This window comes from Camelus bactrianus, chromosome 24 (assembly GCF_048773025.1).
Source record: "Camelus bactrianus isolate YW-2024 breed Bactrian camel chromosome 24, ASM4877302v1, whole genome shotgun sequence".
NCBI lineage: Eukaryota > Metazoa > Chordata > Mammalia > Artiodactyla > Camelidae > Camelus > Camelus bactrianus.
The window spans coordinates 16,612,035-17,188,750 of NC_133562.1; the positions used below are offsets into that span (position 1 = coordinate 16,612,035).

General features: G+C 43.0%; 8 protein-coding genes, 6 long non-coding RNA genes and 3 other non-coding genes across 31 annotated transcripts; 10 read left to right on the forward strand and 7 right to left on the reverse strand.

Moving 5' to 3' along the window:
• The first annotated feature begins 246 nt into the window (after positions 1-246).
• MAPRE2 (microtubule associated protein RP/EB family member 2) lies at positions 247-137,696 on the forward strand. 3 transcript variants are annotated; one of them, XM_010947189.3, is made up of 8 exons: positions 247-323; positions 20,419-20,480; positions 77,160-77,287; positions 101,445-101,590; positions 104,109-104,322; positions 126,391-126,530; positions 130,565-130,723; positions 137,479-137,696. In XM_010947189.3, exons 3-8 carry the CDS (start codon positions 77,167-77,169, stop codon positions 137,551-137,553), a joined length of 855 nt encoding a protein of 284 aa, XP_010945491.1. In that variant the 5' UTR covers positions 247-323; positions 20,419-20,480; positions 77,160-77,166; the 3' UTR covers positions 137,554-137,696. The 3 variants fall into 3 exon arrangements, with proteins under 3 accessions (XP_010945491.1, XP_010945490.1, XP_010945489.1); XM_010947188.3 differs by lacking the exon at positions 247-323 and adding an exon at positions 590-1,795; XM_010947187.3 differs by lacking the exons at positions 247-323; positions 20,419-20,480 and adding an exon at positions 48,858-49,132.
• Positions 14,097-14,169, forward strand: TRNAG-ACC (transfer RNA glycine (anticodon ACC)). The gene has a single exon. It is a non-coding gene; the product is annotated as a tRNA-Gly (tRNA).
• On the reverse strand, positions 124,308-188,682 carry LOC105062800 (uncharacterized). Its single transcript, XR_012502048.1, has 4 exons — positions 188,378-188,682; positions 186,188-186,267; positions 133,327-133,473; positions 124,308-126,486 (listed from the first exon to the last, which is right to left on the reverse strand). It is a non-coding gene; the product is annotated as an uncharacterized LOC105062800 (long non-coding RNA).
• On the forward strand, positions 161,046-163,674 carry LOC141574930 (uncharacterized). Its single transcript, XR_012502063.1, has 2 exons — positions 161,046-161,943; positions 162,993-163,674. It is a non-coding gene; the product is annotated as an uncharacterized LOC141574930 (long non-coding RNA).
• An 11-nt stretch (positions 188,683-188,693) lies between the features above and the next one.
• On the forward strand, positions 188,694-198,080 carry ZNF397 (zinc finger protein 397). 2 transcript variants are annotated; one of them, XM_010947190.3, is made up of 4 exons: positions 188,694-188,834; positions 190,287-190,781; positions 191,050-191,191; positions 194,624-198,080. In XM_010947190.3, exons 1-4 carry the CDS (start codon positions 188,709-188,711, stop codon positions 195,670-195,672), a joined length of 1,812 nt encoding a protein of 603 aa, XP_010945492.3. In that variant the 5' UTR covers positions 188,694-188,708; the 3' UTR covers positions 195,673-198,080. The 2 variants fall into 2 exon arrangements, with proteins under 2 accessions (XP_010945492.3, XP_010945493.3); XM_010947191.3 differs by having other exon boundaries at positions 190,287-190,688.
• Positions 198,081-199,511: 1,431 nt separating this feature from the next.
• On the reverse strand, positions 199,512-216,765 carry ZSCAN30 (zinc finger and SCAN domain containing 30). Of its 3 annotated transcripts, XM_074352231.1 has the most exons (6): positions 216,722-216,765; positions 216,548-216,641; positions 214,129-214,363; positions 208,623-209,134; positions 208,055-208,193; positions 199,512-202,236 (listed from the first exon to the last, which is right to left on the reverse strand). In XM_074352231.1, the coding sequence occupies exons 4-6, from the start codon at positions 209,028-209,030 to the stop codon at positions 201,302-201,304; spliced, it is 1,482 nt and encodes a 493-aa protein (XP_074208332.1). In that variant the 5' UTR covers positions 209,031-209,134; positions 214,129-214,363; positions 216,548-216,641; positions 216,722-216,765; the 3' UTR covers positions 199,512-201,301. The 3 variants fall into 3 exon arrangements, with proteins under 3 accessions (XP_074208332.1, XP_074208333.1, XP_074208331.1); XM_074352232.1 differs by lacking the exons at positions 216,548-216,641; positions 216,722-216,765 and adding an exon at positions 215,815-216,177 and having other exon boundaries at positions 213,747-214,363; XM_074352230.1 differs by lacking the exons at positions 216,548-216,641; positions 216,722-216,765 and adding an exon at positions 215,815-216,176.
• LOC105062804 (uncharacterized) lies at positions 215,978-230,428 on the forward strand. The gene is given in 4 exon segments (XM_074352229.1): positions 215,978-216,107; positions 216,738-216,972; positions 224,225-225,911; positions 225,913-230,428. Coding segments are annotated over 3 exon segments (2,040 nt in total). The 5' UTR covers positions 215,978-216,107; positions 216,738-216,800; the 3' UTR covers positions 226,094-230,428.
• LOC105062805 (zinc finger protein 24) lies at positions 216,722-247,847 on the reverse strand. 3 transcript variants are annotated; one of them, XM_074352235.1, is made up of 4 exons: positions 247,708-247,847; positions 245,388-245,889; positions 245,012-245,159; positions 216,722-216,842 (listed from the first exon to the last, which is right to left on the reverse strand). In XM_074352235.1, the coding sequence occupies exons 2-4, from the start codon at positions 245,805-245,807 to the stop codon at positions 216,832-216,834; spliced, it is 579 nt and encodes a 192-aa protein (XP_074208336.1). In that variant the 5' UTR covers positions 245,808-245,889; positions 247,708-247,847; the 3' UTR covers positions 216,722-216,831. The 3 variants fall into 3 exon arrangements, with proteins under 3 accessions (XP_074208336.1, XP_074208334.1, XP_074208335.1); XM_074352233.1 differs by lacking the exon at positions 216,722-216,842 and adding an exon at positions 238,204-242,903; XM_074352234.1 differs by lacking the exons at positions 216,722-216,842; positions 247,708-247,847 and adding exons at positions 238,204-242,903; positions 247,064-247,425.
• Positions 247,848-254,665: 6,818 nt separating this feature from the next.
• On the reverse strand, positions 254,666-261,236 carry LOC105062807 (zinc finger protein 396). Of its 2 annotated transcripts, none has more exons than XM_010947197.3 (5): positions 261,131-261,236; positions 258,421-258,911; positions 258,008-258,152; positions 256,670-257,171; positions 254,666-256,284 (listed from the first exon to the last, which is right to left on the reverse strand). In XM_010947197.3, exons 2-5 carry the CDS (start codon positions 258,838-258,840, stop codon positions 256,272-256,274), a joined length of 1,080 nt encoding a protein of 359 aa, XP_010945499.2. In that variant the 5' UTR covers positions 258,841-258,911; positions 261,131-261,236; the 3' UTR covers positions 254,666-256,271. The 2 variants fall into 2 exon arrangements, with proteins under 2 accessions (XP_010945499.2, XP_045366785.2); XM_045510829.2 differs by lacking the exon at positions 261,131-261,236 and adding an exon at positions 260,650-260,784.
• On the forward strand, positions 260,815-310,200 carry LOC105062806 (uncharacterized). The gene is made up of 4 exons (XR_834716.3): positions 260,815-260,904; positions 261,459-261,669; positions 266,345-266,491; positions 307,834-310,200. It is a non-coding gene; the product is annotated as an uncharacterized LOC105062806 (long non-coding RNA).
• On the reverse strand, positions 309,798-326,445 carry INO80C (INO80 complex subunit C). Of its 3 annotated transcripts, none has more exons than XM_074352237.1 (5): positions 326,145-326,445; positions 316,992-317,102; positions 315,827-315,938; positions 314,827-314,894; positions 309,798-310,200 (listed from the first exon to the last, which is right to left on the reverse strand). In XM_074352237.1, exons 1-5 carry the CDS (start codon positions 326,298-326,300, stop codon positions 310,069-310,071), a joined length of 579 nt encoding a protein of 192 aa, XP_074208338.1. In that variant the 5' UTR covers positions 326,301-326,445; the 3' UTR covers positions 309,798-310,068. The 3 variants fall into 3 exon arrangements, 2 of the variants coding, with proteins under 2 accessions (XP_074208338.1, XP_045366787.1); XM_045510831.2 differs by lacking the exon at positions 326,145-326,445 and adding an exon at positions 325,740-326,034; XR_012502047.1 differs by having other exon boundaries at positions 310,063-310,200; positions 314,705-314,894.
• A 42-nt stretch (positions 326,446-326,487) lies between these two features.
• Positions 326,488-355,183, forward strand: LOC123614600 (uncharacterized). The gene is made up of 3 exons (XR_006722031.2): positions 326,488-326,655; positions 333,727-333,877; positions 345,642-355,183. It is a non-coding gene; the product is annotated as an uncharacterized LOC123614600 (long non-coding RNA).
• Positions 355,184-377,359: 22,176 nt separating this feature from the next.
• On the forward strand, positions 377,360-456,169 carry GALNT1 (polypeptide N-acetylgalactosaminyltransferase 1). Of its 4 annotated transcripts, XM_074352239.1 has the most exons (13): positions 378,192-378,315; positions 409,294-409,348; positions 414,965-415,208; positions 420,914-421,088; positions 430,651-430,817; positions 436,303-436,510; positions 440,307-440,477; positions 442,571-442,688; positions 444,141-444,321; positions 445,163-445,302; positions 448,742-448,840; positions 449,325-449,459; positions 453,952-456,169. In XM_074352239.1, exons 3-13 carry the CDS (start codon positions 415,070-415,072, stop codon positions 454,096-454,098), a joined length of 1,680 nt encoding a protein of 559 aa, XP_074208340.1. In that variant the 5' UTR covers positions 378,192-378,315; positions 409,294-409,348; positions 414,965-415,069; the 3' UTR covers positions 454,099-456,169. The 4 variants fall into 4 exon arrangements, with proteins under 4 accessions (XP_045366790.1, XP_074208341.1, XP_074208340.1 ...); XM_045510834.2 differs by lacking the exons at positions 378,192-378,315; positions 409,294-409,348 and adding an exon at positions 377,360-377,547; XM_074352240.1 differs by lacking the exon at positions 409,294-409,348 and having other exon boundaries at positions 378,180-378,315.
• LOC141574910 (uncharacterized) lies at positions 430,826-433,900 on the reverse strand. 2 transcript variants are annotated; one of them, XR_012502049.1, is made up of 3 exons: positions 433,242-433,900; positions 432,117-432,380; positions 430,826-431,315 (listed from the first exon to the last, which is right to left on the reverse strand). It is a non-coding gene; the product is annotated as an uncharacterized LOC141574910 (long non-coding RNA). The 2 variants fall into 2 exon arrangements; XR_012502050.1 differs by lacking the exon at positions 430,826-431,315 and adding an exon at positions 431,529-431,653.
• On the reverse strand, positions 450,761-497,230 carry LOC105062809 (uncharacterized). The gene is made up of 6 exons (XR_006722032.2): positions 491,545-497,230; positions 484,901-485,080; positions 484,467-484,575; positions 453,256-453,403; positions 452,189-452,309; positions 450,761-450,921 (listed from the first exon to the last, which is right to left on the reverse strand). It is a non-coding gene; the product is annotated as an uncharacterized LOC105062809 (long non-coding RNA).
• Positions 495,664-495,736, forward strand: TRNAS-AGA (transfer RNA serine (anticodon AGA)). The gene has a single exon. It is a non-coding gene; the product is annotated as a tRNA-Ser (tRNA).
• Positions 497,231-564,849: 67,619 nt separating the features above from the next.
• Positions 564,850-564,922, forward strand: TRNAA-AGC (transfer RNA alanine (anticodon AGC)). The gene has a single exon. It is a non-coding gene; the product is annotated as a tRNA-Ala (tRNA).
• The last annotated feature ends 11,794 nt before the right edge of the window (positions 564,923-576,716 follow it).

Consider the following 576,716-nt stretch of genomic DNA (forward strand, 5'->3'; position numbering starts at 1 on the left):
GTTCAGCTCCTTTCACCGGATGGCACTTTATTCCTTGTCACCAACTCACCCTAGCTTCCTAGGGCCCTAACCAGCGTGCCACCTTCCAACTTATCCGCGGAGACCTACCCTGGCCTCTCGTCGGCTGCGATCCCCACCTGCACCCCGCACCCCCAGGAAGGGGTGGCGCGGGCAGGGCTCCCTCGGGTGCACCAGCCGAGCTGCGGCGGTGGCAGACGGCGAGTCACGTGTGGCGGTGGGGGCGGAGCGCGGCCGGCCGGGTGGGTGGAGAAAACAAAGCCCCCAGCTGTCAGTCGAGGAAGGAGGCGACAGCGCCGGAGCAGGTGAGTCAAGTGCATTTAAAGCGATACCGCCCTGGCGCACCCCGACCCCCCCAGCTCTGGCGCAGTCCCTCCCAGGTCGGGCGCTGGCCGCGCCTCCTCCCGCCGCCGGGGGCTGCAGTCTGCCCGTCGCGGAGCCCGCGGGGCCTGGGGTCTCCGAGCCCAGCAAGAAGTTGCGCAGGGTCGGAGCCGCGGCCCCCGGGTGTGCACCCGCTGGCCTCCTGCGGGCCGCATCCCTGCTTCGGGGCCCCAGCGCTGAGCACCCCAGGAAAGGGGAGGGAATCAAGGCTGCCACGCTGGCAGAGGCAAAGTGGACTGGCAAGGGAGGTGAGAGCCGGGCTGTCCAGGACAGGGACACTTGGCCCTGGTGGAGGAGGGGGTCTTGCGAGTGCGCGCCCGCAGCGCGCGGACCTCCAGGCGCCAGAGTCGGGGCGCCGGCACTGAGAACCGGGGGCGCCGGCAGGGCTGCGCGCTTTGGGCAGACCAGGAAGCGCAGCAAGCGGGCGCCCGCCGGCTGGGGCCCCAAACCTTGGACCCCCGGCCCTGCTGCCGCCCCCAGGGCTTCTCCTCCAGCAGGGACCAGCCCCACCTCTGCCCACGGGGACTCTGGCTCCGGCTCGTGCTCCCGGGCACCCGCAACGCGGGAGCCGGATGGGTGGGAAAGAGCGCGGGTTATCATTCTGAGCCCAAGTGGTTCTTCCGCAGCGAGCACCCTGCTCAGCAACTCCTCACGGTTTCCGTAAGAAATTCTTTAGTTCACCCTTAGAAGGGCTGGGCCGTGTCCAGAAATCCCACAAAGGGCGCGCAGGAGGAATGGGCACAGAAAGACCCTCCCCTCTGGACTCGGAGCGCTCGGTAACGCAGACTTTCAGACGCCAAAAGGGCCTGTGGGCTTGGTCGCCCCTTGAGTCCCTCTGCCAGTCCCCTGCCAAGGGCCGCCCAGTGCAGAGGGCAGAGCTGTAACCACGGGGGCAGGGTGGCTGCAGCCATTTGATCGGGAGGCGCCTTTGTCTTCTGCCAGTCCGCGCTGGGTCAGTAGCGCGCGGAGTAATTAATATTCCGACCATTAGCCGCCCCTTCACCCGGCCACCAGCCAACACTGCTGTCCCCTCCCTGCCGGCTTTCTCCATCACTTGCGCACGTCCTTGCCTTTTCCAAAAACATGGAACGTGGTCCAGACCCGCTAGGTAAGACGAGGTCACTAAACGCACTATAGTGCAGTCACGTAAAATCAAGGGTTAAGTGTTCAAACCTGCACCCGCCCGCCCGCAAGGAGACGGAAGAACTCTCTTGATTAGCATAGTATCTGGCCTGGGGCCGCACTGCGAGGCGGCGGTTCGGTCCCGGCGAGGTGAAGCGTGCAGTCCCGTCTCCACTGAGGTTTGACGCAGCACCTGCTTCTAATCTGAAGGACCCGAGCCTTACAACTTTGCCGGACAAGACACTGTGGAATGAAACAGAACAGAGATCAAAAGGTAACCGAGAGAACAGCAACATTTGAGATGCTTCGCTTAGCCACTAAATTTAGCTAAGTTTTTAGCAAGCCAAGGAGGCGGGTGGGGGTGGGGTCCTTGTCTAGCCAGTGCCCCTTCTGGAAATGCCCCCTTGCTTTGCTAGCGTTCTTCGCTGTCAAATTAATCAAGATATCGGTTAGGAGCTATCAGTAGTAGATCTCCAAGGTAGGAAGTTTGGGAGCCCACAGAGTGGTCCTTAGGTAAGCTCAACTGGCAGGTTTCACTTGGGTGGAAAGGGCAATACTTATTCAGTGCAAAGGTTCCCAAATTTTGCTGCCTGGAGAGCCTTGAAAAATCCTGACTTCCCATCTCATCCCAACCCATTTAAATTAGACTGTTTTGAGATGACAGCCAGGCATTCATATGGGGGGGTTGTTGCTGCCTTGTGTGTGTGTGTGCGTGTGTGTTAATCAGGCGATTTCATTGTGCAGCCAAATTTGGGAACCAGTGAGGCAAGGGCAGAGTTCAGTGGCCCGCAGCTGCAGACGTTGCAAGACAGGATGCCAGTTTAACTACCTGGGTGGGTGGGGAAACCATGCTGAAACTGGGGTGCCGCTGACAAACGCCTTTGGGCGGAAGACTGTCATCTGGCAGCTTGGCTGGCAGTGATACCTGCCACATCATTCTTCACCCTCTCTGCCTAAGGTCTGGCTCTTATTGGAAAGATCCAACTTCACTGTCAGTGCCTGGTTTCTGCATGGTTGTTAAGGAGACGGGTAGAAACTTCATTCCAGTGGTGACTCACGTGGAGCAGACAGTGGGGAAACCCAGCAGAAACTAACTCGGAGCAGTCTGGTGAGTCAGCAAGCTGTACTCCAAGGCGGATCCCGGGAATAGGAAGTAATTACATCCAGGAGCTTATTGACATGCACTGTTCCACTCCTTTGAAAGCCCACTTGAATATCTGATCAGGATCTGTCTGCTAGTATGAGCCACTCCTTTTTCCAGCACCCTAGTCTACCCGCCTCATATAATACTGTCTCCCAGAAGGGGAAACGCAAAGCCAACTATCTAGACATCTTATAATTTCCTTGATGGGAGGCATATGAAAAACTTGGAAAAAAGTGTGACCGGGTTTGGATTATTTCAATTACGTGAAGTAGAGGGGATGCCTTTGTAGTAGGTAAATTTTGAATACCAAACAATCAGATAACTGTGTGATTACACATTCCAGGGTGGATTAAAGGATCTATTTAAGTAGAAATGGTTACATCCAATATTTTACAAGAAATGTTGTGTTTGCTATTAACCAAAAGTTTCTTTTAAAAAAAAATCATCCTCAAGGCATGATCAGAATAAGACAGCCTATTTAAAGATGTACACAGTTTCTTAAATACTTATTTTTATGTTTATTAGTACTGACTTCAATTTTTATACCTCTGATGTCCTCATTATTCCCTATATCACCATGACTCTCTTGCTTAAATGCTTTCTTCCCATTTCTGGGTTTCTTTAAGGGGAACAACCATGCCTGGCACATAGCAAGCATTCACCGTCATCAACTATTGAACTTTGAGCCTCTCATAGAATCTCTGTACCTTGCTTGGTATTCTATGATCTCGAAGGGGCCTTTAAGTCTGCACACCCCCCCCCCAATAGCAGAGAGCACAGGCCTTTTGTGTTTATACTGAACATTATCAGAAGGTGGGGGAGCATTTGTAAGCAAAGCATCCTGGGTACACTCATTTTTACTTTTTTCCAAAATAAATTATTCTGGATATGTAGGAACCAAAGTTCTGTTACAGTTCTTAAGAGCTATAACGTGGTAGCTCATTTGTTCAATTCCAAGCGTAACTACTAATTTCTAATACTTAACTACACTCTCATGGATCAAAGCTTCACGTCACAAAAATTTCACTTTCTACCCATTTCTATGGGGGAAAATTACCCACATTTAACCATGTGGATGTATAGGTTGTATAATGCCTATGCTGACGGGATAAGGAATGAGTTCAAGTGAAATTAACTCTCCTCCCTTATCATAATTTAGATTTCACTAATTTTTTTACTAAATAGATTTTGTTTGACAAATAGTGTCTGTCATACATGTATCACTTGTAGTTTTCTCCAAAGTAATTGGATTTACTATATATTTTACCAGAATAGGGACTTCATAATTGTCAAATGCTTAAACAAGGACATAACACTCAAAAGCATTTTGCTAACAGGCAAGACTTGGTTCTAACTTAGGATTAATTATAAACATCATGGCAGGAATGACTATTGGTATTTGAAGTCAGCAGAAACGAAAAATAAGCAAGAAAAGGCAGCTGGAAAATGAGGCAATTCCTCTTTTTTTGCTAAAGTATCTGAACCTTTTTATTGGCTGTCATACATAAAAGTGAAATCAGAGGACTAGATGACCCTCTTTAAAAGCTGGTAAAGACTGCTTTCAACAACTGATAAGCAAGAGGAGAGAAAGTGCCTACAGCCACCTTACAGATTTCTTCCTTCCTTCCAAGATAATCTGAAGTCCAGTCAACCAGCCAAAATGTGATGTATTAAGAAGAACCTCTCAGGATTCTGAGAAGTCACTGTCTCCATTTTCCCACTGAGCATCCTCAGCTCTTCAGAAGAGGGAAAGACAGTGGACTAGAAGAAAAACCTTCCTGTTTTGTGCTACCTAGTCCTTCCCCGGAAGGAAAGCTACTGATACAAGACTCTTGTTAGTTTCACTTCCCGTTTGCCCTCTATCATGATTTTTTTAAGTGTGATCTTTCTGGGCACAAAACTCCTAAAAGGAGTTTCCGTGAATTAACAGCAGGAATAGCCAAGTGCTCCATGTGGTACTGGCAAACCCAGAAAGCAATTCCCTGCTGGAATGTTTAAACAACACTGTCAGTGGGTCTGTTAATTCTCCATCCTGGCATCTGCTCTCTTAGCACTTAAATGTAAGTTAGAACCTAGGGTATGCTTTTAGCAATGGTTGCCGGATAAAATACAGGACACCCAGTTAAACCTGAATTTCAGATGAACAATGATTTTTTTTTTTTTTTAGTATAAGTATAGTCCATATATTGCATGGGATATACTGAAAAAAAAAACCTTTTATCTAAAATTCAGATTTAACTGGGCATCTCATCTTTTTGGAGGTTGTTGTTTGTTTAAGGTTTTGTTTTATTTTTATTTCCTCTTTTGGCTTCTGCTAAATTTTGCAGCCCTACTCTTATCCCTTGATAAATCTCAAAATGAGTAACTTCCCTGGTCTGTAAAATATCTGATCTGAGAATATACTTCTGGGATAATAAAATGTCCGTGCTGCCTCCACCAATTAAAGAGAAAAATCAAACCATTATCTGAAGTTTTCTGCAGTTTGCTTAATTAAGAAGAGAAAGAAAAAGTAAAGCCAGATCTAGAGAGTTAGTTTTTTTTTTTTATTTTTTAAGATATTCCAAGGTACCTCCTATTCTTTCACAGACCTCTTAATAAAACTGTTACATCAACAGGTAAATTGTTAGCTGAGGTTGGGTAACATGAGAAACCCATCAACCACGTCCACAGGACATCTCGGATCGAAGTTCAACCTCAGGTGGGAGGGGAGATATAACTCAGTGGTAGAGCACCTGCTTAGCATGCACAAGGTCCTGGGTTCAATTCCCTGTACCTCCATCAAATAAATAAACCTAATTACCTCCCCCTCCAAAAAGAAAAAAAGCAGCGAAGTTCAACCTCAGGTGATTCCAATGATGCCTCCCCAGTCAGGTGAGATCGCAGGACCTGTAGCACCAGCATCACCTGGGCTGCTTTAAAATGCAGGCTCCTCCCAGACCTTCTAAGTCAGAATCTTCACTTTAACAAGATCCGCAGGTGATTCATGTACACATTAAAGTTTGAGAAGCCCTGAACTGGAGGAGTCACTTTTTCACCATAAGTTGATCTTTATGTTTAATACCATGTTGAAATAATCCTTAACAAACCATGTCTTTTAACACATCAGAAGGGATAGTTTCTTTTGATCAAATGTCTTCAAGATGTACAACTATGGTATTTGTTTTATTCATAAGAAAATTCCAAATGACCATTTCTAACATGGTTTTATGAAGAGCATGTGTCACAAAATAAGACAAATGTTTAGAAAAGACTTCCATTAGAGCTAATAAAACAGCCTGTTCAAACACTCTGGGTTGTCCTTGACTAACCTTTAAATTAGGTGGCAGATACTTCCCGGCCCTCAAATCATCAGTAATTTTTTTTTTTTTTTGGTTTTTTTAAAACTTCATATATTGTAACTTACATAAGAATATTTGTATCCAACAGCACACATTCATATGTCTGTAATCCTAGGTGCTTCTAAAACTGAGCAAAGGACATGCAGTTTGGACCTATGGCAAATTCCAAACCACTTTTATAATTCAGTTTAAAAAAAAAAAGACACAAGGTTTTTTTTCTGCCAGAATACTACACAATTCCTTCTGCATTTTCCTCCCCCAGGAAAAATTTACTGATAGGTTATAAAAACATGCTTCAATATTTTAAATTAACTTTTAAATAAAATATTATTCCTTCGAAAATACATGTTTTTATGTAGCCATCATCACCACGTCATGAGATAATTGTTGTAATCGGTTATTAAGCAGCTTTGTAGCGTAACCAATCACATCATCCCAGATTGGAAGAAGCTGCGTGGTCCTTGTGTGAACGGCACCCCAGTGCAGAATCCTAATGCCAGCACATGGAGGAGACACTCATTTGGTTCTTGTTGTTGTTGTTTTAGTAAATACAACATGAATTCATTAGTGAAAAGCTGAGGCAGAGGTGCAAGAGGAAGCACTCCTGATCTTACCACCTTCGTGTAGCTATTACAGATCTGTTTTAATGTTTGTGTGAAGCTCTTATTGTCTGTATTCACATTCAGCAATATTTCACATAAATTTTCCTTAGCATGTTGAAGGTTGTTTCCCAAATTAACAGTGTTTCCAGCTTCGGTGCCTCTGCATGTTCTCTTGCCTGCGATGTCTTTCCTGGGTTAATTCACGCTCAGCCTTTGTCTTGTCACAGGTGTTAATTCTTCTTAGGTCCTCGTTACTCCCAAGTGTGTGCCCCAGACCAGTGGAGCATCTTACAAATGCCCAAGCTCCGGCTCCACCCCAGACATTCTCAATCAGAATCTGTACGTTAGTAAGATCCACAGGTGTCCATTGTTAGAGGCTGACATTTGAGAAACATTGTTCTGGAAAGTCTTTCCCAGCCTCCTAACCATGGCTTCCCACCACCCCCCACTGGCCCAGCCACCCAGGATTGGTTAGGTAGCTCCTGGTGGTTGCCCTTTAACGCCCCAACGTGGGCCGCCTCAGCACATAAATTGGTTGGAGGTGGTGATGGAGTCGTAGTCATCGCCGCATCCCCAGGTCCTGGTGCAGCCCTTGACATGCAGGCGTTTTATATGTGGAAATGTTTCATCATTTGCCAACACCAGCGCTTTATAGATGAAGAAATGCAGAAGAAAGCTTTTTTTCCTGCTGGGAAGTGGGGTACTCAGGTAGGGCTCCCTTGGTCACTGGCCTGCAGTTGGAGAGTTCCCTTTTGTCCTTCTGATGGAAAACTGATGGGATCGGGGTGGGGGTGGGGGTTCTCTGGCTGCAAATAATTTCTGAGAGTCCACTGCTGGAGCTTTCTCTCTTTTGCTTAAAATATTACTGTCTGTTAAACACCAGCTTCTCTGAGAGGAACCGCACTCTACACTTGGGGTGAAGGGGGAGCAGCTGGCAGGTTTGGGGAAGTGTTTAGGGAGAAACAGAGATGATGGCTATCTGACAGGAAAAGATGCAGAGTATCTAGTATCGAACACTGGTAGGTGGTAGAAAAGATAATACTGGAAGACTGCAAAACAATCTCTAATCCTGACAAATGTTACAATATTTCTGTCTTAAATCACACCACTGGTCACTTTTCCATTTTAAAAAAATCACACTTTTTATCTATAAAATCTCAGGATGGGACTCGTTTCCCCTGTCCTGCATTTCTTCTGTGACAAATTTCATCTACCCCCTACATTCAGAGCAAAACCGATACCCTGGGTTGTTTTTTTTCTTCAGATGTTTGTTTTTAAACGGCAGACAAAATGCAGGTACATCTAAACTGATGTTTCTCAACATTAAAACTAGGCAACCCCTGAACCGCGGGGAGCTTTCACTGTATTCATGAACCACTAAGTCTCTGCTTGTGGAAGGAATGTTTTGTGAGCTTGGGGATGGACCATCTGATGGAGGGAGGCTCAGCCCCGGGGGCTGCTGTTTTGAAGTAGCAGGAAACTGATGAGGGCTTTGGAATCAAATTGGATCCAGAAACAAGAAACTTCTGTCCTGCAGGGCTATTGTCTTATTTGAAAGGAACAAGAGGCTCCTGGTACTGCTTACCAACAGCTCCTACAATTAGCCACACAGACCGCAAGGAACAGAATTATATTCAAGCATGGGTCGCTTCCCCTCCACCCCCATCCCAACCCCTTGGGAACTTACCCCCGTACTTAACATGGACACCATGGACACCAACTCCTGTCCAATTATGAATCTGACAGGTTTCTCTGTTGTGGAAGAATGTACCAGGTTGTCTTTCGGTCCTAACCTGCTTATCTGAATGTCTGATGATACTATTCTTGGTAATTTGCCCACACTTGGGAACTTGGGTGGGGTTTGTAAGTCATCTGACACCTTCAGAGTGTACCTCGTTGAGCAATCAGACACAGGTGAGCCCTGCAGGCTGGGTAGGACAATTTGTGTGTTCTATACACTGTAACATCAAGCCTAAGTCCATTTGAGTCATATTTTCCTGTGGGGTTTGTGGCCCATCCCAATGGAAAGAGATTTTTAACAATATACTCTTGTTGAGGCTTAGTGGTATTTCAAGGGTTGCTCCTGGGATCTGAAAGCCGTGTGCATTTTTTGTTTTTCACATTTTGGGGTTTGTTTTAAAAAATGTTAAGTAACCTTGTTGCTAACCTTGGACTTTGTTCCTATGTTAATAATTTTGTATGAAATACGTTGAGGGGTTTTTCCACCTCGATTTGTCTATCTGAAAAACTATGCCAATGTTGGTTACTTAATGATCATGAGTATAGGTTCTAGAGATTAAAAAATTAAAAGAGCAAGTTGAAATTATTCCAGATAGGAAGAACTAGGAAGACGATACTCAAAGAAGCAGCAGCAATGTCTACCAAAATGTTCAAAAGAAAAGTAAACATGAGTTAAGACAAAAAATGGTTGTCTGTAATTAACCTCCTTATTCAAACAATGATCTTCTCTTAAAAGCTTTGCAAGTTACATACAGAATCATCCTTGTTTTTATTAACAATAAGTCAGTTTAAACTGATTGTCAAGGGACCTGGTTCTTCTCCCAGAAAGAGCAAATCCAAAAGAGCTCAATTCACCTGTGGCCCCTGAGCTCATCAGTAAAGAGGGTGTCTTATCTTTAACCTGCGCTTTTCCCACAAGATATCCCAGTGCTCTGAAAGGTGGTTGTTAATCCATCTTTCTTAGAATAAAATAAAGTAGAAAATGCCCTGAGAACTGCATTTTTCCCCCTCTGGAGAAGCCACACATCTTTCAGAACATGAGGAAAATATGGTTTTGATAGCCCACCAGTACCTTGAATTATTTAAATTGTAATAGGCAGAAGTAGTGATAAGATTCAAACTTCCACTGAACATACGGAGAATGCCATCGCAGCTTGTCAAACTACGAAAGCAGTGGGATTTCTAGCAGAGCAGACACATTTTAAAAAGCATCCTCTCGGAGAACTTCACACGCTCACATTTCCCCGAGCACACGGTGGTTGGCACTGGGTCTCTCTGTCCAGCGGTCAGCCTGTCCTGAGATAAAGAGACACTGTGTATCACATCCTGTTAAGGGAAGATGTGGGGGAAAAGCAGAACTACTGACCCAGTCTAGCAATGAGTTGTATTGTGCTGCCCCCAAAATACAGGCAGAGACAGGAAGGCCTGCGTCCCATGGTACAGAGCTGCTCCCTTCTATAAAACTGCAGTTGACTGCTAGTAAGTGACTGCCGCTTGGATCTTATGGCCCCGGTACCATCTTTAATGCCAGATGGTGCTTGAGGAGGGGTTTATGAGGAACAGAGCCCTCCCTTGCACTCTGGGCCCCGGAGACACGGCCCTGGGGTACCTTCCTACTCATGATAGGAACAGACATAGCAGGTGTGTTCCGCCGTCTTGAAGGTCTGTCATCATCCGTGTGCTCTGATGGAGGGGGTCTCAGAGTGTACACAACTCTGTGTGTGCTTTTCATCGTGCCAAATAGGATCATGGTGCAGCTGACCCTTGAACAACATGGGTTTGAGCCACACGGGTCCACTTATATTCAGATATTTTTCTTTTTTCTAAATTTTATTTTATTTATCAATTTGGGGGGGGTGTTAATCAGGTTTAATTATTTATTTTTAGAGGAGGTACTGGGGATTGAACCCAGGACCTTGTGCATGCTAAGCATATGCTCTACCTCTTGAGCTATACCCTCCCCCCCACCAGATACTTTTCAGTAGTAAACACTGCAGTGCTACATGGTCCCTGGTTGGTGGAATCCTCAGATGCAGAGAAACCTTGGACACCAAGGGCCGACTATAGATCATACTTGGATTAACCCCCACCTTGTTCAAGGGTCAACTGGATTTTTAGAGCCACAGGCAGCCTTGGACACATCTCATTTAATCCCATTAAGTTTTTAAATGAAAAACAGAGGCCAGGAGACTTTCCCTACTAAATATTTAGTAATTTCAGAGTCTTGAAGGTTTTTGTTTTCAGCTTATTGTTTGTTTTTGACGATTTTTGGTGGGTCATCTGAGCATCTCCCTGGTTCTCAAGTGCATGGTGCCCGTGGGTCCTCAGCTAACAGCTCAGCATTCGCTGTCCCCGTGGGGAGCAGAAGGGGAGGATTTTGGGGGGTGGGGTGGAACAAGAAGGCAGAAAAACCAGCCTCTCTAGGATCCAGAAGACTTGAAATCAGACCATTAAACACTGCATTAAATGAAGTGATACCTACAAAGCATGAAATCCCTGCCATAGTCTTACAGGCTAGGGTTCTCCATAAAGCTAACAGGAAAAGTTCCACTTGTGGTCAAAAGATAAAGTCTTAGTTTTTGCTTTTTTTTTCCTTTGGCTGGCAACCTTAGAGAGATGGTGGTCAAAATGTGGGGTTTGCTGAGGTCACAGACCACAGCAAAAAAAAAAAAAAAAAAAAAAGGCAGCAAAATAGGCTTCAGAAGGACCAGTGAGGGTCCTGCTCAAAAGATTCTTTGGGGTCCCTTTCATCAAGGCCACATCTACAAGGTCCCCTTTGTTTTCTGAAGTACAGTCGATTTACAATGTTAATTTCTGATGTTCGGCATAGTGATTCAGTTGTATATTTATATGTATCCCTTTTCATAGTCTGTTTCATTTTAAGCAATTACAAGGTACTGAATACAGTTCCCTGTGCTACACGGTAGGACAAGGACCCTTGGGACAGGCATTCTGTCCTGTTCTGTTTAAGCTATTGGCTTTCCCTAGAGTTGACTTTATTTTCGTATTTCCTGACCCTCTAGTTAATATCACACCCAGTTGACAAGGGAGATGTGTTCAAATTCAGTTACTTAACAGTGATGATGATAAAGTGTTTTCCATCTACCTAGAAATTTAGTTGCTAAAGAGTTTTTATACATGGCAACACTCTAAGTGGATATTTACAGAAAATCATAGACCTTTACAGAAAACCATAAAAACAAGGGCCCAGAGTCTAAATGGCCTGCCCAAAGTCACGTAATTGGAAAAACCTCAAGCCTCAGGGACTTACTCCAGGTCCAATACACTCTTTACCAGGCAGGTTTACAAGTGGTGGTTGGATTCGCCGAGTAACCCTCACAGGTCCCTTTAACCCATAAAGATACTGAATTATAACAAGACCTTAACCTCTAACCACTTCGTGTTTCCCATGGAAAGATGCATGGAGTTTCAAAACATCGGTCGACGATGCATCTTTGGTACACAGCTGCCCATAAGTGAGGGCTCCCGATACTCGGGCCTTTCTCTCCGTTTGACAGTGCAAGTGCGGCTGGTAAGGCCATGATGATTTGTCCGGCAGCGTTGTTAGAAAGTGCTGGTGATCTCAAAAGTCTCTTTGAACCTGATGCTTTGAGGCAGAATGATGGTCCAAGGACACTGTAGAGTCGTGGAGATATTTCGTATTTGCAAAGTTAAGCTTTTAGCTCGTTTGCTTTGGAACAGAGTTTGGCAGGTCATCCAAGCATCACCCTGACTCAGGCACACTGGATGTGTGCATATGGCAGCATCAGCTGAATCGATTGTCTACACAAGGGAGAAACAACAGGGGCCTCACTGAGGGTGCTCGTGGACCAAGATTCAGAACCAGCCATTCAGGTCTGCAGAGAAGAAGTAACAAATGTTTAATATCACACTCCAATGCATGTGCACAGATTAGTTATTCAGTTAAGTACATACCATCCTGGAAAGGAGAGAACTGTCTCTAAGGACCTAAAACTCTGAATGAATACATGACCACTGGGAGATTAGGGATGTGAAGGGAGAGAAGCAATTTTTTAAAATGATGTGCACCTAGGGTGGACTTCAATTCTTTAATTTTGCTTTGGTCTGTCCTTGACGGCAAGATCTGAGCTATAAATTAGTTTGTTGCAATTGAGACCATCGAGCAAGTGGCCCATCTGACCAAGCACAGGTTAGATTACCACCCAGCCGATCGCGGGAAGAGCTCTGGAATGGAGAGACCGTATGCCTTGCAGCTCAAGGTGTGGTCCCCAGACCAGCAGCAGCAGCAGCATCCCCCAGAAGTTTTTAGAAAAGTAGACTCTTGGACCCCACCCACAATCTAGTGATACATTAATCTGAATTTTAACAAGATTCTCAGGTGACACTTGAAAAATGTAAAATGGCCTTCAAACTCTACACGATCTCCGAGAGGGCAGCAGTCATGTATTTTCCCTTCTGTTCCCCTCTCCCTGTCAGTATCACTGCATTTGCCACCCCAGGGTATCATCATTATGTGTCTGTGAGCTGCTTGGTGGCTGCACTGTGTATGAGAGCCCCAGCACCTAGTGTGATGGCTGGGGAAAAAAACAGGTGTATAAGGTGGCACTCAGGAGCTCCAGCTCTGAATCCAAAAAGCTGAGTTTGAATCCCAGCCCTGCCACAAGCCTCAGTTCATGTACCTATAATAAGAGAGGAATAAAAATAGCACCCCTCGTGGGGTTATTGGGAGTAAATGAGCTGACGCACATAACAAAGTTAGCCCAGCACCTGATTCAGACCAGCTCCATGTCCGTAGGAACTGTTACGCACTCAGTAAGTGTTAAGCAAATGAATAGGCATTTCATATTTTTAAAAAAATCTTTACAATGTTAAAATTTGGTGCCCTGTTGCTTCAAATAGATGCAATTGAATTTTACAGTAATATGCAAAGGAAGGCTGACATTAGAGAAGGAAAAAGTAGAATGGGTCAGAATGGAGCCATTGGAAAAAGCACAGGATTCAGAAACACAAGAGCAGAGTTTGGATCCCAGCTCTGTCCTTCACTAGCTGTGTGATCTCCTACAACACACAAGCTCCCTGAGCCTCAGTTTCTCCACCTGCAAAATGGGATTCATGATCTTTATTTCTTCAGGTTACACACACACACAAAAAAAAAAGGTTTGTAAGTGACAAAGTAGGAGGGCAAGGTCTGCCTTCCTCATTTTTGTATCCCTGTGTCTCGGCACAGCCCTGGCACCCAGGAGATGCTCCTTCATGCACGTTTGCACAATTGGATTAGAGCGAAAATCTCAATGGAGATGAAATTTGGATATTACAATGGTCTGTAGCCCTCTAAAGCTCAACCCTAACAAAATCCTATTCCTTAACATTTAACTTCTTGAAAGTAGGCAGTGGTATGGCACAGGTAAAGTCTATAAAGGCCCCTTGTGGCCAGGGAGTGAAGGAGACCATAATGAAAAAACTCTGAATTAGAGGTTTGGCTCTGCAACTCAGTACCAGATGAGAGTTCCTAAGGAAAGACATAATCAAAGAAAAGCAGCTAGCCAAAAGGCCAGCCCGGTGAAAGTCTGGAAGTAGAAGAATTATGATTTCAAGATCTAGGTGAGAAGAAACATGTGAAAGAATGGTGCAAAATTAAGAGTGTAATTATGGAAAGAATAGCCTTCAAGAAATAAGTGGCCCTCTGTATCCACGGATGTGGAATTCGAATGTGTGGATACAGAGGGCCACTGTACTGGGTCATTGTATGTGAGACTTGATGGGGCGTGGGGAGGGTGTAGCTCAGTGGTAGAGTGAGTGCTTACCCTGCACGAGGTCCTGGGTTCAATCCCCAGTACCTCCATTAAATAAATAAATAAACCTATTACTTCCCCTGGTCAAAAACTTAAAAATTAAAAAAAAAACTTTTTTAATTAAAAGAGACTTGAGCATGCATAGATTTTGGTATCTGCAGGGGTCCTGGATCCATTCCCCCATGGATGCAGAAGGACAGCTGTATTTTCAAGTTGGCTATTTTACCTGGATTTATTTTCCATAATAGATTGATTTTTTTTCCCACAAAGTTGTTTTAACCCTGATGAGCTTCTGCTCCGGAACTTCACTAGGTTATCTCCCAGGCGGGTGGAATTCAGCATGATTTTCCCCATTAAGGGGTCTAGTTACTGGTACAGCCCCCTTAGCTCTGTAAGGCGGACCCCATGGGTTGGTGGTGTGGGTTGGTGTTACATCAGTATTCGAGGGTCCACATGGCTCAAAGAGAAAACTTACCCACAGAGGCTATGCAAACATTCCTGTGCATTTCAAGAAGCTCTGTCCACTGGCCAAGACTTCTAACAGACCTCATTAAAAACATTTTTTAAATAAGTAAATTTAAAAATGAAAAAGACTTGGGCAAAGCATTTTTAGGATGCCGGGTACGGAGGACTGCTGTGACATCCTTCAAAAGATGGATAGTCATTATCCAACGTGTGCTGTGTGGAAATCTTTTCAAACTCTGTAACATTTCAACAGAGTCCATTAGAAGTCATGGTGAAAGGAATAGCAAACTAAAGACGGAACACATAGAAAGCAAGGTTTTAGTTCCCGCTGTGACCTGAGCAATAAATTTGAACCCTGGACTCTAAGTGAACCTGACACCATTCTCTGTGCTGCTTCCCCGCTTCATGAACGTTCTGCAACATTTCATTATCAATCACACTTGTGGGGAAGGGAGCCATTCTTCTAGTCCAACTGCTCTGTTCTCAAGAATATCTGATTGAAAATGGGTAAAAGAATAAGTGAAAATAATTATCAAAAATCTTTCACAGAATGATGCCTGTGGCATTTCCCAGAACTTTCCTCGTGTCATTTTCTTCAGTTTTCTTTTGTGTACTCAGCACTATGAATATTCTAGACTAGAAAGGTCAGTCTGTCTACTGCTATGGCCAGTAGCAGATGGACAGAGGATTCTAGAAAAGGAGGTTATACTCAGTTTGTATGAAAAGTACTGGATTTTTATTTAATTATAGTTATCACTTTAATCTCTTGGAATTATCTTGTATTTTTATAGAAGCCCAAATCACATGCCCATAAGAAGTTTATAACATCATTACCATTTTTAATATAGACCACCAAAATCCCTTTGTCAGCTATAATTTTTCAAAAGCCCTTTAAGTATACAATCTGGGTCATGTGTAGCCTGCTTCCCTTAAGGAGAAGAATGCGTTGTACCATTTTCAATACCCAAGATTCATTGTAATTTGACTTTGGCTTGCCAGATAACCTCATTTGGGTTTGGTTTCCCTGGTGTGTGCTCAGCTCTCTGCTTCCCGGCAGGGCTGCCTCTGGTTCCCTGGGGAGTTGAACTGGGCAGACTCTGGGCCTCCCTCTGGTGCCCCTGGGAGGGCCCTGAGCCCAACCGGAGCCCACTGATGGAGGCAGGGCTCTCTGGAAGGCTGACGACTGAGTAGGACTGGTCTAAGAAGTCATTGTCTGCGATCGTCTGCTGATGCTTATAAGCTGCTTTATTCCTGGAAAGCTGTGGCCCTCCCACACTAAAGGATGGGGTGCTTCAGGATCTCCAAGCAGCTACAGGGAGTTTGGAATTCACGATGCAGCTCATTGTGAAGACCCAAAGATAGCTTAGTCAAGTCCTGAGGGGCAAGCCGGGTTCAGGTCCCAGCGGTGTTCTGTTCTCAGAAAAGCGAGGTGCAGGTGGGGAACCAGGCATTGTCTCTTCCCCAAGAGACGTCTTCAACCTGGAGTTGATCAGAAGTCTCACTGGCTGGATACGTAGCATTGAAAAAAGAACTCTTACTTTCGGTGGCGTGGTGGCATGATTGGAAATATCTTTACAACCCTTTTCTCATTCTGATGTATTTCTTAGGTGCCTGTGGTTTTACGGCCAGACAAGGAAGCAGTCTTTTGAGGGGGATTCTTGAGCTAGGACAGAAGGTCTGCCGTGCCCCACACGTGGGATGCCAGAATTGTTTGTCCAAAGAAGGAGGATTTGAAATTTCCAGAGGATGAGGGGAAACAAAATGTGCTTTGTTAAAGAGTTTGGCCATGTCAGGACTCTTATCCTAGCAAAGATATTTTGGTCTTTTCAAGTAAAACAAACCAAACAGGCAAGCGGGGAGAAGGCAGCTGGCTTACGGCTGCTGGTTTGTGAGGGGCTGTCTAGGGCTCAGAATGAGAAAAGTAGGCGTCGATGGGGTCTCTCCTAAGGTTCAGGGAGAGTTGGCCAGCTCCTCTTTGTGGGGTGATGGCAGTTTAGACCCTTATGTATTGTGTGGCCCAGGTTAGAATACAGAATCCCTGCCTTGTCATCAATGAACCACTGAGGATGAAATTCTATTCCTGTGCAAATAAGACGTGGGAATTTTGGAAATTTGTGGAAAGCATGAACTCGAAAGTCTGAGAGATCATTTTCAAGTTGCAGAGTGGATCAAACTGCCACTTAGACGTCATTTCTGGTTTTGAGTGTGTCTATTTGTATCGATATTTTGAATTTTAAGTTTGGGAACGGTAAGTGTAGGAGAGAGGGGATGACAGCAGAGAAAATTCCAGGACAGGCAAGATCGGACAGAGAGGGCTGGCAGTGGGTCCTGAATGCTGAAATGGTGGGTGAGAGATGATTTTTCTTGGATCTGCACACGATGGGGCAAATTCTTAACCCCATCTGGCCCACTGCCTTGGGGCTTTTGTTCTTCTCTGAAAAGGTAAAAAAGAAAGAAGAAAAAAAGAAGGGGGGAGGTATCTTGCTCAATTCAAGTTGCAATCTAATCTCCCAACTTTTTTTAAATTAAACTTTTTTTATTTTGAGATGGTTGTGTATTAGCATGTGGTTTTAAGAAGCTATACAGAGAGATCTCTGTATCCTCTACTCAGTTTCCCCCTCGGTGGTTGTATCTTGCAAATCTACGTACAAGGTCACAGCCAGGTTATTGACCTTGATACATGTTCAAGATACACAACACTTGGGTCACCACAAGGGTATCTCATGTTGCCTTTTTGCACATCATACCTTCTTTCCTCCAGCCCTCACGCCCTCCTCAACCCCTAGCAACCATGAGTCCGTGCTTCCTTCCTGTGGTTTTCTAAGTTCAAGAATGTTAGATAAATGGAATCATATAGCACATAACCTACAGACTGGCTTTTTTTCACTCAGTGTAATTCTCTGAAGGTATCAATAGTTGGTTCGTCTTGGGGGGATGAGTCGCATTCCCTGTGATGGATGCTCCAGTTTGGTTAGCCTTTAACCTGTCGAAGGACATCTGGGCTGTCTCCAGTTTGGGGCTACTGTGAATAAATCTGCTATAAACATAAGTTTCAACTTTCCTGGAAAAATGTGAAGAGGACAGTTGGCAGGTTGTATGGTAGTTGCATGTTTCGTTTTTGGTTTGGTGTGGTTTTCGACAGTCAAATATTTTCTAGAGTGGCTGAACCATTTTACATTCTCTTAAGTGATATGTGAATGATCTAGTTTCTTCCCATCATCAGAATTTCAGGTCATCACTACTTTTTAGTTTGGCCATTCTGGTGTCTAGTGATATACCTCGTGATGGTTTTGTTTTTCTCTTACCTACTGGCGACTTATGTTGCATAACATTTCATGTGCTCATTCACTGTCCGTCTGTACTCAGTTAAATAAATGTCTGTCAGTGTCTTTTGCCCATTTTCCAATTGTTTTGTTTTTTTAGCTTGAGTTTTGAGAGTTCTTAATATATTTAAATACCAGTCCTTTGTCAGATACGTGGTTTGCAAGTGTTTTTCCTAGTATATACCTTATATTTACATCTGCTTCACAAGGACGACAGTTCTTAATTTTGATGAAGTCTGGTTTATCAGTTTTCCCTTGTATGGATTGCGTTTTTGATGTCAAGGCTAAAAGCTCTTTGCCAGACCATTGACCCCAAAGATTTTCTCCCATGTTTTAATTTTTTCTAAAAGATGCATAGTTCTACATTACACATTTACATAGTGATCCCTTTTGAGTTAATTTTTATTATAAAACATGAAACTCATAAACAATAACTGCTCTACTCACAACAAACACCACAAGGAAAGAAAACACGTTTGCCTCACCTGGGGGGACCCCAGACCTCCACCCTCACAAGATGGTGCCTTACTGAGCATCTACTAAACCCCGGGAGTGGACCAAGAGCTCCCCGAGTGCTTCAAATCAATGGCAAAGACCTGGGTTCTAAGCTGCTGTCTTAGGTAAAACAGCAGCAGATCCTGGAGCCCGTCCGTCTCAATTACAACTTGTCACTCTAGCTGCCAGATGTCGGGCAAACTGCTCCACTGCTCTGAGCCTCAGTCTTTTCATTTGTAATAAGATGGTTTTGAGGATTATATTAGATCAAATATGTGAAACGACTTGTGCAGGGGTAGCCAATAAATGTCTCATTCTTCTCCAAACTGATCCATCACAGCTGTTAAATATTAACCACGGGCTGTTGTCAGAACAGAGAAAGGCCAACTGTATCCAACTGATCCTGAATTTTCTAAGGGCTAATTAGCTCATTTATAGATAAACTAGGAACCTTCTGCTCTTGATTCTAGCTTGGTAGCCAACACTTTGCCTAGTTACATAGCTACTGGTACTAGTTAAATAGAGCAAATGAAATTTTCATTCTGATTCAGTTAAAATTCCTAGAAGATTGGAGGACGTAGGAAAAGAAACCTACATGGATGGGAACAGATTTTTTTTAAACCTGATTTTTTTAGTTTTATCAACTATCTTTAAATTATGGGAAAATGTGAAATACTCATTAAAATTAAATTCTGTAAAATAGGTGAAGAAATCCTATCTGGTCTATCGGAAAGAAAAAAAAATTGTCAGCTTACCTGAGTTCAGTTCTTAAACTCAGTCTACCACTCACATTGAATTCCCTGATTTTTATACAAGCCAAATTTTATGAATTACTTTTGAACTCCCCTATTGAATGATTGTGGAAAATTCAGCTACTGCCTTTCTGTTTGTTCTCTGAGCACCTGCTGTTTTATTTGCATTTCCCCCCATCCTTTCACTATCTCCTCTTTCCCTTATTAAAAACAAACAAACAAAAAGTGTAAAATGCCTCCCCCTTCTCTTTCTTAAAATCCTTCTCCCAGTAACATCTCCAGAACTGTCTGGGATGAATCACATTGCGTTGGACCTGCCACAAATATTTTCTTCTTATACAGTTGATAGTAAATTAAGCAGGCCCCAAAGGCAGTTCTGAAGTGGTCCCTGCCAGCAAACACTGAAGAGAAGCATGCGGGGCGAGGGCAGATAGAAGGTGGAGGGGGTCCCTTCTGATCTGCTTCTTGGGGTGGTGGGAAGACCACTAAGGCTCACGCACATCTGCGTCTCAGGTCCTTTTGAGCTGCGTCTGCTGGAGCCACAAGCAGCCTCTCCAGTTACCGTCCACCCCGCCCCCAGTCTGGGACCCCCAAAACCCGGAGCTCTTGTGCACTTCTCGGCCCCTGGAACTGGATCTGTCCTTATCGTTTCGTCAGCATGTTTTTGAAGATCAGTAGCTCATTCGTAGAAAGTGAATAATTACTAGATGGTGTGTGTATTTTGAAGTTTGATCCTGGTGTTGTTTATAACACTTATCCTGTTTGAATGAAACACATCTTTCGCTACAAGAAAAAGCCTGTGATGGTACTAGACATAAAATCTGCAAATTAACCCAAGTTTGGGGAAGTGGATACTTTAATTGATGTTGGCTTTTGATGCCCCACCCCGGAGGCACTGCCTCCTTGGGTAATTGCGTAACTCAGGACTCTCGTCATGGCGGGGTCAGAGGGAAAGGTAAAAAAAATTATCTTCATAGGACTGCCATTATATAAACACTCACAAATTTTAATTAGCCCAAGAACTGATCTAATAATACAGACTGAGAACCCCATCGTTTGGCTGACTTAATCTCTCTCAAATGGTAAAATGGACTGAATTTGGATATTTTGTGTACGTGTTTTAATTTTCTCTACCACTGCCAGCCACACCCAATGAGCTGAATGATAACTCTTTGAGCCTATGTTTTCATCACATTAAAAGATCTCTCTTTCTCTCTCTTTTTTTTTTTTTTTTTTTTTTTTTGTTTCATGTTTACTCTCCCAGTATCCCATTTCTCAGAGGAACATTTCATCCCGACAGCCAGGGAGAGAGCCTGGATGCTCAAGGTAAGATTTCAGCATAAATGATGTTTGCAGAGTAAACTGGAGCACATAGTACGAATGCCTCTGTAACAGATTTATTTTCAGAGTTCCATTATACAGTTAAAGCAAATATTCGAGTAAACATGCTTCATTAAGACGTTATTTTTCAGACTATAATCCATCTCCCATGTGTACTAAGGCCTAATTAACTGACATCGGCAATTCCTCTAAAGCTGTTCAAGCCAGTTAAAGTTTAATTTTTGGAGATCTTTTTAGTGATAAGTGGAGTGAGGAAATAAATGTCAAGATATAGTCAAAAAACCTCATGACATTCCTAAATGTGAATCAGTGATGATTTGATCTTGTTAAAAATCAAGGCAACTGCTCTGTTGACTTTACAAGAGAGAGAGGGTGGGTATCTTGAAAAGGTGATAAACGCCCAGAAAGGCTCTTTTTTTTTTTTTTTTTTTTTTCAGTTTGGGGTTTGTGTTTGAGACGCAATCATTTGGCCTGTTATTGCCCACTGGCGCTCTGAGACCCCCTACCCCAGGAGCTCCCTGGAACAAAGGGACAATTAACTGAAATTCCACCAGATGGCAATATTCGGAAAGCCATCCAGAGAGGTTTCAAAGCTGTGAGCTATTATTGTTCAGAGATTAGTCTCACAGAGTATAGCGTCCTAGATTTCATGAAAGGTGCTCTAAACATCTTTTGTTTTACTTTTTGCGCACAGCATCAGAATTTTTACTAGGGGGAAAATAGGTGTATAGGGCGGTATGTGTTGTTTTCTTTTGTTTTTCATTCTGGAAGGGTAGAATCAGAAACTTCATTCTTCAGTAATTCTTCCAAGCAGTATTGTTGAGTATTAAAAGCTCAGATCAATGAATAATATACCATATTTGTCTTAGGGTCTCTTTGTGATAAATGCTATAGTTGAGGGTCACTTTTAAATAAATTGTTTGGGAAGACAAACCTAAAATTCTTCTCTTACAGAGGAGGAGAATTTTGAGGAGTTGCTTAGATATTGAACCAAGTGAAACTTACGGGTACAAAAATTATTTGTGATGATCGCAAATAATTAAGTTTATTTAAATAGGATGAGTGAACTTTGCCCATTTTGCTCCAATGATAGTAGAGATGCTCTATGTACCTCGAGTGGTATCCAAATAGCTGGGCTACCCTAGGGCAGAGGTAAGATGGATGGACAGACAGACGGAAGTAGAGAGGCATCTGAAGGCAACTGAAATGGGAAGAACCAGTAAGAGGAGCCACGTGAGCTTTCTGTGTGCACCTAACCACAGTCCCTGAACAGGCACCAAGTGCCCTTTGAAACCTGCTCTTGTGCTAGTAGCCCTTCCAGTAGGGGGCCCAGAGGTCTGGTGTCCAGGACAGTCGTTGTTTACTTCTGTTGTCCCAGAGTGTCATCTAGCTAGCACCCCTGGCACCCTCGAAATTCTCAGCTTAAAGTATATGATCGCCTTGTTATCTGTCTTCTAGGCTAGCATGTCCGAAGAAAAAAGGAATAGAAAAAGATGGCCCGGTACCTAAATACCTAAATTGAGTATCTGTTTGTAAGCCTCCATATATATTTGGGGCTACGGGACAAATTCTTTTTTGGTAAAAAGCCACATAGTAAACATGTTTTTGCTTTGTGGGCTGTTCAGTGTCTGTCACAACTTTTCAACTCATTGCGTGGTGAAAGCACGATGGACATAAATGAACAGGTTTGGCTGTGTTGCAATAAAACTTTATTTACAAAAACAGGCAGCCATGGCGGGGCTGGGTATAACTTGGTGGTAGAGCACATGCTTAGCATACATGAGGTCCTGACTTCAATCCCCAGTACCTCCATTAAAAGGAAAACAGGCAGCCAGTGGCATTTGGCTGGCAGGCCATAGTGTGCAGACTTGTGTGAGGGAATAGATGGTAAGGAGGGGACAGGAGACGGTGGAGAACCAAGAAGATGGTCCTCCATTATTCCTCCCCCTCCTCTTCACATGGGTTGCAGCCTCCTCATTTAACCTTCTCAGAGATTAGCATCAATAGCTTCCTTGGTGAGTCATCTCATCAGTTGTGTGGTTCCCGAGACTCCTTTGCTGGGTCTAACTGCTTGTTTCTCATCCAAACCTGTTTCTGCCCCTGCAGCAACACAGAATAGCACCCCTATTCGGGTACCACCTGAATCCTAGAGTTAAATACTGGAGCAATGGTATCAGCAGACACTTAAATTTATGCTTTGGTCCTCACTAGATAACTGTCTATAGGAAATAGAGCCACGTTAAGGAAAGGTTAATGCTGACGATAGCAAATTTTTTATTATGAAAACAATAAACTTACAGGAAAATTTGGTGGGGGGATCACCCATAGCAACACTATCCCAAAATAACTTTTTCTCTTTTGTTGCTTCTTTGCTTTTCCCATAAGTATTCATATTTTTCCCGAGGGGAAAACAGGGCGCATGTGAACTTGGTGTTTTGTTTAGTGTTAGTCACAAGCATCTTTCATGAGTCGCCAGAACTACCATTAGAATAATATCATGTTACGTCAGTGTGCCATAATATCTTCTAATTTTCACTAAAAAAGTGCTGTACTAAATTTTTTTTCTAGACTTTATTATTATTTTGGTTGGTTTGGCTGAGTTCAGTTTGTTCCGGGGGTTTTGTTTATTTCCTTAGGACAAAATCCCAGAAGTGGGATTATTACCCAAGGATATGACCATTTTTATGACTCTTAATCTAGTTTATTGTATCTTCTCTTAAGAGATTTGGAGTGCTTTACAAGCATTTGTCGTTGGAGGGTACTAGCCTCATCACAACTTAGAAGAAACAGCATTTAATTTATTCCATAGTATTGACTGAATGTCTTCTGCGTGTAAAAAGCTGTACCAATTACTTTGGTATGTGTGTATATGTAAATTTATATGTAAATATATGAATGAGCGATGTGCTTCCTCCACAAACATCTGAGTGCCTGCTATGAACGATGTGTTGCAGGGTTTGAGTGGTGAGCAGAAAATGGCTTCTGTCTGAGTTTGACCTTACTGGAGAGCTAAAATACATACATAAATAACCGTAATAAAATATACAAAATGAGACACAACGTAGGAGAAATACAGTCAAAATAGATGGGAGTTTGGGAGGGGTCGGGGGAGAGAGATGGCATCTGAGCCGAACTCTGAATGTAAGTCCGATTGGGATGCTCCGAGGTGGTGAACTTTGCACATCATTCTGTAAACATGTCTAGATTGCCGACTGTGTGCCAAGTCCTCGGCTAAAAGCTAGGGATCTAAAGGTGACAGATAGAGCTCTTAAAGCTTACTCTCTAGTGGAGTGGACAGCCTTAAAAAAACAAAAAACCGTGTAAGCATGAGAAGTGGGATGGCTCTTCCAGCAGAGGGTTCGCCCTGGTAGGGATGAGACCAGGGTCTTTGATGAGGAGCTTTCTCCTGGCTCCTCTTTCGGCGCAGTCATCATCATCAGTGACTGTGTCAGAATCTGGGGGAGATCTGTTTCTGGAAGTTTGAAGGCTTTTCAGGTTGTACTGACCAGCATTCCAATTAAAACTGGCCTCTGTTTTCGGTTGGTCCCCGCAGTGAGCACACTCACTGAGCATATGCAGAGCCTGGGGCTGGGAGCAGGGCGACCTCCGTCCCGGCCCTCCCCAGCGGATGCCTGAGCAAGTCACTAAGAACGCCAGGGCTTCATTTGTGTGTTGTTTTATACCAGCTGGAAGGAACGTCAGTAATCATCTAATCCAACTCACTCATGTTACAGAGGAACGTTCTTGGGTGGGAAGAGTTGCATTATTAGCCTAGTTCAGGCATCTGGTGACAAAGCCATGGCACCAGAAGCCTGGCTTCTGAATCTCACATGCTGCTAGCTCCACACTCACTGCTGTCATTTTTTCCTGCCTCGTCTATACCACAGGGATAATAAGAACTAAAAAGAGAATTAGCCTAAGCATTTTTTTGTACCTGTAGAAACAATAATAGGTATTTTACCCATCTTGGACCACAGTAAAAATATTTTTTTTTAATTGAAGTATAGTCAGTTTACAATGTGTTAATTTCTGGTTTACAGCATAGTGATTCAGTTATGCATATATATATATATATATATATATATTCCTTTTTCATATTCTTTTCCATTATAGGCTATTATAAGATATTGAATGTAGCTCCCTGTGCTATACAGTAGGATCTTGTTGTTTATTTTATATGTAGTAATTAGTATCTGCTAATCCCAAACTCCCCATATATCCCTCTACCCATCCCACTTTCCCCCCGGTAACCAAAAGTTTGCTTTCCATGAAAGTGAGTCTGTTTCTGTTTTGTAAATCAGTTCCTTTGTGTCATTTTTTTAGACTCCACCTATATATGGTATTTTTCTTTCTCTTTCTGGTTTACTTCATTTAGTGTGACAATCTCCAGGTCCACCCATGTTGCTGCAAATGGCATTATTTTATTCTTTTTTATAGTTGAGTAGTATTCCATTGTGTATATACCACATCTTCTTTATCCAGTTGTCTGTTGATGGACATTTAATTTGGATAAATGGATAGGATAATTCCAATCTCACGGTCAAAGTGGAACCCAGCATGGAAATTGAGAAGTGAGGGAGAAGTGAAGGAGCAGAGAGGGCAGCTTTAGATAAACCTTGGGGTATTTGGCTATAAGGATGAGGAGAGCAAGAGGGACCTGTAAGGAAGAAGAGTTGATTTAAGGTGGAAGAGACTTGATCTGTTCAAAGACTGCTGGGAAGGAGCCAGTAAAAGAGGCATGTAAAGGTCTGGTAGAAGGTTACCCAGTAGGAGACAACTGGCCAGGATACACCCCTTCATTGCAACAAGCAAGATAAGACAGAATAAGATGGCAACCTTGCAGGTAAACATCAGTCAGGGGGCAGGAAACTTCAGTTCTTGTCTAATGGCTTCAATTACCCTCTGAAGTCAGGGGCAAGGCCATCTGCTGAGGGAGGGAAGGCAGAAGCGTCAGAGATGTAAAGAAACTGAACAAGCATTGAAATGTCTGGTTTAGAATAACGAGAGGTCTATGCAGGCAAGCAGAAGGTCTGGAAGCATCGACACCCACTCGGGTATGGAGGCATGAATATACAGTCGGGCTGGTCCTCCAGGCAGCGTGCCTTTCTTCCCGCAGCAGGGGTCAGCACTCCAAATGAGGCCTATGTACCTGTGTAGATGAAATCCTCCTGAGAGCTCCTCTTTAGGGAAACATGACGTTGATCTCAAAAACAATGTTTCCATTACAGTGGGCAAATTCTTCCTTTCTTTCCTTTTAAATTGCTGCAGAAGCCGAATGAGTGGGTTAAGAGCTGTTGATGGTTTGGTTCATAATGAGTTTGATATTTGCACAGGGATTGTAACCAACTCACAAGCGCCCCCTGTACACAGAATAGATTGTTGGGGACCAGACTTAATTAATAATAGACTTACCCTATGATCCCGCAATCCCACTCTTGGGCATATGTCTGGAGGAAACTCTTAATTTAAAAAGATACATGCACCCCCATGTTCACAGCAGCACTACTTACAATAGCCAAGACATGGAAGCAACCTAAATGTCCATTGGCAGATGATTGGATAAAGAAGTTGTATATACATACACACACACACATACATACAATGGGATACTACTCAGCCATAAGAAAGAATAAAATAATGCCATTTGCAGCAATATAGATGGACCTGGAGATCATCATACTAAGTAAGCCAGAAAGAGAAAGAAAAATACCATATGATAGAACTTATATGTGGAATCTTAAAAAAAGAAAAAAGAAAAGGGACACAAATGAATTTATTTACAAAACAGACTTACAGGCATAGAAAACAAACTTATGGTTACTGGGCAGGGAGAAGTGGGTAGAGAGGGATAAATTGGGAGTTCAGAATTTGCAGATACTATTACATATAAAATAGATAAACAAAGTCCTACTGTAGAGCACAGGGAATTATATTCAATACCTTGTAATGGCCTATTATGAAAATGAATATATATGAGTATGATGCTATACACCAGAAATTAACACAACATTATAAATCAACTATACCTCAATAAAAAAAATCAATTCGATTGATTCGGGGTGAACCTTTGCACAGTTTGAATAGTTGGATGTTACGGATCTCATTCACACACTTGTATTGCCTGTCGCAGGTACTTGTGGCACCAGAAGCATTAACTGCACTGTGTACAGAAATAAAGCTGCCAACTACTTGGCAAACTTTTGTAAGTTTTGGACGCTATAGGAGATTTCTGCCTTTTCTGTAAAGTACCACACTCTGGTTAAGAAATATTCACTTTTGCAAGCAAAAATGCCACTTACATCACTCTGACGTTCACATATCTTATCAAAATTTGCTTTACAAATGGGCTGTGGTATGTGGAAGGAATGCTATTGATGTCTTACAGGCTGGTGCCTGGAATGCTTGTATGTATTGAGGCCCCCTAATCAGGAAATGCGTTTCTTCTACCCGGCTCCCCTACCTGAATTCATTTTTCTGGTCTGAAAATCATTTAAAAATTGTGAACAAAGATGGTGGGTACTCACCCTGAGACATTTCTTACTCCCACCAATACGCCTAGAACTTCAGAGCGGGTTTCTAAATGTTCTGTAACGATAAAAACGTTCTCTGGATGCCAGCTAATTTGGTAGCCCGCTAGTCATAGGTGCCCACTGAGTATTTGAGATGGGGCTGTGTGACCGAGGAACATGTTATTATGCATTTTAAATTTTATTACGTTTTAATGCAGTGGAAGTAGCCACATGCGGCCAGCGGCTACTGTCTTAGACAGCCAGGCCCTAGAAGCCACATTAGACAGAACTGAAATTTTAAGTGTAGGTTACAAATGGAGCCAGCTGAGGGAACTCACTCGGGTCTTTGATGCCCAAATAAGACTGACCTGGCCTCATCCTGTCCTCAAGTTATAGCCTGGGGATGCTGGCCCTTGTGCGGGTGAACACGGGGGTGGGAGCAAAATCTAGAAACAGCCCACTGCTAAAGGGGCGTCACCTTCTTTTGTACCTAAACTGTCTCCAACACCTGAACACCAGAGTCCTGAGCACAAAGAAAAACGTGGGAGAGAGAACAATCTGTATTTAATGCCTACCGTGGACCAATACTCCTCTAGTGACTTCACATACATGAACGTCTCGTTAATCTATATATGTCCTGAGTGAAACTTATGCTTTTTAGAAATGTGGACATTTGAGTTTCAGAGAGATTACTAGCTTGTTCAAGGCACACAGCTAGTCAGGAGTAGAGGCAAGATTAGAATCCAAGCAGGTATGACTCCAAAGTTATTCCCACAAGCAGTACTCAGAGGAAAACGCGCGTGTTTGAAACTATCCAAGAAGCAGAAAACCTTCAGGGTGGGGTTGGAGGTAGAGGGGAGGTAACAGGAGGCAAGAGACTTTAATTCTGTGTGTGTGTTTGTGATCTGATTAACTCAGAAGTTACACCTGTATTTCTCCTCCTCCTCTCCCTGCCCTCCCTACACCGTGCCCCCAGCCCCTTCAGTTCCATTGATTGTAGGTTACCCCCCATGGAAATCTCACTAGTAGTGTCATAGATGTGCAGTCAATCATTTGGATTAAAACGACTCAAGAAACAAAGACATGTCCCAGTGCCTTAGTTACCACCTAGGCAAGAGTCTCAAGCTTCTTGCTTCCTATACTTCTCATAAGATATGTAAATACTTGGATTAGATTATCTACAATCATCTAGTCCAACATTTCCCAGAGTTCACACACTGGCTGCCTTCTGAAATGTCTCCTACGTGTATGATAATGTTGCTTCCACAGCATTTCCAACATTTCCATTGTTGAAAATAACAGTGGAAATCACAGAAAGCACACATCTAGAGCCCTATCTTAACAAATCATTCATTTAAAAAAATTTTTTCCCTTCTAGCCCTCATTCATCTAACTTGACATAGTGGTGACCATACCTTGTGCGTACTTGAACATTCGGCTTTCTGTTCCACTTTGTGATGGGCAGTTTCGGGGCTGTCACACATACTCATGGTTGTAGTGTTAATGTCTACAGAATAGTCTTTAGAACTGACTTACCATTATTATCCAAAATTTTCACTGTTTGATGTATGGAGACTGCTTCAAAACTAACTTGGGTAGGTTTTAAGCTTATAGGTCATAACTGGTTGGTTAATTCCCCTGACTGGAAGTCTCATACCTGTGTTTCCACATCCCCTGTGAAAAGTTATTACACTATAGGCTTGCTTTTTTTTTTAAATTGAAGTACAATCAGTTACAGTATGTCAATTTTGGGTGTACAGCACAATGTCCCAGTCATGCCACTATGGCCTTTCTGATTGGATATTAAACAAATGTTTCATATACATAATTTTTAACTTCCAAAATGTGATATTCTCAAGAGCAATAGACGATACATTCTATTTTAATAATCACACCCCTTCCCAGGCATTAGGCACTTAATATATGCTTCTTGAATTCTGTATAGTCTATAAAACTGGCTTGGTGTCATGTTGCCCAGTGACCTGTGGATGATAGATTTTCAGCATCCCTTACCTCAAATATCATTCTACTTAAAATGCATGCACTGAGGTGTTTGTCTCTGTTCTAAAGTTAGTCATGTTTGAGTCTTCGAGAAAGCAATTTGGATGAACCACAGATTGTCAGGTTGATATCAAACTCCATTAGGGAACAAGGACAGTCAAGGTTAAGATAAGCGCCAGAGTGCCTCTGTAGAGGACTCAGTTCTAGGCCATGAGGATTTTGTGTTTTCCAGTACTTCTTTGGAATATGGTGTTGAGCCTTTACTGGACCATGACGTTTCAAAATGTGGTTGCGTTATCCTGTTATTTCTCAAGGCAATGACTAGGCTATATAGTATCTGCCTGGTAGAGTTTCTCTCCTGGGATTCTTGTGTCTCCAACTTTATTTTTGCTCTTAGGGAGAGATATGTTTCAGATCTGAGTGAGGTAATGCCACTCACAGGACATTACTTTGGCTTATAAGCTGAACTGAACCATTAGCATCTTTTTCCGGTGCCTGGCTTAGAGAGAAACTTGGCTTGGTCTGTGAAAACATATGAATTGAGTGCTTGGAACATTGTATAACGACACTGTTGCCTCCAACCAGGAGTAACAATTCTATGAAGGTGTCTTGAAATAATAATAGCTAACCACTCTTGCCTCCTGGTCAAGAAAATAATGTATAATAAAAATCATCTAACTCGAGTACAGTGTTTTTTTTAAGCTGCATCTCATCAAAACACTTTTTGTCATATAGTAAGATATCAAAACATACAACATTTGCTTTTAAAAGTTGATTCCACTTAGGTAAAATTATTTTGGATTTCAGGGTGGAAATAGTAGATAAAATTTTTGGTTGGGAAAAAAAACTGACCTTGCTGGCTCAAAGAACAATCATTTACTTGGCCAGAACTTAAATGTTTTTAAATAATACAGAATTTTGCCTATCTTAGGAGGGTCATGAAGACTTCAGAAGAGGCAGGCTTTGAGCTGAGCCTACCTTTGTAACATATGGGTAGGTGAAAAAGAGGGAAAAGGTCATTGCAGGCACTAGTCAGAAGATTCAGGGAACAGAGCATCAGCCCTCTCAACGGGGAAGGGGGATGACCTATTCTTTAATGTGATAAATGGATGATTAAGAAGAAAGATAAGCTGGGGTCAAACTGCACCAAGTCCCAAATACCAGACTAAGTTATTTAAACTTTTAGATAGTAGGAAATATTGAACATGATGCAAATACTCTATAGAAAAATTAATAAGTTTTAAGATGGTAATCTACATAGTTTCCCTTCTCTCCAGATCTTCAACTGAAATAACAACAACAACAAAAAAAAATAGGTAGGTAGGTAGGTAGGTAGATAGATAGATAGATAGATAGATAGATAGATAGATAGATAGAAATTCTGGAAACATGAGGACCAGAAATTGACAAACTTCTCAAAGATGAAAAGGGGATAGGATTGTATTGCTAGCTAATTTTTTGAATCAAAAGAAAAATGAAAAAAAGAACATGGAATAATTCAGAGAATTACTATAATCCAGATAAAATAATTCTGAACATAAAAGAAAACAATAAAACCTAATTATTCTCCTTAGATAGTATGAAACGTATTGCATCCACTAAATTTCACTACCCCCTTTTCAAAAAAAGAGTAGGTATGGGCAAGAAACAATTAGAAAACATGAGTTCTTGCAAACTAAAAATCAAGAGAAAGACTTCATGAATATAGCTAAAGAGTATTCCAGAGTATAAAGCAAAAGATGAGAAGGTGGAAAATGTGAGAAAAGTATTCGAGATGTGGATGGATAATCGAGGTCCAACACTAAGAAGAGTCTTTTAAAGGAAAAAACAAAGACATTGGAGAGAAAGAAATAAAGGCATAAGGATTCAGATTAAAGGAGGCCACTGAATGTGGAGTAAAATGTAAAAAATCCTAAACCCACCTTGGTGAAATTTCAGGATAACAGAAGCTTAGAGCTTCTGAGGTGAACAATCAAACAACAAAAAGATGACCCACAGAAGAGTAATCACCTGAATGGCATAAACTTTGATACATGATACTGGCGGCTGGGGTAGACAGTGGTTCCATGCTTTCAAAGTATGGAGGGAATTGATTTTGGAACCGTAATTCTGTACTCAGCCCAACGATGAATAAAGTATGAGAGCAAACACATTTTTTGACATGAAAAGGCTTAAATTTCTCTTACCTCTCAAAAAAACAACTTGAAGATGTAGTCTAGGAAAATGCAAGAGAATAAAATGAAGGATAAATTTACATCCAAAAAACTATGTAACTAATGGAAGAGTCCAACTGTAAGAAATATCAGAATGCCAGCAGTAATATCAAAGCGATTTGTTCAAATTAGGTAGTGGGTTCCATGATGAATGTCTTACAGAAAAAAAAAAAAAAGTCAATTCTATTTATATTTAGACTTAGAATCTGAGGGGGTTTTTTTGTCATATGATGATAGTATATGCTTCTTCTGTCAAAAAAAGTTAAAATCTCCAGGAAAAGCAAACTATATAGATATAGAAATATAGAGATACAGATACAGATATGCCTAGTACATAGATATGTTAAGATTCAAGTTCAGTTTTAAAATGAGGCATATTTTGGATCAATGGCCTATGAAAAAGAGAAACCATTTGACCTTGATGCTTATTTTCATTGCAAGAGTCAATGAAATATTTCTTTCTCTGTGGAAGTTAGGACCACTTGATTTTGGAGAGAATAAGAAATTACATAATCATAAATGTCATTCACTAGTTCAAGTTTAGAAGCAATCTAGGAAGACTTAACTACAGTCATAGAACATAATGTAAATACAAGGGATAAGGGAGACACAGTGGTAAAACCATGCAAATTCAAAGCAGAAAGTTGAGAAGAAACACACAAGATAAAGAGTCAGTAGGTAATATTTCTTGGAATAAGTCAAGAAATTTTAAGAATATCATTTGAAGTTGTAAAGATAACCACTGGAATAACGTTAAATGTTAATAGTAATTGAGAGGAGAAAATTAATAGATGTTGAATGTCTTTTATAGAAGAAAGTAGATACTGCGTTGATCAAGAATACAACATATCTAAGTTTTTAGATACAATTGTAACTCACAAGAACTGAAAATAGTTTAAAAATTACACATCTGATATTATACATTCTGTAGTCCTGAAATTCTTAACATGTGCGTATTACTTTTATAAACTGCAAACGTAACTACTCATATATGTAGAATGGACTGAAAGGAAAGAGCCTAGATACAAAGAGTCCTGGAAACGATCACATTGCTCTGTATCTCAGGTGATGTGAATTTGGCAGAAACAAAAAAAAATTGAGGCAATTTGAGAAGAATTGATAGGATTTAGTAGTTGGGTACACAACTGAACAAGATAGGTTTTTGGTTTTTTTTTAAGAAATAAAGCAAAGATATATAGTATTTTCAAACTGAAGCTACTGACAAAATGACACTTAGGATAATATACTTATTTTAAAACGTACTGTTACCTTGCTGTTTCTTACTCAGTGGTATATCTCCAGGCTGGTTGAGAAGTGAAAATGTAGCACTTTATTAGGTGAAACTTACAATATGGTCAAATGTTTATCATAATTAGAATACAGTAAGCCAGTTATTTTGTATTTAATCATAAATGCCAAATATATTACACTTAAGAACCACTTTAGGCCACAGTAAAGAATAAGTTAGCATCATTTTTGGGGTCAGAACTTTCATATAAACAACAAAGAATCAATGCTTCAGGCTAACGTGTATACTGGCCCTATCAGATCTCTTTCAGTGATTTGATTTGTGGCAGAGAGAAAAGTGCTCACATTGTATTACATTAGAAGCTCTCAGAGTCCCAGGATTCTGAATCTTTGTCGAGTTTTCAGTGACTTTCTAACCTGCTACACTACCATGAGCAATTGGGATTTTAGCAACTTTCCAGGCTTGATCCTATTTACTGAAAGTTTTAAACACTTAACTTGAAGCTTTGAAGGATAGAGATCTTCTCAAACTGCTTCATAAATGTTGGACTCCCCTTTCATTCACATCCTGACCCATCCCTCGCTCGTGGAGTGCCCATTACAATTATTTGCTGAAAGCTTTTGACTATAAATACCACTTTTTTCAGCCTGCAGGCTGAAAAGCATTTTATACAAATCAACATATTTCAATTCTACCGGTAACTGTATACATAACTTGCTTTTCTTTAGCAAATGGAAACAAGATTCTCGAGATTAATGAAATTTACTAAGACCTAGAGAACAGGATCTAAAAGTTCTCTTAACCTTCATTTCCCATTTTGGAGAGAATTGTAATCACATTAAAATTATGCAGAAAGCCTGGCTCTTACTTTTGCCTGACTGATATTCAAAAGAAATCAGGAAAATGTCTTTCCAGTGAATTTAGTAACTTCCTTTATGCCACAGACAGTATTATGGACGGTAACCTCTCATCAGTCTAGGGCTTTGTTGTCTGCCACGTAAAATCAGTGTGAAGACATTCGAAGACTTTGGACGAATTCTTTTTGTTTTGTGGTTGGGGTTTTCCCCTCCATGTTGCGAATGGCTAAAGTGATGAATTTAAAGGATGGAAGTAAACGATTCTTTTGCTTGGAGGAGGGGAAGTGGAGAAAATAAAATATGTCATGCAGGTTAACTACACAGTTTAGAACCACATAATTAGGAAACATTGGGGGTTATTCTTAAGTGTTCTTAGTGAAATCGAGCTGCTCGCGTTAACACTAGCGAAGCCATATTTCTTGTCTTGATCTGAATGTGTCCTTTTATATAGTGTTCGTACAACGCATGACATAAGCATGGATTTGCAGCTGTTTCATAACCGCTGTGAAGTTTGTTGGCTCAGCTCCACAGCACTGTGTCCAAGCTTCAGGAACTCTCCTCCAACACTGCGAATGTGGGAGGAGGCCATTTGTGGAATGATTTACTTTTCCCAGAGTTGAGTGTTTTGCGTGCAGAATGTGGGGCTGCTGTTCAACAGGTTGTGTCCAAATGTAAGTGACTGGGCCAGAGAGACTGTCTTTGGACCTGTCATCCAGCCTCAGAACTTACCCTCCGAGGAACTTGAAATGTTCTAACCAGCAGAAGGAAACAGCAGTGCTTTATTTCTTCTAAGCCGCACTCGCTTTATGAATTTTTAAGCTGATATTTTCATTTGCTGAAAGCATAGTGCTTTGGACTTGAATGAGGTAATCTGATTAGTCAGAGCAATTGTGAAGATGAGATGGCGGTAGCTGAATGTTCCTGGCTCCCGCTCCTCATCCTGGACGGACAGGGACTCTGAGAGGACAGCTCAGATCCTGTTACATTTACATCATCATTCATTTGACCAAGTTGCTCTCCTCTTCCCGGCTTTGTGATGAAGCAAGCTGAATTATTTTAAAGTGGCAGCTGAGAGGTCTAGCAGTCCCACTGAACATAGACCAATGCAAAGGTCAGATGGAAGAATCTGTTTCTACAAGAGCATTTGTAATGGATTCAAAATGAGAAGTTTACATCCTTCTCTCCGCTAACTACAGACAGAGGAAGTCTTTTCTTCTGCTGATACCAGAAGGCACAGCTAGGACCTCTGGTTAAGAGTCAACCTGGTTAAATTCCACTCTTACTGTATGTGGTGGGGAATGCATTTCTAAGGGTAGTGAGACTGTGCTGAGCCTTAAGTGCCAAAAGTAAACTGTAGAATTTTTATTCAGTGAGTGATAGGGAGCCACTGAAGACTTTTGAAAAAGGAGAGTGGGAAGGTAGACTTCACGGTGATACATCAGAAGCACAGACCGGAGCATCAGGAAGCAAGGAAACCCCTCCAGGGTCTCCCGAGCCAGGCATGGGTGGTTGTGTTGGGAGCAGGACGTCAGAAGTGGGAGAGGAGGCAGAGGGGCCTCCATGTCACACGGTGAAATGAACAGGTAGGTGACCGAATCAGAGAGACGGGGAGGGAAGGCAAGCGAAGATTCTGAGGATTCAGAACTGAGTGCTGGATTTGGGTCCAGTTCAAGCAGGAGACGTGGGAAGAGAGAGAGCCAAGGAGGGGAGAGTCTTGCACGTGAAATGCACTGTGAATTGTCTAAATCTGCAGTGCCAACCTCATTTCTGCCTCTGCCTCTGGTCTGTGAGTGAGAGAATGTGGCGATGAGCAGAGACACCACACCATATTTTTACAAGGTACTTCTGGAAACGTGAGTGGAGATTTGATTTTTTTTTTTTTTTTTTTGAGTTGATTTGGCAGCTCTGCAGAAAAATCAGTGTCACCAGAAACCCTTCACCGGCATCTGTCCCCTCCTGTCACTGTGCTGTGGTGAGTCAGGAACCTCTGGGTGTCTTTGGCATCCTTCAGAGCTCCAGGTGTAAAAAAAAAAAAAAAAAGGGGGGTGGTGGTGAGGGGAGGTTCCCTCTATTTGCAAACTCCCAAGCCAGCTTGGGGTGTGGCTGGGATAGGAGAGAGGGCAGGATTCCTCTCAGGAATACTCACCAGCCCCTACCTTGAGTGTCTCCAACTAGTCACGTCATCTTATGGCTTGAACTTGAGGTTCTGAGCCATTCCTGGGTTTTAAGCTTTTGGTAATTGAAAATCAGACTTCTATGGCTCCCAGACTTCAGGTTATTCTCTCTGCCATGGGATTAAAACTCTCTTTTGAAACTTGGTCCTTGAACCCTGATTCTTTTCTCCTCTCGAATTCCTGCTGTAACAACCCCTTGCTGAGAAGATGGGGGTTGAGCCAGTGAGGCAGGGTGTGTGTGATAGGGTGCATGTCCCAAAGCTGGCCACCACGGCACCTCCCACACACTTCCCTGCCTGCGTGCTGCTGACACTCCTCCCGCTGAGCACGTCGGTGGAGTCAGTATCCCTTCCTCTTGAATCTTGATGGACTTCAGCGGCTGCCTTGACCAGCAAAGGATGGCACGAGTTATGGTCTGTGACTTTCAAGACTAGCTTTTCAAACCGCCACGCCCTTCTGCCTGCTCTTTAGGGGGTATCGTGCTGGGAACCCAGCTGCCGTGCTGTGAGGAAGCCCAGGCCACACGGAGAGGTCTGTGCAGGTGTTCTGCCAGCGCCCAGCTGAGGTCCCACCCAAAAGGCAATAGCAACCACCGTTCGTGAGACTGAGGAGGTATTAAGATGATGTCAGTTGTCAGCCACCTTCTAATTACCACTGTGAGAGATGAGTGACAGCCACCTAGCGGAGCCCAGTCAACCTCCAGAATAACAAGAGGTTATAAAATGATGGCTGTTGTCTTAACCCACTCAGTTTTAGGATGATTCATTATGCAGAAATCGAGACTCAGCTGGGTGGTGGTGTCTATTACTGTGTAACAGACTACCCGCGAACTCATTAGCTTAACCATTTTTGTTATAGCTCGTGGTTTTATGAATCAGAAATTCAAGGAGGTCTTGGCAGGGCAATTTATCCATCAGCTGTGGTGGCTGGATCTGAAGGATGTCCTTTAGTCATATGTTTGGGGGCTTAGAACTCTGCAGGTTCACTGCCTCTCTGTCCCTCCCCACTCTCTCCTCCCCATGGTCTCATCTTCTGAGGCCTCTCCACGTGGCTGTACTTCCCACAGCCTGGTGGTTCCAGGATAGCTGAACTTCTTACAGAGCAACTGACTTCCAAGAGACCAAGACAGAAGCTGCCAATCATTGTAAGATCTAGGCTAGGAACTGATTGGCATAATTTTTTTACCAAAATCTATTGCTCAAAGCTGCCACAGGGCCTGTCCAGGTTCAAGGAGGAAAAATAGATCCAACCTCTGGAAGGGAAAAAAATTTATGGCCCCAGTGGACAAAGTGGGAACCTAGCTTTTTATCTCAAAATATTACCTCGTAAATCTTGGTACCCCTGTTTTATGGATGAAGAAGCTGAGGCTAGGAGAAGTAATTGTCCAGGGTTACTTAACTTGTAAGCACCAGCATCTGGTTTCAAATCCAAGTCTGTTTTAATTCAAACCATGACCTCTTTCCACTTCCCTTCTGTGCAAAATACAGTAAATGTACAATTTATACTCTATTTTTTTATTGATATGTAGTTGACATCACATTAGTTTCAGGTGTACACCATGGTGATTAGGTATTTTGTATATATTGCAGCATGATCGCCACAGTAAGTCTAGTTAACATGCATCACCACACACAGCTCTAGATTCTTCTCGTGTGTTGAGAACTTTTAAGATCTACTCTCTTAGCAACTTTCAAATATATAATCACTATTATTAACTATAGGTACCATGCTGTCTGTTACATCCCCAGGACTTACTTATTTTATAAGTGGAAACTTGTACCTTTTGACCCCCTTCACCCATTTCACCCACCTCTTACCTCCACCCCCATCTCTGGCAACCACTGATCTATTCTCTGTGTCTATGAGGTTTTTGGGTTTGGTTTTGTTTGTTTGTTTGTTTGTTTTGGTATTCCACATATAATTGAGATTATATGACATTTGTCTTTCTCTGTCTGACTTATTTCACTTAGCACACTGCCAACAAGGTCCATCCATGGTGTTGCTTGGTCCATCCATGGTGTTGCAAATGGCAAGGTTTCCTCCTTCTTTATGGCTGAGTAATATTCCATTGTGTGTGTGTATCACATTTTCTTTATCTGTTCATCTATCAGTGAACACTTAGTTGCTTCCATGTTTTGGCTATTGTAAATAATGCTGCTATAAACATGGAAGTGCACATATCTTTTCAAGTTAGTGTTTTCATCTCCCAGAGTGTAATTGCTGGATCATATGGTAGTTCTATTTTTAATTTTTTTGAGGAAACTCCATATGTTTTCCCGAGCGGCTGCACCAATTTTACTTTTCCACCAACAGAGCACAAAGGAGATCTTTTCTCTTTTCTCCACATTCTCACCAACATTTGTTTATTTTTATAATAGCCATTCTAACAGGTGTGAGGTGATATTTCACTCTGCTTTTGATTTGTATTTCCTTGATCATTAGTGACTTTAAGCATCTTTTCATGTACCTGTTGGTCATCTGTATGTCTTCTTTGGAAAATTCAGATCCTCTGTCCATTTTTAAAATGTTGCTTGGGTTTTTTTTTTTTTTTTCTTTTTTTGTTTTACTTTTGAGGTGTATGAGTTCTTTATATATTTTGGATATTAACCCCCATCGGATGTATGGTTTGCAGATATTTTCTCCCATTCGGTAGGTTGTGTTTTCATTTTGTGGGTGGTTTCCTCTCCTGTACAGAAGCTTTTCAATTTGATGCTGCCTCATTTATTTGTGCTTTTGTTGCCTTTGCTTTTGGAGGTCAAATTTTTTTTTAAATGACTGTTGAGATCGATGTCAGGGAGCTTACTGCCTTTGTTTTCTTCTAGGAGTTTTATAGTTTCAGATCGTGTGTTCAAGTCTTTAATCCATATTAAGTTTTGTTTATAGCATAAAATAGTGGCATTCTCTTGCATGTGGCTGTTGGGTTTTCCTAATGCCGTTTATTAAAGAAACTGTCTTTCCCTACCATGTATTCGTCACTCCTTTGGGTAAATTATTTGACCATATATGTATGGGTTTATTTCTGGACTGTGTTCTGTTCCATTGATCTGTTAATCTGTTTTTATGCCAATACCATACTGTTTTGATTACTATAGCTTTGTAATGTTGTTTGAAATTGGGAAGAGTGATGCCTCCAGCTTTGTTCTTCTTTCACAAGATTGCCTTGGTTATTTGGGGTCTTCTGTGCTTCCATACAAATTTTAGGATTATTTGTTTATTTCTGTGAAAAATGCCATTGGAATTTTGATAGGGATTGCATTGCATTTGTAGATTGCTTTGAGTATTATGGGCATTTTAACAATATTAATTCTTCCAATCCACAGGCCTGGAATATTTTTACATTTATTTGCATATTCTCCAATTCGTTTGATTTCTTTCATCATAGTTTTCAATGTACATGTCTTTCACCTCCTTGGTTAAATTTATTCCTAGGTATTTTATTATTTTTTATGTAATTATAGTGGGATTGGTTTTTTAATAGTTCATTATTAGTGTATAGAATGCAATGGATTTTTGTATATTAATTTTGTATCCTGTAACTTTACTGAATTTATTGCTTCTAACAGTTTCTTGGTGGAGTCTTTGGGGTTTTCTATATACGATATCATGCTATCTGTAACTAGTGAGAGTTTCACTCCATCCATTTCTGATTTGGGTACCTTTTGTTGCTTTTTATTGTCTAAGACTTTATACTATATTAATTCTAAAGTGCTGTCTTCATTAAGGAAGATACTGTCTCCCCCATCCCACCCGCAAAACACACACACACTGCATGTCTAATTTTTTAAAATCTTGGGAAATATTCAGTGGCCTGGCTTGGGTCACAGACCTAACTCTGAACCAATCTCTAGGTCCAGGAGGATGGAATATTATCATTGTCATTCTAGTAGATTCTTGCCAAGGGTTGAAGGAATAGTTCCCAGAAGAAGGAGGGGAAGACAAAAATAATAAAAATTCACTAGACATGCTTTTTGCACTACTTGCCATTACCTCTCATTCATATTGATTCCAGTCCTGCCTCTTTGAAGGCTGATCGCATCCTCACTGAAGAGACTGGGGATGGGGCTGTGGGGGAGGGTATGAAAGGCAGGCTGGGTGAGGCGATAACCCCAGGAATTGATCTAGCTCTATCAGCGAACTGTTAACTCATTGTGGCTCCCTGTATGTTAAGACTAAGATCCCTTTGGATTTCCTAAGGGCCAATTCCTCCACGTAGAAATGAACTGGAAGCTACTTGAAGGTGACCTTTGATGTTCCCATGTGCTCTTCTCTGCAGTTGGACCCCTCATGTTCATGTTCTGTAGCGAGTGTACATTGAGCACATGCAGAGGCTCGGCTTTATAAGCTCTCAAGTTAACAAAACATAAGTGCTAATTAAAACATTTCTGATGGAAACTTAGTCTTCATGATTTCCAGTTGCATCCTTTTTTTTTTGATGAAGTTTCTTTAATTTTCTTCTTACAAATTGTATTTGGATGAGGTCAGCAAATGGGGAGTTTCTCTTCCATTACTCACACTGCTTCCCAGCTGCCGGCCTCATGTTCCCTTGACGCACTGTTGAGGGACCATCCGTTGAGCCCTAGTTCTGCTCCCATGCGCATCAGCCTGGACAGAGAAGCCCCAAGCTCAGGAAGCCCCTCCCTCCCAATGTCCCTCGTTGCCATTGGTGGCTTGCATTCTGAGTGGCTCTGAAGCTCTGGAGGCCACTGGTACCTGTTAGAACCACTGTCTCCCCATCCCTCTCTCCACCTTGACTTTGTGTGATATTAAGGAGTTTCTCATTCAGTTTGGATTTTTTAATATCCCTTGCCACTTAACTGAGTCCAAGATGCCTTTTATCCTTTTTCAATTGTCCTACCAGTCAGTTCAACAGGATGTGTTTCGTTTAAACATGGACATAAAATAGGGGAAGGAAACAAGGGTATTTCATGAACTGGGGCACGGACATATTTCAGTGAGAGCATTCATTTGAACAGGCACGTCTAGCATTGGATGGTTGAATTGTAACAGTCTTTGCATAGTGAAAATGAAAGCAGACTTGAGCTTTGCAAACAAATACCAAAAAATGCCTGTGGTTGCCTCTCCCCTCCAGAAGATACCAAAGAAATGGATATTGATAATTGAAGCTTACTCAGAAAAAGAAAATAGTTAATTGCTATAAATAAGGGTATGAAACTTAATTTTCTCTATTAATCGCATATACTGCTGACCCCCAGTGCCAGCATCTCTTCCTCCTTCTCCTCCCTTTTCTTTGACCATAATCTACAGCTCCTGCCCCCACCCACGTCTTCCATCCCTCTCTCCCATGAATACTGCTCCCCTCTCCCGTCTCTCATTGCACCACGTTCTCTCTGCCTCCAGTCTTTTCCTGGCTTTACCTTCTGGCTCCCCAGACTGAACTGCCTTTAGGGCAGCATCTGCCGTCTCTTGCTTCCGTATCCTTCTGCTGGCTCGTCCCTGCTCCTCCCCAACCCTAAATTCTGCACTCTTGCACCCAGGTGCTATCAGACCCTAGTGGAAGGCAGACTGAGTTAGTGAATAAGAATGATGGCTTTGACTCCTGGCAGGTGTGTTCATGCCCAGCTTTGCCACTTCCTGGCTGGTGATCTGGCTAAGTTATGTAACTAGTTACCTCCTCTGACAAATGGGGTTTCCAATCGCCCCTTCCTCATCAGTTTCCGTGAGGATGAAAATACCTACCCCATTAAAATACAGCACTTGGCCCATCACAAGTACTCAGTACGTATTAGGTGTTGTTATGATTGTTGTTGGAGAGAATTCCACTTCTGTGCCCACCAGCACTGCTAACACGACTACAAAGCAATGGCTTCTGTGGTTTTAAGCCGGTCTTCACTGTGGCCATTCAAAGCCCGGTACATCCTGGTCCCTCTGTGGTCTTTCTTCCTTTTTTTTTTTTTTTTAAATTTCTTTTTAGTGAAGTACAGTCAATTACAATGTGTCCATCTCTGGTGTACAGTACAATGTCCCAGTCATGCATATACATACATATATTCGTTTTCTTTTTTTTCCATTTAAGGTTTTTACAAGATATTAAACAGTTCCCTGTGCTATACAGAAGAAACTTTTTCCTAAAATCTGTTTTTATATATAGTGGCTAACATTTGTAAACCTCAAACTCCTAAATTTATCCCCTCCCACTCCCCTTCCCCGGTAACCATAAGATTGTTTACTATGTCTGCAAGTCTGTTTCTGTTTTCCTCTGTGATCTTTCTGACCTCATCTTCTGCAACTACCCTCCTGCCCCGCAAGACGAACCCTCAGACACTCGAGTTTACGTAAGATTCATGAGGACAGAGAATTTTGTCTATTTTGTTAATTTCTGTATCTCCAGAGTCAGTTTTTTCTAGCACGCAGTAGGTGCTCAGTAAATATTTGTTGCATGAATGATTGAGCCCAAACACAAATATCACTGCCTTGGTGAAGCTCTTCCTGTCTCCCCAGGCAAGGTTACTTTCTTTTCTGTATTCCTATGATACTTAATACATTCTTCAATTATAACATTTATCACATTGTATTTTTATGGAAAACATATTTAAAGCTCTTAAATTTAACCAGATGGTGTAATTCAAAAGCACATTTTTATTTAATAGACTGAAACCTCACATTGCACAGATTTGATTGATTGATTACAGAAATCATAATGTTCTGCAAGTTTGTAAATTACATTCCCATCATGTTCTGTGCGTTATTCCACAAAATTAAGTCCAATCTTGAGAAAATCAAAAAAAAAAAAAAAAAGCAAATTAGGAAACAAATTCCAATACACAGAGAAATCGCCTAAGGAATGGCATGTTCTGTGTTTTGACATTACGAAAGTCTTGTCATTTTTACGAGCACATAGGAAGGAGGCTTGCAAAATTCTGCCTTGTGAATATATCAGCATAGCCATAAATGAGGCTGATAAATAATCTGCAAAGACGAGTAATCTCGAAAGTCAATCCCAGAGGAGCATTGCCTGTTCAGGTTGGCTTTGAAGGAGAGCTTTCTTCATCTGGGGGAAAACATTCACCAATTTTTTCTTAAATAAAATGCTATTGCCAAAAGCCAGGAGGCACATACAGATTACAGAATTCTCATCAGGTCTAAAGGAAGAGCTAATAAAATCTTCTATGCCTCAGGGAGAAAGTAGTGAGCAAGGACCACTCTCAAGTACATCTCTCTGCCAGCAATGTGATTTCAGAACCAGCACCACTGGTTGGCCAGTCATGTGTTTATTCACTGCTGTCAATTTGGGTGCGGAGCATATTTTAAGCCACTGATGGATAACCTGTCCCTGCCATTCCCTACTGGAAAATACTAGAATATATGCATGGGAGAAATTGCTTGTCCCAGGGCAGCAGTGGTGACTGCTAAGTGGAATCTTCTGTCTACATTCAGAGGTGGTAACAATCTAAGAAGCCGCCATCTAAGGCGGTGTGACAGCTGTGAATGCCTTTGACAGCGATGATTATCAGCCTCAGTGAACACGCTTCAACCTGGAAAAGGCATTTGTGATGAGTAGGTACCGCTGGGGTGGAATCGGAATTAACGTCCATTCCTGGCTAATGACTTCACATCTTCTCTGCTGTTGTATTTTGAGATTTCTCAAATCCAAGGCAACGCAAAAATCCCTGTTTGAGACGCATGTCACATGTTGGAGGAGTAGAGAGGTGTTGATTTCTGCCAAGACACAATTACCAGTGCTCGCTGGCCTCATCTTGAGAGAAACGGGATTGTGCTATATAACCTAGGGACTGAAAATTTAAGTCTGGGCTGGTGCCCAGTTCCGTCTTCCTTGATTGGACTTGTGTCCTGGGACGGCTGCTGGCTTCCTTTTTTGCTCTTTGCTCTGGCCCTGTGCCTCCTGGGTTCCCCTTAGTGATCTTGCTCTCCAAACATGCATTTTATAAAAAAAATATTCATTTGACCTTTTTTTGGTGTACGTCTTAACGCCATTAGAATAGGAGCTCAGAGGCAGGATCAGTTCCTCTGGTGCATAACAAATGCTTATTAATTAACATACTGGCCCTTCCAATATTGCTGCGAGCTTTTTCGTGAAAATATTTGACTCTCGTTATTTGCTGATACTATATTCATGACTCTTAATGTCACCTCATTCCTTCAGTATCTTTGTTAGGTCAGAATATTAGTGATCTTGCAAAGAATTAACAGGTTCCCGACTAGTTGAAGCCCTGATTTTCTTCAGTAATCATTGATGGGTCTGATCTGAAATTCACCCTCTTAAAAACATCTCTGAGAACACCTTCTCGAATCCGGTCCACATTTCTCTGCCCTTACCTGACTCAAATTTTGTGACATTTGGCCCTAGAGACACCTCCCTTCTCTCTGATACTTACTTCTCCCTTGGGCCGAGCAAAACCGCTCCCTCCTGTGATTTGCCCCAGCAGGTAGAATCCTTCACAGTCTTTTTTATTTTTTCTTCTTTTTTTTTCTTTTTTTTTCTTTTTTTCAGACTTCTCTTTTATCACTCAGCTTTTAAAAAGTTCCTTCTCTTTCTCCCTGAGTGAGGGCAACTACACCCACAGCTTCAGTTCTCACCTATGAGATAATTTCCTCCAAATCTTATGTATCTCCAAGTCAAACATAAGTTCAAAGACCCACCTGTTCCCTTAATCAACAAATACTTAAGGAATCCCCACTGTGTGTGAAGCCTGGTGGCCACTCGGTGACCACTTACTGTCACCCTGAGGGTGTCCTCTAGGTACTTCTCCGTGTCCAAAACACTAGGAGAATCTTTCTTTCAGAAGAGCAATTCAATCTGTATTTCCCATCTTAATAAATGATGCCATTCATTAACCACTTGGTCACCCAAGCTGTAAACTTGGATTTCATTTGAAATCTTTCTCCTTCACGGCCCATCCTTCGTCCCCATCAGTGTCTATGCCCACATCCAGTTGGTCAGCAAATTACAGCGGCTATACCCTGTGAATATCTCCAATCTCTGCTGGCTTCTCCAACCCCTTGGCTTCTGTCTAAGTCTAGGCCTTCATCACTGACTCATTCTAATCTTCTCCAGGATAGCTTCCGTCCTACTGCTGTGGCAGAATTGCTTGATATGCAAATTTCATCATGAATTTCCCTCCCTAAAGTAACTTCATGGTTCCAAAGCACCTTCAGAATGAAGGTCAAGCTTCTTAGCTTGGGCACAGCACCTCCCTGACCCCGATCCTGGCCCTGTCCCCTGCCATTGTGTGCTCTGTTCTTGGTCCATAGTAAACAACTTGCTGTCTCGCAGGGACGTCACGCCCTTTCCTACCTCAGTACCTAAGTATACGTGCTTGGGAAGCCCTCTGTTCCCCTCTACACCACCATCCCTCTTTTAAATGACAATAGAGCCTAGTGGATAATTATGTGAACTTTGAGGCCAAGAAGACCTGCTATCCAATCCTGGACAAGCTGTTTTTCCTCCTTGAGCCTCAATTTTGTCATTAGGGTTGTTGTGAGAATCAAATGAGATATGTGTTGAATAAATGAAGCACGTATTCATTTAGTGCCTATGACCTGCTAGGTCTCATTCTGAGAACCGAAGCTACAGCAGTAAGTGAAACAGTTGAAGCCCCTCCCTAAAGGATCTTATATTCTGTCTTGCACCAAGGAAGTGATCAAAAAAGGCTATAATTATAATAGCTCCTTGGGGAAACTTTTCAGACCTATTTCCCAGTTTCCATCCTGAATTAGGTGCTCATCTTCTGTGGTCCCAAATTACCCTGTACGGCGCCATTATTACAGCATCATGTATCATAATTGCCAATATTTTTTATCTTACTCACCCATAGCTCTGAGTTCTTTGAGGACAGACCCTGGACTTGTCTTGTTTTTATCAGCTTCTAGGACACAAGAAACCGTGTTATAAGTGTCAAGTGAATGAATGAATGAATGAACATTTTAAAGGATGCCTAACATATCATTTGAAAATAACATATACCACTAAAGAGCATTTGCTATATGCCAGACACTGTGTTAACTGTTTTAAATATATTATGTAACTTAATCTTTACAGCATCACTGTGAAACCAGTATTACTACACGGACATCGTAGGTGAGGAAACTAAATCTCAGAGATGCAGAGTAACTTGCTAGGGTCACCCAGCCAGCAGGCGGGGAAAACAAGCCAGGGACCCAGGTCTGCCTGACTCCAGAACCCCAACTTTAATCCACGATGCTAGTTGGTGATGTGGGACAATGGTCTGCATATACTTTATTTGAGATATAATTGTGTACATAAGACAAAACCGTAACCCACAGTTCAGATGTACACACACTTTAGCTTAGTTATTTTTTTCCGTAACCTGTGCAACTTTCTTCACCCTGCTGAAGGGGGCTGGAAATGAAAGGTTTTTGACTTGCCCGTTCAGAATGTGACAGCTTCTTCCTTTTTAGACTGTCTTTGGAGAGCTCCACCTCTTGGGTGAATATTTGGTCTTTTAGATGTCCGTCTCTCTCCCTAGCCCCCCCTGCCTAACCCTACCAAGCCTCTGATTTTAGCCTTTAGTGTGATGATGCCGCGCCTTGATTGGAGAGGACGGTGCTGGCAAGACACTCTTTAAGGCCATCGTTTCCTGGAGTCTTAAATGGGACTTTTACCTCATTATGCAAAAAAAAGTCCCTTAGGCTGAGAACAAAGCCAAAACCTCTCTAACATCTCCCTTCAGGGACCTGAAGATGGGAGACGCTTTTTCCCACCTTCACCCTCTTCTTCCCATCTCCAGTTGGGGTTGGAAAGGGTCCTCTCCCCATCTTCTTCCTGCCCGTTCAGTGCTTTTCCTGTGTCCTAGCATCTTCCTTCCCAAAGTGGAATGTGCCTTCCCTTCTCCCGAGGGCTAAACTGGAGAATGGCTGCCAGGTAACCTGATTTATGGGGCGAGGAATGAAAACACATCTGTTTAATATTTTCAAATTATTACCCCTGTTACCCCTGCATCTCGGAGGGTAATCACAGGTCTCTGGGGCTCTCTGGGTCCCTGTATAGTGGCGTGGTTCAGAGCAGTCCTGGAGGAAGATTTACAAGGGGTCTTAGGTCCTCCACCTGCCCCACTACTGCTCCCCTTTCAGCCCATCGACCCAAATTCCTGGTCAGAGTCCTCGCCTCCACAAACGGCTGAGAAACAGTGGGAGTGTTCTCGCCACACAGTTAGTTGGTGTAGTCAGTGAGCTATACTACATTCAAACTCTGGCAAACTGAGGCCCTATGATAACACTAATTATGTAACCTGTTATTTAAGTACAGGATTATGGAAAAGTAAGCTGTACTCAGGAGCCCAAAATGAGAGGGCATCTGCTGAAAACATTCAATATCTGATTTGTGGACTGTGCCTTTTAACTTCAGACCGTCCCCAAAGAAAGGGGAAGCTTCTGTGAAAGGGAACAAATCAGTGAGGAAATGGACAGCGTGGGTCAAGTAACAGAAATAGTAAGAGGAAGCTCTGATCTTTTGTAGCAGTAACGACACTCAAGCCCCTTGAGCTCATTGTTCAACGTGAGGCTTGCTGTGTGTCTCTTGTCTTTAGATACTGATCTGGGTACCTCATTAAGTCTTAGGTTAGAATTAGATCCTTACTGTATAAAAAAAAGTTCTCATATAAGCTGAGATATGAAGGAATCAACTCGTGCTCTGTGAATTCACGGGAGAAAGTAGAAAATAAAATTAGAAAAATGGAGTTCAAAAGGAGAATATAGAATAGGGGGGGAAAATGCCTCCTTGTTTGAGATTATCATTACCATCTGGGTTGTAAACCATTTGATTCTAATTTGAGAAGCCTGATGCCAGAAATAATTTATTACCAGGGAGATATGCTGGAGAATTGTCAGGAATGACAGAGTTCTTACTTGTTCTAATATCTGTTTCACAAAATTATGCGAGTAAGCCATACAATGATGTGATGGGGTGAGCCTGGTATTTTCTGCTACATATATTGTCTTTTGCATCCCAATTCTTCTTCCTTTCCCACCCCACAAAAGGTCAGAGACCACTTTTGTTAAGCAGAGAATCCTTCAAACTCTCTTCTTCTCTCTGAAGGAAAGCTCTGGACACATCTGGAATCTGTTCGGAATTTATAATCTAATCCATAGACTTTGCACAGTACTAGCAAGTCTGTTCAAGGCTATCTTTTCATAGTGGTCATGTTGAGAGTGTACATAAAGTACTTGGGTCTTACCTTGATCTATAACATTTACAAATTCACATTAAACATAGATCACCACTGTCCAATCACATTGATAAAAGCATGTCATTTTGAAGTTCCAGTTCACCACTTCCTGGCTGTGTGACCTTGGACAAGTTAGTCAATTTCACTAGTTTACTCATCTCCAAAATAGGGATGGGGGAGGGTATAGCTCAGTGGTAGAGTGCATCTTTAGCATGCACAATGTCATGGGTTCCATCCCCAGTACCTCGAGTTAAATAAAAATAAATAACCTAATTAACCCCCCGAACAAAAACAAAAAACCAAATAGGGATGATAATAATAATAGTACCTGTCTCGCAGGCAATGTATTTGAAAACTGAATTTTAATGATATGGAACACCTTGAATGTTGAGCGCTTCCAAATACTAAATTGGGTGTTCACTTATTTAATTCAAAGACAATAAAATATAAGACAAGGATTTAATTATCTGTATCAGGAGACAGTATAAGAATTTTAATTGAGAGGTCTTGGGCAATCATCTTCTAAAATGCTGGTTATCTTTTTTAAAAAAAAAAAAAACCACCTCTCTGGGGATTCTTTTCTGCAGAAAATCTCTTGATTTGCAATCTTTCATCTTCCCATTGTTAACGTAAAGGTACATTGATTAGAAGGAAATGCAGCTTCCTCTTAGATTTTAAGGTTTGGGGCTACTTTTGGGGAGGAGGTTGCTCCTGTTTGGAGAATGGGGGAGAGAAGCAGCTGGAAATGTTAACCGCTTAGTCTGATCCATTTTCTAGAAGCAGGCCACCATGTTGTATTTTTCTGAAAGCAGACCAAGTTTAATTTTCACGGCATAAGAACTTGGTATCGAAGGAGTTAAAGGGTCTCCCACACCCCTCTGCCTGAATCGCTCTTTTGTGTACACAGCTGCAGTGGGAGCTCGGCTCGGAAAGGAAATGGTTAGAGGAAGAGCTGGTTTTCAGACCCAGGCGAGTCTGCGAGGGGGGCCGCGGGTGGCCTGGGGTTTTACGTGCCAGATGTAAGCCTGCCCGGGTGCCTGCCTGGAGCCGCTGGCGTGGTCACGCCGTGGCCCTGTGCGAATCCAGGCGAGGTGATGAGTTAGCGGGTTGCTATGGGGACGGGCCCGCCCACGTGACCAGGCTGCTGCTGCCGGCGCTCTGACGTCAGCAGCCGGGAGGGCGGGACGCGGGAGGGCGGGGCGGGAGCCGAGCCGGGAGAAGGCAGCCGCGAGCAGCGAGCAGGCGGCAGGCGCGGTCTGCGCGAGGAGCAGGCGAGCGGGAAGGCGAGACGCAGCCACCTCCGTCCCCAGCCAGCCCACAGCGGTTTGTTCCCATCCTCGGGAGTGCGCCAATGCCTGGGCCGACCCAAACCCTGTCCCCAAATGGCGAGAACAACAACGACATCATCCAGGATAACGGGACCATCATTCCTTTCCGGAAGCACACAGTGCGCGGGGAGCGTTCCTACAGGTAATGGGGCTGGCACGGAGCGGCGCGGGCGGGGGGCCGCGGCGGGCGCGCGGAAATCCGCCCGTTATATAATGGAGCGGCCGCTGCTCCGGACCGGGCTGCAGACATGCGTTTGTAAAGGCGGTTGTGATTATTTGCGATCTGTTTCCATGTGTCATGTTGGGTGTGCACGGAGGCTTCACGACTGCAGATGGAAAGCATTTTGTGAATAGGTTTGCTGCCTGCAAGGGGTCTCCCTCCATCTCTTTCCTTCCACACTGATAAAAATGCAAGCAATTTTGGCCCCCCTCTCCAAAGGGAGACAGGCTGGAGCACTTCCTTTCCTCTTACCCTTTTAGATTTTAAAGGAACCAGGAGGTAGGCTGTGCCTGAAGACAGGGAACCAGGAGGATGGTGAGGAAAATGCGCTTGCTCTGGTGTGTGTGCAGGAAAGATGGAATCCTCTAGATTAAGCTGCAGTCTGTGATGTTGAACCCCCAGATTGATGGAGCTTTGTAAGAATTCTGCTCGCTGATTGGTGCAAGGATTGACAGCAGAGGTCACGGTGTCAGACATTCACCGAAATTTTCTCCATAGAACCCAAGGTTTATTAGAAAGAGACTGGACTGCAGTGGACCTGAAAAGAACTGGGCGCCGTTATGCATTTTCTTAGGAGTTTATGGCTTCCGCATGGGTGGGGGGAGTCCGCCCTTCTTACTTACAGTAGGAAGGTAATTCCTGGTATTTTGCCGAGGTCTGATTTGAGGATGGGACTGATCTCGGTCATTGTATTGTGAGCCTTTTGATTAATGAGTCAGCCTGTACGGTTGGCATCATTTTTACATTAGCATATCTGGCAATATGTTCTAGTAGATAAGCTCATTAAAATTGTTTGCATTGTTTGATAAGGATAACAATGTAATGGAGAATGCAGCTAGTCTGATGCAGCTCGAAGCCAGACTTGAAGGGAGACTGATAGCTTCGCTCATATTTCCTCTGAAGTTCTTTTGTACTGGGGGTAGTTATTTTTAAATGTTACCTTGATAACTGCTAACAGTGCTTCTGCTTTGAGGCAGAGCACACATACCTCTGAAACGCATCCTCTCAGCTACTGAGCAACAGGAAATAACTCTTCTTTTTTTTTTTTATGCCTTCATCTAAACATTCAGATGGTATTATGGGCAGAATAGTCTGTGTGTATAAATGTTGCCTATTTATAAAATAGGATCGAAAGTACGGCACTTCCTCTTTCTTTGAGAGAAACCTTATTAGCTGACAAAAAAAAAAAAAAAAAAAAAAAAAAAGCAACCTTTGCCCTGTCATCCCTGGCAGTTATATAAATACTGGGAGTTAATTTTGGCTGTGCCCAATGAGGTCACCAAAATCTCATGCCTATGGTTCCAACTGATATGTTGACATGGCATCCTTACAGATTCCAAGTGCTTGTTATTCTCTTAATATAAACCGAAATAGGTCCACAAGCTCTGGGACTCTCCTTTTGGAGACCCATGTGATTGGAAGGTTGGGTCCCTTCTCGCCCTTACCCCTCCACCTTTCTCTGTGAGCATTCCAAAGCTTAAAATAGAATTAAACAAAAACAAAAACAAAAACCCTGAGTTGCTTCTAAACTTCGCTTATTTAAACTGTTCTTATAGGGAATAAATTTGAAGCCCTTATTTCTTAAATGATTTAATCTTTGCCCTGTAAGTAGCTTTGGAAGATGGAGTTCGAATTTTACCACATGGGCCGAAGGCAATTGCCTGCTTGGGTTTTTTTAGTCATATGAACTCACTTGCAATGGCAATGGAAAAATCACTTGGTGGAAAAGTTAAATGCTACCTTTTGTCGATCAGTGACTGCCTTAAAATAAAAAAATTATTCACCTTTTTAATTCAGTCCAAGTTGTTATTTCCATTTCCTGAATTATTTCCACTTCGCTTCCTGAGTCCCTGTAATGGTGCCTGAAATTATGTGAAAAACAAAACTGAATCTGAATAAAAATCTGACTGAGCAAAATCTTAAGTCACCAAGAGCGTCGCTGCATTTGTATTTTATATAATAGGATTAGTGGACATATAAGTGGGAGATGTCATAGGTTAAATGAAGAAAGAAGACTCCAAAATTGCCTTTATGTTATACAAAGGGTGCACATGGAGACCAACACACTTGCTGTTTTCCTTGGTCTACTTTTCCTTCAAAGTGGAAGATCAGTGTAGTATAACTTCCACTTTTTTTTTTTTTTCCGGAGGAGCAGAGGAGAAGGGAAAATGTAACACATTTTTCTATCCAGGAAGTGTTTCATAATTATTTCAGCATCCTGAGGCTGGGATAATATTGCTATTCAATTGCTGTGGAAACTTGAAAGGCAGTTTGAAAGCCGGAGTAGAGATTTAAGCACAGAGGTTTTACTTTGGCTGTAGGTTCACTGTGGACCCCAACAATGAGGTGTGCTTGAGAGTTCTGCTGGAGTGCCGGGGAGGGACCTGGTCAGCCCAGCGCCCTGGAATGACCAGAGGGGTTCTTTTCTGGTTCCTTTACTGACTTCTAGGAAGGGCCCCCCACCTCAGGTCCTTCATCTTTGGCTTTATTTTCTACACTTGCTTGTTACATACAAGGATGTAACATTGCATTCTTATAAAAGGTTTTGTGAGGTTAATTTCAAACGCTCGAAACAAAAACTATCTTAAAAGAGGTCTGTAAATAAAAGAAAGATGCTGTTGTAGAAAGGGGACTCTTTCAGGCACTCCAGGACAAGGACACCCTCCTGGGAGCACAGGTGTGAGGGGGAGCAGACACCCAGCGATCGACTGGGTTGTGGTGGGGAGCAGGGAGTCCCCCTTCCCAGCAGGACACATTATTGTCATAACATTTGCACCAGGTTGCTGATAAATAAGGATCAAAATATGGTTCACCACCCAGATATCTTAACCCAGGTATCTCTTGGTGTAAACAGAGGCCGTTTTTACAGCCTGGACTAGAGGAGGTGGTAAATCATTATTGAAACAGCGTGCACTTTGATTTGAAGGGCAAGTTTCCTTTACAAAACGAGCCTCCCATTGGTAATTTCAGCTGAAAAGAGCAAGTGCAGAAAGGGCTCAGCCCTGCCGCGTGGACGTGTTTCCACGGCTCACGGCGGCTACTCTGTGATCGATCGCCTCCTTGGCCCCACCCTCCTCATCTCCTTTATGAGCGCTAGGAATCCATGTATTTTCAGAGCTGCTTAAAAAACAAATGTGGTGCAGGCCATCTGAGGTGATGCTGTTTAATTCACAGAGTCGTGCTCTGGCTCTCCCTGGAGAGGCGACTCCCTATAGCTCTGTTTCATGCAGATGCTCGTAGGAAATGAGATTCATTAACTGGCCCTCTGCCCACCGCATCTTTGTTTGCATATTTCAGCCTTTTCCGAACGAATGTATAAATCCAGAGGACTGTTTCCACATGGGTGTTTGAACATGCAACTACAGTAGCATATGTTTCCGAATACTTAAAAAATATATATATTACTTGGCCCCAGGAAATGGATAGTAAAGAAAGGCAAAACAAAAATATAAGCCTAAAACATTAGCTTTGACATCCAACTTTGCCGGTGTGGAAAAATGAACTCTTGGTAAGGAAAACAAAATGAAATATTCTGTGTGTAACAGGGAGTAGTGAAGCATGTTCCACTTAGTAGAAGCTATTGTAACACGCCTCACTTTAACCAGAATGTAGATTTCAGATCATATCCCCCCCCCAAAAGCAGCTGCAGGCTGCAGCAGTCTCCATGCAGCTCTGTTATGTATGTGTGACGTATGTATCGGTATCATCTCCGTTTACTGCTATCATAGGTGGTTTTTAAAAACTGATTTTTGTCCTTACTATTTTTCTTAGTATTTTTAAAGGATTACTTAGTGTTTTATTAGGTGCCCAATTTTGAACTTCTTTGCAGAGTCCTTTGTCAGAGCTTCTGTTAAGGGGATGGTCTTCCGGGTGCCCTTGGTGAGAGGCTCACCCCTGCTCAGCAGCGGTTGTCCTTGGTCTGGTCTGTTTACAGTGCATTATCTTAGCTGAACGGTGCTTTGAGATGGTCCTCTGAATTTACGAGGTTGATTTCCACATGCAGCCTCTTTCCTTTGGATACAGGGACCTCTTGAAGCTGCAATGAATAATCCCTTAGATTAGTGGAGGGGGAAATATTGGGACTAACCTAAATATTTCATTTGGTTTGGAGAATTGATTAGACAAATACTTGAGAGTCTTACTTACCAGGCTGTCTGCTAGCTGCCCCTTCAAGGACCTTGTGTTCTAGCAAAAGTCAGATGCTTTATGCAGCTCATTTTCTAAGTTTTACTCTGTTGTCAATATTTGGCTTGGTCTGATAGCAAAAGTGGTTTGCATTTCCTGAGCCCACAGTGACTCAGAGTAGAAAAAGATACCCTCCAGGCCAGTAGCTATAGGAAGCGAAAAGAAAAGAGTGGAGGCTTTAGAATCAGAATGTTCATCGGCCTGGCAAGGTGCACTTTGAGCAGTAGTGGAAAGAGAGTCAGGAGCCTTGGAAGGCGGGCAGGGAAGCCAGAACTTGAAAATAGAGAGCCATTGAAAGCACATTAACTGAAAAACAGCGTAATAAAACCCGAAGTGCATCCTGGAATTGAGCTCCTGTTTTGCAGTGAGAATTGAAAGGAAGATGGAATCCTGCAGTGCCCCATCCTGCCGAGCCCAGAATTCGTAGAGAATATTTAATTCACTATAAGAGAGGGAAGGCTCTAATCCTGACATAGGGCTCAGGACAAGGTAGATGGATGCTCCTGGCTCAAGTCATCTTTCCCCTAGTGGAAGCAATCAGGGCAACTTCATCCCAGAACAGGACTGGTACTTAGGTCAGATGGTGGCTTCTGTATTTGTAACTGCCCACATCCTAGTTGGCGGTCTAAAGGGATGGCTGTTGGGTAGAGTTAACACTATTCTGGTCTTGCTGTATTCAGAAGCACGGCGTCTGGTATTTCATTGTGAAAGACCCTCCTGAGTCATTTAGTGCCGTAAAGCATGCAGATGTGACAGGTGAAAGCATGCAGATGTGACAGGTGAAGCTGCTCACAATGCTCCTTATGGCCCCGGTGCTAATTCCTCTTGCAGCTGGAAGGTGATCACCTTGATGGCAGGCTCTGGTGTGGACTGAGCGTTTGACCTGGGTTGTGGGGATTTGTTTCCTTTTGAATTTTATCAATTTCACTTTCAGGGAGTTGATTTGCTCCTCTCCTGTGAAAAATATCTCTCTGCACGATGAAATATGTTAGAATATATATGTTAGAGTAGTTTCATTCTTGACTTGAGGCTGCCTTTCAGCTGTCAGCCTCTGTAATACTAAATTGAATATGTCATACTCATCCAATATCTTTTTATTGAAGTCTAGTTGCTGTACAGTGTTATATGTTACAGGTGTACAGTACATTCACAGTTTTTAAAGGTTATACTCCATTTATAGTTATTATGAAATATTGACTATGTTCCCCATGTGGAACAATATATCCTTGTAGCTTATTTTATACCTACTAGTTTGTACCTCTTAATCCTCTACCCCTATGTTGCCCCTCCCTCTTCCCTCTCCCCACTGGTAACCACTAATTTGTTCTCTGCATCTGTGAGTCTGCTTTTTTGTTATATTCACTACTTTGTTGTATTCCACATATAAGTGATATTATACAGTATTTGTCTTTCTCTGACTTATTTCACTTAGCACAGTACCCTCCCAAGACCATCTATGTGGCTGCAGTTGGCAAAATTTCCTTCTTTTTTATGGCTGAGTAGTATTCCATTGTATATAAATACCACATCTTCTTTACTAGTCATCTGATTATGGACACTGAGGTTGCTTCCTTATCTTGGCAACTGTAAATAATGCTGCTTTGGACATTGGGGTGCTTGTACCTTTTCAAATTACTGTTTTTGGTTTTTTTCGGATATATGCCCAGCATTGGAATTACTGGGTCACGTGGTAGTTCTCATCTAGTATCTTGAGCACTATTCCAGCAGCCCTTTCTCTTGGAACACTGTACAAACATCCCACTGGTATCACATGAACCTTGTTTCTTGCTCACTTTAAAATTCCGATTGTTTACCTTGGTGTTTTTAGCCATTAGAATTTATATTATATTGAGAGAATTCTTTCCAAATGGAAACCTACAGTTCACACAGGCAAAACCTGAAGTTACAGGACTTTTACTTTTGTAGCATGAATCAAAGACATTTCTCCTAAATATGTTTTTGTTAGATGCTAGATGCATCCCCAAAGATGATCATTTATCTTAGTGAAAATAAATCATTAGTGTGGTAAAGATTAAACAAGAGTTTTATAGGCCACCAAGAAATAATTTCTTAGTAGGTTACTAAAGAGAAGAAAGAAAGAAAAAACAACTTGTACATTTTCAATGTCAAGTCTCCCCAGGCTAATTAGGATTTTACTCATTTGAACCAGGACAAACTTATTTAAAGCATTATTTTGGGTTTTTTTCTAAAGGAGCAGAAGGTGGTGATAAAGATATGGGATGGTCAAATTAATGAACACTTTTGTGTAATTTATCTAGTAAAGGAGGTATAACTAGAGCCCTTCTGTTATTTCTGTGATATTTCTGTTAGGAAATATAACTCAGTCTTTCTGTTATTTCTAGACCACATTTGGTTCGGGCAGGTAAAATGTGCCAAAAGAACCAATTTGGGGCCATGACTTGGAACAGAAGAGGAACAGGGCAAGAGACTTGAAAATGAAGAGAATGTGTTATCAGTCCAGGGAGGGCATTGGTTGAAGTCCATAAAACTTGCGATCCTGCATACAGAATTGGTCCTGAGGTTCATGGCCAGTGTTTGCTGTTGCATCATCTTTAAAGTGACCTTGCTCTTCTTGTGAGGCACACCTTAGGTTTCTGTGATCCTGTTCTTTTTCCCAGAAGTAATGTTTGTTTTTGTGTCAGAGCATATTAATTCTTTGTTCTTTAGAGTCCGCCTACCCTGGCAAAGCCCTGAGAGGTAGTTTGTCAAAAATGCCAGAGGCATTAACTTCCCAGGGAGGCAGTCTTTCATTCACAGCTTTACTTTGGTTATAATCAGTAGTATCCGCTCACCCAAGAGCCTTCTGGGTTCCCTGCAAGGTTTGCATTTGGTGCTCAGTAAATCAGGAGAAAGCAAAGACACTAAAATGGACTTCCGTCTCCCGCCCCGGCCTCCTTCCTTTTTGACGTTTTGGAAAGCCAAAAGATGTTTTCAGGTTGCTTAAAAATGAAATCTTTTAAATCCTCACACTTTAAATAATTACACAGTTGTTGTTTTATTTAAATTTAAGCCAGAGTTCCAGCAGCAGCCTAAAAATCTGTTCTTTCAGTGGACTTACTAGGTTCCTTCTATATGCCAGACTGTGTGCCGGGCACTTGAATTCAGAGATGAACCCCGCATAGCGCCTCCTTGAAAAGCCTCTGGTGATGGGGGCATCAGGCAGGGAGGCACTGCTTGATGGAAGGAATCTGAGGTGGAGAAGTACATCTGACCCCAAGAAAGTAATTTTGGGATTACTGTGCTGATACTTGGCCAGGGCAAAATTACCAGTCCTGTACTTTTCAAAAGCTTTCAGAAATGGTGCATGTAAGTAAAAACTGTGTTAGAATGTGTGTGTCCCCTACCATGACCTCTGTAGATAAGATTTTATACAGTCTTGGGGTACAGGTTTGAGCATTGTTGAGTGACCCCCATTATGGGAAGGTTACTTCTCCCTTACGAAAAGTCACAAGGCAAAGTAAAAGACTTATCTCTTTTGATCCCCAAATTAGTACGATATTTGTGTTGACTATCACTACGTTAAACTTTTTTTGGGGGGGTGGTAATTAGGTTTATTTATTCATTTTTGGAGGAGGTACTGGGGATTGAACCCAGGACCTCGTGCATGCTAAGCACTCTACCACTGAGCTGTACCCTCCCCCCAACGGTATACTAACTTTTATGTAAAATATATATATGTTCGTATTTCCTTGAAGTGCATGGAGACATTGACAGAACATAAACTAATCACAGTAGAACTGAACAGAGAAGTCCCTGTGTGCCTTTCTATGTTTGGAAAAAAAATTGGAACTATGTAAACAGACTACCTAATTGACCAGCGGTGTTTCATTTAACACTTTTAATAGTATTTTTAAAATTAAATGGGTTTTGTTTTCAGCAGTGAGTTTTAGGTACTGAAATATGTGGGAAGCATCTCAAAATATCCACAGACTTACTGAAGTCACATGGATGTTAAAGCTTTGCCTAACGCAAGTACCCCTCTTAAGCTAAAACAACGGCCCAGATCACATGAAACGCACTCCCGCAGCATCCGCCCGTTGAGGTCTCACACATGGCAATGCATAGTCTGTATTTTGCTTCATTTTCTCCAGAGTCTGTCGGAGCTGCCGTAGGTGGTGTTTTTTGTGACGTGCCCAGCCTGCTTAGTATGCTGCGTGAATCTTGCACTAACTGCAAAGTAATCCTCCGCGAGGATTTTTTGTCGATAACCTCTTCGGATGTCTGTGTTCTTCTCATCTATTGAGCACCTGGTGTAGGTCAGGTGCTGCGCAGGGGCCCTGAAAATGTGAGATGACAGTTAATGGCCATTTTTAAGCCACCCTGCTGCCGTTCTCTGCCCACCCACACCCCCAACCCGGAGTCTAACTCCCCACCTTACGGAAGTTATTGAGCAATATCTGGTCTTGATGTCACCCCCGCGATAGTGCAGGACCACAGCCAGGAAACAAGCCATCTGCATCCTCCGGCGCCTGCCCCCTCACCCGCCAGTCTGGGTGAAGGCTGAGTAGACCCCACAGAGACTGACCAATTAAGAATAAACAAAAGGAAAGCTTTGAATACGTTATCCCCTCTGTAGGGACCTGCTGCTCACCATCAATACCCGTGAAATAGAAAGCTGGTGGGGCTTGTGAGCCAGTCAGTGTCTCTGTTAGAAAAGGAGGAAGCTGAAGAGGGAGTGATGGGTGGGTGCGAGCCCCCCCGCAGGGCGAGGGCTTCTGGGGGTGGATGTGCCGCCCCTCCCCCTCCCTCCTGGCTCCCTGTCTCTCTCCGTTTCTGGGGGTCTAGCAAATCTGTCCCCCCCAACACATCTTCTCCAGGGGGAAGGAGAAAGAGAGGAGAGTCATCAGCCACCTAGGCAGGGGGCTGAGGACAGGAGGGCACGGGGACCTGTAGATCTTTCCAACATCCCTTCATGGGGCTGGCGACACACAGTACATGGAAAAGTAGGTTTGGTGTTTGGGAAGCCAGTTGTTCTCCACCCAGAATTTCTGACAGGCAGGTAGCACTGCCATGATGCTGACCTTAAGATGTCAGCGTGAATAACGGTGCATGTACTTCCAGCCTGTGTGATGCGTGTCACTGCTGCCTCAACTCCAGTTCAAAACTTGGTCAACCCCACACTGAGACCACCTGGGGTCCTCAAAGTCCCAGATGGCTGCTTGGAGAAGCAGGGAAGGCGTAGCAGGCAAAGCTTGGGCTCTGGCCTGAGACTTATTTTCTATCCCGGCTCCAGCCCGTTCTCACTGTTTCATCTAGGGCAAATTTTGTATCCTCTCTAAGCCTCATTTTTCTAGTATGCATCGACCTTAGGGAGTTCTTAATGAGGATTTAAACAAGATACGGAATATGAAGCATACCAAGCAGTGAATGGTGCAGAGTAATTGCCTTTAAAAATGTCAGCTGGCATTGTTGCCTGTAATTTCAGTGTACTCCTTTACCCTGTCTTTACAATATGCTGTGAGCTCTGTCCTCAGTACCTGTTATAATACCTGGCATGTAGCGGATGTTCATTGAAAGTCCAAATTGAGTCTGGGAAAAATTGAAACAAATTAGACTGTGGTCTCCCCCACCGTATCAACTTTATTAAGAATTAATTTTACGTACACTTTAAACGGATACAGTTTACTGTATGATTCTGTGGGTATTGGTGGCATGTATATGCCTTTGAAGCCATCACTCCTCTGCAGCTGCAGGCAACCACTGCTCTGCTTTCTGTCACTGTAGATTCAGTTACATAAATGGAAACATGCAGGTTGTGTTTTTGAGTGTCTGACTCCTTTCACTCGGTGCGGTGATTTTGAGATTCATCCCCATTGGGTGTATCTGCAGCTCGTCCCTCTTTGTGGCTGAGTAGTATTCCATTCTGTGGCTGCACCATATGTGATCAGTTACCAGCTGCTGGTAGTGGTTTCCAGGTCTTGGCAGTTATGAATAAAACTTCTGTGAGTTTTCATGTACAAGTCTCAGTGGAGCCAACGTTTTCATATTCTGAGGTAAATACCTAGGAGTGAAAGGCATGGGTAATATAATTGGTATTTAACTTTAAGGAACTTAAGAAACTACAAATAGTTGTCCACAGTGGTTGTACCATTTCACATTCCTACCAAAGAGTGAGGAGAGTTCCCCTTGCTTCACAGCCTTATCAGCACTTGTTATTGTCAGTCTTTTCAGTTTGACCATCCTTACGGATGTGTCCAGGTGTCCCATGGAGATTTTAATTTATGTTTTCCTGATGATTAATGATGTTCAGGTCTTCTCATGTGTTTATTGGCCATTTGTATATATTCTTTAGTGGAGTGTCTGTTAAGATCTTTTTCTCATTAAAATAGGTGGTAATAGATCAAAAACAAAAACAAATTTCTTCTGTGTAGCACAGGGAACTGTATTCAATATCTTGGACTAACCTTTAATGAAAACGAATATGTGTATTTATATGCATGACTGGGACACTGTGCTGTGCACCAGAAGTTGATGCATTGTAACTGACTATACTTCAATTAAAAAAAAAGATTGATAGAAAAGAGGATTGTAAAAAATATAATCTGGATACTATAATGTAGTCTTGACCTAGATTTTAATGTGTTCCTAACCTGAATATAAACCTCTCAAGAAAAAGAATAGTTGTTTCTACCTGTTCTTTATCCACAGTGTCTCTTCCAGCAATTAGGTCCAGGTCTCAGTAAGTACATATTAAATGATTCTATTAAAATAGACTGCATACTTTAACTCAGGGGGGAAAAAAACCACTAAATCCCCTTTAAGAGTTGGTATGAAAGAGTTAACTTTAGGAGCTATCTTTCCTTTGGGGTCTTAAGAAGAGATGCTCTTTTAATCTGTGGAGAAGAACCCTGTAATTCTGTAGATATTCTTTTCTTTGTATTGAGTGTCCCTTTAACACTGTGTCTTTCTACTGTTCATTTGGAAAGGAAAATGTGTAGAAATGTTTTCTTCTTTAAAGACAGCATGGAGCCACTTTCCTACGTTAGAACGTTTGCCCAGGATAATCAAAGCATTACATGCCGCCCCACCCCACCGCCCTGCCCATCGCTTCTTCTTTTTTTTTTTTTTTTTTTAAATTCTGAGGAAAACATTCCCCAACTCTTGCTCACTCCTTCTCCTGTCTAATTTGGCATTTTTGTTGTTGCCAGTTGGGCTCCTGACTTCTCTAAACCACCAAAGGAGAAATTGCCTCACATAGAATTTAGAAACTGGGAAGCAAAAGCTCAGTAAGGTCTTAGGTTTTACCTGAAAGGATCTGCCAGGGCCCTTGTGATTTTTTGAAAGGATGAGAATGCATGGCTTCCAGAGTCTTTCTGGCTGCAAACCAGATTTCTTAACCACATGTGTTTCAACATTCAGAGATATCGTACCAGATAAGGTCATTTATGATTTCACAAATGCCCTAGGTCTACAAGTAGATTGTGAGTGCAGTTTATTTCATCTATCGCTTGTTTATTTTATTGCAAAACCTTGAGGCCAGATTTCAGACATTATAGCTTCCATGATGGCAGTAATCTCTTCCTAACTAGGTCGTAGATCGTTATTTTCTGTGTTCTGGTTGGGACTGAGCAGGTCACAGCCAGTCGAGTATCAGTTGCGAGTTGAAAGTGTTCTTTTTGCTTTAATTGTGGTTGTTCCAGGAAAGGAAGCCAGATACCACTCGGCAGGACATCCTGTGATTCCCTTAGTTTACAAGGCCGAGGACATGACTTTTTTTTTTTTTTTTTTTTAATAAGATGATTGCTTGCTTCCTTTCCTGTTAACAAGAGAGGCCAGAACCAGTGATGTCCATTGGCCTCTAAGGACTATAACCAGCAAACAACTGAATCTCTCCGCAGGATCACCTGAAGAATCAGAGGACTTGGAAGAACGTCCGTGTCTCTCTGTATGGGCCAACGATGGTTTGGTCATTATTAGCATGTAAGCAATTGCCAGTTCTGTTGTCCTGAAATAAAACTGAAAAAGAGAGGAAGCGACCATCCTGGAAGTTCTAGGAATTCAGTACGTTAACATAAAATCTGGAATCGGGTATATTATGGTCTATCTAACAAAGAAATATAGTGCAAATACTGCCCAAGAAGATATGAAAAATGTCCACAGTATGTTGAGAAACAAGCTGATGGGTACAAATGTACATGTGCACAGCAGTGGTTTCCTAGGGCTGTCAGAACAAATCGCCACAAACTCAGTGGCTCGAAATGTGTTCTCTCACAGCTGGGGAGGCGGGAAGTCTGAAAAGAAGGTGTCGGCAGGGCTCTGCCCCGTCCCGAGGGAAATCATTTTCGCTTCTTGCTGCCTAGTGTCTTGGCCCTACGCATTCCTTGGCTGGTAGCCGCATCTCTTCAGTCTCCACCTCTGTTATCGCGTGACGACCTTCCCTGTGTGTCTGTGTCTCTCTGTGTTTCCACACCGCCTTCTCATAAGTCACACTAGTCATTGAATTTAGGACCTTAACCTCAGCTTAACTAATTACATCTGCAAAGACTTATTTCCTAGTAAGATTGCATTCTGAGGTTTTGAGTGGATGTGAATTCCAGGGGGACACTGTTCAGTCTAGTGTCTGTATATATGCATGTGTGTATACCATTTTTAAAACTGTACGTATAAAATATACCCCCCCACACTCATATAAAAGAGGTCTTTAATTTTATTTTTATCTTTATTTTCTACCTTTCTATAGTGAAAATGTAGTGTTTTTTAATATAAAAATATTTTAAAAAATAAACAGCACTTAGACATCTTTTAAAAATAGTTTTTAAAACTAGCATTCTACCTTGTTTTTGTTTTCTTTGCTTCATCAAAATATTACGAGATTTTTTTAACCTTAATTTGAAATAAGAATTAATCCTTTATAGCATATATACCCACAAAAATATAGTCAATTAATACGTTTATGGTATTGTTTGTTATGCTTATTATAAGAATAGCTAAGACTGAAATAATGTAAAGTAAACCAGGTCTGTGAGACATTGGGTCAACCAGGATAATATCAGGTTTTTGGTTTAACTCCAGGAAGGCAAAAAAAAAAAAAGTTACAATTATACTCAATTGCTGAATTGAAATTAATTTTTTAAATATGCTTTAAAGTCTCTAGATTGAATTAATCTTAGGAACCTAGAAACTAGACATGGGGAGGCATTTTGCCAAATTTCATCCATTCAAATTGGCTCAGATACTGGGTAACTTTTAACACACGTATTTGCTCCAGAACAGTTTCGTCTATTCACCGAATTCCTTTAGACTTTTCTGTTCATAGTAACATCTCTAGGTATTTAGTCAAGTAGTTTATAAGGTCTTCCCGTAAATAATTTCCTTTCTCTTAATTATTTCTGAATGCTCATTAATCAACTGTTATTTTTCTGTCTTTATCCCAAGTTTAACAAAACATTCTAAATTCAGCAGAGACCACAACCCCCCACGTTATTTAAACTCCAACAGCATATTAAATTTTGTCCTTTGTTCCCGAGAGTCCTCATACCATAGAGCTACAGAATCAAAAAGAGAGGCTTCAACTTAAGGAACTTCTGTGCATCCTCCCTTTCCCAGAACCGAGGGTCTTACCATGTATCTGCCCCTCTGGTGTTTCTGTAGCTGTTTCAGTTTGGACGTGGCAGAGTTCTTACCCACTGTCTACTCAAATGCTCATTATCTGCACTTTCTTCTGAGAATTACAGTGTTACTACACTGATGCTGGAAATGTTTCTACTTTTGACCCGTGTCAAGGCAGCAGATAGGAGAGCAGAGAGGTTCTGCAAGTTAAGACTGTGTGCTTGTGTGTGAACTGATTTTTGTCAAGTGCTGTTGGGTATGTTGATGCAAGTCTGTTAGCCCTTTCTTCATTCCAGTAAATAATTGGTAAATGAGCTTGCTGGTTAAAAATAAATAAATAATTTTTAAAAACCGTCTTCTGCTCCTGTAGACAAGGCAGATAGGTTTGGTGTCTGGTTGCCCAAACAAGAATAGCAGGAAACCAGGGAAGGGGAAAGAAGGATGAACTCTGACTCTGGGGTGGAATTGTAGGCAGATCGGGGAAAATCTATTCTCTGGCCTAAATGAATCATTTCACCTGGGACCAGAAGTTCGGGGAATGATGGCCTGGGGAACTGGTGATGAAATCGTGCTCCTGGTTCTGGTCGTATTTCCCCACTGCTACACCAGCTTGGCTGAACGTTACTAATCTTAGCTCAGACAACCGAAATTTCCATTTCCTGTTCTCATGGTGTGCAGCCGTCTTGTAATTCACGGGATGTCCTCTGGGGCGGGGGAGCGGGTTTGAGGCAGAAGCTGGTCAGCGCCTTGTCAACTAAAGGTAATATTTAAGAAGCTTAATGTTCCACTGTTTCCCAGTTTGAAGTTGGCCATATTGGTTCGGCATTGGAGTCTACTCTAGAAAGAATGAAGAAGAGTCGACGGTGCGAGCAGAGCTGGGGTTATGAGATTGTACATCCCATGCTTTAGAGCTCAATTCACTGGGATATATTTTAACACTGGCCTGGGGTTCCCTCCTTCTTTTAGACTTAAATTTATTGCTACTTCACTTTCCGTTTCCATTTCAAAATGTTCTCATGAGTTTAAAAATGAATTTTGCCATAATGTAAATACAGACCTTTGGCTAGGCACCAGTCTCTAAGAGTGAGATACCAAGAGATTTGGTTTTTCTTTCTTTCTTTTTTTTTTTTTTTAAGAAATTGATTTTTCTAAACACACAGTCAAGATAGCAATCTAAATTGGGAGTTTGGCATCAATTAAAAAATAAATAAATACGTTAGGAGTTTGGGATTGGCAGATACAAACTACTAGGTATGGAACAGATAAACAGCAAGGAAGGTCCTACTGTTTAGCACAGGGAAGTATATTCAATGGCTTTAGTAACCTGTAATGAAAAAGAACATGCATATGTGTATATGCATAGCTGAGTCACTCTGCTGTACACCAGAAACTAATACGACATTGTAAATCAACTTTCCTTCAATTAAAAAGACACCAATCTGAAGTCGTTTATTAGTTGGAAAAATATATAAGGAGTGATGTACATGGTCTCTGTCCATTTTGACTCAGCTACCACAGAGAGCAAATTGAGAGACTCCGAGATATGTGGAGAGTCCAAGATATGTAGTAACTAGAAATGTAAAACGTGGTGGTTCCCCAAATATTAGCTGGCTTACATGTTACAGCTGGCGGGTTTTTGAGCCAAAAATCATTCCCAGCAATACACTGAGTAACTCGTCACCCACATCTCTCCATTTCACGCCCTTCTTCAGGGAAACTGATGTTAAGAAATCATCTTGCTTACCGTGAAAATGTACAGTGAGGCCTTGGGGAGAACTGAAAAAGGGAAAATGGTTTTTATTCAAGACCATAGATGTGTCCTCATTTGGAGGTCTGTCTTCGTCCCACTTGCTCTCGTGACATAATAAAACCCGAGAACAGAAAGGGGGACCTGGTTGAGGACAAGAATCCTAGAATCAGCCCCAAGTCCAGATCCCAGCTCTTCCGTTGAATAATTGGCAGCGGGCAAGTCGCCCCCCCTCTCAGAGTCTGGGTATCTTTTCCTGCATGATGGCGGGAACCAGAGCGTTGTTGTGAAGACTAAGTGAGAAAGTAAGTGGTAACTACTTATTCCTGGGGAGGAAAGGAGCTCCAGAGAGATGAGGCACACGTGCCCAAGTTCACCCAACTGGTTGATGGTAGCTCTGGAGTTAGAAGCTCATGCCCCGACCCCTAGACCAGCGCTCTCATGAAGCTGAAACACGTACAGATAGTGAGTGAGCTTTTCATGCAGTTCTGGAGACATGAAGAATGGGACATTTCTCCGCTCCTTTCTTTTAGACATCAGACCACAAAGTCAGCCTTGATTGAGCCTCTCTTACCCATCTCACGTAGCGCTGGGGACGCATTCTGACAGTTGGCTTACATGGTGTGATTTCAGTGATCCTGTGACTTTTCCCTCCCCACGAAATTCTCCTGCACGAGCAGTCATTCAGCTTTTATTTACTGTGCACCCACTGTGTGCCAGGCACTGTTCTAGACACAGGACACACAGTAATGCAATATATTCTGTGAAGAACCTGCCTTCACAGAGCTAATGCGATGGGGGCGAGAGGTAGCGGACAGTAAACCAACAGCGTAATGACAGGTTGTGTTAGTGTCCCGGAGGCGAGAACAGTGCAATGTAGGAGGACCTGGAGGAGGCCGCTTCAGAGGGTGGTCAGGGAAGGCTGGCGGAGGAGGTGACACCTGAGCTGCGCCTGAAGCAGGAGATGGAACCAATGGGAACAACCTCTTCCTTGGCGTAAGGCGCAATGATCCCAGGATTAATCTTGAAGCTGTCATCTCTCATTTGTTTTATTTTTTTTTTCTTTTTGCGGAGGGGAAGGTGTCATGAGGTTTGTTTTTGTTTATTTATTTACTTAAATGGCGGTACCGGGGGTTGAACCCAGGACCTCGTGCATGCTAAGCACGCGCTCTACCACTGAGCTGTCCCCTCCCCGCTCATTTGTTTTTGGCTATGAGAAGGTTTGGGGAAGTTGGACAGCTGAAGGAGGTACCTGAGGAGGAACCAGCACCACCAGGAGCATAAAGTAGTTCAGAACCAGGAGGTGGGGGGCCCTCTAACAAAATTCGCCCCCCACACGACTTTGCCTAGTAGCGGTGGCGGGTTCATGCAGTCGCCACACGCTCTTCTGCTATGTCTGATGCACCTAGCTTTATGCGTGGCTGGGGAAGAGGTTAACAACTCACATGCACCCTGAAGGGTTGACCCGGGGCCGTGTTGGGAGGAGGAGGCTCGGGACCTGACTGGGAATGACTTAGGATCATGGGAGAGAGCTAAGGTCAGGGTGAGGAGGACCAGGGCCAAGTAGGGCTGGGAAAGTAAACAGAAGGCATATGGTAAAGACCGAGTGGGTGGACCAGGAGCCAAGTTGAGGGGGAGAGGACTGGGCAGAAGGTGGTGCCCTGAGGAGGCCAGCCAAGCCTGTGGCATGGGAATGAGCTCCGGGTCATTGGAATTATTTTCAGAGCACGGACCAAGCCACCCACTGTTTGAAACAGATGGACATTTAGGCAAATGTGATCAGTTATAATCAGTTGCATTTCTGACCATATGAAGAGATATATGCCCTGTCGTGTGTGTGTGAGTGTGTGTGTGTGTGTTTATGGCCGTAGCCTTTTTGCTTCTGTTATACGCAGTTGAGTTTCATTCATGTCAGTGAACGTTATGAATGCCACAAAGAACTTTTTTAGAATTCCCAAATTTCTTCATTCCTTGGAGAAGAGCCAAGTTTCCAAGTGGTTTCAGGGCCAAAGCTATTGACTGTTAATTCTGAATTACAAAACCCAAACCCTGTATCTGCTGTTTTGAAAGTTGCTTGTCTGTTTCATTTCCTTCCAATGTGGCCAAGCTAAGGAGCCGCCTGCCGAGTGGTACCTAATGGGGTTAACGCAGATGACAGCGAGGCTGTTAAAATGGAGGCTGAGTTTCAGGGTTAGTTCTGGAATCTCCTTTTGCAGGTGGTTGGTGAAATCTGTGTGTTTTAACCATACTCTGCTTTTTAAAAATAGTACTTGGAATACTTGGGGATATGGCAGGAAGCAGCTTCCTCTCAGTTTTTAAAAGGAGCAGTTAAAGGTGAATGGGACGGACACCCAGAACAATGTTATTTTCTGTTCATTCTCTCTGGGAGATGGCAGCTCTTAGCTGGAGTTAGGACTTCTGATTGTGAGACGATGTGGAGCTTTGTGCCTACATTAAAAGCATTATCACTAAGCAATGAATGATAACGAAGGGCACATTAATAATCACAGTGCTCGGCTGCCTGGAAATGCCTGGAATAAAGAGCAGGCAGCTCTGCCCGCGGATAAAACTCACGTTTTATCCAGCGTGTCTCCAAGCAGCTTAGTATTAAGGTTCTTTACATGGGTTTTCTTCACTAGCTCTAAATTGTGAATAGCCTAATTTTAGGAAAAAAGATAGTATATTTCGATATCTATGTTTTAATAAAAATACATGCGTTTTGTAATTGTTGGGCGCGTTTGTTTCTCCACCGTCCTTGTCTGAAGTCGGCACTGTGCTCAGACCTCAGCTCCCCTAGGAGGCTCTGCGGGGAGAATCGGGGCCTGGAGGAATCAGCCTTGCGTTGCCTGTCTAATCCCATAAGAGAGTCCTAGAGCCCTGTAAAAATAAAACAGATGCATGTGTGCCCACAGTGGCTTGTGTGATTGTTACCTGAAGACAATAAACAACCTCTTCTGTTCCAGCCCTTGAGTCCGCGCGTGTATCAGTTATTCCACGAGTTCAGTGGAAGCTTTAATGCCCAATTTTAAATGAAACTCAGTACAGTTTCCATATGTCTCTCCAGGGAGATTTCATCTTGTCAGGGTTTGTCTTTCAGAGACCGTCTTTGACTCCAGCTTCCCTCCATCCCAGTCCACCCCCTCCTCCTCCCAGCCAAATACTGTCCCCCTGCCCCTGCATTTCAGGTCACAAATAAAGAGCAAGTGATGAACTGAGAATTACGTGGACACGTTCTTTCCTTGGTGACATGGTGAGATGTTTAAATCCTCCCCCTCGCGGTATTGAATCTGGAGAATGAATTATGCACAGCTGAAAAGCAGGGGGAAGTTTCTGGTTCAGGGGACACATTTACGAGTCACTCCCGACGGATGCCCAGTTCATTATGAGGGCCAGCCACGGGAGTTTCACATCAGCCTTTTGTTAGGAGGGAGCCAGGAAGGAGGCACTCAGGCAGAATCTATTTCTGTTGTTAGAAGGTTTTTCAGAGGAAAACTCACACATTCTAGTGAATGTCTGCTGTGGGACCGAATCTCTTCATTCCCCGCTCAGGTTGATGGACAATTTTTGGAGTTTCTTCCTTTGTCTTGGTAGTTAATCGGTGGATATAAATCTATACTTCTTTTCTTCAGAATATTTACAGGTTATTTTTAGAAAGATGCCACTTGTAAAAGAAGGAAATACTCATTTTTATATCAGTAATTGCCTCAAACTCTTTTAAACTCTTACAATACTTGTGGATATAGAGAAGTGTTTGCAAAATGGCTATCTGTCAGGATGATCACCCCCAAAAAAATTCTGAGTAAAAAGCCATGTTTATGAGTGTGTTTGAAATAATACAATTCCCTTTACCTGGTGTATAGGAACAGGCCAACCTTGACAGTCCTAAAAATGTGAAACAAAGGCCACCCTGTGAGATGAGAATTAAAGGTGAGACCCTGATCCTGGACCAAGCGTAAGTCCAGTGACTGGAAAAGAAAGTGTTCTTAGTGGGGTGGGTAGAGCTCAGTGGTAGAGCGCATGCTTAGCACGCAACTGGTCCTGGGTTCAATCCCCAGTGCCTCCGTTAAAGAAAAACAAAAAAATAAATGAACTTTAAAAAAAAAAAAACCCAATGGAAAATGTTCTTGTGACTCACAGGTGCTTTTCCCACCTTGGCATATATGGAGACTTCAGAGCCATTTTAAAAGGAACTCTAACACCTGATCAGTGGGAGATGGTTTCCTGTGAAGCACTGATACCATTAGACATCACTTAAGAAACCACTTGGGTTATAGCCTATGATATGGACTTCAGAAATCCTTATGTGCCTAAACTCAAAGAAACCAGTTTCCCAGGTGAAAGAAAAATGCCATTATTCTTCATACCTCCTTTCCAGTCTGTTCTTTTCATTTACGTGAAACTGGGTGAAGGGTGGATTGCACGTGTTGGTCTAAGGCTGGTGGAGATGGATTGCTTCTCCCAGTGATGGAGGGACATATTGAAGATACAGATTATTATGAGAGTGAGAAGAGAGACAGTCACAGACATGAGTCTGGTTGTCAGTTGTCTGCGAAATTGTGTGAACAGAGTGTATTGACTTGGGATGGGTTGAGTTTACAGAACGTTTTATATTGAATGTGAAGTTTCCAGTTGTGTATAGACTCCTTTAGGGAGTGAAGTAAAGAAAGTAACTTAAGTCGGGGTGGTGGGGAGGAGTGGCTTTTAAAGACTCAGCTTCAAAATGCGTTTGGGGTGAATCTAAGCCAAATGAGGCCTCCTTACAGAGCAGCAGACAGTAGTCAACACGTACGGAAGGCTGTTCTTCTGCAGATGGTCACGTCTAAAATTGGGAAGCCTGGCAAACTCAGACGGTAGTTGTGAAAAAAAAAATCAAAATTGAAATAGATTCCACATGCCTCATTCCCAAAATTAATTTCTCAAACCCCTCTCCTTATAGCCACACAGCACCAGAGCCAGGATGCTGGGACACCTGTCCTGTCGTGAGCCCTGCTGAAAAAAAAAAACAACACTGCCTTTTCCTCCAAAGGTCACTTTGCCCCCTACACGGACACAAGTCAGGCTGCGGTCTGTTCGTAAGGATGGCAATAAAATACATGAGAAATAATTTCAGTTAAAGGCCACACATGATGCAAGTCACTATGACATTTTATATGTTTGTCACATTTTGAAGAGGCACTCCTCTGGAATAGTTCACAAACCTTGCCATATTGGTTCTTGGATGAAATGGTGGAATACTTGTAATTGATCTGGGGGCCCGTGCTGGCAAGGTGGTAGAACCCATGTTTTGGTTTCCAGGGTTCGGGGCTCGCCAAGTCTTTATCCAGGCTTTGATCAGAGGGTGACCTCAAGTCTCACTCAGTCACGTAAAATTCCTTTGGTTTCAGTAAGCAGAAATGCAATTTCTAATTTGTATGACTGAGTAAGTGCTTCAAAGCCTAGACTTGCTGTACCCCACACCCCATCAGCAGATACCTGAATACAGGATGGGACCAGGGCACAGTCAGCACCCTGGCCCTGAGCCTGAGGCTGGCCTTTTTCTGAAGTCACGTGCTTCTCTGGTCACTTTTCCACTGACAAGCCAGAAACGTGACTTCGCCTGCCGAAGGTATGAAGGGGTTTTCATTTTTCTGTGCGTTTTTCTTTCTTCCATCTGCAAAAGATACATCAAGTGCCAGCTTCCCGGACAGGCATTCAGACATTCACAACAACCGCGTATGAAATATCTGGTGATTTTCAGTTTATTTTCAGGAAGGAGCCATGGCTGCAAATCCATTTTAAAATAAAATTTAAATGCTGTATTAAAATATGTGATCCAGAGACTGACATGCTAGGGAAGTGTCCCTTTCTCACCTACTGCTTTTAGCACTATTGGATTTACCAGCTTTTAAACACAGTAATCTGGTTAAAGTTCTGAGTGGAAGCCACACAGTAGAGGACAGTGCTTTGACTTCCTTTTTCGGGGGTGAAGGGGGGAATTAGGTTTATTTATTTATTTGTTTATTAACGGAGGTACTGGGGATGGAATCCAGGACCTTGTGCATGCTGGGCACATACTCTAACCACTGAGCTATACCCTCCCCCGAGCCCTTTTTAAAAATATATGTAAGAATGGCATAGAGAGAAATGCTTGTCCCAGAGACCAGATGTCAGGTCGTCAAAGAATAAACTGCTATGTCTGTGGAAAAGACATGCCGAAGATCCAAACAGAACAAACCCACTTTATTTTCAATTTAATTGATTTTAAAAACGCATTATGCACAGTGCAGCTGTTTTCTATTCTGCAGCGTTCGGTGGTACTTTACCTTTCTTAGCCCTTTATTTGGCTTGCCTGAGTCTTTGGAAATTACTCAGTAAATTTTAAGAAATTAATATTTTGAATTGGTTTAATTTATACCTTCAAAAGGACCAGGAATCCACGTTTGTGAGGGAAGAATACAATTCCTGCCCTGCTTCCCTCGCAGGGTTTTTTTTTTTTTTTCAAGAATCAAGATGGGAGCACGAAATCACTTTTAACTCTAAAATGATAGAAAAGTCACTTTTGTTAGCCACACGACGTTTCTGAGGAATAAGCAGGGGCCAGTACTTGCACCTTAACACTGTCCTAAGGGTTGACACCCAAGAAATTGTAATGAAATCTTAGGATTTTAGAGGCTGTCCACAGAAGAGCTGAGACTAGTAAATGAGACACCACCAGCCCCGACTTTAACATTTGGGAAAATAGAAATTTTCTTCTGCGAACTGTTGAGTCACCTGAATAATTTAGGCTTGAATGTATTGAAGTTGCACCTGTAGAGAAGGTGGAAGCTGAAGGAACCGGGGGAGAAAAGAGTGGATGGCAGAGCAGAAATAGAATTCTTTTCCCACCTGGGCTGCCACCAGACTTACTGGAGGTTGGGAAGAGCCCTTCCCTCTCTGCGGAGGGGGAATCTGGACCCAGAGCTCTCCCTCATAAAATCTGAAGGTGTCGCACATCTGGATGGGGAACTGCTAAAGGGAGCGAAAGATCACCACAGTGTGGAATGAATTTAGAAGTTATCGTGGTGAAATTTAGAGGAAGATAAATTAGAAGAATACCCTAATGAGCATGGGTGGTAAATAGAAATTAACTGTGTTGATTCCATTTCTGTTAATCCGAGGTAGGCATGGAAATCTATTTGATGTGTTGCAGGAGTTTTATTTTAGAACGTGTCAGAAAATCTCCCTGACCTTGACTCATTCACCCTCACTCTTGGTCTGTCCTGTCGCCTGGTTTTCCCACAGGTCCCTTAACACATGGTGGTTCCTCCTGTGGGGTTTCTGGGAACGGCAGTTGTGCTGGCTGGAGAAGGGGGTGTGGTAGAGGTTAAGAGTGGTGAGTCTGGTAACTCATTAACTGGAGGTTTTCTAAAGGAAAGAATCAGATGCTGTTCCATTGTTTACCTGGTTATCTTTATGAGCTCCTGGAAGGCAGATAATGCCTTCCTTGCCATTGTGAGCCCAAGGTCTAGGTATGGAAGCTTTGTTGTCCTTTGGGGAACGTTATCAGTAAAGACCCAGAAGAGAGTGTGATTCATTGACAGAACCGGGAACAAATGACTTGCTTCCCTGTTCTTAGGGATTTTTTAAAAGCTACCATAAGTCTCCTACCTGTCCTTCTGTGGTACGTTTCTTTCTATTATGTAACCACAGACCATCTTTACTCGCTTTTATCTGGATTATCTTTCTATAAAACACACATCTGATCGTGTCTCTCTTGACTTGCATTTAGTTTTGTTTTTAAATCGTCTGGAGCAAAAATTTTATCCCAATTTGGCTTGATGCCGTTTGGCAGAATTCTGCGCCTTGGTGCCCCACCCTCCATCCATCCACTGCCTGGGAAAGCAAAAGCTTTTCACTGAAAATACTGTCTGAAGACAAAGCCATCAGAAAATTATGTGAACTGCCAAAATGTATGCTGCTGTATGAAAATTACATCAGGTGGTCCCAAACGTTGTAAATTTTGAACTGTCTTTACTGACGTTTTATGTAATTTACATAGTTAATTAAAACATTTAACTCATAATTAAAAGCAGATAGTTTTTGTTTGATAAACGATAGACTACAGAAAACAGTGGACATTATTAACCCCAAAATCAAAAGCCTTTTAATAATGTCGTGGAAAAGCAGTAATTTTGGTTACATTATCTGGGATGCCAATTCCGTGAATTTTTTCAGATCTTCAGGGGAAGAGAATTTAGAGATGAGAGTGCGACTGGGGATGGGTAGGTATTTATTTTCATACTTATTTATAAATAAACACAGTCTTCATTTATGTAGTTGTGCTTAAAAATATTATTTTATCTCTAAATACCATTTGTTACTAAAGGAGTAAGGAACCGTTGGAGAAGTGACTGGTTTTAGGTCTAAGTAGCAAGTGTACAAGTTAAGCCTGACGCATTTTGTCATACCAGGAAGCAAGGAAGTTGTCCTGGACCACCAGGATCTTGTCAAAATAACTCAAAGCCAAAAACAAAAACAAAAAACAAACAAACAAAAAAACTCAAAGCCAGTTTGAATAAAGATATAAATTGCACTGGATTGAAACATGTCAAGTATATTTGAATCCATGAGTTCGTAATTATACTTTAAAAATAAAAACCTCATTGGTCATGTTTGGAGACTGTTCGAGAGCTTACCTCATTTTGAAAACTGGTAAATTAAGGGAAAGAATCGGGCAGCGATCCTGCTTTTCTTATATGATCAGTATCTCAGAGGGGAAATATCTCCTTGTGGAATTATTCTAGCTAATAAATCAAGAATGAATATCACTTTGAAGTCTCTAAAGGATTGTTGGGTCTAGGCAAATACCGTCAGTGGCTAGTACTATCACAGAAGGAGTCAGTCAGATAGTACGTGTCTCCTGATGGAAGTTCAGACACTGCACAAAGTAGTCTTGTCCCCTCTCCCCTATTAGAACTTGAATCAGATCAAGCTTCCAGGTCCTGTTACCAGTTTATAGGAATAGAGGGGACAGAAGAGTATGTTGAAACATGCCAGTGGGATGCAGTGAGCAAATTCCAGATTGTGGAAATTCTACAAGACAAGCAACCCATTCCTTCAACAAATTTTTTAAAATGCAAGGGACCTATTAGAAATGGAGACGAAACCTATAGATAAAAGAAAGTACACATTGAAGAATCACAGTGTATGAACCTTATTTCAATCCAGATTCAAACTGAAACAAAATTACAGTGCATGTTCGATATTGAGAAATTTTTACTGTTAGGTGTGATGATGCTATTGCAGTTTTGTTTTCTTGTCTTTTTTAATGTCCTTGTCTTTTAGAGACACACGCTAAAATACTTACAGGTGAGATGATACGATGCTTAGCATTTACATTAAAATAATCTGGCTTGGTGGATGGACAGGAGTGTTGATGGGAGTATAAATGAAACAAGATTGGCCGAGTGTAGATAAATGTTGAAACCAAGAAGTAAACACAATTAGTCTGTTACTCTGTTCTCCTTTTGCATGTATCAAAAAACTTTCAGAATGAAAGTTTTTATGTATATAAAGTTTAGGCACACACATTTTATATAAAATTATGTATGGTACGTTGCAAAAAATTAGTAAAAACAAAGTTTCAACCAGGTTTAAGTATAAAATATTATTTAATATTAATAATATGAAAAATTTTTTATGGAGCAGTAGGAACTTCTATTCATTGCTGTGTATTGGGAATGCAAAATGGTGCAGCCACTTGGAGGACAGTTTGACAGTTTCTTATAAAATTAAACATACTCTTCCCATACGACCTTGTCAGTTGTGCTCTTTGGTATTTTACCCAAATAAGTGAAAACTTACAAAAACCTGCACCTGGATACTTATAGTGGCTTTCTTTATAATTGCCAAAACTTGGAAGCAACCAAGATATCCTTCAGTAGGTGAGTGGTACATTCAGACAGTGCAATATTATTCAGCGCTGAAAAGAAATGAGTTCTTAAGCCATAAAAAGACACGGAGGTTCGTTTGTCTTTCTATTTAGACTCCACAAATAAGTGATATCATATGGTATTTTGTAGTAACTTACGGAGAAAAAGAATATGAAAACGAATATATGTATGTTGATGTATGACTGAAGCATTGTGCTGTGCACCAGAAATTGACACAACATTGTAAACTGTATTCAATAAAAAATATATATATACAAAAGCAGAAAGAAAAAAAAAAAAGAGAGAGACACAGAGGAACCTTAAATGCACATTATGAATTGAAAGAAGCCAGTATGAAAGGGCTGTGTACTGTAGGGTTCCAACTATGTGACATTCTGGAAAAGGTAAAACTATGGAGCTGGTAAAAGGGAAAGATAAATCAGGAGAGCACAGAGGATTCTTCGGACAGTGAAACTCTCCTGTATGATACTACAGTGGTGGATACAGGTCATCGGAGGTTGGTCTCAGCCCACGAATGTACAACCCCAAGAGTGAGCCTGATGTAAACTGTGGCATTTGGGTGATGATAATGCCTCAATGCAGGTTCATGGGTTGTAACAAATGTACCAGCTGGTGGGGGATGTGGATGGTGGGGAGGTTGTCTGTTTCCAGGGCGGGGGCAGGAGTGTAAATGAGAAGCCTCTGTAGTTTCCACTCAATTTTGCTGTGAACCTAAAGCTGCCCTAAAAAGGTTTTATTCATTAAAAAAGGAAACCAATTAGCTATCAAAGTGCTTTAAACAAAACAAACCTTATCTGTTACTGGTGGCCGGTGTATGCCCCTCCAGCGAAAAGCTGGGGGAAAACAGTAGGTGTCATGAAATGGGCAGAAGTATCTTAACATTCACAGGTGAAGGGAAGACTCATGCAGTCAGGTGGCACTTCCAAATTATCCAGATACTTTGTTTTTCAAGGCTTTGTCCAAAGCTTTGAGGAATGGAGACTGTTAGGTGAAGGTTTTTTCCTTTTTTCTTTTTTGTTGTTGTTTTAATTTGTATTTATTAGAGAGTAATGCATGTGCATAAATTTATACGAAACTTTTTTTGTTTGTTTTTTGTTTGGTTTATTGAAGTATAGTCAGTTACAGTGTGTCAGTTTCTGGTGTACAGCGTAATGTCCCAGTCACGCATATATATACACACACGTATATCCATTTTCATATTCTTTTTCATTAAAGGTTATTACAAGGTATTGAATATAGTTCCCTGTGCTATACAGAAGAACTTTGTCTTTAATCTATTTTTATATATAGTGGTTAGCATTTGCGAGGATTGTTCTTCTAATGAAATGTGTATGTAACCTGTCTCTAGAGTGAATTTCCGTTTCTCTAAAGCTGGTAAACAATGTTCCTAACTCACCTCCTGCCATGCTTCCCTTCTGTGGGGAAAAAAGCACAGTCCTGCAGTCAACATTTTATATTTTTGTTATTTTATGTCTGGAACTGGACTGGGCACCAGGAATATACAGAGACTAAAACGAACGAAATCCCTGTCCCCATGGAGCGTGTGTCCTGTCTGTGGAGAGAAAAGGATTAAGGAGATAATGAGGAGGAGGCCTCCTTGGTGAGGTGGTCTTGGCTGAAGTCACAGCAGTGGCGAGAGTGGGCTTGAAGATTCCAAGAGAGGCAGGAGGCTGGTGGTGATGGAGTGCAGTGACGGGGAGGGCGGTGGGAGAAGGTCTGGAAGGATAGGATACATAAGGCCTTGTGAAGCGCGGTGAGAACTCCGGCTTGCACTCAGATGAGCTGCCATTGGAGGGTTTTGAACCAAGAAGTAGAGGATCTGATTTCTGCCAATAGGATCATTGTGGCTGCTGTGCTGAGAGTAGGTGGTGGGGGCCAGGGGGCCAAGCAGGAGACCCACAGACCGACTGTTGCAAAATGCCCAGGGGTGCTGACACAGGTTTGGATCAGGATAGCGGTCTCTGAAAATACTTTGACGGTCAAGCCAGTAGGATTAGCTGGTGGAATGGATGCGGCAAGAAAAAGAGAGGAGGCAAGAACGGTGATGGTGTCTTTAAGCTGAGCCACTGGAGTCAGTGGAGCTGCCGTTTACAGGTCCAGAGATGAGCAGACTAGGGGAGGTGCCGTCTGCAAGGACTTGTGGTAAAAAGTATTAAGAAATCGTGTGTAAAACGAAGAGTCTTCTCCAGTGTGTACTGTTTAGAGACCTGATCACTTTTTCATACCACACGTAGATTTAAGGACAAAAGTGAGACACTAAGTTACAGGAGAGGTGAGATCTCAGGACCTGAAAAATATTTGAGTCAAGTTGAGGGAGAGAGAAAATGATACAATGTGAACAGTATATGAGATTTAACCATATTACAGCAAATATGTAGAGGAAAAGGGAAGGGAAAGGGCTTAGCCAGAGCAGGACTTCGACATGCCTTTGAGTTCTTCTGCCAGAAATCCAGACCTGGAAGAGACGTCTTGCAGATTTCTGAGTGCATTTCTTCCTTGTAGTTTCATTAACTTGTTTGTTTGTTTGTTTTTCTAGTTGGGGAATGGCGGTCAACGTGTATTCTACCTCGATAACCCAAGAGACTATGAGCAGACATGACATCATCGCATGGGTTAATGACATAGTATCTTTAAACTACACAAAAGTGGAGCAGCTCTGTTCAGGTAAGAGATTCTTTTAAGCGTTTACCTACACGTTGACTCTCCAGCATGTGGAATGTGATTTTGTGAACCACAGATGGTGTGTTTTGGGTAGGAAAAAATAGATATCAGTATTGATATAGAATTAAAAGGGGGAAACTCAGAACTAAAGAACACATGGGAGAAGTGATGGCCATCTAAGAGCATGGAGCCTTTCCGACACGGGTCATGAATGGTCTTGTTTAAGCTCTGAAATGCCTTCTGACTGGTCTTCCAGCCTCTCTGTCGCCCCCTGTCAGCCTCCACACATCTCCCCCTAAAATGTAGTTTGGGTCTGGCAGCACCCTTCCTTAAAAACCCCTCAGGGCTCCACACTGTGCTTCCCACAGGATAAAACTCACGCTTCTGTGTGGCTGATAAAGTCCCTTCTGTTCTAGCTGCAACCCAGCCCCTCAATTTCATCGTCCACATCGCTCTCCCCTGTGCCTCAATCCCACAAAATGCTCTTTGTTCCCTAAAGACTCCCCTTTTGCACCCCATAGCTGTTTTTCATGCTCCCTTTGCTGAGGTCTTTCTCAGTCTTTCCATTTGCAGTAAAATGTCATTCAGACTTAAAAATGTAACTCAGTTGTCACCCCCTCCAAAGGGGTCCCCAGATCTCCCAGGCTCCGCAGTGTTCCTGGAATGCTGTGCCCATCCTTCCAGAAAAATGTTTGCTACGCTGAGTCAGAAGGTCCAGCTCTTACTGCCCTGAAGGTACCCAGAGTCCTTAAGGACAGGACTGTGTTTCATCCTTTGTCGAATGTCTCGGAAGGCCCCCTCCTTGGTATAAAGTAGGTCTGTAGGGAATCCACATTGAACTAAACTGGTTTAAAAATTTGTTTTGACTTCAGTGATAAAGTAGGGGCTTATTGTAAGAACACATCACTAGTAGGGTAGTTTGTTGTTAGGTTGGAGTATTTATCGGGGAACTGGAAGTCCTTTCTTCTTGTGAACTAGGTGGTAAGAGGTTTCCTCTCTGCTTCTGGCTCTGACCTGAAATTAGAATTAGGAACTAGGTATTAGAAACTAGAAAATGTTGCTGAGATGTACTCATGTGAAGTCCCATGAGACATGATAGGCTACAAAGGAGTCATCAGTTGTGGCTGGTGCGGTGGTGTTGGGGCAGCAGCAGGACGTTCTCCTGTCTTTCCCACTGGGTCACGTAGAGAAAGAGTTTATGCCGTGCCGTCAGAATTTGGGAAGCCCCCATGTGTCACTGTCAGATATGCCGGAGTCCAGCGCCCACCAGTTCTGAGTACACCCTCCCTTCTCCACGTGTGGACTGCATCAGAACAGACTAGTGGACAGACTGCCAGTGGCACCTTTGCCCCCGTGATCATTTTCTCATGAGGAAGATGGTGAGGTTGGCCAGAACCTAGGCACTGCCTCACCCACCCTCTCTGTGCTGGAACATAAGTCCTGTGATCTGTGAGGCCAGCAATGGATGCTAGTGACCAGTTCTTTGCCGTTCAGTACACGCAGAGAACAGCCAGCTTAGACTGCGATTTCTCCACGTCTGTGTTGCTGGCGTGTTGCTCCAACAGTGACTGTCAGGATCAACCCTTGCTGCATCTTTGTCAGCCGCAAATCTCCACTCAGATTTTATGGTGCTGTTCTTGCTATGCGTTCTGGAGCTCCCTAATATTTTATTTTTAGTTTGCTGGAGGAAGACAAAAAAATCAAAGAGTTTTCTGTTGTTAGCAATCCCTTTGCTGCTTGTAGCAGATGCCACCTTATATTGTAATCGTGGGTCCTTTTCTCTGCAGGGCCTGACCCTTACTCTTCCCTCAGAAACGCTCATATTGGGAGGGATGAAAATCAATTTGCAGCTCCTCTGGGGCAAAGACAACAATGTCTATCTTTCCCACAAGGTGGGCGAATGTACGTGTGGATAAGGGTCATGCTGTTGGTTATCAAAAAGAAGAGACAGAGAAAGGAAGGAGGTAAGGAAGAAAGCCATAGAGAAAATAAATGCCCAGTCATGGGTCTTAAGTGTTTAAGGGGCCCATGAAGAGCTTCCTGCGTAATGCACTTGGGGTGTTTTTGCTGACAAATGAAGTGAGAAGCAAATTAGAATTTTTAGATACAGTGGTGATAAGTGCTTGTGTGTTTATATATATATGTATATATGTATAATTTTTTTACAGATCTTTCAGATTTCCCATAAGGAAAATTCAACACAGTTTTAAGCAGCCCTTGTGAAGGGTTCTTGTGCAGGCCCCTTGAAGCATTTTACAGCCATCTGTAGCTACATTGCTGTCCAACGTGGCTTGATGAAACCGTTTTTATCACCACCGAACAGATAATTCCCATTAGAGTTACCCATTGGCTACCACCTAAGATTACAACGTTGATGATTCAGAAGAATAAAGTGTATTTAAAGGTTCCTTTCTGCTCTGAAATATGTTTTTTTGGCTCAAAAACAAAAAATGTTAATCTCCGTAGTAGAGAAACAGGTCTTTTATTTCAGGCAGTCGTTTTCCTTGGAGTGTGAACCACAGACCATATGCATTTATGGTCTTCTGAGGAGCTGCTTAAAAATTCAGAATCTTGGGATCCTTGACCTTCAAAATCAGTATCTCTGGATGTGTGAAGACTAAAATCTGCATTTCTAATAAGCACCCCGAGTGCTTATGTCCTGAAACCAAGAGCTTGCAGTGCATTTTTAGAGAAACCCCAGACCACTGAAAGTGAAGCGAAGATGTCCCAAATGTATCTGGCACAGTTTCCTCATTCATAATTCAGTCTGTGACTTTTGTCTTCAGCAGTGGCATTTAGCAGGAAGTGCTATCTTTTTATTTATTTATGAATTTATTTACTTAAACCCTTCCTTGTGCTTGAAGACATTGAAGGCAGCTAGGACAGTGCTATGAGGGTAAGAGCAAAACCAGATATTGGGGACCCAAGTGGCTTATCCTCATTGTACTTATGGGCAGTCCAGTTTCTTGCCTGGTATCTTTTTCTTCAACTTTCATTTAAAAAAAATTTTTTAGTGTTTTTTTTAATGGGGAGGAGGTAATTAGGTTTATTTATTGATTTATTTAATGGAGCTACTGGGAATTGAACCCAGGACCTCATGCATGCTAGGCAGGTGCTCTACCACTGACCTATATCCTCCCCCTTATTTTAATTCCTTTAGTTTTCTACGTGTGATTTTATTTTAGTAGTATGCCGTGGAAAATACATACACAAAATACCTTCACATAGTCACCTGATTTTTTTTTCCCTCATTGAATAAAATTGTTCCTTACTGTTTTGCCTAAAGGTTTATGTTCCATTCCTGGCAGTGCCCCTGTGGTATTTTTCCCCCATTTGCATTATGTTCTCTTTCTTTCTTGATTTCCAGCCACAAGATCTCCCTCCAGCTGATCATCGAACTCACATCAGCTTTTCTGTAGCTCATTAAGAGCTGACAGACTGCCTCACATTTGTGTTCCTTTTTCTGCAGAATTTTCTGCTTTTATATAACATCTTATGTGTTTCCATCTAAGCATTTTAAAAGCTTTTTAAAGGAGAGATGGAGTGAGAAGGTTTAACACTTGGAAACACATTGCAGTAAGTTGCAAAACTATGAAAATGACTCACTCTTTTCTCCTATTATTTTATCCCAAGGATGTAACCTTATGAAATTTTCTTTGAACATGGAATCTGGGTCATGTAATCATATGCATATTTCGTTTACATTCATTTCTTGTGAACAGCAGCCTGTAAGGTTCAAGTGAAAAACGGGGCTGTGTGAATGAGGAACAGGCTGTCGGTGGACGTGAATACTGCCGGTAGCAGTGTGGTGGTGTACGGCTCCTCGACATTTGATTTGAAAATGAAAAATGTTTGTGGATTTCCCACGTTCGGGTGGGGAATTGAACCACCTGAAATACCAGATTGGTTTGGCTTAAAAATATTTTATGTTTTGGTTCAACTGCTTTATAAAATTTGCAGGGCTTTTTGTGGGGTGACACAGTATGGTTTTACTTTAGTACCAGCTCAAACCAGTTTACTAGACATTTTATAAGGTATTCAAGAGAGAGAGAATGGGCAGCATGATGCTAAGAATCTCTTATAAATCAGCTTTAGCAACTCGAGGTACCATATTGGAGATGATGAAAAGCTAGTGGACGGTCTGGAGAGAGATGAGGAGAAATGAGGCGGGGAGTTTGATGGGAGGGGAAGGGACGCATCTTTCCTTTTCCTCTTCACCACTCACCCCCTCCTCTAATGTACAAATTTCCTTTGAAACTTTCTTCTGACACCTGTTTTTCTGTGTCTCAGGCCTCTCCCCTATTCTGGGATGTAAGCAACAGAGCTGTTGGGGCCACTGCTGGGTCACTGCCAGCACTGGGCCAGCGAGCACCTGGCGAGTGACCCTCCCACGCCTCCAAAGTCTAGTGCAGACCACCCTTTCCTCTCTCCGCCACGTTCCTTTCCTCCTCCTCACTCCCTCCTCGGGACAAGCAAACCCCCGACTCCTTACAGGTGCTGAGATGCCGTCCACGTGTCAGGCCGGCTCTGCCTGTACTGTCACGGCCCTGCTTAACTGCTCAGTCATTTTCCTGAGTGTGTTAGTATTTGAATAAAATCTAGTTTGAATTAAACCATTTTTTAGAGTGGAAAATTTAGGTATCCTCTTGATTAGCATTAAAAACAAAAAGACAAAAATGATCAGGATTTGATTCAGTTTCATTTTGTGCTTCTACAGATTGTCTCAGGCTGTTTCTTGGATCAGGTTTTTGGTGTTTTCTTCTTCCAGGAAAGCTTCTGCATCCAGCTGGTCGTACTGCAGTCGCATTTAGAATTCTGAGTCCTTGATGGGTCCTGGAAGGGGCGGGACTTTACAGTAACAGCGCAGGGTTCACAGACGTGTGGCTGTCAGCCGTGCCGGGGACCTGCAGCACAGGGGTTCTGAGCCCAGCAGTGCAGTCTTTGTGGCCGTTTTGGGCTGCAATCTGTGCGTCTTAAATAGGTTGATCCCCCCCACCCCCCAGTATGGTGTCCCCTGTGCCTTCTTCCTTCTGTCCGCAGGGACCTCTGTCAGGAGGACAGGTTAGTGATGAAATCAGCGCAGAGTCTAAATTTAGTCCGCCTTCTCCTGTTGGGCTCTCTTGAACTGAAACCAAGTAAGGATATTCTGTCAGTGTCTGTTAGTGCCAGAGCTTGCTTAGCTTTATAAAATCATAGGCTGTTATTTGCCTTAAGAAAGCTAAGTCATCTTGGATTGTGTTACTGTTGTTGCAGATGGAACTGTATTATAATGGAACATTTATATTTGTGATGTATTATGCAGAGAGGTGGGGCTTTGGGGGTTTTGGCTGACAGTTTTGCCCTCCCTTTATTTGGCTGAAGTTAATTTTAAAATCAGTTACTGAGTCTCAGCAAACCAAATAATGAAAGAGCAAGGGGGCAAAAAGTGAGCTGGCTAAGGGCAGGGGTCCGGGGGAGGTCCAGCCTCGGGTTCAGCCGCTGCAGTGGGTAATACACTCCTTGTCTCAACTAAGTGCGGGTTGAAAGCGAGATTATTTTTTGAGCACAGTATGGAATACAGTGTTTTTCCTTCTAAATGGTGTGTTTACATCTATTTGTTACTTTGTTACCAAAAATAGCGTAAGTTGGTGTTTTTGTTTTTGCTGGACTTTTTTGTTTGTTTGTTTCCTGCATTTTGTAATGCTAGTAGATGTCATGCATCGTGGGGAAAAGTGTATGCATTCACCTTCATTTATCAAACTGCCCCTATAAATTTTCCCTAGATGGATGACATACGTATTGATACACACACACGTATACATACTGATACTGAAAGCAATCAACCATATCTTCATCTGTCTCATTCGTGTATTCAGTGCTGATAATCAGTTTCGTTTTATTTGACGCACACGTTTTGAGCCCGTCTTTGGACCAGGCCCTGGGGACCTGGATAAATAAGATGGAGTCGTTGTCCTCTAAGAGTTCCGGACAGCAGGGCACTGTCCTGTAAAGCACCAGAGAGCACACCATGGTAAGTTCTGTTCTGGAAGAGCTTTGAGCTTGCAATGGAGAGATGGGGGCGACACAGGGCATCTGGAGAAACACCTTCAGATTCTGCGGGAGGGGGCGGGTGCTGCCTGGATGACTTAGAATGGTCACAGTTTGGGAAACAGCTCAGAAGTCCTCCCTCTTGAGTCACGTGGGGTGAGCAGCGAAGGATAATGTGTTTTATTAGGTACAGCCCTTAAATGCATGAAACATGTTGTTTTCTCTAAGAGAAATGGAGAGTTTTTTCCTCATGATCTCATCATATGAGTATGTGAAAATTGTTTTTACTCTACTTGTTTGAAGCAACTGTGCATACATCTGGGATAGTCTCAGGAAACCAGAGACTTGCTCATTTCTTTGGGAGAAACACAGCAAATATTTTCAGTTCCATAAAGTCAGTCTTCAGTGGTAAACTGCTCAGGTCTCTAACTGCACGGGTGTCGGGCAACTCCGTGTGGTATTTTCCAGAGGGACAGACCTACAGATGCGTTCTTTCTGGTCTTAACTGTTTCTACTGGAGTCCCTCCTAGGTAGTGATGAACACCGTAAACTAAGGGAAGTAAAACAGTTAGGGAAAACAAATCACCTGGATATATGTATATCCACCTATATACACTAACCAAAAAAATCAAGGAACATGTAATCACAATGAACTTAATGCAGTGCCTTAAGAGGAGTGAAGCATGACATATTACTAGAAATTTTGAATAACGATTGCCTTTGAGAATTCTCAGTAAAATCGCAAAATGTAATAATTGTAGGCATTTGTACAAAGAAGTACACTTAATTAAATCCTAGACTTTCATCTCTGTTTTCTCTTATCTGGGAAGATTCCCAGATGTCATAGATGAATGCAGTCTCCAGGGTTCTTGGTAAGTACATCACTAATTCATAAACTCCTTATCATGCAACTTCCCCTTGGGTTCAGGTTCTGTTCCTTCTGGTCTGCTGTGAGTAAGACTGCTGGGCTTTTCCTGCTCAGAAACCATCATTGGGTCCATGGTTGTGAATCTAGAAATGAGAACTGTTGTACCACGGGCAGGTCATCAGAAGAAGCACAGGGTGGATCCAGGAGATGAAGGAGATGCCGATGACAGTCTGGGGCTTAGACCAAGGAATGAACCTTCGAATCCACAGCACTGACTCCTTAGCTTTGTGCCTGTAGCCCTGACTCCATGGCCCCAGAAATCTCCGTGAAGGGGTGTGGGAAGCATAGGGCCGGAACGCAAGGACATGGTGGGTTTTGTAATTTGCAATTCTAATTTCAAAGACCTTTAGAGCCTCTTCTCCTTGATTTTGTCCTTGCTTTAGGATAAGATGCTTAGCAGATGATGATGTGTTTACTTTGAAATCATTCAGCAAGATCTGTAAACAAGTATCTTAACAGGGAAAAAAAAAAACTGTATGTTCCAATATACTGTAAGTTAATTTGATTTTCCTAAAGATGTCAGTTACTTTACGTGATGGGTATATTCCTTAGGAAACATTATTCTGTATTCACATTGCCATTTTTCCTTTCCTTTTCTCCTCTTGAGATTAAATCTAAAGACTTTAACAGAAAGAGTAGAAATGGAGGGAAATAGTCATTTCCTTTTATACATGAATTTGTGATTACTTAAGCATCTCATATGTTTATCTGGGGAGAGACTTAGGGACTGGAGAAACCCTCAAATGTTTTTTGACAGATAAACTGGAGGATCTTCGGAACGTGGTCATACCCTTTCTCTGTAAGTGAGAGGCCAAGGACCTCATTTTGCTCTCTAGTTCTTTGCCCTTTGAATCGAAAGCGTGCATTTTGGAGATTCCTATTTCACATCTGAAAAAGTCCCAGCCAATCCTATTCATTTTTGTAGCTCCGATTATTTCAACCAGCCACGTAATTCCTGGTTTTAAATTTCAGGGGCAAAATGATGTCCTAAGGCGTCAACTTGTATGTGCCATTCTTAACCATTTTCATCGTGCTTTTTAAAAGTCTATTGTTTATTTTAATTCTTACCACAACCGTAGGCAGAAGACAAATAGGACTTTTTTTATTCCTGTTTCATATAAGAGGATAAAAAGCCAGAAAAGCCAAGTGTTCACAGCTGATGCTAGAACTGGGGCCTCCTTGGATCATAGCCCTGTGCACTCCTGTGTATGTGTGTGTGTGCACTCTGAATGTGGTGGAGGGCACACTGTGTGTGCTGCTCATTTCTTCCGTATCCATTTGTCAGGAGCCCTCTAGGAACAGAGGACTTAGAAAAGAAGTCCGTATCCCCACGCTTTTAATGACTAACTGAGGAAATAAGGCATGTCTGGTAATTCTACTGATGACATGCTGTGACCTGGTGGCGCATCGTCGAGAACTGTCTTACACTAACAGAAACACAGGCAGTTGCTCCTGGTCTTAACATGATTCTTCTCCCCCCCACCTGCTGAGAGCGGGTGGGGAGAGGGGCTCCCCACCCTGCCGCCTGCTCTCCTTGCCCCCTCTCCTGCTCTGAACTCCCTTGTCTTCCAAGCCAGACGAAGTGGCTCTGAAATTTTGCCGCCTGCAGCTATTCGGTCCTCTCAGAAGAACCCCTGGCCAGCAGAACAGTAACCAGAGCCATGCCTCCTTAGAGACCCACACAGGCACACATGTGCGCCATCTTCCATTTGAATCCCCCAAATGTGGCCCTTTCCTCGCGTTGAACCCAGGCTTGTTTTAATAAGCTTGGCTGAGAAGACTCAGCATCCTCATCTGCTCTATTCCTATGCTCTTGAGACAAAAGAACATCTTCTAGAATAATGTTGTGACAAGCTTGGTCCCCCAGAGGATTTATGCATCAAAGAATCTGTTTTCCACGTATTTAATTCAGTTCAGTAAACCTGTATTGCTGTAGCTGTGCTAAGAGCCTCTGTCAGTACTTCTCCAACTCTTTTAATAGGAGAAATTGATGTTCTCTTAGTCTTGTATGAAGGGACAGGCTAGTGCAACATTTAAGAATAGTCGTCCATCTCCCGTCCAGTTCTGTCCCCTTAGTACCGTATCAGTTTGCCCGCTGCAGCCAGGCGGCAGCTCCTAAACCTTTTCTGTAGAGAAATTCTAGAGCTGCCAATGGCTTGCAGTCACAGTAGGAGGAGGGATTAGACGCCATCCCCAGTGTTAAAGAGCTTCCCACCAATCGGCTAAGAGAGACAGCTAATGAAAATGCAAGCCCAGCCGCGGCTGGGCTCACGTAGCCATTGTAATCAAATGGTTAATTTTGCAGTGGGAACAGAGTGGCTGCAGAGGGGAGGTGCAGGGTTTTATGCACGTCCATGCATGCAGAAGACTGACACATAAATTAGGATTCAAGGTGGCGGACGAGGGACAGTAAAGGTTCAGGTAATAAACGCTGTAGAATTCAAAGAAAAGGAAGATTATTTCGGTCCAGAGAAGCTTCTTGGGTCTCTGGCCAAGCAGCCATGCAAGTTTAGTGGCTGGCCAATAAATATTTATGAAATAGAGTTTCACTGAAATGCTCTCCAGCCTAGGTTTTTAATTAGGATAAGATTCCAGCTGAGGAGAGAAAGCCAGAGATTTTGAGTAAAGGTACTGTTGAGATATTTGCTGATGCTCTTACTTATCGCTTTATGTATTGCTGAAGTCAGCAGGTGGTCAGTTGAGTTCCTGCCATGTGTCGGAAGGCAGGCTGGGATCTGAGGATACAACTGTATACAGAAGGCAATGCAGGCTGCACCTAGGAAGGGCCCACTCCTTTACTTGCTGAAGTTCTCCTTGATACATTTGTATCCGGAACATTCAAGTTCCTTTTCCTCAGCTTCACCTTGAAGCAGAGGTGGAACAGGGGTCCTGGACAGAAGCTGTGTCACATGGCCTGTGTCACCATCGGATGGCATTCTAACACTAGTGGGTGGTCGCTGCTCTGAACAGTAGAAACATTAGGAGGCCATGCAGTTTCTACACAGCTAAGATGATCAAGCCAGGCATCTTCAAGTTCTACTGGTCTTCAAAGGAAAATCTTTCTTTCTAACTCATTTTTTCCTGAATTTACAGTTTATCAGACATGTAGACACTGTTTAAAAAAAAAAAAAAGGAGTGTCAGAAGTCACTGTGAAATGTTTGGTCATGTTAGAATTACACACCTGGACACACTAATTGAATTGCTTGGCAGCTCTTAATAAACTAACACTCCTCAGATTGGTTTTCCTCCACCCTGTAACCATTATGTAATGCAGGCAGATTACAAGTTACCCCTCTTTCTTTGTCCCCTCCCTTGCAAGAGTTTGTTCTTACCCAAGTATTAACACTCATAAGCTTTTATGACCAAACTATTGGACAATAAGAAGCATAGAAATGTGGAACTCATGACAGCACACTTTCCTGCAGTGTCTGTTAACATGCTGCATAAGGAGGGTCATTTCTCCACTTTTCTCTTCTTTTAGATGACATTCGTGTGACAATTTGTATGACAGCTTTAAAATTACACATAATTGTATTTAAAGTCAGTGTTTAAAAACAATCCTTTCCTGCTTTTTTTTTAATTAAAGTTAAATTCAATTTTTTTCTACTTCTGTGGTCATATGATTGAATCTCAGAAGTAAATACTTACATATTCCTCATACAAATTTGGGTTCCTCCTCATACTAGAATTGTGCTTAGAAAAGCAAAATGTTCTGGGATTAACCTGTGAAATATACAAGAAGCAATTTATTATAAAAAAAATATTGTCTTGGGTATCGCAGTTGGTATGAATGGTATGTGGTGGTTCCTCTGTAATGGCCGGGGGCTTCCTCTGGCCCCCTAGGCCTCTTCTCAGGACTGGGGGCTAAGAGACTGCTCACCTCTGGAAAGTGGGAGGTGTTACTGGTATTGATACGGGTGAGAGCTGGTGGACTGGAGTGGAGGGGGAGTGGCAGTCAGGAAGGAGCCCTCCCTGCAAGCCTTGGAGAGCAGGTGACATGGCTTAGATCTGGGAAGAACCCTGCAGCTCCCAGTCCCCAGTCCCAGTGACTTTCACCCATGAAAAAGCAGCCTGAGCAAGTGGTGCATTGTGTCGAGATGGACTGCAGGTCTGTGCTGGGCAGTTCATTCCGCTGCATCTTACACTGTACTGAAAGCTGCCTCATCCGCTGCGATACCAGGAGTTCACCCAGTGCCCTGGCGTGTGAAACTGTTAATACAATGATATGAGCAGTGATTTAGTAGAAAGTCCCTGAGAAACTGGGGAAAGTTTTATAAGCTTTAGGTTTCTTATTTTTAATCTCATTTGCCCCTAAATTAGATAGGTTCTTAAAATCGGAACTTAAAAAATGGCACGATTTAGGTATTCTCCTCTAAAGACACTTACACCCAGAAACAAGCACTGGTTCTCTGCTACCTACCAAATTAAACGAAGCTGCTGCTTTTGCTGGCTTTTAAAGCCTTGAGCAGTCTGCCTGCAACCCATCTTTCCAGCATCTGCCCCCATTACTCCTCTACCCAGAGCCTGTGTTTGCCCTACCTCATCTTTCCCCAGATGCTGTCATTCGCTATTTTTGCTTGGAATGTCTCCTCTGAGGGCCAGCTCCAGTGCCACCTCCCCCGCAGGCTTCCTGGTCCCCGTCAACAACTCTCCAAAGTCCTGGGGTCCTTCAGTACCCATGGCTTCAACATGAGAGATCATGCTCCATGAGGCAAGGACCATGCAAGTGCGACTTGACTTTATCTATTTGATATTGATTACTCTCTTGGTGGGTGTCTACTAGGCAGAATTTTTGAACTCACTCCTTTTGTATTTCTGTCTCTCTATCATATAGTTTAACAGTTAGAGTTGTTTTGTACTTTTGCTAGTTTCTTCCATGTGTGTTTCTCTGGGTCTCTCAAAACTAAATTCCTCGGGTTCTTTAAGAGTAAAATCATATTCCTCCTAACTATTTGTTGGATTACTGGTTTTTCATTGATTAATAAACCAAGTGACACACCTCTTAGCCATCTACAGACAGGCATTTCTTTAGCCTATGACCACAGAAGTTAAATAGGAAATGTCCTCTCTTCTCAGATCCTTACCTCCTCCTCAAGCTTTTCATAGTTTAAATCTTGCCTTTTTACGTAGTCAATCATTTGATTTCAGTAATTTTTTAAAAAACGCTTTTTGTCCATTAAAGTAGAGGAGGTAATATAAACAAATGTGTGAAAACACACAGTATCCTCTGGTAGTGCAGCGTTACGAACTTTCTATTTTGATGACCCTACTGAGAAAACTGACCCCTTCAGAATGGGTTTCATATGTACCTCTCTAACACGTTTTTCATCCGTAATAAAGGCTTTTTGTGCCTCCTTTCCTCTTCTGCCTGGATGCAAAGTTCTAACTTCAGCTCTATTCTCGGACTTCAGCCTTCTGGAAGTCTTGCTGCCAGTTTCAATATCAGACTCCCTGCAAGCCAGTGACATTTTGTCCCGCGCACCATTCCTGCCTGTGCTCCAAGTCCCTCTCCCCCTTCCTTCCTTCCTGATTCCCACGTAGAAGCCAAACCTTAACTGTACTAAGCTGCGTGTGTCAGACAGCTTGTTTTGGTAAGATCTGGTGAGCACATTACCTTAAAGGAAATCACTGATGTTAGAAACTAAAAGTGAAACCAAGTGCCCGGCTCTGGGTTGTCAGTGAGCGGGTGAAAAGAAATGTTTCAAAACTACAAGGTGATTTTGCACCTTCCATTTCTTTGTTTCAGTTGGTTGAATCTTTTCCTGTATCAATAGGCAGATATGGAGTTCTATATTTTTCCCAAAGACATTCAAATGCAGGATTGTAGTTGCAGGGTAATTATGATTTTGCTGATGAAAACCACTGTAAATAGTTCAGTTACACTTTCTAGCATTCTTTGCATTCTAGTTTTCAACTCAGATAGAGTTACAGTTAATTTCTATGAAAATTATTTTCACAAATACCACTCTTAAAATACCAGTCCCCTTCTGTGCATTATGTATTTCTACCTGTTATAATCTAATTATTTCTCTAAAAATTTACTTTAAAAAAAATGAGTACCTAAATCTGAATCTATATACCAAATAGCCCTTGATTATTACTGTTGAAATTTCGTATTAAAAGATAAAGAACAGTCCTCATTCTTCCATGATTTTTTGATGAAGAAGCACTTTTAAACCAACTTGGTACAGTGATCTTAATATCGGATCAGTTTTCTGTATGGCAGGTCTCACTTTTAACATTGTTCAGGCAGGTCACAAACAGAGAACTTTCACATCTTTAACTGCAATTTTCTGCAGCCTTATAAGATTCAGACAAAGGTTTTACACCACATGAATGAGTAAAAACTTGAGGCCATGTATCAGATGAGAGCCCAACCACGTGGTTTGACAAGGCTTTTTAATATATCTGCTGATACTCTTAGAAATCCATCTGCCGAAATAATGATTGCTGGCTTATTTCTTTTTCTATAAAAGAAAGCGAGATGAGAATGTCCTTTGACAGCTTCCTCTGGCTGTGGAGAAGGGCAGGGACGGGGTGCTTTCAGCACTCGGCATAACTCACAGAAGCCTTCTCTGTCTGTGTCTGCGGGAGTTGAAATCTTCCCGCTGGTTCTTACTCCGTTTCCTCTTCACGGAATCAGTTTGAAAGCTATTTGTCTTTGAGACTTATTTAAAATAGGAATTAAAATTTTCTGACATAACTCCAAGCAGCGGGAAGGAGCGGGAAGCTCAGCTGAGGACTGTGGGAATTCCAAGGAACGTGTTCTGAACTCGTGGAAACCAGATTTCTCAATTCCGCATCTTTATTTTTGCATTTGTGACTCGGGGCAGGTGAAGTAGACAGTGTCCTAAGTCTGCTTTCAGAGTGAAACAATATTGTGGTAACTGAAGCTATCAAGCTGCTGTTCATGCCAGGAATGTGAAAGATGCTATGAAAACAGCACATAGCTCCTGCTAATTTCAGCCTATTTTTGTTGGATTAGAAAAATGCAGCTGAAGTTGGGGATTTTTAAATTCCTTTAAAATGTTAGTATTCCAAAGCATTATTTCACAGTTGCCATGAAGCTCTTCAAGCCTCGTGTTTGCGTAGGTAGAAAGATTCCTGCTAACGTACTGGAAATACGTAAGCCTCACTTTTCTTGTTAGGAAGCCTTGATTTCCCAAAGGGGAACACTGCCTTCAGCATGAGGCTTGAGCTTTGGTAACAGATGCCACTCTGCCGTGGGATCAGTTCAAGGAAAGACGGAACTGAATGCGAAAACACAGCTGGAATGATCATTGTGTAAGAACAATATTCTACCAGGAAAGATCTTTAATAGTCAGTTGCTGAAGATGACAGAAAATACAGTTTTGTTGCTGAGAATATCAATACCAGGAGCTCAAAAAGGAGCGCCTGGAAGATGGGATTCCCAGGACTGGAATCTGGGGAGGGCGTGAGCGGCTGCTCCCGGGAGCGCCCCTCCAGGTGCGGCTGTGCACTTCCGTCTCCCATAGCAACCGCGCGAACGTCGGCAATGGCTGCAAGCGAGAACGCTGGCGAAAGTCTTAGTCATATGAGGATGAAACACATTGTCATCTCTTAATTAGCAGAAATATCAAGTATCCCTTGAAAGAGAAGTCGGTGAAGGACTACAAATTAGAGAATCATCTAATTTTAGAGTGTAGAGATCTGTCCAGATCGGACATTTTGCAGACAGGAATACTTCTGGCTTAGAAGGGTGTGATGACGTGCCATAGACTGTTCAAGATGATTGAGGCTTAGATCCAAGGACTAACAGTCTGGTCCTTTATCCTCCCCACCCTCGCCCCCTCCCCTCATCCCCATTGATACTAGCTTGAGAGAATAAGCTTTTTTTTTTTTTTTTTTTACAGAGCAATTACCTGTAATGATTTCTGTAATAAAAGGTATAATTGATTGACACATTGTAAACTGACTATACTTAAGGTTTTTTTTTTTTAAAAGATATAATTACATAGATATGTCCAGTAGATAGCAGTTGTCACTCTTCTGACTCTTCGTCAGTACCAGGTAAGAGTGTGGGAAGGTGGAAAGTTGTAACTAAATACCGCAGTGACACAGACATTTCTGTGAGAAAATCAGGTGGGCAGTTTTGAGGAGCTGTTCGTGGCAGAACCCAAAATAGCTTGATGTCTTCTCTACAGAGTCTGTGGCAGGTACTGTGAGATCTTGTCAGCAATGAGCTATTATGTAGAGACAAAATTCCTGAATTTATTTACACATATGTACACTATATGTATATGTATTATGAGTATATATACTCATATAAAATCGTGATATTAGGGCAGATCAATGAGCTGTCTGTCCAGCCCAGGAGTCTGCTATGAATAGGAACTGGTCTGACGCCCCTCCCGTCAGTCTGAAAGGTTCACATGTTCTCTTGAAGTTTCCTGTGTGACTCCTTACAGAATTTTCATCTAGAAAATTTTCTGAACTCTTTGAACCTTTAAAATTGTTTAATTCCTAGAAGCAGCATAGAGAAGAAGAGAAAAATTTTTAGAACGGAGTGTAAATCCCACTTTTGTTACTTATTAGCTGAATGACTTTCTGAGCCTTATTCCCAAATCTGTAAAATAGAGTGTTGATAATTAAAAGGACTTTCCACTGTGGGTTTCAGAATGTTAAAAATAGATATGAGAGCTTTAACAGATTTTACACAAATGGTAGGTATGTTCATTTCTCATATTTCTTGGCATAATATAATCCATAAATTCGTTATTATTAAATCATATGTCCTTTTTATCTGAAAATTTCCTTTTTAAAATGTCAGTTTTCCTTGATATTCTGCTATTGAAGTCCTGCGGTCTGGTGAAACTGAGACTATATCTTCTCATGCTTTTCATGATTTCAGTGACTTAAATCATATATCCTCTGATCTTTTTCGTACAGATATTCATTTTTGGTTCTGCCTTCATCCAGTGCACCATCTGTGCATTTTGGATTTCTGTCCCCAAACTTTCAGCTCCATAATGTTGCTTTGGATATAGAACAGCTGAAACCACTCTCAAGGCTATTGGTGTGGGCCACGCACGGCACTACACACAGACAGAATGTCTCCCTTTTTTCTACTGATTTGCGGATAATTTCCAGCACCTTGTTGGCCTTCAGTAGCACCTTGCGCGGACAGGCTTACAGCATAGTCCATCACAAGTAATCTCTTGGATTGCTTTTGCCTTGGTATGATATCTAATATTTAGCCTTTTGAAGCTTATCTTTCACTTTTCTGTAGACTGATACCCAGAGTGGCTCTGTTTTGGTTAGGTTTTGGTTTTGTTTTGCTTTTAATGTACATATACCCCATTAATTCTTAAGAGAAGACAGAGCAACTCTTCTGGCAGTGCCTCTTATTTGGGACTTAGGTAATGTTAGAATTTTATTATTTACCAGGTGGTTTGGTTTGGTTTGTGGTTCAACTGCTACACCCTGAGAGCTTAGTTCATTAACCAGCTACTTTTTGAAGCCCACACTGTGCCAGGTCCTGTGTTCTGGGCTTGGGTACAAAGGGGACCAAGATAGATTAGGTGCAAACTCTCTTGAGGAGGATGGGTGTCAACCACAAACCAACAGTCAGCAGACACAGAACATGGAGTGACCGGAGGGTCACTTTAGATGGCATGGTTGGGAGTGCCTCTCTGAGGAGGTGATGCGGCGCCCCGATCTAAATAGCAGGTGGCAAATGAGGTAACAAGGAAGACCGTGTGACAGGAGCTTCCTAAGGGGAAATGAGGCCAGGGAGAGGTGGACAGAGGCCTGGGCACAGGACACTGCAGGCGAGGGAAGGAGTTTGGACTTTGCAGTGGTTTCACAGGAACCCCTGTAGTATCCTTAGCAAGAGGGGTGGTTCATGATCTAGATAATGGTAACCTTGGAACAGTTTGATGAAAATGGGATCTGTGCACAACGCAGGCCACATGATTGTAAGATTAATGAAATGACCCCAAAATCTGTACACCTGCTAATGAGGAGCATTCTGATTTGCGGCTGGCCAGACTTCCAGGGCAATGGCAGTGATTCCTGAATTTTCAAGTTAGTTGGTACCCATTTTGTCTACTTAAGGAATAAAATACAGAATTTCAAGAAGAAAGGAGTGGTCATCACAGCCAAATACTATTCAGAGGTTGAGTTGGATGAAAAAAGAAAAGTGACTGTTGGGGGAGAGGATGTATATAGCTCAAGTTGTAGAGCATTAGCTTAGCATGCACAAGGTCCTGGGTTCAATCCCCAGTACCTCCTCTAAGCATAAGTAAATAAACAAATCTAATTATCTCTCCCCACCAAAAAAAAAAAAAAAAAAAAAAAAAAAGGGAGAAAGAAAAGAAAAGAGAGAGAAAAGTGACTGTTAAATTCAGGAACAGAAACTACTGATGGCCTTGACCAGAACATGGTGAGACTGAAAGACAATTTGAATTGGCCTGAATGGTGGTTGAAACAGTAGAAACAGAGACAGTTTTGGCAAGTTTTGCTGTGCACAGGAGGAGATACATGGCACAGTAGCGAACGGGTCATGTGGAATTAAGGAAGTTTGTTTTTTCTTATTTCGTCAAAGTCAAATGATATTAGAGCCTGTTTGCACACATTAAAAATAGTCTGTACAGAGAGAAAGTGCCATTGCAAGAGACTGTGAGGATAGTTGCAGGGGTGAAATCAACGAGAAGGTGAGAAGAGGTGAGATCCAGAATACACGTGGAGGGTCAGCCTTTGATGGGAATCCGAACGCAGCAGCCTTGTTCAGCTGAGGCCTGAGTGTGGTTTCCTGCCCCAACAAAAACTCCTGATGATGTTCTTAGTAGCAGCAGTTAGTGTCAAGTTATCCTTTTCACGATGTCTCTTTTAAGCACTAGAGATTTGGGGAACAGAAGTTGAAAATGCCCAAATGGACATACCTGGAGGCAACAAGAAACAGATGATCTTTAACATAGTTCCCAAAGTCAATAAGATATTTCTTAAAAATTCTCAGGGGCTCCTTTGATTCTAGAAAATACGACATACGATTTTATACCTAAATGATCATACAGTCACTTACTGGAAATACTAATGTGATCTACCCTTTCTTCATTATTTATTGGGGAAAAAAATCAGCTTATTTGATGCTCACATGGCTCTGAAATGCATGGGGAAGGTGTGGAAAGCCCAGGACATAGGTAGCAAATGGTGCAGTTTGGATTCTAACTGAATCTTTTTTTTTTATTTAACTTTAGTGCTCAAGCTTTTAGACCCTCAAAAAAATATGGAAGGTGTCCCATATTTTTAATTTATTTTTTAAATTTAAAAGAACCATAAGAAAATAAGACAAAAGTACACAAAAAATGTTGCACACAGTCTAACTTACAAGTTTGTGAATCTAAACCAGCACTGTAGTGAAAACCAAGTAAGACTTAGTCCAGGAATGCAAAGGTGATTCAACGTTAGGAAATCAATGACAGTGATTGATCATGTTAATCAAAGGAGGAAAACATTTTATGCTCTCCATGGTAATTAAAAAGATGATTGATATCTATCTTTTATATTCCTTATGTATATATGGTACAACAGATGCATTTTATGCATTGATTTCTCCCTAGAAAACCAAAGAGAAGTAACTGAAAATTTATTAGAATGCATGAGTAATAACTGTATAACAATAAAAATAAATGTTTAAAAATCAGTAGTTTTCAGCAATCTAGATGAAATTGAACACCTAGAAAAATATAAACTACTAAAACTTAAAAATAGAAGTTCTGAATAGACCTATATAACAAGAAATTAAATAAGTATTTTTTTTTTAATTTCACAAAGAAAAGCCCAGGCCCAGGAGACTTAATGGTGAATTCTACCAAATATTTAACAAAAAATTAACACCAATCCTTTACAAACTCTCCCAGAAAGTAAAAGAGGGGGGAACACTTCCCAGCTCATTCCATGAGATCAAGTATTACTTTGATAGCAAAACCAAACAAAGATGACATAAGATAACTATAGACCAGTATCCCTTATGAATATAGACTCAGAAATCCTCAGCGAAATACCAGTGGAATAAATCCAACAACATATAAAAAGGATTATACACCATGATCAAATGGGATTAATACAAGGTTGTCGTAACATAGGAAAAGCACCAGTGTAATACACCGCAGTAATAGAATAAAGGACAAAAGCCCCATGATAATCTCAGTGGATGTAAAAAAAAAGCATTTGACAAAATCCAATACCCTTTCATGATAAAAACACCAGGACTGGAGGGGAACTTCCTCATTCTGATAATGCTGTCTATGAAAAGCCTGTAGCTAGTATCATCCTCAGCAGTGATTAATTAGATGCTTTCCCCCGAAGACCAGGAACAAGACAGGATGCTCATTCCCAGCACTTCTATTCAACATTGTACTAGAGGTTCTAGCCAGGGCAGTTGGGCAAGAAAACAAAATGAGGCATTCAGTGTGGAAAGGAAGAAGGAAAACTATCTCTGTTTGCAGATGTCATGATCTTGTATGTAAAAAAACCCCTGAGAAACCAACAACAACAACAAAAAAAACTACTTTAACTAATAAGTGAGTTAAGCAGTAAATCTAACCAATAAGTGTAAGGCTTATATACTAAAAACTTTAAAATATCATTGGAGGAATGTAAATAAGCAGAAAGACATCTCATGGTAGTGGATTAGAAAACTTAATACTGTTAAGATGACAGTACCCCAAGTTAAACTCCAGATTCAATTCAGTCCCTATCAAATCTTAGCCACCTTTTTACACAAATTGACGAGCTGATTCTAAGATTAATAGATAACTGCATGGGACTCAGAATAGCTGAAACAATCTTGAAAAGGAAGAACAAAGTTGGAGGACTTCTACTTTTGATTTCAAAACTGACCACAACCCTGCAGTAATCAAGACACAGTGTGCTACTAGATGTAGACATGGGACAGAACTGAGAGTCAAGAAATAAAGCCATATATGTATACTTAATTGATTCCAACAACAGTGCCAAAATAATTAGATACTGCTGGGACAACTGAATGGTCACATGTAAAATAATGAAGTTTGAACCCAAACCTCACACCATATACAAGAAATAATTGAAAATGGGTCATTGCCCTAAATGTAAGAATTAAAAATACAACTTTTAGAAGAAAGGTATGTGTAAATTATTATGCATTTAGATTAAGTAGTGATTTTTTTAGATAAGACAAAAGCCAAGTAACAAAAGAAAAAATAAATTGTAGTTTATTAAAATTTTGTGCTTCAAAAAATACCATCAAGAAAAAGTCCACAGAAATGGGAAGAAATACTTACAAATCAGATATCTGATAAGAGATTTATATCTGAAATGTAGAAAGAACTCTTAACAACTCACAGTAAAAAGGCATTTAACCCAATTTAAAAATGGGCAAAGTATTTGCATACATATGTCTCCAAGGGAGATACACAAATGGCCAAAAAGCATATGAAAAAGATGTTCTACATCATTAGCCTAGGGAAATCAAATCAAAGTTTACACCCAGTAGGATGGCTAGAACCGAAAAGACAGTGAGCATTGGTGAAGATGTGGAGAAATTGGAACCCTCATACATTGCTGGTGGAAATGTTATATGGTGCACTTGCTTTGGAAAACAGTTTGGCAGTTCCTCAAAATGTTAAACACAGAGATACCATATTCAACTCCTAGGTGTTTCCCAAGAGGACTGAAAACAAATGCTCACACAAAATCTTGTACGTGAATATTTGTAGCAGCATTGCTCATAATAGCCCCAAAGTGAAAACAACCCAAATGTTTGTTGACTGCAGAGTGGATCAATAAAATGTGGTGTTTTCATACAATGGAGTATTACTCAGCCATAAAAAGGAATATAAAGTTCTGGTCCATGCCACAACATGGCTGAACCTTGGAAAGATTTTGCTAAATGAGTGAAACCAGACACAAACACCATGTATTATATGATTGCATTTATATGAAATGTTCAGAAAAGGCAAATCCATAGACAAGATAGACTAGCGGTTACCAGGGCTTGAGGAAAGAAGAGAATCTAGAGCGACTTCTAATGGGTGTAGGTTTGGGTTGGGGGGTGATGAAAAGTCCTCTAATTCCTAATTCTAATCTAATTCCTCTAATTGGAGGTAATCTGATTCCTCTGGAATTAGTGCTGATGGATGCATGATTCTGTGACTCTATTAAAAATCACTGAACTGTATACTTTAAAAGATTGAACTTTATGGTATGTGAATTATATCTCAGTAAAGTTCTGTTATTACATAGTAAATAAATGACTAATTTTTAAAGAAAATTGTTTTCTATATGCCATGAATGACAAATTCAAGAATATAACAGGAAGAATTAAATGCATGCCAACATTTAAGAAAATCTGAGGAAAAAGAAAGGAGAAATTATTCTACAGATAGTAGTATTATAGTATTTCAGTAATAAAGAATGTGAAACTGTCATGGGGACAGACCCCTACCCCCGCAAAAAGAAAGAAATTCAAGTCTAAAAAGCAACCTCAATTGCATGTATTAGGGAAGTCATAGATAGTAAACAGAGTGATTCCTCAGTGGGAAAACTACAGATTATTTATGAAATGGTGGTGTTCAACACGTAGCTAACTTTCTCAGTCCGTATTTGGGGTTGAAAATCGCAGAAAATAATTCTGGCATGTTTAAGCAGAGACACGTTTACAGAAGGGATATTGGGCAGCTCAGAGGCAGTGGGAATCCAAGTTCAGAAGATGCCAGCAACCAAGAGATGCTAAGAAGCTAGGAATAGGGCCCCCCTCGAGCCACTGGAGAGGATGGTTAGGATGCTGCCGTGCTGCTGAAGCTGCTATGGGACGTGAGATCCCACCACTGACACCATGACCAAATTCGAATGGTCCTTGCGTGGTTCAGTCACTCTGTGAAGATTCTGAGACCCAGGCAGGAGCATCCACAGGCAGAGCCTCGGTCACAGGCCTGTATCTTTACTGCTGGGGGTGGGGAAAGGGATGTCTGCCCACCTTCGTACCGTGGTGGGAGGCAGGGCCCTGTTGCATCAACCCAGAAGGGAAGGTGTCCAAATGCTGGGGAGCCAAAAATGACATTTCCACTAACATTTGGAATAACTAAAATTAGAACCATCCTTTACATCACAGACCAAAATAAATTCCACATGGATTCAGAATGTAAATGTGAAACTTGAGACCATAAAAGTACTTAAAGAAAATGCACATGAATATTTATGTAATCTTGGTTTGGGAAAGTTGCTAAGCGTGATATAAAAATCAGAAGGCCATTAAAAATGTCAGTAGAGAATATTTAATAATCTGGAAAGGGAATCATGCTCTGTTAAATTTAAAAAAAAAAAAAGGTATATGCTAGAATATTAACAGTGGTTTTCTCTAGATGGTGAGACCAGAGATGATTTTTCATTCCTTCCTTCACTCCCTATTTAATTTTTTTTTTCAAAAGCTGTTTTTCCTTTTTAAATTTAGAAGGTGAGTGATTTGGTTGCTGGGTTTATAAGAATACACAGATATCAGTGTCTGCATAATTAAATTTTATGCTAAACATTGCAAAAGTGAAAGTAACTCTTGAGAGCAGGTGATGAGACAGTTGTGTTTAGACACTCCCATCTTTAAAAAAAAAAAATAATATGAAGTGGCTGTTAGAATTGGTGCCGACTGGTAGCACTTCAAAAGGAGGGTCTGAATAATTGGATGACTATGAGAATGCACCCCCCACCCCAGGATCATGATGCTTCTCTTACCTCCCCCAGTGTTTTTTGTTTTGGTGTGCTTTATTTTGTCTTGTTTTTAAGAGAACCCATCTGCTTGACTGCAAAAGTACCAGTTTGTACTCAGGGTATTGGCATCTAAGGGAAGCATCGTAGATGCCAAGAGTCTGGGGGTGATATTTATTGTGGCCTGTATTTCATCACTTTATGCTCTTCCCTACAAACAGTGAGTTGCCCCACCATTTCCTGTTCTAGCAGCCCTTACCTCCTTGATATCTTCCCTCTTTTGGGTTCCTATCTCAGTCAAGGATGCTCGACATCTATTTGACATAAGGACCGAGTGGGTTCTTCATATGTAAAGGTGGGTCGTCTGAATGGAATGAAAGATTTCTCACAGATACCACTTGATACCGTAAGAACGGAGGGGAGCCCTCTATGTTCAGAAAGGCATGTCATTGGCACATTACAGAAACAGACCGAGAGGTATGAAGACGCGAAGAAGGAAAGAGAACACAAAAATGGCCTTTTGTTCCCAGTCTTACCACTGAATTGCTTTTCTTCCTTGTCAAAGGAAAATTATTCTGGTTTTAAGTTTCTTTTTCTAAATGCCTTTAGTCTTTACTATTAAGAAGATATGAATCAGTATGTATGATCTTTCTGGGGTTTTCTAGTTGAAATTGTCATGATGTAAGAGTTCCTCACACACATACACACACACACACACATATGTGTGTGTGTGTGTGTGTATGAAAGATTTAACTAATAATGTCCCTTTCCTATGACCATTTCCTTGGGGAACTCATTGAACATTTCTGTTATTTTTATTTCTCAGTCATAAATGGCATGGCTCTGAACTTCCATAAGTTTCAGAACCTCCATGTCTCCAGCCTTCACGTTAATATAGGAACCCCATTGCTCTGGACTGGAATTAAATTGGTATAGAACTGTTTTTGGTAATAGAAAGTTTAGTTAGTTTCACCTAAGTCATTTTGCAAGATGGATATAAAACAGCTTGGGCGGCATACGTGGTTTTTTTTTTTTTGAGCTCCATATTTCATGAGAACTTTTGTAGTTTTCTCATGTTGACATTTTCTGCTCTTTTTCTCTTAATGTTTTAATGATTTGGAGCGGGAAGCAGCTCAATGGAAAGGAAAATGTGTTCCTTTTTTTTTCTGCTAGAAGTTAAGAAGAGTTGTTCTCACCCTGATTTCCTTGGTGTTAAAGAATGAAGTTCTGTTCATTGTTCGTGGAATCTGGTGATGCTCTGGTGAACAGTGTCAGTCCTACAGTGGTTAGGGATGGCGATGTGGCAGGAACTGCATGGAGGCACTGTCCTTGCCCTCCAGCGCCCAGCCCTGCTGGACAAGGAGGTGTAAATGCGCTGAGGAGGGGAGCACACGTGGCCAGGAGGGCTGAGGGCTGAGAGCTCCCTCCTGCCCAGCAGGCAATCCTCAGCCGCACGTGGTGCAGCCACACTCAACACCATCCCTGTTCTTGTCTCTTTCCAGGAGCCGCCTACTGCCAGTTCATGGACATGCTCTTTCCAGGCTGCATCAGTTTGAAGAAAGTAAAATTTCAAGCAAAGTTGGAGCACGAGTATATTCACAACTTTAAGCTTCTGCAAGCGTCGTTTAAGCGAATGAACGTGGATAAGGTAGGAGACTAGCTTCTACCTCCATGAAATGTGTTGTCTTTGCTTAAAACTGTTTTCATGCAGAAATACAAAAAATCCAAAAACGTTATCAATGGGATATATCTGGTTATCGCCACAGTAGGTTGGGTTCTATACATAGTATAAAGCATCAACCCTCGCTTCCCATATTTGGATGAGGTTTTTATTTAATGAGTTTTCTAAACTTGTAGCCATTGGACTAAAAACTAACAGAAATGATGAATGTTAAAATGTTGTTATTCCATATTAGCATTACAGCTGGGAAATTTTTGTTTGCCAGATGCCACTGTGGTTCTTTGTGTGTTTTGTTTATTTGAAGAAATGGTGTATTACATTAGAAATGGCATGGGTTTGAATCCCAGCATTATGACTTGTACAAGTTATTTAAATTCTTCGAGTCTGCGTTTACTCATCTGTAAAATGGGACTAAAACCCCCTTCCTTGTGGTTATGAAGTTAAAATGAGGGACTGCGTGTCAGTGTCCAGTGTATACACTCAGATTCTCACTTGGTGTCTGTAAAATGTTCTTTTCCCTCCCTTGAATTTTATAATTTTGTCCTAGAGTGATACAGATGGAGTTAGACTAGAGTCCTTTTTTCCCTCCATAAAGGACTATTGCTGAAGCCCATTCAGTCTCTGCATGTTTCCTGCTCTTAAAATACATAATAAATTCATAGTCTTTATTTAGGATATAGCTCTTGAAGGAGATATGTTGAAAAGAAATGCATTTTGAATAGGAGAAAAGAGAAAAACAAGCAAGGGAGAAATGGAATACTTTTCTTTGCATTAATAGTAGCAATAAATAAGCCATGGAAATAAAAAAAATAAATATTGGGTTATATATATAGAGGTTAAAGAAAAAGAGAGGTGTGCTGAACTGTATATATTTTTTTAATGTAATGCAATTAATATCTTCCTAAATCAAAGCATTCTCATCAAAATATTAAAAAACTCTTGGCTGCTCACTTTCTCAGGATTTTTATTTCGAAACGTGTTCTCTTTAACATTTTAACCTTTTGATCCTTTTCAACTTTATGTCCTCTGCTGTGGTTAATTTCCAGTCGGCTCCTTCCTTATTTATCCAGAACCAGGGCTGTGTAGGTTCCCTTTGCTTAAGAGCCACATCACTTCTCTGTATGTTTCTATATCATTTCTCTATACACGCTTCTACATCAAAAAGAAAAGAAACATCCATTCGTAAGTTTACTGATAGAACTTGCTGTGTAACCAAGTCGGGGGCTCCATATCTCCATAGAAGTATGCACACAGGGAGTGGGTTAGCCATTGTTAGAAATGTTGAAGATAAAATTCTGGTACTGGAGGGACACTGACCTTGGTGACCTTTGTTGGCCTCTCTAGCTTAATATGCGATAATTCTACCCAAAGGTCCTGGTATAGAGAAAGTGGTCCCTGTTCATGTTTGTTATAGCCTGTGACAGCACGTGGGAAGCTTCTGGGCAGATGATTTTCTTGTCATTTAAGATTTTGAACTTAGGACCCTGGAACTTTCCTTTTGATACGGGATGCAAAATGAAGTCAGCAGAAGGAAGTGCCTGCTTTGATCGGCTAATGTAGCATCCTCATCTAAAACTGTTTACAAACTTTCACGTTTGGCAGAAGGCAGAGTATAGCGGCATGTGAATCAAGGGGCCGTCTGCTCTAAGAAGGCGCTTTCTGAAACAATATCAGCAGAAACCAAACTTGCAAATCAGAAAACATGAAAATATTTAGTACGATGAAAAGACCTCTAAAGGGAACGCCGACTGGCTCTTTAGGCTGCCAGGAGGAAAGGTTATGAGATTCTCGGCTCAGAAGTTGATGCCCAGCGCGCCCTCCACCTGAATGCCTTCTGTGACTCCCCTAATCAGACTCCGTTTCCCTTCCTCCACACCCCACGGCACACCAGTTTTGTGCAGCCCATGAGCTGCCGGGCCCTGTGCTGTGGTTAGGTGTTTTTATGCTGGTCTCTACATTGTAAAAAAGCCCATTTTGTTTCATATGAACCGTTAGATTAGTATGTGTTTGCGTTGGTTTTAAGTCTTTATTCATTCACAGTCTCTAGTGGCTACAGTCCTTTTAAGAGCTTATCCCAGTGTAACTGGACTGAGTGTTACAAAGAAATAAGGAAAACCCATCACTCTTGAAACAGCACGGCATCCCAGATCCATGTTTTTAAGGGAGGGTGCTTTGGCAATAAACATTCTATGAAAAAAAAAATTCTATGAAGAGGGTCAGCCTCCCTCTTGACAGCTGAGGGTATTACTTGCTTTGTATTAAAAGTATTAAATAGTCTAAGAGAACCAACTACAATGTTTTAATTTAATTTTTCTGTTATATTGAAAAATACATGAATTCTAGAATACCCTGGCTAAGATGCTGGGGGAGAGGCCAGGCGGCGTGAACTACAGACACGCAGGAAGTAGATTTGGGGAGCGCTTCAGTGGTATTAAACGCAAACACACCTGGGGGTGGTGCCTCACACGCTGCTTTTACATCGCAGGTAATTCCAGTGGAGAAGCTAGTGAAGGGGCGTTTCCAGGACAACCTGGATTTTATTCAGTGGTTTAAGAAGTTCTACGATGCTAACTACGACGGGAAGGAGTATGACCCCGTAGAAGCACGACAAGGGCAAGATGCAATTCCTCCTCCCGACCCCGGCGAACAGATCTTCAACCTGCCCAAGAAATCTCACCACGCAAACTCCCCCACCGCAGGTGCGTGAAATCCTCAAGTCACTGTCATTGTAGAAAACGGCTTAGGCCCTCCTGTGTTTTACTGTGTTTGATGGATTCTTCCCAGCAGTCAGCATTGTAAAGCCTCTGGACGATTTTTATTGTTGTCTGTCTGACCACATTTATCTTCCCAGCAGTGACCCATCTGTTAAAAGTCTAATGATCAGGATTTAAACTGTTAAAAAGGTAGAGCCGTCCACTTTATATCATATATGAAGCTGTATGTTAAAATAATACTTGAGGGATAGATCTCTTTTTTTGTATTTTTTTCTGACAAATTTCAAGTAGTCTGCTGAAATTCTGAGCGAAATATTTTTACTGCTTGATGGCTGGCAGTACAGAGTAGAATATGAACCGATTTACACTCTTAAATAGGGATCATCATCTGTAATCCTTCAAAGGAAATTCAGGAAATATCCATCCGGTCTCCTGTACAGGCAGTGCCAATTTTTGTGGGACATTCAGCAGGACCTCACTTATCCAATTTTGTCCAAAGGTTACATCATTGTGAATAAATACCAAAAACTTAAGAAAAAATTTTTTAACTATTTTGGATAAAAATCTTTCTAAAATATAAATGTTCTTGCCATAAAAAACAGACTTTACCAAGCAGAATGTGTTCTTGTAAAATGAAGGTCATTATTATAAACACCAGCTGTGGTACTGGACAGTTAGAACAGTGAAATCCTTGGAAACCGTTTGTTTCTGTTCTAAAAACTAGTGTTCCATGCTTGTTAAATTAATAACCTTAGTTGTGTAAATAATACCAATTCCTTATGTATGCCCAACCTCCGATCAGAATGATTAGAAATGGTTATTACAGGACTGATACTGAACAGTGCGTACATGTGTCTGGAACTCGAAGTGTCGGTGGGAGGTCAGCATTTGGGAGTCTTCCATATCCAGGTGATTGAGGCTGGAAGCGAGTTCTGAGTGGGAAGACAGAGTCTCTGAGGAGCTTGAACGTTTACTATTTGGGCAGAAAAGGAAGGACTTGCCTAGGAGCAAGGAAGATGCCAGAAAGATGGAAAGACATGCAGGAGTGATGTATCAGGGAATCGAGAGGAATGGAGCAGAACGGTCCACAGTTAAATCTGCTGAGAAGTCAAGAAAAAGGAGGGCTGGAAGAGTCCTTTGGATTTTTCAACTTGGGGGTCACTCAGTGGAATGATGGGGCCAAGAGTGGGTTGAGGAATGGGAGGAAGGAGATTGAGACAGCTTCAAAATCCGACTCTGAAGCCATAGCATAAATAAGCGTCAGTGAAACAGACTCAGCACAGTTCTTTGGGAACACATACATTTAAGAGGCAAGAGGGGAAAAGAGGAAGCTTAGAAGGAACATCAGGGAAAAAATCAGGAAAGTTCAACATCAGAGAACAAACAGTAGGGCATTTCTAGAAAAGAGGAATCACCAACAGCACTGAATAGTAATTGTGGGGGGGGGGGGGATCAAACAGGAAAATTGGCCGAAGAAACCTGCCTCCTGGGAGGTGACGGCTAGTCCTTTAGAGAACGGGTCTGTTGAACGGCACACCTAGACTGCGGCAGCTTAACCAGGGCAGACACGGCAGATGCGAAAGGGACATGGGAGAGGAGATTCACCTTCAACCAATCAGTCAGGAAAAAAGGGGAGGAAAATAAAAAGGTTTTGTCCATGTCGGGAAGAAGCCGACAGCAGCTCCAGGCAGTAAGACTGGGAGGAGAATGGGCTAGTCCTTGACTGGATTTTGTTTGCTTTTAGGACGAGGCACCATGTGCAGGTTTGGAAGATGGGAAGACAGGTCCCTGAGAAAGGAATCATTGAAAATAGGGAAAGGGAGGGGAAAACTGGTGGAGCATGACCCTGAAGCTGGAGAGGAGACAGGGTCAAAGGCATGGGGAGAGGGGGAGAGACGAAAGGGACTGCTGACTGCTTTGGCACAGAAGTGCCGGGAAGAGGTTGGGTAAAAATTAAGCCACGAGGAGTCTGGGGAACAAAAATGTATGGCAGTTCAAATTGGCCTTCAACTTTTGTCAGAAACTGTCATTATTCTCAGACTAGGACAGAGAGGAGGGGCGGTGTGTTTCTCCCAGGTTGGGGAGTCGGTGGTCAGATGAGTGGGGGGACCAGAGGATGAGAAAACCAAGGGTGGCTGGCACCTCTCCCCTGAAGGTCTGTTTCCATAGCCCTTAATGATGTACGGACTGATCTGGAAACCCAGCTGCCCCCTTTTCAAGTTTTCTGCAGTGGAATCGCACAGGCCTCAGAACAGCTTTCTTCCATAGTCATAACGTGTCCTTAAATCAGCACCGACAATTCTGCTCCCCCAAACTGAACTGTCATTACACCGCCTTGGCCTCGTGTTCCAGGAATTCCCTCATCTGTCTTTCACAGAAGCCACAGAGAAACTTGTGCCATTTTGATAGAATGTCTGTGAACCCGGATGAGAAATATATTGTTTCCAGAGCTTAACCTCTCGGGTGACAAAGCTCAGGAAACACATTAAAGTCAGCAGATGATAAATTTGGGTTTTAATGCTCCGGAAGGCAGTATTCCTAAGGCTTGTGTTCCTGGTCTTGACCACGTTTGCTTCATTGGTCGTCATCAAGAAGAAGGGATATTTTCAGGAGTCAAACCGGCCATACCCTTTTGTATGAAATATGTTCTGACTTGTGAACATTGTGGGACAGTAAAACTGTGCTGTGAAAAAAGTTATAGGAAGGTATACATCACATGTAGAACATTGTTTTAAAAGCTATAATAGGAGAAAGCTCCTATAAATATACAGTGAGACTTCATTTTTTTCTAGAGGTCATGTATCTAACACTTGGGAATACAGCCAAGAAAATGTAAACCAAAATGTCATCTGAAAGTCAGAACAGGTGTAAAATCTGTGCTATAAAATTCATGCACTGTATTCTTAACATGAGGAAGAGTGCCTAGAATTCTTATCCAAAATCTATTTGCTCTTTCTTATTTATTTAATTTATTTATTTATATTTTTCTGTTTTTTTTCAATTGCTGTCTTGCATATATTATAATACATTTATAATTATATACATTGTATGTCTGACATACATTCTGTTAGTTTCAGCTGTGCAACATATTGATTTGGCATTTCCTTTTTTAACAGAAGTATAGTTGATTTATAATATGTTCATTTCTGGTGTACAGAATAGTGATTCATTTGTGTGTGTGTATATATATATTCCTTTTCATATTCTTTTTCATTATAGGCTATTACAAGGTATTGAATATAGTTCCCTGTGCTAAACAGTAGGACCTTGTTGTTTATCTATTTTATATATAGTAGTTAGTATCTGCAAATCTCAAATTCCCAGTTTATCCCTTCCCACCCCTTCTTCCTCCCTGGTAAACATGTTTGTTTACTATGTCTGTGAGTCTGTTTCTGTTTTGTAAATAAGTTCATTTGTGTCTTTTTTTTTTTTTTAAGATTCCACATGTAAGTCATAACATATGGTATTTTTCTTTCTCTTTCTGGCTTACTTCACTTAGTATGACAATCTCCAGGTCCACCCATGTTGTTGCAAATGGCATTATTTTATTCTTCTTTTTTTTAATGGCTAAGTAACATTCCATTTTGTATAACTACACCACATCTTCTTTATCCAGTCATCTGTCGACGGACATTTAGGTTGCTTCCATGTCTTGGCTATTGTAAATAGTGCTGCTGTGAACATGGGGGTGCATGTATCTTTTCAAGTTAGAGTTCCCTCTGATACATGCCCAGGAGTGGGATTGCTGGATCATGGATTCAGCACTTCTATACATTGCGAAATCATCACAGTAAGTCTAGTTACCACCGGCACCTTACAGAGTTGATACAGTACTATTTAGTATATTCCCCCTGCTGTACTTTACATCCCCGTGACTAATTTGTTTTAACTGAAAATTTGTATTTCTTGATCCCCTTTATTTGCTCTTTCTTAATTTGGACATAATTACAACAAACATGGGGATATCGTTTCTCAGCACGTACCCTGTTATGGAAAGGAATACACTGATAGCAATAAAAAGTATGAGCATCAGTAAAAGAAGAGCCAAAAAAACTTATCAAAACCTCATATAAATAGCCCAGCAGCCTGAGCTCTTTATTATTTTAGCAAATGGCTCTGTGCCTCTCAGTAGCCGTCACGATCTGTGTGACACTGGCATGTACTAATTAATACACTCAGAGTTCCCTTCTGATTATTTTTTTCTTCAATTTACTGTTTTTAATCATCTCCCCCATGAACTATTTTTTAGTCTCTAAACTGGCCTTTCCACCTCTGGTCTGAACCATTTAAGGTGATGCTTATCATATGTAAGTCTGACTTTGTTCATTCAAAATTTGACACGTTAAAGTGCCTCAGGAGGTGAGAGTCAGCTCTGTGGGAACCTCACACATCTCCGTCAGTGATCTCACTGTAACATGCAGACTCATTTCTGTCTTCACCTCTGAGCCTTGGGCGTCTCTTAGTTAGCGGCATTGGTAGAAACAAGCAATAACTGGTATAATCGAAAACAGACGATGGTCTTGTAATCATTTTTCTCATTTTAGCTTTGGAATATTTGGTTCATTTTGCGTGGCTTGATCTCTCTCCAAGTACTGCCTTAAGCTACTATTAAACCTAATTTGCATGTCCTGTCTCTAATTCATGAAGAGCTGTCCGTGGGAGCCCCAGAGCACGCTGTGGCCATGTTAGGGTGGAAAAAGTGATCGTGGGATGGGTTATCCACAGTGATCATTAAGAAAGGACTGTCTACATGGGCAAGAAAAGAATTGTGTTTTTACATCATACAGACTCCTTATATCTAGCCATGCACTGTAGGTTATTTGCTTGTGTGTAAAATAGATGCGCTCCACATGCTTGGTGAGAATGTGCTAGATTTTCCTGCCATTTCAGTCTGGATACAAGATATTTTTCTGTGAATTCGGAGACGCCATGGAGCCCACTGGTGCTTGTGTATATTTGGGTGACTTAGCTGGGCTGTAATAAGCTCCACAGAGAGCAGAGGCTGTCGCTAAGGGTGGGTGGCTGCTGGGTGAGTCTTTATCTACATTCTGAGAAATTGCGTCTTGAATTGCTTTTGCTCTACCATCAAGCAGCATGTGGGAAAATACACATTTTCATAATGACATGTACATTTAGGTGCATTTATCATCGTGAGTCATGATGATTGTGAATTTATTGCTATGAGCCATACCTGTGACTCGAGGTGGCTGTCGGGATGGATGAGTTTAGATGTGTGTGCATTTACCAAACTTAAAAGGAAATTTGAAGTTGCAGTTCCTATAGCAACCGAAGCTTAGACATGTTGCAAACCCACATATATTAATGTATTTAAATCAAACTCCCATCTACAAATATAGTGTGATGGATTTAGAGTTGCTATGGAAATTGATTTTGAGCTTTTCCTTTTCCTTAGGGACTTCAGCATTCTAGCCTCAAAATAAGATTAATAGAAATACTAGAAAAATGATTTCAAAAAGGCAGCAACCTAAGAAGTAGAAGAGAATGGAGTATTTGAATGATCACAATTAAATTCCTAAATGTAGATTTAAATAAATCCTAACAGTGTTTTTCCAAAGTTGTATTCTATATTTGAATACTCCCAATTATCTTCAATTTGGAGTTCTCTAAGGCTGTGCATATAACCTTAACAAGGTGACCACATTTATTGATTTTATTTGTTTAGCAGTGTTTATATATTTGTTGAGAACGTGTAAAGTAAGCATCGCCTGTCACCTTTGGGGAAAGAAGAGTTCCTTTAACTTTCCCCAAAAGTTTGCTTTTAGGAGAAGCAGTGAAATTTAACAGTTTATGGTTTTTGGGTTTTTTTAATCCTTGTTCTGATCTTGATTTAATAGCCCAGAATGTGGTCTGTCTTGGTCAGTGTTACTTGAAAAGAATATGCATTCTGCAGCTGTTGGTTGTATGGTGTTTTAGAAATATCAATTAGATCAAGGTCGTGGATGGTGTTACTCAGATCACCTATGGTTTTACCGATTTTTGTTGTTGTTATCTGATTCTAACAATTGCTGCAAAGAGTGTTAACACTGATTGTGGAATTACCTGTTTCTCTGTAAGGGAAGAAACTTGAGATTTTCTTGATTTTTGTCTCCTGTATTTAGGGTTCTGTTAGGTGCATACATATTTATGATTGTTGAATCATCCTGATGAATTGACCTTTGTATTTTTTGAGGTTCCCTCTTGATCTTTGGTAATACTCTTTGTCTTGATGTGTGTTTTATCGGATTTTAATACAGCCACTCCAGCTTTCCTACGCTTATTGTTTGCATGGTGTATCGTTCTCCCTGATAGGTAAATTTCCACCTATCTTTATGTTTAAAATGTGTCTCTTAGAAACAGCATGTAATAGGGCCTTGCATTTTTATTCATTCTGATAATCTCTGGACATTGGAGTGTCCGATCTACTGTTAATATAAGTTCTGATTTAGTTGGATTTAGATCTACCATATTATCATTTGTTTTCTGCTTATCTCCTCTGTTCTGTGTTTCTCTGTTTACCTTTTCCTGTTGTCTTCTGAATTTTCTAAATATTTTTAAAATTTTTATCTTAATTTATTGCTTTTTAACCATACCTCTTTGCATTAACTTTTTTAGTGATTGCTCCAGAGATTACCATATATATTCTCATCTTTTCACAGTGTACTTAATATTATACCACTTCATGTAAAATGTGAAACCCTGGCAACCCTTCTCTCCACTGTCCTTTGTTATGATTGTCATATGTATTATATTATAAACATATATACATTATGAACCCCACAGGACAGTGTTACAACTTTTGTTTTAAACCAGCACTGTCTAATATAATGGCTTTTGAATGCTCGAAATGTGCTTATTCTGCATTGAAATGTGCTGTATAAAATGCATGCTGAATTTAGAAGACTTGGTGTAGGGAAAAAAACATAAAACTAGTTACTAGTTTTTGTATTGGTTACATGTAAAAATTATAATTTGCCTATATTATATTAATTTGCATATATTAAAATTAATATCTTAAGATTTTTTTATGTGGTTACTAGAAAATGTTGACTTAACATGGTTCCCATTACATTTCTTTTGGGCACTACCGCTTTAAATAGTCGTATTTTTTTAAAAAAAGAGAAAAAATGTTTTTCACATTTTTACCATTTCAGTGTTCTTCATTCATTCCTGACTATCTGAGTTCCCTACTAATTTCATTTCTCTTCAAACTGAAGAACTTTCTTTAGCATTTGTTGTAGAGCAGGTGCAATGGCAACAAATTCTTTTAGTTTTCCTTTTTCTGTAAATATCTTTTTTCACCTTCATTCTTTTTTTTTTAATTGAAGTATCATCAGTTACAATATGTCAATTTCTGGTGTACAGCAGGAGACACAGCACAGTGTCCCAGTCATGCATATACATAACATATATTTGTTTTCACATTCTTTTTCACTAAAGGTTATTACAAGATAATAGTTCCCTGTTCATCTTCATTCTTGATGACTATTTCCCTAGATAAAGAATTCAGACTGATCTTTTATTCCTCCCTCCCTCCCTTTAAAGATGTTGTTCCACTGACTGTGGTCTCCAAAGATAAGAAATGCATGCTCATTCTAGTCATCCTTCCTCTGTACGTAATATGTCATTTTTCTCTGGGAGCAGCCAAGACTGTCGTTATCTTTGGGTTTCAGCAGTGTGGCTGTGATGTGCCTAATCATGGTTCTCTTTGAATTTATCTTGTTTTGGAGCCCGTTAAGCTTCTTAAATCTGTAAGTTTATGTCTTTCACCATATTTGGGAGGTTTTCAGATATTTAAAAACATTTTTTTCAGCTCCATTCTCTCTCTCCTATTTTTCCATATGTTGGAGGTTTGGAAGTTACCCCACAGGTCCCTGAGGCTCACTTCATTTTTTTCCAGTGTTCTCTCTCTTCTTTAGATGGTTTCTATTAATGTATCTTCAAGTTTACCCTCTTTTTCTTCTGTCACCTCCAGTCTACTATTGAGCATGAAAAAAATTCAACTGTTGTATTTCTTCAGCTGTAATTTTTCTTATTTTTTTCTTTCCGTGTTGAGATTGCCTACCTTTTGTTTATTATGAGGATACTGAACCGTTCAAGAGAGCTGCTGCACAGTTCTTGTCTGCTGATTCCACCATTCTGACCATCTCACAGTTAGCATCTGTTGATTATCTTTTCCTTGTTTCCTGGCTCTTCATATGTTGAATAATTTTGGATTGTGTCCAAACATTGTGATATTATGTTGTGGAGACTCTGGATTTTGTGGTATTGCTCTGATGAGTGTTGATGTTTTTGATTTAACAGGGACTTAACTCAATTAGAGTCCAAGTTGAAAAGTACTCAAGACGTTAAATGTCTCTCAAGGGATCCTAACCTTGACCTCAGGCCTGTGCCTTTATACAGGACCTTCTTTTCCTTATAACTGCCAAGATGCAAGCCTTCATTGACCTTTGAGAAACTCCACCCTTTAAACACAAATACTGCTCTCATCTCAGAGCCATCATTTACTCCAAGACATGTCTGCTCTTCAGACTAGAACCGTCCATAATGGCATTTGGCCTTCTAGAACCCAGTAGGGGGTACGCCACCTTTCTTGTCCCTTCATGGTCTCTCCATCAAGATGAGGCATGCCTGTTTATTCCTACAACTTCCCAGTGTATACCTGCTGGATACTGCTGTCTCACAGTCCCCGGTCACCTAATCACATATTCTGCTACCCATATACCTACTTCAAGGATCAACTGTTAATTCTAAAAGACCATGCAGTGTCAACTCATACAAGGAGAAGATGCGTTTTTCTTACCAGTCCCATAATTAGAGAGACTTCTTTTCAATTAGGTGATAGCCCTTCTCCTTGTTATCTGAACAATGTATCTTTCACTCAGTCCCTGCCCTGTATCAGCACTGCATGGCCTTGGCCTGTTCATATTAAGAAACCATCCTCTTGCTAAACTGCACACAAGTTAATACCTGGTCCCTTAGCTACATTAGCTACATTTAGGCCTGGAGAAAACGGGGGAAAAAATTTATAAGGGGCCAATTAATTAACTTCTGAGAAGACCCCCCCTACTCCCTGGAAGGAGAGGGGTATTGGTGGTTTTGTTCCTCCAGTCACACACCTGTCGTGTGAAATATGTAAGATGCACTGCTAAGCTATGGGATACTTTTCTCCTCAAAGAATAATTGAAACAGTGTTTCCCTACCTGTAATACTGATAAAACCACAGCATAAAATATGAGCAGTGCTCTGCCTTTCCAGGATGCTGACCGAGTTTGGAATGAGTTTGGAAATACTGGGCACAGAGGGGAACAGAGAGTCGTGAAGCATTCAGGAGCTTCAGATAGGAATTTTCTGGCCGTGTCTGTGGAAGAGGCCAAGGGCGTCTTCCAAGGAAGAGCCATGCAATTTTCATTTCCATCCCAGTTTGTTTGCTTAATGAGATAGCACCTTAGATAGATGATTTATTCATTCATTTTACAAAGCTTTTAATTAGAGATAGATGATTTATTCATTCATTTTATAAAGCTTTTAATTATTTTGGCTTTTTGGAATCAAAATATGTCACAGTTTTGTTTTTAAACCAGAATTTTTTTAAGCTTAGTGATGAAAACCTCCAAAATGTTATGGTGCTATTATTGTATATAACTCTTAAAATCTGAATCTAATGTGAATAGAATTTTTAATAAAAATGAAGTTAGGAAAAAGGGAAATATCCAAAATATAGAGAGAGCAGATTATCATATTACGTGAAATAAGTCAGAGAAAGACAAATATCACTTATATGTGGAATCTTAAAAGAAATAATATAAATGAACTTATTTACAAACCATAAATAGACTCACAGACATAGAAAACAAACTGTGGTTATCAAAGATGAAGGTGGGTAGGGTAGGGATAAATTAGGAGTTTGGGATTAATATATACACACTACTATATATAAAATAGATAAACAACAAGGACCTACTGTATAGCACAGGGAACTATAGTCAATATCATATAATAGCCTATAATGGAAAAGAATCTGAAAAAGAATATATATATATATATATCTATGTATAATTGAATCACTTTGCTGTACACCTGAAACTAACACAACATTGTAAATCAACTATACTTTGATAAAAATTTAAAAATAGAGTCATCAAATGTAGAGGGAGTCAGCTAAATGCCAGCTATTGTTCTAAACACTTAGTCTGCATTAGCTTAATTTGGCTTCACAACAATCCTAAACGGTAGACTTTCCGACTGTAGCCCTGTTTTAGAGTTGAGGAAACTGAGGCACAGAGAGGTTCAGTACCTTGTCAGGGTCACACGCTTGAAATAAGGAACTGGGTGATTCCAGAGCTCAGTGCTCTTCAGCCATCATATCATGTTGCTTCTCTCAAGTATCATGGATATGGTCTCGTTTTATGTTCTTATCTCCTGCCCACACTGCACTCAGCCGCGGTAAACATTCACAAACCAAATTCAAATTGCATCGTGAACAGAGGGTATAGAAGGCCCTCCAGGGTTGTAAAGGCTTGAAGCAGAGTACATGCTGTTCTATCTGAATGGCATTTATTTTTTTAAATAGCAATAATTTTTAAAAGTTCAGAAACATCCCCATTCATCCTTGCATCCTTGCTCTTGGGTGAGAGTCATTATATTATATAAACATTGACAAACGTGGGAAATGTTAAGCCCCTTGTCCCAGGTCTCCTCTCAGCTCCGAAGCAAAAATGTGTATCGAGCCCAGAAAACTGAGCCTTAGATTTGTGGGATTACGGATCTCTGATTTCTGAATCCTTCAATTCAGATAATTCTCTCTGTAGATGGTGATAACATGGCCTTTCTTGACCTCTCAGCCTCACGGTAAAGCTTGCGCGGCCTCAAAAGGCAGTGACTTAGCATTTATTTCAGTTTCCATAAGCAGAATAGCACAAATCACCTGTGAGCCCACTTTTCTCTATGATTGGTGCCTTTCTTTGTCCCTTGGTATGTTGGGCAGGAACAGAAGATAGTTTTGACCTGAAGAATTTTCTAGACTCCCTTTGAATTGAGTGAATGGAACTGTTGGCCAGTTGTCTTGTTCTGTCACTGTTTCCCCACTGCGTGACACGTAGACGGTCTTAGTGTTTGCTGAGTTGATTTTAAATTGAATCACCATGGTGTCCATCTGGATCAAGGAAAATGCAGTACGTAAGTCAGCACACGGCTGTTCTGGACGTTTTCTCCAATCACGTCTGTCACTTGAGAGACCCCTTGCGCTGTAGCTTAGAAAATAGCATAGTGCTTGGAACTTTCTGGAATTTTTTTCCCCAAGTATTTTCAGTCCACAATTGGTTGAATCCATGGATGCAGAACCCGCAGATGTGAAGAGCTCACTGTACTTAACATGGGTATTCCTAAATAAAGAACATAATTCAAAACGCCTTTAAAAAAAAATAGCATAGTGCATTACACAGTAGCTCAGAGAACACTTCTTAAACCACAGTTCCTGCTTGTTGGATTCCTTGCCCTTCCTGTGAAGGCTTTACTTGAATTCTCATTCATTCAGTCTTTCAACAAATACTTGTTAAGGCACTGTAAGAGGTTCTGGAGATACACCGTGATCCAGGGAAGTTACAGGCTGGTGGGGAAACCTGGCACTACATAGACAGTAAGGTTAAAATCAGGTGAGTGCAGTCAGGGTGTGTAGGAAGATCACTTGAGCTGGCCTGTGTATTCTAGAAGGGCTTCTTGGAAAAGGGGAGGTTGGACTAAGATTTTAATGAATAAGTAGAAGTTAGCCAGGTGAAGTGTCTGGAAAAGGGCTTTGCAGGTGGAAAGAACAGGATGTTGAAGTCAAGGGAGATGGTGCTCTGCTCACTGAAGTGCACGTTGTTCTGTGTGGACGTCGAGGTGTGAGGTGCACAAGCGAGCCAGGGCCCTTGTATCGTGGGTTAAGAATGGTGGTATTCGTGTTCTGTTGCTGCAAGACAGCTCCTACAAACTTAGCAGCCTAAAGCAACACACGTGTATTGTGTCACAGCTTCTAAAGTCGAGGCACAGTTTAGCCGTGTTATCTAGTTTAGCATCTCACCAGGCTGCAGTCTGGGTATGTGCTGGGGCTGTGGTCTAATCAGAGGCTCAACAGGGGAAAACTCCCTCGTGTTGTTGGCAGCTTCCTCAAGGCTGCAGGACTGAGGCTCTCAGTTCCCAGAGGCCACCTGCAGTTCCTTGCCAGGTGGGTTTCTCCAACATGGGGGCTTGCGATGGCAGTTTACTTCTTCAAGGCCAGTAAAGGGGAGCCTCTCTAGTGTGTCCGCCGGCAAAAGGAATCATATGTAGAGCCCCATGGGATTCCGTATAACGGGCGTGACATCCCATCACCTTCGTTCTTGGTTAGAAGCAAATCACAGATCCCATCCACCCTCTAGGGGAGAGGACCACACAAAGGTGGGAACACCAGGAGGTGAAGATCAAATTAAGTTCTATACTCACAGAGGCTTACACTATATTATGGGGACTTTGGAGAGTCATTGAAAGGTTTCAGGTATGACAGATAAGAAGCTGTTGCCGCCAACCATGTAGGAGAGGAGGGTGGCCTGAACAAAGGTCATGGCCACGTGGGTTATAGAGACTTTCAGGAGGTTTAATCAACAAAACGTGATGGTGATGGGATATGAGACGTAAAGGAGAGGGGAAGCCAAGGATAAATGATGCACAAGTCTCTGGCTTGGTCATTGGTTGGTGGGAGCAGGAAACCTAGAGCGGGAGCCCCCTGGAGTAAGGACAGTGGGTGACTCAAGTGGCGCTCGGCTCTGGTTCTCACCTGCCTGAGCTCCAGCTGCTCTGTGGCCTCAGACGATGTCTCCCTTTGCAGGGGGGTCTGGGTAAGATGGTGTTAATGGAGCACGGCAGACTTCCCACCACTGGAACGATGACCTAAGATGCTTGGTCTTGCCAGGGGAGTCAGTAGGACCCTGACTGAAGATCGTGAAGGAATTAAGTAGTTATGTTCCCCCAAAATAGCCATCTTAGTTTGTAAGCTTTTTGCCTAAAGGACCGCGGTGTGCCAGGGGTGCGTGACGGTGTGATGCTGTTGTCATGGTGACGCCTGTGTGTCTTCATTCTCAGTGGGCTGGCTCTGTTTCGGGGGCTCTTTCAACCACCAGCTTTCCTTCTTGCTGCAGTAAACAGGCAAAGGGAGTGTTCCCCTAAATTATTGTTGGGGTTCTGGTGTGCACTGTTTCCATGGGAGTGAGGGAGCCCTCACCATTTCTAGAGAGAAATCACTCTGAGAACAATTTGAAAACAAGAATTTGAACTAAGAGAGTGATGGGTTGGCACTGAATGCGTTTCTGAGCACGCTTAATTTCCTACCGGGATGTGGAAGGCGTGAAAAGGCCGCTTATCGAAAGAAATATATACCACATTCAAATCACTCCTGGAAAGTTGGAATTTTTAATATTTGAGCCATTTCAAGATGAAGAGTTCTTTCCGGCATTTTTTTTTCCCCTATGAAAAATTCTCTGAAACTAGAGTGACTCAAGCAGCGCCTGGAAAATACTGGAGAATCACATGATGGCTAAAAATAAGCACATCTTCTCCAGCAGGGACAGTAACCGGGGCAGAAGTAACTCGGTTCGTGAATGCTCGCGCTGGCCGTGCGTGCTGGAGGCAGGCCCACCGGCCCATCTCGGCTGTGTGACCGCCGGTCAGGGACGGCGCTGTGGCTCTGGGCCCTGGCCTTCGGCGCTGCTCCCTGGCGGGCTCTCTCCGGATGGAGCCAGCCATCACCCTGTAATGACCCTGAGCAGTGGGCTGGGAGGGACCCCGCTGACTCACAGCGCTTGTCACTGTCTGCTTCTCCTTCCGCCCACCCCTTGGAAGCAACAGCAGATGCAGTTGATCCCAGAACGTCTTTTAGTTGCTGTTAATGAGGCCAAACCTAAGTTGTGATAAAGGGCCGGACATTTGATGCCTTCAACTGGCCGATATGCATCTGCACCGCCCCTCCGCCCCTCCTCCAGTCTGTTCTCCACGCAGCAGGCAGAGTGAGCCTCCTAAAATCAAAATCAGATCACGTCACTGTCACTCCTCTGTTCAAGACCCCGCTGTGGCCGGCCGCCCTTTGCCCTCAGTGAAGGCCGACCCCCTGGCAGTCGCCTGCGAGGTCCTTCGTGACCTGCCCCCTCCAGTACCGCTCAGACCTCCTCCCCTCCTGCGGCGCCCGGGCTCCCCTTGGCCCAGCACCTGGCCTGGCTGCTGCGCAGATGGGGCAGGGCCTTTGCACCTGCGCTGGGCCTCCTCTGCCTGAAATGTTCTGCTCCTGGCTGTCTGGAAGGCCAGCTTCACCACTCTTAAGTCTTTGCTCAAATCTGGCTTTCCCTAAGAGGCCTGGAGGAAGTCAGGGTGACTCCTGCAACTGGCACGTCCCTTGCAGGGATCCCAGAAGCTGCAACTGTGGAGCTGTGACAAGATGTCGGCTTCTGTGAGGAGAGAGCCCCACCCGTGCCTGGCGTGGATCTCGGCCCCTTGCGTCCTTGCTGGGCTGCTGCGGGACTGCCACCAAGGGCACTGGATGTTTTTGACCCCAGTCCTTCTGGGTGGACTCGTGAAAGTCCGATGGGTCTGAGCCAGGGGTTGAGACTGGAGAGGATCATGATGGATGCTCGGGCCTTCCCTGAAGTTTCTTTCAAACTGCCAGTCACCCGCCGCTCCCCGGCACTCCTTCCCCCCACCCTGCTCTCCGTCTCTCTTTCCCATAGCACGCACTTTCTAGTTTATTATGTCACTTACTAATTTATTAACGTTATCGTTTATCTGATTTCAGTTAAACATAAATGCCACAAAGACCGGCATCTTTTGTGTTTCATTCATTGTTTTATCCCAACTGCCTGCAGCTTGCCAGGTTCACAGTAGGGGTTCAGTAAATATTCACTGCAGGAGTGTGTGAATCAGGGTAATTTCAGAAGGCACACGGAGACTTGAGCCACAGTAGGCTGGATTTCAAGACAGCGCAAGGAATGGAGGGCCCGATGCCTGGGAGCCCACTGGTGGGTTATGGGCTTAACCCGGTTTTGAAGATTTTCTTTAAATAAATGAGTCTCAATTCATTATTATTTCAGCAGTTTGGTTTCTGTTTTGCTAGCGCCTACAAATGGGAGACCTGTGTGCTCCCTCATCGTTCGCTGACTCAGGCCTCATTTGCTGAGTGATCAGAATGTACACTTACGTATGGCGTGCCAGGCTCTTGTGTAGGAACCTTCCGTGTATTAACTCGTGCATCCTTCCCAGCCCTGCAGCAGGCACTGCTGCTGTGCATGTAGGACATGGAGAAACCCAGGTGCAGAGGAAGTCCCCCTACTCAGCAGGAGCAGAGCCAGGGTTCCTGCGCAGGCTGCCTGCTGGCAGGGCCCCGCTGCGAGCCACTGCCTCCCTGGGAAGATGAAGGACACCCAGTTTCATCCAGGCTCTTCATTCCCACAAGATGAATGTGGATCGTGCTGGGCGGTGTGGAGCCCCACCCCAAGCTGCTCAAAAGAGGAGCCGCCCACTTTATAAGTGGGCACTGAAGCAGCAAAAAGAAAGCGCCTGATTTTGCCACTGGCTGCACTGGTGGGACAGAAGCCATAAGGGCTCCGAACTACTAACTTGGGAGTAAAAGAACCAACCTCTTCATGATCTCACGAATCAGGGCATCCCAGAACCCCTGTTAGAGTTCCATTTGGACAGAATGCTGGTCGCTGAGGTGCTCTGTTTTGCCCTCAGGGCAGAGCAGATTACAGAACCTACAAAGGGGAGGTACGGAGGCATTTTTGAAGGAAAGTGTTAGATCGTGAATTTGCAGCGATCATCAGTCGTGTAGAAGCCGTGAGTCATTCCTCTTGTGTGACAGCTCTGCTGTCTGCTTAGTCACTTAGGAAACCCTCTTCCTACGGGAATTCTCTCTTTTCAGCAGTCCAGCCCCAGCAGTGGCCTAATTTACTTATTTATTTTAACTAAGTTCATTATCTCAGTTAAAAAATAAAATCTCTTTCCCAAAGCAGAGGGGATAAGGAAGTGATGTCAGGTCCATCCACAAATGACTTATCAGTGGAGGTACAAGGTAGCTTCTGTCAGGTTTCAGCTCTTGTGTGGAGTTTGGTTTCATTTTTATTGAGATATAACTGACATGTTAGTTTCAGGTGTCCAACATAATGGTTCGATGTTTGTATATATTGTGAAATGATCATTACAAGTCTAGTTAACATCCATCCCCACACCTAGTTACAAGTTTTTTTTTCTTGTGATGAGAACTTTCAAACTCTACTCTTTTTTTTTAATTTTGTTTTTTATTGAAGTATAGTTGACTTACAATGTTAAGATTCAGGTGTACAGCAAAGCAATTCAGTTATACATGTATATACATTTTTTTTCAGATTCTTTTCCATTATGTTATTACAAGAAATTGAATATAGTTCCCTGTGCTGTACAGTAGGTCCTTGTTGTTTATCTACTTTATATACAGTAGTGTGTGTCCGTTAATCCCAAACTCCTAACTCAAATTGGCAATACAATATTATTAACTATAGTCACTATGCTGTACATTACATCCCCAGGACTTCTTTATAACTGGAAGCCTGTACCTTTTGGCCCCCTTCATCCATTTCATATACCCCCCCAGCCCCCGTGGGGTTTTTAATTGAGTGAGAAGGACGGTGGGGGGGCGGGGGCAGTGGTGGAAGGAACATGCTCTCAAAGTAGGGAGGAAGATGGGGATGACCAGAGAGTGGCTGCTTCCTGAGTGTGTGTGTGTGTGTGTGTGTGTGTGTGTGTGTGTGTGTGTGTGTGTTTAATGTCTCTGTGGTTCTTGTCAACAGTATTAATGTTATATTTTTAGCTCCTCTGTTTATGATTTTGGCAGGAAGAATACAGCAGATTATGGGAGAAGAATTTCTAAATTCCATCAGAGCCCCAACCGTGAAGTTTATAAAGCCAAGTATAAAAAAGGATAAACTGTCTTTATTTGCTTCATTGTTATGAATTCATTGGGCCTCACAGACCCAAAATGTAGCATTTTTCCATAAGCGTTAAGCAACCTACTCATTATTGACGTTAGACAAAGCAATGCTCTGGCTTCACTAAGGCAGTGAATCAGGCCACTCTTTGTTTTTTACAACTGTGGTTTAAAATGTCTTAGAATCATATTTATACTCCAAATCCTAAAGGCATTAATTAAGACACAACTGCTCAAAGGCTAGCGTTGTAAATCATGTCCATATCCAATGGGTAAAGTCAGAGAATTACAGGGACTTGTATACAATTTATGTGTTTTCCTCTGCTTCTGAAACTCCTTTTATTTTGAAAGGGGAAATTAGGGAGAGAGAGAGAGATGCTTGAGGGAAAAATGACTCCTGTAAAACAGGGCTACCCCTAATTATGTTTTCAGGACATCGTCAAGTGCAGCTTGAGGAAAAACCTGAAATATTTGATAGCTGCGTGAAGAATATCTGTATCTGTGTGACAGCCAGAGTAGCTGTGCTCTCTTTAAAAGCCATTATGTGAATGTTTTCCATGGAAGTATCATCGAGCAGAGAGGTGTGGGAAGGCATGGAAGTGAAATCACCAGTGGATTTGGGGGCAGCGATTGAGAACCCCAATGTTTAAAGCCAAGATTAGATGCTATCAAGGACATTATTGGTCACTTGACAAAATTGGCATAAGAATGTTAGCTTACGTGAAAGTATACTGGTGTTAAGTTTACTGACACTGATAATAGTACAATTTTCTGACAATATCCGTATTATAGCAGCCCAGGTGAATGAAAAAAGGATACCAGGCACCCCAGAAGCTGGGCAGACCTTAGGGTATGGTTTTTTGAAAGAAGGTAGCAAGACTTTTTAAATAAATACACAAAAACCTAGTTCTTAACTATCTAATGAATGTGATATAAAATATTGTCTACTGTTATTTATTCTAAAAAGCTAAACCATGAAATAAATCATTAACTATAGTGAACAAAACGTTTCATTTTCATCTTTATACATTTTAGTATTTTAGGATTTAGTATTTCTCAGTGTGTGCGAATCACGTGAGAGCTGTAAGGGGTAAATTACTTCCATCTCAAATTGCAGCTTCTGAGGCTGTAAAGAGCTCAGTTTACATTCTTTTGAAAATGAGCTTTAATTGTGTGGTTTTTTTAAAACTTCTAAGCTCTGAAGATACTAAGATCTTCCCTGTTCTTTCATTTCTTTGCATTTATTCATTAGAAGGTAAAATGTGCAGTTGACCGCTCGCATCCTCATCTGTCAGACATTTATTTCTCTTTTATCAGTCCCTTTCCAAACAGCTTAATCAGAATTTCAAAACCCTACTGATTTTAAATATCACATGCTAATTATTTAATTGATCTATTAAATTTTTCAGATTTGTTTTTCATTCTTTGTCCAGCCTGTGAGTGACTGGTGGGGTCAGGTAGGGGTGTGTAGAAGCTTTTCTACATCCTCCGTGTGGTGAGTACAGGGGATGAAGCGTGGACCAAACCCCTGCTTCTCCACCATCCCTGCCCCGCCCAGCAGAGGATGCCGGGTCTGAATCCTCCATGCCTTCATCTCTCTCATCTCCGAGACCCCAGGCTGCGTGCACGTGTGCCGGCATGAGAGACCTGGGGCTCTGCACCCCGACTGACCTTTACAGCGTCCGTGAAACACAGATTTAACTCGGAGACCCTGTGAAGTTGGACCCCGTCAGAAGCAGGGGATGTGTTTCTGCAGGAAAAAGCTGGAACTGGGACAGCATCAGTAACCGCAGTGGCTCTGGCCTCTCCGCCTTGGGCCACCCAGCGCCTCCCGTGACCGTTTCCCTCCCAGCCGGCTTCCTCTGCTTATTTGTAGTTTTTCTTCCCTGATAACTTGGTCTTACGTGGGGCTTGGGCTTGCCCTGACCCCTTCTACTTTACCTTCACGTCAGACATTTCAGTTTTTTTCCAAGCTGCATCTGATGATGTCTTGAAAATAGAATCAGTGAACCTTGTTTTACAGGCAGTCAGCTTCTATTCCTCCTGTGTTTTTCTTTTAAACTTTACACAAGACTGGATAAGGCAGAGTACAAGAGCACAACTGTGTCTGAGGGACCCAGCTCCGTTCTGCGACCAGCCACCTCATAGTTGCCAGCCTGTTAGGGGGTGCTGCCTGGGGTGGGGAGTCACTTGCTCTCTAGGGAGGCCCCTTCTGCAGGGCTGTTTCCTTCAGAAGAGGCAGGGACGTGACTGTGACCATGACCATGGCAGAGGCTTGACAGCCCAGCACAAACCACCCTGCTCCTCGCTATTCAGAGTTAACCATTTACTGACTGAATTTACCCACTTGAATTATTGTCTTGATGCTGTCTATAAAGGGCCTAAGTAATAGTGGGAGGTGAACCTGAAACCAAGTAAGAGATCTCTTTCCAGGAGGCTGGTGGGTTTTGTTCGGTTTCCTTCAGATACTGCTGGTTCTTGCTGTTGGCATCAGCTCCTCGAGCTTTCCCTGGGATCTTTACCCTAGAAAGATGCCTCTCCTAGGAGTTCTCTCCTGAGTTATAAAAACTTACTGTTGAGTGTCTTCTCTGGATCAGGCATTGTGATTGGCCTTGGGAACATAAAATGGCAAACAAATCAGATGCAGCTCCTGCCTCGTCGGAGTTTAAGTCTTAAGGGAGAAGTCGGCATTAAATAAATAACTGTGCCAATCCAATGGGTGGGTGCTGCGAGGAAGGCGCTTGGGTGCTTTGGCCTCCCTGAGCAGCCACGTTTAAACTGAGACCTGAAGGATGTTAGACGTAGTCACTCAGAGGAGGGGAGGAGGCGTTTCTAGCAAAGAGAATACAGCCCAAATCGCACTCCCTGGTCATGTAGTCTGGAACACTGCCTTGTTCCTCAGTGCTGAGTGTGGCCATGGCTGGGCTTTATATATATATGTATTTACACATTCATTTGCTTTATTTTTTCAATTTCATACATAACAGTATTTGTCTTCCGCCTGTGGGCATTCTTTTTTTTTTCTTTCTTTTTTCTTTTTTTTTCTTTTTTCTTTGTTTTTTTCTTTTTTTAACATTTTTATTGATTTATAATCATTTTACAGTGTTGTGTCAAATTCCAGTGCAGAGCACAATGTTTCAGTTATACATGAACATACATACATTCATTGTCACATTTTTTTCTCTGTGAGCCACCACATGTGGGCATTCTTAAATGACTCACTCCCACGATCGTGAGCTCCTGCAGCGGAGGGACGTCCAGGCCGAGGCTCCTACTCAGTAAGTAAGAGGAGCTGGTCCTGGACAGTCTTTGAGCTGCTTTCTGTTAGACTTTGTTTATATTAACATGGGACATATTGCTCATGAAAAGGCCTGAAGTCACATGGTGGCCGCCGTGGGGAAGGCTCTTTGCCAGGTCAGCACGCCCTCGCCCGGCGTCCCCTGCACGTCTCCACGTTGCGCTCTTCACCCTGTTGGGCTCGGCCTGGAGTCAGAGGGCCCGGCCAGCGGGGCACGGACGCAGTGTCCACGAGGGGTTTGTCTGGGCTTCTGCAGAGGTGAGGGATCCTGATCAACTGTAAACTTGGAAATAAACTGTAAAAGCAGAAACCCTGTAACCAGGTTTTACTTGTTTGTTCATGGGTTTATTGAAACATTTGTTCCTTCCCCAGTTACACGTTCAGCCAAGTCGTGTGCTGAGCGCTGAGGTCACACAGCTGAGTGTGACGAGGCCCCTGCCCTTCAGGAGCCTTCTAGAGGAGCGGGGCGGAGGGGGTGGGTTGTGGAGGACCGGGCCAGTGGGACCACCTGCACCAGATGGAGCTGTTCAGAGCACGAGTGCCTGGGCCCCAGTAATGACCCTGAATGTCTAAATGCATGAAGTGTGTAAACTTCATTGCATGGGCCTTGTGGCTTCTGTTCTGGCTGCAGAGGCTGTTCCCTATGTCTGTATCAAGCTCTAGGGAGTGAGAGCCCGTCCCGAGCTGAGCTCCAGGCAGGTGAGTTCAGATCCGACATCAGTGTTTGTTTTGTTTTGTTTTTGCCGATTTCTAGCGTTATTAGGGATGCTGTTGAATAACTTGGTTAAATCCCCAGACTTCCCTGTTGTGAAAGCTTATCTCTTTCCCTTTATAAGTGATTTATAGGGTAATATCTTGACACGTGTGAATATCTTTTTCCTCAAAAACCTCTGTGTTTTAGTCAATAGGTGAACTTTCCTGAATCAGTTATGTGTGTTGCAACAGTGTGACTTTTCTAGTTGTAGCATTTCTTGCGCATTTACTAGCTGTCGGTTTTCCGTAAAGATCTTTAGATTCTGCCTCTCCCCTGCCCATCATCATGAACTAGCTTTGCATTTATTCAGTGCCTTGTAATGCATTACAGCCATTAGTCTTTATGCTATGCAACCAGTCCAAGTGTGGCCAGTTGGGAGCCCCTTCAGTCTGGGCCCTGTGTCCTTTGACATGAATGCTTGAGCACATCCTCCCAGGCCCACCTTGTCCTTTCCCTACCCCACCCTGCAGTCAGCCAGATCTCAAGAAGCCCTTTTATTGCAGAATAACATTTAGAAACTAGGACTTGGGCACCAGGAGTGCCTGTTGTTACAGAGATGTCACGGCTCCTAGAGTCTTTCAGTGGCTAAAACTAGGAAATGTATTAAAAGAGAGGGAAAAAAAGACATTTGTATTGGTGCTTCTCCTGAAGTGTTAGTCTGTTATAACGTCTTGGTTAGAAATTCAGTTACGGTGATGCTCTGAGCTCATCAAAGAACCTTAACTCTTAAAGAAAACTTAAAATCCCTTTGTGTCTGTTACTTTCATCTCTCCAGAGGGAGAAAGGACAACTGCATCAATCTCATGTTACTTGAGGGGGAAAAACCGTGCTCAGAACGCTCAGTAAGTCGTCCGAGATGACGCTATCGTTTTATTGGGCGCAGTCTTTCTAAGTGTATTTGTGCTACTTCTGTGATGGGAAGGGGTTGCTGGCAGTATCTCTTCTGTGTTTTAGTAAATTCTTTTTCTCTACCATTTGCTATATACCTAAAAAGCGCTTTTAACGTTGCCAGTCTTCATGATTTATTCTGGTTGCTTTCAGGTGCGGCCAGATCCAGTCCAGCATCTAAACCAGGATCCACACCTTCTCGTCCCTCATCAGCCAAAAGGGCTTCGTCCAGCAGCTCAGCATCCAAATCTGATAAAGATTTAGAAACGCAGGTCATACAGCTTAACGAACAGGTAACCCGTCCTCCTGGCCCTGTCTCGGGGAGCAGTGACAGGTGTAAGGGGTGAGACGAGCGGGGCCTGGGATGGGGAGGGGAGGGGACGGAACCAGTGGTTTCAGGCAAGTAAAAATGAAAGGGACCGTTGGGGCAAATAAAATCAGGGGCCTATTATGAGTAAAAGATGTTAAGTCACGAATCTCAAAGTTGTACATAAAGACAGAAGGACAGATGACTTAGCCTCAGGTAAATGCAGGTGTGCAGGCCACCCCACCCCGCCACCTCAGTGCCTAGCAGGAGCTCCAGGCTAGACCATGGCCATCTGCCCACTTCTAGCCAGTCTAGATGGTGCTAAAGGCATTAGGGGCTGTCTCCCTCCTTCCTTCCTTTCTTTCAGCAACTCTTGGTTAAGCCTGTCCTATGTGACAGACACTATGTTTGATGCTAATAATACAATGGCAGCAATATAGTGGCACCTTCCCATCCCTGAAAGAACTTCCAGATGGCAGTCACACACCATAGGCTGTTACACAAGCCAAAAAACCAACACTTCCCGCCAGAGCACTGAACCCAGTGATGGGGGATCAGAAAGGCCACACTCACAGAGAACTTTCCTTTTTATCTAGTATTCCTTAGCATTACAGTAAATCTAGCTCTACTGCCTTTGCAGTTTTCAGTGTGAAAGCTTGGGTATGGTTTCTAACTAACAGCAGCGAATTTTGCCTAAGATTATACAGAGTTTAGAAGTAATAAGAAGCCGCCCCTCCTCCCCCTGAGTTGGGAGGAGAGTTTTATCCTGGCCCCTCCCACCCTGGGAGGGCAGCCTTTACATTCCAGGTCCTCAGGCTGTTCCCAGCCACTCACCCGGCCAATCCCAGTGATTAATCTGATTCTTGATGAGCCAGCAAGAGTCTGGGAACAGTTTTTGAGCTAATTGTATATTTGCAAACAAGAATCTGGTCTGAAAGCAAGCAGTTGCTTAACGGGGGTGTTTCTTTACAACCTGGAACACTTTCACGAAAGAAGTAAAACTGTAAGTCATCCGGTGGGTAGGACTTTGATTTAGAAACTGTGGACTGCTCTCATTCCCTGCCGGTTCTCTGCTGGAGCCCTTATACAATTTCCAGTAGTAAGTTCTTCTAAGGAAAAAGGCAGCCTTGGGCCACACGCCTGAGGCTCCCAGCGAGTCAGGGTAGACCTAACGTGCCTCAGGCACGGGTCCAGGGTACTTTGGATTTATAAACCTTTTTTCCTTAGGAACTCAAATTCTTTGGATATCTTCATTATCTCATATTTCTTCATCTTCATCTGCCCCTACCACACCCAGGTTCCCCACCCACCAACCCAAAGCAGAACCACATGGGAACCTTGAGACCCTTCCTGCCCCGCCCTCCCTTACAGCCTTGCCCACCAGCCCCACCTCCTCTCCTTGGGGCTCTAGGCTCCCGTTAGCTCTTGAGTCACACATACAGCCATCCATCCCCTCAGGACCCAGCCCTCTGTGATGCTTCAGCTAAATTGTCCTACAGTCCAGAACAGCACCCTGGAGAAGACTGAAAAGATAGAAGCACATTCCAATGGTCTTCCTCCTTCTGGTTGTAATTCCTTCATGACTTCAACAGCCTCACTCTCCCGGCCGCCCCTGACACATTCACATGGGGGAGGGGGCCTGCACCTCCCTGTGTCCCAGAGGGAAGGTGACGTTAGTGCTTCCTCCCTTCTGTCCCTGAAGCCTGCAGGCGCCCCTCTGAAGCTGGTGGGTAGCCACACGGGCACCACTGTATCGGAACTGAGGACACGAGGACAAGGGTGGGCTGAGTGAAAACGCCCTGGCCCGAGAGTGAATTACAGCCGTAATAGAGAAAGTGACAAGCACTGTAAACGTGAAGAATTCCCATTCACTTGGCCTCATGCCTTTCCTCGGGCAGGCTCCCCTGACGTGCTATGAAAGCACCACTGTGCTAGACAGTTTCAATGACAGAAATTAATCAAAAGACACAGGGGAGGAAAAGACATGACTGAAACAGTTAGGAACTGTTTCTGGGGAGTGGGTCAGCAAGCAGGCGGGGTGGTCACTGCTGCGATCAGGGACCACGGGGTTGGGAGGTGGAGACTGGGCCGTGGTTAGCCCCCGCGGACAGTCTGTGGCTCGGACTGGAAGGCTGCAGTGTGTGGACAGCTGAGCAGTGGGGAATTGGGAGAAGACAACTTGCCCTTGACTTTTCTCAAGGGTCCACCCTCCATATCCCCTCCAGCGCTTAGGCTCTTACTGTGACCTGTGAAGGAGCCCGAAGCATCGGAGTGGGACTGTGAGAAAGGAATCCCATTTGCCAAATGATCTTTCGTCATATGATTTAGCTCCTGTTGGTTTTTACTGGGGAATGTTATAGCTGCGTGTCTATTACCTGACGCGACTAGGACAGCAGCCCAGACTGACTGGGGCTGGGTATTTCTACAGACCCTCAGCTCTTTGTTCAGTGTAAGGCCCACAGCACTGCAGAGGCAGACACACCTGGCTTCTGTGGGTCAGAGCACCTAGAGACCCTTCTTGCCTGATACAGGGGGAGCTGACAGACACCAGACACTTGAACTGCCATGGACTCATCTGCTGTCACCAGCACAGGCTTGAGATGGATTCTGTGGTCAAGTCTGGGGAGGGGGCTCTAGAATAAAGGGAGTTTTCTTTTCTCTGGATTTCAGGCTACTATTCGCCTTCAGTTTTTACAAATATCCGAGCCATAGTATTATCAGAAGTAATACTTAAAAGTTAGCAACTGATCCTCCTTTGCTTTGTAAGCAGTTAAGTGAGGGCATCACTGAGGTTAACTCTGAGGAAGAGCCTTGTCCTTGAGTCTCACCAGATGGATACACGTTTGCTAGGTGCACAAGGAGATGGACACTGTGTGTGCTCAGTACATGTTTGAATGAACCAGTAATGCCACACAAATAACATGTGGAAAGGCCCCAAGTTACTGGAGAGAAGGAAATTTTCTATTCCAAATGTAATTTCTAAAAATTCTGTTAAGGGTGATTTTTAGTATACTGAAAGAGATTTCACCTCACGAGGATCATGAAAGACTTAATTTAAAGATACTCTCTGCATACATATAAATGCTCAAAGGGTTAAAAAAAAAAAAAAAAAACTCAAGGTGTTCTCGGACAGCAGGAAGAGGGGATGGTTTGGGCCTGTGTGCTGCTGCCGTGCCAGTGGGAGCGTGGCAGTCTGGGATCTGAGACCAGATCTGTCCACACGCCTTTCGGTGTTCCTTCGGCCCGGGTGATGGCTCTGTCCGACTCAGCCTCACCCGTCCCTCCCCTCCCTTCACAAGCACCAGCTCTGTAACCACCATGAGGTGCTGCATCACCCCGGGAGGCCCCTGAAGCAGCATCAAGGGAGAAGAAAGGGAGTGAGGGCTGTGTGGTGAGGGACTGGAGCGCCCACATCTCCCCACCTTTCCTGTGATGTACTCGAAGCCAGAACCGGAGGCGTTAATGTGGATCCACTCAGCTGGCTTTTAGTCTTGCCCAGTTTTCCCTGTGCAGCCACGACCCAGTCTCTGAGTAGAAGCATTTGTCTGGTTTGGCTCAGGGACATCTACAAAGGGGTCCAGACCTGAGGACGGCTCTTAATGCAAGTGATGTGAAGAAAGGAGGGTCCTCACAGCACAGCTAAGGGAACCACGGTGCCAGCCTCTCCCCACCCCGCTCCCCCTTCTCATCTCCCCGCCCTGCAGGGGATGAACAAGTTAGGAGAAGATGTGCCCCAGCCCACGTGAGTGGACTCGGAGCCTGGGTGGAACAACCCCTGAGCCTCTGTTACAAACACTCAGCTGCTGAGGGGGGACTTGGGTGCTGCTGACGGTGGACATCTGGCCCAGGCTCCGGCGCCAGCAGCAGCAGCAGCAGCCTGTGTTTCTCCCCAGACTTGCACATCGGTTCTTTTCACGTTTCTGTCTTTCCGTTTCGGGTCTTTCTACACAGGCACGGTTGGTCACTTACTTCTTATGCTGTATTTTTGAGGTTTTCTCTTGCACCTTTGCTCCCCTACAGGTACATTCATTAAAACTTGCCCTTGAAGGCGTGGAAAAGGAAAGGGATTTCTACTTCGGAAAGTTGAGAGAGATTGAGCTACTCTGCCAGGAGCACGGGCAGGAGAACGACGACCTCGTGCAGCGACTAATGGAAGTCCTCTACGCTTCGGAAGAGCACGTAAGTGTGAGCAGAGTCCTCAGCTCTTAGGTTCTAAAGTGATGCTCTTGGTCAAAGCGTGGTGAGGCCGTGCCCTCGGATACCGCCCTGGGAACTGAGTGAGAAGTACAGCTCGGCCAGTGCTTCTGATGTTCCCGGAGGAACGAACATCATTATCCTCGTGGTCCACTGGCCCATGCTTATGGGACTTGCATCCATAAATCTGGGAAGAGATGGGTGGGTGACTGTGGCGGGGGAAGTGGGGGTGGAATTGGGGGACTTTGAGAAAAACAGGTGTACACAGCCAAATCTCCAGTGGTTTGCACCTCCTTGAGCAGTAAGAACATGTGTAAGGATTCTGGCTTCTTCGTGCAAGATCAGACTGTGGTTAAAGGAGAAATGATCCTAGATGCTTTGCTCAGCCCCGTAAGTCCCACAACTGTCTGTTTTTACTTCATAGCTGGTTGTCTTGGTTACTCAGCGCCAGCACAGAGCCACACTGTGGGACAGACTTTTGTTGAAAAATACTTCTCGAAGGCCTCCTTGGTGGGGCTGCCGTGCCCACCGGGGTTGCTACCCAGGCATGACCAGGCTTGAGTGTGCCAAGGGGGGGGACCCAGGAGGTGGCTCCATCTGGGGAGTGGCAGAGGAACAAGTCTCAAGAAGCAAGGGAGGGGGGAGGGGCAGGATAAATGGCAGAGGCAAGGCAGGTCACCCCGGGTCCCCAGACACGGAGGGAGGGCCTGACCGGGCTTCACCCACCAGAGGGCCGCGCCGTGGAAGGTCAGGGAGCACGGGCCAGGCTGCAGGCGGCTCTCCTGCCCGGTGGAGGCTGCTGCAAGGGTGTGGTCTGTGTGACTGGGAGGCCTGCGGGGCATCTGAGGGCTCGTGGTTGAGCGGCATGTGTGTTGGTATTTCCACTGAATGTAACAAGCCTTGAGCAAGTTGGCTTTGAGTCCTTTTCCCACTGAATACCGGGCAGATGTTTGCCCCACGTAAGATTAAAATCCTAGCTCTGAAATCTTCTGAAACTGGAGTTTGGGGACTCTCCACCACCTTTTTCATTTGCCCTGGATACATACATAATTTTAAATCCTCTTTCTTGGTTAGCTCAGACTGTAGATCTTGAAGCCCTGGGAATCCGCCTGGTCAGGTTCTAGAGATGGTCCCAAATACCACTCTCAATATTTTCAGATCGGATGGAAGAAATCAAAGGTTGGTTTGTGGTGTATCTGCACCACCTGAAGTGGCATTTATATGACACTCTGTACGTAGAGAGTGCTTTGTCGTCTGTCACGTGCTACGTGAATCATGGTTCTTCTCTTTGCAAGCCTGTCTGATGAAGGCTAAGTCCGCTGAGGTCGGAGCAGTGCCGTGAACCCGAGTGCACAGGGCTGTGTCCTGTCCAGGACCCGCCCACTCCCGGGAGCAAGGAGGCTTGCAGGACGGAATATTCCCAGCCCTGCGCTGCCAGTGAGAGGAAAAGCCTTCTGATTCTAACCTCAAGCCGGGTCTTGTCCCAGGAAGGGAGTCCTTGTGTGGGAGCACCGTCAGGTGGACTCCAAGTTAAGGGTTGGCAGGGCCACTGAATTCCTGGCGAATGGCAGGTAGGGCTGTGCTTAAACAAGAGCTCCTGCCTCCCGGGTGAGACTGCAGGGTCGTCTCCTAGGATGACTGCTCTCAGCTTCTGCTCTACCGTTTGTATCGCCACCACCCCCAGCACCAGCTTGCTGCGGTCTGGATGCAGAGAGCCATTCTGGCAGTGTAGGGGCGCTTAATGCAGACACCCCAAAAGGAAGTAATACTTCAGAGCATCATCAGTCATTGAGTCATGGGTTTAGCAGGTCCTTTCCTCAGACTCTTGAGATGGGAGACGAGGGGGGAGGGCTTTATGATCATCAGCTCCTTTAATTTCTCTGGAGAATCCTATCAGGTTGACATGGGTATTATCCCATTTTACAGACGAGAGAAATAAGGCAGCAGAGGGGTTAAATAACATTCCCAAGTGAATGAGCAGCAAATTTGCATCTGAACTCCTAGTCCTGAGTTTGTGCCCTTCCCCAAGCCTGAGCCTGTTCCCTGTTTACATGGGGAACATACTAGTAGTAATGGCTAATGTTTGCTGAGCGTTTAGCATGTGCTGGATATTACATTCCTGTTCCAGATACATTTCTCACCACATCCCTTCGTGGTGTGAGTACTGTTACTTATCTCCATTTTATAGATAAAATTACTTGCCCAATAACATGTCCTTAATAAGCTCCATCACTACCTCACTGCCCAGGTTTCTCTAACTCAGAGCCCAAAATCTTAAGGACTGTGTTCCCTGCTTCTCAGTATATTGGGTGCCATGAGGAAGGGAAAAATAAAGGTGGTACCACTTGGGGGTAACTGCAGGATAGACTTTATCTAATTAACAATATTGAGTTGCATGTGTTCTGTGTGAGGATGGATGTAGTCAAATTCCTACCTGGGTCTTCTGATAACTCCCTTCATCTCATTTTGTTGTTTGACACCTTTAAAAGTAAGTGTCCTGCCCTCTGTCTCTGGGCATTCATCTGTTTAATTTGGCATCCTCCAAGAACCTCCATTTTTCTTCTGGCTGGTAGCATCTCAAAACCCACCTTTGTTGTTCTTGCTGGCACCATGCTGATCTCATCAAACAGAAACGTAGCGAGGAGGAGGAGGCAGTGGCGTCACCTCTGGGTGTATGCTAAGGGGTATGCAAAATCCAAGAAGAGATTTAGGGACAGTAACCAGGCAGCTGGAATCTGGAAGAGAAAACAGACTTAACACAATCAACACGTGTGTTAGCAGGACAAATCTACTGCAGTTGCTGCCTTAATTTTTCTAGTTCCAGGATACCTTCCAGTGCAACTCCGTGTCTGGACAACTCTGAAACACATCAGGCTGTGCTGAGTTTTCTATAGTGAATAAGCTGGACTATGCCAAGCGTCCTTGTTTAGAGTGTGACAGTTCCCATTGTCTAAAACTCTGGTTTCTACATCGAGAGAAGGGGAAGACTGCCGTGTGTCTGGACACCGCGGGGCAGCCTCCATCCTCCGCATGCGCGCACACGACCTTCTCACAGGGGTGGACCAGAGAGGCTCCGGAAGAGCTAGCCTACTCTGCTTTCTCTTCTCTTCCTAGAGGTTCAAGGAATCATCCTAGACGCCTTAGAGCCCTCAGGCGTGTGCCTCCCTCCCCGAGCACGAGTCCTGCTTCTGTGGCAGCCTCCCAGCTTGCCCAGGTTCTACCGCTGAGGGAGTGAGCCTTTTACAGGCTTCTCACCGTGCCCAGGGAAGGCATCACTTTACAAAAACATGCTCAGAGGTTGCTATGCCGTTGCACCTACTTCCCAAGCTCTCGGAGCCTCCTCCCCCACCCACCCCCGTGCTTGACCCCGACACTGTCCTGTTTTCAGGTCATTCACACACAAGTGCTGGGTGGATGTGCAGCTATGACGTGCATGGTGTCTGGGGGACAAACGTCAGTACTTTATTCATGATGCCGTGGGTATGACTTCTGTGCACATCTGAGAGGTAGAGATTTCTGGCTGCCTCCCTCCTGGAGGTGGGCGAGGTGCTGAGGAATCAAAGGCTGGACTGAGTGCCTGTTCTTCAGCTAAACCCAGACGGCCCTGGCACTGACACTTCAGGTGGAGGTATTTGCTGGAGAGACCTTCTCCCTCAGTCTTTATATTTTGTGACGGCTGCTCTTTGTTTCTTATAGTCAAACAGTCCTGGAAGGTGTAGAAATCCAGATGAGAGTTTTGAGTGTGGAAGTAAACAGAGGCAGTTCGCTGTGCAATTGTAGAAACCAAAAGGAAGTTTCCAGAGCAGGTGGCCAGCTAGATGTCCCATGCCTCTCTCTAGGATTCTCATCATCTTTTCCATTAATACTTAACTTGGGGCACAGGCGCCCGGACTTGGTCATTGATTAGCCGCTGCTCTGTGGGTCTTGTTGGCTGAGGGACACCTGCTGATAGGCACTTGTTTCCCGAGGTCTTGTCACAGAAGCCACTGTCAAATGACCTTGAGATCCTCCCCTAGTCAACCCACATCTTTCGGATGCCGCCTGTGTTTCTGTCATTGGACGCAGCATCGGGTATATAGAAAGCAGACGCAGTTCCAGCCTTAGAAGAGCTTGCGGCCCCAGTGAGGGACCGACGGGGCCACCAGTAACTGGAATACGTCAGCTTGTGATGCATGCGATAATACAGACAGAAATAAACGTGTGTGGGGAGCACATCAAGACAGCCTGGAGGGACAGGCAAGAGCTTCGCAGAGAAGCTGACATTCGTGTTGGATGTTGAAAGATGGCTAGGAATGTGGACAGTTACAGAGCTGAGACCGGGGGAGCCTTTTTTCAGGCAGAGGAAACAGCAGGACCAGAGCCGGGAGGAGAGAACAGCCCGCGCTCTGCGCTGGTGTGAGCGGTGGGAGCCTGTTACGTGGGAAGGTGGGCGCCACGGGGGCTGGGAGCCTCCCGGGAACCGCTTCTCCCTCCTTTGCCCCTGTTTTCCTCCCGCAGTGGCCTGGAGCCTTCAGTTCTGTCTTCCAACGTGCTCCTCCTCCTAATGATCATCATGAGAATAAGGAGCTCCAGAGCAGTCACTCACAGCTGAACATTTAGGGAGCTGTGATGGACTGATGTGCAAATACTAGAATTCATTAAGTAGGTCTCGGTGTCCCGGTGCATTAGTCACACATTTGGCCTAGACTTCACCTGGCCTCCCCCTGGCATGTGCGTTTGAGTTCTTCGCTCCTGCACGAGGCATAAGAGAAAGATTGTCTGTGCGTGAGGACCTACAGGGCACTGTGGGCTGGCAGCTCTTGGTGGTGACACGTAACAGCTGCCTGGGTTACAGTGTGTCCTGCTGGCCTTTCAGAGTGCCGTAATTTGCACCCCAAGCATTAACAGTCCACTGGTAACCTGGGAAGTTTGCTCGGGTCTCTGAGGTCAGAAGACATTGTGGTTAAGGAATTAAGGAGCAAGGGGTCCTAGTATGATGTGGGCAGAGAGTAGGATTTGGGCCTGCACGTTTCAGAGGTGCAGTTCTGGGTGTGACGGTAGGGTGTGGTCACCACCTGGGGAGAGCTAACATTTATTAAGTAACATGCTTCCTGACACCAGTCTAGTAAGGGGCAGCACTAGATTTGAACCTGCATCTTCAATACAATGTCACTTTCCACTGTGGCCATAGAAAAGATTACTTTTTAAAAATCTTGTTAACTGATTGGAATATATTCTAGAAGTAATCTCATCAAGAAACAACACTCACAGCTCACTTATGTTATGTGCCAAACACTGTTCCAGGTACTTCACTGTTTTAACTCAGAGTCCTCTGTTGAATTATTCAGTGATTCCACTGATTCACTGATCAGTGACACTCACTGAAAATTGTTAAATGGACACAGAAGTACCCATTCTATCCCCCATTTTACAGCTGAGAAAACTGAGGTGCAGAGCAGTTAAGTTACATATGCCGCTTGTAAGTAATGGAGCTGGGGTATGAACTCTAGGTCCATGCTTATAACCTTGACCCTATACTGCCTCTCAGAAGACAAGTGGCCCGCAACCTTGGCTGACTGACTGGTAGTCTCGGTCGTGCATTCTTGCACCCAGTCTGAGGTCTCGCTCTGGATACACATGCACTGAGTTGTACGGGACACGAGGTAGGACACAGAGGATGAGGCCACACAGTTGGAGACAGACAAGATTGTAAGTCAGAGCTGCACAGCAAGGAAGAAGCAGAGTGCTGCAGGAGAAGGGAAAGGGAGAATCCTTGGGTCTGGGGTGATGATCCTGCCGTATTTGAGTTAGACCTTGACAGGTGCGTCCTAGGCTAAAGAGAATGGGGCCAGACAGGAGTGGGCGTGCAAAGTGCGAGAAGACACGGCGCATCTGTAGGTCCAGCGTACACTCCCAACTGCATCACAAAAGCACCGTGCATTCTGGAGTGAGCAGTCGCCGTACTGACTAGCCACCCTCTCTCTGCTTGGGTACTAAAGTATTTTTGTGAGATCCAGAAATTAAAGAACGCGCAGCAGTGGCTGGCCAGGGTGGGTGTTCCCCGGAGTTGGTGTTCGTGATGTGCTTCCCTGGGTTATAGGCAAATGAGTAAATAGGTCATTTGGAGCCAAGCAGAGGAACACCTCAACCATCAGAAAGTAAGCAAAGAAGGCCTTACGTACTCAAAATCGAAGTCCCGAAGTCCTTGAGCTCCCGTGTTGAAGCCAGCTGCTGGGGGCAGCCTGGAAATGGGGTTATTGTCCTTTGCTTAGCTGACCGCTCTAACGAGCTGCTTCTCTGCATCAGTGAGTAACAGCTTATGGCAAAGGGTCTACTTCAAGTAGACGTGTACCAGGTGAGGACAGCGGGGCAGGAAACAGGAAGCCATGGGTCACACCGCAGGGCCTGGGTCACAGCAGGCTCGCTCGTGGCTGTCATGAAGCTCTGGAGTCCTTACGTTTGGTTTGCTGTTTTACAGAGGGTGGGAAAGTATGGAACATGTTCTGTGAGATGTCCTTCCAAAATGGCTAGAAGGAAAACGCAGTGCATAGAGCCTGCTGGCTGTGCTCTAGAATGAGCTGCTCTTTGCTGGAGCGGGGAAGCGAAGGCATGCCTGTGTGCGCCTCGGCAAGGCACTCGCGTGACTAAACCCACGCTCTCCACAGCCTGGAGATGTGGTGCTGTGCAGGGACGGGGGGGGGGGGGACACTGCAGGGCCTCCAGCAGTAGACTGAGCTGAAACCTCTCCCCCTGCCCCGCAGGAGGGCCACCCGGAGGAGCCCGAGGCAGAGGAACAAGTCCACGAACAGCAGCCCCAGCAGCAGGAAGAGTACTGAACCGTCTCGGCAGCTCTCCACACCTCCGTTTGGGTGGGAACTTCTCTTCTGGAGAATTGGAACACGTGTGGCCTCGAGCTCATCAGAAACCAGTTGTTCCCCGTCTGCCGTTACATCAACGCACCGGCGCCCGTGCCAGCCACTGCGCTTGGTCCCCCTTTCTTTGCCAAGACACACTAGCAGCGCCATGGGGCGGCCTCCCTGAGACATCACGGGGTCACATACCTTCAACTTCACCACTTGGCTGCTTGAGATTGGTTCTGTTCTTTGCATTTCTTTCCAGAATAACTCCCCCCACCCCCCACCCCCCTCCTTTTTATCCTGGTGTGAAACAATGGTAATTTGATATATGGTATTTATATTGGCATTTCTCAACCCAGTGTCACTAGATATCACACACATTTGTGGTGCTTTGATGTTTGCAAGTCTAACCTCTGAACATAAATTTGGTCAAATAATAAATTGGAACAAAGGGAAAGAGATACTTGATATGAAAGCCATAATGACAGTGACTTGTTTCATGGGGAAAAACACACAGTCAGTTTCTCCCTCTACTCACAAACTAAAGGGGGAAAAGAAAGGAATCTAAAGTAGGACTTCAGGGCTCAGCAGTGGTCATACATCAGCACGTTAGACAACCACACGGTATGTTGTTAGTTTTGAAAGACATTCACTCAAGGAAAACACCATCTCAACTTGGCCCTCTAACTGCTTGCCACCTCCTACACACACAGGTTCTCATGCTGTTTTCTTTCTCAGGGTCCTCTTTGGTGGGCAGCCAATCTCCCCAAAAGCTGTCATCTGTTGTCTGCAGTCAGAGGGGGTCTGCAGGGGTACAGGTCCTCCTGCCTCCTTGTGTGGGTTTCAGCCCCAGTCCTGTCATCCACGTGAGGGAATTCCTACTAAAGATTGACTTCAGGGTTTGCAGACCTTACAAATAGGATCATCAGCCCAAGGGAGACTCCTGGTTCTGAAGTCTGGTGTTGACACTGGAATGACAGCACAGAAAAATCTGACTCCCAATGCCGTCTGGAGTTAAGGAATTTCCCCTCTTTAATACCGTGGACCTCCTTGTCACTGACCTGTGCTAAACCGTGGCAATTCATAAACAGAGGAAACATTAATGAATTAAAAGCATTCCTTATTTTTTTAACTAATATTTGCACATTTTCTTAGCATCTTTCTAAATCTTTGCCTTTTTCCCCCTTTGACAGATCATTCTTTTCACTTGGTTTCTAACTTTAGGTTTTCTTTCACTTGTTATTTGACTTAGCAGGTGCAGCAAAAAACAATAAACAAGTGTGCCCACCCCACTCTCTTGACTGAAAAGCTTAAAATAAATTTCTGAATTATGTATCATAAAGCTTTGACATTTCTTTATTAACTGATGAAATACTAATTCTAAATTCTAGCATGGAAGCTTTCCACCAAAAGAAGTCTTCTCAGAATGAATCATTTTGCGGCAAAGTGGTATTTATTGAGTTACATGTGAAAAAGATCGCTTGTATTTTTGAGGTTATTACAAGACACTGTGCAGAATTGGACAGAGGTTCCGTGGTGTTTGGTTTCCCTTTCTTCTCTCTCCTGCTTACTCTGCGCTACAGCGGCAGCTCGTTCCTCTCAGGCTGGAAAGCCTGGCTCTCGGCCTTGACGTCCTCCCACACCTGGTTACAGGGAGTGGTTGTGCTATATACGCAGCATCGTGCTTGACGGCACGTTCCCCCCAGGCCTGTTGCACAAAACTGGGTTTCCTTCTTCTCAGATAGCTCTTGTAAAGAGGCACAGTAAGTAATTCCTTGCAGGTGACACTTCAGTGGTTCCCAGGATGTTCTCTGCTTGCCCTGGTCAGGTCAGAGCACCCGGTGCCAGGTGGCTCACCACCCAGACTCCCATCATGTGGGTGCACGTGATTACTGTGTAACGTGCATAAGCCTCACCAGCGACACTCAGCCCCTCCGTTCCTCCCCAGATCTCCAACTTTCTCGGCTATAAACCTACTGGCCAGATATCTTGCAAAGATAACTTTCCCCAATCGTCATACTTCCTTCTCCTTCCCGGAGTCTTGGGGCAGACCATTTATTTAGAGAAGAGCTATCTATTTCTTTCCCTGTCCCTATCTGAAATATCTTCCACTGTGTGCATCACATGGGACATCACTGATGCTCTGGGGAGTCTTTGACAGCTATGTTTCTTAGTCCCGTTGAGCTGTACCCCAGCTTCTGTGCAGACCATCTCTCATCTCCCAGGGCCGCTCCATTCTCCCTGGTGGCTGTACCCGATCATTCGCTCATCTCAGCTTCCAGGGCACGCCTTCCTCCGTGGCCCCACGTCCGAGAAGCATCCCTTGCTGTGTGCTCTGCTCCTCCCTCTCCGAAGCCAGACTTGGTCCTTAGTCTCCCCTTCCCACCCGCTGCGACTGGTTATAGCACTCACACTGCTCCTATCAGGTAGGAAGTGATTGAAGCAGGGGGTAAAGAGAGCCCGTTGTCTTTCTGAGCAGAAAAGCAGAAAAAGAAAAGACAAAAGACACACCCTGACCCAAGAGAAGTAAACTCCAGAAGGGAACCATGAACTCCTCCCTTCCCTGGTGAGTATTTCCATTATTCCGTTAAGGTTTAATATGCATTCAAATTACTTTTACTAAATAGTACACCATAAAGCTTTTGTTATATATTAAATGTAAACTGAAAGGAATGTAAACATATGTATTGTTAATTATAAATATAGATAAGTAATGACATAATAGATGAAAAAGTCTTATCCAGATGTATCACATTCATTTTACATTACCCACCTACTGTCGCATGGTAGAATAGTTTTTTGTCTCTGAATATGTGAATAACTTGACTTGCGTTTATCTTTTTACATATTTAATAAAAAAAAAGTATATGTTGAAATCGGCCTGGATCTATAGATTCTTACATTTTTATGCTAACAGTTTCCTCTTGAGTGAGCTTGTGTCTATGAACAGGCTATTACGTGGATTCACACATCGGTCCCACATTTTATTAAGAATTACACAGTGGTGGGGGAGTCTTTTTATTGATGGCAAATGTTTTAACGGGAATTACAGGTTAGTATCTGATGTCAAATGCAGCAGCTGTAATACCTTTTAAAAACTCTACATAACTTTCTTTTTATCAAAAATAAATAAGAATAAACCATTCCCTTAGGAAACATTCCGCTTGCAAGCAAACAAAGGCCTCGCTCCTGCAGGTCTGCCTGCACCATCTGGACAAGACAAGGGCGGGACGAATAGGAAACTGGGAGACGCAGACAGATGTTGTGAAGTGAAGCTTTGTGGCAAAATGACCTATGACTGGCAGAGGCTCTTTGATTAAGTGTATTTCCCCCTCTGGTTTGCTGACTTGAACTAACAGTGAGGTTTACAGACACACATGGAATACAAACCTTAAAGGAATAGCTGAAGGAAAGCAAGGTATGAGAAGTGGCCCAGCACCCACCTGCAGGTCCTGCAGACCAAGTGATGTCAGTCTGGAAGACTGCCCCGGGGCCTGCGGGCTACTGAGGTTCAGCCAGTCGTCCCCTTTCACCCCGAGGGCTGCCAGCCTTCCTGAACCTGCTTACAAGCACCACCTAGAGGCCAGTTTTGTTTCTATATTGACCTTTGGCAACAGTTTTCCATTCACTTGCCTTTAGGCCCTTTTCTTTTAAAAGCAGAGACGCAGGAAAACAACAGCCACTCCCTGGGATGGGCACGCGTGTGTTTCCACTTAACTCACCAAGCCTAGGCTTTTAAACACGACCTTATACACAGACATTTGTGCACAAGCGTCAAGAATACACGTGATTCATCTTACTTAAAAGGCACACGGGTGGGCTCTAAACACACCACAAACGGTTCAGAAGGGGTGAAATAACATGTTGACTCCATTTTATTCAATCTGAGATCATCTATAAAAATGTGAGATGTCCCTACTGGTATTATGGGTAGGCCCACGAGTCCAGAGGGAAGGGTTGGAAAAGATCACGTACTTACAACTAAATTCGAGTTACAAGATGCCAGTTCTCTAAAATTAAACACACAACTTCATTGCTGACTGGTCTCATTTTCTTAGTCCTCCTCTTAACTGCTAGAACACAGCCACTGTGAACCCCCAACTTCTGAGCACGAACACAGTGATGCCAACCAGCACCAGTAAGAGCAGAGCGCCTCCCTGGATGTCTAACAACTCGTTTTGCTGAACTGGGAGCTCATAAGAGACATTCGTCTTTCATCGGAAGAGCTCTGGCTTTACTGCTTAACAGAAGGCAAAGCTTAAAATCCACCGAGCCCTGGAGGACCCTCGGGTGGGCCCAGGACTTCAGATCACAAGGCTGCCCGGGCAGACCCCTCCCTCAAGCTCTGGCCTGGACCCCACGCGGTGTATCGGTAGGACTCACACACAAGATGCATTTGCTGAGGCCTTGCCTCCTCCCGTGCTGGGTTTAGGGCTGTAACAAAACTGGAAGGCGCAGCTGGAGCTAAGTTGCTGAATGCCTTTTTCTCTCTTTCCACTGACAGAGAATGTTGAACTTTTTAGCTTCCTAAGTTTTAACTTCTTGAAACAGGTTTCTTGTGGCATTTTGTAACTATTTTATCAAGACGGTATAAATTGCTTTCAAAGGGCAATAGCATATTAATGTACCTTTGAATTCATAATCTTCATTAGAAACTAGTCCAGTACCTAAGTATATTCTTTTTCAGAAAATTTTGAAAAGTTAAGTACACATTTCTTTCTGTGTAGCAAACATCCCTCATATTTTTACACAATGGTATTCCTTTTGGTCTTGAAGGTTACCTGTATATTATAACTTTAACATTTTTTAAGATACATTTGTCTTATTCACTAAAATGTTTTGGTCAAATCTGACAATTTAAATGAGCCTTTAGAAATTAGAGAAGAAATTTTTAAAAAGGTGTATATGTTCAAATGTTGACTCAACTGTCTCTCCAAGAGAAATAGAGGGAAAAATCACCTAACACAGCCTCTAAATGTAAAACATAACATCCAAGAAAGCTGCTAATACTACCTCAGAAATACTCAAACTTTTAAGCTAAAAAAGAGCAGGGGGTAGGAAAGAGTGTTTTTTCCTCCTCCAATTTAATTCTTTTCAAAGCTGAGCACCAACCAGGGGCACAAGGCAGCAGTCAGTAGTGACTTCGTACTCCTAAAATATCACATCACTAGCCCTCAGTTACTCGGAAGAAAGAGGCATTCTGCACCATACCCGCCTCAGTCCAAAAAAAGCAAACTGAAGCAGTTTACATAGTTTTGAAGCAGTATCTTACATATAAGTGAGGAAACCAGCACTAAGGGGAAGTAGGAAGGAGGGGACGATGAAGCTGGCGGTATGTCAGTAGCCTCACAAATACTCTAAGGTCTTCTAGACTTTACTAGGACCCAGGGGCAAAAATTACCTCTGAGCTTCCTTATTGCCAATAGAGAGGAAGTAATCACTACTCAGTGTAAATTGCCCATAAGCTGAACACAATTCAGTTGCTCAGGGGTACAGATACTTAGGGCAGAGAGATATTTCCTCTTAAGAAATTAAAAGATCACAGCAAATACAGTACCAGTCTAACTGGCCCGTTCCTATTAGTCATAATGCCAAGACACAGCACAGTAAAAACTCATCTACCAGGAACCAAAACTGTCTGCATGGAAAGAGCTCCTGGGGCTCGGGGCTTCACCCCAGGACAGAGCAGAATATCCAGAGGAACACTGAGACACTGCTCCCCGCAGTGTAGGCCGAGGGAGACACTGAAGGACAGGGCAGAGTGTGACCTCCTGTGACCTGACCGGTACTAAAGGGCAGCTCTGGGACCAAATGTTACTGATCAAGACCCAGTTCCCTTCCTAACAGCACATGTGGGTGTGGGGAGCTCTCAAGCTGCAGGCTGAGGAGCCTGGCCAGGACACGTGTCTAAAGAGGAGGCCACCCCACCCCTCGTGTAGATGGGAGGAGACCCGTGGGCAGGGTCACGGTTTTCCCTGGAAGCACTGTAAGATCTGACTTGTGAGTTTCTGTTTTTTTAATTATCCTTGGCAATTTACTGATAGGACAATTTTCAGTGTAGATTATAAATTTGAAACTGTTGGCAGTTACACACTCCCATAACCCTCCAAGTCATCTTGGAGATAGGAAATACACTGTCTGTCAGTGGACCAAGTCCAACCATAAGTCTGCAGGGAAAAGGGGGATAATATTTTAATAAAAATCTTAACTGTATCTATAAAACGCTTTACAGGTTGCAAAATAGTTTCACCAGTAACCAAGTAGAGGAAAAAGAGAGTAAGTTTGAAAATGCTCTGACCTGGAGTCAAATCCCAGCCACACCACTTCTAGCTGTGATTTTAAGCAAACTGCACGTCGTTTCTTGGCCTCCATTTCCTCATCTGAATATGCAGATTAAACCTCCCCGGCAAAGTTGTTCTGAAGAATAAACAACATGTATAAAGTACCTTACACATAGTAGATACTTAATAAATAGTACCTAGCATTACTAATTTTGGTTTTGCTAGCCCCGAGAGGGAGGTAATGTAGAAATTATGCTACCACTGCCCTGGGACTAGACATTTCCATGCTGCCCACGGCTCCCATCACCCCTGCAGGAACAGCCCAACAGCAATACGTTATTCCACGGAATCCTGCCCCCTCCCAGACACAGCTGATGGTCCAGACTCCAGGTCCCCCAGGAGCAGTCAATCTGTGGTTTGCCAGTGACCACACATCCTATGAGCTAGGCAAGTCAGAGAGTCCCCTGCCCTCCCCTCCCCCTCAGTTGTATTAAAGACTGAGGACCTTAGCCGTGAGAACGAGAGTTTAAAAGGCTGTACAGTGAAGGGAGCCCAGGGGAAGAATCATGCCAACCGATGTTATACGTAAGCAGTTGCTCCGAAACAGAAAGAAGATGGGAGGAGCGAAAGAAGAAAGCAGACACTCAGGAAAGAACCAAGGACCATTAGCTAAAGTCCACAAATATCTGCTTCCTCGAATCCAGAACCACCCACCAGGTTTGTTTTTTTTTTTTTTTCCCGAAATCTGGTTAGTCAGTTTTATTGATGTCACATGTATGTGTAATCTTAAATCAGAGGTAACTTAAATGAATTTCTCCCTTGCAGCCTAAGCCACTCTCATGAAGGGAGGCTCTTGAGAGGGAATAACTTGCAAGACTTTGGTCTTTAAGCCAGGACCACCTGTGCGCAGCCATGATGGAAACACCCAGTGGCCCCAGAGCCGCTGAAGAGGCGGCAAAGGACGAATGGTGGGTAACCGGGACTCACAGACTTTCACCGTCTTCAGACGACCCTGTTCATGGGACTATTTCCTGCTCCATCAAAAGAGAATTCTAAGAAATCCTGTAATTCAGGGCTCTAAAGACATTAAGGGTAATGAAGCAAAGATTAAAAGATCTGTTCTGGTTACTTAACAAAATATTTAGATCTGGAATAGATCTTGGCTTGCTGTGAGGTACAAATAATAAAAATCAAAGTATCCGAGTTTTGTGTTAAAAAAAAAAAAAAAAGGAATTGCTATGACTACCACAACTCGGCCTCCACCGAAAATATAAATAGGAATCAGAATGAGAAAATTATAGTGAAATGTGACGTTTTCTGATTTGGAAACCATTTCAACTAGTACTATTATTTAATGTTTTGCTCATTTGGCTCTGATACGAGAACACGAAAACATTCCTACAGCTCAATAGCTTCTTTGTATTACGAATTAAAATGAGCAGACCATCATTTACATCTTAGTGGAGTTAAGATATGAAACTGGAAGCCAAGACTATCTAATGACTTACTCCACTACAGTGCCCCTGTCCCCTTCACCGTCAACTTCTGATATTTACAGGCCCACACCAAAATTCAAGAGGAGACGTGCATTAAAAGCATTCTGTTGCAAGCCAAATAGTAAAAGCAGATAACAGGAAATGTGGCCTCAATACATCTTCAGCTGCCAGATTGTAAAGATTCAAACCAGTTGTAAAGGACCAAAGTTTCCTACATCTTCTCCAGCATTTTCTTTTAACCATGACACTTCCTGAGACCTGCTACGAGGTTTGCTATGTATTTGACTGGTGAGGGAGGTCCAGCAAGGAACGGTCAGATTTCCCCAGCTTCTCTTGGGATAACTTAGTCCCTTTCCAAAGCTCACTCTCCCGAAACCAGAATAGTCAGATCTGCAAGTCTAGGGCTCCTCAGCATTCAAAGTTAGGGTATCCAGTGATTTGATCTTTGCACAGTGCATGTGCCTTAAGGCATGTTCACTGCCAAGTAAGTCAGCTGGTTACATGTCGCTCTCCAATTAGCTGGTTGTCAGACCAGGGCCCTGGTAGCGTTCTGCCTCCCGCCTGCCCCTGTAACCTCACAGCCTTGATCTGGTGTCCTCAGATACCCTGCTGGAGCCTCATGCCTCTCTCTCTCTGGCTTGCTCCTTCATCTAGTCTGGTACCCTACTCGAACTTTGGTCTGGACGCTGTCATTCAATCTCCTAAGACTCTGTGCCGTGCAGCCCAAGTGCCGGGCCAGCCCTGCCCTTCCTCTGAACCTTCCTCTCCAGCTCTAGGAATCCCAGTCTGTTGCAACTCCAAGCCACTTGCCTGGCAAGTGGAATAGTTCGGACACAGATCAGCTTTAACTATAGGCGTTCTCCAGTAGCGCTGAGCTTCCTGTCATGTCACCTGAGTTCAGCATCTTCCCAAAGAGAAGGAAAGTGAGTCACTGATTCAGTGTGTCTGACAAAAATAGTCACAGACATGGGGGTCCTTGTGATGCTGCTGCTGACCTCTGAATTAACCAAACAAATTAAAATCTGTCATTCATACTGTGATAAATTAATTAAAAATTAGAGCATAAGCATCACATGATTCAGAGTGTATTTTGCCAAATCCTTCATAAGTAAACTTATATAACAATTTGTAATCATTAGCAGGTATAAATGTCAAAAAACTTAAGTCGCATGATTTAAATGCAAGTTCCTTGCCTCCAGGAACTTTAGTTTTGAGAATCTTCTATATGCAAACCCATATAAACTCCAAGTCTTTTTATAGGATCATCAAATATGAGAAGGGCATCCTGAAATTATTTTTGCCATCCCCAGCACCTGAAGGCCTGAAGCTCTCTTTCCAAAAGACAGGCAGTTACTAAATGTGCAGTGTATACACTGGCTGGATTTGTCAGAGCAAGCTTGGTTCAAGAACTCACACCTCCACTTTGGAAGCGCCTCTGCCAGGGAAACAACACAAGGGAGGCCTCAAGATTCTACAGACACACTGGGGAAGACAACACGGGACGTGAAGATAAGCAGTCTGGTCGCCTGGTTGATACATCACATGGAGTAAGGCCACCCATAGAGTAAGGAGGGAGAGCAAGGCAGGAGACAGCAAACAGAGCAAAGCTTTCCAAAAGCAATCTTTCTTTGGGGTTTTCTCCACATATGCCCTATAAAGACAAGCAAACAGATACCCACTGGAAGACTTTCTGGTCATCACAGAAACCCTTGGACTCCTAATATGCTCTCACCTTTGCCACACAGAGGTATCTGAGCCAAACAGCACCCTTTGAGAACATCAAGACCCTTGCTGTTGAGCACACCCTGGCTTCCCTTCCACCTCTCATCTCCTAGCAACCACTGAACGGGGGGCAGGCCAGAAATGCAGACGACAAAGGATGCGCTACCTCTCAGCTACTTTGCTGCGCCTTGTCCTCGCTGACGCCCCAGGCCCTGCTGGGGACAGTGGTCCCTCTCATGAAAGATGTCTCTCTGGATGTAAGACCCGCATCACGCAGAATTTCACAAAGTCCAGGGTCTTTTTCCAAAGAATCTAAGAAGTTTGAAACTCTGCAACACAGCCAATGAGCTTTCACAACGGAGTTTCAAACCCAAAACAATCCGAACCAACAACTCTGTCCTCTTGCCTATCTAGTGCCTTCTAGTTCACCTTTTTTAAACATACATGGAGATGTCACGCAGAGTCTACGAAAAGCAAGGAACACATGGCAGGATCTGGAGGAGGAAACAGACATTTATAAATGAAGATTTGTTATGATTCCACAATGATGATGATAAAGTGTACCAGAGAGATAACAATAGAAATATTTTACTGTCTTATTAGAAAATAATATAGTTCTTGACCAGATGCACCAAATTGCATTCTGCCACAGTAGTGGTTTTGCTATAATTAGTTTTGTTATTATAGTCATATATATATATATATTTAGTACCAGCTAACACAGGTTGTTTGGGGTTTTTTAAAACCAGATGCCCTGGGTGGGCTGAGTATAGCTCAGTTACAGAGCATATGCTTAGCATGTGCAAGGTCCTAGGTTCAATCCCTAGTACCTCCATTTAAAAAAAATTAAATTAAATTATAAAGAAATAACAAAAATTAAAAAAAAAAAAAGATGCCCAGCATTTCTAATAAACACATGATAGAAACTTTAAATTTCAAAGAAAATGTCAATGCCAAAACAAAAAATGATTTTAAATGTTCCTCCCAGAGTGCTGACTGATGCTACACACCATGGCCAAGTGTGCACATGCAATTACTAGCTGGCTCACTAGTACACAATGGACCAGGTGTACACATGACTCCAGACTGTTCATTTAATCACCAAGCTCTTCAGATATTGTCAGTCCCAAAAGGGCTGCATCACATGCACTGATCAAAGCACCCGGAAGTGAAAAGGGGACGTGGAAATCATCAGGACCAACTGCTCCTTCAGTGTATGAATCTCTTTATAAGACCCCAGCCATGTAGACCCCATGCCAGAGTCAGGCCTGCATCCCAGGAGAGGCCGCCATCCCACCTTTGGACAGCTCTAACTGCTTCCTGATTGGTTGTAACCATCAGAGCAAACAAATCTGTGACTGGTCTGGGGACAGGTCTGTGCTTATTTTCCTCTGTTAACACAAGTCAGCAAGAAAGCCTGTAACTGAGTGCATCGAAAGAGGGTACAAACATAATTGTGACACGTGTTTAGACAAGTTGAAGTTGATCAGGTCACTGGGCCCCTGAAGAAATCATACCTAAACCATACAGCCAAGCTCACATTACACATACACGTTATGAAGTATTTTTTCCTCTTAATAAATTTGCCACCAACCTGAAAAAAAAAAAGCATTCAGATTGTTGGATCAGCACTGAGAGATCAATGCAACACTTCAGCCAAAGGAGCTGGGTGTCACTGTTTGTGTCTCAGTCACTGGACGTGCTGGCCCTCCTCTGACCAGCTGACCTAGAGAGGGTAGACACAGTATGGAGTGAAATGGTACTCTCAGAGCTGCTGAAATACTCAGACGGTCTGTGCAATTTTCTGAAACAGCGCAATTTAGGAGAACTAGCTTTGTAGATAGAAAATACAGGCACTGTAAACTTAGAATGTTGAGCGTTAAAAATGACATCCACTCATGTTACAGACTGCCCAGGTCATGAGCTGACACTCATTCTAGTCAAAAAAGAGCACTTTGGAGGGCCACTTTTTCAGTTCCTAAATGAATACTTTTTTACTCTTTACCATTTTTCTTTGTTTCTCAGTGTCTTTTTCTTGGACGGGAGGTTTTTCTCCTCAAATAGTGAAGCAGTTTAAGGCTTTGTAATCTAAGCAAATAACCTAAATATATCTTCTCTCCATGTACATTCTCAAGATTACAACTTGGATTCTCTGAGTTTAATGAGGACTGGAGTTAGACTGTTTCCCATTAGAACGAGAAAGCAGTAAGGCAGAAACTCAGTAAGTGTTCAAGTAAAATATAGCCATCCAAACATCTGTATTATATTAGAGGAGACACAAGATAAAACACTGACTCTTGAGGTTAAATCTAAATTTCCTGCTTCAGTTCTGAAAGAGTTTGAGAGTTCAGATCAAAAAGGCAACAAAGAAATGGGACCCAAAAATGTCTAAAAACAAGTTTCAAAGGCTATTAAATGCCAACAATTAGTTACTGCTTTGAAGCACCAGTTTAGTTAACAATTACCCAATAGCCACAAACAAAAATGGTGTAGTGAAATGTCTACACCATGCTCAAGTCTTTTTCCAAGTTAGAGATGACACACCTGGAACCTGTGTGTCATACGAGGTGCCAAACCACCAGCTCTGATTCTCCATGTCTCGTGGGATGCTGTTGATTTTCCGCGTCTTCCTCTCTAGTACACTCTTACGTCACACTTGAGTTTCTAAAGACATTATTTCAGTCTCCTTTGGAATCTACTGGTCTTTAATTTCATAACTTTAATTTCATACTGCAAAAAGAAAACCCAAACTTGCAAGTCAAAGGTCAACAAGCAAGACTAATTATTTCAGCAAAAACAAAAGAGGCATGAGACCAGAAACAGGATTCAGGAAACTGCTTCAGTTTGGATCTCAAGCTGCAGCCTCTCCTTTATCAAGCTTGTGAGTAAAATTATGTCTGAAGAAAGTAATGCTGACCTATTAGCTTTGGTGGCTCTGTGGAAGCTTGTCTTAAATGCCACTGATCAGAAATACACATACACACACACAAATGAATGAATTTGTTATTCTGAACAACTCATGATGAAACAGCCTCTCATACCAACTTCCGTGGCAGAGTGAGATGCATATCTCTAAACCTTGTATGTGAGGAACTTTTTCTCAACCATGAAGATTCTGATTGAATCAACAGACTGGGCTTAGGAGAGATTTACCATGAAATCATTTTAGACACATCTTAGATCAAGATATATCTCAGTTTCAGCCTCTGAAAAGATCTAGATTCTATGCCTGATCTTCAAGACCTTTTTCCAAGTTATCCGTTGTCCTGTCTCAATGGATTCTCAACCCTCGGCTAGTCAAACAAATCCTATTGCTCTTCCTTCGACCTCACTCGTGACTCCTTCTCAGTCTTTTTTTTTTTTTTTCTGGTTTCTCCTCTTAACGTTAGAAGGTCCCAGGGCTCAGTCCTTGGATGTCTTTTCTATCATCACTCACATCCTTGGAGAGCTCATCCAATCTATAGGTTCCAGTGACTCTCAAATTTACATTTTCCACTCAAACCTCTCTGCTGAACTCCAGACTTACATACACAACTGCCTATTCCCTATCTCTCATTGGACGTCCAATAGACAGTTCAAACTTACATGTCCCAAACTGAAGCCTCAGTTTCTCCCTACCCCATCCCACAAGCATCCTGCCCCTACAAGGCCTCCTGTTCTCAGCTAATGGCAACTCCATCCTTCCAGTTGCTCAAGTCTTAGTGTCACATTTGACTCTCCCCACATTCAGTCTGTCAGAAAGTCCTACTGGCTGTAAGAAAGCCATCAAGAAAAGTATATCCAGAATCTAGTCCCCTTCCTCATCACTTTCACGGCTCCTACCATGATCCAGGCCTCGTTATATCTTACCCAGGTTACCTACTGGCCTCCTAAATGGTCTCTCTGCTTCTAAACTTCCCTCTGAGGAGACCCTCCTTTAATGTCAGCCATATCATTCCAGTCCTCTGCTTCAACTCTGCAATGACTCGCCGTCTCACTCAGATAAAAACTAACGTCCTCACAAAGCACTGGTTTCCTTCTTGTCCCCCTTGTCAGCCTGCTCCAATCATAATGGCCCCTGGCTGCTCCTGAAACATCTCAGGCACATTCCTCCCTTAGGTCCTTGGCGCTGGTGCCCCTCTCTTTCTAGAATGCTCCTCCCTCAGACAGCCACGTGGCTCCCCCACCTTCTTCAAGTCTTTGCTCAGCTGTTCCCTTCTCAGTGAGTCCTGTCCTGAACGCCTATTTAAAACTGCAACCACCTCCTTCCCGTACTCCCAGTCCTCTTTCCCCCAGCAGACGTTTTTTCTTTCTCTAGAGTATTTATCACCTTCTAATATGTGTTTATTTTCTGTTTCTTCCCACAACACACACACACCCCAAGAATATAAGCTCCATGAGGGCAGTGATTTTTATTTTTTGTTCACTGAGCTATTCCAAGGGCCTAGAACGCAGACACACAGGGTGAATATTTACTGACTAAGGTCCACACCACCACCAACTTGCCCATTCTGTCCTCTGAAGTTTTATTTCTGTCATGTTTCCCTTTTCAGACGGACTTTCCTCAACCTCTCTAGCAATTTAAATACTTCTTTTTCCTCGCTTCAAGGCACCAACTTAAATCCTCCTCCTCTGAAATCTTTTCTACATTAACTCTGCTCTGTTGGCTATGGATTTTTATACACTTAGTCAACAAAAAAATTCACATTAGCACCTTTGCCAACTCTGTCAATTTTAAGTCATATGCACGCATGACTAAACTCTCAGTTCTTTATCTTACAATAAATTTTATAAGAACTATAGCCCCTGGAATTTGGGAATGTCTCAGGCCTTTAAGAGATGCATCTGATGCAGACGAAGAAAGATTAAAGTCTCTTGGTCATAGGGTGAATACTGAAAAGTTCAGGAGCCTTCTTTGGTGAGAAACCCAAACCCATTATTATGGGTTGAATCGTGTCCCCCAAGAAAGCTATGTCAAAGTCCTAACCCTCAAACCTCAGAATGTGACCTTTTTTAGAAACAGAGTCTTTCCAGGGGTAATCAAATTAAAATGAGGCCATTAAGGTGGGCCCTAATCCAACATGAACGGTGTCCTCGTAAAAAGGGGAAATCTAGACACAAACAAACACAGAGGGAAAATGTTGTGAAGACACTGGGAAAACCCCTTATGAAGACAGAGGACTGGAGTAATGGATGTGGAGCCAAGGAAAGCCTGAGGTCCCAGAAGTTAGGGGACAGGCCTGGAACAAATCCTTCCCTCGTGCCTTCAGAGGGAACATGATCCTGCCAACCCTCTGAGTTTTGTCCTCCAGAACTGTGAGGCAACGAATTCTGTTGGTTTAAGCCACCCGGTCTGTGGTATGTCGTTACAGCAGCCCTAAGAAACCAGTGCACCCATTATTTGGGTGCAGTAAACTGAGCTGAGACATGGTGAGATACCCACATTTTCAAATTTTTTAGGTTGCAACCATTTGCCCTGAAACTGAAGTTTTTAAACTGATTGTCTTGATTTTAAAAGTGACTTTGTCATCATCACTTTATAATCGTTTCACTGATAAGATACTTAATTAGGAGTAAGGGAACTGTCTCTCTACTCTAGTGTCAAAAAGATGCTCTCTTGTGAGGACAGGGGAGGATCATGCACTGGCCCTATCATTTTTACAGGCAAGCTGGCCTATGAAGCCGAAACTATTAATTGGCAATTATATGTTTGAATTAGGTCTACACGGGGAGAAAAATGATTTGGAAAGCCATTAAAATTATATGACTAAATTCAACCTCACTGGTTCAGATTTTAGAAAAATGTCTGGTTTGAGTTACCTGGACCAACCGTCTACAGTGCCTTGCTTTCTGGCTCAATACACAATTAACGTTTTTAGCTTTGGCATCAAGTTCCAAACCATATTCTAAAACGGAAAAAATTAAGAGCCACTGTTTTAAAGTTCATACTTCAAGTGTAAACTCAGCTCAGTTCCCATGCAGACCGAGAGACTCGGGTTATCAGACCTTTCCAAGGTGTGAGGGCGAGAACAGAGCCCACTGTCACAAGAGCCTGAAAAACTTTGAACTGTTCTCCCCTCCTGTGCCTTCAGATCAGGTGCCATCTGCCCAGCCTCATTTCTTCCTTGAGCTAAATGTCAAGAACTCACTTTTTCCATCGCTGCAATGCTCGCAGGTTTAGAAAGAGAATAGTTGAAGTGTAAACATTCCTGTCAGTTACTGGACATGTTCCAGTAAACGAAGAATCGCAGTTAGCAAAGCAGACCCATGGGAGTTACTGATGCTGCGTATCACAGTGACGCTCCCAGCGTCCATTCAGCAGGTTTACCAAGTGCCAGACGTGTTCTATACTTTATCTCTAATTGTCACAAAAATTAGGCAAGGAGGATGTCCTCTCTGTTTTTCTCAGAGGAAATGAAGTTCAAAGGGGCTAAGTAGCAGAATTAGGGTTTAACCCAGGTCCTCCCAGCTACAAACTCAGCCCCTGAACCAGACGCATTACAAAGAGCCAGTCCCCATTACTTTCCAGAACTTACATTCCATTCGCGTTCATTTTCAGAGTGACCCTCACAGACGGGGACTGCTGTGACCCCCTTGTCACATCTGAGTGGACCGGCACTCAGGAAGGTTAAGTGACCTGCCCACTAGCCTACAGCCAGATTCAAATTGCAAAGCCTTTCCTCCCCAAAAACCCAAAAGACTTCCCTGCATGGAGTGCTGTCCTAAACCATGTATAACCATCATGAAACACCCAAAAGCAGAGGGGTGTTATCCTCCCTTTCCATAGGAGGAAGGTGACGTTCAGACAGGTCGCCTGACTGTTCATGTCACAAAGGTATCCAGTGGCAGAGCCAGGATTCAAAGCCAGGTCTGAGGATTCCAAGCCCACGCTCCAGGCCACCTTCCCCAGGTCCTTTTAGTCAGTCAGTCAGTGTCACTGAAACTAGGCTAACTTTCACAGGCTTATCATCTCAAAGACAGCACCTGGGATAGAAGTGAAACAACCTGACGGCACAGTGAAGGAAAAAAATACATGTGAGGTGGGGTTGCAGCACCCAAGTTTGCCTGGTCAGCGCACAGGGCAGCAAGCATTCTCTTTTTCCCAAACAATGACACTCTTTGACATATAAATGGAAATCAAGAAATGTACATAAATGGAAACCCCAGCAGGAGGAGGGAAGTAAGAGTACCTTGCCAGGAATGAGCTAGGTATTAAGTGAGAAGGGGAAAAATAGGGAATTTCGATGTGTTTTATTCATTTTACTTCATTTCAAAGGCTCCTCCTGGCCTCTTCTCCGCCCCTGCTTTCAGAGATAATATTCTCCCGCCTCAAACCAAAATGCTGGTTCGGCAGGAATGAGGAGGGGGCGCCTTCTGACTGCCGGCTATTTCCCCATGGTTCCCTTGGATCAGAACCTGGGGTCCCTTTGCCAAAAAGGCAACTGAACAGATAAGTTTACAAAACCGTATCACTTCTATGACATATTAGAGCGTCATAAAATGCGTCCACAAAGATTCTCTCATTTAATCTTCACATCAGCCCTGGGAGGGAGGCAAAGTCTACATCCTAATCCTCATTTTACTGACAATAAAAATAAATCCAATTAAGTGACTTGTTCAAGATCATACGACCAATAAAACCCAGGCTGGAAGCCAGGTATTCTGTTACTGCGTCTCAGGTTCTTTCCACGACAGCGTCATGTTCCCAACTATTTAAGAAATAATTTCGACAGCTGCTATGGCAATTACCACATCATAATAATTTTTATTACTTTTTAATAGACTTTATTTTTCAGAGCAGTTTTAGGTTCACAGCAAAATTGAGCAGAAAGTACAGAAGTTCCCATATACCTTCTGTCCCCTCAGAGCCTCCCCCATTATCAGTGTCCCCCATGGGAGTAATACATTTGCTACAACTCATCCTCATTTTTTAACTATGAAGAATCTTCAAATGATTAGCATGTTCTTATTAGATAAAAATTAAGAAAATATACAGATTATGTAGCTACTTTCATTGGGCACCTGCTATGCATTGGGGCATAGACTAGGTCTTGGCACTTTTGGGGACATTTAGCTCTCAGAATCCTAAGGAAGCTGTTGTTCTTTCTATTTTTAATATCTCCTGAAACTAAGACTCAGAGAGGCTAAATGACTTGCCCACACTTAAAAATGAGGAGGCAGGATTCAAAATATTCCACAGTCTATATTTCTGAGGCACTGGGCATTGGGGGAAAGACTTCATAAACCATCTCCCCTTCCAATTAAGGCAAGAACACTCCTAGAGTAATCGCAGGTCTACCGGCTTCCTTAGGAACCTACCCCAACCTAACAATCCCCAGGTCAGTCAGTTGCCTATTACCCACACCCAGGAAAGACGAGCAAAGCAAGGTGCTGCGGAACCAGTGAAGGGCTGCGGTGTACCTGGAGAGCTGGGTTAGCATGAACGGGCAGGCATGGTTGGAGTCTCACCTGCCCCGGTGCAGGCAGTAAGGAAGGCACTCTCTCCTCTCATAGGATCAAAAAACCAGCCACATGTGAACTCCACCTCTAGCTTATGGCTGAAGTAATTTCCTTTCTTCAAGAGATGATAGTCATAAGATTGAGTACCGAGAAAGGAGACGGGGGAAGAGGGAAGGGAAAGAGATGGGAGGTGGAAGGGGAAGGAGGAGGAGAGAACAGGCAGTTCGCAGTATTTGGGGAACCAAGGTAGCACTATCCAGGGCTCTACTCACCCCCACTACGTACATTTATCACCCTCTCGTCCCCAGTGAACACACGAAAGACCTCAAAGAATGGGACTCCCAGCCCCTTTAATTCTATGTAAACCCTCCCCAAAACATCATCCAGAGCTTCAACCTGGCCTGAATGATCAGAGAAACTGGCTAACATTCCTAACAGGCCTTTACCTTTACACACTCAGAACAATTACTACTACTATCCTACTGAAACATTATACTACTAATAAGATCGATGCAACGAAAAACAACGGTAGTAATAATTTATTGAGTTCCTATTCTATTCCAGGTGCTTTACATATTTAATCTTCCTCAAAACCTTATCATAAAATGTCCACAATTCATACCCACAATTCTAAAATTAAAAGGTTCTGAAAACACAAATGTTTTTTCCCAAGTATACAGGAAACTCTTTTGGTGGCAAAACCCAATCTGAATCAAAGCTGAGTCTTTTTATAGTCTTAACTTATCCACTTAGTGTGAACATTCATACATTTTGCTGCAAAATGCATTAATGTGTTGGATTTGGGGCACTGCTCCAGACTCGACTGCAATGTCACATACTTCGTAATACAGAATATAAATGCACTTTTTTGTTTCTAGAATCTAAAAATATCTGAATTCCAAAACATACCTGGACACAAGGATTTCTGATATCTGCACTTTTCTGATGAGAAACTGAGAGTCTCAAAGAACACAATTTTACTAGATACTTCCTTCAGGTCATCAGAGCCCTTTTACTAATTTAATAATCAATGGTCATTTTTTTAATTCAGAAAAGGATATATCTATTATATCTGCATATAATCTAATAGTCATATTTAAATGGGTCATTCCAGTGCACACCGCCCTCCAACTATTAGAATGAAATGGCTAAAATTACAAATTCACAGTAGCAAGTGTTGGTGATAGTAAACTGAGCAACTTTAACTCTTACACACTGCTGGTGAGAATGTAGAATGGTATAACCAGTTTGAACAACAGTGTTAATTTCTTAAACAGTAACATACACACCTGCCATATGATCCAGCCACTCCACGCAAAGATCTGTACACAAATGTTCATAGCAGTTCTATTTGTAATAACTGAAAACTGGAAACCACTCAGAGGCCCATTCACAGGTGAATGGTTTAAATCGTGATATAGTCATATGATGGAATATTCCTGAGCAATAAAAAAGACTGAAGTAATGGTACACATAACACAAGGAAGAATCTTAAAATAATTATGCTGAAGAAAGACAAACAAGATTATATGATTCCATTTATATAAAACCCTGGAAAATGCAAAGTGATCTATAGTGACAGAAAGCAGATCAGTGCGGTTGCCTCAGATGGAAGAGATCAGGAAGGAAAGATTGCAGAGGGTCCTAAAGGAACTTCTGGGAGGTGATGCTATGTTCATTATCTTGATTGTAATGAGGATTTCATCAGTGTGTACATATGTCAAAATTTATCGATACTATCTGCACATACTTTAAACACGTACAGTTTACTGAACATCTAATATACCTCAATAAAGCAGTTTTTAAAAAATAATAAATAAGAAACTAGAAACTGACCTCCTTCTCCTCAAATCTACTGAAATTATATCGCTTTTACTGACAGGCATACCTAACTGCAAATAGACAAGTCGGTCCTGACAAAAGCTGAGGATTTAGTTCCTCAAAAGAATGTTATAAACGGGTGTGATTCAGAGATGATCAACCAATTCTAGTCCAAGAAGGAACCATTTTGCTATACTTTTTTGCCTTCCTTATGCAAAATCAAGGTTTCAAATATCTTACAAACAACTTTGAACATGATCAGTAGTTCTGTTTATTATGTGTTCTGATGACCTATTGCTACATCAAAAACCACTGCAAAAGCCAGTGTCTTAAATGCAGTTTGGGCACAACTCTGCCTCACTCAGAGCCATCTCAAATAGCGCACAGCCTGAGGGCTGTAAGTATCTGAAGGCTCATCACTCACAAGCCCAGTGGTTGAAGCCGGCAGTTGGCTGGGACCTTCGCTGGGCTACAGCCACAACACAAAGCCTCTCTGTGTGGCCTGGGCTTCCTCACTAAATGACATCTGGGTCTCACACCCTAACATCCCAAGAGACAGCCAGCTAGAAGCTGTGTCGCCTCTTCTCACACACTGCCATGCCGCCACATTCTATTCTCTAAAATCAAATAGCAAAGAGCAGTCCCTAGTTTTAGAGGGGGAATTCGATTCCACTTTTTGACTGGAGGAATGTCAAAGAATTTGCAGACGTGTTTGAAAACCACCCTACAGCGTTTATCAGAAATGCAGATTCCTCATCATCCTTTCAAATTCATGGCCAGGAGCTTTCACGGAAGTAGCACCGCACTGGGGCTCCAGGACACTGGATTCAAATTCTGATACAGATTTGAGACACTTATATGGGCTAAATTTCCATGTTAAGAACAGCGACTAGGAACTAGTGTACAAATGAGGTTAAAGTGGGACAGGAGAGGGCAGAGGGGAAGGACGCAGGCTGCACGGTTCAGGGATGTAGCAGAGAAAGGCAGTGGAGGTACCAAGCAAAACACAGTATCCAGATTTCCAAAAGAATGCTTAGCACCACTAATGGGTCAGTCCTGTAAGCGCAGAGTGAAGAATAGTGGTGGGCAGGCCAGCAGCCACCAACAGGGCCATCCGGCAGCAGGTACAGGGGGCTCTGAGGCCAGGATGGAGTTTTGGTACCCTTGTCCCTGGGCAGAACTGTGCTTCCTCTGGACAGCAAACATTCTGCTATTGCTGTATCGAATCATACAGAATCATCATTGCAAACGTATATGACCAGCCATCCTACTAGACTAACCTGCTCTGTAAGGGGAGGGAACATGTTTAATTCATTTTTTAATTTCAGCACCTTGCATGGTGCCTTTGGTGCCCGAGATTCAGCAAGTGCTCGGGAATAAACGCAACTGAACCATTAAGGTCAAAGCAGGGAACTGGTCTTGCAGGAATGAGAGTCCAGGGCTGGGTATCAGGACAGGATTGAGGATCCAGGAAAATTAAGGCCTAATTATTAAGTTGTGTGGTAGTCGAGGTCCTAGGCTGATCAGGGCTGAGGTTTGAGTTTGGCCACAAGGCTGACCTGCCTGAGCTCTTAAACAAGGGTTCTTTAAATTCCCCCAGAGATTAATCCTAAACCCCGGGGTGTAAGATCACAGGAAGGGAACAAGCGGCAGGGACAGAAAGCGCCGTGGCTATTCCCACATCAAACAGAGCACCGGGCAGTCTGTGAGGCCCCTCCCTGCTTTCTGCTTCTCCGTCGTTCTGCAGAGAGGGGGGCTGCGCCTATGAGCACGACGCATTCTGGACAACATGCCAGGGATCCCCACTGCACCACGTGGCTTCTCCAGGCCAGACTTCTCTGCTGTGAGCCCATCGATCTGACTGCCCCAGATTCCCACAAGCATCAAACAGAGCTCATCATCATGCCCCAAATCACCGCGTTCCTCCTGCGTTCCCTGACTCCATGCAACAGAACCACTGCCACCCAGCGGGCCATGCCGGAACCAGGCCTCGTCCTGGACAGCTCGCCCCAGTCATCCTCAAACTTGCACTCACGTCCTGTCACTTACAATTCTTTATTGTCACTCAATACGGTCTCCTCCCTGACCCTAAAAAGTTGAAATGCCCTTCCCCATCTTCCCACGGCGCACCTCGATCAGACCCTGCAGACTCCTGCTACCTGGCTAGACCTTATGTAACTTCAGATCCTGGACGGGCTTGCTCCACTGTCCAGATGACCCAGATGACATGGTTGTTCAACAAACATTTGTTGAATAAGTGAATGAACAAATTAAATAAACCCACAGCTATTATAAACCATGCCCCCATTCAGCACTTGCTAACCCCTTTCCCCCTCAATTTTTTTCGCTCCATGGTACTTGCTGCTGTAACATGCTATAAATTTACTTACTCTTTGTATTTACTATCTCTTCGTTTTTTAACACGCCCCCTGAATGTAAGCTCCAGACAGAAGGGATTCTGAGTGCTGGTTCCTCCCTGTATCCCAAGTGTGTACTACAGCAGCTGGCATTCAGTGAGCACTTCATAAACGCACACGAATGACAAGCCTCCACTGCTCAGCCAGGTTCAGACGACCTTGGCATCTTCTAGGCAGTGATCCTCCTGGATTCCCTGGCAATCACACTTTGATGTGCCACCCTCTCACCGCCCAGGACACAGTTCGCTCGTTTGCCTGGACAACAGCTTATTTTAGGGCAGTTGGCAGAACCAGCCACCAAAGGAAACACTTCCCGTCCCAACGTCTGGAAAACTCACTTAGAAAGCCCTCATGTGCCAAGAAAAGCAACTTTTTCACTTTTTACAAAGTAGCCAGGTGACTATAAAATGTTATTTTTCAAAATGCATTTCATGAGGAACTAGTTGGTCCTTAAAAATTCAAATACTTGTGAAATATTAACATTTCAAAAACTTAGTTGCAGGAAGTACTAAACTTTAAGTCAGTGGTAGAGAAACTATTTTCATAAGAATAAAATCAAAGGTTAGAGGCTACCTACTATCAGCAAAATTATGTGGTTACCTTTTTAAAAAAATTCATATGGAGTTTTTAAAAGACCACTAAAGTGATTTATTCGTGATTGTCTATATAAGAATGCTAATGTTTTAAGCATTAAATATGGCAGACACTTTAGGCATGTCATGCTGTTTAATTCTCATGACTCTGGGATAAAAGTATGATTAGGCCCGTTTCAATGCAGAAGAAACTTCCAATCAGAGCAACTAAGTAATTGTTGTAATGTTTTATTTCTTTTTTAAAAAGATCTGAAATTAATATGGAAAAATGATAAGATCTGACAAAATTATGATGGTGGCTAAACATGTTACTGTATGCACATCTTTGTGAGCCTCAAATATTTCATAATTTTAAAAAATCAATACATGATGGTAATAATTTGCCTGTATTACAGTGCTAATTAAGGGCAAAACCAAGATTTAAATTCACATCTGTTTGACTCAAAAGCCCATATTTTTTCCCACAATATTGTGCTGCCTTGCGGCTCCAAAAATGGAAACTATTATATCTGCTTGAACTAGGATATAACCAAGTTGGAAGACCTGCAAGGTAGGTGTAACTCATCATTAAACAGAGTTGTTATTAGCAGGAATAATAATACACGTGTGGCAAATATGTTGGATTCATATATTACCTTTTTCCCAATGTCTGTGAGATGCTTCAGTAATCCTAGACCAGGAGATTGTGAAAATTTTCGCCTCTTCTCAAATAGCATCTTAGAATATTTCCCACAAACTTAGAACCGGCCTCTCTTTCTTACAGTCCAAGACATAATTAAAAATAAGGAGCATTATTATGGACGAAGGAAGAAAAATGAGTAAACCAAAGACAGCAGGTGGGTAGGAGGAAACTGTGAGTGAGTTCTGGAGGAGGACTGGGAAAGGATCCTGAGACTCAAAGAGTAAGGAGAGCAGAGAGTGGGAGAGAAAGGATTATATAAAGAAAGGAGGCATAAAAAGAACTAGGAGATGAAGTAAAACCTGGAGATGGAGAAAGACAAGAGCTAGAGAAAGTAAAAGCAGCACAGAATAAGAAAAAAAAATAAAATTAGAGGAAAGAGCGGGACAAAGAAATGAGGGACAGAGTGAATGACATCAAGGGGAAGGCAGATGCAGCCTTCCAGTCATTTCATACAGTGGTTCCCTGCCCTGCCGTGTGGGGTTTTCCCTCCCTTTCCTGACATTAACAGGATCAGCAACTTTGAGTGATACATTTTGCAACAGCTGCGTAATAAACTGAAAGTATCAGTGAGCAAAGAGGCCCTCACAATGGAGATTAAGCGCTGAAGAATGCAAATTAAATTGCAACATGACATAATACTTAGAAATGCGGCGCATGGCACTGAAACACGATGTTGTCCTGGACCTATTTTCAGTTCTGCAGCCAGCCTCCAGACCGCAGGCTGCTGCCACGGGTCTTACTTCTTCCCTGCTTATTAGTCCACCGCTGCAGACTGGAACCTGACTCCATCTGACCATTGAGCAAGCAGGAGGAATCTTCCCGAACAGACCCCTAACCCACACCCGCGCCTGCCAATACCTTTAACCAGCACGACGGCAGGCTGAGCGTCAAGCAGCAGTGACCCGCGCCAGGAGCAAGGTACGCTCTTCTGAATGTTTTTTCTCTCTCTCTCCCTTCTCAGGGAATTTTAAAAATCACATTCAGAATGTGCAAAAATGCCAGTCTTTTAAACCCTGTGGCTGTTCCTCCAGATTCATTATGCTCCTTTTTATAGGTAAATATTTCTTTCTAAAAAGGTAGAGTTTAAAATTCATAAAGCTGTAGAGGGAAACGCAGCAAAGTATTAGCTTCTACTGCCCAGTTAAGCCCTTGTTCTTCCTCAAATGGGGACTAGTTGGGGGCGTGTGTGTGTTTTAAAGATTATATTTTAAGGTAATTTCATCTGTTTATAGAGAAGTTTTAGGTTAATTCCAGTTAGGTTAATTCAATTAGCACTCACGTTAAATCCTTAACAAGTACCTATTTGTATCAAGGTACTGAGGCTGAAGCCACACAATCTTATAAAATTAAAACGTCAACCATATGCTAGATGATATATTAAAGCAAAGGTCACCATTACATATAGGCAGTTCCCAAGGAAAAGTGACATGAACAGATCAACAAGCACAACCCACCCACTCATTTCCACCACTTAGGACCACCTACCCCGCCCCCCTACCATGGCGCTACACAACCACCAGAGTCCCTGATCTCTCCTTCCCACCCTCTTTCCTCCTCTCTGCTGCACCATCAGCCCTGCAGCCTTCCACGGCAGGTGCCCCTCATCCCAGGACTGACCCAGTCCCTTGCCTGCCCAGCAGCTGCCATTCCCCACAGGGGACACGCTGATGTGCAAGCCAGCCCTGGGTTGCACACCTGCTGTAATGTCAGTGCAGGAGCAGACACTGGCCCCAGACTCCGAAGAGCTGGGTTTGAGTCCCAGGTCCTCCACTTCCTGTGTGGCTAAGTAATTTATTTAACCTCTTTGAGCTTCCATGGCTTTACCTTAAAAAGGGAAGACAATCTGCTCTACCATCTTCATTGGCTGTTGTGAAGATTTTGTGAGCCTGCTATATGAGAAAGCATTTTCTAAGTGCTATATTGATATACACATATTCAGAAGGATAAGGTAGTAAACAGTGGTCCAGTTTTCTATATTACAGGACACTGGAAAGGTGACAGCCTGAAGGTCAGATGTGGATCCAGTCCTGGCTCTGCTGGATAACCCTGAACAAGTCACTTACCTGCTCCCATCCTTTGTATGAGTTGATGTTTTTACTCAACCTGAAGGTCTCTGAAGACCCTCCAGGTACTAATAATCTGCGAGTCAAGAGCAGCATCGTTCAACTGCACATGTGTTAAATGAGCTATCGGGAACCAGCCCCAGGAATGGAACTTACAGCATGACACTGCTTATACAGAGAAACGGGCTATGAGCGATGACAACTGGCTTACAAGTGAACTTTTGGAACAAAATCAATCTGCAACTTGGAGACTGTTTGAATTACTACTATAGATTTCCACCACCAAAAAAACCTTTAGTGAAGTTAGGAAATATCTCCCATGTTCTTCTGGAGTTGATTTTCTAAAACGTTTGAGCTTTGACACTGGATGAGATCTTGGATGTACTTGAGTTTTTAGTTAACCAAACCACCACGATTTCTAAGGATAATGGCTGATTTCTCTTTTGGGCACATGTGTGTGTGTGTGTGTCTGAGGAGTGAGGGAAGGGGACTGACATGGATTTTACTTAAAATCTGATATTATATGCAATTATTACTATACTTCATGAAAAGTACTTCAAAAAATACAATATATAATATTGACATACACTTTGTTTTAATCTTTATTTTCTTCCTGGTATCATTCTGATATTAAATCAAAAAGGAAATCAAAATCAAAATTAAAATCAAAAAGGAAAGGGTGGTGTATCCCTTAAGCAGCTCTAACAAAGGCAATAGGATAACTAGCACTCTCTGAAATTAAAAAATGAAGTGAAAAGACTTTCCTCTCAGCTGCCCTCCCCAAAGCAGGGAAGTCTTGGACACACAGTAACCCTTGGGTCTGGAGTGCAGCATGTTACAGTAACTTTTTGATGCTATGAGGGAGTATGGAGAGATCCTGGGATATTATTGTGAAAGAAGTTTGAGGTTATAGAACAAGAACTTCACTTCCCAACCTCTGAATGGAAGATAGCTCAGATAGAGGCAGAACCAACAGGCCCAGAAACCTGATTTTTCACTGGCTCATTTCACATGTTCCAAGACTGAGCTTTCAACATATGGTTATTATGATAAAAAAAAAAAAACCCACAATCTGGAATGTAATTTTGTGCAGCCACTATGGAAAACAGTATGGAGAGTACTAAAAAAAATAAAAACAGAGTTTGTATATCATAAGTTAGCATGTCATATGCTAACTCCTGCCCACTCCTAGGCACATACCTGGAGAAAACTCTAATTCAAAACCATACATGCACCCTAATGTTCAAAGCAGCACTATTTACAATAGCCAAAACCTGGAAGCAACCTAAGTGTCCATCAATAGAAGACTGGATAAGGAAGTTGTGGTATTTGTATGCAATGGAATACTATTCAGCCATTAAAAAGAATGAATGACATTTGCAGCAACATGGGTGGACCTAGAGATTATCATATTAAGTGAAGTAAGTCAGACAGAGAAACATAAATATCATATGTGTAATCTAAAAATATTATACAAATGAACTTACTTATAAAATAGAAAGAGTCACAGACATAAAAATCAAATGTATGGTTATCAAAAGGGAAAGGGGAGAGGAAGGGATAAATCAGGAGTTTGGGATTTGCAGATACAAACTATTATATACAGAATAGATACACAAGGCCTTACTGTATAGCACAGGGAACTATATTCAGTACTTATTAATAACCTATAATGAAAAATAATATATATAACTGAATCACTATGCTATACACCAGAAACTAACACAACATTGTAAATCAACTATACTTCAATTAAAAAACTACTATCCAAGAAATCATAATTATGAAAACATGTTACTCTAAGAAATTCTCTCACACATTTTCCTTCTATGAGGAATTAAGCCATTACTGTCAAGAAGATAATGTCTTCCCATTCAATGAAATTTCATGTTCTATTCACTTTGTTTTATTATGAGAGGCACAGACGCCTTTTCTAAAGACATTTTTTAAACATCACATTTTTAAACAAAAATAAAATGAATTGCACACAGGCTCCAGAAAAAGTTCATGCACAGTTTTTCAGGAACTAATCCAAGGATCCTGACAGCAATGTGTTAAAGTGACTGTCCTTTTCCCAACTAGGGTGACATGTGTTTCATGGACTTTACAAACTCATTACCAGACAGTAGGCATTAACATTATCATACTCTGAGAACATTATGTATTCATGTAAAATGAAAAATTAAATGCAAAGAAAGGGGGAAGGGGGTCAAAAGGTACAATTTTACAGTTATAAAATAAATAAGTCATGGGGTTGTAATGTAACAGCATGGTGACTATAGTCAATACTGCACTGCATATTTGAAAGTTGCTAAAAGAGTGTATCTTACAAGGCCTCATTATAAGAAAAAAAAACTGCTTGTAACTAAAATATCAAGGCAGTTCTATAAAAAATCTGTTGCCCTGGTTTGAGAGGAAATAAAAATCTTTTTTCATGAAAGGGTTTTATACACCATGCCAGGAGTCTTAGAAATTCCAGTTCTCTTTCTTTCTTTTTTTTTTGGTGGGGGGGCAGTAATTAGGTTTACTTATTTATTTTTTTAATGGAGGTATCAGGGATACCTGAACCCAGGACCTCATGCATGCTAAGAACACGCTCTACCACTTGAACTATACCCTGCCCTCCTCTTTCTAATCATTTTTTCTAAATGTGAGAAATACCATTTTGTGGTAGGATCATTGTGATAGACTTCAGACAGGAATAAAATGGGGTTCCAAGATGGAGCTGACTGGGACAATGTGAGGCCAAGTGACAGCACAAGACACTGCTTCCCCTCTGCAGGGGATCAAAGCAGCCCCTAAGGGATCCTTGACTTAGTTAATAGATGTTTGAAATCAAACCCAGGGTGGTCATGCATTAAAAACGTGATCTTTGGAGGAGGAGGATATGGTGATGACAATGACACAGCTGGCATTTACTGTCCATTTCTACAAATGAAGCATCACACAAAGAGCATTATGGAAATTAGCTCATCTGATCCTTACAACAATTCTCTGGGATAGTATTACCAACCCCATTTTACAGATGGGAAATAAGCTTAAGATGACTGAATAACTTGCCCAGAGTTACACAGCTAAGAGACAGCAAGGCTTCGACTCAAATTCAGATGGGTCTGTGAGCTGGACCTCTTCATTTGCCCCTCCAGATCTGCCTTCCACCCTAATCTCTGCACCAATTTTATAAATTGGACCAATTTCATACCCAGATGCTTGACTACTATGAACTGCATCAATGAATGGGCTTCCTTGCCTCCCAGGTGGCAGTTGCTTCAGAAAATGGGAGCCGAGGGAGGAAGGAGACAAAGGCTGGGGTGCTTATTCCCTGGGCTTCCTCCCTGTAGAATCACGCCAAGCTTCTATGTCCCTCAAGTGAGATCACTGCAGAGACAAGAGGGTGAGGTGACCCTGGTCCCCACAGGAGGGTGTGACTGGCTTGTTGGAGTAATCCTGCTGACTGGCAGGGAACTGAAGCCGGCGACTCAGGGATAAGCAACACCGTGCCTTGTTCCATGACTCGGAGGGGTCTGGGGCCAGCGCATCTTATCCGAGGGAGCAGAATTGGGAGGGGAGGGGAGGAGAACTTGCAGTTAGGCCATTCAAGCCTCTCCATACACCCAGTTTCAGATATCAAGGCAGTACATAACCTTGAATTTTAATTCTAGGCCTTACACCACACCCTGTTGTCTAAATTCCCAATAATTCATTCTCATAAACAAAGCTTCAGTGGGCACCTTTGAACATCTATCATTTTATCTTTGAACATTTATCATTTTATCTCTGGTCATTTCCGTAGGATAAACTCCTCAATGCTGAACTTCAATGGGATAAAGCAAAATTTTGAACAGAAAAATTGCCTGCAGGATGCTGGTATGAGTGTATTTATTGGGAGGGGGACTCCACCATGAGGAAGGAAATCATTTTCACATTGACTAGAACCATCCAGGTCTCCCAAGTGCCTTCCAATCGCAGCAGGCATATTTACGAGCAGATCCACTACTCAATTCTGTTTGCCACATGTAAATCGAAAAGTACACATTAAGCTTGCCATGTTTCAGGATTTCATCATGTTTTTGGCAAGAGTATGTACACATAAGGAGACCTTTTGTTAAACCACATAACTCTGATCTTGTTTATGAGCTCTAAAATTAAATTATCTCACATAAATACTCAGAAGGTAATTTTCATATTAGTCTCAATGGTCCACAGTACCACCACAAAAGATCCAGTCACAATTCATTCTGTGACATGGGCGGCCTGTCGGCTTGATACAATGAGCTGCTTCGTGGGAGTTTCATGACCTACAGACTCTCACGCTTTTGGGGATGGAAAGAGTAGCTGGAAGTACTTTTGCTGCAACTGTGGCAAAAGCATGTACTATTGAGTAAAGGAAATATACTAATGTCAAAGAAGACTCTAGTTCAGAGCCTGCAAACTTTCCCTGGGAAGCGCCAAATTATAAATACCTTAGATTTTGCAGGCCGTTAGGTCTCTGTCACGACTACTAAACTTTGCTGTTGTATCACGGAATCGGCCACAGACAACACATAAATGATGTAGCAGTGTTCCAATAAAACTTTATTTACAAAAAAAAAAAAAAAAGAGCGATAGGCCAGATTTGGCTTGTGGGTCATAATTTACCACCTCCTGCTCTAGACTATATTGATCTTCTCCTTCTCTGGTATTTTCTTTTCTAACCATGCAGTTACTATGTCCTAAGCCCTATTCGGCTTTTAAAAAATTAATGTATTTAATCCTCAAAACAACTCTGCTATTATCATCTTCCCATTTTATAGATGAGAAAATTAAGGCACAGAAAGGCTGGGTAACTCTCCGAGGGTTATACAACCAGTAAACAGTAGAACTAGAACTTGAACCCAAGCAGTCTGACCGCAGAGACCACAGCTTGCCACCCACGCCTGTGAGGTTTTAACTGTGCTAAGAGCTCTCAGAAATTCACCCACCCTTCCAGGGACTCCAGAAGCTCTCCAAGTCTGGCTGCTACTCAGAGCAGATTATTTTTGCTGGAATCCATCCAAGTGGATTCCAGGTTCACTGTGGTTCTGTGTGAGATTTCTAGTAAGGGTAACACGGGAAGATGCTGAGGGTTGGTCCCGAATCTACCCTGGCATTTGGAGGCTCTCAGATTCTAGATCTTTATCCAGCATCTTTTCCCAATTTGCTATAAGCCTCGGAGTTACTGTGTCCCCCAAGGAATAATTTGGGACAATACTGTCCTACCAAAATATGCTGTTTAAAAAACAAGAGAAGACACTAAAAAATTATCATATTTCATGTAAAATTAAGGACTATAGAAATAAAAAAATTAGCCCAAAGTTCTCTTATAACACAAAATTATGAGTCATCTGGATGAAAAGCGATGATGTTTGTCACTGTAAGTAACAGGATACTATCATGAGGTTTGGAATTTATCTCTTTAATTCTGAATAAAGTAAACAGATCCTGGCTATTGGTGTTCTGATAATACCAAGGATGGGAGTTCAATTTTAACTTGCTGCTTGCTGAACATTCCTCATGATTTGATTCTCCCTCACCATCCCATCATATTATCTAGATTTTCCTTTCAATCACGTCTTAACTTCTTTTGATAGGGTTAAAACCACATCATTAAAGAAGAAAGTAAACTGAACATTCCCTTTTGGAATGTGGAAACTCCTTGTGGTTGCCAAAAAGAACTTGAAATGCTTTAAGATTGAGATTATACATTCAGTCAAATCAGCAAACATTAATTGCTTTGTGCAAAGATTCAGAACGTAAGTAGAATGAGAAAAGAGGTTTTCTGTGAAGCAGCCTCTGGGAGAGGGAAGTGCGTGTTTCCCCATCCCATGCATAAAAGCCAAGGGCAAGTCCATATGCTTTTCTATGGCCTTTACTGCAGAGAAAAGAAAATCCCCTGTTTCTATTTGTTAAAACTCTTCCGCTTTCCTATCCTGAGAGAACAGAGAATGTTTACCTCTGAAGGGGCACACAAAATCCTACACAGGATATATTTATAAGTTTAAAAAAAAAGATATTTTTTCACATAAATGTGTTTGGTGATTCATGAGAAAACACCACTGTGGTACTGTAACCTGGGTCCCTAACAAGCTCTGAAGTTTTCACTGAACAGGAAAGATGTGAAGGGACAGAGGATAAAAAAAATAGGTGAAGCCTGCCACGTACTGAGCTCCATGCCGGGAAATCTAATACAAACGATTACGTGAAGGACACAGCTAATTTAAAACGTTAGCTCCTGTCTTCAAGTTTTGAAGACTGCTATCATTAAAAATATTTTCTCTCGTTTCAATTTCTGTTTGGAAATTTTAAACTTTATTTTGAAAGCACTTTTCTTCTACACTAACACCTTTTTCTTAAAGCAGGCTGAGGAAGGCTGCCGCGTGAAGGGGTCTCTCTCCGACCTTCCTACCTGAGGCCAAGGGATTGTGGCTGCCTATCTTGTAACTGCTGTAAGAGCGAAGGGACCTCTGGGGCATTTTTAGCATTAAGACCTTCTTTTCCATCTCCCACCCCCCATTATAACCTAATGTATTTTTCAACACGAGGACTCTTGTGTGTTCACGATTGTAGTCAATGAGGCATGACTTTGCAAGCAGCTGGACTCTCCCCTTGAGAAGTCATTTACATAATTAAACATTGAAGCATCTGAACATGGGACGTATCGGGTGTGACCCACTCTTGCATCTGAGGTGACTTCAAAGCAGCATCGCACACTTCTGGCAACTGCTCGATCAGATCACGCCTAATGCCTCACTCCTCCAGCAGGCCTCCCCTGCTAACCTCGAGACCGCTCCAAGCATGACAACTAGCTGCCTCCTCTCACATTTCCTGCCTCAATTTTGCTGAAAACTCACGTTCCTTGACTTAAACTAATTTACTCTTTTTGTTATGTTTTCTGTGTCCCGGATGATGGCTAGATTCACTTAGCTGTTTTAAGTTTTAAAATAAAGACTATGGTGCAAAAAATAAAATAAAATAAAATAAAGGCTATAGGGCTCTGAATATACTCATTTACTGAATACATATGAACCCATATCATACTGTTTGCTCTATTTAAACAATTTACATTTTTCGTTGCACAGAGAATTCAAATTCCCTCATGTGATCCCCATAACAACCCGCTGAAGTATATATTACTATTCCCATTTGACAGACGAGCAAGTTGAGCCTCAGAAGTCAAACTACGGGGGAGGGGATAGCTCAGTGGTAGAGTGCATGCTTAGCACGCACGAGGTCCTGGGTTCAATACCCAGTACCTCCTCCAAAATTAAATATGTAAATAAACTTAATTACCTCCCCACCAAAAAAAAAAAAAAAAAATAAGTTAAACTAGAAATGAGTAGAACAGTGATAATGATTCAGACCCACTCACTGATTTCCAGAACTTACTGTTCTTAACCATTAGGCAACACTGCCTATAAATTTCTCTTTATCTGGAGTGATTAATATAAAATCACACATAATTACATTCTCAGAAATTACCTTCAACTATATTTTTAAACTATGTCTTTTTTTAAATCACTTTTATAATGCTAACTTTAGATGAGCTAATTCTTAACAGTATTTTGGTTATGAATCCCATAGAAAATGACAATGCTGTGGACCTTTTGCCCAGGAAAAAAACACATCCCACACAGACAACAGTCTAGATGGCTGCCAACTTTAAAGGTGTCTCCACTGACAGATTAGAATCTTCTTCAATCTTAGGCTAAAAAACGTTGCCAGCTCATCTCTCTGCAGATATTACTAGCAAACCCTCCCATTCTTTGATTTCACTTTCTAGTGAAGTGAAATACACCATTTCCATTACTACATTCCGGCCACGACATAAGGAAATGACTCACGATGGACTTTCCACACTGTTAAATCCCCACGCCTTCAACAATGATGTTAAAGATGTGACCTTCCTACCCCATCAGCCGCAGAGACGTGGTCTTATTTTGCTACTTGCCAGTACATTTTTCCCTCCTGCTGAAATAGTCTTGACTTGTTTATCAGAACACATAATAATAAGGCACAATTCATTTTCCTAGCATAGAATCATTTGGAGAGAAAGGGTTTGACCACAGGACATAAGAAAAAGACTTAGGAGAGGCTGGTTATAAAAGGCAGTACGGAATTCCATGGACGTTAAGAGCCCAAGCTTTGGAGTAAGGTGGCTGAGACAGACAGAGGCTCAAGTCCGGGTTCTGCCACTCACTCTCTGTGTGACCTTGAACGATTTATTTGACCTCTCCAACTTTCTTAACCTGTGAAACTGCGATAATACTACACATCCTGCATGGCTCAAATTAATGTTGAGATCAGATGCTGAGATTAGATGCGAAACACACAAGAGTTTGGCACACAGTAAGCACTGGATAATGGGTAGTATTATTACAGCATCCTTAGTAATTTTCAATGGACTGGTTACCCAATATGATCACAGAAAATTATATTATAGTCAACAGACAGTTTTCATATTTATATTTATCATTGTTAAAAGTGATATGTAGGATTAAACCACAGACTTTTTGCCTGTACCCAAAAGGAAACCCAATCAATTAGGTCACTGATTTTTAAGGATTAGAGCATAATAAAAATGCATAAAGAGAAAATCATATGCCTTCCCCTATTTTTAATCATCTGGGAGGATCTTCTGGGCTCAGCGTTACACTAACAAATATTAATCATCATTATTATATAATAAATATTCTGAAATACAGAATAAGAGGTTTTCAGATGATAAAATATCATTCTTTTACTAAAGCACGATATTCTATAATATATCCTTTTATTAAGTCATCAAGAAGATTTATTTGTAAGAGGTACTGAAAATGTGGTAGGTACTCAATGAATATTTATTGAATTGAAGGCCAAACTGAAAATCACAGATGCCAGAGCTTTATGCATTCTCCCATTATGTCTCATCCTTTCCCAGCATGACAGAGATTATATGCCTACTTTATATTTGAAGCAATTGTGTGTTAGGAAGCTTAATTTGCCAATGTACACATCTAGTAACTTGTGTGAAAGTAACTAGTAATTAGTATATTAGCATTCCAACCTTGGCCTAACTTCAAATCCATGTTGTTTTTTTTAATCATACTCAGCTGCCTGCCAAATTTTACAAGGAAAAACACATAATTTTCAAACCAGTCAGGAACTCTGTTTATAAAATGTCTTACTCTCTCCATTATCAATCTGATAACTTCCTAGAGGAAAAAATGGCAAAGTTTACAGAATATACATAATGTACTATCTCTTGAATAGAGAGATTTCTAATTCAAAAAATAGAAGGTAAAAAAAAATGCAACAGACTTCTAATCTGAGACAACAATTCAATTAAAAAATATAACACCCTTTTCCCAGTTTATTATGTGAATTCATATGAATGAACTGCCATCCCCAAATAATTAGAATACCAGTTGTAGGCATAGCTTGGCAATTAGACTACTTAACTAATTTGAACAAAGCACCGCAAAGGGCATATGAAAACGGTATGCATAAATCAAGAGAATTTCTCCAATTTTAATGAATCATATCTCTTAGGAGATAAGCCACAGTTAAAAGTTAGTTTATGTGCCAATTAAGGAAGCTATAATCATAAACAATTTGCCTGTGTCTGGAATAAAATTTAATCAATCTAGGATCATTTCCTTTTCATCTGTGCAAAAAAAAAAAAAGAAGTAATTTATCTGGGCAATGATTAGCAAGAATTTGGAAAAAAATTAAAATACTGGAATGCAAGAACTAGGGTAGGGAACTCAGCATCAACTGAAAACCTAACATGGACTCGTAAGCCAGGCACTTCTACAGGTGCTCCTGGGAAGAAACAGGTACCAGCTCAGTCCTGGAAATGTCACCTGTATAGCCAAGCAGGCTGATGATATTTATGCGTTTGCTAGGTCTCACAGAACACAGAGAATGAAGAAACTCAGTAGATTTAATTGATTTTATCACCTCAACACCCCAGGCTTTTCAAAACAATACCAGATCCTTTTGTTGTAGAAGTTACGTGCCTTAATTTTTCATTTTTCTATTAGAACCAAATTGTTATCAAGTGTCAGGAGTATAGATACAAAAGGAAGTAGAATAACTAAAGGTAAAATGATGCAATTTTTTTTTGGTAAAATAATACAGTATCTAAAGGTAAGTAATGCAATAAGGCTCAGAAAAGCCAAAACAGCAGCCAGACGCCTTATTTTATGTATGAGACTGTGCCAGCAATCATTAGCAGGAATGAACCATTTAGGAAATCTTAGCCAAAGCCAGAGATTTCTCTAGAATTCCATCTTCTCTCGAGTGTAGCTATATCATGCAACCCAGTAATGAGGTTCAGAAACCATATTTTTCATCATTTTATAATGCACGGACAAGCTCAATGTAAATGACTATATTACTAGAAGCCAAATCACAGCACTCTGCCTCTGAACATATCAAGGAAAATGAAGACTTGTGATACAGGAAAAAGTGTGCTGAAATCTACATAGTGCCACAATTCAGCAGCCTAAAAAGAGGTGATTAGAGCTTATGAAACCTCCCTCTCATGGCTGCTTAGGCATTCATTTTTCCTTAATATTCCTTTTTAAGTTACAAAAGCATTAACGACTGTTTGGAAAATAAAGAAAAATCATCACCCACGTCCCTGCCACCTTAAAACTATTATCATTTGTATTATCCCATCTAGTCTTGTTTTTTTTTTTCATGTATACAAAATCCTTTATTTTATACCAATAGGGTTATATTACATACACCTTGCTTTTTTTTCACCTGAAATGTTTCTTGGAGATGCTTTCTTATTGGTATTTAAAGCTGTCTCATTCTTTCAACAGCCGCACGTTATTTCAGTATGTGGATGCAGCATAATTTACTTACCCGTTCCCTATAAAATACCAAGTCACTTGCTTGCAATTTTTTGATATTATGAACAATGCCACAAGCAGCATTCTGGTACTCACTTCTTCATGCGGATATGCAAGTGTATTGGTGGGATAAATTCCTAGAAGTGGATCTTCCTTAGCTGATGTTTTACGTAGTGATAGTCACAGCAAGCATACAATTTTACAGCCTGCATATTTCACATTGGATATTACACACAGTAAACACTTCCCATGTTGCTATGTAGCCTCCAAGATTAACGTTTTCAGTGGTCTGTGGCTTCCTATTAAGGGGATCTGTTCAACCTTCGCTCTACTGTTAGGCATACCTGCTTCAATAAATAATGCAACGCGCTTCCTCACGCACCATGTCTTGCCCTAAGTCCCCTCTCTGGTCCTCCTCTCACTGAACTCCTCTTCACACAAAGGCATCCCCATTCTAAACACGCTCTAGGGCCCTGTGACCTTGGAGTTCCTTGCCTAAGGGGCATGATATATGCTACAACATGGACCTTGAAAACATCATGTTTATTGAAATAAACATTCAACTGCTTGGGACTTGCAAACAACTTCCCCAACTAGTTACCATTCAGAAAGTTCAACTTTTAATGTAGTTCAAATCTAACTTTAAGCTTCCAGGTTTTCCAGTTTACCAAAGAAGTTCCTCTCCCTCACTCCCACATCCCACCTCACCACATTATAAAAATATTCTCCTATAGCTTCATTTGCTACATTTAAATATCTAGTTCATCCCACACTCATATTTATATAAACACAGCAAAAGGATGCAGAGTAAACTGTTAGCTACAGTTATCTAAACTTTGCCTTTATATGATAGAACTGGATCCTTTGTAATATATATGTATTACTTAATAAACAAACAAGAATACTGTCTAGCTATTAAAAAAAATGGTATATGTAAACATTACCATTTTCACTGCGAAGCTGAGAAAAGGAATAAAATAAAACAATTCATTTGGGAGTATTCAAATGTACTCAGCAAAGGAAACTATCAACCCAGATTCTAAATAACCAATCCTTGTAAACTTCAGAATAACAACAAAATTTTTTTTTATCTTCCCTTAAATGGTTTAGCCAAATGGAAGAATAAATAAACCTATATTCCATTCAGGGTAAAATGAACCTGTGGTTCACCTAAAGATCAAGCTTAGGCTAATTAGTAAAAGGAGACAGACCAGATGATAATAACCAGCCCAAAATAAAAAAAAGCAGCACATGATTAAGCGAGCAGATGGCCTCTTGCAATTTACTGTTTGATTTGGATTGATGGTCCAACTAGGGAAAGTCTTTAGCTTAAGCTCTTCCCTTGAGAGCCCTGGATGGCTGGACTCCAGTGATCTGTTCAGGTTTAGAGTGCTTGTCCTCCTAGACATGCTTCCATAATTCAGAAAAAGTTTAATGTGTCTATCAAACAAGCACAGACAGGGGGGTCCACACTCCATCACAGCGTGCTAACTCACTCTTTCCTTTCAGCCTCAGGCAGGCAGACCGGAAGAAGAAAACACCTTTTTACCTTCTAAAGATCCTATTTTAAAAGCAGAAATGATTGGAGGAACTATATCTTACTTAAATCATTTTGTATATATACCTTAAGCCAATGTTAGCAAAAATTTGTCGACAATCATGTGAAAGCAGAATCAGGCCTCAGGACAGGAAACGAAGGTAGAAATGGGTGAACCCAGGAAAGAGAAACAGGGTACCGATTTAAGAAGGAGCCAAAAGCATGCTTTCGTGTATTTTTCAATTTTGTTTAGAATGAGTACATCCCATACAACTCACGATCAGCTCTAACAGGCCTTCCCTGATATGAGCTGTCCAACCCAGTAAAAAGCATCTGTTTTAAGTTGCAAGTATAAACAGAACGAGATCCCAACCAAAACCATAGATATTTCTGACATGGTATAAGTAGAACATATACATCTTTAAGTATTTTCCTTTTCATGTAAACATCCATTTAAAAAAAAAAGGGTAAAGAAACAGATTTGGATGGGGGATTATAGCTCAGTCCATTCCAGCTTTGAGTTTTTCAGCTCAAAAAATATTTTTAAAAATAAAAACTGGCAGTTTTTAATGTCAGTCTGAAGTTACTGCCATTATCTCTTGGGTTTTGTTTTTGTTTTCTTTTCTTTTTCTAACTACAAAAAGATAGATAGACAGACAGATCCGTATTCATCCATTATAAGCAAGGGTTTTCCAATCACTATTTCTCCCAAATTCAGTATTTCATTAGCAGAAAGATAATCTTGCATTAAATCGAAGATTGACAAATTAAAACTTACATCTTTTTTTCCCTAAATAACTTCACAAACATGTTAAACACAGAAAGGAAGTTGGAGTTAGGAATTGGGAGGCTCCAAGAATTTTTCGTTTCTAAAGGATTGGACGTGACTGCCAACAATTCCATGGTTTTAGCTATATCAAAAGGAAGAATGTGATAATAGCTCCTGGGTGGGATAATTTTGGCTGGACTCGATTAAATCTAAGCTTAAAACTTACAGAGAACGGCTTGGACTGCATTTTTTTTTTTTAAGAAACAGTTATGCATTTCATCTTACTGCAGCCTTGCCAAATTCAGGGCCTTTTGGGAGTCTGGCACCAGATTAGACACTAACAAAGCGAGTAAATACCCTGGGTAATATGAGTTACATAAGTCCGATCAACACTAATGAGTGTGTGTCTCACTAAAATCTTGCACGTGTACTTTTGGAAAAGAGTCCTTTCCTTTCACAAAGAGCTATTTCATTAAGCTCGCAGAAAGTAATCAGTCCAAAAGAGAATGAATGACCAACACTGGACACATTCAGCTGGCACTTTGATCTGCACCCTGACATCTTTTTCTTTTGGTAAATAAATTAAGTTTACACTTCCTAGAAATGCATCTAGATTGTACATCCAACATCTTAAGCTTTGTTCTTGACACCATTTTCTGGTGACTTTAGGATATACAATTTTAGTACCACTAATGATAATTCTAGAAACTTGAAAAAATCAACTATACATTGGGTGACTCCTAGAGTCTTCATTTTCCAAATTTGAACACAAATAATATAAATATTAAAAACTGTCCCATGCGTTTCTGATTCCAGGACAAGATGGCATAAATGTACTTTTCCCTTTTCTTTTTGCTAAGTACAGCTAAAATCCGGAGACTTTATACATAAAACACACATAAGAAGACTTGGAATATTTTTCAAGTATGCAAAGAAAAGAACTCCATATCCAGTGAAAATATCCTTCAAGAATGAAGGGGAAATCAGAAAATCTCAGATGACAGAAAAGTAAAAGAATCTGTTGTCAGCAGACCTGCCTTTAAGAAAGACTAAAAGAAAAAAGTAAAAAATAAATGAGGGAAAAATATTCACAGAAAAAAGTAAGATCAATTATCCTATTTAAAAATATATCTGGTTATTCCTGTAGCACTGTTTATAACAGCAAAAAAAATTGGCAACAACCTAAATGTTCATCAGTAGGAAACTGATTAAGTTATGGTTTAATAAATTTTACAAGATAGAATATTATGCTGTAGTGAAAATGAAAAGGCGCTTTAGTTAATACAGAAAGATTTCTATTATTAAAACTATTATTAGTTTTTTTTAAAGTAAAATGAAAACAATATATAGTATGCTTCCCTTTGAGTAAAAGGGGCAAAATAAGAAAAGATATTTGATTTGCTCTTATATGAATAAAGAAATTCTGTAACGATATATACAAACCACTTATACTGGCTATCCAGAGAGTAGGCAGGTAGGTGGGAACTGAGTAGATAAGAAAACTTTTTCATTTTATACTTTTTGCTATTTTTTTAAATCATTCAAAAACTTATCTGTTCAGAACATCGGACTATAAACAACAATTAGCAGGTTAGGAAAAGATCATTTTATTCATTTTAACTTCCATTAAAAGGTATCCCAACTAATTTTTATAGACTGAAAATATTCTATTAAAGACCTAATCAGAGACTAGGAGTCTTAAGATGCTACCAAGAGCCCCTGGATCAAAATGCTGAAAGATGACTTCTTATTCAACAGTCTAAGAAATTAGTTTAAATTTAAAGTTGGAACAATAATAAAGAATATTTTAGCAAATTTTAAAGGCATTAACAACTGAACCTTATGAAATTCTGAGGTCTAGAAGTGCCACGCTATTTTAAAGAGATATAAAATATTTATTTAAAAGACAACAGTGAAGGTGGGCCACTGACAGGGCCCTTTGCAGAAGGAAGATGCCAAATAAGAAAGTACCAAAGATCTATAGTTTATTACAGCAGCAGCCTAAAGTCTGAGAGTAATATTCCAACAGCTCACTGTCTGTGCACATGTGCACTCTGTGCGTGTGTTTGTTTATTCATTTGTTTGCTTGTTCATTTACTTATTTATTTTAGTCATGCATTCATTCCGGACTGGCAGCTTGTCCTTCCAATTTTTAAACAAATTTAAAATTAAAAGCTGAAGGGAATTATATCCTCAAAGCTCACAGACCTACAGAGCTAAAAATTGATTTAAAGTTGAAGAAGTGGTTCTTTACAGAACATTAGCCTAGATTATAACATTGGAGGAGGGGGCAGCATGATTACAGCATTGGTAAGTGATCACTAAAAAAGGAAAAGTGATCATTCCTAAGGCAGTGAATAGTAAGTCTAGAGAGATTATAAATATATATACTTTTATAGCCTCTAGCCGTTTCTGTCTAAACCTTAGTTATTAAATGATTTATATCTTAACTACATAAACAGTACACAATTTTTCCAAATTTAAGTATTTTTCCTTGAGAGAAGAAAAAGAAGGAAAATTTACAATGAGTAATACATACTTTGAACAGAAACCCAACAATATAAAACTGGAGTTTAAGTTGTCATTATGGGAGACATAAATTTAAGTCTGTATTTGTCAGCTACAAACTAGCAAGCCTATAAAAGAATATTTTCATTAATCTACTTTGCCTTTTATTTTCCGTAATCCAAGTTGGGGTTTGGAGTTCCTCCGCCATGCTCCCAAAGCACTCTATGAATACTGCACCTTACACGGTTCTAGAATTCGGTGATGTCTCCATGGCACCCTCCACACAGGTTTCCAGAAGGCTTCTATTGACTGCAGGAGTCACAGAAACTGGCAGAGTGCTTGGCTCAATGGTGATTAATAAACATTGTTGATTTAATTAAATATAAAAAAATTTAGGTGATACAGCACATATTTACTATATTAATGATTTTAAATATCCAACTTTTTCATCTAGGCCAAAGCTATTTAGTTTTTACGTATGCCACCAACTTTAAAAAGAGATGACAAGTTTACAAGACTGAATAAGCATAAAAGAAACTGAACCTGAAGCGTTTCACTATAAAATTCTTCAAGGCTAATATTCTTCCTGTTTATACAGCTCCAAAGTAGGAGTAACAGAGTTCACTCCTTTCTAGCATCTTTGTTTTCATATAACTTTGTGGAAAATATTTCAGATTATTCGGTTCCTTTGGCTGTTATATTATTTTCCTTTTTTTATTGAAGTATAGTCAGTTTACAATGTTCTGTCAATTTCTGGTGTACGGCATAATGTTTCAGTCATACGTGGACATGCATATACTCCTTTTTATATTCTTTTTCATTATAGGTTACTACATGATACTGAACTTAGTTGCCTGTGCCTTTTCTTTATTATTTAAATATTTGATGAATCCTTTAGATGTTGAAAATTCAAATTACTATGTTCAAAAAGTGTTCAGTGTTAGTGGGAACAAGGAATTATGCTGCAGGCTCCCCTGGGATCCTACAAAAGCCGCCCTGCTTGATCTGGACAAGAGGTGGCAGCATGCTCCAGGAGAATGTCTCAAGCATCCTGTGTTTCTCCTGAGTATTTAGAACCGCCAAAGAACTGCAGACTGCGGGACTGTAGGACTGTGGGATACAAAATAGATAAACAAGTTCATACCGTATAGCACAGGGAACTACATTTAATATCTTGTAGTAACTTACATGAAAAAGAATATGAAAACGAATATATGTTCATGTATGACTGAAGCATTATGCTGTACACCAGAAATTGACACAACATTGCAAACTGACTATACTTCAGTAAAAATATATATATTCAAAAAAAATTTAGCTAATCTATTGGCTCCAACCAAACTGCATTTCCAAAGCAGTAGAGGTCGTTATACGTTTCAATCATTTTACAGCTAGATCCAGTGTCACCACTGTTGCTCATTACCACCTGCTGGTTAATTCACAACAGGCGTAATACAACACCACACAGCAAGGTCTCGGCTAAGCCAGAGAGGAGAGAGGAAAAGGAATAGAGGAGCTCGGGAATATAAGAAATTGAAAACTCCTTGAGTATTCTGGAACATCTCTCATATGCACCTTCAATGACCTTTCAGTCTCATAAACATGATTAATATGTGATATGTTTTTACTATCTATAATACTAACCCTTTATATATAACTATATTATTAACATAGATACTAACAATAATAATAATACGATCAAATAACTACAAAAACCAGTGATGATTTTAAGGCTGATTAGTTTACTCATTCTTTGAATAAAGTATACAATTCAGTAAAAATAGAAGAATTTATCCCATGGCCTAGGTATCAAAGTAGCTCTTCTGCCCCTTTTCCATTTGCCCATTTCTGTCCCCCAAAAACCTTATAAGCACCTAATTATAGGAATGAGATCACTAAGCAATTGAAACTAACTCCTGACGTACACTCTCCTGAACGTACACCATGCCTTGTCTAACCTGTTGGTTCTTTTTCCTTGATGAAAAGAAGAATGAAGAATTAAGCAGTTAAAGAATGACTAGCTCTCCAACCCCAACAGCCCCCTTAGCCATCCTGCAGGCAGATCACGGGGCAAGATAACATCTGAAGAGAGAGTGAGTCAGTCTGCACACAAAGGAGAAGGATGCGGAACCGCCTCCGGCCTCCATGATTCACTCAGATTCTTCCCCCAACTTTTCCCTTTAAAAACTGTCACGGCTGAGCAGAGTCTTCAGAGATGGTCTCCAGACATCAGTCTACCATTTCCCCAAATGGCCGGCTCCTCTGACTGAAGCACCTTTCCTTTCTACTGATCCTTGCCTCTCAAATTATTGGCTTTTGAGTGGTGAGCAGCCAAACCCGAATTCGGTAAACAGGTACTTCTGCTTGACTGACTTTTGTGGGCAAGTTAGATTAAAAAAGATAAACAATTTCTTAAGTTTATTTTGTTTGGTTAGATTCAGTCATTAGCAGACTCTGTTCACTTGTGTATTTTCCTAATTTTATTTTATTCTGCCATGTCATCATGCTTACCTACATAAACTGTTAATTAACAGCATTTGCTTGCCTTGCATTTAAAGATTTAAGAGATCCTGACATGCTCTCTGTATAAAGGGTTATTATTTGAATTCCTAGTTTCCTAGGAGACTGAGAGATCAGTTGCTATTTAAACACAAAACTAAACTGACTAGACTTGCTTAACTGCAAAATTGACTTGAGACCTGTTTAAAATCATATAAGGGAATAGCTACTAAGCCTAGAAATGTGTCAGGTATGAGTCAGGTCATGACCTTGAATTTTAAATGAAACTTGGAGACTGACGTAGGACAGTCTCAACGAGGTCTCACTGTGGGCTCTATGGTGGCACAACATCGAAAGAAGTACACTCACTCAACATCACTCCAGGGCTCCTACACAGCTGACTGAGTCAATGCGTGCAGGACCAACTGTCAGATCTTTCTGCACGCCACCTGTATGCAAGCAGTCTAGGTATGTTAAATGTCAGTGATGAAGACAATGATGATGCTATTAGTTTGGTTCGCTAAGAAATCAAACAAAGGAAATTTACCACATAAAGAACTAAATGGTAAAAAAAATACCTTTTTTTTAAAAAAAGGTACTTTTCATTTTAAAAAGAAATTAACAGGTATGCTCCAAGTGCTTAGCCAGATCCTAGGATTACAAGAGGAACAACTCACAACAGAGCTCTTCCTAGGGAGCCAAGGAAGGTTTCACAGGGAAAACGACACATAAGCAAACCACCCTTGAAGGATGCTCAGGACTTATTCCAAAAGCAAAAAGGTTATTAAAGAAAATTGTCAGGGCAAAGGCAAAATGCTGAACATAGTAGGATGAGGGAAATGGTGTATCAGCTCTGGTGCCCAGGGACACAGGGGATAATAGCTACGGGTCAGAAGGAGGAAGATGCTGAATGGTGTGGTAAGGGTGTGCACCTTATATTCGGAGGGCACAGTAAGGCAGCAAAGACTTATAAATAGGTTGGTGACATCATCAGATTCACTTAAGACTCCAGCAGAGATCTGAAAAATGCACTCAGATAAGAGGGCAGGTGTGAGTCAAGGAGATCAATTAAGAAGCTAGAAAGACAATAAAGGCTTGAAGTAAAACATTAAAAAAGAAAAGACAAATTTGAGTTATTTCAGATGATAATTAAGTAGGACCAGAGTTTTCAAATGACCAATTTTTCCCAGTCCCTTCCATTGGCCCTAAAATTTCTACTTAGTCATGATGTGTGAGGGCAAAAACTCAAGTCAGTAAGCATTCCATTATAATAATTCCATAATGCAACAACTAATAATTAATAATAAGTTCAAACCACTATTGGACACTTTTTGGTATTCTCTGACAAGAGAGCAGCAAAGGTACCTTCACAGGTGACCATGCCCTCTTACAGAAGCCATCAACAAAGAAAACATTCCTGGCTTCGATCATATCTCCCAGGAGGGAGAGAACACTAAAATTAAGCCGCCATAATTTCCCTTTCAAAGGACAATTCTGAAGGGATTTGTCAAAATAACGTACTGGTCTTGGCAACTAGCCAAGCAGACAATTAATACAGAAACCCAAAACCCAAGGGAACTAAGTCTGGTCATACTTGCTTTTCTGTGGTCAAGTGGCTCAATTTCCCATTTAAAGGTAAAACCACTTGGACATCTCTGCCACCATCAAACCACTAACCCCACCACTTTTTTTTTTTTTTCTATTCTAAATTCTTTTACATAATATGAACAGCAGACCTCTGGACAGCTAAGATTTTCCCTCTCCAACATGAGCTCAGTCGGCTATGGCTTACAATTTCTGATTTTTTTTTTTTCATTAATGAACTCATAATGCTTTTGTGACAAGGGAAAGAAAAGCTTTTATTGTTTAAATAGTTCATTCAAGTCACTCAGACAGGCCCTGGTTGACATTTTAGAGTAGAAATTACAGGAGATCTCTAAGGTCCAAAGGCACAAAAAATGAGAGATTTCCATTGGTTTTAGTTTCCGCTGCATGCCCAGCAACTAAAACAGTTCCTGATCCATGTGGACATCTGGACATAAGTGTTCAATGAGTGGATCAGAATCCACATCTGAGTCTGAAGTCTACACTCTGTCTACTACATCCCAGTTTCCCAAACTAATCTGACAATAAAAATCACTTGGGGTATATGTCAAAAATACAAATTCTTTGAACCCTCCTTAGGTGTTCTAACTGAAGGCCTAGTGAGGTGCATTTTTAACAAAGACGAAACAATTCTTAGCATTAGGCAGATCAAGACTTGCAGAAATAGTCCCTCTTCCAGCTTCCACACTCCTCATCAATCTCTCCCCCAAATACCAACAAAACACATTCACTGAGCACTATTCTAAATGTATTCCAACAACCTTATGAAGTAGGTACTTTATCCCCATTGTTCAGAAAAGGAAATAGAGGCATAGAGAATTTAATAAGCTTGCACAAGGTCAGAGAGCTAATAATTGAGAGAGTAGAGATTTGAACCCAGTCTCGCTCCGGAATCTGAATCTGGTAAACTTTACATTATTCTGAACAGACCCACTTGTCCCACCCTCCCCAAAGTGCTGGCCCCAAATGTTCCCTTTGGGTAACATTTCCATTTCTGGTAGTGAGAGTTCACTTCTGGTCAGTGTGTACATGATCACAAACTTCAAACTGGTAGATTACATATAAATAAAGGAAGTTCCACCAAAAGGTATTCAATTGGATCTTTTTAATATAACCAAAATCAATAGCCATTTATAAGGAAAGTGTTATTACCTGTGGTAGTATATTCCCCATCATAAAAACATGATATAAAATAATGAATTTTTAAAAGTAAGACAAATCCAGAAAACATAAGCAAACTGGGTTGTACCTCCTGAAAAATGTTTTAAAAATAAAAACACATTTTGGCATTCGGAAGGCCTAGAAGTAATGTTGGGTAGTATATAAATTAGTTATTTACCTCCATGCTGCCTAACAAGATTAAAGAAATAAAACTTCTCAACAGATGCTCCCAAACATAAACCCAATGAGTATTCAGTACGTTCACTGTTCTGTAAAAAAATTTAATTAAAACCCAAATCTCCTTCTAGTAATGACTACTACAACAACAAAAGAATTTAGGCAAATAATACAAGCTCATGGCAACCAAATTAGATTTTGAAACATGCCCAGCTTACCACAAATAATAGGTATAATGAAATGAGGCGTCTTAACACCCAAATCCTACAGCTTTAAAAAAGGAAAAAGAAAAGCTTTCCCTCCACACACTGCTTCCTACCCACAAAATCATTAGAAAATATTTCATTCAGCTTCTTTAGCAGAGTTTTTTTCCCCCCCCCAATCTTAGAATGTATCTTTCTTTGTTGAATCACCCCTAAGGCAGAACACAGTCCTGGTGGAAGATCCTTCAGAAGTGGCTGGCAGGATTAAGAGCAAGGATGAGATCTCTCTCTGGTTAATCCGTGAAGGGAGAAAAAAAAAAGTAAAACCATAATAAGCCTGTCTGTAGCTTTAACTCTGTTCCCGGGCACGATAAATGCACCTCTTGAGCAACCTCAAGGGCTTGCTTTGACACTGAGGCAAAGAAAAACAACTTGGTAAATAAAGCCTTTGTTTACTGTCTTGTGTATGACAAATAAGCATTGTTTCCTTCTGTTAATACCTCTATTATCTGTCTCTAAAAAACACAATTAGACTGGTGATATAATGGGAACACTAACAGAACTTAGTAAGTGTAATAATTATTCTTGATATTCCGTAATCATGACTCGGCATCTTGGAGTTACAGAACCATGCTAACGACCCAAGGTTTTTTAGACACCTCCACCATCAGGAGCTCGGGAAATTTATCATGAACCCTCCAACCACAGCATCAACTGTGTGATCTGCTTTCCACTCAACAGGGGACATCCCCCCAGCTGCTTCCCAGCACTACAGTAAAGATTTAGTCCCAGTTTTCTCTCTCTCTGCTTCTCTCTGTGAGTGACCCATGTGGCCCCGTGTGGCACTCAGTGCTTCCCATCCTCTGGGGAACTGTGAGTGATAAACTCTTTCAAAGGCAGTTGTCTCTGTATCTGTCATCCTGCTACAGCTAATGAAAATAAATCCTGAGTTAAAATAAACAAAGTATATTATTCAAAATTTTCCCTTCTGAATACTCTACTTCTTTGAATCTTTCAATTACTTACTATCACTCGTTTGGGCACTGTTAAAAGGTCAACTGAAGTACAGGAAAATTTTGCAGAGTTTCTCTGAGCAAACATCAAAGCAAGCCAGGCAGCGCCAAACTGAAAACACCTAGGAGCGCCCAGCAGTAGGAGCTCAAGGAAAGGCTTTCCAGAGCACACGCGGAAGCAAAGCAAGGAAATCCTTGACTGACCATAGCTTGGGTGGTGGCCTCATTTGAGAAAGCCTGTTGGCTGTTTGTGATTAGTTGTTCTGAAGTTTCCATTTCTTTCCTTGAGGCATTTACAGGAATCAACTCTGGCTTAGGTTTTCGTTTGCTTATGTAGGCTGCCAAGGCCTTAGAGCCACCGCCATCAAATGACCTCCTTGTTTAATTACTTTACCAGCACCAGTGCTCTCTCTTGTGTATTCATATGCTAGTCATACAGGAGACAACAAGGAGAAAACAAAACCCCGGCCCTCATGGAGTTTATCCTCTAGGAGTTACACTTGTAAGTGAAGTGGAGGAGGCTAATCTATTATTTCATTTGAATCTCTCTCTTCTTACCAGGGTTTCACATATGCTAATGTTTAATACTATTCACTGAATGAGAAAATGATCCATTTTCCTCAAGCATCAGAAGCCACTTTATCTTGATTATCAAACAGTGGTTTACAGTTAAGTTTATCTCACTTGATAAAGACCACGAAGTACAGCACTGTTAAATGATACATAATTCAAGTAGCTGGACTTTATCTAATCAATAGCATTACTCACCAGTTTATGAACGAGTTAGTGGGTCCTCACAAGACACCGCATCTACAGCTGCCTTGATCATAACTTGCCAACCTTCAGAACTGTAAGAAAGAAATTTATGTTGTTCATAAGCCACTGAGTCTACGATATTTCTGTTATAGCAAAATGGACTAAGACACCATTAAGTAGAAACTGTTGGCTAAGGCTCTCAACAGTAATCAGTTACTATCCCACTGGGAATTTAAACCAAGTCCTAGAAATTTGCTATAAACCTAAGCCAGATAACTCTTATATACCTCTTGTAACTAAGTCATTAATTTCTATTTTAAATAGCTTTTATATGGAATAATAAGAATTTGAATTTTTTTCCCTAGTGTCTCTGTTTCTGACCAATTTAGGCCTATCACCTATAATCAGAGGACCTATTGAAGGAGATGCTACAACTGCACACTCATCATTCCTCTATCCCGTTCTTCTGTCTTTTTAACATAACCTTAATTTCATTCACCTTCCCCAGACTGTCTGTGTCTTTCAGGAGAGGCTGGCCCCTCCTCAGCCCTGGGATATGAATCTCAATTAGCCAAGCTTACCTTGGAGGCCTCACCCCCTCGTTAGTGCTAGGCATAGACAGCTGAGGCAATTTTAATTAATGAGCTATCCAGGAAAATCTGCTGGCGGGAAAGGTTTCCCTTAATCTTAAAAAGGAGCAGAATATAAGAGTGTTCCCTTTCCCTGCCTCTGGATATCGTCCTTAACTGGGACCTGAAATGGCCATTTTACAACCATAATGGAAGCCAGACTGGAAAACAAGCCAACACACTTAAAGATGGCAGAGCAAAAAGAGGGAAGAGACCTGGTTCCCTGATAATACTGTCAAGTCATTAAATTAACCAACCCTGGGGATGGCCTTACCTCCACACACCTAGCTATGCTGGATAACAAAAAGGCTTAAACAATAAGGACATTTAGTAAGGTTTTCTATCACTGCAGTTAAGAGCATTTCTTCTCTCTCTCTCTCAATAATTCCATTCCAAAAAGTAGGCTTCTCAATTTAGCAAGGTGTGGTAAACTGAATGCAGTGATAACTGCCTAAATTTCTTACGTTCAAGCTGCTCCACCTATTAAAATGTGGAGTCTATTTCAATGCCCTTCCTATGAGTCTAGTCCTGCCAACAGAATACAGTAGAATACAATGACAGTTCCAGACCTAGGCCTTAAGAGAACAAGCATCTTCCCTTCCTCCTTCAATCTGTTGGAAACCAAGACCATGTAGGAAAGCCTAAGCTAAACTGTCGAATGATGAGAGACTACATGGAGAGAGGCTTTATGCCAGAGAATCAAGTAACTGCAGTCCAAAGGCAGCATCAGGAACACAGCAATATGACTGACAACATCTTGAAACTTCCAGTCCCACTGTAGCCAAGTGGGCTGACACCACATAAAGTATGGCCAGCCATCTCTGCTAAGCCCTGCCTGAACTACTGTATTGGAAGGGTTTGTTAGGGAGCAACAGCTGAAACACAAGGTAGTGTTATTTGCTCTCTCGCTTTGTGAAATTGCCATAGTCCGTTCACAATGATGAAGAATTATTTAGTGAGTCGCTCTGAATGCTAATTAATATTTTTTCCCAAATATGTGTGTTTCAACTGTCCCAGCTCACAAAGGAGAATTTGTTCCCATTCATTTAACACCCTGTACCAACACTTACAAATTAAGTACAAAACGGGGGCGGGGGGGGGATATTTGCAACTTGCAACAAATGAGTTGATATCCAAGTAAAAACCTGTGGAAAATATATAAGAAAAATTGTAACACTTCAATTTAAAAAATGGGAAATGCCGTTTCCTTGAAGAACCGTAAATGTTCAATAAACATGTGATGGAAATACCTTAACCTCAAGCTAATTTAAAAGAAATGCAAATTAAAACAACATGAGGCGTCGTTTTTTATCTCCTAAATGGCCAAAGGAAAATTGAAACACTAAGGCTTAAGCTAGCCAGGTTCCAGTGAAAAATGGGAAAATCTTGCATTAGAGGCGCAGTCTGGGAATCCAGTGTCCTCGAACCATGGTGACTTAGGGGTCTCTGGTCACGAGCTGCTTGACTTGGGCAGTGTCTACGGCTGCAAAATGGGCATAGTATATCTACCGCAGAGAGCTGCTGTGAAGCTCAAACGGTATGCACAGGGAAGAGCAATATAAGCGGTTGTTACTTTTCAGCCAGTTCAGCCACGCGTTCACTTCTGTCCGACGTACTGGAAACGCACAGGAATTACAGGAACATCCGAATTCTCCTCTAGAAAACTCGAAGCGAGATGCATCGGGAGGGACGGGACACCAAGTACTGTGCGCGGCGGCGGGAGAAAGCCAAGGCAGGAGGCGGCAGAGGCCGGGAGCGTCGCCCTCGGGGAGGGGCGGCGTCTCCCAGAGACCCCCGCCTCTAGCGCACCCTCACCGGGGCGTCTACGCTCCGCAGGGCCCGCCGCCTCCGCGGGAAGGAGGTAGGAAGATCCGGATCCAAGAGCTGATTGGCTGCCTCTGAGCATGGGGCGGGGCCGACGAGGGCTCGCGAGGGCGTGCGAGCGGAAGGCCGCGGGCGCGCACTTCCGGTCTTTGTGGCTCGCGGCTCCGGGACCCCGGCTTGCGCCCGGGCCGCTTTCGAGCTTTGCGGTGAGGGACGCGGGGCCCAAGGCACAGGGAGGGCAGGGAGGGCGCGCGGCCCGGGCGGCGGGCGCGGCGTGGAGGAGCCCCACTGCTCGGCCTGCCGGCCCCCGAGTAGCGCTCCTTGTCCGGGCGGCGTCTCCGAGCGTCTTGCGCACGCAGAGGAGGCCAACCCTCAAGCCCCTGCTTTCCAGCGGCCAGTGCAGTTATTCCCCCACCCCGTGACTTCGTAGATGCCGTGATTTACCCGTGATGTGAAAATAGAAAGGCTCGTGCAGCAGGGCTCGTTAATAAACCACACATTTGTAGGCTAAATATTCTGATCTCTAAAGTTAACTGTAGTGTTGGGGTTAAATTATACTGATCGATCCGGCTAATTCAAGGGCATACCCTTCTTTCAATATAATTAAACAAAATTTAAAAAAAAACAATTATTTGTTGCCACTTTTCACTTTTAAAAAGGTTTACTTACGTATATTCTAAGCTTTTTGAGAGTTGAGATTAATGTTTTTGCTGCTTTTGTGTGTCTGTAATATCTGACATGTTTCTGAGCACATGGTAACCTAACAAATACTTGGTTAATTTCATCGGTAGGCTTATTTATTCACGAGCGAAAACCTTTGTATCCGGATATCCCACTCAGGACAAAGCCCATAATAAGTGCCTGTGTTTGTTTAAGTACATTATAGGAGGGGGAGGGTAAATAGCTCAGTGGTAGAGCGCATGCTTAGCACGTATGAGGTCCTGCGTTCAATCCCCAGTACCACCATTTTTTTTAAAAAGTGCATTAAATACTAAATTTGATCAAATATCCAACATTTTAATTTAAATCAACTCATGTTTTTGTTTTATTTTTTGTGGCGGTACTGGGGATTGACCCAGGACCTTATGCATGTGCTCTACCACTGAGCTATACCCACCCGCCTAAATCAACTCATGTTTAATGTGGATTTTTTTTAATGCTTTATTACCACCTCAAATGAAAAACATTATTTGCCATAGGTAGGAGGTAACTAAAAATAAATGTTTAAAAGTCAGCATATCAAATCCTAGCTAGTTACCCATGGAATTCTGAAGCCTATGCTTTATTAAAAAGGGAATTCTTAAAGTTTTATGGACAATGTTAAACAGACAGACAATTTTCCTTAATGTGATCAGTATTGAAAGAATTGAAAAGGAGATTTCTCAATCTCTAGTTCATGTTAGTTTTGCATTCTTTTGCCAAACAAATTATCTAAAATAATTTCTCATAGCATAAAAGTGGTAGGAATTCTACAAAATGGGAGACAATGAGGTGAGTGATTTTCAGTTTGTCAGTTGGTTATCAATTGACTATTACTTAGTTACAGTCTCAAACCTAACCCCTTTCAATGTGTTTCTTGGATAACTGATCTTTATTATTGTAAATTCTTAAAGACTTTTTTCATTGCTAGAAGTTAACAGTGCTTTTATATCCTTCAGGAAAGAAGAGATTACTCAAAGAAACTCTGGAGTACAGTGCCCAGTTGTAGTGAGTTTTTTGCTGAGCCATTTCAGCCCAGAATGGCTGTGGAATCCAGAGCAGTTTCAACCCCAGTACCTCAGAATCCTGAGGAACAAGAACTGATATTAGTGAAAGTGGAAGAAAGCCTTTCTTGGGGTCAGAAATTGAAGCAGAATGGGAGTACCCGATCCTGCCAAGAACTGTTTCGCCAGCAGTTCAGAAAGTTTTGCTACCAGGAGACACCTGGGCCCCGGGAGGCTCTGGGCCGACTCCAGGAGCTCTGCTATCAGTGGCTCATGCCGGAGGTGCACACGAAGGAGCAGATCCTGGAGCTGCTGGTGCTGGAGCAGTTCCTGAGCATCCTGCCTGAGGAGCTGCAGGTCTGGGTTCAGCAACATAGTCCAAAAAGTGGCGAGGAAGCTGTGACTCTGTTGGAGGATTTGGAGAGGGAATTTGATGACCCAGGGCAGCAGGTGGGAACGGGGAGATGTGTTGTGGGGAAAGGAATTTACAGACTGGAGCATGTGGCATCATCATAAGAGTAGGATGAGAATTTGTTTGTCTCTACTGAACCATAACCCTGAAGTGACTACTGGGGCCATGCCTGACTCTATCCTTGAATAGTTCTTTTGTTCCTGTCCCTCATCCCTGGAGCTGTCTTGCAGACCTCTTGGAGATTTTTTACTAAGCATTTTCCCTAGGGATTTTCTCACATAGCTAACCGTATTTTACTGATTTCAGGTCCCCACTAGTCCACAGGGACCAGCAGTGCCATGGAAGGATTTGACCCGTCTTGGAGCATCCCAGGAGTTAACAGGCATCCAGCTCCAGCCTTTAAAGACACAGCTGAAACCCTGGGAACCTTGCCTTTCCCCCCAAAGTGGTAAGAAATAGAAACTCACCTGGGAGCTGTCATCTGGACTGTGGTTTTGAGGATACAGAATTAACTGCATTTTACAACATGCAATGTGCGAGCCTCACCATTATTCTAACAGAGGTGCTCACTTTTGCAGCCTTGTGTTCAGTAATCCTGATGAATTGTAGCCAGCCCTCCTTGTGTCATTTATTCACTAATTCCTTCATTACATAACTTAACAGGGGGCTAATACATGTCATACTGTGGTAGGCACCGGGTGTCAATCTTTAAGAATTTTCCCATCCACATGGGGCAGTGAACAAGCGAAAAGGCAATGATAATACAGTGTTAGGTAGTCAGTTATAGAATAAAAGTAGGCACTGGGTACTGTAGGGGCACATATAAAGGCACCTAACTCAACCTGAGAGGTTCAAGGAATACTTCCTGGAGGAAGAGACCTCTAAACTGAGACTTGAACTGTGGGTAAAAGAAAGCCAGGTAAACAGGTGGGAGGAGGAGTTTCTAAGCTAAAGGGAAAAACTGTTTCTCTTCTCAGAACACTTCTGTCGCTGGGTATGTGGGGTTTTGCCTCCCATTAAGCAATTCTGACACACATTGCTCAGGACTAGTGCAGGCTCCACGAGTTAAGGTTTCAGCCCCAAAAGACTGCCCCCCACGTCAGATGCCAGTCGCCTGTAATGAGTCCCCAAATTACCCACACTTCTGTCGGATTTCGCTGCAAATTGGAGGTTCCACAACCCCCTCCTCAGGTTTCATAATTTGCTACAATGGCTCACAGAACACAGGGAGACACCTTACTTACCATTACTGGTTCATTGTAAAGGATACAAATGAACAGCCAGATGAAGTGGTCCGTAGGGCAAGGTTCAGAAGGGTCCTGACCACAGGAGCATCCACCTGTCTGGAGTTTGGGTTGCACCACTCTCCTGGGTGCATTCTCCATCCCTGAAGCTCTCTGAACCCCTTTGTTTAAAGTTTTTGTGGAGGTTTCATTAGGTAGGCGTGATTAATTAAATCATTGGCCATCGTAACTAACTCCAACTCCAGCCCCTCTCTCTGGAGGTCAAAGGGTGGAGCTGGAAGTTCCAACCCTCTAATCAAATGGTTGTTTCCTTTGGCAACCAGCCCCCCTACCCTCCAAGAGCCAACACTTTAGCATGAACTCCGGTATCCTTTCATCTCTACCACATAGGAAATTGCAGGGGTTTAAAAAGCTCTGTGCCAGGAACTGGGGATGAAGGCCAGTATATATTTCCTATATTACAGTGTCGCACAATCAAAGGCCACAAAGTGCTGAAGGTGAAAGAATACAACCCAGTCTGGGAATTGCGGGTAACTTCAGTTAAACTTAGGGGAGAGGTGGTGAGAGAGGAACCGAGAGGAAGCTGCGACCCAGGTTGTGAAAACGTGTCTGTTACCCTGATTTGTTTGTCCAGTGCAGTGGAGTACAGTTGAAGGGTTTTAGACAAGAGACTGACAGGACTGGATTTGTTTTAGAACTTAGTTGCAGAGTAGAGAATGGATTTGGGGAAGGCAAGAGTAGAGTCCTGTTAGAGACAGTTATAATCCAAGTGGCCACGGTGAATAAATCAAGATACGTTCTGGTGAGAGGTGGGGAAGATCTTAGCTGACTTCTGTTCATCAGCATTTAAACTGCATTGCAGTAGCTGGTCATTGTTAAAAGTGGAGCATGTGGTAATTAGAGAAAGGCAAATCAAAACTACAGTGAGGTATCATGTCACATTGGTGAGAATGGCTATCTTTAAAAACCTACAAATAATAAATGCTGAAGAGGGTATGGAGAAAAGGGAACCCTCCTACACTGTTGATAAGAATGTAAATTGGTGCAGGCTCCATGAAGAACAGTATGGAGGTTCCTTAAAAAAATAAAAATAGCATTACCATATGCTCCAGCAATCTCATTCCTGGGCATGTATCTGGGAAAGACAAAAACTCTAGTTTGAAAAGATACATGTACCCTAGTATTCACGGTAGCACTATTTACAATAACCAAGACATGGAAGCAATTTGTGCCCATCAACAGATGAATGGATAAAGAAGATGTGGTATATATCTGCAATGGAATATTATTCAGCCATAAAAAAAGAATGAGATATTGCCATTTGCAACAACATGATTATCACACTAAATGAAGTAAGAGAAAGACAAATACCCTATGATACCACTTATATGGAGAATCTTTAAAAAATGTACAAATGAACTTATTTTACAAAAGAAAAATAGACCCACAGACATAGAAAACAAACTTATAGTTACCAAAGGGGAAGGGAAGAAGGATAAATTAGGAGTTTGGGGTTGATACACAGTATATAAAATAGATAACAACAAGGTCCTACTGTGTAGCACAGGGAACTATATTCACCATCTTGTAATAACCTATAATGGGAAAGAATCTGGAAAAGATGTATGTGTGTATAATTGAATCATTTTGCTGTACACCTGAAACTATACTTCAATTTTAAAAAAATTGGAGCCTGAGGGAGAGGAGTTGAGGGTGATACTCAGGTTTCAGTCTTGAACAGCTTGATTAGTGGTGGTGCTATTCGTATAAATGGGAAAACATAAGGGAAAAAAATACATATGAGATGTGTTTAGTTTGGGACATTTTGGTGATTTCAGACATTTATAAGTAACATGGCCAGTTAGCATTGGCTATGAGCATCCAGAGCTTAATGGAACTGGGTTAGAATTGGGGATCTGGGGAGACATTAGCTTATTATGTAAGTAGTGACTGAAGCTTAGGAGGTAGAGGATACATGAGAGCTCAGAACAGAACCCAGAGGAACTCATGTTTGAGTGATTGACCTTGAATCTAAGGAGGAACAGCCACAGAAATCAGGCTAATGTATTTGGAAGAGAATATCTCTAGAAGGAAGGTGTGGTCCCCAGTGTCAGTGCTGTAAAGAGGCCAGTAAGTAAGATCCAGAAAGCACCCGTTGGGTTAAGCAGCTATGAAGGTGGTTGATTTTAATGACAGTCCTACGTGGCGGGTCCCCAGGTAGGACAAACCAGATTACAGTATGGGGATGAGTCCAGGCAACCCTTTCAAGAAGTTTTACTCTGAATGGGCATGAGGTTGCGTGAGGGAGATGTGCAGGCAAGGGGCTGGATTTGAAGAGATGGGAAAGATTTGAATTTATTTGAATGTTGAGGAAGAGGAATCAGCAGGGAAAGAAGTTGAAAATATTAGGAAAGGAATAGTAGGTAATTAGCTGATCAGCCGAAGTCTCAGAGGAGGCAGGAAAGGACACATTTCAAACTGCAGATGTAGTCTTCCGTATTAGAAAGGAGGAGGTGAAAAGATACATGCAGATGGCTGTATCTCTGCATAGAAGCATCCGCCTTCTCTCACACTGAAAGTGAGTATTGAGAGGGACTGGAGAAATAACAGATAGTTTTTTGCTATTATCATTTCAGATTGTGAGATTAAGGAATCAGTGCCGAAGAAGCACGTTCCAGGAGAGAAATCGCAAAGACTTTCCCAGGAACCTGCGTTTGGAGGAGTCGGTGAACACGAAAGCAGTTTAGGGTGGCAGCAAGCCAGTGCCACCGGGGAGAGACTGAGAAGATCCCCTTCCCAAGGGGGCACTTTTAACCAAGTCATCTTCACCCACAAGTCTCTAGGAAACAGAGACCATCACGAGCTTCAGAGAAGCTTGATCCTGAGTGCAAACTCGATGACGTATCAGAAAGTTCCTACAGAAGAGAGACCTCACAGGTGTGAGGTGTGCGGGCACAGCTTCAAGCAGCATTCCTCTCTGACACAGCATCAGAGAATCCACACTGGAGAAAAGCCCTATAAATGTAACCAGTGCGGGAAGGCCTTTAGTTTGAGGTCATACCTTATTATTCATCAGAGAATTCATAGTGGCGAGAAAGCGTATGAATGTAGTGAGTGTGGGAAGGCCTTCAACCAGAGCTCAGCCCTCATCAGACATCGGAAAATCCACACGGGGGAGAAAGCCTGTAAATGTAACGAATGTGGCAAAGCATTCAGTCAAAGTTCCTATCTCATCATACATCAAAGAATCCACACCGGTGAGAAGCCCTACGAGTGTAATGAGTGTGGGAAAACCTTTAGCCAAAGCTCAAAGCTTATCAGACACCAGCGAATTCACACAGGAGAAAGACCTTACGAATGTAACGAGTGTGGAAAAGCTTTCAGGCAGAGCTCAGAGCTGATAACCCATCAGAGAATACATAGTGGAGAGAAACCCTATGAGTGCAATGAGTGCGGAAAAGCCTTCAGTTTGAGCTCAAACCTCATCAGACATCAGAGAATTCACAGTGGAGAGGAACCTTACCAGTGTAATGAATGTGGCAAAACCTTCAAAAGGAGCTCAGCCCTGGTCCAGCACCAGAGAATTCATTCTGGGGATGAAGCTTATATATGTAACGACTGCGGGAAGGCGTTCAGACACAGATCAGTCCTTCTGCGCCATCAGAGAGTCCACACTGTAAAGTGACTTGGGAATGCAATGAGTACTGTAAATACTTCAGTCGGGTTGTAAGTCTTTGTTAGTCGAAAGGGTTTAATTTACTTTGGGGTAAGACTCAGGAAGGTGGTGGTAAAGTACTAGGTCTTGAGTCAGTCTGACTTTGTACAGCACTTCCCAGTGCTGATGTGCATTGTCCCCTGAAGGCTTTTCCTGTGACTAATCAGAACCACAGATGAAAGGATCATTGCTTCCAGCTTTCCTCTTACCATCAGGGATACTCAGGAGGTACGAAAGATGGGGATACAACCCTGAGGCCTCATTTGCCATGAGAATGTCATGAAGAGGGCACAGCAGCCCAGGCTCTGTCACTGCACTTGCTGATTTGTGGAGCCCAGGGCAAGCCAGAAGTGAGACGGTGAAAAGAAAGAGTACAAATTAATTTACCCAACTGTTATTTTTTGAGTGGCCAGGCACTAGGGACACAGTGGAAAATAAGATAGTCTTTACAATTTAATGGACAAGGCAAACAGGCAGTGACACTATTATGATCATGTGACATTAAGGAGTACCTGACCCAACCTTGGGTAAGGGGAGGCTTCTGAGAAAAATTATCTAAAGGATGGGTAGGAGTTAGCCAGGGAGGTAGACAGGCCAGGAGGAGAACATGGCATGTCTGAGAAACTTAAGGGAAAAGACTGCTTTGTGTGGAACATCCCTGTTGAGTTCCTTTTGAAGTGGATTTTTATCTGTAAGGGAAGCATGGATGCAGCCAGGATCTTTGTTTACTACCCTGCCCTGTAGTAAAACAGGAGCCAGTGGAGACTTATTAATAGGCAAAACCTGGAGTCCTTGGAACACAGGGTGGTGAGCAGCTTTGTCTCGGTTTGTGTGACCCCAGGGAAAGGGTTAATGTGTCGTTTCCTTGTCCAACCTGGAGGCTAGACTCGACCTTCCAAGGGGTGGGGGGGAGCCAGAAGGAGCTCAGGCTAGAGGTTAAGAGTCAGTAGAGCTCCAAATCTCTCTCCCAGACATAAGGACTGCCTTGGTTCTTAAGACTTGATCAGAGCTGCTGGCCGCTTCCTCCTAGCTCCCAGGGCTCTGGGTCAGAAGCTGCAGTGGCTGCCGTATTGGTTTCTGGGGCTGTGCCCCCACAGTTCCTGGTGCACTCCCCTGGGCTCAGGGGCTAAAAAATGTGTCCACTGCTGGGTCTCTCCAGGCACCACACGTGTTCAGTTTTGAGTTATGTCAGCAGAATTTCACAGTCTTGTGAATTTTGTTAAAGACAATGCTGAAGGGAAGTGACAGTAACAGTCGTGGTCCTTCCAGAGACTGCCCTCTTCTGAGGGACCCAGCAAAAAAAAGTACCCAGACTGGTGCTTCTCAGCGCAGTGCAGAAAGGTGTAGAGGTTGGTCAGCAACAGAAGGACTTGTTATTTAAAGTAACTAATACATCACAGTTGTAACACACCTTACTGGAAATACGAATCTGGGAATCTAGAATCCTGTGCATAGGAACAGAAGAGTTTTCATAAGGATGTAGGTCATGCCCCTGTTGGGGCACACAGATGAGCCTGTACTGACCAGTAAGCATGGCGGGAGGGCTAAATGTCCATGCTTGGAAGGAGAATGAAAAAAGAAGGTGTATGAAGTGTAACAAAATAGCATGATAAAGCTCTTCAACTCATACTCCTCTTCCACAGAGGAAGACAGAAACAAACTGAAAAGGACAGGACAGTGTTAAGTAGGAATTGATACAGTGATTATTACAAAAGGAAGATTATAGAGTTCTTACAGATATTGGTAAGTAATAGGCACTTGCAGAGGGCTTTGTATATATGTATTACTTCTCTGACACCCACATTTTGCAGATGAGGAAATGAAGGCTTAGGGCCATGGCTTACTCAAGGGCGTAGAGCTACAGAGGTGAGGTCAGACTTTGAACCCAGGCAACAGGAGTCCAGAACGCGTCTGTGGAGCCACTTCTCCTATCTTCCCATGAAAAAGTCCCAGTAGAAAAACAAGAGTGCTTCTTAAAAAGGCAAGTCGCAAAAGAATAAATGCCTGTGGACGATAAATGTTAGCCTTGGTGGAATTAAAAATGTATATTAAAGCAAGGGTTGAGATGTCAGGTTTTCCCCCCCCTCACAAAATTAACAGAGATTCAGGGAAATTGGGACTGATGTGAATAGATGCTGTCTCTGGCAATTAATACCAGCAGCCTTAAGCACTGCCTTTTGACTTTAAAATTCTACCTGGAAATGTATACTTTAGAAACCATCACGAATGTATACAAAGTCTTAAAAGCTGTTGAAAGTGATGTTAATTAATATTAAAATGACAATGTATTCATAGCTTAAATAAAAATGACGGTATATACAATATGGTTCATGTAAAAACATTTATGCATTAAAAATGTTGGAAATATATCATCTCAACATGCTATACTGGTTATGCCTGGGTGAGAAGTTTATATGTGACTTATATTTGTGTTTTTGTCTTCCAAATTTTCCTACATAAATATCTAAAACTTCTAAAGTTAGAAAAAAGAAACAGAATGAAAACCCAGGATAGTTGAGAAACAAGAAAAGCTTGTGCTTTCCATAGCAGCTTTGTGGCTTCCGTGTCCTAGGAGATTAGCTAACTCAGCAACTGATCTGGGACTTCCTCACTGGTAAATGACAATACCCATCACTAGTGTACAAAAAAACCCTGCAAGTTATAAATCTCTGCACATGTGTGAGCTGTTTGCATGAAGATTTATAGATGAGAAAAGCGGTAGCCTTGAAGTGGAGACTTGTTCACATTAGTGCTTTTCTATGACATCTGCAGCCACAAGCAAGTCCCCTCACAACTCAGTTGAGAGGAGCTGAAGTAGATGATCTTTTGCAGTTAAAGCTTCAACATTCTACGTTTATGAAACAGGGTGCCAACATAAGGCAGATGTCAAAGGTGATTGTTTTTTTCCTTCACCAGCCTTGCTGGAAAAGCCATCCCTTGCTTCTCTGCTCAGAGCCCTCTTGTTTCTCTTGGTACAGAAGCAGTCCAGTGTTCACCTTAAATGGGTTCTGCCCAGATTCACGGACTTAAAAAGAGGTGGAATTCAGGCAAAGTGCTTAATATCAGCTTGCTATCTTCCCCGTCCTCCCTCACTTGGCGCAGGCCACAGTGAACACTGTCCAGCTCAGAGGACTGGACATTGAAACAAGTCTGCCCTTGGTCTCCCCAAGCTCCCCTGGGAACAACTGCTGCTCTTGCCCCACAAAGTGAACCCTCCGGGCAAGGATGGCCAGTCCTTCCCCATTCAGAAGGACCTGACCTGGAGAGTGTGTCTGCCGAGGGAAGAGGTAGGGTGAGCCGGTAGGCAGACCCGACCCCTGCTTCCGGATGGGCCAGAACCAGACCTTGCTACTTGGTAGCATTACTGTTCACAGCTGTCTTGTTGGCAGGTGCAAAGGATCACAGCTCTAAGGGGTCATGGGTTTTTTCTGCACCTGTGTTTCTCTGTAGGCGCTGCTGAGAGGGGAGGGGAAGGCCGTGGCATTCTCTCAACTCCCAAAGCAAAGCGTCCTGATTCTGGTGGACACAGAATGCCTGTGTGTTTATAGAAGCTCCCTGCTCTCATCCCCACGTTCTTCCAACCACAGTGCAGCCCCAGAAGTCCCCTCAACTTTGTGACTTCACGAAGTTGGTGAACTGCAGCCCCAGGGACTTAGCTGTCATGTCCGGACACGCTTTGGCCCAGGGAGTAAAAGCTAAGAACACCAGTTTGCTGGCTTCTTCCCACAACTCTCTCCCCCTCCCCCCAGCACCTCTCCACGTGTGTTTCTGTGCTCCCTATTCCTGAATGAATAACTTCAATGCAAAACTTAAAACTTAAATTTTATTATAAGACATTTTGCATTACATTCTAATACTAAACAATTGAAATATATATTCAGAAGTATAAAGGTTAAAATCAGTTACTAAAAATTATTTACCAAATAAGATTTCTACCCCAAAAAATATTAGGATTGGGGGGAGAAGCTAATAGAAGTACTCCAAAAATGTTCACAATGTTTCTACGGATGGCGGGATCGTGGGCGATTTACACTGTCTCATTTTCTGTACTGTCAATGTTTACAGTTAATTCACAATCAGGAAAAAAACTATTAAATGGTATTAAAAACATGGACTCATTTGATTGTCACCTATAGGAAAGGCAACTCTGTCCCTTTGAAGGATCTTTTTAAACTGCTGATTGACCTCATTCCATAAAAATCCCACAACCTTTGGACACAAAGGCTGTCCCCCCAGTTTCGCCACCTCTGTCACCCACAACAGCGTCTTGATCACCACTTCTTCACGAGTGACAGTATCAGGACAGGAAATCAGTACATCTTAAAAGATGACTCAGACTTTCTCTTCGGTATTAACTGCCCTCAGTAGTTAACTGTGGGTTAATTAAAACTGCCAAAATAGGAATTAGCAGAGAAGTAGGGTTTTGAGGAAGCTGAGAGGGTAATTCAGCAAAATATTCATTGCTCTCAGGTAGCTTAGTGAGCCTGGTGACAAGGGGAGGGAACAGGGAGTGAGGAATAGTGGAGCCTCAGAAGGCAGACCTCCCATCCCTGTCAGCTTCCCAGTTCCTGGGCTCCAGGGCCATGGGACACAAACACTCCAGTCCCCACTGGCCCTCTAGCCTCCGACATGTAATCTTTCCTTGGTGGACAAACATGCCTTTTTCCATACAACACAGCAGCCTTCCATTACACTAATTCCCCTGAGTACTTCCGGGTCTCTGAGGTCACTCTGGGTCTGAGACAGGCTACCCAGCTCAGTGACACAGAAAGAGAGGAACCAACACTTGTCCTGGTTTCTGGACCAGGGGCTACGAGAACAAATTCCGGCCAGAGAGAAGAATCCAGATGAAGGGACATCTCCAGATCCTCTCCTCACGTCACTGCACATGCTCTAACCTCCGCTTGGAACGGTCTTCTCTTCCTTCTTGCCTTGATCCGCCAACTTCTACCCACCTTTTATGTCTCAACTGAGATTTCGTCTCATTCAGGAAGCCTTTAGTGACTCATGGACCAGGTTAGATACCCCTGCCATGCATGTCAACAGAATCCTGGATTTATCCTACCAAAGCACTGATCACACTTCACTGCAATCACTTAACTCTGGGACGGCAGCAGCCAGGCCTGCCTCAACGGTGGGCATGCAGCACGCGCTCAGTAAATAAGTAGACCTCAGCTGACCTCAGCAGGAAGCTCAGGGCGGAGGAGAGAAAGGGCAAGGCAGTGGAATGAGCTACCATTCCCCAGATACTACTAAACTGATCCAGGGCATCATTCAACACTTCACAACCTCACGAGTCAACATTTCAGAGAACAGAATAACTCCCAGCACATGCCTCCACCTGCCAAAGGCACAGGACGGGCTCCTTGCCACCAGAGGCATCCCCTCTTAGACCATCAGACAAGGCAGGATCTTGTCCCCAATCCTGGACTCACTGTGAATCGCAACACTTCAATAGGCATCTTTGTGTGGAGCTACAATACTTAACTGCAATGGAAGGACAGGAATTCTGCTCTCAGGAAACCTCCATCTTCTGTGGAATCTGACCCATGAAGTGAATTCCTAGAATTTCACAATTGTACAACAATTACCCACAGAGTTAAACCCTGGTGTGAGTTCTCTGATGCTGCATCAGTCCTGATCTATGCCTAAATGTTTTCCCACATTCACTACATTCATAAGGCTTTTCCCCAGTGTGGATTCTCTGGTGCTGGGTGAGGGCCGAGCTCTGATTGAAGGATTTCCCACATTCATTACATTCATAAGGTTTCTCTCCAGTGTGAATTCTTTGATGTTCAATAAGGATAGAGCTTCTACCAAAAGCCTTACCACATTCGATACATTCATAGCCTTTGTCTCCAGTGTGAATTTTCCTATGCTGAATAAGGGCTGAGCTCCGGCTGAAGGCTCTCCCACATTCGCCACATTCGTAAGGTTTCTCTCCAGTGTGAATTCTGCGATGCCTGATGAGCTCTGAGCTGCCCCTGAAAGCTCTTCCACATTCACAACACTCATAGGGTTTTTCACCACTGTGAATCCTCTGATGTCTAACGAGGTCCGAGCTCAGACTAAAGGCTTTGTCGCATTCTTTACAGGCGTAAGGTCTCTCTCCAGTATGAATTCTCTGATGTCTAATCAGCTTGGAGCTCTGGCAAAAGGCTTTCCCACAGTCAAAGCACTCATAGAGCTTTCCCGCCGTGTGAATTCTCGGTTGCGTTACAACGTCTGAGTTCAGACTGAGACCCCCTTCACTTTCATTACCTTGCAGTGGCTCTTCTGTGGAGACCTTCTTGTTGAAGCTTGCCAGACTGAAATGTCTTCCCTGGGAAGGATGCTGACTCATTCTGTTCCCCGCAGCACTTCCTCTTGGCTTCTCAAAGTTGCCCAGACCTCCCAAAGCCTCTTCAACTACCTGTCCTGAAGGACCTTCCCCAGGGAGTCTCCCTGGGGCTCTCATGGGTGCCGAGGCCACACATTCACATTCAATACTTTCTTGCGTTGCTGTCAATAGTCTGTCTGCCACCAGCTTGCCATCTAAAAATGCGAATAGAAAATGCAAGTATCATTTGCTCCCCTCGTTGGAAGAAAAGAACCAATTAGAGCAGGAATAGAAAAGAAACCAAATGAAATAGCTATTTACCTAGTAGGAGGAAAAGTCTTAAAAAACTAGCTTCCCTGTCTAGAATTTAGAGAAGTGGCCTGAAGCAGCGAGATGCGGCACCTCAGAGTAATTCAGACACAATGAGAGTCAGCATTGGAAAGGGGGGATGGTGAACACGGAAAGGCATTAGTTAAGGGAGATGGTGATCAACAGGGGTAGCAGTGAGAGACCAGTAAGCCAGGAGACAATCTCGGGTTAGAGGAGAAGATGAGGTTTTAGATAATGAGGGGAAAGGAAGAGGCATTAAGGAGTAACTAGAATAAAGAAAGATGAGAGTAGGGATATAGCTTAACGGTAGAGCTGTGTGCTTAACGTGCACTAGGTCCTGGGTTCAATCCCCGGCACCTCCACTAAAAAAAAAAAAAAAGTGTCTAAGAGTTTTGACTTGGTAGTGCTTCTAGAAAAACAGGAGAGCAGAAGATACAATTAGAAAATGCTCTAGGGGTTAGAACTGGACAGAGATAAGTGGTGCAAAGGTAGTCACAGATTCTGGCAGGTTCTAAGTTGATCAAATGATTATAAGCCAATAGAATAAGACGTGCAGAGCACAAGAAAAGGAATGCTGTGAGTTCCTGGCTCAATCTGGGGTCAGGTGGGAGTCTTATATGCTCTTTTTTATGTATAAATGGTCAAAGAAAATGGATGGAAACAAGAGGCAGATGTGACTGGCTGGTGCCAAACCTTCAGCTCTCATACAACTTGCCCCTCTCATTTCTAGATTTCTAGTAACTCAGAAAAGGAAACTACTAGATAATGGCTGAGGCAATGAATTATTTTGAGTGGAGAAAAGCTGTAAAACTGTGAAAGTTACTTCCATCCTCCCCAAAGTCCTCTAAACCTATATGCATTTTACAGATCAGGAAACTGAGGCTCAGAGAGGCTGCGTAAGGCCACAGAATTAATCACTGGTTGAGTCAGGATTCAAACAGAGATGCTGAACATCAAGGCTTGCAGTTTCCCTCTAGGTCATCTGCCTTCCCTACTGGAAGGAAGCAGGGCTGTAGTTGCACTGAGACAAAAAATAATTTAAAAACCCTTTTTATTTAGCTTTGGAAAAGTTAGTTTTTATATGAAAAGAAATATTTCTTTCTGATATTCTTAGAACTCACAATACTTCAAACGCACAATAAAGTCTCACGATGATTACTTGGCCAAAGGAGAGGGCTAGCCAGCTTCCCTTGTCCTCACTCCTTACCAGAAATCCCAGATGGACAGCACCACCTCTTAGGACAGAACACTAATGTACACACTGTTCCTGGGTCTTACATAGAAGTTTAAGTTTCCAGGCTGTGCTTGTTCAAAGGGGACAATTTATGAACCAAAGCATAATACATAATACAGGTAGAAGAATCGTAAGCACCATAGTGGTGAAGTCGGAGACCCGGTGATCTAATGAGAAATTTTCTGAAAGTAGTAAATAGGTCAACATATAAAGAGTATAAATTGTAAATGGTATAAAGTGGTAATAAAATCATGCAGGGACAAAATTAGGGCTGTGAAAATCAGAACAGCAATGTAATTTATAGGATTTAAAATACCTCTTCAAAGTCTGTAACTACATGAAGTCAAATTATGAGACCAGAGAAAACCATGATCTTAGATAAATTGATCAGAAAAACATTAAGATTCCTATTCTTTCAGAAAGAAAAATACCTTATGATATGTGGAGTCTGAAAAAGAAAAAAGAACACTCTAAACTCATCTACAAAACAGAAACAGACTCGCAGACACAGTAAACAATCTTATGGTTACAGGGGAAAGAGGGTGGAAAGGGATAAATTTGGGAGTTTGAGATTTACAAATTTTAGCCACTATATATAAAAATAGATATAAAAAAGTTTCTTCTGTATAGCACAGGGAACTATGTTCAGTATCTTGTAACAACATTTAATGAAAAAGAATATGAAAACATATATATGTGTGTGTGTGTGTGTGTATATATATATATATATATATGCATGACTGGGACATTGTGCTGTACACCAGAAATTGACACATTGTAACTGACTATACTTCAATTTAAAAAAATAGTAACAAAAAAAATTTTATTCTTTCAACTATATATTTACATTAATACAAAAATATTAGGATCAACAGTTAACTGGAGTAATTCCTGGAAATGACAAAGGGAGATTAAAAGTAGAGTAAAAAATGATTACTTGAGTATTTAGAAATTCTGGTACAGAAATAACTCAAGTAATCTAATATCTTCAGATTATAGGTACAGATTATAGATGCACTTTGGAGGAGAAATAAGCCATGGTTTTCTCTGTAGAAGAGTTCTTTTCTATGACAATCGCCTCCCCCCACTATTTCCCTACCTGTTCCATGACCTGTATGGCCTAAAACCCTTTTAACTAGGGTCATGGGCTTTAGCTGCTCATTGACAAGTATGCTTTTAGCCTTAATGCTGTGTAGATGATGCTCCACTGCCCCCCCATCCCCGTTACAGGACGGTGCTTCCTTCCCCCAGCTGCTGTGAGCGCTGGCTCCTAATGACCCGCAGCTGCCCCCTTCTCAGGAGAGTTGCCCTGGCTGATTAAAGCCGCCTGGCCTAGGAAATTACCTCCATCCTCACCGGCCCCCCCAGCCCCTGCCTCAAGAAGAGACAACTCAATAGTCCAGTTATGCTCTAGGGGATCCCCCCAAGAACCCCACCTCATGGATTAAGCTAAGGCTAGGTTTTACCCGAGAGCACATCACTGCTTGATCTTTTCCCTTCCTAACCCTACCTCTCTCACTCCATTACAGATTTCTCATGAAGAGCATGCCCTCAGTAAATCACCTGCACTCAAATCTCCATCTCAGGCTCTTCCAGCAGGACATACAGTTAGGCTAGTGAAGAACCTACAGGAAATTATATATTATAGATTACATAACCAAAGGTGTAAGGTTGTAAAAATGACATGGTGACTCTTACAGTCCCATCACGGTGGATCCCTCCAATGATTTAAACGTTATGACCTAGGAGAAAGATGTGAAATGATCCACACTAATTCTTCAGAGGCGGAGCTAAGACCCTCAAGACTAAAGGGAGATCAGCATAATGAGATTTATCAGGAACCCAGTCAAGGCCATTCAAAACCATCTACTTAGGGATCAGCCATAAATGTAAGATGAGGAAATTTTGCTAAGGCCCAGGAAGGCTGAAAGATGGAATCAACTGCAGCCATAAGCTCACTGAGTCAACAACCTAATGCCACTGTGAAGGGGCAAACAAAAAGATACAGAGTGCAACAAGTGTCAGGGGATGAATCCACCTTACATTTTAAACTAACCAGATCCTCATTGGAGTGCTTTTATTTTTTGATCCCCGTACTTCAAATGAACATGGAGACACTGAAGCATGTCCAGAGAAATGAGCTACGAAGATCAGAGAGATGGAACACAGACGGAATCAGAGGCAGTGCAATCATCAGTGAGAGCAAAGTCAAAGGGCAGGGTACTCACTACCCTCAAGTAGAGGTTATGCTTTATGAGGACTCTGCTAAACAAATAAAATAAAATGGAACGAAATTAAAGCTGGAAGTAGTTCATATGGACACAGAGAAGTAGCTTAATACCATATTAGTTTGCTGGTCTTCCTGCCATAACAAAATACCACACACTGGATGGCTTAAGCAACAGAAATTTATTTTCTCACAGTTCTGGAGGCTGGAAGTCCAAGATCAAAGCATTGGCAGGTTTGGTTTCGTCTGAAGCCTGTCTCTCCTTGGCTTGTAGATGGCCACCTTCCCCCTGTATCCTAATACAGCTGTCCCTCAGTTTGTGTTGTTAATGTCCCGATCTCCTCTTCTTATAAGGACACCAACCATATTGGATTAGGGCTCACCCTAACAATCCCATTTTAACTTATTTACCTCTTTAAAGGCCCAATCTCAAATACAGTCACATTCTGAGGTACTGGGGGCTAGGGCTTTAACACAGAAATTTGGGGCAGGGGCAGAGTATAGCTCAGGTGGTAGAGCACATGCTTAGCATACACAAGTTCCTGGGTTCAATCCCCAGTACCTCCAATAAAAATAAATAAATAAGTAAACCTAACCACATCCCCCCCCCAAAAAAATTGTGGTGGGGGGACATAATTCAGCCCATAATAAATATCAATATGAAAAGCCCAAGAAAGACTTTAAAAAATTATAGCAGTCTCTGTTATTCAAGACCTTAAAAGAAGGAAATAGAAATATGCTACCCTAACTGACTTACACATTTACCTACTTCAAGGCAGGGGACTTCAGGAGATGATTTTTTTAAATCCCCTTTATGTAGTTCTTGCTCGATGCAGAAGATATTAAGTGGGCTCACTTCAATGACGTGTCAGGGAAGGCCGGGAAGGTGTTTAGGCCTCGGTATATAGATGCATGGATTCCCTTGCTGAATTGCCAAGGTCCAAGGTCTGGCCCTTGACCTTGTGGCCTTGTAAACCTAACTTTATCATCATACAATGAACAGATTTACCTCTGGGGGTTAACTCTCATTAGCCAAGCTCGTGAAACTGAACAATGAAACCATAATAAGAATTAATGAGTCATGTAACCATCACACAGACCAGACTAGACTAATGCATTTTCTTATTATAGCTAAACGTCATGGGAATTTAATAAGATTGCTTGGTAAAGATAAAATCAGAAGGGTAGCTGGGTGTAACAAAAGCTTAATGAGAACAAGTTAATAAGCCTGATGTATCTGCTGCCCATAGGAATGATTTGGCCAGTAACAGCATCAAAGCCCTTTTGGTCAAGCTCACATCCACCCTTCAGTGCCCTGCCTGTGATACTAGAACATTTCTCCCTGGCCAGCAGGCATGATGTGAGCTTTACCAGTAGGGGCGCCAGACAGACACTGGAGGAGGAAGGGACTTTTCTTTCTGGTTCTGGTGTGCTTTTGTCCCGGCAGCATGGTGAGCACTCAGCAGTGCTCACCTCCGGTTAGTTTCAGGGGCACCATCCCCAAAAGTTTCCAGCAAGTTCTGGGTCATGGTACCTCTGCAAGAGGGGGCTTCTGTCACCCCAGAGGGTAAGTTCTGCTCCCCAGCACACACACACGCCCTTCCCTTGTATCCGTGAATGGCTTCTCTCTGTACCCCAAAGACAGTTTCCCAGCAAGTTGGCCAGCACAGCACTTCGGCGAACATGTCCATCCAGCTGTTTCTCTTCAACAAGCCCTGGGTCTCAGCTCTGACAGGGGAGGGGAGGATGCGGCACCCTCCTGCAGATCTATTCCTCCCTTGGACGCTTGGCCTCGACCCCAGAGACTCCTTATGTGTGTTATTTCTGTATACTTTATGATTGTTTTTAATCAATAATTAATCCCCTGTCACAGTTAATAATTCTTAATATTAAACTTTCCCTGTTCAAGCTACTATGTGGTTTCTGATACATTATTCATCTCCATCTGAGGGACTGCCTTGCCAGTAGGACCATAAGATTAAAAAACCAGAAAACTGGTCTTTGAATATTATGGATATTATTAGAGAATTTTATTAGAGACCTTAATTCTTAACCCCCAAATCAGATATTATATTGGAATTGCAGATTCTAGGCAGAGTTAATGGAAGAATATTTCTAGGCAAGGGGGCCTTTCCACCAGACTAATGAAAGCCACAAGTGGTTGTCGTCAAGAAAATGAACCACGCCATGGATTTAAGCCCTCCCCTCCATTCTCAACCCCAAACAGACTGTGGCTCCTCACCTCGCTCATAGAAAGCCTGGGCTTCCTGCTTCTTACTCTTACGCTGGTTCTCCAAGGGCTGGAGCTGGATACTCAGTGACTCCAGCGCTCCCACAGATGTCATTTCCTTCCAGATCATTCCTTGGCCGTGAGCCGTGTCCTAGGAGTAATCAAGCACCAACACTATGATTCTGAGAACAGACAAGAGGAAAACCCCTTGAATAACAGGGCAGGGCAGCCAGAGTCAGAAACTCATTTGGATGATTAGAAAGAAAACAATAAACTAAAAAAGCCCTACTGACTCGATCCCAGTGGACAAATAATAACCTGAAAGACAAAAATGTTACGATTCTCTGGCAGCCGAGTCAAGGCCACTCAGAACGGCTTCCCCAGCAACTTACAATTGGTAAAACAAGCAAACAGAAAACACTTGCTTATGGAGGGACAGTGTAGCTCAAGTGGTAAAGTACGTGCTCAGCACACACAAGGTCCTGGGTTCAATCCCCAGTACTGCCATTAAACAAATAATTAAATAAACAGATCTAATTACCTAACCACTCCCCCTACTGGAAAGAAAACATCTGCTTACCTGTTGCTGTGGCTCATCAAGCTCTTTCTCCAGCTCCTCCAGCATCACTACGGCTTCCTCTCCACTCTCTGGCCGGTTCCCCTGAAACCAGGCCTGCAGCTCCTCAGGCAGGCTGGCCAGGAACTGCTCCAGCACCAGCAGCTCCAGGATCTGCTCCTTGGTGTGCACCTCCGGCCTCAGCCACTGACAGCACAGCTCGCGGAGCCGGCTCAGGGCCTCCCGGGGCCCCACGCAGTCAGAGTAACTGAACTGTCTGAACCGCTGGCGGAAGGCCTCCCGGCTACAGGCCTTTCCGTGAAGGCTAAAGTCCTGCCCCCAAACATAATTTTCTTCTTCAACCTTCACAATTATGAGTCCTTCTTGTTCTTTTGGAGCATGGTAGGTCAAGGCTGCAGACTTTCCTGCCATTCTGCACAGAGATGGTCTGAAGAAGCTGCCCAGTCGAGCAGGGAGGGGATGGGATGGAGGTCTGCGTCTGAGACCTTTTTGAATTCCAGCTCTCCAGGGAGCTCCTGAGGTGGAAAATGCTGATGTTACACAGGGAAGAAAATGTGCTTAGAATATAAACTCAGGTGTTTAAAGACCAGCTGCCATGGAGTGAAGCACTGTAAAGAAAACTGCCCAAAAGGGAGCTTCCGTATAAATGATACATTTATAGGTGATTCAGGAGTTTCTCAGGATGTGAAATAGAAAATTTAAGTATCACTGAAAACAATTCAACCTCTGGTAACAATGTGAGGGATGACATCAGGGATGATAAATAGTGCTGAAAGATCATGGGAAGCAGGGAAAACACTCTAGTATATTACTACTTCTCAGAATAAGCTCCATTTTACTGAGCACCTACCAGATGCCAAGCACTAGCTAGATACTTAACATAAATTTTCTATAATTTCCCTAATAACTCTATTAGGACAGTCATAATTATGCCCATTTTCCAAACGAGGCTACTGAGAATCATGAAGGGAGCCAGTAAGATGCAGAGCTGCACTCTGAACCAGAGTGTTTAGTTCTTTCAATTAAGCCACAGGGTCTCCCCAAGGAAGGGAATTTGCACTCAGGAAACGCCTATCACGGGCCAGGCACTTTACAAATACAATTTTATTGGGGTTTGTAAGTAACACTAATAGGTGTGTATTATCACCCCCATTTTACAGATGAGGAAACCGAGGTTCTTGAAAGTTATGTAATTTGCCCAACATCCCAAACTGGTATACAGCAAAGTCAAGGCTAGGATAGCCCAACTCTAAAGTACTTGCTTTTTATAAAAATTATAGAATGGGTTAATGCCCAGGACAATCTTGATTGATACTATAAATTAAGAATGATGTGAAAACGTTAGGGAAAGGTCCTGGAGAACGGCCAGGGTGAAGGTACAAACAAGGAAGAATTATTCTTGACTTTAAGTCACAAAGTTGTAAGACAGCACAAAGGAGAGAGAAATGGATTCCTTCATCCATTATCTCAGCAAATACTTGAGCTATGTGCTCGGCATTATCCTGAACAGACTCTCAGGATTAAAAGGTCTGTCTTTAAAGGACTCCTGGTTTAGTATGGGGAAGTGACAGGTAAACAGGCAAACACAGTGCAACAAATCCAAGGATGGAGCAAAGCAAAGTAGTACAAGGAAAGACACCAAGACCCGGGGGAGCTGCCTGCCTGGGAGGAAACATCTCAGCGGAGTCTGATATGAGTGAGGCGGGTGAAGATGCAGAAACAGGTCATTCAGGCGAGGACAGTGGGAGTGAGAGGATGTGGCCAACCGAGGAAACTGCAGGTGATTCAGAGAGGCCAGATTGTCACCTTGCCATGGCTCAGAATCAGCTACCGAGCCTGGACCTCAGGAAAGACTTACTGAATCAGAATCTCCATGGCTGGAGTTTCAGTAAGTGCCACAAACGCTTCTGATGTGCAGCCAGGGGTAAAAACCCTGAGCCAGAGCCTGGGGCCGAGTTAAGGAACAGTGAGAGAGGATGGACCTAAAAACAGACAAACCTGGGGGTACTTTTCTTCTTTATTTTGCAATATTTGAAAAGTGCTAAACTCATTTCCTTAGTTATTATGACAAATTACATTTAAGAAATCCCACAACAATACATCGTCAGATCTGTGCATCGTGTATGCAGCATTTACCAAAGGCTGTATCGTACTGATGTGTGCTCTCTACCTAATGATCACTGGTTGGTGTCTTGTATCTTGCCTTTATTTTCAAAATGTTTGTGATAGGATTTAATTTTTATTATAAATATTGTGCTTCAGCAACTTGTTCTCCATGGGTGGCTGAAGGGAAGTTTCTCATTATGAAGGACTGTCGCTGTTCCTTCTCCATCTCCTTCACAAGTCCACCCTCCTCTACATCAGAGTTCGAGAGGTCAGCCTTAAGTCCACCAGTGTTCTCACTCCCTCCCAGGCAATCTCATCCTTACCTTGTGTTACCAGCCATCTCTAGTCTGGACCTCCCATCTGAGCTCCAGCCTAGTTTACCCATTGTGACTCACTTCCATCCTCTTGAATTTCTCAAAAAGACCTCCAACTCAGCACAACCATGACCACTTGATGATTCCTGCCATCCCAACCTGCTCTCCTCCCAGTGGTCCCCTCCCAGGAAGTAGGAACCACCATCCGCTGCACTGCCAGAAACCTGGAAGCATCCCTAACGCCTCTTTCCTGTATTTAATGCAAATTAAGTCCTACTGACTCGATTTCCTCTCTCTAGAAGCTGCCCTTCCCCATCTCTGCCACAGCCATCTGCATTCCAGCAACTACCCTTTCTGTCACACTGCACAGTAATCCACAATCTATTCACAGTGTAACCACAGTGACCTTTCCAAATGGCAAATCTCATCTTGTTCCTCCAACCAGTTTTAATAAAGCAAAAGCAAAAACAGGAAGAAAATCCTTTAGCCACGGGGAGACTCTCTTTGATTGTGCTCATCTCATCTTACAGATGCCTGGGCAGCACCCCAGCCTGAGTCAGAACCTCCTGGGTGACATTACATACTTGTAAAATGTTCCACAAGTGATTCTGCTGTGCAGGCAGGGTTGAGAACCCTGGGCCAGCCAAGGAATCATGAGAAATGCACTCCTTCCCTCTCAGAGCACATCTCTCACTTTGTCAGTATACATGCTGTCGTGGGACTCCTGGGTTAACACCTATCTTCTCCACGATTAGACTGTAAGCTGCATCAACGTTCTGGCTCACCACTTTCTCTCCATCACCCAATCGAAGTGTGAGAATCCAAAGAATGAGTGTCGCTATAGTCAAGAAAGGAGAGTTTCAAACAGGCAGTGGTCAACATCGCCAAATGGATAATCAGGTCTGAAAAATGTCCCCGTTTCTCATACTGCAGGGAGGTAACAGCTCACAGGAAGAGCACCAGTCTTGGAGTCCAGTGACCCAACAATTTGGAATCATAGGGTAGCCTCTTACTAGCTGTATGACATTAGTCACCACTGAAACTTTCTGAGATTCTATTTCCTCTCCTAAAAATGGAGTTATAAATGCTTTCATTGCAGTGCTCTTATAGGAACTGGAAATAACATTAAAAACCTAGAGTAGTGCTTGGTGTATTAAGCATGTCTTTTTATTCTGATGCTTTGACATCTGGGGCCTTGCTGATACTGGAAGGACAGCCCTTCCCAGGGTTAGCAGAATCCAAGAAATAGTAAACTAGCCTGCAAGCATGCCTTTCACATGCAGACCAACCAATCCAGAACCACCCCACCCCACCCCGCTGCCCCTCACCTCCTCTATGGGGCTTTCACAGCCAGGGTAATCCTGGCCCTGCCCTAACCACTCCCTAGGCCAGGTGCCAGACAATTAGGGACAATCCCTATGCCTCAGAGCTCACTGACATTATTCAAACCAGCTCATCCTAAATCTGTTAACTTTGCCTCGCCAGTTTCTTCCCACAGAAACCACCGTAAAGCACCTTCCTGCCCACTTTCCCCTCACTTTGCCTCCTGACTGACCTTGGTGCTTCACCACGTGGCTCTGTGGGGCATGGCATGCCCTGCCCTCCTGGGAACTGTAACAAACTACCTTTTCAATGGCAATCATCTCCTGACCTGTTGGCCTCACCATACCTGAATAAGAAACTTAACATTTTAAAACACTTGGCCCAGAGTAGGTACTCAATACACAGTAGACACGGGGCAAGGAAAAGGTAAATTTCATGTCAGAAGACATTAGTTATACTATACGGTAAGTTTACTGGGGAAACCTACCAGCCAGGGGTGAGGAAAAGGAGCATAGGTTCCCTATCCTTCCATCATCCCATAGAAGGGAATTCTGGAGAGAGGCACTGGTATTTCAGGGGAGAGCTCCTTTTATCTTCTTATAGTGTAAATGAGAGAAAGCAGCCTTGTCAATGGGGGGCATAAGTCAACTGCTTTGGACCAGAAGTGTGGATTTAAGTGCCAGTTGTTTACGGAGCTGCCTAGGGAACCCAGTTGGGGGACTGGAAGCCTGGGAGATGAGATTCTGGTCCCAGTGACCTCTTAGTTCAAGCAACCCAAGAACCTCCAGGGCCCTTCTGGACAATCCTGCTGGCTGCAGTATAATGCATGGGCAGTGTCTGCTTACTTAATTGTAACAGAAGACACTAATTGAGCTTTTATTATAGAGTCAAGCACTGTCTACCAGTTAAGTCAAGCACTTAAAACAAGTGTCTTCAGTCATTTCACCTTCACAGCAGTCTACGCTCTAATCTAGGTTTTTCTGTTTTACAGAAGAGAAACAGAGAAGTTAAGTAATTTGTCTCAGGTCACATGGCTTCTAAGTGATGTAGTCTGGACTGTTTTGAAACCAAATGGTCTGATTCCAGAGTCCCTACTCTTCGATGTGTACTCTGCTGACCTGCCCTTTCACATCTGCCTCCCCCACCAAACCAGAGCCCTTTCTAAGAGAGCTTGTGTTTTTGCACATTACCGTAACAATATTTATTGAGTGCCTACTTTGGTTAGGCACTGTGCTAGATGCTGATCAAAGACTCACACCACAGAACTTAAAAATAGTAGGAATCAGATGTTAAAAAGCGCACAGAATCACCTGATTTAATCGCGGTAAGAACTACAAGGGGGAGAGGAGAAAGTGCTCTGAGAGTGACAAGTAAAGAATCTAACCTAGACCGGGGAAGCCAAGAAGGAAGGCTGAGCCCGGACTCAAGAGCGAGCTCTGGGCCCGTGAAGTGGGAGGGAAGAGTCCATCAGCGCCTCTCCGACTCCTCTGCTAGCAGCCTGGCACACAGGAGGCGCCCGGTGAGAGCCTGCCGAGTCAGCGGACACCAGGGCGGGTGGAGGAACCCGCAAGCGGACAAACGCATGAAAGGATGTACGGATGGATGGGCGGGCGGACGGTAGCGTCGAGGAGGGGCGGCCGCCTGGTACAGCCGCAGGCTCTGCCCGGGGCCGAGGCAGGCGGAGGCGAGGCGGCGGGGAGGGCTGAAGCCGGACAGGAGTGGTTTGGGAAGCACCCGGGGCTGCGCTGCCGGACCGCCTCACTCACCCTTCGCTCCGGGGGCTGCGGGGACCCGCCCCAAACAGGGAGCCGAGCGGCCTCGGGCCGCGCGCGCCGGAAGTGGGCGCGGCACGCCCCTCTAGGCCGCCGGGAGGGCTGCAGCTCTGTGGCGGGCGCGCGGCTACGGGTTCGGAGGACGGTGTGAGCGGCCCCGCGGGAAAGAGCGCATCTCCGGGTGGGACTTGGTGGGAACAGCCCGGAGTCCAAAACCGTTGACGGGAGACTGAAAGAGGAAAAAAGAAATAGAGATAGAGCTTAGTGTAGCATCAAGGAAATAAAAATAGAATCCATTGACTGTCAGCAGTGACAGTTCTAGAAGCTACGAAGAGGAGTGTAGGGGAAGGGGCCCAGGTATGGCGAGGATGCCAGGCGGAGATCGACCCTACCGCCGACTCCTAGGGCGAGCGTGAGGGGCCAGGGCCGAGCGGGAGAAGGTCAGTAGTGTCCCCGCAGAACTCGCTACTCAAGCTTAGCGGTGCCTAACGGAGCGCAGTGTTTCTCACGTAGGGAGCAGCAGGACCGAGAGCACAGCGTGGGGAGTTCTGGGCACGCTGGTGAGTTAGGAATGCACTTAGTAACCGTGCAAGCCATTTACATGTGAGCCGGCCAGAACTGTACTGTGGGGCAGTATCTGACAGTACTTTGTGAAGTGAATAAGGTCCTCACCCTGATCCTTTAGCCACAGTGGGGACTGTATTGGCAAGCCGACTTGCTTAGAAAGAGACCCCATGGCCTATTCTTGATTGCAAAATAGGTGAAAATCCAGTTTCCAGCAATGTGGGAGCCCATGATTGGGTTAACAAATTGTAACAGACCCCAGCCTCTTGTCTACTTTAAGAACAAATGTGCTTAGTAACTGCTTTGCAAGCAGGCGCCTATGCGTCCGCACTTCTGTCTCCTTGCCATAAAAAGCAGAGACAATGCCTTGCTTGCATAGTTGAGGTTTTAGATAGCACTCTGCTCATTGCAAAGCAAGACCCAGGTCCTCAGCTATAAACACTGGGCTTGCCTGCTGTTAGATAGTCTGTTATTCTCAAAACAAGGAACTGGCTGGTCTGGTGGTCTGCTTTAACATATCTCTAAGAATGTATCTTGTTCCCCTCTGCTCATGAATTCCCTAAAGATAAACGAAACCTGTGTACTCATTGTGACTTCTGCAATCTCGATCTTTCCCTAAATTCCTGCATTTCATCATACAACTGTTAATGATTTTTCCTTTGATTATACACAATAAATGTGGGAGCATTTGAGAGGCTCGTGAAGTTGGCTCCCAACTGCCTCTCGCTCTCTTGACTTTTTTCACAGAGTACTGAGTAATTCATTCCATCTCGGTGGGACTTCTGCTGGTCCGAACACACACAGCAATTCATGGATTAATTGCTGAGCATTATTTATTTTCAGGGTAGTGGTTCTCAAAGTGTGGTCCCAGGACCAGGATCACCTGAGAACCTGGGCTCCCACATCAGACCTACTGAGTCAGAAACTACGGTGAGGCCCAGCAGTCAGTATTTGAACAGAGGCATGCCACTGCTCTGGGGGCAGAAATCAGAGGACAGGAAGAAAGTTAAAATGGAAGCGCACCAGCAAATCTGACTGATTTGGGGGGGCAGGAAGGACGGGGAACAGATGAGAGAGAGAGAACTAAAGAACTCACTATGCAATCAGAAAACCTACCCTGCCCCAGAGAGCTTTCCCGAAAGATGTTTTCCAACATTCATGTCAAGAACCGGCAGACAGGGCCAGCCAGGTCCCTCGCTACAGCTAGGCTGGGGCCAGCTCCGCGAATGCTCAGGGGTTAAATCTCGGCATCTCCCCGCCTCCACCTCACCCTGCCGCCTCCCCGCGCGTGCGCACGTGCGAGGTCGCGTGCCATAGAGCTGCACAAGCCTCCCGGAGTCCTAGAGCGGACCTGGCAATGGCGGGTTTGCCGCGAGAGAGGCTTGACTGCGACCTGAGAACACATCGAGGTAGGGAAGGCGGGGGTACTCGCATGGTTTCCACTCCGGAGCGGCTTCGCAGCGCCGCCAGAGAACCGTGTGCGGTTTCTTGAGTCCTTAGGGAGTCCAGGCCCCCAGGTGCGGCTCCTGGGCACTGCGAGCTCCTCGGTTCTTGGCCTAGTGTGCTTTCGGACCCGGTCTGCCCTTGCCCGGCCTGGGGTTCGTCTGAATGAGCACCGGAAACTGGGGGCGGGGAGATCCAGAAGCTGGGATGCGTCCACCCGAACCAGCGGACGGTGCTGAGAAAGGGCAACCTGGACGTGTGAGTGTGCGAAGACCAGAAGCAAGGAAAGAGATCGTTGATGATGGATCAGGAGTGTCATTTGGTGTAGGAAAGACAGCGAGTAACTTAGCTCACCGACAGGACAAAATTCTACAATCTCCTCCCTGTCGTGTCTTTCCAATGATACCTTGATTTTGGTAGCATCAACCTCCTGGTTGTCTTTGAAGGTCTTTAGGCTGGGTAACGGAGAGTGCATGTCCTAGAGGAGTGATGCCTGATTCCTGGATGATGCGAGAGGAAAGTTAATAAGTTTGAGAGAAAAGCACTTGAAAATTAAATTGAGATTTTGTTTTCTCCTTACCTTCTTTTATATCTAGAGGATGTGTCTGGGGGTCTAGTGTCAGAAATTACATCTCCAGTCTCCGCAATGATTCCTTTCCATGCCCAGTGGCACCCAGCTGCCTCCAGGTCTCAGACTCCTACTGTGTGGACAAGAAAAGCTTACTGAGGACATGGTAATTCTCCAGTTGCTCCCTGAGGTGTCAAGTGTCCGGTTGCAGTCCATGGAGGGCCAATTCAATGACGAATCTCAAGAACACCGCCCTCTGTCAGGTGAGAACCAGTGTATATCTTTCTTAATGGTCTATGGGCGGTGGGGGATGTTGCCTTGCTACGTTAGTGTGGTCAAATGCTATTGGTATTCCTCCCTGCCTGCGCTTCACTATTTTAGGCAGTATCATCGTTTTAGTGCTCCAAGCCCGTGGCTTTATTGTGCATTCTGACAATCAAATTCTCCTGGAGTTCCTTTCTCTCCTTAAGCCCCTAAAGTCATCCATTTTTTACACTAAAGTCACCTTATCACCAGTCTTGTCAGTGTTTGGTATTTCCCCTTTAAAATCTTTTCAAGTCATCTTTCTCATGTACTGTCGGGGCGTAATTAAACATTTTGGAATCTGACACCCTGTGTTCACATACTGGCTTTGTCATTTACCAGCTTCAATAAGTTAACTTACTTTTTTTTTAATGATTTTTACCTCACTTTATAAGTGTATAATAACCTTGAAAGTTATTTTGAGGATTGTGTCTATTACTCCATAATAAAAGACCCCAAAACTTAGTGACCTTAAACATCAGACTTTTTTAAACCATGTTATATTCTTATGGTTCTGTAGGTCACCAACGTGGGCTGGGTTCAGCTGGGCAGTTTTTTTCTGCGATCACTATGCTCAACTAGGGTCAGGGTCTAAGTTGGTATCAATCTTATTATATGTCCAGCTCTTGGTGCTGGCTGTGGTTTGGGTCCCATATCTCCATTAGGCTAGCCCAGACTTTTCTGGGGCAGCTAATTTCCAAAATCAGAGGGAGGGCAAGCCCTAGGATGTGTAACCACTTTCTAAACTGTGTTTGTGTTACGTTTGTTAATATCTCATTGACCAAAGCAAGTCAGTTGACCAGTTCCAGAGTCACTGTGAGAGAGAACTACAAAAAGATATAGATACTGGGAGACAATGTATAGATACATTGGAGTCCATGACTACTCTAATAAACACCACAAGCACTAAGTGAAATCCCTTTATAAGGCTCTGAGCACAGACCTGGCTGGTAGTAAATTCTTTATGAATGGTAGTCACTGTTATTTTTAGTAAGATAATTTCGGTCTTGACTCTGTCCATATGTTCTGCAGGCTCTCATTTCTACATTGTATTTTACTGCTTTTTTATTTTGGTCCTCCCATTATTGCTGTTTTGCCTATGAAATTCACTTTTTTTTTTTTTTTAATTGAAGAGTACTCAGTTTACAGTGTGTCGATTTTTGGTTTCCAGCATAATGTTTCATGAAATTCACTTTCTGTTGTCCTTTTTTCTTACTCTAAATCTTCTGACTCCCTTTGGTTTTGGAGCATCTTTATTTTATTCTGTTTATTTCATTTCTCTCTCCTGTATTTGGAATTTGTCTTTCCGTAAGAGTCTATTCTGAGGCCTCTAGCTCTCTTCTTTCCTGAGAATCACTGCAGAATTAAAAGTCATCCTTTTGGTTGTACATAAATTGATATACATATTATATGTGTTTGTGTCAGAGTGTGTATAAAATAACATTTTTTCTATGTTACAGTAATATAATTGTACTAAAGTGAATTTATAAAATACAGAAAGGCACAAAACAGAAAATTTAAATAACCTACAACTCTGCTATCTAGAGCGCGTCACTGCTAACATTAATGTATCCTTCAAATCATTTAATTAACTATTCAAATACTTACTGTTGATAAATCTTTATTAGTTAATAAGATTATAGCCTGCTAATTATTACTATTAGTTATTGAGGGTTTCCTTTGTGCCAGGCACTTTTTTAAGTGCTAAGGATATAGCAGTGAACTGATCAGAGAAGCCTTTGCTCTCGGGGAGTTTACATTCCAGTAGGGGAAACAGGAAATAAATAAATATACAGTATAGTATTAGACAGTAATTATGTTATGGAGAAAATAAACCAGAATGTATCAATCAGAGCTGCCCAATAGGAGTTTGCTAAAAGAAACACAATTACTTCTGACTGCTGGCCCAGCACAAAGGGAGCCAAGATGTAGGGTGGCCAGCTCATCCCATTTTGTCTGAAATTTAGCACTGTCCCACATCCCAAGAACCCCCTCTGTTTGGGGCGGCCCAGGATATTTGTTACTCTACAATTCTCCTCCTGTTTTTGGCCACATCTAATTGCAAGCCAGAGGGCATGGAACCTCAGATGATGCAGTCCATAAACTGCTGTCAGTCTCCTGGGGCACAGAACAGGGCTAACGGTAGGTCTAGAAAGGCGAAAGTCTATCCCTTTTAACCTGTAGGAACCATTTTTGTCCTTTATCTAGGTTGTTTTGTTCCCAACAGCAGAAAAATGTTCTCTTAAGCTACCATTTCATGCAGATTGACATACAATTAAGTCATACTCCCACCTGAAACCTAAAACTTCACTGCCACCAGTGCTCTTCATACAAGGTAGTGAGGAAAAAATACCATATGATATCACGCATGTGTGAAATCTTAAAAAAAAAAAAAGACACAAATGAACTTACTGACAAAACAGAAACAGACTCACAAACGTAGAAAACAAACCTATGGTTATTGGGGAGGGAAGGGATAATTTGGGAGTTCAAGATTTGCAAATACTAACTACTGTGTATAAAATAGATAAACAACAAGGTCCTACTGTATAGCATAAGGAACTATATTCAGTATCTTATAGTAACCTATAAAATAAATATGAAAACAAATGTATGTATATATATGGTCTATATATGACTGAAACATTACGCTGCACATCAGAAATTGACACAACATTGTAAACTGACTATGCTTCAATTAAATAAAAAATAAGGTAGTGAGGAAAAGGGGAAAAGACATAATTAACATAAAATAGCTGCTATAGTTTTTGCTGTTCACAAAGCCTAAGTTGATAGTCATAACAGTCTTCTTCCGTCACCCATTCCATATTGCCCTTACCCTCTGCCAGAGTCTCAGTGACACAGAGTTCTTTATCTAGGCAGGTCACATAAACCATCTTTACTGGATGATCTGAGTCCTTGGGGGTCTCTTTCAGGTTGCTTCAGTGTTCCGTTGACAGGGCCTGTTAGGCATGAGAGAACTAAGAGGTAGCCCCACTGAATCCTCTGAGTTCCAGACATATTCTTCCTAGTTCCTACTATGTAGCAGCAACCAGTTACCCATTGGTAATTGGTATCAGCCATTCTGGTCAGTAGGGTGACCCATTCTCTGCCTGTTTCAGCAGCTTGAGGAGCCGAAAATGTTGAAGCAGGAAGCAGTCTTAGCTTCAAATTTAACAAAATTGTAACTTTTTCCATGGTAGAAGTATTTCTTCTTTGAGAATCAGAGCCCCTAACCCACCAAACCCAAGATTATAAGGATAGAAGACAAAAATAATAGAGGTGAATTATGAGGTATATAGGTAACATTATTACTACTCTACCACCCTTGGCTCCCATACCCATGGTTTAGGGCCCTGAGGAAGACAACACTCGTTATAGTCCTCTGGTTTAAGGCATACATTGCATCCTGTACAACAGCACTCCAGACTTACAGAGTGTTTTTACCTAGCTGGTACTGTAAGCTGTCAGTAAGTCATTCCAGCATTATCACAGTCCACTTACTTCCGGGTGATGGGACATGTGGTAAGACCCGGGAATTACATGTGTGTGAGCTATATTTCCTTACCTGTAGAATGACTTCTTTGGAGATGATTTTGTATAAAATATCATGGTAGTAAATACAGCATTCTCTTAAGTCAATGCAAATTTGTATCTGGACTATGTATTTAGTCCTTTGAAAACAGATTGCTGTCCTCTCCATGACAGAAGTAATAAACCTGCTCCTCCCCACCCAGTGGCTGGCTAGTTCCTCTCCAGGAAATGGTACCTTATTAGGGGCTCAGTGTGGGCTTTAGCGGTTGGCTTCTTGGGCTCTTAGCATATCAGCCTTGATAAGTGGAGGTCCATGTTGTTGAGCCCATACATAGCCTCTGTCCCTGCTGCCGTGACCACTTTGTACATGAACCGATTGGGCAAACATTGGTTAAAAAGGCTGATTGACATTCACAATATGGATCACCATGTCCATCTAATTGAGAGACTTCTCCACAGTGAGTCTTCTCCCTTTAGTGAGGATTCTCATGGGACACAAACGTATTTATTCTTTGCCCCATTCTAGGAGGTCCATCCTCATACTTTTCCTCCAGAATCCTTATTTCTCATCTTCCAATCTTGTTCTTTCTAGGTACCTAACTAATCAGATAATCTATTAGTCACTACTCATGAATCAATGTAGACATGTATCTTAGGCTCTTGTTGCCTTCCGTGGAAAGTAAATAACCAGGGGTAGGCCTGAAATTCTGCCCACTGGGAGGACCTGCCTTTACCAGTTTGTTTGAGGCCACCCCTGAGTAGGGGTGTAAGTGCAAGCTCTTCGCTTTCAGCTGGTGCCCACACACTGAGCAGGCTCATCTATAAACCAGTTCTGAAACAGCAAATTGTTATTATCCATTGAAGGAAAATGGAGAAATCATTCATGGTCTACGTCACACTGTGGTGGTGGAACGTGAATGGGCTACAGCTACACACGTGAATATGGATGAGTCTTCCGAACAAAAAAAGCAAGTCACAGAGTACATGTGGTATAATCCCATAAATGTATAAAGTTCAGAAACATGCTGTATTTGTCTGCTAGGGCTGCCATAAAGTATCACAGACTGAGTGGCTTAAACAACACAGATTTATTTTCTCATAGTTCTGTGCATTAATTTTGGTTATCCATGCCTTGCTTTCTTCTAGAAGTTTTAAGTTTTAGCTTTTATGTTTAGGTTTGTATTACATTTCTAGTTAATTTTTCTATGTAACATAAAATCAGAGTTAATTTTTGTTATTATGATATCCATTTCTAACACTTTTTATTGAAAAGAGACCATCCTTTTACCATTGAGTTATTTTGGCAACTTTGTTGAAGATGAGTTGTACATATATGTTTGGATGTATTTATGGACTCTGTTCTATTCCATTAATGGTACGTCTGTCCTTATGCCAATACCTCACTGCCTTGATTACTGTAGCTTTATAGTTAAAGCTGGAAATCAGGTAGTATAACTTTGCCAGTTTTGTTCTTCTTTTTCAGAATTGTTTAAACTTTTCTGTACATTTCTGCATTAAGTTTAGAATAGTTTGTCAATGTCTATAAAAAGTCCTGATGAGATTTTGATTGGGGTTGCATTGAATCCATAGATCAATTTGGGGAGAATTCCATCATCTTAATGGTAAATCTTCCCATCCATAAATGATGGCATATATATCTGTTTATTAGGTCTTTAATTTCATTCAACGTTTTATGGTTTTCATTATACAGATATTGCACATTAAAAATTTTTGTTTTTAAGTATTTGATTTTTTTGGTGCAATTGAAAAAATGTTTTTAATTTTAGGTTCTAATTGTTCATTGATAGTATATAGAAATACAAGCAGGTTTTGTGTATCACTCTAATAAAATCATTTCCAAGTTCTAATAACTTTTTTGAGACACTTTAGGATTTTCTGTATATATGATCTATAAGTAAAGACAGTTTCAACTTTTTCTTTCTTACTTGTATGTCCCAGTTATTTTTCATGTCTTATTTCATTGGCTATGAATATTAATTAAAAGTTGTACAGTGCTGAATAATGTGCTAATAGAGAGCATCCTTGTTTTGCTCTTTTGTCTCTAGGAGAAAAACATTTAATGTTTAACCATTAAGTATGATGTTAGCTGTTGTTTTTTTCTTTGCTTCTTTACTGGAGTAGTTAACATATATAATGTAGTTGATGTTTGTATTTAAATGCACTATCTTATTTATTTTTATTTATCTCATTTTTAATTTCTTTTTGTTTTTCTTTTTTCTCCTTTTGTGCCTAATTTTACATTATCAAGTTTTTTATTTTTCCATTTGTTTCTCTATTAGGTCTTTGTTCATACATCCTTTTATTATTATTTAATGGTTACTTCATAGCAGCCTTTCTCAAGTATGAGTCTGTGAGAGAATTAAGCCCCAATGCTCTAAGGCATCAATTTTAAGTAATGTACTAATCTCTTTTACATCTATTTTACGATCTATGTACATCTTCAGGAGAACTGAGAAAATAGTGACTCAGGTTATTTTCTGTTTTAGTTTCTTGTGGAACCCTGGTTGAAAAAAGGCTGCCTTGGAAATTATAACATACACATTTGATTTATTACAGTTTATCTTACTTTACTATCTCTAGGATAATCCAAAAATCTTGTAATATTTAGTTTTATTTATTTCCCTCCTCTTGTGCTATTTTTGCCATGTATTTTAATTCTATATATATTGTAAACTCCACAAGACATATTGCTTACATCATTCTGTACATATACATTTAGATTTACCCCATACTTTACTTTTTCCACTACTCTTTGCCTCTGGCAAAGAGAATAAGCCTCCACTTGGAGGCTTGGGATTTTGGACTTTTGTCCTTGTAATTAATCTGTGTCATGTTTTCAGCTCTCTACACCATTTGCAGTCTGACAGTGGAGTGCCTTTTGTACTAAACACCACTTAACAATGGGTGATAGTCAAGAATTTCACTGGCGCTCCTGTGCTCCCTACCGTTACAGGCCTGGTATTGTTGAACACAGGAAGAGCCTACTCAAAAATCAACTCAAATGAGGCTTCTGATTCTATCTCCCTAACCTTTTTCTGGTCCGCACACTTTAGTAAGGAAGTTTGGTCATTGAATATGGCTATTTCCAAAAAGGGATCGTGTTTTCTTGGCCACTTCCTTCTAATCATTAGGACAAAAGAGGTGGAGGATTACATAGGCCTACTTTGAGAAGTCAGGATTCTTTCCTGACCATTCCTGGGCATGATGCGTCTTTCTTTCCCCTAATGGCAGCGTGTAACCAGCCTGGTTGGTAGACACTCACAGCGACACCCTGGCTGCCACTGCTTCCTTCTCCTCTCCCTCCCTTTCTCTTCCTTCTTCCCTCCCCCCCCCCTTTCTCTTTCATACTGCTTACTTTACAGATGTCAATACATTGCTTATGTATTAGCTCTAATTTAGTCAGACTTTTCTAGTCGCTGTGATTAGGCTCAGTGTTACCAAATCTCCTGTGACATATACAGAATATATCTGGTAAACCACTTCAGTAGATGGTTATTGTGATCCATTATTTGCTGATTCTTCCCAGTTTCCCTTCCAGTGTTTTGGAGCACTCTTAGATTGTGACAGCATTTTATAGATAAATACTGATCTGTTTCATCGGAAACTTTCTTACAGTATGGAGAACACATTCCATTTGGATGTTGTTTATTGTTCTAGATGGTGAGACTGAGGCCAAGATTGGAGAGCTGGCTTCAGAGGAGGAAATTACAGGAAAAACTGAATCATTAACTGAAGAGTCTGGCAACCCCAGAGATGATGTTCTCCAAGATTCTGAATGCAGAGAATTCTGTGAATTTGGGGGTAAATTAAATGAAAATGATCAGAATCTCTTCAAAAGAAGACAACATAACTGTGATGAATGTGGGCAAAGCTTTGCTTGGAGTACAGGCCTTATTAGGCATCAAAGAACCCACTGGGAGAAACCTTATGAATGTGATAAATGTGGAAAGACCTTTAGTGTGAGCTCAGCCCTGGTTCTGCATCAGAGAATTCATACTGGGGAGAAACCCTATCCTTGTAATTGGTGTATTAAAAGTTTCAGTCGGAGCTCGGACCTCATTAAACATCAAAGAGTCCACACTGGTGAAAAACCTTACAAATGTGATGAATGTGGGAAAGCCTTCAGTCAGAGCTCTGATCTTATTATACATCAGAGAATCCATACAGGAGAAAAACCTTATCAGTGCAGTCATTGTAGTAAAAGTTTTAGCCAGCGCTCAGACCTGGTTAAACATCAGAGAATCCACACTGGAGAGAAGCCTTATACATGTAACCAGTGTAACAAACATTTTAGTCAGAGTTCTGATGTTATAAAACATCAAAGAATCCACACTGGTGAGAAACCATATAGATGTGATGTGTGTGGAAAAGCCTTCAGTCAGAGCTCAGATCTGATTCTGCATCAGAGAATCCACACTGGGGAGAAGCCGTATCCGTGTAATCAGTGTAGCAAAAGCTTCAGTCAGAACTCGGACCTGATTAAACATCGAAGGATCCACACTGGAGAGAAGCCATATAAATGTAATGAATGTGGGAAAGCTTTTAATCAGAGCTCAGTCCTTATTCTGCATCAGAGAATTCACACTGGAGAGAAACCCTATCCGTGTAATCAGTGTAGCAGAACCTTCAGTAGACTTTCAGATCTTATTAATCACCAACGAATTCACACTGGAGAGAAGCCTTACCCGTGCAACCAGTGCAGTAAAATGTTTAGTCGAAGATCAGACCTTGTCAAACATCATAGAATCCACACAGGTGAGAAACCCTATGAATGTGATGCGTGTGGGAAAACCTTTAGTCAGAGCTCAAACCTTATCCTACATCAGAGGATCCACACTGGAGAGAAACCCTATCCATGTAGTGATTGTGCTAAAAGTTTTAGTCGTCGCTCAGACCTTGTTAAACATCAGAGAATACACACTGGAGAGAAACCATACGCATGTAATGAGTGCAGTAAAAGTTTCAGTCAAAGCTCAGACCTCACTAAGCATCAGAGAGTACACTCTGGGGAGAGGCCCTATCATTGTGATAGTTGTGAGAAAGCCTTCAGTCAGAGTTCTGACCTTATTCTTCATCAGAGAATTCACACTGGAGAAAAACCGTATCCATGCACTCAGTGCGGCAGAAGTTTCAGTCAGAACTCAGACCTCATCAAGCACCAGAGAATCCACACTGGGGAAAGACCATATAGATGTAACGAGTGTGGGAAGGCTTTCAGTCAGTGCTCAGCTCTTATCCTGCATCAGAGGATCCACACTGGGGAGAAGCCTTACCCATGCGATCAGTGTGGCAAAAGCTTTAGCCGGCGCTCTGATCTTATCAACCATCAAAGAGTCCACACTAGTGAAAAACCGTATAAGTGTGATGCTTGTGGGAAAGCCTTCAGCGCGTGCACTGATCGCGTGGAACACCAGGGAATCCACACTGGAGAGAAACCCCACAGGTGTGTTCAGTGCAGCAGAAGTTTTAGCCAACTTTCTGATCTTATTAATCATGAGAAAGTCCACCCTGGGGAAGACACTCTAAATGTGATGAATGTGGGAACACCGTTAGTGTATATACATCAACTTTATTCAGTACCAGAGACATTCTGCCAGAAAAAAATCTTATGAATGCTATTGATGATTATGAAGAAGGTTTTAGTCACTTCTCAACTCTTGTGCTACATTAAAAACAGGGGGAGGGTAGAGCTCAGTGGCAGAGTGTGTGCTTAGCATGTAGGAGGTCCTGGGTTCAATCCCCAGTACCTCCAAAAAAATAAATTAATAAACGTAATTAAACCCCCCCCCCCAATAAATAAAAAATAAGGAAAAAAACACACTGGAGAGAAAACATACTAATTCAGATTTTATAATGAAAGTTTAGCTCAAGCATTACTAACTTAAAAAAAATTCTGAGGAGGAATCCTGTGACTTGTGGGAAAGCTTTCAATGTGAATTAAAGTTTTTCTGAATGTCAGCAACAATGGAAAGAAATTTCTATCTTCTGGAAAGAAATTTCTATCTTCTACAGTGTGAGGAAAAGCTCTAGTCTTTTATTCAAACTCAGTCCGTAAGAGGAAAGCTTTATAAGAAATGTATAACAGTATTAACGCAGAGCCTTATCAGGCATCGTAGAAATCACCGTGGTGGTGTGTGCAGTCAGAACTCGGAGGTATATTAATGTTCTAATCTCCAACCTATAGTGACCCCAAATCACCTACTGCATATCAGAGAAGTTATTTTAGAGAATAAACTAAATTTATTAGAGTTAGTTTAGAGAAAAACTTAACCCTTTCCATATCTTAATTGGCATTCATTCTGATAACGGGTGTGCCACTTACTCCTCGCAGCTGGAGAGCCCTACCTTATGCTAACACTGCTGGTTATTATTCCTGTGTGTGTGAACATGCTTTGCTTTCCTGGTATTAAACTTACTACGTAACTCCAGTGCCCCATTTTCTCAAAGATCCTTTTTTTTTTTTTTTTTGCCTAGTTTTGGTTTTCCTAGTATGAGTTTTCAGGTTCCTGTGATGTTCATAGAAAATATGAACTTACTTTGCTGTTAATCATGCAGCCCATCCATAAACTTAAGTGGTTTGAAATTACTCCTTTAATACTACCATTTAATCACAGCTTCTATATATGTGAAAAAAATTTTTAAAGAATTCCATATGTTAAAGTGTGAAGATTACTATTATGTTCATCTTGTCATCTATAGATGGAACAAAAACGTTAGCTAAACTAATACCCGTATGACTAATTTATATAGCATATTCTATCTAAAAATAAAAAGACTTATTGTTTTTTTAATAGTAACATTCATCAGGCTTTGTTTTGTCTGTTGATTTCTGACATACATATTGATAATAGGCTACATATATACAAAGTTCTCAACTGAAAATAGAAAAAAAAAATTTTTAAAGAAAAAATTGCCTTTCTGGCATTCATCATTTGTTAAAACCCTGCTACTTTCATTTACTTTGAAAAAATCCCCCATAGTTATCCAGTCAATATTTTACTTTAACACACATTAAATTATGTGCAAGGCATGTTTTTAAGGTTTTGTAGTATACACAAAGAATATACTGTCTCCAAAAAGCACGTATTGTATAGTGATAAAGAGTGATGTATACAGAAACACATGGCTTGATACAATCATAAAGGTAGATAAGATGCTTATAAGTGCTCACAGGAGGTAGGGTTCAAATCGGATTGGAAAGAAAAGAAAAGCTTTGTGGAGCTCCTGAGATTTGAGTTTTAAAGGATAGGAGTGGAGGCATAAAGACAGGGAGGAAATACTCAACAAAGGCGCAGAAGCAAGAAAATAGAAGAGATGATGTAGATGATTATGGGCCTTAGTCATTAATTCATTCAATAAATATTCATTGTACTGAGTGCTGCTGAGGGGAAAATGGTTCCTACCCTCATGTTCAAGTGTTTATGAAAAAATTGTAGAGATGGTGTTGATCGTTGCACAACAGTGTTAATGTACTTAATGTCACTGAACTCTACATTTAAATGGATGAAATGGTATATTTTGTTATGTATATTTTAGCTCAATAAAAAAATTTGAAGAAATATCTCAAATCAATATCCTAAGTCTCCATCTTAAGAAACTAGAAAAAAAAAAGAGCAAACTAAACCCAAAGCAAGTGGAAGGAAGGAAATAACGAATATCAGAGCAGAAACAAATGAAAAGAGTATAGAAAAATAATAGAGAAAATGAATGAAACCAAAATTTGGTTCCTGGAAAAGATCAATAAAATTGACAAACCTTTAGCTAGATAACTAAGGAAAAAAAGAAGACTTAAATTACTATAATCAGAAGTGAAAATGGGAATATTATGACTGCTCTTACAGAAACAAGAAGGATTCATAGGGAATAGTATGAACAATTGTATGCCAAAAAATTAGGTAAACCAGAACGGACAAATTCCTAGAAAGATATGACCAAAAATGATCCAGAAAATATTTAAAAATCTAGATAGATCTGTAGCAAAGAAACTTACTGAATTGGTAACCAAAACATTTCCCACAAAGAAAAGTCAGGCCTAGATGGCTTCAGTGGTTAATTCTATGAAACTGTAGCTGTAAGAATTACCACCACTTCTTCAAAAAATCTTCCAAAAAATAAGAGGGAATACTTTCCAACTTATTCTGAGGCCAGTATTACCCTGATACTAAAACCAGACAGACATCTAAAGAAAACAGGCTCATATCCTTTGCGAATATAGAAGCAAAAATCCTCAACAAAATACCGTCAAACTAAATCCAACAACATATAAAAAGGATCATATACTGTGATCGATTGAGATTATCACAGGAGTACAAGATTGGTTTAACATTTTTAAAAAATCAGTCACCATATTAATAAAATAAAGGGCAAAATCCACATAATCACCTCAACAGACTCATAAAAAAGGAGTCTGACAAAAACCTAACATCTTTTCATGATAAAACCAAAGCAAAAATATTCACATGTAAAAGAATGGAATTAGAACCCTATCTTACACCACTCATAAAATTAACTCAAAATGGATTAAAGACTTAAATGTAAGACCCAAAACCACAAAACCCCTAAAAGAAAATATAGGAAAAAAGCTCCTTGGCATGGGTCTTGGCACTGATTATTTTGGATATGACAGCTAAAGCACAAGCAACAAAATGAAAAATAAATGAGACTGCATCAGACTAAAAAGCTTCTGCATAGCAAAAGAAACAAAGTGAAAAGACAGCCTACAGAATGGAAGAATATTTGCAAACTATGTATCTGATAAGGGGTTAATATCTAAAATATATAAAGAATTTATACAACTCAATAGCAAAACATAAGAAATACTCCAATTTAAACATGGGCAAAGGACCTGAAAAGACATTTTTCCAAAGATACACAGATGGCCCACAGGTACATGAAAAGATGCTCAGTATCACTAGTCATTAGGAAAATGCAAATCAGAACCATGAGATATCACCTCATGTCTGTTAAAATGGCTGTTACTAAAAAGACAAGACATAATAAATGCTGGTGAAGATGTGGAGAAAAGGGAAGGAATCCTTGTGCACTGTTGGTGAGAATGTAAATTGGCTCATCTGCTATGGAAAAGTATGAAGGATCCTCAAAAAATAAAAAAATAGAACTACTATATATCCAGCACTTCCACTTCTAGGAATATATCCTAAGGAAACAAAAACACCACTCAAAAAGATACCTGCACCTCTGTGTTTATAGCAGCTTTATTTATAATAGTCAAGCTATGGAAACAACCTGAGTATCCACTGACAGATGAATGGGTAAAAAAGTTGTGGTATATAAATACAGTAGAATATTATTCAGCCAAAAAGCAAGTAAATCCTGCCATTTGCGACAATACGGATGGACCTCGAGGGCATTGTGCTAAGTGAAATAAGGCAGGAAGAGAAAGACAGATGCCGGTGACCTCGCTTATATGTGGAATCTAAAAAAAAAAAACAAAACAAAAAAGCAAAAACAAAAACCAGATTCATAAAAAAAGAGATCAGATTTGTGGTTACCAGAGGTGGCATGTGGGGTAGGGGGAACTGGAGAAAGGTGGTCAAAAGGCACAAATTTCCAGTTACAAGATAAATAAGTATTAGAAATATAAAGTACAAAGTAGTTACCACTACTATATGATATATATATGAAAATTGTTGGGAATAAATCCTAGGAGTTCTCATTACAAGGAAAAAATTTTTTTCTTTTTCATTTCTTGTTATTGTATCTATATGAGATGATGGATGTTAACTAAAGTGATACTCATTCCACGATATATGTAAGTCAAGCCTTTATGCTGTACACCTGGAACTCATACAGTGATCTATGTCAATTACTTCTCAATAAAACTGGAAAAAAAAAACTTAACTGAAAGTAGAAGGCAGTTTTCTTAACCTGATAAAAGACATCTATAAAAACCACAGGTAACATCATACTTGGTGGTGAAAGACTGAAAGCTTTCCTCCCAGAGATCAGGAACAAGACAAGGATATTCACTTCTGCTGCTTGTATTCAACATTGTACTGGAGGTCATAGCCAGGGCAATCAGGCAATAAAAAGTAAGGAAAGACATCCAGATTAGAAAGGAGGATGTAAAACTAAGTCTCCTTGTAGGACATGATCTTGTGTAGAGAGAATCCTGAGGGAAACACACACACACACACACACACAACTAATAAATAAGTTTCAGCAAGGTTTCAGGATACCAGGTCAGTATATAAAAACCAATTGTATTTCTGTTCATGGCAGTGCACTATCTGAAAACGAAACTAAGAAAATTCTTATTATACCATCAAAAAAGAAGAAAATACTTGGGAATAAATTTAACAAAAGAAGTTTAAAATGCATATTGTAAAAACTACAAAACAGTTGAAAGAGGTTAACATAAATAAATGGAGAGACATCACATATTTATGGATTGGAAGATAATATTAAGATTTCAATTCTCCCCAAATTGATCTACAGTTTCAATGAAATTCCTATAAAAATCCCAGCAGACTTTTTTTTTTTCAGAAATTGATGAGATAAACCTAAAATTCATATGAAAGTTTTTATGGAAGTGTAAGGGGACCAGACTAGCCAAAACAATTTTGGAAAAGAAATACAAAGTTGAGGACTCACACTTCCACTTTCAAAACTTACTAAAAAGCTACAGTAATTAACATGGGGTAATTGGCATAAGGATGGACATACAGATCAATGGAATAGAATTGAGAATCCAGAATTAAATTCATACATTTCTGGCCAATTGATTTCCAGCAAGGGTGGCAAGACAATTCAGTAGGTAAGGTATAGTCTTATCAACAAATCGTGCTGGGAGCAACTGGAAAGCCATACGGAAAAGAATGAAGTTGGGCCCCTACGTCACACTGTGTTCAAAAATTAACTTAAAATGGATCAAAGACCTGCATGTAAGGTATTCTTCCACAGACTGTTAAATAGAAAATGGAAATTAAGGTGGTGGAAAACAAACAGTTTCTTTAAAAAAGAGAGAATAGAAGGAAGGAAATAGTAGAGCATGAATTAATGAAATAGAAAGCAAACATTAAAAAAAGAAAAAAAGCCAAAAGTTCATTTTTTGAAAAGAATAAAATTCATAATCCCCCAGCACATCTCCCTAGGATGCCCATCAGGCCTTTGATCACTCCAGCTGTCAGGGAGCTGCAGCTAAGCCTCCAGGGCACGTTAAAAGGAATCTCTTTCCAACAGGTGGATCCAGTTCCCTGGCAGGCAGACTGAACCACCTATCTACAATATCATACAATGTATATTTATCACTTACACTACACTTCTCCAGACAACATGTTTGTTATTTGTTTATAAATGTGGTTCTGTGTAAATATTTTCATTAAATTTTATTTAGTCTGCTTACTCGATGTAGCTAATTACATGGCGGGGGGGGAGTGGAATTCCTAGACTGTCATTTGGTCCAGGGGGTCCTATGCAAAATTCCAAAGGCACGAGAATGTTCTTTGTGTGTAAGCCATGCTGTAGGGGGAAAGTTTCCATCTAAATCAGGGATTTGCAAACTACTGCAGGAAGGCCAGCCAGCCACTGTTTCTGTAAATAGTTTTTTTTTTAATTTTAATTTAATTTTTTTTTTTGTAAATAGAGTTTTAATGGAACACAGCCTTGCCTGTTTGTGAGTTATCTAAGGCTGCTTTCTGCTACAAAGGCAGAGTTGCATAGTTGCAGCAGAAACTGGCCCACAAAGCTGAAAATACTATCTCGCCCTTTGTAGAAAATGTTTGCTGATCCCAATCTAAATGAGAAAGAGAAAAAGAAAATTCTCTTTAACTCTTTTTAGTTTGTTATTATAAATGTGCTGCTAGCTTATTGTGAAAAAAAATTGGTAATATATAAAAGAATAGTCATCTATCTCCATAAGCCTACTTAGCAAAGTTAGTATTTTGATGTGTGCCATTCTACATATGTATTTATGTACTTTTTTCCAAAAATGATATTGATAATGGTAATTGAAAATTGTCCCCATTGGTACATCGTAAACATTTTACATGTCCGTAAACATATCCCTACATCATCATTTTAAATATGACTGTGGGGGGTATTTATAATTGCTTTCTCAATATTCCTTCTTCCACCTCCCTGCCACAAACATTCTCAATAACAGCACCTTACCCTGATTTTCCTTTAGTAATTCACTCTCCCTTTCTGGGTCATTAAGTTTCTTTTAACTTTGAATTTTGAGATAATTTCAAACTTACAGAGAAATTGCAAGAATAATGCAAAGAATTCCTGTACACACTTCACCCAGATTCCCCAAGTATTATTTTATTACATTTGCTTTATAATTCTCTACCTGCTCTACCCAGATACATATCTCTGTCCCTAAATCTAAATCTGTGTCTGTATCTGTGTTAATTTGTCTGCTGAACTGTGAGAGCAAGTTGCAGACACGGTGCCGTGGCATAGTCTGACTCACGATCTGGCTGCTGTGCGGAGAACTGAGTGAAGCAGGGCAAGGGGAAGCAGGGAGGCTATGACCTGAGCAACTGGAAGGAGAAAACTGCCGCTTTTGAAGATGAAGACTACAGGGACATATTTGGGGAGAAATTGAAAGTTTGATTGGGGCATGTTAGGTCTAGGCTGCCTATTAGTCACTGTACCTAGTTTATATGCCTTCTCCTAATTGCAGGGCCAGGGTTTCTGTTCCACGATACTGATGACCCTCTAAGAAGATGGCCTGCACCATCCACCCTTGAGGTTGCAGGCCCACCAGGCTGCAGGTAGAGGGCGCAACTGACTGCCCCTGGATCTCTGGCCTGCCACTCCCAGCCCCCTGCCCTGGTGCTGTTGTGTTGTCTTGGAGACTGACTTCCTAGTGGTTGCTGCTGGAGAGGCTGAATGGTGTCACCTGGAATTACCGAGCTGATGCTCTGTGGTGGACACTGACCAGAGAGGGGAGTCTGCAGAAAATTCTCCCTCCTCCCTGTGCTCTTAAGATAGTGAGACTAAGCAAACAGCAGTGCCTTAGCTGCAGACAGCTCAGTTACACCTATTTGTATTTGTTCTCCTTCCCTGCTTCCCCTCCCATTTACCTTCAGTCATCCTGTTCTGGGACTGCATCACCCCAATAAAGTACTAACAATGAGGTTAAACTAAGACTCTGTTTTCTTAGGAACCCAGATTAAGCAGGCTTCAAAGTGGAAATGTCTGGTAGGCAAATAGATATATGAACATGTAGTTCAGAGAAGACGTCTAGGCTGGAAATATAGATATGGAGTCCTAGGTAGTAGAGACATAAGACCAGATGAGATCACCTGGGAAGTGAATATATAGAAAAGAGAAGAGATCTGAACACTGAGCCCTCAGGCACTCCAATATATTGAAGTCTAGAGAGATGAAGGGAAAACCAGCATCAAGACAGAAGAAATGTCCCAGGAGGTAGAGAAAAACCAAGCATGTTTTTCTTGAAGCCAAATGAAAATACATCAATTATCCAATCATGCAAGATACTTCAGCTTGATGGCTCAAGCAGTGTAAGTCTAATAAATGACTGTTGGAATCAGCAATACTCATTTTGCAAACTTGACAAGCACTCTGTATGTGGAGAATTTGTATAATACACAGTAATGTCATACCTCTCATTCCTGATATAATTTGTGTCCTCTTTTTTTTTTTTTTTTTTCATGATAGGTCTGGCTAGAAATTTATCAGTTTTATCAATCTTTTTAAAAAGTTAGCTTTTGGTTTAGAGTATAGAAATTGATTTTTCTCTTGTTTTTCTGTTTTCTATTTTGTTGATTTCCTAGCTAATCTTTTTCTTTTCTTTGGGCTTAATTTTTTCTTATTCTGGTTTCTTAAGGTGAAATTTGAAGTAATTAAATTAGAACCTTTTTCTCTTAACATGTGTTTTATTGCTATAACTACCTATAAGTGCTGCGCCCCAGAGATTGCTTTTTCAGCCCTTTCTCTATCCCTCCACTCTCCCCTCACTTTCGGGGACTCTAGTTACATTTACACGTACTAGGTTGCCTGAAGCTGTACCACAGCTCTCTGCAGTTTTTCTTAGTGTTTTCTTTTCCTGTTTTTCATTTTGTATGATGGTTTCTTTTGCTATGTATTACCTACCATAATTTTTTTCTTCTTTTCTTCGATTATGTTTAAGCCACAATTCCATCCATGCATTTAAAAAAATCTCATTGTAGTTTTCACCTCTAGAAGTTTGATTTGGCTGATTTCTGTAGCTTTCAAGTCTCCACTGAGCATATCCAGTACTTCCAGTAGCTTCCTGATTATATGGAATACAGTTTGACAATTGTCTTAACATGCTTGTCTAATTCTTTGTCATTTCTGGGTCAATTTAATTGAGTGCTTTTTCTTATTATGGGTCATATTTTCCTGTTTCTTTGCATGACTTATAAGTCATCCAATTTTTGATTGGATACCAGACCTTGTGTATTATATCTTATTGGATGATGGATATTTTTAATATATATATTCTTGCGATTTGTTCTGGGATGTGTTTAAATTATTGGGACAGTTTTATCTTCTCAGCTCTTGCTGTTGAGTGTCTTTTAGGCAGTGTCTAGTCTACAGTTCCTTTTTTTTCTCCTATGGAGGCAAGACCCTTCCTTCTATTCGATCCCAGAATTTCTCAACCTCTCAGCACTATTGATATTTAAGGTTGGATAATTCATTGTAGGATGTTTATCAGCATCTCTGGCCTCTACCCACTAGGTGCCAGTAGAGCCCATCTCCTCTGGTTGTAACAACTAAAAATGTCTCCAGATATTACCAGATGTCTCCCGTGTGTGTTTGTGTGGCAGGGCGGGGTGGGGCTGGGGGAGGGGCTGGGGACTGCCCTTGAGAATCACTGCTCTAACTGATGTCCTGTGACTTATGAGGCTTTCTACTCTGGCTGATGGTGCTATTCCTGACCGTTTGTGAGTTCCAGTGATTTTCCCCCTAATACCCTTTGGATGGTTCTTTTGCCCACCCCAAGCAGTTTCTTTATACATGTACTCATCATTACTCAACTGAATACTTGTGAGGGACTCTCTGCAGATCTCGTGTTGAGCTCTCGCCTCTTTGGTACATTGCCCTGCAAGTGCTAGCCACTTGGCCTCCCAGGGCCCCTTGCTCCATCTTCTCCACTAGGGAGACTGCCAGGCTCTGCTTGAGTTCCCCCTCCCTGCGCTGTGGCCCAGGAACTCTCGTCAGTAAACTGAGGCAACTCAAGTTTGCCTCTTTTATTTCTCATCTCAGCAATCTCGTCTCTCCCATCCTTTGCTTGTGTTTAATATATTTTTGTCTGATGTTTTATTTGTTCAGGCAGGTTAGATCTAGTCATCTTGATTTGAAGGATTTTCTTTGTGATTTTTTTAAAAAGCATATTTGCATGCTAATTAGAAAAATTCGAGAGGAAAAATTGATAATGTGAGAGATGAGGATTACTGAAGAAGGTGTGAATGGATAGCTTAGATCCAATGGAGAGGCGAGTCTCAGAAGCACAGCTGATCCAAAGTTAAGAGGAAAGAGGCATTAAGATGAACAAACCAAGATATGGACACTTAATTTACTGTTTTCTAGATTTTTTTTTCTGTTATAAATATGGTGTAATAGGTATAGATGGGACGGGTATATATAGAACAGTTACACAGGTGTGGAGAGAACACAAAAATGTTGATGGGCTGTTACTAGGATTGTGGACTCATAGGTGACTTTTGGGGTGATTTTTATTTCTAAGCTTTTCCTATTACTATATATCACTATTAATTTATATATTAATAGTATATAATGTTACATAAGGAAAACATGTAGAGAGACATTTTTAAGAATTTGAAGGAAAGAAGATACCTGGACATGTTTTGTTTGATTCTCAGCACCCAGTCATTACACTCCTTTGCCCAAAACCTCTTAATAGCTTCTCATCTCATTCAAAGTCATAGTTCTACCAATGGCTAACCAGGTCTTTCTGCCTTCATCCTTACCTCATTTCTCTAGCTTCATCCACTACTTCCCCCCACGTTCACTCTGCTCCAGCCACACTGGCCTCCTTGCTGTCTCCTGGACAAATGAGGTATCACTCCTACGTCAAGTCCCCTCCACTTGTTCCCATATGCCTGGAACATCTTTCCTCCAAAGTTTCATGACTTGCTTCCTTATACTCATTCACATCTTCTCTCAAATTTCACTCCCAGTGAAACCTTCCCTGGACAATCTATCTAAATAGCGATACCCTTCCTCCTCAATGCTTTGTATCCCTTCTCTCCCAATATATTGTCTCCTTACCATTTGCCAAGACAAACAATATGCTTCTTTTTTCCACTGCCATCTAGTTTCCACACACAAAAGCAGTCGATGTAAACTCCAAAACAGTCTTGGACCTCAGCAACTTCAAATCCAGAGGCCCGAGAATTTTAAAAAGAAGGCCCCAGAGAACCCTGTTGAGAGGGTATGGAGGCCATGGGGAGGCTCCAGGGTCACATACAGGGGATGCTTGAGGGGAATGCCCCCAGAGTGATGGCTGGAAGTGGGTACCCCGTACTCAGCAGTGTAATCCTCAGTCTGAGGCCGAAGTTAATCTGTAGGAAGGATGGAAGGAAAATGAAAAAGACGTGACTGTGTAAGAAGTTTTTCTTCTATAGACACTGCCAACAGCAATGTTCAGTTATTGGTGGAATTTAAAGTGTATGTGTATGGTGTGTGGTGTAGAGAGAATACAGTAACAAATGGCAGAGGTTGACAGAGGCCAAATCATGGAAGGCCATGCTAATTTTATTAACCTATATATAGTGCATAAAGTATAAGTCTAGAATTTAAAATTACAAAGGTTTTCTACAAATCAATAAGAAAATACAAATAACCTATATTAATCAGGACAGAAACCCAATTCAGTTATCTTAAACAAGAAAGGGACTTTATTGGCTCACAAAACTTTAAAGTCCGGAGGTAGGGCAGGCTTTAGGCACAGCTGGATCTAGGGCCTCCAGAAAAATGACATCAGAACTTAGTTCTCATTCCTTTCTGCTAGCCTCTGAGTTTCTCCTCAGACTCTCTCCACATGGTACAGATTCAGGCTTACACAGTCCTTAGTTCGTGGGATCTGTCGAGCCTTCTTTCCGAGAGTTCCAGCAGAAGTTCCATTGAGGGCTTTCTTTAGCCTGGCTTGAGTTACATGCCCATGCTTTAATCACTGTGGCTAAGGAGGTGTGGGACTCAGGAAGGCCAGGCCTGGTCATGTACTCACCTACGCCACAGGGAATGGGTTCCCCACAATAAATAAGGATTCTGTTATCACAAGATGGGGAAAGAGATGCTGAATAAACAAAAACAACATATACCCACACATAACCCAAGAGAAAAGCAGATAAAGGATACAAACAAACAATCCATGATAAAACTATGAACGGTCAATAAATACATGAAAATACCCTCAACCTCACCATTAATCAGGGAAATGCAAAATGATCCTTTTTTTCTTTTTTGCCCATCAGATAAAAATTACCAAATGTAGGTAAGGCTACGTGGGGAAATGAGCACTCTGTGTGTAATTGGTGAAAACAGAAAGTTACGAAGGCCTTTGGGGAGGCTAAGGTGGGGTCTACCAGAAAGCACACCCTTTGACCCAACAATCTCATACACCACCCTAAAGAAATATTCACACACATGCACAAAGATATATGAAAGAGATGTTTACTTTGGCAATGTAACAGCAAAAGAAAAAAATATGGGAATAGTTAAATAATGGTATTTTCATAGTATTGAATACTATTTAATCATTAAAGAAATTTAAAGACCTCAGAATCTGTTTTTGAGACAAAAAAAAAGCAAGCTGCAGAACAATACATATATATGATCCTATTTATGTAAAAATAGCACTTATATGTGTACATATATTCACATGGAAATTATGGAAAGGAGACTAGATGAATGTACACTAAACTGTGGGCACTGGAATGTGATTGGAAATGCTGGAGAAAAAGGTCTCTCTTTGCTCTTGGGTATATTTAAGTTTTGTACAATGAGATGGTAGTCATTTGTACTTTCATAATTAAAAAAGAAAAATTGGGAAATGCAATTCACAATAGGAAATGCAAACGGCCAACAAACATAAGATGTTCCTCCTTACTAATAAAGAATGACAAATTTACCTATCAGAGTGGCAAAAATATTGAAGGATTCAGGGTTGGTGGGATTGCAGGCAAACAGGTACTCTACTGATGCAATCTTTACAAAGGTGTTTCTCAAAATGTTAAATGTGCACGTTTTCTGACCCAATAATTATACTTCCAGCTATTTACCCTACAAAAATACCCACACGGGCAGCAAATACATACAGATGTTAACTCTATCTTGATCTATAATAAAAAAAACTGGAAATAACCAAATTACCTACACAGGGGTAGGTTAAAGAAGTTAGCATACTGATGCAATGAATTAGTATGCAGCCATTAAAAAACGTGTACATCAAAGTGGGAGGGAAGGGAGACACTTTTCAGTGCAGCAACATGTAAAATGGGGATATGTACCTACCTCATATGGTTGCTGTGAGGATTACGAGTTAATCCAGGGTAAAGCGCTTCCAACAGTGCCTGTATACAGCGACCACAAGTGTCAGCTATTAACACATTTTTGCTTAAATATGTATAAGCCTAAGTCTGGAAGAATACCAAACCAAATAATTACTACTACTGAGTAAGACTGTGAAAAGGAATGTCCTTTTTCATTTTGTACTTCTGTACTGTAGAAAAGTCAAATGAGCACATTTAATAGCTTTTACATTTGTTTACTGTAAGATAAAAGCATAAAATTTATCAATCAGGGTTCAACAGCCATCATTCATTGTATTGTGAAAAAAATATGTCCCTGGAGTTCACAGCACTAGATTTGAGTTTTAGTTCTAACTGGCCACATGCAAGTCACACGATCTCTGAATCTTGCTTTCCTAAGCTACAAATCTAAGTGAGCTAGGTATAGCATCTAACCCAATGCCTGGCATGCAGGTTCTTTCAGCACGTGTAATCCTCCCTTCAACTGACACAACTGTGTAGACATATTGCTAAATGACCAAGTGCCAACTGGGTGTGAATCTGGGGACTTTAACCTCCAAGAAAACCAAGACAGTTTAGAAGTAATGCGCACCAAATGCTCAGTGGCTACCAGACAGGCATCAGCAGTCTGCATGGCATCAACAACTGCTTGCTTAATAACTGCACAGACGCCACTGCTTGACAACCGCCAGGTGACCATTTCATCAGAAGCTGGGCACTCCCCAGCATGGAACTGCTAACTGTGATTACCTGTGTGGATATAAATCTATGTCTAGATGAAATCGTAAGTCACTGAAGTTATTTTAAATCAGTTTGTCTAGTGGGAACTTAGCCTAACCAGGGATGTCAAGTACAAAGACCACCACTTCCTTTTTATGTGTACGGTCATCCAGCTTTTTTGGGTCCAGCCCATTTTCCCCACAGAGCCTTGCCTGAGCTTCAGAATCCTTTCTAAACAACGCACAGGTTATCGGAGATGGCAAGACAAACTCCTATTTGCCAACTCTAGTACTTTTTCTAAGCTCTCACATTATACAAACATCTTTGGTGTTTATGACAAATATACCACAGGGAAGCCTCTTTGTATACAGGAAAGATGCAAGATCTAAAACAGCGTGAAATTCTAGCCAGAAAAAGGTTGCTCCCTTCTTACCTACCCTGATAAAAGAACTCTGTCATCCCAGCAGTATTCCAAATATGCCACCTCAAAACCTACTTGAAAAGAAGCCAGTTATAAATAAATAAATCAATCAACTCAAGATCATTTTATCTTAGAGCAGAGGAGTTTATAGCTTTATTGGACACTGACTTGTTTCCTCTCAGCCACAAAGAGAAAAAGACCCAAACAAAAGTCCCTACATATTCTTGCATAACTTAAAATACATTATATCATTACTACATATTTATACTTCAATAAATCTTAATCTATAAAGCACATTTCTTATAATTGTTATCAGAAAATCTATAAACAAGCTCCATCCTGCCTCACTTCTCCACCAGCTGGCCTTGCATTTATTACTATGCTTTTTAACAGGCTCATGCAAATCTCACCTTCCATTTTTTAATTGGATCCAAGCACCAGATGTAACCAAAATCTCTGGAACTATGAAACAATTTTATTCACATGGGTCATTTTCCACACAATTATGCCCACTATAAAAAAGCCTTTTCTCATATTCTGTATTTTAACTTCCAGAGTTTTCCACTAAACAGAACCACAGTACTTGGGATTCTCAGCCAAGAAGTACATAATCCTACTACTACAATGTATTACTTTTATACATTTTTTAAAAATGTGTTAAGACAGATTTTTTTAAAAGTTCCATCAATTCTGATAGTTAATAAACTAGTTGTTAATAACCTAGTTTTTTTTTTTTAATAGAACAATCCATTCAACTTAACATATAAGTACAACCTCAATGCTACTAGAGATTAGTTTTTTTAAAAGACCCACAAACCTCCAAACTGGGATAGAGTTATCTTGGACTCACCTCCGAAGATTGCTGGAGAGCTGGCTAGCTCTTTGAGCTGAGTCTTCCTTCCCCCAAGTATAACACACTGGTAAGAGAACTATGGCTCTAGGAATCTCAGAGGTGACCTCCCCAAGGCCTGCGCAGACGGCGGGGGGAGAGGCTAACTCACATGAAACAGCTTTGTACCAAACGCCTAATGATTTACAGTGGAAGAAATGCCTACCTGATTACGGTAGGGTTACAGTACCTAGCACAGTGCCTTGTCGGTAGAAAATGTCTAATAATAAATGCATGGCTGCTTTGTTAGCCTGGTGTTCAACCCTTCTGTACCAAAGGAATAAAACAGCAAACCTGATACTGTTGCCCACACGTCAGGGATTTTTCTGTCCTTGACAAAAATGAAGGAAAAATAATAATGACTTAGATCTTCAATTCTCTTTTGTTTTCAAAAAGCCAAGACAGACCATTACCCTTGTTCACATTTGCCCCTCAACACTGCCATTCAAAATTCTTCCCTAGTGTTACAATTTTTACCTTCAGAGCTTTACAACTATTTATTCTTTAGACTGTCCACTTTCTAATGACACATGAGAGAAAACTATTTTCATTAGTGGGATCCTTCCAAATTACAGGTAAGATGAGCTATTTCTCAGTTTTGCTGCAAGCCCATTACACCCAGATAAATTCCTGATATACTTCAATTCTTGGATCAAAGTATTTGTCTATCTTCCCCAGTCTAGGTGTCCCATTCACTTTTTGCTGTTTTATCACCATCACTTCTTATCTGAGTTTTAAGGCTCATTTCACTTTGAGGTTTTTGGTCATCCTTTATCTTCTATTTTCTGACATGCATATTCAAATTAGGTAGAAGGAAATGAGGGTAAATTTGGAAAAAAATGGTCTCAAGTTTTCAGATTTTATAATTCCTATGGTGCTTTCTAATGTAGAAGGGAATGTATCCTTGCAAAAGAACATTTCAATGATCAACAGAGAAATAACGTATCTGTCTTAAGAAGGAAACTTTTGAGAAAGGGACAAAGAATCAGGTAGTTCATCAATTGTAAAAATAATAATATAAACATCACATGGAAGAGTTAGGCATTAACACCTGAATTAAGTTTAAAATTTCAGTTTTTAGGCAGGTATGACACCATTTCTTTCAAGATAAAATAATATAGTGGGTGAAGACTTTCTACATTTCCCAGTGGATTTTCTAACAGTCTACAGGGAAACTATTACGTATCATTTCATGTTTTTAATTTTGTCTTCATTTCAGAAGAAAAAGACCTGAGTGCTGATTTTTTTTTTAAATTTCTTAAACTTTCACAACATTCAGAAGTTTTTCTGCATTGTGTCTTCGCTGATGTCTAAAAAGGTTTGAGCTTTGACTATAGGATTTCCCACACTGAACGCATTCATAAGGTTTCTCCCCAGTATGGATTCTTTGATGATTAATGAGCCCAGAATTCTGGCTAAAGGCTTTTCCACATTCAAGACATTTGTAAGGTTTTTCTCCAGTGTGGACTCTCTGGTGCTGCACAAGGATGGAGCTCCTGCTGAATGCTTTCCCACATTCAACACATCCATAGGGTTTCTCCCCACTGTGGATTCTTTGATGAAGAATAAGGGCTGAGCCCTGACTGAAGTGTTTTCCACATTCATCACAAATATGTTGTTTCTTTCGAGAGGGATTTCTCTTTCTTTCAAACCTGCCCTTGGGGAAACAGGCTTCTCCATATTTGTAAATTTGAGGAACACCTATATTGAGAGTGCCAGGAACTTCATGAGATTCTACTGCTGAAGGAATCTCCTGCTTTGGAGCTAGCGCTCCATTTTCAGTCCTAGCATCATCATCTGAAATAAACAGAAAACGTAAATATCACTCATTTCCTCTTCTGGGAGGGAAAAAAAAAACCTGAAGAAAAATTTTTTTCAAAAATGAACTAAAAGTAAGTAGCTTGCATGTCTATAATCAGTACTCTAATGATGGTAAGGTTGTCTACTCTCAAAAAAGAAAAAAAAATGAAACAACTGATTATGAGGTTAATGAGGTAAGAGCATGATAACATATGGATTAAAAGTTCATCTCCTAATAAAAGCGGTAACATCGACGAGTGGGTTACACACTGGTAGTCAGAAACCAAAGGGCAGAAAAATGGTAAATTCTAAGACTGTTAGACAGTCAAAGTAATGTAGCTAGGTTGAGAGAAAAATAAAACTGGCTACCAGGAAATCATTTTAATATTCTCTTCTCCCTGAAAAGGGGAGAAATTACATCAAAATACAATGGTGTAAATAATAATCCATCTGTCAGAAAGTGACTACTTCTAAACTGAGCAAGACAAGGCAGGTCACAGCCAAGATTAGACTAAAAGGAGAATACAGAAGAAGTCCTGCCAAGAAGGAGCTGAAGCATCCTTGTTAGCTCAGGACATGACACTAATTCATCGCACCTTTAATAACTGAAAGTTTTCCTGTAAAAGCAGCTTGCCGTATTTGGTATTTGTCATGGTTCTTAGATGATCTGTTAGTTCTAGGCCTCAGTTAGATGTGTCCAGCGAAAGAGCAGCCTGAACTACCAACATGAGGTACTACTGCCTGCCTGTAGGCAAGCAGCGGTATGAGCAAGCCTCAATTAAAACTTTCCTGAAACTTTGAGCCTTGAAGAATAGTTAATAAAATGGTGAGCAGCGGAACTCAGAAAAGTTGTAAAGTGAGCAAGTCTGTAATAAATGATTACAAAAGAGATAAATTCAGGAAAGAAGGCTGACAAAGAGACACTGAGAGGTTAGAGGGGATTAGTGAGGCCTGGAGACTTGAACAGATTTGAGTGTGAAGGAGACAAAAGGTAGAGAAAGAATTGCGTTCCCAAGTGTGGTAGAGACTAGACTGCTAAGATGAGGCTATTTAAAAAGAGGTGAGAATAATCCTAAAGTTCAGGCAGGGGAGATTTCCGCCCAGAAAGATCCCACCTCCAACAACCAAGGAGAGTGGTTCTCAAACTTTATTGCACAGAAGGATGTCCCATAAAACGTGTGAAAGTGCAAAGTCTCAGCAGACTGCAGCCCCACCTCAGAAGTTCTGCCTCACTAGCGCTGCCCCCTAGGAGGGGAAGAAAGCCTGCTCGCAGCTCATTCTGAGGCACACCAGCATTACCCCCACTACCTCAAGGAATGATTCCTAAAGCAGTCTCAAATAAAATGTCATTTTAACTCACATAAATATGAAAAAGGAATCTAGCAATTTGAGAACACATGGGGCTGTATCAAAATAAATAAGTATGTGGAGTTAACTGCCAATATATTGGGAAAGACTAGTCTAAGTGAATTAAGAGCTTTCTATTTAATTTTTCTGTATTTAAAGCATATTATAGCTCAGGAGCATATTTTTTGCATACTTAGAACAGGTGAAGAATTTTATCCAAATATTTTTACAAAAAAAGCTTCTTAGAAAAAAAAAATGACTCTAGGTAGGATGTTAAAAAGCAAAAATTGCTAAAAGTTCAGAAAAGACTTCAGTGATAAACAACAAACCAAAAAAGCAGATTTGAAGAGGTATCAGGTAAGCTTATTGTACCAGGAAGATTAAGCAGCAGATTGAAAGGATACAAAATAGATGGCAAATAAGCAATAGTGCATGCAGAACAGAGGGACCTGGTCTACGGGTGGGTGCTGGCTCAGAGTAAGGCAGATGCCAGCCTGAAACGGGCAGGTCTTCAAAAAAAGAGGTAAAAGAGAAGAAAAAGCTGCTGATGTTAATGTCGAGGAATAAAAGACCTAAGGTTAGCAAACCAACTGTTACGAGAAAAGAATCAAAATCCTAGTGTGTCTGTGTCTATGTCTAAGAAATCAGGTTAAGGTTATTATCCCCCTCCTCCCTCACAGAAAGAATAAGCAAAGCGTCCTGGACAAAAGGCCCACACACTCTTTCACCCTCCAGCCCACACGGAGTTCTGTCCTCACCACAGTGCCTCAGGGAATGGAGCTCCCAGGATGCCCACTTGAGCTGGCTCTCCACGGCATCGAGCTCAGAACTTGGCAATCCCTGCGCTTCTTCTTGAGATACTATCTCCTCTACTAGCACTTCCCGTTTTCGTCGACGAAGAGAAACCTGGAAATAATAGGGTCTGGTTCAACTGAGACGGAATCTGATGAGAATCGTAACTAAACACACAGAAGAGAAACCACACAAAACATATACTGCAGAGGCAAAGCAGCACAGATCACGGGGCGCGGTGGGAGACATAAACGTAACTCTAACTTGGTTGAATGGAATGAATTCATCAGGTGTGCCTACTGCTATGCCAGTGCTTCTGAGCTGGGAACGTGACAGGCTTACCGGCTGTCCAGGGTCATCTAGTTCACTCTCTAAATCTTCCAGCACCGTCACTGCCTCCTCTCCATTCTCTGGATGATGCTCTCGAACCCAAGTCTGTAGCTCCTTGGGTAGGATGGCAACAAACTGCTCCAGTACTACCAGCTCCAAGATTTGTTCTTTTGTGTGTGTCTCTGGCCTGAGCCATAGACGGCAAAGTTCTCGAAGCTGGCTCACAGCTTCACGGGGCCCAGGTGAATCTTGGTATCCAAACTGTCTGAATCGCTGTCGGAAAACCTCCGGGTCAGGGAGGTGGTTCCAGGGGATACTTGACCCCTCTTCGCCATCAGGATCCTCCTCCAACTTCACTCTCAGAATTTTTTCCTCCTCATCTGGAGTTGGGATGATAAGTATTGAATCTTCTTCCACTGACTGTGCAGACATCCTGATTTGTAATACTTTAAGAAAAGACAATCAAGGTAGGATACGGGCCTTAGGGAAATACCCCGCTTTCTTCACTGGCACTCTGAAGCACAAGAAATAAAAAATATGTAAATGAGGAAATATCCTAAGAATTTGCTCATATACTGATAAAGAAATACAAATGTATTCTTTCACTGGATTAAAAATTCCAACCAATACCACCACAAGTTGGCAAACTACAACTCATGACCAAATCTGGCCTGCAGCCCATTTTTGCACAATGCTTGTACTAAGAACAGTTTTCACATTTTCACGTGACTGAAAAAAATTAAAAGAACACTTCATGTGAAAAGATATAAAATTAAAGTGTCTGTCTCCATAAATAATTCTATGTATTTGTTCACTGTCCATGCTACAATAGCAGAGCTGAGTAGTTGCAATAGACACCATATAGCATGAAAAACCTAATATTTACTATCTGGCCCTTTCAAGGAAAAGTTTGCCAATCTATGATGTACAAAACCCATTTCAACAAAAAGAATCCAAGAAGAAACAGCCCACCTCAGCGTTATCTAAACTCACCTGACCCTGAAACACATTTATCTGCAATTTTGTACTGGTGTTCCCTGACACAGGTCACCTCATAAGCACGGATTGCATTATTACCTGCTTAAAAAAACTTTTTTTGGCAAATTTTTTTAAGGGCTAAGAAATATTTTTAAAATGTTTAAGAACTCCCTGGACTTAAAATATATGTGAAAAAGTACTTGCTCAGTAACAGATATGTAATGTTGAAAAAAAGCACAAGATGCCATAAAATTTAAGTATTATTCACCCACCATAAATACCTTTAAATTTGTAATGACAGGCATTAATTACAGCAAATTCTATGAAAGGACACTCTCATAAACTTATTTTCCTGCAGTGGCACAGACTCTCGTCCTTACACTGGATGACTCACAGTTTCCCCAGCTTCTACCTTCAGAGAAACCTTGGGCTATTTCTGTTCCTTTTAGTATCTGCATAGTCATGCCCACGCCATTGTTTACAACACCTATTAGGAATGAGTAATGCAGCTACTCAACGTATCTATTCAGGGCCCGGGATCTGAAAACCAAAAATTTCCAAAAACTTTCTGTAACCCTATCAAGACTGGGAATCAGAAAAGACCTTACGAGGTAATAAAAATACAGGTTTAATTAACAACTTTGAAGCGTGGCGGCCTTATAAACAAGGGTTGGCCAACAGATTGGTATGTTCCTATTCCACGACCCTACCTTATCGACGGCTCAAGCATTCTAAGAAATTTCTCTTTTACGTGAGGAGGTGCGGGGAGGGCAGGCCCGAGGTCCCCACAGTGTTTGGGCGGGGAGCCCCGTTCCAGGTGACCTGACCACTCCCTCCAGCAGAGTGCCGCTGCGAACTCTGACCCCAGCCAACGACCCCAGCCCCTCTTCCCCGCACTTGCGGCGGCAGCGGCTCTCGGAAGACCCGGGCCACCCTGCAGCAACAGCGTCGGAGTCACGGCACTTCCGCCCACGGCGGGCGGAACTACAAGTCCCGACGGCCCCCGCGCAAATCCGCCCCCTCCCACCTCCGCCCGAAAAGAATCCCAGAACCCTCCGCGAGATGCCAGGGCCTCGAAATAGAACAAAACGGGCCGATGGGGGAGGGGGAAGGCGAGGGTCGCGGAGGACACAGGGGACAGAGAACTCTCCGAAGCTGCTGAAAGCCCAATCTGGCTTTCCGTCAACCCCTCCCCATTCCCCAACTGCTGGGCGCGGAGACCGTGGCCTGTCCCTCACGCCTCCCGGGAAGCCGAAGAAGGTCCCCGCCAGGCTTCTTCGCTGACTCTTGCCAAGCGGTTCGCAGCCCCTAGCCCAGCGCACCCCTCACGCCCTCCCCCCACTCTCGCGCAAACCTCGGTCTCGGGAACCGCAGCCGCTGAGCTGTCCACGGCAGACGCAGAAACGCCGCTCACAAGCCGTTTCCCAGAAGCCTCCGGCGCGGACTGCTTCCGGTCTGCGGGCCCCGGGAGGCGGGGGGGGGGAGGAGAAGCCCCGCGTTGCCATGGAGATGCGCTCCGGGCGGGGGGAAGGGCTGTCCAACGACAATGGCTGCTTTGAGGCTGCTCTTGGCCTCGCGCCTCTCTCCCCCGACAGCTCGGCCTTCTGTGTTCCGCTTAAAAGACAAGGAAAAGAAAGAATTCTGCCACTAAGATAGTCTTTACGGTTTCGTTAGTCTTTCACATGCATTATCTCATGTGATCCTCACAGTAATCCTCTGGAAGAAGTAATGAAAGCTAGTATTTATGAATGCAAACTACATTGTACCAGGCACCATCACCGTTCTTTACATGTATTGTAATTTAATTTTAACAGCAACTTTACAATGGCGAGAACATTTATTATCCCCACTTCACAGCTGAGATAATTGAGGCACAAATAAATAGCTTGCCAAGAGTTCGTAACTAGTAAGTGGGAAGCAAGATTTGAAACCAAGGCATGACTCTAACCTTTGGCTCCCACTGGCTATGCTACAGAGCTTTATTACGACTAATTTATTAAGATGAGACTCTTAAACCAAGAGCTTTGGCAGTGATCTCACAGTGAATTTGCAGAATGCATGGTCATCTTCTGACTTCAGGCTTGACATTTTATACTACGAAACAGCTGCCGAAGTGATCATTTAAAAACATATATCAGATCACTTCATTCCTGTATTTAAAGGCCTTCAATGGATCCCTACTGCCTTAATTATGACATAAAAACTACTTACATGGGCCTGCAAGGCCTCCGGTGGTCTGTTCCCTGCCTCCAACCCACCCCCATTCCCCAGCTCTTAGGTTCATTGTGGCCCAGGGTCTTGCACCTCCCTGACTGCCTTTTCTCCTGGAAGCCACCCCAGTCTCATAGCACTGGTAGCAGTCATCTCATTTATTCATTTCTCTGGTTTTTGTTTTGATTTGGTTTTGTCACTAAGTCCTGTAAGGGCAGGGACCTTGCCTGTCTTGTTCACCACGGTATTCCCACCTAGTCCCAAGATGCTGACTGCCTGGTACATAGAGAACTCAATAAACATTTGTTGAATAAATGAATGAAGTGTGGACTAGTCACATTGCTGCCTTTGCTAGGTCACATGTCAGGCATCAGAAGCCACACAAAAGAGCCCTGTTGTTTAAAGTCTATGTTAGAAGTGCAGGAATAGCCTTCCAGAAGCATTCCAAGATTCTCAGGCTTCAGCTTTCTGCCTCTTTCAGGAAAGTACCCTTTGCAAATTGCCCTCAGTCTCTCCTGGATTCATGAATGAGAAAGTGAGTGAGTCAGCCCCTGATGGTATAGCTCTACTTTACTCTGTGACCACAACGTCGTCTCCCCAGGACCCCTGCTACTTCGGATGCCTCTTCTCTCTTTCTTCATTTAGGTGGTTTCAGAAATTCAGCCTTTCTTCTCTCCTACTTGGCTACTGCCACCAACCTGCTTGGCTCCTCTTTCTAACCTTTCCCTATTTTGTGACGCTAAAGGCTACCTCAAGGCATTTTGTTTCATTTTGTTTTGCTTTAAGAGTTTTTTTTTTTTTAAATCTAATTAATATTGGAAAACAAAAAAGATACACATCAAACAGAACTACTTGGGGTGGTTAAAAATGTTGCAAAATTTTACAAAACTCTTTGCCTGGGATTTATTCTATCATTCCTAATTCTTTCTGAGAGAATAAGTAGAAATCACAGTGAGATGTTCCTCTCTAATTTACTCTTTTGAGGGCAGGGACTGCCAATGCCATTTTGAAACACCACCCTTCTGAGCCCCACTATGTGAGGGTTTTCCTAAATGGCAGCCCCTGTTGCCATCTTGAAGATCTAGTCAAGACAGTGCATCATGTTCCTCTGGGCAACCTGAGTGTAGTTAAGCTCCATGCCAGTGCCTGATGACCTCGCACATACCTACATAGATCGCAGAGATGAGGCTTGAGTTGGTGCTGATCTGAGTCTTGGCAGAACACCTTGTGATCCTCCTGGAATATGGGAGCATGAGAGGTTCCTGAGCTGCTGCTCCAAGGCCATTTGCCACTCAGCTCCCTGTCTTCCAAGGAGGCTGTCACGGAAGAGTTTCTCATGGCTTCCCCGTTCGTGATGAGGCTTTCAGCCTCATTCACCTGGTGTACAGCTGCAGACTATATAAAGGCTTAGACGCATCATAGCATTAGCCCTCAGAAACAAGGGGTTCCACAGCTCCCGTCGCAGTCACCTGGCTCTTTTCGTTTTGATGTCATCCTTTTGGTGTGTGAGACAAAGCTCATGGGGAGCTGGCACTTTTGGCTACTCTTGCATTAACTGTCTATGTAAGTCATAATCTCTCTAAACCTACAAAGGGCTCATCCTTTCTTTACCAGCCAAATCTTTTAACGTTGCTTTGAAAGCATTTCATCCATTAATTAATGGTAAAAATAAAAATGAGCAAACAAAGTTTAAAAAAAAAAAACCCTCAAAACAGATGGATGCTATCTGGGTTCCAGAGAACTAGAGATGATTAAAATAAAGTCATGATTCCTTCTTTTAACATAACCGTCTTATTTAGGACATAGACGAGAAAACAAATACTTAGAAAAGAGTTTAAGAATACCAGAAGGGGCATCTAAATGAATTATTATGCTGAGGGGGAAGGGAGGCACTCTGAGATGGCAGAAGTGAAGTAAGAAAAGTTCTCACACTGGAATGGAAACACAGACTTTCATACTTGTTGTTGTCATATTTCATTCAAAAACAATCTTTTCTAGAATTTTCTCTGACGATTATTTTGGAGCTCTCATTCCTTCCCCTCAGCTCAGAAATCTCTCCCTCTGAGCACTTAAAATATACTGGTAGCATTTCCACTTTTAAGAAAAAAGGCAAAATGCAAAGATAGCGTTCAGCATTTGTTTTTTGGCAAGCCATTCCAGAGGCAGCACGCGCGGCCCAAGCAGTGAGAAGGGCACCGCCTAACGCCTTCCCTGGGAGCTAAGCATCTCAGCGCCACGCTGCCATAGCTTCCAGCTGTGTCTAAGGTAATTGCTTCTTTGCTTTACGCCATTTGGGCTTACAAGTTTCTGTAGAACATTCCACTTTCAGTCAGAGGGAGAAACCTGTACTAATGTAGGTCTTCTGTAAAAGTGAAGTGGCGTAAAGCGAACTTGGGACAAGTGGAGGATACCTATACTGGAATTTCATTGCTTTTTAAGGCTGAATAAGGTTTCGCTGTATGTACATCCCGTATTTTTGCTGATCCAATGATTTACTGATGGAAACTTGGGTTGCTCCCACCTTTTGGCTATTGAGAATAATTCTGCTGTGAACACGGGTGTACAAGTGTCTGTTTGGGTCCATGCTTTCAACTTCTGGGTAAACACTAGGAGTGGAATTGCCATGGTAGTTCTCTGTTTAGCTTTTTGAGGAACCACCGAACTGTTTTCCAGTTTCTGCAACATTTTACATTCCCATCAGCAATGCACAAGGGTTGCAATGTCTCCACATCCTTGGCACCTGTTATTTCTGTATTTTTAATCAGCCATCATGATGGATATGAGGTGGTATCTCACTGAGATTTTGATTTGCATTTCCCAAATGATTAGTGATATTGAACATCTTTTCCTATACTTATTGGCTATTTGTGTATCTTCTTTGGAGAAAGATGTGTCTACTCATGTCTTTTGCTCATTTTTAAAAATGGGTTGTTTCATTCTTTTTTAATTGAAGTATAGCTGATTTACACCATTTCAGGTGGACAGCAAAGTGATTCAGGTATAAATATACACACATATATATACTCTTTTTCAGATTCTTTTCCATTAGGTTATTATAAGATATTAAATATCTGAGATATATAATAGGTCCTTTTAATCCAAATTCCTAATTTATCCCCCTCTTCCCCTTTGGTAATCACAAATTTGTTTTCTATATCAGGAAGTCTATTTGTTTTGTAAATAAATTCGTTTGTATCATTTTTTAAGATTCCACATGTAAGTAATATCATATATTTGTCTTTCTCTGGCTGACTTATTTCACTTAGTATGATAATCTCTTGGATTTTTTTTTATAAGTGATTTGCAAACACTTTCATTCCACAAGTATTTGAGTGCCTATTATGTGCCATGTACTGTGCCAGATGCCTGAGAAACGCCAGTGAAGGAAGCAGCTCATGCTCTCAAGAAACACAAAATCGTGAGGGCAACGCAGAAGCAGATTTACTGGGGTTAAAAAGAAATCACATTACTTCTCAAATGTGCAAAGGAAAATGGAGCTTATTTTTTTATAACTGATGTTTTTGTTTGAATCCTCGCCCCATTTTGTGGGGCGTGGTGGTGGTGAAAGAACTGAATTAAATTATTCAGTCTGTTTTAAGTTCAACTGTCTATCATGGCTGTTTCTCCCTCTGCCCTTCTCTGCCATCTGGATGTCTGGGCAGGAAGTTTACACTCCCCGTGGGGAGGTGGTGCTGTGGATTGGGTCTCAGACGGGCCTGCTGTCCTCCTGATCTTCTCTGGTTTCTATTCTGGGCAGCTGGTCTGCTGTGGTGCTTGCTCAGCAAACCTGCAGCAGCAAGTGCTCTGTTCCCTCAGCGAGGCAGGGGGCCAGTATCCCTTCCCTGATAACTTGCCTCCACCACCGTTCTAGCCACCTGTCTAAGGTGTGGCTGAGACCCACAGTTCTGGGTCTGCGGGGTCCTGCAGCTCTTAGCTACAAGATATACAAAGTTACTCTACCCAATGATCCCAACTCTCTAGTTGGTTTAATCAGCTATTTTCCAAGGACCCATCAGGCTTGGGGAATGGTTACACATGTTCTAAGTCACATGGTAGAGAGACCGTTTGCTAACACTGCATTGCTACTTTTACAATAGTCCAGTGTTGTCGCACAAAACGTCTGTTCAGCAATTGTTTTCCCAATGCACTCAATGACAAGTGAGTCATTTCTCCCCTTTCAAGTTCTCTCCTAACCCCCTCTATTTCTGCAGGGGTTCAGTGCAGAGATGAAAGGACACCTGTGTCTGACCTTCTGTCTCACCATTCTCAGGATTGGGAGGGCTTTTTCTTTTTTCTTTTCCTTTTTTTTTTTTTTTTTTTTTTTTGCTATCTCATGACTTTTTTCTTCTCAAAGTATCATTCAACCTCCTCTTCCTTGGGCCGTATTTGCAGTTTGATATTTTTAAAATATTTTATTTTATGTGATAAATGTAATGCCAGGGTGATAGACTGTTATGGAATCAACAGGAGGGTGTAGTGGTGATCCCAACTTACGCTTTGGGTGTTATGGTAGGCTTCCTGGAAGAAGTGGCAGCTAAGCTAAAACCTGAAGAATACACAGGAGTTAGATAAAGTGTGGAAGCTGGAAAAGAGTTTAAAAGGAACATATACAAAGGCCCAGGGGCAGGATTTCTAATTCAGAGTGCCTTTGGCATAGAGTATTAAGGAGGCAATAATGAGAGAATGCTGAAATGGTAAACTGTGGTCAGTCAGATCATGAAGAGCCTCAAAAGCCTCGTTTAGGAATTCTGACTTTACGTTAAAAGAATGGGAGGCTTATGTTTTAAACAAGGAAGGGGCATAATCAAATTTATGCTTTAGAATGTTCACTGTGGTTGAAAGAGATGGATGCATATGAGGAAGGCACAACTGAGGGCCCTTTTGCTCCCCCCACTCAGGGGTTAGCCATCATCTTGAATTTTCTAAGAATATACCAGAAAAGTATAGGGTTGCAGCATGGGTCATATCATAAATATATAAATGTTAAAGAAATGGATCCTGAAGGAAGACAAACAATGCATAAAAGAGAAGGAGAAGGACTGATGGCAGCCAACATCCTTCAGAGGTCGGAAGGAATGATGAGGGACAGAAAGACCCCTCTTTCATTCTGATAGGGAGAGTAAAGGATGGGTGACATATAGGTAAGTTGACAAATTTGGTGGCATGAGATTATGGGTTCTTTTTTTTTTGGTATCGAAGGGGACAAAATCATAGCCATCTGCCCAAGAGGAAGGCGGCCAAGGAGTATGGCAAACACTGTTGGCTGACTCAGCAAGGCTCCCAATCCCCATCTGCCCTGCTTTCCCTCTCGAGGTTGAAAACACTTGCTTTACCAGACACATTTGCAACAAGGAAACATAAACAGAATTTTGCTAGGTTTCTCAGAAGGGTTTTACTTTTCCTTGTAAAGGAAATGACTATGGCTGGAGCCCCACTTCCTCTTTCTTCCTGACTTGACCCCAGAGACCATTCCCGGAGCTGAGAAAATGAGAATAATGGAAAGGCCCAAAGAATTGCAGAGACAGCAGCCAGACCAGTCATTGTTCAGCTGCTGACTGACAGCCAGCAGCAACTCGCCCCCACTCCCCGCCAATTTCTGGTTGCAGTCTTATTTGCTTGAGCCAAAACCGAAGGTAGATTTTGTATACAGAAGCATTCCTGATACAGGAAGTTTTAAGGACAGTGACAAACATCTGATCTGGTCTCTGAAGAGAATAGGAGAGAGGAAAAGAGGGAACATAGGATTATAGATAATAAGGGCTCAGATGAAGTGAAATTCATCTAAAAAATATCTTATTTTGGAGTATTTACTATCTATGGTAATTAATCAACTTAATGGGGGTGCTAATATGCTAATTTGTATCAAGGTTAACCCAAGTCATATTAATTCTCCAGTCAGATAAACCTACTTTTTAGAGACCCATGTAAGCGCAGGAGAACTCAAAGTACACAGCAACACCCTTTAAAGATTCATCCTTCAAAGATGGTATGATTCACATCACCTTCTGGTGGAGAAGTTCAGATTATTCACAATGAAGAGAATGTAATCTTGCAAAGTTTATGGTGGCACCAAGGGGAGACAGACACTTCCCACAGAATACTTGATTTAGATTCTGTCATTTTATTCACATGGTACCAAAAACCTTTTTCCATGATTAAGCAGTAATTCACAATACACATCTCTTGAGGCATTTGCTGCTTTAATAGATGGCTTGTTCCTCTCTTTAATTACAAAGAGAATGAGACCCAAATAACAAGAATGTCTACATTTTTAATAAATGGGAATATACAAAACCCAGTATATATTCATATTTGCTAGAGCTACAAAGTATAATCACTATCAGAAAATTCTAAAATTAAAATTTGTATTCACCTCTCCCCTTACTAATCTAATATTTAGCATAATTCTAACTAAGCAGAGCACATAATCCCTCATTTGTTTCTGGAGTTACTCCAAGCACTAGATATGGGTGGATTTTCTGATAACGAAATGTTTACACTTCTTGAGGAATTTAGTTCACCATGAGCCCTCTTTTCCCTTCTTCTAAGGACCTTCACTTCCCATGGTTCCATATTGGGTAACTGAGGCACTGTGAGAGACACAATAATCCATGTATTGTTATAATACATACAGCAGTTTATCAAGGATCCCTGGAGGAGGGTACATGATGTTATAGACTGTTAGAATAATTTTAAAAACATACCATCATTTACTGTTTATTTATTTTTTGCTTTTTTTGCGGGGCTGGAGGTAATTAGGTTTATTTCTGTCTGTCTATTTATTTATCTAGTTTTAATTTTTATTTATTTTATTTTTGCAGGGGGGAGGTAATTCGATTTATTTATTTGCTTTTTCAATGGAGGTACTAGGGATTGAACCCAGGACCTCATGCATGCTAAGTATGTGCTCTAGCACTTGAGCTATACCTTCCTCTAATTACTTTTTAAACAGAGAATCTGATTGAATTAAATGTGGGTAAAACTCAATGGACATTGAACTTTATTGATTTCCTCATTTGTATAAAAGCACCAAAATCCAGGGTCTTATGTCATGATAGGCTGTCCAGAAATTCATCTCACTAAAACTGCATAAGACCCTGTAAAGGTTGTCTTGTGATGCCTGAAACATGTTCACAGCTGATTTATGCCAGAACAGGGGACATGAAGAACGCTGAAGGACAGTCATGAGAGCTGTTAAGGGTTCCCATTTCCAGGTAAGGTGTAGTCTTCTCTATTACATGCTGCACTTGCCAATATTTGGGTAACGTCAGTCTTGTTTGGACAGACTTTTCTTCATCTCCCTTGTTTCTTTATGTTAAAGTGATCATCAGCTTTATACAAGCACCCACAGATAGCACTGGTCGTTATCAGAACATTCACTGTGTTTAGGCCACTCCCTGAAGACATGCCGAGCCACCTTAATGCTTTCACCGAGATTATTTACAATATAAATTGTAAAGGAGATTATTTTTTCCTACACAGGAAATTATTTAGTATCATTAACAATATGTAGGTTCTTAATATTGTACATCAACTATATCTCAACTTAAAAATTGGAAAAAAAAAAACACCCAGTATGTGGGTTCTGGTGAGTTTTCATAAGAGATGAGTAAAGTTCCTTTACTCACCTGCTTCCTAACAAGGACCCTGGACATTTCAGCCTAGGTCTTCAGCTACATATTCTTTTGGGTCTCCTCAATCCCATTCTCATATTTTGCATCTGGAACAGAAAATAAAATAGGAAATTAATTCTTTGGTCTAAGAACTCCAATGCTCAAATAATGGAGAATATTCATTTATCTACTGAGTAACTCATATTTCTTTCCAACAGGGAAAATGTACTTGTTTAAAAAGGAACATACTAGGTCATCATTTGTGTTAATAATGGAAACATTGTAGAACATATCTGAGAATGTCTTTTCAAGAGCTGCACTGGGGATGGAAATCTGATTTAAGTTTTAGGATCTCAAACATCTGAATTAACACTATACTGAAAAGCAGAAAAGCAAACGATGCTGACAGAAAATATTCTACATTCTCTCCTGTGGCTTTTATAACCTTTCAAAGGAAACCGGTGCCCACTGAAACCACCGATTTATACTAACGGAGTATTGGTGCCTGTGTCTTCTCCCCTGTTGAAAAAGTTCTCAGTAAATGCTTTGATTCCCTCATAACACTGATGAGACTTTTTCCTGTGTCGGAAGAGGTTTGAGCTCTGACTAAAGGCTTTCCCACATTCGTGACATTTGAAGGGTTTTTCTCCAGTGTGGATTCGTCGATGCTGAATCAGGACTGCACTCCGGCTGAAAGCCTTTGCACACACGTCACATGTATAAGGTTTCTCTCCACTGTGGATTCGCTGATGTAGATTAAGGGCTGAGCTCTGACTAAAGACTTTGCCACATTCATCACACTTGTGTTGTTTTTTTCGAGGACGGCTTCCTTGTCTTCTTTCAGACTTTCTCTCTTGTTCACAGGATCCTCTAAATGTGAAACTCTGGGAAGCATTCACATGAAGGGTGTTAGAAACTTTGTAATGTGGTTCTTTGCCTGAAGAAGTCTTTTGCCTTGAAGCTGATTTCACATTTAAAGCTCCGGTGTCTTTATCTGCAATAATACACAGAAAAGCAAATGTAACCAGTTCTCTGTTTGGAAGGAAAGAAAGGAACAATCCAAATGAAGTATACAGAGATTATTTTTCAGCTAGCATGTTTGTAATACAGTATCACAAAGTGGAAGATAGACAGGGAAAGGCAGAACACACTGAGAAGATCTTAAGGCAAAAGATAAAGGTTTATATACAGCTGAGGCAGTCAACTCTAAAGATGAAAAGCTCTGTGTGAAAGGCAGAATGGTGAGTAGGGGTAAAAAGATATATCAGAGATTGAGTTAAGCCTGGAAGAAAAGAAAAGACCTAAAAGATGAGGAAGTATTGGAGAAGCAAAGGAGCCACTGCAGGAGAGGAATCAAATGTGGCAGTGGGTAGGGGTAAGCAAGATTCACTACAACAGTATCAATAAACAAGAATTATGATAAAGGAATCACAGTCTCTAGACCATGACCTTGAGGGGTCTCTTAAAAGGACCTCAGGGCCTGCCTGAAGGCAGAAGAGGTGGGAACAGGGCTGAGCAGAAGCCCTTGCAGGCTGAGACTGCTTGCTGCTGCTTCAGTCAAGGCAGCTGTGTTTTCATCCGTTTTATATATTGCAACTTCACATAAAATTTCACTGAGAAAAGGGTCATGCTGCTTAAAAATGATTTGGAAATCGTGATGAAGATGATGTCAAGGATTCAAAACACTAAAAGATATAAGAATCTAGAAGGAAATGAGAATGTGCACTAGCAGGACACACGGGAGACCTCCTGCAGAAAGCAGCCGAGATGTGAGTGGTGGGCTGAGGCCACCTTCGCACCCCTCACCACAAACTGAACTCTGCCCCTCACCGTTTTGCTTTAAGGAGTGAAGCTCCTTCGATGCCCATGGCAGCTGCTTTTTTGTGGGCTTCAGCTGGCTACGTGGCGTCTCCTGAGTGATCTCACAAGTTGGTAGCTTCTTTGCAAGCATGTCTTCATTTTGCCCGAAGAAGACCTAGAAACAGTTTGGTACAACTGAGGTTGAAGAAAGGAATCAGGTTGAGACTTGAGGATAAAATAACAGAGAAGAAACTATCCTGGGACGCAGGGCAAGGGAGGGAGAAAGCAGGGGCACATTCTATTTCCTGGCACAGCTGGAAGAACACTGGCCACACTACACATCAAGGTGTCCTGAGTGAGAGTACCATCTGGGAGATCTACCCGCAATGAAGTGTCAGAGCTCCTGCCTCAGCCTTGCCACTCATCCCCACGGCCACTCTCACCTGTTCCACCTCCCCATCATGCTCTTCCTCCAGCTCCTCCAGCATCACCACGGCTTCCTCTCCACTCTCTGGCCGGTTCTCCTGAAACCAGGCCTGCAGCTCCTCAGGCAGCATGGCCAGGAACTGCTCCAGCACCAGCAGCTCCAGGATCTGCTCCTTGGTGTGCACCTCCGGCCTCAGCCACTGACAGCACAGCTCGCGGAGCCGGCTCAGGGCCTCCCGGGGCCCAGATGATTCCTGGTAGTCAAACTGCCTGAACCGCTGGCGGTAGGTCTCTGAGCTATAGAAGCTGCTCCAGTGGCGGCCAGAGACCGTATTGCCGGCCTGCCCTCCCTCTTCCATCTTCACCACCAGAATGCAGTCAGGGTCCTCAGAAGTTCGTGGAAGGAGTTTTGACGACTCTCTCAATTTTGCAGACATTTGGACTGGGAATAGTTCAGGACCACCAGGCTTTAATCTTCAAGGAGGTGAGACTCTCCTCATGGACACTCCTTAAATATGATTAAAGAGACAAGTGGAAACAAGACAAAGACAAGTGCTTCTTAGAACAATATAACTAAGATTAGAGACATAAGACTGTACAGAAAGTACTGTCCTTAATCTTCACATAAACCATGATTTCAAAGAATACTTCCTTCTTTAAGAAAATCAAAGAGCTTAAATGCATTAACTCATATGCATGAGTAATTTGCAACTTATTCTGAAAATCATGCCCACGAGGCTGACTAAATAGCACAATTAGAGATCAGCCAGGGCTGCAGAGGAGCTCCTGAAGACTAGAAATAAGGGAAGCCTGAGGAAAGTTATAACTCTGGGGCAAGCTCAAAGAGCCAATTAATTTTTCCAGCCTGCCACAAGGAGCCCTAAGTCTCATGAGAGAAGTATTTTTGTGGGTTTTTTTTTTTTTGACATTTACTAATTTTTAAAACATTACTTTGGTATTAAATGAACCACTCGAAAGAAAAAAGTAATCGCATATTCCTTCATTTTAATATATTTCCATTTTTTCATGTTCATATCTACTGCTCATCTGTAATGTCTATATTATTTACATACCCATCTCTTTATTGAGGTTACTTCTAATTTTTACTATTATAAATACTGCTAGGAGGCACATCTTCAGAAAAATATACTGTTTTTCTCCTTTCAAATTATTTCCTTCAAGGATGTCCCAAGGACTTGACTTATTGGGGTCAAAGGAAGAGTGGCAAATGTCTTGCTATGTATTATCAAATAAATTATAGGAAAGTGTATCAAATCACAATTTCACCAGCAACATAGTGATGTATGGGGGCAGTGGTTTCTCCGAGTATCACCAGCTTGTTAGCAGGAAGGGGGTGGGACACTTTCCTTAGCAGCATTTTAGCAGATGTATCACTAGTAACTGATGACTAGTTAAAAATATACATGTCCCTATTTTTTCTTTATCATTTTTCTCCCACTTCACTGAGAACTCTTCTAAGCACTGAATGATATGTAGGGGACCTGAACAAAGCCTGTGGCTGCATAAAGCTTATACTCTAGCAGGGGAGTCAAAGTTGTTACCAAATAAATGATAAAACTTTATACAGTGATGTGCTGCACTGCAAACGGTAACAGCTGACATACGGAGAATTTACTATGTGCTAAGCATCTTAATAAATATAAACTCATTTAAAGCCTCATTAAAAGCACTGTAAGGATATTTTCATCGCCATATTGTAGATGAGGAACCCGCCAGGGCAAGTTCGGGCAAGATCAGGTCAAGCTCAGGTAAGGAGACCAAAGACAAACGGAGCAGGGCTGGGGTCTGAGTCCGGGTCATCCACACTTTCTACGGTGTTGAGAGGTCCAGAGCCGGTGGCCGGGGTCCCGGCCCAGATAAGGAGCAGCAGACCCAGATGATTCTGGCCCAAAACAGAATCTGGGGTCGAGATACGAGGGGCAGGAAGGGTTTGAGGCCACGTGTCTGGAGCCGTCTAGGGAAGTTACAAAGGGAGCCCCTAAGCTAACGCAGCCTCTCGAAGTCGCAGGAGAGTGGCCGCCGTCCAGGACGCACTCTCTCCGGCACCAAGAGCCGAATGCATAATTGCTCTCTGCTCTACCCAAGAGACCGAACCCTCCAGTACCACCGAACCCCCAATACAGCCCGTGGGTCTGTAACAAACCGGGTGCCCGTAAGGGAGATTTCGCCCAGGATCGCAGATCCAGGGGTCTTCCCTGAGGGGACCGACTCTGTCTTGGAAATACCTCCTCCAGCGAGCCGGCCCCCGACGGTCCCGGGACACCTTCCTCCACCACACGACGCCGCTCGCCGACGGGGACCCAACTCCGCGAGCCCGCACGAGGCGAATGGGCGTGGGGGGAGGGTGCGCCGGAGGGCAGGTAAGCGCGCGGGGGGTGATGGGAGGAGGTCCGGCTTTCAGGGCGGAGGTCAGGGGTCACCGAGCGCCTGGGGGAGGACGAGGAGAGGCGGTGCGCGGACGCGCTGCGAGAGGCCAGGAGGTGAGGGGACGAGGTAGGGGCCGTGGAGAAGCGGGCAGGCGTGAGGAAGAGGTAGCTGGGGTGGGAGGGAAAGAGGTATGAAGAGGGGGTGCGCCGTAGCGCGTTGGGAGGGGTGGGGGCGGCTGTCGTGAGGCGGCGCCAAGGCCGCGGCCATCCCTTCCCCGCCCCCCAGGTGACCGACGCTTCTTCCCGAGGCCTAGTGGTGCGAATATCCCTCAGCTCTCACCTCCGGCCTGGGAAGGACGACCCCGCGTTGTGGGGGAGAAAAGGGGGGAAGCGCCCCATTGGAAGCTGCTTCCGGTCCTCTGGGCTGGGAGGGGGCGGGGCTCGGGATGACCGAATGGTTGCCATGGAGACGAGCCACCGCCGCCACTTCAGGCTCCCGGAGAGGCAGCTCTCGGAATAGGGGAAGAGCAAAACCCCGATGGATGCAAGTCCAGCAGCTTGGGGTCCCCGTTCAGAGAAACCAACATTATTATTTCTCAGAGTACTTTTACTTAACATTATTTCGTTTACTCGTCCAGTAACCCAGTATGGTTATTCCTATTTTACAGGGAATAAACCCGAAGTTTCTGTGACTTTCCCAAGGTCACAGGGGAGACCTATGTGCTGTCTACCGCTACGCACAACTTTCCTGTAATTCCGTCTGCTCCCGTGAGGTTGGCTACACTCCCAAGTATTGTTGTAAGGAACTGGTTTGACTCCTCCACACAAACACCCCCTCACCCAATGCCTTCACAAGAAGAACTAATGGCCCTGGAAAAGGTGAGAACCCGCGCACGCACATATTTTCGCACCAATGCATATGTGTTTCCTCAGATAATATTAAGTAAATTTAAAAATAAATCTGAGGCTAAATGAAATACAAGGCCACAGCCCTTCATGCTGACTTCCTCCTCCACCCACTTTCCCTAGGAACTCTTGGGAATATACTTGGAGAGGGAAGTGGGGAATTAGGGAGAGGATTGAATATTAATAAGGAACAATAACAAGAAAAAAATCTTTTTGGTATGAGCAAAAACAAAAAAGGTATGTTAGTACTGAAGTCTGAAGTGGTGAGAGAAAAGGCTGGTTTACTCAGTCTATACCAGATCTAGGGAATTAGGAGAGAAACTTACACCGTAATTGACCTACAATGACGTTAAATTTGAAGAATTTTTAAAACTATTTCTCAAATTTTTCAAAGTTTATTAAAATGTTTAAGAGATGTATATAGTTGATTGAAATTCCATTTAGCACATTTTTTTCGTAAGAGTAAATATAAGAGCTTTAGTGTGACACGTTTTTTTCTCAACAAAAATCTTTTATGGATGTAAATTTAAAAATTATTCCATTGTAGAAGACTTTTTGCATTTATTTCACTTCTGTTATATCACCTTGCTTTTAATGTAGTGTTTCTTTTTATTATTACTTCATTTTTAGTAACTTCTAACATAGCACAAACAACTATGACCACTAGAGAAAAAGTTAGCAAATATTTCAAATTGTATGTATCAAAAATGTTCCTAAAAATGCTTTAATAAGCATTAAGTTGGTGAAGAATTTTTTTTTAAAAGAATTCTTCAACAGAGGGCTTTCATGGGATAAGACTTTTTTGCTGAGGTAACTGCTAACAGAAATAACCCAAAGTGTACAAGGGAATCTGTTTATGGTGACAGTTGGTAGATTAAGTGACTCAAGGTAATGAGGAGTTTGAAACAATTCCTCAAGGGCAATGTTTGGCTGTAGAGTGAAGTCTTAGAAGGTGGTTTGAGGAGAAAATGGATAGCAGTCAAAAACTACAAGGAGAATAAGGAACTGAAAAGCCACATGATTCGGTAAGAAGTCAGGAGTGAATTCATCAGTTAGGATTCTACCCAATAGCTACAGCCAAGAAGCTAAAGTTTTTGTTTTGTTTTGTTTTTTAAAGGATCAAATGTAAAAGATTGTCTACAATAGTTCACAGTAGTTCACAGTAAACTAGATAAAGGACAAGCTTTTGTTTTGTTTTAATGTTTGGGGGTAGAGAGGAAAGAAATGAGTAGGAACAAGGTCCCAGTAGAGTGTGCGTGTGCTATATACCAGATTCATGGTAAATACTGGGAATTCAAATGTAAGATACAGATTTTTGCTCTTTAAGAACTGATAGACTACTTAAGGAGAAGAGTATATAAGTTGGCTATTCCAATCTAAGTGGCAGATGTTTGGATGCAGCTATCTACAGGATGCTATAAAAGCACAAAGAAAGGAAGATGCTGGGGTGGGGGTGGATAGACAGGGATTGGAGCTGTTGGAGAGAGCTGAGTGTTGATACATTTCAGACTGAGGGACCAGAGTGGAATATTTAGATTGAAGGATGTCAGGTTAGGAGGGGCTGAGGATGCGGGTGAAGAAGTAAGCAGGGGTCTAGTGTTTGGCAGGCCAGGTAAAAGGCTGTGAACTAAAATTTTAGGCAGGGTCTTGAGTGAGTGGCTCAAGCATATCTGCAATTCAGATAGAACTCTCTGATGATGATGTGTATTGAAGGATGGATTTGAAAGGAGCTCAAACTCAAGGGAGGGCCACCAGCTCTGAAGCTATTACAGGGATCCAGGCTGCATCTGATGGAGGTCCGAACTACTACAGAAGGAGTGAGGATGGAGGCACATTTCAGGAAACATTCGGAAGGCTGATGTTTGCTTGGATGGTAGGCTGACAGCTGGGTGGATAATGTATCATTAAAGAAATTTTAAAAATGATGGTATGAGTAGGTTTGACAGTGGCCTATGTGGACATTTGAGGGGAGTTTTCGGTAGACTGAATCTGAGGCTGAATGAGATGCTATAATCAATACCATACAATCATACAATACATAATTAGACATTTTGTGAGATTATGTGAAAACAAATATCAAGTGTGCTCTACATCTGAATGCTTCCCGTGTATAAGTATATTAAACTCCCTGTAAATTTTATAAGCTACTTACTACACAGTGAAGGAAGAGAGCAATCACTTCATAATGACATTATAGAGACTTTCATTCCTCAACTTCTGTTCCCCTTCATCACTACACCCTTTCATCCTAACGTATTTGTTTTCTACCTGGTTAAAAGCTTTTAGTGGGGTGGCTCTGTTTCCCATTTTTTCCTTGCCTAGGGTATGTGAGGCAGGTGTGTTGGAGACAGGCTGCCATATTTCTGTAAGAATAATAGGTTAGGAAGTCAAGAAATTTAGTTTTAGAAATAAAAAGCAATTTGCCTGCAATGGAACTATGATTTCCAGAGAGTGGTGAATAATACAGTGTCTGTAGGAAGTCCAGATGGGAGTACACATTGAATAGCTATGAGAGTTTGGATGGGGGACCCATATGTCCGTTTGTGAAAGACATGAATGAAGTACCAAGTTAGGAAAACAGCTAAGGAAGCATCCCAAACTGAGTTCATCTTTTTCCCGTTATACCAACTGGCCATGCTCTCCCAATTCCTTGCTTTGATAGTGAAAACTGCTGTTAACTCCATATTCCAGGCAGAAGTACAGTCATTGGATGGAGGGCCCACCCTAATCCAATATGCCCTCATCTTAACTAATTACATCTGCAAAAAATGTGCATTACTAAATAAGGTCACATTCTGAGCTTCCATGGGGACATGAACTATGAGGGGACACTATTCAACCTAATTCAGTGCCTTTGCCAGCTAAACTGTTTATTGAAATTCACCCTTCTTTGCCTGCTCTGTAAACATGAAAGTGGCCTCCTAAACAGGTTCCCTTTACCAACAAGCATGATGTTGTGATTTGTCACTAGGGAGCGCTGCAGGACAAAGGGGCTTCCCTTCCTTGTTCTGATGTGCGGGCTCAGCATGTGGCTCTCCCTTGAGTAGTTTCCTTCTGTATCCTCTTGGGCAGTTTGGAGTCATAGTGCCTCCAGTGAGATACCTCCCTTGTACTCCTGAGGGAAGATTTCCAGCAAGATCCACTACCATGGCGCAAGAGTTCTCTCTATCCAGTGAGCCATGACTGCACTGCAGAGGAGGCTGCTAGTAATCAAGTGGCCAGAATGATACACTCTGTGTACATAAGTCAGTCCTTACCCCAGTCACCCCAGAGCTTGCTCCATAGGCCATAATGAAGTGGCCACAGTGGGAAAGATGGAGACTATGCATAGGCTCAAAGACACAGACTTGAGCTACCCGAGACTGACCTGGTTACAGTCTGTCAACAGCAGAGACCAGTGTTAAGCCTCTCAAATGGCACTGGCACCACTCCCCATGGGGACCAACCAGCCACCTGGTGGCAGGTTGATTATACTGGACCTCTTTCTTCATAGATGAGGCAGAGATTCACCCTCCCTGGAATATACGTGTATTCCAAATATGGATTTGCCTTCCCTGAACATGACACTTCAGCCTTACCATCTGGGTACTTATGGGTTGCTTTATGCATTATCTTGGTATTCTGCACAGAGTTCTTCTCATCAAAAGCTCATTTCACAGCAAAGGAACTAGAGCAATGGGCTTATGCCCATGGAGTCACCTGGTCTTACCGCCTTCCTCATCACCTCGGAGCAGTTAGTTGGCCTAATTGAAATTTGGAATGACTTTCTGAAGACTCCATTGTGGTGCTAGTTGGGAGACAACCCCCCCAGAACAATGGGATTCTGTCTTACAGTGTGGAGTATATGCTTTGAATCAGTGACTGTTGTGTGATGGTCTCTCTCCCACAGTCAGAACACATGGATCTGGGCTTCAAGGGATGGAAGTGGGACTGGCTCCTTTCACTCTCAAACTCAACAACTCATTTGCAGAAATTTTCTTCCTTCCCCCAGAAGTTTGAGTAATACTGGTTTGGAAGTTATAGTCCCCAGGGGAGGAAGATTTCCACCAGCAGACACAGTTCAGTTGAATTGGAAAGTGAACATGCCTTCTGGACATTTTGGAGCTCTTATTCTATTTATCAGTTGGCAAAAAAAAAAAAAAAAAAAAAAGGAAAAGCAGTTACTCTAGGCTTTAGGTGAGGTGCCCGAACTTGGGCTGCTACTGCTCAATGCAGGCAAAGAGGACTATGAAACCTAGGGGATTATATGAGAGTGACTCTTGGTACTTCCACGCCCAGGAGTAAAATTTAATGAAAAACTACAGAAACCGGGAAGGGCGAAACCGGGAAGGGCGGGACTGAAGACTCAGAGTCTCTGAGAGTGAAGGTCTGGGTCACTCTAGTAGGTAAAGAACCCCAACCAGCTGACTTTCTGCCTGAGGATCAAGAAAATGTGATGTGGACGGGGCAGTGGAAAGGGAGAGATGGTAACATTGATAGCCTCATAACAGAAATCGTAGAAACAACGGTGGAAGTAGCTTCATATATTTCCTATTTGCTCATTACATACGTGTGTTTATTGTATATGGTAACTGTGTTCTTCTGTCTCCTTTCTGTTGTTATTTTACATACACAGAGTTGAAAGTTAGCTTTACAATTTATTCTTTAGGTAACAGAACGTTCAGTGGGACTCTGCTTGAATTTGAGGACTGATTAATATAACCAGCGATGGATACAGTGCCTGTGGAGCCTGGGCACCTCTACATTTTGAGGAAAGGTGTTTTACTTTTAAGACAGAAAATTGTATTTTGTTAAGGTAAGAATTAGAGTTGTCTTATTGATGCACAGAAGTTCAAAGAAGGGTGCTCAGGGAACTGAAGAGCCAAAGGGCTCTCTTGCTTGTATCTCTGTGCTGTTGCTCAGGCTCTTCTTTGAACCTGTAAGTGTCTCTTATCCTCTCAAATCTGAGTCACAGCTTGTTTCACCATGAGGTTTCTTCCAGCTGCCCTACTCTACAGTGATTTTTTTCTTCTCATGGCCTTGAAGAACTTGACTGTATCACACATTTAACACCTAATTATATTCTGAATGTAATTTTCCTCCTATTACTTGTTGTATTCCCCTGCCCCTCCACCAGCACCAGTCCACTTGATCCTGAGCTCTTTTAAGACTGTCTCATTCCTTCTTTGCATTATCCATCAGAAATACACACATGAATACATACACAATTGAATACCCCTAAATTAAATAACTGTCCTTATTCACTTACTACACTAATTAATCTGCTTCTTGCTCCAAATTCAGTGTTTCAGCTAATACAATGTTTCCCAACCTAATCTAGCTAGAAATCACCTTTGACATTAATATATAATTTCTCAAAATTATTTGGAAATTTTTGCAAATTCATCAACTTTTGCTTGATAATAGAGCAGAGATTTATGTAAAATATTTTATTTTGGATTAATATATCAAAGTTATTTTAAGATATACTATATAACATTTATAATATGACTTAAAATGACAGTTCTTTCTAAAGTTATCTGCAGATTTAATGCAATCCCAATAAAAATTTCAATACTTCTCTATAAATTAAAAAACTGATACTAACATTTATATGGAAATGCAAAGAATTAAGAAAAGCCAAGGCACTCTTCTTTTTTCAATTGAAATATAGTTGATGCACAATATTGTATGTTACAGATGTACAATATGGTGATTCACAACTTTTAAAGGTTATATTTCATATATAGTTATTATAAAATATTGGCTATATTCCCTGTGTTGTACAATACCCTTGTAACTTATTTTGTCATAATGGTTTGTACCTCTTAATCCTCAATTCCCTATATTGTCTCTCCCTCCTTCCCTATCTCAAATGGAACCTCTAGTTTGTTCTCTATATTTGTAAGTCTGGTTTTTTTTGTTATATTCACCAGTTTGTTGTATTTTTTACATTCCACATGTAAGTGATATCATATGGTATTTGTCTTTCTCTGTCTGACTTATTTCACTTAGCATTAATACCCTCCAAGTCCATCCATATTGTTGCAAATGGCAAATTTTCATTCATTTTTATGACTGAGTAGTATTCCACTACATATATATGTATCTATGTATATCTCTCTATATATATCACATCTTCTTTATCCATTCATCTGTTGATGGACACTTAATTTGCTTCCATATTTTGGCAATTTTAAATAATACTGCCATGAACATTGGGGTGCATGAATCTTTTCAAATTAATATTTTGGAATTTTTTTTGGATATATACCCAGGAGTGGAATTGCTGGATCATATGGTAGTTCTGTTTTTAATTTTTTTGAGAAACCGCCATACTGTTTTCCACAGTGGCTGCACTAATTTACATTCCAACCAACAGTATACGAGGGCTCCCTTTTCTTCACCTCCTGGCTAACATTTTTTGGCTTTAGGTGTACTACATAGTGTTTTGACATTTATATACATTAAGAAATGATTACCACAATAGATCTAGTAACCATCTGTCGCTGTACAAAGTTATTACCATATTATTGACTGTATTCCTTATGCTTATGGTAAAGATTATTCATTAATATTGTATTATAACTATATTTAGAGTACTTATATACAAATATAGAATGTTAATTTAAGATTAAATATTGAAAAGTATATTTATATTTAAATATATTTTAATTCATTAAGATTATATTATCACTACAATTAGAGGAGGAGGTGGTGCTGATAGGGAAAGATCTAAATCTCCATCTTCCAAGATAATTAATAGTGTTCTTTGCCTTCCTCTCCACAAGAGGGCGCAAGGTGAATAAGGTTTTCAAGTCCATTGTTTCAGCGAGGGCTTCTGGCTGTGACCAAGGGACTACCCCTTCCATTTTGATAGAGTTGACAAACTGCTACTGTTAACATCTAAACAATTGTCTTTGAGGTCAGGGAGCTGTTAGAGGGATATCCAGATAAAGAAGTCATGATTTAAAGCACTCGTAGCCTCGTGGGGTCACAGAGGGAACAAGAGTGATACATTTGGAGGGCGTGCTAGGGACCCAAGGAGTCCCGAGGTGACGAGTTGCAATGTTCCTTCTGAGAGGCTGGCATGGTTGGCAGGGATGCATTTGGATGAGGCAGTGGGACGGGAGGGAGGGCGCGTGGAGGGATGTGCTGTGGGAGCCCTGAGGGCCCAGGGCGGCGGTGGGAGTGCAGGAATGTATACACCAGCCGACTCAGGGGCTCTGATGGCAGGGGTGAAGGCTCGTAGCCAACACTGTCTGCAAACACGGGGCAGTTTCCGAGGTTAGTCCTCCCTTCTTTGTTCCTTGCAGTCTGCTCTGTTCCCTCAAGGCCCCGTGACCTTCACATACACATCCCTCCGCCCCCACCTTGCCCCCTCCATGACCTTCTTCGGTGTATCACACCCTCTTCTCACACAGGTTTTTTCGCTTGTCCAGGGCCCTTTCCTCTTAGGGACTGGTATTTTCTTTCAGACTTTCCCCGCTTATCTGAGGGTTTGCTCCTTGGTCTCTAGGCCTCCTCTCCTCTCCTGGTCCTCCCTCCCTCCCCCCCAACCAGGATGCCCATCCTTCTTCCCCCTGGTCTCACATCTGTCAGCGCCCTCTCTCGAGGCCTGGAAAAGGACTGACTCTCAGGACCCCTGGGGCCCTGCTGAATATGACTGAAACTCTTTTCACAGCTTAGATTTTATTTCTGTGGCCTGAACTTCATGCTGTACCCTCGGCATTTCAATCTAATATTTCAGAAGCAATAGCACTGCTTATGGACTCTGAACTTGAAATGTGGAAAGGTCTGCACTGCCCTTTCTGAACCTACACCTGGTTCCAGGTGAGCTTGTCTGCCGTGCCGTGTGACGGTGTGATGGAAATTATGCCAGACGAGGGGTCGTGATCACAGGCCCGCCCCCTGGTGCTGCCCTTCCTGGCCAGGGCACCTGGGCAGGTGAACGTACCTCTCAGAGTCTCAGTCTCCTCATCTGTAAAATAAAGCCAGTGAGAGCAATTACCCCATAGGACTGCCCTGAGAAATAAATGAGCTAACAATAAATGAGGTAGTATTTCCTAAGCATCTAGGAAAACCTTTGCACTAAAAGGAAATATTAAAAAAAATGTAGCTATTACTATTATTGCTATTATTTCTTCACCTGTGCAACTCAAGTGAGATTGCCAAGGAGAGCCTGGATAGTCTCCAAGACGCTTCTTCAAGCCCTTTCCTCTGAGTTTGTCAAATATGATTTGCCACACATTCGGGGCATGTTCTGTAACTCAGTCCTTACAGCTTCCCTCGTCTGCTTTTCCCCGACCCCACCCCAGCCCTGCAACACCTCAGTCAACAGCTCTTTGTACTAAATTCCTCTCTGAAAGAGCACATGGTTTCGGTTCTGGGTGCAGTGGCTTTACCATCTGGGGAGTCAGCCCCAGGCAAGTGGCATCCCCAGCCAAACCAGAGGAGTCATCACCGCCTGTGCTCACATTCAGGTTTCTAGATGTGAATATGGGCCAAAGGATGCCATATTGGTTGCTATGACACCCCCCCAGGTGTATATAAATGTTTTTATCTCTCTTCTAGAGCAAAATCTAATACAGCCTGCAATGGGGCCTGAGGGGAGGCTGAAAACCTTCACTGATGTGTTAAACTGGTTAGGTTGCCCATTCCCCTTTAAGACATTTCTATTTCCTGGTGTTCCCACCTTCCTGCTTTAGAACAACAGCAGTCACAAGTGAACCCTCCACACATTGCACCTGCAGGACGTGTGGGATTGAGAACAGGCTAGCGTCAGCATTGGCCCAGTTCGTTCCAAGTGACGATCAAGACTGCTTACAAAGGTTTCCCAAAACTGGTCTTATGACCCCCGCTGACTTCCTACCTCTGGCCCAGCAAAGAGGTTTAAGAGGCTGATGAAAGGCTGCAGATGAGGGGATGTTGGAGAGAGCCGTGGGCATGCTGGTTCTAGCCTGTGTTTAGGGAGAGGAGGCAGGGATGCACAGGAGGGGCCGATGCTCCCACAGCCTCCAGAGGCTGAGGGAATGCATGGTGTTTCTCAAGGACCAGGCTTGGGCCACTCAAGCGAGAAAGCTGGAATGGGGTCGATTTATATCCCAACCAAGAAGGCTGCCTGAAGGGCAGAACCCCACGACAGAATAAGTTCTGAGGCTCCATTAGACTGAGGAAAGGTCTTGAGCGACAGGGTGGAAAGAGATCCCCAGAGAATAGGAGGTCTTAGAAAAACCCACAGAAGTACCTCAGGGAGGAAAGTGCTTCATGGAGAGGGCTGATGCCAGAGCATCATGGAATTCCAAGTTGTATGAGGACTTCTGCTCCACCTGCGCTTCTATCCTGAGTGAGGTCTATCCTGGAGCGAAAGTCATAAAACAAATTGGAGAGAAAAGAGAAATGTATCAGGACCTTTCCCCCTGCAGGTGTCATGGCAGAGGATGGGAAACCCAGACCAAATATGAAGTTTGAAGTTTATTATTATTATGCTGGACACCATACTTTAATTACTGAACTTGCAGTGACTGGAGGATCTTTTGTTACTCATAAGTAACCAGAAAAGGCTGAAGAGCTGCCAGAGTGCGTCTCTAAGAGGCAGGGAAGAAGTAGCCCTACCGCGGGGAAAGTGTTCTCTGAGCCCATCTCCATGAAGCCCATTTGCTTCATATAAAAGCCAGGCTGACAACCCATGCCAGAGTTAGGTGTTCAGTGGAGTGATCACAAGGGGTGACAGCAGCTGTGAACTTTATTCTAGGGCAGGATTCTGTGCCCAGGAGGGTTCCTGCCCCACTCCTAGGAACAGAGGGCTTTTCACTACCCCTGGAAGCAGGGGATCTCTGCAGAGCTTGAGATAGGATGGAGAGTAAAGAGAGGGTGAAGGAGACTATTCAGAGGGAATGGATGCGACCTGACCAAGGAGTGCAGAGAGCCTGGCTGGCAGGGCTGGTGCTCATTTGAGATTTGTGACATCCCTGTCCCTTTGATACCTGCTCCTTGCGTCCGATGGCTGGATGGTTCTGGTTAACCAGCACTGGGGTTTTACCCCAGTGTAGAGAAAGAGTCCAAGAAGAGAATCAGAAGGCAAGTGGTGATGTGCTGGACCACAGATAGTCTAAGCCGGATGAGAAAGAAAGTGTGACACTGGCCCTGCAGACAGGGTCCTGTGGGTCCAGGTGTTGGAGCCAGGATCTGCAGAGAGCGAGAGCCACGGGAGATGGAGGTCCCAGAACAGCAGGCTTCCCAGCAAGTTCCTGAAAGTGGGGCTTTCATTTGTGAAAATAAGATCTGGAGTTAGGCTGTGGGTGCTAAGGTGTAGGGAGAGGATGATTGTTGAGATGATGGAGGACTGAGAAGCCAGGGTGCAGTGGCTCATTCATGGTATAGAACTGACAGGGCAGGAGGGAGAGGACCAGGTCGGTCAGGCAGGTGCTACAGTCGCTGTAGAATGAGGTGAGTGCAAGTCAGGCACAAGAAGATTTCACGGGTGGTAAAGTCTTGGGGCATAAGGTCAATGTCAGGGGAAGAGAAATGGATTAGAAATGTATTTGGATGTTTGGAATGACTGGAATTCTGCAGTGTAATACTCCAGTTATTAAGCTCTGGTCCTTTCCACACATAGTCACATAGACACATAGGCACACAGACACAGACATACACACACACACACACACACAGCCTGAGCTGACCAAGTGGCCGGGGCCTGGATCATTACCTGGACCCAGTCCAGGCAGACCGCTCCTTACCCCCCGCCCCACTGTCATCACTAATGCCCCTCAAGGACTCTTGGGATGGGTTGGCTGCAGAGTGAGTGAGGCATGATGGCCTGACGTGCTTCTCCTCAGCCCTCTCCTTCACTGGGAATAGAGAATTATTTGCCAAGTGCAGGGGCTGGCAAAGTGCCACATCAGGCTTCTCCAGTGGCTCATTGTGGCTGACAGGGGTGGCTGAGGTTGGGGTGAGTGGCCAAAGGCCTCCCAGCGCCACCCCTGCAGGAATCCCAGCCCTCCCACAGGAGTTTTGAGTTTACAGACAAGCTCCAGTTGACAGATACTCACTGGGGGCTTTGCTGGATGCCCGGAGGGACAAACCCTGTCTTTAAGAAGCCTGCAGACCAGCTGAAGAAATGTTTGTACGAGACCCTTGAGTCATAGCAGAAGGAAGCGTGAACAACTAGGCATTGCTGTGCAAGGGGCTAGTGGGGTGGTGGCAGGTTTCCTGGGGAAGGCAGCTGCAAGCTCAGCTGGGAAGGAGAGGTGTCTTAGCAGGAAAGGAGCTTTCCGGGCTGGACTGAAAATTGGATATAATCATGGTTATATGGTGTTACGTGGTTCTGGTGTTTGAATCAGCAGCCACAGAAGGGTAGTGTCTTCTGTCACTTCTCTGTACCACGTACACATGTGTAAAACAGAATGGAACAAACACATCTGAATGGTCCTTTCCCCCCATGTAAACCATACTTCTCTTAGTACTTTGAGACAGCAAAGCTGCATTCAGCATTCCAGGTTGATATACTGCTCTGTGCTTGCTTGAAATATCAAATGTTATAATAATTTGTCTGTGGAAACATCTTGCCTTGCATCTCCCCTCTTCTGGATCCACAAGTGATGCTGACTTGTCAGCGTTTAGGTGCCACACCTGGTTGCAGCAGGCATGTCCTTAGCATCTCCACTCTCCTCCAGCTGACTTAATTCTCCTCCCCCAGCAGATTGTTGGGGAGGAAAACTTACAAAATCTTTATTCTTCATCCCTAACTCTCCATCGGGGTGGGGTCATCAAAGTCACAGGAACCCATGGATTCTTCTAGAAAAAGAGAAGGTTTGGGGACAAAGCCCCCAGGACCATCATCAAAATGGGGGGGGGGACAAAAGGAGGGGCAGAAAGAGTGGAGGGGTAGCAGACAGCAGAGGAAGAGAAGGATGTGGGTGTGTGGTATCAGGTGCTGCCTGTGCAAGCAGGAGGAGACCTGAAGGGCGGTTGCAGGAGCTGGGGGAGAGACACTCAGGAAGGCGGGGGTTGGGGTGTGGAGTAGACGGCTGATTGCAGTTGGGCCGGGTGTGAGGAAATGGAAGGAGCAAGTGCAGACAGTTCTTTCAAGAACTCTGGCTGAGAAAGGGCAGGGAGAGATGAGGCAATAACAGCAGGGAAGGTGTTTTTATGATGGGTGAGGTCTGAGCATGACGAAAAGCCTGCTTTTTGTTTAAATATTCCTTGATTGTAGCATTAAAGCCAATGTGATATTTAGCCTGTAAGTAGGGACAATCAGGGAGTTCTGCCTCTGACAAGACTGTGATGGCAGCTGATCACACGTATATTATAGCGCCAGTGATTCTGAGACAAAGTTCCACCCCAGGACAGTCTGGGCTGGAATTGGACAACTCTGGATTATTTAGAAGCACTGCAACCTACTGGGGAAAAAAAATCAAGAATGAGGAAAGAGGAGAAAATAACTCAGAAAAATCTTCATGTAAATGGAAATTATTTACAAAAATCTACCAACACCTGAAAGTTAACTCTGTGTGTGTGTGTGTGTGTGTGTGTGTGTGTGTGTGTGTGTGTGTGTGTGTGTTTGCAGGGGGAGAGTTAATTAGGTTTATTTATTTATTTTTTCAATGGAAGTATTAGGGATTGAACCCAGGACCTCATGCATGCTAAGCATGGAGCTATACCCTCCCTGCTTTATGTTGGGTTTTAAAACAAGTATCAATCCCCTCCGCAACCAGAGCTCTGAGAGGCTTGCCCAGACTCCAAAAGGTCTATGGACATCCTAGGGGTTGGTAGGAGTGCTGATCCCAATTTTAGGGGAGAGGCCAGCTAAAGTCAGAGAGTATCTGATGACTAGGAACACCTTCAGCAGTTCATAAACACATGCTGTTTGTGCCAGCTCCCAGGGAAAAAAGGGTGTGGAGACTGGCATTTGCTGGTTACAAGCAAGGGAGGTTAACTGAGGTGAAATGGGCGTCTTTTGTACAATACAAGCTACCGGAGGAGTCCAGCATGGTGAATATCAGGACTGGTTCAAATATGATTAAATGACATCATGCCTCAGAAGAACAAAAATTAAAATTGAATTAGTTAATTAACATTAAAATTGAATAGAATGAATTTAACTGCTAAACTAAAGCCCATAAATTATGTTTTTAAAAGGCAGCAGAATTGTGCTCCTAGTCAAGGGGGAGTAACAGAGACTCTACCTTCCTGCCTGAAACAACAACAACAAAGAGAGAGAGAAAATTAAAAAAAAAAATGGGTGCAGTATATGAAACAGTGGTTTTCAAGCCCCTGGATATCAGGCAACAAAAGACAGTGATCTCTGAGATAAGGGAAACAAAGCATTGCCCCAGCTTACTGCTTTTAGAATTTTCAGGTGACAGTACAGCAAAAGGGACTCAAGCATAGCGAGACCCAACTGCATGCTGCCTACAAGAAAGCCATTTAATAAAAGGACATACTTAGAGACAGAAGGCAAATTGGTAGTTGCCCAGGGCTAGGGGAAATGGGAAGCGACTGCTTAACTGGTACAGGGTTTTCTGTTAGGGTGATGAAAACATTTGGGAACTAAATAGAGGAAGTGATTGCACACTGTTGTGATTGTGCTAAATGCCACTGAATCACACACCTTAGAGTGGTTATTTTGATGTCATATGAATTTCACCTGAAAAAAAAAGATACTAACCAGGCATAGAAGGAAACAAGGCAATATAAATAAGAACCAGCAGAAACCACAGACCCACAGGTGATCTAGAGAATGAAGTTATAAAACTTAGCCTTAAAAATAATTACACTTGTTGTGTTCATGGAGAGGTGAAAGATGAAACTGAGTATTTTGACAGAGATACAAACTGTAAAAAAGAGAGAGAATGTTTTGTTGTCCACTTTCCCATACTCATCTCTATGTGCAAGGTTTCTGACGTTGGACCTTACTGGTTCCCAGGAAACAATCACAAGTTAAACCGTTAGAGGTACCCTTGTATATGCACTTTTACAAAGTAGGGTTCCATTTTGGGAAATACATTTTATTCCATAAAAGTGCCAAAGATCTTAGAAAATAGATGAAAACAGATATAAATGTTACAAAACAATAAGCATATTAATTAAAGAAGTATGTGGAAAAGACATTGTAAATGTTCATTTGTGGGTGTTTTTCTACATGTTTTTACATCTGAGGCATTGTAGAGTTTAACTGGTAACCTCTATTCAACTCATTGACATTTATTGAACATCTTCAAAAGAAAACTCAAAGAGATCAAATCAGTAACTCAGTGGATGGGTTTAACAATGGAATAGAGAGCTGGAGAGAGAAATAATGAATTTTTGATGGCTTACAAGACAATATCCAGAATTGAGAAGTGAAGGTGAGAGATGGGAAAGTTACAGAAGGGAGTCTTGTAAGGAGAGGAGAGGATGAGTGGGGCAGAAGCAGTATTTGAAGAGTTAATAGTTAAGAATTTTAAAAAATTTATTAAAGATATGAAGTCATACACTAATAGCTGACTTCTAAACAGAAACAGTGAAATATGGAAGACAGTGAAATGATATCTTCAAAATGCTGAAAGAAAATAGCTATCTGCCAGAGGATAGTGTAGGAAACAAATGGTCTAGCAGTTCATAAATGGGACATTAACTTAGGACAAGAGAAAGACGACAGGATTACAGGAGATGGGTAAGTTCAGAGCAGCCACTCTCGAGGCATTAGCAAGGGGTATTTCCCAGGCAGGTGGTCAGGAAATCTCAAGGTCCATTGGTGGAACAGTGAGTCAGTCTGTTAGGGTGAAGTTGAGCACCCATTACTAAGGGTGGGATAGAAACTGAGACTGGAAACGGCCAGTGGGAGCAAGATGGTGAATGATCTCATCCTACAGGTGATGGGAAATACTGAAGGTGTTTTGTGGCATCCTTGCCTGCTTTCCTGGTAGGATACTACTGCTAAAAGTCTTTCTCACATTTTCCTGGTACAGGCATAAATCATGCTGTCTCTTGCTACTTTACTATGAGTGAAATGAAATTTAGAAAAGTGCCAGCTTCAGCCTGCACTGTACTTTCACTCCCTTGAGAGGAAATATTATTAAATTACCATTTTAAGATAATCCAATTGCAATGAATCTTATTTCCTCTTTGATTTGTTCCTCTGGAGCCAGAGCGAGACAGTAAAGCAGGGAGGGAAGAGAAAATAAAGAAGTTCCCTTTCAAAGTTGTTTCCACGTGGCCGACCTTTTGGATTATTTTCTCATTTTCTAAGCACCACACTTTTTTAGTCCTAACCTTGCCCTTTCTTTCTCCACAAGGGCAGAGACACTCCTTATAAACCTGTGCTGTCTTAATCAGTCCACGTGAACTCTAAAAGTTCTATTTCTTCCATATCTTTGCCAACAGTTGGTATGGTCAGTCTTCGCAATTTTAGCCATTCTAGTAGGTATATAGATGGTTTTAATTTGCATTTCCCTAATTAATTTCCCAAAGGTATTGGACATCTTTTCATCTGCCTTATTGCCATCCTACACTCTATTCAGAGAACTGTGTGTTCAAATCTTTTGCCTATTAAAAATCTTTTTCATTGTACTTTGAGAGTTTTTATATATTTCAGATAGCAGTCCTTTGTCAGATAGGTAGTTTGCAAATATTTTCTCCCAGACTCTCACTTGTCTTTTCAATCTCATAAGAGTCTTTGGAAGAGCAGGAGTTTTATTGAATAGATCTAATTTATCAAATTGTTATTTTATTGATCATGTTCTTATATAAAGAAATTGTATATAAGAAATCTTCACCTAATTTGTTTATAAAGATTTTTTTCTAGAGCTTCTAGCAGGTCTGTTGTTTCAAGCTTTACATTTAGGTCTATGTTTAGTTTTTTATTGCTGCATAACAGGTTACCACAAATGTAGTGGCTTAAAACAACAGAAATTTGTTGTCTTACAGTTTCTGTTGGTTAGAAGTCTAGCACAGCATGGCTGGGTTCTCTGAGCTAAAGTCAAAATATTAGTCAGGGCTCCAGTTCCCATCTCGGGCTTGCAAAGTGTAGTTTTGGGCACATTTCAATTACAGTTGTAGGACTGAGAGACCTGTTTTTTGCCTGTTGTTCGCAAGGAGCCTTTTTCTCATCAGTTCAAGGCTGTCCACATTTCTTCTCACGTGGCCCCTCCATCTTCAAACCTGCAATGGCACGTTGATTCCTTCATATGCTTTGAATCTCTCCGACTTCCCCTTCTGCCTTTCTCTTATGCTTTTAAAAGTCTATGTGATTACATTGGGCCCACCTGGATAATCCATGGTAATCTCCCCAGTTTTAAGGTCAACTGATTAGTAACCTTAATTATATCTTTAAAGGTCCTTTTGCTATGTAAGATATTCAGAGTCCTGGGGATTAGGGTATGGAATCGTCTTGGGGTACATAATTCTGCCTCCTACAATCAATGATCCATTTCGAGTTAATGTTTGTATATAGTGTGAGATATGGATAGAAGTGCATTTGTTTTCATGTGCCTAGCCAATTGCTGCTGGACCATTTGTAGAAAAGACTATCCTTTCTCTACTGGATTATATTTGTTGGGAGGATAGGGGAATAAGCAGAGCACAGAGGATTTTTAGGACTATGGAAATATTTTGTATGGAAAAATACCATAACAATGGATACATGTCATTATACATTTGTCCAAACCAGTAGAATGTACAACACCAAGAGTGAACCGTAATGTAAACTATGGACTTTGAGTGATTGATATGTCAATAGTCGTTCACTAATTGTAACCATTATACCATTCTGGTGGGGGGTGATGATAATGAGGAAGGCATTTACGGGTGTGGGAGGTATATGGGAAATCTCTGTATTTTTCATTCAATTTTACTGTAAAAGTCTTAGTTAAAAAATACAAAAAAATTTCCTTGAAAATCTATTGTCCATGTATGTGTGTGTCTGTACTTATATTTTGTCTGTCTGTTAGGTCCTTGATCCAATTGTTTGCTGCTATGCCAACACAACAGTGTTCTGATTACTGTCCTTTATAATCTTGAAATCTGGGAGCGTTAGCTCTCAATTTTTCTCTTCTTTTTCAAACTCATTTGAATATTTCAGGTCTTTGCATTCCCATATGAATTTTAGAAACAACTTGTCAATTTTCATAAAAATAATACTAGAATTTTGGCTGAGATTCTGTTGACTCCATGGATCAATTTGGAGTGAACTGACACCTTAACTATATTTCGTCTTCTGTCTGCTGAACAAGATATATATCTCCATTTATTTAGATCTTTCAGCATTATTTTGTATTTTTCATTGTACAGATCTTTCACATCTTTTGTCAGGTTTTATCTAACTGAAGTATTTTATATTTTTGAAATGACATTGTTTTAATTTCAATTTGATTGTTCATTACTAGTATAAAGAAATATAATTTATTTTTGTTTTCTTTTGTTTCTTTTTCTTGCTTCCTGCATTGGCCATAAGCTCCTATACAAAATCCAGTGTCCTTACCTTGTTCCTGATCTTAAGAGGAAAGCATTCAGTCTTTTACCATTAAGTATAATGTTAGCTGTAAGTCTTTCACAGATGTCCTTTATCAGGTTAAAGAATTTCTCTTCTATTCCTAGTTTTCTGAGAGGATTTTTTTTTTTTTAGTGGACGGTGGATTTTGTCTAATGCTTTTTCTATATCTATTGAGATGATCATATATGGTTTTGCTTTTTTAGTTTGTTAATATGGTAAATTACATTAATTTGCAAATGTTAAGTCAACCCTGCATTCCTGGGATAAGCTCCTCTTGCTTGTTTTCTATTTCACTTTATACATAGTTGGATTTGATTTGCTAAAATTTTGTTAAAGATATTGGTCCGTAGGTTTCCTTCTTATGTCCTTGAATCATATGATATCAAGTAGTGCTGGCCTCTTAGGAATGTATTGAGAAATATTCCACATTAATTTTTTTTTGGAAGTGTTTGTGTAGAATTGGTATTATTTCTTCCACAGTGTTTGTTAGAATTTACAAGTGAAGCCATCTGGGCCTGGAATTTTTTGTGTGGGAAGGTTTTAAACTTCAAATTTAATTTATTTAATAAATATAGAGCTATTTCTTAAGCTTTGGTAGTTTTTGTCTTTCAATTAATTTGCCCATTTCATCAGTTTTCAAATTTATAAGCAGAATGTTTTCCTAATATTCCTTTTTAAAAAAATTTTTTAACATTTTTTATTGAGTTATAATCATTTTACAATGTTGTGTCAAATTCCAGTGAAGAGCACAATTTTTCAGTTATACATGAGCATATATATATTCATTGTCACATTTTTTTTCTCTGTGAGTTACCACAAGATCTTGTATATATTTCCCTGTGCTATATCCTAATATCCCTTTATCATCCTTTTACTATCTGTAAAATTTATACTAAGTCACCTTACTTTTTCCTGGTATTGATAATTTGTGTCTTCTCTCCACTTCCCCTGATCAGTCTGACTAGAGGTCTATCAATTAACATTATCAGAGAATCAGCTTGCAGATTCATTGATTTTCTTTATTGTTTTACTTTTTTTTATTTTATTGATTTCTACTTTGACCTTCATTATTTCCTTTCTTCTGCTTACTTTGAGTTTAATTTGCCTGAATTTTTGCAATTGCTTAAGTTGGAAGCTGTCATAATTCATTTGAGACATTTCTCCTTTTCTAATATTTAGCACTAATATCTGGTAATTAGTGCATCTAATTACTCCTATTGCAGCATCCTACACATTATGATATGTTATGCTTCCATTTTCGTTCTCTTCAAAAATAATTTCCAGCTTTCTGTTTTATTTCTTTTTGATTCGTGGGTCATTTAGGAGTGTGTTACTTAGTTTCCACCTAACCACCTAATAAAATTACTAATAATTTGAGATGGACCATTAGGCAGGAGGCTGCAAGGTGGAATTACAAGGGAAAGGCTAGGAGTGAAGGATTCAACCCTGTGTTAGTCTCCTGTGGCTGCTGTAACAACCATAACTTTAGTGACTGAAAACAACACAAGTTTATTACCTTACCTTGCAGTTTTGGAGGTCAGAAGTCCAAAAATCAGTATCTGAGCTACAGTAAAGGTGTTGTAGGTCTTCATTCCTTTCTGGAGCTCTGGGGGAGAATCTGTTCCCTTGACTTTTCCAGTTTCTAGAGGCGCCCACACTCCTTGGCTCACAGCCCCTTTCCTCCATCTTCAAAGCCAGAAATGTTGCATGGCTCTGACCATTTTTAATTTTGCAGTTACAGCTCCCTCTCTGACTCTCTCTCCTCTGTTTCTCAGTTCTACTTTTAAGGACCCTGGAGACAACATTGGGCCCACCAGGATAATCCAAGATAATCTCCCTACTTTAAGGTCAGCTGACTATCAATTTAGTTTCATCTGCAACTCGAATTCTGCTTTCCCATGTAACCTAAGATAATCACAGGTCCCAGGAGCTGGGGTGTGGACATCTTTAGGGGGCCATTTTTTGGCCTGCCACAAGCTCCTCCTTAGTTAGTATATGGTTGGGGACAGCGTTCAGGGGAAGCAGGTAATAACGGTATCTGGAAAACCATGAGGGAAGGAATTCAAGTTCTGCATGAGAGGCGTCGGGGAAAAAGCTTCCAGTATCCCTATTACGAGGAAAAGAGATCTGAAAGATCCAAGGGAAACTGAGAAACCCCTTTCATGGTTTGCCAGCTTTGGCTGCGTGTATTTGAAAAAGGGTGATTGTGAGGTACTTCCTTTTTCTCTCTAAACAGGGATTTAGTTGTGATGGGAAAAGTCACTGTGGAAATTTTTAAAATTATAGGAATGTAAACCAGTGATAATAATTGGCCTTTGGCCCATCGATGAGGTGGCTGGCACTTGCTGCCAGGGTGCCTTTGTCAGGAAGACCCAGGGGCTGGAGAGAGAACAGCATCAGGATGAGCGTGGGGAGCCCAGTGCCTGCTCTGTGAGTCAGCTTACAAAGAGGCCACGTGGACTCAGATGCAGTGAAGCATACCCGTCTGAACAAGAACGCAGACCCAAGGGAAAATATTGTGGAGTGAGGTGATTTATGACTTCATTTTATCTCCTCTTTTGAAACATTAGGAAATATCAGGCTTAGTTTTTTCAGATTTATTCAGGTTTGCATGGAAGAGGGAGAAACTAAAAACAAAAACAAAAACAAAAACCAAGAACAAAAACACTTGTTTGACTCACATCTGTCTCTTGGGCATCGTTTCTGGGCAAGAACTGCATTCTTGTAAACCAGGGTTTACCTGCAGCCTTCGTTGCTTTAGGATAGCTGATTGCCGGAAACTGGAGACACATCAACACTCACACAGTGGGCTCCACTTGCTGCTTATTGTTCATTTGTAGAACCTCTTGACTGTGAGGTTAATTTGAAAACCATTTCCAAATACTATCACTCTGGGGTTTCTCACTCACATTTTCCATATTCTAAAATTGTGTTATTAATGTGGTGCAACTCTCATGTTTAGTTTTATTAAACTAGCAGTACTTTGTTCTTTGTTCTTGATGTGTATGTGTGTGTGTGCGCGCACGTACACCGCACACTTTTACTTGTGTATTGCTTAAAGGAACCAACCAGCCAAAGAAGCAACCAAATATTGTTCTACTTTCACACTAAAGTGACTTTTTAAGGCTTATTGAATTATATTATTGTGAATTTGAGTAAGACATTTAAGTGCAAGGCAAATTAGGGTGAACAGAACATTGGAGCACACTCAACTGTTTTATCTGAATTTTAGTGTGAAACAAAGCTGTGGCTGCAACCACAGTTTTGTGGATTGTGCTCCTTAAATTGATTAATTGATTTGCTCAGCTTCAAGAGAAAGGCTCGTCCTGCCCTCGTCACATGTGGGCCATGTGCAGTGAGCCACCAGCCCTGTTGGGGCCAATGTCAGAAGACAGACACAGGGACCCTAGATACCCTCTCAGAGGCTGCATGGGCGCCTCAGCGCTGCCCTCAGCGCTTACCAGGACTGACCTTGCCAGGCCTCCCTTCCAGCTCTGCCAAGAACAAACATCTGTGAGATAGAGACTGATGGGAAGAAAGTGGGTAGGAAGCAGCTGCAGTGAGCCTTCGGTCCAGGTGTTTCACAGTGTTGGTTGTACTGTTTGACTTTATAAGTCCTCCGGTTTCAAGCACTTCTCAAGACTTGTGACTGCCCCTGAATCTGGGGCTCTAGAGAGGTTGGAGAGCCCTCCGGGCAGCAGGGAGGAACAAAAGGAAGCTGTGTGCACCCACTTCTGCTGTTGTTCTTCACAAAAGGCTTCCTTCTCTCTCCTGTTTTTCGTAAGGGGAAGGGTTAGCAAAATCTGAAAGATCTCTCTCTTTACTTAAAAAGGAAAAATAGAACAAGGAAGGGAGAGAGGGAGGAAGAGAGAGAGAAGGGATCAGTCCATCTTTCGTTTGGGGAAAACTTTAGTTCTGTAACAATAAACATCAGTTGTGGCAGGCGGCCTCAGCCCTGCAGAAGGCGATCCAGGCCACATTAAAATCCAGGGAATTTGAAATGGCAGCCTTTGTGGTGGCTCACAGATTTCCACTGGTGATTTCTTTAAAGCCAAAGAATTATAATTAAAATAGAAATGGATCCAATTATATCTGCCTCCTGTCTGAAAGGATATAGCTGGTAATGAGAATCACATGTCTAAACTTCAGCTTCTTCTATTTCCAAGCAAGTTGTCTCATGAGAGAAATTCCTTCTTTTCAGCAAAGCTCAGTAAAAGCTCAGTAAACCGCATTTCTCCCTCCTCTTTGGCTACTGTGGTTTTGCACTGATTTTTTATAAGTCCAAGCAATGGAGCTCCATCCAGTCATAGTAAATGCTCTTGTTTCTCTCTCCTTTCTTCTCCTATAAGACTTGTCAGGGAGATATGACATAGCTTTTTGTTTCAAAGACAGAGATCAGGAGACTTAGGAGTGCTCAGTCTTAACCAACCAAGATGCACCCTCTCAGGAATGACCGGCTAGGCAGCTCAGGCCACTGCCGCCTGGGACAGTGTGAGACAGTGGCTAGGTTATGCAGGGGTGGTGAGAAGCTTACTAGGTGGCTGGGGAGGCCGGTCTTGGGGAGAATTTGACCTACTGAGTGAGTGACGCTTAGACAGCATAGTGGTCATCGGTTTGCCTTGAAAATGGCAGAGCCTGTGCTGGGGCAGGATGCACAGTTGCCAGGAATCACTAGATTACATAATAGTGTTGTTCTTATTGTTGCCACAACTACTCATGCAAGATTAGTCTGTGCTGCTTAGGTCCATTCAAGCACAGCAGGGCATCCCAACGCTGACTGCAAGTCTTTGGGTAGACATATGTTTTCATGTGCTTATTAATTATTTGAATGTCTTTGGTGAAATATCTATTAAAATCTTTTGCCCATTTTTTAATTGAGTTTTTGACTTACTGAATTGTAAGAGTTCCTTATATATTCTAAATAAATATCCTTTATCAGACATAGATTTGCAAATGTTTTGTCGTAGACTGTGGTTTGTCTTTTTATTTTCTTAATAGTATCTTTTGAAGAGCAAAATTTCAAATTTTGATAAAGTTCAATTTATTAGTTACTTCTTTTGGTATCATACTGTGTGCTTTTTGTACAATATTTAAGAACTCTTTACCTAACCCAAGGGCACAAAGATTTTGTACAATGTTTTATAGTTTTTGCTTTTAAGCCTGTAATTAATTTGGGGAGTTAATTTTTGTGTGTCATGAGGTAAGGGTCTAAGTTCATGTTTCTGCATATGGGTATCCAGTTGTCTCAGCAACATTTGTTGAAGACCATTCTTTTTCAACAGAACTACTGTGGCACTTTTGTTGAAAATCAATTGACTATAAATATAAGGGTTAACTTCTGAACTCTCAGTTCTGTTCCAATCATCTGTATGTCTATCTTTATGCCAGTACCACATTTTCTTGATTATTATGGCTTTGTAGGAAGTTTTAAAATCAGGCAGGTAGTGTGAGTCCTTCAAGTTTGTTCTCCTTTTAAAAAATTGTTTTGACTAATCTAGGTCTTTTACATTCTTATGTACATTTTAGGATTGGCTTGTCAACTGCAGTTCTGCTGGGATTTAGATAAAGACTATTGGCCAGTGTGGGGAGGACTGCCATCTTAATGATATTGTTTCAATTCATGAAGATGGAATATGTCTCCATTTATTTATATCTTTAAATTCTCTTGTATTCTCTTTAAATTTTCTTTTTAGTGTACAGGTCTTGCACTTCTTGAGTTAAATTTACTCCTAAGTGTTTTATTCTGTCAGATGCTATTGTGAATGGGATTTTCTTAGTTCCATTTTTGGACTGTTCATTGTGAGGATACAGGAAAAATTGATGTATTGTATATTGATCTTTTATCCGGAGATTTTCTCCATACCAGGTTATGTTGTCTGTGAATAAAGCCAGTTTTTCTTTTCCAATCTGCATATAATACATTTGGTTGATATTTCCTGTTTCATTGTTCTGGCCATGGAACCTCCAGTATTATGCTGAATATGTGAGAACAGATACCCTTTTGCTTTCACCTTATTTGTGTCTTGGAACTGAAAGTGTGTGTCTTCCAGACAACATATGATTGGATTTATATGACATTCTAACAATCCCTGACTTTTGACTGGAATATTTATTATTAATGTAATATTAATATGGTTGGATTTCTGTATGGTATTTTGCTATTTGTTTTCTGTATGCCTCATGTCTTTTTTATTACTCCTTACTCCCTTCTTTGTGTTAAACAAATAATTTTATATAGTATATTTCATTCCTTGGTTGATTTTTAAACTATACTTTTGAGTTTTTGTCTTAGTATTTGCTTTAGGAATCACCAGTATGCATTTTAACATTATCACAGCCTACCTCAGATTAATATTAACTTAATCTAGTAAAATATACCAATTTTGTTTCAATATAGTTTCATTTTCTCCATGCCACACTTTTAAACTGTTAGTGTCATGTATATTACTACATCTATACATGTTATAAAACCCAAAATACACTTGCTTTATATAATCTTATGCCATTTAAAGAAATAATAGGGAAAAATGCATATTCAGTAAGTATTTTATAAATACCCACAGTTTTGTCATTTCCAGTTTTCATTTCTTCTTGTGAATCCAAATTACCAGTTGAAGTAATTTTCTTTCCTTCTGAAGAACTTCTTTAGTATTTTTTGTAAGATTTTTCTGTTAGCATCACATTGTCTCAGTCTTTGTGTATCTGAGAATATCTTTATTTCACTTTCACTTTTGAAGGATAGTTTTGCTGGATATAGAACTCTTGGCTGAGAGTTGTTTCTTTCAGCACTCTGAGTATGTCGTTCCACTGCTTTCTGGCCTCCGCCGTTTCTGATGAGATTTAGCCATTATTTGTACTGTTCCTTTTTATGATTAGTTTTTCTCTTATTACTTTCAAGATTTTCTTTTAGTTTTCTGCTTTGAAGAGTTTGATATGACTGAAGATCATATCATTTGTGTTTTTCCCACTTGGGGTTCATTAGTATTTTGGGATCTATAAATGAATGCTTTTATCAAATTTGAGAGATTTTCAGCCATTATTTCTTCAAATTTTTTCCCATTCCTCTGAGACTCCCATTATGTAGTTGGTATGCTTGATAATTGTTCCACAAGTCTGTGAGGTGGTTTTTCTACAGTATTTTTTCTCTTTGTTTTTCAGATTGAATAACATTCTATTGATCCATCTTCAAATTCAGATTTCTTCTTCAGATATTTCAAACCTACTGCTGATCCCATATAATAAAAGTTTCATTTTATTATTGTAGTTTTCAACTGTAGAATTTCCATTTGGCCCTTTTAAAAAAAACTATTTTTTATTGATATTCCTACTGGTTGAGTCATTTTAATAATATTTTCCTCAAATTCTTTAAACATAGTTTCCTTTAGTTTTTTTGAAATACTTAAAATAGCTTTGAATTCTTTGTCTTCTAAAATCCAAGATCTGGGCCACTCAAAGACAATTTCCACTGACATTTTTCCCCCAAGTGTGGGTTGCACTTTCTTGTTATTTTGCATAACTTGTAATTTTTTGTTGAATATTGGATATTATGGATAATATAACAACTCTAGATTCTGTTTTCTTTTTATCTTTGGAGATTCTTAGCTGTTACTGATTTTTGTTTGTTGATAGCTTTCCTGGACTTGATCTGCAGAATCTGTCACCCTACAGTGTGCATCTGCTTATGATTCTGCTCAGTTTTTTTTTTTTTTTCAATTCTTATTTGTATCTTTTTGAGGGATCCTGGCTTCTTTGGGTCACCTCTGTGTTTGCATAGCTTAATGGTCACTCGATAACTGATCAGAAATTATGCTTAAACACCACTCTCTGCTGGTGGATCTGTATTTGAATTGGGGATGTATTCAAGTTTGGCAATTTTCAACTCTGCCCTGGCTGTTTCTTAAACACCAGGCCCTGTTGGTCTCCACTGTGCATGCACATAGGCTCCCGGGCAGCCATGGTTATGTCAAATGCTTACCAAGACCTCAGTTGCTGTCTCATTTCCAGGATCTCTCTGTTCTATTTCTGGCTAGTCTTATACTGCTCAGATTGCAACTTTAGGCTAGGAGATCTGCAGATTTTTCCCATTTGCTGCTGGCTATGGCTTTCCACTCCTTACTCCAAATCAAGTGAAAGTCAGTCCTGTCCTGGTGGAACAACCAGGCTGACCAGGGTCGGATGGAGGATGGAGTCAGTCCCAGGCAAGGTGGTCACATATCCTCACTGTTTTTACCTGAATTTCCACAGTTTTTGATGATGATTTATTTCTCAATTTGTTGTCTGCCTGTAGCCAATTTCCAGAACCATGAAATGACTGGTTCTTTTTACAATTATATCCAGTTTTATAGTTGCTTTTAGTGGGGAGAATTTGTTGATCTCTTTACTCCTTCATGGCTGAAAGTTGGACCCACATACAATGTATTTTTAAAGAAATACATTTTATTCTTTTGAAGCATGACATGTTATCATTTTAACTATGAATGAGTGCTAATAAATAAAGCTAAATTTAGAAAAATGGAATAATTTCTCAGCCTTTTGGCTAAGATCAAATGTAGAGAAATTGTAGTTCACAATAATGTGACTTTGACATTTTATGTTCAGAAACAGAAAATCTTTTCAAAAGGTATTTTGAAATAATTCCTAAGATTTCAAGTCTTGGACTTGAAAAATCTATCTGAATAGCAAGAGTCTCATATTTTTACAGCAGGAAATTATTTTAAACATTTAATCTAGCAACAAGCATATGAATGAACTAGAGTCTAAATTGAAGAACTCCAAATTTATTCCTGACTTGGTTGTTATTGTGGCATAAGATAAATATTTCCCTGGTGTCCTGTGAGGGATTGAGGGAGTGTGGGGGCCATGATTTATATATTTGCCATCCTCTTTTAAATGGATTCAGCTGTAATGTCTGTGGCATCAGGGTAACATAGAAGTCTGCCAGTAGACCAGGACTGTGGCCATTTTAGGTACTCAGCCACACCACCTCCCCTGGGTCCTTTCCAGCTCCCCTCTTGCCCCTAGCTCTGGATGGGGACATGGGAAGAGGGGCTGCAGGATCTAGAGGACATCCAGCCCTGGTCTCAGAGGCCACAAGGTCACCAGGGGAGACAGACATTCCAGGACCCTGGAAGCAGGGCATAGAGTTATCCCTGAGGAGGATGAGGGGACATCTGAGAATGAAGGCCTTCTTACTGGAACCACCACAAACTTGTCTCTGGTGAAGTTTGAAGCCATTGACCTTTCCCTTCTACTTGAAGCTCTCCTTCCTTGTTTTTCCTGCAAGCTCGTGTTTTCATCATGGACTCACTCATCTTTCCTTAAGTCTCACTTTTTCCTCAAGAGGAGCTCCAAGGTTCATCTTTGTCTCCATAGGCTCAGAGCATCACATAATCTGCACCCTCATATTGATGACTCCCTTCTTGATCTTTCACCTCTACTTCAATTCCTTCATCCTGCCCTGCCCAGCCCTGGGAGGGTCTGTTTCCCATGTTACTTCTCTGCTCTGGACTGAATGGCCTCCTACTGCCTACTGAACCTAGTCCAGGTCCTGGGTCTTCCAAGACCTGGCCTGGCCTTACCTATCCCATTTACTTCCCAGCTGGACAGTGTGATGGCCGTGGGGTGAGGGACATGGAGAAGGCCAGTCATTCAGGCCTGCACAGCCATGACTGTACCACTAACAAAAATGCCCTAGCTTTAGGAGCATAACAGTTCTTTTTACTTGAAATCATGTAACAGAGGCACTCAGAGTAAAGCATGTTTTTAAGGGTATCAATGGGAGTGATACAGAGTCAGCAGATCCAGGGTGTGGATGTGAGCTCAGAATGGTATCTCTTGTGCAAGATCCACGACTCAGTCCCACAGCTGCCCAGTGCATTCTAACCACTTTTTCTTTCCTGGCGTTTGGGGTTGAATGTGTGCCCCTAAAAGATATGTTGAAGTCCTGACCCCAAGTACCTCAGAATGTGACCTTATTTGGAAATAGGGTCATTGTGGATATAATTAGTTAGGATGAAGTTGTTGGGGTGGGCCCTAATCCAGTAAGACTGGAAGGTGATGTGAAGACAGACATACAGGGAGAACACCATGTAGAGACACGGACAGACACAGGGGAGGCAGCCATGTGAAGATGGAAGCAGAGATCAGAATGATACTGCTGTGATCCAGGGAACACCCAGGGCTATGAGAATGTGGGAGAAGCAAGAAAGGATCCACCCCTAGAGACTTCAGAGAGGGGCCCCAGCTGCCAGCTTGATTACAGATTTCTAGCCTCCAAAATGGTGAGAGAAGAAAGTTCTGATGCTTTAAACCAGTTTGTGGTACATCATTACAGTAGTCCTGGGAAACTGATAAACATGATACACAGGCTTCGTCAAACTTGCTTCTCTCTGTCTTCACAGTTCTCATGCCTGTTCCCAGCCTGGGACACCAGCCTGGCTGCCAGGTCCTCTTCTGGGCCACATGATCATGTCATGTGGGGGTCAGAGATAATGGGAAGCAGGATCATTTTATATACTTGGATTTTAAAAAGATAGCCTTTCTATATTTCTCACAATTTCTCACACTTCCCAGCATCTGGTATGCTGCAGCAGAAAGTGTCTTTCATGCTCACTGTGAAATCATAGCTATTTCTCAGGCTGTGCTGAAGAACTAGCCAGGCCTGACTCTGTGATTCTGTGCGTAAGAGAAATGACAGGAGTATGAGACTGGTGTCCTGGGTTCAAAATGTTGTCCTTGGGTGAGGCTGGGTGGGGAGTGGGCTGAATGGTGTGATGCTGGTATCTGTGACAGCATCTCTGGACCCTGTCCCACCTACTGCGTCAGGGCATTCGCACAGGCTGCTCCCTCTGCTGGGGACTCTACCCTGGCTCCTGATCCCACTGTATGTCTCAACCTCAGTGTCACCTTCTTACCTAAGGGGCACTAATGTCCCCCTCCCCACACAATCCACCTCCATTCTTTGCTTGCTTCATAACCTCCATTACAATTGGTCACTATTTTATTTATTTGTCTTCTCACTTGTTTTTTGCCATAATGAGTATAAGAGCTAGGCCAGCTTTACCCACCACTGCACCCCTGGTAGTGGGCACCGGTCCCCAGCACATGTCAGGGGCTCAAACCTCCTGCGAAATGCATTCCTACCTGGAAGGCTCAGTGTTGTACATGCAGACACCTGGACACCATCACGGGCATTTTTGTCTTTACTATAATAAAACACTAGGCTCCCATACCTGCCTGCCTCTGGCCCTGAGGCTTAACGAGTTAGTTGCAGCCTGAGGTCCCCGTCCTTAGCCAGCTCCTCCTCTTTACCTTCATGACTCTCATCCTCCACTCTGCCATATGGTCTCCATGGGTCACTGGTGTAGACTTGGGGTTTTGGGGACCAGTGCTTCTTTGAGAAGCTCCTGCACATATTACCAAAGATCTGTGTGTATACACACCCAGGAGAGTGACAGATGGCCCACCAGGGCGGAGGAGACAGTAGGAGTCCTCCAGGATGCCTGCAGCAGCCCGCTCACTGCCTCCCTGCTTCTGCTCTGCGCCTGCAGTCTGTTTTCCACTCAGGAGCCAGAGGGGTCTGTTAAAGGGAAGTCAGCCCACATCACCCTGCTGCTCAGAACTGTCTGCATCTCCCCCCACCACAAAGGGTGAAAGCCAGGACCTCACTGTGCCCACCAGGGGCCAGCTCCCTCTGACCCGTCTCCTGTGCCCTCCTCCTCGCTCACATTGTTCCTTGGTACCCCCTGAGCATGCCACATGCTCTTCTGCAGCAGGGCCTCTGCCAGGGACAGTGTCCACCCAGGTGAATGCATCTCTCAAGTCTTAGTTCAAATGCCACCTTCTCAGTGGGTCCACTTGGGTTACCCTATTTTTTTAATTAAACTTTTTATTGTGAGACAATTACAGAATCACATGTAGTTACAGAAAATAACACAGAAATATCTCCTGTGCCCTTTACCCTGTTTACCCGCAATGGTGACATCTTGCAAACCTACAGCACAACAGCACAACAGGACAACAGGATGCTGGCACTGATACAGTCAAGATACAGGGCATTTCCATCCCCATGAGGATCCTCATGCTGCCGTTTCATAGCCATGCACACTTCCCTCCGGCCCCCCTTCCAGATCCCCAGCAACCACTCTTCTCTGTTCCATTTCTATAACTTTCTCATTTCAGGAATGTTCTGTACATGGAAGCATATAGTATGCAACCTTTTGGGACTGACTTTTTCACTCGGAATAATTCTCTGGAGGTTCCTCCAGGTTGTCGGGGGTATGAGTGGTTCGTTCATTTTTGTTGCTGAGTAGTGTTCCATGGTGGGGAGGCACCAGTGTGTCTGATCATTCACCTGACGAAGAACAGCTGGGTTACTTCCAGTTTGGGGCTGTTACAAGTAGAGCTGCCATGGAAATTCATGTGTAGGTTTTTGTGTGGACACAAATTTTCGTTTCTCTAGGATAAATGCCGGAAAGTGCTAGGTTGCATGTTAATTGCATGTTTAATTTTTAAGGAAACTCTGGCCATTTTATTCTGATCTGCAGCCCCCCTCCACACACCCCAAAACATCCAACACCTTTTACCCCTGCTTTACTTTTATCTTTTCCACAGCAGTTCACCTTCTAATATACTATATATTGGGCTTATTTATTTATGAGGTGTGTTGTGTTTGACCTATCTGCCCTATCCCCCTCAAAGTCATTCTGGGCCTGAGCCAGCATAAGGAACACCAATGTAGGCACGAGATCTGAAGTCGGGCCTTGGACCAGCAACCTCCTTCCGAGGAAAGCTTGCTGGGATCTTGAGGGCACACAAAGGCCAATGTGCCCACGAACTGGGTAATGTGGTTGTGATGAAGAGACAGACTGTGCACAAACTCCCCCGCTGAAGTGGTCCACTAGGTTTACAAGCCAGTCACATTGAGTGCAAATACCAAATTAGTGCTATCCCCAAAATAAAACTTAGTGTGCAAGAAAGTTATAACTCAGAAACTCTGTTGATCTATGACCTGGCCAAGCAGAGCTGCGGTCTGCACAGACCCTCACCCCCGGCCCAGCAGTGCTTCTCGGCATCACCAGACCCAGGGAAGGAAGTCTTTGCAAATGAGCAGAAAGGATTCTAGTTAGAAACATTCAGAGAGCCCCAGAGGCAGGAGAATCAAGACAGGTCTGTATTTCATGCTGAAAAGTGAAAACCAAATAAACAAAGCTGCCTGTCATGGCAGCTGGCCAGCTCAGCTGTGTAAGTGAACAGCAAAAACATTCCTCTGCCCTGTGGAAGCCCCTGGAAAAAAGCCAGAAGCCTGTGTACTCAGCCTGACTGGGGGCTGTTGTTATTATCTTTACATAAATTCATTTATTTCTTAGTACACTGGTTTCTTTCATTTTGAACATTTGCTTGGTATTTGTACTGATTAGGTGAATGCTGGAAGAAATGATTAAAGAATACTGTAAAATGGTTCTTTGGCCTGACTTGAAGTGGAAATGTTTATAGTGTTCTCATTAACACCAGATGATGTCAGCCTGACTATTGTGCTGCTTTTTCGAAAACACTCGGGGCTGAAAAAAACCTTCACAAACAATCCAAAATGAGTCAAGGCTCTGAAAGACTTTTTCTCCATAAATACCCTCCTGTGCGATTTGGCCCATGAAGATTAGGAGCACAGTGGCTCTGAGTGCTGGGAACTCACGTCTCGTCATCCAGAGCATCATCCAGAGAGGTGACTGTGGTGTCACTGTGTACAAATGCTGTCTGTGTCCCCTCCCAGCCTGGCTCTGCGGGATCTGACGTCTCTGTGCCTTGACTCCTTATTCCTATTCCCCACTTTTCTTCATGACTCTTCTTTCTCCTTCGTTGTATCCTTCCTTTTCTTCCCTCTTCTCCCCCTATCCTAAGCTAAGCCAACTCAACTAACCAACTAACCCAACTAGGCCTCCGCCCCAAAGCATCCGCATCCTTAATGGAGAACAGCATCATCCAGCAAAATATTACTGATTAAAAGAGGCTTTCTCTCAACAAGTTTTCTTCCCCAAAGTAACTCTTTTCACTGTTACCAAAACCCTCTGAAGTACACTTGAATCTAAACCTTACATTGTCACCTGGGCTTCCTGCTTACACAGATTCTCCCTCCAATTAGACTGTACTCTCCCTCTAAGGAGGAGCAGAACATCCTAAATGAGTGTGTGTGTGTGTGTGTGTGTGTGTCTGCGTGTGTGCGTGTGTGTCTGCGTGTGTGCACGCGCACCCTCTATGGCCCTGAGGAACTGTAACAGTCCAGGCCCTCAGCAGACTTGCTGAACTAACTATAAGCTGTTCCCGACATTCCTGTCAGAGTAGCCCAAATATTTCATCACTCTAGCGGCCTCAACTCCCAGGCCCTAATGAAAAAAATTTTCAAGTCCTACAGCAAAGTTGTACAGAGGTGTATTCTCTATGTGGGATTTGTACTGACACATAGGTATGCTATAAAAGCAAACACCTGCAAAATCTCTGTGGCTTAAAAGGACCAAGTTTTGTTTCTTGCATATACTCCAGGTTTGCCATGGTCAGCTGGGGGCTCGGTCTTTTTCTGTGCCACTCATTTGTGAACGCAGGCTGACCATCTTCCTGGCTGGGAGCATTGCTGTTGTTGTTACACAGTATATTCAGTTCCTATTGCTGCTATACCCAATTACCACAAACTTACATGGCTTAAAACGATGCAGATTTTATTGTCTTACAGTTATGGAGGTCAAAGTCTGAAATGGGTCTCAGTGGGCTAAAATCAAGGTGTTGGCAGAACTGCTTTCCTTCCGGAGGCTCTAGGGGAGAATCTGTTTCCTTCCCTTTCCACCTTCTAGAGGCTGCCTGTGTTCCTTCCTCCACCTTTGGAGCCAGCAGTGGAGCTCGTCAGACCCCTCTCTGTGACCACTGCTTCACCGTCACATCTCCCACTCCGACTTTCCTGCCTACCTCTCATTAGGGCACCCTGTGATTACATTGGGCCCACTTGGAGAAGTCGGGATAATCTCCTTATTGCAAGATCCTTGCTGCCCTGTGAGGTAACATATTCACAGGCTCCAGGATTAAGAGGACATCTTTGGAGGGCCATTACCACCGTGTTTACAACACAGAGGGAAGTGACAGTGTCCAAACACACACAAGCCTTAAATAAACTGCCCAGAAGCATTCACCCTTCACATTTCATTGGTCAGTCAAGTCACATGGCCACAGCTAACTTTCATGAGGCAGGAAGTACAATCTCTTATGTATACAGAATGAAGGAAACAGGAATAAAACACCCCAAATTCTCCTCAGGATTAGGATGAAGAAGAATGCAAAAGGCCTATACTGCCATGTAACAACAAGATAAATCTACATGAGTGAAGAATCGTACTTTTCTATTTGCTGTTGTAGATGCAAAGAATCCCTGATTAACTGAATTCCAGGTACGAATGAGCCCCTCATCGTTGAGCCAAAAGTCCCAGCTGAGGCAAATAGCCAATCCGGCATAGGTCTATAGAAGAGCAGGCCTGCCATAGAGGAAGACAATGTGGGCGGGAGGCAGCCAAGCTTTAACTGATTAAAGAGAAGGAAACAAACATAAACCCACAGACCCACGATGCTAAGCAAGTCACAGGCAGAATAAACATAGAGAAAGTCACACTGAGTCACTTTGTAGTCAAAATGCTGACGACAAAGTTAAAGAAAAAAAATCTTAAAAGGAGCCAGAAGAAAAAAGACATACACATACAAAATTAAAGCTGACATCTCATCAGACACAATGAAGGCTGGAAGACAATAGGTCAAGATCTTTCAAGTGCCGAAAAAAATGCCTATAACTTAGAATCTATAAACTACCAATATCTTATAAAAATTAAGGTAAAATAAAGACATTTTTGGATAAGCAAATGTTGAGAGTCATCTCTAGCAAATTCACACTAAAAGAAATGCTAAACAAGTTCCTTGAGGCTCGTAGAAAATGGCATCAGATTAAGTTAACAAGACAGAACACACGTTTCAAACATCAGGAATAAAAGGAGATTATCACTAGTAACCCTGCAGACATAAAGGATTAATAAAGGTGAATAAAGGGTTTTTAAACAGTTTTATGCTAAAAAATATAATGGATAAAGAGGACAAATTCCTTGAAATACACAACTTACCAAAACTGACACACAAAGAAATAGAAAATCTGAAGATTCCCATGTTGATTTTAAAAATTGAATGTGCAATTAAAACTTCAAAGATGGTTTCACTGGTAAATTCTATCAAACTTGCAAGGAAGAAATTATCCCAACTGTACACAAACGATTTCAGAGAGTAGAGAAGAAAACCATTTTTCAATTCTTAAAATTTTTGGCCAGCCCAACCCTAATACCAGAACCAGACAAAGACATTACAAGGAAAGAAAACCACAGACCAATATCCCTCTTGAACATAGACACAAACATCCTTAACAAAATATTAGCAAATTTAACCTAGCATTTTTTAAAAAAAGGATAATACAACATGACCAAAAACTGGAATTCTTTTTTCCAGGAATGTTAAGGTTGTTTTATTTTTTTAAAAATATTAATCAATGTAATTCATCACATTATCAGAAGAAAAGGGAAAAATCATGACCATCTCGATACAGGAAAAAATTCTACAAAATTCAACACTTATTCATAATAAAACTCTTATTACCTTAACACAGTAGGAATAAGAGGAAACTTTCTCAGCCTGGTGGAGAGAATTTCAAAAAACCTATAGCTAACATCACCCGTGATGATATGTATTGGAAATTTCACCTTAAGATGGAGAGCAAGGCAAGTCTGTCCTCTCTCACCACTTCTATTTAACATTGTGCTGGACAGCACTATTCACTGGGGCAATAGGGAAAAAATATAGGCAAAACAAAAAACAAACAATAGGCATAAAGATTGGAAAGAAAAAATTAAAACTGTCTAGAACTAATAAGTGAATTTAGCAAGGTCTTGGAATACAAGGTCAATATACAAATAGGAATTGTATTTCTATACACTAGCAGCACAAAATTTAAAAATTAAATTTAAAAAATACCATTTGACAAAATGGGTCAGATTGAGGGATGTTGGAATCATATTTATGGGGTATTGAAATCACGTTTATGATGGTAGTAATGAATGATCTGAACATAAAATTAAGAAAGCAATTCCATTACAGTAGCATAAAATGGAATAATATATTTAGGAATAAATTTAACCAAGGAAGCAGAAGACTTGCAGGCTGAAAACTACAAAACATTGTTGAAAAAATTAAGGAAGACCTAAATAAGTGGAAAGACATCTTATTTTCATGTATTGGAAGACTTAATACTGTTAAGATGCCAATACGACCAAAAAGCAGCATATAGATTCAGTGCAATCCCTATTAAAATCCCAATGGCATTTTTTTTTTTTACAGAAATAGAAATGCAACCTAAAATTCAGATAGAATTTAAAGGGATTCCAAATCACTAAAATAACCTTGAAAAGAACAAAGTTGTTAGACTCACACTGCTGATTTCAAAACTTAATAAAAAGCTACTGTATCCAAAACAATGTTATACTGGCATGAAAACAGATATATAGACCAGTGGAATGGAATAGAGAGCCCAGAAATAAACCCTTGCATATATGGTCAGTTGATTTTCAACAAGGGCCAAGACCATTTAATGTGGAAAGGACAGGCTTTTTAACAATTAGTGATAGAAAAACTGTATATTCATATGCAAAGGAATAAAGTTGGGCCTTTACCTTATACCATATTCAAAAATTAACTCAAAATGGATTAAAGACCTAAATGTAAGAGTTAAAACTATAAAACTCTTAGAAGAAAACATACAGGAAATGTTTCATGACATTGGATTTGGCAATAATTTCTTGGTTATCACACCAAAATCACAGGCAACAACAACAAAAACAGATAAATTGGACTTGATCAAAATTCTGTGCACCAAATAACACTATCAAGAGAGTCAAAAGGCCACCTACAGAATGAGGGAAAATATTTGCAAACCATATATCTGATAAGGGTCTAGCAACCAGAATATCTAAAGAAATTAAAACAACAAAAAGGCAAGAACCCAATTTAAAAATGAGAAAAGGACTTGAGCAAACATTTGCCAACGAAGATATACAGGTGACCAACAAGCACATGAAAAGATGCTCAACATCATTAGTCATTAGAGCAATGCATATCAAAACCACAGTGGGGTATTACTTCACACCCACTAGGGTGGCTGTAAAATTTTTTAAACAAGAAAGAAACTAAACAAGTGTTGGAGAGGATATGGAAAAAGTGGAACCCTCATACACTGCTGATAGGAATATAAATTTTGCAGTCACTGAGGGAAATTGTAATGGTACCTGAAAAAGTTAAAACATAGAATTTCCAAATGATTTCAGCAATTCTACTCCTAGATATATACCCAAAAGATTGAAAACTCTTCAAACGAATACTTGTACATGAGTGTTCATCACAGCACTATTCACAATAGCCAAAAGATGAAACAATCCAAATGTCCACCAAACTTCACATAAGCTCCACAACCCATGGGGATTATTACCTTCATTTTCAGATGAGCACATTAAGATTTCTGAGCATTCTTGTAACCTATCCTTTACCTGTTTAGTAAGAAAAAGTATGGAGCTCAAACCCCGATCCTCAGCCTCCAAATCCAGCACTTCTCACCTCATTGTCAGGCCTGTCCCCGAGACCATGGTAGAAACAGTATCAGTCTCTAACACTGCTTTGTCAGCATGGGGGTGAATCCACATGCAAACAACATGTGGCAGAAATTACGGTGGTGAAACCAATCAGAAAATTTGCCTGTCTCAGCATGATCTTGGACAGTGTATGTAGCCAATGAGGAGCCACTGAGGGTATGGGAAACCTAAGGTTTTGTTTCATGAAAGTAAGCAGCATTAGGACCTCCAAGTATGAGCCAACCAGCCAGATTTTGGTTAAACTGGGGATCCTTTGGTCACTGGTTACCAGTGGAGGGGACGTGAGCAAACTGCCTGCAGAGGGGAATCTCATCAGGCCGTTGCTCAGGGTGTGGGCCATGCTCAGCGTTCAGATGTTGAGGTCACTCCGTTGCTCTGAGGCTTTTTGATTGGCTGACTGTTTTGTGAGCCTTCTAATCCTTGATCCATTCATTTTGAAATGCCAGAGCCATTGCTAACTAAATGAGACAAACTGTAGGGGGCACTTGACGGAGAACTGGGCACACAGGGCACTCAGTGGAAGTCAGGCCAGCAGCTCCCTGTCCTCACCCTTTTAGGCCAGGTTTTCTGTCCCGACTCACACACAGCTGAAGGGTATGTGCTGGACAGGGAGGAACACGAAACCAGGAAGAAGCTGGCAAAGGGGGCCAGGAGTGAGGTGTGAAGAAGCCCCAAACACACGAGCTGAATAGATGGTGTTCGATTCAGCAGTGGGGCAGGACTGCATGACAGGGTTCCTGGAGCATATTTCAGGGTTTCAGAGGCATTTGCCAGCCCATTTATTTTTCATTCAACAGAAAGTCTTCCATAACCTGATTCCATGATGGTGTCATAATGTGTTATGTGCAACATAGATAAATTAAGGCATTAATATTATGTTTGAGATACTTCTTCCAAGAACAAGAAAAGCTTGTCTCCAAATTTCCTCTTGATAACATCTCTCCTCTTCTCAAATCCTCATTCCCCATAATACAACAGCACGAGAAATATATGGTGCATGAAATCAGAGTAACACGTATTCATAGCTTCACAAATTACTCCAGGAAAGAATGGGCCAGGCTTCACATATGCACAACAGGATATGGAATCTGCTTGCTTGGGATGGATCGCACCTAGCTATTACTGGAAATTACTGCTTTGTTATCACCGTTCCTACAAGGTAGAATGCGGTGGAGTCAGTGAGCATTCTGAGTCATTTCCAAAAATGCTTTTAAGGGAAGTTTGCAGATAATACTATTTCTTATGGGAGAAACAATTTTGGCAACAATTTCTTCTTTACAAGTCATACTGAGCAACGTATTACTTTTTGAATCAGAAATAAGTCAAATGAGAATTTTAAAAGTACATAGTAATAACAGTTCTTGTGGCATATATACAAGATATTTAACATAGCATAAAGAAGGCAAAAGTGGGTGAGTTTTCACTTAGTAACTAGTTGACACTTTCTCATGGCTATAGTTTGAAGGTAGCATTTAAGATCCATGAGTAAGATTTTCTCCCATGATAAGGTGATCCAGCTGCTGCTGCTTTATTGGGGGTTGTAGAATGACCTTTTTTAAAGCCTTTATTTAAAAAAAAAAAACCAAACCTTTTCTTTTAGAACAGTTTTTGATTTCCAGAAAACTTGCAAAGATAGCACACAGAGTTTGCACGGAGCTCCCTGAAGGATGGGCCAGAACCCCAGCACCCACGCATGTGTAGGTGAGGTTATGAGGGAGGGGCCTGAGCCCCAGGCTCCATTACAGAAGGAAAAAAGCAGAGAAACCTGATAAAGCAGGGGCCTGTTGCTCCGGGGAAGACTGTTTCCCCAGTGAACAGATTGCTTCCTAAAGGCAAGAAGTTGTGCCTGTGCCTGGTCCCACCAGGGGCCTGGCGAGCGGATGCCCAGCAAGGGCTTTGTCTGTGCTGCAAGGAAGCCCAGGGATCCCATGGGGGCGGCGGTGGTTCAGGTGAGAGTAATTTATGAACACGGGTATTTCCTTAGCAGGCAGAGGCTATGTTTAAAATGTGAGCCCACTCGAGGGAACATCCTAAGAAACTAAGGTACAAGCATTACACAGATACAGCACAAACCGAGCTAGTAGGAGAAACGTGCCTGAGTTTGAATCTATGGGTTAGAAGGAACAGAGTGGGGGGACATCCTAGGCTAGACTGGAAAGGGTTCATTCAGCACAGGTCAGGGGCTGCAGGGCAAGGAGGCAGGAGCCAGCTGGGTGTGTAATGAAGCTGTCTGCACAGTGCACTGGACGTCAGCCCCACTGCCCTCCCACCTGCCTCCGTGCCCCAGCTTCTCCACTCTTCTCCCTTTGTTCCCATTGTGAGACTCTGCCTGGCATGCAGGCCAGAATCCTCTTGGGCTGTGGGTTTCTGCTTGTGCTCCCGTGTGGAAAGTCCCCAGGCTACTCCAGGATGTCCTCTGCAGTGCCCCATCCTGTCCTCCTTATCACAGCTGCAGGCAGCCCGAGCCACATTCATCCTGCCTGAGTCACTGCCCCAAGCCACTGGCTGCTTTTCCACCAACTTGGCCTAAGGACCAGCCTTGTCCATTCCATCTTGTTGCTTGTCCCTTTAGTCTTTAAAATTACTACAGGTTTATTTTTACTGCCTATATGGAATGGCTATTATTAGCCAAAAAATTTTTCCATACTTCAGTTATCCCCTTTCATTTTCAGCATCCTTCTCATCAAGATCTAGCCTGTCCCATCCCTGCTGGTCTCCACTCCTAAAATCACAGCATTATCTGTATACTTTTTTTAACCAAGTTTTCCTTGACTGTTATAACACAATTTGATCAAAAGTCTAGGCTGTGCTTTTAGGTTTGGTCTGTGCACTCCCCATCCACCCATCGGTGGGCTTCTGACTGTCTCCATCTTGCTCATTGATGTCTTCTCTCCTTGACCACCTTACTAACCTCCGATGGCAGGAGGCTTCCATCCCCAAATGACTGCATGAATGAATGAAAAGGGAACAAACACGATGGTGCCTAAGGTCTAAACCAAGTGATTCTGAATTTGTTGAATGGACTGGGAAATTTGAGACCAGGTGGATCTTATTTCTCTTAAATAATTGGCAGACTCCTTGAATCATGTCATATTGAATTGCCAGTTTAAAATACCTCTAATACATAATTTGGGGTTAATTTTGTGATAATTACTAAATTCTAGATAAGCAACAAGGCATGCCAGTGGTTTCAGAAAATGTATGGAAGGAAAACTTAAAATTGAAAACATTCTCTTTGTGGCCATTGATATTTTTACCCAGAAATGACAGTGAGACTGGCTAGTATCCCCACAGCATAACTTAAGTCAGGAGTATTTATTTTGAGCACAACCCTCTCACTTTTAAGAGTTATTCTATAAGCATCGAATGCCCATTATGCATCAGGCAAGATGATTAGTAATTTCTAGTCATTTTCCCCTAAAAAAGGAAATATTCCCTAATTACTCACTTCTATATCTCCATGGTTTAGTCAGCAGATGTTGACCCAGCTCCACCATGTGCTACACGCTCTTAGCGTCAGGCTCCATGCCCTTAAGAGACTCAGCCTGGTGCCAGGAGTCTGTGGACCATGGAGGGTGCTTGGGGAGGTATTAGGGGCAGGGAAGGGACAGAGAAGCTTTCTGGAGGAGGTAACTGCTGAGCTAAGTGCTGAGGGATAAGGGAACTCTCCAAGCAACAGGGGACAAGGACTAAGCTTGTCACATTGTGGGAAATGAAACGTTGTATTGGACACAATTTATTTGAGAGGATACATTATGTCAGAAATTTAAATGGGAATTAAGAAGCACTCTTCCATGTCCAGGAGGTAGCTCTGAGGTGAAGCCAGGGCACCAAGTGTCCCTCCCTTCATCAGGATCTGCCCCTCAAGAAGTGGTGAGGCTTGGGGAGTGGGGACTCCAGAGGAGCCAGGGCATGTCCTCCCAGTCACCTTTCTCCTTCCCAGCAGCCTCATGATTAGCTCTGACCATGACTCCTGTGCAGCCTTAGGCGAACTGCCCGACGTCCTTGAGCCTCAGTTTCCTTCATGGTGAAAACTGGAGCAGTGATGCTCCCTAATTGGGAGCTGTTTCCTTCGGTTCTTCTCTAAGGCCTTGTAGAATGCAAATCCAGCTAGACACCTAAATGAGTTCATGCTGGTCTCAGCGTCATGGGTGTGGTAACAGGGAGTTTCTGCCCGTGGTGAGGGGGTGTGTGGACAGAATTGGATTGGGCCCCTCCTTACAGAAGGGACCTGCACCTGGGGTGGGGGCGAGAAGAGACAGTGCCTGCCTAAGAGCTCTTCTGGCTCTGCCAGTCCCCATTTACTCTGATTTGAAAGATGATACAGAACCTGTAGTTTCTGGAATGACCCTCGATCACAGAATCTTCAGAAATGGAGGGCACCTCACCACTTATCGCTCTCACCCTCCCACCCTGGATTATCAAGACAATTTCTGTTCTTTTCCATTAGATTCAATGACTCAGATGGGAACCAAACAATAGTTAAATAAATATCATATCTGGCAAAGCCATCAAGCATTTTCAGTCTAGCTGTTGGTTTTCACTCGGGTATTTACAAAGCACGTGAGACGCGCAGGCCTTACTGCTAGCTGTGGTGATGCCAGTGATAGGCAGTTTAGATTAAATGTGTCCACCCAGCCTTCTCCTTTAGAGAAAGTGTATTGGTCAGGGTTCTCCAGAGACAGAACCAGTAGGATGTGTGTATACATACAGAGAGAGATTTATTTTAAGGAATGGGCTCATGTGATTGTGGGGCTGGCAAGTCTGAACTCTGAAGGGCAGGCCAGCAGGCTGGAGAGCCTACGAAGAGGTGATGTTGCAACTCGAGTCCAAAGGCAGCCTGGAAGCAGAATTCTTTCTTCTAGGGACCTCAGGCTTTTTCTCTTAAGGCCTTCAACTGATTGGATGAGGCCCACTCATATTATGGAGGATAGTCTGATTTATTCACAATCCACTGGTTTAAATGTTAATCTCATCTTTAAAAAAATACCCTCACAGGGACACCTAAACTGCTGATTGACTAAATATCTGGGCACTGTGGCCTAGCCAAGCTGCACAGAGTTAACCATCACAGAGGGCTACCTGGGAACAGCACGGGCACAGTAATTTCGGCGTTCTCGGATTACATCCAGGCAGAGCCCCCATGCTCCCCGCACTCCTCAGGGAAAGGAGGGAGAGGCTGGAAGGAACCCTGTGCATGGGTAGAGGGGCCTGGCTCACTCCCCTCCCTCCTCCTAGTAGCTGTGCAGTCTCTCCCCTTGAACTTCAGACCCCTCCAGTGGAAAGCGGACATGCCGCTATGCCCACCTCACAGGACTATCGTGAGCATTAGATGGAAAGACTGTTTTATTCCCTTAGGTGCAGTCATCGCGCTGTCAGGAAGAGCTGGCGTTCGCTCCCTGACACAAAGCGGGGCAGAGGGGGTCCCATGTCCTGATGCACAGGGTTGGGGAGCTTTTCTTATGGACTGAGACACCCTGGGGAGGAGCGCCCAGCCTCAAGGACTTACTCCCAACACAGAGCTCCTAAATTGAGTTTTTTGCTCTTTTAAAATTACTAGGTGCTCTTTCCTAAAATTCCAAAATTTCAGAGTAAAAAGTTCCCTTTCTTCATGACTCCTACCCCAAATCCACTCCCTTCTCCAAAGGAGGCAACTGTTAACTCCTTGGCATGAATCTTTTCACACCCTTTCTCACTGATTTTTTTTTTTTGTTACTACAAAAATGGGGTTTGTCTGTGGTTTTGTGATTTTTTTTTTATTCACTTAGCAGTATACCATATGTGTTTTTTCATGTCTAAATCTGATTTTTTGGATAGTGGTTTTTTTTACCAACCCTATTCACTTAAATTAGAGAAAAAAGATAAAGAAGGAAAATAAGTAAATAAAAGACTTCTTACAAAATAAGAGGTGACCCTCGCTGTAGACTAGGAAGTCAGCTTCTGACAGAGTGCCCACAGGGTCCGGCCCCTTGTCTGTGGGGAGGGCCCTGGCCAGGCCGCGCTGCCAGGAGGGCGTGCCTCTACTCCCCCAGGCCCTCAGGCCTCCCCCTGCCGTCCCCACGGACGCGTTCTGTCCCCGAGTTCTGTCTTGCCTGTCTCCTCTGCTCCTGTAGCCACGTTTGCCTCTGAGGCTGAGCCAAAAGTTGGCCCTCTGCCGCTGCATAAGCAAAGAAATGGCAGCGTCGAATTTCAGAGAAAATGGTAACTGAGTGGGCACAAACTCTTCAGTTATTGTTTCTTTACAAAACCTTCCAGACCAGGCAAGCAGGGAGTCTGAGGATACCTCATTTTCAAGGTCCGATATTGAAAAGACCAGAAACTCTCTTATCTTTATCTCTGGTGAGCAGTTTCCTCCCCCGTTGTTATTAGGGGAGATACCAGTCACCGTGGCCTCAGCTGGATCCGTGGAAAAAGCCCTCGCAGTACTCCACACTGCAGAAGCCCGGGCCGTGCCCTCCGCGCTCCTGCTGGAAAGACCCGAGGCTCCGAGTCACCGGGGCTGGTGGGGGTGACTCATCTTCCTGACCCCAGCGGAGGAAAGCCATGTGTTTGGTGCACACTGTGCGCCTGTCAGCAGTCAACATCCTGTTGGCCAGGAAAACGCTGCCTCTTCCCCGGGAAAGCCTTTGTCTGCAGCTGGGACAGAGGCACCAGTGGACAGAGGCCACCGAGTCATGGAAGAAAACCAGGCTGAATTCAGGGGTTCTGTGTCTGCAGTGGGAAGAAAGATGCCCCCATTTTCCCACCGAATCCTGTCACCAAAACAAGTAGGCAGGGGGAGGGTACAGCTCAGTGGTAGAGGGCGCGCTTGGCATGCACAAGTTCCTCGGTTCAATCCCCAGTACCTCCATTAAAAATAAATAAATAAATCTAATTACCCCCCCAAAAATAGTTTTAAAAAAAGAAAACAAAACAAAAAACAAGTAGGCAGTTGGCCCTTTTTTTGTTTTTAAGGGTTTCCTAGCCCATTATTACAGGGAAACAAATAATGGTAGCAGACATGGTGAATACCAAGGAAGGCATAAAGCAAAAATGGTTTTGAAGAGGTCCGGCGGGTGGTTTCTGTTGCCCCCCCACCCCCTACCTGGAGGAGCTCATTCGTTAGAGTCCTCCCCACCCACCCCATGACTCCTCACCTTCTCCGGCCTCAGCCATAGACCACTTACTTACTTAGCTAGTTATTTACTCATTCCCTTGCTCCATAAAAAAGTTGAGACAGCTTATAAAAATACACAGAATAAAGAATAGAATAAATGACCAAGATAAGCGATGAAGAGGACAAGGAAAAGAGCTGGCGGAGCCAGCAGTAAGGTGAGCACATGGAGTGTCTGTCAGACGCTGCTGCTCGGTGACGACAAGTGGGCGGCACATTTGGATCTAGGAGTCCTTGGAGCCAAAGAGAAGAGACAAAGTAGTCAGGCAGAAGGTGCGCTCGGCAAGTCGGGAAAAGACCCACCTTTTAAATACAGAGACCAGAGAGAGATGAGGGATCACAGCTCACACTTGCTGGGCATGTGGGCCAGGGACGGAGTTACATGCCCTTCTGACATTTTCTCATTTGATCCTGGCAGTCATGCCGGGTGGATACTATTATGATGCTCGCCTTACAGATAAGGAAACTAAGAATTTGAGAGTAAGTTAGTAATTTGCCCAAGACCAGAGAGTTAGTCCGCTGCAGAAATGAGAGTCAAACCCAGGCTATCCATCTCCACATCTGGGGGCCGAGCCGGGACGCTCGCCCTGCAGGGCAGTGTGGGGCCCTCCAGGGTGTTTCTGCAATAGATGCGATAGGGATTTTTGTAGGACTGTGTGTCTTCACTTCTTTCAATACAATTCCTTAATATAGGCACAAAAGCGTAAATGCATTTGAAATTCTGTAAAAGCAGTTCCTTGAACCAAACAGTCTGTCCACATGCTTAGTTCTTTGATGCTCTAATTTCCTTCTCTGTGTAGCTGTATAAATATTGCAAGTTCTACCAGGAATGAGGACACGTATTTTCTCAAGCTACAGTCAGTAATTTTAATGCATCCCAAACCCATTCTAGTACATTTTTATTTACTCCCCATAAGAAACACGAAGCTGATGTCTTTGGTCTCTCCATTCCCATGCCTACCCTTATACAGGAAATACTCGTACAGCCTTCCCGGACAACAGAGCCCACAATGAAGACCTCTGCTGAGAATATCTCGAGGACATTTTCACCTGCCTTGTGGTTCTTTTCTTCCAACTAATTCTCTGTGAAATGCTTTAGGAACTGGGTGTCCTCTCTATTCAAGACTATGTACCATTCAACAGTATTCCTCAAACTTTTAATTTCCACAAGCCACTTCACACTCATGCAAATCACCAATTTTAGGTAAAAGTTCATTACAATTTTTTATAATAAAAACATCACATTCTTTAAAAAAAAACTTTTTATTATGAAGAAATGCAAACACCTATGAAAGTAGAATATTATAATGAACGTCTAAGTACCCATCACTCAGCTTCAACAATGACTGACTCCTGGCCAATCTTGTTTCAACACTAGCCCATCCACTTCCTCTCTCCTGTATTAGCCTGAAGCAAATCCCAGATAACATATCATTCCATGCATAAATATTTCTGTGTCTGTCTCTAAAAGATATGAATCCTTTCTTTTAACATTACAAGACCATTATCAACACTAAAAGTATTCATTCATAAGAGTTCCTAAAACTCATCAAATATCAAATTTCCAATTGTCTCAAAAATGTGTTAATTTCTTTTTGTTTGAATCAGGATCCAAATAAGGCCTGCACGTTTCTATCAGACGGGGCATTATTTTAAATAACACTAAGCATTTGTAAGAGGACATCATTTTCAACCTCTTCCCAGGATACCTGTCCTCTTTGCTCTGGCTTCCTTACTCCATACTCCATTACCTTTCATTTTTACTAAGTTAAGCACTCCCACCTCACAGTTGCAGGTCACTAGGAACAGCATCAAGTACCTAATGTCACTTTTCAGTGGCCGTGGATTCAGAAATGAGAGATTTCTCATTGAAAACACTTTCAGCTTGATTACAGAACACTTCCAAAACCCGGATGGATGGATGCTTTAACCTTGGTGATGGGGGCAAAATGCGTCCCCCTCATCCACATGGGCTGCTCCCAGCTCTGGAAAGCATTTGTCTAACATTACAGGTAGTTCCAAACTGTGCCAGATGATAGATTGCACTCTTCCTCTTAAAGTGAAGACCAGTATCAGATATTGGGAAAGTCAGACTCCACTCACAGCAGATTGGGCCTCATTTTGATCTTATGAAAACAATCTGGTTTCTCAGCTAATTGTTTTCTCTTTTAAGGGACTGAATTTATCCTTTGGATACTACAGGCCAGTGCCAGAATTGACAGGGTCTCTGAGACAAATCACCAGTGGGCGTGCTGTGATGGGCTAGGTCAAACACCATCCGAAGTTGTGGAAAGGCCCTCTGAGGGCAGAGGGGAGAGCAGAGGTGTGAGGGTCAGACTATTGCAAAGAGCAGTTAGAAGGACACCAAAGACGTCCAGGCAGGAGGCGACGTGTTCCTGAAGTTGGGTACGAACCAGGCTAATAGAAGAGAAAGGATCAGTGTGGACGAAGTGGGAGCTTGGGGACCAATTGAACATGGCAGGTAAAGACAGACGAGGGCGGAATTGTCAGTGCCATTCATGTTTCTGGCTCCAGTGCTGGGACAGTTTAACAAGGAATCCTAAATACACACACACGAGGGACCCCTTTCTAAACCGCCCATGGGCCTGGGGTGCACAGAGCCAGCCGACCTGTGATTAGAAAACATACCGCACGTGAAGTACTCTTTGCAGTCACAGCAAGGGCCTCAACACTGCTTGCACATCAGAATCGTCTGGGGAGTTTAAAAGACACTGTGCCCCACCCCACCCCGCAGCTCAGGCCAGTCGAATCCGAATTGCTGTGTGTTTTGACATCTTCCTCTACACCTCCCCCCGCAGAAGCGATGCCAGCGTACAGCCGGGGCTGAGAACCACTGGACCAGGCATGGACAGTGAGGGCTGTTTCAGCACCAGATTACCCGTCTGTTCCAAAACCAGTGGGAAGACTACTTCCTGGAGCTGCTCACAGCTCGAAGCTGAGTTTGGCTCAGCTTGGATCCCTCTTGCTTGGGGTGAGAGAAGTGACCTGACCTTCGGAACTCAGCTCTGGCAAAAAAAAATGCTGGCAAGGAAGGCCTGGCAGGGGAACAGGAAAGAAGGGAGCCAGGTGTCTGGCACACGTGCTTCCCCTCTGCCTGTGGAAGGGGGCGGTTCTCACCCTCCTGTGCGTCACATTCACGCTGGGACACTTGTCAAATGCAGATGCCTGGGCCCCACTCCCTGAAGGGGTTAGAAGGTCCAGGGTGTGGCCCAGGAATCTGCATTTTAATAGGTCCCAGGTGACTCTGACAGAGGGCTCATGGCGCACACACCCCTCCCCTGAAACCTGGATTGACCTGCAGTGGTCTGTGGGCCCCCATGGTGGTTGCGTGCCAGGCAGGGATCCTCTTTCCTCCCAGACTCTGGCCCAGGGTAGTCTGAACAGTTAGGACCAAGGTAGCCCCCAGCAATCAGTGTTAGAAATGATTAGAACTTCCATTTCTACAAGTGGTTAGAATTGGATACTGGGACACCATGCAAATGGGGGGCACTTCATGGAAAAGAAGTGGACCTGCCCCAAGTTTTCTCTGTGTAATAGACGGTGGAAGCCGAGCAGGAAGGGCCCTCAACTCACCCCTTGTTTCCACCAAGAGGGAAATGGGGGGTTTTCCTAGGCCGCCTGCTGGCAGGAGGGGCAGGAGTACGAGCAGGATCCCAGGAAGCAGCCTCTGGTCTCTCAGAGAACTTCGTGTCAGCTGTGGGTTCAAAGTGAGGTTCCTGGGCCAGCAACGCAGCATTTCTAACTGGCAGTTAGAAATGCCAGTTCTCGGGCCCCAGCCCTAATCTGCGGGTCAGTCGCTCAGCATTGGGGCTCCGCCTGTTACAAGGCCTCAGAGGTTCTGTTTGCTCCAAGGTTTAAGGACCCTATACCACAGGCTCCAGTCTTCAGTGCTCATGGGCTTAGGGAGGGTTCCCACTCTCCTGGCCATCACTGGAGGGGGAGGGAGAAGCCACACCACACCCCACCTCTCCCCATTAGCTACTGGGAAGGGGCTGGGTGACACGAGGGGCTGCTGCACCAGGAGGAAAGGAGGTCAGGTTCTGGGCCACTGCCACCTGTCCGGCAGGCTGCTCCTTCCCCAGCTGCTCCTCTCCCAGGTGCCCCTCAGCTTTGTTTATCCTTTCTCTATGCCCCAAGGAGTGTAAGAGGGGCTTTCCCTCAAAAAGAAAAGGCACCTGGGGGGCTAACCTCCCCGCCCCGCAGCAGAGGTAGCTCTGGCCCAGAAGCCCCAGGGTCTGGTTCCACCGTCCCCTAGAGAACTGCGGGGACAGGCTCGGAGTACGTCTCCTCCCGGTCCAAGCACGTCCCCTTCTCAGAGGACGAGGTCACGAGCCCTGTTCGGGAGCAGGCAGCATCCTAGACCAGGATAATGGCTCCTCTAGTCTTGGAAGGGGTGAGTGTTCACACCCCATATCTCCAGAAACTGGCCAGGGCAGTGCTTTAGGCAGCTCAGGCTGCTCTGAATGACAGACCAGGCGGCTTAACTAGCAGACACGTCTCTCTCGGTTCTGGCGGCTGGGAAGAGTGGCTGATTCAGAGGCCGGGGCCCAGGGCGACAGGGCGAGTTACTCAGCTCTTCTCCAGCCCCGATCCTGGACTTCTTTCCAGCATTCTGATCAAAGACAAAGACGAACATGCTCCAAGAGGGAGCCACCAGGATCAGGGGCAATCCAGCCTCACTGTCAGGACTCACTGTAGAGTCTTTAAACATGTCATAAGAGAGTTCACAGCTTTGAAGCAAAAATTCGAGCACTTACTTAGGTTAAATTAAAAGCACAATTTTATATTTTCTTGTCAAACAACTTTACTTGCGGCAACAACTTAAGTATAATTTAATTCAACAGGAAACATCACACTTGGAAAGAAAACATAGAAGAAAAAAAAACCCTTAAATTAAAGCCAAACATTCTTTCCAAGGCACAACACTGACATTTCCAGATTGACAGCAGAATGAGTTTGTTTCCATGAAACAAAATCTTGAGTCCAAAGTCTGCCTTTGAAACAGTTCTCCACTTCACTCCCCTCCTCCAGGCTCAGGGAACGATGCTGGTGGCCTTCCTCAGGGCCAGGTAGCCAGTGACCACGTCGGACGGCAGCCTCCGAATGTAGGAAAACTCTTCGATGGTGCTGAAACGCAGCTTGCTCTGGGGGTCAGTGTAGTTGGCCTGGGGGAGAAACAGGCATGGAGAAGGCAGGAGGTGGTTGTTGGAGGTGATATTCAAGTTCAGGTTTAAAATTATTTTCTGTTTCACTGAAAGTGAAATATATCTTCATCTGTCACCAAGAACACTAAATTGCTCACTTTGGCAAAGACACGTGAGCTTCCCAGACTTGAGAAATGCTTCAGGGTACAGACAGGAAAGGGAACCCCCACATCAGACCCCGGGCCTCAGGGCCACACGCAGCATGTCCAAAACTGAATCTGCGACGATCCCTGCCTTCAGACTCCCACCTGCTTCAAACACATGTTCCAGATCTGCTTCCCAAGGCAGGGAGGGGCACCACCCGCCAAGTGCACTCCTCTCCCGCCCTTCCTCTCCCTCCCCAGGCCACTGCCATGGCTCCCCGGGCTACACTGCAGTGCTGGACTGTCCACCCACAGCCTCTTCCCCTGGAAGGGATGGCCACCCTACATCTACGGCAGGGGCATTGTCACAGCTTGCAGTTCTGATCATGTCTTTCCTCGTGCAACCTCTCAACGGCTCTTCTCCATTCTCAGGACAAAGGGCCAAGTCCACAGCACGGCTCCTCAGACCCTGCCTGGGCCCCCTCCTTCCTGAGCCTATTTCTCAGCCACATGTCCCTACTCTCTGGATCTGGACCCTGGCTCGAAGTCCCTCCCTCCTGTCATGCCCCATTCGCCCTTCCCTTGCTCAGTAATCTCCTGCCCATCCTTCACGACTCAGCCCCAAGTCGCGTCATCTGGGAAGTCTTACGTGCTCCCACAGGCCTCCACTCTCATGTGCCCCTCACCACATCTGGCTCCTGCAGAAGGCTTATCTCTGCTGCTTCTACATTTATTATCTGCCTGATTCCCTGAGTGCAGTCCAGGCTGAGAAGTGGCTCCACGAGGCCAGAACCCTGTGGCTGGCTTATCACTGACTCCTGGCTGTGCCGTCTCCTAGTGCGATGCAGAGTGCACGGCGGGCTTCCAGTTAGTGTTTGTCCGGCGAATGAGGGATGAGTGAATGAATGAACAAATGGACGATCAAGACAATCTCGGGAAAGAAAACTTGTTTCCCACCAACATGTCCAAATCCCCCTTTGGTCTTGTTCCCCCCATGTGCCAAGTGGTGAAAGTAATTCACTTACTGTACCTCCAGGCACATGGCTTTGACAGACTTCGAAACAGAAAACCCGAAAGTGAGTCATTTGGAGCTCCTCTCAAAAATTATAAAAGATGCCATTAATGTCTAGACAGATAACATCTAATTACTCAAGTGTGGATTGTCTGCACTGGCGCTGATTATCTCTGCGTGGACCAGACTCGCAGCAATGCTGAGATTTAACAAGGAAGGAGGCTCGATGAAGCAGCACCAAGCTGGAGAGAACTCAGTTGTCCTGGGTTTCTCACAATCTCAAAAGTCTTCAATTCCACCACTGGGGACCTCCCTAAGGTATTTGATGTCTGTGTGTCAGGAAAATGAGATTATTCCTAAAAAGCTAAGATTAATTAAAGCTCTGTATAAAACAAAACTTTGATCCTCTGGCTTAATCTGGCTATTGCCTTTCTGTACTGCATTTCCTTTAATGACAGTCACATGAAGGAAGGCTTAACTAGAAAAACAGTAGCAAGTCCCTATGAGGGCTCCTGCCCGAGGCAGTGAGATGTCCTAACAGGCAAGGAGGCTGCCCTGCAGTTCCGAGCAGGGGTGCAGGCGTATGTGTCTGGCTTTGATCATCGGGCCTCCATGGATGAACCAGCTCTGGCCTGGCTCCATCCCTGTGGCTGCCCCACTCCCACCCTGAACTGTGCCGAGCCGGCCCGCCCAAGTTCAGACCTCACTGCCAAGAAGACTGCTGAACAAATAATGCGGAATACAGAATACCACTGCACCAACAAAAAGGCCAAACAGAAACCTGAACAGATGGGACCCGACTCCGTGTTCTGAACAGAGGGAAGGAGGCTGAGTGACATGTCTGAGACGAACAAGTGAAGAACCTCACCCCTACGCCTGCCCTCCTCTGGACGCCGTCCCTCCAGCCTGGGGGAAGCAAAGGCCCCCTTCCCCGAGGGCAGGCAGCAGGTGGCTTTACTGCCTCCCTTGTTGCAGGGGGCAGGCAGTGTTCACTGCTGCCCCACCTCACCCAGAGCCTCGTAACAAGGGCTGAGTGCAGGTATGACCCCGCACGCCTTCCTGCCAGGCCGCAGCGCAGGGGAAGCAGCCACTTGGCAGGTTGGAACAGAGTGGTCAGTGTAAACACCAGCTGGGCTTTACTGTTTAATTATGTCACTTTAATTTATGTAAGTAACAGGTGAACATATTCTCCGCTAAAAAAGAAAGAAAACATTACGAATAAGCCTGAAGTCCCCTTTTACCACCATCTACCATCCAGAAGTCTTGTGCCTTCTCCTGAGGAAGGCACTGCTAGGTGGGCAGCCTTCCAGACTGTGTTTATACGGACCCGTACACACACATAGAGACACACCAGAGAAGTTACCCGGTATTTTTGTGTGAGTGTGTACTGATTTTCACTTAAGTGGTACCAGGTCCTTAAACTGCTTTGCACCTAAACAGTACATCTTGGAAGTTTATCCACGTTGTTACCTATACATCAAATTCACAGAACAGTATGAACTTCCCCCGCCCCGCCCCACCGGTTGACCTTCACGTTGTTTCTAATATATTGCCAACACGTTTTCTCATACGCATTTCTGCATGAAGCTCCTTGTACACACTCTTTTTCTAGGGAGCTGCGCAGAAGGCAGATTCCTGGGTCGTCAGCTTCTGCTTTTTGGTAGGTAGTACAAACTCTCCTCCCAAGAATCGGGACCAATGTGGACTCCCATCTCAAAGTAGCCACGTAGGAGGGTATCCGTTTCTCTATGTTGGTGACAAGGTATGTAACCAAGTGTCTTCATTTCTTCCCTCCCTGATGAGTCTTCTTCCTAATTATCAGTGAAATTGATTATCTACATAGTGGTCATCTGTATTTCTTCCTTGTGATTGTCTGTTTATATCCTTTTAGCTGATTCCTCTACAGGGTTGTCTTTCAATGATTTGAGAGAGTTCTTTGTATATTCAGAATTGCTTAAGTCTTACATTCAGTGGGGCAAGAGGTTAGTCATGTGTAACATGATGAGTCCTTTGCCAGTAACATCAAGGGGCCTGGAACAATGCTTTTCAAAATGATTTTCATGCTTCCCAGTGTGTGTAAACAAACCGCTACCCTAACAGATGAGCTGCCTGATAATGGGGAGGATAAGGCGCCATCCTAAGGAACCACCCTCCAAGTCTGCCCATAAACCACGTGGTCCGTGCTGCAGGCTCAGCACAGAATGGTACCGGGAGAAGTTTCCACCTTGGGCCTTCACAGAATAACTGGTGCCAGACTAGCGCTCCTTCTATAAACAACTATTAAAATGGGTCAAAGATATGAGGCAACTATTTTCAGGCAGTAGACAAGAGATAGCCTGAGACTACAACATTTCTCTCAAACTGAAGTCCCCTCAGGGGACCTTAACAAGAGATACATGCCCACGAATGGATGCAAAAAGAAACCAGTGCACACACGCACACATGTGTGCATGCACGCGCACACACATACACACACACCATTTGATAGTGCTTCCACTCCCTGTTTTTAAGGATCATTATATTTAAGGTCTGTGCTAACAAGCTGGTAGTACACGAGGAGGCTGTGCTCTTTGGAGGAGAAAACATGACTAATTCAGAGAGGAAAACTAACATTATGTTCAAAAATAGGATGAAAAACTCAAATCTTCCCCAATGTAAAACGCCCATCATTAATTTCATTTGTTATAGAAGTTGGAGTCATACATTTTCATAAAAGGATAAAGCATTTAAATGATGTATATGAGTTTTAAAAAGTGAAGTCTCATTATTTCTACGATTATGAGAGGAAGCCCATCTTCCAAATTTAATAATAGTGAAAAAGGAGAGTGGAAAGTTTCACACTTAGTCTACATTCTGCAAATAAGGAAATGACGTTCTCAACCCAAGTCCCACTCATCCAACTACACTGCCGGTTTTCAACTGTGTTCCCTACGAGCACCCACAGGGGTCCCTGAGGTGGGGAGTGGGGAGAAGGACGGAGGACCAGATCCACATGGGACCACAGTGGGTAACTGGGCCCCAGAGGATTCTGTAAAAGATTTCATTTGGAAAAGGGATCGTGATGCTTAAAAATAAGTTTGAAAATCATGACTCTTACCATAGTGCCTCGTTACAGAAGTTTAACATCTTTTTTTTTAAAGTACAATCATCTCTAAAATGCAGGAAAATTTTTAAACTTTAGTAGTAAAAAAGAGAAATCATTGGGTTTTTTTGGTTTTTTGATGTTATCATATAGAATTAAGAAGCAGAGGAAGGGGAAGTAAAAGTCAGGCCTCCTGCTTTCTGGAGCAGTCCTCGCTCCGGGCTCTCCACACGCTGCCCCTGGTTGCGTGAAAATAAATGCGTGAACGCTTCAGCACAAACCCATTACCTATTCAGAGTGTACAGCCTCCAGGCAGGACCAGTGTCGATATTCAGCACTGTTTGAACAGACAGGACTGTGAAATCTTTTCAGTTCAGTGTTGTGAGACGTAGAGATGGAATTATACTCACAAGAAGACCTGAGACATCAGAATACTTCTTGGCTGGTTTGAAGGACGGAGGGGCATCAATACTGAAGTCTAGGGAAAAAAATAAAAAAGAAGATAAACTGGCTTTAAAACATTCAGATCTCTCCCCCACACACAGCTTTTTTTCCCCTAAAATACTGTTTGAAAGTATTCCCAAACTTTTTACTTTGTGATTAAGTACTCAGAGCATTCTCCGAGGGAAATAATGCAGGCGGTCTCAGACCAAGTGCAGGCTCCAGAGCGAGCTCTGCCCTGTCCCCAGGGACCCTCGACTCCAGCAGAACCACTGGAAAGCTCATCCGCCCACAAGCCACTCTCACTGTCTCAGGCTGCACGGGCTGATGGTGAGGAGATGCCAAAAACCCACTAATTGGATCTGAGCGTCCAGACACTGGACACACCACACCCAGGCAACTGACTAGCTCACTGGTCACCCGTCTGAGTCACCCCCATGAAAGACGTGCAGTGGGGCAGGAGATGGAAGGAACTTCGAACTTGTACTTTCCAGTGAAGTTGAACAGAGCACATAACACAGATTTGGAAATCCTGCAGCATAAAGCATTTACTCGGAAAAACATCGGCTCAGAGAGTAAAACAGAGTTGGCCTCTCAGATGGTTGTTAGAAACTCTCCTAAATCTTGGGCAACCTTCTTGGAAACAAATTTTAAGAGTAGACTTCTGAATAAGAAATTGGTCTGACAGAAACACCAGTATTATCATATCAGGACCTGCTTCTCCAGATTGAAATGTGAACAGTGACACTAAAAACCACACATCCACGACAACACAAACAAACAAATTCGACACAGATATAGCTATGAGGAAATATACAGATAATCTCCCTGTATTGAAGCCACTGTAAAGTTCCTAAGCTAAAAACTGTTTCCTACACAAATGCAAACACAATAAAATAATGCGGGCTTGTTATAAGAAAGTTCCTAGTCTGAACATTATAAACACACAGAAGGCTCTGGACAGCTCACAGTTAGGATCGTTCAGTTGCCATGGCAATGCCCTTTCCGAAGCCAGAATCTGCTTCAGGTTCTTCCAGGTTCTATTCTTCTTGCCAGCAACTGCACCACCATGGCCAGAGTGCTCGAATGGAAAACGTGGATTAGAAGAAACAAAAGTCAACAGAGATGATCATTTCAAAATCTGACATTTATGCTTACTCATAACCGTAATAAACTCCTCATTCAATTAGCAATCACTGTACCCTAAGGCTTTTTAAAAAACTGTGACACCATATACTTTAATCTTACTTATAAAAAACACAGCTTTTGGATTGTCAAAATGCATGAGTTAGTTGCTGATGGAGTAGAAATAAAAGGTTATTTTTTTATATGCACATAGAGAATCACATCCTTTATTGGGTCTAACTTTATGGAATTCACTCATGATTTCCCATTACTTTAAAATAAATTTACCACAAAGTTAGATTTAAACCCATGACCACATCTTTAAACTCCCTTCCGAGGACATCTCCGCCTTGTGAATTACTGGTGCTCCAGGAAAACCCACGTAAGCCACAATCATGGCACAGCAAGCCTTCTGGAATTTTTTTTTTCTTTTTTGTCTTATGACGATGACAAAACAAAATGGAAAGAATACTAAAAATCTGTTGCAGGCACTGTAAACACTGCATTTTCAAAGCTAATTAATGAAAAACAAACTTTAATGGTATAATCTGAATCACGTAATTTATCCTACGCCTCTAGAACAAAAGGAAGAGCTGCCTATTTCTACTTTACAGCCCAGTGGCTTCGATTTACCTAAAGAAATTACTGAGCAGCACTCCCCTTTTAGGTCATTATTTCAAGCCTCATCTAAATCTCATGCAAGACCAATGAAAAAGCAACTTGAACAATCATTGTGGAAATGACCTACCCTCAACATAGTATTCTTTAATGAATTCCACAAAGGACACCAAAATCCTTGGGAACCGGCACACTGGGAGATGGCAGGAAGGGCCCTTGTTCTCCTGCCCCCGTCCCTCCCACGCAGCCCATGGCAGAGAAGGCGGTGGCTTGGACGGATGGAGAAGGGCACACCTGTGCTACCTGGGCTGCGGGCCCAGCAAGATCAGAGGCCAAGGTGTGGGTGTCCATTGTTTTTTTTTTTAATTTATAAAACGCATTAGATGCTTACCACAAAGTTGGGATCCTTAAATGGCAAAGGTCTGGCAGCTTTTTCCATAGGTCCTGTGCTAAAATCCGAGGGCACCATTTTATTCTCACTCATGGCTTCCATGCTGATACCCTTAAAACACAGTAAGTATGAGGTCAGTTTCCTGTAGCTGAGCTTCCTAACTCAGCTCCTCACAGGACACGAGACGATGCCACAGGACATACGAGGGAAGACAGTGCGTCCAGAGCTCCAGCAGACGGCCTGCACCGGAGGAGAGCCTACCAGACCGGGAGCAGCCCCTGCTGGCCAGGACCCCAGCCACCAAGCTCCCTGGCACCCCCATGGACCACTGCAAGGTAGGTGCTATTATCCCCAGTGTACAGAGGATAAAACTGAGGCTCTGATGGACGGGTTCAAGGCCACACAGTGACTGGCTCTGGATTCAAACCCAGGTGGCGCCAGTTCCAAAGCCCCCACCATCTCCATGACACCACACGGCCCCTACTCCTGCTGCTCTTACCACACTGTGTCATTAAGACAGAAAAGGTCCAGCCGCTCTAAGGGGCCCATTAGCTGGAGGACCCAGGCTCGAGCTGGGGTGCATGAGGGCACCCCAGGATGGGGCGTTACTGAGGAAGGAGAACGGAGGGAGACGGGGAGGGAGGGCCACAGGTCAACTGGCTGCGGCCACAGAGTGTCCTGACCAGCAGGCTAACGTGCTTTACAACAAAAAACCTTTTAAGCTAAGAATCAAGAAGGAAAAACAAGCCAAAGTAAGAAATCACTTCTGATCTGTAACGCAATTTCCAATCTTCCCAGATTGCAATAAAGCTGCTGTGAATACTCTGCACAAGCCTTTGTGTGGACATGTGTCTTCACTTCCCCTGGGTAAATGCACCAGCAGCAGCAGCGCAGGAGAATTCTGGTTGTATGTGTGTATATATATATATACACATATATACATAAATACATATGTATATATATATACATATACATATACACACATATATACATATATACATAAATATATATTCCACCCCCAAGAAAGGCATCCGTGTTGGGGGAAGAGGGGCGAGGGAGACAGGACCACTCGCTCTGCTGCAGCAGTTCTCTGAGCAGCTTCTTCTCACACACCTTCACAGACTCCTCTCCAGGGTCTCTCCCGAGGGCCTGTGCTCTCCCTCTCCTCTGCCCACGACCCCTCTTCTGTCTGGACTAACCCTCCCTTCATGCTGCCCCCAGTCACAGTCTTTCCTTACTTTTCCCCTCTCCAAGGCCTAGCTCAGATGTCAACTCTCTAAGAACTAAGATGCTCCAATCTCTCATCCTTTTCCCAGCATCTGTAGCCACAGTTCCCTCTCTCCCCTCCTTTCCCTCTTCCCTCCCACTGTCCTTCGCCTTCCCTCAGCCCCTCCTCAGCTCTGAGGCTCAGGGGAGGCCTCTGTGGGACACATCTAGCCCGCTCCGCTCTCCACAGCACAGTAAGTGACACGCTTTTAAATGTAAGCTTGACGTCACTCCTATTTACAGCTGGCTAATGCTTCCCACTGCCCTGGGGATGAGGAACAAATTCTGGTCTTTTGGCCTCCTCCCCCTCCCTCCTGTATTCTGTATTTTCTGGTGCAAAATCCATGGAGTCATTTTCTGTACAGCACAAAGAGTTTCCAAGTTTTCCATTTTATTTATGCTTCACTAAAATTTCCATCAGGATTAGTCCCTGTCAGTTTTAAGTTTACAACAAAGATTAGATTTAGCAGTTTGTACGTAACTAACTTTTAAATTGCCTTGTGATTATTCCTTCATGGTTATAGCACTTCCAGCAGGTACAAGGGTTCAAGATCAAGGTGGCAGCCAGGTTAGCATTTCCTGAGACCTATCTCCTCAGCTTGTGGATGGCTGTCTTTTCATTGTGTCCTCGCATGGCCTCTCCTCTGTACACCCCCAACCCCACCCCAGTGTCTTTCTCTCTCTTTATAAGGACATCAGTCATATTGGATTAGGGCTCCATCCTTATGACCTCATTTAACCTTAATTACCTCTTTAATGGCCCTATTTCCAAATATATTAACATTCTGAGGCATATTGGGGGTTAGGACTTTGACTTTTGAATCCTAAAGAAACACAATTCAGACCACAATAGCACTCGAAAAATGATGGGGGTGAGTTAAAGGACACAGGAGTTGGTTTGAAGAGGTCACCACTAGCCAAATGTGGGCAATTTGCTCAACATCATTAGTCATTAGGAAAATACAAATCAAAACCACAATGAGATGTCACTTCACACCCACTAGGATGGCTATAATCAAAGACATAATAACATGTGTCGGTGAGGATGTGGAGAAACTAGAACCCTCATACATTGCTTGTGAGGATGTAAATGGGTACAGTCACTATGAAAAACAGCCTGGTAGGTCCTCAAAGTGTTAAACATAGAACTATCATATGACCCACTAATTCAACTCCTAGGTATATACCCAAGAGAACGGAGAACATGTCTATGCGAAAACTCATACACAAATATTCATAGAAGCATTATTCATAATCGCCAAAAAGTACAAACAACCTAGATGTCCATCACCTAATAAATATGCATAAACAAAATGTGGTTTATCCACACAATGGAATATTATTCAACTGTAAGAATGAGTGACGTACTGATACAAGCTTCAACATGGATACACCCTGAATATATTATGCTAACTGAAAGAAGCCAAACATAAAAAGCCACAAATTGTATGATTCATTTATCTGAGGTACCTAGAGAGATCGAATTCAGAGATAGAAGGTGGGTCAGCGGTTGTCAGGAGCTGGCAGGACAGGGGAAAGAGGAGTGCCTGCTAATGGGTAGGGGTTGCAGGTGGGGGTCATGGAAATATTCTGAAGTGAGACAGTAGTGATGGCTGTGCAACTCGGTAAATATACTATAAAACACTGAACTGTACACTCTAAAAGAATGAGTTTTATGGTATGTGAATTCTATCTCAAAAAAGCTGCTACAAATAAATAAATTTATGAAAGAATGAAGAAAGCTAATAATGGATTGTCGCCCATAGAATAAAACGAGAATGGATGAACATAAACATGACTGTAAGAATGAATAAGGGAACAGGAGAGAAGAGGAAGACTTGGGCAGGGGCGCAACTGCAGAGGCCACTGAAGAAAGCAAGTGCCTCAGCAGCCCGTGTGGGTTGGGAGGTCAGGGAGCTCTGCCAGTGGGAGGATGCGCAGCGGACAGGTGCACATGCTGAGAGGAAGGGGCGGCAGTGGGAAGAGAGGGTCGGATGTCTGCATCGGCCACTCGGGTAGTAAGAAGGCAATGAAGGTGCTCGAGCACTGACTCCCAGAACTGGTCCTCTTGTTCATTTGCTCACCCACCCTCACCTCTTCCCTCGTCAGCAGGCCAGACCCCCGCTGAGGAGTCAAGCTGAGGATGGGGCAGAGAAAGGATGCCATTCTGACATGAACTGGGCCATGTCATTCCAGGGCCGTATCCTGCCTCTGAAACAGTGATGGCTCACTTCTCTCTCTGACCAGGTGCAAAAGAACACCCCACTCTGAGCCCAGAGCTGGGTTTTCTGCTTTTCTTTCCCTTCTAAACCCACCCTGCTTGGTACTGTGCCCCCATTCTGCTCCCTTCCCCGGGCTTCAGCCAAGCTAGATCCCTGGGTCTGTTAGTGATGGACAGGAGAGAGAGAGAGACCTTCAGTCAAGGGGAGGACCGAGTCTGTAGGCTGGGCTGCAGAGAAGTAAAATTTGAAAACATGTAGTTTCCATGTTACTAAACCATTATTAACACTAAGACTTCACAAGCCAAACTGTCCCGTCCAAGACATGAACGCCCAGAGATCAGAAGCAGGGACGCCCAGCCCTAAGGGCTGTCCCCTCTTTGTAGCACTAAAAGAGCTGATTAAGTCCCAGGAGGAGTAGCCCAGCCTGCCATCAAAGTGCCTGCCCCAACTGAGACTGGAGTCAGGGAGGCCTCAGCGCACCCAGCCCGAGAGCCCAAATAAACGGCTTCACGTCTCCAGACGACAGCCTGCAGGGCGGACTCAGACTCAGGGATAACTGGGGCCTTCTGTCTGCGATTACAAAGAAGTGACACAAATGCCCTCTGTCTCATCACTCAAGTGCCAAGTGCCCAGTTACAACCACCTAATAGTATTCTAGATTCAAGCACCTGACTCAGTCTAAAACTTCAGGGGTACTGTCGGGTAACTTGAAACAGCAAAAAAGTGAGATGCAGCCTAGTGTTTAATCAAGTCAGTTAAATAAGCGCACCTAATTCCTTGAGAAGACTATCAACACAAAGGAAGGGGCATGAAATGCTAAATGAAAAGCAGGGCACACAATGGACACCAAATGTACACAATGTACACCGAGCAGAATTTATGGAAAACCGTGGACATGTGTTCCACGTGGAGATACACGTAGAAAACACAAATTATAATGGTTTTGGGGGAAGAAGACTGGCTGATGTTTTATGTCCACTTTGAAAATGGAAAAAAGAAAACTAACATTATGATGATTTTTTTAAAAGGCCGGATAGTATGATTGATTTTTTAGATGAATAAATCAAATCAGCCCAGTATCCTCTGGCTGTCTCCAATTACAGAAGATTCTACCCTCATATGCACTTGGCACTGACCTTTCTAAAGAAGAAACTGCTGCCTCTCAACTTAGTTAGATGTGCTAACTGCTCAACCATCCCAAATCAGCCTGTTATGTAACACTCTGCCTATAGGTTAATTAGGTTTCTCCGTAGAACTTATTAACTTGAATAGGCACCTGGAAAGTCTAAAATGCCCTGTATTGATCTAATAAAATTCCTTCCCAAAGTATTTCTCTGCACCTTGGATTTGGTTATATTAGAGATCTAAGCACATGTTCTAAGGTACACAGTAGCAAGACTGACATTAAGAGAGGCGGTCAAGAAAAAACAATGCGGATGCTGGGTACTCCGCCTGGGTTCCAATACTGACTCTACCACTTGTTAGCTGTGTGACCACGGAAAAGTTACTTAACCTCTCGATGCTCCCGTCTTTTTATCTGTAGAATAACAATTCACAGAGGGTTGTTTTGAGGATTAAATGAGACAGTACCTAGAAAATTCTTAGAACAGTAAGTACCTGGTACACAAAAAATGCCCAGTAAGTGTTATTATTATTTATCATAATTTCTTTTACTTTAGCACAGTGTATCTGTTCTCCAATCCAAGTTAACACTAATCATTTTCAAAGTATCACAACCAGAATGGATGGGAGATGGCACTTTCCAGATTATGACATAATTAATCAGTAACTACATTAGTTACAATGAAAATACAAATCTAAACAAAGAGTTGTAATTCTGTGACAGTTGGTACAATTTAGCAAACATAAGCACTAAGAATTTCTGCTGAACTAAAGATTCACCTAGGTGAAATAATACAACAAAACTGTTTTAGTACTCTTACACTATTTAATATCATTTTCTAGGGCTGACATAAAGGAGACTTCTATAAATGCTTTGCTCAGAATACTTTTAGATCAAAAATATGCCCTTCAAGTCCTGAGGACTTCCAAGCAGAAAGCCCTTTAAATTTCATCTATTCACTCAGTTTTACTTTAGTAACAGCATGCTCATTCTGGAAAGTAAAACCCACCTGAAGAATCCATCAAGTTATTTTCATCAATTTCAAAAAGCACTCTAATGTCTATGTAAATGTCCTTTGTAAATTTTCACATCCCGTGGAAGTTTTACAGGCACTGCTTTTTTGTAAGCCATAAAATTGCTGGAACTATTGAAGTAGGGAAATTCAGATACTGAAAGACCTGTAAAGTCCCTTTTAACTCAAGAACTACAATGATTTATATAAAGCACTCATTTCCCACTGATGAAACCTGGGGCAATCTGATATATGTGCACCGCCCCGACTTTGGAAGGCCTTCCCCATCCAAACCCACCACCCCTCAAAGGCCACCTTAAGTCCGTCTTCTTCCCCACCTCCTTCTCTGATGACCATCACCTACACTGAGTCCTTACCTTCCTGTGTCCCACCACTAAGGCACCAATACCAGAGAATACCTATAATCAGCTTTGGTACATGGTTAGAAATGACAAGATTTACCTATCTGTTTCAGGTCTTCAGAAATCTAAGATGCCCCTTAAGATTCCCAGCCTCTGGTGTACACACATCTTTCCCCTGTTTTTAAGCAAATACTAACATACGTACCACTGTGAAGGGGTTTTGCAAATATAATTAACGTCTCAAGTTAGCTGGTTTCAACAAATGAGACTATCCCGGTGGGCCAGCCCTAATCATATAAGCTCTTTAAATCTGGGTTCAGAGGTCAGAGACAAGAGAAGTCAGAGACATTTGAGGAGTGATAGGGATCAGACACAAAAGAGATTCTTCACAGCTGACTTCAAAGACGGAGGAGGCCACATGGCAAGAAATGTGGACAGTGACAAACTGACAGCAAGGAGACAGGGACCTGAGTCCTACCACTGTAAAGAACTGAATTCTGCTAACGACCTCAAAAAAGATTTTCCCCAGAGCATCCAGACAAGAAACTAGTCAAGCCAACTCTTTGATTTCCGCTTGGTGACACTCTGAGCAGAGAACCAAACCAGTCCTGTTGTGCCAAGACTGCTGACCTACAGAATCAGGAACCAAGAAATAGATGTGGTCATTTGTTATGACAGCAATAGAAAACTAATACAATATGTCATTCTCCTCCTGGAAGGACTTTGGGATGTTAGGAACAAATTATAATCCATTGAAATGTCTTAAATATACTGCTGAAGACAAAACAGAAATAAATTCTTGCTGCTTGAACTGAACTTAACCAGAACAGAAAGGCTGAGCAGGGTAACAGATAAGGGTCAATTCAGGAAGAATCCAGACAGGCCCTGGAGCAGCACTGAGCTATCGCCTGCATTTGCTGTGGACAAGGGCACTAGGAGGGCATGCCATGTTACAACAGGAAAAAAAAAACCTAAGACTCCTTTCTGGAGACAGAAGCCAAGTGTTTTTCCTTCTTCATGAGATGCTGAGGGTGGGAGTTGGGTAACAGGCTATGTACCTTGGTAGTTAAACCCCAACTGGGAAGAGAACAAAGAGAAGAATTCACTATTCCAGGGAATGCCCTTCTCTTTACAGATTGAAGGTTTGCTGAGGCTGCTGAGATGGAGAAGACCCACAGGGAATAACTACGCAGGCAGCCCTTCCTAATGGGGAGAGCTCTAAGACCACCAGAGTTGTGATCTCCACCAAGCTGGGTTGCTGGGAATTTCCAGCATCCTGAAAGCATTCGCCTACTCTCTGAGCTTGCTGTGGTGGGAGTCATGATCAGTGCTACCTTTAGGGTCAAAACAACAGTTCCTCCCAATGTACTGACTACATGCCTTGACTTTGGCACAGTTGGATATCAAAATGCACTGTGCACATATCAGGAGAAGGTACTCACAATGTATCTGGCAAAGGACTCCAAGCAAGAGTCTATAAAGAACTCCCGTACATTAATAACTAAAAACAACAACAACCCAATGAGGAAAAAAGGCACTTCACAAAAGATATCAGAACGGTCAAAAACAAAAGAAAAGATGATCGATATCATTAGTAATCAGAGACACAAATATGAAAATAACAAAGTACCACTACACAGTCATCAGAATGGCTAAAATTAAAGACAGACGATGCCAAGTATTGTTGAGGATGTAGAGAGACTGGAACTCTCAAACTTTGTTGCTGAGAATGACAAGCAGTGCAACTACTTTGGGAAATACTGTTCAACAATTTCTGAGTTACGTGTGTGTCTACCTTATAATCCAGCAATTCCCCTACTATCCATTTACCCAAGAGAAATGAAAGCATCTATATACACAGACTTGTATAGGAATGTTCCGAGCAGCTTATGCATAAGGGCAAAAACTGTAAAATAACTCAAGTGTCCATTAGTTTTGGTATATTTACAGTGTACCAGATGTACTGATACAGGTAATAACATGAAGGAATGAATAACTCTCAAAAACATTGTCTTACAGGGAAATCCAAACAGACAAAAGAATATGCTGTGTATGATTCCATTTACATATGTTCAAAAACGCAAAGTCAATCTATGGTGAGAGATGTCAGAGTAGTGTTTACCTCCGGCAGGGAGGGAAGAGAGTACTGGCTGGAAAGGGTCACCAGGGATTTCTAGAGCTCTTGGAAATGCTGTCTTGATCTGGGTGGTGGCCACATAGGTAGATATATATATGAAAAGTCATTGATCTATATTAAGGTTTGAGCATTTTACTGTACGCAAAGCATACTTCGGTAAAGTATTCTAAAGGGGGGTGAGGTGGAAAGCACTAACAATTACGGACGTTGAAAGCCGCAGACAGTTAAAATCTCTAGAACATCGTTCTGGGTGAAGCATGCCACACCATGTGCTGGAGAGCACAAAGTAACACACTCCATCCTTGCTCTCTTATTGCTTTAAATACAATGCAGGAGCTAAGAAAAACATTCATCTAACTAAGCCACTCTTCTGCTGAAAATTCCTTGCTGGAACTGCGGACTCCAGATTGCCCAGATGCGGTGAAGTCTGTGTCAGGCACTGTGCCCAGAGCTTTACGACCATGATTTCACTGAATCCTCATTAACAGCCCCATGAGGAAAGACCAAACTCACTTCGGGACAGGGAAAACAGAGGGTCAAAAAAGCACTTTTCTAAGGATGAGGGAAATCATCCGTATCAATACATCTTTGTATTCCTCCATACGGTTCATTAGGGCGCTCTGTACCTCATGGGCACTCCGGTCACGGTGAGACACGCAAACTTCTGCTTCACTGAAACTCACGAAGAGTCCCAAGCCTCACTCTAAACGCGACCTCGACGGGGAGGGGCAGTCCTTCTACTAAGTAGCAGTCTCTCCACTTCCCTTGCTCTCCCAATGGACGGTGCAAGGCGGGTGGTTCTTTAACCAAATCCCACGTGTTCATACCAAGCAAAAAGTATTTCACTCGCACCACAGACCCGCATCTACCAGAGAAGTAGCACCGCAAAGCCCGGCGCAGAGGTCCCGCTCCCCTGTGCCCCGCCCCACTGGACCCGGCGCACGCGCCCTCGCCCCCCTCCCCGGCCCTGCGCACGCGCTCTCGCGCCGCTCGGCCCCGCGCACGCGCAGACTAGGCGGCTGACAGCCTACCTGCGCGAAGCCGGAGGCGGACACTTTTTTCTTCTTACTGGCGCTGTAGCCCCCGGCGCTGCTACCGTTATGGGAAGGACTGGCCGGCCTCTTCTTGCTGTTCCGGGCGATCCCCGGCGTGGAAGTGGTGGCCACAATTGGAATTTGAGCCGCCATTCCTGCCCCGCGTCTCCGTCCTCCCCCCTCCCCGCTTCAGGGCAGGCCCTGGAACTTCCGGCCCGCCGGTGCTTCCGCCGTTCAGCTTCTGAAAACCCGGCCTGGACTCCGAAAGCTTTCGTCGACTTCTCTCGGCCGAATCTAAAAGGCGGAGCTCGGAGCCGTCTGTTCCTTCCGGGCGGGAGGGCGTCAGCCGAGCCCGAACCCGGGCACGTGCCTGGAAGTCCCGAGATTGAGGACCAGAACATCTCGCGATCTTTCTTAAATAACTAAGTTTTTAAAAAATTAATCACCATGTTGTCTCTTCTCACGTTAGTCAGAAGACTGATCACTTTTCCTGTCTGTAAGTGTAAAGGTAAGGTCGTTCTCTGTGGATTAGACAGACCACCAGGCCTCGAGCTTTCCTCTTGGTCGCAGCCTTCTTGTTCAGAAGTTTGTGTTTCAGTGGTGCCCAGATGGACTTGAGGGGTTCTTAACTTTTTAGGGGTCACAGACCTCTTCGAGCATGTAAGCCCCTGCAAGTGTACAGGCATAGACAAAATCTTACATACAGATACCAGCAGTTCACAGATGTGGTAAAACCCGTTTATGAACTTCAGTGGAACACCCCTCCGCCTTGTTACTTGCCACATACTACTCCATACTTCTTCAAACCTTTATGACGCAGATTACAGGATCTGCATGATGTAATTGGTTGTGTAATTTCTTTTTTGGCTTCTGCTAGAAAGTAGGCTCTGTAGGGGAAAGGCCAGATGTGTTTTGCTCACCTTCTTTCCCAGGTCACAAGTACCTTGTAAGATGTTGGTACATTATAAGTATTTTTTAAATGAAGTAATTTTAAAAACTGGATGAACCCTTGCAGTAACTGGTTGAAGCTGCTGTGTTCTGATAGAGGAAAGTGGTGCTTATGAATCAGGGTATATGAAGGAAATAGACTGCAGAATGACTCAAAGGTCATCATCCTCCCTCCTCTTCTAAAAGAACACTCTTCCTTCAGGGCTTTCCATCTCAATAAATGCCACCATTATCCACCAGTTATTCAAACCGGAAACCTGGGAGTCATTCTGGTCTCCTCCCTTCTGTCCACCTGTGCACTGTAACCCCACTCCAGCCACCCCCATCCCTCTCTAGGACCCCTCCATTGCTTTTTTATCTCCCTGCTTCCATCTTTGGTCCCTCCAGCCCAGTTCCCACATGCAATTCTACATGACCTCTTCAACAATACAGATGTGCACATTTAGATCATCTACTTGAAACCCTTCATGGGTTTCCCATGGTCCCTAGAATGAAGTCAAATGTCCGTAAGATGGATGTAAAGGCCTTCAGGGAGCTGTCCATCTCTCCAACCTTGCCTGTCACCCAGCTGTCTGCACTCCAGACCAGTTTTCACTTTTGTCAGTTCCCCCAACCGTCTGTGTTCCCTCCTCCCTCGGGGCCTTCACTCATGCTGCACAGGCTTCTGCCTGGGAGCTGCTTTTCTCCCCACACCACCCTCTGGTCTCATTTTTTTTCCACCCACCCTTCCTGTCTTGGCTGACATGCTATTATATTTAGCCTTCCCCATCAGTCTGGTTTGGTTAAAACCCCTTGTTCCGTGTTCTCATCAGTCTTAGTCATCCAGTAGCTAGTGAGAGGTTGTAATATGCCAAGCCCTGAGGATGGAGAGAAGAGCAAACAAAACAGAATAGTCCCTGCTCTCAGGAAGCCCCCAGTCTAGCAGGGAAAGAGGAACATTACATTTCTTCTCCTCTGGACAGACTCTCTGTGGGCAGTTGCCAGGGTCATCAAGGGTTGAGTGGCAGAACACCAACAGATGATTAGCAACAAGGAAAGTGAGAGGCATGCGGGAGGATGTCCACTCAAGGGAGCAGAAGTTCTGGGCTGGGGAGAAACCTGTTCCATGGCCACCTTGGCAGCCATCACCACACAGCTTGAGCCCATGCGGGGGCCCCACGCACTCGGTTGCAGGGGTAGCTTACATGCTCCCATGCCTACTGCTAGAGATAAGTGAGCACTGATAACCTGTGTTCTGCTAGCTTCTGTGTGGAGGCAGGGCCTAAGCCTTCCCTAAGTCCCTTCCCCGGTTGTTCCTAAGAACTTGCAGGGCGTGTCTGTGGCAGTACGGGGCCTCTCTCTGTACTTCCTCCCCAGCCTCCTCGCTGGTACCTCCTGCTCCTGTGTCCCTCACCAAGTGCCACACTTCCTGTGGTGAAAGCGAATGCTGATGCCCTCACTGTGGCTGCCAATTAAGCAGCTTTAGCTAGAGTCTTGATCCCAGTTAAGACATAATGATTAAGAATAAATACAGTTGACCTTGAACAACACAAATTTGCATGGTGTAGGTCCACTTATTCAAGGATTTTTTTTTGATAAATACATCTGTATGGTACTGTACAGTCCCCGGGTGGTTGAATCTATGAATGCGGAACCGTATATCCAGAGGGCTGACTGTAAAGTTATATGAAGATTTTCAGTTGCACGGGGTGGGCCCCACAACCCCCGTGTTGTTCAAGAGTCAGATGTAACGTGCTTGTCAAACAACCCCACATCGTCTGAGCTGTAAAGTATCTATCGTGTCAAAAATCTCAGGAAACACAGTGCATATTGGGATCATGCCATCAGCTGGAAGACACGTCACCCCTCTTCTCTTGGTAACTTGTGTGAAGTGTGATGGTTGTTGCTCACTGTATAAACAGTGGCTACTCCAGTTGGCATGGGACTCCTTGGTGATGCGGAGAAACATTGAAGTTGCAGTCAAGACCCTCAGGATCCCCAGCTCCCAGCCCCTGAGAGAGGAGCAGAGCCTGCAGTGCGTGTCCTGAACTGTGGGGCTGCGCGAGCCAGAATAGCCCCACCGTAACCAGAAGCTGACAGAGGGAGCCCAGAGATGGTCATGGTCCTGTCTGGACTTGTTCTTTGGATATCACTTCTCAGGAACCTTCTCTGATCTCCGTTCCTCCCTTAAAACCAAGTGAGACGTCCCTCAAGGAGGTACGCCTGGTGGCCTGTTTCCTCCATCACAGGACAAACTACAGTGTTTGGATTGTAGGCTCACTTGGGCAGAGACAGGTTTTATTTTGTCACGATTTTCAGAGCCTTGCAGGCCCTCATTGGTGCTCTGCTGACTGCCTCGTTACTTAAACTGTTAATCGTTGTCTAGAAGGAGAGAACACAGGTCAGTGGAGGGTGGGGAGGGGTCTCTGTTCCCACAGTTGCTTATTTTTCACCTGACAGATGCATGGAAATATTTAAAGGCAGAAAAGAGAGAGTGACTGAAAATAGGCTTGACCCTAACATTTGCAGGGTCCGGGGCAAGAATATAAATGGAAGCCTACTTACCATGTGTCTGGATATTTAAATGCACAAATCAACCTAATAAACCATAAAATAGAGTATGTCCTACCTTCTGCCTCAGCAAACATACCTTCATAACTGAGAAGGCCAAAGCCGGATTTAGGGTCCTCAGATTCCGTGGAGTTCTGCTGTAGGGGTGGTAGCCTGGGGACAGCCTGGCCCGGGGACAGCCTGGCCCGGGGACAGCTGTGCCAGCGCCTTGCCCCTCCCTTTCACCCCTTACTCACTGGGCGTCATGAGGTGACAGTGTGCACGCGGGTGAAACCCCATCCCACGCATCCAACTTGCCTGTCTTCTCCCCAGCCCTCCCCAGCAGCCTTCACCTGGCCACACCTGGGCCTGCGGCTGTACACGTAGACCTCAGGGATGAGGCCCACAGAGGCCCTGGAGGCATGCATGGGGCCATCTGGGCAGGAGATTCTGGGGTCCCAGTACCCAGGACATGTTTAAGAGGAGGGAAGGCAGGAAGGTGAGGACCTGGGTGGGCACATGTCCCAGCCTCCAGACTCCTTGCTGGGTGCAGAAGGGCACAACCAGGAGATGGCCCTCTTGTGCAGGGTGGAGGGTGGGGCCAGAGGACTGGGACGGGTCATAGGAAAGTTTGGAAAACAGTATCATGAGAAAGGGCTTAAAAAGAAGCTCTCAAAGAAACTGGCGGTGCCGTGGGCCCACCATGGCTGCCGCATCCACGTGGCAGGCTGCGCACAGCTTAGCTCCAGGCTGCACATTTTACATCGACTCCCTGTGAAGGCAACCCCTCCAGGGGCGTTGCCCCTCTGGGTCCCAGGCTCCTGCAGTCTCCTCTCTAAGTTTTGACCTCAACAGTGATTCTTGCTTTGCAAAATCTGAATGAGAGAAAATAGTTTTAAGGTCCCTTTTGCTTACTGGAATTACTTCTTAAACCCACGCCTGTTACATAAACACTAATTTAACATTGCACATATGGCCCTGAAATGCTGACAAAGGTCTTCCCAAATAGTGGGGTACTTCCCTTTCATTCTGAGAGCCAGGATCATGCTCCTCCTTATTTTTCACCCCAGGGAACTGCCTCTGAGCACTGGTCCTCCCTCCACTCTTAACAGAGGCCCCACCCATTACTTAAAATGAATGATTATTTTTAACACTTACTCTTTGTGCATATCATAGGGAAAGAATATTGTAATTACTATAATTCTGTCATCTTAGATTCCTCCCTATTTTGCTCTCTGCAGACCTCAAATTTGCTAATCCCCAGGCTGTGACAACACCTGCCTTCTTAAATTGTCAGCCTTCTTTGATTTCCAACCCCCCTCCCGTATCATGGTTCCTAATTTTGCTGCTACGTTGTTGACCTTTGTTTGTTTTGTTCACACGTGATGTTGGTTTCTGTCAGCTGTGCTTGCACTTTGAGATAATACAGGAGAAGGTCAGTCAGAAAGCTTTGGGGACAGTTGGCTGTGGGATAAAACAGTGAGGAGATGGAGGCTCAGAGATACTCATTTCCTGAGCTTGCAAAGAAATCCTCAAAAGACGCTGAGAAGCTGAGGCCTCCTCCCAGGTGCCCGTCATTTCACGTCCTCACAAGACATTGCTGCTCCTGCCCCAAGGCAGGTGAACCGACCAGTCTGGCTCCCACAGCATGCGCAGCCCTGGGAACGGGGCAGGGCCAGAAGAGGGGCTGGCCAGCCAAGGGCAGGAGACCCATTCTGGGTAAAGGGGTAGTGTCAGCCAGCTTCCTCCTTGGTGGGGCACTGGAGAGGCCCAGAGCCCCGTGGGGCACAGAAACCCCCACCCTACCTTGTCCACGGAGGCCTGGCTTCCTGATGAGGCAACCCCTGCCTTTGGAAGAGCAGGAAATGGAATGCGAGATTGCGCTGACCATTTTTTAGAGAACTATTCATTTTGTAAAGTCTCAAACTACTTATGATGCCCTATGACTGATCTCATTATCTTTTCTGCTAACTCTTCCTGGGGCACTTGAGTGTTGAGTGGGTTCTGACCGGGTCCAGCTGCCCTGGCCTTCATCTCACTTCTCTCCTAGCTCTTGGAGGGCCCTACCCAACCCTCCCCGAGCTCCTGCCGTGGCTCCTTGAGCCCATCCTGGGACTTGTGTGCCCAGTGGCTTCTGGCCTCTTGCCTTAGCTTGTGTTCACTTATAGCAACTCTCTGTCCCTGTTGGGGAGCAATTTCTGAGATGATCTATTTGGTTCCCCATCTACTTGCACTAAGGATCTGAACCTTTTGGAAGGATTGGAAATCATCAGTGTGGATTGAACATCTGAGCATCTGTACTCTGCTCTAAGACAAGGAACATTACATGAGTGCTAGCTGCTGTGTAGAGTGTTTTCCTCTATCCTAAATGGCCCTGCACCAACATGCACTTGGAGTTCTTGCCTTCTGATTTTCATTTTTGCCATTAAAGAGTTGGCTTTAGACATCTCTCCTAGCACATTCATATACTTCGCAGATTTTCTTTTCTTAATATGCTTATGGACTGAAGTGACAGATCCCCAGAGGTGTTAGAAGTGTGTCTAAAATCATCACAGTTGCCTGAATGAGGCCCTGGGGTGGAGAGGGTGAGCATTCAGAGACCAGGGACACGCGCTTCAGTGTATGGACTTTAGGAGATTTAATTTGGAAGATCAAGATTTTTTTTTTTAAGGTATTGTAACTCTTTTGGGCTTCAATTTCCTTATCTCCAAAGTAAGTTACCAGTCTTATTTACCTGAGTTTATAGACATTTTAAAAATAAAAGTTTGTATTAAAGTATAACTCACATATAAAAAGTAGACAAATCACAAGTGTACAGTCAGATGAATCTTTACAAAGTAAATACTTGCTAATCCAGGTCAAGAAATAAAACATCGTCAGTGTCTTGAAAGCCTGTGGTTTATGCCCGTTGCCAATCTCCTCTACTCCCCTATGCCCTCTGAAGGAAGTCTTTATAAATGAAGTTCTGCACACCATATTTCTTTTGGGTCTCTCTTTTTGGTGAGATTCATCTCTGAGTCATGTAGCAGTGTTCCATTTTCATCACTGTATAGTTTTCCCTTATGAGATCCCACCACAATGTATCCGTTCTTCTGCTGGACATTTGGGTGATTTCCAGGGTTTTGGGATGCTGTTGAATTAAGAAGCTGTGCATTGTAAGTATCTTCTGGTGCATTCATGTACACATTTCTGTCGGGCAATACCAAGAATGGAATTGCTGGATGATAGGCTGTGCCAACAGCTATAAGAGATTGTACCAATCACCTTCCCACCAGCAGCAAATAAGATGGTCAAGGAATGTTTCATTAATCTTTATCACGAATAAGTGTGTTTGCCAAATAAATGCCCCTAGTAAGAGGAGAAGCAGCAGAGTGTGGCAGAAAGCACACGAAAGGGAGACCTCCAGTGAAGCATAAAATCCTTCTGGACCGTGAGGTCCTCATACCTGAAGCAGAGCTGATCTCGAAGACCACTTTCATCTCTAAGACTCTGAGGAGAATCATTTGGTGATTCTCATGAGAAGTGCTTGGTTCATCCGGTGTCTCCCTGTGCCGGGCCCAGGACCAGCTCTGGGTGGACGCTGAACAGCAGACGTGTCCACGCGGGCCATGGGTGTGCTGCCTCAGGAGCAGAGCTTGGACTGCAGCAAGGACGCTGACGGCTGAAGGGCTTAGGAGGGGCCGCTGGGAAGTGAAGCATTTGCATGAAGGGAAAGATCTGAGGCCAAAAAGAGCTGCAGGCGAGACAGTGCTTGGGCCACTGCGGGCAAGTCACCAGACCGCTTGGCCACACACGCCACCACCTCTACGCCCAGAGTCTGGGTGGGGCCTGGGGGTGGAGGCAGCCCGTGGCTGTGCTTGGGCCCAAGTCACAAGAGGAACTCAGAGAATGAGAATCTGTTATTTTCAGCTTCTGTAGAGGGAAGGGAGCCCCAGGCTCAGGAAGGAGTTCAGATATTGGACCACTAGGGCCATGGGTACTGATGACAAGAGCTGAAGCAATTTTGGTTGTCATCCTTCCTGGGTTTTTTTTGGGGGGGGTTGTTTTTTAAATCACAACTAAAGAGGATCCAAACACTCTTGTGCCTCATTGTTTTCTCCAGTTAAAGCTCCCAGGAGCCACATCTTGGAGCCACCCCACAACCGGTTCATGTTCAGAAGTGACCCAGCTTCTCCAAACCACTCAAGGTATGCAGGACTGGCCGGGCCAAGGAGTGGACGGATCAAGGCCCCGCAGCTCCCACTGTGGGCAGGGTGAGTGTGTGTTCCCAGACCTGGGGCACGATGGTTCGTGATTCCACAATGAAAGGACTGTCTCCATACAAAGACCCGAGCAGGTACTACTCACTCTGAGAGGAATGGAAATCCGCTTCCTCCCGCCCGCCGTGATGCACACGTTCCGTGAACTCAGTGTGTCTCCCTCCTTAGCCCCCAGCCCTCCTGGTCACTCCCCTGTGGCTGGCCAGACCCGCTGGCTTTTACATCGCTGAGTCCTCCTCGCCGGGCCACTTACGGACCATGAAACAACCACATCTGCCCTTCCTCTCCCTGGCATCACCTCCCCCCTCATGGTGCCTCCTCTGACAAAGTTGCCTCATCCTCTCCTGAGGGCCCTCCCTCCAGCCCCCCCTGCAGGGCAAGCAGTCAGTCAACTCAGTCTGAGAGGAGGGCACTCGGTCCGGAAGAATATGACCGAAAATATCTCATGGGCGTGCGCTCCAGCCCTCACCACACTCCGGGTGAGTCACTTTGGGCACTGCCTTCGTCCTGGGGCTCTTTTAAAAAGCAGAGACTCCCAAAAGAGGTCAAGCGTTGAGTCACCACCCCTGGTGTCCCACTGTGGGTTGTTTTCGTCAGATCACTTTCCTCTGAACTAGGAGGAGCCTAGGGGTGGGGAGAGCTCCTCAAGGTCAGCGAAGATTGCTGAGCAGTAAGGAGGAGACTGGCTGACAGATCTGATCCAGGGCTCCTGAGTCCCCATCCCTTCTTCCCACCAGCCGCCCTGCCCCACCTTTGCAGCCCTCCCCTACCCCGCCCCAGCACCCAGCTGGGGCCCGCAGAGCCTGCTCCTCTCTGGGCTTGGTCCCGCTACAGGTCAGCAGGTGCCAGCCCGCACCTCTAGCCCCGTCTTGAGCCCCTCCTCCTCCACACCTTCTCCTCCAGTCCCGCACCTCACACCTACCTGCCTGCGTGCTCAGCAGGTCGCATCACTCTGCTCGCCACTCAGCACGAGTGTAGCAAAACCAGATGCTGGAATGAGCCTTTGCAGTGTACACATACACTTATTGCATTTAGTCTTCCCGACAAATTGGCAGTGGGTTGCTATTATGCCAATCCCATCACTTAAGAAACAGAAATTTCAAGAGAATTAAAAATAAAATGAAATAGTGTTCAAGGGTTGGGGAGGGGAGGGTCTCACAGCTACATAGTGACCAAGCTGGTTTGAGTCAGCAACTTATCGGATGTCTGGTAATGTGCTGGAGGACATCAGAGGCATTCCTGGAGGACCTGGCCCCTCTCCCAGCATCAGGCCTGAGCCACTCAAAGCTCTGATCCTTCTTTTTTGCTTATTGCACCAGCCAGAATCGCCAGGGCAATGTTGAACAGAGGGGATGAGAGCAGACGTCCTGTCTTTTTCCTGATCACAGAGGGAAGCATTCATCTTTGATCCTTAAGTCTGATGTTAGCTGTGGGCTTCTCATAGGTGCCGTTTCTCAGTTGAGGAAGTCGCCTTCTATTTGCTGAGAGTTTTTAATCAGAAGAGGAAGTAGGGTTTTGTCGGATGCTTGTTCCACATCTGTTAAGGTCATCATATAGTTTTCTTTTTAATCTGTTAATATGAAGAATTAGACTAAGTACTTTTTGAACATTAGACCCATCCTGAATTCCTGGGTTAAGTCCTACTTGGTTAGGATGTATTATCCTTTTAGTATAATGTGGGATTTGATTTGATACAATTTTGTTAAGAATTTTTGCATCTATGTTATGATTGGCCTGTAGTTTTTCTTGTGGCGTCTTCACCTCGTTTTGGTATTAGGGTAATACCAGCCTCTCACATTGGATTTAGAGGTATTCCCTCCTCCTCAGTTTTCTGGAAGACTTTGTGTATTATTTATTCCATAAATGTTTTGTTGAATTCACCAGTGAAGGGCTATTTTGAGTCTCCTTGGTTGCGATTTAAAAAAAAAAAACGTAAGCCAGGAAATGTCAACAACGAGCAATCCCGACTGCTGCTGTGAATGCCAGCATCCTTACCAGCTGCAGACGGGGTCATTGTGTACCATCCCTGCCGGCTCCCAGGAAGAACGAAGCCGGAACGATGCTCTAGCAGTACCTTGTGGGGCTAAATTCATGAAGAGCTGCTTTTTCATTTGACGCAAACATTTCAGAAAACAATGGCTTCTAAGAATTAGTACTAACTCTTCCAGACCCTGACCCCCCACCCGCCTCACTCAGGACCCTCAGCGCTGTCAGTTTGCACTCCTTCCTCTGCACCTGTGGCCGCGCTGCCCCCACCCCTCAAGGGGCACATTCTCTCTCTTGCACTGTTCAAATTCTTTCCATCCTTCCAGGCCCAGCTGGCATCTTTCTTGACTTCCCTAAGAATCCGTCAACACCACCCGAGCCTGTGTCTGAACTGCTGTCACCCTGACAGCCGAACTGCACAATTAAGCCCTTTGCTAAGTTCTGCCTTGTGTTATTTTCTCGTTGATTCTTCTACACGTTTCTCTCTAACTAGATTATAAATTGCTGGTATGATATTGCCACACACACCTGATGTAAGGTTGACTGATTTAATGCCTAGCATATGGCAGAAGAATGTCTACCTTCACAATGTCTGCTCATTCAGGGATGGTTCTAGAAACAAACATGAGGGGGAACATCTTTTCATGTACAACTTTCTCTCATAAATGACTGCACGTGTTATCTATGTCACGTCTGTGTATCTCCTAAAACATTACTGGGTTTTCCTATTGGCAAAATGACCTTATTTTTTTTTAAATGAAAACTCTAAAAGCATATATGACAGAAGTTAGAATCTCCTAATATCTGAAGCATGTTGGCCTCCATTTCATTACACTCTACCATGAGGTGGAGAGCGCAGTTCTCATGCTCACGTTTGACAAGGCCCGTCTAACCAGCCCTGGCATGGTCCTGCTTCCTCTGAGTGTGGCCTCACCGCTCACTCCTTGGCCCCAAGCTGTTCCATGCCTCAGGCCTCATGCTGTGCCCCTGGCCTGGCAACCCACCAGGGTCTATTTCAGATATATCTTCAAGTAAATACTATCCACTCCCGCCCCCAAGCAGAATCAATTGCTCAAACGTACGTTTCTAAAACCACATTTTTATTTGTTTCATCACATTCTATTTGTAAAAATCTTTAGAACTCATTAATAAAACTCATTAATAAAATATGCCTTCATTTCAAAAATAAATAGTGAGGTTGACAGTCATTTCCATCATTGGAGAGTTTGTCAGTATTTCCAAAGGCACTGAGCATTGATTCTCATGGACCCAACCCAAGCTGTTAGCAATTGTTAAAATAAACACGTTTGCCACCAAAACCCAGGAAGTCTTTAAATATCATCTAGCTGTTTTCCAGTTCCCCATTCTTCTGATCCTTGTTTCTCCGTGTGTATAATCTCCAGTGTCTCTTTCTGTCTGCTCGTGGCTCTGTCTTGGCCTGCGTCTCCTGGCTGTTTGTTTTCTCTTCCCTTTTCCTGCCTTTCTTTGTTGCCTTCCTAATTCTTTTACTGTTTTTGGAACTTGGGCTGGCTCTGCGTTAGGTCACACCAGGTCCTGGCAATCAGGAGTCGAAAAGGACAGTGACTCTCAGAAACATTTTTAGCCTCGGAGCCCAGCGCTGGTGAGGGCACTGGGGTAGGCACCACATTTTTACCTCTTGCCCCAGAGAAATCCAGCACAACCGCTGGAGAAATCTTGCACAACCAGGTGCCTGCGTAGTTACCCCTTCTTATCTAATCCCTGGAGACCAACTGTTAACCTGAAACTAGTACACAGCAAGTGCCTTGAACCCCCTGATCCTGAGAGTCAGAGCCACTCAGCTCTCACACAGCCCCAGCTCCAGTGGGTGCCCAGATCACAGTGCTGGTTAACTGATGTTATGTTCATGTGAATCTTACATGATTATATTTTTGTTCCCGTTAGATAGAAATTTATCTTGAGATAAAATAACACTTCAGCGTTAAAAATCCAGTGCTGCATCTTTGCAACTGTTCAGCTTACCATCCACACAGGCTGTTTTTCAGTTTTTCTTTAGGTGTTACCCCCTCTATATTTCACATCCCAAATAAGTGTATCTAAAATTGGAAAACACACCTTCCTCTGACAGACGATCTTCCAGGTCTGTCTTCTGCTCTTCTTCCTCCTGCTCCCTGCCCCAGGGGCTGACTGGGATCCAGGGCAGACCCAGGGCTCCCTGGCCCACGGGGAGCCCCAGCAGGAGAGGGCGGGGAGAGTGCTGTCAGGATGCTGGTCCCCCTTGCTCCCTCTGGGCGGAGTCCCAGCTCCCAACCGGAGGACCCAGGTCCTCTCCAGGAAGCCTTCTCCGTGAGGCTTTCTCCTTCCATAACAGCCCCTGAGCTGCACCCCACCTTCTGGTTTCCTGACACCCAGCCACACCCCTCTAAACTCTTCCTTCAGTGAACCCTCCAGGAATTTCCCCCACTCAAGGGTGCTATTGGTTTCCTGACGATAGACTGTGAGAAGTGTTTGAAGTCCTCATTCAGAGGGAATGGCAGGTTGACAGTGTCACACCACGTTCGGGTAGACGCCTAGACGTAACCTCCTGACAAAGGAGAGTGCCCGACTCAGATGGGAGCCTGGATGAGAAACCCTTTGATTTCACTCAAGACAGTTGCATCTCAACGTATTCTCTCTTTAACCAGCCATCCTGTAATGACCGTAACTCAGTGTTCTATTGCTGCAGATCCTGTGCTGGGACTGATTAATGACTTAGACTGCAAAATTACTAGGCCAGGAGTAAATGCTATAGAAGTTGTTTTGAAACGTGCTTTCGATCACACGTGAAATTTGGAATCATGGCACTCTTAAACTCTTCCCAGCTTCTCCATGTAGGGGGAAGTCACGTTGTGATTTTATGCCACCCGTGTAAACAACTCCATTGCACTTTGCTCAGCTGGTTGGTGAAGTTTAGGGGGAGCTAGGATTTAGCCTGAGAACCGCGCCTGCAAAGTCCCGGGTGCTCTGTGTCCTGAGGACATCCTGCATGCCAGGCCCTGTGCCCAGCGTGCAGAGCCCCATCCATCTGCAGCTCAGTCCTGTGATGGGGCTGCTGGGTCTCTCTCCTTCACCTGTCCCCAAACTGCTATGCTTTGGGGTCCCCAATTCCGTGACGTCCCTGCAGGCCACCAAGGCAAGCAGACAGCCCCTCACTTGGAAGGAGACACCACTAATAACTCGCATGGGCCTTCCCGCAGGTTACCTCACCCGACCGAGCTGACCAAGTTATGAACCTAGGACCGCCCCATGGTACCGGGGTGACTCGCTTCCTGCCCACGTCATGACACACCTCTCACAGACTAGACGCCCCGTCTGTTGGGTCTCATGGAGGGAGAAAGGTCTCTGGAAAGACCTCTTTCTCTCTCCTTTCACAGGGTGGCTTCACAGTTCCGGGAACGAGCAGGAAGGGAGATCTTGTGTCCCATACACAGAGGCATTGGCATGGCTCCGTGCCTCCCACTGTCACAGCCCATTATGGTGATCCCACAGAAACCGCTATGTGGAGCTGAGCTCTCTGCCCCTCCCAGGCCACCCTGCTCACCACCCCCAGCCCCGCCACCTCTGCCAGGCCCTCCTCCAACCAGGACTGTACCTGCAGAAGTCTGAGCCAGGTTCAACAGTGGTCAGTTGGCTTCACAGGTTATTTCCTCATAACTTGACCCTGTGTCTTACAACACTGAATTTGGGGGAGCCCCCTTCCCCTGACAGCATCACGGCAGGTGTTACTGTGTGTGCATTATTCACTATGAGTCAGGCAGTTCAGACAGTAACCGGATGAAGGAGGAAGTTGAAGGTTCCAGCAGCTCCGTCGGGTGGCAGTCTTTGGAGGCCCCCCTGCATTCTGACCCCTTCTTGCCCTGGGTTCGTGGCCCCATGCACAGGAGCACTGCCATCAGGCCTCTGGAGCAAACCACTGGCCTCTGCCAGAATCCCCCAACCCCAGGATCCCAGCAGTGCTCCCTGGAAAGCAGAGCACTTAGGCTCAGCCGCCTTCCGTTCTACACACTCACATCCTCAAGGGCATCCCCGCAGAACCGACTAGAGGGGTAAACTGGCCCAGCCCTTCAGCCCCACGTCCAGATGGAAGGGAAGGACGAACATTCAAATGGGAGAGTTCATTGAAAGAGAGGAGTTGTCAGTGACCAGAGAGGGAGGTGGCCTTTCCTTGCTCTGGAGCAGACTGAGAGGTGAAGGAGGGAGAGCCAAGAGACCACACACTCCCCTTTCTCCCTGTGATGCTGTGAGGTCGGCCCTGAGCAGCAAGGAGGGGAGAGATTTAGGATTAGATGGGGATAGGGTGCTGACATTTTAACTTAAGTGGCCCTGGACGTTTACCACCCTCCAAGTGAAAGTAAGCCTGGGATGTCAAGGAGTCAGGAATGGAAATTCAACTAAACGTGTTTACATGTGTTTCTTTAAGCTGGTAAAGTAAAGCTGTTTCCTGTCTGTGTCCTAGCAAGGTCAGCTACTAAATAGATCAGCTTCCTCCAGCCCCAGGAGGCCCTGTTGACTCTGGGGAAAATCCTTCTCATTCTGTGTTTACTCTAGACCATCTGGGTCTGACCAGAGAGCACAGGCTTTCGGAAGACAGACTCAGTCTGACTTAGAGGTTACTCTGCTCACCTGCCTGCTGCATCCTTCCGCAGGGGAATGAGGACAGGGGAGGGCCAACCCCAGCTCAGGAGAGAAGCAGGGAGAAGGAAAATATAGGAAGGAAAAAATGTGTAGAGATCACTCTCAAAAAACCTCAGTCCAGATACAGCAGTCAAAAGAAAAACAAACAAATAAAACAAACAAACAAAAAACAAACCAGAGACCAGAGTGATAAAGAGGGCTGCTGGAGCAAGGAGGCGTCCTTGGCTTCTGCAAATCCTTAAGGGACAGGGATCCGATGGCTCCTTCAACTCACATGCACCCTCGGCCTGTGGACCAGCCAAGGAATCTCTATCCAGGGCCTCGGTTTTCCAGACTGTCAAAATAGACACCAAAAGCTGGTTCCAGCGACCTCACCAGGTGGCATGGAATCAAATACGATTCCTTGGTCTCATATGAAAAAGAAACTCTGAAAACTGCACAGTTTCCCAGAATTTCCCGTCGCCATCATTGCCAATTCCTGAGGCCCCTATGGAGACCCATTACCTCTATAGTTCTCCGAAGGATATATTTAGGGCATTCTTGCTTTGAAACTCTCTTTGGAATTTTGCAATACAGTAGTCTACTAATTTTAAACATGCTTACAAACAAATTGTGTTCCAAAAGGAGACATGCAGGTTGGTTAGTTGGCTCTCAGAATTCAGTTTCACATAAAAACTGTGCTAAAACAAACGTATGATTCATGTGCAGCCAAATTAGTAGAAAACAATACTGTTACAATGTGGTAAAGCAGCCAAATGGGAAAAAAAGTACACTAAAATTGACTGGGTAATTGTAGGTTGACTAGCTTAAATCCAGGTACTTTAAAATTCTCCACAAATGCTTGACTGCTCTTGTTTCCTGCATCTTGAAGCCTTGTGCTGGGCATAAAGCAGGTATAACAAGGCGGGGACGAGGGAATGTGGAAAATTGTGATGGAATTCCTGGCAAGTCAGAGCAACCCACACATTTCTCCTCTAGAACTTCCCGGAGCCAAGCCTCCTCCACTGTCCGTGACCACCGACCACTTCCTGGCTCCACCCAACCCTTAGCACTTCTCTCCATCTTCCTCCCCTGCCTCTAGCAAGGATGGGACCCACAAACAAGGTATCAAGGTTTGGGGGGAGGAGGGGTTGACAGTTCTACTTTCAAATTTATTAAGGTAATTTAACTGCAAGAAAAGAAAATAGCAGCCCTCAGTTGCCAGGTTCTAACCCAGAGGGGCTGAGCATAGGAGCCACACGTTCATGAAGTGCCCTGAACGTGGGGACACCTGGGGGATTTCCCAGGTGACTTTCTTTAGTCTCCTTCCATTGTGTGAACCATGCAGAGGGCCCCTAAGAAAGGCACCCAGAGGTTCCTGGCCTCGGAGACTCCCTCTGCCTTCAAGGCCTGATGTCTATCTAGCTAAGCAGGCAGTGCTCAAAACCAACCCAACTTTCCACCTCTCGCTGCACCTTGTACAAAACTTCCTCTCTGACAGACTTTCAAACCTAGGAACACAGTGCCCCGGGGCAAAGGCAACAGACATGTGGCTGCAGTGGCCACAGAGGATTTTTCCTATTTTTAACATCTACTTGTTCAGTGGTCTATACCTTCAGCATGCCAGCTGAATCCAGGCCTTTCTTTAGGTCTTTAGCCAACATTAAAAACCCAGCGTGATGGTTAATTTTATGTGTCGACTTGACTGGGCCATGGGATGCCCAGATATTTGGTCAAACATTGTTCTGAGTGTGTCTGTGGGGGTGCTTTTGGATGAGATTCACATGTGAATCAGCAGACTGAATGAAGCAGGGGGCTCTCCTCTGAGTCAGGGTGGGCATCCAATCAGTTGAAGACCTGAGTAGAACAAAAAGGCTGAACCTCTGGTGACTAAGGGGAAAAACACATCCTGCCTGATTGCCTTGAGCCTTTGGGCTCAAACTAAAACACAGGCTCTTCTTGGATCTTGAGCCTGCTGGCTTTTGGATTAGAACTTACACCATCAGCTCCTCTGGGTCTCCAGTTTGCAGAGTGTAGATCGTGGGACTTAGTGTCTTGAATTACATGAGCTAATTCCTTATAGAAAATTTCTACTACGTATCTATCTATCATCTATCTACCTATTTAAGATAAACTTTTGTTTTTATATTTATATATGTGTGTGTGTGTGTGTGTGTGTGTGTGTATACATATCCTATTGGTGCTGTTTCTCTGGAGAACTGTAACTAATGCACCCAGTCTATCCAAAAAAGTGCAGTTGAGGTTGAAAATACTGATAATGAGGAAAAGGATGTCAGTGCCCTTCAGCCAGAGGCCACCAGGAACACACGTGTGGTTGGCCTGCATTACTTTGAGGGAGAATGTACACCATGGGGAACCGTGGAGTGTCTCTGTAAGAGGATGTTGGGAAGAACCTATTATAGGGAACTATATTCAATATCTTGTAATAATCCATAATGGAAAAGAATCTGAAGAATTTTTACATATATATATAAATAAATAAGTATATATAACCGAATCACTTTTCTGTATACCTGAAACTAACACAACATTGTAAATCAACTATATTTCAATTAAAAAAAAAAAGAGAGAAAGAACCTATTATAGATTTTGGGCTTTGGGGTGATGGAGGAGAATCCAAGAAAGCGGGGGTTTATCCTGGCTTGCGCACAAAAAAAGTGAGGACAGAAAGTGAGACGATTCTATGATTATCTCAACAAGTGTCTTACCTCTGGGGAGGGCTGTCTAGAGCAGGGATAAATCTGGAATTGGTAAAGAAGCAGCAGTCACTCATATTAGCCAAGAGAGGGAGTGTTTGGAATTCTGGGGGTGGCACAGTGACTTTGTTTTTCCCTGTTCTTGGACAAAGTTATGAAGTGTCCCTGTTTTGTCTCACTTTGTCGTGGTCTCCGGGTGGCCTTTTCTGATGTTGGTGTTCTGTGAGATTGTTTAGGTCATTTCCACTCCCCTAGTTCTCCCCCCGAACTGCACCCCTGGCCTGTCCCTCCACCCAGAAGAGAGCTGAAAGCTGATCTAGGGGAGGCGGGGGGAGGCTGAGTCTCACTCGTGCAGTTGCGGGGGCCCTGGGATCTTCTGAAGGGAGTAGCCCCTTGTCTATCACAAGCTTTTCAAGTTCCCTTTGCAACTCCCTTTTAAAAATCTCTCCTATTCTGTATTACCAAAAACCAAGCACGTCACGTAATTCACAAATTCAATCCTTAAACCAACCCTAGATTGTAAGTATAGTATTGTTTTCATTTCGATGATGGGGTCACCACGGTACACACAGAGTCAACAACAATAACAACAACAAAGCAAACCCAATAACAAAGAGCCACCCTCTGCTCACCACTGAAAAGTCCCTCTCGTGCTTGATCATGTGGCCCAATGTGTATCCATATCTTACGGCAGATTCGGAGGACTCCCTTTCCAGTCTGCATACCATTTCCGGAGTAAACTGCCATTTGGCCGCGGATCAAAACCCTGCCCTGCTCCCTACTGCCTAGAGAGTTAAGCCCAAATGCATTGCATCAAGACTCTGGCCGGTTTTGAGACCCTGCCTCGACTCCATTGGTGTCCTTAGCCCTCCTTTTCCCCTAAGTGAGCTCTCTGCTGTGGCCACAGCCGCACTTTCATTGCCTCCTGAACCCGTCAGATGCATTTCCACATCCGTGCCACTCCCTCCAGCTGGACTATTCCCCTGCCTCCATCCAGTCTCAGTCCCATCTCTCCTTCTCAACTCAGGTCTGACTTCTTCTTTGTAGCTTCCCTGGCAGGTATCCTGTGCTATTTCATATTCTTATGTATGTTTTTATGTATCACCCTTGTTATCCCAATAGGACCAGTGGTGGATTGTTTGCAAAACAACCACAATAATTTGTCCCCTGCCTAGATGTGTGTCCCTCTGCAGCATGACTTTCCTTGGCCACTTCTGCCTTCAAGAGGCAGAGTCTATATCTTGACTCTTTCAAATCTGAGTTTGATCCTAAATCTGACTTGTTCTGGCCAGTGGAATGTTAGAAAATCCTGAGACCCTATAAGGAGCCTGGGTTAGCCAGAGAAGGATGAGAAAACACAAGGAGCAGAGATGGATCATCCCAGCTGACCAACCAAAGACGAGCTGTCCTAAACCAAACAGCTTGCCAGCTGCCAAGTGTTTGAGAGAAGCCATCCTAACTCATCCAACACCAGTTAAGCTGTCCCGGACAGAAAAGCCATCCCAGCCAACCCAAGGAATTGTCAACAAACAAAAGATGTTTGTTTTTATATGCCAGTATATTTTGGGATGGTTTGTTATGCAGCAAAAGCTAATGAACACAAGATTCTAAGCTCCATCAGATGTTGAGGTATGACCCACCTTACCTGAATCCTCGGAATCCAGTCTTGCAGATGATAGCTGGTCCTCAGTAAAAGTTTGTTTTTGACGATAAAAATGCCAGTAAAGAATGATGAAAGCTGGAGTTTGAAGGAGGCCAGGCCTAGCCTTCAGAGAGGAATGGAGATCTGAGAGTAACTGGGAAAGCTGTTTCATGCTTGAAACATGGACTAAGCCAACCGGATGATATCAGAGTTCACGGTAACCTACCTTAACTCCTTGGAGTTTCTATCATGAAATTCCCTTCTCTCACAGGACTGTAAAGCTGTGCACAAACTTGGCCAACAGACGCTGGATTTAACTGGTGGAGTGGCAGGAAAGGGTTACTCTTGGGAAGAGAGATGCAGCCTGGGGGGGGGGGGGTGAGATCTCACATTTTATCATTCCTTCATCCATTTATTGAATGTTGACTGAACACCCACCATGTGCCTGGTGGTGTGCTGGGGACCAGGAGTAAAGAGAGGAACAGTCTGGTCCTGGTCTTCAAGGGGCTCTAGGTCTGGAGGGGAGAGGAGCATCAGGACACATCTGACTGCCTCCTGGCTCGAGTTCAGCCAGATGAGAGGTTAGTTAGAGGCTCCTGTCCTAGTGCTCATTTTCTCGGACAAATTGACTGTGTTATTGGTTTACCTCTCCCACTCGTGGGAGTTTATAGACAATTTTCCAAGTCTTTAAGTTTATATTTTCTGAACCAAATTGAACTTGTCTTAAGAAAACAAGTGAAAATGAATCGTCCTTAATAGTATGATCATCTAATTCCTTCAGATGTAATGCAACTCTGTGTAGCTGGGTCCTGGGTGCCATGTGCTCCACCGTCAACACCTCGGACTGCGGTCAAGGACAAAAGACTGCCTGGATTCTCCGAAGGCTCAGTGACATCCTGCCTGACGGCCAAGGGCCTGATCGTGGCTCCCAGGTGGACTATCGTGGTAATATACCCCACCGTGGATTATTGGGCACTGAGTGCTTTTTCGTTAAGTGCTCACAGTTTTAAACCCTATTGTTTCTCAGTGACCTCATTAGATAGGAACCACTGATATTTCTCTTTCACAGATGAGAAATTGGAAGCACTAAGAAGTTAAGTAACTTGCCCAAGGTCACATAGCTAAGGAGGAACAGACCTGGAGCTTGACCTCGGTGTTTTTGTTCTCATCTTTCATAAAGCTCACACCACTTTAGACCCGGCCTGTTGATAGCCCTAGGGAGACTGGTCTCCCTTCTTCCCCCCTGTTCCAGAGCTTCAGTGTCCTCGCAGCCAAGCACTTACTTGGGTGGTAACTGGCCTCCTGCTGTTTTCACTCTTAGAGGATTGGAAATCCTTCTGACACAACGCTTTACTTCTTGTTTGGTTTATCTTTCCTAAAGCTCAAAGCAAGTAAGAGAGCCTGACCTGTTCCCTTCAGGCAGCTTCTGAATGAGAGACTTCCAGAACTGTCAGCCAACACTCAGCTGACAGCAGCCCAGCTCCAGGCTGCAGGTGACTCAGGGAGAATCTGGGAGGCTCACTGGCGCTCCTGTCCCAGTGCCTGGCAGTAGTCACTGCTGGCTGAGTGAGGGAGTTCCTGCATCCAAGACCTGGGGAACGACCTCACCTGCCAGGCCAATACCAGTCTTTTCTACTTTTAGTTACAGAAGATTTTTAAAAAGAAGAAGAGAAAAACCTGGAGAGAGGTGATCTCCAGCCCCTCCCCTTTCTTTATTCCTCCCTCTGGGACCACCTCCCTCCCTCTCCCTTTCAGCCCACCGCTTTCCTTCTCCTTTCTTCCCCCCCCCCCAAGATCTCCTCTCCCTCTAGTGGAGTCCAGCCTATGGTAACTTCCCCCTAATTCAGATTGGTTTTCCTGTGTTACCATGGCAACCCGCTGCTCCCAAGGATTTTCAGCAGTCACTTTGCCCCTCTGTTTTTCATAGGAAATCTGCATTCTACGTCTTGTCCTTCCCAACTCACCACTGCCAGTTTGAGCAAAACTCCAGCCCCAGGCTCTCCAATATTTTTAAGCAGCCATATCTCTTTTATATGAACTAAGTTGATGTATTTTGAATAATTTTAGATGCGATATCAGTCAATTTGGTTAATTCCGAATACATCAGTACCGTTTTCTCCTTGGAGTGTAACCTGGCTTACTTAGTGAGGGGTGGACAAGTTGAATTTGTACTTATGCAGAGGCGTTGATAGGAGCTGACTTGTGCATACTGAGCAGGGAAGTGGTTCAAATGCGACCATTGGTGCCCCAGAGGGAAGGAGGGAGCAAACCAGGAGCCTGCCCCAAGAAAATTGTCCAGTCCACAAAAATACCCAGAACTCAGCATCCTCTCCAAGCCCTTGCTGAGCAAAAGGTCCCAAATGTGGTGCAAAGAAAAGAATATGCCCTCTGAAAATAGGCAAAATTGAGTGTTATTCTCAACTCTGTTAATGAACTAGCTGTGCTGTGTGAGCTTGGGCAGGTTCCTTACCCTCTCTGAATCTCAGTAGTCTTTCAAAGTTATTGGGAGAAACAAATGGGCTAATGCACGTTAAAGGGCCTAAAGTAGTTCTCGGCACACACTCAGTAGAAAGTAACTGCTGTATTCCAGTTACTAGCATGAGCCCTAGCACTAGCATGAGTCCTCTGAGGCAGCATTGAGGTTCAAAGCTGAGCACCAGAGGCAGATACCAAGGTTACCACATAATCAGACTGCGCAGCTGGTAACCCAACCAGGTTCATGGTCTGAACACCCCAAGGTTCAGGATGGAAGCGGTCATGAGAAGCTAAGGCGCCAAGACTCATCAGATGCTGTTACAGGAGCAACGTCCTTGAGTTGTCAGGAGGGGAAACTGACCCAGCAAAGGAACCGGACACTGCCAGCGTTCAGCATCCTCTCCCCTTCTCCTTGTGTGTCAGGCAGGCCGGGAACTGGGAGCGGAACAGTAAAAGGGAGAGAAAAGCCAGGTCCCTGCTCAGCCCAGAAAAGAAGGCTGAGCACACACGAAAGGGGCCATTTGACCTGAGCTAGTTCAACAGGACCCTTGAATGTGGGGTTGGTTCCAAGCCCTGAACCTTCAACTTGAAAAATACGTCGTGCAGAAGATTCTTAAATGAGTGCATAACAGGATGGACTGAAATAAAATGCTCAACCTAAAAGTTGAAAGTTATATTTTATTCGGCAGATTGTGTTAGGACGCAGCCCAGGACATAGCATCTCGGATCACTCTACGAGGCTGTTCCAAAGCAGCAAGGTAGAAGCCAGGATAAGTGAGTTTTTGCAACAAAGACCAGGTAGTTGGAACATCAAAAGATTACTGTTAAAGAAAACTAGATATCTCAAGTTAAGGGATTTAGCGCTTTTTTATGTCTGAGAAGGTGCAAAGGTCTGGATTCATTGAAATCATTCCTTTGATATGCATCTAGCTCTCTAGGGCGGTGTCCTGTTCTGCTACATCCCAAGTCCCCTCAGGGGGCACCGCTGGGGGTGGCTGCAGAGGCCGGGCTGCCTGCTTGTCTGCATCCTGAGTTCCCTCTGCTCACTGTCGGGGGTGGAGGTAGTGGCTGATGACTTGATGGCCACAGCATCCTTTGTTTACTGACACAGCTGCCGATACTTTTCATTCACGCTGGTGAGAAATTTCTTGATGTTGATAACCACAAGGGCCATGTTAACAGTGCTGTACCTACTAAGAGATTAGAATCTTCAAAAGCAACTGCTACCCCCTTCTAGGATATAGAAGAAAGGCTGGGAGAAGATCGAGTAAGATTAGTGGACCCTTATTTGGAAGCTGTTTCCCAGGCAGAGGTAGCAGGCAGTGGGGCAGAGAATCTGTTAGAAGGTGATAGGCTGATGTTTTAGAAGAATCTGGAGGGGAGATACTGTGGTTAAAGCCTCTCCTGAAGGTGGAGGAAGAAGGGAAGCCAGTTGAACTTGCAGAGGAAAAGGAACGCAGGTCTCATGGGTTGGCCAGGAACTCCTCGGGTGGGAGCTGTGTGCCCGCTCTTGAACAGGACTCTGCCCAAGGCCATCCCAGAGGAGCGGGACAGCCCAGCAGAAGTTCTTCCTGCGGTGGACCCAGGAGCCAGCAGGGAGTCATAAGTGGCCACCTGGAGGAAGCACCATCTAGGACAGCAAACTGCAGCTGGGGGTATCCTGGCAAACTCACAGAAGAGATTTATGAGAAGAAAACTAGCATTTGAACGTCACACAAAGGACACCGCAGAGGACACCAAAGCCAGATGGCAATCGTACAGATCTAGTAAGAACTGTTCTCTTCCCCTCGTCCTCCTCTCTCCTTGAGCCAACCCTGGAGAAGCTAGAGGCAGGACGGGGCAGTAGGGGAGAACCAGATGGGGAGACGGAGGAGGGAAAACTGGTCGTCCACGCCTGCCCTCACCCACTGCACGTCCCTAGCCAAGTATGGTCTTAACTGGGAGAGGAGCTTAATCCAGGTGAAAGATAACATTTTTTCTTTTTTCAGCTTTATTGAGGCATAACTGGCAAAAATTATATGCATTTAAGGTGTACAATGTGATGGTTTCAAATAAATACACATTGTGATCGCTACAATCAAGCTAACTGGCATTCATCACCTCACTTAGTTATCACTTTTTGGTTTTGTTTTCTTTTCATCCCCCTGTCCCCCTCCCCTCTGGCAACCACCTTTTGTTCTCTGTAGCTATCAGTCTGTTTCTGTTTTGTTACGTTTGTTCATTTCTTTTATTTTTTAGATTCCACATATAAATGAAGGCATACTGTATTTCTCTTTCTCTGTCCAGCTTACCTCACTTAGCATAATACCCTCTAGGCCCATTCATGTTGTTGCAAATGGCAAGATTTCATTTTTTTTAGGGCTGAAGGGCCATGTGATGTTTCATTGCATATCAATCTGCTGTCTGTCTGTCGATCTATTTATATCTTCTTTATCCATTCATCTATCAATGGACACTTCCATATCTTAGTTATTGTAAATAATGCTGCTATGAACGTATGGGTGCATATATCTTTTAGAATTAGCATTTTTGCTTTCTTTGGAAAAGTACCCAAAAAATGAATTGCTGGACTGTATGGTAGTTCTGTTTTTTGAGGAAACTCCATACTGTTTTCCATAGTGGCTGCGCCAATTTACAGTCCCACCAACAGTGCGTGAGTGTCCCCTTTCTGCACATCCTTGCTGATACTTGCCATTTGTGGTCTTGTTGATGATAGCCTTTCTGATAGGTGTGGAGTGATAGCCCACTGTGGGTTTGGTTTGCATTTGCCTAATAGTTCCTGATGTTGCACATAGCCCTTCCCTCTGCTTCCATCTACATTCTTCCCCTCTCCTCTTTATTCAGTGAGCTTTTGCTTCACAGGGTCTTCTTTCTGTCCCCCTCACCTTCTTCTTTGGTAATTTGTTTTTTTACTGACTTGCAACACACATACAGAACAAGCATATATCATACATTTCAGTAAAATTTGTTCAGAAAGCCCCAGCTGGGCAGAAACATGTTGTGCCCTACAATGTCATAAAAACTTTAGAATAATGGATCAGGATGATATCACCTAAACAATGATCAATCTTACATCACCCAAAACCCAGATAACCAGACCTTATATGCTTCATTATGTGATATAATAGAAAGCTTGTGGTACTGATGCAGGAAAATGGGTGTGGGGGCTTGAGGAGGGCCATGTCCCAGGTCTTGGTGGAACCCCTTGGACGTGCCCTGCCAGGTGTGGGTCCTTGGCTTCGCACAGGAAAGAACTCAAGAGTAAGCCACAGTTGAGTAAACGTAGATTTATTTGGAGAGATACATACTGCATAGAGTGTAAGGCAAGAGAAAGGCAAGAAAAGAGGTTGGGTGCTCAGGTTGAAGTAAAAGTAGGTACACACTCCACAGACAGAGTGCAGGCCATCTCTGAAGAGGAGGGAGTGAAAAAGGGCAGCCAGGCATGGTGTTGCCAGTTTTTAATGGGCTCAGTAGCTTCACACACCTACAGGTGAGACCATTCTAACTACCCTGGAGAAGGGACTGGGATTCCCAGGAATTGGGCCACCGCCCATTCTTTGGCCTTTTGTGGTTAGCCTTGGGAGTGTCATGGCGCCTGCGGGCATGTTATTTATCACGCTATTGCAATGAGCATATAATGAAGCTCAAGGTCTACTAGAAGTCAGACCTCCCACCAACTTAATCTTCAAGGCCAACTGGGAGTAGAATCTTCCACCATTTTGGTGTTAAATTGCTGTCATTCCTTGAATGGCTCTGCCCTGCCCCCTTCCATCCTGTCTTAGCACCTCCTTTGAAGTATGCTTGTCACATAATCAGCCTGCATCTCATCAAACCTCTGGAACCAACTACCAGTTTGTAAGAGATAAGGAACAGAAGAATGTGTTAAACAATGCCACAGGGGTGCAATCAGCCAAATCCAGAGTTTGGGAAATTCTACAGGATAAATGACTTGGTTTCTACAAAAAGTAAACAGTAAAAAGAAAAGGAGCGTGGGAGGGGAAATTTAGAAATTGAAAAAGACTGAAAGACCTAGCAATCAACCAACTGCTGTAGATAGAATTTGTTTAGGTCCTGATTTCAATATATCAACTGAAAAAAAAAAAAAAAACTATTTGTAGAAATCAGAGAAATTTGAACACTGAATATTAGATGATATTAATGAATTAATGATAAGGTATGATAATGGTCTTCTTGTTCCGTTTTAAAAATAGAGTTTTTATCTCTTAGACATACATTTGGAAATATTTACAGATGAAATGATATGATAATTGGGATTTGCTTTCAAGTAATAGTTGGAGGTCCAGAGGGAATGGGGAGGAGCAGAAGACAGAAGACTGGCCATGTACTGACAGTGGTTGAAGCTGGGCCTTGTGTACCTGGGGATTCATTACGCTATCCTCCCTACTTTTATGTAGGATAAGCATGTCCATAATAAAAAGCGTTTTGTTTTCTGTACTTTTTTGAAGTAAGTTCCAGGAGGATAAGGACCTTGTATCTTCCTCCTTCTAGATTCGTTTCTCTAGGGCTATCATAACAAAGTACCACAGACTGGGGGTTTAAACAACAGAAATGTATTTTCTCACCGTCCTGGAGGCTGAAAGTCCAAGATCAAGGTATCGGCAGTTTGGGTTCCTTCCAAGGGCCAAGAGGGGAGGATCTGTTCCAGGTGTGTCCTTGCTCGTAGACGGTTGTCTTCTCCCAGTGTCTTCACATCATCTTCCCTTGGTTATTGGTGTCAGTATCCAAATCTTCCTTTTCTTATAAGGATACCAGTCACGTTGGATGGGGGCCCACTCTAATGACCTCTTTTAACTTAATTACCTCTGTAAATTTTGACTCTAAACACAGTCACATTCTGAGGACTTCAACATATGGATACAGTTCAGCCCCTAACACTGACCTAGTGCCTGGGGAGGTAAAGGGGCTCTAATAACTGTTTTTTGAATGAATCAATGACTGTTAGAAGACAGCAGCTGGGCAGCAAGGCCGCGCTGCCTGAATCCTCGGCTCTCCGCAATGGCTTCTTGCTGTAGTTTTAATGATGGCGGTTCTTTCCTTCCAGGCTGTGGGCTTGAGTTTGTAGCTGTGGCGGGGAGGGGTTAGTTAGCAGGAAAACAAGGCAAGGCCGATGAGCATAGGGTTGGGTTTTACAGCCACCACAGCTCTGACAGCCTCCACCATATGCTCTGATTGCCTGGCAACACGGTTCTAGTCGAAGGCAAGACAGTCAGGCAAGACCGAGTACACTGCCCCAGGCAGGGTCCAGGGGCCTGGCAGGTCCTGCGTTCCCCAGACTTGGTACTTTCTCCAGTCACAATCGCCCACTAAATCTCAAGCTAATGAGTCCTCAGACCCATGCCTTTAAAGGTGAGGAGGAGACACTGGTTATCATTGACAGATTGGAGTTCCACACTGAAATGTTTAAAAGTCAATAAGGTCTCTTTAATTCAGCTCTGCACATTAATAACCAAAGTGAAACAAGAACATATCTGCAATAAAAATGTACAATAAAATCCTTTCAGTCTCAAATACGTTTTACTTCTTAACTGCAGATCCATTTAGTCCTTCGATTTTTGCCTGTGATGTAAAAGAATAAGAGAAAATGAACCAATTCAAAGATATTGAATATATGACCTATTTTAAAATTATGTTTAAAGCCTCAAAATCAGGCAACTACAGCAATTTTAAAGCACTTAGGATAAATGCTATTTGGCTTGGCTCTTTCTTTCCTTTCCTTTTAATTTCTGGCTTTCAAATTTTAAAAACTCATTCCAATTTTTCAAGATAATTTTTCCCCAATTATAAATTCTTCATGTTCATTGAAGAAAATTTGGAAGACACAGAAAAGCATAAAGAAAACATTTAATCCCATCCTCAGAGAGACCCAGTGTTAACATTTTGGTGTATTTTCTTCCAGTTGTTCAGTTAAATATTTATTCTGTATGTAGTACTTTGATTCCAATTTGGCATCATACAAAGTCTTTTCCATGTGCCATTACAGTTTCTTGTAAATATTTTTTTTCTCTTTATTTACAAATCTTAAAGGTACAGATTGATGAATCTTGACTTATGTATGCACCCATGTAAGCATCATCCAGATCTCTATATAAAATATTTCCAACACTTTAGAAGGCTCCCTTTTGCTCCCTCCAATTTTGCCTATACTTGATCTTAGTTTAAGTGAAGCCATGTCACAAGTATACTTTTGTAGCTGACTTCTTTCACTAAATATTAGCTCTATGAGATTTAGCCATGTTTTTGAATATTCCAGTATTCTTTTTTTTTTTTTTCTGCTGTGCAGAATCTCATTGTATAAAATATCAGCATTTGCTTATTCACTTTTCTTATGGGTGGACATCTATGATTTTTCCAGTTTGGGGTTACTCTGAGTAAAGCTGCCATGCAATCCTGTCCTGTCTCTGTCTGGACATAAGCACCTCTCCCTTGTGGGTGTACATCCAGGAGTAGTGTTGCTCCTCCATATGATAAATGCATGTCTTAGCTTTGGCAGACGTCGCCCACCGTTTGGTAAAGTGGTATACCAGTTCAGAGTTCCTGTTATTCACATTCTCAGCAACACTTGGTATTGCCAGTCTTTTAAATTTTAGTCATTCTACTGGGTATATATTGGCTTCTCATTGTGGTTTTAATTTGCATTTCCTGGTGACTAAAGATGTTGAGCACCTTTTCAATTTGGATATCTTTTTTGTGAAGTGCCTGTTCAGATATTATTTTGACTATTTTTTAATTTGTGTGACTGCCCCTTTCTTATTTATTTGTAGGCACACTTTATATATGATATAATGGATATGTCTCCTACTCTGTAGTTTCCCTCTCTTAATGGTATCTTTTAATGACTAAGGGTTTTTAATTTTAATCAAGTTTAATACATTCATCTTTTCTTTTCTGGTTTTTGTGACTTGTTTAAAAGATCTTTGTCTACAAAAAGATCATGAAGATATTCTCCTAAAACATCGTTTTTAATGGCTGCATATTTTCATTTGATAAATTCATCATTTTCCTGTTTTGGAATATTTAGGTTGTACCCTGTTTTCCACTACCGTAAGTAAAAGTGTAAATACTTATTGTCTTATGTGGGCCAGTCTCTGCATTAGATTTTTACATTTATTTTTACAAGAACTATCCAGCAGGTACTATTTTCAGGCCTATTTTGTAGAAGGATAAAGAGAGGCTAAGAGAAATGGGGTAATTTACCCAAAATCATATGACTAGTGCTGGGGTTTCAACTGCGATCTCTCTGTCTGCAGAACCACGGTTAAAACCACTTCATTATCTATGTTTCAAATGAGGATTTCCTCAGGATAAATCCCTAGAAGTGAAATTTACCGCGTTGAAAGATAAAACACGTAAACAGTAACGAAAAGGAGGCTGGAGCAGCTATATTAATAACAGATAAAATAGACTTCAGAACAAGGAATATCATTAGGAATAAAGAGAGGTATTACATAATGATAGGAGATAAATTCTCCAGGAGTATGTAACGACCCTAAACAAATGTGCACCAAACCACAGAAGCCCAAGCGCTGGGAGACAGAAACCGTTAGAACAGGAAGGAGGAGTCAAGTTCACAGCTGCAGGGGAGACCGACAGGCATCTCTCAGTGATTAATAGAGCAGGTGCGCAGAAGATCTGTGAAGGTGGAAAAGCCCTGAACAACACAGTCAACCAAACCATTTTCTCTCAGCTCCCAGGGTTAGTTACTTTTGCAAAATCCAGCTGTTTTCCTCTGTGATTCCCTCCTGCCCCTGCACCCCGCCGCTCCCCACCAATCTGGAAGCATTTCTGTCTCCTCTTCGTCTCTCATGTTCTGAGACGTCATGATAACCTTCCTGGGTGGGAGACTTTTCCATTTGCTGGGCTCCTTTTTTCCCTCCTGCTTGTTTAGCCATCTGACTTTCATCTGAGGCCTTCCTCAAGTATCTGGTGATCTTAACTGGAAGGGACTACTTACATTTAAGAGCTAACGAAAACTTCAGGGAGCATGGGCTTCATTATAGCGTGGTGGGCCCTTTCTGTGGGTTCCTCTCAGAGGTTTCTAGAAGTTTCTAGAAGCCTTTCCTTTGAGTTGTTCAGACTCTCCAGAGGAGACTCCATCAATGAGTAAGGAATTGTGGTGAACCCAACCAAAAAAATGGATGAAAGGAATGGGGAAACATGCAGTCAAGGGGTTACTGGAATCAAAGAATATGGTGAAGTAAACGGTAGGGAGTTGGGAATTACTTAAACCCAAATATGGTAATAAAAAGTGGAAAAATTTAAGATAAACACTAAGGTCTGGTGGGTATTAAATGTGTGGCTACTTGTGTTGTAGAGACAGGGCAGTGAGAGGGCGACTGGTCTCACAGTTCAGCGTTGGCTGTTGACCTTATCTGACCCTTTGCCAGGCCTGCATGCAGCCTCCAGACACCGTCACACCCTGCGTCCCTCCATCCCGGCCTCAGGAGTTCAGCAGACCAACCACATAATTTGTGGGGCCCAGTGCAGAATGAAAGTGCAGAACCCCTAGTTCAAAATGTATTAACAAGTGCATGGGGAAAATGGGGAGATGCAGGTCAAAGGCTACAAGCTTTCAGTTACAGGATGTGTATGTTGCTGGGATCTGACGCTCAGCGCGGTGACTGTAGTGAACAATATTGTATTGTATGCTTGGGAGTCGCCGTGAGAGTAGAGCTTTAACGTTCTCACCGTAACAACAATAAAATGGTAATTATGTGAGGTGAACGGTGTGTCAATTAACCTTACTGGGGTCAGCATTTTGTAATATATAAGGTACTGTGAGTATGTGTTCATACACGTACCAAGTCATCATACTGTACATATAGCTTATATCTTGTATCAATTATATCTCAACAAAGCTGGAAAAAAAAAAGAAAAAGAAGCGGTTGTGTTGGGAATAATGAACCGAATCATATAAAGGGTGAAGTGGTAATAACATCAAGTGTGATCTTTAAATCTTTATATCCAAATTCTTACTGGCAAGAAACACAGTCACCAACAGGCCAGGCTTTAAAAAGTATTTAAAATGTCCAGGCAAGGGAGAAAGCCTTTATGCCTGGACTTAACAGAGTGAGTGAGCATTTTATTCAACTCCATGGAATGAGGGGATTTACTGAACATTAAAAAAAAAGAAAAGGAAAAAGAAAAAAGAATTTCAACATGGCCAGAGCAGAGTCGTCCATAAGCTGCAGGAATGTTAAGCAGGCACTCAAGAGAGTAACCTCCCCAGGTCCCACTTCAAGGGGCGGTGTAGGATGGAGACTTTCTCAGAGGGGGGAGGTAATTAGGTTTACTTGTTTATATTTATTTATTTTTAGAGGAGGTGCTGGGGATTGAACCTAGGACCTTGTGCATGCTAAGCATGAGCTTTACCTACGTGCTCCCCTCAGGATGGAGACATTCAAGAGAAGCGGCCACCTGCTGGTCCCTCCGGCCTGGAGGCAACTCCCGCGCTCCCTTGCCTGTGGTTTTTGAGGCCCGATAAGAGGTTCCTGCTGAGATTCGTGGTGACCCCTCTCTCTTCTCAGCAGCCTCCTTCTGAGCTTTCTTAAATCAATTCTCTCTCCTTCCTCTTTGTGTTCATCTTTTTTAAAAAATATGTTCAAATTTCTCATCCGTTGTTGCCTTTTATGTTCTTTGTTCTCGTGGGTAAATGTATTCCTTGTTTATTACTGTGGTTTAGTGGGATTTTAGAGGGAGTGAGCTTAAGTGCAGGAGATCAGTCTGCCATCTAGGACCTTGACAAGGAAGCCATAAAAAGGAGACGGTGGTGAGAGACCCCAGGACAACGGCAAGCTCATAACGGCCTTTCAGGGAATGGGGTTGGATTTAAATCTCTCTGCTGGACCAGCTTTGCAGCCAGACTGCCAGCCAGGGCTCCCACCCCAGCTCTGCAGTCTGCAGCCATGCGACCCTGGCATGTTACTGCTTCTCCTTGTGTCTTAGTGTTCTTACCAGTGCAGCAGGGGCACAATGATAGTACCATCACATAGTGTTGTTATACAGTAAAATGAGTGAGTCCCTGAGAGCTCGAAGAGGTTTATTATTGAGATGAAGAGGAGAAGGTGAGTCTCAGATGATTGGAGCAAACAGCACCTCTGTGGGGTCCTTCCCCCAGAAACGAGGACGATCAGTGGGCTTTGAAAAGAAGGGTGAGGTTCTGCTTAAAGCTTGAGGACTCTTCTCATTGTGCTTTTTATAGACGCTAATCACTTGGGTTCCCAGGTTGACCTTGGCCCAGGATGCAGAGGAGCAAGCCACTACTTCTGCATCTGAACTATTGATTAAGCCAGTTCTTTCCCCTCCCCCATACCATCTGGGCTTCTAAATTCAGGCCTGCAGGTCTGGAGGGTCCAGATTGGACCCTGCCTTCCCTGAAGTCCAGTTACTGACAAGAGCTGTCAGCGACTGTGTTCCCCTCGGTTTGAGGGACACAAGGCTTTCTTGGTTACTAGTGACAGGAACCCAGATATTGCAAGGTAAATTAAGAAAGTGTGGGCTAAAGTAAATAATCCATGACCAGGCAGGGTGGAGCAGGCCTCAGAGACAACAGCAACGCATTCTCTCCTTTCATAGAGAGCTCGGCTTCTGCCTGCGTGTGACTCATTCTGCACTGGGGTGCATGCCAGGGGCCACGGCCACTGGAACTTCAGGTCAAGCTGGGCAGCCATGCCACTGTCCTCTACGCTGCTGGGCTTGTGGCTTTGTGAGGTTATCTAAGATAGTGATCACAAACCTACAGGCATATACTTGCCTGGGGTGGGTGTTTCATTTTAAAAGATAAAAGCCAGCTCTGTAACACAGCTGAGAGAGTTCTTATCTCCTCGGACCCTGAGTGAAGTACGCAAAAGGCGAATGACGGGAGGGAAAACCAGAGTACAGCAGAAGCCGTCTGCAGACCTTTGATCTCAGTCCACCTGGACTAGCTTTGAAATGAGCTGTGTAACTCATGAGCATTGGAAATATTCTGGAGCAGAGGCAATTTACTGTGCTGCACCTGAATAAACAAGGGCTCATGAGCTTGCGACCTCATTTCCCCTTCATCAAAAGTCCATCCCCTTCTTAAAAGGGGTACTCGTATTTCTAAACTCATATTTTCCCTGACAAAAGAACGATTTAATATTATTCCGATGCCACTTGAGAAAAGAGGTAAAGTTCCTAATCATTGAAAGAAATAATATACACTCCAGAAAGAAAAGAACCCAGGAAATGTAAGATTCCAAGGAAGTGAATAGAAATAAAACTTGAATCAAAATATTGTGGATGGCGGGGTGGGTATAGCTCAATGGTAGAGCGCATGCCTAGCATGCATGAAGTCCTGGGTTCAATCCCCAGTGCCTCTGTTAATAACAACAACAACAACAAATATTGTTGACTAGACAAAAAGGTGGCAGAAAAGAAAGAAACTGAAGAACCAGTGTAATACTAGAGAAACATAATTGAATGAGAGTCTAAAAAACCTCCTGGGAAAAAAACACAGGATGGGTGGACAGATATGGATGGATACGGTATGACTAAGGTGCCTTCCTAGATGACACAGAGTTGAGTGAATATTATCTCAGACTCACTCACAGATGTGCACACCTGCTGACACAGAAAGACAAGTGGCACAGCTTAAAAGAGGCCAGAAATAATTTTTAGTATTTGTAAAATATTAGGCAGGGGACTGAAAACCTAAGGAATAGGCAGGGCATTGCTGCTACTTCTTACAAGCTGTCTGTGGGACTTTGGGAGAGAGAGCGAGGAGGGAAGTGGTTTCTACCAGATGCTGTGAGAGTGTTTGCATTCTGGACCTTCCCGTAAAGGGCATTTGGAATGAGGCATTTCTAACTAGGGAGGGTGGATCCCACAAAGAGAGAGCAGAACAGGCTTGCTCAGAGACTAGCTCACTTGCTCAGGAGGATTCTAAAGTAAAGCATATTGGTTTTTTGTTGCTGTTGTTGTTTTAAATAAAGAAAACAAAAATGATTCAAAAGGCTACCATGCAGAATAAATCTTAATATTAAGCAATAAATAAAGTAACCTGTGCACTCGTGAGAGAGCACCTGAGAGGTTTTTATACAAAATACAGACGAGGGTGGAAGGTAAAAAGCAAGTATGACATGGAGAAGAAGAAGAAGAAGGCAGGATGCTCCCCATGATTCTCATGAGGGAAGTGGTTGAGAAACAAAATGCATATGGCCTCAGTCTCCTCAGTGTGCAGGGAATGGCCAGTAAGGTAAATTCACAGTTTTGATTACCTGAGACTGGTGTGCTGAAATTCAAAAGCATAATATGATGGAAGAGCTTACTTTATTCAAAAGAAACGTGTATTAGGTAGCATATCAAGAACATGGGCAACAACCTTCATGAAGCCAGTCTACTTATCAAGCACACATAATCTGCTGGGAACTGTTCTGGATGTTAGAATCCAACGTCTGCTCTGAGGGAGCTTGTAGTCTATGATCTCAAATCGCTTTCTGAAATCAACCAGGTATAAATAAACCGAAATTGTTCTAGTAGGTAAATAAGGACATACCTGCAAGAAAGCTGTGCTTATTCTCTGAAGGCTTTGAAATGTGATCCAGTCTTTTTGGAAAAATACACACACAGAAGAGGGAAAGAAGGGAGCAGAATCAAGGATGACTTGGCACAATTAGACAGATGTGTGAGAATGGTATCAGGAAGAATAAAGCCCAAAAGGAGATGGGGCTTGATTTTTTTTTCTGAAGTTAACATTATCGAACGACCGCATACATGCCCCCAAAGCATATCAATCACAATTGTATCACTCACTCACTTCACAAACTGAACACTCCCATGTAGCCAGCATCCAGCTCAAAAAACAGAACCCAGCCAGCATCTCCAGAAACCTTCTCATGGCTTCTAATCAGTACCCACCCCAACTCCCACGCTTGGCCAGCGCTAACTGCTATCTTAACTTCTTACACTATACTTTAGTTTTGCCAAAAGTAGTTCACTTTCTTAAAACTACTTTGCTAGGGTGTAACCTGTACATGTTTAAAGTGTGCAGTTAAGCGCCACCAGGTCATGATACTGAACATTTATTTCCATCATCCCTAAGACGTTCCTCTGTCCGTTTGTAATCCATCCCTCCCACTACCCTGTCCCTAAGTGACCTCCGATCTGTTTCCATCACTGTGTGTCAGTTTGCATTTACTGGAATTGTCTACAAATGGGATCCTACAGTGAATGGGGTCATATACTCTTTTTTTTTTTTTTTTTTTGGTCTGCCTTCTTTTCCTCAGTGTAATGATTTTGAGATTCATCCCTGTTGTTTCATAAATCAGTGGTTTGTCCCCTTGGATGGATGAGTAGCACCCTAGTGAGTGGATATACCACGCTGTGTTTGTCCATTCACCAGCTGACAGACATGTGGGTTGTTCACAGGCTCATGGCTATTACAAGTAACAATGCTGAGAACATTCGTGATCAAGTCTTTGAAGAAATATAAGCTTTCATTTTTCTTAAGCAAATACCTAGGGGTGGACTGGCTGGATTATATTGTAGGAATGTTCTTAACTTTTTAAGGTGCCACCAAACCGTCTTCCAAAGTGGTGTAGGAGAGTGCCAGTTTTGCCATGTTCTCCCCAGTATTTGCTATTATCAGTCTTTTTAAAGTTTAGCTATTCTAGTGGATGGAGAGTGGGATCTCATTGTGGGTTTAGTTTGCTTTTTCCTGATTGCTAGTGATGTTAAGCATGTATTCATGCTCTTCTTGGCGATTTTTTAAAAATATTTTATTGTATTATTTAATTATTTTTATTTTGGCGGGGGGTAGGTAACTAGGTTTGTTTATCTTTAGAGGAGGTACTGGGGGTTGAACCCAGGACCTTGTGAATGCTAAGCATGTGCCCTACCACTTGAGCTATACCCTCCCCTCTTCTTGGTCATTTTGATATATTCCTTTGTGAGTTGTCTGAGTGACTTTTTTGTTTTAAATGCCAAAATCAGAAAAGGGGACTTACACAGATGTTCAGAGGCAAGAGAGAGGAGAGTGACTAATAGAGTGCATAACGGATACAGTGATGCTGAATAACAAGGGCAGTGCAGATCTTTAACACTTATTTTGCTTGAGTCTTCTGTTTCAAGGGGGAAGTCGTCAGGCTGAAAGGAGGAAAGACAGCTCTGCATATAGGAAGAAACAGTAGATCCATAAGACACAATCGGTGTGGGGAAAAGACCCAGTGGTCCACCACTTCCCTCTTTCTTTCTTCAGAATCTCCAAGTTTTAGTCAGATACAGGGTGACCAGCCCTCCTTTCTGCCCAGGACTGAGGGGATTCCCAGGATGCAGGGCGTTCTAGAAAAGACTTGCATAAGCCAGGACGAGTTGGTCAGCCTAGGCATGTCCTTGGCTGTCCAAAATCAAGAAGATTATTTCTCAGTCTCCCTTTCAGCTAGATGTCACCACGCAATTGCTATGACCAGTGAAATAAAAGCAAATGTGATGTCTGAACTTTCTGAGTTGTTCACATCAAAAGCTCACATGAAGCTCAAAGGAAGAAGTGAGAGCAGGCTGATAAATTCCTGCACCGAATGTATGATCACCCCACCCAGAAGCTCTCTTAGGGTCTCCCAGGAGCTCCCCATCTTTGTTAGGTAAGACTAACGATTGAAAATCCTTCTCTTGAATGCAAATCTGCCTTTCAGTGATGTTCACTTGTATCTGTCCTCAGGAATCACAGAATTGCATTGTAAATGTTTACTTATTTAATAAATAAACATTGTTCTTCTTGGCGGAAAAAAAAAAAAAAGAAGTGAGAGCAGAAACAGGCATAGGCATCTTACTCTTTGAGATAGGAGCTGCCGGTCAGGAATGCCAGAGCAGCAGGAGAGAAGGATGCGGAGTCCCTGATTATCATGAAGCTGCCGTAACAACCAGGGGGCCTCCCCAGCTTTCACATAAAAGAGAAACAAACTGGGATTTTGCTTAAGCTCTTTTACACCTCCTTTTACAGCTGCTGACCTAATGTGGTTTGCAAGAGCTCAACTAGGCAGGCTAAACGATTTCAACGGAGATACATGTTTCTGATCTCCGAAAGAGAGAAGAAGCACGGACATGGGGGCGGTGGAAAAACCCCAAACTGGCGAGTTTGATGACAATCTTGGGTCATTCTTCTAGAGGGGATTGATAAAAGTCTGTTGGTGAGTCCCTTGAAAAGGTAGCAGAGATTGCTAGGCTTCACCATGGTTGCGTCAAGAACAGGTCTTGTTGGACTTGTCTTGGTTTCACTCTGTTGAGATGGTTGCTATACTGGTAAGTCAGCAAAATGTTTACTTGTAATAGGGCGACTGACAAGAACACACATGACATCCATGCAGACTTGTTCTGGGTACAAGTATGACTAGATGGATTAATAACTAGTTGAACAGTCATACCCAAAGGGTATTGAGTACTGCGTCAGCGTCAGCTTGGAAGGAAATTTCAAGTGATAAGCTCTGATCTAGTTAAATATTTTATCAGTGATTTGGATGAATAGATAGTGAAGTACTCATCATATTGGCAGATGACAAGAAAGCCAGGGAACACTGATGAATACAGCATCAGGACTAAAAGCTCTTGCTGGCTAGAATGGCAGGATGAAACTAACAAAGTGAGGTGATAAATGTATGTTCACAGATTCAGATTTTTTTTTAAAAACCCCATCCAATAAGATAAGAAATGGAGGAGATATGAATTAGTACTAGTATTAGTACAAGAATTGAGATGTTTAAGGTGATGGTTCAAAATGAGTCAACAGGGCAAAGTCTGGCTGACTGTGTTCATGGAGTGACAGCACCTGCCCCGGTGAGCGTGGGTGGATCGGGCTCTGCCTAGCAGTGTTTAGAGTGGCAGTTCTCAGGCCACAATTTGAAAGATGTTGAGGCACAGCTTGAAGAAGGAGTCAGGGAGACATGAAACCGATTTCAGTATTGGAAGGCTATCCTGTGGCATTTGAACTCTACACAGCCACGGCCCTGGTCCCTCAGTGTGACCCTCACATTTCCCTCCCCTGTTTTATCTGACTATCCACCTGCTCCTGACTTTCAGCTTGCCACTCCGTTCCTCTTGCTTATCCTCACTTATTGGTTCTTTCTGCTGCTCTCTGCTTTAGGAACATTGTCTTTCTGACCTGAGCCTTTGATGTCAAAGAGATTAGGTGGACAAAAGAGTGGAGGAGCTAAGTGTGAGCAGTGGAAATGGTTGTGCCCCAAGCTCTTCCTCTTAAAGCAGTGTCTTTTCAGACTGTGAGATGCATCAAGAAGAGAGTCAAGTAGCAACTTCTTAATATGCTCTTTTCTCTGAATTGTAGAAGTTGCTGTGCTTCTGGGGACTAATGGGTAACATGGGGCAGTGTGAACTACATACCCTAAAAATAACCCTCCCAAGGAAACAACTAAAACTGCTGAATAAAATTTTAAAATACATGTATTTAAAAATGCATCACTGAGCTCACAGGGAAAAAAAAGCCCCAAAAGCCAAAAATAAAGTGAAAGTTAAGTCCAGGGAGATAGATAGCCCTGAGGCTGGCTTTCACCTTCAGACCATCAGCCCAACCCTGGTGACGCTGAGCTTTCATTAGGTGTCCCTTCAGGATAGGAAAGCAGAAGCTAAAATCCAAGGCCTGCCCAAGCGTAGAATCTAAAAGGATATCCTGCATAAAGCTGGGACTCCAAGGGACACAGCAATGATACAGTGATAAACTACAAATAAACTCCTGATGAAAAAGACAACAGGGAAACTTCTTAATCTGACTTTGGCATTGGGTGAAGGGAGGAAAATCTGTCCTGGTAATATGTAATCTTCAGCAGGTCTCATGTGCGTTTTGGCCTATATTCAACTATCTACAGGGTTTTGCAAACCTCAGTCTAAAAAGCTAAAGTAATCTCAGGCACCCAGAGAAGCAAGCCAAATCTTTTATGAAAGAATGTAGCTTAAAGTCAGATCTTAAAGAATTTTCACAGAAAAAGGTCCAAAGAATGGGAGTTCACAGTCAAGTACGACAGAATATAGAAGAAAACCGGAAACATGAGTGAAAATTAGCAGACAGCAAAAACTTATATTAATTGGAATTATTAGATACTAAATATAAAATAAATTTGCTTAATTTGTATATAGAAATGAAAAAGGGAGGGCAAAATATGACTAGAGAAAAAGACTTAATTAAAAATAACCAAGCATAATTTTAAAGGGCCGAAAGGAAGTTCTAGAAGTGAAAAATATAATAAAATTTCAAGAACAAAGGAGAAGAACAATTTAAAAAGTAGAGGATTTAAATAATGCTATAAACCAACTAGACCTAATAATCATGCATATAACATGCCATCCAATAAGAACAGAATATACATTCTTCTCAAGCACACATGGAACATTCTCTAGAATAGAACATTTTCTAGGGCAAAAAAACCAAGTCCCAATAAATTATGAAGTCATACGAGATATGTTATCTGAACACAATGGTATGAGATTAGAAATCAATAACAGAAGAAATTTAGGATATTTACAAATAGATAAAAATTAAATAATATGTTCCTAAATAACCAAAGAGTCAAAGAAGAAATCACAAAGAAAATTATGAAATATTTTGAGATCAATCAAAATGAAACACAAACAGGACTTACAGGGAAATTTATACCTGCAGATGCCTATACTTAAAAAAAAAAAAGAAAAATTCCAAGAGCCTACTCTTCTACCTTAAGAAACTAGAAAAGGAAGAGCAAACGAAACCCAAATAAGCAGAAGGAACACAGTCATAAGGACTAGAGAGAAAGTAAACAAAGTCAAGAATAGAAAAACAAAAGAGAAAAACAAAACCAAAAGTTTTATTGATTTGAAATATCAACAAAATTGACAAAACCTTAGCTAGATTGACAAGGAGAAAAGAGGGAAGATTCAAATTGCTAAAATCAGGAATGAAGGAGGGGACATCACTTCCAACCTTTCAGAAATAAAAAGTAAATTGCATCAGGGAGTACATTGCATCACTTAAGGGAGTACATTGCATCACTTAAGGCCAGGCAGTCAGTAAAACAATAAATCTAAAAAGCAAACAAACAATAAAAAGACAAATTAGATAAACTAAATAAAATGAACAAATTACTAGAAAGACACAAACTACCAAAACTGAGTCAAAAAGAAAGAAAAAATCTGAGTAGAACTATAGGAATTAAAGAGATTGAATTAGCAGTCAAAACAAACAAAAAACCAACCAAACAAAGAAACTTTCCACAAAGAAAAATCAAGTCCCACATGACTTCACTAGTGAATTCTACCAACTTTTAAGGAAGAATTAACACTAATTCTTCGTAGTCTTCCAAAAATTAGAACAAACACTTCTCAACTCATTCTATGAGGCCAGTATTACTCTGATACCAAAATTAAACAAAGACATCACAAGAAAACTATAGACCAAAATTCCTTATAAATACAGACTCAAATATCCTCATCAAAATACTAGTAAACTGAAATCAGCCACTTTAAAAAGGATTGTATGCCATGACCAACTGGAATTTATCACAGGGACACAAGGTTAGACTAAGGTATGAAAACCAACCCATGTAATACACTGTAGTAATAGAACGAAGGACAAAAAACACATAATCACCTCAATAGATGTAAATAAGCTTTTGACAAAATCCAGCAGCATTTCATGAAAAACTGCTCAAAAAAACTAGAGATAAAAGAGAAATTCCTCAGTTTACTAAAGGTCATCTATGAAAAACACAGAGCCAACAACACACTCAATGGTGAAACACTGGGTGTTTTCCCCCTAAGTCAGGAACAAGCCACTTCTATTCAACATTATACTGGAAGTTCTAACCAGGGCAGTTGAAAGAAGAAAGAAAAGGCATCTAGATTGGAAAGGAAGAAGTAAAACTATCTCTATTCACAGATGCCATGATCTTATGTATAAAAAATCCTAAGACATTCACATTCACACACACACAAATAATAAAACTAATAAATACATTTATCAGAGTTTCAGGATACAGTGTCAACATAAAAAAATTTATTTCTACATATAAGCAATAAATGATTAAAATAAAATTAAGAAAAATATATATTTACAAAAGCAATAAAAAGAATAAAATACTTAGAAATAAATTTAACAAAAAAGTACAAGACTTGTGCACTAAGAACTACAAAACATGACTGAAAGAAATTGAGGAAGACCTAAATAAATGGAAAAAATTCCTTGATCATCACATTGGAGGTTAGCATTTTGACATACAAATTTTGGGGAGACACAAGCATTCAATCCATAACAGATACCAAGACAATACAATAGGAGAAAAAAATAATCTCTTCAGAAAATGGTTCTAGGACAATTGAATGATTGGACTCTTATCTTATACGATACTGAAAAATTAACTCAGAATAGATTTCAGACCTAAATGTAAAAGCTAAAAATAGAAAATTCTTAGAAGAAAACATAGGAGCAAATCTTTGTGACCTTGAATTAGGCAGTGGTTTCTTAGGTATGACATGAAAAGCACACGTGGTAACAGAAAAAGCAGATAAACTGGATTTCATCAAAACTAAAAAATGTGCTTCAGTGGACACCATCATGAAAGAGAGAAGACACCCCACAGAATGGAAGAAAACATCTAGAAGTCACACATCTGATAAGGGACTTGTGTCTAGGAATATATAAAAATCTCTTACAACTCAGTAATAAAAAGAAAAACAACCAAATTTTTCTAATGGGAAAGGATTTGAGGAGAGATTTCTCAAAGAGAGATACATCAATAGAAGTGTCAGTGCATCTAAACATTGTTAAACTTTCTAGAAGAAATAGAAATAGGGTATATAATCTCCAAACTACTAGATGGGCAAAAATAAGGTGAAGGGAGAAAAGCAGAATGAATTTTTTACAAGATGAAAAAGGACACAAGAAAAAAAATCCAGAAAAATGGGACAAGTAGAAAGTATAAAATAAAAGTAGGAATAGATTCAAATGTAATTTTAAATAGAATAAACTCAGTTTTGAAGACAGTTTGCTGCAGAGATTAAAAAAAGCTGAGTTATATGTCATTTTCAACAGACATATCTAAAACATAAGGCACAGAGAGTTGAAAATGAAAGGATAGAAAAAAATATACCCAAAACAGAAAAATAGGTGGTTTAACTGTATTAATGTCAGACAAAATGGATGTTAAGGTGAAACTAAAGGACACAGGCTCCCTATCCGCGTCAGGAAGAAATTTCTAAGGGTGCTATACCAAAGTCGAATGAGTGCGCTCTGGAGTCACTGAATTCTCCATACTTTGAGAAATTCAAATCTGAGGTGATGACTCTTTGATAGGTGTGTCAGGGAGGACATTAAAACATCACAGAAAGTTTGGGATTTAATGATCCTACAGTTTCTCTGTTTCCTGAAATCCTAATATTTTATCTCATTTTCCCATTGTTTTTCAGATTATTTCATTGTTTCATGGCTAGAAGATTTTCTGATTCACCATGTTTCAGAAGAAAGCTCTGACATTCCTGTCTCATTATGCACTCTTATCCCTAAAGTCAGTCTGGTGCACATACGTGTCTATTTAAGAGTGTGGTTTATGTGTTAGACTGTACATACATACACATGTTGGTTGGTAGGACTTCAGTTCCCTCGGCTGGCTTTAAGGTTTGTCTTCCAACCCTTTGTCTGAAAGGGATGCTGAGAAAACTCCCAGAGGAAAATATTAGTGTCCTATCTTATCTAACTTAGTCTTATCTAACAGTTAGTTGTCTGAGTTACTAACAGATATGCAGAGAAAGATGAATATTGCAAGGCCTTCAGAACACACAACAGTTTTGAGGGTGGGGTGGGTGGCAACTGTTTGGCAATAGCATTCAGCTGTTCTTTTACAATACAGATCCTCAGGTTTTTAACTGCTCGATCAAGAGCTATCAAAAAGATCTCAAATAATTTCCTGGATGGTCTCCGGGGCTGGGAGTGGATCCAGCCTGCCTGCTCCAAGATAGTCAAAGGGTGGGGCCCAGAGAGACCTACTTTTAACAAACAACTCTAGAGGATTCTGAATCACACTAAGGATTGAGAAAGAGGAATGTAAGGTATCTCAAAGCTTTAGTACAAAAGAAGTGAGCTCTTTTCCCACGCTTTTAAATCCCAATTTCTTTAGAATATTCCTTGATTTTCTTTTTTCAGTTGGAGACACAGAGATTATAAAGAACTTTGGAGGTAGTATTCTCACTTTATTTTTTGGGAAACCACCTCAGGTCTTTATTTCCAATAATATTTCATTTATTCTCTTCAGCTTTAAAAGGAGATGATGTCATTACTCACTGTAATGGCAGGAATCCGGTCTTAGTGGTTTAAGTGACCTAGGAGTGTACCCACAAGAAAAAGACAAAAATGGTCATGGCTTTATTTTCTTTGCTAGTATAGATACCTACGTTAGGGGACGTGAGTCCTAGGATCCTAAAAGAAGGTATAGCCAAAAGTCTCAAGAAGATCACCCAAGCCAGCAAAAAGCTCATTGTAGTTGTGATCAAGTCGCAGGACCAGCCAAAATGAGGGAATGGAAAGAATTAATTTCAACCTCTGTAGTCATTTACTAAATAAATGGCCTACTCTAATATAATTTAAAATGTTTATTTAAAAATTATTTTTTAATGACAGTAGTGCAAAAGGATTAGGCAGGGGGGAAAGGGTAACCTTCACCAAAAAGAGTCAACAGAGCAAAGGCATACTGACTTTGTTTCCTCCACACAAAGTCACAGAATTTAATATTTTTGCCAGAAAGTGGAAAAATAAGTAGCCTCTGCTATACACAATCTCATCAGACACAAAATAAATGACTGAATTCAACCTGACTTATTAAGAATTCATTATGTAAGAGCCATTTAAGAATTCATTCTTTACAATGTCCTCCTATAGTTTGAAACTCTCTGATGAATAATTGTGTCCCTCTTGCATGTACCCCACGTGTCTTCAGCACTGCTGATCATGTAATAAGATATTACAAATGCCTGTGGGTTAAAGTCGACTGTTTTTTAAAAAGCACTCATTGTGAACTCACACATCCTTATGAAATCTCAGTACACTAAGTTTAAAAGAAAACTCATAAAAGCTTCCTGAGAGCAAAAACAACGCATTTACGGGAAAGTTAGAATTATATTGGCTTTCAGATTTTCCAGCTTTAGGCTGGAATACAACAGAATAATGCCTTCAGAATGCTAACAGAAAGCGTTTTGGAACATCGAATCCTATTTCTAGCTAGTTTACCAGTCTGCAAGTCACACCAAAAGAATTCAACATTTACCTCCCTTTATGGAAAAAAAAAATCACTTGAGTATATGCTTTAAGAAAATGAAAATTGAAATTACAAAGATGAAGATATGAAATAAAAAAATAATGGCCACAACTCAGAATAGCAATAAAAAGAATCCCTATGCTGTTGGGCAGAAGGCGTAAAAGCAATTAGTTCAGAGTAAAGCACATAGTTAGAAGACTTGCAGATAAATGTATTTGATAAGCAAATGCACTTCAACAAGTAAGTGTTACTTAAAAAGTTATACGAACTTAATGGTAGAGTGAAGGTGATTGTTTCTTCTCTCAACAAGAAAAAAGTAAGGCAAACAGAAACTCCCTGAAAAATGAAAAGCTCTGTAGCAAAATCATGGCCTACATAAAACAAATTACATATAGTATGATTCTGAATAGCATATGGAGTGTAATGAATGATAAAAACATTCAATCTTGGTTTTTGAAATACTATTTTTGGAGCTACATATATTTAGGAAAAGCCTAAAAGCATTTCCTTCTCCAGAAGTCCACTTACATTTCTTGATTCTGCAGAAAATAAGTACACAGTTTTAGTATTTTAAGCACCCTTTATTGGATTTTAGTTTTTTGAATCAATTTATGTACAAAGCATAGAAGACCTAATTATAGTTCCAAAACAGAAGGGAAATGTTATTAACCTTTATAATATACAAGTTATGAGATGGAAAGGAAAGAGAGGATATAAAAGTGTAATTGTGTACATATCCTCATTTTTTATAATAAAGATTTGAGAGATACTATCTAAAACAAAATGATCAAGAAAATACTTTCTTTGTATATTTCAAGGTTATAAAGTGAGCCAGTGGAAGAAACACTTATAACACAACTAGGAAAAAAAACATTGAGAAGAGGAGGGAGACAGTGGTAGTGTTAATAAGCCCAATTCCTTATTTTTGATAAGTGGAAATCAGTAAAAACTTGTGTGTGGTAGATGAGATCGTTGTTCCCAACTCTCTGCTCCTTCTATGTAGTAGATTATACATCCACACTCCTTGTTGTGTGACTTTTGCCGTGCTTCCTGGTGGGGCATTAGTTTCCTCCCTAATCCCGTTGACTCTGGGCTTGGCCATATGAATTATTTTGAACAATGGAATGGAAGTGACAGTGGTAAGTTCTGAACAGAGGCTTTCAGAAGTAGCCTGTGTTTCAGTTTCTTCTCTTCAGCTGTGGCCCTCCGCCATGGGAAGAGCACATCCCAAATAAGAGTGGATGCTCCTTTAGCCCAAGTCACAAGGTAAAAAGACACACAGAGCCAAGGCGAACCAAATCCAGCATGGTGGCAGCCAATTACTCATGAGCTGGCAATAAGTATTCGTTATAAGCCATGATTTGGGGATTGTTTGTATGGCCATAAAAATTGATAAACACACTGTCTAAAGTTGAGAAATCAAGAATTATAACTCTATTATTTAGAGTTAGAGGAGCTATCCATCAGGAGGTGGCAACCACCGAAAAAGAATTAGTTAAAGGTAGTTACCTTTGGGGATGCTGTTGGGGGAGAAAACTTCTTTGTTCCATATCTTCCTGTCCCATTTGAATTTTTTAATTATATGTATGTATTACTTTTATGTTTAAAATATATAAAGTACAGTGCATACCACTCAGGAGTTGGTATAAACCGTAAACACGTAAAACATTATAGCAACAATACCATGAGGCAGGTAATTTCTATCGAGAAAAAATGTCACAGATGATGAAATTTTAGGAATTCCAGAGAGAGATCGAAAAGATCGACCTGACTGATGAGGTTGCAGAAGGCAGAGAAAATTGCACTGCAGTAGAATCCCTAGGGATTAAGACAGGTGGAGGAAAGTGGGCAAGGAAGAGACAAGCAGCACTAACAAATGCAGAGAGTGGGGACTAGTGAGGTGGGCGGTGTGACCGTAGCAGAGAATTCTTGTGGGTGAGCTGTGGGCAGGAGGGCCGGGACAGGTGCAACTGGGACCACGTCGTGAGGGGCTTGGATTGCTTGAGTAAGGTGTGTGTGGCTTTACGAACTTGGTGTTTTCAGAAGACACAGCATGGCAGGGCTGTGTGAGATGGATTGCATTCAGCATCCCCAGAGCTGGCAGAAACTATCTCAAGGGTCATTTAGCCATGTGGTGTGGCATATGTGAAAGTATTGCTATTAGTCACATAGCTTCTGTTACCACACCCTTTGGGTCTAAATCTATAGAAGCATTGTGCCTCACTCCTTTGCTGGAAATGTGTAAAATCAGATAGACTGGTGCCCTGTGGGGCTGGAAAGCAATGAGTTGGGGAAAGAAGAGGACAAGAAAATGTATTTTATAAATCTCTCACAGCCATTCTTAGCTGGAAAAGACCCAAAGTCTTCTCCTTCACCCTGTGCTAACAATAATGTGAATTCGTACGCATGTGTAGTTAAAACTTTTTTTTTTGACACCTTTATTGTGGTAACGCTCCTGGACAGTAAACCACACATATTTCAGATGTACAATTTGATGAATTTTGATAAATGTAACCCTCCATGAAACCACCATCCCAATATAGATAACATTTCCATCACTCCCCAAGAGGTGTGATTTTTGAATTCCCAATTTATCCCTTCCCTCCCCCTTTAAACCCTGGTAACCATAATTTTGTTGTCTATGTCTGTGAAAAACTCGGGTCTGTCTTACTCCAGAGTACCCCTTTTGAATCAAGAACCCATTATCTCTTCCATTTCTCATTTCCAGTTCATGCCACCTGATTTCCTTCTAAGTGATGACTCCCCCAGCCCCCCACCATTCTAAGACTTGCTTCCATTGTTCTTGATGATTTTTGTACCTGACTTAGGTTTTCTTTCTATCTTGACTCCTGCTTTCCCTAACCTTTAAAAAAAATTCACATCGATGGCTTGTCTGACTCTGTTACATTCAGTTTCTTAGGTTCACTTCTGCCCACTGCCTTCTTCACGCTGTCACTGGCCGTGTGCCCAGATGGTACATCCTGTGCCTCATCAGTGCAAGGCCTGTGCCGCCCATGGAACCTCAGGCTTGTTCTTCTCACTGGCTGTCCCAGCGTCTCCACTCCTCCACGCTTGCTAACCTCGGGCTCCACTGAATCTCTGATCTAGCAGTTCCTAGGATTTCCCCGATTTTTCCCATACGACAGACTAATTTATAGCCCATATAAATGTCCAGAATGCATGTGTGGAATTCCCAATAACCAGCAATAAATCTTCCCTTTCCTCTTTGACTCTTAAAAGCCTATTAGAATGCAAGAAACTGAGGGTGACCTTATTTAAAAAAATAGGAATCATCTACAATCTGCTCTAATTTACATTTTAAAACTTTATTCTCAACTTCCAGTTCCAGACCAAGATGGAGTAACGTGGATGGAGCACATTTCCCACTAAGAGCAGCTAAAAGCCCTGGACCTTGTACATGAAACAAACATGAGAAAACTCTGTAAGGCAGAGAGAAGAAGGCAATTGACTAAGGGCCTTGGGATCTGAGGAATGACGGGGTGATGAGTTCTCTGAGTTTTCTTTTTCCTCATATATCCTGGACTGAGTGCTGGACAAGCTGGCATCCTGGAAACACCACAGGAACAGATTTTTAAAAATCCCAAGAAATGCCTTCTCTTACAAGTCAATAGACCAGAAAAGGGGCAACCTAGCGAACTTTCAGACCAGGAACTGCTCTATTCCAGCTAACCCTGCAGACAAAAATGTCACTTTACCCCTGTCCCAGTCAGCAAAGGCTGAATAGAGAGAGACCCATCTTCACCCTGTTATTATAAGGGACCCCTGCTGACCCTTTTAACCCCTAAAGGAGAACCAAGTGTCAGAGAGAACCAAGTCGGGAGCCAGGACTTTCATCCCAGCCCAGGTGACTAGCAAAAAGAAAACAAAATAAAATAAACAAATGGCCCAACTATATGCAAGAGCATTATGCTGAGTGAAAAAAAAAAGCCAGTTTCAAAAGGTCACATAGTGATGATTCCATTATATAACATGCTTGAATGACAAAATGATAGAGATGGAGAACAGACAGTGCTTGCCAGGGGCCAGAGCTGGTGGGGGTCGGGGAGGGGTGGGTGTGACTATGAAGGAAGAGCGTGGTAACCTTTGTGGTGATGGGGTTGTTCTCTATCTTGATGCTGTGGTCGTTACATGTGATGAAATGGCACAGACTGATACACACACATTATACCAATGTCAATTTCCTGGTTTTGCTATTATACTATAGCTGTAAGTTTATAGCTTTCTTACAAATTACAGTTATAAGATGTAACTATTGGGGGGGAAGGATACAAAAGACTCCTCTGTACAGTTTTTACAACGTCCTATAAATCTATAATTATTTCAAAGTAGAAAGTTAAAAAAAAGAGTCATCCTTCAATTTTGATACTTGTGATTGTCATTAATGTTACAACCCAAATTTTTGTAGCTCTCTGCTTTCTGGGGACAATGCTGGGATTTACCACATTTCTCTGCTTCTTTGAAAGTTACATATGTCAGGTGGTTTGATTTGGCCGTTGAAATGCATGCGTTAAAGTGATACTTGGTGAAGCAGTGTTAGGAGACCATGTGCCATCCACCATGTGCCCTTCTACAGTCTCTACCAAGGAGAAACGATGTGCTGCTCTGGATTCTTCTTCAGCCTGAGCTGAAGTCTCCCCTCACCCTCAAAGGACATGGAGTGTGGGCCAGAAAGGAATGTGTAGTTTTAAGGTACCAGGATTAGGGGCTTTTGGAAACAGATATCCAGTACCGTGCTACAACTGTGAGTCACCATTACCTGCCCATCCCTTGCAAACAAATGCCTAAGATGTACTGCTCTTCTCACCAGATCCAAGGCAAGGCACCCTCCCGCCTGCTTATGATTTACATTTGCCACCTCGAGGACTGCCGTCACCATGCTGGCACATGCTCACTGCCTGACCTTACCCATGACCACCACCCAGTGGATTAGCGGAACAAGGCTCCTGCTTCCATGCACCTTGACCCTCTTGTTCCTGGGCATCAGAGCAATGCAGTGGTCATGACAATGACAATGTGCTATGGGCGGGGAGTAGTTAGGGAGAGGAACAAGGGTACCCATGTTCCTGAAGCTTCAGCCACAAGGAAGGACTGCCAGGCCTTTGGTTGCCAAAAGCAAAACAAGGAGTAAAAAAAAAAAAATCATAGAATGATAGCACATATGCACTCTGCATGATCACCTACTTCACCTCTTTTGACTTGTGTGTGGGCTTGTGTTTGCCTATCCCTCTTTTAGGGTCACCCTCTTCTGTTCCTCCCCATCCTGTGAGGACATTTGACACACAATTATGTAATAAATCCCGTCTGTCTTCCTCCCGCCTTCTGAGTGGGTCAGTTATTCTTGGGCACTTCACTCTGATTTAGTCAATTTCCCACATCTCTGCGTTAAGGCCAGGCAATCTGTCCAAGGTGCTATTCTCTCGCTTTCTAGCTAATTGGAAACAGACAACTAATCCTTATTCACAAGCTAAAAGAGTATTAGCCTTATTCAGATAATAATCATTTTAAAGAGGTCCTGATAGAAACGAGTTGATCGTTCACTCAAAGGAGCAGCTTCCCTGCTGTGCTTCTCCGGGGCTGTGGTGAGGAGATGTCAGGGCAGGCAGACTACTTCATGTGGGATAGTCCACTTTCCACGTGTCTCCACTAATTAATCTTCTAGCGATTAAGTTCTTCTATGGTCAAATCACAGAAATCATGAAAAATCCATAAATTCATGAAAAAAAAATCTAAATCATACCATTATCCAGCCCAAAGGTAGCGCTCCTGCTGAAACACACATCTGCACAACTAGAGGAAGCCAGTGCGACCGGGGCACAGGGCCAAGGGGAAACAAGAATAACACTGGGAACGATTATGTCAGTGATTCCAAGCCCTTACACTCCTTGTTGTAAGGCATCCAGCTCTTTCTTGCTCTCAAACATGCTTTATCCTTATCTGCTTTATTTCCAATTCTTTTAGTGGGTAAAGTGAAGATACATTTTTGAATGAGTAAGGGTGGGTAGATTGGAGCGTTGAAGGGTAATTGTGCTTGGTTACATAACCAATCGCCAAAAGTGCATTTTATTTCCTTGTACTATGCAAACAGCACACCATTTTCCCTCTAAGTATTTTTCATTGCAAAGAACTTGTTACAATGAGATAAGGTTATCCTGGGCTACTTAATGATACACAGATTTTGTATTTTAAATGTTTTATTGAGGTAAAGTTTATATACCATAAAATTCACTAGTTTCAGATGCAGAAGTCAGTGGTTTTTAGTATGCCTATAAAGTTGTGCACCCATTACTACAATCCAATTTTAGCACATCTCCATCACTCCAAAAAGATCTCTTGTGCCCCTGTGCAGTCACTCCCCATTCCCACCCTGAGCCCTAGGCAACCACCAATCAACTGTCTGTATAGATTTGCCCTCTGGATATTTTATGTAAATGGAATCATACAATATGTGATCTTTTGCCTCTGGCTACTTTCACTTAGTTTAATGTTTTCGAGGTTCCTCTATGTTTTATCTTCCTTGTAACTTCTGTGTATCTTTCACCCCATTTTATTGCTGAATAGCATTCCACTGCCAAGGATATGCTACATTTTGTTTATCCATTCACCAGTTGCTGGATACCTAGATTGCTTCTACTTTTTGGGTACCATGAATAATGCTGCTATAAATATTTATGTACAGCTTGCTATACAAACATGTTTTCAGTTTTCTGGGGTAAATCCCTAGGAGTGGAGTTGTTGAGTCATATAGTACTTTATATAACTTTTAAAGAACCTAACAAACTTCCAAAGTGGTTGCAACCATTTCACATTTCCATCAGAAATGTAGATTAGTGTTCTCATCTCCTCACCAACACTTGTTATTGTCAGTCTTTTCTATCACAGCCATTGTAGTGGGTATGAAGAGCTTCCTCCTTGTGGTTCTGATTTGCATTTCCCTAGTGACTACTGATGCTGAGCATCTTTTCATGCTATCATTGACCATTTAAATATTTTTTCATTAAATACCTATTTTCATTTTTTGCCCATTTAAAATTAGATTAGTAGCCTTATTAAGATATTAGTTCTTAATATATTCTATTTATTAGTCCTTTATCAGGTATGATTTACAAATCTTTTTTTATCCAAGTCCTTTTTTTTTCTTTAATACAGTTATTTTTAAGAGAGATACAAACTTCAAAGTGAAGTTTCCTTGTGGTACATTAACAGGCCAGTCATGATTCATTTTGTTTCAAAATATTATGTAAGTACTCTTAAAAGGCTACTTTTATTTCATAATACTTGGAAAATGTAGATAAGCACAAAACAGGATAGTAAAATTCCAGAGATAATCTTTGGTAACACTTTTTGCTTACAGCTTTTTGGTTCTGTGAACGTACCTTTATTTAAAAAATGCAAATAGGACCACTTAAATATTGTAAACATAAATCTCATTATTCTAGCTCTTGGCTGGCAAGCAAGCCACACAAATCTCTGAATGATTTAAGTAGAACATTTATTAAAATAACCGTTACGCCTAGCGAGTGACGGAAGACCAGGGCTGCGTCTTCTCTTCAGACCAGGGTAGGCTAGGAATTGGAATCAGTGCCAAGGAAGTGTTTCTCAAGGGGACACAGTAGAAGGGCCCCTCTCAGAACATAACGCAGGAGACACTGCCCCCAAACAGTCCCCATCCCGCAGGGGGCCGAGCAGTTTTTGTCCCCCAAGGCCTGGCTGCCTCTTCCGGCGGTGCGGGTCGGTGGCCTCCCCTGTCGCCGCCCATCCTGGGTCCTGGACCTCCTGCATCCCCGTCGCCGCGCGCAGCGCTCAGCAGGGCCGGACCAAGGCGCCGCCGACAGTCTTCCAGCTGCACGTCCTCCTCGGCAGGCCGCGAGCGGCCCCACCCGGGTCAGGAGCAGCCTCGGCCCCGGCCCCGGGGACAAGGATCTCCTCGGCGCGGTGAGAGCACATTCCTTTCCTCCCACCCCACTATCTGCTCGACGTGAAACGGCCGAGTTGTCTTTCACTTGCTGCGGCAGCCTCTTTGTCCGTCCACAGGTTCAGGTGGAGACCCCACCCGGCCCGGACGGCACGGCCGAGCCCGTCGCAGACCCAGACTCGCCAGGGTCAGGTCCGCACGCGCCTCCAGGGGGCCCTCGCCTCGGCGCCCCGGTTCCGCGCTTTCCCGCGGGACGGGCAGGCAGGGGCAGAGGCGTCGAGACGCCGGAACCTCCACTGCCCCGAGGGAAGAGCCCTGGCCCCGAGGTGGGCTCGCCGCAGGGGCGGGGGCGGCGCATCCGGGTGAGCGCGCGGCGCCCCCGCCTCCCCCGCGCAGCCGCACGGGCCGCCGCCGCCGCCGCCGCGAGCACGCCGCGCGCGGGGAGGACCGCGCCCAAGCGGCCTGCGCGGGCGGCCCTGCGGCCCCGGCCCGCCGCGCTGAGGCGGCCCCGAGCGAGCGGGAGCGGCAGCGGCATGCGGGGCGGCCCCGAGTAGCGCGCCGAGCCCGCGAGGCCCGGCGCGGAGGCGGAGGCGGGCGCGGCGGAGGCGGGGCCCGCGCCGGGCCCGCCCGCCCGCCGGGGGAGCCGCTGGCAGTGGCCGAGTAGGCGGCGCGGCGGACGGCGGCCCGAGAGTAGCGCCCGCGCTGCGGCCCGCGGGACCGCGCCGCGACCGCCCGGGCCGGCCCCGAGGAGCGCCCGCCGCCGCCGCCGCCGCCGCGCGCCGACCGAGGTGAGTGTCCGCCCGCGCCCGGGCCGTCCCAGAGCCGCGACCGCTTGCGCGGGGCCGGCGGAGGGAGGGGAGGAGGAGGCCCGGCCGCGTCCGCGTCTCCGGTCCCTTTGTGGCCGGCTCGGCGGTGGCCGGGGCGCGAGCGCGCTGGGCGCGGGTCCGGGTCGGGGACTCCGGGGCTGCTGGACACGCGGCGTCTCTGGTTGGCAGCTGCGGCGAGCAGCGAGTTTCCGTCCTAGTTTGACATTGAGTTAGAACCGTTTTTCTTTAGAAGACGGAAGTTTGTTTTATTGACCAAAAATACAGCTAAATATGGCTCCTGGTTCGGCCCGGCCGAGTGGTACTTGGAGCCGCGGTGCCAGGCTGACCCCCGCCCGGCCGGCGCGACGGGGGAGGGGAGAGCACGAGGGCGGCCCGGGGCGGGGGCTTCCCGGCCCAATACCCGCCAGCGCGACCTGGTCCTGAATTAGCAAATGTCTGTGGATGGAAAGTAGCGGGCTTTAGGTAATGTGGCAGCGCTTCCTGGAAGAATGAATGAATGAAATGTCATTTACTCATCCATAGTCTATACAGTGCCCATTTAAAGATTTGCGAGGAATTGTGATGATTTGCAATGTCATTGCCTCTCTTACCTGGTCAACCTTGCTAAGTGAAGGTCCCCCTACTCCGAACTTATGACCTTGGCTTCATTCGCAGAGCCTCTAAGCTAACCTGGCAAGTGTTGGCAATGGGCAGAGTAGTGTTTGTGATTGTGAACTGTTTCTGGAGGGCGACAGTGTTACCTTGATCATACCTTATGCTTAATACACTATATAATATAATACCTCTTGTCAAGAACCCTGAGAGGCTTGGGGTAGGGGGAGTGTCTTGTCTTCTTTTCAAAAATGAAGAAGTTGGGACCCTAAGAGATTGTAACTTTCCAGGTCACAAACTAAACAGCAGAGCTGGGATTCAAACCTGAGTCTTACTAATCCAGTGCTCTTTATATCACACCTGTGTCAAGACCTGGATTGTTCATTGTGGTGACCACTAACCACATGTGGCTATTTAAATTAATTAAAATTAAATTTTTGAAAATTCACTAGCCACATTACAAGCATTCAGTAGCCACATGTGACCAATGGCTACTATTGAACAGCCCTTGTCTAGGCCATATATCGATTTATTTTTTCAGTAAATACTTCTTCAGTGTCATCTGTCTATGAGGCAGAGTTTTAAGTTCCGGGTATACTGTGGTGAATAAGAGGCAAAATGTCCTTGGCTTGCATTTTACATGATAGTTTGAAGAATGTTTCTGTGGTACCTTCAGTGCCTTGCTAATTCAAAGTGTGGTTTGTGAACCAGCAGCAGCATCATCTGGGAGTTTGGAAGAAATGTAGAATCTCAGGTCCCAAACCACATCAACTGAATTGAGTGCTGTTAAAGTGATTTAACAGGTCACAGGTGTTAGATCACGGCTCTCAAGTGATTTGTTTTCACACTGAAGGCCTTATTTAGAACACCGGTGATAACTGGGTTTAACAGATGTCCTAATGGATTGTTTGGTAGGGCTCCTAAGAGGCCAGCTGTAAAGTCTTGGCAACACTCATCATTTACACAAATACTTATTAAATGCCTGTCTCCAATAGAGTATAAGCTTTTTGAGAGCAGAGCTTCTTTTCCTTTTCCAGCCATGTATCCCCAAAGACTTCACAGTGCCTGGGACGCAGTAGGCACTCAATAAATGCATATTGTGTATATTAATGAGCCTCTTCAGAAGTCAAAACTAGTTATTCTCAAGCAGTTGCAAGCAAAGCAGTTTTCAGGGCATCAGGTAAGAGCACGGGACCAGAATCAAAATGAAGGTAGAGCTATGTGTAGCTTTTCAGCTCCAAGCCCCAGCTACCCTGGCCTGAGTTTCATTTCCTGCCTCACTTGCATGCCCTAGCTCTTTCCCTTTTTAATAATATAAAATAATGTTTATATATCATATTTAATCATATGTTGGTGCCGTGTGTGTGTGTATATATACATATATACACATATATAGTTTTTTAAGCTAAATTCTGAACTTTATTTGGATTTCACCAGTTTTTCCATTAATATCCTCTTTCTGTTCCAGGAGCCAATCCAGGGTACCACATTGCACTACGTTGCATTTAGTCGTCATGTTTTCTCAGTCTTTGGTCTGTGGCAGTTTCTCAGTTTCTCTAGTTTTGCATAACTTTGGTAGCCTTGAGGAGTCCTGTCCTGGCTGTCTTTGGTGGACAGCTTTTCATAGACCAGTTCTGGGAAAAGGCTCTCATATTCAGGAAAGTAAGGCCATAGCAGGAAGAGCTATTTCTGCTCTTATTTGTTCATGTAATATATACATCTATTATGCTTCTGTAACAACTTACAACTTTAGTATGTTGTTTTCAGTAACAGATTCTTGGGATACAGTTCTTAATTGGTTGATATTCAGAAGCATGTTATAGCATTGCCAGTGTGAACCACTGTTTTAAAATATACTGAGTCTTTATTTTTCTGATGAGTTCAAAGCCAGGCTGAGGTAGAGGAGCCAGAAAAAATAAGAGATTAGCTAAAAGAAGTAGTGGATCAGAGAGGGACCAAGGCTAGTGGAGTGACAGACAATGCAGGAAAGAAGACTGCATTAAAGAGAAGTAGGAGTGAATACTTACTGTTGGTTCATTGACTCATTTAATATTTATTGAGCACTTGTTGTGCCAGACCCAGAGCTAGATACTCAAGATAACTGGGATGGGACAGATTAGATGAACATGCAGTTAAGTACATAATAATTACAACTTGTGATGGGTGCTATAAAGAAAAGGTAAATGATGCTGTGTGAGGGCTTAGGAGCTGCTGCTTTTGGTTGGCTGGGTTGGTGAGAAAGTCTTCTCTCAGTAAGTGACATTTGAACTCCTCTCTCCAGCTTTTGGGGACCTCCCATTGTTACCCCATCTTTTTGTTATTTCACAACACACACAGGCCCCTTTCTCCATAGGCACTGCACTTATTTTTAGCTCTGCGTTTTTATGTGATTTCTTCTTCCCAACATGCTCCCCTCTCCACCTCTACTTGTGGAAGTACTACCTCTTGTTCAAGGATTTGTTCAAATCCCATCTCCTTTATGAACTCTTTCACTGTTGATTTATGCTTCTGTTTGTCACTCTACCTGAGTGTATGGTGTTTGAGGGTAGGGATAAAATAAATCTTAAGTAGGTGTAGAATGATTCCTCCTACTTCATTATTCTTTTTCATATTCCTTTTCAAAATTGTTTTAGCTGTTTGTTCCTTTGCCTATCCCTATAAATTTTAGAATAATCTTGTTTATAATTACAAAATCTTACTGGGATTTTGATAGGAATTGCATGAAACCTGTGTATCAATTTGAGTAGAATTTATGTCTTACTGTGTTATGTCTTCCAGTCTATGAACATGGTATGTCTTTTCATTTGTTTGGACCTTCTTTTCTTTATTTCATCAGCATTGTGTAGTTTTATCATACAAGTCTATGTTTTGTTAGACTTTGTTGGATTTTTGTTAGATTTACATATAAGTATTTGCATTTTGAGCAATTGAAATGGCATTGTATTTGAAAGTTTGATGTCCATATGTTCATTGCTAGTATAAGGAAATATTAACTTTCTTACATTGATCTTGTATCTTGCAATCTTGCTAAACTCATTTATTAGTTCTAGGAGTTTTTCTGTAGATCCTTTGCAACTTTCTAAGTAGACAACCATGTCATGTTTACATAGGGGCAGTTTTATTTCTTCCTTTTCAATCTGCATGCCATTTATTTCCTCTTCCTCCCTTATTGCACTGGCTAAAACTTCCGGGACTGTGTTTAATAAGAATAGTAAGAGAACGTCTTTGCCTTGTTCCTGATCTCAGGGAGAAAGCATTCAGTCTTTTACTATGTTTTGGGTCAGTCTCAGCCAGTCCATAGTGATGCTTTTGGCTAGAAATGCCTAGGGGCACTCCCCTGGGCCGGTGGTGAGGCCCCACACAGACGTTTCCCCTTTTGGAGCCAGTGTTGTGTCTGGACTGGCCCTTGTGGCTCTTACTATGATTGCAAAACACACCTTAGCAGCAGCCATCAGGGAACTTTGAAAAGAAAAGGTTTATTACTCATAGGTGCTGGAGGATGATACGTGTCATGCCTGAGGCCACACTGCAAGGTCATGAGTAGAGGGCGCGGACCTGGGTTTCTGCTTTTATTGAGGTTGAGGGCTGGGTGCCTAGGGTTTTGTGGGTTCACTCTTTATTGGTGAATGTAAAATGTAAGAACAGGAAGGGAAAAGTAAGCCATCAAATGATCAGCTGTCTCATCTACCACAGCTCTCTTAAAAAGGAAAAAAGGAAACTTCATGGGTGGGGCAGTCTGGCTCTTTACCTGGTTGTGTAGCTGGCAATGTGTTATTTGAGATGGATGCCTTTAAAGTAGGTACCCAGACAATCAAAAGCTTAATGTCAGGAGTTTACATTATACAATCAAAAAAGCTAATTGTCAGGCACTTATATTATACACTATTAAGTATAATGTTAACTGAAGGCTTTTTTGTAGATGCTCTTCATCAAGTTGAGGAAGTTCTCCTCTATTCCTATCTTTCTGAGAGTTTTTGTCATGAATGGGTGTTGAATTTTGTCATGAGCTTTTTGCTTTGATTTTATGGTCCTGTGATTTTTCTCCTTTACTATTGATATAATGGAGTATTTTGACTGATTTTTTTTAATTGAGCCAAATTTGCATTATTGGAATAAACTCCACTTGGTCATGGTGTATATAATCTCTTTCATGTTTTGCTGAATTCTGTTTACTAATATTTTGTTAAGGACTTTCTGCATTTATATTCATGGGAGCATTTAGCACTATAGGTTTTCCTTCTAAGCACTGTTTTAAGCTGTGTCTTACGAATTTTGTTATATTGTATTTTTATTTTCACCTAGTTTAATGTATATTTTTATTTCCCTTGACACTTCTTTGACCCATGGGTTATTTAGAAGTGTGTTGCTTAGTTTCCAAGTGCTTGGAGGTTTTCTTATTATCTTTCTATTTTTGGTGTCTGTTTTGATTCTGTTGCGGTTGGAGAAGGTACTCTTATGATTTCAGCTCTTTTAAATTTGTTTAGACTTGTATTGCTCAGAATATGGTCTGTCTTGTTATATGTTCTATGGACACTTGACTAGAATGTGTTTTCTACTGTTGAGTAGAGTGTTTTATAAATGTTTCATAAATATCAGTTAGGTCCATCAGTTGTTGATGGCGTTGTAGATGAGTAGATGAGTTCTTCTACACTCTCGCTGTTTTTTCGCCTAGTCTGTCAGCTCTTAAGAGGGAGGGTTGTTGAAATCTCTAACTATATTTGTGGATTTATCTGTGTCTCCTTTTAGGTTATATCAGTTTTTAGCTTTACATATTTTGCAGCTCTCTGGTGCATACACATTTAGGGTTGCTGTGTTTTCTTGGTGGATTGACCCTTTCTGTCATTACATAATGTCCTTTTTTGTCTCTAGTAATTCTCTTTGCTCTGAATTCTGCTTTATCTGATATTAATATAGCCACTACTTTTCTTTTTCCTTTGATTGCTCTCATTTAATTGTTTGGACAGTATATCCCTTTCCTTTTTCTTTTCTTTTTTCTTTTTTTTTTTTTTTCACTGTCAACCTGCCTAAACTATTACGTTTGAATTAAGTGTCTTGTAGACAGCAGTTGGGTTATGTTTTTTTCCTTTTTAATTGATTCTGGCAGTCTCTGTCTTTTTCATTGATGCATTTAGACCATTTATACTTAATGTAATTATTGGTCTGTTAGAGCTTAAGTCTGCCATTTTATTTTTGTTTGTTCCCCCTTTTTTTCGTTTTTCTGGGCTTCTCCCTATCCTCGACTTCCTGTGGGTTACTTGACTTTTTTTTTTTTTTTAAGAATTCCACTTTATCTATACTGTTTTTGAGTGTATTTCTTTATACAACTTTTTTAAATTAAAAATATTTTTGCTGGTTAATGCAGGTATTACATTATATATACAAAGCTAATCATTGTTTACCAGTGTCATCATTTTACCTGTTCCAATGAAATATAGAAACCTCACTTCCGTATACCTCCCTTTCCCCTCCCCCATTTGAATACAGTTGTATGTATTTCTTCTAAAAACATTTGGAAGTGCTTTAGACACTGTGTTACAGTTTTTGCTTTCACAAACATGAATGAGTAAACTTGAGGGGAGAAGGAAAACCTGTTTACCTGTATTTTTGCTTACTGTGTTTTCTTTTGATGTCTCAGGATTCCTTCCCTTATCATTTCTTTCCTGTTTTAAGAATTTAATTTAGCCATTTTCTAGGATATGTCTGCTGGTGACAAACTTTCTTTGGTTTTCTTCATTTGAGAGTGTCTTGATTGGCTCTTCATTTCTCAAGGATGTTTTCTTTGGGTATAGGGTTCTGTGTTGATCTTCTCTTTCAGCACATAGAAAATATTCCACTTGCCTCTGGCCTCCATGGTTTCAGATGATAAATCCACTGTCTAAATAGTATTTCCTCTCTAGTTTAGGTGTCACTTTTGTCTCACTGTTGTCAGGATTTTTTCTTTATTTTTAGTTTTCAAATGATTAATTGTGACACATATTGGTTTGGATTTCTTTTGGTTTATCCTGTGTGCGTTCACTCAGCTTCCTAAGTCTGTAGGTTTATGTCTCTTTCCAAATTTGGGAAGTATTCACCATTATTTCTTTGAGTGCTTTTTCAGTCCACTCTGTCTTCTCTCTTGTCAAGACTCTGATGATTTGAATGTTAGATGTTTTGTTATGATCCTACAGGTTCCTAAGGCTGTCAGTTTTTCCTTAGTTTATTTTTCTGTTGTTTAGATTGAGTAATTTCTGTTGCTGTATCTTCCAGTTTCTTTGTCACTTTGATTCTGCTATTGAGTTCATCCACTTAGCTTTTTATTTCAGTATTTTTCAGCTCTAAAATTTCCATTTTGTTCTTCTTTATATCTTCTGTTTCTTTGTTGAGGTTATTTATTTGTTTTATTTATTTTTAAATTAAATTCCAAGAGTGCTTGAAATTGCTTATTGAAGCATTTCTGTCACAGCTGCATTACAATCATTCTCAGATAATTCTAACATCTCTGTCATTTTGGTGTTGGTGTCTACTGATGTCTTTTCATTTAGTTTGAAGTGGTCCTGGCTTTTGGTATGGTGAGTGATTTTTTTTTTTTTTTAATTAAAACCTGAACATGTTTATATCATGCTGTGAAATTCTGAATCTTATTTAAGCCTCTGTTTTAGCTACCTGCTTTGGACGCTCCTCCAGCAGGGCAGGGGCGGCCTGCGGTGCTGCCTTGTTACCGTGAGGAGGAACCAGAAGTGCATGCTCCCCACTTGGCCTTTCTTGCCCCAAGAAGTAGTGTTTTGTTACCAGCACATGGGGGTGGAGGTCCAGAATTCTCCAGGGAGATGGTGTGGCTGGGTGCCTTGTTACCAGCTTCCATGGATGAAAGCGTGGGCTCCCTACCTGGCCTCCTCAGCATCACCCTCGTGTGGAGGGGTTGGGGGTGCCTTGTTGCCACCTGGTGAGTATATGGAAATCTGAGCTACGCACCCGAGCTTTGCTGGCCTGGGTGGGGCCATGGTTTTTTTCTGTGATGTTTGTCTGGAGTAGAGTGGTTTTGTCCTTAGAGTTTTCTGTCTTGTTATGATGTGCCTTTTCTGATCCTTTGGCTCAAGAGAGCAGGCTTTTGTTGGGGCTTTTTTTGTCTGTGCCTGTTGGCATTTCCAGTTTGCCAGCTTCTTCAGCTCCAAGTCTGGGATATATGAGGCAACAATAAAACCCTGGGAGGTCACCATTATGTTGTTCCTCGGGCCTGAGGTCCCTTGCCAGTCTGCCTTCTCTCCACATTCAAGGGCCCTCTTATGTTTGTTTTGTATGCAGTGTCCAGGATTTCTAGTTATAGCTATCTGGAGGAATAGGGGAAAGTACATCTACTCCAGCTTCCTGGGAGCAAATGTCCCTGAAGGACCAGTTTTTAACACCCGCCTTTGTCATAGGCTGATTCTTTTCTAGCATATATAAAAAATGAATTACAAGAAAGATGAAATTAAAAGCCTACAATATACAACTTCCACTTTTTTATTATTAGATTTGGTAGATACAAAATCTCTGTCACACTGCTATCAGCATTTCTAAGTGCTTGCTCCCCGTCTCATAGTTACTTCTTTTGGAGAAGGTACAAGCAGTTTGCTGTCTAGGGTCCGCACTGTGACTCATACTGCCTGGGGTATGGCTGCTTGCTTCTTTCCGAAATTAGAGGTCAGTGATCAGCCATTCAGTTAAGTTTCTCCTCTGCTGTTTTCCTTGTATTTTTGTAGGGACATCCTCAATGTGAAATTCTTTTAGTCCTCAAGGAGAAAGAGTGTTTTAGGGCAGCTGTAGCAACAGCAATGAGACTTCAGAGTGCATCTCTGACTTAATGTGACTTATTTCTCCTTTGATTTTTAGAGTTCTTATAAGTCATAGAATAAATTCATGTGAGTGTTTATAAGAACCCTTTATAATCATTGTAATTTATGACGTCTGATGTTACATAGAGAGCATATGATTGTTTTTGGTTCTGGGAAGAGGTCTCAGCATAGGTTTCTGGTATGTAATCTTTTGGTTGACAACCTCAGCTGTGAGACAGACACTCAGGGACTAGGTAAAGCCTTCTGGGGAGCCATGAGGTGATTTGAAGACAGTTCTTTAGGTTTAGATGTCATGGTTTTTGCTAGATTTTTGTGTCTTTGGTAATGACTTCCTTCTTGTTAAAAAAATTTAAAGTGTCAGTTCAGTTATAAAAAAGAGTAGAATTTGCATTGCATTTGTAGAAAGCTACATGCTAAGTTGTTGGATTAGTCTTTGAAAATTGCACATTGCATTTTATATTTTGTTGTTCCTCTTAAGGCTAAAAAGTGAGTGAAGTTTTCCAGGAATGTTGTAACTCATTTTTCCATCTCTCGGAGTTATCAGTAAACACTCTACTAGTATTTACAAGTCCCTGTGCCTAGCAGGACCTCTAGAGGGTGAGAAGGCAGTGTGGTAACAGTGGTAAGGCCTGACCGCTTCAGAGGGAAGTCCATATTCTGCTCATAGTCAGGCTGCAGAATTACTTGTCATTATTTTAAGCATTTCAACGCAAAGGAAACACTACCTGACTAAATAGGACTGTTTTATTTCAACTTTTACCCAGAATTAGGGGCTTTGCCACTTAGCATGGAGAATGGTGGTAAGATGACCAGTCTCTGATCTGAAACTTGGGCGAGTGTGAAAGTAGAGGGAAGAAGAGGATGATTAATTGCAGACTAGCGGTCTTTGAACAGGGCTGGGAAATCCTATGATGAACAGCCTCTGGGGCATTTCAGTGCATGAGCCGTAAGGACACCCCTGGAGAGAAAGAAGCTTTGTGGTAGAAGCTTTTGACTGGAAATGCCCTGGAGTTAGAGGCACTCCTGTGCCAACACTGGCAGTTTATCAGCTGGTGTTGTGAGCTCTTACCCCACAAGGGGAAGTTTGAGGAGTGTTAGAGGAACAGCAAGTTGGTTCAGATGGACAAGGACATAGGCTATTGATAATTGGAGGTGGTGCTACAAACGCAAATAAGACACAGTGTATGTAGCCCTGCTCAGTGCCAGGCACTACTCTAAGTGTTCTGCTTACATTGATTCATTTAATCTTGATAAGCAGCCTTGGAGGTAGATGCTCTCATCATTATCCCCACTGTAGAGATGGAGCCGCAGCCCAGGGAGTTACGTGGTGAAGCTGGGATCTGCACCTGCCCCTGAGTCTGCACATTTACCCTGGCAGTCTGGCTCCAGAGTTCATGGTCTTAACCACTGAACTTGGTTGCTTTGTTAGGACAGTGGACAAGATTGATAGGGCCTTTGAATACTGAGCAGAGAAATACGGATGTTACTTGGAAGACAGTAGGGAGTCGTTGAAGGATTTTGATGAGACTGTTGATTCATATCAGAATTAAACTTTAATATGTGTGTAGATGAGGGTGATTTTTATTTTAAAAGACTAGAGGTAGGAAATGGGGCTGATGCATTAGTCTAGTTGACTGTGTATATAGGAACATATAGGTGCATTTTTAGAGATGGAATCAGATATTCTTGTCACTTTGTGGAGGAAAGAGAGAAGTCAGTCACTCGACCTTTAAAAGAATGTCGTCATTAACAGAAATGGAAAAAATAGGAGTTTGTTTGAAGATAGAAGCGGGTGTGGTGGGGTGAGGAAATGTGAGCCCCAGATGGTCGGGTGTGGTTTGTGTCTGGGTTGGTTTGGCTGAAGTATCAGTGAGAGGTGGCCATGGCCGGTGGGTGTTGGACCCCGAGACAGAAGATGGGGTCACTGAGGATGATCGCGTTAGAAGGCAGCTTGAGTGTTGCAGCCGACAGGCTGGAGTCGGGTGGAAGTGGGGAAGAACGTGGCGAACCCAGCGCTGACTTCGGCCCATCGGGGAAGGTTGGGTTGTGTCATGAAGATCAGTCTCAGTATAAAAGGATAAATCTTTTGGGGGTGAGGCCTAAATGAAGCAGCCGGTTTTGACTAATTCCCAGTCACGCTGAACTATTACAGTACACTATTGTAATATTATGGAAAATGTCCTGTGGCAATACTCACACACATAACAAAAATGTAATAAAATAATATGTAAGAATATCAAGACTGGTCCATTTTCTTAGGACACACAAGGTGGGGTCCACCTGTGATTCACTTGCCCCACACCCGCAGGGATGCTTGGCTGCCGGCCCTCACTTGCTCTGTTCTCATTTACGAGGCTGAGGAAATTTCACAGAAGCTTCTGGGAAAGACTTTTTTCCTTGTGCAAGGCATGGGGAGGAGGACCCCTCTGTTTGTGTAGATTGTCCTGTGTGACTCTGAGGCTCGGAGCTGCTGCAGCAAATCTTGTTATCCAACCCGAGGAGGAAACAGGCTCCAGCGGGCGGCTGAGGGAATTGCAGAGGGATGGAGCTAGAGCTTCTAGGTTGAGCCAGCTCTGAATTCCATCCCACCCCAGACTAACAGTTATGTGAGCCGCTACATTTCCTTATGTGTAAACAGTTTGAGGAGTGATTTCTGTTTAGTTTAAAGCTAATGGCATCTCAACGGATGTCATAACGCGGAATTGCAATGGGAAGAGATAACGAAATTCCTTCTGCTAATTGTTCGAGGTAAAATCCTCAAGATACTCTTAAACAGGCTGGTGCCCTAACATGGCAAGGTAGAAGCTGCATGAATTAGAGTCAGGGGACCTGGGTTGTAGTTTCACAGAAACTCTTTCCGGACTGAAGGCTTAAAACAAGTAACACTTTTATTTATTAAAAAAATGTTTCTGGTTTCTTTAAGATTCTTCAGATTGTTCATTCTCTCTCTCTCTCTCTCTCTCTCTCTCTGTTTCTTTAGCGTTTTATTGTGGGAATTTTCAAATATATGTGGAAGTAGAGTGTTATAATGAACCTTCATATATTCGTTTCACCTCAGTAATCATCAACATTTTGACAGTCTTAAAACCAGTAGCTTTTAAGTGCTTAAAGTTGGCTCTTCTGGCAGACTTTTTTTTTTTTTTTTTCCAGCTAAACTTTGGAGCTAAATTAGGTCTCCCTTGCTTTAAGGTTTCAGTTATCTGCATATGCTTCTTTAATACTGTTCTTTTTAGCATGAAAAGGAGTTAGAAAACTGTGAAAACAAGTCTTTATATTAGCAGTGTGCTCAATTATGAATGTTCAGGCTTTATATTTGTGCATGTCACAGTATGATGGATTCTCCTATACTCACATAGAACCCCCAGATCTCAGTGGCTCATGTACTGGTTGGCTGGGGACTCTGCTCTGCCTCTTCCCTCTCTGGGACCCAAGCTGAGGGAGCAGTTACCGTCTCAAGTGTTGCCAGCACTGTCACAGAGGGAAAGAGAGCAGGGCAAATGGTGCACTGTCTCTTAAAGCTTCTGTGTGGAAGTAAGGCATGTCTTTTCTGTTCACATATCAGGGGCCAAAGCAAGTCACATGGCTACCCGTGTTTTAAGGGGATGGAAAATTGCAAATCTGCCATGTGCCTTTCAGGAGAACCAGAAGTAATGGGTGGATAGCACTAATGATTATCAGAGCATTGTGACAAGTGGAAGATGTCCTCTGCCTTTTAACTTTACATGTAACAGCTAAGGCTTCAAAACTTGTTCACCCTCATGCAACAAGTGTAGGGAGTGATATTAACATTAACTTCACTGTTTTCTTAGCTCTTGTTTATTTAAAAGCCACTTTCAGACCAGTTATTTAGAAAAAGTCCCCAAGAGAGGAAATAACCAGTTTCTAGATTAGACCCCTGTTTTTTTTCTGAAAAATACAGATTTTTACCTCTTTCAGGTGATGCAGTGGACCAGGGAAGGGGCAGGATAATTGTAGCTGCTTTACTTTCCATTAGAGGAAGACCTTTCCCATCTTTTCTGCTCATCCTTTTAAAAATAGCATTTTGGATTTGAATGTTGACATGGATAAAGTCCCAAATCAGACCCTTAGGGTTCAGGACTCTAGATCAGATCTCTTTGTTTATATCTTTTGCTTTTGGAGGCTGGGATTTAAACAGATTCTGACCATCTTGTTTGAGTCTGTCAGTCAGAGCGCCGCCCACGTTTATATCACCTGGAGGAAGCTACATGACCCCCCCACCCCACCCCAGTCCCTGCTCAGAGGTGCTCTTGGTTGGTCATAACTTGATAGCCCTCGGAAATGTGCACCAGACCAAGGCAAGGCCGCCAGGCCAGTAGCAGCCACTGTGATATGACCTGGCTTGAAAAGATAAGTGAGGCCAGCTAGCTCCACTCTCTTCCAGAGAGTTTAACTTTGAAGACTGAGACCAAGGCTCTGAGTCCAGCACGATGCCATGAGAGAGTGAAAAAGTCATGATCACTCATAGGCAGTCTGAAGAAGTGATGAGAAGGAGGAAAGGGACAGAGCGGAGAGTTGATGGCTTAGGGATGAGAAGAGAAGGAAGCAGGCTCCTGGGGTGTTGTGTCATGTGGTCCTGGAGGTACACCCTGCTCATCCTGGCTACTGGTGGACTTTCTGCTTCCCTCTGTGAGGCCCGCACTGTGGTCACTTCTGGCCTGCTTGGCTTGGGATTCCTGTCTTCCTTGCATGTTCTGAAGAGTAAGATTAATTAGGAGTACTTGTTCCAGAGATCCAGAGCAAAGGTAGCTGAGGCAAGGAAGAGCTCTTTGTCTCTCGGGTCCAAGTCTGGACATAGTCAGCTCCTGACTGATGTGGTGGCTCCATGGTTCTCTGGGATGTTGATGGTTCTAGCTCTCTCATCTGCATCCCAGAGTCTAGTCTTTGTCTTCAGGGTCTGAGCCATCACATTCCCGTTCCACGCAGCAGGATGGAGGAAGAGTTGGAGAGGAGGCGAGCTCCAGTTCTTTTTAGCTCCCCCTGGAAGTCGCACACATGGCTTCTCTCATATCAGCTAGAACTTCACTGCAAGGGAGACTGGGAAGTGTATCCTGATACTGGCTGTCTATGTGCCTAGCAAAAACAGGGGGTTCTGTGCCTGCAGACGGGGGCATGGATACTAGACACCTCACAGTCTGCTTGGTGTATCTTGAAAGTAAACTCTTTGCTGCTTGAGGGTGTCTCTGCACGTTGTTATGAAAGGCATCTAAGTCACCTTCTTTGATTTCATGCCTGTTTGTACCTAGGTTTCTGCTCACAAATTGTTTCAGCCAAACCAAGCAAAGATTCATTTGTTTGTTTACTGAAATGTTCTTTTGTAAGTGTCCATCGTGCACTTCAAGTATGGTCTTGGACATTGAGAAGACACAAAAATGAAGCAATGTGTGATCTCTGCCCTCAAGATGCATGCAGTTTGGCAGAGAGTACAAGTAAATGATAACACTGCTGTGTGATAGATGCAGTGGTGATGACCCCTGTCCAAGTAGACGGTGTATGTGCTAGGATGACAGGGCCGAGTACTGGCAGTGTCTTCCACCCCTTTCTTTCTTGAAGACGCGGGAAATGAAGGCCCGCACCCTGGCCCTAACTAAGCACTAGCTGTGGTAGGGGCACTGTCAGTCCAAATTCAGATATTCTTTCCTGTAAGGGCTTCCCATTCTTCCCTTCCAGTGCACAGAGTAAAAGCTTTCTAAAAGCAGCCCCCTAAATCTACCGCAGTGAAGAGCATTCTGCACACACAGTGTATAATATGCATGTAACCGTATGCACGGTGCATTGTGTCATGTAACATTCTTCTCATTACAAACCCGTTACCCAGAAATCCAGTTCCCTAGTTTTATCAATACTAAGATTTCTTTTGGACTTTTTTTTTACGTGACAGTCTTTGTGCGGTGACCGACTTACCAGTGGTATTTTGTTTTACGTTAAATCTTACCCTCGTTTACCTTTTCTCTGCATCTGTCTGTGGAAAGCTGATCTTTGATTGACATTAGTGGTGCATTAGGGAATATCTCCACAATAATCTTAGGTCAAAATGGAGTTTTTATACAAAAAAATTCAGGTCAAAGTGCTGTAAGCTTATCAGAATCTAGGGGATAACATGTGATTAATAAAACATTGTTTCTGCAGCCTGTCTCCTGGGATGTGGAAATAGCTGTTGTTCAGACCTCTTTGTAATGGTGTTTTCTCTCTGATTATTTTACCTGCAGCCCGTTGCTACCATTGAGCCTCTTTGTTTGCTCTGTTAGGTTATGTTAGGTTTATGAGTTGAAAGCACTCCTATACATCATAATTTATTTGGATTAATTATAGCCCTAAATTTTGTTTTACTTCTCAACATCATAGATACTTACTGGGACTGTCATTTTTTTCCTGAAAGAGAATTATTTTTTAAAATGGAAGGTGGGAAAGACAGATACGGTCAGAAGCCTTTGGGAGAGAGCAGTGACTAGGAGACAAAGTGAATTAATTTTTTTATATTGATTATAATCAGCTGCTTGCTCTTGCTTAGTACTGATCTCTTTAGATTCTCTCTTTGAAGGCATACGTTGTAATAATGACATCTCAGTAATACTTCTATTTTTTATATTTAAAAAAGAAGTGAACCCCTAGCATTTGAATTATCTTCAGTGTACGTTTGCTTGTTTTTCACAGAAGTAGAGGATTGTTCGGAAAGTCATTATTCTGAAACTAATGGATCATAGGTCACTTTAGGTGGTGGTGGTGGTTTTGAATTTTCATTATGCTTGGAGCTGTGGAGGGGCACTTTCATGGAATCACAGAGTGTTAGAATTTCAAGGAAGAGGACCATCTGTATAATGCGGGTCCATTGCAAAATGAAAATGTGGGGCCCCTTCTTAAAGAACTCAAGAATTTCAAGACCATGCCAGCAGAGCATTAAACCAAGTGTGGCGCCTTCCTAAGTGTGGGGCCCTGTGTGACTGCACAGGTCACAGGTCCATGAAGCCTGCTCTGCAGGGAGATCGTAGAGATCTTGGAGCACAGGCCCCTCCTTGTATAGACAAGGATGCGCAGCACCTCTGTGCGACTGGACGCTGGTGATGCCTGCTGTACAGCACGACCAGGCTGCAGCCTTACGAAGGGGTGCATCCGAAGGTCGGTTCATTTATTTATTTATGCTGCCTTTAAATCTGTAGGCATATTTAGTCCGTGTAATTTAAAACTACTATCGGTTATTCCCAGCGGTCATCAAAACAATGGCATGAGTGGTTGAAATAAATAATTCCGAGGAATTTTATCCTAAGTTATTTCCCCAATTCTCCATCCAACAAGAGTTCACTTTTCCTTTTTTAAAAAATCTTTGTCATGTTTGTTCTGCTGCAAAATTTATTAGCTTAGATTTAAATTCTTTATTTTCTTGTAAATTCTCTGAGAGTTCTAGTGAGCCTTGAAAGGACCCACAGGAAGGGGAAGGAAGAGAAGCAAAGGGCCTTACTGATCTACAGTGTGGGGTGTGAGCCCTTCACAACTGCAGAGGGTGGCTGTGTGACTGTGGTGGATGTTCTTTTGCTGTAGGACACACGGAAGAACAGGCAGCACGTGTTTGTTACTGAAAATCTGCTGTACGCACCCCTGTCACTGTAGGTTTTTTTAATTAAATTACTTTTATTAGTAATCACATGGTTTTTGTTCTTTTTTTTCCATAATCACTCTCATTAAGGCTGCTGATAGAAATAAATGGAAGCAGCTTGCTACTTGAGCACGATTCATATTCAAATCACTTTAACATTTAAATGTTGATCTGCTGACAGCTCCTTGTGGGGGGCATTTCTATATCTTGTTTCATTAGCTCACCCAATTTTGTATGCTGTTTTAATAAAATTCACTGACAATGTAATGCAGGTTAGACCTGCTCTTCTAGCGCTGAGATTACATTGGATAGCCACCTGGAAGGAACTACTGGAATAGTTTATGAGCAGACAAACTACTCATGGCCCGGAAAAATTAAGAATGTCATGGGGTTACGGGAGTTTGTAATGTCAACAGATACCATATAGTAGAGCTGCCCGTGTCACATAACAGAGATCAGCTCAGTTGATGAGAAACAATAAGAACTAACACCCTTCTGTATTAAATAATTAGGGGGTCATCTTGTACTGTTTTGGTTGCTGTGTGCAGTTGCTAGCTAGAATGCTGAATACACTTCACTTCTAGTTTTTGGCTGACTTTTACGACAGTCTGGGGTGTAACAAGGAGCCTTTGCTTCTGTTAAATGCTGACCTGGGAGCTGAGACCCGTGATGTGGATTCAGCCACCTCTTGCACCATTAGGGTGGAAACAGAATGGGGGATATTCCTGTTGGAGAATGTTGCCCTTTATAAAATATCTCTGAAGTTTACAAAGTGCTTTTCAGTTGAAATTAAGTTCAGTAATCTGATGAGCATTTATGGAGTATGTGTGATGTATAAGGCCCAGTGTTAGACTCAGTGGGTGATAGAATGATGAGATAGAATTCCTGCTACACCTGAAGATAAGACATACAAATAGTTATAGTTAGAATAAAAACTGTGATTCAGTGATTTAGTTATTTATCTGATAGCTATTACGCACCTACTGCTATGAATCATTCTGCTCTGCACTATGAATTCAAAAATGCCTTCCAGGACCCGCAGTCAAATGGGTGGACGGGGCCTGCAAAACTACGACTGGTGGTGATGTCAGTAGAGGTGTATAGAGGGGGACGTCTGAGGAGGTGAGGAACAGTTCCTTGAGTCCCACCAATGTGTCAAAGGCACAGCCCTCGGTCCTGGGTATACAAGCCTCTGCTTTCACAGAGCTTTGGCCCAAATTGTTTGAATTTGGTAGATGGGCAAGTAGAGGCCGTTTCTGATGGAGGAGACAACACAGGTGAAGACACAGAAGGAAGAGACAGCGTGGCCCACCGGGGACTAGGAGTGGTTAGACGGGCCTGCAGAGCAGGGCACCGAAGGAGGTGCGGAGTGGGAGGGGGAGCCTGGCTGGGTTATGCTGGGCAAAGGCCCGAGGGCTCTTCCCTGCCATCTTCCTGTGGCTTCTAATTGCTTCCTTGGTGACACTGCCTCAGGAACGCCTTTCCTTGATCACGCAATGGGAGGGGACTGCCCAGTCCCTTGCTTACACAGCATCTGTCCTTTTTACTGGTTTACAGAGCGCTCCTTACTGGCTGACACTTCTTGTTTATTGTCTGTGTGTCCCGACACTTGGCTGCAGGTCCCTGAGAGCGGGGACCTGGTCTTGCCTGTTTATTGCTGCATCCCCAGCACCTAGAACCTGGCATAAAGCCGGCGTTTGATAAATGTTTGTGGAATCAATGTGAGTATGGATTTTTTTAACTATGAATTTTGGATTTTGTTCTATAGATCAGCAGTTCTTAATATTATTGTTCTCTAGACCCCTTTGTATAACCTCAAAGTTGTTGAAGACCTCAAAGATTTTTTGTTTTGTGGGTTATCTATTAATGTTTATCATATTAAAGATAAAACCTAGAAGTTATGAAGACATTAATTCATTTCAAATAATAATAAACCCATTACCTGTTAATACAAATATATGTTTTTTTGGAAAATAACAGCTTTCCAAAACAAAAAATTAGTGGCAAGTGTGGCTTTGTTTTACATTTGCATAAATCTCATTGTCCAGCTTCTCATAGCTGGATTCTCAAATCTTCTTTTGTATTCAGTCTTTTATGATAGCATATGTCATGTAGCCTCTGAACTCGACTGTGGACTCATGATGGCACGAGAGTAAAAAGGCAAATAATGACTTGATATTAGTGTACAAATAGTTTTGAACTTGCAGACTCCTTAGAAGGATCTTGAGGGCCCCCACAAGGGGTTTCTGGGGTACCATTTTAAGATCTGCTGCTTTACATGGATGGTTTTCTGACTTCTTAGTAGCAGGAGCATGTTTTCAAATAGTATCTTCTACCAAGCTCCAACGTATAGATACAGAGCTGATTGCGTTACAGTGCGTATATGTTGGGGCTTCGTTCCCTGGAGCCCTGAATTCCCTTTCTTTCTCCTTCCTTGGCTAAGCTGCTAAATTGGGGATGCTGTGTGAGAGACAGTGAGGCAGGTGAGCATGTTGTGTTTACTCTGTGTCACTCTGTACCATTGCTAAATTTCAGTATTTTATTTAATAGTGTTTAATATATCATAGTTTACTATGTCTTAATATGAACTACTAGTATTTTATAAAGGCTGTTTTCCCTCAAGTACATGATCATTGGTTTGCTTTCATTAACAAACAAACAAAAAGATTTAATTGCAACCAGAGACCTAATTTTGTTTCTGAGGTTTACTTTTCCAATTTTGTGTAAGTAAGACATTTTAATGAAATTTGCAGCAACCTTATAGAAATAGTTATGTCATTAAACATTACCTAACTCAGATTCTTTTTTAAAGACAAGTCATTTTCTTTACACATCTGAGAGTATGCAAAATAAAATTGAGTCAAGGTCCAGTACGTAGTCAGACAAAAGTGAGGAGGTGGAAGAAGTCTTATTCTACTTGCCAAATGCAGGAGGAATTCTTACCGTCTGGAGACTAGGGGAGAGTGGCAGCTGCCAGAGCTCAGACAGTGCTGTAAGCACCATCACCACTAGCCGGTTTTAGGATGCAGTTTATTTAAAATGCAGTTATTTTTCTGCCTCAGGAAACATTCTCATATTTGTCTATTTTATTACTACATGGACTTGTTTCTATTTTTTTTTAATCTCGAAAAAGGATCATAAATTTCCTGTAAAGTTTCTGTTTTTACAAGTTAATCCTGTTTCTACGTTTTTCAGGTCTTGTCCTTTGAAAGTTTTATCTGACAGACAAAATAAAGTGGCCATGCTGGAACATTAATCTGTTACCATCATTATCACCTGTATCATTAAAAAAAAAAAAAGAGATCATCTTTTGTATGTAATTATAACACTGTTTATATAGAATATTGGATATAAACTCTAGCTTTATTGTCTGCCTTTTAAGAAATGGAAGGAAAAATTAAGGGATGTAGAGAAAAGCAGTGAACGTAATTACAGAACTGAAAAGTACAGTCTTGGTTTTGGAGTTAAATGTTTTAAGGTATGATTTAATAACTAACTCAAATTCGTACATGATTCTTTTTATGAAAAGAGAAAAACCTGTTTTAAAGAGTTGTAAATAGGGCACATCTCCATGAAAGAATGAGGTATAATTGGACAAATTGCCTTCTAAATTAGGTTTAACATTCAAAAGAACTGCCTAATAGTGTTACCAATTAATTACTAATTATCTTTAGAAACATGAAGGATAATTCTCATTTAACTATTTTTTAGTAAATATTCGAGTGCCTGTTTTGATCCCATCATAAGCATATTTTTAAATTTCATGTACTTAATTTAATTTTTTGAATAGGTAGTATAACTTTTTAAGCAGCACCTGCAATGATTAATACTCAGGTGTGTCTCTGTTTCTTTGAAGTGGATGGAGTCATGTAGTATTAAAATGTCTGTAGGCTGCTCACCATCCTACTTTATGTCAAGAGAAGAGGAAAATACTCATAGTTTCTTATAATTGTGTGTTTAATAAAGATTAATGGGTGGTATGTGGGGGAAATACTTAATGTTTTAGTAATAGGTACCTTGTTGAAGATCGCAGTCCCCCAGCCTTGCTCTTGGTCCTTCTACTTGACTATTCTGTTTCTTCTTTCCATTGCTCTTACTTCTTCTGTGATACAGTTCAGTTGACTTGTGTTTATTGTTTGCTGTCTGCATCTCTCCTCCCACATAGGGTCTTTGAGTGCATTAATCTTTGTTTAGTTTAGAGATTTATGCCAAGTGCGTAGAACAGTGTTTGGTACATATTTGTTAATCAAATGAGTCATTTTTCCTTTTGGCTTTTAAAAGTAGAGGTACATTTCTTCTGGGGAAAAATACTCGGCTAGCAGCCTATTCACAATGTTTAGAGGCTTCGGTTTCTTGGCAGTGTGGCAAATCAGAGAATTTTAGAAAGTCTCCCCTTATGAAACATTACAAATAACTGGACCAGATATTCAAACTACCTTTTAAATGCATAGTTGAGCTGACAAGCAAGTAAGGTCAAAAACAAAAAATCGTGACTCTAGGGAGGTGAGCTCATGGTGATACTGGCTGCTATGCTGTGAGTGCTGGTGTCTGTCGATCCCTGGAGGCCTAGAGCTTTCAGTTTTGCAGGGTGACCATGGGGTACTAGACAGAGTCTGGGGGTCAAGGTGAGAAGTAACATCCAGGGACTCATGTATAAAGCTGAAACTCCCTGAAAGGTGTTGGTAGAAAAGCTAGGGAAAAAAATTTTAAACCTGCAGGGGTGGATGAGTGTAGGAATTGGGTAAGGAGAGTTCTGTGTCTCAGCTTGTCTTTCATTGGAAAGGTATTAGGCCTCCCTGAGACATGATGACAAGTCCACTCTTCACTGGGTTTGGGTCAGAACTCATACTACCTCAGTGCCCCCCCCCACCCCCACAAAACCCAAGCCAAGACATCAGTAAAAGTGGTCTTAGTTTGTTAGGACTGAGGAGCAAACCAGACCCTCTCTGAAGGAATACAGAACACAGACCTCAGAGAATTGATACAGTAAAATTTCTAGGAACATGAGCTCACAATTAAAAAAAAAAAAATCAAAACCACTTCAGATAAGCCATAGTGAGTTAGCCAGCAAATTACCTAATTTAAAGTGTCAGTCTTCTTACCTGTAAGGGGGATGGGCACAGCAGTACCTAGCTCATTGTCTTGCTGGGAGGGTTAGTTATGGTATCTTTGTCGGTAATAAAGAAAAACATGTGCAACTCTTTAGTGTGTGTAGTAAGGAAAGGAGAGAGAACTCAAGTGTTTAGAGGTTTCTGCAGAATACAATTTTGAGAAGTAAGTGGAATTTAAAAAAATAGTGCAGAAGTAATGTTTTGAGTTACTGATGTGAATTAAATAGCAGGATTATTTCAGGGACTTTTTCAACAACTGTTAGCTTTCTATTGTTCAATGAATAACATCCTAATTGCAGTGGTTTGGGGGGGAGGTTCTGAGAGCAGGAAGTAAATCCTCTGTCTGCCCCCAAAGAGCTGAAAAAAATTCCAAGAAAAGGCACTTGGGATGTTATCTCCCGGTATGGATTTTAACTAGTATCAGTGCAGAAGCTGTGGGAAACTAGGAGACTAACTTTGAGGGAGTAAGGCAGAGAATAGTTCTTCACGGAAACAAAGGGCAAGGGGCCAGAAAGTTGAGTAGAATCAGCAGGAGAGAATACAGAAACAATATAAGCAAGGAAAAGAAGTGAAGTGGCATTAGGGAGAAACCAAATTAGGGAAGAACCCCCCCCACACACACACAAACAAAAACTGATGTACCAGAGAGCCGACTAGTTAAGGGAAGAAAATGAAGAGTGTGTTTTGTAGTGTGTGGCACCTGTGATAAATCTATGACGTAGAATTCACGACTAATTAGAGCCCTATCTGTCTGTAACATGCTAATAAGTGAACAAAGGGGTTTTGTTGTGGTGGTGGTGGTGTTTTTTCATGTGGTAACTAAATATTGCAGACATTACCTTGGACCCATCTGAAATCTACCCCCATCCCAAATTTCTGTTTTCATTTGATCTGTTGCACAAATTTTAAAACTTTTTCAATTCCCCCAAATCACTTAAGTTAATATCCGAGTAACATCAGACAGTGCTTTTAAGTGAAGGCTCTCAAAAGAACTTTCATGTTTGTGGTCGGGAAAAACAGCTAAATTGCATTTGAGGGTACTATTGTCCTTTGATGTTTTTTCTTCCTTCTTTCATCTCAGAATCTTCAGTGGAGGAGGAGGAAAAGTGTGGCACTGGGTCCTGGAGAATGCATGGAGAAGGGAAAAGGGAATGACCATAGATTTCCATTTAGTCTGCAAATTGTTCTGCGTTTTTCTCATCCCTAGCCCAGAGCCAATAAACTGTCGGGTCTCACAGTCTTGTTTGTTGCCCAGACTGGCAGTAGCAGTGCTGGTGGTAATAGCACAGTAACTGTCTGCGTTCTCAGAGTGGGGTTGGCCAGTTTCTAGTGAATTCTTCATGCGCTCCTCATTGGCCACCTCATAGCTCTACATGTTGCCTTTGCATTTTGGCTTGATCCGTGGTCCAGCAGCCGTCTGTGGGTAACATTTGAGAATCTTTGTTCAATATCTGAGAAGTAAAAAGTATTTTTTAAATAAAAAATTTAAAGCACAGAAAAGTACAGTAGCAGAAGACAAGGAAGAGTCATGAACCCACCTTTCCCCTGTGTCTTATCTTTACATTTTCCCCTATTTGCTTCTGTGTCAGTTAGTGTTAGGTTTAGCTGCATCTGAAAGATCCCTAGTTCCCTCCCCACCCCGCCAGATGTGCTTATAGAGGGTTTTTTCCCTCCCAGGACATGGCATCTGTGTGGTTATCAAAGTTATCTTTCTGCTGTTCAAGCCTTAGCCTATGGCTTGCTTTCTCAAGGTCATCTCATGGTTGCAGAGAAAGTCCTTGCCGTTCACATTCCAGGCAGTATGTCAGTACTGCCCTTTCTGTATCTTTCCCATACCCTACCCAGTGATTTCTGATTTTTATCTTGCTGGCTACCTTAATCTGCATGGCAGGCCAGGGTATGTAAATTGCCACTCAGTAGTACAGCAGTAAGAGAAGAGGAATGTAGATGTTCCTTGAGTAGCTAGCAATCTGCCACAATTTAGATCTTTTATATAAAAGAAGTTCCATTATAGTTGAAGCCTTCCCCTCCCTCCTCAGAATTAACCGTATATGAATTTGATACATTGTTCTCATGCCTATTGTTTGATCTTTACAATATATGCTCATGTCCATGAATAGTGCTTACTTTAATCTGCTTTACAACTGTACATAAATGGAATGTACTGTACATACTGTGCAGATTGCTTTTCTCCTCCTTCAGCATTGTTTACCCATACTGAGGCACAGAGTTCTCCTTTAATCCTAACTGCTCTGCAGTGTTGTTACACAGTTCGTGTATCCATTTTCCTCTTGATGCACATTTAAGCTGTTACCTTTTCCCCCATTATAAACAGTGCTGCAGCCTTTGTATGTCTCCTCACGCTCTCCTCATGCTCATGTGCAAGTTTCTCCGGGTTCTGTACCTAGAAGTGGGATTACTGAGCCACAGAGGGGGTGCTTTCTTCAGCTTTCCTGCATATTGTCAGGCTGCCCTCCAAAGTGGCTGTGCCAGATCACACTTGAAAAGCATTGTATGATCATCGCATTTCTTTATTCCTTACTAACAACTTGTCTTTTTTGCTAATCTGTTGAGGGCAAATTCATTTCCTTAAGTACTACCGAGGTTGAGTAAATTTTCGTATGTTCATTGGCTGTTTATGGTTCGTTGTCTGTGATTTGCCCATTCATACTTTTTGGCTGTTTTTCACTTGTGTGTTATTTGTTTTGGTTAGGAAATGTTTTTAATACATTCTGATATTAAACTTCTGCTGATTATTTCTGTTATGGATATTTCCCCCAGTCTTTGGGTTATCATGTAAATGTCTATGATGTCTTTGGTTGTATTAAAAACTTTAATTTTCATGTAGTAATTCTTCCTTTTTTTCCTTTATTATTTGTGCTTTTTGAGTATTGTTTAACAAATTCTTCTGTAACCAAGGATATAAAGATACTTGCCTATATTTTCTTTTAAAGTTTTAGAGATATATATCCTTAAATCTTTAAAGTACCTGGAGTTGTTTATTTGTGTGGTGTGAGGTCAGAATTTTATTTTTACATATGGGTGAACACATTAAATAGCCCATCCATTTCGTACTGATCTGTAGTGACCCCTCTGTCATATGTTGTTTGCATGTTCATGTCGTTCTGATCTTGGACTCTCTGTTCTGTTTTGTTGGTCTTTTAATTGGTCTCTGCCCATGATTCACACTGCCGTCATTACTACGGCTTGATTGATATGTGGTAGACAGTTCCCTGGCCTTGTTCAAAATCTCACTGGCTTTCATGGCTTTGCTCTTCTGTATGATTTTAGGAGCTGCTTTTAAAGTTCTATTAAAAAGCTATTGTGATTTTGATTGGAACCTTATTAAGTATATAGATTAATATTGAGATAATTTACTGTAATAAACCTTCCATATGAATCATGCTATAGCTTCATTTTTTCTCCATTTTTAAAAAAATTGAAGTATAGTCTATTTACAGTGTTGTGTTAATTTCTAGTGTAGAGCATAGTGATTCAGTTATACATACATACATATTCCTTTTCGTATTCTTTTTCTCTATAGGCTATTACAAGATATTGAATTTAGTTCCCTGTGCTATACAATAGTACCTTTTTATTCTATATTTAGTGGTTGGTATCTGCAAATCCCTAACTCCCAATTTATCCCTCTATCCCCTCTCCCCAGTCCCCTGGTAACCATAAGTTTGTTTTCTATGTCCTTGAATCTATTTCTGTTTTATAAATAAGTTCATTTGTGTCATTTTTTAAAGTATATCTCCATTTCCTAAAAGGTCTTTCTATGCAGTTTTCTAGTTATGATAGGCAAAAGGATTAATTGAATTTTTTATGTTGATCTTGAATCCAGCAATCTTGCTAAAAGTTCTCATTGGCTTGAATTGTCTTTATTTTCTTGGATTTTTTTTTAATCATTTCTTTTGTTGTTGTTCTGTTTTCTTCTTTCCAGTTCTTAAATATTTTGTTTCTTGTTTTACTGTTCTGAATACGAATTCTAGTACATTGTTGGCAGGAAAAAGTGATAGAAGGCATTTTTGTCCTTTTCCTAACTTTGAAGGAAATGCTTTCAACACTTCACCAGTAAGTGTTTTATTTACTGTAGATTGAGGGCAGATATCGTTTATCAGGTTCACAGAGTTCATTCTTACTTTTAGTTTCCTAGAATTTCTTTTGTTTTTGTTTTAAATATCGTGAATGGGTGTTCGGTTGTGTTATTTCACGTAAAAGTTAAGTCCCTTGCAACTATATAGTTATGCTTTTTCCCACTCTATCCTTTGCTCTAATTTTATCAGATGTTACTTCATATTAATACACTGTACATTACAAAGTTATAAATTTTGTTTTAATCAGCCATGTCTTTTAAGAAATCAAAACGGAAAAAAATAAGCTTTTATATTTGCTCAGATACTTAGCCATTGCTGACATTCTTCCTTTCTCCCTGCAGATCGGAGTTTCCATCTGGTGTCATTTTCCTCCTGCCTGAAAAACTTTGGTTAACGTTTCTTGTAGTGCAGGTCTGTGAGAGATGAGTTGTTTTGGCTTCTTCTTTATCTGAAAATGTCTTTGTTTCTGAGAAGTCATCCATTTTTTCTGTGTGTATAATATATCTCCCCGCCGCCCCCCCACCCCCGGCTGCTTTCAGGATTTTCTGAGTCTTTAGTTTTCAGCAGTTTGAAAACGATGTGCTCCAGTTGTAATTTTCTTTGTATTTATCTTGCTTAGATTTCACTGATCTTAGATTTGCAGTTTTCTGTTTGCCACCGACTGTGGACATTTTCAGCTGTTATTTTTATGTCTGTTTTTCTGCACAATCTCCTCTGTGCCCTCCTTTCGGGATTCCAGTTTCACACAGGTTAAACTTTGTGGTGTTGTACCTCTGCTCAGTGAGCTCACTGAGGCTCTCTGTTCATTAAGATATTTTTCTTTCCACTCAGATCTTCAGATTGGATAATTGTTTTTGATTGTCATCTTCAGGTGACTGACCCTGTATTCTGTTGTCTCTAATCTGCCGTTAAGCCTGCCAAGTGAATTTTTCATTTCAAACTGTATCTTTGTGTTCCACGTGGTTCCATATGGTTCCTTTTTATAGTTTTCCTTTGCCTGATAAGAGTTCCCTCTCTTTATTATTGGGTCCCTGAACATATTTATAGTAGCTGCTTTATAACCCTTGTGTAATCTTGTGTTCAGTATGTATTGACTGCTTTTTTTTCTTGACTGTGGGTCACATTTTTCTGTTTATTTTCATGTCTAGTTTTTTTGTTTGTTTGTTTTTACTGCATATGGGGTACTGTGGATGTATTTTTGTGTAGTTCTGTCTTCTTAAAGACTTCTGACTCTTTGTTGTTCTAGCAGGAAGTCACCCAAACTCTGTTTCTGTGCACTGGGCAGCAGCTGATGTCTTTGCTTAGTTCGTCCAGCCATCTGGCTGTTGCTTTCCTTCTGGGCCTCTGGGTTCTCTTCTGTGTTGTGTGGTCCAGGGCTCAGCTAAGGATTGTGATGGAGTTTACATATGTATTTTGGGTTCCCTCTTTTCTAGGATATCCCTCTTTGCTTTCCAGGTGCTCTGTAAGCTCCAGACTTCATCCTCTGATGCCTGCTCTGCATAGTGTAGGCCGGCATCTGCCCTCAGGCAAGCAGCTGTGTAAAGGCAAATCTCACCTGGCATAGAAACGCTCTTTCAAAGGCTTCTCTCTAGTTTCTGCCTTTTGACTGCTCTCCATTGCTTATAGTTGTTTTTATATTTTGGCCAGAGTTTATGGTTGTTTGTGGGAGGGTTAGTCTAGTATACGCTGTTCAACCTTTCTGTGTATGAATCTTCCATGCTTTTATTTTTTTTAAAGACTGTCTTTTTAAAGCAATTTTAGGCTTACAGTAAAATTGAGAGGAAGGTACAGAGATTTCAGTCTATATGGCCCTTCCCCTCCAAGTGCATAACCTCATTATTAGCATCACTCACCAGAGTGGTACCTTTTTTTTTTCTTTTTTAAGCAAAAGATAAACCTATAATGACACATTTTAATCACTCAAAGTCCATAGGTTACCTAACGGTTCACTCAGGAGTGTGTATTCTGTGGGTTTGGACCAATGTATAAAGGCATATATCCATCATTATAATATCATACAGAGTATTTTCACTGCCCTGAAAGTCCTCTGTCCTCTATTCAGCCTGACCTTCAACCCCCACCCTTGACAACCACTGATCTTTTAATTTTTTTGGCTCCATAATTTTGCCTTTTCTGTCACATCATGTAGTTGGAATCACATAGTATGTGACCTTCTCTGATTGACTTCTTTCACGGTAACGTGCATTTGCTTTTCCTTCATGGCTTTTCATAGCTTATTTCTTTTTACACAATAATATTCCATTGTCTGGATGTACCACAGTTCATCCATTCACTTACTGAGGGACATTTCGTTGCTTCCAAGTTTCGGCAATTAAAGCTACTGTGTAAACATCCATGTGCAGGTTCTTATGTGGACAGAAGTTTTCAACTTCTTTGGGTAAATATGAAGGCATGTGATTGCTGATGGTATGAGGATATGTTTAGTTTTGTAAGAAACTGCTGAATTGTCTTCCCCGGTGGCTGTATCATTGTGCATCCTCACCAGCAGTGGAGAATAGTTGCTGTTGGATGCGGGTTCCTTGCCAGTGTTTGGTGTTACCAGTGTTCTAGATTTTGGCCATGATAGCAGGTGTACAGTGGTACCTCAGTGCTCTTTAAATTGCATTTTCCTGGTGACATATGATGTGGAGCATCTTTTCATATGTTTATTTACCATCTGTATGTCTTTGGTGAGGTTGCTTTCCTTTTAGCTTTTCTGAATCCTTATGTTTTTGGTGCATGTCTAAAGAGCATACAGCTTTTATTTAAAAAATCCAATCTGATAACTTTTAATGAATACATTTAGTCCTTTTTATCTTCATTTTAGTTACTTATGTACAGGGATTTATTTCTACCATTTTGTTTTGTGCTTTCTATATTTGTGGGGTTTTTTAAAATGATTTAAAATTCCCTTCGTATTTTATTTTGAGGTTGGTTTTCTTATTTCACCTCTTTTCAGTTTGGTTTTTAATTATACGTTGTTTTTAATTAATTAGTTACCTTTTAATTAAAAAAATTTGATCTTAAAAAGTCTGTAATTAATCAAATATCTCTGCCCTTTACCTAAACACAGCAACCTTAAAATGCTTTAATTTTGACTACTTTTGTTCCTAGGTATTGCTTTCTGGTGTTTTTATTCATTTAACCAAATAATAATTGAACTCTTCTGCCGTGTGCCAAGTACTATTCCATGTGCTGTAGTAATAATATTAAACAGAATAAAGTCTCTGCCCTCATGAAGCTTATAGGATAATTAATTAATTAATATATAGTGTGTTGTAAATTAGTATTTGGTGCTAGATGGAAAGTAAAGCATTAGGAAAAAATAATGACCTAGGGTGGAGATGCTGTTTTGTATATGAGTTTCTGCTGTCTTGAGACATTTCATAAGGTTTGTAGGGCTCAAGTGTGAAAAACATGATTCCCGTGCTGGAGAAACTCGCATTCCAACCAGAGAGTCACGGGAAGAAGTTACAGATATGAGAGCCATGGGCACATGGTGGGTGAGGCTTTACAGCTGTTAGGTTTCCCAAGGAGGCTGTGTAGAGTGTCAGGCAGCCTGTGGACAGATCCGGGCAGAGTGAGATGAGCAGTGAAGAAGGCTGCAGAGCATGCTTAGAAAAGAGGGAGGACAAGGAATGACCCTTGAGCCAAGGAAAGAAAAGGTTACATTTTATTGGGAGCCTGCCTGCTCCACAGATAGTTTGAAGCCAAGACATCAAGTAGAATGAGTATGAGAAAGAAACTGATCATGGTAATTTGGGCATTAGAGTGACCTGATCAAAAAACAGTTTCCTTGAAGTGAAGCCAGAGTACACTCGATTGAGGAGTTGAAAAATTGGAGACAGACAATAATGACTACTTGCACAGAGGTGGTAAAGGAAAGAAGAGAGAGTGACAGTTCGAGGGGAAGAGGGCAGCGTTGTGGAACTCGGGGCTAAGGTTGGCGTTTTGGCAAAATTCAGAACAAAACCTGGGAGACCTGGGGACTTCAATGGTCGGAATGTAGAATGGGCCTCCAGCCCGGAAGAAGGTCCTGCTGGATCCTTTGCTTGCCAGAAACTGCTCCCCAGGATCTCTGAGGTTTTCCACTGCTGATGGTGGCAAAGTATTTGCTTGCGTCTGAGTTCATGGTTCGGAGGAAATATGTAAATTTTCTGAAACCTCAGTGTTCCGTTGTAATGATTTGGCATTTGTATTCAAGAGAGAAAAGTCAAAACATGGGAAGACTTCCCTTGACCATTGCTCTTCCAGACTCCTTAGTGTGATAGTCAAGATTTCCCTTGTTCTGAACACACTCTTTCAACCACCCCTCCCAGTTTCTGTCTGCTGTCTCTAGACGTCCCCTGAGTTTCCTGCCTCCCTGTTTTAGCTCACATTGTTTTGTCTACCTGAAGTACCCTTTTGCCTTTTCCTGACTCAAACCAATCCCCTACCAATTTCTCTCCTTCGTGTACTATCGTTTCCTGTAACTTGGCACCTGTTGCAAAGGTATAAAAGCATTTTGTAAATTGTAGAGTGCCACACAAACTTAGTATCTGTCCTCCTGCACCGCAAGGTCATTGAGGACAGAAACTGAGCCGTTCTCATATTCAGGTACATCAAACGACTTAGTGTTGTGTCTTGTACATACTTCGTGTTTATTAAATGTTGAATGAATTAAGGTTATGTGATTCTGTGGTAGCTTAAATTATGCTAAGAATGGTCATGTTATACACTAGGTTCTAATTCACAGCTATTAAATTTATATTGAAATTCTGCTTCTGTGCAGTTCTCTGTAAAAATAGACTTTAATTTGGATCTTCCACTGGTTCACATCTCATTTTTTTCTTCACTGGATACATACCTATCTTAATCAATAATTGTAGGTTGCAGAGTGATGTACTGGCATGTTTTTGACTGTAGTAGCAGAATACTCTGTGGTAACAAGAAGCCCGGACCTCGGAGATTTCAGGGTTAGCCTGGTAGTGTCCCCTTGATATTATCCGGGTCCCTTTTGCTGTCCATGTTTTCACTTTGTCGTCCTTAGCATGTTGATGTTGGCTTCCCTCATGACCTCAGGATGGTTGCAACACTTCTAAGTATGCTCTGCAAACAATACCCAAAGGCAGAAAAATACAGTTTACCCTACAGCATCGCTGTGAGGGAGGATAGCTTTTCCTGAATGCTTCCCAGCAGATTTCCCCTCAGGTCCTGCTGGTTGAGATTTGGTTATTTGCACTGGCAGGAGGAATGGAACAGCCGTGGTTGGCTTGGACCAGTCAGGAATAGGTAGTGTAGCAGAAAATGATCACTTGAATTCAGTTGGGGGTCTAAAGGCTGTGAAAGACATGGGGATGGGGGTGCAATAAGGAACAAGGAGCATCTGCCATGGGTGCTAACTTTGTGTCCTTGGCCTACCCCCCACCCCCTGGGAAGTTAATGTCCTCACAAATTTCTAAGGGGAGGAAAAACTCTATAGTGTTTCCACTGAGCTTGGTGTTGGCTGTCGGTAATAATTTGTTCATTGACTCACTTATTCACGTAATAAACATTAACTGAACACATGCTGTGTGCCAGGTATTGTGCTCAGCATTGGGGAAGTAGCTGAGTGAGACTTGGTCCTTGTGCTCAGGGGGTGGCTGGCCTGCGTCCAGTGGAATAGGGAAGCTGAGGTAAGAGGGGAGGATAGAGTTATTCTGTAACAAACTGATTTTAGGAAATTTATTTTTCAACAGGCGATGTGAGACATGTGGATTTGGGATTTGAATTCATTTGAAAAGCCACTTTGGGGTAAGTTGGTAGCTGGGAGTAAATGACGCAGGGTTGTGCTTCTCTTTACATTGGGGTTTGCTCTTACAGTGCTGTACGTTTCACACGTACGTTGATTGGACTTTATGCCTCATATACGCACAAGAAAATAGCTTGTGCTAAAGTGCTAGTTTAGTAATCTGAGAACTAACCATCAAGCAGAGCCCCAGTACTAATTAGTTAGTGCATTCACGTCTCATTTGGGAGGTCAGTTTCAAGACTAAATGAAGACCAAATTTAGGAATAGAAAGATTCTTGTGAGAGCTTAACCTGCTTGAGCTCACCTGATAATCCTGTCAGGTGGACTGGAAGTCACTCACAGCGCCAGTGTTGAGGTGGAGGGTTAAAGCTGGTCTCTGAGCTGCTCTCTGCAGTGCTCCAGACGGCCATTTGAATTCTCATTGTGTCAGTTCAAATATAAAAGATTCCTAGTTTTTTGGTTTCATCTAAGAACCTCTAGAAATACTATTTAACATTTACTGGGTGTTTAGTAAATGGGTGTGTTGTGCATTACTTTATTTAATTCAGTGCAATGGGACCATAAGGTGGGTGTGTTTCTCATTCAGAGGAATAAAGAAGTCTAGGTTTATGCAAATAAAATACAATTGCTAGACTCACATAAGTGATACGTTTTAGAATTTGAAATTTGAAATTCAGCATTTGGCCTAAGAGACACTCACTGCTGATTCAAAATGCTGCCTGTGTTGGGTGTTCCCGAGAGCAGCCCCAGGTTCAGTGATTGGCTAGGAGGGCTCACAGGATTCAGCATGTAGTCATAATAACGGCTAAGATTTAGTACGGCAGAAGGATGCAAAGTAATATAAGCAAAGGGAAAAGTGCATGGGGTGAAGTCTGGGGGAAACTAGTCACTAGTTCCAGGAGGTGAGCTTAATTCCTCCAGCAGTGAATTTTGACAACACATGTGAAGTGTTGTCAACCAGGAATACTCATTAGACTCAGTGCCAGTGTTTTTATTGGACCCGATAGTGGAAGCACCCTCTGCTTAGCATGTACCAAAATTTCAGGCTCCCAGAAGGAAAACGGATGTTTTGCATAAACTGTACTGTTTGCACAGACAGCTTAGGTGCAGTGAAGCAACACTTATCATTTAAGGTAAGTTTTATATCAGTGTAGGGACGTTTATCATTCAAGTTCCCAGACTCCAGCCAAGGGCCCGTCTTGCACCAAGCCTTTCTAAGGACAGTAATCTCAGACCTTCCATCTTAGCTTTTATCCTATGCACTGATTTTTAATTTAAGGATGTTGTTATTATGATCATTTAGCTTCTGAAAAATAGTGAGGGAAGTGGGTATTATGGCAAACCAAATTCTTTAACGGTGTTTGTTTTGAGGGTCCTATGACTGCCCGCTAGTGTGATTTGCTGGAAAGACTCACACAACTCTGCATAGTATTGTACTCACGGCTAAGTTTTATTACAGCAAAGGATACAGTGCAAGAACAACAGGAAACAGATGTATACAGGTGAATGCTAGAGCGATCAGGCATGGACTTCTGAGACCCTCTGCGAGGATGACAGGGACACGATTTTCTCTGTAGCTATGAGAGATAGAGGTTGTACAAGATGCGTCTGGCGGGGGAAGTACGTGAGTGTTACAGTCCAGAGTTCTTGCAGGAAGCTGTCCACATAGGCATATTCCTGCCACGTGGCCAGTCCTCGTAACTGAGACTTAGGGCCCAGACCAGATACCAGGTGCACATCGTAAATCTTGGTGATTAAACATTGCTGACAGCCTGGTATATCCTGACCCACCACCTCTAACATCCTTAACCAGTGACTGTGAACATTCCAGGAGTTTAGTTCTCAGAGTTTGGCCAGGGGTCATTGCCAAGGCTCTAGTCATCCCCAAGGGGTTAGCAAGGACTGAGTAAAACAGACCTGCTGTGTTAACCCTTTCTTCACAGTATCATACATGAAATAATGTTGCATTTGCTGAATGTAGAATTTAATGCTGATATATTCTTTAAAATATGATACTCTGTACTTAGAAAAAATAATAGTAGAAATAGTTGACAGATTTCACTTATCTGAGGGGAGCTTTGTAGATTCTTTTCTTTTAGGGGTTTATATAATGGTGACTTTGGGATTTCCCTCTTTTGTCCACAACTATTTATATTATATATAGATATGTGTTATGTTAAGGAATGATCCAGAAATATGAACTTAAAACAGTTAAATCAAGATAACACATAATTAACCTTCTTTTTATGAAGGTCTGCCTTGTGAGAGGCTTTTAAACACAGTGGGGTCTCTTTTTTATTCAGTTTGCAGATTCACAGAAATAACAGTTTTACAGAAAGAAAATAACCCATAATTTTAAAATTGCCTGGTTCCAGAATGTGAAACCAATCTTTACTACTTTAGTTATTGCTATTTGAAACCTGCTTTGTGTTATGCAAAAAAAGAAAAAGAAAAGACAAAGTAGATGGGGAGAGTTTCATACTTGAACATGAGAAATTCTGAGTTAACACAGTTACATGGGTTTCCTTATTGTAGAACTTACAGAACCTTTAGCGCAGTAATTTACAGTATGAATCTCCCAGAGTGAATAGAGTAACATTTCCTTAACTTATTTACAAAATTTCTTTAGGGAGGACTCTCAGGTGTGCATCCTGCAAACAGTGCTCTTTAGAACCAAATAGAAGGACATTGAGAAGCCCTCAAAAGGTTTTAGCTAAAGGAGAGACAGAAACAAAACAAATATAGAAAAAATTTAAAGAAAACCTTATTGCAGAAGAGTTTAGTATCTTATACTGTCTGACAAAACCTATTTAGAAGCTAACCTATCTGGATGTCTCTTTCCTGCCAGGTTTCCTGAGTTGATGTTTCTCTTTTGCAGTGTGAATGGCTTATCTCTTAGACTGGCATTTGATAGTGTGATAAGAGCTGCCATGGTGTGGATCATTGCCTTCATGAATAGATCTGTTGGAGGGTCCTCTCACCCCCATCCCTTTGCCTGGTTAGTACAATGCAAAGTTAGTGATTCTAGGTGTGGGTGCCTGAGAGTTCTTTGTTTCTGGGAGACGGGAGATAAGCGCCTAAGTGTACTCAGAAGTTGGAAGTTTTAGGGCCAAGAGATTGATGTTTCTGTTTTGCTATTTTACTCAAAAGGTTGTTTCTAGATTTTGATGATTATGATTAAGCTCCTACAAAGATTTGCATACAAGCCTTTGTATAGATGTACATTTTCCCTTCTCTTAAGTAAATAGCTAGGAATGGAATTGCAGATTCTTGTGGGAAGAAACTGCCAACTGTTTTCCAGAGAGACACTACCATTTTGCGTTCCACTGGCAATGTATTAGAGGTCCAGTTGCCGCAGTTCCTTGCTAACACTTGGTGTTTTTTTCTTTTCTGCTTTAGCTGTATATGTTGGTGCATAGTGTTGTTTCATTGTGGTCTTAGCGTGCAGCTCCCCAATAGCTAATGATGTTGAGCATCTCTTCACATGCTTGTTTGCCACCTGTATCGCTTTTTTGGTGAAGTGACAGTGCAAGCCTTTTGCCCATTTTATTGGATTGGGCTTTTTATTAAATTGTTATTTTGAGAGTTCTTTATATATTCTATATACAAGTAATTTATCATATACATAACTTGTAAATATTTTCTCCCAATATGTGACTTGTTTTTATTTTCTTGACTGTCTTTTGAAGAGCAGATTTTAATTATGAGGTCCAGTTCATCAGTCTTTTTAATGATTTGTGCATTTTATTGTTCCTGTGTAAGGAATCTTTACATAACCCAAGGGCTAAAAGATTTTTGCCTCTCCTTTATCCTCCTTTCTCCACAACGCTCTCCTCCTAAATGCACATACACCCACTGCATCTCATCTTCAGTTTTAGAATCTAGTTGTGTTGCCTTGGAAAAATTAAATAGGAATGGGGGTACAAAGTTAAAAAGATTTACATTTAAGTGTTCTGGGCTGCAAGGATTGAAAAAAATAACAATCAGCAGATTTTAAAGAACACAAAGCCACATTCGAATCCCAGATATTGCTCTAGCAGTCAGATTCCTTGCTTTGCCAGTGACCAAAAGAGGAAGATTTCCATGTAATGTGGCTTGAAATATAGATTTATATATATATATATTATCTCTCTCTCTCTATATATATATATATATTCTCTCCAGAAAAGTGAGACTGTTGCTCCATGACCCCGTGCACTGTGATGCTTTTGATGCTCCCCTCCCCAGCTACCTTAGGTGCCGGTAGTTGCTCACCACATGGGACACGGCATCACATATGGAGTAAGTGTGATTTTGAGGCAAGACTGTGACAGTAGAGTCCCTGTTCTCATCGTGCAGTCAGGGAGTGTTGGTTTGATGAGAGGGGGACTATAGGCAAGAGAGCAAAGTCCCCAGAGAGATAAGTAGAAATAATACATTATGTGTTTGTAAGTATCACTGAGTATTTTGGGGGTGCTTTTCAAGTTGCTGTTTAGCCACCTTGTGGAGTAGGCAAGGACTCATATCTTTTTCATAGATAAACTCTCTGGCCTGTCTTGGACTGTGCGGGTAAACCCTGCTCAGCTGCCTGCCAGGGAGCATGCCACATAAGGCTGCCCTTGTAAGAAGCTGCTCTGCTGCCGCTCAGCCCAGTCCTTCGGTGCGCCTGCCCGTGGGCTTTCGGTGTGGGGCACCTGTGTCAAGAGTGTTTCCTCTACCTGCTCCTCTGAATGCCCTTGGCTCACCTCTTTCCTGATGAGCCGGCCTTTGAACATTGTGTCTGCTGCTCGGTGGGATGATACCCTACCTCTCTAAGGCCCCTCAGACTCCTCCAGAGCTCCCCAGGATGAGCGCCTATGTGCCAGAAATGTTTCTGGTCAGGCTGTCCCAAACGACTGCAAATTTGGTGACAGTTCCTCCAGTCATTTTCGCATGATATTTTAACAGATTGGGGCAGGGGGTGATGGTTAGAAACTAAAAACCGGGGGACATCTATAAAATTAAGGACTAGGTCTCAGATCTTGTGATGCCCTTTCTTTTCTGTTATACTTTTAATGAGTCCTTTTCTGAGTGGCTGGTGATGAGCATTTTTAGAATGGGATTCAGTGGAACAGAGGGACAAGAATCACCCCAATTAAACTGCTCTAGTACGGCTACTAGGAGAATGCGTATAAATCCTTGGGCCCCAGGAACTGAATGTGAGTTGTGGAAATGGACTGGGAATCACTAGTTTCTCAAACTCCTGTGGCAGTTAATGGCTTTACTTTTGCTTTAGTGTTTAATAGAACAGTTGAATAGAAGGCAGTTAAGTCCCATGTGAGATAGTGGCTCACTGTTTTTGCATTTTCCTAGTTGTGGTGAATCAAGCACTTTTCTGCTGGTTTATTGACTCTTCAGGTTTCCTTTCTGCAAAGGGCTTGTTTACATCCTTTGTCCATTTTTCTCTTGGATCATGTATATTGATATTTGTAGGACTTACTTTTTCTTGATGCTATTAGTTTTTATGTATTTTACAAGTATTTTTTCAAGTCTGATTTTAAAACTATTCTTCATAGTAAAATTTCACATGCATTTTAAATTAATCTTGCAGTTCATTCTTTACGTTCTGAATTTTTAAGTTTTTTTTTTTCTTTCTGTAGGTTATGAACGTGATTTCTGATGAAACTGGATTGGAATAATTTTCATGATCTTTGTATATTTATATATATATATATTTTAAAATTTTGCATTTGACTTAAAGTGCCATGAGAAAATTTGCATATTGCAAGGTGGTCCTGGCCACCTCCTTGATTTGGGTACTCTTGGATATGTTCCTGCTGCTTTACTTCAGTGAATGCAACAAATGTGATGAAAAAAAAGAGAGAGGACTTCCTGCTGGGGATGGTGAGTGACTTTCTATCACAATGGACCTGTTTTGATACATATGTCACTTGTTTTTACTGATTTGGAAACTATAAAGTTTTAACAGTTTTAGATTAATCATAATCTCTGGCTTCCCATATATGATGGTCATATTTGCAGCACTTGTCCAGTGGGTTCTTCCAACAGTTAAAAGTATTCGAGTATCACGTATAGAATTACTAAATTCAACTTGTGTGTTCAATGTTAAATGTAGTTAATTTTGTGGAAGTTATATGACCAAATAACGCAAGGCCTCTCAGAGCCGGAACTCCGGCAGCTGTACAGAGGACTGGTCTGACTCCATAATGCTGAGCAGGGCGTTACACTGCAGTAGCGGCATCAGGGAGATTGCGCCAGCCTTCCCGTCTCAGGCCTAAGGGAAGAGGTCATTTTAGGTAGATGTGGTCTGGAGAGTTCGTTTTGTTAATGCTGGAGATAGCTCCAGTTAGCATGTTTAGGGAGAACTTTTGAAAAGATTAGGCTGTAAAATAGGGGCCGCTGTGAGAACACTGCAGTAACTGACACGGGAAAGGAAGAAAGCACGTGATGGAGGATGTATGTTGGCAAGTACTGACATTTTTGGCAGAGGACACCTGAAAAATTCAGTTTTAAACTCTGTGTTTAAACCAACACATGAATGCTGCCTTTTATTTTTGTTTTTAAACATGGTGAAAATGACTCTGCCTTGTGAGTCAGTGATGCCGCTGTTCTGGGCTCTGAACTCTCTGTGGTTAGTTACAGAATATCTGGCTAACCAGGATCTGTTTTTAGGAGTTATATGTAGATGATTAGTTTTCTTTGAATACGTTGTCACATTTAAATATTTTGCACTTTTACAGTGCAGGCACCTGGTCCCTTAAAATTTATAACCTAAAAATTATTTATTTTTATTGATAAGTGTGCCTACTTCCTGTAATTTTTATAGATGGGATTGTGTGACCACTTCTATTTATTTTTTGGGAAATTTGCCTAAAATTAGGCTCAGTTGCTAACACTGGACTTTAATAATACCTAGCCTAACCCCTAACTTTCTCATTTTCACCTTCCCTGTAATTTTTTAATAAAAGGTATTTTTATTCGAAGTCAGCCTATTAATTTGTTGACTTCCCTGGTTTCCTTTATGGTCCTGCTGGTTAGTAAGTTTGTTGGGTGACAAAACCCCGCCTCCTTACCTGCTGCTAAAGCTGTAACTCTGTCTACATTTAAATCAAAGGGCAGGTATTGCCATGCATCAGTAAGAAGGTAGGGTATTCTTTTCTTAAATAGAACAGATTAACTTTCCCCCCACTCCACCTTAACTCATTGCCATTTATAGTGGGAGCTCGTGGTGTTCTACCTTAAATGGAAGGGCACGAAAGTAAGACAGAATGGGACCTCTGCAGCATCAAAGACCCACTTGGTGGATGTTTTTTAAACTCTGATATGCGCTGGGCAGTGTGCTGTCTGCTAGTGACACACAATTCAACAACACAAAAAAGTTCCTCCCTTTGGGGAACTCCCTCTCCTCCAATAGGAGAGAAAGAATAGTAGGGAGATAGTGATATGATACATCGCATACTAGAGATGCCCGTAAGAGCAGGAGGAAGGAACACCTCAGGGCACCTGAGAAGGTGCAGCAAAGAAGTGATGCTCAAGTTGAGTATCAGGGTGAACAGGTGTTTGGTAGGTTTGATGGGTGAGGGGAGTGCCTTCCATGCAAAGGAGAGAAGTACATGCAAGATGAACAAGAGAGAGAGCAGAGTTGATGGATGGGAGAAGGTGAGGGGGAGCACAAGACAAAGTCAGGGAGGCTGGCAGAGGCCCCATCACAGAAGGCCGTTTGTGACCTGCAAAGGGTTTGGGGCCTCCTCCTGTAGGCAGTGGCATGCCGTGGAGGGATTTCTAACAAGGGAATAAGTAACCTGATGGCATCTGGACTTTGAGAAGAAAGTTTGGTGGTCTTGTGGCTGATATACTGAAAGAGAGTAAGACAGCAGAGACTGGTTTTAGTGCTGCTGAGAAAGCTTGGAGGCGTCCTTGGGGTCTACACTAAAACGATACTGGACGTGGAGGAGTAAAATACACGAGGAGTCTTTAAATAGCGGGATTTACATTGAACGTCGGTAATAAGGGAAAGAGGAAAGTCTAAGATGACTCTCAGGTCTCCCTCTTTGGATCAGTTGATGTGAGATGAGGCCCCCAGAGGCGGAGCAGCTTTGATGAGAAGGTGGAAGGAGGAGCACTTTCAGGTGCCAGTGTAGACGCTCTGCCGCGGAGAGTGGTTGAGGTGGAGCTCGTGGGTGGCCGTGTGAGCCTGTGTGCGCATGAGACGGCCCCAGGCTGTGTGGAGAGTTGGAGGAGGCAGACCAGCGTTGGGGAGGGTCATGGAGGGTCCCTACAGGAAGAGAAGGCTTCTGGGAAGTCAGAGGTGGGAGGAGAGGCCAGAGGGAGTGGGGTCATGGGAATCCAGGAGTGGTGTTCGTTCAGAGATTTTACCTGAGATGAAGTTTTTCTGATATGTTTCCTAATGGGTTTCCTTGTGACCCTCGCACGTGCCACTGGATATGATATACTGGCGTGCAGCCTCTTTTTAGGAAGCTTTGGCACAGAGAGAGGTGGGTAGTACAGTAGTTAAAGGAATGGAGCAAAAATTAGTTTTCCATGTATATGTGTATTCTTTATGTGTGTTGAGGGAGAGACTTAAAATAAAAGGGAAAGAAATGATGGTTGAAAGAGCAAATTCTCAGCAGATGAGAGAGTGTGATATCAAACCCGTAAGAAAAGGATGATCCTTGAAGAGGATTCTAAGGTTGGTATGGTTTCAAAAACCACTAGTGGCATGAGCATCAAAGAGGAGTGGTTTTTTACAAAGTACAGAAGTACAGAGTAGAGGGAAATTAGTCTGGAAGTGACGGCGCGGAGCTATGAGGTAGATCACTGCCTCCTAAGAACAGGAGAATGAACGTTCTCCCAGAAAAGGCCGTGAGGTCAGCGGGCTCTGGGGGAGAGAGTCAGATCTGAGTTGTCTGGTAGATGGGGCCCCCGTGTTGAGGAGACAAGATGATGAAGAAGCTTTGTGATGGCCCAGAGGGTTACAGGGTGTTGAGCGGGACACACGGAGAAGGAGGTCAGCAGCAGAAGGACGAGGGATCGGCTGAGCAGTCAGCCAGGAGGTGAGTTAATAGCTGCAGGGAGAGGGTTTGAGAGGCCAGCAGTTCCAGATGGGCCCCTAGCGCATCTGTTTTCAAACTGTGTTCCATGTACCATTAAGGGATTGAAAGGAAAGAGTAGGGAAATGATTTAGGGACGGGGAGGAGTTGATGCTAAGCAAGGACAGTTTGAAGAATCTGCTCTGATGTGAAGTTTCAGTGCAGTGGGAGCTGAGAGGTCCCAAGTAGCATCAGAACCTTGAAGTTGTCAAGGTTCTCAGCATGAGGCTAGTGAGGAATCGTGGTGGTGCCACCGAAGAGATCTTTTACTGCAAGTTGTTGGAAGAGAGTAGATAGGTGATGCCACCAAGGATGTGGACCTTCTTAGTGGAATTAGCAAGTATGCTCAGTGACCTAGAAGAATGGAGGTCTCTTTAGATAGAACACGAGGTCTCCAGGGTGTTCATTTTTTATGGCATTTGAAAAACCAAATCAAAACAAAAAAGCAAAAAAAAGCAATGAGCCGATATGACGCTTGAGGGCAGTTGCTTCAGTATTGTAAGAATCTCATTTCTGACCGTTATTTGAACTGCTTTTCAGAGCCAATTTGGTGAAATTTACCAAATTCTGTTCTTTATACTATTTTGTGTAAAAAGGTGCCTTATTTTTAAGCAGAGTAAATTCCTTGTCTGTATGATAATGCTCAGGGCCTTTTATATGATTATCATTGATATATTTAGTTTTCTGGGATTCTTACATTTAGTTTGTTACTTGCCAATAACAACAGGCTAGTCTTGGTGATTACAGAGGGTTGTTTTGTTTTGTTTTATTTTCCTGAGCAGTTCTTTCTTACAGTTTTATACTTGTATTTTATACCCCAGACTGCCTGAGAATAGCAAAATTCTTCTGTTGCTAGAGAATTAGATTGGGCTTCCCTTGAACAAACCAGGTTAGTGTGGGTTATGTCTTGGGAATATTTTTTGCAACTCTTCTGCTTTTTAGAATTAACTCATTCATTCACTTTATGGATTTGGATGTTGTATAAAAGAGTCGGTATATTTTGCAGATCCTGTTTCAGGTAGGAACGGATCCTTTATGTTCACACTGATCTCAAGGCCAGAGTTTTACTTCACAATGACGGGGCAAGATCTTAACTTTCTGGCCATGCAGTCTCTTAGGCTGTAAGCAATCAAGTTTATACTTACTGGTCCTTACAGTGATCATTCACTGAGCGCTCTTTCATGCTCCCCCAACCCCCACAGAAAATTTTAAACAAACAAAAATAGGGAAAATAGAGAGTTGATCTCCCATATACCCATTGTCTGGCTTCAACAGCTGTCAACTCAAAGCTAGACTTGTGGCATGGATACCTTTTTCTCTCTGTCCTCCCCCCGTGTTGGTGGTTGTTGTTGAAGAAGAAGAAATTAGGCTGATTTTCTTCTCCAGTTTCCCACAGTCAAGGTTTATATTCCTTTAATTTTTTGTTTTTTAATCATATCCTTCTGTCCCCTTTATTTCCTGTGAGTTGGTAGGTAGGTTCAGAGGCTTGATCAGATTCAGGATCTATACTTTCCCCTTCCCCAAGCAAAAGTGTGTTATAGATGGTGTTCTGTATAATTTAATACTCTTATTTAAAACTGAGCAGTATGAAAATGTTTCCATTTTAACTTTTCTTTAAAGAATCATCTTACACTAAAATAGGACACAGATAACAGGATATTTATAATCAGGGCCGCTAGATGTCTCCCACCCACCTTTTCTGTGCCATGCACAAAAGATCTTGTCACCTCCAGCCCTCTGCTGCTTTACATTGACCCCTGAACATCCCAATCCCCAAACCTATTCATTGCTCTTTTGCTCACATATTAATTCAGCACATAGTTAAGCTAAAAAGAGATCATGATCCAGTCGGGGGAGGGTGTCATAAGATAGTCTTAGCAGTCACTGTAGTAAGGGATAACTATTGGTTAGAGACATAGAGCCCTAGATGAAACGATGTGGCAGTCAGGAGTGGTAAATGGTCACTAGAGAGATTTGGAAGAGCTGCAGGAGAGAAGCCATTTCAGTTGGGCCTTGGAGGACAAGTATGGGTTTGGTATTGCAGAGGTGGGAGTGGGAAGGAGATGCCGAGGAGGGGACCAGTGTCAGCAAAGGCACCGGTGCAAGAAACCATGAGGCACATGGAGGAGAGTGGTGGGTGCTGTCGGACTGGGAGGCGGAGAGCCCAGCGGGTGGTGGTCTTGGAGCGTTAGGTTAAATTCCCTATTAAAGAGAACGGACTCCAGGAGACCAAGGGAATAACACGATGAAGGCTGTGTTTCAAGGAGGCTGAGGCGGTAACAGTATTCGAGGTGGGAGTGCCGAGGCCGTGCAGTGATTCAGGTGAGTGGTGCAAGGCGAGGAGGTCTTGGGTCGGGCAGCTGCTGGCAGCGTTACAGACTGGGAGAGGATGGGCTCAGAAACGCGCTGGTGGTTGAGGGCATAGTTCAAACTCATGTTACTAAACAGAAACATGAATCAATTGCTATAAAATTAATGTAAATTTCCTTTTATTCTTAGTCCTAGAGCCAGTACAAAAGCCTCATGAGGGTCCTGGAGAAATGGGGAAACCAGTCGTCATTCCTAAAGAGGATCAGGAAAAGATGAAAGAGATGTTTAAAATCAATCAGTTCAACTTAATGGCAAGTGAGATGATTGCACTCAACAGATCTTTACCAGATGTTAGGTTAGAAGGGTAAGTACCTCGTGTGGTCCTGACAGTATCTAATTTGAATGAGAAGTATGTTCTGAGTCTGGTAGGTTGCACTGTAGTGTTGACTGTTCTTAAACTGAATGTTATATCGCTAAGCTACTACTTACACCCCACTTAAAAAATAATTAAATGCTGATAAAATAATACCTCAAGTTCTAGTGACCATTGGGACTATGGATTTTAGGCTTTGGAAGATAATTGTTTACCTTGACAGATTAGTAGGGATTTTAAACTTCGCTATTACCAAAACATTTATTTAAATACTATTTTTTAAAGATTCTTGTAATTTGTGTGTAACTTAAAGCAGTGACATATACAATTGTAAGTGTGCAGATCACTGAATGTTTGTATATGTATGTATCTGTCTTGAGTGTCATCCAAATCAAGTTATAGAACATTTCCGTCACCCTTGCAAGTTCTCTTATGTACTCCCACCCCCAGGGGCAGCCTTTGTTTTGATCTCTAAATATAGAAGAGCTTTGTTTTTCTCGGAACTTTTTATAAATGGATCCGTACTATGTATATTCTTTTGTGTCTTTGAGATCCGTATTACTGTGTAGATCAGAGATTTATTCCTTCCCATTGCAGTGTGGTGGTTTGTTGTGTGCCTATACCACAGTTTATCTACACACTGAGAGATATTTGGGTTGTTTCCACTTTCTGTTATGAATAAAGCTGTGGTGGTGATACTCCTGTGCATGTTTTTAGGAGGACTTAAGCTCTCGTTTCTGTTCGGTATTTATTGAGGAAAGGAATAAGGTATACACTTACATAACTTTATCATGTGCTGCCAAACATTTTTCCAAGATACTGGTACCAGTTACACTCCTACCAGCAATATAAGAGACCCAGTTGTGCCACGTGAGGACGGTAATACAAGGGATCTGGGCTAGAGGACAACAGCCCCAGTTAAAAGCAAGGGAACTGTACAGGGGATGGTAGATCAAGTGGACATACACATTCTGGCTGCAGAGACCCCTTGCAGCCACCTTGCCTTCTCCGGCTCCTGTTAATAACCACAGCCAAGCCTTACCCCCTAGGCAAGAGACTGGGGCATCTTTTTCAACAGAATTGGACTAGCCCTATAGGAAAAAAAAAAAAAGAACTATGGACGCCAACATCAGAGATTCTCCAATTTATATCCAGGGCTTATATTCAGCATTTTGGTCTTCCATGTTTAATCATAGGTAACCAAGAAGAATAGACATCACAGGAAACCCTCAGACGTGGAGAGTATAATGCAAAACTGTAAACAACTTGGAGGAAGCAGAGACTATTCGAGAGGAAGAAAACTTAAAAAGAACAATTAGTAGTCCCAATTAAGTAAGAAAACATATTGCAACCATAAAACAAGAATAGGAATGCTCTTCAAAAAATACACTGAGAGAACTAAAAAGAGCTTTTGGGAATTTAAAAACTTGAAAACATCCAGAGGTTAGAAGGCAGAGCTTAGAAGGCAGTGAAGAATTACAGAGCCAAAATACGAGAGAACATGGAAACCCAGAGAAATGAGCCTAGAATTCAGAGGCAACTTTTTACTTAGAGGCATCTGCTGAATTCAGAAGGACTATACTGAGAAATAAATAGTGTTTCTGACAGCCCTTTGGTGCTAGGTAGAGCCTGAAAACAGAACCTGTCGTGTAAGGAGGAAGGGTGATGGTGGTGTTGGAGTCCTGGAGTCCCTTCCTGCATGCTTTGGTGTTAGGCTTCTAGAAGTAATGATCATACTGAAGTGGACATATCAGCTTTTGTGGGGACTGAAGCCCAACTTCAAACTATCTCGATGTATGAAGCTAAATTAAGGTGCTTAGGGTTTACTAGTGCCTCTAGCTCCCTTAGAAGCAAACAAATCCGCTTCGAAGGAAGATCTCAGGCGTCAGTTTCTTTTTCTTTATGGTATTTTGCATATGGTGTCTGGCTTGCAATTGACAAAAAAAAAAAGAGCAGACATATGAGGAAACAAGACAGCATGAAAGAAAACAAAGCATTAGAAATGAAAACAGACCAAAAAGGACTCCAGGTAATGGAGTTATCAGAAACAGACTTTAAGGTGATTTTATATAATATTAATGTGTTTAAGGAGATTAAAAATGAGATTGAGAATTTCAACAGAGAACTGGAACCTATTATGAAATAACCAGATGGAAATTCTAGAATTGAGGAAGTATAGTAATAAAAATAAAAAACAGTGGATGGGTTTAGCAGCAGATTAGACGTAACTGAAGAGAGAATTAGTGAACTGAATTAAGGAACAGGAGTAAATATCTAGAATGAGGCATGGAGAATTAGGAAGATGGGACATGAAGAACAGATAGTAAGAGATACAGGAGATGTAATGAGAGGTCTAAAATTATTGACAAATTGCAGTTACGAAGTGAGAAAGGGAATAGAGCGGCAGCAATATTTGAAAGTATCATGGCTGAGAATTTTCCAAAACTGATGAAAGGCAACGAGGCACAGAATCAGTAGGTCTGGTGAGCCTCAAGCAGGATACCTGCCGCATAATAACGACCTGGACACATCGTAGTAAAACTATTGCAAATCAAAACTAGAGAAAAGAGTCAAAAAAGAAAAAATCAGAGAGGGACAATAAAGATTCCCTTCAAAGATTCCCTTGTAAGTCTGACAGCTAACTTCTTAAGAGAAAAAAAAAAAGAGGAAGCCAACAGATAATGGAGTGGTATCTTTTAAGAGAGAACTACAGCCTTAAATTCTATACACAGCAAAAGTATCCTTCAAAAATAAAAAAATTTTAAGATCAGCAAAAACTGAGATAATTCATTACCCACACTAAAAAATGATAGTGGGTATTTTCTTGACAGAAAATAACCCCATGAGTGATCAGATAATAGAAATGAAGGAAGAGCATGAAAGTAAGTGGATGAGATATGGAGGAGGAGAAGCGAGCAGAGCAGAGCTCTGAGAGGCCACGTATTGAAAATCGACTGTGTGGAGACTTAAGATGACCGAGAACATGATGACAAGATTAGTGCTGGAATTGGTAGGGAAGGTGGCAGATGATTGTAACAAGGATGGGTTGGCAGCTTTTGATAGCACCTTCTTTAAAGGACCTGAGGCTTCTTAGGGAAGAAGGAGAAACTATAGTCTTGAATCACCAGTGAGGACCAAGGGAGATATTTACCCCCACTTCCAGACTCAGCGGTTTAAGGGATGTGGAAGAAAAGCCAGCCTAGGAAAAAAATCAAATCAAATTGCAGATACAGTACTTAGAGTTATGGAGGTAATTGCCAAGAGACAACAGATAAAAGAACATGGTTTGCATTATGGGAAGGGAGAAATGGCAGAGAGGTGAGGGAACAGCCTTTTTAACGTGCTTCGGGCAGCTAGTTAATTTTTAAGCTATGTACGTGTCCTTTGATCAAAATGAAAGCTAAATAAAGTTCCTCAGGTAATTCTAATCTCTGCAGATATCCCGCCTCCCAGGGACTCACTGCTCCAGTCTAGTGCTTCTCAAACTTGCTGGGGTAGGAGAGGAGGGAGAAGGAAGAAAGGCTGCAGGTGGGGATGTGGAATTCTCTCTGCTCTCTCTTTAGGTCGCTCCTTACTAGCTCCTCAGACCAGAAAGAGAGCGCCTCTCTTGGGTCTCATTGTGCACACGTGTAGTTTTGCGGCTGCTGAGTGCAGGCTGGCCAATGCCAGAGCGGGAAGGATGGAAGAGTCCCCGCTGATTGGATGGAACTTCACCTTCAGGTCTCCTTCGTCAGCTGGCCTGCTGCCATTTACAGTTCAGTGTCCCCTCACATATCTGTCCAGGAGTTAGGGTTCCACCCACACTTACTCATTCTTTCCTGGAACCAGAAAATACACCCATTTAAAGTGTATATAGTTCAGTGATTTTTAGTAATGGAATCGTATAAAAGTGGGTCTTTTGTATCTGGTTTCTTTGAGGATGATGTTTCTGAGATGTATCCTTTGTTCCTTTTTATTGTCCAGTGTTACTCATCTGTGTGAATGTAACACATTTATATCTTCTGTCACTCGCTGAGTGTTTGAATTGTTCCCATTTTCTGGCTGTTACGAATAATGTTGCTAAGAACATTTATGCACAAGTCTTTGTGTGGATATATGTTTTTGTTTTTCTTAGATAGGTTTTTGTTTTTCTTGGGTGGATTCCTGATTGCTGGGTCATATGGTCACTCTTTGTTTAATTATTTAAGAAATTGCCACATTATTTTCTAACGCTGCTGCACCACCCACATTCCCACCAGCAGTGTATGCGGGTTCTAGTTTCTCCACATCCTCACCAGTACTTCTTTTTGCCTTTTTAATTATAGCCATTCTGCTAGGTATGAAGTGGTGTCTCATTGTGATTTTAATTTGCATTTCTCTAATGACTGATATTATTGGGGATATTTTCATGTGCTTATTGGCCATTCTTATATCTTTCATGAAATAGTTCTTCAAGTATCTTGCCCATTTTAAATTGGATTATTTGTCTTCCTGTTACTGAGTTGTAAGAGTTTTTTTTTAATATATTCCGGATATAAATCATTTTATCAGATGTATGATTTCCAGATATTTTCTCAGTTTGCAGCTTGTCCTTTACATTTCCTTAATGGTACCTTTAGGCATAGAATGGCACACAAAAAATTTAATTTTGATGAAGTCATATTTATTAGTTGTTTCTTTTATGGATTGTGCTTCTATGTGTTATCCCACCTCATGGTGCAAGGCTGGAATCTTTCTTCCTAAGATCAGAAACAAGGAAAGGATGTCTGCTCTCCACTTGTATTCAAAATTACACCAGTTCAGAACTCAGAAGTGTGCCATGCATACAGAAGTCCTCTCTGGTCTGAGATACAACAAAGGGGACTTTTAAGGGTTAGAGAGTGAAGTAAAACCCTCATTTCTCTCCCAGTCTATCTCCCTATTTAACCTTTTCACCTTCCTCACAATCCCAGCCCCTAGGCAATATTGCCAAGGCTGCACAGCCATGGGAGCAGTGCCCAGGCAAGCAGTGAAGCTCTGGGGAAGGGGAATCATCTGTTTGACTGGAAGAACTCTGGCCTCCAGAGAATGGGGAGAATTCCCATTGTTTTCTGTCTCCCACAGCCTGGCCTAGAACACAGATACAGTCGCAGGAAGTATGCAGCGGAGTGAGGAAACTGAAGCCTCGGCTCTCTGGCTCTGTTGGAAGACTAAACATACAAGATGTCAGTTCTCCAATAGATGTTTGGTGAAATTCCACTCAAAATCCCAGGGAGAGATTTAAAATTTTATTTGGAAAGGCAAAGGAAATAGAATCGCTAAAATAATTTTGAAAAAGATGAATAAAGTTGGAGAAAACACAGTACCCGATTTAAAGACTCTGTAAAGCTGCAGTGATCAAGACAGTGTGGTTTTGGCAAAAAAGATAGATGTATAGATTAGTGGAACAGAATAGAAAGCTCAGAAATAGACCCACACGAATATGGTTATTTGACTTTTGACAAAGCTGAAAAGCCAATTCAGTAGAGAAAAGATTATCTTTTCAACAAATGATGTTGGAACAATTAAAAATCCATAGGTAAAAACATGACTCTCAACCTTAATTTCATGCATTATATGAAAATTAAGTCAAATTGGATCAGAGATCTAAATCTAAAACCTAAAAGTTTTTAACTTGGGGATGATATTCAGGGCCTGGCGTTAGGCAGAGAGTATTCAGACATGACACAAAAGCATGATTCCATAAAAGAAAAAACTGAAAAATAAAATCATCAAATTAAAAAATTTTCTCTCTGCTAAAAATGCTGTTAGGAAAATGACAAGCTACAGAGTAGGAGGGAATATCTGTACCTGGGAGACGTAATTAAGAATCTGCCTGTGGATTACAGCTGAAACTCATGCCTCTGAGTGTCCACCATACGCTCCACTGACAGTCATGCAATAGGAGGGGGAAGAAAACGAGGGGAGACACACTAGATAACCAGGAAGGGATGTTCCTTCTCCGGCAGTGTCTCCCCAACACCCTTCACTGACAGAGCTTATGTATCCATCTTGCTAACTGCAAAGCACAAATGCTTGTAGGAGCCAGTTACGTTATCACAGAGCAGGCAATGAAGGATATATTTGGAGCTAAGAGGCAGTACATTCTTAATGGGCATACTGCACAAAAGTGATAAATCATTTCTCTGATAGCTAATGTAGTATGTGTTTGTGGATTCTTGTATTTTAAAAATTCCCATTTCAATTTATAATATAACTATAACCCATAAACATAAGCACTTTGGGGTCCTCAATTTTTAAATATGTAAAGGGGTTTTGAGTGAAAAAGTTTTGAGAGTTGCTGCTCTACATTATTCTTTTTAAGTAAAGTTCAAAAAAAGAGGCAAAACTCATGTGTCATGTGAGAGGTCCAGAGGAGTGGCTACCTCGGGAAGGGGCGCAAAGGCAGCCTGGGTTGTTGGTAGTGGTTTGTTTCTTCACCTGGCTGCTTACTACTTGATGCATTCACTGTAGAAACTCCACTGTCTGCTTAGGATTGTCAGCTTGTTTGTACATATATTTCGGTAAAAAGTTAAGACTTTTTTCACCTCTTTTCCTGACCCACACCCTGTTGTCAGATCTGTCTGTAGTTTTTGTTTGTTTAAGTAGCACACCCTTGCCCTGGCTCATTTTTATCCCTGAGAAGGAAAGGCTCAGTTGGGACAGGGTGGAAGCAAACTGCTTCATAATACTGCCTGTGCTCATCCTCATCTTTGTGCCCCTCCACCCCCAGGGGATCCTTCACCCCAAGCCCCACAAGGATAGCTGTTCCCTCTGTGGGAAGAGCTTAGCTAGAGTGGGATCTCTAGTTCTTCTTAAGTGCTGTATGACTTTCCCAGATAGAGAGGAGTTTGTATGTGTTTACCTGTTTGAGATCAGTTGTGATGATTTTTGCCATATTTTCTCAATGTTTTCTATTTTGCATTGGGAGAATATTTATGAATTTGTATGTCCTCTGAATGAGTAAATGTAATAGATTTAGAAAATTATTTTCCTTTTTGTCATCTATTCTTCTGGATCATCTATTCACTTTGCTTTCTGATTCTTCCGTGGTGCTGTGAATGATTTCCATTTTAGTCTCCTTTATTTCTAGTGTTCCTATAGCCTTGCTTCCTTTACATACAACTTCACAATTTAATTCTTTAACATATCACCCTAGTACTAAATCTGACTCCTCACGTCTCTTCTGCAGAGCCTGCATCTCAGAGTCCTGTCGTCTTCCTGTCCACTTCCTAGCCATGCACGTGGCTGCCGGTACTGTTAGTACGCGGCACATCACCTAGCATTACCTAATCTTTTTTTTTTTCCAGCAACTATAAAACCAAAACTTCCCTTTTTCTTTCAATTAAAAAAAATTTTTATTTTTTACTGAAGGGTAGTTGGTTTACAGTGTTAGTTTCACGTGTATAGCAAGGTGATTCAAGTTATACATTTACACACACATATATATGTATTTTCAGATTCTTTTCCATTATAGCGTATTGCAAGAAATTGAACATAGTTCCCCTTACTGTATATAAAACAGATGAACTACAAAGACCTCCTGTGCAGCACAGGGACTCATCACCTTCTGTGTCTCACTCTCACCGTGGCTGTTAGTTCTGTCTCCCAATTCTCCTGTAATGATAAGCAGGATTAACTTGGGGAAAAGGATTACGTATGACTTAATACAATTCAGTTAAATAATATTAGAAACTTTTTTTCTGAGCCCCTTTTACCCAAACACAGGCCATTCCTGACTTGAGAGTCCTGCTCCAGTCGTCTGTGAGTCAGGCACTCAGCGTGTGCCTTCCCTTGGAAACATGAGTGTCTTGACTTGCTCACCTGGGAGCTACCTGAAGCAGAGTACTAATGATGTAGATAGATAGATTAGATAGACAGACAGACAGACAGAATCTAGCCACCATTTAGAACAGTTTTGATAAATACTGTCAAAATAATACTATTTGATATAGTACTATTATATCAATACTATCTGAAAATAGTGTTAGTTACTGTATTAATTATTTAATACTATTTTCAGATAGTATTGTTTGGCATGCTAAGAACCTTCCCACAGGTTTCCTTCCCGTGGCCTAGGCAGCTGGTCGCTGGGACCTCACCTCCTCACCCCCGCCTTGGAGGCAGGGGATTGTAGAGAGGGTGGCAGGCTGCGTGGCGGCCTTCTCATGGATCTTGGAGTGAATGAATGTAGGGTGAGTGGGGAGTGGACTGTGGCGTGGACGTGAGGCTTAGGCTCCGGTGGATAGACAGTGAGGTTACGGTAAGAAGACAGGGAGCCCACACCGCGAAAGGGAGCCCTGGGGATGGGGAAGAGGGTGGGAGGTGCTGAGATGGGATTTAATGAAGAAGGAGAGCGGAAGCTGCTTGTTTCTCCTCTTCTCCTGGGAGAGCGGAGGGGCAGGGGCTGACGGGGCCCCTGTAGTGACCTGTCCTTCCATTTCTCCTTTTCTCAACCCCTTTATTTTATTTACCTTGTCATCTTTTTTCAGTTCTGTTTTCCTTTTCTTCCACCTGCCAACCGGCAGCCCTGGGATGGCATGCTTAGTAAGCAGGGACGTTGTGGCAGTTTCAGAAGCGGGCTCTTGTTGGTATCTTTCTCATTTCTTCCCCCTTCTCTCCTTTCCCTATTCCCATTGACAGGTAATAACAGACGAGATTGGAGAGAACACAAGGTCTGAGGGATTTACAGGAGCAAGAAAAAATAGTAGAAAGAGAGGCTGGAGGAACTGTTCTTTGGGGATCCCTGAGAGAGTAACATATGCCCTCTTCAGGAGAGTTTAAGTCCTAAAACACATGCCTGAATGTCTGCTTACTGCTGTCAGTGCTCTCTGGTGGTCCGTTTCTAATGGTTTCACCTAGCCAACAAGATTGAAAGAAGAGACTGTAGAATCAGTATGTTGATTTTGTGTGCAGGTATTTCTGGTGTATTTGGTGATTGAGTTTATAGACATAGTCTGTACTGAACAAGATGCACATTGAACTCTCAGTGTGGTGGAGGCAGCACCAAGACTGGTGTTGTTAGTCAGGCCCTGGCACTCCCTCCCTGGGTCTGTCCTCAGCTTCTCATCTGTGAAACGTGGCTCCAAGTACCTCCGAATTTTTAGGGAGCTTAAGTGCCTAGTACATGATAGATACTCAGTAAATGTTGGTTCACTTCCTTGGTAGAAAATAATCCTTTGCTTAGATGATTAAAGCGTTAAGACTGATTTTTTTGTCTCATTGGACTCTGGAGACATGTTCAGTTGGGGATTGATGATAGAGCCTTAGTACATTCTCCATTAAATGAATCAACAGAAAACACTCATCAGAAAGAGGTGCCTGATTCTAAGGACACAGTTAACATCCTTAAAATGATTTTAATCTAAACGTATATCTTTAAGTAGGTACTATTTTATTAAACATGCAACATTAACTAAAACTTAAGTAAATGAAAAGTTACCAAGGGTTGCACCGCCAGAGCAAACTGTCTTTATTGTTCTGTCGCCCCTTCCAGCCTGGGTTGCTTGATTATGCTCTCTTAACAGTTTTACAAAGGCATTTGCTTTGTCTCTAGGTGTAAAACAAAGGTGTATCCAGATAACCTTCCTACAACAAGTGTGGTGATTGTTTTCCACAATGAGGCTTGGAGCACACTTCTGCGAACGGTCCATAGTGTCATTAACCGCTCACCAAGACACATGCTAGAAGAGATTGTTCTAGTAGATGATGCCAGTGAAAGAGGTAAATCTTAGATTTTAATGCCAAAAATATGCTACACCTTTTGTCGTGAATGGTTAAAAAGCTACTTGCTATCATTTTTAACCCAGTAATTTTATACAAACTTCTAATTTATCCTAAAAGTTATTTTACATTTGGACTCATTGACATGTGCAAAAAATTAACACCCTTGTGAAACTTAAAATATTACTTTAATTAGCATTTAGTTTATGTCACATCTTAATCTTGTTTTAAAAAGAAATAATTCTATAAAAATTTATGCAGAACAGTGGGGGGTGAAGCACATAATTTTGTCAGGATTTTCTCTGTGGGAAGCTGCAGCCCTGAGTCAGTGGAGAAAGATTAGCTCCTACTTAGAGCCGTGAATAGCAGTGTTAGTCCCACGTCCAAGGGAAAGTGTCTGACAGCGCAGCGGAGCCTTGGCTGGGTGAGCTGCGGGCCCCCACGTTCTTCTTAGGTTTCCCCATTTTCTCCATTTCTAAGTCCGGGAATGGTCTGTAGCTAGGTGCATAAAAGGATGAAGAAGGAACTTTTGAAAAAGTGGAGTCTAGCATGACTGACCTCATAATGATCCTCTGCAGTGACTTTCCCAGATACTCTTCCAAGAATCTCAGAATTTTTCACAGGCTTTTTTTTTTTTTTTTAACCACAGCACAGCTATTTAGGGTCATTTGTGTTGTGAGTTTCCCCCAGTATAACTATACTCACATGAGAAAAATTTGGAGGGAACTACAGAAAATGGCTTTTCCTTCCTTAAGCAGCTTTAAACTTCATGACCCATCATTTCAACCTTCTGGTTATTGTCTCCAACTTTCTCATCTGATCTCTCATTGCATCTGCTAAGAAAGTTTAGCCAAGTATTATACCTTCTCCTTCCTGTGTCCACATTAAATATATACACTTAACCATGATTAAAGTTAATCATTTCATATCTTAATTATTGGGAGTCATTTGCACATTAATAACAATTTGAATCTTAACTTTGCCGGGTTGTAGTGGTAGAAATGAGTAAGTTACAGCCCTACCGTCTCAAACGCCTGGTAGCGTACCTCCTTAATCTAATTAAGGAGATGGTTTATAATGACACAAAACATTTAATAATAGCATAACATATATTGTAATTAATGTCAAAATGAACAAGAGCTGTTATAAATTAAGAATACGACATTTTAATAATACTGTTGACAACAGCACTATAAACCTCATGTGGATAATTGTTTAAAAATAACTAACTGAAGTTAATTTAAGCAATGATATTTACAAACATCTACCCTGCAAGTGGCTTGTGTGTGGTTTACTTACATGTTGATACTTGTTCAATTAAACATTCCTCAAGGAGAAATACTTTGCTTCAGATGAAATGTTTTTCCACTTCCCCCTTTGTTTTCTCCGTCATTTGGTTGAGTGCCTGAGAAGGCTATGTGAAATAGTTCATTTTTGTAGGACGTGGCCCGGTCAGAAAGACATGTGTGTGCTCAGCCTGAAGTGATGAAGAAAGTCAAGCGTCCCAGTTTATCTTTCTCCTTCCTCGTGCCGGCCCTCCCGAGTCCCCCAGCCTGCAGACGGCTGTAAGAGGAAGTGTGTGGTTAGGTGTCTGCCTCGCTACTCCCCATGGGGCTCTCAGTCACTGGGCAGGGTCCCTGCCTGTACCTCCGGAGCCCTGACCAGGGATCTGGCTCTCCCTTGTTTTCCTGCCTGGAGAGCCTCAGGCACCTGGGTCACCACTGCTGATACTTGGGAACCACCGGGCATTGCGTTGTGTTTATAACTGCAGTCTTGCTATCCAGATTGAGAATCATCCAATGTAACTTTCCTGTTTAGGTGGGGACTCTTGGGCCCAGGAACCAGAGCAAGCTCCTTAAGTCTGCTCTTTCCTGTCACGCGGCACATCCAAGGCCCCATTCATTGTTTCTCACCTGGACTGATGGAAGGCTACCTTGTCTCCCCACAAACACTCTCGCCCCCTCCCATCTGCTCACGCTGCACGCACAGTGAGCGTTTAAACATGCTGATCTGATCATGTCACTTCTGATTAAAACCTTTCCTCTGAGGCTGGCATGGCCAGCCTCTGCCCGCATCTCCAGTCGCATCCAGAACCACTCCCTGCCTACCCCATCCCCACAGTTCAGCTCAGCTGTTTCCTCGGAATCAAGTTATATTCAAAGCGGCCTTCCTTGACTTCCCAAGACCAGGGCATTGCCTCTGAACACATCTCAGAATGCTCTGTACCCTCCCCAGCTCTCCCCAGAGATTTACCTGTTCACTTGTTTGTTTCATGACTGTCCCCCCTCACCCCGCCCCTCCAAGCAGACACTGCAGACTTCATCAGGACCGTTTGCTCACCATTAGCTCCTAAATGCCCACAGTGCCCATTACATAGTAGATAGTCCAGAATTTATTCACTGAACGAATGAAAAATTAACGTACCAGTCACTTAATCCTTGTTTTTATTCCTTGTCTACACAAACTTCCTAACTAGGTTGTGTAGCAGGCAGCCTGCTCATGGCCTCGGGTGCTGGATTTCACTTAACTTGCTGAGTTGTCAGTAGCTCCATTTATTAAGTATGAAGTAGGTGCTATAATTATCCCTGTTTTATTGATGGAGCAAAATAAGGCTTAACATGGACCTCGGGCCTGACCTCTCGGCTGCAGTGTACTTCATGTCTGTTGTGACTTCACTGTTACAGGGTCTGTAATGAAGACGGAATCTGGATGAATCCCTAGTTTACGTCAGAAGTTACATAATCATCATCTCAAGATTATCTTACTACTTAGAATTGATACAGTATTCTCAGTCTGAGATGACTATTATTTTTCTCATTTTATGCAGAAGGAAACAGAGGTTCTCATTTAAGGAGGGATTAGGAGTCAGATTTGTTACACTCCAAATTCCTTGCTCTTTCTACTGCTCTTTAAAGTTCTGGCTAACAGTTCTCAGATGTGGCTGGGAGCAGTGAAATTTCCCTGACGTTCAGTCTCTGACAGCCTCACACTTCGTGATGGAGAGATGCCTAGGGACCCGCTTACAGACTGAGAGCTGCAAAGATGGTCTAAGAAACAAGATTCCCCCTTATTTTTAGATGACATAGTAGCTTCTGCCCATAGTCACGTAACCCGCCACGGCTTCATTTTTGTAAAATGAGGTTTGAATAAATAGATCCTAATCTCCCACCCAGTGCTGAGTCCATAATTCTGTATCAGCTGTTAGGAAGACTCCTGTTTCGTTTTTCTTTTCCTTTTTCTTTTTTATTGAAGCTGTAGTTGACTTACAGTGTTGTGTTATTTTCTGGTACATAGCATAGTGATTCAGTTATACATATTTATTACAGATGTATCTTCTTCATATCCTTTTTCATTATACGTTATTACAAGCTACTGAATATAATCCCCTGTGCTAAACAGTAGGACCTTGTTGTTTATTGGTTTTATATATAGTAGTTTGTATCTGCTAATCCCAAACTCCTTTTATGCCTCACCCCCCCCCAACCCTTTCCCCTTTGGTAACTGTAAATTTGTTTTCTGTGTCTGGGAAGACAGCTGTTTCTTACATTTATTGCATGAAAGCCACAAAGCTGTCAAAGAAAGATGCCAAGAAAATTTGTGGATTAGCAACTTTCTTGAGCGACCAGACCAGAGAATCATGCATCTTTCATTTTAGTTATAGACAGGACAGAGTATTATGATTTTCAAAGATACAGGATTCAGGAATTCTGATTCTTAAGAAGCACTTTAAACTGTCTGATATTTTGGGAAAATTTATTGGGAGACACAGTGTTTATGACACAGCCCAAATTGACTGGCCTCAGGCATTAGAATGTATCTCATACCTGACCGCGTGAGAGTCTGTCATACTCTGGGCACAAAGGAATTTAAGTCTGTGTCAGGCCAGGGGATTCCGCAGTCCTGGATCGTCTTCGCAGTAGCTCTTCTCAGGTTTCTTGCTGTGGATGAAAAGATGAGCTTTGAAGTCAGACCTGGGCTTGATCTTGGATCTGCCCCCGTTAATAGGCTGTGTCATCCTGATCAGTTCATTTAATATTCTGAGCCTTATATTTTCGCGTCTTAAATGTGTGTAATAACAATCTCCTAGGGTTGTTATGAGGATTAAATGAAAAAAAAGTGTAAAGAACTTGGCGTTGTGCTAAACAGACCCAAAATAGTGAAATGTTGCTGTTCTCTGAGATCCGCACGGCCCTCGCCTTTTTACTCAGAATTGAGTTATATCTTTCTGACCCTAAGATTTGGTTCATAAAATCTATGTGGTCAGGTAGGAGTTCTCCGCATATTTTTCAGATATCCTTTCTAGCCCAGCTATATCAGGAAGTAGTACATTAGCAGACATGGAAATAATTGTGGTTCTGGTGTGGTGGGACACAGGCCTTTCTCTCTCTCACGGTTTTCATGGCCCTGATTCCTCCATTGTTGAACCAGTCTGGTCTTACTAGTTCAAGTGAGCAAGAACCATTTCACGCTGTTTGTCTTTCCCTCTCCACTCTATATAGGAAGCCCTTTGGATTCCCTCATTTAGTGTTTAATACTCAGACCCTGATCTCCATTATTCGGGTCCTGTGGTACAGAGCTGGTCACAGGAGTCCCCTCAGTTCCATGTCAAGTTTTTCCTTCTCTAGAGAGATTGTCTTTACACTGTTGAATGGGAGCTGTTTGGAAAGACATCTGACCGTACCACCATCAATAGCTTCTGTGGCATAAATACCACAAACTAACATGGTCTGAAAAACTCCTTCTCTTTGAGTAAATGGAACCTTTTCTGCTTTTTGAAGTCAGTTATGTACTTCGGAGGCAGGAAATCCTCAGCTCAGGGGCACAGCATCTGTTGGAATCCTCCAGGACAGTGGCTTTCGTGATGAACTCATCCTCCCTTTCTCTTTTCCTCTTCACCTATCCTTTCCTCTTAAAGCCCTTTTTACCTAGACTGACCTGTCTGCTAGTGATCTCTGTTTGGCCGTACGGCTGCAGTCCAGCACTCCCTTCTGACTTGATAAAAGAGCTATGGAGTCAAAGTCTGTGATCATCTGTGAGACAGTTCGTTTCTGCCTTTAAAGAAATCCCACAATTTTCTAAACTCTAACACCTACTGTGTCTTCTGTTCCTTCTCTCTATTGTGTTCTGGATTTAATTCTCTCAGACTGCTCTTTCTGTTCCTGATCGTTAAGCATGATTAGCAAAAAGAACTGTGCCTGACAGAGAGTCGCTTAGAGAAGTGTGTTATCTTTGATTCAGCCTGAGCCCAAAGGTTCTCTGCTGATTCCTCATGTAATGAGGTAGAGGCAGTTCTGGTACATTCTCTTAGGAAGTACAAAGGCTTCCTGAGTGAAAAGGGTTTGTGAGTCAGGGAGCCTCACGGAAAGTGCTCAGTAAATATGTGTGGAATGAATATTGCAAATCAAAATTCTTTTACATCTGGATAATGCCAGGTCCCAGTTTTTTCAAGTTATTTTTTATTGGTTTTGTTTTATTAATCTTTCAGACTTTTTGAAAAGACCTCTAGAGAGTTATGTGAAAAAATTAAAAGTACCAGTTCATGTAATTCGAATGGAGCAGCGTTCTGGATTGATCCGAGCTAGATTAAAAGGAGCTGCCGTGTCTAAAGGCCAAGTGATCACCTTTCTGGACGCGCACTGTGAGTGCACGGTGGGCTGGCTGGAGCCTCTCCTAGCCAGGATCAAACATGACAGGTAATTTTCTGGCGTCTGTAAATTGTTTCCATTGCGTTTGTCCTAACCCATGGTAAGTTGCAAAATTCTGATCTCTAAATAAATACAAAGATAATTTCCCCTGAAGTTCTTTTTAAAAATACCTGTGAGGAGCACTCTAGACTAAACATGAAGAAGGCCAAGTCCTGAAGTCTAGAAGGAACGTTTGTAGGCTGTCTTGTTAATGAGGGTGGGTTAGGAGAGGGGGTGTTAGGACGCACACTGTACGTTCTGTTCATTAAACGGGAGCAGAACACAAGGACAGTGAACTCAGGGAAGGGAGGATAAACCCTCGTCCCTGCTCTCTCGAGCTAACGCTGGGGCGGGCAGGGCAGCCCCTCTCTGTCTGCATCCTTACTGGGACTGCAGCTCTCAGCCCGGAGCACGAAGGAGCAGAAGGGGGCGGGGAGACACACGCTGCCTGCGGAAGTGTTTGGCTGCGTGAGGAGAAGCGCTGTGATCTCAGGTAACACAGGAGGAGCGTGCGGAGCAGGGCCAGCCTCTCATGATGCACGGCTTCCGAAGGATGACCTGCTGCTAGGCCCTGGCTTAGCTCTTAGGTATCAGGAGGGAGCCGGACCTCAGTCTGCTAGACCCGTGCTAGTTGAATTTCTGCTGCTCATTGCAGTGTGACCCAGAGGCTGTGGCTACTTAACATTAAGGTTTAGATTTCAGCAGCGTAAAATTTTACTAGTCAAGTGGAGCAGAGTGGGACCTAAAGCCACTGCATCTGTTCTGTTTGTAAGCAAATGCTGGACCTACATCTCTCCCCTTTCAAAGAAGAATAAACAGAAAAAGCCAGCTTCGGGGCAGTGAGAAGATCTTTAGAAAGGAGCGCATTGCCTGCAGAAGGAATAGGGTATCTCTGTGCGTTGTTTTCTGTGTGTAACAGATGACTGATTTCGGAAGTATTTGCTTTCTTAAAGACATCTTGTAACCTTTATGAAGCAGGAGCCTGGACCCACAGAGAGAAAGCAGTGTGAGGTGATGACAGAAATACGAAGGGAAATTGGCTGAAATAACAGCCATGACAACTTCCAGTTGGGCTGAATGGTAGATTAGGTGTCCTGAATAATTTTTCCAACTGAGAAAGCTAAATGCTGGATAAATAGAAGACACATTTTTAAATGCATCACTGAGTTGGCACCAAAGTAAGAAAGTTTGCAGACCTCAGCATGACGAGCAGAGAAGTAAGCAGCACAGACACTAACGCCAGCTTTCACTTGTGGGGCTCCTGCTGAGCTCGGGGAGCACGGCTTCTGCCTTGAAAGAAAAACGGATGGGAGGGTGGAGGCGAGGCCTGGGCCCTGCCTACAGTGGGAAGGCAGATAGCAAACACCTGTATAAAGCGAGGCTCTCCGTGTCTGTACCTCCCTGTTAGTGAGAATGAGAAATGAATCCTACCACGCCAGAGAAAACTGGTACGGAGTGGAAGAGGGCGAACAGATTTCCGTCAAGAATTTGTAAGCAGAATGTAGAGAAAGGGGGAGCCCACTCCGCTCTTTTTATGAGACTAGTGTAACCTTGATATGCAGTCAGAAAAGAGGTGCATGGAAAATTACAGACCCACTCATGAATGCTAATACGGAAACCTCACACCACCAGCAAACTGGGTCCAACTGGGAGCGGGAGCAATATATATATATATATATCATATCATGTCATATTCTGTATCAATACATAAACAACATGTCATTACTAGTTGGTTTAATATTATAAAACCAGTTCACATAATATACCCCATTAACATGTTTCTGAAACTGCTTAAAACCCTATCATTAAAACTCTGACCACTTTAATAGATACAGAAAAAAGTGTTCATTTATGATTAAAATGAACATCAATTTATGATTAAAAATACTTAGTAAACTATTACAGAATGGAAATTTACTAATCTAAAAAAAAAAAAGATAGTTAACCCCCCCCAAAACCACACACCTTACCTAGCAAACATCGTATTAATGGAGAAATGTTGAAAGTAATTTTTGAACGATATGGCACAAGAGAAGGAGGCCCTGAATTATTACTGTTAACTCAGTATTATTGGAAGCCTTCGACTCTGCAGTAATACAAGAAACAAGGTGTATAAGAATTGGAAAGGAAAATACAAGTGCTGTCAGTTGCAAATGATGTGTTTTTTATGAAGAAAAGTAATCTATACACAACATAGTAGAAAACAGTAAGAATTTAGCAATATTGACAAACGTAAGATCACCATAGAAAAGTCAATTGCCTTCTCCATAAGAGTTAGGAATAGGTAGAAAATACGTGAAAAGAAGAAAAGAAATGAAACCATTTATAATAGCAATGGAAATCATAGGCGGTAATTAGGAATATGTTTAACAAATGATGCATGAAATAGAAAACTGTTGAAATTCACTGGAAAGTAATCTGAGCAGAGAGAGAAGGGTAATGTTCATGGATAGAAAAGTCAATAGAAAAATGTCATTTCTCCCCACATTGATCTAAAAATTCAGTGCATTTCTAATTGAAATCTCAACAGAATTTTCTTGGAGAAACTGGCTGATTCTCACCTTTACGTGGAAATGCATGTTTTTAAGAATAGCTAAAATACCCCTGGAAAAAAAGGAGCCAGGTCCAGTGGGGCTGCCCTCCTAGAGTCAGACTTACTTCAAAGCCGTTTCAATTGTGGCAGTGATGTGCTGATGCAGGAATTCACAAACAGACGAGTAAAACAGAGCCGCCCATGTTTATGGGAAAACTTGACCTATGACAGAGCAGGCACTTAAAATTACAGCAGAAGAAGGGACTGTTAAATAATGCCGGAATAATTGGTCATCCTTAAGAAGAACAAATGAAGTTGGATACTTACTGCGTGTCACACCCAAAGTCAGTTCCATGAGGGTTAAAGACAAATATGAAAGGCAAAAATACAATTCTTTTTAAAGATAATATATGGGAGAATATCTTTATGATTAGGGAATAGAGAAAGGTTTCTTAAATAAGACACCAATTGGATGGGGAGGATATCACATACTCTCAAATGTGGCTCCCGGGGGCTCTGAGCAGGGTACCTTTCCTCAGAATGGGCTGTGGTTATGTGTGAATTTTTTCAAGTGTGTGAAAATCACAAATACCAAGAGAAAACTTTTTCAGTGTGTATGATCAGGCAATTTGTATGAAGAAATACAAACTTCAGGGAAAATACTCTTTTTAATAATAATACAAATTTTTAAAATCCTGAGATAACTGCTTAATAAAATTACAAGAAAACAGTATCTGAAGCTGATAGCACTGTGAGGACGTTGCACGTACATGTGATACTTGGGAATCGGTGATGCGTAGTGCCACGAAAGGTTCTTGACTTGGCTGATCTCACTCCTGGAAGTTTCTTCTTAAGGCAAAAGTGAAATTATATATATATATAAACATCATCACTTAGTATCTTAACAGCGGAAATCTCTAAGGAACATACATGTCCAAGAGCCATTTTTTAGGAAAAGTGTGAGCTTAAAATTATTAAATATATAGTCATTTTTGAAAACTAGAAAAAGTCGAAGGATTTTTACACGTGGCCAGTATGTCAGAGTATGAATGGAAGAGGTGTGGAAGGTTATCAGCAAATAAATATGATGAGTAATTATGTTGCTACCTTGGCAGGATATAGCAGAGAGGTTTTTTCACCATTGTCTTAACATTAACATAGACTGTATTTTTATTTTAAAAACACTCACTATACAATTGTTATATAGTTGTTATGACAGGCCTCAGAATGAACGTTTTAAAAGGTTTTTTTAATTCGCTTTCATGAGTTTAGGAGGACAGTGGTCTGTCCTATCATCGACGTGATCAGCGACGATACTTTTGAGTACATGGCCGGCTCTGACATGACCTATGGCGGGTTCAACTGGAAGCTCAATTTCCGCTGGTATCCTGTTCCCCAGAGAGAGATGGACAGAAGGAAAGGTGATCGGACTCTTCCTGTCAGGTAATTAGTTTGTCAAACATTTTCCCTAACGTGTTGTTGGCAGAGGGGTGTGAAGCTTTGGGAGTTGTATTAGCAGGATTAGAAGTGTATTTTGAGAGACATGAAGCGTTTGTGCACTGTACGTGTAGTTAGGAGCCATCTTTCACACACATCATCATTTCAGAGAGGGATTTTTTTCCTCTGATGAATTAATAAAATTAGAATCTTTCATTTCTGTAAATCTAGTGCCAGTGAGATGGTGATACGCATATGTTCTTTCGTTCCTGTATGAACATTTTGCAAGTCTGTAAGTCAGATTCATGCTTTAATTCAGTTATTTAGGATAAAAATATTTAACTTAAACAGTCCCTTAATTAATTGTAAGTGCCAGTATGTGAAAATATTACCTAAAACTGGGTCCTTGCACTAAAATCTAAGATTTTAAGTTCAGACTCATACCACCTGATAAGATTAGTAAAATTGTTTGAAATATAAAAATAGCCAGAATTGACAAAAGTATGAAAAAGGATTTCCGTGAACGCATTTCTGCTTTTTTTTTGCTCTACATTTGGTCTTATGTGGATTTTTTTCAGAAAGGGATAAAAACCGTCATGCTATCTAGGACCTTTAGATTGAGGCCTTGAGCTTTCTGAGCCATCGTAGGATTTATCCTGGTTGCATCAGCCTGCTGCTTCTGTAGTAACTGGGAGTTCCTGCAGAACCAGGCTTTTTAGCTTTCTTCTCTCCTGGGCTTCCCAGATCTGTCTTCCTTTAAGTCCAGTTCTGGCAAAGCTGAAGAGAGGTTTCACTAATTCTGCGCTCTTTCTCCCTAGCCAGCCCGAGGCCTTTCCTTGTAGAGGGACTTCCCCACTCTTCTCCTGACGACAGTTCAGATCACCATCTGAACCAAGTGTTCCTAAGCATTTCACAGATGATGGACTTCTTTGAAAAATCTGATAAAAAGCTATGAGTCTCCTGTAAAGGGGGTGGGGGGAGCAGGGATGTACATGGGCAAACAGAAGGTTCTGCATATAATCCTAGGACATTTAGAGTGACCCCCAGACCCAGGTGAAGAAAGCCTTGCACTCAGTGAAGAAGCTGGGTGTCAGCCCTTGTCCTGTGCCTCCTAAGGTATTAGACCTTCTTCCTCTTTCTTCTCTTCTAAAATCAAAGTAAGTCCTAGCTTCTTTGTGGAAATAACTATTTCTACTAGAAAAGCAAATGCTGCCGCCCTGACCAGTGCATGGAATGAGTATGTTTTAGGCCTACAGAGATGGCCAGCTCATCCTAAAATACGATCTTCATAGTGTTCTCTGTCTCTGGAACTTAATTACTTTCTCCTAGTTGGAGTCCTTTTTTTCTCCATACTCATTCCTCAAGGAAACCAGTGTTTGATTTTCATTTATTTAAATCCTCTTTCATTATCATTTCTCTGCTTAATTCTGTGTATTCCCACCCCCTCTGCATACCTGGGCCAGGCTTCGAGGCAGAGAGTGTACCGGACTCAGTCAGGGTGATGAGCCCCTAGGAGGAGCATGTGGATTTTATTCGGTTCTTCGTCTCCTTCCTTAAAGGTTCAGGGAAAGGGCTGCATTGTTTTCATCCTATTTAATCTTACATCTCTGCAATGTTTGCCACCCTTAAGAAGCTGCTCTGTTAGAGCTGCTGGTATGAGTCTAGTTGGTTAATGTGCTCAACTGCATTTACGGTTGCTAGGAACTATGGAGTGGGTACACAGTCAGGTGGAGAGGATTTCAAGAAGCAGCTTCATTTTAAGGAGTTTGGGGTGGAAGCTCAGTTGGGACCCAAGGACCAGGAAAGGTACTAAAGACAGTAAGAGCCCTTGGGACTGGGCCGGGAAGGATGTCCAGGCAGAGAAGGACGTCCGGGCAGGAGCTGTGACAGCATGACTGGGGTGCAGGTCATGTCTGGAAGCCAAATAACAGCATAAAAACAAAGCGAGCCCTGGGGGCCAATGAACGTTTCTGAAAAGTGTGAGAATAAGCATTTATTCCGTAGTCATAAACCGTTAAAAAACTACTTTTAAAAACAAAAACTGATAGTAAATTTTAAATTGTTACAATTAACAGTATAGTATTATGATTGAATTTCAGAACACCTACAATGGCAGGAGGCCTTTTTTCAATAGACAGAGATTACTTTCAGGAAATTGGAACATATGATGCTGGAATGGATATTTGGGGAGGAGAAAACCTAGAAATTTCCTTTAGGGTAAGTTCCCTTTGAAAAAAGTAATCTGTGTAACCTCAAATATGGATATGCTTTAAATATTCATGTTATCTCTAAATAAAAAATAAAAAGTGAATATAATGTGAGTTTAATCAGACTTAACAGTCTTCAGTCCATAAACAGTTTGGTGATACTAGTAAGGATTCATTTTGAACAATTTTAAGCAAATAAATTAGTTTTCTTAATAGCCCACCTGTAAAACTTACACAAGATTCCGTAGTTGTTTTTAATTTGTTACTTTCAAGGAAGTAATCTAAACTCTAAAAATAAACAAAAAATAACATGTAGATGCTACTGTGTTACTTAACTGCCAAAAACATAACTTCACTTTCTTTAATATGCTGTGTCCTTCTGGTTTGAAAGTTTTTCTCTTGTCTAAAACCTGGTCATTTCACCAGCTTTGTATTTTTTGATAAAAAAAAAAAAGGCAAAAGAATTCTGAAATCACTCTGAATTAATTTTACCCAGTCAGCCTTGTCTTATGCATTTCACGTTCATAAAAATCAACATATTTTTAAGATGACGCGGTGTGTTTCTGAAAATAATGGACTTTAGACACATGGCTTATAGCGGAAACCACACTGAGTTGCCCTGAGGCCTAACGCAGCTAGCTCGCCTTGTTCCTGGTGGGGCGCTTTGGCCTTCATGAAAGGAGAGGTTTGGACTCCTGATTGTCTTGGAGATCCCACCAACCTGTATCACTTTACAATCCTGGAAAAACATTAAAGTAGGAACACTGAATATTTAACAAAATCAAAACTTTTCAAAATGTGTTTTAATTGTAATTAGAAGATGTTTAACTTATGGGAAAATGTGTTTTGAAAGGAGCAGAAGGATAATTAATTAAGGATGTGAAACTGTACTTAATGATCTTTCTTGTACCCCTTTTTGTTTTTATTCTGACAAAGACATAGAGTGTGTTCTCACTGTCCCACCGAGTCTCGCGTGAGTCGTCCAGGTTTGATTCCTAGGTTCTAGTTGATGCACAGGCTGCGACACAGGTTTGGAGGAGGAGGAACAGATAAGACTCTGGCTGAATGTTCCGTGGTCAAAGGTTTTTTGACCATGAACCATATTAATAAAGTTATACGCACAACCCAAAATGTAAACATTTCAGGGAACAGTATGTCCTTGTTAGTAAGTACAGGTTGCAATCCATCAAATTTGAATTTTATGACCCTTGTAAGAGTGATGGCCTGCAGTTAGAAAAATACTGCTGTAGATGGCATGTCTTTTCTGAATTTAGCCTTTAACTTATCCTTCTGGATTTAACCTTCAGCTTCTGGTTCGATCAGAACCACACATAGAGGAAGCACTTGCTTTGTGACCATGTAACAGGAGCTCCACTATACACCCTTGATTGAGCTCAATAGATGTGAATGATTTTTTAAAAAACTATTGGTGTGTAAAACCGGTCTTCCTTGCTGCTTTCAGATTTGGCAGTGTGGAGGGACTTTGGAGATTGTCACATGCTCACATGTCGGACATGTGTTCCGGAAAGCTACACCCTACACGTTTCCAGGAGGCACGGGACAGATTATCAATAAAAATAACAGACGACTTGCCGAAGTGTGGATGGATGAATTCAAGAATTTCTTCTATATAATTTCTCCAGGTTAGCATTGTTTTGCATTGGAAATACAAGACTCTCTTGACCCTGATCCTTATGCATTCTGAGGAGAGGTAAGAAGGGGTGGAAAAGAAGCTTTGAGGAGAGGTGAAGCATCTACCTGCTAGGCTGTTTTAGGAATAAGTGAAAGCACACATAGTACAGAGAGTGCCGGCGGAATGCCTGCTGCGGTATGTCAGTGACGCGGCAGTGCGTCACCCAGTGCTGCAGAAGTTCCTGTTGGTCCAGGTGCTGTCCGTGCTCTTTTTTTTTTTTTTTTAAACCCAACTGCAGCATTTAGCATTTATATGAGACTGCCAAGTATTCCAGGGCGAGTGCAGAGCCCTCCAGCATGCCTCAAGGGACTTCTCTCCAGGAACTTCGCTCTGCTCTTCCCAGTGTTTTGGGAGCAGCTGTTCTGTCAGCTGTGACTCCACCCGCCATTGTGACCATTCCATCCGCGCCTCGTCACCACTGCCCAGTGGCAGGGTGCGCGACGCAGTCAGTCGTGTGCGAGAAACCTGACCAAAAACAAGTGCTCTGTTCAGTATTTGGGCAACACTGATACTTATTTTTGTTTTTGCTGTAACAAATCTTAAAGTGTTCTGGCCCCATATAACTTACATTTGTTTGTAATAATATTAGCATGTGTATCATTCACATAAATTTAATTTTTCTTTGAAAAACACATATTAATGGATTTCCTTGTTTTGTCCTGGGGAGGTGGGTTTATGGTATGTCACTTGCATAGTCACGCGGCACCAGCTGCTGCCACTTTTCCCATTCGCCTGGCTTGTTTGTTACCTAGTAGCACGTCAGTAACTCAGTCGCTTACTTCTTTTGACAGGTGTTACAAAAGTAGACTACGGAGACATATCATCAAGGCTGGGTCTGAGACACAAACTCCAATGCAGACCTTTCTCTTGGTACCTTGAGAACATTTATCCTGACTCTCAGATTCCACGTCACTATTTCTCTTTGGGAGAGGTAAGGGGGAAAAAGTATTCTGTGTGGTTATTATGTTCTCACTAATTTATCAAAAAAAACAGAGGTTAAACTTGTAAGCAGGGAGCACCTCCATATTAGGGTTACGTAGTCCAGTGTGGGAAGTTCTTGTTAGCTGACAGTCTACCTTATCACTTGAAACTTCATTTTTTTTCATGTTATGTTTTATTAAAATAAGAATGCTGTGTGCCTAACCTTTCACAGTTAGACCTCTGTTACAATATATTAGTGTCTTCAGTAGACGACTTATTTTAACAAACTGGCCCATTTAGTTGAAACCATATATTCCTGAAGCTAATGTCCTAGCATTAATTAGCCCGGATCAAAGTTTGAGGAACTTCCAGTAAAGATAAACTGTAAAGAACTGACAAGGAAACTTGAAAGACTGTTTATGGTAAGCTGTATTTTTAGCATCCGTTTATCTTCCTTCGGGAGCCCTAAATCTCAGTTTGGGATGCAAGTTGGAATGAGTGGTGGTTAGCGTCTTTATTCCTGATGATGCCTTAGTCATGGCTCCTAGAATTCAGCGGCAGATCTTCTTGAAACTTAGTAAGTAATTTACTTATTGATGCTCATAATTAGTTAACGTAATTACCTGTGCTTTGGAGTTCGGCCTTTTTACCTTGTGGCTGCCCACAGTGTGGGGTCTCATGTGAGAAAGACTTCCCTTCCGGCGTGACTCCTCCTGCCAGGACGCTCACGAGGCAGCGATCCTCGTGCCCCTCCCCACCGCATCCCCAGAGGGTTGAGAGCCGTTCACTCTGCGTCCCCGCCGACGCTGGGCTCCACGTGTAGGAAGTCTGAGTGGGTCCTTCTCTTTAGCCCAGGGGTCTGATCAAGTCACAGATTCTGTTAGCTTCCCAGGGCTGCCACCGAGGGGCTGGAACAACAGAAACGTACCATCTCACAGTTCTGGGGATGAGAAGTCTGAGATGAGGGTCTGGGCAGGTTTGCTTCCTTCTGAGCTCTGTGAGGAAGGATCTGTCCTCTGCCTCCTTCTGGCTTTTGGAGTTTGCTGGCCACCTTTGGTGTTCCGGGTGTGTGGACGCATCACCCCGATTCCTGTCTCCTAACCCCCAGTATCTCAGAATGTGGCCGTATTTGGAGATGGGGTTTTTACAGAGGCAGTTAAGTTACAATGAGGTCATCAGGGTGAGCCCTAATCCAGTGTGACTGGGGTCCTTGTGAAAAGGGCACGTTGGGAGATACTCACACACAGGAGAAGGCGTATGAAGATGAGGGCAGAGATGGATTTTGGGGAAAGAGTATTCCAGGCACAAGGAAAAACAAATACAAAGGACGTAAGGCAAGAATGCACTTTGGCACGTTCCGGAAGCAGCAGAGAGGCTGGCTGGCTGGAGCAGTGGGCCGGGGGGAGCAGTAAAGGAACAGGCCAAGACGTAGTGAGGCCAGATCACACAGAGCTTGCAGGCCGTGGGGAGGACTCCGGGTTCGGTTCTGAGGTGGGAAGCCACAGGGAGCGACGAGCAAACTTTCACTGGAAGGATCAGACTGTCTGCTGTTTCAGGCAAAACTATATGGGAAGGAGAGTAGAGCTGGCGTATTGGTGAGAAAAGAGTAGCCGAGGATTATATTAAGATTTCACCTGAGGAGCTGGGACAGGGAACATGGTGTCACTGAGATGGGAAAGCCTGCAGAGCAGGTGCAGGAGGCACTGAGCAGTGCCGTTCGGGACACGTTCAGTTTGATCCAGGTAAAGACAGTATGTAAGTAGTTACATTAAAAAACCTGCACCTTGGACAAGATTTTGGAGATTGAAAGTTAGGGGCTGTTAGTATATAGGTCATTTTTAAAACCACAGAACTTTGAGAGCACCTTGGGAGGAGTGAATGCCAATGGAGAAGAGGGGAGGACTGAGGACCAAGCCATAAAAAAACTCCACTATTTAGAAATTATGAAGATGAAAAGGAATCAGCTAAAGAGACTGATGAGAAGGAGTGAGCACTGAACTAGAAAGAGAACCGAGGGAGTGATGTCCCAGAGACTGAGTGAAGGGCTTGTTTCACAGACGGGGACGTGATGGGCTGTGCGGAACAGTGCGGAAAGGGTAGGGAGACGAGCCTGGGCACTGGCCGCTGGATTAGCGGGAGACGCTGTCAGGCTCCAGCTCTCCATGTCAGGCGGGCTCCTGTGGAGGTGGCAGGGACAGAATGTCTGATGGCTTCAAAGGAGATCAGGAGAAGAGGAAGTGGAGATGATGAGTGTGGTTGAGAAATTTTGCTGTAAAGCAGAACAGAGAAGTGAGTGGTAGCTGGGGTGGAGGGGGTGGTTAAAGAAGGGTTTTTTATATTTTGCTATGATGAAACTGCTGGCGCACATGACACAAAAGAGAACGTGTGAAGATGCTAGAAAAGAGGCACTGACCGCAGAGCCACGTGCACCTGGGGGCGTGGGGGGCAGTTCCTCCCCCGCACCAGGGAGGAAGGTGGGGGGCCTGGGGCCAAGTGCAGGGGACAGGGTGGGGGGCTAGAAGCCGGCCGTTTGAGGTGGGAGGGTGGGGGGGTTCTCGGGTGAGCTGTTTCCTCGGTTGGATGCGAGATCGTTGGCTGAGGGTGAAGGAGGGGGTTGGTGGTTTGGGGAGAGAGGAAGAGATGTAAAGTAGGAAAGTGGGATGTGGTCGGGCGAAGAGGTGACAGAGGGGAGCTGGATGGCGGTGAGTCAGAGGAGGCTGTTGGGCCTGGTTGCACTTTGTCCAGCGCCAGGGCCAGCACGGCTCCCAATTTCATCCTGGGAGGTTCCTGAGCCTGCTTGCGGGTTGACTTGAGCGCCCTGCCTCTGAACTTTGCTGTGATTTCAGGAAGTCACCCTCAAACAAGCAAGGGGCGCGCTGAGTTTCTGGCCTCGTTACTGAGCATCTGTTCCCTTTGCTGGAGCCTCATTCCAATCAAGAAAGGCCCCGGGTGGGTGAAGCTGTGGGAAGATTTATGGCAGTTGCTCGCCTGCAGAATAGAGAATGAGCTTTTTTTGTTTGTTTTCTTTGAACTGACCCGATTTTGGACAACACCTAGGCATTGTTATCTGGGCCAGAATACAGACATACTACAAAGAGCCACTTGTTAGCCCATGGGAGATGACTGCCAAGGCAGGCGGCCTTTTACTGCCCCCGCCAGCTGGCTTTCTGCATCAGGAACAGATTTTACCCTCTGTGGCCTGCTTGTTAACGCCTCAGTAACTAAGCCGCTGCTATTCTAAATTCACATTTTTATAGGATATTGTAAATAAAATCAGTTTGTATGTTTGAAAAAAAAAAAAAACTGACAGAATCTTAGCCATACAGTGATTTTTTTCCCCCAACTCATAGCCTTTACCTCAGGAATTAGAGGGTCAGCGGGAAGTGCAGACTGTGTGTGCGCCTGTCCGGTCAGCCTCGCTAACGTGTGGCATTTTCACTGTCCCACAGATACGAAATGTGGAAACAAATCAGTGTCTAGATAATATGGCTAGAAAAGAGAATGAAAAAGTTGGGATCTTTAACTGTCACGGTATGGGAGGTAATCAGGTGAGTATTTTAGGCTCTAAAGGTGTAATTTTCAGATTTGTTTTAAATCTTCTTACTTTTTTACTTCATGATGTCATTCAGGAAATGTTTTCTACCTTTAAAGAGAAAATAATGAAGACCTTTAGGAGAATTGAGCCTTCAGTATAATGATTATTTTTAAATGAAACATTTGTAAAAGGCCTTTTATGAGAACTGTATTTACATGGTTGTGAATGAATTTGTTTTGTCCTTTTTGGTCAAACAAGGTGACAGCCCTTGGCAATATGCTCAGTGTATACAGAGAACTCAAGGTCATTTTTTCTTTCCTCTCTTCAAAATTATTAGTAGCTTTTCTGAGTCACTTACTCTCCATTACATTAAGAAAGTTGAAAAAATACGTATCTTGAAATACTTGTCTTTCTCCCTGCCAGATTCTTGGGCACATAAAACAGCGATTAATTTACTTTATTGCCAAAGCTCATACGTGTGCACTTCTGGTTTTCAGGTTTTCTCTTACACCGCCAACAAAGAAATTAGAACAGATGACCTCTGTTTGGATGTCTCCAAACTTAACGGCCCAGTCACAATGCTCAAATGCCACCACCTAAAAGGCAACCAACTTTGGGAGTATGACCCAGTGGTAAGTGATCCAGTTGAATACAGGAATAAAATTGTGTTGTTGGGTGGATTTTATATACTGCTTTGTATCTAAAAGAGTGAACCCTTGTGGAGTCTGCATATGGATCAGTGTTCTCATACTCTAAAAATTGACAGGAAAAACAATGTAAGTAAAACAACATGCTTTATTTAATCTCCCCAGTAACTAACTTGGTCTTGCCTCCAGTCCCTGGGTCCTTGTTGTCACCATGTGGCCACTCCCCCCTGTGGGTCGCAAGCTCTCCGTTTAGGGTGGGAGAAAAAATGACTGAGTTAAACACCTGGGTACAAGTCTCGTTAATTAATGAAATTCTCCAGCTCATCATGATGCTTCGGTGACATATGTGACAGAACTCTCTCTGCCTTCCTCTGGAGCCGCTCTCTCTGCCTTCCTCTGGAGCCGCTCCCTCTTCCCACCTGCTGTGTGTTGCACTTAACATCAAGGTGCTTGAAAGACACTGATTCAGGCAGAGCATCTCCAGTAAACCTCTCTTCCTCTCCTCGTATCTGGCTGCACCTCCCAGCCTGTGTGTTTGCTCTGCGGCTCTGGCACCAGCACCTTCACTACATCTTTTCTCTGGTTATTTTTCTTTTGCTTACAAGCACTAGCTTTCTTCTCCACGTTAGGAACGACTTTTGTTCCTACTGTGCTTTCTGCCTACCCTCCTGCTTTTCCCCTGTGATGGATGACAGCGAGTGAATGGCCCGCACTTGTGCCTCTGGTTCTTCACCCTGGCTCCTGCCTGGGCCCGACACTGTACCGGAACAGCTCCTGGATGCACAGCCAGGGCATTCCCGTCTCTTTTCCTTAACTTCCAATAGCATTTACTGTTGCGAAGCAGGTATTTTAAAGTCCTCTTACCCGTTGGCTTTAGATCCACTAGTGTTTAGTTTCTTGTCTTAGCTTTCTTCTCTCTGCTTCTTTCGTCTGCTTGGCTCACTCTGCTGCCTCATTCCACCCCTAAATGAAGACGTCCGAGCCAAGCTGTGACTTCAGCTGCCTTTGCTCCTTACACTGGGTCACACGCAAACCCTGGTCTACTTTCATTGTCAACCTGCTATTCCCCGAACACACCCTGGACTTTCTCACTTTACGTTTAAGATCATACAGTTCACTCTGCCTAACAAATCCTACCCATTCTTGAGGACCCGGAATTGACGTCACATCCATGAATCCCAGCCAGAAATCAGTTGTCTTTTAGTTATTGTCTCTGACCCCTGTAATGCTGTACTTCTTTACAGTCATTTATCTACCAGTCTTCTCATCCCTATTAGATAGACCCAATCCAGGGTCTGCCTTCACAGTGTCAGACTACAAAGTATACACGTGTATTAAATGCAGCAGTAGTTCCATTAACGTGACTATTGGAAATGGTGCGAATACCCTGTTCCAGTGGTTTCCGTGGTGCCTGCTGTTGCCATTTTGGGTGCAGCCGTCCTGAGCCCTGCAGGATACATGGCATCTCTGACTCCAGACAGTAAATGCCAGTGTAGCCCACAGTCATGGTGGGAACCAAAATATTTTTAAAATTAAAAAGACCCCCAGTTGTATGTTCACTGGAAAATGATGATATATGTAATTAGGTAACAATTTACTATATAATAGCATGAAAAAATAGTGGTTTTTTTTTCTTAAGCATGGGGGTAAGTGGATTCAATGGCAGCAGTATTCCTGGCTTTCCCTGGCGGCCACTGCGTGGGTGCTACAGCTCTCACCACCACAGCCAGCTCAAGGCGGGAAGCGGGCATGCTGCACTGCTCCATGAACTGCTCTTTATCAGCAAAGCCAAAGCTTTTCCTGGATTCCCCGCAGTAGACTCTGCTCTGTCTCATGGGCCAGAACCTCCTCTCACAGGAACCCCCCAGCCGCACGGGAGGCTGGGAAGACAGGCACGTGGCGTCCCCGTCTTCATGGTGTGACGTGGCCCGGAGACAGGGAGTAGGAATGGCTGTGGGCAGACTGTGTATAACCTGCAGGGGCTGCCGTGATAGTTACTCCAAAAGCAAATGCTTTGAAACTAGAGCTGCTTTATTTAGGGTATTCTGAAAGAACCAGTTACGAGTGTAAGTTTCAAAACTCCTAATGCACTTTGCAAGGTGTCTTTCCTTAGATAGAATTTAGTAGTGCAGGCTGGGTTCTCCCTGAAACAGACTGCAACCAGCTTAGCGTTCAGGAGGAAAGAGACGGCAAAATTGGGCAGAGGAAGGAGTCAGACTGCACCATGGGTCCCACAGCCTGAGCTGACTGCACCAGCAGAGTTGTGCTGCCTCCATCAGCTCAGAAACTAGCAGTCTAGAAAAATAATCTATTTATCTCAGTAATGTGTAATCTAAACCTTAAATCATGAAATCTTAGATTTCAGAGGAACCCAAGAAATAAAACCCAGGCTAACGTTTAATACATAGAGACACAGAAGCCCAGAATGGAAGTTAATTGGCCCAAGGTCACAGAGCAGGTGAATGGTGTTCCCAGCTCTCAGGCAGCCCTGGTTTCCTGGTCCAGGATTCTGGGCACAATACCATACTACTTCCACTCGGCCCTTTTGGGAATAAAGTGTAGATTTTTGACATAGTGATATCTAGTTAGGGGAAGGAGGCAGCAAACTACTTTTTCTAGGTGGCTGGTGGACTTTATGCAATAATTTTATCCTCCTTTTTCAAAGGTTACAATTAGTTACCTGTCACTTGTTTTTCCCATTGCCTCAATCATACCTTTTCTCTGTGGAAACTAGGCAGTGCTGGCGGATCCTCTCCTGAGCCCAGTGACCACAGAACTCGGCACCTGCAGCCAGAGTGGGCTCTGGAACAGGCTCTTCTCCAGGGTCCAGGTCTCCTGAAATTATGAAGATTCTGTCTTAATTTTGAGCAGTTAAAGACCCAGTGTGGATCATTAATCATGTCTTTGTTATGAGTTTATTTTACATAAGTGAAATAATACATTTTTTCAAATTGGGATGATAAAGACCAGTTCCCCAACTAAATTTTTTGTTGTGTTTAGTGTTTTTGTTTTTATTGGTACTGATAGTGGCCACTCAGAGAGGCCCTGCAGGATCTTCTGGAATATTTGAGGGGTTCTTTTTAAAAGCGCTTTGTTTTTGTCTTACACGTGACTAAAAGCCTTGGCAGCACACAGAATGATGGGGCTGCCGGAGCGCAGCCGTGGCTGCTCAGGCTGTTGCTAGGATGTTGAGCCGTGGCTGCTCGGGCTGTTGCTAGGATGTTGTTTTCCAGTAGTAAGTGCCTCCGAGCCAGGCAGCAGCATTTTGTCCCCATTTTATAGATAAGGAATTGGGGCTCAGAGAGGTTTTTGTTCAGGGGCAACAATGCTGTTGGTACCTGACAAATCTGGAGCTCACTCCAAAAATGTCTGATGGCAAAGCCCATCCTCTCAACACGTGAACTACACAGCATCTGTCTAAAAATAAAAGCCACCCCTGCCATGCTGACTCTCCTCCGGGCGCTGTTCTTATGCCTTTGTAGGAATTAAAGTATCTAATACTAACCAGAGTCAGAGTTGACAGTAAACTGTGACATCTGCACATTTGCCTTTCGCCAGCTTCCACTGTGACCACAGCACAGAAGAAGCAACTGAAAGCCAAAGTAGCTGTGTTGTGTACAGTCATTGGGTTTTGCTTTGCTTGTTTGAAGTTCAAATAGGTACTAAAGAGGCCTTATGAAAACGAAATGCTCCAGATAAAAGAATTACGTTAAAATAGAGCCATGAGTAAAAATGTGTGCTAAAGAACACTTCGCGTTTCCTTACTGCTCTGCACACTTACCAGGACAACGCGCAGTGCAGGCTCCCACACCGCTGCGTCGGCGTCCTTCACCTGTCCGGGGCTGGGTAGGGTGCATTAGTAGGGCCAGTATGTAGCTGTTAACTCTCGTTTGTCCTGTCCTTTTGAAATCACCGTGACAGCATCAAGTCTGGAATGCAAACAGGTAGACAGGAAGACATATAGCCGTATCTGCCAGCCACTTATAAAGGACTGCTTTATAAATACTGTGATTTCTTACGATTTCGAGTCTTCAAGCCCTGAATCGCTAAGGACTTGAGGCTTGGAATCACAGAGTTAATTTGAACAGCCTTATCATGGGAAAACGAAACAATTTTGAAATACCTTTTTGAAAATAGGTTGAGGATCCTAAATTAGGAATCACTAATCTGATCATTTTTTCAGGAAACTGAAGCACAAAGTGAAATTTCTCACAGTATTACAGAGCTATGCAGAATTGGGACTTAGAATTCAGGTCATCTTCCTGTAACTCCAGTGTAACCCACTATAACCCCAGTGCCTTTCTTCCCACCACATAGCCTTTAATGCTCTCTTTACACAGACACCTTTTCTTCATTGCCTTTTAATTTGCAAAAACAAAAATCTTCTCTACAGAGTAATGTCCTAATCACCAAAAACGATGGTTGAGGTGTTTTGGTTTTGTCTTCCACTTTAAGACTTTTTTCCTGTCACTTTCAGAAATTAACCCTGCAGCATGTGAACAGCAATCAGTGCCTGGACAAAGCCACAGAAGAGGACAGCCAGGTGCCCAGCATTAGAGACTGCAACGGAAGCCGGTCCCAGCAGTGGCTTCTTCGAAACGTCACCCTTCCAGAAATATTCTGAGACCAAATTTACAAAAAAACAAACAAAAAAAGATTGACTGGGCTACCTCAGCATACATTTCTGCCACATTCTTAAGTAGCAAAAAAGGAAAAGTGCTTTCCTCCTGCGGGATGTAAGGTTTATCGGCCATTAAAGCTTCGGCAGCTCTCGCTCCCACTCGCTGTGAACCAGCCTTCCTGTCCGAGGACGTGAGACCACACAGCTGCGAGACTGTGCACGCTGATGTTTACACGATTGAAAGAGTCTTTCATCCAGAATCATTGTAAAGAATATTCAGACTGAAACAATCTACAAAATGTGCTTTCGGGAGAGCTGCACCTTCTGTGGTTTGCTTGCACATCAGGAATTTCTGCTGAACGTGCTGTCATAATTTCTGATTAGAACTGGTAGCCAGTATATTACATATGGATATAAAAGTAAATGAAAAAGAACTGGAACCAGATTCAGAATCATGAAAACATTTTACAACAATTAAAAAAACTATATTAAACAGGGTTTAAAAGAAATTAAAACAGAACTATGAGAAGTACAATTTGTTATAGTATAGTATCAAATTTCTATATAGATTTTATACCTCAGTGGGAAAAATAACTGATTCCAATGACGTTCATTTTGTTTTCATCTGTGATGGTCATGGATGCTTTTTTTTTTTCCTTGGGGTGCTGAAATTGAGCTGAGAAAAAAGTGGTTCTTTGATTGTAGTTTTAATTGCGTTCTATGGTGTTTTTTTTTTTGTTTTTAATTTGGTTTGTGGACTGTTGGAATTGTAATTTTTAATTGCCTTCAAAAATGGAGATTTAAAATAATGTCTGGTTTCACTGAACAAGTTTGATATCTCAGTTGCTCTTGGGTCAGCTGGCTGATAGACTTTACTTTGTCACACACACACACACACACACACACACACACACAAATTTCTTATTAGATTTTCAACTTCCTAATTTGATTCAACTGATAATGCTTAATACCCAAGATTCATACTACTGTACTACAGGTTTGTTTTCACAGCAATAAATCTTATGTTCTTTTGTTTATGATTCCACTCAGCAAAAGGCCTGCACAAGTGATTTATTATTTGGGTATTTGGACATGATACATTTGATGGTTTTTTGAAAAATTTTTTTCACTCCATACTCAGATGTGCTTCATTGTCAAGTGCATATTTAGATTAGGTTCTTGAATTGTAATGTTGATCTGCTGCTTTTTTTTTTTTAATAAAATTTGACTGAAAATGTTTAATTGGCATTTTTTAATGAGTTAGCCAAAGAAGTGCAGCTTTTATTCCGTATTATTAGACCTGCATTTCTTCCCTAAATTCCATTTAGGTTAAATCAGTTTTCTTTTTCTGATTTTTAATACTACAAAATAGCCTGAGAATTGACTAGAAGTTGAGTATCAATTAATGTTTGAATCTCACAGAAAGAAAAATCTCACTGTGAAATTTTTCCTGATATGTGAAGCAATCCATCAGCAAAAGTGCATATATTTTCCTTCCTATTTGTAAGATTATATTTAATGATATTCTTTTCTTTGATTATCAAAGACTCTCACTGCAGGCAGTGCTGTTTCTTGTGCCTAAGAATGTTTCTGAAAGTTGCATCACTAACGATACTTGGCAGGTTGAGCAGAAAGTGTCTCGTGTCCTGTTCAGGTCGGTGAGCACGATGCGTGCGCAGACGCACTGGGGTGAGGCTGCAGCACCGAATGCAGACGTTCGTCCCCAGGAAATCTGAGGTGAAGCAGGTGCTGGGTGGGACTTTTTCCTACTCCGTGAGCTGTGTTAATTCTATCTTTGGTAGGCCTAATGCTTGAATCAACCAGATGTTTAATCAATAAATTATTTTCATGCTCAGAATTTCAGGTTTTATACTCTAGTGTAGCTTGGTCATATTCTTTACTGTAAGAAAGCTTAACAGCAATGTGACTTAAGGTTTTGTTGTATTTTTTAAAAGGGTGATGTGAGTGACTTAATCCATGGGTACTTTTAGAACCTGATAGATAACCCCATTGCCTTTATTTTTCTAATTAAAGAATTCCTAAATACTTTGGAAATACAAAATATTCCTGAACAGTTGTGCCTTACATTGGTTTTATTTAAAGTTAAACTGGCTCCCTGTTCTTTATAGCTGTCTGTAGATTAGGCGGTGTGCTGATCACTGCTCTAAATCAAACCGCAAAGAAAAGAGTGAATGAAAAAGAAAGCGAAGGATGAAAAGATGGGATTATTGACCAGTGAAGAATTCATAAGTGGACAATTAAGGATAATTTGAATCTCACAAATCTAGTCACCCTACTCCAATCGCAACCCATCTTAATATGTCTTTCTGTTCTAATTGAGATTCTTGAAAATAGTACTTTATTCACCATTCTGCAAATAAAAGCCAGCATGTAGGCCGTGCCCTCGTTTCCCTGTTCCACATTCAGCTGAAAAACAAAGGTTCCTCTGTAAAGATCTGGTGCTGTCTCCATCTTTCAAGAAGTACACCAAGAACAAGTTAACTCCAGAATTACATGTTCTTCAAAGGAGAAGGAAATCAGAAAGGTAGTGTTTTTGAGGAGATAACGGAGAAGAGGAATACAAAGCGTGAAATCATTTTGTGCTCCAGAAAATCAGATGTTTCCAATTATATGACACTGCTCCCATTCCCTGACTTCTTGAAGATTACCAAGTGTTTGCTTGATAAATCTCCCAGAACTAATAATTTTGCAGGATATGAGGCAAAACTCAGTTGTATTACCTTTACACTAGCAACAAATAATTGAGAATTACATTTTAAACATACAGTTTATCATCAAAGATAAAAGTAAGTTAACAAAGACATGTGCCAGACTCTTACCCTGAAAACTATGCAACATTGCTGAGAGAAACTTACAGAACACTGCAATAAATATATTATGTTCGTCGATTGAAAGACTAATGTTAAGATCTCAGTTGCCCACAAATTGATCTATAGATTCAATGAAATCACAAAATGAGGTTTTCTTGGAGATATTGGCAAATATATATGGAAATGCAACAAACCCACACGAGCCAAGAAAATGTTGCAGAAAGAAAAAAAAAGTTGGAAGACTACTCAATTTTAGGACCTGCTTTAAAGCTACAGAGACTAAGAAAATGCGGTATTAGAGGTACTACCAACAGGCAGGTCAATGTATAGAACAGAGTCCAGAAATAGACCCACACATGTATGATTATTGACTCCTCAACAAAAATTCAGTAAGGAAGGGAAAATGCTTTCAGTTGGAGCCGGAGTAACTGGATGTCTGCATGAGAAATCAGTGAACACTGATGCTTTCACACGGTGCACGTTAGTTCAGAATGGATCCCAGGCCTAAATGTGAAGGGCAAAATGAATTTCTGGAAGAAGACAACATCTTCATGACTCTCAGGATAGACAGATATCTTAGGACACAAAAGATGTTAACTGTAAAAGAAAAAACCCATAAATCTCACCAAAATTAAACCACCTCATCAAGAAGATACTATTAAAGTGAAAAGGCAATCCGTGACCATGGAGAAAATGTTTGCGGGACACATAACTGACAAAGGAGTCATGTATGCAGAAAAATAACGTTTTAAAGCCAGTGTGAAAGCAACACAATATAAAAATTCATAAATGACTTGAATAGATGCTTCACGGAAGCTGTCCAAAGGTGCAGCTAGCACAGGAGAAGGCCCCACCATGCGTCACTGGGGAGTGCGAAACGGAACCGCAGGGAAGTAATGTTGCACACCTGCTGGATGGTGAGAGCGTGGGGCACCTGGTGCAAGTGGAAGCCCGTGTGATTGCCTCGGGGACAGCGGGTCGGGTCCTTACAAAAGTAAACATACGCCCAGTGTGATTGCCTCGGGAGACAGCGGGTCGGGTCCTTACAAAAGTAAACATACGCCCAGTGTGATCGCCTCGGGAGACAGCGGGTTGGGTCCTTACAAAAGTAAACATACGCCCACCCTCTACTGGGCGATTCCGACTTCCACAGACACAACCAAGAGAAACGAGAGCATGCGCCCACAGTAAGATTTGCGCAAGAATAGTCAGAGCTTCACAGTACTCCCAAACTGAAACTACCCAGATACCCATCAACAAGTTAGTGGATAATCAAAATAATGGTGTATTTATACATTGGGATATTAGTCTGGAATTTTAAAATGTGAATTTCTGTTGGAACAATAGGGATAAGTCTTAAAAATGTTGAGCAAAGAAAGACGTTACATTTATATCAGGTTCAAGAATAGGCAGAACAAATCCTAGGGTGATCTCTGGCAGAGTACAGAGTGGAAACAAGCATGAGAAACCTTTCTGGAATAATGGAAATATTCTATAAATTGATTTAGATAATGGTTAACATGCATATAATTTAAAATTTTATTGAGTTGTATACTTAGGACACATGCAGTTTATTGTAGGTAAATTACACCTCAGTAAAGTACTGGGGTGGGGGGAATCAGGAAGATAAATTTCTGACATCAAGATTTTCTCCACTGCTACAAAACGCCCAAAGGCTGAATGAATTGCAACAAACATACTTCCTAGTGGGATGCTGAGCTCAGAAGGAAAATATGAAAAATCCCTAATGTCTAGGGAAAAAATGGGGGAAAAAAGGGATTCATAAACTTAAGCTGCAGAAGTAATTGCTAAATATGAAAGCCCTTCTTCTCCTAGGAACAAAATACAGTAACCAGAGTTTGGGGAATGGGAGCTTAGGCCTGGGGCCTGAACAGAGTTGGAGAACTGAAGATCGTCTTCATAAAGCTGGGAGAGTCAGAGGCGTTACATCTGCAAGTAAAAGAGTGGCTGAGGAAGTCTGCCACCTTATAAAGGAAACCGAAGGTAATCTGATTCTGCCCCTTTTCCAGGTGTAAAGGGTGACGAGGATGACGCCTCCCCTGTAATCACAATGCCTGACTTTACATAGATCAAGGGCTTAAAGCCACAGTCATGATGTCTACAGATCAAGAAACAGTGAGTAGACTTATGGCACTTGCTGGAAATCATTATAATACATGCCTTTGAAAAAATTCCAGTCCCTTACATCCCCACAAATTAAATTATGGAATCATCTTCAAAGAGAGGAAGTGAGCCCCCAGTATGAACTTTTTTTTTTTTTTTTTAAAGTTTGCTGGAGATCAAGATGGTGGAGGATGCTGGGCTCACCTCCCCCCAACGAACACATCAAAACTACAACTACACAGAGTGACTCACACTGAAGTCAACCTGGAGACTGGCAGAACAGCTCTCCTACAACCAAGGCTGTGAAGAAAGATCGACAGGGAGGCTGTTGGAAGGGAAGAGAAGCGATCTGGTCGGGACCTGTTCCCCTAGTGGGGGACACAGAAGAGGAGGGGGAGCTCACAGCTCAGGGATCCTCCCTGGGCTCAAGCCGCATATTAGGCACCCTAGCCCTGGGGTCTGCCACAAGGAAGATGCGCCCTCTCAGCTGGTCTGGGAATCAGGAGGGCTTACCTGAGGGCTGTAGGAAACTGAGACTCCATTTGGAAGATACATGCATGGACTCGCTTACCCCTATCACAGTGTGGAGGCAGCAAACTGAAAACTGCCTGGGGCTCTGGCTAGCTTGCCAGGACCACCCCAGTGCGCCCCCTAGGCTGTACTGGGCTCCTCCTCCAGTCCCTCTTGCTTGGCTGCTTCCCACTAAGGCAGCAGCTGCAGATTTCATTGAGCTTATGCACATCTGGAAAGAGCTGAGCCCGCTCAGATCCTGACCCTACCTCTGATGAGGTCGGAGGCAACCACTGCCAGCAAGCACTTTGGTGCACTCACACAGGAAGGAGCGAGGCTGGCTCCAGATAGAGACCGTCATGAGAGCAGCAGTCCCTGTGCAGACTCAGAAGGGAGTGAAGCTAGCTCCAGGTCAGAGACAGGAGTCACCGGAGCATGTGTCCCAGCTCAGTGGTGTGCCACCAGCCCCTCTATCCCCAGCCCAGCCAAAAACCAAGGTGTGCACACCGGAGAAAAAGTGCAACCAGCAGAGTACAGCCCCAAATCCTTAGGCCTCAGCCACTTCCCAAACCAAGGTGGAGACTTCCATCACAACTGGGAGAAACCTAACTCCCTCGGGGTTTCTACTGCAGCCCCTTGAGCCCCAGCCCTGGCCTCAACAGGGCAATGACAATCACTGAGTATAGGAAAAGCCCCAGCTTGCACCTGGCTCTGGCTCTAGCCCCTCCAATTCCAGACCCACAAGACATTTAATTAAAATGCCAAAAGTTAAAGAGAATTCTAAAAACAGCAAGAGAAAAAGCAGTGGCTCCCAGCACACCCTGGGGGAAGATGCAGCTCATGCTCCCTTGAGGACCAGCTCTCCACCAAATCCACTGGGCACACGCAGCCTGCATAGGGATGCTCCCATACAAGGACACACCTTCAAGAACAGGCTAGGTAACTACTGCACCTCATCTCATAGAGACAGAGTTAAAATGAGAAGACAGGAATGTGTTTCAAACAAAAGATCAAGGAGGAAAAAGAAAAAACCCGGAAAAACCCTAATGAAACAGAGAAAGAATTTAGTTGATAGAGTTCAAAGCAATAGTAATAAGAATGCTAACTGAACTAGGGGAAAGAATAGATGAACACAGTAAGAATTTTAACAAGGAACTAGAAAATGTAAAAAGAACCAGCCAGAGCTGAAGAATATAATATATGAAATGAAAAACATACTAGAGGGAATTAACAGCAGATGAAGTGACACAGAAGAATGTGAAAGCTGACTGGTTACTAGTATGGAAAGTGAATCAGTAGTGAAAATACTCCCAACAGACAAAAGCCGAGGACCAGACAACCTCATGGAGGAATTCTACCAAACGTACAAAGAAGAGTTAATACCTATCCTTTTAAAACTATCCTAAAAAACTGAAGAGGGAATACTTCCAAATTCATTCTATAAGGCCACCATTACCCTGATACCATAACCAAAGACACAACAGCAACAGAAAATTGCAGCCTGATATACCTGATGAATATAGATACAAAAATCATCAACAAAATATTAGCAAACTGAATTCAATTATATATAAAAAGATCAGACACCATGATGGAGTGGGGTTTATCCCAGGAATCAAGGATGGTTCAAGATCCACAAATCAATGTCATACATCACATTAATAAAATGAAGGATAAAAATCACATGATCATCTCAGTAGATGCAGAAAAAGCATGACAAAATTCAACATCCATTCGTGGTTAAAAACTGTCATCAAAATTGTTATAGAGGGAACATACCGCAACACGATAAAGGCCATTCATGACAACCCACAGCTAACATCATACCCAGCAGTGAACACCTTTCCTTAAAATCAAGAACGAGACAGGGATGCCCACTCCTGCCATTTCTATTTAATACAGTATTAGAAGTCCTAGTCACAATCAGACAAAACAAAGAAGTAAAAGTCACCCAACTGGAAGAGAAGAAGTAAACCTGTCACTAGTTGCAGATGACATGACACTGTATTTAGGAAACCCTAAAGTCTCCACCAAAAAAACTATTAAACCTAATAAATCAATTCAGTAAAGTTGCAAAATACAAGATTAATATATATACAGCAATCTGCTGCTTTTCTGTACACTAATAATGAACTATCAGAAAGAGAAAGCAAAGAAACAATCCCATTTACAATTGCATACAAAAATCAAATAAAATGCCTGGAAATGAACTTAACCAAGGAGGTGAAAGAAATATACTCTAAAAAGTGTAAGACATTGATGAAGTGAATTAAATACGATACGAGTAAGTGAAAAGACATTCACGTTCATGGACTGGAAGAATTAATATTATTAAAATGGCCATGCTACCAAAAGCAGTCCCTATCAAAATAGCAATGACATTTTTCACAGAACTAGAACAAATAATCCTAAAATTTGTATGGAACCACAAAAGACACCAAATAACCAAAGCAATCTTGAGAGAAAAGAACAAAGCTGTAGGTACCACGCTCTATGACTTCAGGCTATACTATAAAGCTACAGTAATCAAAACAGTATGGTACTGGCACAAAAACAGACACAGATCAATGCAACAGAATAGAGAGCCTAGAAATAAATCCACATATACATGGTCAGTTAATCTATGACAAAGGAGACAAAACTATACAATGGGGAAAAGACATTCTTTCCAATATGTGGTGCTCAGAAAACTGGACAGCTACATGTAAAAGAAACAAGTTATTCTTATCCCATAAACAAAAATAAACCCAAAATGGATTAAAGACCTAAATATAAGACCAGAATCCATAATACTCCTAGAAGAAAACATAGACAGTACACTCTTTGACATATCTTAGCAACATTTTTTGCTCAGGCAAAGGAAACAAAAGCATAAATAAACAAATGGGACCTAATTATACCTAAAAGCTTTTCCACAGGAAAGGAAACCACAACAAAACAGAAAGACAACCTACTAAGTGAGAGACGATATATGCAAATGGTATGTCTGATAAGGGGTTAATATCCAAAATATATAAAGAGCTCTTACAACTCAATACCAAGAATTCAAACAACCTAATTGAAAACTGGACAGAAGATATGAATAGACAATTTTCAAAGAAGACATATACAGATGGCCAATAGGCACATGAAAATATACTCAACACCACTAAGCATCAGAAAATGCAAATCACAGCCACAGTAAGATTTCACCTCACACCTGTCAGAATACCTATCACCAAAAAGACAACAAATAATAAGTGTTGACGAGGGTATGGAGAAAATGGAATACTATTTCACTGCTGGTGGGAATGTAAATTGGTACAGTCACTATGAAAACAGAGGTTCCTCAAAAAATTTAAAATGTAAAAACAAGCCTCTGTAACATCAAGTTGATCTGCCAATAATTTAATTGACTTCTTGGACAAAACTAAACAGTCTTCTGAGGAAGATAACAGAATACAGAATCTCTTCAATACGCCAGTCACAATGCTCAGTACAAAATGAAAAAGTAATAGATAAAAAAGTAAAGGTCACTTTCTTGTTTAACAGTCAATAAAAGCAGACCCACTAATAACCTAGATGAGGGAATTGGCAGACTCTTCAAAATAATGTGTTTTTAAAAATAGATGCTCAAAAAATGGATATAATTTTAAAAATGGGAAATTTCAGATGAGATTTAGAAACTAGAAAAAAGAAAAAAATCCTAAAATTGAAAAATATCAAAAAAATTTGTTGAATGAGATTAATACCAAGTTGGACACAATATAAAAAAGGGTCTGTGAATTTGGACTCAAGTCAATAAAAATGTTTCGGACTGAACCATGGATAGAGAAGGTTGAGAAAGAGAAAGAGAGCCTGAGTGGCAGGGGCTTGGCCAAGACAGCAGAGCAAGAAGACCCTGAGCTCACCTCCTCCCTTGGGCACACCAAAATTACAGCTCTTTACAGAGCATTTATTGATAAGAAAGATCAGCACCTACAAAAAAAAAAACAACAAAAACAGATCTTCTACAAGTAAAAACATAAAAAAGGAACTGCAACAAAATGGGTAGAAGGGGTGGAGACAAAGCATAGTCAAGACCCAGAGCCCCGGGTGGGCGACCCCCAAGGGGGAGGATCATCACAATTGCAGAGGCTCCCGAGAAGCGGTGGGTCCAAGCCCCACATCGGACTCCCCAGCCTGAGGGTCCTGCACCGGAAAGATGAGCCACCAGAAAGTTTGGCTCTAAAGGCCAGTGGGGTCTGCTTTCGGGAGTCCAGGAGGGCTGTGGGAAATAGACTGCACTCTTCAAGGGCACACACAAACTCACATGCTCTGGGACCCAGAGAAGATGCAGTACTTTGAAAGGCCTGACTCAGACCCACCTGCTGATCTTGGAGAGTCTCCCGGTGAGGCAGGAGGCAACGAGAGCTCATTCTGCAGACACAGAATTGGCGGCACCCCTTTTTGGGAGCTTGTTACCACGTGGACACTGGTGCCAGCAAGCACCATTCTGGAGTCCTACCTCTCGGTTATTAGCATGGGGACCCAGCCCCACCTACCAGCCTGTAAGCACTAGTACTGGGATGCCCCAGGCCAAGCAACCAGCCAGGCAGGGACACAACCCCACCCGCAAGTAGGCAGGCTACTCTAAGGTCCCCTGAGCCCACAGTTGCCCCAGGACCTGCCTGGCCCCACACACCAGTGCACCAGCACTAGTACTGGAATGCCAGAGACCCCCAGGACCTGCTCTGCCCACAAGTGAGCAGGCACTAGCCTCTGGTCCCTCTAGGCCCCAGCCCCACCCAGTCGCAGGCTGACCCCAGCCCCAGGACCCCACGGGCCCGGCCCCACTTACCAGCAGGCCAGCACCAGCTTTGAGACACCCTTGACCCTGCAGCTAGCCATGTCAGTAACTGGCCCACCTACCAAAAGACCAACACTAGATCCTGGAACCCCGGCCCCACAACCACCCACCCCAGAACCCAGGTCAGCCCACCAATGGGCCAGCACTAGCCACAGGACCCACAGGATGCAGCAGCCAGCCACCTCATGACCCAGCCCTACCCACCAGGAGCTGGCAGCCTCCAAACAAGGCAGGGCCTGGCAGCCAACTGAACTCGGGGCCCACCATGCTTACCAGCCATGCCCACGGTAGTCAGTCCACCACAAAGAAGAACCGCGCAGCCCGTATAGGGGGCAGCCCTAGCTCTGGTGATGGTGGGGGAGTGCGGTGCTGGGACACAGAGGAGGACGTCTCCTACAAAAGGCCACCTCTCCAAGGTTGGGGAAAAAACCAACATAACAGATACACAGCAATAAAAACAGCAAGTTAGGTAAAATGAGACAACAGGAACATGGTCCAAACAAAGGAACAAGTTAAAACCCCAGAAGAACTAAGTAAACTGGGGGTAGGCAATCTAATCCAAAGAAAATGAAAACACTAATTCACAGTAGCATTACTTACAATAGCCAAGATATGGAAACAACCTAAGTGTCCATCAGCAGATTAATGGATAAAGAAGATGTGGTATATATATGTACCGCAGCAGTATGTGTGTGTGCACACACACGCGCGCGCATGTAATGGAATACTACTCAGCTATAAAAAAAAGAATAAACTTTTGCCATTTGCAACAACACAGGTGAACCTGGGAGGGTATTGTGCTTAGTGCAATAAGTCAGACAGAAAAAGACAAATACTGTATTTTATCACTTATATGTGGAATCTAAAAAATAAAACAAACAAATGAATATAACAGAAACAGACTCACAGATATAGAGAACAAACTAGTGGTTACCAGTACAGGGAGGAAGGATGAGAGGGGCAAGATAGGGTAGGGGATTAAGAGGTATAAAGTACTGCATATCAAGTAGATAAGCTGCAAGGATATATTGCACAGTTCAGGGGATACAGCCAATATTTTAAAAATTTAAAATGAGTATAAGCTATAAAATTTTTGAATCACTATGTTTTACACTGGAAACTAATATAGTATTGTAAGTCAACTATATAATTTAATTAAAGTGAAGTATATTAAATTTATCAAATGACATTTTAAATATTTAGAAGGTATTTAAGTTTGTAAATGAAACAAACATCATCCAAAAGCCCCTTAAAAAGACTGCTAAATTTTGGTAGACTTATAAATAGAAAAAGGAAAAGAAAAATTATAAGCCAAATCTTAAAACTTAAGAACTAGATTTTTATAAAATTTATAACTTAAATAAATTAATATTCCTTCAAAGAAATCCATGACAATTGTGCATCATCTACAGAAAAGCCTATTATTTCCCTCCCTCAGCTTCTTTCCTTTTTGATCATTACGATCCAGCCACCTTGGTCTTTCAGTTCCTCCAACAGACCAAGCTCTCTTTCACATGAGTGTGCCCTCATTTTCCTAAGAAGTCCTACATCCCAGCTGTCTTCCACTTATTACTCATGTCTTAGAATAAAGGCCCCTTCCCTGGCCACCCAATTCCAAGTAGGTGTCCCTTTTACTCACTACCTCATCTTGTCCTTTGTAGCTCTTAACAAAATGTTTGATCATTTAACTATTTGGGGGTTTACTTATTTAATTCCTACCTTACCACTAAATGATAAGCTATATAAACACCCAAACCACGACTCATTGATAGAATTCAGTGACAAGTACAGTGCTTGAAACATTGATAATATATATCTGTTGAAAGAGTAAGCCAATAATTTTTATTTCTTTCTATTTTACTGTAATAAATAATATGGTTTGCAGAAAAAAATTATCTCATTAGCTGGCACAGTTTGATAAAGAATCTGTAATTGTAAAAATAATGTAATAAAATGACTTTTTTTTTAAACAAAGAAAAAGTCTTCATAATCAAGTACTGCACTTTATACTTAGAAGGAGGTAAGACAGACCTTATTTCAAAATTAGGTTCCATTCTGAAGTTCTGAGTACACACAAATTTGGGGGAAACACTATTTAAATCAGCACATCCACCAAACATTTAAAGAAGGATTAATACCAATTCTTCACAAACTCTCCCATTAAAAAAAAAAAAAAAAAAAAGGAAAGAACACCTCAATTCATTCTATGGGACTAGCGTTACCCTGATATGAAAGCCAGACAAAGATATCACAAGAAAAGGAAAGGAAAAAAGACCTAAAGACCCATATCCCTGATGATTATAGATGAAAATATCTTCAACAAAATACTAGTAAACCAAACCCAGCAGCATATTAAAAGAATTAAACACCATGATAAAGTGGGATTTATCCTATGAATGCAAGGTTAGTTCAACATGTGAAACTGATGTAATACACTGTATTAATAGAATAAAGGACAAAACCCACATGATCATTTCAATAGATTCAATAAAGGCATTTGATAAAATCCAACACCCTTCTGTGATAAAAAACACTCAACAAACTGGGAATAGAAGGGAACTTTCTCCATCTAACAAAGGGCCTCTATGAAAAATCCACAGGTAACATGATATTTAATGGTGAAAGGCTGGATACTTTCCCCCTGAGATCAGGAGAACAAACAACAAGGATGTTCACTCTTGCTATGTCTATTCCCCATTGCACTGGAGGTTCTAGCCAAGGCATTAAAGCAAGAAAAAGCATCCAGACTGAAAGGGAAGAAATAAAACCATCTTTGTATGCAGATGATACCATCCTGTATACAGAACATTCTAAGGAGTCCACCAAAAACATTAGAAATAATAAATGAGCTCACCGCGGTTGCAAGATACAAGATCAATACTCAAAAACCAGTTGTATTTTGATGCCATAGCAATAAACAATGTAAAAATAAAATTAAGAAAACAATTCACTTAAAAATAGTATCAAAAAGAAATAAATACTCAGAAATAAATTTAACAAAAAAGTGCAGGACTTATTATTGAAAACTTAGAAAATAAGTAGGACCTAAAAAAAAAAATCACACGTTGGTGAATCAAAAGACTTAAAATTGTTAAAATTTTTATTATATATATTCATATATTTATACTTTAAATTCATATATCCAGAATATGTAAAGCTCTTACAACTCAACAATGAAAAAGACAACTAATCCAATTAAATAATGGGCAAAGGATTTGAATAGACATTGCTCCAAAGAAGATACACAAATGGCCAATAAGAATGGTAATGGTAATATTTCCCAAATTGAGCTACAATTTCAGTGAATCATAATAGAGCTACAGACCAAAATCCCTGATGAATATTGATGCAAAATTCTTAACAAAATATAAGCAACCAGAATTCAACAGAACTTTTTAAAGGATTATACGCCATGACCAAGTGAGATTTATTCCTGGAACGCTAGAATGGCTCCATCTATTAAAATCAATTAATGCGATACACTGTATTAACAGAATGAAGGGTGAGAACCACGTGATTATCTCAACGGATGCAGAAAAGCATATGACAAGATTGAACATCCTTTCATGATAAAAAAAAATTAACAAACTAAAAATAGAAATTATTGCAACATAATAAAGACCATATATGAAAAGCCCACAGCTGTCACCACACTCAAGGGTGAAAGACCAAAAATGCTTCCTCTAAGATCAGGAACAAGGCGAGTTTACAGGTTCTTCTCACTTTTTCCAGCACAGTGCTGAAGCCCTAGTGAGAGCACGTACACACTTAGACCTAAAGATGTAGAACCCCTAGAAGGAAACAAAGGGGAAAGGCTTCACGACGTTGGACTTGGCAGCGATTTCTTGGATGTGGCACCGAAAGCACAAGCAACAACAACAAAAAAAACACAGACAAATAAGGCTACATTAAACTTAAAAATTTTTGTGGGTCAAAGGACAAAATCAAAAGAGTGAAAGGCAAATTATGGAACATGAGAAAGTATTTGCAAAGCACATCTGAAAAAGGGGGTTGATATCCAGAATACATAGAGAAATCCTACAAATTAATAAAAAAAAAACAAACAACCTAACTAAAAAACGGGCACAAAATTTAATAGATATTTCTCCAAAGATGGTACACAAATGGCCGACAAGCATATGAAAAGATGCTCAGCATCACTAATCAGCAGGGAGTGCACATCAAAACCACACTGACATCACCTCACATCCATTAGTATGGGCAATATCAAAAAGACATAACATATGTACATTCCAAGGTACCACTTTGACTCTGTACACACTGAACCCTGTTATCTCTACTTCTTCTGTAGCATGTACAGTGACCACCAAATAGAGCTTTTGCCCAGAAGTTTTGCCCATGGCTGATGTTCAGTAAATATTTGTCAGATGAATGAATTAATAAAAGGGAAAAGAAAAACCCTCAGCATAAAAAAAAGAAGTGTTGGCAGGGGTGTGGAGAAGTTGGAACTTGTGCACTGTTGGTGGGATTATAAAATTGTGCAACCATTATGGAAAACAGTATGGAGATTCCTCAAAAAATTAAAAAAAAATTAAAAACAGAACTACCATATGATCCAGCAACCCCATTTATGGGTATATAGCCAAACGAACTGAAAGCAGGGTCTCCAAGGGATATTTGCACACCCATGTTTATAGCAGCACTATTCACAATAGCCACAAGGTAGAAGCAACACAAATGTCCATGGATTGATAAACAAAATGTGATATACACACACACGCACACACACACACACATCACACAATGGATTATTACTCAGCCTTAAAAGGAAGGAAATCCTGACACATGCTACAACATGGATGAACCTTGAGGGCATTCTGCTAAGTGAAATATGCCAGCAACAGAAAGACAAACATCCTGTTTTCACTTATATATCTGAAGTAGTCACATTCACTAAAATAGAAAATAGAATTGTGGTTTCCAGGGGCTGGGGGGAGGAGGGGAAAGGGGAGTTGCTGTTTAATGGGTATTTTCACAACAATGTGAATATACTTAATATTACTGTACAGTTAAAATGGTAAAATTTTTGTGTGTTTTACCACACACCCAAAAAGGAATGTACCAAATCCTGGTGAGGATATAGAGTAACAGGAACTCTCATACACGGCTGGTGGGAATGTGAAATGGTACAGCCACTTCGGAAGACAGTTTGGCAGTTTCTTATAAAAGTAAACATACTCTTATGACACCATTCAGCAACTATTCTCCTTTGATATTTACCCAAAGGATCTGAAAACTTTTGACCACATAAAAACCTCCACACAGATGTTTACAGTAGCTCTATTCATAATTGCCAAACTTTGGAAGCAACCAAGGTGAATGGATAAACTGTGATACATTCAGACGATGGAACGTTATTCAGCCCTTAAAAAAAAGAGAGCTATCAAGTCATAAGGCATGGAGGAAACTTAAATGCATACTACTAGGTGCAAAGAGCCAATCTGAAAAAGCTACCTCCTGTAAGAGTCCAACTTTATGACATTCTGGAAAATCAAAATTATGGAGACAATAAAAAGATCAGTAGTTGCCAGGAGGGTCAGGGGAGAGGAATAAATAGAGCACAGAAAATTCTTAGGGCAGTGGAAACGCTCTGTACGATACCATAATGATGGATGCATGTCCTTACACATTTGTCCTAACCCGCGGGGTGTACACCACCAACAGTGAGCCCTAAGGGAAACTGCGGCCTTTGATTCTGCCTTGTCAACGTAGAATCCCCCTTGATAACAACCGTCCCACTCAGCTGAGTGACGCTGGTAATGGTGGAGGCTGTGCAGGGCTGGGGGGAAGTGGGGTATGTGCGAAATCTCTCTACCTCCCTCTCAATTTTGTTGTGAACCTAAAAACGGCTCTTTAAAAAGTCTTTAAAAAAAAAAAAAAAGGAATGAAGTACTTACTAATGCCTGCTACAGTGCACGCTGCAACTTGAAAATGTGCCGCATGAAAGAAGCCAGACACACTAGAACCTTTATTTTATGATTCCATTTATGTGAAACGTTCAGATTAGGCATTAGGCATAGAGACAGAAAACAGATTAGTGGTTGGCAAGGCCTTGGGGAAGAGGGAATGAGGGATGACTGGAAATGGGTATGGGTTTATTCTGAGATTATAAAAATGTTCTGGAATTGGATAGTGGATATGACATACAACTTGGTGTGTATACTAAACCCACTGAACTGCATGCCTTAAAAAGTAAATAAACAAAAACTGTAAATAAACAAAAAGTAAATAAACAAAAAAAATTGAAGGCAAAATAGACATTTTCACATAAATGAAACCTGAGAGCCTGTTGCCAACTGTCCTGCGTTATAAGAAATGCTAAAAAGTTCTTCATACTGAAATGGTAGCAGATAGACATTCAGATCTACAAAAAGGAACAAAGAGCCATAGTAATGATAAATACATCCAGCAGCAACAAAACCATAAAATAGGAATAAATTTAATGAAATACATTCAAGACATTTATACTGACAATTACAAAGTACAACTAAGACCCCCCAAAATGGAGAGACAGTCCATGTTTATTAATGGAAAGACTCCATGCTTTCAGCTCCAAGTAACATAAACCCCTTACTCAAGGGCCTTAAAAACAAGGAGATGTATCATCTCACACAGCAGAGGTCCAGAGGGAAGCTCTACTGTAGTTCTCTGGCCTACCTTCCTGTTCTCCTTGGTAGCCTCATCCCATGGTTGGGGCCAAGGTGGCTGCAGCAGCTCCAGGCATCACGACTGGAGATCATATTCAGAGGGAGAAAGGCCATCTCTTCTTAGTGCCAAAAACCCTTTTCTAGAACCTCACCCTCACCAGCATGTCTCTCACAGCTCACTGCCTGGCTTGGGACACTTACCCATTACTCAGCAGTCACTGAGGTGGGGGATGAGAATGCGTTGAGGGGTTTACACTAATCCTTTAGGGTGCAATGGGTGTTAAGAAAGCCACCCCCAATCACCATCCCCAGAACACTGCTCACCCTGCCACCCAACACTCTCTTTATCAAGATCTGCACTCGTACCTCCCTCCAGTCTCTCTCCCTGAACAGCTGTGAGCGCTCGCTCTGTGATGCTGCACGAACACGGATGGTGTCCCTTCTGTCCCAGCCACCAAGCAGCCTGGAGCATCATTTGTGATCGTCCTCCAGCCACCGCAGGACCCTTGGTAGGAACTGGGGTGGGGGGGGACACTACTTTGCCTTCATCTGCTTTCCCTACCTTTACTGCCCCCTTTTTCATATTTCCTCATTTCTATCTCTGCAGGCACTTAAAACACTCATTGTCCACACGGAAGAGTCAGTTTGTTCAGCAGAGTCAGCAGTGTGCAACCAATTTACTGAGGAGCCTTCACCTGAAATGCTTTTGCTTGTTCCCTTGGCATCTTCTTGGAGGCCTCCTCCATTCGGAGGCAGTTCACTTAAGAAGACCTTGATCCAAACAGAAACAGACTCACAGACATAGAAAACAAACTTACGGTTACCAGAGGGGGAAAGGGGTGGGTGGAGGGATAAACTGGGAGCTTGGGTTTAGCAGATACAAACTACTATATATACAACAGATGAACAACAAGGTCCTACTGTACAGCACAGGGAACTGTATTCAGTTCCTTGTAATGGCCTATAATGAAAAAGAATATGAAAAGGAATATATATATATGTTTGAATCACTATGCTGTACACCAGAAATTAACACAACATTGTAAACCAGGTATGCTTCATTAAAAAAAACAAAAAAACACCTTGGCTCAGTTTCACAACTTTTCAGCCACCTCCATCTGCCCCCTTCTGACAGTCCTGGGCTGGAGTCAGCGCTCACTCCTTGCTGTCCTCCTCCCCATACTGTTTTGGGGGAGGCAGCGTGGGTGGGGGATCCCCTGATCAAATTCACCTTGTTCCCCCTGCACCTCCCCTCAAGTGTTGAGGGGGAGGGGAATGGCCTCTGAAGCCAGCTTCCAGGTGGTGGGTTCCTTTGCCATCTTGCTCCTTCACTCTTAGGAACTAGGGACCCCTCCCCAGGCAACACTCCCCACACACTCTCTCTCTGTTGTCCGGTGTTGGAGGGAACCCCAGCAAGCCCACCACCAAAGCAAATGAGCAGGGTGCACAGGGCCAGGCTCCCCTCCAGGCAGGCACCCCATTCTACCCAAGGGGGACACACTTGGGACAGGGAGAGGGTGACGTTCCTCAAAACTGCCCCCGCCCCCATTAGCCTGTGTGGAGGGGCTGCCCTGATGGATTCAGCTCCTGTCTCAATAGTCTGGGAAGAATCTTGACTTCCTGTCCTCGGCTCTGGGCCTTTGCCAGATTTCAAGACAGTGGGCAATACTGTACCGCACATCCTGTCGGGAGAGGGGAGAGGGAGAGGCCAGGGTCTCCATCACTGTGCCATTTGAATGGCCAAAGGGAGAGGGTCAGCTGTGAAAGGAGACAGTGGCGCTGCAGGAAGAGCACAGGCTTTGAAGTAGAAAATCACAGGTTCAAATCCAAAGCGGGCCATTTATCAGCTGAGGGACCTTTGGCAAGGCCCTTCATCTCTTGGGGCCTCTGTCTGGTCATCTCTAAAATGCCTGCCTCATGGCAGGGGGGTATGACACCCTGACAGAGAGGGCCTGCACAGAGGAGTTTTCCCTCCGCCTCTCTCATCATTTGCTTCCGTAGGGCTGGTGCCCATGGTGGGGGCAGTGGCACCTAGCCGTGCGCCAGGCCAGCCCAGGGGCCCTGTGCGCTGGGCAGCTGGAAGAGGATCCAGTCCTCCCATCCAGACCAACACACGACTTGATCTGACTCTAGCAAAGAAATATTTACAACTGCAAAAAGTGAAAAGAAACCAGACAGTATTTATTCCTCAGCACGGCAGCTGTTACTCGGCCCAGACCGCCTGACTCCTTCCTGCACTCTAAGTGCGTGGCCGTCCGGGGAAGGCGGACCCACAGTCCACAGGCAGCTTTGGGGATCAAGAGCTAAACAGGGGACCAAAAGGGAGGAAAGCAAAGTCCCAGCCAATCACCCTCATGACTGCAGACTCAAATTCCTAGACACAGCATAGACGGGGAATTCAACATTACAGTAAAAGAACAATGCACTTCAGCTAAGTTGGGATCGTCTCAAAATTTATCTAAGGTTTAATAGAAAATCTACGAATGTATTGGACCAGTAGATATTTGATAAAGTATTACCAGTAGACACTTGTTGCAAAAGCATGTTTAACATGTTTCTTTTTTTTAAGTTCTCTTGTACTTTTAACATATTTTTTCAAACCAAGAGGCAAATTATATTTAACGATAAAAACCCTACAGACTGTTATTCAAATCAAACAAAAGAAGGATGCCTGACATCATCGTTACCACTAAACAATTTTCAGGAAGTTCTGGTACTACATTAGGACATGAAACACAAAGGAGGCAAAAAAAGTTATCGAGAAAAATTTCTTCTCATTACTTGCAGATGATCGTCATTTATTTGTTTCTTAATTCACCAAATATACACTGAGCCTCCGCTACATCCCACACCATTCTAGGACTCAGAATGCCAAAGTCCCTGCCTTCATAGAGCTGACAAGAGGAGGGAGGGTGGAGAGAGATGAAAACAAGTGAAGCAAAATAAACAACGTGCCTTGAAGAAGACTAAACAGTTGACACAGTGACAGGGCGGAAGGAGCCATTATATAGCAGGTGGACATCCTACCTAAGAAGGAATAGGTGACCAGAGCCTGAAAGGTACGAGAGAGAAGCCATGGGGCAAGTGGGTGATGTTCCAGGTTGGGGAGCAGCGAGGGCACAGGCCTTGGGACAGGAACAAGGTCAGCAAGTTAACAGACTAGCAGGGCAGTGTGGACAGAGAACAGCTGAGCAAAGGGAAAGGGCCCAAGACACGGCCAAAAGCAGGCAATGGGGGGGATAATTGTGGGGCTAATTGTGGGCAGAATAATGGCTCCCAAAGATGGCCGTGTTCTCATCCCTGGAACCTGTGAGCATGTTAGGTTACTTTGCAAAGGAGAATTAAGTCTGCAGATGGATGTAAACTTGCTAATCAGCTGACCCTGAGATGGGGAAATTATCCTACATTATCAGGGTGGTGTCATTTATTTGTAGCACCAAATAATATTCCATCGTCTGGACATACCACAGTTTATGTATCCATTCACCTACTAAAGGACATCTTTGTTGCTTGCAAGTTTTGGCAATTATGAATAAAGCTGCTATAAACATCTGCGGGTGGACATTTGTGGACATGAGTTTTCAACTCTTGGCGTAAATACTAACTGCTAGATGGTGTGATAAGAGGATGTTTAAGTTTATGAGAAACTGCCAGACTGTCTTCCATTTTGCATTTCCACCAACAACGTATGAGTAGTGAAGGTGGGAGTGTGTCAGTGAGAGGATCGTGTTTCGAGGTGACACAGCCCCAAAGGGCAAGTAGGCACCTAACACTGAGATTAATTATTCGAGTGGGATGAGGTCTATAGGCAAATAACAATTATTATAATAATAATTATACTTATTTATATAGTATAACCTTAATTATAAACACAGACTATTACAAATTACACATCTATGTAAAAAGTAAACAAACATGTAAGCAATTTTTAAAAGAACAATAGAATCATTATCCAATCTGAACAACAGAGAAAAAAATAGGCTAAAAAAAATAACAACACACTCTTACAGACCTGTGGGACTAAACAACAGATCAAATATTTATGTCACTGGAGTCTCAGAAGGAGATGAGAAAAAGTACAGGACTGAAAAGGTATTCAAACAAATTATAGCTGAAAATGTCCCAAATTTGACAAAAGATATGTCTACAGATTTAAGAAGCTGAGCAAATCTCCAACAGGATAAGCCCAAAGAAAGCCAAACCAAAACATCATAATACAAATTCTGCAAACTAAAGACAAAAAAAAAAAAAATTCTTTATCAATAAGAGAAAAATGACACCTTACCCATAAAGGAAAAGTAATTCAAGTGACAGTGGATTTCTCACCAGAGATCACAGAGGCCAGAGGAAGCTGTACAGTATTTTTCAAGTGCTAAAAGAACTGTCAACATGTCCAAACCCAGTGAAAATATCCTTTAGGAATGAAGGGTAAATTAAGACAATCTCAGATGAAGAAAAACTAAGAGAATCTGTTTCCAGGAGAACTACTCTAAAATAATGGCTAAAGGGAGGACTTAAAATAGAAAGTAAACGATAAAAGAAGGAAACTTAATCCCTACTTTATATCACATACAAAAATTAGCTTAAAAAGATCAAAGTCCTAAATTTAAGAGCTAACGATATGAAACTCAGAAGAAAACACAGGAGTAAATCTTTGTAACCTTGGATTTGGCAGTGGTTTCTTAAATATGACACCAAAAGCGTAAAAACCAAAGGAAAAAAATAGATACATTGGATTTCATAAAAATTTTAAACTTTCATACTTCAAAAGATACCATCAAGAAAGTGAAAAGACAACGCACATAATGGGGAAAGATTTTCAAATTACATATCTGACAACGGACTTGTATTTATAATATATAAAGAACTCTTACAATTTAGTCATTAAAAAAACAACAGTCAAAAATGGGCAAAGGATAAACAAGTTCGCACTGTACAGCACAGGGAACTGTACTTAGTATCTTGTAGTAACTTATGGTGAAAAAGACTATGGAAAGGAATATATGTACGTTCATGTATGACTGAAGCATTATGCTGTACACCAGAAATTGACACAACATTGTAAACTGACTATACTTCAGTAAAAAATATATATATACGCATTTAAAAAAATGGCCAAGAGTGAGGTCAGGGCATAGCTCAGTGACAGAGTGTGTGCTTGGTAGTCACAAGATCCTGGGTTCAATCCCCAATGCCTCTGTTAAGGGGAAGAATTTTTAAATAATAATTAATAATAAATAAAATAAAAACTTTAAACGGGCAAAGGATCTGAATAAGCATTTCTCTGGAGAGCATATGCAAATGGCCAATAATCAGACATAAAGAGGGTCAACATCATTAGTCATCAGAGAAATGCAAAGTAAAACCACAATGAGATACTACTCCACACTCACCAGCACGACTATTATAAAGAAGACAGACAATAACAAGTGTTGATGATGCGGAGAAACTGGAACCCTCATACATTGTTGGTGGGAATGTAAAATGGTCAAACTGCTTTGAAAAACAGTTTGGCAGGTACTTAAAAAATTAAACACAGAGTTACCATATGACCCAGCAATTTCACTCCTAGGTATATCCCCCCCAAAAATGTCCCACAAAACATGTGTACATCAATGTTCATAGCTGCATTGTTCATAACAGTCAAAAGTAGAAACAACCCAAATGTCTGTTAATTGATGAATGGTTAAATCAAATGTAGTATATCCACACAAAGGAATATTATTTGGCAGTAAAAAGGAATGAAGTACTGATACATGCCACAACATGAATGAACCTTAAAAATATATAAAATGAAAGAAGACAATCAGAAAACACTATATACTGCGAGATTCCATTTCTATGAAATCCCCAGAATAGGCAAATCTACAGAGAGGAAAAACTAAATTAGTGGTTGCCTAGGACTTGGGGGGGGGGGTGATGGCTAAAGAGTATGGGGTTTCTTTCTGGGGTGAAAAAAAGGTTCTAAAATTGTGATGATGGTTGCGCAACTCTGTTAATATACTAAAAACTACTTAATTGTACACTTGAAATGAGAAAATTGTATTAGGTGAATTATATCTCAATAAAGCTGTTACCAAAAAATAAAAGAAGCTTGGAACATCAATAAGGAAGAAAGAACAGAAAGACTAAAACACTGAGTAAATCCAATAGATTTTACTTTTCCTCTTGAGTTTTCTAAATTGTTTGGTGGTTAAAGCAAAAATGACTGCATTTTCTGATGTGGTTCTCAGGGTAAATGGGGAAGAGTAAAAGGAATGAAAAGGAGGTAGTTTTCTTGGAAAAAAAAAATTAGCCTTGGATTTCTCAATGTTCCTGTAAAACTCAGGTTCCTCAGACTCCAGAGACTCAGAAATCAATATTCAGTAAACGTAGAGAATGTTTGTTTTCACTTCTCTCAGAAACATGTTATTTTGCACATACTATTAGGATTAGATCCTCAGTCATCTGTTTCCTAACAGTGGAGTCAATTTCTTCCATCCAATAGCCTCTTCTTACCTCCCCGAAAGCAAAAAAAGTTACATTTCAGGATATCTACAGAGCATTATCTTCGTAGGTAATGACTTTTAAAATTTCAAAGGGGATGAAACCCAGGACACACAGACATTTGTACGTTGTAGAAGCTGAGACGCTGGGCTCATTTGGATCCTTGAGATATTTATGTCAAAGTGTTAGAGTAAGACATTTCCACTCACACCTGCTCAGTCTCAGGAGACCATGTCAAAGCGATTTTGCCACAACCATGTTAAGACCTCTCCATCTGGTATCTCAAAGCAAGAAGTTGAGGACAGGACACTGGCAACAGACAACTGGTTGACAAGGCACTTGGGTGCCTGTACCCAGACTCCACAGGTCAGAGTCTGGCTCACAGCATTTATCAAAGCTTCCCCCAGCCCAATGGTCAGGGTCACACTGCAATTGTGGCTCTTCCCCGAGGCCCAGCAACGAGGGACCAGGGTCTGTCCCAAAGGAGGTGCAAGGGCAGGAACATGCAAGGCCCGGTCAGGGGAGAGAACTACACACATGAGTATTGGGAGTATATCACCTTCCAGGATGCCCAGGGCCCCAGGACCCCTGCACCGGCCCCAGGGGCACCAAGGCTGTATTTGGAAAGGCCAAACGCTGCAGCAACCAGACACACTGTCAGATTCCCAAATCATAAAGTACAGCTTATCGGGCGAGGTTACCAGCTCAGTGGTAGAGCAAATGCTTAGCATGCAATAGGCCCTGGGTTTAATCCCCAGTACCTCCCTAGAAAGAAAGAAAAGAAAAGAAGGAAGGGAAGAGGGAAGGGAAGAGGGATGGGAAGGGAAGGAAGAAGATAAGGTTTGTCAGGCTGGCAGAGGAAATGACAACACCTGGTGGTCAGCGTTGGCCGTCGTCAACTCCTTCAACTTCAAGAAGGCAGCCAATCTCCTTCTTAACAGCACAAGCTGGTCCCAAGGGGGAAAACGGCGCTCTCAGAACCCAAGGCATATTAACGAGTACAGAGGTTACAGCTGGTCCTAAAATGCCTTTGGCGACCCATCCTAAACGCTCTGACCCAGGAAGAGCTAGGCCTGTCACGCAGTTAAGTTTCAGGAGAAAAAGACCACAGAAGAAAGAAACCCACAATGCAAGTACACACACTATCCCTCTCTCACAAACATGCAAAAAAAAAAAAAAAAAAAAAAAGCTCACTCACCCACATTCTCGGGGCCGGTTGTCCCTCCCAGCCGCAGTGAAGGGTTCCAATTCGTCCCATTAGACGTGGCTGGCTACTCCTGGAGCCTTTCCCCTGAAGAACAGCCTCAACGCCTTGCTCTCTCTTTGGACCCAGTGCCATGGCCAGCACCCTGCGATGGGAGAGCTGGCTTGGCTTCTCCACCCAAGCGCCTCCGTCAGGAAATGGGCTCCTCTTCTGAACAGCACGCCGCACACCTGAGGGCCAGGGTCGGGGCCTGGAGGGGGCGGAGTGGAGCGTGGGGCTTCCCAGGGAGGCAAACCGGAGCCCGCAGATGGAGCCCACAGCGTGTGCGGTGCCGGGGGTGCTGTGAGCGCGGGTCCTGAAGGAGGAGCAGGCAGACCACGGCCTGGAACGCACTCAGGGTCGAGGAGGGTCAGAGAAAGGCGCAAACCAGCCAGAGGCCCCGCTACCTCCACGGCGCTTCCCGGGAAGCCTGATCTCGCGAGATCTACCGGGCGCAGGGCGGGTCCTGGGATGAGAACACCTGGGAGTCCCAGGCGCTGGAGGTCCCTCACCCGGACTCCTTAACAAGCCTGGCGCACACCACTATCAACCAGTGCCTCACTCCCCAGCTCAGAGTCACAGTGCAGGGGTGCGCCGCCCCAGGGGCCCAGCCTGATGAAGGGAAAGGCCTAGGTCAGAAGATGTGGTCCAGGGCAGGGGTGTGGTCCGCGTTTCTAGGCGGGCTGGGTGGGTGAGGGGTCGACACCACCTCTGACCCCGTGCGCTCGCCTCTGTGCTTTGGTCACCGTGTGGCACCTGGAAAACCCCCAGGCCCACACGGCACGACCTGCCACTGCGGACAGTCTGGCCCGCGCGCCCGTATCCTCCCCACCAAACACCCGCACGCCCCCGCGGGGGACCCCCTCCCCCGGCCGGAGAGCCCCCGCAGAGGTGGGCACCCCGAGTGGGAAGAGCGCGGTGACAGTCCCTCCTTTGCCCCGGGGTTCTGTGAGCACTAATGCCCGAGGCATAACCCGCGGCGTAGGGGGTGAATATTATTATAATATTGAAATAAACCTGCCAATGAATCTAAAATTGGCTTTTCCGCCCACGGTTGGGTTGAGAAGGGGAGTGGTGCGGCGGGGGGAGGTTGTTCCTCCAGCAGAGAAAATTCACTTGTATGTCTTTAGACAAGAATCACTTTGCATTGTTATCAGTCATCTACAGTGTTACAAAACAGCACTTGGCAATAAAAGGCCAGAATCAGATAATCCCAAAGGATGTGATCTAAACAATTCATAGTTTCTATTCAAGCACACATTTTCCCTGACAGTTCGGGAAACCTCAGATGAAAAGACCAAACAATTTGGTTACTCCACAGCCTGGCCCACAGGGGCCACATCCTCAGCAAGGCCCAAGGCTCTTAGTTAACCCCTCAGCCCCATCACCCTTCCTGATGCGTGGGAGAGGCTTGGGCAGCCCGCCTCCCTCCTCCAGTTGCAGGCTGCTTGTCAGCTTAACCAGGACTTTGGATTCCCATGGTGGGGATCATCACAGCTTTGTAGTAACACTTCTCAACGCTTCTGGACCCACTGGGAATAAGTCATTTGTTTTATTGGAGTCTGTGAAATAATTTGCTTCTGAAAGGAATGAATTTGCCAGCAAACACCCGGCTTTAATTACCAAGAGACATTGCAGGTCTTTAGAGCAAATATCTACCAGAATGACTAGAATCACCTCTAAAACCTCATGATGTGGGGTTTTCACGGCTCTCCACCTATTTTTAGCAGTGAGGAGCGAGGAGTCAGAGCTTGTGGAGAAATCACCTTTTGTGAAAGATGTCAATTTAGCAGGACTTCAGTGAGACTGACTGAGGCGTAGGGCATGGGAGGGCTTGGGGCAGACCCCAGGACGGCAGTCACCCATCACCTCTGCTCCCAAGCTCCAGCCTCTGTGGGTCACTATTTGACCTTCCTCAGCCTGGCCCAGCTCCCTGCCCTGGGCCGCCTGAGGTGGGAGGTGCTGGGGCTAAGGCCCCAGGTGTGGTTGATCTACAGAAATGGTGAGCCAGAGCAGGGCAAGCCAGTGTCCTTCCTGGCTCAATAATGCACTTACCAAAGTAGTAAGACCTTAGAGCAGAAAACGTGCCCAAAGTGATCACACAGCCAGTGCCTGGCACACAGTATTTCCTGGAGAAATGCGTTTACCCAACCCCAATGGCATACACTATGCCCTGCTCTTATGGAAATTGGACTCCTCAGCCCCCATTTATTCTGGGGAAGGAGGTTTAGCCTTAACTTAAAAATGAGCAGCTGTTCTAGACTCCTGGGGAGGCCACAATGGTTCAGGCTCAGTGCAGCCCGTGCACAGACCCCTGGGAGCGCGCACTTAGGGCTGGAAGAGGCAGTGCAAGTGCACAGAGGAGATTAGGAGGGAAGGACCCAACAACCTTACAAGGCTAAAATGGAAAAAGGGTCACCGAGGAGTTTCCCAGTCTGGATGCCAAGGAATCTTAAATGGTGTCCTGTAGAAAATGGATGCTCCAGTTACATAGGTCTGGAAAGCTATGGGTTAGACACACTTAGGCAAGTCTCTCGTTTCGCGGTCTTCCTCACCAGAGGTGACTCCAGCCAGAGATGTTAAGATGAAGGTGCCAGAATCTGTGAGCAGAGCGCCATCTGGCGGAAATACCTATGGATGCAGTAGGGCGGGTTTGTCGAGGCTAAATCCCTCTTTTCAATAAGGACCCGAGGCTCCAGGGAGGTTGAGAGTCCCTGATCCTGAGAGAGAGGGAGAGCCCTTCTCCCTACCTGCCCACCGTGTCTCGGGGGATCAGGGGCCACATCCAGGGCCCTTGAAGTTAGATCTGGGGCCGGCTGGCACAGGGTATTTGGCGGGGGTCCTCCCCACGGGCTCAACTCCCCGTGAGGAGCCTGTAATGGGAGCCCCAGGCGGTCGCCCTGCAGGCGGGCGCTGCGCAGGGGAGGCGGCGGGAGGAGGCTGTATGGGGCGCAGCTGGATGGACTCCCCCGTTGCAAGGCTACTGGTCGAGGAACTCAGGTGTGGAAGATGGAGGATGATGAAGGAACTGGCTGAGGGGGCCTCCCACCCAGATCTCCCCGCCCCCAGGGTGGTCTCTGAGGAGCACAGGGGCCCCCTAGAGGTCAGGGGGCTTCAAAGCAGACAGGCTGGGGTCGAGAGTTGGAGGCTGTCCTGGCTCCCTGGCTTCCCTGAGAAGGTGGCTGCAGAGTGAGTCTCAAGGCTCTCCAGGGTCTTGCCTCATCTGCGGAGGCAAGTGATGACAGGGGTCCTTGGCTCTGGTGGGCACAGAAGATACTCAGCCCTGATGGTTCCCCAGAGAGGGGTTGCTGGAAGAGCATGGGGCAGCCCGGCCCAGGGAACCTGCAGGAGGCTGGCAAACGTCAGAAGGTCCCCAGTTCTTAGGGTCTCAAAACGGTCCAGGAATTGTCTGTATCCACTTTTGAGTCCAGCCCTGCCCCTCAGGCCCTGACTACCTAGTAGGTTGGGACCTCCTTTGGGCTATTATAGCAGCCACTGGCCTGGCCTCTCTGCCACCAGCCCTTCCTCCCTCTGCTACACACACATTCAGCCAGACCCACCTTTGGGCTGGCATCTGGTTAACACTGGTCTCAGCATTTGTGCAGGCAGTGGGCAAACAACCGCGGGTCCACACCTTGTCCTTGGGAATGCTGGAGCCCAGCACAATGGTGGGCACAGAGCAGGTTCTCCCTCCACGTTTGCTGACTGACTGACTGACCGACCTTAGCAATGAATGAGATCTATGTGGCTGCTGCCCTTGTTTTCTCACAGTCCAACAGGGGAAACAAGTGTGAATTAAACAACTGCAAAAGATTAATCAGCAACTTTCCACATGATAAAAGACCAGGAGGGAAAAGTACAGAATTCTGTGGGAACTGGTCAGGTAGGCTTCCTGAGGAAGTGAGATTTCAGTTAAGATCTGAAGGGCAGGAAAGAGTTGCCCAGTGAAGTGCAGAAGAAAGAGTGTTCCAGATGGAAGGAACAGCATGTATGGGGCTGGAAGCACAGCTCCCATCTCAACTGATGCCCCCTCAGTGGCACTCCGTCATGGCTACCCAGCCGGGTCCCGTGCACTCCAGCCAAGCCCTCCAGCCAGATTTCTCTCTCTCTGCTCTCCTTCAGGGCTCAGGACCCCGCCAGATGGTCTTGTCCCCAGAGCCTGTCCTGTGTTCCCAGCTCTGTGCCTTTGCCTTGGTGCTGGGGCTTCCCCGGGAACGCCCTTTCTCCCACCGCTACCTGTTCAAAGCCTTCCCTCAGCTCCAGTTCTCAGTGAGCTGGAGTCAGCACCTCCATCCTGTCTGTCCCGCCGAATACAACTCCCCCCACCCCCGCAGACAGCAGGCATGGAGCAGCTATCTGAAGGCTCTGAGAAGTACACAGCAGGCGTACTGGGGAAGAGAGCAGAATTCGAAGCCACCCCAGCACCAGCAGTGATTCACTTCTCTTATTCTCCAGCATGGGCATACCTCCTTTGATTGCCCTTCGCAGATATTGCGGCGGGGTTTTGTTTGATTGTTTGGTTTCCGTTTTTACAAATTGAAGGTTTGTGGCAACTTTGTGGATCAGATGATGGTTAGCATTTTTTTAAACCAATAAAGTATTTTTTAATTAAGTAAGTGCATAGCTTTTTTTAAACATAATGCTACTGCACATGTAATATACTATGGTATAGTGTAAACATAACTTTTATATGCACTGGGAAACCCCAAAATTCCTGTGGCTTGCCTTATTGCAGTCGTCTGGAAGGGAGCCTGAGATACCTCAGAGGTAAGCCTGTATTTCCCTGCCTGAGCTCCAGGCAGACAGAAACCTGCAAGTGGACCCGGCTGGTGATGGCTCTGATCTGGGCAGTGAAGGCCTGATCAGCAGTTTGATGCCAGTCGTCTCATGAGAGAATCCTTACCAAGTACATCTGCATCAGTGACACAACTATTCCATCAACAGTGGTGATATATTCCCATGGTTTGCTGCCCCCAGAGGGGTGTCTAATCTGCCAATCCAGAGTCTTCCCCATAGCAGGCAAGATGGCGGGCCATGGGCAACAACAGACTCAGGGGAGAGAACAATCGCGGTCACTTTCTGTTTGACGGAGCTGAGCAGCTGCAACAGTGCTGAAGACGCCATCAACGTGGCTAAACTACCAGTGCACCAAGCCCCGGAATTTAGAGGAATCTTTGTGAAGCCAGGACCCCATGAGGTCAGTGGCTTTGCTTTAGGGGGCAGTGGTGGGGGGTACTGTTTCCCCTAGAGGGGTTACTGCCCCTTTTTTATGTAATGCTGAGATGCCAAGAGGGCCAGGCCAAGAGGCTCTTGAATATGCCGTTTCCTTTTGAACAGAGAGGCCTGTTGGGCTCTTTCCACCTTGCTAGTCATTGAGTCTGCGTTGATACCCTCCAAGACGGGGTGTCAGGCCAAAGAGGAACATGCCACCCATAGGTCAAGCGTGCACTTTCAACAAGAACTTGGAAACGCCTTTCTCAAAAACGAAAACAAAAAGTGTAGTAGGTAGCTTGTCCAGCAGGTGGCGCTGTTATACTAGGAAATGCCTCTGCCTAGTATGGCGGCCATTAAATCTTTAAAACTGATTCCTCCTCCTGCTAGAATTATTTTTTGTTTCTGCTGGACCACCAGGGATGGTTTAGGGAGGAAAGGATAGAGGGGAGGTTGCAGTCTACACGTACCTCTAGCACTTCTGTACATGCAGCGATCCCGGATGGAGAATCCCCTCTGACACGCACCTGCGGGGAAGCGCAGACTCAGGGCACGTCGGTTCTTAGCATCCTTCCAGCTCTGGAAGCCACAATAGCACAGAGAACCGGCCCACAGGGCCACTTAGGATTTCCTTCCCCTCAGCCAACTTCGCCAAAACCCCATCGTTTGAATTCTGGAGCCTTGACTCTCCCTGAGGACATGGACCAGGGAGTCTAACATGCAAGCGAGTCAGGGGATACAGCGACATGTCCCTAACACCAGGACACCACGTTATCCCCCGGCCAGGAACTCAGGGAGCACGGGGTCGGGCGGTGGGTGATGGAGGCTAGCCCGCGGGGGACAGTGGGAGCAGAGGGAAGGAAACAATGTCAGCTTCTTTTCTCCCTTCCTCCAGGGCCTATACCTGAGCACGCCACTTCTCCTCCCCGCGTCTGGTGCGTTGCCCAGCGAATTCTTTCTTCCTCTGCACAGGCCACCGCCTTCCAGCCTGCGTCCTCTGTGCTTTGGGCCTCCACCCATTGCTGAGAAGTGGCCCAGGCGAAACAATGGTCAGAACTTTGCTGTCTTGGCTCCATAGCAGGAGCTGTAGGAGAACAAGAAACTCAAAGAGAATTGTCTCTCCCAACACTGAAAAACTTATATGACGAGATCATGTCAAAAACATATTCAATAGCTTAAAATGGAATACTTAAAAAAAATTAAGTAACCTAAACAAAGGTAGGAAAGGGGTATCAGAGAAACGAAAAATAGAAAACAAATAATAAAACGGGAGGCCTAGATTCATACATATCAATAATGGCATTAAATGTAAATGAAGTAAACACATCAATTCAAGACAGACATGCGCAGAATGGATTTTTAAAAAAATGACCCACATACATGCTGTCTATGAGAAACTCACCTCACATACCAGGATACAGGTAGGGTAAAAAGAAGAAGTGTGAGAAAAGCTATTCCATGGAAACTCTTAACAAGCCAAAGCCAAAGCCAAAGCAAAAGTGACTATATTAATATCAAAGTAAGCTTCAGAGCTAAGAAATTAGCAGAGTTAAAGAGAGACAATACAGATTGATAGAAGAGTCAGCTCACCTAGAAGGCATAACATTTCTAAATGTATAGACACTTGAGATTAGAGCTTCAAAATGTAAGAAGCAAAAAATTGTAAGCAAAATGTAAGAGCAGATAAGGAGTCCACATTTCCACAGTTATACTGGGAAGTTGCAGCACTGTGTAATGTGTAGAAATAGTAGACAGAAAATTGGCAAGGACAGAACTGAACAACACCATCAACTAACTTGAATTGATTGGTATTTATGGAACATTGCACACATTCGTTTCAAGCACACAGGGAGCATTCAAGATAGACTGTATCATGAGTCATGAAGCAAACCTTAAAAAATTTAAAAGGATTGAAATCATACAAAATATGCTTTCTGACTATAATGAAATTAAACTAGAAATCAGTAACAGAAAGATAACTGAAAAAAATTCCAAACACTAGGAAAGAAACAATATACTTTTTAAAAGGAAATCTCAAAGGAAATTAGAAAATGTATTAAAATGAAAGAAAATTAATATATAACATACCAAAATTTGTGGGATGTAGCTAATTTATTGCATTAAATACTTATATTACAAAATAAGAAATGTCTTAAAGCAACCATCTGAGCTTCCCCTACAAGAAACTAGGGGAGAGACTAGGGAGGAGGGGAAGCAAAATAAACCCAAAGCAAGTAGGAGGTCAGAAATAAAAAGGATCAGTTATTAATGAAATTGAAAATAAACAGAGAAAATCAATGAAACCAAAAGGTGGTCCTTTGAAAAAACAAGACAAATGATATACTTTAAGTCAGACTGACAAACAAAAAAAGAAAGAAGAGAGAAATGACCATATCCGGAATGAAAAAGTGAACAGTTGTAGACCTCACAGACTTTAAAACAATAATAACATCCCTGTGCAAATGAATTTGACAGACTGCAAGAAATAGGTCAAATCCTCAAAACCCACAAACTAGCCAAAAAACTTACCCACAACATGAAGGATAACTCAGTCCTATAAAAATTTTAAAAATTGAATTTGTAATTTAAAACTGCACTAAAAAAATCTCCAGGCCCTGATGCTTTAATGGATAAATTATTTTCTTTTAATATAGCAGCCTCATTGGGATATAATTCACATACCACACAATTCACCCATTTAAAGTGTGCAATTCAATAGTTTTTGGTGTATTTAGAGTTGTGTAACCATCACCACAACCAATTTTGGAACATTTCATCACCCCAAAAAGAAACCCTATACCCATTAGCAATCACCCCCCATTTCCTCCCAACTCTCCAGACCTCAGTGACCACTAATGTATTTTCTGTCTCTATGGATTTGCCTATCTTGAACATTTCATATAAATGGAATCATATAATGTGTGGTCTTAGTGACTGGTTTCTCCCTCTTACCATATTTTCAAGGGTCATCCATGTCAAATATAGCATGTATAAATTCTTTCTTTTTATGGTCAAGCAATCTCCCATTAATATGAATTTATCACATTTGATCGATCCATTCATTAGTTGATGGGCATTTGGGTTATTTCCACTTTTTGTCTGTTATAAATAATATAGCTGTAAACACTTGTGTGTAAGTTTTAATGTGGACATATGTTCGCATTTTCCCTGGGTACATACTCAGGAGTGGAATTGCTGGGTCATATGGTAACTCTGAGTTTATCTTTTTGAGGAATGGCCAGACTATTCCAAAGCAGCTGTAGCGCTTAAATTCTCACCAGCAGTGTATGAAAGTTCTTGAAAACACTTGTTATAATTTGTCTTTTTGAAAAATTCTAGCCATCCTAGTGAGTGTGAAGTAGTATCTCATTATGGTTTCGATTTGCATTTTCCTCGATGGATCATTAGGGATGTTGACGCCCCTTTTCATCTGCTAATTGCTAATTTGTGTATCTTCTTTGGAGAGATGTCTATTCAGATCCTTCCCTTTAAAATTCCCCTTAAAATTACTTGTCTTTTTGTTATTGAATGGTAAGTGTTCTTTATATATTTTAGATTTAAGTCCCTTGTCAGATACATGATTTGCAAATATTTTCTTCTATCCTGTAAGTTGTCTTTTCATTTTTTTTTTTTTTTTTTTTTTGGTGGTATCATTTGAAGCACAATCATTTTAAATTTTGATTAAGTGTGTTTTATCTTTTGTGGTTGTTGTTTCATATACTTTTGTTGTCATATCTAAGAATGCTTGTTCTAATCCACATTCTTGAAAGTTTATGCCTATATTGTTTTCTAAGAGTTTTATAGTTTTAGCTGTATCAACTAAGTCCAGGGTCCATCTGAGCTAATTTTTATGTGTAGTGTGAGGGGTCTTTTGCATGTGAGTATGCAGTTGTCTCAGCACCATCTATTTAAAAAACCTGTTCTTTCTCCATTTGATTGTCTTGGCACCCTTGCTGAAAATCAATTGACTATAAATATGAAAGTTAATTTCTGGGATCTCAGATCTATTTCATTGGTCTGTATGTCTATTCTTATGTCAATACCACGCTTTCTTGATACTGTAGCTTTGTAGCAAATTTAAAATGGGCAAGTGTGAGTTCTCCAACTTTGTTCTTCTTTTTCAAGATTGTTTTGGTTATTCGGGTCCTTTGCATTTCCATATGAATTTTAAGATCAGCTTGTCAATTCAGGCCAAAAAGGCCCTCAGGATTTTATGGGATTGTGCTGAATCTGTAGATTAATTAGTAAGTATTGCCATCTTAAAAAATATTAAATCTTCCACCCATGAACATGGATTGTCTTCATTTACTTAAGTCTTCCTTAATTTCTTTCAACAGTATTTTATAGTTTTTAGTGTTCAAAGCTTGCACTTTAAGTTTATTCCTGTTTTATTTTCTGGTGCTGTTATAAATGAAATTATTTTCTTAATTTCACTTTTGGATTATGCATTGCAAGTTTATAAAAATACATTTTAAAAAACTCATCCCTATCATGATCTGAATTAAGGCCAAACTTGTTTCTTTACTGCATTTTAAGAAGTTTAGAGGAGGAGACCAGTTACTGATGTTTTTGCCACACAAGTAATCCATGAATGCATACTCCTCATAAAAGGTTCGAACAATGCAGGAATGTTCAGAGGGAAACACCACAGTCTCCTCAACTACATGCCCCCATCCTTCTTGCTTCCTGCCCCAAGTGCCAAGCACTGTGAACACTGCTTTGCATTCATTCAGTCCACGTGCTAAAAACACATTTTTTAGTATATTATATGTCCAATTTATATTTTTGGTATATTGATCTTGCATTCTGCAAATTTGATGACCTTGTTTATTAGTTTTTTTAGTACACTCCTGAGGATTTTCTCTATTCAAGATCATGTCATCTGCGAACATAGTTGAGGAAAGATCACACAAGGTGGTGCATGTGTCTGGCAGTGAGCCCTCATGTGAACCTGAAATTCATTCTGACCAGTTTCGTTTATATTTCTGAGAATTTATATAAGCACTTAATTTCTTTTAAGCCATTTAAACAGCTCATCCACAAACCAATCTTGGCAATACCATTTGGAGGCAGAGACACATCACATTTATAATGTACACACAGACATACACTCACATACATACACACAGGCAAAGATCCCACAGTTTCCTGCTTGAATTTAAAAAGACCTCTTTTTCCCTTCAGTCTCAGGGATCACAGATGATTAGATAAAAGTCCCTGAGAGCCCAAGCAGATCATTTACATCTCAAAGGCCCAGGGAGAGAAATGCAAGTTCCTCCCAGAAAGCTAGCTTCCACTAACTGCACGTGCAAAAACCAGTTTTGGAATGTCAAAAGAGCCCCATCTTGGCCCTTTTTAGGGTGAGAGTTCCTTCAGTTTCTAAATAGCCGATTCAGTTTAAATCGATAACAGTAATAGAGAATAACAGACATCATTCACTTACATCACAGGCCTCACTTCCAGAGGGACTTGAATCAGCGTTCAAGTTACCAAGGACCCTCTAACGAAGGTCAAAACCAGGAAGAGAGAATAGGGTTTGGACTAATGTACTGAGACACTCACACACATACACATACCCCCAAGAAAAAAAACCAAACCAATTCCAAAAAAAATTTACTTTGATGCAATAGCATAAAAGCCCACACATAAGGAAGTTCGTCCCATTTTCCTTTCCCTTTTAACAAAACAGTTCTATTTGAGAGACGGTGTAATAATTTAAAGAGCCATGAGGGGCCATTGTTCTCCAGATCCTAAGGAGGACTGAGGCCAAGCAGTGTTACAATAAAATATTATTTTCTTTCATTCATGGGAGCGTAGCTGGTGATCTCCCAGTTTTGTAAAATACAGCCTAGGGGACTCCAAGATGGAACAGAGCTCTGATCAACCATGTTTAATTAGTCATGGCTGGTGTTGTCAAGTATCAAGCAAACATCAAACCAGTGCAACGCAGAACAGTCTCTCAGGGTTGCAGTTGCCTAGCTCTAAAAAGGGAAGATTCTCAGCCAATATTGTGCCGTAAGCGAAGCCAGTGCAATAGGGAAGAATACGCTGGTGTCATCACATGCAGGCTCTGCTACCAGAGACATCTCAACCAGCCAGTGCAAGTACTGATATACACACAAAGCTACGACTGACAAATGCAAAAAGAATCAAAGGAGATACAGTCCAAAATTCCACTCCCACTCCCAGATAGAGGCATCCAAACACATTTCCTGAAAGGGCATGAACTCAGATGGAAGGGGAAGAATTCCCAGCCCGCACAAGCTGGAGCAACTCACACCAAAAACGAAAGCCAAAGTGGACCCTCAGTCAGGACATTTCTCAGCTCCAAACTGCTTTGTGCTGAGGCAGCTGGTGCCTGTCAAGGAGTGACCCTCCAGGTTCCCCAGAACACAATGAGCTCTGGCAGCTGCTGGGGATTCAGGGAAGGGGCTGCCCCCCAGCCAGGGCTAACCTGCCATGGGCACAGGCTCCTGGCTGTCTCACCAAAATTATTGTCAAAAGCAAGTTCATGTGCCTGACACACAGTGAGGTCAAACAAACCAAAACATCAGAGTCTGGAGCAGAGCAAGGCTTACCTCAAGGGCCAATCCAGGAGAATGGGTGGCTCGAACTCAAAAGACCTGAACTTCATGATGGTTTGGGGGGAAGAGGTTTTAAAGGCAAATTTGGGGTGTGTGACTTCCTTCTGATTAGGTGGTGGTGAGGTAACAGGGTGGTGTTCCAGAAATCTTGTCCTCAGCCTAAAGTTATCACCCTCCACCTGAGGGGTGGGGTGGGGCTTAGCTCCTGTAGGAGAACTCAAAGATACATTGTTATGTATCTTCCTTGAGGACAAATTAGGACTCTGCCCATCACTGAACCGTTGTTTGACTGCCTTGCCTTTGTTTCTGTGTTCTCTCACTTTCAGGATTAGTAACTGTTTGAATCTGCCCTTTGGAACTCAGGGGAGGTATAGGAGGCTGAAGATTTTTTCCTACAAACAAGAAATGGGGGACACTGGAAAGTTCTTCTACCTGGAGGGCCACACAGGGTCTTGCTCGGTTTCACTGCCAGAGCTGGGGGCCCCTCTCCCCCGCAGAGTCAGTCCTCTGAAGGCTGTCCCTGCCTGGCTGGGTTCCTAAGAGGCGAGTGTCATGGATGCCACCCTGTCTGAACCAGTTTACTCTAAGAGCCCCTGAACCCCTCCTTCAGCCCCATCATGCGCCCCTGGCTCCAGCTTCTTCTCCCGGGCAGAAAGCAACCCCAGACCCAGAATGTGCCCACCCCTAAGGCGTCTCCAAAATAGAGAAGAAGGGAAGTGGGGTTTTTCACAGTCCTGCATTCCTTCTACCCAAGGTTGGCATCCACTTGTAAGTCCTGGGAGAATGGGATTCTTTGAGGAGGGGCGGGAAAAATATGGGGAGAACAACCCATCTTAGCATAGGGTCCTTCAAAGCAAATTCTAAATGACTCCATATAAGTAAAAGTAAAAAGAGATGGATAAAAGCTAACTTGATATTAAACATCTTAATATCCAGAAACTCTGCACCTATACGTATTACGCACCTGTAAAGCAGTTTCCAAAGACTCAGCACATTTTAATTGCTCGCCCACTTGGGCTGGGCCGTGGTTCTGGAGCAGGCACCATGGCCTCATACTGGGGTGCCCACAGTTCAGCAGCAGAGATGAGGTGAGCTGTGCCGGCGGGTTTGCCTGCTCCTGACAAGAGTCTACCTTGAACCAGGCAGTTCTTAGGTTGTTCTGTGGGTTTGGGGGCTTTCAAGTGCACAGTCTCCTCTTAGTCGAGGGCACTAGGGTACTTGTGGTTCTAGGACATGGCTTGGGTGCCCTGGCTGCTCCCAGAGGGGCCCAGGCCTTGGCGGGGACAAAGGCCCTGCTACCTCTGAGAAGCTGATGGCTTCACTCAGCACGAAGCCAGCCAGGCTCACCACCAAGCTCTGCGCCAGCTGCCTGGTACCCAGTGCCCTCCACACACAGATGTTATCGAACCCAAGTTCATGTGCCCAATGCACAGTGAGGCTAAACAAACAAAATGTTGGCGTTTGGAGCAGAGAAATATTTCTTGATCAAGAGGGCACCAAGCCAGAAGATGGGAGATGTAGGTTTGTCTCAGGTCCATCTTACGGGCTGGCTGGGGCTTAAGACTTTTTAAAGCAACATTTGGGGTGAGGGTTGCAGGAGGCATGACTTTCTTCTCATTGGCTGGTGGTGGGGTGACAGGGTGACGTTTCAGGAATCTGAATCATCAACCGTCTGGTTCCCACCAGGCTGAGGTCCACAGTGCCGGTGCTCAGTGTATATCCACCATCTTCCACTTTAGTTCCCGAAGAACAACTCGAAGAAGTGTGTCAGATAGTCATGCATATGCCTTAAGGAGGAACTCGGACTCTGATCGATGAACTGCTGTTTCTTGACTGCTTTTCCTTTGTTTCTGCATTCCCTTCCTTCCCTAATTAGTATCTGCTTGAATTTCCTCTTTGGAACTCAGGGAAGGTCCAGGAGACTAAAACCTTTTTCCTACAAACAAGCACAGAGGGGCTTTTGTACCCAGGAGGGCCCGCAGGGTACACAGGTTTCCCCGACAGTGAGGTCAGTCACCTTCCTACCTCCTTCCCGCCCTGGGCAGCATGAGGGTCAGCGGTCAGCCTTGGCAGGTCGCTTCCCCGAGTCAGGCACTGTGCCTGCCTCCTTTTGAGTGGGGTCAAGTTCAGTCCTTGAGTCAGGGCATCACACCCTCCTGCTCACCGGAGCTCAAAGGTAAGTTCTGACTCCTCTGGAGCACTGTAACCAGGAAGGCCAGGGAAGGAAACTCCTGGCAGAGGAAGGCCCGGGATCCAGAGCCCTGCCGGGTCATGCCATGCCCGCCCTATGTGCTCCTCAGCCCGTCCCAGGAGGCACAGGGGCCCATGTGCAGATCCTGCCCCAGAAGATGCCCCAGATCCCCTCCAGCCCGCTGCCTCTCCGACACCAGGTAATCACACCAGCTGCACTCCAATTATAATATCTTGAGAGATATTATTCTCTTAAGTTGAAAAAATAACACTATTATGAGCAGAGCCTGCTGGAAGAAGGGCTGAGAGCATTCAGAAGATGCATTGCTGTTAGTCGGTTTTATGGCACATTTGCATTTAAATAGATTCTTTAACTCTTTCTCTGAACTTCACAAGAAGATAGCCTTAAAAGTGCTGACTCACAGGGAGGCACGTGCTTAATTTTCACTTTAATTCAAACACTGATACGTTGTCTGATCTTAGCCATTCCAGCTCAAATGACATTTGCAAATGCAGGTTTTAAGTTAGTATTCCTTTGTTCTTTTTGGTTAAAAATCACAGTTCTTGGACCTGTGTTATAGGAAAGATGCTGGTCCCACAGGCTGGCCTGGCTGGCCCTGGTCTGAACTCTCCTTACGAGCTGCCCAGCCGCGCGTCTCCTGCAATCCACTGCCTCCCTCAGCCAACATCAGGGAGCCTTGCATCTTGCAGGAGAGCTCACCGGGAAAGGGCTCGTTGTACCAAGGACCCGTCCTAGCATCAGCCAGTGGTGTGTCAGAACGGGCTTGTTCCGCGTCCCAAGAGCTGATTATTGCATTTCCAGGAATTCTGCAAGCTAGTTCTTCCACGGCCATTATTAAAGCTTAAATTAGGTAAACTTACAAGTAAACAAATTATCCTAAAAATGAAGTTGAAAAAGACAAAACTCATCGCTTCATTATTGTTGTATTACTGTTGAAACAGAGGGTAATCATCAGTTAGATCCATTACACCTGTAAGCTGCCTTCACTGATCAAGTGCACTTTGTTTTTACAAGACCTTGCATGTCCTCAAGCCTCGCCTGGCCTAAACAATGAGATGTTTGTCAAAGATGTAGTTTCAGAAACTTGGACTCAGCTGTGTCCAGTCTGAGCTCCAGCTGGTGAAGCCTGAGACCACCGACCCTTCATCTGGGCCTGTGCGAGTGTCCTCGATGACCTTTTGACGTCATGGGGCCCAAAACTGCCCCCTCAGAGGATGCTGACGCCACTATTTTCTGAGCACAGGTCTCATAAAGATGCCTGTTGCTCAGCTGCCCCTGCACAGAAGGACGATTCTCTCATCTTTTTCTTATCTCCAATTACCTTTCCTCCCACTCCCCACACCTTAGCTTTATCCCAGAAATATCGAGAGCCCCTCACCTGCGTGGAGGTGGATTTGAGATTTGTTCTCCAGCCTCCTCACTTGGCTGCCTCACGATAAGCCCTTTCTCTGCTGCAAACCTAGGTGTCTCAGCTTGGTTTGCTGCACATCCAGCCGACAAAGCTGGTTCAGTAATGCTATGTCCCTGAGGTCATTCACACATGGAATTTGTATTTTATGGCAAGACAAGAAAAATTCAAACAAAATTTTGCTCTGGCTGTTTGGGCCTCCTTCTCCCCTTTAGTATGTATTGGGCATCTGCAGTAACCAGCCCTCCTTAAGGGATAACCTTTCTTCTTAATTTTTTTTTTTTTTTAAATAATGGAGGTACTGGGATGGAACCCAGGACCTCATGCATGCTAAGCACGTGCTCTCCCACTGAGCTATACCCTCCCCCTGCGTCTTAATCTTGAAAGGAGTCATGATGACCCACTGCTTTGTACATGCAGATCTGGACTGTGTAAACTGTCATTACGTCACTTGATGTATGACCCTTTGTCTCAAAAACTTATATAGCTGTGCTTTGTCCTCTAATGGGCAGAACGGTCCTCAGAGCTTTCTGAAAGGCTGACTCCCAGGTTATAATCCTGAGGTTGGCTTGAATAAAATTTTCTCTTTCTTTCCTAGATTGACTATTGATTAATTTTTTCAGCAACAGGTGGGAGGACTATGTAATGGTGTTTAGTAAGGTTGCACTCGTGCTTGAAATTGGTGGGGTCATCTACAAACCTGTCCCCTTTTTTTTCCCCAAAGAGCTGATTGTTAACCGATACCATCACACCACTGATAACCGGGCCACCTGGAGGAACTATGGGCCTCCTTCCTGCCTTGTCTGTCAGCCCCGGGCAGGACAGCGGCCGGGCAGACTCCTAGAAGGGCGACTGTCAGCCCTTCAGAGGTTGCTGGGCCAGCGCCAAAGGCCTATGCGGTGTTTCTACTGACGAGCCCAAAGTAGCAAAGGAAAGCAGCTGAGGGAGCCGGCTGAGGTCTGTCCTGCTGCCTGTGTACTCCCTCCCTCTCTCGGCTCTGGGAAAACTCCCCAAAGGGACCTCCACCCCTTCCTCTCCCTCAGCCCTAGACCCACTGCACCTGGCAGACGTGTGGGGCCTCAGGCCCAGCATCCTGAGGACACCCCAAGACTCCCGCCTCTCACCTGGGCGGCGGGGAGCAGCATCTCACTGCTTTCTCACCCTTCAGCCCTGCCCGACCTGCCAGACCTTCACTTCACGGAACTCATGATGACCCTCCACTCCTCTAGGACCTACGCTGGCTCCCTACTGCTTGCCACAACCCTCACCAACTCCCCTCTCAGGGACCCACACTACTCCATAGTCCAGTCACCACTTCTCATAATGAGACTCAGAGAGGGAGCAAGTGACAAACATCTTTGTGCATGTTAGTTGGTTAAAAAAAAGGAAGGGGGACATTTGCCTACTCTGACATCACCAAGGCAAAGTATCTTCTTTATCAAAAAGAAAATCACTTAGCGGGGGGAGGGTACAGCTCAGTGGTAGAGTGTGTGCTTAGAATGCACGAGATCCTGGGTTCAATCCCCAGTACCTCCACTAATAAATACATGAATAAACAAACCTAATTACCTACCCCCCAATTTTTTTTTTTAGTTAAAAAGCCAAAAAAAAAAAAAAAAGGAGAGAAATTTCTCAAAAAAAATTTTTTTGAATGGTTCGGATGCCAATTCCCTGCCCTTTTAGCCCCATGGCTTCCTGTCCTCCAATGTTGCTGTCACAGCCCTGTGGCTCCCACCCACACCTCATCCAGGGCATCAAAGGCCCAAGATTTGGTATGGGTTGGGGGGGTCCCCATTCACTTCAGGTATAGAGAGGGGCTTCAGCAGGGTGCTTGAAGAGCTTGATTCGTGTTCTGCGGTTTGGGGGCACAATGGTTTGGGGGTACGTGATGCTGCCTGGAAAATGCAGGGCAAGAGGCTGGTGGGCCCATGGCTTTCAGCACAGAGCAAAGCAGAGGTGGGGGATGGGACCCTGGCCCCTCCGGGTGATGCCAGAGCAGAGTGAACTGAGTTTTAAAGGGTGGGTGGCACTCAGAAAAGACTGGAAGATCAGGGAAGGCATTCTAGGCAGGAGGAGCAGAGCACAAGTGCAAAGGCTACAGCAGAAATGGCACGTTCCACCCTCAGGGGTGCCAGCAGCCTGGCTGAGTGCAGAGGCATCTTTCCAGCAACTGTGAGAGGCAATGGAGAAGGCACCTGGGGCCCTGCCTCCCTGACCGCTCACCCTTCTGCTTGGTCTCCTGCCAGCCTCTTCAGGGCTACTTTTGAAACAAGAGGGAAGGGGGCAGGGCACAGACATTAAAGGAATGACACAGCAATGACAGGACAAATTGGTTAGAACCAAGATGGCAGAAGATTTGACTTCGGGTAGACCTTGAGCCTCATGGCACACCCACAGGTGCCATGACAGTTCCCAGGTTGACCATAAAAGGTCAAAGAGTGGGCGGGACCCAATCCATGGAAATCCCCACCCCCTCCCCAAAGTAGTTGGAATAATCCTCCTACTCATTAGCATATGAAATTACCAAGCCCATAAAACCTAACAACCCCACACCTTGTGGTTGCTCTCTCTCTTGCCTTCTGAGCAGCCGTCTACAGAGTGTGCCTCTCTCTAAATACACTTGCTTTCACTTTACTACACCTTGCTCTTGAATTCTTTCCTGTGCAAGGCAAATATTCTCCGACAATATTTGTCTCCCTGCATCCCCTAATCTCTCCGGATTTTAATGCCCTCTCCATTCATACCCCATCCCCAGACTCCTCCTCTAGCCCTGCCTCCTTCATAGCTCCACTTACTCATCCAATCAACTTCTCAAATCCAACACACCCAGCTCTGACCTCCTGATTTCCCCCTCAAAACCCATTCTCCCATCATCCTCCTCTCTGTGAATAACATCACCATTGTAGGGGTTCTGAACAAGCCTTCCCCAAATGCACCATTTTTCATGAGGATTATTTTGAGCTGAAGGCAACTGAGACCCTGTGGGCTCAAGGGAAACTATTGCTCCTCCCTTAACCACCTGGAAGAATTCAAATCGGGGATTTTTTCCCCAGAAAAATAGTTATTATCAGAGATAAATTTTAGCTAAGTGACCCCATCTATTTGGCAGGGTAGACCCCTAATTACCAAACATCTACTTTTCTTCTCATTGTCCTGAGAATGACCCTCCTGTCCTTGGAAGCCCCAGGCCCCTGTCCCCTTCCTTAGCTCAGGATGGGACATACACCTAATTTTACCCTTTTGTCTCCGACCCTCTCATGCATATGGTGTTCCCATATGTATGAAATTAAATTAATTTTCTCCTGTTACTCTGCCTCATGTCAATTTTATTCTTAGACCAGCCAGAAGAACCTTAGAAGGGTAGAGGAAAGTTTTTTCCTCCCAACACCATCCCCCCAGCCAGAAGTCAGGGGCCATCCTTAAGTCTCCTCTGTCCACATCCAACTTACGTCCCCACACCTGGTTGACTTTTCTTCCAGGGATCATTCATCTCCAGTCATTTCTCAACATCTCTAACTCACTATCCACCCCACCCCCCGCCCTCACCCTCACCCCCAGCAAACAGCCACCATCACCTCTTGTCCAGACAACTGGCCTCCCGCTGCCCTCTTTGTCCTTCACGCCCAATGATTTATTCTTTACACAGCAACTAGAGCAATTTTTCTGAAAATGTAGATCAAATCATATTACTTCATGGCTTAAACCCTCCAATTGCTTCCCATAGCATCCAGAATTAAAGGAGAAGCTCTTTACCCTGGCCTAGAGGGCCCTCTGTCTGGTTCCTTCTTATGCTCCAGGCCCATCGCGTGTCCTTACCATGGCACACCTCTCCTGACTTGAGATTTTGCATGCACTGGTTTTCCCTTCTGAAATGCTCTTCCCCAGTTCTCACCCTTCGGGGCTCAGCTTAAATCTCTCCTCCTTGGGGACCCCTTCCCTGATCCCTCCCCACCTCCCTTCACCAATGTTCCCCCCCCCCCCCCCCCTTAGCACTTGGTTTCTTCATAGCATTTTCTGTTTAGGCTGCTTATTCAGTCCTACATGGATCCGATTGCTGGTCCTGAGAGCTGTCCTAGGTGCTGGAGATGCAGCCGTGAACAACCCAGCCCCCCGCTCAGCTGACCATTCACTCAAGACAGAAACTGCGTCTGTCCTGCTGCCCGCAGGCCTGGCACAGAGAAGGGGTACAATAAACACTTGTTAAAAGAATTTGTTGTTACATTAATGGGTTTGTGAAGGGAGAAGGCTTGAACTGATTAAACAGCATCTTAGCTGTAAAGTCTCATTGAAATGGTATTTGCAAATCAAATAAACCAACCGGAATATACCAGAAGGCATTTGGGAGCCCAGAGCAAATCCTTTTTTGGAGCAAAGAGTTCTTTTGTGATGTAAATGACCCATCGCTTCCTCCTAGCTCTGTGTTGTTCTTGTTTAGGAGCTCTCCCTGGGCTTCTGAAGCCTCTAAAATTATACGTAAAATATCTGTACGTGTGCATTTTTCTGAGGCGTTCATATCTTCCCTTAGATTCCTGAAGGGTCGATTACTCCAAAAAGATCAGGACACGTGGCCCTGGCCGGTGCCTATTTCTCAAGACTGTTCTGATGCTCCTTTCCTGCTGAATCAATTGCACTGATAATTGTTTATTTTTAGAAAACAGCTCTTTATTAGCCACAAAGTTTCATCTAGCCATCATTAAGTGAATCCCCAGCTCCACACACTTGGTGAAAACCCTTATTTGTAAAGCATAAACGTACTACACTCTATTACTAAGATGGAAAAAAATATTTTTCACTATGTTTCAAAGAGACTGAAAGCAACAAGTCTCATAAAAATAAGAAACGCTAGAAAAGTTACTCCAAAGCAGGGGAGCCCTTGGAAATTTCCTGGTAAAGAAAAAAGAACACGCTCTGTTTCAAGCTGCCTCCGCGTCTCAGAGTGAACTTTAAGATGAAGAATTTCTTCCCCCAAGATTAACATCATTAATGCCAGAGGGAATTTTTTGAAGTCACAGCCCCTTCAACAACATCCCTTAGAGAGAACCCTGCGTTCCAGCTCTCTGCCTCCAGGAGTCAAATCCCACCCCTACGTTCTGCCAGCAACTCAGGTGCCACAGACGGAGTCATCCTCTCGTTCCTGCTGCCCACTTCCCACTCATCGCCTGGGTCAGTGCAGGGCCTTTTCTTTCTTCTCTTGAATCAAAGGCAAGCCACCTCCCTGCCCTCACCCAGGGCCCAGTCTGACTCCAGAGCTGCCACCCAAATTGTGTCCTCGAGACCCCCCGCCCCGACCCCACCAGCCAACATGCCCAGCTAGGAGATTCCCAAAGAATGGAAGTGCCTTGTCCATGGATAGCACAGGCTCACTCAAAGGTGGAAGCAGAGGATGCGGGGAGGAGAGACAGCTCTCTACATCTGTGCTCAGGGCTGCCCTCCTACCTCCCTGCTTTGTGATCCTTGATAAGGTTTACGACCTTTTCAAGAGCTTTCTAAAGCTTTCCTCCTGTGTCTGCAGGCTTTGAGGACAACTGCCCTGACGTCTTTCTGGCTTGGTGCCTAGGGAGGGCCTGAAGAAGCTGAGGCATTTTTTCAAGGTTAAAGGAGGTTAGACTTTAGGAGTTTTAACGTTTTGTGTTTCCTTTTGTTTTTGTTCACTTTCCATCGTGGAAACTTTCAAACACACGCAGAAGTAAAGCTTACAGAGCGATAAGCCTCTGCACACCCCCCCTCCCAGCTTGGACAGTTCCACATCTGCCAGTCCTGATTCACCTTCCCTCCACTCCCCAGATAATTATTTTTAAGCAAATTCCAGAATTCAAAGTGTTTCGCCGATATCCTCACATGTATCTCTGAAAGATAAGGAATTGTTTATGTAATTATTATCACAGTACAGTTACCACATCTAAAAATTTTTGATGATAATTCTCTCAATTTGCTACCAAATGGGTTGACTGGGCCCGTACCAGGGTCCTAGCCTGGGCCGAGACCCCTTGTCTCGGCCAGGGAGGTTCTTTTTCCAACCAAATTCCCACAGCCCAACACCGAAAAATGAGGTGTATGTGACATCCTTAGCTAAGGAAGGGGACAGAGGCCTGGGGCTTCCGAAGACAGGAGGGTCGCTCACAGGACAGTGAGAAGAGCAGATGTCTGGTAACCAGGTGTTTGCTCTGCCATATAGATGGGGCCACTTAGATAAAATTTACTGCTGCTAATGACTCTTCTGGGAAAAATCCGCAATTTAAATTCTTTCAGGTGCTCAAGGGAGGGGCCGTAGTTTCTCTTGAAACTGTAGGATCTTGACTGCTTTTAGCTCAAAATAATCTTTAGGCAAAAGTGGAACGTTTGGGGGAGGCTCGCTCTGAACCCCTACATTTCATAAATGGTTTTATTTTCATGGCATGTTTAAATCAGAATCCAAGTAAGCTCCACAGTTTGCTATTGGTTGATAAAGCTCTTAAGTTTCTTTTAATGCATAACTTCTCCCTTCCAAACTCTTTTTTTTTCCCCTTGTAATTTGTTGAAGAATATGCTTCAGCTTTGGCCGGCCTATTTCTTGCCACTGTCTCTGCTTCCTGTGAGATTCTTGATTTTTCTTCGCTTGTCTTTTCCAGGAACCAGGTCGGAGAAGGGTTGGCAGTCTGTCTATGACGTCATCATTCATTTAATGCCCCTGTTTTAGAGAATCCGTCCCTTCTTCAGCAGGGCCCGGGGTGCTTCCCCAGCCTCAGTCTCTCGGCTCAGTCTCTCCTGGGTACCCAGCTGCCCCAGAGCAGGGGGTGGGGTCCACGTCCTGTTGATGTTCACTGGTCAGAGACCACCAGGAGCACACCTGGAGTCAAACAAAGCTGGATGTATTGTCTTGTTGCAGCGAGAGAGACTGACATCCTGGAGAACGGAGGGCACCTCTAGACAAGCGTGAGGAAGAACTTAGAATACCACTTGGACCTGAGTTAGCCAATGTGGAAGAGGGTCCCAGGAAGAGGCAGTTTTCCCTGGATTGGCTGCTGCAGGGGAATGAGGGGTAATCCTGTGAGTGCTTAAGTAGCCTTGTCTGGGGGCAGGAGGAATGAAGCAGGCTCACCCTGTCATCAGGCTCCCAGGGCTGCTTCTCAGCTTGCCCCTCGCCAGCTGTCAACCCTCAGCTCCCTCCGGTCTGCTAGGTCAGTGACCACTCGGAGATCTCACTCCAAGTTTTCATCGCCTTCCCTTTCTGCTGTCTCTTGGCCAAGTGTCTTTACCTTTGGCGGCTTCTATTTTTTCTTTTTTTTGTCCCTTTACTGTCTTTAGAGGACTCTGGGGACAGAGCAGTGGCAAGTGACTGCATCTCCACGGCATGTGTAACTGACAATTGTGTCAGGCTTTCGTCTGGGGTCGATTTGTCCGAGAACCATTCCTCAGTGAAGTCCTTCTGCCCTTGGTGAGGGGATGCCTGGCACTTAAGCCCAAGTCCCCTCCTTGATAAACTGGGGGAAAATGTGTGGACCACAGGCTGATACTGGGATCAAGAAGGTTCTGGTTCCCTTATTTAATGAGAACAGCTTTTTTTTTCCTGCAGGCATCCCAATTTATCATCTGATTCTGCGCTGAGGGCAGTGCCACGATGGGGGAGTCTCATGGATTCATTTGTTTCCCAAAGTGGATTTCCCATGGCCGAGTAAACTGTTTCCTTACATCTGGAGCAGTAGAAATATTTGCTTCTTAGAAACTGTCAAGGTAGCAAACACACATTTTAATAAGAACCATTCTTCTCATCTGTGAGATCCGGTATTTTTAATTAGCTGGCTGGACAGCTTCTTGTCTTCCTTAAGGGATAAATTATTAACGGCCAAGGGGCGAAATGTCCATTTAATGCAATGACATGTTTATACCATTTGTCTCAGCAACTCGGCTTTGCTCAGTTGTACTCTGTGGAGAAATAACGGCAATGTTACAAAAGAATCATCGCTAGGATGTGATCCCATGTTCCACCATGGTCATAATTACACATCCCTGGTGATGCATTAAAGGTGGAGGAACCATCTTTGTTGCTGTCGCTCAAGATGGAAGATAGAAGGTCTGATCCCTGTTCTGCAAATCCCCAAACGTTTAATGGGGCTCATGGCAGACTCGTCAAGAGGAAAGTGGCACAGGAGCTGCATGAAATGGTCTGTGGCGAAATTCATTTATAATACATTAAAAAAAAAAACTTTGCATTTCTATATAGAATTGTATTTTTAAAGAGTTATATTTGCATGCAGGCTGGGATTTATTATTGGAAATGAACATAACATGAAGAGGGCATGTTATCAGGAAATAACCATGGTCATTAAAAAGTGGGGACAGCTTTTGTGTGCCACACACAGTGCACATCTCATTTTCACAACAGTACCATTTAGCCAGTGAAGAAACAGGCCAGAGAGGCTGACAATGTTACATAAATAGGGAGCAATGAAGCCTCAGTTCAAACCTGGGTCTGACTCAGCTCAGGTTACCTCCTCCAGGAAGCCTTCCCTGATCTTCACATACCTTCTACTATGATACTTGCATAGTAGCCCAGAACCTACATGAGTCTGCCCCACCTTGCTAGACCACAAAAGTAGTCTGGAATGTCTTCGTCATTTATTCCCAGTCCCAGCCCAAAGCAGCCTCTGGATAAATTCATTCTAAATGAACCCAATGCCAAGCCGTGCCCCTCCTTCCTTTGTGACCAGGCATTGTCACTGCTGTGTCCCGGTGTGGTCCTCCAGCTCCTGCTCATGGGGCTCTGGGATAAGAACTCTGTGAAAGGGGCTATCTCTTATAGATACAAATAAAGCATGAAGTCACCTGCATTGGGGCTGAGTTTTTTCTAAAAAAGGATGTATAGAAGACAGAAGGGGCAAAGATAGAGAGATGGTCCGCAGACAGTGAGGAGACTCTCTGCGAAGACACACATCTTGTAATCGAACTCTTACCAGCAGCTCCCTGCACGTAGGCAAAGGTAGGCAGGGTCTGGAGAGTCCTTTGTGAGGTCTGGGGAGTTGGAGAAGTGAAGACAGCCCAGAACAGGGGACCACGGCCCCAGAGGACTGAGGAGGCAGAGAAAGCCTCATTTAAAACTTAGAACCAAAGTCACATCCATTTTTGAGTCTAAGACATGAGGGAGAAAAAGTATTCAGAAGAAACCCGCTCCTGGGTCTGGCGGGCACGCCAGGGAGATTAAGCAGTGGCTCATGGTGCCAGACCGTGTAGCCGAGCACAGGCTCTGACCTTGGACCCCAGCTGTGCCACTTTGCAATGTGTGACCATGGACTAGTTGTTAATCTGTTTGTACTTCAGTTAAACCCTCTGTAAAATGGGGGTGACAATGGCATACATTTAACTGAGTTGTTTTGAAGATTAAGGTTAATAACCACGAAGAGCTCAGGTCACTCAAGGTAGTCACCGTGGGAGGAGCACCTGCTCTGCGCCAGCGCCGTGCTGAGCGCGGCACCTGTGCTGATTCGCAGGCTCCCCTGAGAACCCCAGCGAGGCCGGTGCCTTTATTAGCATCTTCCCTATTTTACAGATGCAGAAACGAAGGCACAGATTGCCTCCTATCTTTCCCCAGATCACACAGCCAAGAGGCTGTAAAGCCAGATGTTGAATCTGGACAATCCTGCCCAGAATCCCTCCCCGAGCTGTGCTGCCACTCAAAATACTCTTGGCACTATCAAGGGGCCTGTTGTGGGCTGAACTGTTTCCCCAAGAAAGGTCTGTTGAAATCTTAACACCTGGGAGCTGTTTGTGCTCCTTGGGTGGTCTTTGGCTTTTTTCTTTTTTCCTCACGCGTGTCTAAATTCGTTAAGAATATCTCACGTACACCGGTGTTCCGGTAACTGTGATGAGACTTACCCATCGAACAGGGCTGCTGCGGTAATACCACACGCAGCCTTGGGTGATGAAAGCAAACCCAGTAAATGAAAATTCCACTTTATGCGGAAATGAATTCTTCTCTTTTAAGAAGAGTTGATTAAATTCTGGCTTCACTGTTACCTTTGAAATATTGCTTGTCTCCTCTCCCCTCCCCCATGAGCTCTCTCTGCAGGAAGGAGAACTGGCGAAGGGAAGGACAGACTTCCCTTGTCACTTCTGTCCGACTAGGAAGCAAGCACTGGCTGGTGATGTGGGAACAGCAGGACCCAGTGGCATGTCCCCTGAAGGCAGGAAAGGATGGGGGCACAGGGCACATCCGGAGTGCCCCCTGGGTCTGAAGGGATAATTCAAGTCAGCAAGTGTAACCTCAGCAAGAAACTTCTGCTCTGACGAAGTCCTGAGCAGGTAAAAGCTAGAGATCTCGGCAGCCACTGAAGACCACGTCTGAAAGCAGGAAGGCAAGGTCCAGCACTCACAGCTGGAAAGCATTTTTGTACAAGAATGGAAGGATGCCAGCTGCCATATTACAGAGGTTAATTCTGAGCAGGGGGATAGCAGATGGCTTCTGTTTGAATTTTATTTTGTTCTGTGTTCTTTTTTGTGCTTTCTGTGTGTTCTGCCACAAACACATATGACTTCTGGAATTAGAAAAGTGATTTTTAAGAAGCTGAGTGTTGGAGGGAGAGGCAAGATGGTATATCTTGCAAGACATCATGAAGTGATGACATAAAAGTCACCCTATAAAAGATCACTATTAAGAGACAAGCTGCAAACTTTACATTTTTACCGTGAGAAACTCTTTTGCAAGTGATAAGAAGTATGGAAACCTTGGAGAGTAAAGAACTTGTGGTATCTTGGGTGTTCGAAACCACAGCGAGCACGCTCCTGACTCAGGGCTCTCACACTGGCTGTTCCCTCTGCCCCAGCACTTCTCCTCCAGACTTCTGCCTGGCATCCTTCCTCACTTCCTGCAGGTCTCTGCTCCAATGTTTATCAGGCCGCCCTGGATAGAAAAGCAGCCCCTACACCGCATTACATGAATGTCCCTTCACCAGAATGCCATCCTCTATGACAGCAGGGACTAGGACCACCCCGGGACCCCAAACAATATCTCCAATAAGCAATCATTACAGTATTTGTTGAATGAATAAATGAAGTCACTCAGATGTTTCAGGGGATGGTACAAGTGTCATTTTCTAGCATTAGGTCCGAGACCCAGGTCTCTCTCCTCCGGGGCCCCCCTGAGGATGAACGTACATTGGACTCTCAAAGCAAAGCATTGGGCTTAGTCATAAACTTCAACGTATTCAGTCCCTGCTGAGTTTTCCACGACAAAAAAGTTTAAAGAAATAAGATGTGTAGAACACAGACCGTGGCCCCCAAATGCCAACTCTCACCAAAAGGAACCAGAATTCCTTAAAGAAATGGCTGATTCCATTTGCAGCCCAAAGTGTGTAAGATGAACCTGGGCCATCTTGTCCTGCCTGCAAACCAGGGGCTCTCAAAGGGCCATGACCAACAAAGACCCAAGAGCCAACTGGAAAAGGCTCCCATTGCCCAGATGCGACCATTTGAATAAAGACAACATTTCAAAACACATGAAATATATTAAAAATCCATAGGTTCATATTAATACTAAAAAAAAAAATCCAAAACAAAACTAATTGATCACCTTAGGTAAAGCATAAACCTGTTATTCTGAAAACTGATAAAGGAGGGGAAAGAACTGAACTTTATTCTGCTTTTCTCTATTGACTATATTTCAAAATAACCAAATAAAGAAGGAAAGTTTCTTTCTACAAAAGGCCATTCAAGCTAATAAATGAAGAAGCAATGAGATAGTTAGAAAATCACCCTTTTGCAAATCCCCAGTGAAAAACGAATCTAGGTAGCAATAATCAACGGCTGCTAACCATTCAGTGAGAGTCAGTGGAATGTATTATAATGAATGGATCAGAGAGAAAATCTCAACCCACTGATCAATGTGAGTTAGCGTCACAAAAAGTGGGCAACCTTGCCTCTTGGGGTGATGCAATAGGAAGCCCACGGCACCACCTAGGAAGTTATTTTGATGGAAAACAAAGCCTGAATCTGATTAAGCCCTTGACTCTACTCCCAGGAACGGAAACTCTCAGGGACAGAGGAACAGGTTAACAGAGGGTTCCAGAAAGCAATAAGCCAAAATCGGAAATGTAGAACATTCTACAGACACATGACTCAGTTTCTTCAACAAACATACGGTTTCAAAACAGAGAAGGGCAACTGATAGATCAAAGGAGACTTGGGATGTTACAGTCAAAATGCGGCATGTGGCTCTTACTTGTATTCCGATTTGAAAAAAAACATACAAACATATGTTTCTGAGATAAGAAGAGAGAAGTGAATATAAACCAGGTATTGGATACTATTAGGAATTACTTATTTTGTTGAATGTGATGATTTTATGGTTAGAATTTTTACGTCATTACGTTTAGAGAGATATATTGAAGTATTCACATGTGACATTATATGATATCTGGGATTGGCTTTAAAATACTCCAGCAAAAAAATATAAATGGGAGAACAGCCGACTCAAGAATGCTGAAAAGCGGGTTTTGTGGAAGAGGATGTTTTACACCTGTGTATCTTCCCACCTATCTGGGAGAAAAGACTGGTTTACTCTTTCAAAAAAAAATTTTCCAATTTATTGCAGGCCAATACTTTTATAAAATAGAATAAAAGTGAACTGCCAAAAAATTAAATGATAAAAAATCAGACGTACAACATATGTCTGAATTTTTCATAGGATTCAACACACATAAAATTGTATTTTAATAAATACAATCAGACAAACATACCATATGGAAAGTGAAAATAATTTTTTAAACCATGGAAGCTTTTCAGTGAGTGTGCATATGTAAGTGATGAGTATGGAGAACTGCTATTAAATTCATAACTTTTTGTCATTCCATAATCATAACTCATCAGAAAATTATGAGTGAGATGGTGAGCCCCTATATTAAATGCCTCTGCACACAGTTTGAACAAAAACCATCTACATCAATATTTAAAGTTTTTAATGTGACAACTGAGCTTGCTTCTTGCTTTTTAATCTCTCTAACCTAGTTTGGGTTGATGGCAATGCTACTCACAGAGGATCATGTGCCTTGAAACTTTTGTTTTGTTGTCATGACACTTCTGGTAGAGAAATCAGACTCACAGAGGTGTGAATGGCAGAAGAGAGTTTAAAGTAATTTCAGCAGGCTCAGAATATTCATTTTTAACTTGTATTCAAAATGAAGCCAATAATGCTGTATTTTCAAAATTCATCTTCTGTCCTTGATCCCAGCCAGTGCCATCAATTTATCCTGTAAAGTTGTACTTCAATTTAAATTACCCATATCTTTTGATGAAAACAAAAAAATCCAGAGCCATGAATTTCTTACATGTACATTATCTTCTGGTGGAAAGTAAAATTCATATTCATAGACATACAAGTATACAGTAATAGGCTATCACCTACATTCTTGATTGTTGTTGAGACATGTCATGAAAATCTTAGAAATTCTAACTTTCGTTTTTGCCTTTTGATCTTTGGTGCATTCCTTCTTATATGAAATTTTTAAGATCATTAAAAATATCTAAGAGATCAGACGAAACAGCAAGTCTGGATGTCCAATTCACATCTTTCAACACTGGATCAAACTAATTCCCTACCTTACAGAAAAAATGATGAGTTTGTTCTACATTTTATTCCAAAAGAATCCTACCCTCAACAAGCATTGTACCTTAGCATGCAGTAAGAGGTCACTATGCTCCACTTCCATATATCACGCAAAAGTAGGATTCAGCTATATATACTTATATATATACACACACACACAATGCAATATTACTCAATCATAAAACATAATGAACTAATGCCACTTGCAGCAACATGGATGGACCTACAGATTATCATATTAAGTGAAGTAAGTCAGAGAAAGACAAATATCATATGATGTCAATTATATGTGGAATCTAAAAAAAATTTAAATTTTATTTACAAACTAGAAATAGATGCACTGACAAAGGAAATAAACTGTGGTTACCAGGGAGGAATGGAGGGAAGAGGGATAGATTAGGAGTTTGGGATTAACAGTTACACATTACTATACATAAAATAGATAAACAACAAGAACCTAACGTATAGCAAAGGGAATTATATTCAATCTTTTGTAATGAGTTGTAATGAAAAAGAAACTGAAAAAAAAAGTATGTATATGTATAACTGAATCACTTTGCTGTACACCTGAAAGTAACATTGTAAATTGACTATACTTCAATGAAAAAAAGAATAAAAAACAGGATAGTATTGGCATAAAAACTGACAGAGAGATCAATGGAACAGAATAAGAGATCCTAGATAAACCCATGTGTATATGGTCAACAAAGGAGGCAAGAATATACAATGGGGAAAGGATAGTCTTTAACAAATGGGTTGGGAAAACTGGACAGCCACGTGCAAAAGAATGAAACTGGACCACTATCTTCCAGCATGCACAACATAACTCAAAATGGATTAAACTCTTGAACATAAGATCTGAAACCATAAAAATCCTAGAAGAAAACAGAAGGTAAGCTCCTTGACATCCGTCCTAGCAATGATTTTTTGGATTTGACTCCAAAAGGAAAGGCAACAACAACAAAAATAAACAAGTGGGACCACATCAAACTAAAACACTTCTGCACAGGGAAACATATACAAGATCTTGTGGTGGCTCACAGTGAAAAAAAAAATGTGACAATGAGTATATGTATGTTCATGTATAACTGAAAAATTGTGCTCTACACTGGAATTTGACACAACACTATAAAATGACTATAAGTCAATAAAAAAATGTTAAAAAAAGAACATTTAAAAAAAAACCTTCTGCATAGCAAAGGAAACCATTAACACAATGAAAAGGCAACCTACAAAACGGGAGGAAATATTTGCAAATCATATATCTGTAAGGGTTAATATGCAAAATATATAAAGAACTCACATAACTCAATAGCAAAAAAAAAAAAACCTAAATAATTTGATTTTAAAATGGGCAGAGGAACTGAATAGAAAGGTTTCCAAAGAAAATATACAAATGGCCAACTGGTATATGAAAAGGTGCTCAACATCACTAATCATCAGGGAATGCAAATCAAGACAATAAGATATCACCTCATACCTGTTAGGATGGCTATTATCAAAAAGACAAGAGAGAACAAACGGTGAGGATGTGGAGGAAAGGGAACTCTTGTACACTGATGGTGGGAATGTAAACTGGTACAGCCACTGTGGAAAACTATTAAATGACTAAAAGAAGTAATCCTACTTCTTAGATTTGTATGTGAAAAATGAAAATATCTTTAAAATGAAAACAAGGAAGAGCAGGCTTTGTATAACTAGCAGAAGAGTGGTGTCACGTGACCCTCCTTCCCTTCACGCCAGTGCTAGACTTCAGAGGCCAGGGGAATGCATTGGATCTTTGATGTCACTGTGAAGTCTTTTAGGAAATGAATGAGTAACACTGAGGGGCATGATGAGGCCGATGGGTAGATTTGCTTCCAGGAAGCAATGTTTCTTGCAGTCTGTTGGTCAACGGTTTTGATGCTCTTAGTGGGGCTTCCAATTAGAGCTCCAGGGGCCTTTGTCTTCATCTTGTCAACATTTTTATTGATCATTTTGATGGTTATTCCATTTTCTGACAAAACAGAGCCAGGAAGAAGAGATAAAGTGATAGACCATGGAGTGAAGATTTAGAATTATTTTGGGAGTCAGGAATGTCAAGTTAACACTAAAAAAGATTAATTTTTTAATCTTTTTTACACAAGGATGGAGGTCAAGCTTTACACAGACATAACCAAGTCACCTGCAAATTGTGAGTGTGGGGGAAATTTGAAAGGATTCCTGTGGAAAAAAAGACCTGGTGATCTCAGTCAATGCCAGGCCCAATGTCAACCAAGTGTTTGATGTGGCAGCTAAAAAGATGAGTCCAACTTGGGTGTGCATCCAACTTTTCTAGACAGTGGAAAGTCAGAGCTGCACTGCCCTCTCCATGGACCACCACATCTGGGTGTTATGCTCAAGAGCCTCCTCACTGGCCTCACAGTTACCCAGCCTCCCTTCCCCCTGCTCCCTGGCCTGTATGGCCAGCGCCATCATCGTCTGTGAGGGGACCACTTCCACACCCCTTCACCCTAACTCTCAGCAACTCCTCACTGCCTATCAAGTCTTGTGGAAAACCTTGGTCTGGAAGAAAAGCATCCTGTAACTTGGCCAGCTCCTCTTCCCAGTATTCTTCTTCCGACTCTCTCCTACACATTTCAGCCTAATTTGAGATCTTACCACTTCCTGAATATATTACATTTCCCCCCACCCCCTCGTAGGCACCCTTCTCCCTCCATAGCCTTCCAGCTGCACCTACTGGGAGTCCCAATTCTTCATTTACCTTCCCTTACCACTTCCACCTCAACTCCCAAGTTCCCACTCAAGAAACTCCATGTTTTTTTCTCCTTTTATGGATATATATACATTTTTTTTAAAAATCACGTCTGATTTGTGAGTTTGGGGATTTCTGGGTGGCATTCTGGTGTTCACTTGGTGAAATTAGGCACATGGTCCCTGGAAGGTCTGTATCATGCTTCTCCACCCTCCTCACATCATGGGGGCTCAGACTGAGGAATCTGTGTGTACCGAACAAAAGCAGAATGATGATAACGTGCCAAGATTAAATTTGAACCAATGCCCTTGTTCTACAAAGTAGAACCCATGAGGCAAATTAAGTGAGAGTAGGCGATTTGGTTCAAAGTCAAAGTAAGACACTTACTCTTCCCATCGCACCGCCAGTGCAGAGGGAGAGGCAGAGAGGACCCAAGTGGGCAGAGTCCACTTACCAGTGTAGACACTTAACATAGAAACAGCGGCTGGCTGGCCTGTCACTAGGCTCCAAGTCTTGGTGTGGTGTGAAACAGGAAGGTGGAGAGGGTGCCACAAATGGGTGGTATCTTTTAAGGCTCAGCCATCCAGTCCTCTACTAAACATGACCCAGGGACTATCCTGGGAACCCAACCACAGGTACCATTCCCCTCTTAGAGGGAGACTGGCTTGGCGTAGAAAAAGTAGCATGGAGAGAGGTGCAGAATTGGTCTATTCCCAATTGGAAACTCTTGGACACAGGACTACTGTTTTATACATTTATAAATTACCTACTTTTAACAACCACATCTTCAGCACGTACGTGGCACATGCTACTCAATAAAAATTTGTAGAATTGAATTTGTGATTTACATTTTAAAATTGGTGTTGACAAGTTTGAGTCAGTCAGGAATACGGCATCCCAAATGGGGAGATGTCCCCAAAAATGTATAATACGAGTAACAGTTGTTGGATTTGGGTCAATTCTAGGGGTGAGAGGGGCTTTTTCTGAATCACAAAAAAAGGGCCAAACAAGGTTGAGTGATTGTGGGCCACTTCAGGGACATGGCTTAAGGCTCTGACAACATAAAGAAGACACTGCCAGCAATCAGGCCTTCAAATAAAGGAAAGGGCTGCCTTGAGAGGCTGCTCGAGATTAGAATAACACCAAAAAGGGTCTGGTGCTGAGTCGGGAATTAAACTCAGCTTCCAAATCTGAGTCTATGAAAACTAACTTCATGTGGGATTTGAGAGAGAGAGAGAGATAAGAGAATGATTTAGCCAAACATTTGAAAATCAGATTTACATTCTTAAAATCTCATTTAAAAAAAAAAACGAAATCCCACTTCTTTTCTCTTTATCCACCCTGCAGATAATGTGTTTCAAAGACACTCACTCCCCCATGTGTTTAAGTAGGTTGTATTATCATTGGGTCTTCAGAGTCAAATACAATTAGTCTCTGGGAATATTCGGCTTTTGCACCATTATGTCCTGAAATCATTTATATCCAGGCTTAACTGAATTAAAATAAACATGCTTTTTCTCTGAAAGTTCAAGCTTATCTATTACTTCGAAGTTGGTAATTAGGTTTATTTATAGGGACATAGCTGGCATTTGACTGAAAAAACGCTGCAACAAGTTTGACTGTGGGCTTCAGCTAAAGGCCAGATTTTACTTAAATCTTCATTTTTTTTCCTAACAAAAGATTTGTTGCAAAATTAGCAAATCTGAAACAGTTTAGGGCAAATGATAGCCTGTATATTTATAAATATATGAACTAACAAAAGCCACCATCTGAGGCCCAAGAGAAAGCCAGCTATTTGTAATTTTACAACTGGGTGAGTGCTATTTTAATTAATGTGATGAACTTGTGAATTTAGTCAATTTAATTATACAGGAAACAACTGCATTTTGTTTATTGCATATTTGCTGTGATTAAAAATTTACTGGAGAAAAATCATCCATGAAAGGTATTTCAACCTTATTCTGAATGCCTCAATGACATTTGGTGCAAAGCAAAAAAAAAAAAAAAAAAAAAAAAAAGAACTATATTCTGTATCTAATATTGCGTTATATTTCTTCATCACTAGCTGAGCTAGATTTGGGCAGAGTCGGCCTGTTGCAAATCAGCAGCTGCTGCCGCAATTCACAGGAATAAAACAAATTACGGGAAGATTGTTTATTAAGTTGAGCCCCTTCTTTATTAGTCATTTGCTACAATTTTATTTTATAGTCTCATTTCATGCTAATGCCTTCTCCATCATAAAAATGTCAATAATTTCTCTTAGGATTTCATATTAATTTGTCAAACCAAGCTTCACAATGCCATAAACCTGTTCTGCTGGAGATACGGTGGGGGTTGGGGAAGCCAACTCAACATACCAGGATTGTGGGCCAAGGATCAAGTCCAATTTCTAAAAAAAGCTTACTGAACACCCTCTAGCACATTCTATGTGGCAGGCACCACCCCAGGCCTGGCAACAGAGACCCAGGTCCTGGCTTTGGGAACTTGCAATCTGAGGATGGAGACGTTTATGTGAAGAAGACAAAGCATCACAAAGCAGAGCAACCATGGTGAGAAAGACCAGGGCCACCAGCCACCCAAGAAAAAGCACAGCACTGAGATATTTTCTTAGAGACCTCTTAACTTGGGGGTCCTTCACTAGGTTTAACTAAATTAAGAGTAATATAATACATTCAGATTCTTTTATACTTTAAAATGTGAAATAGCGTATGTGATGGTTCATTTTATGGGTCAATTTAACTGAGCCATGGTATGGCTGGATGTTTGGGCTCATTTTACCCTGAGTGTGTCTGTGATGATGTTTCTGGTTGAGATTAACATTTGAATCAGTACACTGAGCAAAGCAAATTGCCCTCCGCAGTGTGTCTAGGCCTCATCCAATCCGACTGAAGGCCTGAATAGAACAAAAAAGGTTGAGTCGGGGATAATTCCCTCTCTCTCTGCCAGTCTCTGAATTGGGACTTTGGTCTTTAGATGCAGGCTTGGATGGGAACTTACACCACCAGCTTTCCTGCTTCAGACTTGGACTGGAAGTTCTTAGCCTCCATGATCACATAAACCAATTCCTTATGATAAATCTCTTTATATCTATATCCTCTTGGTTCTGTTTCTCAGGGGAATCCTGACTAATACACCGTAACACAGTCAACCCATGAATATCCATTCGTTTCCAGTAGAAATGGTGTAGTTCTGCCTTCCTGGAGGGCTTCTCAACTCAGTTAAACAAGCTGAACTGATTTTTAAATATTCCTTTCACTGGTCTAACATGGGCACGTGTGTTAAGTGGAAGGTGCCAGTCAATTAAATTTTCCAGCTAGGTGAGGACTAATCCATTTCACTCCCAAAGACTCCTATCTCCTGTGACTTCCATCTTCAGAAATGAACATTGTAATTAGAGGAAGGGAGAACTAAGGTGGCCTCTGGGACAGTGTTGCTGAAATAAGATGCTCAGACCACTCAGGGTTCTATTATGAACAGGGATTTCTGGGCCCCCTCTGACACCACCTCTGGGGAACCCTGTTGGGATGGCTGAACTCTAGGGACCCCCCTGAAGTTGGAGCATAGCTCAGCAAGAATGTCTCAGACACATCCTGACACTCATTTTCATCATTGCTTTTTAACATTACTTCTAGAAACACATGCTTTCTAAATGCACCTGTGTGTGTGTGTGTGTGTGTGTGTGTGTTTTAAAGAATCTCCTCTAATTTCTGCCACTTCCAATCAGTCTCCTTTTGCAGCCCTGCCAGTTCTCAGACACCTGACATTTCCTGCTGTCTGCTGTGGAGTAGCTTTGGGGAAAGAGATTATTTCCTTTCCTCCTTCCCAATCCCCACCCTAGGCTTTTTCTGTTTAACTAAGAAAAAGCAGAAATTAGTCAAATCTGTATTTTTAGGGATTTTTTTTCCCTAGTTGTATTCAGGGCCATAGTTGTTGATCTGGTGACAGAAGAAATTCCTGATTGATTAAATGTGCTGTGTCTAGATGTTACAGCAGTAAAATTGTGCCCTGGAAGTGAGAGTCTGGTCCCAGATGGGGTCCTGTGAGGAACCCCTCAATGTGGAAGCAAGACTGCTTCAGACTTGGGAGATGCCCCATGCAGTGGAGCCCTTCATGACTGCTCCCACTCACCATCCTTGCCTTCTGGGATGTACATCCCCTCCTCAACCCAAAGAAGAGAAGGCAGTTTGTACGTTGAGATGGTTAAGCCTCACTATTCAATTGCCACAGTGACATGCATAAATGGGATGGCATGACTTTATTATATAAAGTTCATAACTCACGGACTGTCGTCCTTCTGGGGGCTTCAACCCAGATGCCCATTAGCTAATGAATGAATAAACAAAAATGTGGTATATCCATACAATGAAATATTATCCATCCATGAAAAGGAATCAATTAAGCTGAAAACATTATGATAAGTGAAAAAAGTCAGTCACAAAATGTTCTTGAAGGGCCCTGCAGGACCAAAGCAACAGGGCAAATCCACAGTGCAGGGCTCTGAGGAGAGGAACTCTGAAGTACAGCACAGCAATCGGTCCCGGGCTCTGGCTCTGAAACTGACTAGTTTTATGGCCTTGGTCAAGATTTAAATTTCTCTAAACTTGAATTTTTCCATCAGTAAAATTAGGATAATGGTTTCTTCAGCTGCGAGGATTGAATGAGACCGTGTATGTTCTGTGCTATGGTACTTTGTTACAGAAACGGGCCCCCAATTACTTCTTCCTGTATCTCCACCCTTGATGGTCCCCTCCCACATTGATTCTGAGAGTAGCCATGTGACTTGCTTTGACCAATGGCACATTTGCAAACATAATATGAGCAGAGGCTTAACATATCGTGCACTGAGACTTGCCTTCTCATACCACACAAGTCTACCACGTGAAGATGCCTGGGCTAGCCTGCTGGAGATGTGTGGCTCAGCTGTCAGCTAGCTCAACCACCAACCAAGTGAGTGAGGCCATCTTAGATCATCCTGTCCCAGTTGAGCTGCCAGGCGACTGCAAACATACAAGAGACTCCAGGTGCAGAAGATGATCTACATGTCAAAGACCACTAGGAACACACTGGTAGTCAAGTAAAGTTAAAGTGTTGCAGCTAGGGAGAGCGTACACCAGAGGAACCAGGAAGGGGAAGCCTGGGAGGAGCTTATTATAGGATTTGGGTGTCTGCTGGGTGATTCCATAAGGGTTTAGGGAAGCAGGAGCCAATTTTTGATTGGGTGCTGTTAGAAAGTGGGGCCAGCTTGGTGACCAAATCTCTTAGTAATTTTTATCTATGAGGCAGGAGGATGAAAGCAGACTACAATTCTCAGTGGTAACTCATATTACCTAGAAGAAGGAGACGTTTAGTTATCTGTGAGTTGCAGAACGTCCTTATCTCTGTATAGTTTCAGGCATGATCACAAAGTAGTCTTGTTCTGTCTTATTCCATCATGGCCAAAGAATGGCCTTGTCTATTGTTAATATGCTGTGAAAATTGTTCATATACATTCAGGAATGCTACCGCTGCCACTGTTGGGGCCACTGCTTACTTTCTTACACAGAATCATGAGCAAATAGTTGTCTTAAGCCTCTAAGTTTTGGGATGGTTTTTAATTTAGCAATAGATAATTAATATGATCTCTTTGCAATACCTAAAGTATTACGGGCTTTCTGATTCCTTCTGGGGTTATATGTGTAGAAAGCTCCAAATTTGTGGGATGCAAGTGGAGGAGGTAAGCAGAATCTGGGGGAGCTGACCAGGACCAGCTGAGGACAAGGGGCAGGGCAAGACCTCAGAGGCCTGAGGTGGCCACATACATGCAGCAGACAGGGCTGGTTCAACCATCTCCCAGGACCAGACCATGATGCTCCATCTCGCCTTCCTAGGTCTTCCCCATTCAGGGTCCACTCCTGGCTTGAGGGGCAGCAGGGCAAGTTCCCCGGGATCTCTTCTCAGCTAACATCTCTGACAAGCACCTGAAAGCCTCTGATGGTCTGTGCACGAACAGTCTATTCTGTTCACAGACCCGCCTGTGGGCTCAGCCATCACAAAAAATATCCGAGCCTATTTCGTTTCTGGTAGAAAGATACACCTGCCCTTGCTCTGGGTACAGGAGGTGCTGACCCACTTCAAGGAGGTACGGCGGGGGAGTCATAATTCTTGGTTATTGTTCCACTTCTTGAATGACCAATAACCCAAGAGTGAACTCTTCTGCTTTTTGACCAGGTACTTTTAGCTTAAATCACTGCTGGTCAGGCCCTGGTCATAAATCTCCTGAGGATAGGCCATGCTTCTTGCAGTTACTTCTTCTCTAGCCAACACTTTCAGTGAAATTCAGGGAAGAAAGGACAGTAAATCCTGTTTTCCTCTTACAAATACTCTATACGCTGTTCCCTACAGACAGCTTAAAAATTGGCTCGAACTTAACTAACTTCTGGGAGGCGTTCTTTCATTTAGCTACAAGAATATGTTTTTCCAATCACCCTCAAAGCCAGAGGCAGCCACTATACCTATCAGAGTCTGTCACAGTTTGGTACAGAAAAATCCAGACGACTGAAAAGTAACCATTCACACTGGCTTTACAAAAAGGAAGAAAGTAAATCCCCCGTGGGAACACTGGGACATCTGTCTTGGTTCAGCAGGTTCTTGGGAGAACATGAGAAGCACTGGCTTCGTTTCAGGGTGTTGACTTGTATTTTACATGAAAATGTACCATTCCAATCACGGAGGACTTTGAATCTCAGTGGGCCCTTCCTCCCTTCTTACTCTAACAAACCAGCAAAGAGCCAAAATTGGCTAACTGCAGAGCCAGAGTATCAACTCAACCACAAAAACCTGGATCATCCACTCCTGGCTGTAGAGCTTGTCAGCCAATGTCAATGTTAAAACAGGAATGGATTCCATGCTCTGAAGCCACAATCACTCAGCAAAGTGTTTGAACCCTTGATGAAAATCCCTGGCCCAGTTCCTGGCTCTGTACCCCTCTGGCTGTCACGTAAGGGTTTTGTATTTCAGTAACTTTGTTTGTAGACTGTGCTTCTACCCATCTCAGGGGATTGCTAGGAGGAACAATTGAGAAAATGCAAATTTTCTTTGAGGAATATAAAATGGTAAACATACGCTCTGTGAAATGTTATAAATGTATTTAATTTGTCATTCCACGACATCTCACCATAACCCTATCACAGTAAGATAAATGGCAGCAGCTAAAACACATCCTTCCCACAAGTAACAAGAATAACTTGTGAGGTCCTCGAGGACAAGAGCCATTCCCACTCATCTGTATGTCCACCGTGACACACATCCCCCCAGGAAACGTCCCTAGGCGATATACGTTTGTTGAATAGATGGATAGATAGATAGATAGATGGAATACTGAATGAGAGTGGACGAATGGATGGGTGGGTGGGTGGTGGATGAATAGATATGATGGTGAACAGATGGATGCAGGGCCAAGATGGTATACAACAGTATGGGCATTTGGGTTGTCAAAGTACTAAAATACTTCCACATTGGTTGGTTAAAGATGTCTCTCCCTGAGCTCTTCACGTGCCCCCTGTTGTCCAGATTGCTAACTCTCTCCTCCCACAACGCCCCCAGTCCTTTCCACAACTGGAAACAGTAGGCTAATCATCTGGCACAGAATTCAGTGCTGATAGGAAATCAAAGTGGTTGATGCCACTGCCCCCACTCAATTGTGAAAGATTCTAAATGTCCACATCTTACTTGGATGGGTAACCATTTCATTATTGGGCTAGTTTTAGGCCACTGGCCCTAGGACAAGGTTCTTAATAAACCCCACGAATGAGATTTAAATTTGTTGTCAATATCTCCTAGCTCATAGGGATTAAACTCCATCATACCCTGAGGTCCTAGAAGATTTTAACTTTTGTCGTTGAGTTTCTTTTCTTCACCACACTCCAAAATTTCCAAATAATGATTTGCCACACCACATGTAGGGTGAGACTTTTCCCACAAGAAGTTACTTCTTATATGAACTCACTTTCTTAATAGCAGGGGCTTGGGGAATTTCTTATTCATTAATTTATTTCCTTTCCCCTCCAGCTTTACTGAGATATAATTGGCATATAACATGGCATAAGGTATACAGCATGATGATTTGATACATGTATATTTTGCAAAATGATTAGCACAATAAGGTTAATTAACGCCTCAATCACCTCACATAATTTCATTTTATGTATGTTATTTAAGATTATTTAGGATCTATCTCTCAGTAACTTTCAAGAACATAATACAATATTGCTACTATGGTCACCATGCTGTACATTAGATCCCAGGGACCGACTCATCTTATAACTGGAAGTTTGTACCCTTGACCATCTCCCATTTCCCCTATCCCCATCTCTGGCAACCACCATTCCACTCTCTGTCTCTACGTAAATCACTCTCTTAATAGTGTGGGTTTGGAGGATTTCTGTTTCAGATAGTGACCTACGATATTAACTCACTTTCTTAACAGCATGGGTTTCAGGGAAAAGTGCCTGATAAGTATCATGACCAATGGGTCCATCTCAAATAGCCCTTCATGAAACTCTGGAAGAACTTGTGACCACTGTACATGGACCTCACCAGGCAGAGCTCTTTTTCCGCCATGCTTTAAGGGAAGAGATGTTGGTCTCACACAAGCCATGATCCAGCCAGTTGCTGATGCCTCGTGATGTGGCTCTCAGCTCCCTGTGGCCCTGGGCTCCTCCGTTAGGGACCACTACTTGGAATTCGGGGATTGCTGCCCTCCACCTACACTGCGGCCACCATGTAAGGCTTTGGTGGGGTGGAACCCCCCTACCCCACTTTCCCTCAGTTCCCTGTGACAATCTTTGGGCAGCAATGCTCTCCATGCCCGACACACACATACTTCCCAGTGATGAACAGTCATCTCCAGAAGCCAAACAGTGCAGTAGAAAGGGAAAAAGAGTTACCCGTGGGCCTCGTCATTACCATGCTGAGAATCATTTGAGCCCTTTGGTCCATCTCCCTCTGTCCAGACCACACCCAGGGTGCAAAGGGAGGGGCGTTTTCTCACCCTTCACCAAACAGCTGAGAGCTTAGTTTAAATTCTGGGGCAGGGCCTTGAAACTGAAGTGCTTTCCCTTGGGCCAGAATGGAGTTCTTAGGAAGATGGCCCCTCTCACTCCTTTCCACCCTTCCCCTCCTCAGAGACTCAGAAGCAGAAGGGTCACCCTTCTCAGAGGATTAGTCTCAGGGCTGGAGGGCAGGAAAAGGACTCTTCCAGCCCCAGTGTATCTTCCTGCTCTACGGGAAGGATGCATCATCCACTATTTGGAAAAGTTTCATCAAAGGGAAGTTGTTCTAAGAAATGTAACAGTTAGCATCTAGAATGTGCGCTTCACAGCTGGGCCAGGCAAAGAAGTGGATCGGTTGCTGCTGCATTTTGAGAAGAGAAAAACATAGTGGCTGTCATCCTTCAACAGAGTATATTGAATGATACTTTATAATTAGCTCCCACTCCTCTGACACAAAGAATGAAAGAACTGGAGTAGTTCAGTGCCCTCCAGCCGAGCATCAGGAAAGAGCTACTGTGGTAACATCAGGACAGCCACCTCCAACGGTACCTGTCAGATTTTAAGAGGAGATTTTCTTCTACCAACATCATTCTCCTTTCCCCTCCCACCAGAGAGAACTGGCTGAATTTCCCCTTCAAATGCAGCAAAATTTTTGGACGAAGTATAATAACTATAGGAATACATTAGAAGAAATAAATATCACGTGGAGGAAAGGCTTCAGTGTTTGCCGAACGTACCAACTGCACGGGTCTCCAGGGTTACGGGGTTGATTTGCATCCGGCTCTCTTCCCCACCACCTCATCCCTTCGCTGCTTCCCGAGACCCTGGGAGACAAAGTCCCCGTCCCAGTGAATGGCACTTGCTCTCTCCCACACAGGACGCCCCTACACTCACAGCTCCTGCTGCCAGCGCCTGGTCTGATGCAGCCATGTGTTTCCAGGCACAGCTCATGCCCAGTGAACTGAAGCTTTGAGCTGTGACCTTACCAGGAAGGACTTGCAGCCTTGCTCCCAGTTGCAGTCATCTGGGAGCGAGAACTGCATTGGCCCCAGATGCTCATCTGACCCCCTTGTGTGGGAGCTGACGACGGAGGGAGGGGGTGGTCCCGCAGTCTGAGTGGAGGGTCTCATCACTGCTGCTCAGGGCTCTTCTCACTAATAGACAACTTGTATAATCATAACAAAAGTTGATTTTAAAAAGAAAGGGGCTCAGACCTTCTCACTTCCAAGACAGGCAGGGAGGAACGGAGGAACAGGAGCCTCCTCCTTTGTCTAGGCAGAATGGTTCGCAGAGCACTTGGCGAGAGCCGGGTCTGCCCAGGGTAACAGAAATCCCTGTAGGTCTAAGAACAGAGGAATTCAATACAGGGAATCAGCTGATGAAGCAACAGGACCGCAGAGGAATTCAACAGGAAACAGTGGAAAAGCAGAGATTAGCCACAGCAGGAAGCCACAAACACCCCAGGACCTGGAGACCGTGGGAACAGAGGGTGTGACCAGGGACCAAGCTGCAACTGTGAGATGCTCCCTGCGGGAGCTGGGACTGTAAGGGAGGGGCTGCCTGGCAGAAGCTGGAGCCTTGAAAGCAAAGGCCACTGCTGAGATGTAAGAGCAGAGGAGAGAGAGGGAGTAAAGCGCAAGAGAACTTCCTGCCCTCCCTCACTTACCCCCTCCCTCCCTCCCTCCATCTCTCCAGTTTTCTACCAGGCCTCCCACTGGCATGCCTACCAGTGGTCACTGGTAAAGGAGCCACGAAATGCAGGTCCCTATAATCAAAGGAAGAACAGAGGAAGGGCTGGGGTGGCTCTGAGGCACAGGAGGCGCCCAGTCTTCCCTTCTGCCCTGGTTACAGACCAGGGAGACTAAGACCAAGAGCAAGAGGTGAGGCGGCCATCCCATAATAAATGCCAGCTCAGCCCTTCTGGCACCACGATGCCCTTGGGAGGAGAAGCAAGAATATGCTTTGATGTGGGGATGAAAGAAGAAAGATCCCAGAAGGACTTTGGGAGGGCGGAGGGTGCAGGCTGAGAGGGCCATAAGGATGCTTTGTCTCAGGCTGGAGTCCTAAGGCTGGGGGTGGCCTGGGATCTAAGGGTTGGGGTGTCTTGGCCAGAAGCAGAAATGTAAACCCTCAAATCCCATTAGAGGGTCTGGGCTGGAGGTGGTCCTTGTCACAGCAGAGGGAGAGAAATTAGACTAGGGCTTCCAGCCATGCAGAGGTGATTTTTAAAACCATTCCATGGACAACCTATTTGTTACCTGGACTACTAACGCTTTGCACTCTAAAAAAATCATCCTCACACTTTGTAAGGCAGGTGTGCTGTCGTGAGCTGGGATAGCTTACTGGTTATGAGGCCAGGAGGGCCTGGGCCAGACTCCAGCACCGCAGCCTACTGTCCTGGCTGGGGACACCTTATCTAACCTTTCTGTTGCCTCTCCTGGAAGACAGGGTTGCTGACCTCTGCCTCCCAGAGCTGTTGTGAGGATGACATGAAATAATGGACTTAACAAGGAAGCCCTTAGCACAGAGCCTGGCTCCCAGAAAGGGCTCGTGTAACGCAGCCCTGGTCTGTGGGTGAGAGACTCCTCTCACAGCTTTGGCAGGCCCACCCATCCTCCAGGACCCCTGGATGCTCCGATCCCTGGGGCGGGGGGGTCGTCGAGAATGCACAGCAAAGCACAGCCTCCTGGCCACCTGCCTTTACTGCTGGGTGCTAAAGGGTTGAAGGCAGCAAATTGCCTTCCCAGCCTGTGGCTCCTTAGTCACAAAAAAACCAAATCATAGCCTGTCAAGTTAGTCCCAGAAGCAAACGAGATCAGAAGAACGCACATTTGCTAACAAAATTTACAGCCTTCAGATGCCCATGGAAGTCCTATTACCCCTCATGGAGACAGGAGGGGAAGCCTTTTGCACCTTCCCACTGTGGAGGAGGCCAGGGGTCCGGGTCGGGCACCCTGGGGAATGGGTTGGGGTGAAGGAGCAGTCAGTGGGCCTGCGGTAATGAACAGACGTCTCTGAATGTCCTGGGTCCCCTTCTGTCCTCTGTGGGCAGCAAAGGAATTGGAAGGGCCTCCCTGGACTGGGGTGACCACTGGGAGGGCAGAGGCAGCGAAGAGAGGGGGTTAACCTCTCATTATTGCAGGCCCTGGGGACCAGCACACAGAGATGCAGCAGGCAGGGGAGCAGGGAGCGGGGTGAGAGGGGCCTGAGCTCTGCAGCCGGTGGATGAGTCGGACAAACAACGGTGAAAGTAACAGGTGTGGGCCAGCCCCTAACTCGGCGGGGCGCAAGCCCCAGGTAGCCAGTAAAATACACTTTCCTCCACGCCTCCTGAAGCCATGAATGGCTCCTCCAGGAACTTACTCATCTTTGTCTGGGCTTTTCAGCCATGACTTGAGGACAGGGTTTTATTTCCTTAGAGCGATTCACACAACCCCCCGCCCCACTCCCCACCACTGTCCGTGTGCAGTCACAGCAGCTCTGCAGTCCCGGCTCGTGTCCACACGATGACCATTAAAAAAATAAACGACAGTTCTTGGGGGATGGAGGAAGAGAGGACAGGGGAGAGAAGGCCCTGGAAGCTCTAAGCAGGGCCACAGTCTGTGGCCAGGGAGAGGCAGAGCTTCAGCAGAGGGGCGGGGGTGGGACAACAGAGCATGTCTGGCAACAGTAAGTCTTCCTGTGTGTCTGGAGTGGGGTGCCGGGGAGGTGCCTTCTCTCAGTGGGTGTGTGCTGGATCAGTGCTAACATGTCACACACGTCACCCACGCTTTATCAGCATTGGTTTTATTGAATTTGGGGAGTTTGAGCCTCATCTGATTGAATCAACAGTCAAATGGCGATTCCTGGGCATTCTAGGTGATGTGGGACCGTGGTGGCCCAGCAGTGGGGACAGCCCCCTGTGACAGGGTCAGAGCGGGTGACAGGCCTGCCGGGCCAGCACGATTCGGTGAACACTGACAAAGATGCTTTTCTTGGCCAAACTTGAGTCAGGCTCCTGAACCTTCTCCTAGGCTCATCTCTGCACTCGCTTATAAAATGCAGTTTTAGCAAGAACCCCCAACCTTGATATCTGATCACCCTCAGATCTCGTCAGGTTCCTTATCCTCCTCGTTTCCCGGGTGATGTCTGATCACCCTGCCCCGCCTTCAGCAAGGCTCCTGTGAGGCTGGCTTAGCCAGAGCCCCTCTTACCTGACGTTTTAGTACTTTTCTGTGCACCGACTCCTGCCCTGCTCCTTGGCTACAACCTCCCCCTTGCCCATGCTGTGTTCGGAGTTAAGTCCATTCTCTTTCCCACTGCAAAACCCTGTCGCGATGGTCCAGAGTAAACCCGGCCTTACCATCTTTAATAAATGTCGTATTTCTTTTCTTTAATAGGACCATCAGCTTCCTCACCCTTGCCGTACCTGCCACCACCCACAAACATACCCATTTCCCTCCCCTTCCTGCCGCGCTGCCCACAGTGGTGCCACACCTGTGCGGCTGCTGGGAGGCCCCCGCTGGGTGCTGCTCTCCAGTGAAGGAACCTCTCCACCTCTGCCCCCAGGGCCTGACAGCTGTCACACTGGTGCCCCTGCAGTGAACCCGTCTCCAGCAAATTGGGTACAAGGTGGCAAATTGGGCTCTGTCCCTGAAATATATTCTATACTATACAAACAGTAAAAGTGGCCACAACAGTACATTAAAATTACATATAAACATATGTTTTGACAAACATTTGTTAAATTTAATGTTTCATGTACAAGCCACCATGAATATTGTCTTAGGCAGATTTTTTTGCCTAGACCAAACCGGCTATTATTATTATTATTATTATTATTATTATTATTATTATTATTATTATTATTATTGGTATTACTTTATTTAAAGGAAATACAGGAAAGTTTTTCTTCACTTCTTCTTCTCATTCCCTTCCTCTCAATTCAATCTTTTTTTTCTTTCTTTCTCTCTCTCTCTTTTTTTTTTTTTTTTTGGGTGGGGAGAGGTAATTAGGTTTATTTGTTTACTTATTCTTACAGGAGGTAATGGGGATTGAACCCAGGACCTCATGAATGCTAAGCATGAACTCTACCACTTAAGCTATACCTTCCCCTCTTCAATTCAATCTTAAAGCCATCAGCTGGGGCAGAGCAAGGTGGGAAGAGTCATGGTGGCTCTGGGCAGCGTGTGAAAGCCCAATGGGGGTCAGGAGAAGGCCTGGTGGGCGGCAACACAGCACAGGATTTCTGAGCCCAGGTGAGGTGAGGGGGCATCAGCACGGGGGAGGGGAGTCTGAGGTGGGAGTTTGGCTACATATTGAGGGATTAGTCACACATGTAGATATATTAATGGTAATGGAAGCCAGGATTCTCACCGACAGAAAAGAGAGTTACAAATAAGGAAGGAGAAAATAAAATGAACCCTGTGGTGCTGAAACAGACAGCGTCAGTGTGAACTCATGCTGTCATATATATAGACAGGAATAAAGACGGAAACACAGATGCAAATGTTTGTATGCATGTGCATTAAAGGACATACATATATTCCTTAACTCTGGCCACACCTGGAAGCAGAAGCACCCTAAAAGCAATGAGCACACTTAGCTCCCAGGTCTTGGCTCTTAAATACCATTCCCAACTGAAAGAAACCAGGGCTTCTTGGAGAAACAGCTGATTCCAGGGCTGGGCAGGGAACCTACAAGGTCAGCCTGAGATATCTTATTGTGCCAAAGTAGGAAAGCTCAAAGAACAAGAGGGATATTTCAAAGGGACTTTGGCCTATCGACCAAATCCGAGACAAACTTAGCATCAAAACAGGTGATAGTGTCAATGCCTATAGATGAGCCTCTTGCGTTTATTTCTCATGACAGTGAGGGCGAACGCACAGCATAGGGAACCGTGGGGTACCTCAACAAGAGGATGTCAGCAAGAAACTATCATAGGATCGGGATTTTGTTTGGAAGGCTTTGGGGAGAGTCCAAGAACATGGGGTTCACTCTGGATTGCACAATGTCAGAAAACGGAGACGTTTCTATGACTGGGTGCCTCAATACATCTTATCCATAGGGAGGGCAGATTGGAGTGGGGATAAAGCTGCAATAGTCAGGGAGAAGCAGGCACTCACGTTAACTGATAGAGAGGGATACCTGGTATTTCATGGGTTGCATCTTGTTTTTGTTGGTGCCTAGACCGAATTATGAAGTGGCCTTGTTTTGCCTCAATTTGCCATGGTCTCAGAGTGACTTTGTCTGATGTTGGTGCTCTGTGAGTCAGTCTGTGTCCAGCAGAAGAGTATACACAGCCTGGCTGTGAGCACCAGGCCAGCTTTGAACAGTGACGCCCAGCTGTAAGCGTTAGACCAGTTCCCAGATCTTGGAATGCCTTTTTCTTTCTCAGCAATAATGGCTTCTAACTCATGGGACAAAATAAGAATCTATGAACCCATAAAGATACAAAGTAATTAATTAATTAAATTAGGATAATGATGAGAAACTTTTTTTTTAATTAATAGATTTTGTTTTAGGGCAGGGTTAGGGTTAGAGAAAAATAGAACAGAAAGTACAGAGTTCCTTTATATTTCACACACACACATACACACACACATACACAGTTTCCACTATTATTAACATCTTGCATCAGTGAGGTACGTTTGTTACAATTTACGAGGCAAAACTGACTCATAAACCAAAGTCTATAGTTTACATTAGAGTTCACTCTTTGTGTTGTGCATTCTATGGGTTTTGACAAGTGTGTAATAAATATATCCACTGTTACAGCATTATGCAGAATAGTTTTAGTGCCCTAAAAATCCCCTGTGCTCCATCTATTCTTCCCTCCTCCCCTCCCTCCCTCTGAACCCTGGCAACCAACCTGGTCTTTTTACTGTCTCCCTGGCTGTGCCTTCTCCGAATGTCTATAATTAGAATCATAAAATATGTATTCTTTTCAGATAGACTTCTTTCACTGGGCAATATGCATTTATGTTTCCTACATGTCTTTTCATGATGATAGCTCGTTTATTTTTATTGCTGAATAATACTCATTGTATGGACACACCATATGTTAATCCATTCACTTATTAAAGGGTAACTTGGTTGCTTCCAATTTTGGGCAATTATGAATAAAGCCTGTTATAAGTATTTGTGTGCAGGTTTTTGTGTGGATATGTTTTCAGCTCATTTGGGTAGATACCAAGGAGTGCAATCATCAGACTGTATAGTTGGCCTATGTTTAGTTTTGTAAGGAACTGCCAGACTGTCCTCTAAAGTGGTCGCACCATTTTACATTCCCACTAGCAATGAATGAGACATGGTAATTGTATGTACTGTGATGTTGTAGATGGGATCTTGGAGCAGAAAAGAGCAAAAACTAAGGGAATCTGAATAGAGCATGGACTTTAGTTAATCATGCTTCAGTTGTAACAAATGTGTATCACGGCAGTATAAGATGTTAAACCAGAGGACACTCAGTACAGGGGATGCTGAATTCTCTGGACTGTCTTTGAAATTTTTTTTGTAAATTTAAAGCCATTCTAAAATTTAAAGTTTATTTAAATATTTTTAAAACAAATGTCAGAATATCACCATTTTGCAATACCCCAATGAATGAACATAGACATTAAGCAGCAGTGACTGCTATGATCATAAAAAGAGAATCAGCCAGATATACTGTGTCTCCTGCTATCTTGCCAAAAGAGTTAAACTTGAGTCTGGTCCAGTTTCTGGCTCCAACTGTCAGTTTGCAGGAAACAGACGACAGAGGAACATGGTGCTTTGCACCATGACCAGCAGAATCCACTCTGTCCTATCAATAGTGAAAGAAAACTCCAGAATGAAAAACTAGGAAAGAGAATGTAGCGACATAGGAAAAAATACCCCAACATCACCATCTATTTTTAAAGACTAGAAAGAAAGAAGAGATTCAAAAATAAAAATAAAAAAGAAGAGTCAAAATTAGTTTCATTCGGAAATGATATAGACAGGTACCTGGAGAAGCCAAGATAATCAACTGAAAAGTATTAGAAATAAGAGAATTTAACAAACTGGATTAAAAATAGTAAACAAAATTCTTGCTTTTCTACATACAATAATAACTAGCCAGCAAACATAACAGAATAAAAGATTCCATTTCAAAACGACATAAAGCAAAGTAAAAATTGCTAAGAATAAGATTATTAAAAATATGCAGGATGTGGAAAAATTTTAAACTCTATTGACGAAACTGAAAGGACAATGGGATAGATGGAAAGACATACCCTGTTCAAGACAGGAAAATCTACCATATAAAAGTGTCACTTCCCCCTAATTTTATTTAGTTTAATGTGTTCCCAATAAAAATAGCACCAGCTCAACATCCAAATAATAGGAATTTCAGAAAGAAAGAACCAAGAACATGGTAGGAAAAAAAATTATCAAAGAAAAATACAATTGCTCGAGCAAAACATTCTAGGTTAAAAGAGCCTTTTGAACTCTCAGTACAATAAATAAAGAAGAGAAAAAAAAGACCCACACCAAGGCATATGATTAAGAAATTATAGAACAAAAGTAATTAAAGAAAAGCTCTTAGAAACTTGCAGACAGGGAGAAAAACAGATTATAATCAAGCCAGGATCAGGACTCAGAAAGGCATCAGACCTCTCAGAAACCAACCTTAACTAGAAGACATCAGTGGAGAAACCTCTTCACAATTCTAAGGAAAAAGAATTTCTATTTTATAATTAATATCCAGCTGAGTAACACTTAAGTATGGGGATAAAACAGTGACTTTCTCTTAATGCTTTCCTCATTTAAAAAAAAAAAAAACTATGGTGGAGAAACTCTAACATATTTAAAAGTAGAGGAGACAATAGTTTAATGAACTCCCATCTACCTAATACCCAGATTCCACAATTATCAGATCAATCTTGCTTCATCTACATCCTACCACATTTCCCCCTCCTCTCCTATCCGTGTGTCTCTCTAAGAGATAAAGACTTTAAAATATAAGAATAATGTCATTATTACATCAAAAATAAAATGGAACAGCATCATCAGATGTCCAGTGTTTAAATTGCCTATTGCTTCATAAATGTCACACACTTTTTAGAATCAAGATCCGTATAAGGTCCACACATTGTAAATTGTTTGTTTTCTAAATCTTTTAATCTCTCACTCTCTCCTCTATCGTTTTCTGTGAAGATTATCTTCCTGCAAATGCATTCTTCCCCCTTGAAATGTATTTGTTGAAGAAAAGTGGGTTGCGTGACCTGTAATGTTGCCCGTGTTCTAGATTATTTTGCTGAAGACAGTAATCCCCTCTGTCCTCTCTAGTTCCTGAATATTGGTGTTTGTACTCAGAAGAGAACAAAGACTTCCCTTGACATGCTTCCCCAGGAAGCTAATGAGGATGCGTTCCACTAGAACCATGGACAGACCAAAGACCTGGGGTCCAGCCAGGAGAGGCATGGATGACCTCCCAGATGACATGGAGGTAAGTCCCAGAGGATGTGGAGGTGAGTCTCGGATGACTGCTGTTTAACAGACACAAGGGGCAAAGTCCTGGCTGAATCAGGAGAAGACTGAGAGTTCCAAGGAGAAGGCCTCCGAGAAAAAACTGAAATTGTTGTTACACCTGACGTGTTTAATCATGCTGAGAGCAGACTTTTAACTCTATAGCAGAGTTTAGGACTAGTCATATAGGAGACAAAGAAATAGAAAAAATATCATCATAGAAGAACAGAAGTATAAGCATAGTCCACTGCTGGTTCAGCCACGAATAATATTTACCCCATCGTAATAATGCAAATGCTGAATATTGATTTAATTTAGAAGAGCCATATAATTCTCTTGAGAGGAGAGAAGGGAAGAGGCTTCAAGGGGAGTCAGATCTTACGCTTGCCAGGAAAGCCCACCTTATAGTACTTATTACTGGAATGAGATTGAATTCAGCAAAGATTCTGTTCCTATTTGTCGTCTTCATTAATGTAAGTACCCTTATTCATATAAATAAGTAGGTGGGAATGGGAGGAGATTTGTTACAGCATTTCAATTCTTTGAACACCTTCCAATTTTATGTCAAAACTCACAAAGGAAGATATCATCAAATAATTGAAATTTAAAACTCAAAAAAATTTCCTGTGACAGTAATACTCCAAGTGTTCACACACTTCTTAATTAAATTTAGTTTTCTGGATTGGATTCAGATTACAATGATTAATAGTAGTTATTTTATCAAAATGATGTATCATTCTATGCATTATAAATTTTGATAAGCAATTATTAAACATTGAAGAATTAAGACATGCACTTCCAAAATGTTATTTTCAATTATTTGCTTTCCAAAAAATGGAAGCAGGCACTGTGGTCACAGGAAAGTTTTTAGTCTTTCATTGCAACGATCATTCATACTCTTTATTACAAAGAAGTGTATCTGGTGATGAATGCAGCTTAAGTATTTTATAGTAGGACAAAGTTATTGGGAAGACAGAAAGGAATAGGGTGCTGGCTGCTGGGGGTTAGGGGCAGGGGCTTGGAGCTGGAGACCCAGGATCTAGGAACTGGATGTTCTGAGAGGTAGAGGCAAAGGATTCAAGGCTGGGGACTAGTGTCTTGGAGTAACCCCTCTCTGCACCCACTCTCCCTACCCAGGACCCCAGGACCCAGTTTCTTCTCCATATGCTTTTTAAAAACAGCTCTGGAAAAAAGACATCGTTCTATTTTGTCATTATGCACATCATTTTTTCAATATGTTCCATTTTTCCATTATCCCTTCCAAATGCTGAAAGCATGTAACCATCACAAGAACCCTCTTGCTCTTCAAATGGGACTTGGGGCAGCAATGCCCTGTGAGGAGGCATTTACACCCACCTGCTTAGGATCAAAACCCAGTGAAGCAGGTGTTTTATGAGCCAAGGGCCATGTGTCTCCTGGCAGGTCTCCTCCATTCCCCTCAAGACAAGGGACCTGAACAGGGACACCAAGAGCACCTGACTATTACAACCCAGGGTTTCCAAACTGGGCTCTCAGAACCTCACGGGGAACCTAGAGGTTGGCTCCCCTCTCTGACCCAGAAGTGCTGACCTCTTTCTGGAAGATCATAGGGAAACGGAAATGTTAGGATGCTGGGAAACAGAAATTGGCCCAAGGGTTTCTCCCACCATTTATTCCCTATCAAAATGCAGAACTAATTAAATAGATAGCATTTTCTAATAATAACTCAATGTTAGCAATGCCGCTTTAGCAAAATATAATCTGTCATTAAATTATTGTTTTTAATTTGAGTTTTGTTGGCTTTATCGTTGAAAATTTATTTTGGTTTTATATAGCCATAGGCATATGTTATATGTTTGTACTTAGTATAAAAATAATTTAAATTCACACAGGGGGTCTGCTAGTTTTTTTTTGTTTGAATGGGGTCCGTTCTTAGCTCAAATTTGAAAAACACTCCTTTAATGTATTGTCATGAGAGAATGAGCAGAGATGCTGTAAAGAGAAAAGGAAAGCCAGACCTGGCTCAGACACGCTCAGCGCAGGTGCTGCCTCAGAGAGGGGCTGCAAAGTGGACAGAGGGTGTTCCTGGGGGCCTGTGGGTCGGGTATGGGAGGGTTGTTCTGGGAATGTATAAGGGGGTAACTGAGCCATCACCCTGCCGTGCTCAGGGCTCTCAGCTGCTACTGACAAAACCCCCAACTCAGACCCAAAGGGAATGTCCTGGCTTCAGGAGTGACCCATGCCAGCTGGAGTCTTGGGATATACTCATCATCCTTCCCTCCTGTGTCCTACTGCCCTCTGCATCTTAGCTCCATTCTGGATACCCCCATGGGGGATGGAAGCAAAGCCCCAGTTTAATATCTTCCCAGCTTGGCAACCTCAACAGAAGAAACCTTATTTCTGCCACTGTCCATGTTTCAGGCCCAGCACATGTGGACCAGCCTGTGTCCAGGGAATGGCCCAGGCCTGAATCCTGTGCCCACCTGTGGCCAAGAAGACAGGCTGGCACTACCAAGAGGGCATGAAGGGGAGACTACACTGGCCAAAGGCAATAGCTCCATCCTTCTCCATCCCAGGCATCCCAGGGTGCCTGCTGAGCAATGTTGCTATAAAACCCAGAACCCAGCAACACCAAGTCCTGGCAGAAGGAGTGGTGCCCTGTGGAAGGGTTAAAGGAAAAATTATTATGACATTTGTTAAAGCAGTAAGGAAGACTTTTATTCAAGACTTTGCAATAAGAGAGAGACATAAGGCTCAACTCTGTATCCGGCAAACACAGTGGGGATTTAGAGCCAAGGAGCAGGGTGAGGGGCCAGTGGATAGAAAATTACTAAGCAGAGATGTCAAAGGTTGGGGGTGAATAACTTGATCAGATATCAAGGGTAGAATGTTCTCTCTAAAGTGACTTCATGAGGACTCCAAGAATGGACTCAGAAGGCCAAGGTCAAGGCCTACTTGAGAAGAGGGCTTACAGGAGCCTAGCTAACATTTGGTAAAGGGGACAGCCTTCATCAGAAGGGCTGCCACACTGGTGCTTGTGGAAGAGAAGGCCCAGCGGAGAGGAACTTCTGGTCTCCAAGGTGGGAGGCAACATCAGCTGCAAGGATGTGTTCCTGGGCAAGAACATCCCCACGGAGGTCTTGGGGCTGCCCTGGGGGGTGGGGGTGTAGGAGAGGGAAAATAAGTTTCCTTCTACCTTCCTAGGTTCTGTGAGGCTCCCCTATGATAAAAGACAGATTAACAAGAGAAAAAACAAATCAAAGTTTCATAACATGGATACCTCCTATATACTGGGGGACACCCAGGAAAACAGCAAAACTCACTTAAATGGCCCAAACCGTCACCTTAAATATCATCTTCATCTAAAGGCAAAAGAAAGATGCTGGCAGGTGGGGAGGCTTATTTTGGGAGGTGATGAGGAAAAGCACAGTAAACATGGGTAAGGTTGTCATTCAGATTTAAGTCAGGCTCACTGATAAGAGTTTCTTGGGACTTGTCATCCTTTCCTGATACAGAGAGGGACGTCCTTACAAATGGAGATTTCCCTCTTAAATGTAAATTTCTTTTACCAAAGAGTAAATTTGATTCTGTTTTTAGAGCTTTATCTTTATTCTACGCTGTTTTTAGAGCTGTGTCTGCTTTATCTCAAAAATAATCCGTTTAAAATCATTCTTACACCAAAGAGGCATATTTGGGGAGATCACATTCTGCTACTCTTCAGGGACAACCTCTAAAAGTGTGAACTATTTAAAATGAAGGCAAAAGATTACAGCGTGCCCCTCCAAACCCATAAGGGATCATTGCCTGACAAGCCTGAGGGTCACCTGCTGCTCTAGAGAAATGTAACCTGGTTTGACATATTGTTGGCATTCTGTGGACTACTGATCATACTGTGACCTTAGGTACTGACTTAACAGACGATTCATATGTCATAAATGGTTTCTGCCCGGTGTTAATGGTTTTCTTGCTCTGTGGACATCAGCCAGTTCTGTACCTAATTCAGCACTCTCATCTCTGCATCCTTTCCTTCACTGGCTGTACACACGGGTGTCATTTTAAACCCTTTCATTGCTTAGGCAACGGATTTGACCAAGTGTTTATCAACCAGTTTATGCAAATGCTGGAACAAAGCTCTAACAAAGGACGAAGGTCACTTACAGTAGGATCTGGGCATTCCACCAGCGGAAGAGTTAAAATACAGTGGTGGTGGGGGTGGGGGTGTTGCAGGGATTTTCTGGGTCTCCGCAGGTACCAGTCTCTGCAAGGGCGGTGGGAACACTCTATTTGCATATCTCACACTTTCCTTGGTTTAGAACCTTATTGATTCAAATATGCAAAAAAGCCTGGGGCAGGGACTGAGTAGGTGTGAATGACAGCCTGATGGCTCTGCTTAGCATCAATTAGCATTTCAAAAAGTGTCAAGTTGCTGCAAGACCTTTTTTTAATTGCTGCTAATCGGAGGTTCTAGAGGGACCAAGGAACTATCTGAAGGTGCGAATCCCGAATCCCGTGCAAGAAGAAAGGTATCCTAAGAGAAAATCAGGGGGTGGGTGAAACAGGAGAGGAGGTGGGGCTTTCACCGTAAGTATAAAAGGGCACTTATTTCAGGGGATTTCAGAATCCGTAAAGCTTGATTCTTGAGTTTTCCATTCAGTGGAATCTTGGCCCCCAGGCTGGCCACTTGCCTTTAACATCTGCGTGGATAACGCAGAGACAATGCCAAACACTAAGGGAAAAAAGATGCTTTTCTGTTCCTCTGCTGTCATTTTATTGTGTGCTTTTAAAGGAAATAGAGCCCATCACCATAACATCACTCCCTTTCCATTACTGAGGATATTTTCCCTTTGAGCAGCCAAGGGTAGGAGGGGCCAGGAGCGGAAGAGCTGGACGACTTCCCCGGTGTGGAAATAAACAAAGACTCCCCGAACGAGAACCGGCAGGGGCTATTTACTCAGAGCCAGCTATGGCAAGGGAGTCAGTCAGCCACCATCTCTTGTGTTTGGCAGGGACTCAAAGGCAGGCAGGGGAGTGGGAAAGCTTTGCAGTGGAACAAACGGAAGGCTTCAGGTATACTCTAATTGGAGATTGTTGGCCCGGAGAAGCTGGAGGCGGGCTAACTAGAGTGGGCGTCCTATGGGGGTGGTTTGGGGAGCCTATTTGTCTTTCTCAAGTTGGTCCTGAATTGGGGGAGGAGTGACCAAAAAAAGGCTGCAGTCACTGTCCATGTGCTGACTCTCCTGCTGCAGAGGAGGTGGGTCCGAGTTCCAACCTCATATCTGGTCTGGTCATTGTCCACGTGTATATTCAGTCTCTCCCCAGGGTTGTATTTATCATCAGAACTAAGATTAAGCAGGGAAAATGACGTATTCTTGGATTAAGGTAACAGCTCCTGCAAATCTGGAGCACAAATGGCAACCAATAGAGGAAGACCTATTATTACACCTGAAACAGCACTCTCATCCAAGGGTCTGAGGATACACGGCTGCCACAGTGCCTCTCCAGGGCTTCGAGCTCAACAGGCTTCTCAGTGCTCCATTAGGGGCCTCTTACTCCAACAGCACATTCGGTGGGATGCCCGTGCTGTGGCCAGACCCAGGAATGGGCGAGACGCATGCGTGGTGAAGCCAGGGACAAGGGGTGGGCAGTCATGGGGGCATGAAAGCTGATGCTCTCCGATCAGAGCTGGAGGAAGGCCCAGTGATGAAAGACAGATCAATCAACAGAAGAAATGAACCAAGGAGAGCTTGAAAACCAGCATAACTGCTGTCACCATGGTTCACTACGTTGGAATGGAATCTATTTCCTACTCAGAGCAACATGATGGCGAATGGAAGACATGCTCTCAGCAGTGACGGGTCACAGCTGTCCAGAGAGACAGGCTGCCCAAAAGGAACCTCGGGTCCGTTATTTGTCTTTCTCCAAGCGTAGGAACGCTATTGCTTACACTGTGCACAAAGCTGGCATGCTCGGCAGGAATATCTCACTCATCCTTCCCCAGAGCCCTTGAAGCTGGATGCCTAGGCTAGAGAGGAGACATGATGGCAGTGGAGGCCCTTCTTGGAAACCCTGACCTGGGTGGCTTCTGTCCGCTCTACACCTGAAGGAAACCTGGCCCTTGAGACTAAGTGGGGAGGACACTGAATTTAGAGTCAGGAGTTGACCTCAGTATTGCGGGACCCTAGCTAATGCACTTAAACTCTTAACGGTTTATTTTAGGACTTGTGAAAATTAGGGATGACATTCCTGTCTGAGCCAGGTCACACTCATTCTTCTCATCGCAATGGGATAGAAAGCCAGGACTCTGGGAGACAGACGGCAGATGAAGAGTATCTATCTCTGCCTCCCAATGAAAGACACATCCTATAAAATTCACACATTATCTGGTTACAATTTCCCCTGGATCTGGTTTGGCTCACTTGTCTTTAAGAAAAATAACAACAACAACAACAAAACCAAAAACCAGAGAGGGCTATGAATGAGGCTGTGTCCCTGTCACATTTCCTGGGAACAAGGAATCCTGTCTTATTTCTATCTCTTTCTTTGGGGGAGAAACTCTAGGTTAAAGGTGACATCTAATGACAGTGCTCTTCCCCAATGTGGGACACAGTGAGACATGCGTCCCCCTAGTCTTGACTATAAACGTTTTTCAACAAGCAAGCATAATTTCTAAACAAAGAGGGAAAATTAACAGGAAATTTGCAAAATTGTGCATACTTTCCCTTGCTGTAGATACACAGTACATGTCCTGGAAAGGAACGTATCATCCATTGTATAGTTGCTCAAGAAAAAGACAATTGTTCTATTCATCCTATCTGCTGTCAATGAGAAAGAAAAATCTCCAGCCCCAGAAAGATTTTCTCCAAGCCTTCCCAAAATAGTGCCAGAGTTTCTCTACACTCAAATGTTGCACCAGCTTGGTCTGCACTTGCATTCCAGAGACTGGGCGTGATCAGAAAAATATCTTTCCTGTGATGAAAATGATTCTCTTCCTTGCAGACAGGGATATGTGTTGACAGAGGAAAGATAAGGTTCTTGATCAGGTCTCGGGGAAAGGTGGCCAGGAATAAAAGACCCAACATTCTCTTCCTGCCCAAAGTGAAGCTTTTGATCTTACCAAAGGGAGAAACATGCAGAGGAAGGGCAAGTGGCCCACAGAGCCATGTGGGGTTGAGCCTGCAGGGGACAGGACAGTGGAGGCAGGTGTGTGCAAGCTTCTCAGTGTCCCCGCAACATCACCCCATCCTGGCCTCGGAGCTCACCCAGTCTCCTCAAAGCTGACCCCGCTGGCCACAGCCAGCCAGTTAAGGGACTGGCTCAGGGTCACTCTGACCCAGAGACTGTGGTCATGGTTCATCCCAGTTTGCATCCTGGATAGCTGTTCCAGGAAAGAACATTTGAGGACCTATCTTTAAAAATTCTGGCGGGGAAGGGTATGTAGCTCAGTGGTAGGGCACTGTGCCTAGCATGCACAAGGTCCTGGGCTCAATCCCCAGTATGTCCATTAAGAAATAAATAAATAAACATAATTACCTTCCCCACCCTCTAAAAATTAAAAAGTAAAAAAAAAACTTAAATAATAATAATTTAAAAAAGAAGTTTGGGAGACAGCAGTATCCAGAGTTGTCCCCATGTCCTCAAGCAAAGATCCTGCCAGCCAGCGTGTCCAGTGAGTTTGAAGAAGGCAAAAAGGACCCAAGAGTCAGCCTGCAGAGCCTGCTGCCGAGCAGGAGGGCCAGTGAGGTGGCTACTGCTGATTCCAGAAGCTCTTATCACCCCAGCAAATCTGATAAGACGAAATTCAGTAGTGACAAATGTGAGGCTCCATGTATGAACTCAATGCAACAGAATCTCCAGGAAAGAAAATTAAAAATTTAACTTCTCTTGTACACTTTGATTGGAGTCTTGGTGGATTTATGCAGAATCTTGGAGCTGAGGGAAACAGAAGAAATCATCCAGCCCAACCAGTCACAGAACAGATAAGGGCGTGGACCTGGAGAGACTGTGACCTGCTTTTCAGTGCCGTCCCCAGCTCTGACAGAAGTGATGCCGTGGTGTGTGCCTGTGTTTGGTGCCGTGTAATGAGTCGGTATAGACCAGTGGTCAAGAGTATGAGCTTTGGCTCCAGTTCTGTCACTCACATGCTGTGAAAATTTGCACAAACCATTTAACCTCTCTGTTTCCTCATCTGAAAATAGGATAAAAAGTCAGTGATGGCTCACAGCAAATTTTCAGTAAGTGTGAGATATTATTTGCATGTTGTGTTTGGTACTTTCTGGAACTCTTCACATAAATGAATATAGATATACATTTATAAATATATCTATTTGCACAAGCTATTTAACCTCTCTGTTTTTTCATCTGAGAATGGGGTAAAAAGTCAGTGTATATGTATGTGTGTGTGTACAACTGTAGGCTGAAGAAGACCAAGGATCTGACTCTGAAAAAAGTCCCTTTGAAAAATTTAACAGGTTTCAGCTAAATGCAAATTCAACAGGAACTAAGGATGAGACTAGGCTGCTAAACAAGCTAATGACACTAAAATTTCCATTACAATCACCAAGAGAGGAAATGGTCTCAATGTCTTTTGGGTAAATCAGGCCATGTTTAGATCATGGTCTCAGCTGCAAATCACAGTGGCTGTCACCAAGCTGACATGTAGGATGGTGGGAAATCTGGAAACCTTGTCCTGTAAGACAAAATGGAGGCAGTGTGGAGTACGTAGCCGAGAGACTACTTGGTGCCAGGGGCGGGAACTGATGGAGTATCTAAAATGTGTCATGAGGATGACAATGATTCAAACAACAAAACCAGGACACTAGATGGACGTTAAAGGGATGACTAGTTCACTGCAATATAAGGATGGAATTTTTAGCAGTCACAGGTCGTCACAAAGACATGGTTTTCCATGCTGGAAATTCCTCAGCACAGTGTGTTTGAGCAGTAAACTAGCTGTTGTAAGTGGTCGTATTTAGTAGTTGGAAATGATAACAGCTACTATTATTATCTCTACTTCCTACAACTCTGTAAGGTAAGGAATATTGTCTTCATTTTACAGCTGAGAAAAATGAGGCTCAAAGTGGTTATTTAGCAGGCCCAAGGTCATATATCTAGTAATCGGACGAACCAAGATTCAAATTCAGATCTGATTCTAAATTGCACATTCATTGCATTATGCATGATGTGACCTTCCAGTTCACTGTTTCCCATTTCCACCTGTCCACCTTATTTCTGCCTGGTTGGTCAGAAGTAAATGCAGAATAACAAATTCCTTCATTGCTTTATCTACCTCTGATCAAAAGTTGCTTGCAATTTTTTGAAAGAACTCATAGGATCCCTAGAAGGGAAAATGCAAATATGGAAATATTTGTAAGAGTCAAATTTCTTCAATGTAAATACAAAGATAATACTTTAAACAGATTGGCAACGGCCAACCTATAGAGTGAAATGAACATACTGTATATATTTTGAAATCATATAGACATATAATATTGTATGAATATTATATCCTCTTACTGGAATGTAACTTTTATCAACATGAAATAACCCCTTTATCCCAGAACATGCTTTTTGCCTTATATTCTATTTTGTCTGATATTAATATTGCTACGTGTATTTTTTGTTAACTTTTTCCTGGCCTTTATTTTTCTATGTCATCTTGTTTTAGAGAGATTCATACATTGCACAGAGATAATTTAGTTATTTTTTGTAACCACTCGGAATTTTAATAGAATATAGTCCATTCATATTTATTATGATTACTTAAAGGTTCTATTTATTCTTTCAAATTTACTATAATTTTTTAGTGTTTCTTTTTTCCTTTCCTGCCTTTGATAAGATTAACTGAATTTTGCTTATTCCATTTTGTTCTTTCAGTGGTTTTCCTTAGAAATTTAAAGCACATGTTTAAACATGTATTTCTGTTGATCTGTATTTTTACCTTCTCCCCTGAAAAGGAAAAGAAGTTTAACAAGCTTTTCTTCCCCCCTTATATATCCCTGCCACCATCCATGTCACAATTATCTGGGATTTCAGTTCCAGTAATAAGAATACTGATAATAATAATAACCACAACTAACATTTCTAGAACTTACTCTATTCCACAACTTATAAGCATCTTCTAATCTTACCAACATGTTTATGAGGTTACATAAGGTTATGTTACTTTCCAAAGGTAATATGAGTAATAGTAGAGGTTATATTCATGTTATTCATCAATGCTTATTTAAACTTAATAAGTTTCACTGGTTCCTTTGCTTGTATTTACTGGATCTTTTGGATCTTTTTAAACTTACTTGTTTTACTGAAAAAATAACTTGAGTGTTTCTTTCTGAAATAGTTTAAGCATATTTCTTATATGTTTAACTGTCTTTCTTTCTTTCTTTCTTTCTTTCTTTCTTTCTTTCTTTCTTTCTTTCTTTCTTTCTTTCTTTCTTTCTTTCTTTCTTTTCTTTCTTTCTTTCCTTTTTTTGCTATCACACTTAAAATACTAGTTTGGCCAGATATAAAATTATGCCTAATGTAATTTTCTTTCAGGATTTGATTTTGTTGAATTAAGCTTCCAAGTTGTTTTTGGAAATCCAGATTCTCATTTCTTTGTGTATACTCTGTTTCTCTCCCTGTCTCTCTCTCTCTCAGCTGCACGTTATTTCATTGTGTGGATGTGCCATAGTTTATTCAACCAATCTTCTACGCATGGATATTTGTTTCCAATATTTTATAATCACAAACAGTGCTGCAATGTATATCATTTTGCAGATGCATTTTCAAATTATTGAGGTGTATCTTTAGAGTAAATTCATAGAAGTGGGACTGCTGGGTACAAAGGTAAACTCATGAGATATTGCAAAATTCCCCTTCTTTTGCATTCATACCAGCAATGTATAAGAGTATCTGTTTGTCCACACCGAAATAAGCAGAGTCTTTTTATATTTTTTAATGTTTGCCAATCTGATATGTGAGAAATAGTACCTCACAAGAGTTTTGACTTACATTTCTCTAATTATAAGTGATTTTTAACACCTTTTTGTGTGTGAGAATTGTCTATTCATATTTTTAGTCCATTTTTCTATTGAGTTCTTTGATCACTTTTCTTTAATTAATTCCTTATCTATAATACAGGTTGCAAATGTTTTCTCTCATTTCATCATTCATGGTTTAACTTTACTTACAGGTTTTCTGTTTCATTATACCATGCAAAGTTTTTTTCTTTTTAAATGTAGTTACATTAATCATTTTTCTTTTATTGTACCTACATTTTGAGTGATAGTTAGAAAGCCTTTCCCTGTGTCTAGGATTAGTTTTCAGTGTTTCTGTATTTAAGATGGATCTCTCCTCCAGGCAGTTTTTCCAAGTCACCTCCTCTCCCAAACAATTCTCCACAAAGGACTGCAGTGCAAGCCAGAGAGATAGCGCTGCTGGAACTCAGTGTTTATTTTCCTGCCGACAGATTACTTGGAGTTTGTCATGTCTTCTGTCTCCTAGTTACCCCAAAGGCATCTGTTTCATATGGGTTTTGCTATTGCTGTTGCTCTTAAACGCTCTTACGCGTTTTGCAGGATATACGGAGTGATTTGGGTTTATGCAGCTGCCATTTCCCTGGGGCTACCTGTAGCTCTCAAGATCATCTTTTAACTCCTTGAATAGTATTTTAAATCCCATATTTGATATATCAATTGTGTGACTCTCTTGTGGGCGTGTTTCTATGTTCATTGCTTCTTGAGAGAGGATTTCCTTTTGCTTCTGATAGGCAGTTAAAGGTACTCTCAATCCCAGGCCATCTTAATCCAATGAGGGATAAAGAGAATTCGAAATGGCTTCAGTTCATATGCTGACTGATCTATTTCTGGTTCATTCTTACTCCTAGGATGTAGCTCAAGCCAAAGACTTGGAGCTTAGCAAAATCTCTTTCTGGTAGAATCTGAACTCCCATTTTCATTCGTTCTAGTCAGTGAGTCTACTGAACTCCAGGTTCTGCCTTCAAATATATATTTCTCTATTTTGCCCAGTTCTTCTAGTTTGGTCTCGGTGGAAGGATTGGGTCAACAACTTACTCTGCCATTGTCAAAAATACCTTCCATGACATTTTCCTTGTTTCTTCAAGAATCAAACTGAGACTAAACCTCCAATGACAAGATAAGCACCAGGGATGTAATGTACAGCATGATGGCCATAGTTAACACTGCTGTGACACATATGAAAGTTGTGAAGAGAGTAAACCCTAAGAGTTCTCAACACAAGGGGAAACATTTTTTTTGCTTTCTCTTTTTATTGTATTTTTATGAGACGATGCATGCTAACTAAAATTTTTGAGGTAATTATTTCACAATATATGTAATATATTAACAATTAAAAAAAGAATCAAAGTAAGGCCAATTTTGCGAATTCATCTGTCCGGCCTGTCACTCTTCTTTTGTAAGTGAACAGAGGACATCAAGAAATCAAGACACTGCCACCAGCTGCATCTGAACATTGCCCTTAGTTTTTGTCTGCTAGTGTGGACGTGGCTCCTCTTTAAAATGATAAAAGAAAATATACTGATTGCATTAGTTTCTCGTGGCTGCTGTAACAAATTGCCACAAACCAGGTGGCTTAAAACAATAGACATTTATTCTCTCACAGCTCTGGAGGTTACAAAGTCTAAAATCAAGGTGCTGACAGGGCCACGCTCGCTGTGAGGCTCTTGGGGAGAATCCTGCCTTGTCTCTTCCAGCTTCTGATGGCCCCTGGCTTCCCTTGGCTTGTAGCCATGTCAGTCCCATCTCTGCCTTCTTCACATGACCTTCTTCCCTGGGTCTCTATGTTTTCTGTCTCACATCTCCCTCTTCTGTCTCTTCCGAGGACAGTGGTCATTGGATTTAGAGTCTACCCTAAATTCAGGATGGTCTCATCTCAAGATCCTTAACTTAATAACATTTGCAAAGACCCTACTTACGTATAAGGTCACACTCACGGGTGCTGGGGGTTAGGACGTATATCTTTTTGGAGAACACGATCCAACCCAGTATACTGATCACACACACTGGTCATACGCTGGCCACTGTGCTGAAGCCAGGATGAGTCCATTTTGCACTCACAACAACACTGAATAAATACTATTATTTCACCCAGGTACAAAGGAGGAAACTGAAGTTACACTCGAAGCTAAGTAACTGGCTCAAGATTTCACATCTAGCAGTTTAAAGATTTGGAATTCAGACCCCAGGCAGGCGTTACCCTCAATCATGACATTCTAGCACATCCTTAGGCATCAGACTTTGTGGAACTGCTACATGCAAGGGGACCAGGACAGAGAACAGCCAGGTCTCATGCTGGAAACCATGGAGAAGAGACTACAAAAGGGGCACGAGCTGGGGAACCTTCCCGCCACCTCCCCCCCACTCCTCTCCACTTCCTCCGTTCTGTCTCCAGGCTTTTACTGGCTGCTATTGGTCTCCAGGTCCCAAGTAAGGTGTCCGTCAACTTTTAGGGCCCACACACACCTTAGTTAGGCTTGTTTTCACTGTGAAGATCCGAGGTCTATACAATACTGATCTATTAAAGCGCCTGCTACTTACGGTCTGCTTGGCATATAGGACAGTGATCCTACGGGAACTTAAGAGACAATCCTGAGGTACAGCTGGGCAGCCTGGGGATCAGAGTTGGGAGCCGTCAGGTCCTGAGGCAGCTGAGAGCTGGCTGTCCCCTCCCTCTCCCCAATGGGCCACAAGGCCTCAATCTCTCCTCTTCACTCCACTCATTACTAACCCCACCCCTGCCAGTCCCCGTGGGTTAAGCGCCCTCTTTCCATGGCCTCGCCTCCCTCAGTGGCTCACTATCCCCTCGTCCTTCTTAGTTCAGGTTATTGGGAAAGAGAGTTTGTGTGACCCAGTTCCTCTCCCTTTGACATCACACCAGAGTCGTGGGCAGTATGCAAATCGGCAGCCTTAAGCCATGTGCCACCCCACCTGGTCAGCCACATCTAGGAGGAGGGACACATGGAGACTGACATCACATGGGGCCAGTTACAGGTGCCACAGGTGTGGAAGTCAGTCTGAGGAGCAGCCTTCTCAGTACAGCGCGGCCACCCCGATGCACTCACCCACACCCCACCCACGAACACAGACCACATTTCACCCACCACGATGTTCCCCTCAGGATGAAGCAAATTTGGGTGAGAGACTTAAACCCCTGCCCTGTGAGTGTCTAAGGACCCCGAGCCTGACTACCCCTTGGTTTCTGACCACAGTCCTAGAATGAGGCCCATCACAGCCCACCTTCACCCTAGCCCACCACTGATCTTAAGGACCTTAAGGAATAAGGACCCTGTGGTCCTTATTCTGAGGCTGGTTCTTGTCCCGTGTGTAGTTCTGCACGGAGCCTGCATTATTTTCCTATTGCTGCTGTAACAAATTCTCACAAACTATATAAATGTATCATCTTACAATATAATATAAATGTAAATGTATCATCTTACAGTTCTGTGGGTTAAAAGTCTAATGCAGTGCTTGCTGGGTCAAAGTCAAGGTGTCAGCAGGACCGTGCTCCTTTCCGGAGGCTCTAGGGGAGAATCTGTTTCCTTCCCCCTTCCAGCTTCTACCGGCCACTCTCGTCCCTTGGCTTGTAGCCCCTTTCTCCAGATTCCAAGTCAGTAAAAGAAGTTGAATCCTTCTTACAACACATCACTGTGACCTTCTGCCACTCTCTCCCACTTTTAAGCACCTTGGCGATTATACCAGGCTCACTAGGTTGACTCTCCCAGTTTTAAGGTCAGCAAATCAGCAACCTTAATTCCATCAGCCGAAATTCTCCTTTGCCATATAATGTAGCACGTTCACAGCTTCCTGGGATGAGAAGGTGCACATCTTTGGGGTCCGTTATTCCGCCTAACGCAGAGGTCAGCTACCATTTCATTAGGTCCTACTATATAGAAGGGACTGTGGTGGAGCCTCATTGTGCCCCAAAGTAGGTAAAAATTGAGCAGAGAGACGTGGGCCACTAGACAATACATAAATACATACATCGTTACTTACACAACACACATGAGCATTCCTGTGTGTATACACATACACGCACACACACAAATAGTGGGCCAGGAATCAGGGGTTCAAGATACAACTTATCCAGAACACAGGGAAGGGGTGTAAAGATCAGCTTTAAGAAGACTGTTTTACTAGGATCCTACGACCGGGGACTTGGTGACTTTAAAAAAGCAATTTCATTAGAACAATTCTGATGGCAGTAAAATGGAACAGAGATCGGGATTGAAAAGGAGGCGAGAAAACCAAGGTCTGGTGGGCACCACTCACAATCCAGAAATTTACAAAAAGGAAAGAAAGAAACAGGACTGTAGCAAGAGCCTTTTTACCCCAGTTGTTTATTCCTTTTTGACCCTTCCAAGATCGCGGCCCCACAACGTATTTAACCTGGGACCTGGGAATGCTACAGAATGAGAGGGTTATGGAACCGAAGCACAGAAGCAGAAGACAGCTGCCTGGCTGCTCAGGTGATGAGTGACTCTGCCAGAGGTTAACGGTACCTGATGCTTGCCTTAATCAGAAAGGACCTAAGTTGCTCTACATAGAAGCAGGGGTCCCATCAGCTAACAGACAGCTGCTCAGAAGAACACTGAAGAGAATTTAAAGAAGAGACTATTTACAGAGGGTAGTGTTAAGAGAGCTGAGAAGCATGGAGAACCCCTAAATTAAACCCCTAAATCTCAAAGGGCAAGGGGAGGGAGCTGTTACTGGAACCCAGTGAGAGGTAGAGCCCAGGAGGAAGCTCTGCTTGGTGGGAGCTGAGCAGCCAGGCTGGATGGGGTGGAGGTTAAGTATCCCCACCTCTTTGCCTCACCACCATCTGATCTGCGGCCCGGTGCCGCCCACCAGCTGATCCAATCAGAAGCCCGAGGGTAAGACAACCCTCAGCTAATGCAGCCCTTAGAAGTCAGCCTTCGAGGGCACAGAATGGGAGGGAAGCATGGAGCCAACAGAATATCCATCCCTTACCCGACCCTGGCTTACTCCTATTTCCAGTAGTTCTAGAAATAACTGGGATTTGGCCAAGCTCTTTGCAGAGACAGCAGCTGCAGAAAGTTTCCATCGCTGAAACTAGAATCCAGGGCCCCAGCAGCAACGGAAGGAGGCTCCAAGAGAAAAGAGGAAAAAAGGCAACTGGAAGGGAGAAAAGGCAGCTTGGAGGTAGCAGAGGGGCAGAGCAGAGGATGCTCCCTGCTGTCAAATATCTGAGGCAACGCCCCGGAGCCTTTGTTTACAAATCAGTGTGTAGAGAGCTGTTTACCCACCTTGAGCGCTTGCCCCACATCTGTCATTATTTTGGATAAACTCACGGAGCCATCCACGCTGCTCCTGGGCCCATTCTCAGTCATATTAAAGCACATTTTAATTGCCACATTTTCTGGGGCAGAGAAAGGCTAATCTGAATGCAGCTTTAAAACCAACAGCAATCAGCAGAGATCCATCAATTAGCATCCGGCATTAAGTGAGGCAGAACATTTGCCAAGGCTCCAAGGGCCTCTCCACACCTGAACATTCTACAAGGTTCATTCTCTCCGGTTTGAATAATATTTGGAGCTCTTGACTCACAGTCTTGACTGCCAAAAGAATAACCGATTTTCCACCTTTCTCTTTTCTAACTCAAACAGTACGGCTCCCACAAAGCGCTTTACTCTGGTACACACCTTTTTTTTTTTTTTTTAAAGGGAAAAGTATCTGCTTCAAATCACTAATTATAATTTATTATAACAACACTTCCCAGGAAGCAGGGTTTTTGCTATAATTACCACTGAGGAGTAGGTTGGAGCAACGGTTTCTCTAGTTTCAATCAACTTGTTCAGAATCTGTCATTCCCTTGAAACATAACTCACAATCAGATCTCAATTCAAAATGTTATGGAAGCACTGTCAGCTTTATGCTGAGTATGTCTTAGTAGTTTTCTCCTTTTCTTCAGAATTTTCTTTACCTTAAGCCACCTTGTCTCATTGAGAGGGAAAGATTTTATCCTCAAATATGAACGTATTTCTGTCTTTTCTGTGATGATGAAAAGGAAAGCTGGGTATTACAGGTAGGTTTCAGGCCTCTCCCACTGGACTGTGAGAATTTTGAAATGTGTAGCTTGACTGGCATTACTACAATCTATCGTAACGAAGAGACCTCTTTTTCATTTTATCCCGTTGTCGCTGTCCTGAGGCTTGTGCGGATCCTCAGTTTCCTCTTCTATATAGTGGGGATGATAATGTATAGCTTCCAAAATGGCTGTGAAGGTTGAGCGTGATCTAGGTGTTAAACACAGGACTTGGCCTACAGTAGGCGGTTCTTTTATTCTTTGCCAGGGAGGAGATGCCACATGGCAATGACCCAAGAGAGCGAGAGAGTAAAGCATTTTTGTTGACGGCTGATCTCTGAGTCCGTGATCGGAACTGCGTGAAATGAACGGTCAACGAGCCAGGCTTCTGGAATCCTCCTTGATCCTTCATTCACCACACAGTTACCAGAACGAAGTGGTGTTAAAAGATTTGAGTCTCATGTGGCGACAGTGACGAGCACTTCTCTCTGTCACCTTCCTATCTGGCTGTTTCTGACTTTCAGGTCATTTGGCACCATGGACTAAGGTTTTCTTCTTCAAAATGAAGTAAGCCTTGCATCTGAAGAGATCCTCATTCAACAAATTCGTGGAAACCTGTGTCTCACCATTCTTCAACTTTATCTGTATCATGAGCTCTTAGGTCCTAAAATATGCATTCTTCATAGGTCCTAAGGACTTAGCCTACTGTTTTCCACTGAGATTTACTGTAGTCCATTTCCCCCAAAATCAGAATATTTATATATATATTCACTTAAAACCAAGCAGCTACAAGATCAAGAATATCTGCCTCTGCCAGTAATTTAACTGACAGATGGAATAAAACTTAACAATCTTTAGACAAAGACAATATAGCCCGGATCCATTACAATGTATTACTTACATGGCCAACATTAAGAAAAAAAATTACTAGAAAATTTGATCCGTAATCAAGAGGGAAAATAATTAACTAAGGAGACAAATGAATGACTCAGATATTCGTATTACCAAACGAGGATTTTAATAAAATAACTACTATGGAGGGGGGATAAATTAGCAATTATAAACTACTATATACAGAATAGATAAACAACAAGGTCCTACTGTATAGCACACGGAACTATATTCAATATCTTGTAATAACCTACAATGAAAAAGAATATGAAAAAGAATATATATATGTATAACTGAACCACTGTACTGTATACCAGAAACTAATACAACGTTGTAAATCTACTATATTTCAGTTAAAAAACTAGTACAAAAATAGTTAAAGAATCTAGAGAAAAATATGCAAGATGGGTGAACAGATGGGAAATTTTGAAAGAGAAAGAGAAACTCTTAAAAAGAACCAAATAATTCTTTATAGAATTTGAAAAAGCAGTATCTTACTAAAGAATTCATTGGAGGGCTTAACTGAAGACTGGACACAGAAAAAGAAATGATCAGTGAAAAAATCAGATAGGTCAATAGAAAGTATCCAAAATGAACTACATAGAGAAAAAAAAATAATAATAAAAAGCAGAAACAGCTAGACTTGTGGAACATTTTCAGTCCAATATACATGTATGGAGTCCCAGAAGAAGACAGAATGGGGAAGAGATATATTTAGAGATGGTGAAAGAAATGTTTTGAAAATTGACGAAATAAGTAAATCTACATTTAAGAATCTAAGTGAATCCCAAGGAGGATGAATACAAAGGCATATTACAGTCAAAATTCAGAAAACTAAAGAAAAAGAGAAAAATCCTAAAAGCAGCCAGTGTGGAGAGAGGCACACGTTACATTCAGGGGAACAATGTCAATAACGACTAACTTCTCATCAGAAGCTATGGAAACCACAAGACAGTAGAATGACCTTTTCAAAGTGTTAAAAGAAAATATTAGTCGACTTAGAACTCTATACCCAGTGGAAAAATCCTTCAAAAATGAAGATAAAGTATAGACATTTTTAGACCAATAAAAATAGAATCTATTTCCAGCAGAACTACCCTGCAAAAGAACGCTAAAGGGAAATGATCCTGAAAAGACCCAGACCCGTAAGGAGAGTCCTGGAAATGGTGAAGATGTGGGTAAACATAAAAGACTATTTTAAATGTTTCTCTTTGAAAAAACAATTGAAGACAAGCTTCTTCTAAAATGTACATGGAAAGGCCAAGGGTCTAGAAGAGCCAGAACAGCTTTGACAAGAAAAATAAAGTGGGAGGCATTTTTAGAACTACTATATAGCCACCGTAAACCAGGCAGAGTGGTACTGCCGGAGGGAGAAACACACAGATCAATGAGAAATTGATCTCACTGAGATCAGATTCAGAGAACCCAGAAACAGACCCATACAAATTATGCCCAAACATTTTTTGACAACAGTACAAAGGTAATTCAATGGAGGAAGAATAGACAGTCTAGTCAGCAAAGGGTGCTGGAGCAACTGGCAAAAACAAAACAAAACAAAAAACCTCAATCTAAACCTCACTCCTTACATAAAAAATTATGCATAATGAACCTCAGACTGAAGTGTAAAACTGTAGGAATTTTGGAAGAAAACAGGAGAAAATCTTTGGAACGTCATTAGTAATTAGCCATGACATCAAAAGTATGATTCCTAAACAAACACACTGATAAATTCAATTTTATCAAAATTAAAACTTTTTTGCTCTATGATGAAAGACCATAACAGTATGACAAGGAAAGCCACAGACTGGGAGACCATATTTGCAAACTCCATATCTGACAGAGGACCTGTATCTAGAACATTTAAAGAACTCACAAACTCAACAGCAATAAAGCAAGCAACCCAATGAGAAAGTGAACAAAAGACATTAACAGACATTTCACCGAAGAGGATTCATGGATGGCAAATAAATGTAAGAAAAGTTGCTCAACATCATTAGCCATTAGAGAGGTGCAAATTAAAACCACATGGAATATCATGACAAATCTATTAGGATGACTAAAATAAAAATCATAATAATAAGTTCTGGTGAGACTGGGGAGAAACTGAATCTGTCATACGTTGCCATTGGGGAAGTAAAATAGAACAACTGATCTGGAAAGCAGTTTGGCAATTTCTTATAAAACTAAATACATACTGATTATTTGACCCAGCACTTACACATCTGGGACATTTATCCCAGAGAAATGAAAATGTATGCTCACACAGAAACCTGTATATTAATGTTCATCACAGCTTTATTCATAACAGCCAAAATATGGGAAGAGCCCATATGTCCTTCAATGAGTAAATGGGTAAGCAAACTGTGGTTCAAGGGAATACTATGCAGCTATAAAAAGGAGAAAAGTACTGATACATGATTCACATTGCCTAGACCTCAGGGGTATTATTCTGACTGAAAAAAGCCAATCTAAAAAGATTACATACAAAAAAAAAAATAAAAACAAAAAGATTACATACAGTATGAGCCCCTTTATACAACATTCTCAAACTGTCCACATTATAGAGATGGAGGAGAAATTAATGGTTGCCAGAGGATAGGGATTTGGGGTCAGCAGGTGACTATAACATGGTAGTACAAGGGAGTTTCTTGGTATTGATGGGACAGTTTTGTGTCTCAACTGTGCACAAATCTATACATGTGGTAAAATTGCATAGAACTGTATATACACACACATACACACTCATCAGTGAAAACTGGTGAAATCTGAGTAAGGCACAGTATTTTACCACTATCAATTTCCTGGTTTCAATATTGTATAGGTAAGATGTTACCACTGAGGGAAGCTAGGTAAAAGATACAGAGAATTCTCTGTACTAATTTCACAACTCCCTATGAGTCCATAACTATTTCAAAAGAAAAAGATTTGGAAAACTATTGACTGTTTAAAGTAAAAGTGGGGGAGGGGGTGATAGCTCAGAGGTAGAGCACACGCTTAGCATCCATTAAAAAATATAAATAAATAAATAACAACCTAATAAATAATTAAATAAAGTAAAAGCAGTAACAATGTATGTAACTTCTATATTATAACAAATATAGAAGTAAAATACACAACAAAAATAGTGCAAAGCAAGAGATGGAATTAAATACAGTTGTAAGATTCTTATATTGTTTGTGTAGTGGTATATTAATTCAAAGTAACTGAGATAACTTAAGGATGCACATAACCCCTCGAACAGCCACTAATATCTATCTATCTGTCTGTCTGTCTATCAAGCACAATAGCTAAAAAGTAAATAGAAGAGATAAGATGGAATACCAAAAAGTACTTGATTAATTCAAGAGGAAGCATGAAACAGGGGCAATGAACAGATGGGACAAATAGAAAAAAGGAACAAAATGGTTTAACTCAACCATACCAGTAATTATGGTAACTATAAACGCACTAGACACTCCAATAAAAGATCATTTGAATTTTATAAAAAAGATTGAATTATATGTCATTTGTAAGAGGTACACATTAAATATAAGGACACAGGTTGGACGCAAAAGGGTTGAAAGAGTCATGTGACACAAATTCTAACCAGAACAAAGCTGGTGCAGCCATGTCAGTAGCAGAGAAAGCAGACCTTAGGAAAAGGGTTCTCACCAGTGAAAGAGGAATATTCCATAATGGTGAAAGCATCAATTTTACAGCACATGACAATCCTAAATCTATGCACCCAATAACATGCTTTCACAACCAAAAAGCTAAAGCAAAAACTGATAGCGCTAAAAAAATTCTTCCTCCTTGCTTGAATATTTTAACACACTTCTCAGTAATCTCTAGAATAAGCAGACGGAAATATTAGTAAAGATATGGAAAATATGAACAACACTATCCACCAGGTTGAACTGACATTTAGAGAACATGGCACCCAACAATAACAGAATACACATTCTTTGCAAGTCCACATGGAATATTCAACAATATAGACTATTTATCGGGCCATTAAGCAAGTCAATAAATTTCAAGCACTGCAATCATAGAGTATGTTCACTGACCACAACGGAATTAAACTAGAAATCAATTTTTTAAAAAAACAAAATAAGTCTTCACCTATATGTCAGCAGTCTCCCTGCTTCAAGTAACCTAGATGAGATTGTCTCAGACCCTCATTCTCTATGTATGGAAATCTGATATTCCCTCCTGTGTTAGGGTTCTCCAGAGAAACAAAACCAATAGGATGTATACACATATACACGGAAAGAGAGGGAGATTTTTTTTTTTAATTGGCTCATATAATTGTAGTGGCTAATAAATCCCAAGCCTGCAGAGGAGGCTGGCAAACTAGAGGCTCAGGGAAGAGATGCTGTTCAAACCCAAAGGCAGTCTGCTGGCAGAATTCCTTCTTCTTCAAGGCAAGTCAGGCTTTGCTCTAGTAAGACTTTGAGTAACGGGTGAGGCCCACTCACCTTATGGAGGGTAATCTGGTTGACTCCAAGTCCACCCCATTCAACTGTTAATCTCATCCAACACTTCCATCCAACAAAACATCCAACAAAAACACTTTCACAGAAACAGCCAGAATAATGTGACCAAATATCTGTTCATGGCAGGCCAGCCAAGCTGACACATCATCACGCTTCCCCGCCATGATTTCTTAAGCTTCTTGAAGGATGAATATTCCTATGGTCACCAAACTAATATTTCTCCTGAGTGAGCTCAGTTTACGAATTATCAGGCCACCTCACATGTGCCATTAATGTGAAACTCAGCCCTTCCACCAAGTTCCAGCAAAACCAAGAAACTAACAGAAACCCTCTACTCACACAAGGCCTTTGTGAGTGTAATGGACATTAGTGAATGTCAGGGACACAGAACGGGCTCTTTCCAGCAACACAAACTACTTCAAATTGCACAATAAAACCCCTGCCCTCTGACCCACTCTTTTCACTCCCCCTCCCTTTTCTGTTCTCCCCTCCCCCCAAATTATTGTTCATTTCTAATAAAAGGCAATTGGGGTGTTTCTACTGATTCCTTGATTCCTGCCAAACTCACTTTCCATCCCAGGGTGTTTTCCTCAATAAAGGAGTTGTCTGAGAAGAATTCCAGTACCAGCTGTAAACTATCACTTCATCTCAATCCTCCCAGCAACCTGTTTTCCCCATCAGTTTCGTTTAAACAGCCTCTCATTTTGTTCCACTCCCCCTCAAATCACTCAAGGGAAGGAAAAACGCTGAAACCCACTACATTTAAAAACTACTAACTTCCTTCTAAAAGAGGAGGTGAAAAGTCAAGGGATAAACGCATGCTTTCTGCTGAGGACGGGGCAGATGGGGCAGATGGGGCAGATGGTCCAGATGGTCGTGGCACCGGAAGTTGATCCGGATCTGGTTGAAGGACGCTACCCGGGGGCAGACGCTTTGCAGAAATGTGACCCACAGACTCCAGAGGTTAAGGCTGGGGTCACTCTCTGGACCTTGGGTCCCCAGCCCCCACCCCAGTGCTGTGACTGTCGGATGGTGAAGGCAGCTTGCCTTTGACACCTCCTACCTCCAGACCTGAGGGTCTTCTGTTGGAGATTCTTCTCTGTTGAAATTCACTATATTATTTCATTTCCCTCTCAAGTCCCTGTCATGTTGGAAAGTAATGTAATCAATGAAACCCAGCTGATGCCTGCAGTGGTTTAATCTACCACCTTGCAGAAAATACTCATATTTAATAGACAACTCCTAAAAATGCCATGTTTGCTATTGTTCCGATAGGAAGGCAGGTTTAACGGTGGGCTTTCTCACCAGTGGGAGAGATATTTGGGGACAAATGCCTTCCTTGCCGCCCTTCAAGCCTCACTATGGAGCCTCGGTCACCTGACCTGGGGTGGGGGACAGCTGGCGAGGACCACAGAGCGACCCCAAAGCCCAGCTCAAAGCGGGCCGTGCCCAGGCGGCTGGCACAAGGCACCCGACGCGGACTACGGGTGAGGTGAAGCCCTGCACCGATACTGATCGTGGACCAAGAAGGGGCCGGGCAGGGGCTGCCCACGGACCACTCTGCCGGGCACTGCACCCACCTTGCTTTCCCGTGGTCTCTGCGCTGCCGCCGCGTCGAGTCCAGGGCGGGGAGCAGGCTGTGCTGCGGAACTGCGTCCCTCCGGCTGCAACACAAGACACGAGGGGTCGGAGCAGCGCCCGGGTCCCGTGTTGTAGCCCGAGGTCTCACACGGTGTCATGGTGGGCCCGGCCTGCGGGCACCTGCCCTGCTGCCTCTTCCAGGTGGGCGCCCGGCTTGGCCTTGGGGAGTCCATCTTGCTGTGGACTCGGGTGGAGCAGGCTGCAAAACCACAGAGGTCGGCCTCGGGATGGGGCGCCGAGACCTGGGCTGTCCTCGCGGCAGCAGGAGGGTAAACCGAGGGCCCCAGCCTGGCTGCCTCCCGCACGAGCCCTGCCCGGGGCGGCGTGGGTGCTGCGCGCTCCAGGCACGCCACTCAGCCTGACGGACCTGCTCGGAGAACGCACGTGCTCAGAGAACAGCCGTGCTCACACATACTTAGCTGTCCACATGCCTTTTCCTTCCAAAAATGAATTATGGCTGTTTACAAGCCACTAATTACAGTTTATTACAACAATACTTCCTAGGAAATGGGTTCTTACTCTAATGCTATGATGAGAATTTTATAAATGCCAGACTAGTACAATGAATTGCCCTGAATTATAATAAATACCTGCGCTTTGGGAGTAAGGCAATAAACACAACATTATTGCTATCCATATCCGATGGGCCTATGGAGGATTTATTACTTATTTACGGCCTATTTTTATTCAAAAACTCCTACATATCATTTTCATGTGGCTTCTTTCTGGTGAGTCATTTCTGGGTTTTCTTACAAAATAAAAAAGGTCGGTCCAGAATAAAAAAAAGCGCCCAACTTCAATTCCCCCAAAGGTGACCCACTGCAATTTCTCCTCCAGACTCCCTGCCGGCTAAACTCTTTGTGGAAATCATGGACTGAGGACTGGCAGAGGAGTAAACTGTGGTGTTGTCCACTCTACTTTTGCTCCAATAAAGTAGCCTGTCAGCCTTGTTCAAGAAGGCAGTAGGCTTTGAGCGCAGGTTGGACATATAAAAGTTTGGAAATTAAATGTCACATGGTTTTCTCCCAATAAAAGAAGACAAGAATTCCACAGACCCACCAAGTAGGAGAAAGAGGAAGAACAATATCGTGTCCACATTTTACCCAGAAACTTAAAACTGAAGAGTTTCAAAGGAAAAAAAAATCCCTTTTCCTGCCTAGATGATCTAAAAGAGTTACAAGGATTGGTCCCAGATGACTTAAATCCTCACCACCGTCTCTGAGTGTGTGTGTGTAGTGCCTGGGAGGCATACACTCCCCAAATAAGTTATCTTTTTCCCAAAACCCCTTCAGAAGCCAGGACTACATCAGGTCCTGGGGAAGCAACAGAGAACACACAGTGGTCCAGGCCCTGCTGGCTGCCTCCCCACTTCTCTCCCTGCCTCTTCCTCTCCAGCAGAACCTGATGGGTGTCCAGGGGCCATGACCCAGCATCCCTTGTAGCTGGTGGCCTGTGACATCGTTTCAGCCATGAAGGATTGAAGCTATTCTTTTTCTGTTGTCATGAGGGCTGATGAGCATAGGCATGTGCTTTTTGGCTTTCGGCCTTCACTTTCTAGAATCCTGCCTAGAATATGGATGTGCTGCCTGAAAGCCATCTTTGGAGCAGGAGTAAGGAGCCTGCGTCCTCCACGGGCCACACCCTAGCCCTCACCTCCTGCCTCCAAGCTTCTAGCTACATCCATGCGTTCATTCCAGGAATATTACCATAGTTGCTCCTACAGCCTGCGTTCTTCTAGACACTGAGGATACAGCAGGAGCAAGGCAAACAAAGACCCCGTCCTTACAGAGGTCACATTCTGGCGGAGACAGACACATAGTATATGAATAAAGAAGCAAATATATGATGGAAGGGAAGACATCTGGGGAGAAAAATAAAGCAGAACCAGGAGGCTGGCGGGTGCAGGGCAGGAGAGGTGCTGCGGTGACCTGAGATCTGAAGGAAGACAGGGCACGGACCATGTGATGTCTGCCATGAGGAAGGAGGGAGGGAGGAAGAGAGAAAGAGCAGACTTCGTCAATATTACAGGCTTGAGAAAAGAATCAGCAGATGGCAGTAGAGACGGAAAGGATTACTGTTTTGTTTTCTGCCCTCTTGGATATTAAATAGAATTGCACTCAACTGTATGGAACAGAAAACTGACCCCCTTAAAAACAGGCAAGAGGCCTCTTTCCTCACTCCCATGCCCACTGGGGAAGGCTCACTGTCCCCTCTGCTCACGTCCTCCAAGATGCTCCCAACTCCTGTGAACTTGCCCTCCCTAAGCTCCTGGAGCGAGGGGGGATTTCAGCCTTCTCACTTACGCGTGCGCTCTCCAGGGTCTCTGGGCTTTTCTGTCCTATATCTCCTGGAATCATTCACTTTCTAAGACTCTGTTGTGTTCTCAGGGCTCAGGACAGGACCTCTGAGAAAGGAGACATGTCACAGAGCCACCATGCAGTGGCCCACTGCTGGCTGGTGAGATCTCTGTTTAGAAAGGCCAGAAACCTGATATTATCTGTCCCCAAGGGGCTGACTTATTCTGACAAAACTCAGAAGAAACTGAAACTCTGCACACGATGACCTTGCCTTTGAAAAACAGCAGAAGCGAGTTGGTGTTACAGTTAAGCAATAAAGCTTTACTTGTCTTAAGCAAGTGAAGGTTTCCCAGCGCTTATCAGCATGTCTGACGGTGAAGATGTGTGGCACCCTGTGGTGTATTTTGAGAAATTAAGGGACACAGAGTCAGGCCGGACCCTGTGGTCATGCAACGGTGAAGGGGCTCAAACTCCAGAGCGCAGCAGAGGGGGAGGCCGCTACGCACAACCCGCAGAAACAGACTCAGAGGCTGTAGGCACGCCCTGCCTGTTTGCATGATGCTAGGAGAGCTTGTCCCTGGAAACCAGCAAGCGACCTGCGGGCCGGGCGAGGGCAGAGCACCAGCCCATGGGAGCCCCTGCACCAGCCCCACAGCACATCCTCCGGGTGCTGTGGGCTGGGCTTCTGAATAGGGGCACGTGGGGGCTCACCTAGAACAGCAGAGGGGCAGGGGTCCCACCTTGGTGGAGGAGAGCAGTGAGCCCAACAGGAGGTGGGCCCGCAGAGAGCTCTGGGCCCAGTCAGGCTGGAAGGTGACCCGGGAGGCCTGAACAGTGGAGAGAGGCGGTGTTGCAGGAAGAGGTGGACAAGACCAGCCTCCTGCCCGCCCTTGCTGCCTGCCTTCCACCCCAACCCCTCTCTTCGTGGACCTGGAGGGAACCGATTGTCTCTCCGACGCCCACACTGAGATGGGGCTGCCTGGCTTGTCTGCACCAACGAGAGATCAGAGTGAAGAGAGAATGGGAATGGGAAAGAAAAGCTGAGAGCAAAACTCAAAGCCCTTGGAGCCCACCTGCAGGATGGAGGACACAGAAACCAGCGCACCAGAAGGGCAGCAGGCCGAGGACAAAGGGGAAAAGATGCTTTGGTTAAATCAAAGAGCGTCGGGAGCAGGTGGAGCTTGTTGCAGGCAGAAGGTCAGGGGTCTCCTCAAGATCAGTGACATCTGGAATGGGGAAGAAAGGACTCAGAAAAATAGGAGCAGAATTGAATTACTGCGTGGCCAGTGGCCTTGGTGAAGGGCGGGCGGATTTCAGGGCAGATGTGGCCCCACCGAGCCTCCTGGCAGCTTCCTCACTGGGCATGGCTGGGATGGCACAGGCAGGGTGGACTGAGGCCTACAATAAGAGGGCAGTGGGCAGACCCCACCCCGGGCTGTGCATTGGGGGTGCAGGTGTCCCCCTGCAGGGAGAGACCTCATGACGACCTGCCAGGGAGTGTGGGAGGGGAAAGGGCAGGGCCAGAGACCAGAGCAGTGAAGTGTCTGCAAAGGCTTGGCCTCCTGGGGAGATGGGCTCCTGACCCCTCCACACCCCTCATGGGGCTGCCCTCAGAGTGTCCCCAGCTGGTCACACAGATGTCCTAGTGTGGCAGATTCAGTGGAGGGGGCACCAGAACAAGAGTAGCTGTCACCCATCCCTGCTGGGCCTGGCCCAGGGCCTGACTTCAGGGAAGACCAGGGAACCTTAAGGGAGGTGGTGAAGTAAGGGAAAGAAAGACGGGGCCAAAGGCACTCCTCGTTCCCTGGAGCTCTAGAAACCTCCTGAAGGCTGGCAAATAAGCCAGAGACCGTAGAGCGACTTGAGAAATGACAAAGTCAGAAACGTTTGAAATGGCCATCATTATTCAGGCAGGTGGACGACGGCGGGAGCACCAGGGAAACAGGCCCATTTGCCTTCCATTTTCTGCAGGTTCTTATTTGTACTCTATTTTCTTCTATTTATTTTTATATCCTAAAAAAAAAGCCTCGACATTAAATAGTTACCTTTCATCCATTTGTAATTCTCTCCCTCTGGGGCACCATAAATTTCTTTTATATTATTATCATATTAGAGAACCTAATATGTTTTCTCCCCTTGCCTCGAAAGCATGAGGCTCACAGTTGCTTCCAAAGCAGGATGGAAGACTACAGGTCTGGCTTACGGCATTTAACAGAACGGGCCCATTGGTAAAACCGCTATGCCTAGTTTTGGGTTTTTTCGTTTATTTGTTTTTTAGTTGAAGTGTAGTCGATTTACAATGTTGTGTTAATTTCTGGTGCACAGTATGGTGATTCAGTTATACATATATATTATATATATATATTCCTTTTCACATTCTTTTTCTTATAGGCTATTGCAAGGTATTGAATATAGTTCCCGGTGCTATATAGTAGGACCTTGTTGTTTATCTATTTCTATGCCTATTTTGAATAAGGAAAGAAAGACTATATACTTTAGCTTCTATCATGTTATTTAGAGGAAGAGGCAGAGTGAGGGAGAAGTATTGACCTACAGTAAAAAAAAAAAAAAAAAAAGAGAGAGAGAGACAGAGAGAAAGGAAAGAGAGAGAGAAAAAAGAAGCGTGAATTCTACACTGTGATGTCCTTACTCTGGGACTTCAGACAAATCACTTACACTTTCTAAGCCTCAGTTTCCTCCTCTGCAAAATGGGGATATAAAACCTGTCCTGGCTCTGCACAGGGCTGTTTTTACAGGTAGTGTAGCATAGGGTCTTCTCTGCTACCCCTGAAATGGCAGTGAGCACTAACAATAAAATGTTCTATTGATGTAAGATATTAGCAGAATTATTATTTAAGGAAATTATTCATGCTGAGATTCATTTAATGAACATTTATTGAGCTTCAAGTGTGTGCCTGGCCCTCCCTGTGCCAAGCACTGGAAATAAGGTGGTAAACCCCACCACGTGTTCAGGCCACGGTGGTCAGGTTCTGTTACCTGCAGCCAAATGTGATCCCATTTCATATTTAAAGGGACAGGGGAGAGGTTAAGCGTGTGGGCTGAGCCAGGGCCTCAGCTTTGGAGCCAGAATGTTCTGGGTTCAAAGCCAGTTTATGAGCTGTGTAACCTAGGGACCATTACATAGTCCCTGTGAGAGCAAGTTTCTCCATCTTTAAAATGGGAGTGATGGTGCCGCTTTTATGGGATGGCCAGGAGGGGGCTGCGAAGTCACGTGACAAAGAACTTGCCCCTGGCACAGACGGAGCGGCCAGAAGGCAGTACCTGCCATTGCTGTCACAGACACCAGTGATGCTCTTTCTTTCATGGTGACACAGTTAGAGATGACGTGATGGCTTACTCCCGGGAGGTGACTCTCAGTCCTCTCCTTGCTGGTGGTCAGTCTAGATCCCACCTGGCTGGGGACTCTCTACTCCCTCCACCTCCAGAAGGCACCTCCAGAAGGATGAACTGAGGATGGACCACATGCTCATGAGAGGTCAGAGAAGGGGAAGATCATAGTGGCCACTGTGTGGCCTGGCTCCTGCACATGGTAGAGCTCGGCTTCCTCGGCCAAATGAACAAACCACAAGGGTCTGACTTGAGGGGTCTTTTTGTTGTTATTGTTGTTGTTTTATTTTATGAGGGGGAGGTAATTAGGTTGATTTACTTATTTACATTTGGAGGAGGTACTGGGAATTGAACCCCAGACCTTGTGCATGCTAAGCATGTGCTTTACCACTTGAGCTATACCTTCCCCCAAGAAGGGTCTTGACCAACTGTAGCAATAGGTTTCGAACTCACGGCTAGGCATGGTTACCTGCTGGGGAGCTTCAGGCCGCATCTTATGAAACCACATAGGATCAGTTCAAAATGGCAAAATGTCATCCTGCAGGTAAGACAGATTTAGTTGATTAATTTCAAAACATTGAGGTTGGAGAACGGGAGAATGTCTTGGAGGCTGGGTCTCCCTCCCTGCTGAAACCCAGACAATCTTATCAGACATCTGCCCTCTCTATCCTGCCATCCTCTGGCCAAAAGTGAGGCTCACCCCACTCCACACTTAACTGACATAGGCTTGCTAGACTCCCTGAAACTATTTAAAAATTTCCACTTCCCCTCTCCAGGCCTTCTACCTGGACCCCTGCGGTGGCCTCCTAGTAAGGGGCCATCATAATCCCATCTATTTGGCCCCCCTAATTCCACCTCTGGTAGTCACTCCACATCCCAAAGAATAAAGCTTCACTTCTTAGCTCTGCATTTAAAAATGCTTTTCAGTCTGGTCTCTGCCCACCTCCAGCTCCTCCTCCATCAATTTCATAGCCCAGAGAAACACTGCTTCCTTGCCCCCTGCTCCCCAACTTTGCCCACACACCGTCCCCTCCTTGGGGCATCCTTCCAAGGGGAGCTCCGGGTCCCTTCTCATTAGACACCCTCATGTCTCACCTCCTCAAGTGCTAAGATTGAACAACATTTTTGACACTTCCTTATACGATAGGACTTTTTAAACAAACAAATCTTTTTTAAATCCCGAGTTATAAACTCCATTACATCAGGAACTGAATCACATATGACTTTGTGTGCCCTATAGTCCCTAAGTTACCTTGAACGTGGAGGGTTTGTAATAAATATTTGTTGGACAAATGAATATTTAATTACTTTATAAAAGTTCCTCTGTTTATCATGAAAATGGCCTTTCTTCCATGGTCACAAAACAATTCAATATCTCAGAAGCTTTTGCTGGTATCATTTTCTTGAGCACAGTTATTAATAATTTGTCTTAAAATGTTCGTTTAAGTGCCGCACATGAAGATAAGAGGTCTGCTTTTCTGTTGGTGCACATCCTCAGCCGTAATTATCTGTCATAAGAGGCATGAAGAGGTGTGAAGATGAAAGCTCGAAAGGTCGGAGATGCCACTTCGAAATCCTGAAATGGGAAGCAATTATCAGCAGCCTTGAGAGCCGGGGTGGAGAGGGCACAATTAATCACGTGTGAGGCTATTTGTTCTCACGTCATAGAATTCTGTCTCCCTCCCCCAGCCCAGCCCAACACACAGCACACGTGCAGTAGAGGCAGCCTTCTCCCTGCTGGCAAAGAGTTACCCACAAATGCACATCTTTGTGGGGGACCAAAGTGTGCTCTTTCCAGGACCAGAATTCCACAACACGTGAGGCTCCAGACAGGACTGCCCAGTCTTCCCAAGCGTGAAAGTCTCACCCGATTCGACCTTCCATGTATTGCAGTGTCATTTTCGTGAACATTATTCAGTCTGCTGTGAAGTCACACTGTGATGTCACACTGTGATTTTCTCAGAAGCTCTGTGCCCTTTCCTCTGACTTTGCTAAAATATTTAGTTTCTGTATCTGCTTTTCATAGTTTGCCAATCTCCCCATGGCTGTCAGATGCTCTGTGGTCACTTTGTGAGGGGACAGCCTGCAGAAGCAATCCCCGCTCCAGCCCGGCCTGTTTACAAAGGCCACCAAGTTGGTCGAGGCTGTGTCTGAGCAAGAACCGTGTTACTAAGGGTGAGAACTACTGGTCCTTGTTACAGGTATTCCCGAAGGTCTGAGGCCTTTTCCTGCTTGCTCCCTGGCTCCCTAGAAAGTTCAAGTTGTAAGCTGAGAGGTCCCAGTTCCAAATAGAGGTGGCAGGCATGCTCTGTAGCGGTGTGTAGATAATCTCCACTTCGTGTTTCAGCACAACAGCATCATCATTCATCATTATTAAATTACTGCCACTAATTTGAATTTTATTGGTTTCGTAACTTTTATTATATTCACTTAGAAATTTGTACATGAGCTGATACGTGTTTAACTAGCATTACAATAATAAAGTCAACCCTAGGGAGACAAGAAGAATTTTCCTCAGTTCTGCCTTGCAAAATCTTTCTCTGACACAGCCTGCTCACTGGGAGGTTTTTCATTGACTCTGTTCTTGCCTAGACGTTATTACTGGTTCAGAGTGACTGGCAGTAAACGTTCGTTCCAAAGACATCTCTGATGACCCACCGGGGAACTAGGTTGTAAGTCTAGAAAGGGGTCACTCAGATCACCCAGGATGTGCTGACACTTGTCTTTTTATTACCATCAAAATATCCACATCGTTTTTAATTAGACTTCTTATTTTGAGAAAACTGTAGATTCACATGCAGTTGTAAGAAAAAATACCAAGAGATGCCACGTATCCTGAGATGCCACGTATCCTTCACCCAGTTTCCGTAGTGGTAACATCTTATAAAACTGTAGCAAATTCACAGCCAGGACACAGACATTGACAGCATCCATGACAAAGCCCGGACCTTAATCAGATTTCACCATCTGAACATGCACTGACTCATTTGTGTTTATTTTTCTGTGTATTTAGCTCTCTGCAGTTTCATTGTGTGTCTAGTTTCCACCACAATCCAGACCTGGATCGGTTCCATCACCACAAGGACCCCTAGAACTACCCTTTTATAACCACACACCTCCCCGCACTGGCTGCACCCACCCCACCCCCTGAACCCATGGCAACCACCAATCTATTCTCCAAATCCATAGTTTGGTCATTTCAAGATGCTTATATAAATGGAACCATACAGTGTGCAACATTTTAGCACTGGCTTTTTTACTTAGTATAATTCGGTAAGATCCATCCCAAGTGTAGTATGTATGAAGAGTTCATTCTTTTCATGGGCGGGGGGAGGGCAGGTACAGCTCAGTGGTAGAGTGTGTGCCTAGAGTGCATAAGGCCCTGGGTTCAATCCCCATTATCTCCATTAAAAAAAAAAAGTTTAAGAAATTACTTCAATTAAAAAAAAAACCTGTGGACTCCACTTTGCAAAACACTGATTTAGTGACTGACACCAGATAATTAAACTATCAGAAGGTGTCCTCGAAGCTATAAAAAGGGAAGTAGCTAGTTCTGGATGTAAACAAACAAACAAAAACTTAATGAATAGATACTGGAAAAACCTAAAGTTTCAAGTGGTTTTCTGCCTCCCAAACGGTAGAGGCTTGAGGGGTTTCATTGTTTTGGGGTTTTTCGTTTGTTTGTTCGCTAGTTTTGAGGCAGTGTCCTTTGTTGTAGGAAAAACATTCTAAGTGGACTTTTGGCTTTTTAAATATAAATCAAGTCCCTTTCCGCAGGTCTAGAGGAAAATGTGTGCAGTACAGGGATGGTGACTTCAGCCAACTACACCTCTGGAGCTCCAACTTCAGGGCCCCGTCTCTTGCCAGGTCTCTTCCCAGACCCTGGAAGCCTGGTCACATGTCTCTGTAAGTTTTTTCTAAGTAAGGTTTTTACCATCATTGAGTAAGGCCGTTACCTGGATCCACTCCAAACTCCCTGTATCACACCCTTCCAGCCAGGTGACACTGGAATGACCATGGCATTTGGGGGATCCAGCAAGGGAGATAAGGATGCATTTAGTTTGGATGGTGGGATCCACTTCCGTGGCCTGCAGGCACTTCCACGTGTCCTTAAGTTATTGCCAACCGACTGCCCTGATACACAAATGTCCCCGAGGAAGCGTCCTGCCACCCTCTGGGTGGGCTCCCCTGGCCTCCATGAAGATTGAAGGCCTAGGGCCATCTTATAACATGAGCACATCTTGAGGGCACCCAGCAACAGGAGTATGTGGGGTTGGAAAGATTGGAAATGTACCCAGCCAGGAGTTGGTCTATGGAAAATCCCTTGAATCACCAGACGTGTAGAATTGTAAGCCGAAGGTTCAGTTCTCATCGACACCAGTCAGAACGGACCTTCAGCCCTGTCAGGAATAGTCTCGATAATGAAGCTCATACAATTATAAACATACCATACTCTTTCCTCGTTTTTGATAAACTTTCGTCAGAATCTCCTTGTTCGTGGGACATGAACCTGTAAATTACTGCCAGCACAGAGCACATCTCTGTGGACGTCACATGTCTTAGGTACCCCAACACGTCAGATCCATTTTAAAATACCTGACACAACTTGTCTTGATGAAGTCTGTGCTTTCAGATGAAGTACATTTTGATCAATCATGCACAAGGAAATTATGCTAATTGGAAACTGTGCCAAATAGAACGTATTATCTTTTTATTCTCTCTGCAGAATATGATAGGTGATCAAAGAGCATGCAGCCCCGAAAAACGTAGAGACGTCTCAGGCTGTCAATTAAAATATTAGGTCATTTTCCTGGATTTGGTGCTATTTCAGGCGTTCTTTTTAAGCGTTTAAAAATTTGAAGATTGTTGTGTTTTTTTCCTCATTCTATATAAATATTCATTTTTGTAACTAATTTGTATTCACAGTTCTGGAATGAGCCCCACTCTGAAGACTTTCTTCGGGAGACACAGGGCCACTGTCTGGATGGACTCAGGCTGTGAACTGTCGCTGCTACTGGGTTATTATCTGGGTTATTTGGGTGGTTGTTTTCAGGGGGCCACAGTGAAGGTTCAGACTGTGAGAAAGGCACAGTCGTGACTTCTGTCCCCCCACCCCCTGGAGGAGGTGATCTGGCGGTCTCAATTCAGACTGTTCAGGACCGACTTAGCTGGAAGTGAGGACGTCGCACCTTTGTACCTCATGCCTTTGGAGGCCACAAGGGAACTGTGGGTGAAAGCACGTTTCCCTCCTGGAGACTGGACCTTCCCACTGTCCATCATCCTGGGGCTGGAGCAGGGGCTCAGGTCTGGCCTGAGAGTCGGGTGACAGACATGCGGTCTGCTGTATGAGCGGTGGTGGTGTCCAGACCTCTCTTGGCCAGGGGACGAGCTGGCCCTTCCTGGCAGGGCAGTGAGTGGCCCTGGGAGGGTCCCTGAGGGAAGGCCTGGCTCCGTGGGCCCTGTGAGCCACCTGATCCTTAGGACTTGCCAGTTGCCCTCTGGTTGTGTCCCATATACTGCCCTGGGGCCTCAGGAAGGCCGGCGTACTGTCCCATGGCAGCCACTCTGTGGGGACTCACAAGATGGCCTGTCTTACTCTCAGAGCCTGTAGCTTTAGGGAGAGTAGCGAATCCTGAGGCCGAGGTTCCCAGAGGAGGAGGCAGTGGTCCAGCACCATGGCCAAGAAGCTGTGCCAGAAACCACGGGGCGCCCTGCCCCATGCCCAGGTGAGTGAGTGGCGGACCCTGGGACACAGATGTGGGATACTCGAAGAGATCCAATTTACAGGCAGTAAGCTAGTGGTGCTTACACTAGCAGGAGCCCTCAAGGGCTTCTACAAATTTTAGGGCCCAGGTTGCCCCCAGACAAGTCAAGTCACAGGTAGAAGAACCCCTGTGGGGTGGGACCAGGCCCTAGGAGTTTTGAGAGCTTCCCCAGGTCATTCCAGTATCAAGGCAAGGGTGGGGCCACTGAGCCATTGGAATTTGGGCATTTAAAAGGAAATGTGTTAGAAGTTCAGGATTAACAGACATGCAGTACTATATATAAAACAAATAAACAACAAGGACCTACTGTAGAGCACAGGGAACTATAGTCAGTATCTTGTAATAACTTATAATGGAAAATAATCTGAAAAAGAATAGACATATAAGGGGGGGAGGGTATAGCTCAGTGGTAGAGTGTGTGCTTAGCATGCACAAGGTCCTGGGTTCAATCCCCAGTACCTCCATTAAAATAAACAAATAAATAAATAAATAAAACCTAATTATCTTCTTCCCCCAAAAAAACCAAACAAACAAAAATAGATATATGCGTGTGTGTATAACTGAATCACTTTGCTGTACACCTGAAACTAACACAACATTGTAAATCAACGGTACTTCAATAAAAAATAAACTCAGAAAAAAAAAAAGGAAATGTGATCTTATTTTACACCACAGTCCAGCAATAGCAGGACTTTGCATCACCTGTACCTTGTTGTGACTATTAAATTCGTCTTTGAGGATGGTGGGAAACAGCCTTCATCTCATTCCAACCGACTCCATTATGTTCAACTGCCCAGAGTTGCTTTCATTCATGCTCCTTCCCTCCGCCCCTACTGGCCCCAACTCAGTTCTTAAAGCAGTCCCAACTGGAAAGGGAAGTGGTTCGGGTCATCCAGCCTCCCCACCAAGCCCTGAGCCAAGTGGCTGGCCACTGACCCCTTCATCCCCTGAGTCTCACCCCCTGCCTTTAACCCCAGTGGCTGTCACCAGCTCTCATGCACCCCTGCAGGTCCCACCCTCCCACCCATACATTCTCCTGTGGTTCCAACCCAGGAGCGCTGTTCAGTGGCTGAGGGCCCGCTGCCCCCCTCCACTGGGCCTCTTGCCACCGAGGCCAAGTCCCAGTGCCGCTGAGGCACAGAACTCCAGCTGGTCTCCCCAGCTCTCGAGCTCTGACCACCCTGGCCCCGAGGCCTCCAAACCCTGGCAGCAGTCCTTGTCTGAATCACACCTGAGCCAGCCACACCCTTTGGAAAGAGGCTCCCCCCCCCCCACCCCAGTAGACCTCCATCCCCTGCAGGCCTCTGTCACGGCACAGGGCTCACACCAGGGCCTGGGGCTCTCCACCTGCTCAAGGAACCACTGCACTTCATCGCCAGCTCAGCACTACGGGAGTCGGGACATGGGCTCTTAGCACTGGCTTCACCATTGGGTTGGTTTCCTACAGCTTCTTTAAACAAACACCACCAACTGAATGACTTAAAACAACACAGATTTACTATCCTTCAGTTCTGGAAGTCGGAAGTTTGATATGAGTCTTCTGGGACTAAAATCAAGGTGTTGGCAGAGCAGAGACGCATTCCCTCTGGAGGTGAAAGGAGTGAATTTGTTTCCTCACCTTTCTCCGTTTCTAGAAGTCATCTGCATTCCTTGGCTCATGGCTGCATCACTCTGACCTCTACTTCCACTGTCACATCTCCCTCTTTGACTCTGACCCTCCTGCCCTCTTGCTTATAAGGACCTTTGTGGTTAGACTTAGACACTCCAGGATAATCTCCGCATCACAAAATCCTTAGTCACATCTGCAAAGTCCCATTTACCATGCAAGGATACATATTCACAGGTTCTGGGGGTGAGGATGTGGGCACCTTTGGAGCCATTATTCTGCCAACCACCCCCTCCAACTTGCTGTGTGATCCTAACCAAACCATCCGCCTCTCTGAGCCTGCCTTATCTTGGGCATCATAGAGAATTGAACTACTTCATGCCTTTGAGCTCCAAAACTCTGTGATTCCAGGACCCAGGGCTGACCAGTATACTGTGGTGAGAGAGGGGCTCAGGTCAAGTGCAGTTTCTCTGCTTATGAGGAGAACGTCCCTGTAGAGACCAAACAGCACAAGGGCCTGTGGCTTCTCAATGTTCTGTGCACAGATTAGCTTAGTGGTTTCAAATTTGTGCTGAAGAAACTTGGAGCAACATCTGAAATATTTTTAGGAAATTAAATTTTCTGCTTTTTTATCTCATTTTTTTCTGAAGTAAAGCTATCTCAAGGTAATTCTTTGCTGTTCTTCAAGGATTGGGATCTGCCAATTCAGTCTTCAAAACATTGTTGGTGATCCCTTAGACGCTTTACTTAGCTGACACGACACGTTCTTGTCTCCCGGGACCACTGCCTTCAGCCATGTGCAGTACAATGGCTCTTTTCCCCGCATCAGCGACACTCTGGCAGGTCTCAGTCCTTACCCTTCACTGAGTCCACTTCACAGCCTCCAGCAAGGCTGCCTCCTCCCCTATCTGGCCAGGCTCGCTTGAGGCATCAGGAGTGGGGAGGAGTCTGCTTGGAGCCTCTGCTTCCTCTCCTGCCCTGCACTGGGCAGAGAAGTGTGGGGAAGACTGGGCCGCAAAGAGCTGGACAAGAGACCTCTCATGTCTGGTACCTCAAGGTCAACCCTGCTAGCGACTAATGCCCTCTGAGGGGGTTATCCAGCTGCTGGCTGTCTTGAGAGGGGAGACAGGCTTCCTCAGAGGCCTGCAGGGCCTCCTCACCTACCCCTCCCTTACCTGGGACCAACTTCTTCATACCTCACCCCAGCTCCGGCCTCCAGGAGTTCCCTCATCCCTAGCTCAGGGAGCGACTCAGTGACGACCTGACCCAGAGGACCCTCCCTCATGGTGGCCACAAGGAAGGGTAGGCTTCCTTACACCTCTCACAAAAATGAACTCAAAATAGATAACGGACGGAAATGTAAAATGCAAAACTATAAAACTTCTAGAAGAAAATTTAGGAGAAAATCGATAGTGACCTTGGGTTTAATGACGAGTTTTTAGATGTAACCACAAAAGCCTGATCGATGAAAGGAAAAATTGATAAGCTGGACTTGACTAAAATAAAGCTGTGAGGCTGGATACGAGCATCCAGGGAGGGAGTGCAGGGAAAGAAGAGAAGAGGGGCAAGGGCACTGGGCTCCCTAATATTCCTAGCATCTCTGTGAACAAGCCGCCTGAGCTCCCATAGATTTGGGATAGGAGTGTTGGTGACACAAATCTGGAAGTCAGCAGAGATGGTATTTAAAGTACCCACCATCCTGCATGAGATCACCAGAAGGGGATCCCAGGGGGGGTGGAGAAGCAAGCCTCGGGACTCTCCAACATTTAGAGATGCCGGAGAGATGAAGAGCAGTAGCCAATGCAGCAGACTGAATAGGAAGGACCAATGAAGCAAACGAAAAGCCAAGAGACAGAGCTGTTCCAGAGGCCAGGAGAAGAAAGTGTTTCAGGAAGGCAAGGATGATCCACATGTCAGATGCAATTGTGCCACTGTGAGAGGCAGAGGGTCAACTATTAGATCCACCACGTGGGGCCACTGGCAGCAATACTGTGGGCCATTTTGGTGGAGTGGCAGATGCAAAGCCCTGCTCAGAGTCAGTTTGGAATTTGAGAAGAGTAGGGACAATTCCATCATGGCCATTCCTTGACCATTCCACCCCAGAATTCTCTGAAAAGGGGATCAGAGGTGATGGGCAGCATCTGCAGGGGAACCTGGATCAAAGAGAGGATTTTTGTAAAAACATTTTTAGAAAAATTGCAGCAAGTATGCATCCTGATGCAAATGGTCCAGTAGAGGGAAAACTTGACAGTACAGGAGGGCAAGGAGAAAAGTGCAGGAGGAAAGGGTCTGTCAGAGAGAGGAGAGGGAACACTTCACACTCGGCCACCTAATCCTACAGGACATATGGCAAGATTCAAATGTAGCTGTGATGTTCTGGCTTCCCAGTTCTGAGGCGTTCAAACATTGGACCAACTTCCTTGTGGAGTCGGCTTGGTAATAGCAGCTCATTCTCTGAGGAGCACCCAAGAATACAAGTTAAATCAATGACGTGAATTTCAGAGAAAAAGAAAATGGTAACAAACAAGCCAAAAAAAGCTAAGCACGTACCCTACTCTCTCTAGGGCAGCTCTACAGTCATCTAGCGATGTGAAAGTTAGGACCTTCCAGTTGGCGGACGATTCTGAACTGATCTGTCACAGAACATATTCAAAGATGACAAGCAAGAGGTTATTGCATCTTTTAACATGCCAAATTATAACACATTAAAGTTACTGAATTTTTTACGTTTACGAGGCTATGCAAAAATAGTCAGCTTGTCTGTGTTTTGCTTCATCCCAGGTGCAGGGCAGATGCTGTGTTTGCAAAACATCCCCTGTTTCATCCGCATATAAAACTGTTCAGACAGAAAGTAGATCAGTGATTGCCTAGGCCTGGGGGTAGGAAGGGCGTGTGAATACAAATGGACAAGAGGTTTCTTTCTTTCTGTTTTTTTTAAATGGAGGTACTGGGGATTGAACCCAGGACCTTGTGCATGCTAAGCATGTGCTCTACCACTGAGCTATTACCCTCCCAAATGGGCAAGAGGTTTCTCTTTTGGAATGATGAAAATGTTCAAAAATTAGATTGTCATATATGTACAATTCTGTAAATGTACTAAATACCACTGAATTGCACGCTTAGAACAGGTAAATTTTATGGTATGTAAATTATATCTTAAAAAACTTCTTTTTAGAAAGAGAGGAAGTGGTTTGGGAAAGACACAGGTCCTGTGGGAGGAGGTTGGGAGAGGATGCTGCCACCCTCCAGCTCACTTCTCGGAAGCGAGAGCTTGCCTTCAGTGCCGTGGGATCTGGAAACACCAAAGCCACCCAGCGGAAGTCAGGGCTCTGTCCAATGAGCAGCCAAGAGCTCCTCAGACATACAAGGTCCAGCCTCGTGTGTGTCTATGTGGTGGTTTAATCTGAAACTACTTGACTAGCAATCCACAAAGATTTTTATCAGCTGGTAAAGGGCACAGTGTCTGGTGCTCTTTGGCAAGGAGTAATGGTCTTCAGGACAAATTGATGGAGTTCACAGGGAAGAACCACGGCTGTGCTCATCCAAACAAACTTTCTTTGGCATTCACCTTGTTCAGTTACATACAGATTCCCATTTTCTCCTTAAGGTTTAGCTCAGTGTTCTTATAGGTTTGCTCCAGACTCTCTTGGGATCTTTGAATCTCTGTCCCAATACCCTGCTCAATAAAGTTCTCTGTATGATGATAATCCACCCCTTGGATTAAAGGTTATTACTGCAGATGTGCCGCTGAGCATGTCCCTTTAGAAACTGCCCTAAACCAGCGTAACCGCCCAAATTCCACGCCGGTGGCTGCCTTTAACAGTACAGTCTCAGTGAGCCTGAAATATGGTGCAATTTGGCCGATAGAGAACAGCTTGTCTAGGTTTTCGAGGCGGATTTTGTCTCCCTCTGGTTCAAGGCTGTCGGTCTCCTGAGCTGGTAACTGGGCCCTGTCTTGTCCCCACCCGCCAAGCTGCCGCTGGCCTCTCTCTCTCACTCTTCTCATGCTGCTTATGCCCGCCCTCCTCACTTACTTGTTCCACGTGCCCCGATCACTGCATTTCAGTATCACAACCTGCACAAATCTTTCTCTCTGTTTGATCTGAGCAGTTGAGAGCAGAGGCTCAAATCCTGGCTCCTTCTCCTAGTTACTGAGCACCTTGGGCAAGTGACTTCCCCCATCTATGCGTCAGTTTCTTTTCTGTTGCATGGATGAACTGGGTTAATACAATGACAGTGTTTTCGAGCACAGTCCTGCGCCAGGCGGTCAGTGCACAGTCTTCATAAGCTCTCCTGCAGTCAATAAATGGTCCGTTGCCATGCCTCTGGGGGATCTTCAGATTTGGGGAACTTTCCAGCAGTCTTCAGTATCGTTGCTTGTGGCCCAGGATCTGCCATTTTACTGTCAAGAGATCTTTTTCTCTTCTGTTCTGTGACGTTGCCAAAGTTGGCAATCGCTGAGCTCTCAACGCTGGGTAACAAACATGCTTTCTGTAGCTATTTGCACTGACTCCACTCCGAGACCAGAGTAGCCTGGGTCGCTGCCGGGAGTGACACAGCTTTCCTCATCCCGGCACTGCCCTCGCTACTCCTTGGCTCCCTGCCCCCAGACCGAGCAAGCATCCACATTTGTCACTGCAAAACCCTTGTCCTCTGTAGGGAGTCATTTTCCCTTCCCAGCCCTAACTCTTTGCCCTTTTAAACGAGAGCTATTATTACTTCTAATTTGCATTGAATGGTCCCTTAGCAACCATCATAGATTGAATGGGTTATCAACTTGCTTCTAACGCTGCTCAATTTACCCAAATCTTAGCTCTGTCAAAGTACAACTTAAAATGTGACAAACAGAAATGTAAACAGCTGCCACTACATCCACATACATAAACATCCTCCTTTACAGAACAGCTGCATGGCAGCCAAGTTGACTAGAAGGCACATTTTGGATAAATCCCATTTCTCCCTTGCCATCAACAAAAAACAGTCTCATAAATTTATTTACCCTTGTAACATTTTGGACCCAACACAGTGCCACTGTTCTTAAGAGTTAAAATTATATGTAATATTTAAATAAGATAGATAATTTCATAGTACTTAAAAAAACACATTTATTAAGATTCTACCTTTTCTACATAAGACATAAACAGTAGTATGCTGGTAAACTAGTTCTCTAAAAAATAAAAAAAAGACCTATTTTGTAGTATCTGCCTATATCTGTGGTGTAAATACTCCCATGGTGGCTGATTTCAAGCTATCAACTGTTTAACAAGGGATTCATAAAATTCCTGAATATTTTAGCAAAGGTTCTAGCTCACCACTGGAAGGCAGCCTAACAGGATACATAAAATGCATCAAGGTAACATAAGCAAAAAGTAGGTGAAAAGGAAGGAATGAAAAAAGGATAGAGGTATAAAATAGAGCCCAAAATTAGTAAATATGAAAATGAATACTAGAAGGCCCTGTACACAGGTTGAATGCTCACACTTGGCTTTAAGAAACTTCCAACACTGCAAGAAGCTTACCCAATTCAGTGTCCTTAAGATAAAAATAAGTCTCACGCTGAGAAGTGCCAGTTTCCTGTTCCTCAAGTAGGTCAGACTTCTCCTGAGGATGCCCAGAAAGCAAAGACTGTGTCATGTAGTGAATGTCCTCGGCAACCCTTAGGGAGAGAGCCTGACCTTGAGACTGCAATTAGGTGAAAGCAATTCTGCAGGACGCTGGGCCCAGTCAGGGTCCAGGGACCAGCGTTCCCACATTCCCAGTCACATTCATCCCTGGCAGGTGGAGCTGCGGGTGTGTTCCACAGCCTTTGAGCAATCTTCCAGGGTTTTGCTCAAGACCAGACTGTGCTAAGTTTGAAATTGCTCTCCCAGGCAGATCTCCCCGCCAGAGGGCCTTTCTAGAAATCTCAGTGAGACAGGAGGGAAAGGGGCAGGGCACAACCATTAAGAAAATGACACAGCAGTTAGCACCAAGATGGTGAAGATTCAATTCCCAGTGGACCTTGAGACCCAAGATGGCGGGAGATCTGACTTCCAGTAGACCGTGAGCCTCATTATACGCTCACTGCAATATAGTAGCGTGGTGAATGGCACTCCCACAGGCGCCATGGCAGTTCTGAGGCTGGCCATCGAAGGTCAAAGTGGGTGGTGGCCCAGTTTCTGGGAATCCCTGCCCCTTCCCTACTTGTTAGCATATGAAGTTATCGAGCTCATAAAAGCTAACAACCCCGCACCTCATGGCCTTTCTCTTGCCTTCTGAGACAGCCTGCACTCCGTCTATGGAGTGTGCATCTCTCTGAATAAATCTTTTACTCAACTATGGCTCTCTCTTAATTCTTCCTGCATGAAGCCAAGTCCCCTCACTTGATGGGGCATGGTGTCCCAGGGACTCTCCTGGGCCCTGGGACGTGGCCATCCTCTCGCGCCCCCCATTTTCTTGTATTGCTAGTGTTCACAACATTCATATGATGGGGCTTCTGCCTCAGGGCCCTGATCAACAGGCTGGGTCCTAAGAACTAGAGCTTCAACCAAGAGTCAGGTCATGTCCCAGCCCAATCAATCCAGAGCTACCCACAACTCTTGGCAGCCTTTGTTTGAATGGTTGACCACTCTCTTTGAGAGCGAGCCCTCCAGCAGGTCTGGCCCCCCAGCTCCCCCCTGCCCTTCCCAGTCCTTCCCTGGTCCTCCTTGGCACCCCTGCAAGCATCTGCACACCTCTCCACCTACCAGCTCCATCTGGGTGGGGATTTGCCTTAATTGACATGTGCCTGCAGCAACGTTTCTCAGGGCAAGAAACAGTCCTGCTCCACGGTTGTCTTGTGCCACCCCCAAAACACACCTGATTCAACAAACGGCCTTTTCGATTTCCTCATTTCTGCTTTTTTAGGGAGCAGTGAAGCCGGGTGGAAAGAGGTGTTAAGCAGTTGACAGTAATTACCAAAGAGATGGCAGCAACACCTAGAATGCACACAGTGCTCCTGTTACAGAGAGAGCCTCGGGCCACCTTGGCCTGGTTTTCCTCACTGAGGACAAAGCCACCAAGGCTCATACATCACTCCAGCCCCACTGAGACACAGGCACCCTAGCGTCACCCGGCAGTGAAAAGGCTCTCAGGACACCGGAGTCAGGGTACAGAAACGGCAGAGCTTGTTTGCTGGGGCACGTTCCACCCTCCCTCAGCCATATGCCCGTCCTTCCACTCTGACTCATGTTACCCTCCAACCCAAAAGCACATACACATGTGCTGCGGCATATGGCCAAGCCACAGCTCTGCACGGGAACTCGAAAGCCACAGTGTCCTCCGGGAAACGGCCTTTGACAGTGGCCACTGTCCCACGTTTGGTCCAGCAGTGGAAAAGATGCCAGACATAAAGGAAACAGTCAACTGTGTGTCTGTGCCAGTCATCTGGGCATATGTGTATCTGTGTGTGCACTCACGGGGTTTATTCTTTCCCATAAATTCTGATGAATTACTTCAGATATAAATTATACCCAGACATAGGAAAATGTAGGAACTTAGAAAGAAGGGGGTTATTTCTAAGAAGAAGTAGACTATTCCTTGGTTAATTAAGAGGAAAAGTGTCCAGAATGCTTTTATGCCCTCTTTGCAGAAGTGCATTAATTCCTCTACGGCTCTCTCTTCTGTAAGGCAATTGGTGGACACACTGAGCCAAGGACCAGGCTGCTCCCTGGGCATGTGGACCCCCACCTCTCCTTCTCTGATGCACTAAACTCAAATCTCAAAGCTCCTGTGGTTTGGTTGATGCACCCCACAAAACTGCAAATGTCTGGTGGAGATACATTACATATAAGGAATATAATTGCAGGAAGCTTTCCACCTGCCCCATTCTAGAGGCATCTCAAGGCAAATTCTTTTTGGAGGCTAGGGAAAGAGTGAGAGCATTTTGATAGAACTTATAAGACCCGCCAAGGCAACTTCTGACATTGCCCATCCCAAATAAACGCATTTACACATATACGTTTTATAGTAGCTCTCCTCATGGTAGGTCCAAGTCCTTCCCTTGTCCTTTTTTCATTGGCCCTGTCAGATGGAGTGAGCAATAAACCTCCCTGTCTGTCTTCCACTTCACCCCACCCTACTGTGCAGCCTCTGGGGACTTTGGGGTCACAGCTGCAGGCAGGCCCAGACCAGTCCAGCCCAATCAGAGCACCCGTATTCCTGTTGCTGTGGTGTGTGGTTCAGGGGTGGGCTCCCACAGAGTGTGGCCCAGGCAGAGTAAAGCACAGGGCCCTCATCAGAGGCAGCTGGCAGCCCCCAGCCCTGTCAAGGGAAGATAGCCTCAAGAAAAAGCTAACACAGAGGCAAGTAAGCAAGGAGAAAATAAGAGAAATAGATCCATAAGCAGAACCCTGATCAAACCATGCCTGCAGCCCATCAAGCACTTGGGTCACAAGACTCAGTGAATCTCTTCTAATATTCAATCTTGTGCATTAGATGGGATTTTCAGTGACTTGCAACCCAAAATATCCTAACTAAAATGCCATGTCTTCTGAATTATTAAACAATTAATAGAATGGAAACTACCACATCTTGTGTAACAGGCTTTAGAAATCCTGGCTTTGAAAGGTGCTATATCCAGGAAGACCAAACAACCAACGGTGACTGTATATTTTAATGAAGGGGCTTCTAGTAATTCACGCGTCATTTTCTACTTACACGCTGCTTCTAAAAGGATTTGAGTCAGCTTACAATACAACAACCTATATATTAGGAAAATTAAAGTACAAAATAAATATCCAGGGGGAAAGATGGCTATATCAGAAAACAGCAGTGAAGCATAATTATTACATTGGAGCATACAATTTAATTCAGAGCATCCTGGCAGCCAAGGTTAAAAAAATAGCTTAATTTTTACATAGCTCTTACTATCTGCAAAAGAAAAACATTCCTGTTTGCCAGAAGATAAGGCATTTTTTTCCTAACAGTAAGTAAGCACTAGAGTGGTTGCAGTCAATTTGGAAAGTTTAGGCCCTTGAAAGCTGACTTTAGCTGAGCCACTTCAGCTTATCTGTCTTCAGAAGGTCAACCGAAGTGTCGACACTCATCTAAGTCCTGGCGGTATTAGAATGTTACCAGATTCTGGCAGAGAAACGTTTACATCAGCACTTGCAGGAAAGTAGAGCGGGCTGCAGTGAAGTTTTGAAGAAAGTACAATGTGACACCAGCCCCACAGAGGCACAGCCAGCAGCAGCAGGAGGGCACAGTGAGGGCTTGAGCTCCACAGCCCCTCTGCACCCAGAGGACGAACAGGGCAGGAAGGTGGAGAAGCAGAGGGATGGAAAAGGAGATGGGAGGCTGTGTGGGAGAGGCATCTACGCTGCAAGACACTGAGGTGTGCAACAGGAGACAGAAAGCATCCTTCATCAGTGTGTGCTGACACCGGGCCCCCCATTTCCCAAGAGAAGTATGGAAGCACAGAGAAGTTGTGCTCAGCTTGAAAGAGAAAAGGGAACTCTGGACCCAATGTAGACTAGGAGACTGTTGTTGGGTAATCATAGCTAACCTTTATTGGCACAACACTCCAGCGGGTAAAGTACTATCATTTTCCCCAAGAGGATAATAATAACTGATGAGGAAAGCAATGTTCGGTTTTTTGACTAAAGTCTCACAGCTAATCAGTGATGGAGCCAGGGGTCTGATCTCAGGTGGTCTGGCTGCAAATCTAGCTGCTCACCTCTGGTGACCATGTCCATCGCACTGTCCCCTCTAATTGGAGCCACAGCTGCAGGGGAAAGTTCCATGTGAGCTGGGACAGGCCTTCCAGCTTGCACTGCACCTTTCTGCATTGTCACACCATCCCACTCTGCCTGCAGCCCAGAGATGCAAGGCAGGGAAGAGTCCCGGGTAGCCTTCAACCAACAGGCGATGGGAGCCAGTGGAGGAATGGTCCAGGCTCCAGCCTTCCACAGACAGCTCTAAGAAGCATTGCGTATATTTCCCATGGGTCCGGACCGAATCAAGCCCTCTACCCAGAGAGATAACCGCTATTTCTGCTCCCCATTCCTCCTCCGTCTCACTCTCCTTTGTCCTGGAATCACCTCCCTAATAAACTGCCTCCAGAATAAAGAGCCCTGGTCTCAGGCTCTACGAGAAAGTGAACTTAATCAAGAGAAGGCATCAGCGTCGAGGACATCAGAGATCAGAAAGGACAGCAGATCAAATTCTTAGCAGGTTCAGCCTTTCATTGTGAAAGCCACTGTCCACTGCCCTACTTCGGAGAGAGAGGTAGGGAGAGGTTTTCAGGGAAAGATCAGTGCTCAGCCAAGGCAAAAGATTTCAACGAACAAATACGTTTGACTGCACTATGTATTTTCTAAAGTTTGACTTGTCCATTTTGAACTGAGTCGTGACAGGAATCATCAGACCATGGAGTTGTTGGACAACATAAGGCGTTCTCAGATAAATGCATTTCAAAGTTCTCTTTCTCTTGGGCAGTTATATAAAGCTGATGAAATGGGTCTCTGTAGTGCTGCTGGTCAGTTTCCTCATAGGCAGAGCACATGGCCCTGATGTGAAGCAGGAAGAAAAGGACACATTGACTCTTTTTGCATATTCTAGTGCTATCAGCGCCCGTTAAAAAAAAAAAAGAAGAAAAAAAAAAAAAAAAGAAAGAAAGGAAGGAAAGAAAAAAA

Excerpts from the sequence above, each read along its gene's own strand:
- MAPRE2 (XM_010947187.3), top strand. The coding sequence starts at position 49,014 with ATGCCTGGGCCGACCCAAACCCTGTCCCCAAATGGCGAGAACAACAAC. Across the intron at positions 49,133-77,159 it reads CGCGGGGAGCGTTCCTACAG|TTGGGGAATGGCGGTCAACG; the intron begins GTAATGGGGCTG and ends TTGTTTTTCTAG. Across the intron at positions 126,531-130,564 it reads TCATACAGCTTAACGAACAG|GTACATTCATTAAAACTTGC; the intron begins GTAACCCGTCCT and ends GCTCCCCTACAG.
- ZNF397 (XM_010947190.3), top strand. The coding sequence starts at position 188,709 with ATGGGGCGGGGCCGACGAGGGCTCGCGAGGGCGTGCGAGCGGAAGGCC. Across the intron at positions 188,835-190,286 it reads GGCCGCTTTCGAGCTTTGCG|GAAAGAAGAGATTACTCAAA; the intron begins GTGAGGGACGCG and ends TATATCCTTCAG. Across the intron at positions 191,192-194,623 it reads TTGCCTTTCCCCCCAAAGTG|ATTGTGAGATTAAGGAATCA; the intron begins GTAAGAAATAGA and ends TTATCATTTCAG.
- ZSCAN30 (XM_074352231.1), bottom strand. The coding sequence starts at position 209,030 with ATGGCAGGAAAGTCTGCAGCCTTGACCTACCATGCTCCAAAAGAACAA. Across the intron at positions 208,194-208,622 it reads TTGATGAGCCACAGCAACAG|GACACGGCTCACGGCCAAGG; the intron begins GTAAGCAGATGT and ends GATTACTCCTAG. Across the intron at positions 202,237-208,054 it reads CCAGGCTTTCTATGAGCGAG|ATGGCAAGCTGGTGGCAGAC; the intron begins GTGAGGAGCCAC and ends TCGCATTTTTAG.
- LOC105062805 (XM_074352233.1), bottom strand. The coding sequence starts at position 245,807 with ATGTCTGCACAGTCAGTGGAAGAAGATTCAATACTTATCATCCCAACT. Across the intron at positions 245,160-245,387 it reads TAGATGACCCTGGACAGCCG|GTTTCTCTTCGTCGACGAAA; the intron begins GTAAGCCTGTCA and ends TATTATTTCCAG. Across the intron at positions 242,904-245,011 it reads CCATTCCCTGAGGCACTGTG|ATGATGATGCTAGGACTGAA; the intron begins GTGAGGACAGAA and ends TGTTTATTTCAG.
- LOC105062807 (XM_010947197.3), bottom strand. The coding sequence starts at position 258,840 with ATGTCTGCAAAATTGAGAGAGTCGTCAAAACTCCTTCCACGAACTTCT. Across the intron at positions 258,153-258,420 it reads ATGATGGGGAGGTGGAACAG|GTCTTCTTCGGGCAAAATGA; the intron begins GTGAGAGTGGCC and ends AACTGTTTCTAG. Across the intron at positions 257,172-258,007 it reads TCACTCCTTAAAGCAAAACG|ATAAAGACACCGGAGCTTTA; the intron begins GTGAGGGGCAGA and ends GTATTATTGCAG.
- INO80C (XM_074352237.1), bottom strand. The coding sequence starts at position 326,300 with ATGGCGGCTCAAATTCCAATTGTGGCCACCACTTCCACGCCGGGGATC. Across the intron at positions 317,103-326,144 it reads CCGCCTCCGGCTTCGCGCAG|GGTATCAGCATGGAAGCCAT; the intron begins GTAGGCTGTCAG and ends CTGTGTTTTAAG. Across the intron at positions 310,201-314,826 it reads CTGATGTCTCAGGTCTTCTT|GCCAACTACACTGACCCCCA; the intron begins GTGAGTATAATT and ends TTTCTCCCCCAG.
- GALNT1 (XM_045510834.2), top strand. The coding sequence starts at position 415,070 with ATGAGAAAATTTGCATATTGCAAGGTGGTCCTGGCCACCTCCTTGATT. Across the intron at positions 444,322-445,162 it reads CTTCTATATAATTTCTCCAG|GTGTTACAAAAGTAGACTAC; the intron begins GTTAGCATTGTT and ends TTCTTTTGACAG. Across the intron at positions 449,460-453,951 it reads TTTGGGAGTATGACCCAGTG|AAATTAACCCTGCAGCATGT; the intron begins GTAAGTGATCCA and ends TGTCACTTTCAG.